The sequence below is a fragment of the Ovis aries genome, chromosome 2 (genome assembly GCF_016772045.2).
Source record: "Ovis aries strain OAR_USU_Benz2616 breed Rambouillet chromosome 2, ARS-UI_Ramb_v3.0, whole genome shotgun sequence".
Lineage (NCBI taxonomy): Eukaryota > Metazoa > Chordata > Mammalia > Artiodactyla > Bovidae > Ovis > Ovis aries.
Genome location: NC_056055.1, coordinates 111,935,418 through 112,471,009, shown reverse-complemented (window position 1 = coordinate 112,471,009; position 535,592 = coordinate 111,935,418). Strand labels below are relative to the sequence as shown.

Sequence of the window (535,592 nt, the reverse complement as noted above, 5' to 3'; positions counted from 1 at the left end):
GACAGAGACAGGACAGTAGCTGCCAGAGCGTGAGGGAGGGGAGGACGGAGAGCTTCTGCTTCACGGGTCCAGACACTCCCCTTGGGTTACTGACAGTGCTTAACACCTCGATGGAGACGGTGGTTGTTCATTCCGAATGCATCAAACATCCTGAAATTGTTCACTTTAAAATGGACAATTTTATGTTATGTGATCTTCGCCTCAATCATAATTTGAAAAAGCATCTTTTAAACCATTTGAAATAAATTGCATCTTAGTGATTCTTCTTAAATCACTGTATCTTAAAACTAATCTCATAGGTCATGATGAAACAGCCCCCATTACACAAACACACGTGCACCTCTGTAGAACATATTAACACAGGGAAGCTTATACCAGTTATCCTCAGTCAGTGCAGTCACGTTTGTAGAAGTTCAGTACATAACCATTCAAAGGGCAGGTTCTTCCACCGTTGTTGCATTTACTCGAGTGAAGGACAGGAATATTTTTTGCATCCACGTCAATTGTTCCTAACATACCCTGAGGACATGCAGAGATTTTACATTGTTACCATCTTTTTTTTTGAGGCAAGCCTTAATCTATTATTAGAAAAGGAAATGGCAACCCAGTCCAGCACTCTTGCCTGGAGAATCCCATCGACAGGGGAGCCTGGTGGGCTACAGTCCATGGGGTCGCAAAACAGTCAAACGCGACTGAGCCCCTCACACTTTCACTCTAGTCTATTATAAAAGTTGACTATCCTGGCTCTCTACATCTACTATCTAAACAATCATAAGGTCTAACTAAGCATTGTCAAGTGTTCAAACAGCGTACTAAGGTTTCCTTCCCTTTAATGTAAACGACCAAAGTCAGTAAGAAAAAATCAATATTCAAAATGTTGAGTCTTAGAAATCATAGAAATCAGGTCACCGCTCAGTCATGTCCGACTCATTGCGACCCCATGGACTGCAGCATGCCAGGCTTCCCTGTCCTTCACTAACTCCTGGAGCTTGCTTGAAATGTGAAGTCAGAGTCACTTTTATATTTGTATTTTTATACTACAAATAGTTTTTCGAAATCCATTTTTCCTGAAAAAATATTCATGACTTTACAAACTGATATTGTATCAGCTACGCATAACAGAAGTAGCCTTCCCCCTCTCCATATATACCTACTTTTTTCTTAAACTGCCTTTCAGAATATAACTATCGGACTCGTCCTCAGTCTTTAGAATGTACTGCACATCAAACATGCCTACACTGCTGGGGGGAAGTTGGCGCAGTCACCACAGAGCATAGTGTGAAGGCTTCTCAGAAAACTCAAAATAGAAATCCCATGTGACCCAGCAATCCTGCTCTGGTGAAAAGTCTACTTCAATAAGCACACAAACCCTTAGGTTCACAGCAGCACTGTTCACCATAGCCAAGACGTGGAAGCGACCTAACTGTCCATGGACAGATAAATGGATACAGAAAATGTGGTACATAAATGCAAGGGAATATTAGTCCAAAAAAGGGTGAAATAATGACAGTTGCAGCAACATGGATGAACTTAGAGACGATCAAACTAAGTGAAGCAAGTGAAACAGAAAGGCAAGCATACAATATGAGCTCTGTGCAGAACAAAATTTGACGCAAATGAACCTATCTACAAAACAGAAGCAGCCCCACGGGCATAGAGAGCAGCCCTGCGGTCGCCAAGGTGTAAGAGAGCGAGCAAGGGAAGGACTGGGAGGGAGGGTTAGCAGACGCAGGCTGTTGCCTACAGGAAGCATAAGCCGCCAGGGCCGACTGCGGAGCACAGGGGCCTGCAGGCAGACTCCTGGGGTCAGCCACGGGGGGAGAGTTTACCTACAGGAAGCATAAGCCCCCAGGGCCGACTGCGGAGCACAGGGGCCTGCAGGCAGACTCCTGGGGTCAGCCACGGGGGGAGAGGACACAGAGCGCACGTGTGGCCGAGTCGCCGTGCTGTGCAGCACAGCTGCAGTGGCTTCCAGTGCAACACTGTAAACCAGCTAGCCTCCAATCAAGTGAGCTTGAGAAGCTCTCCGTGACGAGACCGTCCTCCTGGCTCCTGGGGGTCCTGAGGGGCTCTGCTCTACATCTCTGAGATGATGCCAGGCACGGGCACAGTCTCCAGAGCCGGGCTCACTGCTGCCTGAACCTTCACCATCTGACCTATGCTTACATGAAGGGGTGACTTACACTGGCCCGGGGCCTTCCCAGAGCCGGGCTCAGGCAGGTAGTGGGGTGGCTGGGGGTACTCTGACTCCCAAAGGGCTGCCAGGCCCACTGGGGAAAAGATCCCAATGACGAGAAGAGGCCAGGCCCCGGATACAGACACAGATATGTGTCTACTATTCATCTGTGTATCACTGAATCAAGACTCCACACACCTCAAAGAAACACAACATTGCAAATCAACTCAAATCCAATAGACAAAACTAAATTGTGAAAAAACAGAGTGGGGCAGGAAACAATGCTGCCCCCTTGTGGCCCTCTTTTGTTACAACCATTTGAAAGCCGGTGCTGATGGGCTCCTCATATTCACAAGGCCTGTAGGGCTGTAAAGGACTCCTGCCCTCAAGGAATGTCCTGGGATAAATCATCTGAGAAGAACTCAAAACAGGATAGACTTACAAGGAGCCAATTTCAAGCAGAAAGTTGGAGTCACACTGTATAACGTAAAAAAGAGCATGGAACGATATTCCACATCACTAACTGGTAAATCTATACAAATCAACATTATGATGAGCAATCCCATCGCATCAGTCAGAAGGACCACCATCTGAGGGATCTATGAAGAGTAAATGCTGCTCAGGGCATCGGGAAAAGGCACCCTCCGTCACTCTAGGTGGAGATGGAAATGGGTGCAGCCAGGATGGAAAATAGCATGGAGGTTCCTTAAAAACTAAAGGAAACTAAAAGGAACTTTAGTTTTTAAGTTTTAAAGTGTAATGAACTTTAGTTCCTAAAAACTAAAGTTCCTTTAAACAGGGTTACCACATGACCCAGCAATCGCACTCCTATGTCAAGATGTGGAAACCATAATTCCAAACGGCTTGTGCACCCCTATTTTCTCAGCACCACTATTTACCACAGTCAAGACACAGAATCCACCAAAATGTCCATCCAGAGAAAAATGAATACTGCTACATCTATAAATGGAATACTATTCATCCATAATGCAGAACCAAGCAGTGTCACTGGGAGCAGCACAGACAAAGAGGCAACATCACTAAGATAAGTGAATCAGAGACAGGAAGAATAATATCATACAGCAGACTTAAAGGGGGAGTCTGTATATTCATGCAAAGAAGGAACTTTCACAACAGAAACAGACTGACAGCATTAAAAAACCAACTTATGACTAGAAAAAAAGTTAGAGGAAAGAGATAAATGAAGTGCTTGGAATTAACATACGCACGCTAACACCGATCAAATAGATACTCAAAAATGACAGGGACGTGCACAGGTGGCTCCGCCGCACATACTGTAATAGCCTATGTGGGAAAAGGACACAATAAAGAACAGACGTGTGTCTGAGTATAACCACATCCAGTTCTTGTGCACCTAAAACAACCGCAACATCGGAAACCCGCTTTGTTGCTGTTGTTCAGTCGCTCGGTCATGTCCGACTCTTTGCAGCCCCGTGGACTGCAGCACGCCAGGCTTCCTTGTCCTTCACCGTCTCCTGGAGCTTGCTCAGACTCAGGTCCATTGAGGCAGTGATGTCATCCAACCATCTCATCCTCTGTCGCCCCCTTCTCCTCCTGCCCTCAATATTTCCTGGCATCAGGGTCTTTTCTAATGAGCTGGCTCTTCACATCAGGTGGCCAAAGTATAGGAGCTTCAGCTTCAGCATCAGTCCTTACAATGAATATTCAGGACTAATTTCCTTTAGGATGCACTGTTTGGATCTCCTTGCAGTCCAAGGGACTCTCAAGAGTCTTCTCCAACACCACAGTTCAAAAGCATCAATTCTTTGTTGCTCAGCCTTCTTTATGGTCCAACTCTCACTTCCATACATGACCACTGGAAAAACCAGAGCTTTGACCAAACAGACCTTTATCAGCAAAGTAATGTCTCTGATTTTTAATATGCTATCTAGGTTGGTCATAGCTTTTCTTCCAAGTAGCAAACATCTTTTAATTTCTTGGCTGCAGTCACCATCTGCAGTGATTTTGGAGCCCCCAAAATAAAAGTCTGACACTGTTTCCATTGTTTCCCCCATCTATTTGCCATGAACTGATGGGACCAGATGCCATGATCTTCATTTTCTGAATGTTGAGCTTTATGCCAGCTTTTTCACTCTCTTCTTTTACCTCCATCAAGAGGCTCTTTAGTTCTTCTTCACTTTTTGCCATAAAGATGGTGTCATCTGCATATCTGAGGTTATTGGTGCTTCTCCCAGAATCTTGATTCCAGCCTGTGCTTCATCCAGCCATTTCTCATGATGCATATAAGTTAAATAAGCACAACGACAATATACAGCCTTGACGTGCTCCTTTCTCAATTTTGAATCAGTCTGTTGTTCCATGTTTGTTCTAACTGTTGCTTCTTGACCTGCATACAGGTTTCTCAGGAGGCAGGTAGGTAAAGTAAATTAACTTTACTCCAATATAAAAGAAGAACGAAATCCTCTCCAGCCCACCCCACCACCAAAACAAGTGCGGCATGGAGAAATGCTGCTGTTTTGTGGCCATTTTGAGGAACTACAACTATAAAAGCTCTGCTGCTGCTGCTGCTGCTAAGTTGCTTCAGTCGTGTCCGACTCTGTACGACCCCACAGATGGCAGCCCATCAGGCTCCCCCATCCCTGGGATTCTCCAGGCAAGAACACTGGAGTGGGTTGCTATTTCCTTCTCCAAAGCATGAAAGTGAAAAGTGAAAGTGAAGTCGCTCAGTCGTGTCCAACTCTGTGCGACCCCATGGACTACAGCCTTCCAGGCTCCTCCATCCATGGGATTTTCCAGGCAAGAGTACTGGAGTGGGGTGCCATTGCCTTCTCACACAAGGAAAGGTTTTCAGGGTTGTAAGGAAAAATCTTCTGCCCTCAAGAAATTTCCTAAGGAAGGTCATCAAACAGAACTCCAAATAGGGCGGTAGTTCAAGAAACCAATTTCAAGAGGCAAATTTACCTTTCAAGAGGCACTGTTTATAAAGAATCACATGAAAAGATAACAACATCACTCAAAATTAGAAAAATCCAAATCAAAACTACAAAAAGGGCTCACCTTGCCTCGGTGAGAATGACCACTGCCACAAACTCTGCAAACAATCCATGCTGGAGATGGTGTGGAGAAAAGGGAACCCTCCCACACTGCTGCCAGGATTGTCACTTGGGAACAAGCACTCTGGAGGACAGGTTCCTGAAAGGATGAAAATGAGGATGAAATCAGAATACTCCCTAACATCATACAAACAAATCAACTCCAAAGAGATTAAAGATTTCCATGTAAGGATACTAAGAAACTCTGGAGGAAAATACAGGCAGAATCCACTTTAACGTAAATCGCTGCAAGTTCTTTTTTCCCACCTCTTAGAATAATGGAAAACAAGACAAAAACAAACAAATGGTATGTAATTAATCTGAAGAGCTTGAGCACAGCAAAGAAAACCAAACCAAAGAAAAAGATCACTCTCAGAGTGGAAAAAAGATATTTGCAAACAAAGATACCCACAAACTATTCATCTCCAAAACGTACAAATGGCTTGCGCCACTCTATATCAAAACCAACAACCCAATAAAAACGGGGCAATGATATAAACGCACATTTCTCCAAAGAAAGCATACACATGGCCATAAAGCCCATGAAGCCCATGAGTCAGCGTCGCTCATCACTAGAGAAACGCAAGTCAAAAGTCCAGTGACATTACCTCACACCACTCAGCAGGGCCATCTCAGAACATCTACGGCAGTCAATGCTGGAGAGAGTGCAGACAGATGGGAAACCTCCTGCACTGCTGGTGGGGATGGAAATCGAATCATCTACTAGGGAGAACAGCATGGAGGTTCTTTCCAACGTTAGACATACAGGTACCGAGCACAGATCTGGAGAAAACCACAATTTTATGACACCTGCAGGCCAATGGTCAGGGCACAGTAGGTACAACAGCCAAGACGTGGAAGCAGCCTAAGGAAGCAAGGGCCCATGAATGGATACAGCAGATGGGGGACGCCGACAATGCAATGCAAATGGCTCGGCCATGGTAACGCCAGTTCAGGCCGCAGGGAAGAAAGCGCAGAGGATCACACCCGCCGCAGCAAGTCAGAAGGGAAAGACAAGCACCAGATGGTACTGTGCAGAGCCTCAGATATGGCACAAGCGTGTCTGTGAAACAGACACAGACTCACAGACAGAGCGAACAGACTTGCGGCGGCCAGGGGGGACAGGGTTGAGGGAGGTACGGAGTGGGAGGCTGGGGTTAGCACCTGTCAATGTCTATGCACAGAACGGATAAATAACAAGGCCCCACTGTACAGCACAGGGACCTATATTCAATATCCTGTGAAAACCATAATAAACACAACTTGTGAAAAAGGGATATATGCACATACGTGTCTCTGACTAAATTGCTTTGCTGTACCGCAGTAACTAGCACAGCACTGTAAATCAGCTCTGTGGGGGTTTAGTCACTCAGTCGTATACAGCTCTTTGCGACCCCAAGGACTGCAGCCAACCAGGCTCCTGTGTCCATGGGATTCCCCTGGCAAGAGTACTGGAGTGGGTTCCCTTCTCCACGGGATCTTCCCGACCCAGGGATCAAACCTGCGTCTCCTGCGTTGCATGCGGATTCTTCCCATCTGAGCCGCCAGGGAAGCTCGAATCAACTGCAATTCAATCAAAAAAGCGTGAGGAAATATTTCCCGGAAGTTTCCATCCAAGAAAAGCAAAACGTACTGCTTCTCTCTGTGCCGTGGATAAGGCACTAGGATTTTTCACAGGGCCGGCCAGCAGGCTCATTACTCTCAATCACCTGGGGCAGGAAACAGTGGCTCGTGTGTTCATCTTAAAAATTAAAGTGTGTGTTATACATTTGTTGTTTCCCTCTGTATCCCACACCATCTTAGGTGCAAGGATCACAAGAATGAGGACACACAGACACAACCCACCTGTCACAGGGGCCTAATTTGCTGTGTGTCTACTCGGTGCCTATGGGACGGGGTCTCCAGCAGGGGTGCTGGGCTCTGGTCCACACAGGAGCAGCCTGGGCCTCTGGGCTGACCATCCTCACAGTCAGGCATAATCCGTAAGTGATGGGAAGCTGAGAACATTACATTCTTTTCCTTACTTCATTTAACGTTCTAATTTAAAACCACTCAAGTATTTTAAAAAGATTTGTTTTTACACTTCAGTGAAAAGCTTGAATTCTTGTTTTGGAAGAAGAGTAAGATACACTTGTTCTTGTTGTTCAGTCCCTCCCCAAGTCGTGTCCGACTCCTTGCGACCCCAGGGACTGTAGCCCACCAGGCTCCTCTGTCCAGGGGATTCTCCCGGCAAGAATACTGGAGTGGGTGCCCTCCTTCAGGGGACCTTCCTGACCCAGGGGTTGAGCCTGCATCTCATGCCTCCTTCATTGGCAGGTGGATTCTTTACCACTAGCACCGCCTGGGAAGCCCGGAGATTTACTTACTCAAGTATATACTCTTAAGGTCTACTGAACACAGCTACTACTATAATCATGGTGAAATTGTTTCTCTTAAGTGAGTACACATGATGAAAGGAAGCTCAGCCAGATGTCCACACACACCTCTTACCACACTGATGTCAAGCAGGTCTCGATCGCTTGTGTTGGGCAGGCAAGCAGGGAGACTGCAGTCCTGCTCCATCCCAGGCATCAGGTGGCAGACCCGCAGAGTCCACACATTCTTCACCCAAGAAGTCCAGAAGAAATGAAGCAGGAAATCAAAGAGGGAAGGGACTGAACACTGTTCTCTGGTTAAACACAATATTATTTAAAGCTAAACAGACTTGTTTATTCCCTTGGTGCATGCATGCTGAGTCGCTTCAGTCACGTCCAACTCTTTTGTGACCCATGGACTGTAGCCCACCAGGCTCCTCTCTCCATGGGATTCTCCAGGCAAGAATACAGGAGTGGGTTGCAATTTCCTCCTCCAGGGGATCCTCCCAACCCAGGGATCGAGAGCCCAACACTCTCACATCTCCCGCATCGGCAGGCAGGTTCTTTACCACTAACACTACTGGGAAGCCTCAGTTTTTTCCATTATTACCAGGCTACTGATTAAGTGTTTTCAAGAGGAAAATGTTTAAGATGAACAGTTAAGGATGGTACTGCTGGACCAGCACTGGGAAGGCCTTCTTCCCGCACCACAGCCGTTCTGGTCTGTGTCATGGGCGCTGTTATCTGTCCTCATCAACTGGTCCCACGGGGCTACTGCGTCCCCACCCGGAAACTGGATGAACACCGTTGACAAAGCAACAGAGTCCGGTGATCTGACAGTCTCAGGCCAAACCCCAAGACCACCAACCAGTCCTTTAAAATGCATTTCATCATTGGTTAATTGCTTTTAAGGTACCAATATACCATTGTAAATCACTGTATTTCATATAAAAAGTTGTTTTAAAAGATGCTTCAGAGCTACAAAAACTGAAGATTTCTTGTAACAGTGTTAAAATTGGCCTCACTGCCCAGTAGGGCTAGGTTTCCTCTTCAGAACCCAGCAGGGCAGGGAATGGCGGCCTCACCCTCCTCTCTGTGCCCCACCAGCTCTGACTGAGCTCGCCCACCCAGGCCTGAGACGCTAGTGTGAGCGGAGGAGGAGCACAGCAGTGCCTCACGCCGCCGTCTCCCCGTCTGCACTCTGCCCTCCCCCTACCCCCTTCCCTCGCCCCAGACGTGTTCTCTGAGATCAGCAGGGCAGAGAACGTCCCTTGACCACATCACCAGCTCAGCGGGGTCCCAGGACCAGGACCCCACTGCTCTGCAGGGAGGGGGCATTAGCCTGCCCATAGACATCGCCCCAGAGAAAGTCAGAAGACAGGTAAGTGTACTGAGCCAGCATCGGAAATGCAGGCAGTTTCCTGGAAACAATGACGTTCTTTCCTGAGAAGTGCCTCACTGTTGGCTAATTTCATATTCGATGACTGAAAAAACCCACCCTTTCCGCTTTGTCACTCCTAAGCCTCCCACATTCCAATAGAACAGTCTATTCAGAAATAAAATTGAACCCAGGCAGAGCTAACCGCTCCTCTTCCCTCTCTGGTTCTTCCAGAAGGGAGGGAAGGACACTGCCCCTTCTGACATCCCTCTTAGTCCCCTCTCAGATCCTCCTCCTCTTCATCCCTCTCAGAACCTCCTCCTCCCCATCCCTCTCCTCTCCTCCTCCTCTTCGTCCCTCTCCTCTCCTCCTCCTCTTCATCCTGGGCAGGGAGTATATTCTCTGCTTCCTAAGCCTTTACTTCATCTGGCACAGATGGGTGCACTTTCCTTATACTGTTACTTTTTTCATTTACTCGCTCCTTTTCTCAAAGGCAGTGCAATGCCTGGACTTCGTTGTTGCCCTCATAGTGTACTCAAGGAAGTTCACACATACTGATGAGCCCCTAGTGCCAATGGTCCTTTTTTAACTATTTCCAAAGTTATTCAGATTTGAAAGCTTAACTAGTGAGGACATCAGTATTGACCAAAAGACAAACAGCATCAAGAGAAAAAGGGATATTATGGACCAAATTGTATGGATGTGCAAGTTGGACTATAAAGAAAGCTTAGCGCTGAAGGATTGATGCTTTTGAACTGTGGTGTTGGAGAAGACCCTCGAGAGTCCTTTGGACTGCAAGGAGATCCGATCAGTCCATCCTAAAGGAAATCAGTTGTGAATATTCATTGGAAGAACTGATGCTGAAGCTGGAACTCCAATACTTTGGCCACCTGATGTGAAGAACTAACTCATTGGAAAAGACCCTGATGCTGGGAAAGATTGAAGGCAGGAGGAAAAGGGAACAACAGAGGATAAGATGGTTGGATAGCATCACTGACTCAATGGACATGAGTTTGAGCAAGCTCTGGGAGTTGGTGATGGACAGGAAAGCTTAGTGTGCTACAGTCCATGGGGTCGCAAAGAGTTGGACACGACTGAGTGACTGAACTGAACTGATGGTCTGTTAGCTTAGCATAATGCCAGAAAATGTAGATGTGTTTTAAGTATTTAGTGTCAAATCAAATCCGTGGTGGTTTAGCTGATTCCAAATAGCATACTGTAGGAGCACCGTTGCACAGCAAAAGTCTGGAGGAGGATGTGTGTTTCCTCAGTGTTCTTCAGGCCCGAGTTTCCCCCTTGTATTCTAATGTTTAATTCTATCTCAAGATTTTGACATTTATCTTCTGCTTTTGACTACACAGCACGGACGTTCTCAGCCTTACCAGTCTCTGAGAGAGGCAGCTGGCATTCTTTTCTCATGGCAGCCAGCTTAGAAATTGTCAGGAGGAAGGAAGCAACATTCTGAACTCTGTCATTGTGTTCCTCTGCCCCGGTGGCCAAGTCCTCAGGCAGGGCCTTCAGAACTACCTGGGGACACGAAAGAGATGGGTATGGCCAATCAAAGTCCAGGCAGGGGGCCAGAGTCTGGGGGACACAGGGTCATAAGAATTTTACAAGTCTGGATGGGAATATGTTTCTAAGTATAAGCTTCATTATTTACAGCAAAGTATTAAACACACACACACACACACACACACACACACACACGCACACTAAAGTTACTTGTGATCTTACCACTCAGGCATACAGGTTATAAAGGTTTTGGCATATGGTATTTCCTTCCTGTGTTTTACATACAAACTGATGTTGTGGGATTTTGTTTGATTTTTATACTCAACATTACTTCTGGAGCACTTTTCCATGTCACAGGATATTATCTGAAAGGATGAATTTTAGCGGCTATATAATATTGCTATATATGAGGTATGTTCCTGTGGTCATGTATGGATGTGAGAGTTGGACTGTGAAGAAGGCTGAGCACCGAAGAATTGATGCTTTTGAACTGTGGCGTTGGAGAAGACTCTTGAGAGTCCCTTGGACTGCAAGGAAGTCCAACCAGTCCATTCGGAAGGAGATCAGCCCTGGGATTTCTTTGGAAGGAATGATGCTAAAGCTGAAGCTCCAGTACTTTGGATACCTCAAGCGAAGAGTTGACTCATTGGAAAAGACTCTGATGCTGGGAGGGATTGGGGGCAGGAGGAGAAGGGGACAAGCCAGGATGAGATGGCTGGATGGCATCATGGACTCAATGGACGTGAATCTGAATGAACTCCGGGAGATGGTGATGGACAGGGAGGCCTGGCATGCTGCGATTCATGGGGTCACAGAGAGTCGGACACGACTGAGTGACTGAACTGAACTGAACTGAACTGAGAATTCACCTAACCATTTCCTTCTTGTTGACATGTGAGTGGCATTCAATTTTCAATGGTGAATAATTATTCTACATTAGGTTTAATCATGTCCCTCAATAAATCCTGTCCTGAAATCCTAAGCCCCAGTACCTACAAATGTAACCTTATTAAAAATGGGGTCAGGGGCAAAGATCTGCCTGCTAGTGTAGGGAACATGGGTTTCATCCCTGTTCAGGAAGATCCCACATGCCAAGGAGCAACTAAGCCTGTGCACCCAACTCCTGAGTGTACACCCTGGACCCTGGGAGCCACAACAAGTCAGGCCGCTGCCATGAGAAGCCTGCGCAGCACAACTAGAGAGCAGTCCCCCACTCGCCACAACCAGAGGCAAGCCCACACGGCAAGGGAGACTCAGCACAGCCAGAAACCAATTAACTAATCAATTTAAAAAAACAGAGGGTCAGAATGTCCCTGGTGGTCTGGTGGTCAGGAGTCCAACTGCTGGTGCAGGGGACATGGGTTCAATCCTGCTGCAGAGCAGCTGAGCCCCGGCCCCCCGCCTCCTGTGCCCACGTGCCCCAGAGCCCATGCTCCGCAACAAAGAGTAGCCCCTGCTCTCTGCAACTAGAGAAAGCCCGAGCAGCAGCAAAGCCTCAGCTCAGCCAAAAATAAACTAAAATTTTAAAAGGGGAAAGAAAAGAAAGAGGGTCATTGCACACCCAGTTAGCTAAGGTGAGGTAGAGCGGGCTTCTAACCTAGCGGCTAGCGCCCCTATACAGGGGAAAATGTGGACACGTATTCAGGCACATGGGGGCAGAGATGATGGTGATGTGTCCACAAGCCGAGGAAGGCGCAGGCAGGCGGACAGCAGGCCCTGCCTCGCCATCTGCAGAGGGACCAGTCCTGCCTGGACTCACCTCCAGCGGAGAGAAGGCAGCCCTCCGTGTCTAACCCACCTCGCCTCTGACAGCAGCTGAGGAAGCTAATGCAGTTTACATCACTGTGTTTGTATTTCGATTGTGTCACTGCTGTGAATTTCAGGAAGTAAATACTATATTAACACTTGTAACGGATCTACCTACGTACAATCCTATCAACACAACTGTTCGTTGTAATCTTTGCCAGACTTACAAGAGAACTGTGGTGTCTTGTTAATTTGCATTTTCTACTCAATTATTTTATACTTTATTTCCTTTATCACTTTAGTGTACGGGAAAGCTGTCCCTTTCATTAGATCTATTTTGCATCTGAAGACATACTAAACTGCTATGAATTGTAATTATTTTTTTGCCAAGTCTTCTGCCTTTTTCAGGAGCCATTTTGTCCCTAAATAACAATAATTGTGAAATGAGATAGAACACTTAACTGTTCCCATGTGCCAAGCACTGTTCTCAGCCACTGCACACATCCATCCATTCAACCCTCCCAGCAAAGGTTGGCGGATGAAGAAAGTGCTTACGCCACCCGCGTGCTGAGGCTCGGCAGCACGGGGTCCGGTTTCGTATCGGCTGGCCCTGCTCCCTGCTCGCTCTGCTCACCTACCCAAGGCATCCACCCTACTTTTATTTCGTGCCATTTGGCAGTCACTAAAATTTCCATAATGACATTTTCAAATGACCGCTAAACTGAATGTTCACATCTTCTCGTTTCAGATATAAATGTCCCTGTGGCTATGATTTCTCCATTTTGAATGTGATGTTGTTTGAAATTTATTTCAATGTAACAAAAAACTCCTCTATTATAGCTTGCTAAGAATCTCTGTCAGGAATAAAGTTTGCCATATTTAAATAGGAGCTCAAGCTTAGCCTCGTCTGAGAAGTTCTGGCAAATGCCCAGACCTGGCTGAGGCAGGATGAAGAAGCGATTCTAGTGAGCAACAGCAAAGCTTTTGTCATTATACGAACACAGTTTCACTGCAGGTTACAATGGGAAGAGTTCTGATAAAATCACAAGGTTGCGGTATATTTTTTCTTACCACTAAATGAAAAAAATCTCTTTTCAAGTTTTTCACACACTGAAGAAAATATCGTCGCCCAAAAAGGTTTGCTAACACCACCACCAGAGTCTCCATCATGTCTTCAGAAAATGTCTTTTGGCCTGTTTAAAACAAAGACTGTAATTTTTCAAAACTTTAAAGAAAAAAAAATCATCATTTTAGAAATATGTTGGATCAGTTCTTAATACCTAAACTTAAAATTTCAAGGTAAGAAGGATTTGAAGTCACTTTTCAGATGTTTGGTGAATTTTAAATAAATAAAATTAATTACAAATAAATTATATTACTTTGTAATACAACAAGGCTGTTTATTGTCACCCTTGTAGTATAATCTGTACTTCTATGCAGAGTACCCCATGAAAAGGTCAGGTTGGATGAACCACAAGCTGGAATCAAGACTTTCAGGAGAAATATTAACAACCTCAGACATGGAGATGACACCACCTTAAAGGCAGAAAGAGAAGAGGAACTAAAGAGCCTCTTGATGAGGGTGAAAGAGGACAGTGAAAAAGTTGACCTAAAACTCAACATTCAAAAAACTAAGATCATGGCATCCAGTCCTATCACTTCATGGCAAATAGATGGGGAAACAATGGAAACAGTGACATATTTTATTTTCTTGGGCTCCAAAACCACTGGGGATGGTGATTGCAACCATGAAATTAAAACATGCTTGCTACTTGGAAGAAAAGCGATGACACACTTAGACAGTGTATTAAAAAACAGAGACATCACTTTGCTGACAAAGGTCTGTATAAAGCTAAGATTTTTCCGGTAGTCAGGTATGGATGTGAGTGTTGGACCATAAAGAAGGCTGAGCACAGAAGAATTGATGCTTTTGAACTGTGGTGTTGGAGAAGACTCTTGGGAGTCCCTTGGACTGCAAGGAGATCCAACCACTCAGTCCTAAAGAAAATCAACCCTGAATGTTCATTGGAAGGACTGATGTTGACACTGAAGCTCCAATACTTTGGCCACCTGATGCCAAGAGCTGACTCACCGGAAAAGACCCTGATACTGGGAAAGATTGAGGGCAGGAGGAGAAGGGGACGACAGAGGATGAGATGGTTGGATGCATCACCGACTCTATGGACATGGGTTTGGGTGGACTCCGGGAGCTGGTGTCGGACAGGGAGGCCTGGCGTGCTGCCATTCATGGGGTCACAAAGAGTCGGACATGACTAAGTGACTGAACTGACTGATGACTGTACATTTGTGTGGCGGTGGTGTCGATATGGAGTGCATGAGAGCATGTGGGTTGCACGTGTGTATGCTGTGTGTGTGTGGTGTGACGGTGTGCTTATGCTGTACGGGGGTGTGCATGCACAAGCAGTCTAATGAGTGAGAGTGTGGGAAAGGCACCTCTGGTCACCTTTGATGTCAGTTGGAACACACAGCTTGTAAAATAGACCTTTCACCAGCAAGCTCACTAAAACAAACTTGGAGGGTTCGTGGTAGTGTAAATGGGAGACAAGCCCAGAATATCCAATGGGAACACACTCTTGATCCAGGAATTCCTGGAAACCAGTTCCAACAAGCTAACCTCTGTCTCCAGACCTCAGAAATATCCAACAAATAAATCATTAACAGAGCAAATTTCGGTACAGTAGAGGCAAAAACTAACAGAAACTTAGATTTGGTAAAAATAGCATAAATCTTACCTCTGTGACCAAGAATTGTAAAGAATATATAAAGAAAATTTCAACATGCACTCGATATTTGGTTGCTTGAAGGACATCAGTGAACGCTGGAGAACTGACAGTGCCTACACAGATGCAGATCAAAACATGAAGTTAGACACGGGGCAGACTCTGTACTGTCTTCAGATGCAACGCCCATGGGACCATTAGACGCTATTATTATAAAACATGGTGGCCCACATATGTATGTACCATGTATAAGGTATGATGAACTTCTACACTTTAATTTAGGCATTCCATATTGCTCTTAAATTTATTAAACTGTATCATATTTATTATAACAAATTATTATTAAAATTATTTCATTAAATATATTATTAAACTATATTATAAATATTACATAATTTTTTGTATTATATGTATGTAAACATAAGGTATAAAAATATAGAACCAAGAATTATAAACATTTCAGTATCATGTACATTTTTAAACTGTTAATTACTTCTTTGAAATTTGACTTTTAAAATATTTCAGACAAGATATATTTACAGAAAAAATAATGTCTCTTGTCAGATATATGTAGATCCCAGGAGTAATTACAGCAGTAAAGTCGAGGGCTAAATTTTCCATACGTTTGGAAGCATGGAGGTTATAAGATTGCTTTTATGGGGAATAAGGGTTCTGTGGAGCAGAATCAAACGTCACCGTGGGTGTACTCAGGCACACCGTCACTTTATTCCCTGCAGCCCATGGAGCTCAGGCAATATCACACAATAGAGGGGAACGGTTCTATTTACTCAGTTGAGTTAGATCCTCTGAAACGTGTGTTAATACCTTGGCACTGGCATCTTCCTTGTCATCTGCCTTGGCACCTAACAGCATGCGTCTGAGGACCAAGGAAAGGCTTAGAGGAAACTGGTCATTCAGTTCAGGCACATTTGATCTCAGAGGCCGTTCTGTCTTGGGTAATGGGATGTTGCTGAAGAACACGCTTCCTGTGAGGTCCTCCCCATGCCTGCCTGCATGGGCGGACATCTAGAGAGAGGATACGCAGCTTGTCAGCAGCCTCATTCCTGACTCCATCAATGCTCACCCCCACCTAGATCGAATCCTGTCTCCATCAACGTCACACTTACCTAGACTACATGGAATGTTAAACTTTCAAAAATCCCAAAAGCATCCTGTCTTGGCATTATTAGTTTTAGCAAACTTCAAAGCATTGTCTGATTTCACAAAATCACTATTAAAATGTGTTTACTTCTTCAGTAACATCTGTGTTCAAGGTCATGACTTTTAAGCAGGAGAAATTTCTGTCTTATTTCCATATATTTCCAGAAACTAGTCTTAACTGAGAACATTTATGACCTTTCATATCATTTTTGTTCAGTTCAATAATATTTACCAAAGCAAGAATATTCTTAAGAAAATGAATCTATTTAATCAATGACTGGAAAACATCTTTAAAAATAGTCATAGGCATCAGATATCATATATCTAGAATCTATTTTCAGTATTGATTATATTCTATGCAGCCAAAGATGGAGAGGCTCTATACAGTCAACAAAAACAAGACCAGGAGCTGACTGGGGCTGAGATCATGAACTCCTTATTACCAAATTCAGACTCAAATTGAAGAAAGTAGGGAAAACTGCTAGACCATATACATATGACCTAAATCAAATCCCTTATGATTATACAGTAGAAGTGAGAAATAGATTTAAGGGCCTAGATCTGATAGATAGAGTGCCTGATGAACTATGGAATGAGGTTTGTGACACTGTACAGGAGACAGGGATCAAGACCATCCCCATGGAAAAGAAATGCAAAAAAGCAAAATGGCTGTCTGGGGAGGCCTTACAAATAGCTGTGAAAAGAAGAGAGGTGAAAAGCAAAGGAGAAAAGGAAAGATATAAGCATCTGAATGCAGAGTTCCAAAGAATAGCAAGAAGAGATAAGAAAGCCTTCTTCAGCAATCAATGCAAAGAAATAGAGGAAAACAACAGAATGGGAAAGACTAGAGATCTCTTCAAGAAAATTAGAGATACCAAGGGTACATTTCATGCAAAGATGGGCTCGATAAAGGACAGAAATGGTATGGACCTAACAGAAGCAGAAGATATTAAGAAGATGTGGCAAGAATACATGGAAGAACTGTACAAAAAAGATCTTCACAACCCAGATAGTCATGATGATGTGATCACTAATCTAGAGCCAGACATCTTGGAAAGTGAAGTCAAGTGGGCCTTAGAAAGCATCACTACGAACAAAAGCTAGTGGAGGTGATGGAATTCCAGTTGAGCTATTTCAAATCCTGAAAGATGATGCTGTGAAAGTGCTGCACTCAATATGCCAGCAAATTTGGAAAACTCAGCAGTGGCCACAGCACTGCAAAAGGTCAGTTTTCATTCCAATTCTAAAGAAAGGCAATGCCAAAGAATGCTCAAACTACCGCACAATTGCACTCATCTCACATGCTAGTAAAGTAATGCTCAAAATTCTCCAAGCCAGGATTCAGCAATATGTAACCGTGAACTCCCTGATGTTCAAGCTTGTTTTAGAAAAGGCAGAGTAACCAGAGATCAAATGGCCAACATCCACTGGATCATGGAAAAAGCAAGAGAGTTCCAGAAAAACATCTATTTCTGCTTTATTGACTATGCCAAAGCCTTTGACTGTGTGGATCACAATAAACTGTGGAAAATTCTGAAAGAGATGGGAATACCAGACCACCTAACCTGCCTCTTGAGAAATCTGTATGCAGGTCAGGAAGCAACAGTTAGAACTGGACATGGAACAACAGACTGGTTCCAAATAGGAAAAGGAGTACATCAAGGCTGTATATTGTCACCCTGCTTATTTAACTTCTATGCAGAGTACATCATGAGAAACACTGGACTGGAAGAAACACAAGCTGGAATCAAGATTGCCGGGAGAAATATCAATAACCTCAGATATGCAGATGATACCACCCTTACGGCAGAAAGTGAAGAGGAACTAAAAAGCCTCTTGATGAAAGTGAAAGAGGAGAGTGAAAAGTTAGCTTAAAGCTCAACATTCAGAAAATGAAGATCATGGCATCTTGTCCCATCACTTCATGAGAAATAGATGGGGAAACAGTAGAAACAGTGTCAGACTTTATTTTTCTGGGCTCCAAAATCACTGCAGATGGTGAGTGCAGCCATGAAATTAAAAGATGCTTACTCCTTGGAAGAAAAGTTATGACCAACCTAGATAGCATATTCAAAAGCAGAGACATTACTTTGCCGACTAAGGTCCGTCTAGTCAAGGCTATGGTTTTCCTGTGGTCATGTATGGATGTGAGAGTTGGACTGTGAAGAAGGCTGAGTGCCGAAGAATTGATGCGTTTGAACTGTGGTGTTGGAGAAGACTCTTGAGAGTCCCTTGGACTGCAAGGAGATCCAACCAGTCCATTCTGAAGGAGATCAGCCCTGGGATTTCTTTGGGAGGAATGATGCTAAAGCTGAAACTCCAGTACTTTGGCCACCTCATGCGGACAGTTGACTCATTGGAAAAGGCTCTGATGCTGGGAGGGATTGGGGGCAGGAGGAGAAGGGGACAACCGAGGATGAGATGGCTGGATGGCATCACTGACTCGATGGACATGAGTCTGAGTAAACTCCGGGAGATGGTGATGGACAGGGAGGCCTGGTGTGCTGCGATTCATGGGGTCGCAAAGAGTTGGACACGACTGAGCGACTGAACTGAACTGATAGTCCCCAAATGTCTCAGAATAAGCATGGTGTATCTCAGCTCACTAAATGGATGTTGCGGAATCTCATGTATACAAACGTAACAGAAGGCATCAATACCTGTCGGAAGTTTAAGGCATCCAAAAAAAGAAAAGGAATATTCTGTAAAAACAACTGACTCACATGGCATGGCATATTAACTCCCAAAGCAAGAGTTGACGTAGCTGTTTTCATCTGTGAATGAGGATAAAACAAAACAAAAAACAAATAGAAAAATAAATTTAACATAGAAAACACAGCTGTATAGGAAGGCATTGAGTATTAACTGAATTAGACCCTCTGAAATCATTTTTGTTATATAAAAGTCCAGAGAGTAGCCAATGTAACCAAAACTGCAAACTTTACATTTTCATTTGAAATAGGTATGTCTTACTAGGATTTCCTTTCTTTTTAATGTTTTTCCACAATATTACAATTATCTATCACTTTTAGTTTACAAAAAGATATGAAACCAAAGCCACTCAGTAAGCATTCAATTTTTGCATAAATAAAAGCAATAGGTTATAAAAGGAGTATTGATTGTACATTAAAAGATTTCTAGGGCTTCCGTCGTGGCTCATTGGTAATGAATCCACCTGCGAATGCAGGAGACACAGGTTTGATCCCTGATCCAGGAAGATCCCACATGCTGCGGAGCAAGTAAGCCTGGGTGCCACAGCTACTGCGCCCACACAGCCTAGAGCCCGTGCTCACAACAGGAGAAGCCCGCAAGCTGCAGGTGGGCAGAAGCCCGAGCAGCAACAGAGACCCCGCACAGCCAAAGCAAAAATGAAGAAGTAAGATTCCCAAGGCAAGCAAAGAGTAGGAGATAAAATCCGAGGCATGACAGGGGTCAGGTCGCATCGAGCATGAAGAGCACTACTCTGAGGAGCTTAGACTGTAAGAGAAGCAGAGTAGACGAGTTCATGCATATTTCCACTCTTGCTTTGGCTGCTCTGAACTACTCTTAAGAAGTGGGTGAGTGGAAGCTGAATAATCTGAAGGAGGTTTTTAGATGATTCCAGGTAAGATGTGATGGCATCAGAAGAGATAAGATATAGGAAAAAGGATATTTCCTGAGGCTTTTGCTTTCCTACCTCTATTTGAAAATACTATTTTGACTCACATTTTTTAGAAGAACCTGAAGCCACCAGCTGGACTCTGCCATATGCCTACCTTGCTCCAGACTTAACAAAGGTTGTTCATGCCCTCTCTTGTCTCTATCTTCCCGTCACTGTGGCGATACATTTTCCTCGAAGCACTAGCTGACCTGCACCGCCTCTGTCTGCCTGTGTAGGGTTTTATTGATCAACTCTGTATTTTCCTGTTCCCATTATGGTTTCTTCTTTATACATCTTGACCTTGTGTTATCATGTAAAAACACTAAATTACTATACCTTCCTAATGGTGGTACCATCCATCCCTGAAGTAATGATTTTACCTTAAAATATATTTTATTTCATATAAGCATCAGCTTATTTTGGTTATTACTGAATCAGCTTTCTTTTGGTTATTATTGCACTTTTCCCTTTCAATTCCTTTCCCCTTATGTTTTAATGCGCACCGTATAATCAATACCTGCTTGGGTATTTTGGTAACCAAGTTCAAAATATTGTCCTGTTAATTAGAGTTATACACATCCAATATATTTAACATAATTGTCCTATTTGATGATATACCTACCAGTTAATACTGTGCCTTTTATTTGTCCAGTGTTTTGAACCACTTTGCCTGCTTTCCTGATTCCTTTTCATTGATTCAGCTGTTTGTGCTGCCAGCTGCTTTTCCTCTTGGGTTTGGAAGTTACACTCTCAAATTCTGTTCTTTCAGTGGGCTCTGACAAATGTACGCAATCCATAGTAGTAAAATTCTAAAACTGACCAGTAATTTTACCCTTCCTTTGGGCATTACCTCCAACAACTCCCACTTCTGATATATACACTATTGGGACACATTTTCCCTCTTTTTCTTTTGTGGGTTCCAGCGTCCTCCCGCTGATGGCTGTTCAACAGCTGGCTGATTCTGGTGCTCTCGCAGGAAGAAATAAGCGCAGGTCCTTCTGCTCTGCCATCTTCAACAGGAAGCCTCTCTTTTTTGTGTGTGTGCTCTTTTAAAACTGTTATTCAGATATTAATAATTTTAATCTAAGCATTTTCTAGAGTCATTCTTTTATGTAATTTTGACCACACTGTAGGAAAATGAAAGCTGTAACAAAGGCACCACAATGATGTAAGATGTGAGTAATGTGGGGAGCTGGGGGGTGAGGTGGGTGGCAAATAGGAAACTCTCTGACCTACACTCACAGCTCTACTTTTTAACCAAAATACTCAACATCAGTCACAACAAATAGACCCATCCTGGAGGGAAAAATAGCAATATAATTCTATAGCCTTAATAATACTTTTGCCCTCTGAAACAGTCATTTCAATAATGAGAAATGCTGATATAAATGTATAAACCAGAAAATGTCAAGAAAATGTCTAAGTAGAGTATATGTGTGTGTGTGTGTTACGATGCACTTAAAAGATGTTGATTATGTAATGTTCATTAATAATTCACTTGATTACATTTGCGTGCTCAGTTGCTCAGTTGTATCCAACTCTTTGCAGCCCGCCAGGCTCCTCTATCCATGGGATTTCCCACACAAGAATACTGGAGTGTGTTGCCATTTCCTTCTCCAGGGGATCTTCCCGACCCAAGGATCGAACCCAAGCCTGTTGCATTGGCGGGCAGATTCTTTACTGCTGAGCCACCTGAGAAGCTCAAAGGTAAAGCAGACAGGATCCCAAATTGCACATGCTTTGTATATGAACTATGTAAAAATGTATTAAGAAAACAAAATAAAAATGCTGAGTGTTGGCAGAGCATCCTGGTAAGTGGAGGGACCTGGGGGAGAGAGAGGTGATGTCAGGGCACATTTCCCTATAAGCTATCAGGGGACATTCAGTCCAAGGGGTGAAGACAGTGCTTCTAGGAAAGTTATCCTCAAAGTTCACCAACCTTGATGTGCTTCAGCCTGAAGAGCGTCTCCACCTTTTGTCCCTGCCTAATCTCCATCAACCCATGATGGTACCTGCTGCCCCGCTGTAACAGACCACACAGTTTCTAGCCTCTTCTCGTCTCCCACAGTCTGCGTAAGATCTTCATTAAAGTCTGAAACATCAAAGAGTCAGAGATATCAAATTAAAGTTTTCATTCTGTTACTTAACAATGATTAAAACAGTGCTCAGAAATACACCTGAAAGCATCAGAGAAGACGAACATTGCATTCTGGCTCTTATTTCTCTTGAGTAGATTAGGAGACTGTAGCGCTAGACAGTCCTCTTACAAGGAGCAGTTGTGTTTGGGGCAGAACCCGCAGGTGGTGGACTAGAAATGCCATCTACAAACCAAGGACACAGGCCCTCACGGACTTGGAAGGAGCAGACCACACCAACACCCTGATCCCTGACTTCCACGCTCCAGACCTCTGAGAAAGCAAATTCCTATTGTTTAAGCTGCTTAGGCTATGGTTGTGTCACTGGGGCAGCCCCAGCCACACAATTAACACACACACCCCAAATGTAGTCCCATCCTTTCCTCCTACCTGACTGTCCACAACCGAGTGCTCAGTGTAAATGCAGTCCGGAGGAACTCCGTAATGCTTCCCAAGGCTTTTCTTCATTTCACTTATTTCAGCCTCCCACAAAGTCACTCTCTCCAATCTTGCCCTGGAATTTGAATTTTAAAAACTGAATATAAAATATCAGGAATAGCAGTAACTATATTGCTTGTATTTTTTTTAAGTTTCTTTCTTTTTGTTTTTTTGAGTTTGAGGTTACGCCTGTCAATGCCAGGTGAAAAGAATGCCAAGTAACTCAAACCTAAAATGTACTTGTCTTATTAGAGCACATTTATCAGGCTTTAATTACCCAGATTTATCAGCTTACTATTTAAATATATTTTAAGTATAAGCATTCATATGGATTCAACAGGAATTAGCAAAAATTCTGAACTATCCCATCCCTCAGGCTAACTAAAGCTTTATTTATTTTCTATCTCCAGTTTTTGACATCAAATTTGACAGAAAAATTCAATTTTCCTAAAAACTGCATACAAATTCAAATGCTTCACAGTTGAAGAAGTATAGAAAATTGTATCTGCTAGACTCTCATTCTAACATACACTGTGCAGATATTCTAGAGGTGCCAAGATCAGCCTTGAGATGAGCTGGGGTCTGTTTCCATCAGTAAGTCACCAGGAGACACAGGTGACAGCCTGTGCAGCCATTAGAGAGGCCTGAGTCAGCCCCGGGCAGCATGCAGGCTGAGGGATCACGTGCAGCCTTTTCAGACCCAAACCTATCCTCCACAATCACCTCATCTCAGAAATACACCTGGCAGTATCAGAAGAGACTAACATATTGCATTCTGGTTATTACTTCTCTCAAGAGTAGATAAGGACAAATGCTAGGAAAGAATCCTGAGTGCAGACGGGAATCTTGCAACTATTATAATGAAGTTTGTTTTCCAGGTTGCTTTACACATTAGAATGAAAAAAAAAAAAAAGGCATGACTCTACACATCTGTATACTTTACACTAAGACAATAAGAAGCTGAAGTTGAATGGTTCTGTGAAGACCTACAAGACCTTTTAGAACTAACACCCAAAAAAGATGTCCTTTTCATTATAGGGGACTGGAATGCAAAAGTAGGGAGTCGAGAAACACCTGGAGTAACAGGCAAATTTGGCCATGGAGTACAGAATGAAGCAGGGCAAAGGCTAATAGAGTTTTGCCAAAAGAACGCACTGATCATAGCAAACACCCTCTTCCAACAACACAAGAGAAGGCTCTACACATGGACATCACCAGATGGTCAACATCAAAACCAGATTGATTATATTTCTTGCAGCCAAAGATGGAGAAGCTCTATACAGTCAACAAAAACAAGACCAGGAGCTGACTGTGGCTCAGATCATGAACTCCTTATTGCCAAATGCAGACTTAAATTGAAGAAAGCGGGGAAAACCACTAGACCATTAAAGAATGACCTAAATCAAATCCCTTATGATTATACAGTGGAAGCGAGAAATAGATTTAAGGGACTAGATCTGATAGATAGAGTGCCTGATGACCTATGGACTGAGGTCCGTGACATTGTAGAGGAGACAAGGATCAAGACCATTCCCATGGAAAAGAAATGCAAAAAAGTAAACTGGCTGTCTGAGGAAGCCTTACAAATAGCTGTGAAAAGAAGAGAGGCGAAAAGCAAAGGAGAAAAGGAAAGATATAAGCATCTGAATGCAGAGTTCCAAAGAAAAGCAAGGAGAGATAAAAAAGCCCTCCTTAGTGATCAATGCGAATAAATAGAGGAAAACAACAGAATGGGAAAGACTAGAGATCTCTTCAAGAAAATAGAGATACCAAGGGAACATTTCATGCAAAGATGAGCTCGATAAAGGACAGAAATGGTCTGGACCTAACAGAAGCAGAAGATATTAAGAAGAGGTGGCAAGAATACACAGAAGAACTATACAAAAAAGATCTTCACAACCTAGATAATCATGATGCTGTGATCACTCACCTAGAGCCAGACATCCTGGAATGTGACGTCAAGTGGACCTTAGAAAGCATCACTACGAAAAAAGCTAGTGGAGATGATGGAATTCCAGTTGAGCTGTTTCAAATCCTGAAAGATGATACTGAGAAAGTGCTGCACTCAATATGCCAGCAAATTTGGAAAACTCAGCAGTGGCCATAGCACTGCAAAAGGTCAGTTTTCATTCCTATTCCAAAGAAAGGCAATGCCAAAGAATGCTCAAACTACCGCACAATTGCACTCATCTCACATGCTAGTAAAGTAATGCTCAAAATCGGCTTCAGCAATATGTGAACTGTGAACTTCCAGATGTTCCAGCCGGTTTTAGAAAAGGCAGAGGAACCAGAGATCAAATTGCCAACATCCGCTGGATCATGGATAAAGCAAGAGAGTTCCAGGAAAACATCTATTTCTGCTTTATTGACTATGTCAAAGCCTTTGACTGTGTGGATCATAATAAACTGTGGAAAATTCTGAAAGAGATGGGAATACCAGACCACCTGACCTGCCTCTTGAGAAATCTGTATGCAGGTCAGGAAGCAACAGTTAGAATTGGACATGGAAAAACAGACTGGTTCCAAATAGGAAAAGGAGTACATCAAGGCTGTATATTGTCATCCTGCTTATTTAACTTATCTGCAGTGTACATCATGAGAAACGCTGGGCTGGAAGAAGCACAAGCTGGAATCAAGATTGTCAGGAGAAATATCAATAACCTCAGATATGCAGATGACACCACTCTTATGGCAGAAAGTGAAGAGGAGCTAAAAAACCTGTTGATGAAAGTCAAAGAGGAGAGTGAAAAAGCTGGCTTAAAGCTCAACATTCAGAAAACTAAGATCAAGGCATCTGGTCCCATCACTTCATGGCAAATAGATGGGGAAACAGTGGAAACAGTGTCAGACTTTAATTTGGGGGGCTCTAAAGTCACTGCAGATGGTGACTGCAGCCATAAAATTAAAAGACGCTTACTCCTTGGAAGGAAAGTTATGACCAACATAGATAGCATATTAAAAACAGAGACATTACTTTGCCAACAAAGGTCCATCTAGTCAAGGCTATGGTTTTTCCTGTGGTCATGTATGGATGTGAGAGTTGGACTGGGAAGAAAGCTGAGTGCCGAAGAATTGATGCTTTTGAACTGTGGTGTTGGAGAAGACTCTTGAGAGTCCCTTGGACTGCAAGGTGATCCAACCAGTCCATTCTGAAGGAGATCAGCCCTGGGTGTTCATTGGAAGGACTGATGCTGAAGCTGAAACTCCAGTACTTTGGCCACCTCACGCAAACAGTCGACTCATTGGAAAAGACCCTGATGCTTGGAGGGATTGGGGGCAGGAGGAGAAGGTGACGAAAGAGGATGAGATGGCTGGATGGCATCACCGACTCAATGGACATGAGTATGGGTAAACTCCGGGAGTGATGGACAGGGAGGCCTGGTGTGCTGCAAATCATGGGGTCGCAAAGAGTTAGACACAAGTGAGTGACTGAACTGAACTGGAGACAATAAAGGCACAAAAAAACTAAAATCATATTTCTTGAAAGTTATTCTAAAATGAGTCTAAGATGTTAGATAACTTGGCCTGACTAAGTTTTGATATTTTAGTGGCTATCGTTTATAAGTGGTTATCAACATTCACAAATTCCATTTTAAGCAAATTTGTAAACTTGCAATTTCTAAAAAAAACAAATTTATAATTTGCACTTCTGAGGAAAAGGAAGAAAAAAAGTGAATACAATGAAGAAAATTACTGTAAAATATTGTATACTTATTAAAATATTCAATGATCCTCACCTGGATGTCCCCCAGAAGTGCAGTACAATTAACTGGATGCGACATAAAGAGGGAAAGAAGCCACACTGTCATAAATGAAAGCTGGAATTATAAAAACAGCTGAAACATTCATTGATTAAGGACTTAACACCACAATTCAACTAGAAATACTCCACTGTTCATAATTTCTCCTCTGAACCTTTACTGCCTTAGACAGGTTTCTTCTTCAAAGTTTCCTTCTTTTTTCAGAATTTGGGTCGTTATGAATAGTTTGCTTCTTTATCAAATCAGAAAAAATGCATAAAGCTGATATTTCCATTAAGTGAATATTGTGTCTAGATTGAAAATACATGCGAATTCTTGATAACAGGATGTCCACAGCACCCCAGAGCTGTCTGCATCAGTCAGCAGAGTCTCTAGCAGCAAGAACACTTGTGGGTGATAATGATCACCTCTCATCTCATTTAAATTTTTTTTTATATATATACATTGACATGAATCCACCACGGGTGTACATGCGATCCCAAACATGAACCCCCTCCCACCTCCCTCCCCACAACATCCCTCTGGGTCATCCCCGTGCACCAGCCCCAAGCATGCTGTATCCTGCATTGGACATAGACTGGTGATTTGATTCTTACATGACAGTATACATGTTTCAATGCCATTCTCCCAAATCATCCCACCCTCTCCCTCTCCCTCTGAGTCCAGAAGTCCGCTATACACCTCTGTGTCTTTTTGCTGTCTTACATACAGGGTCGTCATTGCCATCTTTCTAAATTCCATATATATGTGTCAGTATACTGTATTGGTGTTTTTCTTTCTGGCTTACTTCACTCTGTATAATCGGCTCCAGTTTTATCCATCTCATCAGAACTGATTTAAATGTATTCTTTTTAACGGCTGAGTAATACTCCATTGTGTATATGTACCACAGCTTTCTTATCCATTCATCTGCTGATGGATATCTAGGTTGTTTCCATGTCCTGGCTATTATAAACATTGCTGTGATGAACATTGGGGTACATGTGTCTCTTTCAATTCTGGTTTCCTCGGTGTGTATGCCCAGCAGTGGGATTGCTGGGTCATAAGGTAGTTCTATTTGCAATTTTTTAAGGAATCTCCACACTGTTTTCCACAGTGGTTGTACTAGTTTGCATTCCTACCAACAGTGTAGGAGGGTTCCCTTTCTCCACACCCTCTCCAGCATTTATTGCTTGCAGATTTTTGGATCACAGCCATTCTGACTGGTGTGAAATGGTACCTCATTGTGGTTTTGATTTGCATTTCTCTGATAATGAGTGATGTTGAGCATCTTTTCATGTGTTTGTTAGCCATCCGTATGTCTTCTTTGGAGAAATGTCTATTTAGTTCTTTGGCCCATTTTTGGATTGGGTCGTTTATTTTTCTGGAATTGAGCTGCATAAGTTGCTTGTATATTTTTGAGATTAGTTGTTTGTCAGTTGCTTCATTTGCTATTATTTTCTCCCATTCAGAAGGCTGTCTTTTCACCTTGCTTATAGTTTCCTTTGTTGTGCAGAAGCTTTTAATTTTAATTAGATCCCATTTGTTTATTTTTGCTTTTATTTCCAGAATTCTGGGAGGTGGATCATAGAGGATCCTGCTGTGATTTATGTCGGAGAGTGTTTTGCCTATGTTCTCCTCTAGGAGTTTTATAGTTTCTGGTCTTACATTTAGATCTTTAATCCATTTTGAGTTTATTTTCGTGTGCAGTGTTAGAAAGTGATCTAGTTTCATTCTTTTACAAGTGGTTGACCAGTTTTCCCAGCACCACTTGTTAAAGAGATTGTCTTTACTCCATTGTATATTCTTGCCTCCTCTGTCAAAGATAAGGTGTCCATATGTGTGTGGATTTATCTCTGGGCTCATTTAAATTTAAATCCCATTTTAAAATGATGAAATGAAAATATCAGGCACACCATAAAATAATTTAGCTAACTTCAGTTCGGTTCATTCGCTCAGTCACGTCTGACTCTTTGCGACCCTATGAACCTCAGGATGCCAGGCCTCCCTGTCCATCACCAACTCCCAGAGTTCACCCAAACTCATGTCCATTGTGTCGGTTATGCCATCCAGCAACTGAACTGAACTGAATCCAGCTTGAAACCATGACTCCTAGAGGCCTGAAGAAAAGCTATTAGAAGACTAAAGTCTGAAAAGGCCAACAGCTGCTGTCACGACCAAGGAGACGATGGAAGGAAGGTGGAGGGAAGAATGCACAGCCAGTGGAAGGAAGACACACAGAAGCGTCGGCAGGAAATCCTACCTTGCTCTAGAACGTGAGAAACAAAGGAGCTCTAAAAGCTGTTTCCACTTTCAAGGAAGTAACTACCGTTCACTGCAAAACAGGTATGAACAGCTGTGGCCCGGCCAGCAGTGCGTTGGGACTGTGTGCGCAGCTCTCTGCAGGAAGCCCTCCTTGGCATGAAGTCCTCTCCTTGTCACTTAGCAGAGCGACACTGTCTCTGACTTTTAACCAGGAGCCCCAGGCTCTACTCATCTCTGCCCAAGCACACCTTTCAAGTCTGGACACACAATATGTTGCCTGACTGGTTGGTTCTCTACAGAGATCAGAGAACAAGAAACGAGAATCAGTAATTAATAGGTGACCAGACCTCTTCTCGAGCTTCCCCTTCAGTAATCGTGTAAACTGTGTGACCAAACTGCGTGAACAAGAGAACATCCAGAGGAAGATTCTGAGGCATCCTCAAGCCTGGAGGGGATGGCGACTGACCCCTCATCTCAGTGGTTCACTGAGGTGACTCCCCTCCTTCCCTTTATGTTTATTCTTTTAGTTTTTAGGTGCTCAGTGGTTTTTATTTTATTTTGTAATTTAAATTTATTTATTTATTTACTTTACTTTACAATATTGTATTGGTTTTGCCATACATTGACTTGAATCCACCGTGGGTGTATATGTGTTCCCCATCCTGAACCCCCCTCCCACCTCCCTCCCCATCCCATCCCTCTGGGTCATCCCAGTGCACCAGCCCTGAGCACCCTGTAACATGTATCGAACCTGAACTGGCGATTCGTTTCACACATGATAATTTACATGTTTCAATGCCATTCAGCCGAGCAGGATCTCAGAGGTGTTTCTAGCAGATACTCAGCCCACCCTCTTCCCAGATGGCTGGCATCCTGATTAAAAGCACCTTTGCTTTCTACCGACATTTGTGAGAATGTAATTGATTTTGTAAGCTGTGAGTAGCAGGACACCACATAAAATAACAGCTGGAGATAAAAAGAGGGAAATGCACGGTCCCTGCTGTGAGGGAGCGACAATTTAGCAGAAAGAGACCAATACATCACAACTGGCCCACCAAGTACTGCAGTGCGGCATGAGCCCGGGAGAAAGGGACAAGTCCAAACAGGGGTGGGGGGAAGAGGGGCAGGCATGCCTCAGGCGAGCTGCTGCACAGAAGCTCTGGGGGCATGGGATGGAGGGCCCAAGATTACAGGACAGTACAGGGGGACACAGCCCTAGGGAGAGGCGTGTGAGGGGTACTGTCAGATGATAGTAGTAGGAAGCGCACCTGAAGAGGTGAGGGCAAAGCCCACACATGCTGGTTCGTGGACAACAGCCCAGAAGGAAGAGCGAGTGAGGGTGAGGTTATCAGCCTGAATGTCAGCTGCAGTATAGGAGGGAGCCTCAAGGTCAGGTTCCAAGAACTTTGTGACCATCCAAGGAAGATGTGGACACTTTGAGACCAGGACGTCACTGAGGACATGAGGATGGGGGCGGGGGGAGAGATGCATTTCAGACCCAGAGGAGTCAGAATTAGACCCCAAGAACTAGGGCCCCAAAATGAGGGCTCCGAGGCAGAGGGGCCCACCGCACACACAGTTCTCGAAGCACAGAACTGGCCAGCAAACAAGTCCCAGCGACAACTAACTGGTCCGTGCAGCCAGCGGCCTCCCTGCTGGGACGTGCGACTATCCCGGCCTTCCCAGCACAATGTGCTGAGCTGCACACTCACACTGCCTTGTATTTCTCCATGGATTTTTGCCACTTTGTGCAGTTCGTTCGCCACGTCGCGGGTCTCTCTATCTGCCCTGGGGGGCCTTCTGCGCTCCTGCTTTCGCTGTAGAAACTTTTCCACACGTTCAGCCCTTCTCTCCACAGCCCCTAAATCAAACTTGGAAAGAGAGGAAAAGAAGGCGTGCCTTGAAAGTGATGTGATAAAGACAATTCAACCATCCAGGCAGCCACTGCTACCACTGACACACGGCTGTCGAGATTGAATACCCCTTGCTACGAGCTTCATTCTGAACACGGGGTGCTCTGGGTCACAGCCCCATCACTAACCACCTTTTGGGAAATCATAAGTCCCCCTCCTGGGGCAGCAGCAAGCAGAGCCCCCTGGAAAATGTTCCTGTAGGAGGGGTTGGGCACCCCACAAGCAAGGGGCCAACCCCAGTGCATTTTCTCTGTCTACAGAAGAGAGGTTCTCCCCTGTATACTCTTAAGAGAGGGGCAAAAAATTAACAAAAATTTTTTTCTATTTTAAAATTTATTTTTATTGTTATTATAGTTGTTCTTATATTTAATTCCAGTGGCCTTTACGTCTCTCTTGTAACAGAATCAAAGACCCTTGTGTGTGTTCTAAGTCACCTCAGTCATGTCCAACTCTGTGCAACCCTATGGACTGTAGCCCACCAGGCTCTTCTATCCATGGGATTCTCCAGGCAGGAATACTGGAGTGGGTTGTCATGCCCTCCTCCAGGGGACCTTCCCAACCCAGGGATGGAACCCATGTCTCTTACGTCTCCTGCATTGGCAGGTGGGTTCTTTACCACTAGTGCTACCTGGGAAGCCCCCAAAGACCCTTAGTATTAGCTAAATATATCTAAGTCCTGACTTTATTTTTTACTGAAGTATAGTTGATTTATAATATCATGTTAGTTTCAGTTGTACAAGACAGTAACTCAGTATCTTTTAAGATTCTACTCCATTATGGGTTATTACAAGACCGTGACTAAAATCCCCTGTGCTGTAGAGCAGGTCCTTGCTGGCTATCTAATATAAAGTATTAACACTTTGTTAATCCCAAGCTCCCAGTTTGCCCCTCCCCACCTTCCCTCTTCCCTTTGGTAACCATAAGCTTGTTTCCTATGTCTGTGTGACCATTTCTGTTCCCCATGTACACTAGTTTGTATGACTATTTAGATTTCACACATAAGTGAGATCATAGAGAATATGTCTTTCTCTGACTTATTTCACCAGAGAATATTATGATTAGTGAAGTAAGTTAGATTTCTTGATGGTCAATCTTCTGTGAATTGTAGTGCTTCCTTTGCTTTTTTCTGTGTTTTTTGTTTTCAGTTTTATCAAGACAAAATTGGCATATAACACTGTACACATTCAAGGTGAAGAAAACACGATAATTTGTTAGAGGTATATATAGCAAAATGATGACCATAATAAGGTTAGTTAACAAAACCATTACCTCCCAAGTTATCTTTTTTCCCTTTTGTGGTGAGAACATTTAAAGTTGAACTGGAAAGGTGTCATTTTAAATATGTACTCTGATAACAAAAGGGAACCAAAAATCCTATTGAACACTAAAACAGTCAAGTTTGTATAACTCTTATCCTTAAAGGAATGCATCTAATAAAAAACAAACTAAGTGACTCACAGAAAAAAACATGCAGGTAACTTCTCCATTTCCCTTAGCTTTGCAACAAGAAGTAGAAACATAATTGCCATGTTTTCTGAACAACCAAAGGACCGAGGACTGAAGGAGGATGAACACTCTCCAGGACCATTCTCGCCTGCAGCAGGGAAAAGAAAATTATTTTCAGTTCTGCATAATGAAGACAGGAGTGCCTACTTCTTGATAAAACATATTCATCGCTATCTAATCTATATGCCTCTGGTTCTTTAATAGAGTATGTAACAAAAATAATAAAGATGAAAGTATAAGATAAAACACTGCAAAAGAACTAAAAAAGTACACTAGAGAACAGAAAGATAGAAAGTAATAACCACGCACACAGGCGCAATTTAACATGCAACTTTTTAAAGCAACACAAATCAGTCAGGAAGAGGATTATTTGGTAAATAACGCTACTTTCACTGTGGCAGCAGATGGGGTAAATCAGTTTCTGTCTTTATCATGTAAAAATCTCTTGTAAATATATTTTAAAGATTTTTCTTGGCAAAATAAGTGGAATAAAATAAAACTGTTTCTGAGCAGGAGGAGATCATCTAAGTTAAAAGATAATGGGAAAAGCTCACCTGAGAATTCTAATATGTGTCACACCCCAAAATCAGAAACATCAATATATGACAACAAAGCAAACATCAAAATAAAAAAGATGATCAACTTACTTAAAATAAATATGCATAACTCATATAACCCCGGGTTAAGGTTTCAACACAAAAATAATTTCTGCAAATTAAAACAAATGTCATAAAAGAAAAACAAAAGCTTTCTGAAAAAGAGATAAAGAAGTCAAAAGCTCTCCTCAGCTATCATCAATCACTGTAACTCCAGCCCCACACTGTCTGGGCATCACGACCTGGTCCATGGAAGGGCTCCCTCTGCCTGCATCCGTCAGAACTCAGAGCACACATGGAGGGTGGGGCAGGGGAGAAGTCAAGGACCAAGGTCCTTTCTCTCTGGTCTATCTCAGAACCACTGGACTTCACGCTCAACTGAAAATCCTAGAATGGAGGTTGAAGATTAAAAAGTCAAGACAATAGTCATGACTGCACAGTATAACTCAAGGAAACAAGAACACAGAGATGCTTCATCCAAAACACGTGTGAACATTACCTTGTTGATGTGGCCATTCTTCACCCAGCTTGTCAGTTCTGCCTTTAAGCTCTCTTCACACTTTCTAGCATCCATCTTCCTAATGACTACTTTATTCGCAAAATAAAATGAATTTACTTTATTCCTCTGGACACAACTCCTTGAAAAGGAATGCCACAAAATTCAGTGAAATCATGCAAGAAAATCCAAGTGCTTCTCAACAATATGTCTCATGAACAGAATTACAAGTGTCTTGCAAACAGGGGGCGAACTATCTCCCCATTGTTCCTGGTGTGTAAACCTAATGGGATGGTGAACCCTTACAGAAGAGTGTGCAGCAAAACCAACAGGGAGCTGAACACAGATGGGCAGAGAGAAGGAAGGGGCATGAGAGGAGAGGAAGGCAAGAATAGAAACCCAGGACCCGGCACATAGTGCGGGAGATGGAAGGGTGGTCCCATCCCAGAAAGCAGAAGAGGAAGCAAGCTCAGGAGTTGAGGGGCTTTCCACCCCAGTTGCAGGGAAACACAGACTGTGAGCAGGAAGGCTGTTAGAGGAGGAGCAATCTTATTTTGTAAAGAATCCACTGGTGATTTTCAAAGATCAGATGCAGACGATTAGGAAGGGTGATAGCTCATCTCTGTGAATGGCAGTTACCATCCACTAAAATCAATTCAAAAACAATTGCTAAATTACTGTTTACCTGAGCTCTGAGACAACTTTTCCAGAATTCAAACATGGTAGGTATCATAAAGCTGGACCATCTCTTGAGGTGAAAGGGTAAGATCGGAAGGGAATCCAAACTTTTCAATCTACATTTAAAATAAAATGGAAAAATTTAATATTCTTTCTGTTTCATCTGAAGTTTTATCCTTTGCTTCAGAGTCACTATCGTGAACCCAGACACTGAAACTATCCCTGATCTAAAATGCTTGATGGAAACAGTACTAACCAAGAGTGTCCCTGATTTACTAAGAAAGGGGAAAAACCCAAAAGCCCACCACAAAGTTCCTATACAAAGTTCTGAGACCTTGAAGCTGGGCCAGTTCTCTATAAGCATAGAGGTGAGGGGGTGTCTAAAAGATCTGCAAATTCGGTTCAGACAAGAACACACAGCCTCCACCCTGGCACCAGATGTGAAAGTGATTTCACTATAAATATGGTTCCTGGCTTTTGAGCACCAGCCTGAAAGGGGCAAGTCTGACTTTCTCAAGTCCTAAGACCACTTGGAAGGACTGATGCTAAAGCTGAAACTCCAATACTTTGGCCACCTCATGTGAAGAGTTGACTCATTGGAAAAGACCCTGATGCTGGGAGGGATTGGAGGCAGGAGGAGAAGGGAACGACAGAGGATGAGATGGCTGGATGGCATCACTGACTCGATGGACGTGAGTCTGAGTGAACTCCAGGAGTTGGTGATGGACAGGGAGGCCTGGCGTGCTGTGATTCATGGGGTCGCAGAGTCGGACACAATTGAGCAACTAAACTGAACTGTACTGAAGATCACTTGAAGGTCACTTTCACAACACTCAAGGAAATTTCTCTCCAGGTACTGACTCAGTTCTGCTTTAAGCCCTCTGGATATCCATGTCATTTATTTTTCCTCAGATATTTTAAAATATAAATTTTAAAATCCTGTTCCCCAAAAGCTTGTATTGCAGTAAATTCTGTTGGATTCACCCACTATTGCTACAAATCCACTGCCTGTGAAACTATGACCCCTGAAATGCTGGCAGATTTCTTTCAAAAGAAAAGGCTGGGGTGGGGTGGGGCGGTTTATGAATAGGCTTCCTCACGGTTTCTCATTGGAAAGGTTATGTCTTCAAGAAGGGGCTATATGCACAGATTTCTCCAAAGTTATTTGACAGTAGGGAATGAGTTTTAATAAACAGCTACTATGTTGTGAAACTCAGGTTTGGAAACTCAGGGCTAAAAAAAAGCCACTTCAAATAATACAGTTGAAAAAAATTGTTAGGCTGGAAAATACAGCCAAGTTTGAATCAGAAGATCTAATTCTAATTCCACCTCTAAATGCTGGTTCCTCATCTGCAACGTAGGATCCAAGTATCTCTCTTGCCACCTGACAGATTGCAGTAAAAGCAAATAAGGCAAACACCTCAGCACGAGGTTTTGGACTTTTTAAACTAGGAGATAAGTAAGACCTGAAGAGCTAATGCCCCAGCACAGTGACTACAGACAACAAAGCTGAATTATGAACACCAATGTGCTGAGGATGTGTGTGCTCAGTTACTCAGTCATATCTGACTCTTTGCACCCCACGGACTGTGGCCCACCAGGCTTCTCTGTCCATGAGATTTCCTAGGCAAGGATGTTGAAGTGGGTTGCCACTTCCTCCTCCAGGGGATCTTCCTGACTCAGGATCAAACCTGCACTGGCAGGAAGGTTCTTTACCCCTGAGCCAGCTGGGGAGCCCAAACATGCTGGGACTAGATCTGAACTGTCCCACCACAGAAAAAAAAAGGATTCGGACTCAGACGTGACACAGGTGGCCCTCATACTGCAAAACAAACATACCAAGTCAACATGCTGCGCCCAGAAACTTACACAAGGTTTTATGCCAAACGTACTTCAATTAAAATAATCGGGCTTTGACTGAGGCTGTAAAAATCAACAGAATGTAGGTGAGTGCCTGGGCTACAGTCCAGCATCTCAACCTGAGCAGTGAAGTTGCTGAACAGAAAAAATTGCTTTTCGCCAAATAGTATTTGAATATCTTGCTTTGAAATGTTAGCATTTGTTCTGTTATTATTACCACGTAAAAGTGGCAACTTGCAGTGCACGGGGTGGATCTCAAAGAGTCAGACATGACCAGGTGACTGAACAACAACAATATCTTGCCCAAATAAAATAAATACAAGAACTAACACAATTTTTAAGATATAATTGTTCTGGTTTGGTCACTAGAATGCATTTAGTTTCTTGGGGCTCTTAGCCTCTTACAGAAGCCTGCATGCCCTTATTTCCACCATGGAGAGACGTACTGCCTTTGCCGTCAGAACTAAGCTATACAACACACAGCACAAGCCTAGGAAAACACCCAGCACGTGACCGATGCCTCGACTGTCCATGTGCCTGATGAATGATCAACTTACAGGTCTTCATTTTTAATCAATTTAACAACTCTGTGGCCAAAAGCTGGGCCACACCATTCCATTCAGCTGGTGTTCACTGTGTGACAACTAATGAGCCAGCCCAGGGAGACAAGGAAGAGAGATAAAAGGCCACAGGCTCCCACCCTTCTTCATTTATGAGCACACAGCATCACATCACGATGGTGCTTCAGCAAATCGCATTGTCCCCAACCCGGCAGGCGACGGGAAGCACAGTTCCACAGGCAGCAGAAAGATGGGCAGCCCCTCCCACACTTGCTGGGGCTGACACCCCCGTCCCAACAGCTGTCTCCGAGTGGCCAGCTGGTGACAAGGTTGGACTCCACCCTGTGCCAGAAATGAGCCTCACGTGGAGGCAGGCCCTCGAGCTACTCCCTTCCAGAGCCCCATGTGAGAGCAGAGCCACAGCAGACACTTATGGGGACAGCTCTTCTGTTCCTGTGGCCGCACCACCCAGCCTCCTCACATCCACCTGAGGTCTGCTACACAAGATCAGGGGTCGTCTCCTTGTTCAGGGAGGCTGCCGTGCCGTTCACCACTGATGCTTTAGGAAACACTCCGTGTGAACACATGCTACACACACAACGGTCAACATACACATTCAGTGCCGTCCAAGTGGGTCCCTATTGCAAAGGAGACTCACGCAGCAGCATGACCTTTGCAGGAGTCACGTGGGGTTAGAGTAGCTGGATCCGCTTCCCAGCCAGCCATTAATAGCCACTGAGAGAGCAGACAGGCACTTGGAGCAAGATGCCAACCTCACCAAGTTCTCCCAATCCCTGTGCTCGCTGCCACCTAAAGACAGTCTGCCCTGAACCATCTACACAGAACGGAGGACTGTGTAAACGCTGCACTGAGACGCCTGGCGACAAGGTGGAAAGAGAAGAGGAGAAGAGATGGACACAGAGAAAGGGGGCTTGTTACCCATGTGCAGGTTATCACCACTACTCCAGTTTTGGGGTGTGATTAGGTCACAGGGATTTCACCCACATTTCAGTTTCCTTCACATGTAGATGGAGCCGTTGCCACACAGAAAAGAAAGTCCCGTAATGAAACCCTATTGGAAAATTACCGCACTGAACTCATTTCGTTGCTTTTAGAAGCTCCTGCGTCACAGCCCAAAGGCCGTAACGTGCTTCTCACTCAGTCCCTCACTCACGCATCTGTCCACCAGTCTGTTCAGAACACAGCGATGAAGCTGCAGGCTCTGGGGTCATCCATCTGAGACCGCACCCCAGTCCCACCCCTTCCTCGGCAGTACAGGTTCTCTCTGCCCTACCTCCCTTGCTTGTCAAACGGGAGTATCAGTAAGGCATCCATCCAATTGTTGCGAAGGTTAAAAGAGGCAAGATACATAAAACCCTTAGAACCCAAAGAATGTGCTCACTCTGGGTGTCTATATTCATGTAACAAACATTTCAATCCAGTTAGTTACAAACCACAAGGGCAGAAAATCTGTCTTCAAGGAATTATTCCAGTAAGAAGACAAGCTCTTAAGGAACTTCAGCAGCAAGCCAACCACGACTGCTGTCGGACAGGAAATACAGACCAGGTGCATGGAGCGAAGACCCCCTCCAGCTAAGCAGGTCACAGAGGATTCTGAAGAGATTTCCCATGAGAAGAGCCATCCAAGAGGAACAGGGTCTAGATGGCTGGTACGGTGCATCTGTGGTGCAACACTCCAGTTTACAGATAAACCATGAGGGCGTCCAGTAAAATCCATCAAGTGCATGAGCAGCACTTGGGGCTGGGTCCTGGAAGACCTCAGAAGCTGGACCAAGGAGCTGTGCCTTTGGCTGTTTGCAAGAGAAAGCCATCAGAGGCTCAGCCGGATCAGAATTATCCTATTTATTTACCTAAGTTAGGTTTCAGATCCAGATACGTCATTCAGGCAGAACTTGGAACTACTCCCTATGACATCAACTATTGTAACTAAAGAAAACTGCATGTGGCTTAAAAACTGTCCGACTACAAGGCTTCACCTGACAACAGAATTTAGAGTATATTTAACTTGTTCAGTCGTGGAAGGAAGGAAAACTATTGCCTAATTATCACTTTGAGAGGCAACCAAAGCTTTAATGGGCCATCCTCAGAATAGAATGGAAAAGGAAAATTAAGAAATCTTCCCCCACTCAAACCCCAGAGCCCCAAATGAGGTCTCCTTAAGACTTCCACCTTACTGATTTACTACCCAAACATCACACTGTGATTGCTACATCAGTGAAAAGCATCTTTTCTTTGTTTAACCTAATTCACAGTGATCAAATTCTCACATGTATGAGACACTGTCCACACAAAGTTGTAGCTGCACTAAGAGAAGAGACAGTGTCCAAAAAGGTGGACATGGGTGCTGAGAAGAAGGAAAATGGGCAAATATAACATCTAAGAATAAAGAAAAATCAACCCAAAAAACTTCAGGTTAAAGTGTTCAGTCATTTTTAAGCTTTGCAGAGACATACACCATTAAGGAACAGATAAAAACTGGGAAGTTATTCTTGTTACTTTTAAAACTCAGATTAAATATCTGTTTAAAGTACTGATTCTGTAATTCTGATGAGGACCACCCAGGCAGCTCTGCAATGTCACATAAATAATAGCCGTTGCTCAGAACACACGTGGCGGAAGCATCACTCACGTGGTCTGTTGTCAACGCAGCACACAGGTGAAAATGGTCAAAGGAAACGTCATGATTGCTCACTGACCATATGCATTTCTCTAAATCACTGAATCTCTCTTCATCGAGCACTGGAAGTGAAGAGCAAGAATTTCCCAATGAATGGACACATAATGATGGGATAACTTGAAAGGAAGAGACAAAATTCCTATGATGTGTCAAACCTACCAAGTCTCACTTTACATGACTCCTTCATCAGCAAGCAGTTTTTGTGGGAACTGGCACGGCAGCTGGCATTTCTGTAGAAGCAATACTTTTTTCAATCATACTGTCTGCTTATTTTCAGTACCGTTTTACAGATTGTAGCCACATTAAAATTTAAATTACGTATTACTTATGCAGAACATGGAACCACTTCCTGAAATATCAAGTACTTCAAAATACAGAAAATTGCATGTGCCTTAAAACTTGTACATAAATGAATAGGCCCCGGAGCCAGACGACCTAAGATGGAATCCCAGCCTCCTTACCACGGGCTGAGACTCTTTGTTGAATCACAAAATCTCTCTGTGCCTCGTTTTTCATATTTAAAAGGAAATAATAATAGCAGTCAGAAAACTATAACAGCAGCAATTAAAATAATAAATCATAAGAGTTGTTGGCCATCTAAGACAAATCAACATATGCAAAGTACTTAGAAAGGCACTTGGCAAATCTGAGTCTTTGCTAAAATTGTTGTTAGTGGGCAAGGATGTAGCACAAGGGAAAAATGATATGGGGCTTTCAGCTAATAAGGCTTCCCTATCTTTCTAAACATCTGCAAACTGGGACAACACAAGAAGTCTCAAGGTCCATGGCAAACTGTGTCCTTCTATGTGTGCGCTTGTTGCTCAATCAAAGCGTCTGACTCTGCGACCTCACAGACTGTAGCCCACCAGGCTCCTCTGTCCATGGGATTCTCCGGGCAAGAATACTGGAGTGGGTAGCCTATCCTTTCTCCAGGGGATCCTCCTGACCCAGGGGTCGACACTGGGTCTCTTGCACTGCAGACAGATTCTTTACTGTCTGAGCCACCGGGGAGCCACTATGCTATTTTAATTTTATTTCTTTGCAAAAGGACAAAGAAAAAGAAAAAGAAATCAATCACTTCTGGTGAGCCTTTTTTGAGATACGAGGGAAATTTCCTACTCAGCTGAAGATCTGGCTGGAGGAACCCTTGGTCTTTTCCTTTACAGAGTGTGGCCTTGCTCAGCACCTGCCAGGAGGGGTGAGTTTATCCCCTGAATATTCAGAGATAAGGTAAGAGATTCATCAGGTGGTTATGGAACTTTCCAGAACACATATAGAAAAGATAACATTCAAACATTCAAAACAGATAAGTATTCTATCTAGACTGAAGCTCAGGCCTACTCAAGTCAGATGCTCTGGGTTGCTGATGGTGGTGGAAAGGGCCAGGAAGGGGCAGCAGATAATGATGAGGAGATGCTCCCAGATTTCTGCTCCAATTTCCTCACCAAGACAGTGGACCTATTAAAGACAAAAATGCTCCATTAAAACTGAGCAGGAGGTCTGAAAGATGTCTTTCCAAAGGAAACAAACAGATGGCCAATAGTTACATGAGACGATGCTCAACTTTACCCACCACTGAGAAACGAAAATCAAAACCACATGCGATATCACTCACACCTGTCAGAACAGCCACCACCAGAAAGAACGCAAATCAAATCTGTTGGCTGGAGGCTTCCCTGGTGGCTCAGTGGTAAAGAATCTACCTGCCAATCCAGGAGACACAGGTTCAATCCCTGATCCAGGAAGATCCCACAAGCCACGGCTCAACTAAGCCTGCACACCACAGCAGTTAAGGCTGTGCTCTAGAGACCAGGAGCTGCAACTACTGAGCCCACGTGCCACAATGACGCCCTCACAGCCCAGAGCCCGGGCTGCACAGGAGAAGCCGCTGCAGTGAGAAGCCTGGGCACCACACCTAGAGAGAAGCCCCCGCTTGCCGCAACTAGAGCAGAGCCCATGCAGCAATGAAGACCCAGCACAGCCCAAAGGTGAAAACACAAATAAACAACAGCATGGTGAAAAGCACCCTGAACGTCCATCACTCAGAGACCAAGTAAACACATTAAAAAAACATTGTTGGTGAGGGTATGGTGAAACAGGAGCCCTTGTACACTGTTAGTGGTAAGGTGAGATGGCTACAACCATTCAGAACAGTACCAGAGGCTCCTCAATAAGCTAAAACTAGAACTGCCATATGATCCAGCAATTCCACTCCTGGGTATTTATCCAAAGAGAACGAAAGGATATATGCATCCCCCATGTTTACTGCAGCACCATGTATAACAGCCAAGATAGGAAGCAACCTAAGTGTTCACTGAAGGATGAATGCATGGATAAAGAAGCTGTAGTATGTATACGCAGGATGGAATATTATTTAACTATGAAAAAGGATGAAATCTCCCCATCTGTGATCATGGGAGGATGTCAAGGGCATTATGCTAAGAGAAATAAATCAATAAGTCAGACATAAAAAGACAAACAATGATTTCACATGTGAACTCTTAAAACACACACACAAGCTCAAATACATAGAGAACACATATGTAGTTGCAAGAAGTGCGTGTGGGAGAAGCTGGTGAATGGCTTTTGTTTGTTGTTTTAGTTTAGATTATTTAGATTAAATAAATTAAATAACTTTCCAGGTGATTTTAAAACAGCAGATGAAAATAAGACCTGGAAGCCTGAATCACCATCATACATGGTTTCATATTTGCCAACCATGCCAAGTTTACTGACAAATGCAGCCAACACAAAATCCTAACACACATCCTAATTAATTCTTTTAATTCCCACAACCAATCCATCAATAATTCCTCTGTATCTTACTTTTCAAAATATCTTTCAAATCTAAGCATTTCCTCCACTTCCACGGCCCCCAGGTCATCCACAATATCCTCCCGGCTGACCTCCCAGTTCCCCTGGGCCCACCCCTGCACCCTTCACGTCATAGCCAATAGACGTGTCTCGAGGATGAACTCAATCAGGTCATGCCCCCAGTTACATTTTCTCAGTATGTTCCCCCTACATGTGGAACAAAATACAAACTCCTGAACAGGGCGAACATTGTTGGGGGTTACCACCCCCACCAGCCGGCTCTCCAGCCTCGTTCCAGCCCCTCTCCCTTCATGCACTTACTTCTCTCCATACACACTGGACTTTGCTTTGTTGCCTGACCACAAATTTCCTACCCCAGAGCTTCCACATACACTGTTCCCTCTGGTTAGAATGCTCTGACCCGCTTTGGGACTTTCAGAATTCAGCTCAGTGTCACCCACTGGAAGACTCTTCCCACCAGCACTGCAGAGCTGTCCTCAGGCTGCGCCCATCCCCCACCTGCCATCATCAGTCAGACAGGCTGGCCCTTCTCGCCACCATATGCCGGGAAGTGGGCTGCCACAGGCACACGTGTGCTCAGCTGTCTGACCCCTTCGGCCCAGTGAGTCTGTGGCTCACACCTGTGCATTCCCCCACCCACAGTGCCTGGCGCTGTGGAGACACTGCTTCTATACTTGCTGAATTCACGAATGTCCTTTGACCCGATAAAGCAAATGGAACTAGATTTAGGGAAGATTCTCAGAAGTGGTGTCAACTTATAAAATATAAGTTTTCATCTATTTTTTGCCCTCCAAATGTGACTTTCTGAGCCCTGAGGACGCCCAGGAACAACAATACCTGCTATCTGTCGGCCATGGAGCTGCCAGCACTCCCTATGGTGAGCAAGGAAATAAGGATGTGAATAATCAAATCACAGGACACAAGTTTTAGTTAAAAACTAAACATGCTGAGAGTTATGTTTCATTTGGTGGGAATTTTTAGGGCTTCAAGCCCAGGAGACAGTGTCTCACGTGACCCTGAGAGAACTGCTCTGAGGAGACTGCGGGGAGGGGAGGCTGGGAAGTCAGGTAATATAGAAACTTGCAACAGGGGCCAGGTAGTCTGAAAATCAAAAGATTATTGCTAATTAGGGAACACGTGCGTCCATGGGGTCGCAAAGAGTCAAACATGATCGAGTCACTGAACCGAACTGAACTGAGGGAAGACGAGATATCTCATTAAGGAATTGCACTTTTCTGTGTGTGGGAAGATGCAAGAGTCTGGGCTCCCTGAAATCACCCCTTTCTTACGCATCTCAGCTATCTGGGGCCACTGTCCTGTGATTTGATTATTCACGTCCTTAGTTCCTTGTTCACCATAGGCAGTGGTGGCAGCTCCAAGGCTGCCAGATGGCACGCACTGTTCTTCCCGGGCGCCCTTGGGGCTCAGAAAGTCACATTTGGAGGGCCAAAATAGCTGAAGGCTGTGACACCTTTGTCTATGATATGGCAGGAAATACTTCATCTCACAGTGGTTTCCTTTAAACAGATTGCACTGACACCTGGCAATCAACTGGAGAGGGCTTACTATCACAGTTATTAGATAATTTTTAAAAATTCCCTTGCCCATTTGGTTTGGAGGCTCAGATGGTAAAGAACCTGCCTGTAATGCAGGAGGCACAAGAGACCCGAGTTCAATCCCAGAGTCAGGAAGATCCCCTGGAAAAAGGAATGGCTACCGACTCCAGTATTCTTCCCTGGAGAATGCTATTTATCATAGACTTTCCAGGTGGCACAATGGTGAAGAATCCACCTGCCAGTACAGGAAGCGCAAGAGACACGGGTTTGATCCCTGGTTGGCAAAATCCCCTGGAGGAGAGCGCGGCAACCCACTCCAGTATTCTTGCCTAAGAAATCCTATGGACAGAGGAGCCTGGCAGGCTGTAGTCCACTGAGTGGCAAAGAGTCAGACATGACTGAGAGACTGACCACACACAGTCAGATAACACACCACTCAGCTGAGTGGTGGCCTTACAGCCTTACACATGGCACTCTTTCCTGACTCTGCCAGAAGAGCCATCAGTCTCCAAAGACCTCCAGCTTTACCCTTACACAAACTGGGGAAGCTGAGGTACCCCATGTCACTTCATTTCAGAGCTTGGAAATGAGAGTACAGTTCAAGGCTGCTACTGCTAAGTTGCTGCTAAGTCACTTCAGTCGTGTCCGACTCTGCGCAACCCCATAGATGGCAGCCCACCAGGCTCCCCTGTCCCTGAGATTCTCCAGGAAAGAACACTGGAGTGGGTTGCCATTTCCTTCTCCAATGCGTGAAAGTGAAGTCCCTCGGTCGTGTCCGACCCTCAGCGACCCCATGGACCGCAGCCTTCCAGGCTCCTCCGTCCATGGGATTTTACAGGCAAGAGTGCTGGAGTGGGGTGCCGTTGCCTTCTCTGACAGGTCAAGGCACTGGAGTGCAAAGACAAAGCTGTTGGATGTTTTGCAAATGTGAATATTCGAGGCCTTCAAGATGCAATGTATACAGATTGAGCAGAAATAAACACAAGAAGTCAGCTTCAAACAAATCAAAAGCACAGCCTTCTTGGTGGCTCCTAGTTCACACAAGAGTTAAGTGAAATACAGGCTTTTATCATCATTTCCCCTTTAAGCCAAAAGCCCCTTAGAGCAGAATTCTTCTATAATGCTGTAAGCCTCTCTGAATAAATACTCTTACTCTGCTATAAAAACGTTCTCAGCACCCTTCATTTGCCCTATAAATGTCTATTTTCCATGCTGCTCTCTCTGCCCTGGGAAACTGAGCCACAGAGGCTACTTCAAAAGGGTTCCAGGGTTCTCTGGGTCCATCGGATTTGGACAAATGAGAGCCTGGACAAGAGACCTGAAGGGAATGAGGATGAGGTCTCAGTGCCACCAGCTGCCTTCCTGGCAGGTTGCCCTGAGCCAGCTGTGCCCCCCCTGCCCGCCTGCCCCTGTCCCCCGCCACCCTCACTAAGGCAGCTGTCCTCCCCAAGCGGCCAGCACACACAGAACCTCCCTGCGGGCCTCCAGGACCGCGTCATTGCCTTGTCCCCTTAGACCAACGGGTGGGCTCCTTGCCCGGCATTCCTGCACTAACCCCCCCGTGGCCCTTCCCCCCTATACACACACCTTTGGAAAACGCTCTTCTGGCACTGTTCTGTTTTGGGTATATCGTTGGTTTCCTGCTGGGATCACAAGTGAAAAGATAACTCATGTAACTGACATCCTTGCCAGAGGCCTTATTCTTTGCTTTAGGGATCAAAGACTGGATTTTGGAATCTCTGCCCAGGAACACCTATGTCCTGGTGATTCTGCTGTGGTCACCACAGACAGCTCCTCTGCCTTCCAGAAGCCCACAGACACAGATACCCGGTCCTAAGCCAGAACAGGAAAACGGTGGTTCATGGAGAAGCCGGTGTCCCCCGCCACCCAACAGAAACTCCACACAGACGACAACGCCCTGAAGCAGCAAACATCTTCAGTGTAGCACTGACTCAACCAGGAAACCAGCCCAGAGGAACAAGCCCAAGCCTACCTCATCAAATATGACGTATCTGATCCTTGTCACCCACACCTGGTGGTACGGAGCCAGCAGCAGAATTTCAAAGCAGGCAGGCACTGTGATGAGCACCCACAAACAAGAACACTTTGAGCGCTTGCCACATACAGATGTGATTCTAAGAATATAAAAGAGAGAGTTAAAACTCCTAAACGGAGCTGCTAATAGCTAGAATACGATACTGTTTCAGAGAACGTTTCACTACAGATGCAATGTATTTTTTCTGAATACTGTGAACCTGCCATCTTTTTAGGTCTAAATGGTAAAATATCAGATTTGAAGTTTAAATTCTTATTTATGAGCAATCGAGGTAATAACAATAGGAGTTAGTTGTTACAGATTTATTTCTTCAAAATCTGACCCTGAGGTTCAGTTTAGGTTGAAGAATGTTTATTAAAAATTAACAATGATGGGGTAACTTCTCTGGTGGTCTAGTGGTTAAGACTTCACCTTCCAATGCAGGCGGCGTGAGTTTGATCCCTGGTGAGGGATCTAAGATCCTGTATGCCTCACAGCCAGAAAACCAAAATATAAAACCGAAGCAATATTGCAACAAATTCCAATAAAGACTTTAAAAATGGTCCACATCAAAAAAAACTTAAAAAGAAGAAATCAACAATGATGGAAGTTGGGATAGGATGTTTGTTTAGCTTTAACCATTTTCTGTGAGTTCAGTAAGGAGGAAAACTGTTTGATTTACTTAACACCAGAAGTCCATCCATAAATATAACATTTGAAACCATGACAAGCATCCTTCTCATTGAGAAATATCAAGAAACAGCTATTCTGAATGGAAATCAGAGCTTTTACTTTTTACACTATGGGGTTTTTTCAGATCATTTTTAATCCACTTATAAACCAGATGATGCCTTTTGTAAATTCAAGAAAATTACTTGTACAAGACCCTGGGGAGGTACCACAGTTCTACTGAGACAGACTCCTAAGCGCTATCATGTACGTCAGTAACCAATGCATTAGTCAGCGTGCTCCCTACCTGAGAGTTCAGGGCATCATGACAATAGTCCCAGGTGAGAACACCACGCAGACTTTCCCCATTTGGCAGATTTTTGTTAAAACGATTCTCAATGGTTGCTGCCACTTAATTGAGAAGGGCCTGATTGACAAATAAAGAGATTCGTTTATCATGTGATAGATTTGAGGAATTGATGTTTTTGAACTATGGTGTTGGAGAAGACTCTTGAGAGTCCCTTGGACTGCAAAGAGATCAAACCAGTCCATCCTAAAGGAAATCAGTCCTAATGTTCACTGGAAAAACTGATGCTGAAGCTGGAACTCCAACACTTTGGCCACCTGATGAGAAGAACTGACTCATTGAAAAAGACCCCGATGCTGGGAAAGATTGAAGACAGGAGGAAAAGGGGACGACACAGGGTCAAATGGTTGGATATCACTGACTGAATGGACCTGAGTTTGAGCAAGCTCCAGGAACTGGTGATAGACAGGGAAGCCTGACGTGCTGTAGTCCGTGAGGTTGCAAAGAGTCAGACATGACTGAGAGACTGAACTGAATCATGCGACAGAGCACCGGGAAAAACCCGGAGAAGAACAGGCTCTGTCTGAAAGCACGCGCTGCTGGGGCGGGGGCGGGGGCGTCATCACCTCTTCCTCCCCGCATCTGCCCTCATACACTGACCCACAGGCTGTCTACCAGCTGCGTGACTACACCTGAACCTTGGTCATAGCCTCAGTGTAAAGTAAAATGGGAAAATGGCTTCATCAGAGAGAAAAACGGAAAGTGTTGCCACACATGAGAAACAACAGCTGCTCCCTGGGCGATCAGGGCTTGCAGAGATGCCATGAGTCTACGTAGGAGAATGGCCGAGGCGGGCACTGGGGTGGTCATGTGGTCCTCATATTTAGGGGTGGCCTCCAGACCTCTATCTGTGCGGGTACAGGCAATCCTCACCCCAGACCAGGCAGGTGGCGGCCAGTGAGTATGTGCAAACCCACATATATCTCTCTACTTCATACTTTATGCCCCTAGAAAGTTTCACCTAGATTAAAATGTAAACTTTAAAACATAAGCATAAAGATACTAGAAAGTGAACAATTTCACATATTTTCATATATTTGAGCACACACATGGCAAAGCTAAATGGAAATACTGATAAATCTGACTACACAAATATTAAAAAAATACCATTAATATAGGTGCAATATAGTAAAAAGACAAAATGACAGAGGTATATTGGTTACAATTTGGAGAGAAAAAGAAATATACTTATTACATACAGTTCTGGCCAATCAGTAAAAAGGGAATTCCCCTTCACTAAAAGAAAAAGAAAATAGGCAGATTTCATGAACAAGTAGCTCATGAATAAAGAAATATCACTGCCCAGAAATCATATGGGAAGACTCTCCAGTCAATAATCACAGAAATTCAGATTTAATATGAGATGGAAATTTTTTATCAGCATGGAAATAAAATTTTAAAATCATAGGAATGTTGTTTACAAATAAGAGAATATATACTTCCATACACTTCCAGAGGGAATAAAAACAGATTTAAACTTTTAGAAGAGTAATTTGGCTTCTAAACTTTTGGGTTCTAAAACTTTTAGAAAAGGAATAGGTACTGTGTTGAATTACCAATTCCACTTCCAGTAAGCTTAATTTTTCTTGATTTATTTTTTATTCATTTCTTATTATGAACACTTGCTGCTTTCACAAGTGTGACAAACAGAAAAGCTACAATAAAAACTAAAGTGCTAATTTCGTTTAACATGTTGATCGATCTGGTTCTGAGTCTGACCCTAAGTCACTCAACGCTACATTTTCCTATAAATATCAATAAAATGGGGTGAGATCTCATTTTAATCTGTAGAATCAAAGTTATGTCAACTAACTCTGCCTTTCTTAAGAGTAATCACATTAAAAACAAGGGGTTGTAAATGAGGATATGCAAACTTATACTTTCTGGAAATCACACTTTCGTCTAAATAACAAAGATCATATTTTATTGTTAAGTTTGACTTCAGGTGGTTTTAGCCATAAAACAAATATGGCAAAACCACTAGGCGTGAGGAACCGGCAAGAAACTGATGCCCAAGAGCAGAGTGGATACGCCCCACAGAGGACAGAGGTGATGCGGGGTCCTTAGTGACCCCACACTGCCCAGCAAAATGGAGGTGCCTCGCTCAGTTACAGCAAAAAGCTGAACGACGAGGGTGCAAGTCCAGACTCTCCCTCACAACCCTCCAAGGAGAGCATTACTTTAGGCTCTCAAACTGAAAGGATAAAGCACAGAAAATAAAGTAACACTCACGGAATAGAATAGACTGGTGGTTGGTGGAGACGGTGGTGGGGGCAGGGGACAGTGGGAAGGGGTCAAAAGGTACAAAGCTCCAGTGGTCAGTCAGTCCCGGATGTAATAGTGACTATTCCTAATAACACTGTATACCTGAAGAACATTGTGTACCTGAAAGCTGCCAAGAGTGTAGTCCAAAGTTCTCATCACAAGGGGGAACAAAGGTGTAACTGTATGAGGTGATTCATGGTAACTAGAATTATTCTAGAGATCACGTCACAATACACACCATTACTGACAATTATGGTGTACACCCGAAACTAATATGTTACATGTCAATTTTATCTCAATAAAAATTGAAAAAATAAACTGGAAAAAAAAATAAAGTGGGCTAATCTACCACATGACCAAGGGCTTATTTCAAAAGAGGAGATTTAGGAGTAAATGAGAAAATTCACTTGATATGTTACCTTGGTGGGGGCCACGTCCACGAGCACCCCCTTGTCACCCGGGAATGACTGCCAGCCCTGGGATGTACCTTGGTGGAGGCCACACACAGGACCACTCCCTTGTCTCTCTGGGATGACCTCCAGCCCTAGGACGTACCTTGGTGGGGGCCACATACATGACCATGCGCTCATTGCCCTCATGCAGCACCCTCTCCATGCAGCAGTAGGAGGTGTAGGTCTTCCCTGAGGACTTGGGGGCCATGATGACTGCAGACTTGTTCTTGTCCACGATGTCCAGGGGCTCTCCCTGCAGATTCAGAGCACTGTCACGTCAGCACCAGGTGCAGTGACAGCAAAACCAGTAAGTGAAGACACCTCCCTCATAATCCCCTTCTGATGGCAGCAGGGCAGACATGGGCTCTAGCAGCCGGTTTCCCTCGGGGGTTGGGGCCACACTGGGCCTCTCCCCCAAGCAAGCGACCATTAAGAGCAACTGTCAACCAGCCACCTGAGTGGTCCTTCTTGGCGATTGGTCCTGGGTCCCTCCCCTTTTGTGTATAAAAGGAGTCTGAACTGGGACTGAGGGAGATGGTTTTCTGAGACACCAGTCTGCCATCTTCTGGGTCTGCTGGCTTTCCAATTAAAATTCTTATCCCAACAACTTGCTTCCTGACTTACCGACTTGCCGCAAGCAGAGCGAGCTTGGGCCGGGTAACACTGTGCCGCATAACACTGTGCCGCAAAGCAGTGGTTGGGAGCTGAAAACACGCCAAGAGATCCTAGAGAACTTGTGAGGAGATCACTGCCTCTCCCAGAAGAGAAAACCACAGTGCTTTTGAGCATACAAAGGTGGGCTCTGTGTAAAAAATGGAGACTGAGTCAGAACAAGTTATCTTGTTCTTGGGCAGATTTTCTTTCTGCTGACTTGTCATTAAGTGCACCTTGGCTTAGAGAAATGAAGATCTAAGAACAAGTATATTGGTGAGGGTGAAAAAGTAGCTGAATAGAAAAAAAATCAATAATTAGCCATTTTACTACTTATCTTCTCCTTTGTAAAGAGAAGAATGGCCCTACTTTAGAGGGCCTGTGGGTTCTTCATTAGAACAGATTCTCATCCCTCAGTCTGCACTTTCATTCATCAAAATGATGACTCATCAAAGGATCGAGAGACCATGTGATGGGCTGAAGACAGACTAGCCCTCCAAAGCCCCACCCTGCTCACTATCTGAATCCAAGTCCTCTCTGGGCTGTACTTCAGAGCGAATGCAGCATCAGCAGTGCGCTGTGTGTAGGATTCCCGGAGCCCTGGCAGCCCCAGGCCTGCCCTCAGGCAGGAAGGACCTGGGCCCCGCCCCCAGCAGCAGCAGAGAGCCTGTGGGCGACCAGCACCACCAGCGCCAACTCAAGGAGGACAGCCAGATGCTGATGAGACAGCCGGTGAGAGTGAACCTCTGAAATGGCTCTCTTGTAGGGAAGCATGTTTAATTCATACGGTTGGACCAATGCAGAAATGAGTCCTTTTATTACACATATTTATAGAAAAGCAGTTACTATGGCCCCAGATAACCTAAATGACTGTCTATACTGTTTAACCTCCCTGAATCTCTGACTTGCCGCAAGCAGAGCGAGCTTGGGCCGGGTAACACTGTGCCGCAAAGCAGTGGTTGGGAGCTGAAAACACGCCAAGAAATCCTAGAGAACTTGTGAGGAGACAAGTGAATTGCAAAGCAGATTCACTTTTCTGTATTTACACGGGAACCCTACTGACTCAGAGGAAGCTTGGAGGCTGCTCCATATGATACAGTTGGAACTTCAAATACACACGTGTGAATCCACCAGAACACCTCCAAGAAGATGGTCCACTTACAAAAAGTGGATGATATGGAAAATTCACTTTCTTTAAGTGGGAAAAAGTTCACATTTGACATTTCCTGTGGCAGTCTTAAATGACATGATTCAATATTAAGAATTTCATGCCAAACATGATATGAGGAACCACAATCATGAGTAGCTTCTGAGATCAGATTTAATTATACAATAGAAAATTGAGGCATTACCTGCCAGTTGTCAGGAACAAAGTCCTGAACTCTGGGGTCTGGATCTTTCCTCTCATCATGCACCAGATAGTGGCCCATGTACTGCAGCTGAAACCGGGCTGGCCCAAGGCCCACTGTGAGTATTTGGACTTTTTCTTCTCCTTTATGCCCTTTCCTGTGACCTGTATTAGTGTAAAAGTCCAGCTTGAAAGTGATTTTAAACTTTAACATCATTTAAATGATCAAAATTATTTATTTTATTTTTTAAAATAAAATGACTGAAAACTAATTTTTATCAGAAAAACATTTTACCATCTTTGAAATTTTGCAATATTTATTGAAGAAATCTTCTACCATCTAAATCATTATCTTAACTAAGAGTAAAGAGCAAACATCAAGATTTTCAAATACCCATCACAGTACTTGAGCTACAATCTGATACAAGGACAACTGAACAATCACAATATAGCTTTTAATGTTCTCCTAGAATTAAACACAGGACTAGTTTTAAGGGTCTGCAGAGACTATCAAGCATGCAATTTGCTTGTCCAGAGATGCATTTGTAAAATGTTCCAGTTCTAGGTTACTTGGAGAAGGAAATGGCAACCCACTCCAGTATTCTTGCTTGGAAAGTCCCATGGATGGAGGAGCCTGGTAGGCTACAGTCCATGGGGTCGCAAAGATGACTGAGCGACTTCACTTTCACTTTTCAGGTTGGGGCATCTGGATTACTAATGATTAAGGACTTGAAGCAAATATTTTCAATAGAAAAAGTCTGACAGGACAAGACACTTTCTGTACACCTAACAGCTGCTCTATTAAAATGGAGCTATTCTGAAAACATTATGCACTGGATTCAAAGAACTCGCCAGCTCCTTGAACCCTGAACACCGCAAGCACCTGGCTATGAGTTGCTGGTCTGCCTCCTGCAGAAGCTCTGGGTATTTTCCCATCACAAAGCAGATCCTTTTCACCATCTGTACAGCTATACTTAAGTCCTCTGTGGTTTCACCTTGGTAAAGAATATACAACAAAACTGTTTAAAAAGGCTATCAAAAATAACAAATGTTTGATTATCCAAGATTAGTCACTTGGCCAGTCAACCTGTCCCAATTAAATTCACTATTTACTCAGCATTAATGGAGGTTTTGGAATACAGAAAATTCAATAAAATTAAAATGCAGCTATATATACACTCCATCACCTCCATAGATAATTGAGAGGTAGCCATGTAAGTGCTGGAGAAAAAGAAAAATCTTGTAGTTCATGACAAAAATCAGGTCATTAAAACCCAAACTGGTCTAAGTTTGGAGGAACACAAATCTTTCTCCAGCTAGGATTTCCATGCCTTCTCTACTATATTCAAAGAAAAATACTGAGATAACTTTAACAATCTGGCTAAAACTTGGCAAGAAGTATTGAATCCTAACAGTGACCAGACATAAACATGTGGTGTAAACATTAAAGTCTTTAATTCAAAGACTGGACCCAGACTTGGCTAATTCCTCTCCTGTTTTTAGGTCACAGACATACTCTCTCTTCCTCCTCACAGCTGGCCTTTTCATACTTCACATTTAGGGCTGTTTTGATCCCCTCTTTCTTCCAATCAACCTACACTTTATTTACAAACATTACCAAACACTTACCCATGCTATAAAGGCTACAAAAGAGTTTTAACATGGATCCTCCCCGCAGCCCCGCTGGCCCCAGGCGGGTAAGTCACTGCTAATCCTGCTCTCTCTCACAGCCACCATCTGCAAATCCTGACACGGCCTCTTAATTAGAGCGACACCAGAGACCAAGCCCTGTGCTTCTTGCTGTGGCAAGGTCCTCAGGAAAGACTGACTTTGCGGGTAGGACGGACGTCAGTACAGAATAGCGGGGGGTGGCAGGGAACCCAGTGACCACATGCTCCGTGGATTCACGTGTGGAGACGATCACAACAGATGAGTGAGATTCACTCGGAAGAACAGTCAGTTGGCGGCGCACTGGCCCTGGTCATGTCATCTGCCACCACCTTGCATGTCTCTAGCCAGCTGTCTCTCCTTCATCTGCTTCTTTCCACCTCTCCTTTTCGTTTCTCCTGTCTACTGTGGCAGTTGTAAAGTAGCACATAGAAACTCCGCATGCCAGGCAAATGCGGCTGGAGTTTTGCCCAAAGAGAAATGTTCAGACCTCAGAGGCGGATGACAGGCTCTTCTTAGGAGTCCAGCTGCCCTGTGGGGCCCCTTAACCATGCCCATGATTCTCTAAATAGCTGTCAACTCTGACTGGGAATCAATTTTAATTTTTTATTGAAGTGTAGTTGATCTGTCATGTTGTGCTATTCTCTCCTGTAGAGCAGTGACTCAGCTACACAGTCACGATCCTCCATTATGGCTTATCACTGGATACTGACTAGAGTTCCCTGTGCTCTACGGCAGGACCTTGCTGTTTATCCACCCTACATACACTAGTTCCTATCTGCTAATCCTGAACTTCCAGCCCATCCCTCCCTCACTCCCCCCATGGCACCCAGAAGTCTGTTCTCTGTGCCAGTGAGTCTGTTTCTATTCTGTAGGCAAGTTCATCAGTGTTGTATTTTAGATTCCACATATAAGCAATGAGGAATGGATTTTAATTCACTTATGAATGTGCTCTATCTTTGCTATTGGGCCCTCTCTGAGACTTCATTGCTCATCAATAAAAGAGGTAATAATCCTTGGCATGGCAACTCACTTCAGTATTCTTGCCTGGGAAATCCCATGGACAGAGGAACCTAGCGGGCTACAGTCTATGGGGTTACAAAGAGTCAGACATGACTAAAGTAAGGGAGCTTAAGTGATGTCTGACTGAAGCTTCTTTCTCAATAAGAAAGTATCTAAGCCTTTAAGAAGAGATGAGTAGATAATTTACACAAGAAATACAAATATTGATAAAAGTGTCCAAGTCTCTTTAGTAATAAAGATGATGAGATAGCATATTTTTACTTTCAAATTAGCAAAGTATATTTTAAGGTTAATAGCACTGGAAATCCGGAGAAGGAAATGGCAACCCACTCCAGTGTTCTTGCCTGGAGAATCCCAGGGACAGGGGACCCTGGTGGGCTGCCGTCTATGGGGTTGCACAGAGTCAGACACAACTGAAGCGTCTTAGCAGCAGCAGCAGCACTGTAAATCACAGGATAAGTCATTTCTCTTCCATTTTGCCAATGAGTATAAATAGGTACAGAGTTACTGCAAAGACATTTGGCAATATGATGCTTTTGAACTGTGGTGTTGGAGAAGACTCTTGAGAGTCCCTTGGACTGCAAGGAGGTACAACCAGTCCATCAAAAAGGAGATCAGGCCTGGGTATTCATTGGAAGGTCTGATGCTAAATCTGAAACTCCAGTAGTTCGGCCACCTCATGCGAAGAGTTGACTCATTGGAAAAGACCCTGATGCTGGGAGGGATTGGGGGCAGGAGGAGAAGGGGACGACAGAGGATGAGATGGCTGGATGGCATCACCGACTCAATGGACATGGGTTTGGGTGGACTCCGGGAGTTGTTGATGTACAGGGAGGCCTGGCGTGCTGCGATTCATGGGGTTGCAGAGTCGGACACGACTGAGCGACTGAACTGAACTGAACTGAATGGTTACCATTAAGCATGTTGATACTTTGGGATTGACTATTCAAGTTCCAGGTATGTAGGTTAGCGAGCTATACAAAATGTATACAAAGATTTATGCTCCAAGACATTCACTACAGAGTTATTTGTTAAAGCCAGTTTTCAAACAATTTAAATATTCAGCATTAGAGAGCTATTACACATCCATAAAGATAAACTTTGTGAAGAATTTTTTGACAATCAGCAAAAGTGGTCTATTAAAGTCTATTATTAATATGTTTGTCTGTTAGCTAATATTGTTTGTGTGTGTGTGTGTGTGTGTGTGTGCTCAGTCATGTCCAACTCTTTGCAACCCCACGGACCGTAGCCCACCAGGCTGCTCTGTCCATGCGATTTCCCAGGCAAGAATCCTGGAGTGGGTTGTCAGTTGCTTCTCCAGGGAATCTTCTCCAGCCAGGACTAGAACCCATGTCTCTTGTGTCTACTGCATTGGCAGGTGCATTTTTCACCATTATAGTGATATTAATTTCCTGGTTTGACAAATGTACCTTCATTATATTAGATGTTAACGTTAGGGAAAGCTGAGTGAGAAGTATATGGAAACTCTACTATTATTGCATATTTCTTAATAATTAAATAATTCATTCAAATAAGAAGCTTTTTTAAAAGCTTCAGTACTTCTTCCATCATAATTTTCCATTTTAAATTTCCAAAAAGATGTCCTAATGCTAAAGCTCGGCATTCCTCCAGTTCCTCCATCAGCGCCTTATAAGCATTCTCAATGTTCTTTTCATTCTGCGATAGGAAGGCAAATCACATAAATAAAACATTCCACTACTCTCCAATTATAGAAAATCATATATTGAATATATTATTGTTACAATATATTTCTAAGTAAAAAAAATACACTAATGTAATTCATTTCACTCGATCAGTTGTGTCTGACTCTTCGCAACCCCATGGACTGCAGCACATCAGGCTTCCCTGTGCATCATCAACTTCTGGAGCTTGCTCAAACTCGTGTCCATCAAGTTGGTGATGCCCTCCAGCCATCTCACCCTTTGTTGTCCTGTTCTTCTCCTGCCATCGATCTTTCCCAGCATCAGGGTCTTTTCCAAGGAATCAGTTCTTAGCATCAGGTGACCAGAAAATTGGAGTTTCAGCTTCAGCATCAGTCCTTCCAATGAATATTCAGGACTGATTTCCTTTAGAATGGACTGTTTGGATCTCCTTGTGGTCCAAGGGACTCTCAAGAGTCTTCTCCAACACCACAGTTCAAAAGCATCAATTCTTCGGTGCTCAGCTTTCTTTATAGTCCAACTCTCACATCCATACATGACTACTGGAAAAACCATAGCTTTGACTAGATGGACCTTTGTTGGCAAAGTAATGTCTCTGTTTTTTAATATGCTGTCTAGGTTGGTCATAGCTTTTCTTCCAAGGAGCAAGCGTCTTTTAATTTCACGGCTGCAGTGATTTTGGAGCCCAAGAAAATAAAGTCTCTCACTGTTTCCATTGTTTCCCCATCTATTTGCCATGAAGTGATGGGACCAGATGCCATGATCTTAGTTTTCTGAATGTTGAGCTTTAAGCCAACTTTTCACTCTCCTCTTTCACTTTCATCAAGAAGGTCTTTAGTTCTTCACGTTCTGCCATAAGGTGGTGTCATCTGTGTATCTGAGGTTGATGATATTTTCCCTGACAATCCTGATTCCAGCTTGTGCTTCTTCCAGCCCAGCATTTTTGTATGATGTACTCTGCATATAAGTTAAATTATCAGGGTGACAATATACAGCCTTGACATATTCCTTTCCTGATTTGGAACCAGTCTGTTGATCCATGTCCAGTTCTAACTATTGCTTCCTGACCTGCATACAGATTTCTTAGGAGGCAGGTAAGGTGGTCTGGTACTCCCATCTCTTTCACAATTTTCCACACTGTGTTTATCCACACAGTCAAAGGCTTTGGCATAGCCAAGAAAGCAGAAATAGATGGTTTTCTGGAACTCTCTTGCTTTTTTGATGATCCAGCAGATATTGGCAATTTGATCTCTGGTTCCTCTGCCTTTTCTAAATCCAGCTTGAACACCTGGAATTTCATGGTTGAAGCCTAGCTTGGAGAATTTTGAGCACTACTTTGTTAGCGTGTAAGGTGAGTGCAATTTGGGCAGTAATTTGAACATTCTTTGGCATCGCCTGTCTTTGGGATTGTAATGAAAACTGACCTTTTCCAGTCCTGTGGCCACTGCTGAGTTTTCCAAATTTGGTGACATACTGACTGCAGTACTTCACAGCATTATCTTTCAGGATTTGAAACAGCTCAACTGGAATTCCATCACCTCCACTAGCTTTGTTCTTAGTGATGCTTCCGAAGGCCCAAATGTAATTATAGAGTATTGACAATGCTGTTAAAGCCTGCCAAACAGCACTGATTTGTTTTCACCAAATTAATTTTTGTCTGGACCCATTTCATTTTTTAACAACATTATGATGGTGTAATTAACATGACAGAAAATCCACTCACTCTAAGGGTACAATGGCTTTTGGTAACTTTACAAAACTGTGTACAACCACTGTCACAATCTAATTTTAGAACATCTTCAACATCTCAAAAAGAAACTATTTACCCATTTAATGCAATATATTATATTAGAAAAAGAGCAGCATAACCCCCGCCCAGGTAATAAACATCCAGCCACAGCCGTTTACATAGTGTTGTATGTGCATTTCACACAGTCCTCCAAGTGATGAATGAAATAACCTCTGTAAGGTGAGTGTTCATATAAATTATTTTACCAAAAATAAATCCTCCTTTACAAAATACTGTTCTTATGGAAAGTTTAGTAAGGAAGTTTTGTAAGGACTCTTCAAACTCAGATTCAGAAATTGCACTAACAGAATAAAATGAGATATACTGATTATAGGACACCGTATCACTATAAAAAGTTTTTTAATTAAAAAAAGAACCCAAGGCTGTTCCTGCTCACTGCAGGCAACTAGAGTTGGGAATAGTTTAATGACTGAAGCTCTAATGAACGAATAGTAAACTATCTTATGATGGATGTGTCCAATGTCCAGAGGGGTATGACCCTAAACTCAAAAAAAGTGAGAAACGTTAATTGACTCAAAAATCATTTTGATGATATGTAGAATTATCTTCATATTCTAAATTCACTATAGGTAGTGAAAATTAGACAGAAACCAGATTTCTAAAGTTGGTGAGCATTTTTTGAACTCTCAAAAGTATATTACAGTCATTACCAATTTTACCAATACAGCAAAATAATAAGATCACAGGATTAAAATTCCAAATAATTTGAAAATTCTGTTAATGATTTTCTGTTAGGAAATAACTTTAGGTCAGGGACTTCCCTAGCAGTCCGTTGCTAAGGCCTCTGCACTTCCAACGCAGGGGGCGTGGGTTTGATCCTTAGTCTGGGAACTAAGGCCCCACATGCCACACAACATGGCCAATAATTATTTTTTAATTTTCTTTTTAAAATAGTGTGCATTTATTGGCCACATCAGGGATTAGTTGCGGCACACCGACTCTCTAGTTGTAGCACGTGGACTCAGTTGCTTTGCAGCACGTGGGATCCTAGTTCTCTGCCCTGGGATCAAATCCACATCCCCTGCATTACAAGGCAGATTCTTAACCACTGAACCAGTTTTTTTGAAAAGTTGTATTTAATATGTTTTCCTTCTTCATCAAATTTCTCCGTTGTTGTCTCATTAAGAGCTGCTGTACATGGATGTGTGTCTGGCCTTCCTAAGTGGAGGCGGAATGACACGCCACACTTAAGGACAGAAGCACTGGGGTTAGGCTGCCTCTTTTCAAATCCAGGCTCTATTACTCATCTGGGGTTGACAATGGGCAGCTGGGGCTTCCCTGGTGGCTCAGACAGTAAAGAATCTGCCTGCAGTGCAGGAGACCCAGTGCAGTCCCTGGGTTGGGAAGATCCCTCTGGAGAAGGAAGTGGCAACTCACTCCAGTATTCTTGCCTGGAGAATCCCACGGACAAAGAAGCCTGGCAGGCTACAGTCCATGGGGTCACAGAATCAGACATGACTGAGCAACTTACACACATACACACACACAATGGGCAGATTATTTATTCAAGTATCTATTTCATGATCTGCAAAACACAGATGACACTAACACCTCCCTCACAGCGTCACTGTGAAGGTTAAACAAAGTGATCCACAGAAAGTACCAAGCACTACTGTTATGACAATAACTGCCCAGGAGAAGACAGCATTTTTATTTTATTGTTATCATTTCTATACCTCTCTGTTAAACCTACGATAATTTCCATAAAACAGGTGAAAATGAAACCAAGTCATGTAATACAGAAAACGTTGTGAAATTCTAAAAGTTTGTCTTTCAGGTGGAAATTGCCTTATGGAAAAACATCTGGTTTGGGTACTTGCTCTGCATAAAGTACACAGAAAGTCGAAGGATATCAGATGACTGGCCAGAGAAGAGTACAGCACTGACCTTCACTGACCAACAATCAGAAAATACGGACAACTGCCTTCCAGGAAAGTGATCCACTCTTGTGACCAGCACCCAAAAAAGGCTGTTTGAACATCAATGCTGGTATTATGCTGAAGATGGAGGATTAATGCCGTTCTCAGAGCACGAAGTTCCTGGAAGTTGAAATATGCATGCTCAGCATCCTGGGAGGATGGGTAGATAACTGTGAAATCATCATTCCATTCTCTATTAGCTTCACTGGTTAACATACACCATGGAAGCCTTTAAAGGGTCATGTTCTGATTCACAGTCAGGAAATAAGACCCCTGACTGTCATCTTGCAAATACATCCACAAACCCCAATTTGGGTTTGAATACATGTCTCCTTTAACTCAGAATTTACCACACTTTCCCTTCCCACTCTAATTCTTTTCCTCTCCAAACGCACTTCAAAAAAAAAAAAAGGAAAGAAAAATACTAAAACCAAATGGTGGCTACAAATCATCCGCAAGGAAAGATAGGGTGGATCGCTCTGTAGGGAAGATCTCAGGTCATCCGGAAGTAGCACTGGTTTTTATCAAAAAACCACAGCTTGTGCACTGCTTGCAAGCAGTCAGCAATGTTCAAACACTTTAAATAATGTAGATCACAAAACAACTGGACAGGCATGCACCAAAACCTTTAGGGGTAGAATGAGAAGGAGGTGGGATTATACACTTATGAACTTGAAAGTGCTAAAATTTCACCAGCCAAGTATCTTCCCTTGGAGGCATTTACTGCAGAGCAAATAAGAACAGAGCAACGCTAGTGAGTCTGGCCTTCCTCTGGGCTCAAACTGCTGAGTTTTGAAGACAGAGATGGATTTACTTGTAGTTGGGAGGCTAGACTGGAGATCAGCTTGGCCTCCCTCCAGCAGGGTCCTGTATGACCTCACAGGAAAGCTCCAGTAGGTCAGAAAGAAACAAACAAATATTAGATAATATCGCTTACACATGAAATCTAGAAAAATGATAGAGATGATCTTATTTGCAAAGCAGAAATTGAGACACAGACATAGAGAACAAATGTATGGACACCAAGAGGGGAAGAGGGAGTGGGAGGAGCTGGGAGACTGGAACTGACATTTATACACTCTTGATACCATGTATAAAATAGACGACTGTTGAGAACATAGTGTACACTTCAGAGAACTCTACTCAGTGCTCTGCGGTGACCTGAGTGGGAAGGAAACCCCAAAAGAGGGCATATATGTACATGTGTAGCTGATTCACTTCGCTGCACAGCAAAAACTAACAATTCTGTAAAGCAACTAAACTCCAACCAAAATGGATAATAATAAATAAATAAATATGAATGTTCTTTATCCTCAATTAAAATAGAGATTGTCATAATAGATAAAAGTGCAAAAGGCAAAAAAACAAAAACAAAAAATCCTCAACTCTTAGTCATTTCTGAATACTGGGATTATGGGTAATAACTTTTTCTGCTATCCCCGCTAAATTTTCTAAATTTTCATTGGTCTATTTCTCTTTGAAAAAAGAAAAACTAGACTGCTTACAAAACAATGTCACTGCAGGTTTCAGTTCTCAAATCACAGAAAAGAATCCCAGTGTTACACGTTACCTAAAACGATGGCAAACTGTCCTCCTTAGCTAATTAGATTCATGAGGTAGCATTCAATCAGGCAGAAGTACAGGTCTTGTCCAAACCACCACGAGGGCCTGACTGTCTCTGAGCCCACCCATGTGTCGCCATGGGTACTCTTTTTCCTCCTAACAGACACTTTACTAGTTTCACTACTTTTCATCTCTATGAGGAAATTCATCTCTACACAGCTGACAGGCCAAACCTGGTCCCTGGTCCCTGGTGGTGTAACGGCTCAGACTCAGCACTCTCCCCGCAGTGACCGACCACAGGCTCTGGTGGGGACCCGAAACCCTGCTCCAAGCCACTGCAGGCCGAGGCCCACTGAGACCAGCAGCCCGGGGCGGGGGGCGGGGGGCCCATACTGCTGACCGTCAGGAGGAGGGCAGGCCACAGTTTAAAGAGTGCTGTCTCTACAAGCTGGCAAAGCAAGGAAACGGATTCTCCTGGAAAGCCTCCGGGGACCAGCACTCCTGCACCTTGACGTTAGCCCCGTAGGGCTGACCTGCAGAACTGTAGGGAAATGCGTGGGTGCTGTTTCAAACCACTAAGTCTGTTGTACTTTATCACAATACTGTAAACTAATACGGTCAGAAAGTGATAACGCATTTATCAGCAGCAGAAATACGGACTTTGTGTTATAATAAGATGTAGCATTAGCCAAAGCCACCGTGTGTTCAAAATATGCTGACCTCTTTACATTTGTTCCCACAGTAACCTTCATAACAATGCCATGAGATATGCGCTATTATTTTTATCATTTCATAAAATATTTCATAAATATTTTATCATTTCATAAACTTAGAGGGGTAACACAGCAGTAAATGGCACCAAGATCCAACACCTTGTCTGGGCCACAGGTCTGCCCACAGCTTTCTCTGTGACCTGATCCACCCTTCAAGATCCTCAGCTGAGAGCCTTTCACTGAAGGGCAACTGATCTCACTCTGGTTTCTCCGTTGGCTCACTTGTTGAGATGGGAAGTGTTTCGGTATGTGTGGTATTTTGTGGTTGTTCAGGGGTTTTAATGAGTTGAGGAAGGGAAACCTCAGCAACCCCTGACCCAGTCCTTCCCCTCTTCCATCCAGCGTATTTCAACGGCACCGGAAGCTCTAGTCTTGCTTTCCACTTCAACAACCTACTCCTGTGACCACACCTGGACCTTGTCCAGCTTGTCGCCAATCATAACCCCGCCTCTGTCAGCCCCTCCCTCCAGCTGCCTCCCCTGGGGACCTCCCAGAAGCGGGTCCTGTTGGGTGAGCTCCGAGTCAGCACCTCTCTGTTCCACTGCTGGCTCTCCTCCATACCTTGCCTGCAGCTGACAGTCTGGATCCACTTTCCCCAGTGCTCTCTCTGGACACAGGGGAAGTTGACCCTGCTCGTGTCCCATCAAACTGTTTGTAGACATAGCTGATGCCTCTCCCCCAAGACGTCTGCATGTTCTACAGTGATGTAGAGCGTGATTGGTGCCTGTAGTAATGGTGACACTCACAGCAGGTGGGAGGGTGGCGTGTGCTACTGTTTAACTTCAATCAGAGCTCTGAGGAGTCCCTTGGTCGTCGAAACTAAACCAATTAGACCGGGGGTGTGTATGGAAGGTGGGTGCCCGGAGCACTCCCTTCAGGCCTAGCAATGTCTTCTGAGATGGGACAGGAGTCCTCGCTGTGCGTGACGTCTGGATGGCATCTAGGACTCCCAAGGGGACGAGGCATGTCCCAGGAGGGCTGTCTGGGGGTTAGCAGATGTAGACAAGCCTGCTACTGGCTCTCTGTTTGGGTATCTGCAAAGCGAAGATGTCTGGAGCCCTTCCACCCAAAGGGAAGGCCTTCCAGGCCAGGGGCAGGCACATGTGGAGATGCCCAGGCAGGGCCCCTGGGCGGCCAGCCTCGGAGCTGAGACTGCGGCGGAAGGGCCACCAGCTCTTTGGCCATGGCCCCCTCCTCCGCCAGGACACCTGGTTTGAGAGATGGGAGAGCAGCCCCACGCCTCTGAGTTCCTGCACACACACTGGCGGTAACTCCATCTACAGAATCTGCCAACTCCCGTTTCTGTTCACTCAGGTGATCCCTGGGTGTCCCAGGCAGTAACTGAATGGTCTGGGATCGGGGTACCTCCTCCAACTCCCCAGCATCTGGCCTGGACTGAGGGCAGGGGGCACAAAGGACAAGTCCTGCTCCAGGGCGGGACCTGTGGGTCCCCAGGTTCGGCCCCACACCCCCACCCTCCACAAGCAGCCTGGTCCCAATTCCACACTGTGGGGTGCTGCTGTTAACCAACTGAATCGGGGAGGGCAGAGTCCAGAGGGTCACAGGCCCAGGGTCCTGAGCACCTCTTTTCCAGGATCCTGAGTGCAGGGCTGAGGAAGGCAGCACTTGACGTCACAAGCCTGGAGGTACCTGTGGCTACCACAGGTAGTCAGGTACTGAGGAGTCACGAGAGGAGGCCTCTTCAGCGAAGGAGTGGGGGGCACCTCTGGAATGCTCACTGAGCTCAGCGGAGGCAGGTTTTATAGCATGTGGTGCAAGGGGCCGCCATGAGACAGTGACTTGCAAGTCACACCAGCAGTCAGGTGAAATGATCGTGTTGTCCCCAGAACCCAACCAGGACTAAAAGCCGTTAGCATTGTGTCCACACATTAGAGGGGGCCGGTCACAGGTCTCTGCACTCCTTGTTGGCAGTGGAGCCCTCAGCTCACAATCAGATCCTGAGCCCCGCTCCAGGGTGGCAGGCTGGCACCGTCTGTCGGTGCAGCAACCACCCCCAGCACACACTGGGCATTTTGTCAACATCCGTGAGTCCAGGATGAGCACTTCAGTGAAAGAAGGGACCTCCTCAGATGAGACCATCGGTGCTGTCACACCTGTGACCCTGGAGAAAGGTGGCACGGCTACGATGTCACCCGCAAAGCACGTGCACATCCAGGCTGCTGCCCGCCTCCCCGGGGAGCCTGGCCCTTCGGAGACGGGACACTGCAGACAACAGAGGGGCTGTGGGAACAGGCACAGAGCAGGACAGCTGTGCTTTCCTGTGACAGTCATGCCCCAGCTGCCGCTGGATGGAGTGACGGGGGTCGGGGGCTTCCTGGAGCCGTAAAGGCAGTGGGTCCATGGTGGAGGCAGGGGGCACCCTCGGGCTGAGAACACACCAAGGTGGGCTGGTGCCTGGAGAGCCAGTGAGGACTGCCACCCCTTCGTCACTAGCTCAGTGATGGTGCAGCGGTAAAGAATCCACCTGCCAAGCAGGAGACGCAGGTTCGATCCCCGGGTAGGGAAGATCCCCTGGAGAAGGAAACGACAACCCACTCCAGTATTCTTCCCTGGAGAATCCCATGGACAGAGAGCCTGGCAGGCTATAGTCCATGGGGTCACAAAGAGCCTGACACAACTGAGCACACACACAGACACAGACGTGATTCAGCTCCTGAAAATTATCTATCAAGAGCACAGCAGCTGAATACTACGCTATTTCACTTTTTACTTTTTTTTCTGATTATGCTGTGATTATTGTTTCAGGAGTTTACCTAACATTTCTAAGGAATCTCAAGACTTACTTTTTGAGATGTAATTGAATTTTCTGGTCTTGCCAAGAAGCATGTGGCATTTTGGTTTCCTGAATAAGGACTGAACTTGTACCAGTTGCATCAGAAGCTCAGAGTCTTAACCGCTGGACCATCAGGAAGTCCCATGATGAAATTTTTTTTTAACACCAAGATAGTCTTATGCTTTCTTAATATCATAAAGTCAACACTTTTTATTACCAACAGAGTTCGTCTCTACTGAATTTGCTTTGGTTTGAATTATGTAATAATAACCTGAGTATTAAATATACAAATCATAAATAAACAATGGAATTAATCAATTTTTATGTATCCCTATGGAAAAGTGTCACCAATAATATACTGACCTCTTCATCATGAAGAAACACATAAAACATTTAAACACAATCCCAGGCTCCAGTAGAAAGTGAAGATGAGCCCCCGGGTGTGTGACATTTCTGACACAGGCTTCTCCAACACCTGCTCGTCAGTCCATCAGAGGAAACCTCGGGGCTGAAGACCCGCAAGCTCCCTGCAGATTCCTTCCCAGAATAGCAGGCGCTGAGCAAAGAGCGAGTCCAGCTGCAGCGGGCCAGGGCGGACCCGGGGTTTCTGTGGACAGCAACTGGCCCCCACGCTGGCCTTTTTTCAGCATCTAAATCGTTCTCTGCTCCGACAGCCGTTTTCCCCCTCTGACACATTCTTCCTTCCTGTCTGCTTTCCCCAGGGAGTCCCGGCCACATGGTCCAGGGCAGGCTTCGTGGGGAGCTGCCCCTGAAGCTGTGGGCAGCTGTCCCCATGTCCCCGCTTGTTGCAGCAAATGCTCCCCAGGCAAGTCTGATGCTCCCCACCCCCACGTCTCCCCAAGGCAGAAAAAACAAGAACTCTAGGAGAAGCAGAGGCTGTCAGCTGGGAGGAGGCGGTGGAGTCTCAAAGCCACTTTTAAACATCATATATTCCTGGCAGATCTGCCTTCCCCTCTAATGGAGAAAAAAAGCCAAACTACCTCTTTCCATCAAGGCTTTACTTCCTTTTATTTATATAGACTCAACTTAAAACAGTGCAGTCTGCCATCATTAAAAAAAAAAGAAATGCTGTGGGCCTCCCTGTTGATGCAGTGGATAAAAATCTGCTTGCCAACGCAGGGGACACAGGTTCAATCCCTGGTCCAGGAAGATTCCACACACCACGGAACAACTAAGCCTGTGCTGCACAACTACTGAGCCTGTACTCCGGAGCCTGGGAGCCGCAGCAACAGAAGCGCACGTGCCCTGGAGCCCGCGCTCACAACAAGAGAAGAGAAGCCCGCACAGCTAGAGAGGAGCCCAGCTCACTGCCACCTGGAGTAAAGCCCACACGGCAAGGAAGATCCAGCATGGTAAAAAATAAATAGATAAATTTTAAAAGATGCTGCTGCATTTTAAATAATGCATTCATACTGTAAACACAGATGATTATTATTTCTTTTCATTAGCATTCTACAGAGAGTTTTTCCTATGCAATTATAAACATTTCATTCACATCACTTTCTATGACCACTTTAAACTCTATGAATTTACTTGGCCACTCCATACCCTGGAGATTGAGGCTGTTACTGTTTGCTACTATAAATACTGTTGTACAGACCATGGCATCACACATGTCCTCAAAGAGCAGGAAACAATGAATGGGTCAAAGTATGCTGTAAAGTGTGAGCATTTAAAGTGTGCAGATGCTAACCCACTTACAAATGGACTAAAGATCTGCCAGTCCATAGATGAGTGCTGGGTCTGCGTAGAGGACACTTCGTTTCAAGTATTTAAAGTCAGTGAGGGTCATTTAATGCTCTGGATAAAAACACATGAGGTCTGAGGCTGTTGCTTTAGCCTCTAAATTTGAGAGTAGTTTCTTATACAGCAGTATATCAGTTCAGTTCAGTTCAGTCACTCAGTCGTGTCTGACTCTTTGTGACCCCATAAATTGAAGCACGCCAGGGCTCCCTGTCCATCACCAACTCCCGGAGTTCACCCAAACTCATGTCCATCGAGTCGGTGATGCCATCCAGCCATCTCATCCTCGGTCATCTCCTTCTCCTCCTGCCCCCAATCCCTCCCAGCATCAGAGTCTTTTCCAATGAGTCAACTCTTCGCATGAGGTGGAGTTTCAGCTTTAGCATCATTCCTTCCAAAGAACACCCAGGACTGATCTCCTTTAGGATTGGCTGGTTGGATCTTCTTGCAGTCCAAGGGACTCTCAAGAGTCTTCTCCAACACCACAATTCAAAAGCATCAATTCTTCAGCACTCAGCTTTCTTCACATTCCAACTCTCACGTCCATACATGACCACTGGAAAAACCATAGCCTTCATCCAAGGTAAGGAGCAGTGGCTGTGCTTTGCTGGAGCAGCCATGAAGAGATACCCCACGCCCAAGGTAAGAGAAACCCAAGTAAAATGGTAGGTGTTGCAAGTGGGCATCAGAGGGCAGACACACTGAAACCATACTCACAGAAAACTAGTCAGTCTAATCACCCTAGGACTACAGCCTTGTCTAACTCAATGAAACCAAGCCATGCCTGCGGTGCAACCCAAGACGGGCGGGTCATGGTGGAGAGGTCTGACAGAGCGTAGTCCACTGGAGAAAGGAATGGCAAGCCACTTCAGTATTCTTTCCTTGAGAACTCCATGAACAGTATGAAAAGGCAATATGATAGGATACTGAAAGAGGAACTCCCCAGGTCAGTAGGTGCCCAATATGCTACTGGAGATCAGTGGAGAAGTAACTCCAGAAAGAATGAAGGGATGGAGCCAAAGCAAAAACAATACCCAGCTGTGGATGTGACTGGTGATAGAAGCAAGATCCGATGCTGTAAAGAGCAATGTTGCATAGGAACCTGGAATGTCAGGTCCATGAATCAAGGCAAACTGGAAGTGGTCAAACAAGAGATGGCAAGGGTGAACGTTGACATTCCAGGAATCAGCGAACTAAAATGGACTGGAATGGGTGAATTTAACTCAGATGACCATTATATCTACTACTGTGGGCAGGAATCCCTCAGAAGAAATGGAGTAGCCATTATGGTCAACAGAAGAGTCTGAAATGCAGTACTTGGATGCAATCTCAAAAATGACAGAATAATCTCTGTTCATCTCCAAGGCAAACCATTCAATATCACAGTAATCCAAGTCTATGCCCCAACCAGTAACGCTAAAGAAGCTGAAGTTGAATGGTTTTATGAAGACCTACAAGACCTTTTAAAACTAATACCCAAAAAAGATATCCTTTTCACTATAGGGGACTGGAATGCAAAAGTAGGAAGTCAAGAAACACCTGGAGTAACAGGCAAATTTGGCCTTGGAATATGGAATGAAGCAGGGCAAAGACTAATAGAGTTTTGCCAAGAGAATGCACTGGTCATAGCAAACACCCTCTTCCAACAACACAAGAGAAGACTCTACACATGGACATCATCAGATGGTCAACATCGAAATCAGATTGATTATATTCTATGCAGCCAAAGATGGAGAAGCTCTATACAGTCAACAAAAACAAGACCAGGAGCTGACTCTGGCTCAGATCATGAACTCCTTATTACCAAATTCAGACTCAAATTGAAGAAAGTAGGGAAAACCGCTAGACCATTCAGGTATGACCTAAATCAAATCCCTTATGATTATACAGTGGAAGTGAGAAATAGATTTAAGGGACTAGATCTGATAGACAGAGTGCCTGATGAACTATGGAATGAGGTTCGTGACATTGTACAGGAGACAGGGATCAAGACCATCCCCATGGAAAAGAAATGCAAAAAAGCAAAATGGTTGTCTGGAGAGGCCTTACAAATAGCTGTGAAAAGAAGAGAGGCAAAAAGGAAAGGAGAAAAGGAAAGATATAAACGTCTGAATGCAGAGTTCCAAAGAATAGCAAGAAGAGATAAGAAAGCCTTCTTCAGTGATCAATGCAAAGAAATAGAGGAAAACAACAGAATGGGAAAGACTAGAGATCTCTTCAAGAAAATTAGAGATACCAAGGGAACATTTCATGCAAGGATGGGCTCGATAAAGGACAGAAATGGTATGGACCTAAAGAAGCAAAACATATTAAGAAGAGGTGGCAAGAATACACAGAAGAACTGTACAAAAAAGATCTTCACAACCCAGATAATCATGATGATGTGATCACTAATCTAGAGACAGACATCTTGGAAAGTGAAGTCAAGTGGGCCTTAGAAAGCATCACTACGAACAAAGCTAGTGGAGGTGATGGAATTCCAGCTGAGCTGTTTCAAATCCTGAAAGATGATGCTGTGAAAGTGCTGCACTCAATATGCCAGCAAATTTGGAAAACTCAGCAGTGGCCACAGCACTGGAAAAGGTCAGTTTTCATTCCTATTCCAAAGAAAGGCAATGCAAAAGAATGCTCAAACTATCACACAATTGCACTCATCTCACATGCTAGTAAAGTAATGCTCAACATTCTCCAAGGCAGGCTTCAGCAATACGTGAACCGTGAACTCCCTGATGTTCAAGCTTGTTTTAGAAAAGGCAGAGGAACCAGAGATCAAATTGCCAACATCCGCTGGATCATGGAAAAAGCAAGAGAGTTCCAGAAAAACATCTATTTCTGCTTTCTTGACTACGCCAAAGCCTTTGACTGTGTGGATCACAATAAACTGTGGAAAATTCTGAAAGAGATGGGAATACCAGACCACCTAACTTGCCTCTTGAAAAATCTGTATGCAGGTCAGGAAGCAACAGTTAGAACTGGACATGGAACAACAGACTGGTTCCAAGTAGGAAAAGGCATACGTCAAGGCTGTATATTGTATATATGGAAGCGGCTGCTTCGGGCTTCAGGGGACAGGTCGGGGAGAGGAGCCTGGGGGTGGAGGCAAAAGGAGAAGAAAGCCTACAGAGGAAACCAGATTTGGGGGGAGCATCCTGGGGAGCACCAAAGGGACAGTGCCTGTGGTTCCTGGGGGTGCACAGCACTCCAAGCCAGGCTGCCCGCTGGAGAAGGGGAGCCTGACCTCTGGGAGGGCCCCACTTCCGTGTGGGCTGAGTGGCCCCTAGAGCTCCAGTTTGTGTGGAGGGAGGAAGGCAGAGAGAGCAGCAGGAGGAGGAAGCCAAGGGTCTCCTGACCCCACCTGCGGGTGGGGAAGGGAGGGAAACTGGCCAATGCCTAGAAGAGGAGCAGGAGGGACAGCCGAGGGGCTAGGGCTCCAGGAGCACTAACTCACTCATGTGCGGGCTGCCCACACATGCGTTACTAACCACCTTCCGTGATAGTTTGACAAGAGGTACCAAGATCCCCACATTTTCAGTAGCTTTTTGGCCAATAATCCCACTTTCCATTTCAGAAAATCCAAGAATTTCATTCCAAATTAGAAGGAAATCTTTAAACATACAATTCTTGAGACCAATAGCATTTATGATATAAAACCTGAAAATTATCCCAATGCTCTGTAATAATGGAGCGATTTTATAAAATATAGTAGGTCACGTGAACAATATTTAACAGTCATAAAAATTATTTTGTCACAGTACTATGAGAAAAATGAAAATACCTTTAAGGTAAAATAATGCACAGTATGTATAGTATGACTGCAACCACACAAGGAACCACCACAGGGACTTCCCTCGTGGTCCAGCAGATAAGAACTCCATGCTCCCAGCACAGGGGACCCAGGTTTGACCCCTAGGTCAGGGAACTAGACCCCACATGTTGCAATGACAGCCCAGCTCAGCCAAATTTTTTAAAAAGTGAAAAAAAGAGAGAGAAACACTCACAACAAAACCTATGCCCTAAAATAAAATAGTAGCAGAAATTAAGTCAAAATACTAATAGTTATCAGCATCAATTTGAGAGGTAGGCTAGGAGTACATATTATTTATTTTTCTTCAGTTTTCCAATTTTCCTTATAATTTTATAATAAACAGAAAAAAATAAATGCATAAATGGGTTTTCTAGTTCTACGAACAGAACATAATGTCAACCAAGCTTCTTGGTTGATGACACAGAAACATACTCTCCATCAGAGGGAGGAAGGAAAGAGGAATGCTCTCATGCTTCAAAAAACACAGATATATTGTAATAAAGCAACGTATTGAAAACGGGACCTGATTGACTGATCAACTAGTTAGATCTGGCGTTATTCCAAGGTGAGTCTATTTTCTTGTTGTTGTTGGGGTGCAATTGCTTACCATGTTGTGTTAGTTTCTGCTGTACAACATAAATCAGCTGTTGCTGTTGTTCAATCTCCAAGCTGTGTCCAACTCTTTGCGACCCCATGGACTGCATATCCCAAGTATACCAGACCTCCCTGTCCCTCATCATTTCCCAGAGTTTGCCCAAACTCATATCCATTGAATCCATGATGCCATCCAACCATCTCAACCTGTCTCCTCCTTCTCTTCCTGCCCTCAATCTTGCCCAGCATCAGTGTCTTTTCTAATAGTCAGCTCTTCATATCAGGTGGCCAAAGTACTGGAGCTTCAGCTTCAGCGTCAGTCCTTCCAATGAGCATTCAGGGTTGATTGCCTCTAGGGTTGACTGGTTTGATCTCCTTGCTGTCCAAGGAACTCTCAAGAGTCTTCTCCAGCTTCACAGTTTGAAAGCATCAGTTCTTCAGCACTCTGACTTCCTTATGGTCCAACTCTCACGTCGGTACATAACCACTGGAAAGACCATAGCTTTGACTATATGAACCTTTGTCAGCAAAGTGATGTCTCTGTTTTTTAATACACTGTCTAGGTTTGTCATAGCTTTCCTTCCAAGAAGCAAACATTTTCTGATTTCACAGCCTCAGTCACCGTCCACAGTGATTTTAGAGCCCAAGAAGAGGAAATCTGTCACTGCTTCCACCTTTTCCCCTTCTATTTGCCATGAAGTGATTGGACCAGATGCCATGATCTTAGTTTTTTTGAACATTGAATTTTAAGCTGTCTTTTTCACTCTCCTCTTTCACCTTCATAAATAGGCTCTTTAGTTCCTCTTTGCTTTCTGCCATAAAGGTGGTGGCATCTGCATATCTGAGGTTACTGATATTTCTCCCAGCAATCTTGATTCCAGCTTGTGCTTCATCCAGCCTGGCATTTCATATGATGTACTCTGCATATAAGTTAAATACACAGGATGACATATACAGCCTTGATGTACTCCTTAAATTTTGAACCAGTCCGTTGTTCCATGTCCAGTTCTAACTGTTGCTTCTTGACCTGCATACATACAGGTTTCTCAGGACACAGGTAAATTGGTCTGGTATTCCCATCACTTTAAGAGTTTTCCACAGTTGGTTATGACCCACACAGTCAAAGGCTTTAGCATAGTCAATGAAACATATGAAGTATATGTTTTTCTGGAATTCCCTTGCTTTCTCTATGACCCAGCAAATGTTGGCAATTTGATCTCTGGTTCCTCTGCCTTTTCTAAATCCAGTTTGTACATCTGGAAGTTCTCAATTCAAGTACTTCTGAAGCCTAGCTTGAAGGATTTGGGGCATTACCTTGCTAGCATGTGAAATTAGCACAACTGTGCAATAGTTTGAACATTCTTTAGTACTGCCCTTCTTGGGAACTGGAATGAAGATTGACCTTTCCCAGTCCTATGGCCACTGCTGAGTTTTCCCAAACTTGCTGACATATTGCATGCAACACTTTAACAGCATCATCTTTTAGGACTTTTAAACAGCTCAGCTGGAATTCCATCACCTCCACTAGCTTTCTTAGCAGCAACACTTCCTTAAGCCCCTTCACTTCACACTCCAGAATGTCTGGCTCTTGGTGAGTGACCACACCTTCTTGGTTATCCGGGTCACTAAGTTCTTTTTTGTACAGTTTTGTGTATTCTTGCCGTCTCTTCTTGATCTCTTCTGCTTCTATTACATCTTTATCATTTCTGTCCTTTATTGTGCCTGTCTTTGCATGAAATGTTTCTTTGATAGCTCCAATTTTCTTGAAGAGATCACTAGTCTTTCCCCTTCTGTTGTTTTCCTCTATTCCTTTGCATTGTTCATTGAAGAAGGCCTTCCTGTCTCTCCTTGCTATTCTCTGGAACTCTGCATTCAGTTCGGGGCACCTTTCCCTTTCTCCCTTGCTTTTGGCTTCTATTCTTTTCTATTTGTAAGGCCTCTGCAGACAACCACTTTGACTTCTTACCTTTCTTTTTCTTTCAGATGGTTTTGGCCAATGCCTCCTGTGCAATATTATGAACCTCTGTCCCTAGTTCTTCAGGCACTGTTTACCAGATCAAATCCCTGGAATCTATTGGTCACCTCCACTGTATAATCATAGGGGATTTGGTTTGGGTTGTACCTGAGTGGCCTGATGGTTTTCTCCACTTTCTTCAGTTTAAGCCTAAATTTTGCTATAAGGAGCTGATGATCTGAGCCACAGTCAGCTCTATACAGTGCTAACTGTATAGAGTTTTTCCACCTTTGGCTGCAAAGAATGTAATCAATCTGATTTTGGTATTGACTGTCTGGTGATGTCCATGTGTACAGTCGTCTCTGGTGTTGTTGGAAAAGCATGTTTGCCATGACCAATGCGTTCTTTTGGCAAAGTTCCGTTAGCCTTTGCCCTGCTTCATTTTGGACTTTAAGGCCAAACTTGCCTGTTACTCCAGGCATCTCCTGACTTCCTATTTTTGCATTCCAATCCCCTGTGATGAATAGGACATCTTTTTTGGTGTTAGTTTTAGGAGGTCTTGTAGGTCTCCATAGAACTACTCAACTTCAGCTTCTTCAACATCAGTGGTTAGGGCATAGACTTGGATTACTGTGATGTTGAATGGTTTACCTTCGAAATGAACAGAGATTGTGGAGGAGCTGGAAGGCTTTAGGCAAATACTGAAAATGTATTTGCTCCACTCATGACGAAGGTTGGAAGCTGGGACGAGCATAACAAAGGGTTATGACCGTTCACTGAGTGCCCAAGGCTGGGAACAGATGACGAAGGGTCAATACGCCCAGCCTTGAGGCGTTCGAAGGCTTCCTTCTGACCACCTGTTTCTGAGAGCAAGGACTGTTGTTTCATGATAAGACTCCCTTTAGAGTTTCGCCAAAGCTATGTTATGGCTTAGGCGGTAGGAACTGTATTTTATGCTTAAATGCTTTAATGTTTATCTGGAATGGCTACGTGCAAGTCAGCCTTATGCTCTATTCCCTGAAAATTATAAAACTACACAATTGGATAATAAACTTTGTCAGTCCACTAGAGGCTGTCCCTGAGTGTCCTTTTCAGAGTGCGGTTCTCCAAGCCTTACAAGAGATCATTCTGGTTTTTTTTGAGGTTTCACCCAAGTACTGCATTTTGGACTCTTTTGTTGATTATGAGGGCTACTCCATTTCTTCTAAGGGATTCTTGCCCATAGTGGTAGGTATAATGGTCATTTGAATTAAATTCCCTTATTCATGTCCATTTTAGTTCACTGATTCCTAAGATGTCAGTGTTCACTCTTGCCATCTCCTACTTGACCACATCCAAGTTACCTTGATTCATGGACCTAACATTCCAGGTACCTATGCATTACAGTTCTTCACAGCACCAGATTTTACTTTCATCACCAGACATATCCACAACAGCTATATGCATATCCCCTCCCTCTTAGGTCTCCCTCCCACCCAGCTAGCCTCCCTCCTACTATCTTACCTTTCTAGGTTATCACAGAGCACTGATCTGAGCTCCCTGCACTATACGGCAGTTTCCCACAACATGAATCTATTTTAAAGGTGATCATGCTCTTTATTTCTCATCGTGAAACAGAAAATGAGCTAGTATGAAGTACAGCAACCATTTTTAAGAACATACAGACACACCCAATCCTAGAAGAACAGGCTGTCCAAGCCAGGGCAGCGGAGCAGCAAAGCCACACAGAGAGAACCACGTCCACACAAACGGCAGCCCCCCACCCCACCACAAGGCTAGGCCTTCCCACTGCCTGCTCAAAGCACAGAAGGTGCTCAAGAGTGGCAGGTGACCGTCTACAGGAAGGACAGATGGAGAAAGTGACGACCACGTTCACCTGGGGAGCAGTCATGCTTTTGTATCTGGGACAGATACATATTTTGTATCTGGGACAGATGTAAACATGTTGTACACGACTTTCTCTGTTTTTTAGAGTAAGATGATGATTCAGATGGCATAGCAAAGCTTCATGCAACCCACAGGAGAAAGGAAGATGTTAGCATGAGCCCCTGACTTTGGATGTGTAACATGGAAAGAGACTATGGAAGAAGTACTGAAAGGTTCGGTTTTGAAACACAAGTTTGATGGACTTTGATCAATAGGAAACTGTCCTGAGGGGTTCAGTGCCTCAGACTAGACTAAAGGCTGCCTTCTGTGACCTTACCAACCAGAGATAAACTGTCCGCATCTCAGCATATTATGCTCTTAATGGGACCTGGATTGATCAAATGGCAGATAAGACTTAATGTTCATTTCTGGGAACCATATTAGGATAGACTCTGGCAGATTTGAAACTTGTAGCAGTTAACGCAAGAGCAATCTAGTTTTTAGTGCATGTTTTCCTAATTGAGGAGGTCAGTACAATTATCATCTGTCACCTAAAATGTCAAAATGAGAAATTAGTTGTACCTTCAACCTAGTTTCCTTAAACAAAGCTTTACACCACTGTTGATTGTGATGAACTGCTAGGCAAGAGAACCCTTTTCTTCCTTTTTCTGATCCTCAAATGGAAAAAGGTGATTTGCATAAGAAACTCTGAAAAATAAAGTAAAACATGAAGGGATAGTCATCATTCCACTACTGGAGTTCTGTGTAGTCAGATGTAAACAATTTTTTCTGTATGTTTTCTTTCAGTTAAGAACATGCTGAGTAAAAAACAATCTTCCTGAATTATTTGACATTTGAAAAGTGTTCTTTTCCAACAAGCTTCTCTACTTCCCACGGATAGGAAGCTTGGGGCTCCAGGTATAATGTCTGCACGACTTGATGTTAGCATCTTGAGAACGTGCTGTCCCTTCTCGGGGAAGGGCAGGATGCAGCCTCTGGGTGGAGACAGTCTTTCATCAGGAGATGTGGCTGGTGTGGCTGCACCGTCCCCCCCACCCACCCCACCCCACCCACCCCCGCCCCCCCGCCGGGATCTCCACTCTAGAAACGCCCTTGGCTTCTGACCACCGCGTCCTTCCTTTGGAACTTACCCCCATCCTCTGGCTAATTTATATGCATTAAATATCAAAACAGGGAGAGAGGCTTCCCAGGTGGCTCAGTGATAAATAATCCACTTGCCAATGCAAGAGACCCAGGTTCAATCCCTGACCTGGGAAAATTCTACAGGTATTAAGGCAACTAAGCCTGTGTGCTGAACCTGTGCTGTAGAGCCTGGGAGGCCACAACTGCTGAGCCCATATGTCCTACAGCCCAGGCTCCACAGCAAGAGGAGCCGCCACAACGAAAAGAGCACACACTGCAGCTAGAGAGCAGCCACTGCTTGCCACAACTAGAGAAAAACACCCGCAGCAATGAGGACCCAGCACAGCCAAAAATATAACAAATAAAACTGGGGAAATCAGAGTGCTTAGGAGAAAATATGTTATTTAACTCATTGGGGTTTTTTTTAGAAAACAATGCAGAGAGAGCATTATCTGAAGCTCCACTTAGTACTTACTTTTCTAATTTTTCTAATCACCAGAGAAAGTGAGTTAAGAAGAGGGAAAGAAATGAATCTGGGGAGACCTCACTGCACACCTGTGTTTCAGTCTCTTTCTGTGCTTAAAGTTCAATTTTCCAGCGGCTTCTTGGGGTAAGTGTTATGATGCTCTCCATTCACACGGTGGAGACCAAGCATTTGTTATGGTAACTAATGCTACCTGGATTCTACCAGGAGGACTGGCATCAAAGCTTGCAGTATGTGCATGGATGAGGGCTAAGTTGCTTCAGTCTTATCCGACTCTTTGCAACCCCATGGACTGTAGTCCACCAGGCTCCTCTGTTGATGGGATTTCCAGGCAAGAATACTTGAGCAGGTTGCCATTTCCTTCTCCAGGGGATCCTCCCAACCCAAGGATCAAACATGCATCTCTTTCTTCTCCTGCACTGGCAGGCAGATTCTTTACCACTAGCACAACCTTGGAAACACCAACGCTTGTGATGGTTCCACTTTACTCAACTGCCTTTTATAAAAGAACATTTCTGTTGTTGTGTGTTCATGTTATGCATGCTGGAGAAATTCTGAATTTTAAAAATACTTTTTGGCTCATAGGACCCTTTTAAGAATCTGTTCACGAACATGGATTTTCTAATAAAAAATGCCTCCCTCCTTGAATGTGCCCCTAGACATGTGGACACACTCACACTCAGAGGACACCTTGTATGCAGTCTCAGTCTGGATACTGGTGTATTCCAGGCTAAAAAAAAATCCAGTTCATAAAAAGTGATTGCACAGGGCTCAAAGAACTACTGTTCTAGGGAAGGAGTCATCAGTCTTTAAAATCCATCAGCATGTTTTCTCGAGACTTCGCCTTTGTCCTTGGTAACACAACGAGCAGTCTGCGAACAGAGAAGGAGTGTCGACCCAGTTGACAGCTTGCACGTTGGGATGCAATGTTCCTGGTCTCTGAAATTACTAGAACTCCAGACACATGTCCGATTGCCTACCAGCCTTTCCACTTGGATGTGTAGTCAATGGACATCTCAAATTTAAGACGCCTGCAACCAAATGCCTCAAACTTGGGGCTTCCCGGCTTTCCCCAGTCCCAGTAAAGGCGGCGGCATCCTGCTAACCATTTGAGCTAGCAGGTGAGGACACAGACACACACAAAACCTGGGCACCGGGGACAGCAGAGCAGAGAAGAACACTGAGTTCTCTGTGCTTCTTCCTTCTTGATTCTCTCCTTTGCTTACATTCAAGTGAATTGCAGTTTCATTGCTTTGTCAATTGAGAAATGAGTATTTATTCATCAAATCAGCTAACGTTTCTTGAATATCTAGCATGTGCTAACAAACTGCGTTCAGTACACAGAGTACACAGGCTGGGGATATTATGAGGAAATAGCTAATAACAGATCACACTGAGCAAGGGCTTACGACATGTTGAGCAGCGTCTAGCTACACTACAGCTATGGCCACATTTAGGTTTTACTAGAACCCTATGAGGAAGCACACTGTTACTATCCTGATTTTACACATACGAGAAATAACTCTTCAAATGTGTTGGCTGGAGCGGTACAGCAACGAAGGGAAACCCCAGATGTGCCACTAGTCCCACTTTCAGAGCCCAGATTCTGAATTATTCTGCAATAGGCTTTTTGAACGAGGAGACAGAGCACCACGATATTTTTAGTTAGTGTATAATACAGTAGATCACAGCTATGTAGTTTTCTCTAAAATTATGGCTTCAGTTTTCCAACTATGAAAAAATAAGATATATAAATTCTGTATGTGTTACAATGTACACTAAGTAAAATTACCTGTATATGTCTTTGCGACAATTTCGTTTAAGCTGTAATTTGCTTAAACTTTTTGCCAAATTAATTTTTATTAAATAATACAATGGGTTGCTTGGATTATGAAGTTTTCAAAATTACAGAAAGTAGTATGACCTCCATCCTTATACCACCCACAATTATCAACATATAACACAACTATAATGCTCATTCATAGACTGAATCTAAATGCTGATGAATAAAATAACTGCTTTTAGGGATGTGGCTATAGTCAATGGAGTAGGAAATAATTTTGCAGAAAATAAAATCCTCAATTAAAAAAAATAAGGTTATTCTTAAGGAGGGACCAAACAGAGTACTTATGCTGCATTTTTAACATTCTGAGTCTGGCATTTCTCAGACAAAATAAAGATTTACTGATGGCTGAACCTTCTCTCACTGTGAAAATATAATTTAAAGTTCTTTTAAAAACCTAAGAAATTTTTGATGACAGAGACAACACAAAATCAAACAGTAAACCAAAACACAGGACTTTATAAAGGTTTCACTGTCATGAAGGATGTCTCTCAAAACAGCAATTTTTCACTGATTTTTGTTACCATTTGTACATTTATAAGGTGGTTTTCAAACTCAGAGAAAAACAGCATGGGGCTTGGAATGTAAATTGGTGCAGCTACTAGGGAAAATAAACTATGAAAGTGAAGTTACTCGCTCAGTCATGTCTGACTGCAGCCCCTTGGAGTGTAGCCTGCCAGGCTCTTCTGTCCATGGAATTCTCCAGGCAAGAATACTGCAGTGGGTTGCCATTCCCTTCTCCAGAGATCTTCCCAACCCAGAGATAGAACCCAGGTCTCCTGAATTGTCAGTGGATTCTTTATCATCTGAGCCACCAGGGAATCCAGGAAAACAGGATGAAGTTCCTCAAAAAACTAAAAATAGAGCTACCACATAATCCAGCAATCCCACTCCTGGGCTTATATCCAGACAAAACTAAATGCCAAAAAAATATATATGCGCCCTAATGTTCACTGCAGCACTATGTGCAATATCCAATACATGGAAACAATCTAAATGTCAGCTCAACAGAAGAATGAAAAAAGAAGCTGTGGTACATATATACCATGGACTACTACTCAGCCCTAAAGAATGAAATAATGCCATTTGCCTTAACATGGATGGACCTAGAGATCATCATACTAAGTGCAGTAAGTCAGACAGAAAAAGGCAAATATCATGTGATATCACTTATATACGGAATCTAAAAAACTGAAAAAAATTAATTTCTTTAAAAAAAATAGAAACAGACTCACAGGCTTAGAGAACAAACTGATGGTTACCGAGAAGAGTCGGGGGAGGAATGGTTCAGGAGTTTGGGATCCACATGTACACACTGCTATATTTAAAATGGATAACCAGTAAGGTCCTGCTGTAAAGAACAGGGAACTCTGCTCAATATTATGTAACAACCTAAATAGGAGAAGAATTTGAAAAATAATGATTCATGTATATACATAACTGAATCACTTTGCTGTATACCTGAAACTTTACTCCAATATAAAATAAAAATTAATAGAAAGACATTCACTGTCAATCTTTCATTAGGTATTTAATGTGAGAAAATTATTTCTATACTCTAAATATGCTTTGACAGGTGATGTGATAATACCACAAACAGAGATAAATAAATACCCTGTATCTCATAGGATTTTTCTGAGAATTAAAACAGATTATTTAGAAAAGGAACTAGCAAAAACAATTGTTACTATTACTAAATTTATTACCTCTTCTGAGACTATCTCTGATAAATCTTACAAAAAACGATGGAAAGAATGTTGAATTAAGCCATTTTGAGAAATAAAATATGAGAACAAAACAATGAGAATTGTTCCTGTATATTACCTCTTAAAATGTTTTGTTTCTTTCTGTGCTTTGCATAACATATGCATAAGGTCTGAGGCTATCAGATTCTTGCCCTGGTAGAAACATAACATTGAGGCTCATCCTCTGGGTAAGTATGATTCAGTTCAGTTCAGTTCATTTCAGTCACTCAGTTGTGTCCGACTCTTTGCAACCCCATGAATCGCAGCACACCAGGCCTCCCTGTCCATCACCAACTCCCAGAGTTCACTCAGACTCACGTCCATCGAGTCTGTGATGCCATCCAGCCATCTCATCCTCGGTCGTCCCCTTCTCCTCCTGCCCCCAATCCCTCCCAGCATCAAAGTCTTTTCCGATGAGTCAACTCTTCGCGTGAGGTGGCCAAAGTACTGGAGCTTCATCTTTAGCATCATTCCTTCCAAAGAAATCCCAGGGTTGATCTCCTTCAGAAAGGACTGGTTGGATCTCCTTGCAGTCCAAGGGACTCTCAAGAGTCTTCTCCAACACCACAGTTCAAAAGCATCAATTCTTCAGTGCTCAGCCTTCTTCACAGTCCAACTCTCACATCCATACATGACCACAGGAAAAACCATAGCCTTGACTAGATGGACCTTAGTCGGCAAAGTAATGTCTCTGCTTTTAAATATGCTATCTAGGTTGGTCATAACTTTTCTTCCAAGGAGTAAGCGTCTTTTAATTTCATGGCTGCAATCACCATCTGCAGTGATTTTGGAGCTCCCAAAAATAAAGTCTGACACTGTTTCCACTGTTTCCCCATCTATTTCTCATGAAGTGATGGGACCAGATGCCATGATCTTCATTTCCTGAATGTTGAGCTTTAAGCCAACTTTTTCACTCTCCTCTTTCACTTTCATCAAGAGGCTTTTTAGTTCCTCTTCACTTTCTGCCATAAGGGTGGTGTCATCTGCATATCTGAGATTATTGATATTTCTCCAGGCAATCTTGATTCCAGCTTGTGTTTCTTCCAGTCCAGTGTTTCTCATGATGTACTCTGCATATAAGTTAAATAAGCAGGGTGACAATATACAGCCTTGATGTACTCCTTTTCCTATTTGGAACCAGTCTGTTGTTCCATGTCCACTTCTAACTGTTGCTTCCTGACCTGCATACAGATTTTTCAAGAGGCAGGTTAGGTGGTCTGTATTCCCATCTCTTGAAGAATTTTCCACAGTTTATTGTGATCCACACAGTCAAAGGCTTTGGCATAGTCAAGAAAGCAGAAATAGATGTTTTTCTGGAACTCTCTTGCTTTTTCCATGATCCAGGGATGTTGGCAATTTGATCTCTGGTTCCTCTGCCTTTTCTAAAACCAGCTGGAACATCTGGAAGTTCACAGTTCACATATTGCTGAAGCCTGCCTTGGAGAATTTTGAGCATTACTTTACTAGCATGTGAGATGAGTGCAATTGTGCAGTAGTTTGAGCATTCTTTGGCATTGTCTTTCTTTGGGATTGGAATGAAAACTGACCTTTTCCAGTCCCATGGCCACTGCTGAGTTTTCCAAATTTGCTGGCATATTGAGTGCAGCACTTTCACAGCATCATGTTTCAGAATTTGAAACAGCTCAACTGGAATGCCATCACCTCTACTAGCTTTGTTTAAGAAGTTACAAAGGAGTGTTTGAGGTCATCCAGGCTTCCTTTGAAACTATCAGGAAACATGGGCAATGCTTTTCCAAGGAAAATTTCTACTCTCATGAAAGACATCCAGAAAACCCTGTTTGAACATCAGTGTTAGCACTGTATTGAAGACAGAGCATTAAGACAGACCTCAGTGAAAGAAGTTTAAGAAATCAAAACATAAACATTCAGCTTCTTGCAGTGAGGGGAAAAATGTACATTACTTTGAAATCTTCACTTCATGGCAGCTAATATTATTAATTAGAAGTCAAAGGGTCATAGGATCAGAATCAGTGTGGTCCAATGTTTTGCCCTGAATTATAGTCAAGGACCATAAGTTAAGTAGGGATCTGAATCCTCAACTGTCATTTCACAAATATATGCCATAGGTCAAAATTAGGATTTAAATAAATTTGTCTTCTATATTTAAGCAGGTGTACACTACTTAGAGTATCTATCAATTTCACTTCTCAACTTCCAATTCTTTTACTCTCTGAGTTCAAACAGGGGTCAAAGTAGCAAGTGGATGGATCTGTTATATCTGTTTTGGGAAACTGATGTGGGTCACTCTCATCGGATTAAACCTAGTAGTTCAGGTAATGTATTTCCTCCTTAAACAACACAAGTCTTTAATAAGCAGATAAAAAATTCTATTTTTCAGTGAAATAGTCTAGATTGCTTAAAAGTAAAGCAATAATTGCTTATAAAGAGTAGGGTAGGAGAAATTCTATATTCAGATTGAGATTTGCTAAAATTGGAATCCATTCAATTTGTAATTTTTAAAAGCCAGACAATTACCTTGTTTGAGGATATTTAAATAAAGGAAACAATGAGAGCGTAGTGCCTCTGTTGAATGTGCCATTTTACTGGGCTGTAAATAAAATTCCTGGTGAGTTTTTGAAGTCTAAAGGGCTTCCTAGAATTTAAGGATGGCATCTGGACAGGAAAAAGGCTGCTGATGAAATTTCTTCTCCTTCCTCATGTTTCTGGATGTCCTTAAAATAAACATCCATCATCACAAATAAATAGGGGTTTCCCTGATAACTCAGTGGGTAAAGAATCCGCCTGCAATGCAGGAGACCCTGGTTCGATTCCTAGATTGGGAAGATCTGCTGGCGAAGGGATAGGCTACCCATTCCAGTATTCTTGGGCTTCCCTAGTGGCTCAACTGGTAAAGAATCTGCCTGCAGTATAGGAGACCTGGGTTCAATCCCTGGAGTGGGAAGATTCCCCTAGAGAAGGGAAAGGCTACCCACTCCAGTCCATGGGGTCGCAAAGAGTCAGATGCCACTGAGAGAATTTCACTTCATTTTCACTTCACTGCATCACAAGTAAAAATGAGTTTTACCTATCATCCACTGTGATCTGATGACATTTTCAGAACACTATATTCAAAAACTATGGAAGATGTATTTTTCTCAAGAACACATGGCACATTCATTCAAATAGGCCATTTTGGGGGTCATAAAACAAACCCCAACATTTTAAAATAACTGAAATTATACAGGAATAACTTATCTGACTACAACGGAACTATATTAGATACCAATAGCGATAACGTATCTAGAAAAAAACAAGTATTTATAAATTAAAATAGAACACTTCTAGCTAATCCCTTGTCAAAGAAGGATGATGAGGTATTTTACAAAATACATCTAATTAAATGGGGAAGAAAAAACCAGTAGATGCAAATTTGTGATGTGCCACTAAAGCAATGATTAAAAATAAATTTTAAATGTTCAAAATCATAAAGAAGAAAGGTCTTGACCTGAGGTTCCATTTTAATAAGGGAGGGGAAACAACATAAAGAAACTCCAAGAGAAAGAAATAACAAATATAAGTAGAAATTAATGATTTTTTTTAGAAAACAGACAAACACTTGAGAAAATAACAAAACCAGAGCTTCCCTGATGGCTTGCTGCTGCTGCTAAGTCGTGTCAGTTGTGTCCGATTCTGTATGACCCCATAGACAGCAGCCCATCAGGATCCGCCATCCCAGGGGTTCTCCAAGCAAGAACACTGGAGTGGGTTGCCATTTCTTTCTCCAATGCATGAAAGTGAAAAGTGAGAGTGAAGTCGCTCAGTCGTGTTCAACTCTTAGCGACCCCATGGTCTGCAGCCTACCAGGCTCCTCTGTCCATGGGATTTTCCAGGCAAGAGTACTGGAGTGGGGTGCCATGACCTTCTCTGATGGCTTAGTGGTAAAGAATCCACCTGCCAATGCAGAAGACACGCAGAAGACCCAGTCCCTGGGTCGCCCAGGAGCCTCAACTACTGAGCCCACATGCTGCAACTCCTAAAGCTCATGAGCCCTAGAGCCTGTGCTCTGCAACAAGAGAAGCCACTGCAATGAGAGGCCTGAGCACCACCTGCTCCCTGGAAAAACCTGCTCAACCGTGAAGACCCAGCAAGACAGCAACAAGAAAAGCTAAGGCTGGGTCCTTGAAAACATCAACAAAACTACTAAACCACTAGATAAATTAATCCATAAGATGGGAAAGAAGTCATAAATTAGCAATATAAGGAATTTATATAATATTTAATATTATATAAAGAATATAAATTTACTAGGTCAGTGTAATACTGATAAGAAAATAGCCTGAGAGAAATTATAAAAGAAAGAAAATGATACATCAGTATCCTTCATGAATGAATATATGCACACACAAAATATTAGGAAATCAAATCCACTTATATATCTTTTTAAAAATATGGCCAAGTAGAATTTTCCCAGGAATAAAAGGTTGAATTAATACTCCAAAATCAGTCAATGTAATACACTAAATTAAAAAAATAAGAGGAAAAGCATATAATAATGTACATAGAAAAAGTACCTAACACCTATTTATGATAAAAATTCTCAGGAAACTAGTAATAAAGGGGATTTATTCAGTCTTGATAAAGGTAGCCATTTCCTTCTCCAGGGGATCTTCCCAACCCAGGGATTGAACCCAGGTCTCCTGCATTGTAGACAGATGCTTTACCATCTGAGCCACCAGGGAAGTCACAAAAAAACTACAGATAACACAGTATCAAATGGTGAAATAACCTTTTCCCTTTAAGATCAAGAAGAGAGTGAAGTTGCTTATTCACTCTACTTCAACCCTTACTGAAGGAATCAGCCAATTAAATAATACAAGGAAAAAGACATAAAATTGAAGAAGTAATAAGAACATATTTATTCACTAAAGACATGTAGAAAATCTTAAGAAATGTACAAATGAATGACTAAAATTAATGAGCTAGTTTAGCAAGATTGTAGGATAATAGGTCAATATGCAAAATCGATTGTATTTCTATACACTAGCAGCAAAAGATGAAGAAATTAAAAGTTCAGTGGATAATTTTTTTAATGAAATATCTGTAAATATATTTAATAAAAGATACACAAGACCTCCACACTTAAAACTACAAACAACTGGTGATGGAAACTAGAGAGGATCTAAATAAATGGAGATATATACCATGTTCATTCATTGAAAGACTCTACAGCTATAATGAGTATAATTCCATCAAGCTTCTTTAAAAAAACAGAAATTCATAAGCTGACTGTAAAATTTATGTGGAGGTGCATAGTACCTGGAATAGTCAAAGCTGAACAAAGAACAATCTTCCCTGGGTGGAGAAGATCCCCTGGAGGAGGGCATGGCAACCCACTGCAGTGTTCTTGCCTGGGAAATCCCATAGACAGAGGGGCTGGCAGGCTACAGTCCATGGGGTCACAAAGAGTCAGACACACGAAGAACAACTAAGCACGGCACAGAACAAAATTGATTCAAGACTTTCTATAAAGTTATGCTGATTAGGACATTGTGATACTGGCAACAAAGAAAGCTAAGCCCATTTTTGAAACAGAGTAGACAGCCCAGAAGCAAACTAACATATACGGTCATTTGGTTTTTTACCAAAACAACAAGAACAAAGTAATCCACTGAAGGAAAAAGAAATCTTCTCAACAGTAGATACTGGAATAACTGGACCTCAAACTCTAACTCAAACCACATACACAAAAAATGTAATTCAAAGTATATCTTAGACTCAAGTTCAAAAATTGAAACTACTTTTCAACTACTCCTAGAATTAAATATAGGAGACTTTATGATTAAGAGGCTTTATTTTTTTACATGGTACAGGAACAACAACTACTAAAAGTATGATGAATTAGATTTCATCAGAAAAAGCTGTCTGGTCATCTGAAGATGGCATTAAGGAAATCAAGTGGCAAGCCACAGACGGGGAGAACATATTGCCATAACATAAAGGATTGCCTTGTTTTATTGCATTTTACTTTACTATGTTTCATAGATGTTGCACATTCTACAAAATTGAATGTTTTGGCAACCTTACATTGAGCAATTTTATCACTACCATTTTTTCCAACAAAATTTGCTCATTCGATATCTGTGTCACATTTCGGTAATTCTCACAATATTTCAAACTGTCATTATTATTCAATTTATTATGGTGATCTATAAACAAAGATCTTTGATGTTACTATTGTAATTGTTTAGTGGAACCATGAACTGCACCCATAAAAGACCTTATAAACCTTAATAAACTGACCTTAATAAACATGTCAGTACTGACTGCTCCACCTGATGGAAAAGCACAACAAAATTAAGGCTGTTTTCATGTCTGCTAACACAATACCCATTCTTCAGCCCATGGATCAAGGAGTCATTTCTCTTTTACATCTTTTTTTTTCTTTTAAGAAATGCATTCTGTAGGGATACAGCTGCCACAGATAGTGATTCCTCTGATGGACCCAGGAAAAGAAACCTGTAAGCTTTCTGGAAAGGCTTCACTGCTCTAGATCCCATTAAGAATACTTGTGACTCAGGGGAAGTGGTCCAGATATCAACATTAACAGGAGCTAATGTGCTGGGGTCCAGCCCCAGTGGATCCAGGGAATTCGAAGGGTGGACGGCGTTGGCGTGGAAAGACTTGTTTATTTATTAATATAAGATTAGATTAAGAAACTATAGTGTAGTAGGAAGATTAAGTGGAGGAAGAGGGATGAATAGCTTGGTTTACGCGGAAGGCCAATAAAATTCCAGACAAGGAATTTGTACCATCTACGTTGGGCCACCGGCACCCGCTTGAATATCTAAGGGTGCCTCGCCTTAGGCTCCCTTTCGCGCGGGTCTTAACAGCCAGGGCAAGTGAGTAGACTTGGCGAGCCTCTGCGCCCCAGATGGAAATTCAGCCTGAAATTAAAGTAAAGAGAAGAGGGAGGGAAAGAGAGAGAAGAAGAGAGAGAGAGACACGGGGGGAGCCAGATTCCCAAAAAACCAGGCCGAGAGACTAGTCCGAGAGACTGGTCCGAGAAGCTGGTCCCATCCTTTATTGTTCAGAAGGCCTTTTATACTTTTGATAAAACATGGAGATCAACGGGTAACACAAAATTATGTAGCGTTCGCAACCCAGATTCTTTCCGTATATCATTTTATATACAAAAGGTCTCAGGTGATTTACATTATCTTCTGGCCAAGAGGCTTGTTAACACTTTTTGGCTCTCTTCCTTAATGAATGTTAATTTTGTTTCCCCTGAAGTGTTTTTCTTTAATCTGCATCTCCTTAAAGTGTTAAAGTTACATCTCTATAGAACAAAGGTGCAGTGGGTTATAACAAAGAAGGTACTTAACTCAAAGATCTAATGTTGCTAATACCAGGTCTACTACTTGTTTTTCTATATACCAACTATATCTAAAAATAAAGGATATGAAAATTCAGCAGCAAGCATTGACTCAACAAATGAAACTTTTAATCAGTCCTATTCTAAAGATTTTGACTCCTCGGAAGGTCCTACATTCCTAGGATGTTTTAAGCTTCCTGTGCCTCCTACGGTCAGGAGGCCTCAAACAATCACATGCACAGCTGTAGGAGCCCTGTAGGCAAGCTAGAAAGCCATCAGAGGGTTTTTTGGATTGAAACACTCTTTCAAATGCAGAAGACTAAAGCCCTGAATTGACTTTTTCCAGAGAATGTCAGAAGAGTGGAAAAGCAGAGCACAAAAGCCGGCAGATTTTTGCTGGGGTACATGCTTAGGAATTTCCAGAGGGGTCCCTGAAGTCTGAGCACGCCTTGCGTATGTCAGCTTCCTTCCTCATGACCTTGTCACGGGCGGGATTCCTCACACTGGCTTCCGGCACTAATGGAGAAGGTGATTCCAACCCTCATGGATCACTTTGATGGGTTCAGCCCTTCAGTGGAAGAAGTAACAGCAGATGTGGTGGAAACAACAAGGGAGGGGGGACACATATGCACCTGTGGCTGATTCATGCTGGTGTATGGTAAAAACCACAAAAATAGTCTAAAGTAATTAGCCTCCAATTAAAATAAACTAATTAATTTAAAAAATAAATAAAATAAACTCCTCCCCCAAAAATGTGAAAAAAAAAAAAAGAAGAAGAAGAAGAAAGAAACAGCAAGAGAGCTAAAATGAGAAGTGGAGCCTGAAGATGTGATTATTTGCTGCAATTTGATCATAAAACTCTAATAGAGGAGTTGCTTTTTATGGATAAGCAAAGAGAATGGCTTCTTGAGATGGAATCTATTCCTGGTGGAGATGCTGTGAAGATTGTCGAAAAGGAAGGAAATGATTTAGAACATGTCTTAAACTTAGGTGATAAAGCAGAGGCAGGGTTTTAGAGGACAGACTCTAATTTTGAAAAAAGTTCTCCTGTGAGTTAGATCACATGGCATCTAAGCTGCAGAGAAATTGTTCATGAAAGGAAGAGTCAATTCAATGCTACAAACTTCAGTGTTGTCTTATTTCAAGAAATCGCCATGGCCACCCCACCCTTCAGTAACTGCCCGGAGCCAGCGTGAGGAACTCCGCCCATAGCAAAGGTCATGAGGAAGGAGGCTTGGCATACGCAAAGGCGTGATCAAGCCTCAGGAAACCCCTGTTCCTGAGCATCTACCCCAAAACCAGAGTCTGTTTTATGCTTTCCTCCATAACCGTTTTTCTTGGAGAAGGAGTAAACGTGCAGCTCCAAGGTAATAAAATTCTTGGACGTGACAAGAGTGTTTCAGCTTACGGACTCCTCTGAAGGTTATCTAGCCTGCCTGTATAGGTTCCTCCGGCCACATGTGATTGTTTACAGCCTCCCAACCTGAGAGGCATGAGATGTTTTAGACTTACTAAAGGCAAATTCTTTTGGGGAGTTAGAAATTATTAGTATAGTGGGTTGGTTAGGAATTATATTGGTGAAGGGTTTTTCATTTGTTGTGTCAATAATTGCTGCTAATTCCCTGCTCTGGGTGGGACAAGGATGTATCAGGTCAAACCTCTCTGCTGACAGACTAGCTTGTGTGACAGGATTATCCATACTCCTGCCACTACGCATATGATTGTTTACTACCTCTTAACCATAAACAGCACAGAGAGTTTTGGAGTATTTTGAGAGTCTTAATTAGCATAGGGCTTTTTCTTCTTGTTGAGTCAATGATTGCTGCCAGGCCTCCATATCCTTAGGCACCTGGGAATATATTAATCAATGTATTTGGACTACAGAAAAGGAAATATAGTAGTTTTTAAGGTTAGCAATACTAGACTTTTTGAGTTAATGGATTTTCTCTTTTGTAATAGATCACTGTGCTTTGTTATAAATCACTGTGTCCTTGTTATGTAAAAATGTAACTTTATCACTATCTTAAGACTAAATAGATCTTAAGGGGAGCATTGGTGAAAGGATTTTCATTTGTTGGGTTGATGTTTGCTGCTAAATCTCCATATTCCCTGCCCTCATAATGAATATAACTAACATAATAGGAGAAATAAGTATTAACCTTTAAGCATATAGGAGAAATAAGTATTAACCTTTAAGATTAATCATGTTAACCTTGGGTTAAATAAATTCCTTTCTTGATTGTAACTCACTACACCCTCACCCTATAGTAATGTAACTTTATTTGGAGGGTCGTGCCTGGTTTAAGAAAAAACACCCTTGGAAGAAATCAATTTTTGGTTATCAGAAAGAAAGGATCATAAAATGTCAGTGGGTCTCATGGCCAGAAGATGATGTAATATCCCTAAGACCTTTTTTTATATATTTATGTGAAGCACCTGATTTTGATAAAGGTCAGCACTGCTGACCCCCGCATGACTCTGTATTCATCCCTATGTGTAACAAAAGGTATATAAGCAAACCCCAAAATAAAGAAATCGGATCAGTTTCTGGAAAGACTGATTCCCCCATGTCGTTCTTTCTTGCTCCTCGTTTCTCTGGCTGAATTCCCATCTGGATTCAGCCTCCTTTTCTCCACTACACTATCTCCTACTACACTATTCGTTTCTAATCTCTCTATATATCTGTAATTAAATATGTATTTTTCCAAAGACGCCGACGCCGTCCCCCCACCTTCAAATCACTCTGGATCCACCGGGGCTGGACCCCGGCAAGTAACTACCACCCTGATCAGTCAGCAGCCACCGAGGCCACAGCCCCCCACCAGCAAAAAGATTATGACTCACTGAAGGCCCAGATGGTGGTTAGCATTTTAATCAACAAAGTATTTCTAATTAAGGTATGAACAATGTTTACTTAACTTATATTCAGAACACATCATGCAACATGCTGGGCTGGATGAACCACAAGCTGGAATCAAGATTGCCAGGAGAAATATCAATAACCTCAGATATGCAGATGACACAATCCTAATAGCAGAAAGCAAAGAGGAACTAAAGAGTGCCGGCGACGGAATGACACACCAACACTGCAGGGTGATTTAAATCTTTATATTTTAACACTTGCTTCTTACAGCTGCTTAATTTTATATCCCTTGCACAACAACGTACAGGGCAAGCTGCCAAGCACTACGATTCAGAGACTATACAGTGCGCAGGTGCAGGGCGAGATAACCTTTACCTTGGCTTACTTACTGCAGCTAAGACTTTGTTTTGGGGAACTTCCTTATCAACTTAGAATCCGTTTTGTCCCAGGGTCTGTTCCTTTTGAGGAATCAGAGAAACATCCTTGTGTGCAAGCAATGTTCTTTTCCCATGGGAACAAACAGGATTTTTAGCTGAACATCTCGTTTGCAAGAATGCTCAGCCCTGGTTGAGAGTCTCGTTTGCAAGCACTTCTCAATCTTCCTTAAACCTAGTTCCCTACACTGGGCGGAACATCTCGTTTGCAAGAATGTTCAGCCCTGGTTGAGAGTCTCGTTTGCAAGCACTTCTCAACCTTCTTTATACTTTGTTCCCTACAAAAGAGCTTCTTGATGAAAGTGAAAGAGTGGAATGAAAGGTTGGCTTAAAACTCAACATTCAGAAAACTAACATCATGGCTTCCAGTCCCATCACTTCATGGCAAATAGATGGGGAAACAATGGAAACAGTGACAGACTTTCTTTTCTTGGGCTCCAAAATCACTGCTGATGGTGACTGCAGCCATGAAATTAAAAGACGCTTACTTCTCGGAAGGAAAGTTATGACCAACCTAGATAGCATATTAAAAAGCAGAGACATTACTTTGCCAACAAAGATCAGTCTAGTCAAAGCTATGGTTTTCCCAGTGGTCATGTATGGAAGTGAGAGTTGGACCACAAGAAGGCTGAGTGCCAAAGAACTGATGCTTCTGAACTGTGGTGTTTGAGAAGACTCTTGAGTGTCCCTCGGACTGCAAACAGATCAAACCAATTCATCCTAAAGGAAATCAATCCTGAATATTCATTGGAAGGACTGATGATGAAGCTGAAGCTCCAATACTTTGGCCACCTGATGCTAAGAGCTGACTCGTTAGAAAAGACTCTGATGCTGGGAAAGATTGAAGGCAGGAGAAGGGATGACAGAGGATGAGATGGTTGGATGGCATCACCAACTCAATGGACATGAGTCTGAGAAAGCTCTGGGAGATAGTGAAAGAGAAGGAAGCCTGGCATGCTGCAGTCCATGGGGTGAAGTGAAGTGAAGAGAAAGTCGCTTAGTTGTGTCCGACTCTTTGCAACCACATGGACTAATAGAAAATGAAATAAGAAAGAATGAAGAGACAGAGCCAAACCAAAAACAACACCCAGTTGTGGATGTGACGGGTGATGGAAGTAGAGTCCAATGCTGTAAAGAACAATATGGCATAGGAACCTGGAATGTTAGGTTCATGAATCAAGGCAAATTACAAGTGGTCAAACAGGAGATGGCAAGAGTGAACATCGACATTTTAGGGATCAGCGAACTAAGATGGATTGGAATGGGCGAATTTAATTCGGATGACCATTATACCTACTACCACAGGGAAAAATCCTTTAGAAGAAATGGAGTAGCTCTCGTAGTCAACAAAAGAGTCCAAAATGCAGTACTTGGGTGCAATCTCAAAAATGCCAGCATGACCTCTGTTTGTTTCCAAGGCAAACCATTCAATATCACAGTAATCCAAGTCTATGCTCCAACCAGTAATGCAGAAGAAGCTGAAGTTGAAAGGTTCTGTGAAGACCTACAAGACCTTCTAGAACTAACACCAAAAAAAAGATGCCCTTTTCATCATAGGGACTGGAATGCAAAAGTAGGAAGCCAAGATATATCTGGAATAACAGGCAAATTTGGCTGTGGAGTACAGAATGAAGCAGGGCAAAGGCTAATAGAATTTTGCCAAGGGAACACACTGGTCATAACAAACACCCTCTTCCAACAACACAAGAGAAGATTCTACACATGAACATCACCAGATGGTCAATACCGAAATCAGGTTGATTATATTTTTCACAAGCAAAGATGGAGAAACTGTATACAGTCAAAAATACAAGACTGGGAGCTGCTTGTGGCTCAGATCATGAGCTCCTTATTGACAAATTCAGACTTAAAATGAACAAAGTAGGGAAACCACTAGACCATTCAAGTATGACCTAAATCAAATTCCTTATGATTTTACAGTGGAAGTGACAAATAGATTCAAGGGATTAGATCTGATAGAGTGCCTGAAGAACTATGGACAGAGGTTCATGACATTGTACAGGAGACAGGGATCAAGATCGTCCCAAGAAAAAGAAATGCAGAAAGGCAAAATGGCTGTCTGACAAGGCCTTACAAATAGCTGAGAAAAGAAGACAGGCAAAAGGCAAAGGAGAAAAGGAAAGATATACTCATTTGAATGCAGAGTTCCAAAGAATAGCAAGGAGAGATAAGAAAGCCTTCCTCAGTGATCAATGCAAAGAAATAAAGGAAAACAATAGAATGAGAAAAACTAGAGATCTCATCAAGAAAACTAGAGATACCAAAGGAATATTTCATGTAAAGATGGACACATAAGGGATAGAAATGGTATGGACCTAACAGAAGCAGAAGATATTAAGAAGAGGTGGGAAGAAAAAACAGAACTATACAAAAAAGATCTTCATGACCAAGATAATCACAATGGTATGATCACTCACCTAGAGCCAGACATCCTGGAATGCGAAGTCAACTGGCCTTAGGAAGCATCACTACGAACAAAGCTAGTGGAGGTGAAGGAATTCCAGTTGAGCTATTTCAATTCCTAAAAGATGATGCTGTGAAAGTGCTGCACTCAATATGCCAGAAAATTTGGAAAACTCAGCAGTGGCTATAGGACTGGAAAAGGTCAAGTTTTCATTCCAATCCCCCAAAAAGGCAGTGCCAAAGAATGTTCAAACTACTGCACAATCACACTCATCTCACATGCTAGCAAAGTAATGCTCAAAATTCTCCAAGCCAGGCTTCAACAGTACATGAACCATGAATTTTCAGATGTTCAAGCTGGATTTAGAAAAGGCAGAGTAACCAGAGATCAAATTGCCAACATCCGTTGAATCATCGCAAAAGCAAGAGAGTTCCCCAAAAACATCTACTTCTGCTTTATTGACTACGTCAAAGCCTCTGACTGTGTGGATAACCACAAACTGTGGAAAATTCTTCAAGAGATGGGAATACCAGACCACCTGACCTGCCTCCTGAGAAATCTATATGCAGGTCAAGAAGCAACAGTTATAATTGGACATGGGACTGGTTCCAAATTGGGAAAGGAGTACGTCAAGGTTGTATATTGTCACCCTACTTATTTAACTTATATGTAGAGTACATCATGTGAAATGTTGGCTGGAGGAAGCATAAGCTGGAATCAAGATTGCTGGAAGAAAAATTAATAACTTCAGATATGCAGATGACACCACCCTTACGGAAGAAAATGAAGAGGAACTAAAGAGCTTCTTGATGAAAGTGAAAGAGGAGAGTGAAAAAGTTGGCTTAAAACTCAACATTCAGAAAACTAAGATCATGGCATCTGGTCCCATCACTTCATGGCAAATAAATGCAGAAACAATGGAAACAGTGATCTACTTTCTTTTCTTCGGCTCCAAAATCACTAATGGTGGCTGCAGCCGTGAAATTAAAAGATGCTTACTCCTTGGAAGAAAAGCTGTGACCAACCTAGACAGCATATTAAAAAGCAGAGACATTACTTTTCCAACAAAGGTCCATCTAGTCAAGGCTATGGTCTTTCCAGTAGTCAAGTATTAATGTGAGAGTTGTACCATAAAGAAAGCTGAGCACCTAAGAATTGATACTTTTGAATTGTGGTGTTGGAGAAGACTCTTGAGAGTCCCTTGGACTTCAAGGAGATTAAACCAGTCAACCCTGAAGGAAATGTACCTTGAACATTCATTGGAAGGACTGATGCCAAAGCTGAAACTCGAATATTTTGGCCACCTGATGGGAAGAACTGACTCACTGGTAAAGACCGTGATGCTAGGAAAGTTTGAAGGCAGGAGGAGAAGAGGATGACAGAAGATGAGGTGGTTGGATGGCATCACCAACTTGATGGACATGAGTCTGAGCAAGTTCCAGGAGTTGGTGATGGACAGAGAAGCCTAGCACGCTGCAGTCCATGGGGTCGCAAAGAGTTGGACACAACTGAGTGACTGAACTGAACATTTGCAACTTCCTTTGAAATGTTCTTCCCTCTCCATCTTCTTTTTAATAAATGATTGATGGGTGACTAGAGGCATAGAAAATTTATGGACATATGTAAAGCAAATATAATAAAATGTAATCATAGAATTAGATGGTGGGGCTATGGATACTTGCGGCACACCTTTCAACCTTTTATGTTTGCAAATTTTTATAATAAAATGTTGAAAGCTGAAGAATGGTTTTCTTTGAGTACTGAGATTATGGGTTATATATTTTCTGCAAATCTCCATTTGTTATAATGATATACTTGATTTTAAGTAAAGTAGTTTAAAAGTAAGTTAAGAGATTGTAATTTTTATTTTCAAAGAATTAAAAAGACATCAGTCTATAATCATATAATACTTCTCACAGCTGAAAATAGACTTAAACTAGAAATCAGTAACAGAAATATAACTGGAAAGTCCAAAATAACTGGAGCCCCACTTTTCTAGGTAACACATGGACCAAAGAAGATATCGCATGAGAAATTTTAATATATATTGAACTAAATTAAAGTTAAAATATAACATCAAAATTTGTGAAATGCAATGAAAACAATTCTTAGAAGGAAATTTATACTATTAAATGCATACAACATTAGAAAAGAAAGATCTAAAATCAGTAATCCAAGCTTCTACTTTAGAAAACTAGGCCACAGGTGCAAGCCCAGTGCCAAGGTCACCTCCGGAACTGACTGAGCCTCTGCGTCACTGTTGACAAAAGGCCCCTGATCATCATCAGCAAGCCTCCTGACTCCAAGTCAGGTAAAAGGCCCACCTCAGTGCTCACCCTCCAGTGCCCTAACCAATCGCCTAATGCCAACCTTACAGCATGGATTTTATTTGCCTTGAGGCTCTAAAAACTGGCTACTAAGCCACAGAAACTGTTAATTCTCCCTGGTCTGTCAGGAGGCCAGTCCACTGAGCTCTCAGTGCCCACCCTTATCTCTGCTCTTTGCTCTTAATAAACTCACTCCCTTCCGCAATGCTGTGTCTGGAAATTCTTTTCCAGCCTGTGCTTGGACTGCCATGACAGAAAGAGAAGAGCAAAATTAGTCCAAAATTAACAATAGGAAATAAAAAAATAGTAAGAATTGCAGCAGAAATCAATGAGGTTGAAAACAGGATATTAGCAGACAAAAACGATAAAACCAAGACCTCGTTCTTTGAGAAGTTCAAAGAAATTGATAAGCCACTAAGCCAGGCTAACTAAGGGAAAGAGAGAGAGGACAAAAATTACTAATATCAAAAATGAAGAGGGAACATTCATGACAATCCTATGGACATAATAGGATAATCACAGAATACTGTGAACAACTGTACATCAATAAATTTGATTACCTAGATGAACTGCACCCATCTCTTGAAAGGCACAATCTTCCAAAACTCACACAAGAAGAAATAAGCAATATGAATAGGCCTCTATCTACTAAAGACATTCAATCAATAATCAATAAGCTTACAAAGCAGAAAATTTCAGGCACAGATAGACTCACTGATGAATTCTACCCAATAGTTAAGGAAGTAGTTATACCAATTGTCTAAAGCCTCTTTCAGAGGACAGAAGTAGAGGAAATACATGCTACTTCATCCTGGGAGGTCAGCATTACCCTAATCCCAAAACAGGAAAAGACACTGCAGGAAAAGCAAACTACAGACCAACATGTATCATGAACACAGACTGGAGAGTCCTCAACAAAATCATGGCAAATCAAATTCAACAATGTATAAAAAGAATTCTATTTCACAACCAAGTGGGATTTATCCCAGGTATGCAAGGATGGTTTAAAACTCATCAACTGGCTAAGAAAGAAACATCAAATGATCATATCAAGAGATGAAAAGAAAACATTTGACAAAAGCCAACATCCACTCACAATTTTAAAAAATCAATAAATTATGAATAGAGAGGAACTTCCTCAACTAGATAAAGACCATGTACAAAAAACTTATAGGAAACATTATACTTAGCAGTGAGAATCCCACAGACAGAGGCTCATGGCGGGCCATGGTCCACAGCATCACAAAGAGCTGGACATGACTGAAGCAACTCAGCATGCACAGGAAACTCAAAGCTTCCCCACTGAGATCAGCGAGAGAGAAAGGTTACCCCTCTCATCACTCCTCTTCAGCATGACACTTGAAGTCCTGGCTAGTTCATCAAGACTGTCTGAGAACTATGCAAACTGTCCTTCATGTCGCATAAAATCTGCGAGACAGCATTCTACCAGGTAGAAGCAGCTACTGTCCCTGTTGAATGACTTCTCATGTAAGTGTGTGACAAGCAAGGAGTCTCCATCAATCACAAAAGTTAGATTCAACAAAATCTTTTAGTAAACTGGAATATATAAAATAAAAATCAACCAGTTAAAATAAATGTTACAGATTTATGACTACATTTTCTACAAGGATATTGTTGCTATTTTTTTTTATTATCAGCATCATTGGTGTTTTAATTATATCAACAGCCACTCTTTGTTGAGTCAGTTCAGTTCAGTTGCTCAGTAGTGTCCAATTCTTTGCAACCCCATGCACTGCAGCATTCCAGCTTCACTGTTCATCACCAACTCCCTGAGCTTGCTCAAACTCATGTCCATCAAGCTGGTGACAGCAGCTGACCATCTCATCCTCTGTTGTCCCCTTCTCTTCCTGCCTTCAATCTTTCCCAGCATCAAGGTCTTTTCCAAAGAGTCAGTTCTTCACATCAGGTAGCCAGAGTATTGGAGCTTCAGCATCAGTCCTTCCAATGAATATTTGACTGGGGATCGAACTAGGCTCTCCAACATTGGAAGGTGGATTCTCAACCACTGGACTACCAGGGAAGTCATCTTTGAAGAGTACTTATCATAGCAGGCAGTCTGCTATGAATTTCAAAAATAACCTCATTTCAGCATTACAACTATCCTACATAAAGACACAGTGCAATTACTATTTCATAACAAGAAAAACTGGGCTCAGTGGGACAAAGTAACACGTCCAGTGCTAAAAGGCAGAGCCAGGATCTCAACTTAAAATCTGATTCTAAGGCCATTATTCTGGATACAAACATATCTATGCATGCAAAGCATCAGAAATCTGGTTCATTTCAGAAACCATCTGGTAATGACACCTGTTGACAGCCATAGGGAAAATAATGCTTTCCCACCATCACCAAACTGCTCTAAGTAAGTATGCTGAACGATCATTTATGTGTTTATCACTTTATAGATACACAGATACACTGAGCAGAAAAATTCCCAGCACGTTATTTTTTGTTTCAAAGCACTTACCTAGCTTTTGCTATTTCACTCAATATTAATTTTGTCATTTTCCTGAAAAATACTGCATGATATGCTAACTTTAAAAAGAGGATTATTGTGAACCATCAATACTCTCCAAATAAACACATAATTTACTTATCGTTAGGGAAAGAAGAGAGGGCAATCCAATTATTTTTAATACTGTTTAATCTGAGTATCTCACGATATTGTGGTTTTATAAACTATAAATGTCAAAGACTGAAAACTACCCCATTGTGGTTGCTATTTTGACCTTAGAATAGAATATTTACTAAATGTGGCTAATGTGTTTTATTTTGTCACCTCTAAATAGACTATATTTTATGTAAATAGCACTCTTGGGAAAAAAAAGAAAAATCAAAAATGCACTTATACTTACAACAACAAAGACAATGAGCAAAAACACTAATGGTAACAAACTTCATGGAATAAACAATCTGGTGGCTAAGATGGATACTAATCAAATAATCACACAAAAAATTTAAATCAATCATAAATATGACAAATGACACAGAGCTCAAAGGTAGCTTGCTTGAAGGTTTTGAGCCTGGCAGCTGAAGAACCAGTACTCCCTTGTAATCTGTCCCATAAAGACAGTAAAGAGTGACGGAGGGAGGGTTTAAAATGAGCCTGAATTCACTTGCTCCCAAGGACACAACAAACCTACAACTAATAAAATAATTCCCTTAACTGGATAAGCAGCCTCCACAACAAAGGGTAAAAAGACAGCCTCAGGATGAGCAGAAGAGCAGAGAGAAAGTTTGCTGAGAAAAAAGCCAGAGTCCAGCCTCAGGATGTGCGATACCTTTCAAGAAAAAGGAAGGATGACCCCAAGGTCAGAACCTCAAGGCCAGAAGGCAGAGCCCAGAGCCAGAGAGGATTGATTGCTAGAAATTTTAATTTCTTGGGACCAACCAGTAACTTCTTTTTTTTTCATTTTCTTCTTTTCTGAACAAGGATGTTCATAACTGATACCCTGACCCTGTCACAATGTTCCATCTTGGGCACAGATAACCTGCCTTCTAGCTCCACGCTACTTTGATGGAAAGGAGTGAGAATCAAAGACTGAGAATGGTTCATATGCAGCAGCCTCACCCATACCTGATTTAAATAATTTGGCTGATGATATTTGGATGTGCTGAGCTGAAAAGATTTAGATGAAAGTTTGGACTTGAGGTGATACCATCATGGGTTGAGGCTTTGGGGGACTTTGGGATGGGGTGACTATATTTTTCATGTGAAACAGACATGAGTTTTTCTGGGCAGAGAATAGACTGTAGTAGACAAATAAATGGCCCCCAGTGAATGAAGTCCATGCCCTAATCTGCAGGACCTGTGAACATTACCTTAGACAGCCAAAAGAACTTGCAAATGTCATTCATTCATTTAAGGACTTTGAGATGGGAGATTATCCTGGATTATCCAAGAGGCCCAATGTGATCTCAGGCAGGTTAGAGAGGAGAGAAGTGCCATGCTACTGGCTTAGAGATGGGGGTGGGCACATGACCGGTATTGAGGAACCTCTACAAGCTGGAAAAGACAAGGAAACAGATCCCCCCAAACCCCCTGATGTAACACAGCCCTGCTAACACCTTGACTTTAGACTTCTGATTTTCAGAATTGAAAGAAAACAAATTTGTGTGTTTTAATCCAGTAAGTTAGTTGGAATTTGTTACAACAATAAGAATTCAGTACAACTAACATTTACCATCAACTCCATTAAAATAACCAATCCACTTCCATTTTTGAAACACCTGTGAGAATGAGCCCGCACCCCACTTCACTTCCTCTCTTTCCCTGTGGGAACTTGCAGGGTGTACACGCTCCATCTCTACTCCTTCCCTTTCAAACTCCTGAAGGCGGTTGAGCTGACCTAACCTTAGACTGAATCTGCATAGAGCTCCTCTGCCAAACACCACCAGCGACAAGCTATGGACGGCCAAATCCAAACAGCCCTGTTTAGTTCTTGAGTTACTGACCTGTTGTCAATGTCTGAGATTTTCATGGCATTTCTTCTTTGAAAGGGTCTCTTCTCCCTTGACTTCAGCTACATGATTCCCTTCCAAATCCGCTTCTTATTACATCTGTGTGCATGCTCAGTCCCTCAGTGTGTCAGACTCCATGATGCCATGGACTGTAGCCCACCAAGCTCCCCTGTCCATGATTCTCCAGGCAAGAATGCTGGAGTGGGTTGCCATTTCCTTCTCCAGGGGATCTTCCCAACCCAGGGATGGAACCTCTCAGCCCACAGAGGCCTCTGGATCACACACAGCTGAATTCTACGTTCCTTTTGTATCACCCGTTCCCTTGATGGGAATGAGCTCCGCATCTGTCTGCCCAAGTACTTCCTCCCACGTGTAAGCCTAATTATGTAACTCCCCGGTTTAAAATCCATTAACCATACTTCATAGCTTTCAGATTAGATCTGCCTGTTCATATTTCATCTCTTTTTAGTGCTCCCAAACACCATAGCTTCATGGTGACAAATGAGTATTCTGATTCAGATGATCTGTCTCATACCAGCTCCCCTACGCATTAGCTCCAAGGATAGCAGATGAGGTAGGGAACTGGCCTCAGATTCTCATCTGTGAAATCCATCCAGACAATATGGCCCAACTCATGGAGGTGTTAAACGAGTAAATGAATTAGTTCTTGTAAAGAGGCCAAGGACAAAGCAATAGGATGCATGTATTATTATTGTTGTTGTTGTTCTTATATTATTATTATTCTCTCCAGGAACCATGAATGGGGTGCTAGATTGGGGGTCCTTCCCTGAGCTGTGAGGCAGATGCAGGTCTTAGTGCCTTGGGGTCTTTTTGTTTGCGGTTTGGGGTTTTTTCTTTTTTGGTTTTTCAGCAGGTTTCTGTTTAATCATTGTGGCTTCCCAGGTGACTCAGTGGTAAAGAAATCCACCTACCAATGCAGGAGACACAGCTTCCATCCCTGGGTCGGGAAGATCCCCTGGAGAAGGAAATGGCAACCCACTCCAGTATTCTTGCCTGGGAAATCCCATGGACAGAGGAGCCTGGTGGGCCATAGTCCATGGGGTCACAAAGAGTCAGACACAACTGAGCAACTAAACACCAACATTTAATCATTAAATTATTTTTACTAAAAATGACCCAATAATTCCAAAGTTCAATATCTAATTTAGAGTTACATAGCATGTGGAACAAAACTGGGAGAGAAGTAAGTCAAGGCTGTATAATGTCACCCTGCTTATTTAAATTATACACAGAGTACAAGATGTGAAATGCCCAGCTGGATAACTCACAAGCTGGAATAAGGATTGCCTGGAGAAACATCAACAACCTCAGATATACAGATGATACCACTCTAATGACAGAAAGCAAAGAGGAACTTAAGAGCCTCTTGATGAGAGTGAAAGAGGAGAGTGAAAAGGTTGGCTTAAAACTCAACATTCAAAAAACGAAGATCATGCTGTTGGGTCCCATCACTTCAAGGCAAACAGATGACAAAAAATGGAAACAGTGACAGATTTTATTTTCTTGAGCTCCAAAATCACTGCGGATGGTGACTAGGCCACAATATTAAAGGATGCTTGCTCCTTGGAAGGAAAGCTATGACGAAACTAGACAGCATGTTAAAAAGCAGACATCATTTTGCTGACATAGGTCTGTTTAATCAAAGCCATGGTTTTTCCAGTAGTCATGCATGGATGTGAGAGTTGGACCATAAAGAAGGCTGAGCACCAAAGAATTGATGCTTTCAAACTGTGTTGCTGGAGAAGACTCTTGAGAGTCCCTTGAACAGCAAGGAGATCAAACCAGCCAACCCTAAAGGAAATCAACTCCAAATATTCATTGAAAGGACTGATGCCAAAGCTGAAGCTCCAATACTTCGACCACCTGATGGGAAGAGCTGACTCATTAGAAAAGACCCTGATGCTGGGAATGACTGAAGGCAAGAGGAGAAGCAGGTGATACAGGATGAGATGGTTAGATAGCATCACCAACTCAATGGACATGATTCTGAGCAAACTCCAGGAGATAGTAAAGGACAGAGGAACCTGATGGGCTGTAGTCCATCAGGTCTCAAAGAGTTGCAAACAGTTGGGCACAACTTAGTGACTGAACAACAACAAGCATGTGAAAAGCGGATAATTTGATTGAGCGGCAACAGCAGCATCAGGCCGACTGCACCCAAACATCATATTTTCCAGGCATTCCTTTGCAGGCATTATTGACAATCTAAAGACTATGTCCCAGGCACTTGTTATACATGGTTGATGGAAAAGCAAACAAAACACAAAACCCCTTCTTTAGAGCTTCTGTTCTAGTGGGGAATGTAACTAATAATAAGAGAAGCAAGAAGAACATTGTGTTAGAAGGGCAGCCCGGCACTGAGGCAGTGAGACCATCCAGGGACAGCAGAGACACCTGTGTGGCTGAACCAAAGATCAAGGTGGCCGTGGACGAGGGGAGCCACCAAAGTAAAGTGAGGAGGCAGACCCCAGACCCCACAGAAGGATGTCAGTGGTCACTCTGCACATGGTGGGAACTATATTGGACATGTTGGCCTTATTTAAATTTCCTTATTTTTACTGAAAATTTGAATAATTCATATACGTGTTTCTTTTGCTTTGGATAAATTTTCTTGAAAAATCAAGAAACCAAAACAATATAAAAATAGCATAACAAATTTTACTCCTGAAGTGTTTGACCATCTGACACTTTACATATGCTTTTTTCCTTTTAATACCGACAGGATCACTGTTGTAATGCTTTTCTGACAAGTTGCTGGTGAGATCAAATTAACCCAAGGGAGTTTAATATTTTTTAGGATTAAACTGTCAACATCCTTTCTTCAAAAAGGTCATTCTGGATTACATTCATGTATGTATCGGCTGTACAGTCATGGGTACAATTTTCGATCGATAAATTGGAGATAAACATGGTATTGACTCTAGCATAGGCTGTGTCTATGGACAAGCAATTGCCTGGAAGTGTTGTAAATAGCCTCCTCCACTTTCCTCCAGCAGGAAGACTCCTTGATAAGAAACGACACGTTCTAGCTAAACTGCAGTCCCAGTGATAGGAGTAACATGAGCCCCCGGGTGTGTGACATTTCTGACACAGGCTTCTCCAACACCTGCTCGTCAGTCCATCAGAGGAAACCTCGGGGCTGAAGACCCGCCAGCTCCCTGCAGATTCCTTCCCAGAATAGCAGGCGCTGAGCAAAGAGCGAGTCCAGCTGCAGCGGGCCAGGGCGGACCCGGGGTTTCTGTGGACAGCAACTGGCCCCCACGCTGGCCTTTTTTCAGCATCTAAATCGTTCTCTGCTCCGACAGCCGTTTTCCCCCTCTGACACATTCTTCCTTCCTGTCTGCTTTCCCCAGGGAGTCCCGGCCACATGGTCCAGGGCAGGCTTCGTGGGGAGCTGCCCCTGAAGCTGTGGGCAGCTGTCCCCATGTCCCCGCTTGTTGCAGCAAATGCTCCCCAGGCAAGTCTGATGCTCCCCACCCCACATCTCCCCAAGGCAGAGAAAACAAGAACTCTAGGAGAAGCAGAGGCTGTCAGCTGGGAGGAGGCTGTGAAGTCTCAAAGCCACTATTAGACATTGAATTATCCTGGCAGATCTGCCTTCCCCTCTAACAACAACAACAACAACAACAACAATCAAAGAGCCTCATACAGTTTGGGGAAGTCTTTACATTTGTAGAAAATAGTGAAGCATTTCAATGTAAACTATTAGAACTTTCAGCCACGCAAAGATTGTTTTAATTAAGTTATATTCAAACTGTGAAAACTGTTGGTTTCTTTCCTGTTTTCCTTTTTCCTACCTAATGTAAATACTTCAAAAAAGTCACTTTTTGTGGCCATTTCAAAACTCCCTGACTTTGCTAAGCTGTTCCACAAACTGTATTTGAGTTGCTTCAGCTTCCTGCTACTGTAAGCAACGTGGAATTGAATGTATTTTGCATACAGCTCTTGCTATAGTTGAAATTATGTCCTTGGAGCAGACCTGGGATGAAGTGGGTCAAAGGACGTGCCATTTTGATGTCGGCCAGGCGAAGAGGACTGGTCGCAGATGCAGAGTCATTTAATCTGCCATTTGCTCAGATTAAACAGCGGCAAATCAGCAAGCAGGCCCGCCCCTTGGAAGAGGGACTCTGGTTTAAGGTACTAACATCAGTGAAGTTTATTTTTAACTCTCTGAATTGAAACATACTGAATTCAGAATTTCTTGATTACTCTATATTTTATACCTAAATGACTTCAAAATTTTTTACTCTCTTGTAGGTTCACCAGGCAAGAAAGGATGTAAAAAAATTAAAATGGCTTTAGCTCATTGTGTGGTTAACTTTTTTTTTTTTTTTTTGATGGTTCATGTAATGAATGCACACAAATGCCAAGTATAGGAAAAAAGGAGTTGAAAGTTTTAATCTAACCCTCCACAGACAATAACAAGGATGGAATGTGCCTGTTGCCCTTAACAAAATATTTGGGACCGTTTTTCCATCTCACGTCTTGGTATATTAGAAAGTACATGTTAAAAATTACTACAATTAATTAGGCAAAGAATAAAGAGAAACAACAATCATAGTCAAGATAATGTCTGATGCCATTTTTAGAAGTAACACTGCAAGGCCACCTCGGGGTCATGTCCTGCCCAGGCCTGCTCACAGTCTGAGAGCACTTGCTCCCAGGCTGACCACTGTCACCCTCCAGGAAAACTTAAAAATGTGTCAGTTATGTGCCAGAAAGAGAGAAATAACAGACGTCGATATATGGTGGTATGTTTATCTACATATCTATATAATACATGAGGATGTTACACACACCAAAGTGTACACTGTTCTTATCCTAATCCTGTCCTGAATATGTCCTGTAACTGCTTACTTATTCACTCATCCCACATCCCTTTTTCTGTTCAATTTGTGTGAGCCCAGTGAGCTTGCTTTCTGCTGCAGGAAGTGAAGTGGCTATCAGTTCTTAAACTGTAATGAGCGCCAGGCAGTGGAACTGGACAGAACAAGAAGCAGATGTAATTATTGACTATGCGCAGCCATTTCAGGGAAATGTTCTTCCTACACAAGAGTAAGACGTCATCCCATTCAAGCCCTCATCCCACCCCTGTTTCTCATCTACTAGGAGCTGGTGCGCATGTCATCGGTCTCAAAGAGCTCCTCTCCAGCCCTGTCCCCTTTCTTACAATCTTCCTGCATATTTTGCCACAATAATTCCTCTGGATAAACTCACATCAGTTTTCCCAGTTCCACACACACAAAAATACTATTTTAATTGAGGTTGTACAACATTTGTAGAATTTTTTATGGAGGATTTTTTATATTACAAAATCAGCTCTTCCCATAACACTCCACTTGTTCCCTTACTCTGCCTCCTCTTTTCTCAAGAACAGGTTAAGGCATGCATTTTGTGCTTGGTGTTCCCTGTGTCACTATGCGGTGCCTCTTAGGTGTGTGTAAATGAATCTGTGTATACACAAGGCTGGACCACATACACATACCCTTCAATATGATTAATGTACCATATGACAGGGGAACCCTCCTCTCCCCATCCCACTGAGGGATTTTTTTAACTAAGCCACTACTGCTAAGTCGCTTCAGTCGTGTCCGACTCTGTGCGACCCCATAGACAACAGCCCACCAGGCTCCGCCGTCCCTGGGATTCTCCAGGCAAGAACACTGGAGTGGGTTGCCATTTCCTTCTCCAAGGCATGAAAATGAAAAGTGAAACTGAGGTCGCTCAGTCGTGTCCGGCTCTTCGTGACCCCACGGACTGTAGCCTACCAGGCTTTTCCGTCCATGGGATTTTCCAGGCAAGAGTACTGGAGTGGGGTGCCGTCGCCGTCTCCGTTTTAAGTCAGAGTGGGTGTTAAATTTTGTCTAAAGGCTCGTTAATAACCTATGGTAATGGCCATCTACTTTTCTCTTTTGACTCATCAATAGGAGAATTAATTAAGTCTTCAGGCGTTAATTAAGCCGACCTCTATAACTTGGATAAAACTCAGCTGTCCATGCCATAGTCTTCTTTCAATAGACAATTTCTATTTACTATTTTTTTTCAAAATTTGTATCACTATTCCAAACACAATCTGTACTTTTCTCATTATTCAATGATACCCATGTTATTCTTTCTAAAAAATGTTAAATGTATTTTGCTTAAATCCAATAAACACCACTTTGAAATTAATGTCACTGGTTTTTAAGCCCTGAAGAATAAAACTTCTCTACAGTTGGGCCCTAAGAGTCAAGCTGAAAATGAGATTATTTCTGCTGAAGATCATAATTCCTAACTGGGCCACAATATCCATTTAAACTATGCACTATAGAATCTATTCTCAGAAATGTCAACCCTCCTTGGATGACCACTGTGATAAAGTTACTTTCCTCGAGTCATTTTTGTGCACATACACAAACTGGAAAACATCCCAGGTAACAGAAGCCTGTGATCAAAAGACGACCTGCAGGCTTAGGCTACACGAATGCAGCAGATTTAACCACAGTTCCTAAAGCATAACTCATGAGGGACAAATCTGAAGTTTACTGCTATGTACAGATGGACACAAGCCTTCTCAGGTGGCTCAGTGGTAAGGAGTCCACCTGCCGATGCAGGAGACTCGAGAGACGCAAGTTTGATCCCTAGGTCAGGGAGATGCCCTGGAGAAGGTAATGGCACCCCACTCCAATGTTCTTGCCTGGAAAATCCCATGGACAGAGGAGCCTGGCAGGCTACAGTCCACGGGGGTCACAAAAGGGTCGGATACGACTGAGCGACTGAGCACACACACACAGATGGACATAACCTGTTTAAACAAACAAGGCTCTGGGTCACACCTGATCCTGTGACCTGTGTCCAAGCCACATACACGGGAGGGGGAAGACACAGGAAGCCTGTCCATGGTTTGAAGGACATCTGTTCCCAGGATGGCCAAACGGGCCAACAAGTGATCATCAGAACAACTCTGCAAGCATTTTATGCCTCTAATTTTATCTGATTCCTGATTTCTCAGTTTACTATTTTATGTGCTGTCCCATGATCCCTGTTTGCTGGCAGACCATACCGCGAGTGAAGGGGAAGGAAAATATTCAGAAAGAGGGGAAGGGGATCAGCTCCTGGAAAACCAGAGGGTTTTCAGAGCTTTCTGGGCCCCCAGGGTGAGAAAACATCAAAGAAGAATGAAGGGGCAGGTCCTTTTCACATCCCTTCCATCACAAAAGCTTTGATTATCTTCGCCTAGTGTTTGTCTGAAAAACCAGGGCCCTTATAGTCTAAATGGAAGTTTATACACCTGTGCACCGAAATATGCACATGAGTGACACCCTTGCAGATTCCAGAGCCCAGTCCTGCTTTCAGAACAAAGGAGCCACGTGTAACACCTGGATGTCAATTCATGATACCCCGACCTAGGGGTCAGCAGGCTCAGACTGGACAGCATTCCTCACACACAGAAACAGTGTGAGGTGATACATATTTATTGTTCTAAGACATTAATTTTCTCAATAATTCATTAGAAAGTAGCACTAGTCCAGGCTGATCAAGGGGGAGCAGGCCCACTGGGTCACCTGTGAGAACAGGGCGGGTAGGTGGTGAAGCTAGCCTGCCCTAGGCAGGTGGGGTACACCTGGGGCAGGGACACAGACAGCAGGCTGACGTCACGAGGACACGGGCCACACACCTAGAGGGAAGCAGGCGCTCAGCCACTGCCGGAGGCTTCCCTGAGAACACGTGGACAGAGAGCGGGCCGCTCAGTGCAGGCCTCGGAAAGAGCAGGGACTGTCACACAGAGAAGAAGCCACTTGGAAGATGAACTAAGTGAGACCTAGGGGAGGGGTCACAACCCCACCCCAGACTTAGTGCTCACAGAAATGGCTCTGACAGTAAATAAAAGTGGGCCTCACATGGCATGACTGCGCACACACAGTTCTCATCCTTAACATCCCCAGACCTTCCCACGATAACTTACGAGCCTTGGTCAAGAGTCTCTTCTAAGGAAAAGAACTTTTGTGTCCCGATTCTTACAATACCCGCTAAACAAGCATGGTTTGCTCCATGCTCACGTTATTCAGGAAAAGTCATTTTGTCTTTTTGAATAAAATCGTATCTATCTTTGATGCATCTCAGGACCACAACTATCTTTTTATTTCGTTATTCTTCTTACAGTCTCATGGCTTCCAGGCCTTTGGGAACCTGGCACTCCAGCGACATGTGGGCCAGGGCTCCCTCTGGGCTGAGAAACAGCACATCCACGTGAGATTCATGGTGAGACGTACTGTCCGCCCCGAGTCCATCGGTAGGTGGAGGAGCCCACCCCTGCCACCTGGGCGCCAGGCCACGGTGCTCTCATCAGCCTCCTGGGCCAGCACAGAACCTGCCACCCCTCTGCCCCTCCAGGGTCTGAGAAGGCATCTTCCCCAGAAGCCTCAGCCCCCACCTCCCTGCAGATACACCAACAATACTGTTCCCATCTACACACCAACTTCAGTTGCTTTGATGGTTTTCACACCTGCAACTTTTAACTTTTCATTTCTACAAAAAGGTCTGAATTGTCTCCTGTGACCAAGGATCATAAAACTTGGCTATACTTTCCAGAAAGAGGAAGGGGAAATGTATTTTCATTCCTTTGTGAATGACGCCACAACAATGAAAAACGATGAGCCACTAATTTATCAGTTACACGTTATGGTTCTTCTTGTCATTGTGTACAGTGAATGCTCACTAGACCGCACTCTCTTCTCTTCTCTTCCTAAAAACTGCAAGGATGTGCATCTTCTTGGTAATGTGTTAATAAGAGAAAAATATTAGCACGAGTGTGCATGTCCTAGCACACACTTCAGGTGGGTTTTAAAATGAAGCCAGGATTTGCAAGTTATTGCCTAGGTGCAGGAGAAGGCAATGGCAACCCACTCCAGTGTTCATGCCTGGAGAATCCCAGGGAGGGGGGAGCCTGGTGGGCTGCCGTCTATGGGGTCGCACAGAGTCGGACACGACTGAGTGACTTCACTTTCACTTTTCACTTTCATGCACTGGAGAAGGAAATGGCAACCCACTCCAGTGTTCATGCCTGGAGAATCCCAGGGACGGGGGAGCCTGGTGGGCTGCCGTCTATGGGGTCGCACAGAGTCGGATACGACTGAGTGACTTCACTTTCACTTTTCACTTTCATGCACTGGAGAAGGAAATGGCAACCCACTCCAGTGTTCATGCCTGGAGAATCCCAGGGACGGGGGAGCCTGGTGGGCTGCCGTCTATGGGGTCGCACAGAGTCGGACACGACTGAAGCGACTTAGCAGCAGCAGCAGCAGCCTAGGTGCAGTCTGATGCAGACAGAAAACACACGTGGCGCCTCCTGAATAATTTATCATTAACACAACAATAAAATCTGTTAAAATGCTGAGATGAAGCTTGGGTCATAGGGTTAGCATCCACTTATCTTAAAATGGAGGAGGAGGAGGAAAGAATGGGGGAGAAGGGGGAGGGGAGGAGATTGCTACTGCATTCATTGTCCACTGGCCTTCATAACCACCAGCCTCCTTGCTCTCAGCAACTCTTTCCTTAATTAAAGTAACACCCTGGAGAGCTCACAACATTTTGATTCCTGTCATCTCTTTCCCTTGCACTTTGCCACAGGACACAACAGAGGTTTTCGTTAATTTTTGATCGTGACATTTTTAGACACCAGAAGTACAGATATTCAAGTCACAGACACAGCAATGCCAAGCTATATCGAATGTTACTGTTTTTCCACATTCCCAGCATTCCTCTGTTCTAGAAATAGGACACTAGTCCAAGCCCCTGTCCCTTCCCCTCACCCAGCTCCCAGAACCTTTCCTCTGGGCCTCACCCTTTCCTTCTGCTGTGTTGTGGCCCCAGTCCTGGGGACTGTCTTGTACACTCCAGAGAACACAGCTCTTGTCCTCTCCAAGGGTTAAGGGTGGTCTTCAGGGTGTGGAAACAGCTGCAGGTCTGACTGTTCGGTGGGGGTTCTTTCAGTCAAATCCAGCTCTCAGCGCCGGCCGCTCCAGCAACACCAAGACTTGACAATTAGAATGATGTTCAGGGTGGGGCCAGGTGCCTACGATTCCAGTCTTTCTGTGATTCTGAACAAATCACTGCTTCCCCAAGGTACCTCCTCCTGCAGGCACTTAACTTCCCAATTTAATTAAACCATTCATCTATGTATTACCCATTTCCCAGCCATTCTGTCCATTTCTAGAATCTTCTACTGTCTTCTCTCCCAACTCTTATCCTACTGGGTTTTTACTATTATCTTAAGGGTTTTAGTAAGAAGGAAACATAAACACTTTTGTTTTTCCAGTCACTACGCCCCCCACCCGCCTCAAGGCATTGAAACAGCCCAGGAATGTGCCTATATTCAAGGACTGGTTAGAAAGGACCAGAACTACCTGTAAAGGAAACTTTAAGAGAAGCCCTTTCTAAGTGTTCCACCATCAAAAAAAAATTACTTTGAAAGTAAATATCTCCCAATAAAATTTTTTTTAAGTTTTTAAAAAATAAAATATATTTTTGTAAAGAAAAAAAAATTATCTAGATAAGAACCTGCATCGACTAGAACAATATTATCCAGACAAAGGAAGAAGTGGCAGTTCATTCCAATACTGCACCAGGAGCTTTTGTGTAATTATTTTCTGCCCCTTCTATTTGACTCTGCTGCCTGACCTTGGAACAGAAAAGCTTTCTGTTTTGTTCTTTGGAAGTTCAAAATATTAGAACATGTTACAATGTGATGCTACAGAATAAGTAATGAGACATTTTTTTACAAGTATAGGAGAGTTCAGAGTTGTCCTGAACAATATCTGTTCAACACCTAGTTATTCTATCAGCAGATGCTTGCTAGACAGTGAGGATGTGCGAAGCCCTGGACTGAGTGCTCAGCACTGCATGGTGTGTGAGATTCAGGCTCCGGTGTGTTCATGCCTGTCTCCTGTCTCCTTAGTCCTGTGCTGGACTATGTCCTGCACATACACAAAGCCATATGATAGTTTTCAATTAACAAACTGAAGTGAGAGATCGGGGGGGCTCTCCTCTCCATTTGACAGGTGCCTTAATTTCTAAATAGCTACTGGATATTTTAGGATAATCTACCACGTGACTAAGTTAAATGCACAGAGCAGAAGATTATAGTCAGAAGAGCCTTCCTTAAGAGGGTCGCTTTTTCTCCTTAGATTCACACACTGCACATTTTAATTGATTGAGAATATGTTTAAAAGACAAGTGGTGATTTCCAGTCACAAGGTCAGAGAGCAGAGAAACACGCGTAAATCCCACGTTTATTAGATCCATAAATATAGTTCCCTCTACACCCAGAGCCTTTAATTTCTAAGAACCCAGCCCTCGGAGCTGGGCTGCTGGAATCCCTGGCCAGGGCCGTCTGCGGAAACATGAGTTCAGTTACCAAATATAGCTGAGTGGAGGACAGGACAGATGGGATCTGAGGCCACAGTTGCCTCAAAGTGACCACGGACCGAGCAGTGTGTCACGAGGAGACGAGGCCACCTCTGCTCCCCCGGGAAAGAAGAAACGGTCCTCTGAGAGCCATCACCTCTGGGGGGTCCTCGAGGAGCCAAGGATCGAAAAGGTCTGTAAAACGTGTCTTAACGTACTAACTAGTAAGGCAATATTTTTAAACTCTTCATTAAATGCTAAAAACATTATAGTCATTTGCCAGAAGATATAGCACTGTTTAGAAGATGTCTTGATTTCTCTTTTATTTGGAGAGAATAAGTAATGGGAATTCTGTACTCGTCTCAAGAACAGAGACCATATAAGATTCACCTGCAGGCTTTGTTTCTACCTATGTGGTCAGAGAGCTGCCTAGTCTGTAATAATCTTAAACTAAATTGGTGCTATTCATCCCAAAAGGATCAAATGTAATGATGGAGCCAACATTCATCAAGTCTGTGTCTGCGCTTTGTTTTAAAGAAAATAAGAATGCTGTTAATTTGAACCTTGCCTTTACTTAAACTAACTACAAATGGCTTCAAATTATATACTTTAGGTTGCAGTAACATTTTAAGTTGTTAATTACACTTTCAGAGAACTTTTTAAATGTTGAGAGTAAAGGCAAACATCTTAAATTCTATCTATGCAGAAAGCTTGCCTTTTTTTTTTTTTAAAGATTAGGCTTATCAAGGGAAACTATAGTACAGTCAAATTTAAGTTTTACAGTAAAATTTTATATCATGTTGTTGTAAGTTACACATTAAATTGTCTCGAATCCAATAGATGACATTGATACAGAATGATTTCAGGCTCATGTTACTTTTTCAACATTTGCTAAAAATACTAATTACCTTCTAGTATGAATAATGTGTCCACACCCAGAGCCCACTGCCTGACAATTTCACACTGACCAAGTTCCCTCGATCATGAATGTGCAGAAATGAAATCCTTATTACAGGATAGATACACTTTCCAATATACTTTTTCCTCAAAGACAGAACGCACCTCCATTACCCATATTTTAAACATCAGAGTCTATCTGACAAACTTTTACAAACAGCCCATCCCCATGTGTGCTCCGTGGGGTCCGACTCTTTGGGACCCCATGGACTGAAGCCCACCAGGCTCCTCTGTCCAGGGGATTCTCCAGGCAAGAATACTGGAGTGGGTTGCCATTTCCTCCTCCATTATAAACAGCAGACAAGGCCTAAGAGATTCTTTAGGCAGTATGTACTCTGTGAATGCATGATTTCATCTTCCTAGAACACAGATCTGTCCTTCTGCATTCCCACGTCTGGAATGACTTAGGGTCCCCATCTTAGCTCCGTCCAAACCACTGTGTGTTGCTAAAGCTGAAAGGGTCAGAGCATACTTAACAGTAGAAGAGAAATCTGGATTACATGGGACAGTTACAATCACTTTGATTTCCTTACCTCATTTTTGTTTAAATGTAGAGGGTAGAATTAGTCAAGATTCAAAATAAATCTGACACATACTTAAAGAGATACCAGCTGAAATCTCCAAAGCCAAGACAAGAGCCTGCACTTCACTGATACGTGTGTGTGTGTGTGTGTGTGTGTGTGTGTGTGTGACATCAAAGGGAACTGTGATATCTGAGCTCTAGCTAGTAATTCAGGCATCTGGAGGTGACGGCTATGCCCCAGTTAAATTCCAGTAGAGCAGCTCCCACAGATTCGATATGGTGGATAAGATGGTATCTGAAGAGGACACCAGTAACTGGAAACACTTTCTCTGGAAACACTTCATATAACTGTTGTGGGCATGAAACCAGCTATTATGTTATGTCTCTGAAGCTGAGATACAATATACTGTCTGGGAGTATTTAAAGCTGGAGAAAAAATATGCCATGCCTCCCTGTGATGACAACTTGCTTAAAGATTAGGAAAGAGTGGAATCCACATGTGTTTATTAAGAAATAGTTGATAAAATTGTTGTTCTTTTTTTTTTTTGCATCAAAAAGTTTTCCTATTTGCCTTTTGTCCTATAGGGCCCTTGGTAAAAAGAACATTACAAAGTAAGAAAGGAAGGGAGGGAGGACTGATTTTAAAATGATGATTACATAGCTGATTCACTTTGTTGTACAGCAGAAACTAGCACGACATTGTAAAGCAGTTACATGCAGTGGTGTGTGTGTGCGCTCAGTCACATCCAGCCCTTTGCGCCCCCATGGACTGCAGCCCATAAGGCTCCTCTGTCCAAGGGATTTTCCAGGCAAGAATACTGGAGCAGGCTGCCATTTCCTTCTCCAGGGGATCCTCCTGACCAAGGGATGGAACCTGCATCTCTTACGTCTCCAGCATTGGTAGGCAGATTCTTTACCACTAGCGCCACCTGGGAAGACCTGATCAAATAAAAACTTTGGAGAAATTAAAAAACAAATAAATGATGATTAAAGAAGACAACTGAGGTAACATAAACACACTTTGTTTGACCCTTCATGAAGTGGACAGCCTGTTTTGGAAGAGCTGCACCCTGAGGAGGAAGGCACGAAACTTTATAGGAAGAGAACAGGGAAGAGAAAAATGGAAATAACTTGATTGGCTGGGGGTGCAGAGTCACTGTTGTTTGTGGTGAGACGATCAAGGAGATAAATTGGGAAGCCAGGGCTGGCCTGGCTTGGGGCTGGCTGACCGCATGCAAATATTTCAAGCAGAGTGTCTCTGGTAGCTCAGCTGGTAAAGAATCTGCCTGCAATGCAGGAGACCCAGTTCGATTCCTGGGTCGGGAAGTTCCCCTGGAGAAGAGATAGCAGTCTCTTCTCCAGGAGATAGTAGTAGCCCAGTAGTCTTGGGGTTCCCTGGTGGCTCAGATGGTAAAGAACCCAATGCAGGAGATATTAGAGACATGGATTTGATTCCTGGGTCAGGAAGATCCTCTGGAGAAGGGAATGACAACCCTCTCCAGTATTCTTGCCTGGGAAATCCCATGGACAGAGGAGCCTGGTGGAACACAGTCCATGGAGTTGCAGAGAATTGGACATGACTGAGCGACTAAGTAGAGAGCGTCCTTAAGGACACAGAAGTTCCCCGTGCTTCGGTTTGCTGACATGGGCCCCAGGCAGGAGCAGCTCCATGTTGGACCTAACCTAAAAAAGTTAATTCAACAGAAGGAAGAAATTTCATATAGGAACTGCACATGCTTCCAGAACAAGAAAAAAAGTTTTAAAGCTTTTTCAAATTTGGTTTTAATAGTTTGGGTTTTATTTAAAAATATTTTTAGTCCTGAATCTTTATACCAATAGTTTTTAATACTTTTAGTAACTGTTTAAATAGGAAAATAAATAGAAAGCAAAATGCTAAATTAAACATTGAAATCACTCAGAATTTTCACTCCCACCCCAAAGATAACAGCAACCAAAGAGTCTCCTAACTGCACAACTCCTTACCCACCACAGATGTAATCAGCGCCCACTGCCTGATTCCCAATCTTGCAACCTTCCTGTGTATTTATATCTAAGTATCTATGTACTTTTAAATGCCCTGTGAAATGTTGCCACCACTGTCGGCACTCTCTAAAGGACCTGGCCCCTGTGGTTCAGAATACTGAGTGATCCTTGCTGCCTGTCAGTCTTTTTCTAACACCAAAGACTTTTCCCCTTCAAAATTGTAGTAGCTCATCAACCTGCAAGCTATTCCATAAACTACCGCAAAAGTGCTCCCTTTATCTAAATTATTCAGGTAAATATCTGTAATGTGCTCACTGGGAAAAGACGACGTGGCAGTTCCACTCAGGTTTCAACTGTAAGTCTATTTCTTGCCGGTTCAACTTTGGTCAAACAACTGGATGTTTGTATGCCTTAGGTTGGATAATCAAAATAATCAAAAGAAAAACAGTGTTTACCCTATTCTTCTCAGGATCCAATGGTTCACTACAGATTTTCCTGGACTTATATGGGGCTCGCTCCCAGCACACCCATCCCAAGTTGAAAATACCTTGAATACACCTCACTTACCTACCAGCACATCCCACCCTTGTTACTAACCAGGGCTCTTGGCCTCCTTAATTAACAGAAATTGATGAGAGGCCTGAGGAGAAAGTCAAACAAGGCTTTACTAGGGCCTCTGCTGCAGTGGCAGGGATCAAGAACAAACAACAGGTTCCCTTGCTCACTTGCTCCCTAGGCGGGGTGGTCAAGCTGCCCCGTTACATGGGGTGAGGGGAGTGGAGTGTCCAGGGCTCGAGCTGGAAGGGTGGCTTGGGTGGCTCGCCCACCCCTCCGGTGTTGGTGTGTGCAGAGGGCATGTGCGTGTACCTGCTTGTGTTTCAAATGCTTCAGAAGTGGCAGTTGGGCTTTGCGGTATCTTTGTACCTTGCCATCCATACTTTAGGGCTTCCCGGGGAGCACTAGTGGTAAAGACCCTGCCTTCCAACGTAGGAGATGTAAGAGAAGTGGGTTCCGTCCCTGGGTCAGGAAGATCCCCTGGAGGAGGGCAAGGCAACCCACTCCAGTATTCTTGCCTGGAGAATTCCATGGACAGAGGAGCCTGGTGGGCTATGGTTCGTAAGTTCACAAGAGTCAGACATGACTGAAGCGACTGAGCATGCACGTCCATAATTTGCCCCAGTCACTCATGCAGTATTTTTTAGGCCCTTATAGTTTGTTTGTATTTTGTTGCTGGAGATGATTGTCCAGATGCAAGCACTAGAGCAAAGGGTCTCAGGTTCTGGCCTATCTCACCTGCAGTGTGCCAAGAACATTTCCATCAGCCTGCAGCTGGGCAAAACCATCTAACACAAAGCCTGCTTTTCAATAAAGTGTTGAGTATCTTGTGTAAGTCACTGACTACTGAACTGACAGTGAAAAGCAGAGGGGCTGTCTGGGTCCAGAGAGATGTAAGTTGTTTACCCTCATGATCATGGGGCTGACTGGGCACAGCGGCCACTTCCCAGCATTTCCAGAGAGGACGGGGTTATGTCACTGGCCTGGGAAAAGAAACAAGTTCAAACTTCCAAGTACAATTTCTACTGAAGGCCTATCACTTTCATAGCACTGTAAAGCTGATCTGTCCAACCACTGCAAGTCAGATCATCAGTTTGGGAAAGCCTTCAGCTCATAACTTGGAAATGCATTCCTTGGGGAAGGTGAGCTTTTACTGTCTGCAACTGAATTCTCCTCCCTCCAAGACTCTGTTGCTTCTCATGAGGTGCTTAGTTTTCCTCAACCTCTCAGTCAGGGAATTTTTTTATCAATACATTTCAGCAGCCAATCTGCCTGCCTCTGGAGATGGTGCAGGAGGGGTCCACAAGTCTTTTCTGACCCACAAAACAGAAGGTTATCCTGGACAGCACAGATCTTGTTTCCAGATAATCACCCCCCAAGGCCAGCAACTCTAAACACAAATGTCATTCATAATTTAAAAATCTATCTTTCTGTCTTTTCTATTAGTTGTGCATTCATCTGTGAAATCATATACATTTATATGTCTATTACATGTTGAGGAACTCAAAAATAAATGTTTTCCCAAACACCAAGGTAGCAATGCTGAGACAATTTAAGAAGAGAAAATTGCTTACGTCAGAATGTGATATGCGTAAGAAAGTTCAGTGAAAACTTACTTATAGGCTCTATACTTCATAGTTGAATATGTGTCCAACAGGCCAGATAATGTGAACTTAGAGAGAAGTTGTGCACCATAAAATTAACAGGTAGAAACACCCTATAAATTGAGTGGCATGAAATTCCTTAAGAATGGATGAAATATGCAAAGGGACGCAACGCCATAGGTGGCCACGGGAGCTAGCGCCTGACAGCAATGCTTCCTTGGGGATAAGCCAGCTGTGGAGAGCTGCCTGCCGAAGGTCAAGGCGGACAGGCAGCTATGATGCCTCCTAGTGTTTTTTTTCAGACCCTCCCGAACCTGTGCCTTACTGAATGTTTGCTCATGACTGAGAGTTTGGCATCACGTGTGACTATCAGCACCACCGGCTGGAGGAGGGTGCCCGCAGCTCCTCCACTGCACAGTTCAAGAGTCCGAAGCACCGCTGGGCTAAAGTGTCCTCCTGCTCTCACCCCGCCTCCACAGTGGGACAGCCGTGGTCTGTGGACACCAATGGCAGCCTGCAAACACCCATCCAGCCCGTCCCGCTTCACTTGTTCCCTAACAACTTTGGAAGATGATCCGACAGATGAAAACACATTACAATTTCCCAAGATCAACTGACAAAAGATTGGCTACCAAACCAAGCCTAAGAAATCAGAAGCTGACATTTTCTGTTTCCTAGTTTTTGCGTGTGTTTACAGTCACGCAGTCATGTCTGACTCTTCGCGACCCCATGGACTGTAGCCCACCAGGCCCCTCTGTCCATGGGATTCTCCAGGCAAGAGTACTGGAGTGGGTTGCCATTCCCTCCTCCAGGGGATCTTCCCAACCCAGTGATTGAACCTGGGTCTCCTGCATTGCAGGCAGATTCTCCACTGTCTGAGCCAACAGTGGAGCCTTCCACTTTTTATTTTTCCCTATTAAAATGGCAGCTCCTTAGGGCAGAGAAGCCCCCTTTCCTCATGGCTGTGTCCCCAGCCTGCAAAAGAGGCATGTAGTAGGCACTCAGAGAATCATTGCTGATGAATAAGAAAGTAAGGCAGAAACATGCTTTGACTAAAAACATTTGTATTTCTATGACTGAGAATTTAACTCTGAACTTGCTGGGACCCATGATGAAGGGTATCAACACTCAAAGAATTCCCCTCATCTAATAGTAGAGGTGCCAGAAAAGGAATATCTATCTGGTTCTGAATATTTTCACAACAAACTTTTCTTGGTGGTAATGAAAACCATAAAAATCACTGTCTCTATAAATAAGGTGTGGTTTTTTTTTTTTTTTTCAGACCTACCACTTTTGTTTCTGAATGGTAACACCTATATATATTTTGTGTGTACTTGTTAATGGCTATAAACATGCAACACTGATTACTTTATCAAGGCCTTCTCAGAAAGCAAAGCCCAGGCGTTGAGTGACCACTGATAAGACAGGTGACAAAACCAGACAAAGAGCAGAACGCCTCCTCACTGAAGAGATCCCAGCCCAGGGAGGAGTTTGGGGCCAGGGGCTGAGAGCAAGAGGAGGTCACAGACAGGTCTGCATATGCCATGGCCGTGTGGCTCCCTCTCCTGTCAAATCCCACCCAGGAGGCAAACCCGGTTCAAACACCAACTTGGTTCTTCCTCAACTACCATGATCGTGACCTACACCCTGCCAGATGTCCGCCACACAGAGGCTGTCACACACTTATCTCACACACCTGCTTTCCTGACCATCACAGGGCTCTTAACTCACACTTATAGTTCAATAAAATGAGTGTATGGCAAAATACCTGCAAAGAAGGTTGTTGTTGAGTCCCTCAGTCATGTCCGACTCTTTGCAACCATGGGGACTATAGTCTGCCAGGCTCCTCTGTCCATGGGATTCTCCAGGCGAGAATACTGGAGTGGGTTGCCACTGCCTCCTCCAGGGGACCTTCCTATCACAGGGATCAAACCTGTAAGTCCTGCATTGGCAGGTGGATTCTTTATCACCGAGCCACCAGGAAAGCCCTCAGAAGGAGTGGATTTGATTGACCGGGCGGTCACCAACAAAAAGTGAAATTAAGTACAGTTTTCAACGAGCTGGAGTTGGAAACACAGAACAGATAGGAAGGGCAAAGAAACTGAATGTGCAAAGCATGGGGATGTGGAAGAATACAGCTGTTCACAGCAGGGAATGGACGGCTGGGCACAGGGACACAGGACCTGTCCGAGTGACGTGGGGCATGAGACCTGAGATTTCACGTTTCACTGACCACCCAGGAGTGCACAAGGAGCCTGCCTCCTACATGTGGGCCTCCTCTTATGGGGCGGGGGGCCCCCCTGGGGAAAAGGGAGCAAAGGACTGACATGGCCAAACTTGTGTGACCTCTCCCACCGTCAGAGCTCCCGTGTCAATAGCCATCACCACGTCCCTCCCCCTTCCTCTTTGGTTTCTCTGCTGCTGCTAAGTCACTTCAGTCGTGTCCGACTGTGCGCGACGCCACAGACTGCAGCTCCAGGCTCCCCCGTCCCTGGGATTCTCCAAGCAAGAACACTGGAGTGGGCTGCCATTTCCTTCTCCAATGAGTGAAATCTGGCCTTGCCTAATCCCTCTTCCTGGATCAAGGTTTCTGACAGAGGACGAACCTTGCCTGGCTCACCTTCTTCTCTGCATAGTCAGTGAGGAAAAAACAGTTGTCAACGGAATTTATGCCCACTTTGCACTCTGGGAAAGGATGAGTGACCAAACCCCGCAGGAGACGTTTCTCCTCCTGAGTAGGCCGGACCCACAGGCTCTCGAGGAAAACAAGCGACTAAACCACTGACAGGGAAGACACGAAGGAGATGGAGGGGAAGCGGAAGGATCTTGAGGAGATTCTGCCTCCCTCAGAAAGAACAGAGCGGGCAGAGACGTACAGACGTGCGGGAGCCTCACCCAGACTTGCCCGCGTCCACGCTGCTTTGCAGCGGACACTCACCTCGCGCCCTCTTTACTTGCTTTTCAGTGAGTTGCATTTCTTTCCGTTTGGGCCCCCATAAAGTCGCTTTATTTTGATTCCCAGTGAAGCAAGGGAGAGAGAAGAGGTGACTGCAGGTCAGTGTGTCGACTCCGCGTGGGGCCCCGAGGCTCGGACAGGCTGGGGCGGGCCGGGGCCGGGGAGGGCCGCGGCCGGTGCAGCGAGCGCGGCGGCTGTTCTGGGCGCGGGGCCCCGAGGCCCCACCCCGCGCTGAGCGCTCGCCGACGCCCGGGTGGGCCCCTCTGAGGGCCCGCAGCGTCCGTCACCATCAGCGGCGCGCTCCGGGCTGCCTGTGCCTGGCTCTAGTTCACCTACGGCGCCCTTCCTCCCTATGGCCTCTCAGCCCGTGACCAAGCTGCGCACTCCGACGTGTACCAGACCCGGCACGTGCGCGTCTCCATCCCCCACCCCACAGCGGGCAGCCGTCCTCTGAGCGGTGCGACCCACACGGAAAGCACCACCTGCCCCCTCAGCGAGCCCAACACCTTTCCACCCGCCAACTCCTCCACGACGTAGTGAAAGCGGGAGGCCGGGAAAGGCAAGGGCCGCGGGGATACCCATCTGAGTTGGAGGCGTGAAGGGACCAGGCCCGGTCAGTGAGCAGCCCTTAGTGGCCCACTCAGCCAGCCGTCCCGTCGGGGAGCGGTGGTCGTCAGGCTGAGCAGTGAGATAAGAGGTGGGTCTGTCTTCTCACCCAGCCTCAGGCCAGCGGATGAGCTGGGGGCCCAGGAGCAGTCTGAGGGCTCTGTCCTGAGGGCTCCAGAGCCTCACCAAGGCCGCTGGCCAAGACCAGACCTCCAGGTGGCGGTGACCCTCTCCCCATCCCCACCTCTGTGATCTGATGGCACTGCCCATCTGCATGGGACCTGCCCCGACATCTGGGCGTCCTGAGGAGCCTGAGGCCAGCTGGATCCTAGGTACCTGGCCCCCTCAGCCGTGACCGCTGGACGGGTCTGGGGACGTGGCCCTGAGAAGCACTGTCTGAACTCTGCCTTCTCTTGGCCAGGACTGGGGCAGGGGAGGGTGACTGCTGCGCCTGGAGACCTGGCCTTTCTTGTCAGATCAGAGAGGAAAGTTGGTTTGGTGGACATTTACAAGAGTACTGTGACGGTGCCCTGCCTCAAAAACACAGGCTCTGACACCAAGACATTTGCCACAACTCACCACACCCTCCTTCCCCTTTCCGAGATGTGGGCTCTGCTGAGAGCTGTTGGCGTTTGCAGTTTTTAAGGCAGAAGCCACTCATCACCTTACAGGACCTGCAGTAAACCTTTCTCTGCTCCAAACTTCAAGGCTTTTCTGTTTTTCTGCCTCATTGTGTGTCAGGCCCAGGGATCACAGATGAGGCTCTTGAAGTGCCTTGAAGTAGCTGCCCCTGTAGTAGGTGTTGGGGGTCCTGAAGACGCCCGTCTCCCAGTCGTAGGTCACCCTCTCCACCAGGGCACCAAGAGGCCTGCCCCAGCTCCTCCTGCAGCTCCTTGAGTGGCAGTCGCGCCTCCTCAGGCTGGGCCACCTGCCCCTCCGTGTGCCACCAGCACTCGTGGTATGCTGCATTGTCTGTGTCTTCTCACCAACACACAATTGCCAGAAGCACTGTGGGGAACAAGCCGTGAAACCTCGGGACTATAATGGAGATGTCTGCAGTTGTACTTCTTTGCTTGCTGCTGCTGCTAAGGCACTTCAGTCGTGTCCGACTCTGTGCGACCCCATAGATGGCAGCCCACCAGTCTTCCCCGTCCCTGGGATTCTCCAGGCAAGAACACTGGAGTGGGTTGCCATTTCCTTCTCCAGTGCATGCAAGTGAAAAGTGAAAGTGAAGTCGCTTAGTCATGTCTGACTCTTAGCAACCCCACAGCCTCTTAATTTGGGCGTTGGTTGAATAATACGGAAATCTCTGAGGCATACTATTCTGGTGAGTTTGGGCCACGTAGAAACCTCTCCTTCCAACCACATTATGAGCGCTTTCCTGAGTTCTGTGCATGTTTTAGCAGCAATATTGGGGTCACAGATTAAACCTGGACTATATATGCCCTCCTGCTATTATTTTTCTTTCACTGTGCAAGCAGTTTATAAGCAACACCTGATTCAGACAACCGGATCCCATCAAGTGGCACCTCTTTAAAACCACAAGTGTGAGACGAACAGTGTGGGTCATCATATGGGGTGGAGTCTTGGCTTCCCCCTCAGTTTTTTTTCTTTCTAAACCAGGCCTGCCAGTTTTTCGGTCTTCTGTTTGCATGGCGTGTTGGTTGTTTTAATTTATTATTTTCAGTTGTACTGGGTTTTCACTGCGCTGCTTCGGCTTCTCATTGCGGCGGCTCCTCTCGTTGCGGAGCACTGACCCTAAGGCACGAGGGCTTCAGCAGCTGAAGCACGTGTGATCAGAATTTCATCAGAAACTAAACACTAATGAAAGCAAATCACAGTGCATTTTGTGCTTCAGGGTGACATAAGCAGAGTCTGATTTGCTTAAAATATCAACACACTCCTATTCGCATAACATCAATGAAATTCAAGCTGTAAGAGAGGTGGGTGGTGACAAAGAGGCAAGAATATACAATGGAGTAAAGACAGTCTCTTTAACAAGTGGGGCTGGGAAAACTGGTCAACCACTTGTAAAAGAATGAAACTAGAACACTTTCTAACACCATACACAAAAATAAACTCAAAATGGATTAAAGATCTAAATGTAAGACCAGAAACTATAAAACTCCTAGAGGAGAACATAGACAAAACACTCTCCAGCATACATCACAGTAGGATCCTCTATGACCCATCTCCCAGAATACTGGAAATAAAAGCAAAAATAAACAAATGGGACCTAATTAAACTTTTAAAGCTTCTGCACAACAAAGGAGACTATAAGCAAGGTGAAAAGACAGCCTTCAGAATGGGAGAAAATAATAGCAAATGAAGCAACTGACAAACAACTAATCTCAAAAATATACAAGCAACTCCTGCAGCTCAATTCCAGAAAAATAAACGACCCAATCAAAAAATGGGCCAAAGAACTAAATAGACATTTCTCCAAAGAAGACATACAAATGGCTAACAAACACATGAAAAGATGCTCAACACCACTCATTATCAGAGAAATGCAAATGAAAACCACAATGAGGTACCATTTCATGCCAGTCAGAATGGTTGTGATCCAAAAGTCTATAAGCAGTAAATGCTGGAGAGGGTGTGGAGAAAAGGGAACCCTCCTACACTGTTGGTGGGAATGCAAACTAGTACAGCCACTATGGAGAACAGTGTGGAGATTCCTTAAAAACTGGAAATAGATCTGCTTTATGACCCAGCAATCCCACTGCTGGGCATACACACCGAGGAAACCAGAAGTGAAAGAGACACGTGTACCCCAATGTCCATCGCAGCACTGTTTATAATAGCCAGGACACGGAAGCAACCTAGATGCCCATCAGCAGACGAATGGATAAGAAAGCTGTGGTACATATACACAATGGATATTACTCAGCCATTAAAAAGAATACATTTGAATCAGTTCTAATGAGGTGGATGAAACTGGAGCCTATTATACAGAGTGAAGTAAGCCAGAAAGAAAAACACCAATACAGTATACAAACACATATATATGGAATTTAGAAAGATGGCAATGATGACCCTGTATGCGAGACAGCAAAAGAGACACAGATGTGTAGAACAGGCTTTTGGACTCTGTGGGAGAAGGAGAGGGTGGGATGGTTTGGGAGAATGGCATTGAAACATGTATAATATCATATATGAAACAAATTTCCAGTCCAGGTTCAGTGCAGGATACAGGATGCTTGGGGCTGGTGCACTGGGATGACCCAGAGGGATGGTACAGGGAGGGCAGAGGAGGGCGGTTCAGGATGGGGAACGGGTATACCCGTGGCGGATCATGTTGATGTATGGAAAACCAATACAATATTGTAAAGTAATTAGCCTCTAACTAAAATAATAAATTTAAATTTTTTAAAAAAGAGAGAGGTGGGTGGAGCAATGGAGGAGAGCCTGAGAGACAGAAGCCTTGGACCACTCACAGCACCAATGGCAGGGTCACCCTCCTGAATCATTTAAAGAGCTTTAGTGAGATGCTTGGGCTTCCTCAAGGTGCCAGTTGTAAAGAATCCTCTTTCCAATGCAAGAGATGTGGATTTGATCCCTGGGTTGGGAAGATCCCCTGGAGGAGCGCATGGCAACCCACTCCAGTATTCTTGCCTGGAGAATCCCATGGACAGAGGGCCTGGCGGGCTACAGTGCACGGGGTCACAAAGAGTCAGACACGACTGAGCGACTTGCACAGCACAGCACCGTGAGATGCTCAGTATTCACTCAGGGGCCAATATTAAATTAAAAGAATGAACAAGGAGCTTCCCTGAGGGTCCAGTGGTTAGGACTCTGTGCTTTCACTGCAGGCAGAGCAGGTTCCATCCCTGGTTCCGGAAGTAAGATCCCACAAGCCAGACGGTCAAATAAATAAAAACAGAATTTAAAAATTAGGAAAACAGTCAATGATAAACACAGGTATGCTTGACGCTTCTTCCAATTTATAGAGGAAAATGATTTTAAAAGTATGTTTTCCCCTTAATGTTTCTCCCAACTTGTGGATGAGTAGTACCATGGTCACACGTGTGCACGCGCGCGTGCACACACACACACACACACACACACACACAGTCGTTCGTACTAACGCAGGTGTGTCTCCTGTCCTTCAGAGCCTGTGTTCACGACACCGGCCTTCCTGTGGAAGCGGGCGGAGTGTATGAGCGCCTCTCCACCATGTCCGAGACGTCCTCCCACGACTCCTTCTACGACTCGCTCTCGGACCTGCTGGAGGACGGCGAGAATGCGGCCTTCTTCCCGGGGCTGTCGGCCTTCCTCAGCCAGGAGGAGATCCACAAGAGTCTGGACCTGGCCCGCAGAGCCATAGCCAGCTCCGAGCCGGAGGACTGCGACTGCGAGGAGGTCCTGCAGCGCTGCAGCCCCTCGCCTAGGAGCCGCCGGAAGCCACTGGCCTCTCCAGAGGCCCGGCGGGGCGAGCGTGCGTCCCCAGGGACACCTGGGGACCGCAGGCGGGCACCTGCTGTGCCCCCGCCAGTGGAGCAAGCTGAGTGCATCTCCTCGCCCGCATCGCGGAGGAAGGCCGGAGTCTCGCCCCTGCTGGCCAGGCCCAGCTACATCCGGAGCCTGCGCAAGGCTGGGAAGCAGGTGGCCAAGGCCCCCGGCGCCAGCGCCAAGCCCAGGGCCGCGCGGCCCGGCAGGGCTGGCCCCCAGAGCCCGCTGAATGACAAGGCGGCCACCCTCATCGAGGAGCTGACCTCCATCTTCCGAGAAGCTGCCAAGCCCAGAACCAGGAGCCCCGACGGGGAGTCCTCGTCCCCAGACAGCGGATACCTATCCCCTAAGAACCAGCCGTCAGATCCGAGGAGCGCCTCGGCCAGCCGGAGCCCCACCCGGGGCCGGCAGGACGTCGAGGCTGGGGCCAGGGCCCCGTCGCCCGGGCATCACCCCACCCGGGACCGGCAAGACATGGAGGCTGGGGCCAGGTCCCCAGAGCCTGGGCATCACCCCCCAGTGGCCCAGGATGTGGCCCGGCCCAGCCGCAGCCACTCGTGCCCACCACCCCACAGCGCCCACCACCCTCCAGCTGCTCCCCGGTTCATCCAGAAGCTGCGGAGCCAAGAAGTGGCAGAAGGTAGTCGGGTCCACCTGGAGTGCAGAGTCGCTGGGAACCCACCTCCTCGGGTCAGGTAGGACTCTGGTTGCGGAGCTAGACGCTTTGCGTGGACTTCACTCTTACTTTAGCGTGAGAGAACAGATTTCTGTTACAAGGCAAGGGCTTGGCTCCCTAAGCACACAGAAGTAAGCATTATGGCCCTGGCTTTTGAGGAAAGGAAAAGCTCCATTGCAAGTTGGACCAGCAGGGAGACAGGAGCCAAGGCTCAAATCTGGTTCTCGATCCAGGGATCAGGGTGGAATTTAAGGGTCTAGGAAATTTCAAGCTTGGAAGCTGCCTTGATGACAGTCCACAGTTTGCACCTCCTGCTGGAGCTGGGTCATCCTCACTTAGGGCCTCCTTCAAGTGTGGCAGCTTTTCTATGTTCTGATATCTGCAGACTGAAAATGCTGGGTTTGTGGTCGTCCTGGAGATGGCTGGGGAGCAGGGGGTTGGAGGGGCATGGGGTGGGGGGCGTTGGGGTGGGGACCCATCTTGAACTTGCACAGTGCGGTCTCCCTACAATAACTGCAAATTTCCTCAATACACCTATGCAAGGAGCTATGTCCGTTTAAGCTCGGTGATATTTTACCTGCTTTTTCTTTGTTCACGCCTCAGTCTTGAGGGAAGTAGGGGTCAGGGCCTCTGCTAGCTACTTCCTGCTGATGAGGGATGTGGGTTTTTATAAGAAGAATGAAATTTTTTTGCACTTACCTAATAAATATTTGCGTGTCCCACCTTGAACTCTGAAGTCTCAAGCAATCATCCTGTGAGTCGGGGGCGGGGCGGGCGGTGCTCTTTAAATGTAGGAAATGGACAATGAGGACAGAATTTGATGAGTAAGAGGATTAACCCTGAGATCCTATGGCTCCTAACTTTAACAGTCCTTCAAAACAGACCTTATTTCTTTGGGAATCCATGAAAACCTGTTTTTTAACATTTTAGTGATTGAATTTGGATTTATGTAGGCCTGTACCAGACTCTTAGGTCAAAATAGTCTGCTTCTGAGATGCTACTGTCTTCTCGTCTTGGCCAGGCGGAGTCTTAGCTGTTTCCTTTTGAAGAATTACTTAAAAGTACGTGGGAGTGGGGTGGCCAGGGTGTGACTACTTTAGCTTTCCTGGAGGATGTGTAACCAGAAGGATGTCACAGGGGCTATTGCACCCGTGCAGGCATGTTTGTCCAGGTGTGAGGAGGATACAGTCCTGGGGCTTGTGCAGTGCAAGGGGACATCGTGGGAAACCCTAATGGGCTAGACACATATTTATGTGTAGAAGAGAAGACAGCACCGAGACGCTGTACACATTTTATCAAGTGTAATGCTGTTACCACTGAGACCTTCAGGAAGGTCTCCCGTAGAACACTGCATACAGGCTCAATAGGAGCTCATTTTCACGGCCACTCTGACCCTCAGCAGGGCAGCTGGTCAGACCTTATCCCAGGTTACTCTGGCTTCTTGGCTTGTCTTGGCGACTGTCTTTTTGAAGGAATGATTCATTGTTTCCCCATGGACTGAGGTCTCCAAGAAGCATGAGCTTCATCAGGTTCCAAGGGCCTTGACACCTTTGGGTCACCTCATCTATGAGAGCTCCTCTGTTGTCACTTTGAATCAGAAGAGGCGACCCCATACAAGGGTTTATTTCTCAGAGGAAGGCCTTTGTTACTGCAGAACCATTCTCTGTCCTATGTGGGAAAGCCTTGCCACCGTGATGGCATCACCAGCATCTAGACGTTTCTACAGTGTCCCTGGCACTTAGTGTACAGTGAAATCTCTTTAGCCACCATCCTCTGGTTCTGTCCCTTGGGCATGTATCCCTCTTATCATCAGGGTGGCCCAGTTTTAGGATTGTTTCTGGTGCAGCTCAGCAATTTGGATTACCTTTTGGATGCTCATTTGCGTTTGTGGACCAACAATGAACTGCTGGAGTCCATGACATTTCGCAGCCCTCCCATCATGGGTTCCTTGGTGTAGATGAGTAAAATTCTGTCCATTAAATGTTTGGGATAAACTCATCATAAACCTGGCCTCTGTGGCTGTTCATCCTGAGCGCCATCTAAATCCCCAGAGTCTGCATGAACTCCCCACGCATGCTCTCTGGATGATCCATTTCCAGATCTGAGGCTTCATCGAGGATGGTCCACACTCAGAGTTAGTGGTAGGGTCTCTGGATCTGGGTCTTTGGTTCTGGATACTTGTTGTGCCGCCAGATCCACCTAATTATTTCCTTTAGTTAAGTGATGATCCATTTTGAATGACCCAAGCAGCACCCAACAGCTGCTCCTCCTGGCATTTTAACAGCATTTATTAATAATAAAGGGTGCTGTCTCCTCTGTGTGTTTCATTTCTCTCCTTCCTGACATCAGTGGACCTCTCTCTCCAGGTGGCCCCATGCACACATATGACGGAGAAGGCCGACTTGGAGTCAGGATGTGTGGTCACTCCTAGGCTCAGGGCAGGAGATGATGAGAGCAGAGCTCTGGGCGGATGGACCCAGAGGATGGCTTCTGCTTCCAGGGCTTCCTGATGAGCTGCAACTGCACACCTCCTCGTTTGTGAAACTGGTCCCATCCGAGAGTATTTCTAAAGGCTGACCAGTCAGCTCAGGTCTTCAGTTATCTGCATACAGTTGTGAGCAGACTCTCCTGTTATTCTAGGGAGCAGAATGGCTGGGTTTAGAGTCGATACTGCCTATAAGGTGACATTCAGGATGTCAAGTGGTGTGCCCTGGTCTTTGCCCCGTCTCCCTGAAGAAAGCCCACATTCACTGTTTTGTCCCAGTAAAGGCAGAGCATGATGTGGAGGGTGCCGAGGGTTTATTTTTCAGCCCCTCGTGAAAGGTTGCAATCACAGCCCAGAGGCAAACTGGCAAGCCTTGATGTAGGTGCCCAATTGTTTAGAAAAGTAAGCTACAGGCCTTCTGATGGTATCGCCACCCACTCCAGTACTCTTGCCTGGAAAATCCCATGGACAGAGGAGCCTGGTAGGCTGCAGTCCATGGGGTTGCTAAGAGTCAGACACGACTGAGCGACTTCACTTTCACCTTTCACTTTCATGCATTGGAGAAGGAAATGGCAACCCACTCCAGTGTTCTTGCCTGGAGAGTCCCAGGGACGGGGGAGTCTGGTGGGCTGCCATCAATGGGGTCACACAGAGTCGGACACAACTGAAGCGACTTAGCAGCAGCAGCAGCAGCGTTGAGTTAGCACCAGGACTCACGCGCTCTTTCATGGACAAAATACCTGGAAACCAAATGCTGGGCTCTTAAAAGTTTCTCCTTGGTGGTGTGGAACACATTATGACAGCTCAGAGTCCAACTTAATGGCTTATTGTCATTTCCTTTAAGAGCCTCATGTTTGTGTTTGGCTGAGTCCAAGATCAGGAGTCCAGAGATGAAATACTCAGCTATTCCTAGGAATCCTCACAAGTGCCTTCTGGGGGTGGCTGCAGTCACCCTAGTTAATGTCTCTCTTCCATCTGGCAGTAAATTTCTTTGTCTTTTTTATACTTCAAACACTAACTAGTTTAGAGTTGGTTGAGAAATTGTGTGCTCTTCCCTTGCAAACTTTATCTAATCATATTTTGGTCTTCAGTTCAGTTCAGTCGCTCAGTCGTGTCCTACTCTTTGTGACCCCATGAATCATAGCACGCCAGGCCTCCTTGTCCATCACCAACTCCCAGAGTTCACTCAAACTCATGTCCATCGAGTTGGTGATGCCATCCAGCCATCTCATCCTCTGTCATCCCCTTCTCCTCCTGCCCGCAATCCTTCCCAGCATCAGGGTCTTTTCCAATGAGTCAATTCTTCGCGTGAGGTGGCCAAAGATTGGAGTTTCAGCTTTAGCATCAGTCCTTCCAATGAACACCTGGGACTGATCTCCTTTAGGATGGACTGATTGGATCTCCTTGCAGTCCAAGGGACTCTCAAGAGTCTTCTCCAACACCACAGTTCAAACGCATCAATTCTTCGGTGCTCAGCTTTCTTCCCAGTCCAACTCTCACATCCATACATGACCACTGGAAAAACCATAGCCTTGAATAGACGGACCTTTGTTGGCAAAGTAATGTCTCTGCTTTTCAACATGCTATCTAGGTTGGTCATAACTTTCCTTCCAAGGAGTAAGCATCTTTTAATTTCATGGCTGCAATCACCATCTGCAGTGATTCTGGAGGCCAAAAAAAAAATAAAGTCTGACACTGTTTCCACTGTTTCCCCATCTATTTCCTCTGAAGTGATGGGACCAGATGCCATGATCTTCGGTTTCTGAATGTTGAGCTTTAAGCCAACTTTTTCACTATCCTCTTTCACTTTCATCAAGAGGCTTTTTAGTTCCTCTTCACTTTCTGCCATAAGGGTGGTGTCATCTGCATATCTGAGGTTATTGATATTTCTCACAGCAATCTTGATTCCAGCTTGTGCTTCTTCCAGTCCAGTGTTTCTCATGATGTACTCTGCATATAAGTTAAATAAGCAGGGTGACAATATACAGCCTTGATGTATGCCTTTTCCTACTTGGAACCAGTCTGTTGTTCCATGTCCAGTTCTAACTGTTGCTTCCTGACCTGCATATAGGTTTCTCAAGAGGCAGGTCAGGTGGTTTGGTATTCCTGTCTCTTTCACAATTTTCTACAGTTTATTGTGATCAACACAGTCAAAGGCTTTGGCATACTCGATAAAGCAGAAATAGATGTTTTTCTGGAACTCTCTTGCTTTTTCGATGATCCAGTGGATGTTGGCCATTTGATCTCTGGTTCCTCTGCCTTTTCTAAAACCAGCTTGAACATCTGGAAGTCCACGGTTCATGTATTGCTGAAGCCTGGCTTGGAGAATTTTGAGCATTACTTTACTAGCATGTGAGATGAGTGCAATTGTACTGTAGTTTGAGCATTCTTTGGCATTGCTTTTCTTTGGGATTGGAATGAAAACTGACCTTTTCCAGTGCTGTGGCCCCTGCTGAGTTTTCCAAATTTGCTGGCATATTGAGTGCAGCACTTTCACAGCATCATCTTTCAGGATTTGAAATAGCTCTACTGGAATTCCATCACCTCCACTAGCTTTGTTCGTAGTGATGCTTTCTAAGGCCCACTTGTCTTCGCATTCCAGCATGTCTGGCTCTAGGTGAGTGATCACACTATCATGGTTATCTGGGTCATGAAGCTCTTTTCTGTACAGTTCTTCTATGTATTCTTGTCACCTCTTCTTAATAGTCTGCTTCTGTTAGGTCCATACCATTTCTGTCCTTTATAGAGCCCATCTTTGCATGAAATGTTCCCTTGGTATCTCTAATTTTCTTAACGAGACCTCTAGTCTTTCTCATTCCATTGTTTTCCTTTATTTCTTTGCATTGATTGCTGAAGAAGGCTTTCTTATCTCTCTTTGCTATTCTTTGGAACTCTGCATTCAGATGCTTATATCTTTCCTTTTCTCCTTTGCTTTTTGCTTCTCTTCTTTTCACAGCTATTTGTAAGGTGTCCTCAGACAGCCATTTTGCTTTTTCGCATTTCTTTTCCATGGGAATGATCTTGATCACTGTCTCCTGTACAGTGTCACTAACCTCCGTCCATAGTTCATCAGGCACTCTGTCTATCAGATCTAGTCCCTTAAATCTATTTCTCACTTCCACTGTATAATCATAAGGGATTTGATTTAGGTCATGCCTGAATGGTCTAGTGGTTTTCCCCACTTCCTTCAATTTAAGTCTGAATTTGGCAATAAGGAGTTCATAATTTTGGTCTTAAGCTTCCTTAGTTCTACTAGCAGTTATTCAGTCACATATTGGAGTAAGACTCCCTCATTTACTTGGAAATCCCTTAAGTCCATGGTGAAACTTTCTCTGAAGATGGTGGGGGTGTTCTTAAATCATTGTGGGAGTTCTATCCGGCAGTGTTGTTTCACATCAGTCTCTGGATCGTCCCATTCAAAGGCAAACCCCCAGGACTCAGGACTTAGGGGTATTCAGTAAAAGACATCTTTTTTGAAGTCCAGAACTATAAACTAGCAAAAGTCTCCAGATAAAGTTGTAAGCAACATCTTCGGTTTTGACATCACCACATTATTTCCTCTATAATTTGCTTAATGGCCTTCAAATCCTGAATAGAATAGTTATCTCTGGTCCTGGGTTTTTGCATGGATGGGATGGAAGTGTTACATGAAGATCAACAAGGTCTGAATAATTGATATTTAAAGAAGGTGATTGTCAGAGGCTTTATACCCTCCTTCATGTGCCTCTTTAGATGCCTGTTGCTTTATATTTGGACTTCCTTGAAGGCTTATAGTATAAAGAATCCACCTGCAATTCAGGAGACCTGGGTTTAATTGCTGGGTCAGGAAGCTCCCCTGGAGAAGGGAATAGTTACCCATTCCAGTATTCTTGCCTGGGAAATCCCATGGACAGAGGAGCCTGGTGGATTACAGTTCATGGGGCGGCAAAGAGTCAGACATGACTAAATGACTGATACTCACTTACTTACTTAACTTTGGCACCTTGTCCCCTGGACAGAGTTTTACTGCTACTGGGACAGCCATCTTGGCTCTTTCTGGCCTTCCATCATTCCAAACATTGCTCTTACCTTTTGCAGAATTTCTTCAGGACATCTTGGTGAGGCTTGGTCTTCCAACTGTAAAGGTGCAGCTTGGAGGGCAGAGGCTTGACCTGGGAGCGCACTTAATGTTCTCCACAAGGGAACAGGGCCTCAGGGCAGGTCCAGCCGGGTGCTCCACATCCACATCAGTATATCATCTGTCTGCCTTCAGCCCTCTCAGGGAAGAGGAGGGGGTTCCCCTGGGGCCCTTGCTGTACTCCTGGATCTCGTTCAAGCTGTTTGGTTCAGGACCCCTGTTGAGGTCTGTTATTAAACATTCCTTATGATGGTTCAGCCTTGCTCAATCCCCTTGGGTCACTGGGGTCCCTTTTGGGTCAGCTCCAGACATGGTCCATGCCTCCCAAGTCCTGATTGGACAATTTGGTTATGATTCAGGCTGTTGCTGCTACGTTGTTTCAGTCGTGTCCGACTCTGTGTGACCCCACAGACGGCAGTCCACCAGGCTCCTCTGTCCCTGGGATTCTCCAGGCAAGAACACTGGAGTGGGTTGCCAATTTCCTTCTCCAATGCATGCATGCATTCTAAGTCACTGCATGCATGCATTCTAAGTCGCTTCAGTCATGTCCGACTCTGTGCAACCCCATGGACTGTGGCCCACCAGGCTCCTCTGTCCCTGAGATTCTCCAGGCAAGAATGCTGAGTGGGTTGCCATTTCCTTCTCCCGTGTGATTCAGAGCCTTCCCTAATACCATCCTGTGCTTCTCCACAGGAGGGTGTTCATGAAGGCCTGCGTGCAGCCGTTAGGGTGATGAGTAGCAAAACATGTAAGGAGATTCTCTGTTTTCTGAGGGTCATCTTAGTGAGATGGCTTATTATTTCTCCACAAGTTCAAGCGGAAACTTGTGTTGGCCTTGGTCAGGGTCCCCTGTGTTGGGCTTAGTCATCTAAGCCTTCTGGGACCTGCCCTAGTAGAAATGCCCTGCCTGGGGTAGAGTGCTCCCTGGGCAAACTGAGCACCCTGGTGGGTACGGGGAGGAAAGAGTGTTCCTTTATGATGATCGGATAAGGGGAGCCCTGGGAGGGCTGTTGGCACCTTCTGCACTGCTCACAGGAAGACCCCCTTCATGGGCGGGGGACCATGCAAGGGGCTGCTGGAGGGGCATCTGCAGGCAGCCAGTCGTCGTTTGGCTTTGACTCGATGGACACAGGCTTTTTCTGAGGTTCTTCCCTCTGAACCACAATCTCACACCTCTTCTGCAAACTCTTATTCCAATATAAAGGCATGAATGATTGTATGATGGGATTAACCCCATTTTTCCTCTAATAAAACAAGTCTAACTTTAAAATAGTACCATAGTTCAAAGACCCATTCTCTGGCCATTTTCCCTGAGATTTCACCTAATACCAGGGCCAGGCAGTGGTACAGAGAAAATAATTTTCTTCATTTCTGTTGGCTTATAGCTAAACACTGACCAGTTCTGCAAGAATACATGCCAGGGGACTACAGTCAGGTGTGCTGTTAACATTCCCCATTTGAAAGGTTGCTCTCAGGATGACGGGAGCAAAAGGATCCCACAGAGGTGTCTTGGCTGGAAATTCCTCTCTCGCAGGCATAGGGTATGTTCTTCTGGGATGGACTCCTGTGAAACCACTACAGGTCACGGGGGCAACGACTGTCAATCAGGAAGCAGTGTCTTCTGTCTCCTGAGCCAGAGGGCCTTCATTAAATCAGGTTTACAAGTTTTCCTTCAGTCATCCAACAGCCTCCCTCTATTAGCCAATGCTAACAAACAAGGCCCATCTAGTCAAAGCTATGGTTTTTCCAGTAGTCATGTATGGATGTGAGAGTTGGACTATAGAGAAAGCTGAGTGCCTAAGAATCGATGCTTTGGAACTGTGGTGTTGGAGAAGACTCTAGAGAGTCCCTTGGACTGCAAGGAGATCCAACCAGTCAATCCTAAAGGAGATCAGTCCTGAATGTTCATTGAAGGGCTGATGCTGAAGCTAAAACTCCAATACTTTGGCCACCTGATGTGAAGAACAGACTCACTGGAAAAGACCTTGATGCTGGGAAAGATTGAAAGCAGGAGGAGAAGGGGCTGACAAAGGATGAGACGGTCGGATGGCATCAACTGGCTCATGGACATGAGTTTGGGCAAGCTCCAGGAGTTGGTGATGGACAGGGAAGCCTGGAGTGCCGCAATCCGTGGGGTCGCAAAGTCAGACACGACTGAGCGACTGAACTGAACTGAACAAACAGACATAAACCAACCTGAACAAAGAAATCCAAGCCTCTGGAACTGTAACCCAGGGTTCAGGACTCTAAGTTGAACTTAAAAAAATTGTGGGGGGGTATAGTTACACTGTTGTATTAGCCTCGGGTGTACATTAAAGTGATTCAGCTATCGTTCAGTCACTAAGTCATGTCTGACGCTTTGCAGCTCCATGAACTGCAGCACACCAGATTCAGGTACACATATACATATGTCCACTCTTCTTCAGATTCTTTCCCATTTGGGTTATTTCAGAATATTGAGTAGTGTTCCCTGTCCTTGTTGTTTGTCTAGTTTTTATGTAGTACTGTGTGTGTGTTACTCCCCAGCTCCTTACTATATTCCACACATGAGTGATATCATATGATGTTTGTCTTTCTCTGTCTGACGTACTTCATTTAGAATGATAATCTCTAGGCTTATCCATGTTGCTGCAAATAGCATTCTTTCACTCTTTTTTATGATTGAGTAGTATTCCATGGAATATGCGTACACATCTGCTTCATCCGTTCCTCTGTCAGTGGGCACTCAGATTGCTTCCATGTCTTGGCTATTGTGAATAGTCCTGCAGTGAACACTGAGGTACATGTATCTCTTTGAATTATGGCTTTCTCTGGATATATGTCCAGGAGTGGGATTGCTGGGTCGTATGGGAGTTCTATTTTCAGTTTTTTAAGGAAACTCCACACTATTCTCCATAGTGACTGCCACAGTTTACACTCCTACCAATGGTGTGGGAGGGCTCACTTCCTCCACAGCCTGTCTAGTGTCTGTTGTCTGTAGACTTTTTGCTGGTGGCCACTCTGACCAGTGTGAGGTGACCCCTCATGGGGTTTTGGTTTGCATTTCCCTGATAATTAGTGATGTTGAGCATCTCTTCAGTGCTTTTTGGTCATCCGTGTGTCTTCTTTAGAGAAATGTCTATTTATATCTTCTGCCCATTTTTTGATTTTTTTTTTTTTATATTGAGCTGCTTGAGCTGTTTGTATATTTTGGGAGGTTAATCCTTTGTCAGTCAACTCATTTGCAAATATTTTCTTCTTTTCTGTGTATTGTCTTTTCATTTTGTTTATGGTTTCCTTTGCTGTGCAAAAGCTTTTAATTAGTCCCATTTGCTTACTTTTTTCTTATTCTCAGTACTCTAGGAAGGGGGTCAAAAGAAGATAGTGCTGCAATTTATGTCTAACCAAAACTTTTGAGGACTTTTTATATTTCACCCAGGGTGGGGCTCTAACCCACAATCCTTGATGAGGTTATTAGACAGTTCAGGCACGGACATGTTTCAGCAAGGTTACTGACTAAAAAGACAGCTGACCCAAAACCGCACAAGGAGCCGGAGTCCGGAGGTGAGGAGGCAGGAAACTGAAACCTCCTCCTGCAGACAAGTGCGGTCAAGGTGGGCACTCGGAGTCAGGGCTGAGGGCCACGTACCTGGCTGCGGGGCCATGGCAGGGTGTCACGACACCCGGTTCCTTCGTGGTCACCAAACACGGTTACCCAGCAAGGGCTGGCTGCTGGACACGCACAGGAGCCAACACGGTAGCCCTGGAAAGCACTTCTTTTCAGGAAGGAGAAGGCACGGCTCAAATCCGTTTACCGGCTCCAGGGATCAAGGCAAAATTTAAGGGGTTCGGGTAATTTCAAACTTGGAAGCTGATTTGCTGATCAGCACGTGTAAGCCCCTGGAGTTGGGAGTCAGGTTCTCCTCACTGAAGGGCTCTGACGGCAGCGTTTGCATGCTCTGCTCCACAGCCTGAAGACACTAGTTGGGGCCATCCTGGAGACGTGGGCTTCCCTCTTACATATGAATGTGCAGTGCTGCCTCTGAAAAATGACTCAGGCTTGACCAACCCACTACCCACCTAAGGAGGCAAATGAACTCCAGCTAGTCAGTGTATCATTTCCTGCACAGTGAGCCCCCCAGAGCATGAGGTCATGTTCTCAAGGACCCACAAGCCAGAGGCATCTCGTCATGGCAGACATCAATACTAGCTGTGCTCTGGTCGCTGGCAAGTGGATCTGCCATTCTGAACCAGTGCTGCTAAGGGGGCGGGGGGCGGGGGGTGGATGGGGCAAGGGTGCAAAGGATGGGGCAAGCAGATAGCAGAACAGCACGTTGCTACAGGAGGCCCCAGAATTAAGGTAGCCAGCAAGATGCCAACTGGTATAGTCAAGTACTGGGCATAATTTGAATATTTACTGGCTATGGTTAAAGTGAAATCGCTCAGCCGTGTCCGACTCTTTGAAACCCCGTGGTCTGTAGCCCACCAGGCTCCTCCGTCCATGGGATTCTCCAGGCAAGAATACTGGAGTGGGTTGCCATTTCCTTCTCCAGGGGATCTTACCGACCCAGGGATCGAACCCAGGTCTCCTGCATTGCAGGCAGACGCCTTAACCAGAAGCTGTCTGGCAGATGAAAGGCACAGGGTGTGTGTGACCTGTCACAAGGTCAGCCCCAAGTGTGTCCGGTCTGAGCGTGGGGTCCATGGGCGCATGTTCACTGTGCTGAGCGCACCACACCTTCAACGTGGCAGAACTTACCCGTGAAGACAGACGCCAGGCAGGGCGTGGACAGGCCTGTCGTCCATATGCCCGGGCTTCGGCCACGAGAGGGCGGACAGCAGACGAAGAGCAGCTGAGGAGTATGCGGTCAGTGGCAATCACTGGTCGCTGACAGCTCCATGGCCACGGTGATTTCTCTGCATTCTTTTATATGCACAGAAGGTATAGCATCTGTACCTTCTGTGCCAAGAGGTTAAGAGCAACAACCCTGGGGTCAGACTCCAGGGTCTCCCATCAGGACTCCACTTTTCACCAAATGTGTACCTAGACAAGTCATTTTGTGATTCAGTTTATTCATCTGTGAAGTGGGAATTATGATCCCCACTCCCATTGTATTTTGTGACTAAATAAAATAGCATGTGAAAAAATAAAACAGAGCTCTGCATCTAATGACTATTGCTTTACTCTTACCTTTTATGGCTAATACTTCTCATTTCTTAATTTCACATGCCAAAATGAAAATAACAATTCACGTCAGGATTATACTATGGAAAATAAGCCATTAATGCATTTACTGGGAAAGTTTTGGTTTTATTAATGAAGAGTGTTTTACCTAAATTACAGAAATATAAAAATTAATTCAAAATTAAGAAATTCAGCAAAAAGGTAAGGAAGACATCACTGGCTCCAAGCTGTGAGGCTGGTACTTACTAATGTAGCATTTCACAGATCACAAACTACTGCTCACCAGCTCCCACTGACGCACACTTTGCTGCAGCTGGCTCCTTGGGCTGACAGACCATTAGTCACAGACATGAAGTAAGTCAGCATCACCAACAGGAACTGATGGAGTCAGAGGCAAAGAATTTTTTTTCAAATCAATTTGTTCAACTAATTCACCTTGAGTCAGTTTTTACACAGTTTGCGTGCATGCTATGTCGCTTTAGTCGTGTCCTGCTCTTGGTGACCCCGCAGACTGTAGCCTGCCAGGCTCCTCTGTCCATGGGATTTCCCAGACAAGATACTGGAGTGGGCTGCCATTGCGTTCCTCCAGGGCATCTTCCCAACCCAGGGATGGAATTGGCAGGCGGGTTCTTTACCACTAACGCCACCCTTTTTACATGGTTTTCGTGTCTTTTAGAAGCTGACAGCAGGGGGCAGCAAAAAACTTCCTAATGAGTTTGTTTAATTAAATATCTCATCCTAAATTCTGCATTGGGCTTCCCTTGTGGCTAAGCTGGTAAAGAATCCGCCTGCAGCACAGGAGACCTGGGTTCCACCCCTGGGCGGGGAAGATCCCCTGGAGAAGGGAAAGGCTACCCACTCCAGTATTCTGGCCTGGAGAATTCCATGGACTGTGTAGTTCATGGGGTCACAAAGAGTCAGACACTCTGTATAGTCCATTATTTATCTTTTCTATTAAAAAAAATGTTCTTATCACTTTGCTTGTCATAGAAGTGAAATTATTTATTTTGGATTCTATTTAGATGTCTTTAACCCACTAACCGTGGGAACAAATAATTATTTGTTAGAAGTGCATTCATGTGTCACTCAAAACGGTTCCACAGGTTTTCAAACTGCACATGGCTCCGTCGATGTTTACTCCAAAATAGCCCCTTCCAAATGTATTCAAACTGCACTCTGCTCCACTGGCACTGACTCCAAAATAGCCCCCTTCTAAACATATTCTTAACAAAAAGTAATCCATTTACCCATCAAAGGATTAATTCAAGTGAGCCTACCATAACTTCTGTGTTAAAGTTCACTTAACCATTTCATACTTTGGGGGCCATCCAGTTCAGGCTTCTGCCTCTTCTCCTTAGGGGAAGGGGAGAATTAATTTAGTTAGTAGCTACAGGATTGTTAACTAGTTTCTCTTGTCATCTCCCAGTCTGCCAAAGCCCATGACCAATGTTAGTGATTAAAGTTGTGCCCTTCTAGAGTAATTAAGTTTCTAATGAGCATGCACCATTTTTTAAAGTTAGCTGGGTTGTTTTGTTATCCTTTGAGGGTTTTTTTTAAGCGGAAAGTGTAAATATACATTGAAGTTTCTTAATCTCTGTTCCAAAGATCTTGGCCCCTCTGCCATGCATTTGCAAATGCACCAAACGCCTAAAACCTTTGCGCTCCTTTCCTCCGTGAGAACTGGAGATCCTGAAGAGGAAACCTTCTTGGAAGTGAATTTTGTATAAGGAAGACAAATGTTGATAGGGAGGTTGCCTGAATCGGGGCAGTTTACAGCCCGGCTCCCACTGAGTCCATCAGGGGTCTCTGAACCCAACACTGGGCAGGCCTGGTGGTCAGCGGGCCACCTCCCAGGGCCCTGGAGCAGGTGACGGAAGTTGTGGAGAGCAGGGGTCCAGGGAGCTGGGCCCAGCATGGACAGAGGCCCAGAGACGCGCGGGACTGGGAAATGGGTGACGGGTCTGGAGGTGCAGGACGGTGGTTGAGGCGGAGTTAGAGGCAGGCGTCCCACAAAGGCAGGGCAGTGGGGACCAGGGACCAGACCAAGGGTTGCTCCTGGGGAGCAGGTCTGCCCTTCAGGACTCGAGTCACTGAAACAGGGACTCAGACGGGGCCAAGTGAGGGCCACGCCATGACCAACTCCTGCGGGCTCCAGGAGGGGGCAGATGGCCAGACCAGCCTGTGGCTCACCAAACTGCAGGCCTGGAGCTGCTTAGAGTTGGCCCAAGTAGAGCCATCTGGACCCCGGCCCTGGACCAGTGAGCTGTACAGAGTCAGACGAAGGGGCCCAGCTCCAGGGAGGACTGAAGGACACACAGTTGAAGGCATTTCCTCATCATATCCAGTCACTTCACCCCTCCTTGTCAAGTATGACCAGCACAAGGGCCAGCTATAATCACAACCAGGACTGAAAATCTCGTCTTCCTTCTTTACTTTTGCACAGTTCCACCAAAACCCCAGCAAAGCAGAGAAAAGCTGATGGAACCAAAGTTTATCTACAATAACTGAAGTTACATAGGATTTAGCGACAACTTAAGTTATGTGCAAATTAATTGTCAACAATTTACATTATTACCTCACCTCAGATGTCCCTTATTTCTCATGCACAGCTGACAACAGGGCAAAGACATGCCTCTTTACCTCCCTGACCCCCTCCTCCTCCACTCTCAACTTTTCAGAGTTGGCGAAAACTTCATGACGAATTTTAGTTCAAAGCACCTCTGGTATTATTAAAATGAGGCCTTACATTTTCACTTTATACTTTAAAAATATTTCATCACGGCAACCATTTTTAAACCATGTAAATATAAAGAAACTAAGAAAGCTAGGAAATTTTTTACCTAGGAACAGAAAAAGAATCAGTTGGTCCTAGAGAACAGAACCCAGGTCCTGAATTCCTGGCCATGCCCTATAATGACTCACCTTGAACATCTTCAGCTTTGGAATTCAGACTTCACCTGTCTTTAAAGAAAATGGTACCCTGATGATTTCTGCAGTATTGACCTATATTTTTAAAACATAGCTATTCCTGGTTCTTCTATCTTTTACTTTGCATTCAGGTAATACTGTTAAATAAGTCAATCAACATAAACCAAATATGTTGATGTATGGCAAAACCAATACAATATTGTAAAGTGATTAGCCTCCAATTAAAATAAATAAATTTATATTAAAAAAATAAAAAATAAAACAAGAAAAACTGAAGTTCCTAAAATGGAGAATAAATATTGATTACAGATTCTAAAATAAATAAATAAAGACAGAGAAGGAAGATACTCTCTATCAGCTACAAACAAGGCAAGTTATTCCCAGTTCCTGAACAGTATTCCAAACCATCCTCACATTTGAATTACACTGTAAGCTAAATGTGTGCAAACTCATAAGGAAAAAAACCAGTTTAGACACCTCCTTAACTGCAGTGAAAGTAGAATCCAGCAGTAATCCAGGAATATTCAGTCTTCTAGGCCAATGACTCATCCCTGCTCATAATCATAAGATGCCTATTAGGTCATCATTAGCCTAATAAAACTTCAATTATATGCATAATTTAAAGTAGTTAAATTCTTTCTTTTTACAGTCAAACTCCAGCACCTGCAGACCTCCAGTTAGTTTATATTAGCAAACCTTGATCATCACCAAAGCCGAAACAAGAGGGATGAGCTCTGTGAAACCTATGCAGCGCCACTGGCTGCTCAGTCACTCAGCTGTGTCCGATTTTGCGACACCAGGGACTGTAGCCCGCCAGACTCCTCTCTCCATGGGGTTTTCCAGGCAAGAATACTGGAGTAGATTGCCGTTCCCTTCTCCAGGGGATCTTCCTGACCTAGGATCCAACCCATGTCTCTTACATTGGCAGGTGGATTCTTTACCACTAGTACCTCTTGGGAAGCCCAACAGGATTGGTGGAAATTCCCACCTCCTCCAAAGAAAGCAGCCATGGAAACAAGCCGCTGGCTCGCTCTTCACTCAAAGGGGTTCAGATTGCAATGTGTCCTGTTTATTGGCCGCTTTGGTTGAGAAAAATGTGGCAGGCAGGTAGTGACGCTGCAGTGCTTGCAAAGTCACAGTCCACATGGCTTAGCCCAGGGTTGCTGCCTCTGTTGAAGACGGTTGTCAACATCAACAGCAGGCTGTACCCTCAGAGGAGCTGCGTGACCACTGACCACTCAGGGGTCACTGCAGTGTGACATGTGAGTGGGCACAGACAGCGTGGGGATGATGCTAGGGCAGACAGGGAGTTAAAGCAGCAGCCTCTGGACTTTGTGCAGTACCCACCCGGAAGTCTGCTGGCGTCTCTGCTTGGGCGCCGGACAGGCGCTTCTGTCTCCCTCCCACCTCACATCTCCCCATCCACCCTGAGAGTGCAGGGGCACCCCCTCCACACCCAGAACCCACCGCCTTCTGCCTGAGGCTCTGCTCAGCCGCCACCCTCTCCCCCAACCCTGGGCATCCGCACCGCCTTCCTTATCTGCTCACGGTTCCCACCCACCATCACAGGTGACACTACGCCTGGCTTGGTTCTTTTTCGTGGGCTTGTGATCACAGCACAGTGCAAAGCTGTCTGATGCCTGCTGCTTGCTCTCAGAGTAAAATAGTCATATATGCAGTGAAAAGGCCCCGTCTCTCCAACACCACGGTGATTCTCAGCCCTGCCTCATCCACTGCAGCCGCAGCAGCATCCTTGCTGGACTCTGCATGCCCAGGGCCTCCACGCCTGCTATTCCCTCCACTTGCGATGTTCATCCCCAGGTGCATGCGGGCCTGGACCCTCCATCTCTCTCCTTGAATGTTGCCTCAGAGCCAGCCTTCTATGACTGACCTGGGGAAAAGAACAGGCCTGCCCACTCTTTTGTTTTGTGTAGTTGAAGCAGAGTGAATTTACAGCTAGTTAGTTTCAGGTGTCCAGTGAAGTAATTCAGTTTATACAGTGAATATACATTCAGCTCTGTATACAGAGAGATTCTTTTTCAGATTCTTTTCTCTTACAGGTTACAAAATATTGAGTGCTATATAGCAGGTCCTTGTTGGTTATCTGTTTTGTATATAAAATAGATATGCAATAGTCTGTGTGTATTATATATAAACTGAAAGTGTTAGTTGCTTAATTGTGTCTGACTCTTTGTGACCCCATGAACTACACAGTCCATGGAATTCTCCAGGCCAGAATACTGGAGTGGGTAGCCTTTCCCTTCTCCAGGGGATCTTCCCAACCCAGGGATTGAACCCAGGTCTCCTGCACTGCAGGCGGGTTCTTTACCCTCTAAGCCATCAGGCAAGCCCGTATATAAAGTAGTCTGTATATGTTAATCCCAAATTCCTAATTTTTTCTGCCCCCCCACTTCCCCTTTGGGAACCTTGTTTGTTTCCTGAGTGTCTATTTCTGTTTGTAAATAAGGTCATTTGTATCATTTTCAGATTCCACTTCGGTTTTCTCCATAGAACTTACTGATACGCGGTACACTTGTTCTGTTTGTTGTCTGTCTCCCTTATAAACTCCTGGAGCGCTGGGACCTCCAGCTGATTCTCGCTATTGAGTCCCTGGACCTAGAATGCTGCCTGTAGGTACCAGGTGCTCAGTGAGCATGTGCTGAGTAAGTGAATGAATGGACCTCTCCTAGGTGTGTGTTTATGCCTGGAGGAACTGCCCATATGGATAAGGATGCACGGATATGAATGGTCATAGCAGCGCAGTTTCCAAAATCTGGAAAGGACCTAACAGTCATCAAAGATAGTGGACCTGTCCATGAGAGTGGCTTCATCTCCTTCAGGTAAACAGGAGCGGGACTCTGGCTTGTGTTGGTGTCCTGCCTGTCGTGTTTTGTGGCACTGCCATGCTGTTTCAGGTTCCAAAGAACACGTGGAAGGAGGGTCCAGGGGCTGCGATCCTGCGGCGACATTCTGTGTCCAGGTGGGCTGGGCAGACATGGGTGTAAGTCACCTTACTCTTCACTCACTGAAAAGTGTGGTCTTTTTACCCCTCTCCTCTCCCAGTGATGTACTGGTACTTTCTGCAGCGGTGTTTCTGACGGATGGCAGGTGCCATCCATAAGCACATCCAGAAAATGCCTCGAGTCTGAGTGTCAAACAGCGAGAATTAAACACATTGGTGCTTACCCGTTTGCCCTCATGAGACATGAGTGTTTTCTGGCTTGTTTCAGTTCTATTTTAGAGCTTTTGAAAATGTTCTTATTTTAAATTCATGGTGTTCCTAAAAATACTACATGTATGTGGTCTTATGCCAAAGGTTTTTATGGTGTCATCCACGCAGTTTACTGGCTGCCAAGGGTACAAAGACTTGTCTGTGAGCCTCTTGTTCTTAACATGCATGTTTAGACGTAAATACACACACACCCACACACACACACAGAGTACCGTTTTAGAATTAGCAGACATCTAATTAATGAGAATTGCAAAAACCAACTGTCTCCCCGCCACCATCATATCTGGTTGGCAAGGGCAAGCAGAATGGGACAGAATCCAAGGGAAATGACACCAGTTAGTTATGGTTTCCTGTTGTCCCATTCTTAATTATCATTTCCTTTCATTCTTTCCATCTTTTTCCTTTCTCTGTACATTTGCGCTGAATTGAACATTTTCATCTTCTGTATTGTATCAGTACAATACATGTTCTGACATTGAACTGCCAGTGAACCAGAAGCCAAAAGAGGTGAAGCAACAGGGCAGCACCTTCAGTTTCACCGCAAAGACACAGACTTGTCTCTGAGCCCTGCGTTCCAAGAGCTAATAAATGGCCAGCACACAGCTCACCGCGCTGTCTGTCCTCGTCCCGCCTCTGCATTCTTTCTCAATCCCTGCTTCCCCACAGGATCGGCCCCCTTGTAATCTCACTTGAAAAGTTAGTCCTACGTCTGCAAGCCTTCACGCACTTGAAGACATCAGTACTAATCCTTCTGTGGAACTGTATGAACTCCTTAGCCCAGGAAACACTGCCCTCGTTGTGTGCAGCTGCTATTCTGTGGTTTGAACATTACAGAGGGACGGCAGTTGCCTGTCACCGCTCCCTTGTCGACCCGTGGCCCACGATACTGTGACAGGCCCCCTGCACATGAGGACTTGCACATCTGACGTCTCCACGACCCGAGAAGTACCTTTGATGTCCAAGGCACACATGGGGTATTGCCCTAGCCACAACCCGAATCCACGGCAAGTCAGCAGTATCTAGCTGCACAGTAGCAGTAGCCAGTGGTGCTTGCTCTAAAGAACTGATCTCATCATTTCAGAGTCCATTTCAGTGGCCAAGTTTCTGAATTTAATGAGAAAACCAATCAATAGACAAACACTGATGTAAATTTTCCCAAGAAATGAAGGATGTTACAAAGAATCCCTTTAGAATTAAAAATATGCTTATGCATAAAGTATTGGGCTGTTGTTGTCCAGTCGCTAAGTCCTGTCTGACTCTTTGGGACCCCATGGACTGCAGCACATGAGGCTTCCCTGTCCTTCACCATTTCCCGGAATTTGCTCAAACTCATGTCCATTGAGTCAGAGATGCCATCCGACCATCTTACCCTCTGTCACCCCCTTCTCCTCCTGCCCTCAATCTTTCCCAGCATCAGGGTCTTTTCCAATGAGCCAGCTCTTCGCATCAGGTGGCCAAAGTATTGGAACTCACGTTTCAGCATCAGTTCTTTCAGCGAATAGTCAGGGTTAATTTCCTTTAGAATCAACTGGTTTGATCTCCTTGCAGTCAAGGAGGGAGTCTAGCACCACGGTTTGAAAGCATCCGTTCTTTGGCACTCAAGCTTCTTGATGGTCCAGCTCTCTCTCACACACATGCTGTGTGGAACAAAGAGCAGAAGAGCTTAGTGGCTGACAGTCAGATTCTGTGAATCTCCAATTACCTCGGCCAGTCATTTACCCTTTCTGTGCCTCAGTTTCCTTATTGGTGAAATGGGAATAATAAAATTACTTACCTCTGGGGTTATCGGGCTTCCCTGGTGGCTCTGACAGTAAAGAATCTGCCTTCACTACAAGAGACCTGGGTTTCCCTGAGTAGGGAAGATCCTCTGGAGGATCTTGCCTGGGAAATCCCATGGACAGAGGAGCCTGGCAGGCTCACAAAAGTCGGACATGACTGAGCAGCTAAACCACCACCACCCTACAAGCTACCTTCTCCAAACTCTCTGGATCTTTTTTAAAGTCCTAATGCTGCAGTCCTCTTTTGGACTAAGTACTCACAATGGTGCAGAGCTTATAGAAAGGGAATGTGTAAACACCACAGGCTGAACAAACAGTTCTTTCAGGAATACAATATTTCTTGGAGTTGTTCCTGACCCTGCTTGGGCAGGAGTCCTAGGTTAGTGTCTGGAAATCAGAATCACCCTCCAGTCACAGTGGGTTGTGGAACCCTTCCCCTCTCTCTGATCTACTGTCATCTTCTAGAACCTTCACCTCATGTGGCCTTCTGTTCCTTCCTGCTGCAGGAATGGGCTCTCAGCCAAGGAAGGTGATTTCTTCCTATCGCCACCCCTCCCTCCTATGGCTAATTATCTCCCCATCCTCTTTCCAAATGTCAGCCTCATTATGCATTACTGTCAACTTGGAGAGCCTTCCAAAACTCAAATCTCATCAACTATTGTTTTCTTGCTGCTTTTAAAACTCTTCAACAGTTTTCCTGAGTTTAATTCACAGTTGCTTGTTAAATATTTGCTAAAGCCTGTTGAAAAAGGTGCCCCAACAATTCGACCACTCCCTGTTTTTGTATTCCAATAATTTCAGCAGGAAGAAAACTCCAAAAGCAATATGAGTAACAAAGGCAGGCTTTTCCCTCAGCTAAATAATTGGCTTTGATTTTGTCTTTTCTTCCTACTAAGTATTCTACCATACAGCAAGGCTCTCAAAAGGAAAAGAATGTGCTATTTGAAAGTTTCGTTTACTCTCATGCAAACAACTGTGAAGAAGTCGTCTTGAAAGAATCTGACCCCAGTTTTAGACCCTTTCACTGTGCAAACCACTCAGCATCTGGAGTCCTCTCTGCCGCGCTGCTCTAAGGACCCCTGCCGTCTCTTCACTTGCCAGGGGCAGTGCCGCACGTGGATTTCTGCATCTGCTCAGGCATAATTACAGCAGTCCTCTAACTCCACCTGGAGGCTGCATTCTTTCGATGGAGTTACTTTATAAACACAACTGTAGCAAATACAGTGATCAGTCTGCGACTTGCTCCAGCTCTCAAGCAGGCCAAGGTGCAGAAATGTGGTACCAGCTCCTGTGAAGCAATGGAAATGATTCTTTCCTATTTAAGTTTAGTTGCTTTAAGAGGTTCTGGAGACAGGATGACGCAGTAGAAGGACGCTGAGCGCACCTCCTCTCACGAAAATCATAGCTAACTGCTGAACACGTTCGGGGAAACGCATTGACTGCAACAGCCGTGCCTTATCAGGCACCACTGTAACCATCTGCATGAGTTATTTTATGACAGGAGGCCCCGGGAAGGAACACGAAACTAACAAGCAACCACCAACCAAAGGAGTTTGGGAAGGGTTCAAAGGAGACACCAGGTGTCCTACCACCTCCCAGAATCCTTCTCACTGCCATCCACCTTGGCTGAGCAATGTGTGCACCACCAAGAAGGACCCTGAGTCAGAGAGACTGGCCAGAGACACCCCAGAAACTAACCACATCACCATAAAACCCGAGGCTGCAAGCCACATAGGAGCAGTCCTCCTGGGCTCCCTTGCCCTCCTGCTCTCCCCAGGCGCCGCTTCCCAATAGTGTCCCTTGCTTTGTCAACACGCAGTGTTAGACAAGAGCCCCCTTTCGAGCCCCCTTCCTGCAACAAACCGTCATTGATTTAAAAAAAAAAAAAAAAGATTGGAACCTACTTACAGTCTCTTTGAGCCAAGAAATAGTGTCCTATTTAATATCTGCCAGGGAGTTGCTCAGTTGTGTCCGACTCTTTGCGACCCCATGGACTATAGCCTACCAGGCTCCTCTGTCCATGGGATTTTCCAGGCAATAGTCCTGGAGTGGACTGCCATTTCCTTCTCCAGGGAAGAGGAGTAAACTGTAGAGTCACCTGAGCATTGATAAACCCATCAGCATGTTCTTGGCAGAAAAATGATAGTTTCAAGTGGAAACTTGGTTATAAGCTCTAACAGTGAAGTCTGGTTTTGTGTACCAGCATACAGCAAACTAGGCCACATAAACAAGTTTCCAGTCACGGGTTATATAATCCACATGTGTGCCCGAAACCCTAAATAAAAATAACCTCGGGAATAAGGATTTTCCCCTAAGGTAACAGCTTTTAGCCTTGATTGCTGGAATTGGAGAAGTATTCTCTGACGGAAAAATAGAAAACAAGTGTGGGGGAAGGATTTCCAAGTAACGAAGGAGAATCTCTGAAGAAGGAGGAGGGGATGAAGGAGAAAGTGAGGGCGCTGGAGTTGGGGAGGTAATTCACAGTCTGAGGTAGTTGATTCTTCCTGTGAAAGCCAGAAAGGTCTCCAAAATCAGTTTTACCGTCATAGACGTTATCACAGACCAGTTGCATCTTCAGAGAACGCTCCAGTCATGCTTCTGCGCAGAAAAGGCAGTAGATGTGAAGTCTGGGAGGTGAGGTGGCAAACACCTCTGTTTCCCTTTTGGACTCTGAACCACTACCGACAGAGGTTAAGAATTCTCCAGATCACGGAGTGAATTTGGTAATGGCGAAGGGACCAGTACAGAGCAGCAAGACGCCTGGAATGGCAGTCCTGAGAAGGGACTCTTCAGAGACACGAGGATCAGGTCAGGGTCAGGGCGTCCCTCGGCCCCCTCACTCCTGTCCAGGGCCTGCCAGACCCTGCTCAGGAGCCCTGGGAAGTTAAGACGGAGGCTGGGGGCGGTGTGTGAGCAGCGCCTCACGTGTCTGTGCATCCTCGTGCAGAGATGTCACGCCACCAAAGCGTAGGCAGCTTATGCTGTGATGTCACCGCGTGCTTCTCAGCCCCTCACTGATCACCCTTAAGTCACCAATCAGAGCACTTCCTCTTCCTTTTCCCTACAGAGGTACTGATGTTGGAACCTCATGAAAGCTGTAGTCACTCCCCAGTAATAATAATAAATATAATGGCATTAATAGTCAACACTCCTTGAGTACTTAGCAAATGCCAGACACCCCTCAGTTTAGTTCAGTTACTCAGTCATGTCCGACTCTTTGCAACCTCATGGACTGTAGCATGCCAGGCCTCCCTGTCCATCACCAACTCCCAAGAGCTTGCTCAAATTCATATCCATTGAGTTGGTGATGCCATCCAACCATCTCATCCTCTGTTGTCCCCTTATCCTCTCGCCTTCAATCTTTCCCAGCATCAGGGTCTTTACCAATGAGTCAGTTCTTTGCATCAGGTGGCCAAAGTATTGGAGTCTCAGCTTTAGCATCAGTCCTTCCAGTGAATATTTAGGATTGATTTCCTTTAGGATGGACTGGTTGGATCTCCTTGCAGTCCAAGAAATTCTCAAGAATCTTCTCCAACACCACAGTTCAAAAGCATCAATTCTTCTGCGCTCACCTTTCTTTATAGTCCAACTCTCACATCCATACATGACTACTGGAAAAATCATAGCTTTGACTAGACAGACCTTTGTTGGTGAAGTAATATCTCTGCTTTTTAATATGTTGCCTAGGTTTGGTCATAGCTTTTCTTCCAAGAAGCAAGCATCTTTTAATTTCATGACTGAAGTCACCATCTGCACTGATTTTGGAGCCCAAAAGAATAAAGTCTGTCACTGTTTCCATTGTTTCCCCATCTAGGAAACACCCCTGGGAGCCTTTTATTTAAAAACTCGCTTATTCCCATAAGGTAGATACTATCACAATTCTTGGATTCTAAGACGTATTTTGTCACATTTTCTTGTCTTTGTAGTCAGAACACATCTTGCAGTAAAGGGCACTTTATAGTCACTGCCAGACCACAGTCATGGTGTGGCTGTCTTTGCTTCTGCACACACAGACTTGGTCAGAGCTGTTTATTTTGTTGCTTTAGTTGAGTTATTTGCATCATAGTTACTACATGCTCTCTTTTTCTTTCTTCAAGGTTTATAAAATAATGATGGCTTATAGTGAGTGGGATGCCACATTCAATGAACTGCAATATTATCTTTGGAACTAATGTTACAGAGTTTAAGCTCATACTGCTTGTAGGGTAAGGGAGTTAGAGAAGGGGAAGTTTGGAAAAAGAACCAGATCGGCACTGTACAGGAACAGATCCCCTTTAATGAGGCAGAAGGGGCAGCAGTCAGATTAGTGAGCTGCTGCACTAACCCAAGAAAAGAGTAAGTATATATAGGCATGTACGTGGAAATCTACTGTCTTAAGGGGACCTGTTCTTCTCCAAGGTTGCTCAGAGTAGTTATTTCTTAAAAGGCTGGGACAAGGAATTCTGGAGATCGGCCAGAGCCTGGACCGGCTGGGAGCTGGGCATAATCAACCTTAATGTCCTTTTTTTTTTTTTCTTTGGGTGAGAGAGTTCTTTGTTTTGCATAGAATGGTGGGGAGGACCCAGAGGGGAGTTTTAACTCCAGCCTATTTGAGCCATGTAACTTTCCTTCACTGCTCATTTCAGGACAAGCCAATAAATTGAGAGATGATGAGTTGGGGCAAACAAATAGTGACTTTAGTTGCAAAGCCAGCAGACTGAAGATGGACTAGCATCCCAAAGAAGCATCCTCTCTGAGTTAGAGGTCAGGCTTCTTTTCTGCTAGAATGGAGGAAGTGTAGCTAGTTGTTGCTTTTCTCAGTGTCCCAGTCCTTGTTCTTGCAGCTCTCCTCATAGGTCAGATCATGATGCTCCTGGAAACTTCCATCAAGACAAACGTTATTCTCCGTTCTGCAACTTTTTCTCTATGAATGGAAAGTGTCATAGCTTTAAAAGTCAGAGCCTTGAGGATGGGCTCTCCTGTGTCTTTATGGCTGCAAGGAACAGTCATTTGGTGATTGCTGTGCTGTGCCAAGTCTCTTCAGTCGTGTCCGACTCTCTGTGACCCCATGGACTGCAGCCCACCAGGCTCCTCCATCCATGGCATTTCCCAGGCAAGAGTACTGGAGAGGGTTACCATGCCCTCCTCCAGGGGATCTTCCTGACCAAGGGATCGAACCCACGTCTCTTATGTCTCCCACAGTGGCAGATGGGTTCTTTACCATTGCTGCTGCTGCTAAGTTGCTTCAGTCGTGTCCAACTTTATGCGACCCTGTGAACAGCAGCCCACCAGGCTCCCCTGTCCCTGGAGTCTCCAGGCAAGAATACTGGAGTGGGTTGCCATTTCCTTCTCCAATGCATGCATGCATTCTAAGTCACTTCAGTCGTGTCCAACTCTGTGTGACCCCCATAGACAGCAGCCCACCAGGCTCCCCTGTCCAGGCGAGAATACTGGAGTGGGTTGCCATTTCCTTCTCCAATGCATGCATGCATCCTAAGTCACTTCAGTCGTGTCCAACTCTGTGTGACCCCATAGACAGCAGCCCACCAGGCTCCCCTGTCCAGGCGAGAATACTGGAGTGGGTTGCCATTTCTCCAAGTAGTTGCCAGCTTCTCCAAGTAGTGCCACCTATTAGCGACTAGCTCATAGCAAAAGCAACAGAATGCAAAGGTTTAAGTAAAAGACAAAGATCAAATATGAGTCAGATTTGTTCTTCCCTAGTACGTGCAGTAAGACATGAATTTAGGGAAAATGCCCAATTAGAAAAGACCCTGATGCTGGGAAAGATTGAAGGCAGGAAGAGAAGGGGACAACAGAGGATGAGATAGTTGGATGGCATCACCGACTTGCTGGACATGAATTTGAGTAACCTCCGGGAGTTGGTGATGGACAGGGAAGCCTGGCATGCTGCCATCCATGGAGTCTCAAGGAGTCAGACATGACTGAGCAACTGAAATGAACTGTCCACTACGCTATTCTGCCAGACAAAGTAGAGAGGGATGCACAACACTTCATTCACAAGGGCACCCCTAACAGAGAGAGATGAGCCCAAGTTTACCTTTACAAATGCCCAACACAGGAGTTACTATTTCTCTAAACGCTAAATTCCTGTGAATGGCTTCTTTCCACTGCCCCCAGATACGGTTAAGGAGACCTGCAAAGGGAAAGGGCCATGGTCAAAGGTCACTGTTCCTCTTGAGGAAGCCATGGACAGTGCCCACTCCCAGGCCCTCATGGTGTGGATGCTGTTGGGGGAGCACCTCTAGGCTGATGCAGCGTGTGGGGGTTGGGCCGTAGTGTCCACTGGCAAAGCTGTTTAGCCCCGTCTATGATAAACAGAGCGGTAATCCCCGCAGAACAGACAGACGTGCTTTGTGACCCGCTGTGACACTGTGCGGTTCCTTGCTCAGCAGCCACACTTTGATCAGGAATGTTTCGGCATGCGTCAGCCAGAATCCTGCACGTCTGCCCCAAGAGCAAGGACAGATCATCACTGCCTGAGAGAGGGGAGCAGGCCTCAGGAAACCAGCCTGTTAGTTTAGTTAACTGCAGATCAGCCTCTTCCTAAAAAAGGCCATTGTAACGTAACACACAGTAAGATAACTTCTTACAGAATCAATCATTTAAACTTTGGACAGGTAGCTATTAAGAAGGGGGCTTTCCTGGTAGCTTAGATGGTAAAGAACCCTCCTGCAATGCAGAAAACCCAGGTTCAATTCCTGGGTTAGGAAGATCCCCTGGAAGAGGGCATCACAACCCACTCCAGAATTCTTGCCTGGAGAATCCCATGGACAGAGGAGACTGGCGGGCTACAGTCCTTGGGGTTGTAAAGAGTCAGACACAGCTGAACAAGTAACACTTTCTTTTCACTTCATCCTTTTTAAAGAATTAAATGGACTTCTAGCAGCACATAGGATAAGTGTGGTGATTACATGAAAAGTCCATGTATACAACCAAATGGCAGATACACCTCAGCCCAGCATGAAAGCCTCCAGGGCCCATGTGGTGTGGGGACCCAGGCAGGATGGCATTACCCGTGAAGCTGGGAAGTCTCTGAGAAAATGTCAGTTTCCTCAGGTTTTGCACAACACTTGTGCATTTACGGGAAATAAGTGCTACCCTGTTGTATACACTCCTCTCCACAGACATCTTGACCAGTACATTTCCATCATAGGTCCTAATGTTTGAGAAAAATGTCAATTGGGGGGGATGGAGCATTTGATTTAAGTGCTTCATTTGTCCCACTATTTTGTAAGGGAACAAGGTAAGGTGCTACCTCAGATCAGAGATGGTGTTTTCACTTAAACAGCAGCTGTACCACAGGAAAACAACCCATAGAACCACTCTGGTATGAGAACTACTGAATTTGGATTGCGTTTTTTTCCAGTTCCTAACAGGCCAATGCAGGTAGAAAGATGATTCCATTAACAAGGCGTGTCTCTCCCACACCGAGTCAAAGTAGCTTTACTACCACCATATAATAGACAATATATACCTGTAATACTTACGTTGCCAATTAAAAAATTACATACGCACCTAGTCCCTTTCATCTGTGGATCTTAACATCTTCACATGCATTCATCCAGCGTACTGGGTAAAATGGCTTTAGCTCCTTGGAATTTAAAGGTGTATCTTCCAAGGAGACCTGGAGGCCACCCGTAGCCTTCCAGTTCGGGGTCCAGCTGCCCACATGGCCCCCTACTTCTCTGGGAGCATAGCCCCACTCTCCACCAGCTGCCTCCCGAATGCCCCCGGGGCCTCAGCGGTCCCTGACTCCACTGGTCTCCCTCAAGTTCTCAACTGTCACACATGTGTTTCTCTTCTCCTTTTGATAGTTTTCTGGCTTCCAGATTGTGACGAATCATAAAGAGATTAAACCCAGACGAAACCTGTCTTTCATTACACTTTGCTCAGGTTGAAATGTTATTTTTGTGCGTCTGCGGAATCAGAGTAAACTATGACCCAAACTGAAGCTGAGTTGGGTCCACCCTCTCCCATGCCCACGCTGCACATCAGCTCTGTCTTTTGTCCCCTGGCCTTGTGTTGGTCTCAGAGGCCAGCTTGCCCCCCGGTAGGTTTACAGAAACATGACTTGGTTCTCTCTGTGTTAAACACAGCCCACAGCTGAGCCAGCACCTCTGCTTCAAGCTGCAGGTGACGGGTGACGAGGACGAGAAACCCCGCCAACCTGGGGCTCTGAGGTGGAGAGTGGTCCTTAACCCTCACCAGGTGGCTGTTTAGTCAGTCAGACACGGTCCATGAAGCTTAGATTAGCAGAGCATTGAGCAAGTTTGAAGTCAGGTTAAAAAATTACCAAGGAAAATGAAAGCTCCATAAAGAGAATCGGAAAGGGGCACCAGAAGTTGCTCCAAGGAGAAAGGAGCAGAGACAGCAAAGCTGGGAAGCAGAGTGCTGGGCCGGCAGGAGCGCTAGGGCCACGCAGGTCCAGCGGGGCCCCCGGGGGTCAGTTAACAAACAGTCTCCCCTGGCTGCCCAGCCTCTCCAGGGGCTGCTCCCCACGGCGCTGACCACAGCCCTTCCCGAGAGTGGGGAGACACTTACGGTTGGCCCTGTTGACTTACACTCAGGAACCAGGGATGTGGAGAAGCACCCCCCGGGGTCCCTGTGCCTTCATGGATCAGAAAGGAAACCTGCACACATCCCTTTGGCCCAAGATGCCACAACACTGCAGCTGAGGTTATAACAGTACGAGTGTTTCAACCTGAGGATCTGTTAGTCTGCTGCCGGCATTTTTGCCCTGTGTGGGAGGCCTTCCTTCCCCTCCTTCACCCTTCTCTCCTGCCCCAGGACATGACCTGCATGGGCCACAGCAGACTTCAGGCTCTAGTGGGTGCAGCCCCCAGGGAGCCCTGGCAGGGGAAAGAAGGAGAGGAATTCAAGGTACTTAGACCCCGGCTTCCTCCCTACGAGCTTAGCCTCCATCCAGCGAAGGCCCCCTCAAGGTAGTGGTATGTGCCTGGTCTCAAAGCTGCTCCTCCCTGCAGGCAGAGGTGTGTGACCATCTGCCCGCAGTCCCCAGTGACGCATCAGCCCTGGGGTTTCCTGAAACGCTGGCACCTTTGATCCATCCTTTCATGAAACCCTCTTGTGTTATCTGGGATGTGGTGTGTCCTCTCCTCCTCACTGGGACCACAGTCATGCGTGCTCCTTCTGATGGTCCATTCCACTCTTAGAAGATGATCCATAGTCCTCTAAACCCAGATACGGCAGCATGAACAGGTCCTGAAACCTTGTACCCTGAGATTGCGAAGGTGAATTCTGGGCAACTCATGGCTCAGAAGTGATTTTTCCAGCTCCTTGCTCCCTATCACATCTCACTGTTTTAGACTTTTTAATTAAACTTCCACTCCAGTTCTATTCTTTGGTAAAAGAATCACATTGATGTGAAGGTGCAAAACACATTTTATGTCATCTGTGGAATGTCCTTGTTTGTACATTCTCTGTCAATTAGCAAAATAATGAGGAGCATGGAACTGAGAGTTACATATGCCTGGCACTTCTCCAAGCATTTTATATCCATTCTCTCTTCCAGACCTCACGAGAGCTCCCTGGGGTGAGTTCCACAAGTACTGTATCACCATCTTACATGGGGGGGAAACTGAGGCTGGAGGAGGTGTATAATCACACAAAGACATAGCTGGTTAATGGTGTATTTGGGGTTACCAAGGCCAAAAGCTGGCTGTTCGGCAGCCTTGCTAATCCTTGGTGGTTTATGTATTGAATATTTGAAGTGGTGTTTTGTACACCTAATGGGGCATGACAAACCACCCCAAAACTCAGTGATTGAAACCAACCATTTGTTATCTTCTTCCACTTGAGGACTTGGCCACTGCAGGCCGAGTCCTCAAGTGGCCAAGACATCATCTCTGAGTCTGTTCTTTGGACAGAGTGGACACCAACGCAAGTACAGGACACAGCAAGCTTTCCCGTCCAGAAAATTAACCTGGCAAGTTGGTTATTCAACTTGCCTCTGACTTATTAAAGCCAAAGAATGATCATTTAATGTGAAAAAAGTTGAGACATTTCATGTTTAAAAGCTACCTGAGGTCTAGGTCAACCACAGCTTCTCTGATGAAAAGTCTCGGGGGACAAAGACAATCACAAAACTGAAGGAGGTGGTTGAGATTTTAGGTCAAATAATTATCAAAGAAATGACTGAGTACTGACAATTTTGTTTTCCAAAATGAAAGCCAGATTAAATAAATGAAAATAAATCTTTAGAGAAATCAAAGCAAGATATATATCTTCTTTACCTAAAATATTGGCCCAGATGTGTATTTTCATTTTAAAGAAGACTAGCTTACGTACAGTGTGTGTACTTTTCAAAGTAGGTCTTCCCTCATAGCTCAGTTGGTAAAGAATCTGCCTGCAATGCAGGAGACCCTGGTTCGATTCCTGGGTCGGGAAGATCTGCTGGAAAAGGGATAGTCCATCTACTCCAGTATTCTTGGAGAGATACTTGGAAGATCCCCTGTAGAAGGGAAAGGTTACCCACTCCAGTATTCTGGCCTGGAGAATTCCATGGGGTCACAAAGAGTCAGACACAACCAAGCGACTTTCAGTTTCATGCTTATCAATCATTTTTAAAAATATTTTTATTTCAGCAGTTGCTGTGGTCCTCAGGTTCTGGTAAGAATAATTCCATTTTGGAAGAATTGAATGAAATCTTGGATGAAGATTTACTCTCCAGAAGAGTAGATGAATTTAATTGTACAGAAATGGAAAAGTAACAGTTAATGCTAACTTATCCACTGGGCTTCCCTGGTGACTCAGATGGTAAACAATCTGCCTGCAATGCAGGAAACTGGGTTCTATCCCTGGGTTGGGAAGATCCCCTGGAAAAGGAAATGGCAACCCACTCCAGTATTCTTGCCTTGAGAATTCCATGGACAGAGGAGCCTGGCAAGCTGCCATCCACAAGGTTGCAAAGAGTCAGACATGACTGAGCGACTAACACACACAATCTATCCACTGCAGTCAACAATAGATGACAGCTAGCTAAGATCTCAAAGATTGGGAGCCCAGTATTTTAAACAGTAATCTCAACCTTTTCAGGAAATAAATGTCTCATTGCAAATGGCCCAGTGGCCTTCCACTCTCGTGTTATTGAAGGACTGTCGCATGGATTAGGAATGTGCTTTTCAGGAGATGAACATTTATAAACACACCCTGAGGGTCAAGTTCTGTTGAGTGTCTGAGGTACAGGACTTGGTCCGTCATCCAGGAAGCCTGGACTTTCAGGAGACAGACAGCACTGCTAGCTGTAATTGCTGGTTTTTGCCTCTCAAGAGATATGATCGTCTCCCTCTCTGGCCAATTGTAGGGCTTGTGGAAGTCCAGAACATGCCCGAGGGTTGCCTCCACCTCTTTCCTCACTCCCTGGGCTCCTCTTTCTCCAACTGAGGCTTCTGTGCTGCTCCCAGGGACTCTAATGTGGGAATTCAGCATCTCCCCAGGTTCCACATTTGAAATGTTTTCCCTCATGAGCTTGATCACCTTCATAGAAGCTATTGTGAAACAGAGGCAAGATCACCAGAACACCACAGTATATGCAAGCTAAGAGAGCAGATAACCCGGGGATGAAATGACATCACAGAACTTCCCCAAATGTGCCTGATCCTGGGCCCTCCCCATCCTGCTCTGGCCTCTCCACACCCCTGCTCAGCCTCCCCTTCTCGCTTGGGTACTGACTTGTTTTCCTCTAACAGTCAGGACCACATTCTCCTCCTCTGAAGTTGTGGCACCATCTTTTTTAAAACTGAAGCATAGTTAATTTACAACTATGTGTTGTGTTAGTTTCAGATGTACAGCAAGGTGATTCATTATATGTATACACACATCCATTCTTTTCCAGATTCTTCCCCATTATAGATTATTACAAGATATTGAATGTAGTTCCCCATGCTAGATCGTAAATCCTCATTGTCTATCTACTTTACACATGGTAATTTCCATCTGTTAATCCCAAATTCCCAATTTATCCCTCCCCCTGCTTTTCCCCTTTGGTACATGACTTTGTTTCCTATGTCTATGAGTTTATTTCTGTTTTGTAAATAAGTTCATTTGTATCTTTTTCTAGATTCCATGTATAAGTATTATCATATGGTATTTGTCTTTTTCTATGACTTCATTCAATCTGATCACCTCTAGTTCCATCCATGTTGCTGCAAATGGCATTATTTCATTCTTTTTCGTGGTTGAGTAATATTCCATCGTGTATGTACCATATCTTCTTTATCCATTCGTCTGCCCATGAAAACTTAGGTTGCTTCCAGGTCTTAACTGTTGTAAACTGTGAACATTTGACTGCATACATCACTTTGAATCAGAGTTTTGGTCTTTTCTGGATATCTGACATCTAGATATTTCCAACTGAGAATTCTCTCCCTGGAAGAAATTCTTCTATAAGCTATAAAATTTATATATTTTATATTTAAATTTCCTGAATTTAAATATTTTATATTTAAATATAAAATATATTATATAATTATTATATATAATGTTTGTGTTTAAATATCCTCTCTAGTATCCATATTCCTAATTCAAGATATGAGCAATAAAAAATAAGATGTTTTATTATTAGTGATTTCTTACAGCAGGGAAATTTACTGATTTAATATAAACAAGTATGGCAAGCATGTATACATATATATGAATGTGTATAATTAGGGGACTGTGTGATGACTTTTATTTTTCTACTATCTGTTAATATATTTGGTAACAAGACTGTTTTAGAATAACAAGTATTTAAAAATACTAGATATAATTTTTAAATTGATGGTGATGAATCTAAAATTGATAGTTTGATTACTTTGTTTGAACAAGTTACTAGACTAAATGTTGCCTCAGGGTCTCTGGGGGGCCCCCAGGTGGCACAGAGGTAAAGAACCCATCTGCCAATGCAGGAGACGTAAGAGGTTAGAGTTCCATCCCTGGGTTGGAAAGATTCCCTGGAGGAGGGCACAACAACCCCATCCAGTATTCTTGCTGAGAATCCCATGGACAGAACCCCTGCAGCCGTGTTGCCCCTGGCTACGGTCCATGGGGTAACAAAGAACTGGACGCGACTGAGCACGAGTGCACACCAGGTCTCTGGAGAGAACGTCGGGCGTGGATGTCATGCCCCCTCGAGCAGAGTGACGACACGGTGCCGCATGCTGACCTGGAGCACAGGTGCGGAGTCATGAGGGTGTGACTCTCGGTGGTACATCCCCTACCGTCCAACCACCAGTGGCCTAAGAGCCTCCCCATATGAAGGCTAGAGATGAACCAAAAGAACAGGCCACTCTTTCGGAAAACTCACCAAACGATGAAGAACGCTGCTGGAGAGTCCTCCCTCAACTTAGCGCTGACACAACACTGTCTGCACAGACACGTTGCAGGCCCTCCGGTCAACAGCGACGGCTGCACTCCTGAGGGTGTGTCCACCAGGAAAGCACTCCACCCTGGGGGAATTCCTTCCTGCCTTGATGTGTTGAGGGTGAGGTAGGGTGTCTTCGATGGGAAGCTCCCCTCCATAGCGCTGCTCTTACTGCAGAGAGCCCACAGGAAGTAAAGTCTTGTCTGCTACAGGCTAACACAGTGCATTACTCATACCAGCCACCCCGGGTCTTGACTCACTGTATGACCTAACACCATGAGAATCGCCCTGTATTACAAGAAACCAAGTGGCGTGAGACAACTTTGCTTCTCGATCATCAACATGAACAAACAGGACCTATCCCAAGAAGCAGCCAAAGGAGCTTAAGGAAAATTTTGAGATGTTTTTGTACTCCTACTTACCAATAAGGAGATAGATCATTAGTAAAATAAAAATGCATCCTTCAGGGGACAAAAGAATAGGACGTAGTGATATTTGAAACAGAATTGTGGAAATAAACATTTCAGTGGGTAGTCCAAATAATCAAAGAAGACTATCTCTTATGAAAGGAAAAATAATGAAGGTTTTGAGAATGTAGATCACACACTCAAAAAGAAGAGATAATAAATACAGACAAAAGGATATTAACTCCAGGGAGAGTCATGGGGCCACAGTCCATCCAGTTGGGAAAGGAGAAAACAGAGAAGATGCGGGGAAGGAAAACACCAAGAGAAATAATAGAAGAAAATCAGTCTTTGTTGAAGAAATGCAGGTGTCTCCAGACGCCTGGGGCAGAATAAATCTTACAAGACTTACAGAGCTCTAAAGGAAATCTCAAGATGAAAAGAAAATTCTAAAGGCTTCTAAAGAATCAAAATCAGTTGCCCAAAGGAAGACTCAGGCTAACACCCAACCTTTCAACAGAAGCACTGAGACCAGAGGGCAACGATGTTTCCATCCATGTGTCTTTGAGCAAAGTCTGGAAGAACATCCATCAGACCTGCTGGAGCTCAGGCAGTAAAGAGGAGACTCATTTTTTCCGTTCTATCTTGCTATTGTTTTAATTTTTACAATAATCTTTTATTACCTTTTAATTCAATTATTTTAAAAGAAAACATTAACCCTGGCAGCAGTGAATAGAATTAATTGCTGGGGAGAAACTTGAAGCTGTTAAATCAATTAAAGGGTCATTATGAAAGCTGCCAGAAAGAAACGAAGGGAGAAAAAATCTAGAGCGATAGAAAGGAGAGGCCATATTCAAAGAACATTTCACAAATATGATCTGGTGAGTCACTGAAACTAAGAATAAGGTCTCTCGAAAAGGCCTTCAGATGTTTACCTTGACTTTGAGCTCCAGGGAAAGCATTCTCCTGAAAGGTCTGGCCTGATCCGACATGGAGGTGGAGCTGGGAAGGGTGTTGGTGCATGACAGCTGGGCCCTGGGTGGAGGCAGACCAACAGAGTGTGGTGCCTGAGTCCCAGGGGAAGCCCCCCTGCTCAGGGACCAGGAGCCAGTGCCACAAGAGGTCGGGGGGGACGAGTCTGTGGAGCTTGATGTCACAGCTAAAGACAGGCGTTTTCAACAGTGGGGAAGGCTTTGCCACATCAGAAGTGAAGTGAAGTCGCTCAGTCGTGTCTGACTCTTTGCGACCACATGGAATGTAGCCTACCAGGCTCCTCAGTCCATGGAATTTTCCAGGCAAGGGTACTGGAGTAGGCTGCCATTTCCTTCTCCAGGGGATCTTCCCAACCCAGGGATCGAACCTGGGTCTCCCACATTGCAGGCAGACGCATTACCGTCTGAGCCACCAGGGAAGCTCACATCAGAAAGAAGAGAATAAATGCAAGTTTTGGCCCCAGACAATGAGAAATTTCAGATGGATAAATATGTGAATGATCAAATAGTCTTTGACTCAACTAAACACAGAGTTTCAGGGAATAACAAGGAGAGACAAGAAGGCCGTCTTCAATGAGCAATGCAAAGAAATAGATGAAAACACAGAAGGAAAAAAACTAGAGCTCTCTTCAGGAAAGTTGAAAATATCAAGGGAACATTTCACCCAAAGATGGGCACAGTAAAGGACAGAAACAGTAGAGACCTAGTAGAGGCATAAGAGATCAAGAAGAGATGGAAAGAATACATGGAATAACTGTACAAGAAAGATCTTAATGACCCAGATAAACACGACAGTGTAGTCACTCACCCAGGGCCAGACATTCTGGAGTGTGAAGTCAAGTGGGCCTTAGGAAGCACTGCTGTCAACACAGCTAGTGGAGGCAATGGAATTCCAGTAGAGCTATTTAAAACCCTAAAAAATGATGCTACTGAAGTGCTGCACTCAATATGTCAGCAAATCTGGAAGACCCAGCAGTGGCCACAGGACTGGAAAAGGTCAATCCTTATCCCAGTTCCTAAGAAGGGTAGTACCAAAGAATGTGCTAACCATCAGACTTTTGCACTCATCTCCCATTCTAGGAAGGTCATGCTTAAAATCTTGCCTGGTAGGCTTCAGCATTATGCAAACCAAGAACTTCCAGATGTCCAGTCTGGGTTTAGAAAAGGCAGAGGAACCAGAGATTAAATATCCAACATTCGCTGGATCGTAGAGAAAGCAAGGGAATTTCAGAAAAACATCTACTTCTGTTTCATAGACTATGCTAAAGCCTTTGACTGAATGAATCACAACAAACTGTGGAAAACTCTTAAAGAGATGGGAATACCAGACCATCTTACCTATCTTCTGAGAAACCTGTATTCAAGTTAAGAAGCAACAGTTAGAACTCTGCATGGAACAACTGACTGGTTCAAGATTGAGAAAGGAGTTTGACAAGGCTGTTTGCTGTCATCCTGTTTATTTAACTTATACGCTGAACACATCATGAGAAACGCTGGGCTGGATGAGTCACAAGCTGGAATCAAGATTGCCGGGAGAAACATCAACAGCCTCAGATATGTGGATGACCCCACTCTAATGGGAAAGCAAAGAGGAACTAAAGAGCCTCTTGATGGGGGTGAAGGAGCAGAGTCAAAAGGCTGGCTTAAAATTAAATATTAAAAAAACTGAGATCATGGCATCAGGCCCCATCGCTTCATGGCAAGTAGAGGGGAAAATGCAGAAGCAGTGACAGATTTCCTCTTCTTGGGCTCTAAAATCACTGTGGATGGTGACTGCAGCCATGAAATCAGAAGATTGCTTCTTGGCAGGAAGGCTATGACAAACCTAGACAGTGTGTTGAAAGGCAAGGACATCACTTTGCTGACAAAGGTCCATATGCTCAAGGCTATGGTCTTTCCAGTGGTCATGTACGGTTGTGAGAGCTGGGTGGTAAAGAAGGCAGAATGCCAAAGGATTGATGCCTTCGAACTGCAGTGTTGGAGAAGACTCTTGGGAGTCCCTTGGACAGCAAGGAGACCCAACCAGTCCATCCTAAAGGAAATCAACCCTGAATACTCATTGGAAGGACTGATGCTGAAACTGAAGCTCCAATATTTTGGTCACCTGATTTGAACAGCCAACTCACTGGAAAAGACCCTGATGCTGGGAAAGACTGAGGGCAGAAGGAGAAGAGGGTATAAGAGGATGAGATGGCTGGATGGCATCACCAATGCAATGAACATGACCTTGGGCAAACCCCAGGAGATGGTGAGGGACAGGGAGGCCTGGCGTGCTGCAGTCCATGGGATCGCAAAGAGCTGGACACAGCTGGGTGACTGAACAACAACAAACGGCCTTATGTAATACGTTGCATGGTTCATCAGGCTGTCTGAATGTGGGCATCTCTTCAAGACTGAGGGCCTATGATCATCTTAAGACAGACAAGGGTAGAAACCTTTTTCTGGCTGACACACTCACCAGACTTTCAGTCAGAGGCAAACCCTGAGGGGTGGGTCTCCAGGGCTCCTGGCTGAGGTCAGACCACATTCAAGGGTGCCCGGCCCCCTGGTGCAGGACCCAGGGACCAAAGCCAGCAGGAGAGGACCAGAACCAGAGAGGGGCAGCAGGGGTCAGAGGACATTGCAACTGCAGCCCTGGGGTCCTCTCAGCCCTCCTCGGTCCTCCTACTGTAAGTGGTCACCTGCTTAATGCTTCCTATAAAGGGCAGTGTTAATCACTTATGTTCCTAAGATCTACAATTTATAAAAAATTCACATGGATGGATTCCTTTTATTTCTTTTTCTGCTCTGATTGCTGTGGCCAAAACTTCCAAAACTATGTTGAATAGTAGTAGTGAACGTGGGCACCCTTGTCTTGTTCCTGACTTTAGGGGAAATGCTTTCAATTTTTCACCATTGAGGATACTGTTTGCTGTGGATTTGTCATATATAGCTTTTATTATGTTGAGGTATGTTCCTTCTATTCCTGCTTTCTGGAGAGTTTTTATCATAAATGGTTGTTGAATTTTGTCAAAGGCTTTCTCTGCATCTATTGAGATAATCACATGCCTTTTATTTTTCAATTTGTTAATGTGGTGTATTACATTGATTGATTTGCGGATATTGAAGAATCCTTGCATCCCTGGGATAAAGCCCACATGGGAGCAACCTAGATGTCCATCAGCAGATGAATGGATAAGAAAGCTGTGGTACATATACACAATGGACTATTACTCAGCCCTTAAAAAGAATACATGTGAATCAGTTTTAATGAGGTGGATGAAACTGGAGTCTGTTATACAGAGTGAAGTAAGCCAGAAAGAAAAAGACCAATACAGAATACTAATGCATATATATGGAATTTAGAAAGATGGTAATGATAACCCTGTATGCGAGACAGCAAAACAGACACAGATGTATAGAACAGTCTTTTGGACTCTGTAGGAGAAAGAGAGGGTGGGATGATTTAGGAGAATGGCATTGAAACATGTATATTACCATATGTGAAATGAATCACCAGTCCAGGTTCGATGCATGATACAGGGTGCTCAGGGCTGGTGCACTGGGATGACCCAGAGGGATGGTACGGGGAGGGAGGTGGGAGGGGGGTTCAGGATGAGGAACACGTGTACACCCGTGGCGGATTCATGTTGATGTATGGCAAAACCAATACAATATTGTAAAGTAAAAAAAAAATAAATAAAAATAAATAAAAATTCAAAAAAATAAAAATACTATGAAGATATTCCAAAATACAGTATGTATGCTTCAAAAAAAAAAAAATTCGTGTCTCTCAACGTAACAGGAGAGGTGGTTCCTTCATGGTTTCTAGGTTTTCTCCTTTTCACTGAACATGTTTTCTCTTCTAAATGTCTCTAGTATGTGTTACTAACATCACATGCCTGGTTCTTATCATTTACTATCCCTGTGTTGTCATTTTTAGATCCTACACATTTATTCTTCCCTCTAGAGTATATACCATCCCTGGTGGCTCACATGGTAGAGAATCTGCCTGCAATGCAGGAGGGCTGGGTTTGATCCTTGGGTTGGGAAGAGCCCCTGGAGAAGGGAATGGCTACCTACTCCAGCATTCTTGCCTGGGATATCCCATGGACAGAAGAGCCTGGCTGGCTACATTCCATGGGGTCACAGTCAGACAAGACTGAGTGACTAACACTGGAGTATATGATCCATGCTTTGTGCTCCTTTTAACCCTCTAGAGCCCCTAGAACAGTGTCTAAAACATAATAGGCTTTTTCCTGCTGTCATCTATTTCATTACCTTAAGATAAAGACTGCTGAGAAATATTCATATTACTACTTCCCTATGGAGATTTTTATATTTTTTAACATATTTTAATGTACATAAGAGCTCTTGATTTTTCATAAGGATTTCTTAATTAGGAAAGTCTATTACCATTTAACAGATGGATAAACTAAGGTTCAAAGAATTCAATGACTTTTTTCAAAAAATTCAGTATTAACACTTCAGTCTAGATTTCTTGCTTCACTGGGTTCTCTTCCTACTATCTGAGCTGCTATTTACTTTCTGGAATAATTGAGATTCAGGAAACTAAACTTCATGTCATAGGCCGAGGGTTCTCAGGAGGTGGGGGTCTGGATAGGGTCAGGGGATGTTGGAGTGTGTGCATATATCACACTGCAGTGTGTCATCACAACGGAGAGAAGCTGTCTGTGGCCCATAGTGTAAACATCCCAACACTGGAGGCAGGAAAGTGAGGGACAACCGGGTGGGACATCCAAGTGCCGCTCATCCCCACTGGAGAAACTCAGCAAGGTTAGGCAAACAGAGGGATTATAGTCACCCTGCAACTACCTGGCAAATACTCTTCCCTATTATCTGTATCAAAATCTGCAAAATAGTCATTGAACACTTTTAGCCATTATCCTTTTTGTAACTGAAGTATAGTTGATTTACAGTGTTGGTTAATTTCTGCTAAACAGCAAAGCGACTCAGCTATACACATATACATTCTTTTTTATACTCCTTTCCACTGTGGTTTATCCCAGGATATTTAATATAGTTCCCTGTGCTCTACAATAGGACCTTGTTGTGTTAGCCACTATTCTTAAAAATACGGTAAGCACGTGAGGGCTTGCTTCCCTGTTGGCTCAGACAATAAAGAATCTGCCTGCAAAGTGGGAGACCACGTATGAAAGACAAATGTCCAAAAACTGGTCTCAGAGAATGTGTGTTACAGGAGGTGACAGAGCACAGGCAGTGGGCTCAGCCCACAGTCCAGGCTCATGTTCTTTCTATAGAAAAACACAACCAGTGCATCACCCCGCAAAAAATCCCATGAGCAGCATGTGTGTAATTTACAAGACTTGAAAGACTTGCTCCTTGGAAGGAAAGCTTTGACCAACCTAGACAGGGTATTAAAAAGCAGAGACATCACTTTACTGACAAAGGTCTGTATAGTCAAAGCTATGGTTTTTCCAGTAGTCATGCACAGATGTGAGAGGGGGACCATAAAGAAGGCTGAGCGCCAAAGAATTGATGCTTTTGAACTGTGGTGCTTGAAAAGGCTCTTGAGAGTCCCTTGGACAGCAAGGAGATCAAACCAGTCAATCCTAAAGGAAATCAACCTTGAATATTCATTAGAAGGACTGATGCTGAAGCTGAAGCTCCAATACTTTGGCCACCTGATGCAAAAGAGCTGACTCATTGGAAAAGAGCCTGATGAAGGCAGGAGGAAAAGGGGACGACAGAGGATGAGATGGTTGGGTGGCATCATCAACTCAACGGACATGAGTTTGAGCAAACTTCAGGAGACAAAGAAGGATAGGGAAGTCTGGCGTGCTGCAGTCCATGGGGTAACAGAGTCAGACACGTCTGAGTGACTAGATGACAACAAAAAGGACTCCAAGCACCTCAGAGTCAGTTAAAGACTTCACTTCATCCAGGTTGTTTGTGAGTCCCTCCTGACGTGCCTTCATAAAAGGAGAGTCAGGTAGAACTGCCCTGAGTCTTAAGGGGAGAAGCTTTCTGCTCCTCTTTATTGGAATATTACATTCAATCATTGAATTTCCCCAATATGCTTACTCTCCTGCTTCTCTCACAAAACACCCCTGACCCAAATGAATGCCCTTTGCCCTTTCAGCAAAACAAAAGGAAACCACTGGCTATAGAGGCTTTTCTTCCCATCCCCTCACCCCACCCCCACCCCTGGCCAGGTTGCAAGAAATCTTGCAGCAAGCACTCTTGGCATTTAAGGTGTGAAACTTCCCATCTGATTCCCTCTCCCATTATCACCTCCCTGTATTAGCTTCTAAAATGCTTAGTGTTGACAAACATTTCCTCAAGGCTAGCATCTACAAACTGTCCTTACTGCAGACATTTCTTAAAATGAGATGCCTCTGGGAATTTTTTGTGCTGTTTAGGTGAGAATGCAAAAAGAAGGAGCGTTTGAGGCAGGAGAAAGCAGCCCTCACCTACAGCCCTTAACATGTTCGCCGTGACAAATCTTTGACTCCATCAATTGATAAAATGTTTTCAAACATTGAAACAACTCTTCTACATTTAATTTTCACTTAGCAGTTCTGGGAATGTGTTAATTTGCTTTCTGCTCAGCTGGATATGGAGCAAATTGTTTTGCTGGAATGCTTTATAAACCAACATGTATTGCTTTATATTTCCAATTAAGAAACCTTATAATTATCTTCTGTCAACCAGCCAAGAACAGAAATACCTCCAACTGAACCATACTGACACAAATACTGAGACCCTCAAGGTTTGGCATTTCTACTCACCTCAGGTAGGAGTCCAAAATTTGTGATGATTACCCAAACTCTTGAAACATCTTGAGTCTGCAGAATTTGGCTAGCAATCTTGTGGGAACAAGCTTTTTCGCAAGAGCCCAGTACATCTGCTTCAATTCCTGGCTCAGAGTCAAACTACAAAGGCAGATGAAAATGAGAGAGAAAATGTTATCTACTTATTTCAAGGCTTCAAAAATGGGTGACGGTTCACACGGAGAACTTTGTTTTCTTTAGAAACCAGTTCAGCATAATTTATGCTTATTGCCACATTCATGCATAACCTGTTTCTATTGTCAGAAATCCCCTTAAAGTGAGATTAACTGTTCAAGATACTTTCTGCGAGATGTTTTATATTCTTGGATCCCTTCCATGTTTTAACACATGAGAGTGGCAATATCAAAGCTAGCTGCATTTTTTGTTTGAATTGCTCTAATATATAGACTTTATAAGTAAATACTTGGTGAAATATTTACTTAAGTACAGTATTAAGATAAAGAAATATGTAAGTTGAAGCAAAATGAGAATGATTGTGGATAATGTACACAATTGTGAAATGTGCCTCCTGATTAGAAGTACAGAACCAATTTTTCTGAGTCAGTTGACAATCCACTCCCTCTTTCCTACCTCAGATACAGTCAAATGTTTTAAAACCCTTGCCTTTAAAATGAAAAGGTGAGTCTACAAAGAGAAACTGAAGATTTCACAAAGAAAAAAAGTCATGACATTCATAGTTTAGGTCAAATACATTTTAAAATTATGAAATTAATTTTAGCTCTAGACAGTCTTTGCAATGGCCCATGTGTCAGTCCTGCCTACTGTCCTGTCACAGCTTGTTCTGGAGCTGCAGAACAGAAGCTGTCACACGAAGGCGAACATAAAACAAATCTTAGTTTCCTATTGAATTTCAAATTACACCAGGGATATTTTTGGAATAATCCCAGTCCTTTAGGGAAAAATCTCCCTAATGTAAGCCACCTCCACTCTCACCAAAAAATTCTCATCTTAGGGCTATAAGAAACAGAGCTTTCCTGAAGATCTAGACAAATGTATAACCGTAGGCTGAGCTATTAAGAGCTTCCAGAATTGACATTTGGGGTTTATGTCTTAAGCCTGCTAAGGTCCTACTGAAGGGGAGAAGAATTCTACTGACCTCATTTGTCACATTTAACTTTCACAACGGCTGTGCTGTCCCCCTTTACAAATGAGGAAAACCGAGGCTCAGAGAAGTAAGGAACTTGTCCCCACGTGTTAGCTAGGAAATGAGAGAGTCTAGGTTCCACTGTCGCAGTCTAAGGGGTCAGGGACAGTCTTCCACGGCCTCCATGGAGAGCTACCTGACGGGACACGGGCCCTTGGGCGTCCTTCCCGAGCTCCCGCCTATTCTTTCGAACGAAACAGGCTGCATGTACTCGGGGCCGCCATCCTCTGTGTGGAGGAAACCATGCTGCACCGCAGGGGCCCTAAGGAGCGCACTTCTCTCGACGCCGTCACAAGCAAGCCCTTCCAGGGCGAGAAGGGGCAGCTGATGAGTTCCTGGCTCGCAGAAGCTCGGCCGGCCCACAGGCCTCCCCGCAGTCCGGGCCCCGAAGGGGCTGTCCAGGCCGGGGCCTCAGCAGCCGTGCACGTGCCTGCGGGGCTGGGGATGAACGGCAGGCGCGCCTCAGAGCCCACAGAGGCTGCCGGCTCTCAGCGCAGGGGTTCAGCGCTCCCCACGCCCCGCCCTGAGCACAGCCTGACAGGTACGGTCCGCCCTGAACGGGCCTCAGGAGGGCGCGACCCTGCCCAGTGGTGACTGTGCTCTCACCTGGGGCTAAAGACACACGGACAACTTAGAACGCGTTCCCGGCCTCCCTGGGTTTGCGCATTTTCCAGAGAAGAGCAGGTGTGTTTGCGTTTGCTTCACATTCTCCCTTCTTTGCTTCCTCTTTTACCTTTTAGTGACTCCTTAGTATTGAAGGGAAGAAGTCCCTCCCTGGCTCAGCAGCACGCAGGCGCCTGTGTCCCCACTTCTCTGCGCTTCCATGGGGGGAGGGGCTTGTCGTGGTGGGAGGAGCTTCCTGCTGGTGGGAGGAGCTTCCTGCAGGTCTGCTGTGGATGAAGGCTGTTGTGGTTCAGTCGCTCAGTCATGTCCAACTCTTTGCGACCCCAGGAAGTGCAGCCCGCCAGATTTCCCTGTCCCTCACCATTTCCCAGAGTTCGCTCCTGGCCATTGCATCAGGGAGGCCATCCAACCATCTTGTCCTCTGCTGCTCCCATCTCCTCTTCCTGCTGTGTATCTTTCCCAGCATCAGGGTCTTTTCTAATGAGTCAGTTCTTTGGATAAAGTGTCCAAAGTATTGGAGTTTCAGTATCAGTCCCTCCAATGAATATTCAGGACTGATTTCCTTTAGGATTGACTGGTTTGATCTTGCAGTCGAAGGGACTCTCAAGAGTCTTCTCCAACACAATAGCTCAAAGGCATCAGTTCTTCACCACTCAGCCTTTTTTATTGTCCGACTTTCACATCCATACATGACTACTGGAAGAACCGTAGCTTTAACTATATGGACCTGTTTTTGGCAAAGTAATGTCTCTGCTTTTTAATATGCTAAGGTTTGTCATAGCTTTTCTTCCATGGAGCTAGTGTCTTTTAATTTCGTGGATGCAGCCACTGTCCACAGTGATTTTGGAGCACAAGGAAATAAAGTCTGTCACTGTTTACATTGTTTTCCCATCTGTTTGCCATGAAGTGATGGGACCAGATTCCATGATCTTCGTTTTTTTTCATTGGCCTTCATTTTTGAAGGCCTTTGGCACCAGAATAGTCTGGACTCCGCAGCACGGAGCTGGAGTTTTTCTTTGGCCCTGCTCTTCTCCCCACCCAGCTCTCCTCCCTGTTGCATTTTTGTGAAAGGACTGTCCTTGTCACAGAAACTGTTGACTCATGGTGTAGTCTGTAGTTGTCTTTGTGTCCCAACTCCCTGGGGGCAAAGCCCATGGCACAGTCTCCCCCTTAATGACTGGGTTAATTTCAGTGACATTTATACTGAAAACCGTGGAAAATGTAGTACTAACACACAGCAGCATTTATGCAGCCATGCAGACTCCTTGTTACTTAGGGTGCAGTTCTTAATTCAGCAGGGATTTGTTGTTGTTCCGTTGCTAAGTGTCTCCTACTCTTTGTGACCCCAGGACTGCAGCACACCAGGCTTCCCTGTCCTTCACTATTTCCTGGAGTTTGCGCAAACTCATGTCTATCGAGTCAGTGATGCCACCCAACCATCTCATCTTCTGCCATCCCCTTCTCCTCCTGGCCTCAGTCTTTCCCCGCATCAGAGTTTTTTACAATGAGTCTGTCTTTTCCAGTGAATCAGCAGGAATTAAGTTTCATCAATGTATCTGCCATTTTGACTTTTTTCTTTTTTCCTCTAGTTTTGCTTTTCTGCCATTGTTCAGATGAGCATTTCCAACAACAAAATCAGAGTCCTCTCCTAGAGCTAATGTGTGCCTTTCAGGAGTCCTTGTCCGTGACACCTACAACACCCTTCCTTAGAGCGTGAACCCTGGTTTGAAGGGCGCCCTTCCACCCGGCCGCACACACGCCACACCAAGGCGCCCTCCAGCCTTTCCAGCCTTGGGGACAGACCCCAAGTCTGCACATGTGCATCACGGCTGACACTGCAAGGCTTGAGTTCTCAGCTGACGCATCAGCGCTGCTCAGGCTTCCCCGTGCTGGGGGGCCAGGGCAACTTCACATCTCTGGGACTCTTTGGGCACAAACACACCACAGGCGCCTCTGGACCACCACCATCCAGCCCAGCAGAGGCCAGGGTCATCAAGACAAATGCAAGTCTGCTCTCTCAGATGAGGCTGTCCAGGCCTCGGACAGTTAGGCTGTGAAAGGGAAGCAAGCAGTGGTTTCCAGAAACAACCCACAGCTCCGACTGTCTCCCCTAGGAGTTGTTTCTTTTCCTTTTCACCCTCTCCGGTTTCCAAAACTCAGAATCCTTCCCTAGAGTCTAAAGCCTGAGCACCTAGCCGTAAATGACTGTCTTCTTTGCTTTCTTTTACTTGAGCTCAAGGTTGTCAAGTTTGTTTCTCTTCTGCTTCCTCCAGGTCAGAGGAAGCAAACTGTATCAAGCTCATGGCCATCTTCCTCTCCAGTCCATCCAAAGCCCTGTGTGAATCCTGTTCTCTCAGCTGCCCCAGCTCCATCCTATGTGTACGCCATTGCACTGTTTTTTCCTGATCTCAAAGACTGCATTGTTGTAACCCCCAGTATTCATTTGTAATGACAGAACAACCAAGTTTACTCAAGATGCATTTTCCATCTTCAAAATAAAGAACAGTTTCTATTCATACATGGTTACGATGGGGAAGGGGGAATGCTCCCACACACTGAAATTTGAAATGAGCTAATTGCTTGAAATAAGTTAAAAGTATGAATTAGGAAGCAGCCATTTTCAAACCCTTCATTTTCCTGGTTTAGCAGAGGAATAAAATGACACTTCAATGTCCAAGTCCCTTCTGGAGAGAATGGCTCCTGCCTGGGAGAGTTGGAGGGGGTGGGGGAAGGATGCTTTAGTACTGCCGAGAGCGCGTGGGAGCAGCTTCGAATGTGCACAGGTTGGCAGGGCTGAGCTGGGGAGCCAGGCTGGAGGACAGTGGGCCGCTGTGTGCCGTGATGGGAGAAACATGTGGAGTCCCTCAGGAGGGGAGGGGAGGGGAAGTGCCGGGAGCCCAGACCAGAGGGCCTGAGAGCACATCAGCAGACGGAGGAGTTCCCAGAGGCAGGCCGGCAAGTAAAGCGTCCTAAGAAGGGGATGTCTGGTTTTCAGTTTAAAATTCCTACTGCTCTTGCTACATCAACCCTCCTTGTCTCCCCAAACTATCAGTAACATCTCTTAGCACTGAAGAGCCTCATGCAAGTGGGACTCTGCGGAAATCAGAACCAGAAGCCAAGTTCACGGGTTCTGCAGAAAGGAGACTAGGAAGAGCCCAGTGGGACCTTAGGATTCGACTCCAAAGAGGCAAGAGCTCAGAGCCAGAAGTGACGGGGAACATTCCACCCCTGTGAACTCACAGCTGTTCTGAAGGCCATTAAACTTTCCGTAGGTGCTGGGGTAGGAGGGGTGGTCCAGGAGGACCTGGGATTTGAGGGTGCCAGGGGTGCGGGCTGACAGTGCTCACCCTCCTCTGAACAGGCACCAGTCTGGTCACTGTCCTCTCAAATACGGTGGCTAAAGCAGAGTGTGACATTCTGATGGCTTCCCTCCAGCTCAGAGAAGAACATGGGACTTTTCTCAGCTCCTCCCATCAGTTCTAAGAAACTTCTTCCTTGAACCTACTAGACCAAGTACACCAGGGCTTCATATACAAAAAAACTAAAGAGACACACGCATTTCCCCTGAAGCCATTGGTGAGGAATTCTGAAAGATGAAAGAGGAGGGGAGAGTTCAGTCCCTAAGTGCTAATACTTACTATTGTTGCTTAGATTCAAAGGGAAAGAGCTGTTTCTCTGCCCTTATCAGATGAAAAAAGGGGAAAGGAATCATTTCCCTCTGACGCAGGAGAGAAAAAAAGAAAAACAGGGAAAACTCTAATGTTCTCAGCAGATCTTGTGTTTTATACTTCTTCGCTTTCTGGTGTTCCCAGAGGAAAAAAGTGATTGTTTGAGATGATTTTTGAAGACGTAAGTTCTTCTCGGTGATTTGTTTGCTCTAAAGAGAGACCCTGAGTGTGAGTCTCAGAAGACTCTCAGAAGAGGCTCAATCAGTCCCCCGCCCTAGAGGGTCTGATTGAAATGGCCTGGGTGTTATCCAGTGGGTGGCCCCAGTTGGGCGTCACTGTAGGAGGGAGAAAACCTCACAAAAGCCTAAGGGGAGAGCTCTGTGGCAGGGAGTTCTGAGAAACAATACAGGATAATAAAGGTCTAGTGAAATCACTATACAACACTTTCCTCCATGTTGGCTGTTTTAAAGATTCTTAAAAATTATCTTAAATATTTGTATTCTTATAGTTAACTATTTAAATACAATCTGGAGAAGCTGGTAAATAAAATGAAAGTTACCATTTAAGCTTGAGGGGAAAATAACTATCCCAGGAAAAAACACCCATCTGATGATTTAAACCACATGAATGTCACCTATTGTTTAATTAAACTGCCACATTCTATGCTTTTTGAGTGAGTTTATTTTCTTTTGCAAAGATATTCCTGTAATACTTGTAAGTGATTGTAATATCACACCTCTTTTTAAAAAGTCGGTGTTACAGCATTCTAAGCCAAAAGCAGAGAGCAGTCAATGGAAAACAGATGTTCATCCTGGTGGGTGTGCAAACCATTTTTTAAAATCAGATGTTTCTGTGTAAGTGTTTGTACAGTCTCAAAACACAGATTCGAGCTAACGGTTTATATAGCTAAATGTGTGTTTGAGATGATAATGTCAATTAGATAAACACCATTTTTTAAAATAAACTACTTGACCAGTTGACCTTGTCTGTCCTTTATTCCCGTGGATTTTTCAAATATCTAGTATTACAGTATCCTGACATTTTGAACCCAGTCCAATCTTTCCCTCTTATTAAGATTTCACCCAACAATTTTTTTTAAATGAGGTATCTTATTTCTAGGGAAAAATATATCCCACAATTTATTTCAATATTCTGGTAAGAGATGCAAAACCAAAGATATGCATCAAATGGTTATTCAGTTTAAGAGAAGGTACCTATTAGACTTTTGTGGCCATTTGTTCAAGGGAAAAAATGAGAGTTGGAACTTAAAAACCAACTCACTAACCCTCAGAAAACCAAGAAGTTTCTAAATATCTTATTTTGTAGTGGGATTTGGCAAAAGACATAGCAATTCTATCCCCCAAATGAAGAAGGTGATCACAATGCTGATAATAACCCATGTATTTAGAATTATACTACTTACAAAACTGTTTTATACATTTATTCCTCCCAATATTCTTGTGTAAGCATCTCATAAACAGAGAAAAATCAGAGTAATTATATAACTTAGCCAGAGTCAATGCAAAACATTGGGGATTAAAGTCCCCAATTTTTTCTCAAAGCTTGGTACCTTTCCCTGGTCCAAAATATCCTGTTCAGTGCCCAGCATAAATGTGAAGCTGGGATTCATGAAGGCTTGGGAAAAGGGCAGTGATCATAAAAGAGAAAAGGAGGGAGGTCCCCAGGAACAATACTGACCCAAAGGGATGTGTCAGTACTAACCCAGTTTCCTGTGTCTGTTGTCATTGGTTGTTCATTCGCTAAGTCATGTTTGTCTCTTTGCGACCCTGTAGATTGCAGCCTGCAAGCCTCCTCTGTCCTCCACTGTCTCCCGGAGTTTGCTGAAGTTTGTGTCCATCGAGTCGGGGATGCCATCCAGCCATCTCATCCTCTGTCAGCCCCTTTCATCTCCTGCCCTCAATTTTTCCCAGCATCAGGGTCTTTTCCAGTGAGACAGCTCTTTGCATCAGGTGACCAAAATATTGGAGCTTTAACGTCAGCATCAGTCCTTCCAATGAATATTCAGGGCTGATTTCTTTTATGATGGACTGGATGGATGTCCTTGCAGTCCAAGGGACTCTTAAGAGGCTTCTCCAGCACCACAATTCAAAAGCATCAATCTTATGTCTGAGTCAATGTCAAACCACAAAATCTTCAACAAGGTAGAAAACAAAGAAAAGTGCTAAGTACTCCAATCACACCACTCACCAGAGAGAATTCCCACACCCAAGTCACCTGAGCTTCCCCAGCCTCAAATATCTTAGTTACTCTAGCTTTACCATCTTGGACAAAATAGAATAAAGCCTTTCAGGACACAGGGAAAACCAAATGTGGAATTGAAGCAAAACTGACTTTTCTGTCAAATTGCAACCATGAAATTAAAAGACGCTTACTCCTTGAAAGGAATGTTATGACCAACCTAGACAGCATATTAAAAAGCAGAGACATTACTTTGTCAACAAAGGTCAGTCTTGTCAAGGCCATGGTTTTTCCAGTAGTCATGTATGGATGTGAGAGTTGGACTATAAAAAATGCTGAGCACAGAAGAATTGATGCTTTTGAACTGTGGTGTTGGAGAAGACTCCTGAGAGCCCCTTGGACTGCAAGGAGATCCAACCAGTCCTGATCCTAAAAGAGATCAGTCCTGGGTGTTCATTGGAAGGACTGATGTTGAAGCTGAAACCCCAATACTTTGGCCACTTGATGAGAAGAGCTGACTCATTAGAAAAGACTCTGATGCTGAGAAAGATTGAGGGGAGGAGGAGAAGGGGATGACAAAGGTTGAGATGGCTGGATGGCATCACAGACTCAATGGACATGGGTTTGGGTAAACTCTGGGAGTTGTTGATGGACAGGGAGGCCTGGTGTGCTGCGGTTCATGGGGTTGCAAAGAGTCGGACACAACTGAGGGGCTAAACTGAACTGAACTGATAAAACACAGTAGGTTCCTGGAACCAAAGTGAACTTCAAGGTGGAGATGTTCATGAGCATACAGTTGTCTCCATGCCAGACACTTGCCTGGACTTCTGAGACTGGACTCGTCACCTGCTAAGTGAGTTCACTCGGCTATGGGTTTACGAATTGTGGGTTCTCAAAACCAAATGTGTGTTCTGCAAATTTCTGTCTTGTAGGAGAAGGTCAGTATTTAGTTGTGTCTGCTAAGAGGCACATGTCATGAATTCTTCAATTATTAATTTAGTCTTATTTTTCAGTTTGATGTTCTCCCCTAAATTCATGTTCTTTCAGCTGGAATGTTTTACTTCTATGCCACCATTACTTCATGGAGGGAAAAATGGTTTCTAACCAAGTATCTTGCTACTAGGGCCGAAGTGCATGTTTTGAGTTACAGGATAATTTGTCAACAGTGGTGTGTAGCCACTACAAAGTCCTCAGACACTTGAAGAAATTTTATATTTTCTAAATTCAATGAAGGGAGTTTCATATTATCTCTGCGCTATAATTTGATTTTGTTACCTTGTTTGAATTTTTGTACCTCTCATAAAGTTATTGCTGTTTTGCAAAAGGTTATTCCACTGTATCTTCATACCAGCCAGTTCAAGAGACAGTTGAATCATTGTATTCTTGCCTGAATTGAAGAATCTTTTTTTCAGTCTCTATTACATTACTTTGCCAACAAAGGTCCGTCTAGTCAAAGCTATGGTTTTTCCATTAGTCATGTATGGATGTGAGAGTTGGACTGTAAAGAAAGCTGAGCACCGAAGAATTCATTCGCAAGAAGACACTTGAGAGTCTCTTGGACTACAAGGAGATCAAACCAGTCAATCCTAACGGAAATTAACCCTGAATGTTTATTGGAAAGACTGATGCTGAAGCTAAATCTCCAATACTTTGACCACCTGATACAAAGAACTGAGTTATTGGAAAACACCCCGATGCTGGGAAAGACTGAAGACAGTAGGAAGAGAGGCAGACAGAGGATGAGATGGTTGGATATCATCACCAACTATGAGTTTAAGCAAACTCCAGGAAATGGTGAAGAATAGGGAAACTTGGCATGCTGCAGTCCGTGGGGTCGCAAAGAGTCAGACAGGACTGAGCGACTGAACGGAACTGAACTGATTAATTTGATAGATTAAAAAGTAAATCCGTTTTTATCTGCATTCTTTGAATATTAACTGTATTTAGAAATGTTTGTCAGTCTTTTGATTTTCTCTTTTGTGAATTGTTTGGTCGGGTTTTTCCCATCACATTAGTAATTTAAAGAAACTCAAGGCTAAAATTAGCAAGTGGTTAGCTACCTTTTTTTAATTGGCAGTATGACCTCATTCATAAGAAGGTTCTATGATTATACCTCAAACTATAAATCAAGAGTCACAATTTTTTGTGAGCAAGTTGACTTCTTGAGCACTTCATGCATTAATTATTAAAAGAAAAACGGTAGTGCAACTTCAGTAACACTAAACTGTGACTGCTTGTCTTCTCTTTGAGGGGTACAAAACTGAACATAAATTTATGCAGACCTTCAAAAGCCTGGACTGCAGCTTAGATAAACAAGAGTGATGTTTTTGTTTTCACTTCTTTGTTTTGTGTGTGTGTGTTGTTTTGTTTTAATTGGATCAGGAAACTGTCGACTACATTTTGCAACTTGCTGAAAAGCAGCCAATGTGAATAGTGGGTTTAGAGCAGCCGTTTCACAGATAGTGAACTGGTTTGGAGGTAGGAAGCCAAGGCTCGATCTGTGTTACAGGATGGAGCATCAGGCAGTAATGTTCCCTCAAGACCACTGCCAGAAATGGAAGACTCTAGGCTGCAGTTAGCACTTTGGAGGAGGACGTGCATTGCGACGTTTCCATCATGCAAATAACACTAAGCTACCCTGGGTTTTCCTTTTGAGACAGGAAGAGATGGGAAGTTTGGTTGATTTTTTGAGTTGGTGAAAAAGAGGGAGATAGATTTAGCTACGGACAAGTGTGAGATTTTTATGTTTAAGGTAGTTTGATACTGAGAGACAGTGAACCCCTGGAACCCTGAGCTATCTCACCCCACCCATGAGGTGCAGGAGCTCCAAATACTGACTGGCCAGTGGAAGTCCATCCAGTTCATCTGCCCATTGTCCCTATTTGAAAACTCAATGGCAAACGTTATCCTGCTTGGTACAAAATCGCAACACACCATAGTAAGAGAGCTGTGGACATGTTCAGGGAAATTTAAGAGCTAACACTCATTACGCACTAATGCTTAATAGATGTTAGATACCATGCTGAAACAGGGCTTCCCTGGTGGCTCAGTGGTAAAGAACCCACCTGCCAATGAGGGAGGTGTGGGTTCGATCCCTGGGTTGAGAAGATCCCCTGAAGGGATAAAATAAGCTACAAGGATATACTGCACCACATGGGGAAGACAGCCAATAAACTGTGAATCACGATATTGTATACCTGTATCATATAGTATTACTGCACAACAACTATACTTCAATAAAAATCAGTCAAATGGACCATTGACACTTGAGATTTATCTTGTAAATTGCTGTGCAAGTTTAATAAATTCCACACAACTGGCAGTTTTAGCATGATCGTTGTAAAGACATAATATCTAACTCTCAGACCTCATCTCTTTGTGGCATGTGGATGGAACAGCCTCAAGATCCATCCTGTAGATTAGAGAGAAGATGTGTATAGCCTCGCAGCACAGCTCCCAGCATGTACTTTGTACTCATGGGATGCACACCTCTCAAAGAAGGAATGTCTAAGAAAGTGAAGGAGCTACCTCTCTGTTCACGTGTATCTTCCATTTCTTAAACACGTGTCTCCTGGAGGCAGAGTGCCTGAATGAGCACAGGCAGAGCACAGCAGGACGCCGTCAGTGTCTGCAAGTTCGTCTCTGGTAGCAGGACTCACCCTGAAAGAGCCAGAGTACACGTCCCACACGTGGGGTGCAGGACGTCCTCTGCCCTGGGAGTCACAGCTGAGAGGAGCACCAGCCTTCACATCCTCACAGCCCAACTCAGAGCCATCCACAAGGACGCTGAGGAAACAGGGGCAAGCAAGCATCAGTGCCTAGGAGCAGACGTGGGGAGTGGTGTCAGAGCGCGGGGCGCTGCCCTGGTGCTTTTGTGTCCTCAAAGGCTGGGGAGTCCCACCTCTCTTGGGACCACTGTGGAAAGTCTACAAGAAATGGACCATGCAGCTTGTGGTTTGCAGCCCTGCTTCAGACACAGGCGCCTCCCATGGCGTGCAGGGCCGGAGGACTCGGGGCACCCCTGCCCCCCGGGGCTCCACCTCCTGTTTCCATGGCTACATGCTCACCACATGTGGCCCCACAGGGTTCCTTCATCTGAAAATGCTCAAGGTCACCCGAGGCCACTCCAGAACACTTCCGCCTTGGACTCCCCGTGCTGTTTTTCTCTGAGCCATCGCATCAGCCTTGGAGGGCCCAAGAGTCTTGAAAATGACACCACCCTCGTGCACCAGGAAGCTGAAGCCAGAAAAGCCCCATCTAACACTCTGTTATAGAAGTGAACGTGGAATTTCTCTGGAATGGCATCTGCTGTCACGACGCCAGGGGCTCATTGTAATCAGCCTTACAGAGGAAATGCCAAAGGAAGCAATAATGGTCTGCCGTGTATTGTAAAACATGACCTAGGTGTGTCTCAAGGGTCAGTGTAACTCCACAGAGCAACTGGAAGCCACAGGCTGAGAGGTTCCCATGGGGCCAGCTGGAGGGGATGGGTTATCCTGTGATTTGATTTACTCCAGAGGAGCGCCACTAGTCCCAACACCACGCCGGAGACCCTCCCTCCAACTCACCCTAGATCACAGATGCCTCTGACAACACAAGCAGAAGTATTTTCTCCACAAAAACACAGTAAAGTTCAAAAGAAACCCTGGGTGTTGAGCCATAACAAGTTTTTTACACTTTATAGTTTTCGGTAAAGTAGCTGCCTTAAGGTTCTTTTCATACGGGGTGTTTAATCCCTGAAAATCAAGTCACTTTCTCAGGTTAGTGAGCCAATGTCATAGCAAGACTACCAGAAAATGGAGAGGCTCGGGGCGGTTTTCTGAAAAGAGGGGTGACTGGGATACAGAGCATGGCGAATTGGCCCACCCCTTCTGACAAAGGATGGAAAACAATTTGCTGTTGAACTGGGTAAACCACGGCCCCACCCTGACGCTGGATTTTTATCACTAGAAAACAGAATTATGTCAAAATTCAAACACAGCTGAAACATTGTAAGATTTGAGCACGTTTGCTCAAATAGGCGTGTTTCTCCTAAAGGTATTTATTGCCGTGAAAATATTAGCGCCACTTGTAGCGAACTTTTGAGTCTCTTGAAAGCAATACATAAGCATTTACCTGATACTTTAAAAATATGAGTCCATGTGAACTTTAAGTATTGTCTTTTAGAAATTTCAACATGTATTTCATTGAAGTTAATACAAGTGCCCTCAAAATATAGTGTCAGGTGGAACTTGAAGGAGCATGGTTATCAGTGCAGTAACCTTAGGACGGGTGACCTGACGCAGGTTGTAGAATATCCTTCTGAAGACCTGTAACAAGATGTGTGGTTCCCTGTGACGTGGGGTGGTTAAAGGATCTGGATAGATCGTACTCACGCACAATCCAGGACAGACGGGGTTTGTTGCTGTTCTTTTTGTGTTAGGGTACAGCTGATTAACAATGTTGTGATAGTTTCAGGTGGACAGCAAAGGAATTCAGCCACGCATACACATGTATCCATTCTCCCCAAATTCCCCTCCCGTCTAGGCTGCCACATGAATCCGAGAAGAGGTCCCTGTGCTCTACAGTAGGACCTTGTTGGTTATCTGTTTTAAATACAGCAGTGTGTACATGTCCCTCCCAAACTCCCAGACTCCCCCTTCCCCACTGCCCCCTGCAACCATGAGTTCCTCCTCTGAGTCTGTCTCTGTTGTATCATTTCTTTTTAGATCCCACATCTAAGGGATGTCTTACAGTATCTCTGTCTGACTTACTTCGCTCGGTATGACAATCTCTAGGTCCCTCCGTGTTGCCGCAGTATTCCATTCTTTTTAATAGCTGTGTAACTTTCCGTTGCATTAATATATTTGTACGACATCTTTTTTATCCATTTCTCCAGACAGATTTCTTTTGAAACTTCCTCTGAAAGGTTTTCCTTACACTGGAGACAGAGAGTACAATTGTTGGGACAGTGATTTTTAGTAACCAAATAAATGAAAAGCACTCAAATGGTTTGAGTCATAGCACCTTCCCGAGGGGTGTCTGTGGGCCTGCTGTCGGGAGATCGGGGAGAATCTCACTGAACCTTTCAGACTTACATCCGATCACCATTTACTGAACACCCAGTAAGCGCCGGGCTTGCAGTGAGGACCAGGTGTGAGCACGTTGGGGAAGGCAGAGCCAGTCCTATTCCCAAGAGCTTACACTTGAGTACGTTTTCACAGAAAGTGGAGTTGCCGTTTGTTTATCCAAGCTAGAAGTGGACGAGGATTTTATTCTGTTGAAAACCACATGCACACACATAACTGTTCTGCCACAACTAGGCTGTTGGTTGCTGTGATGGTTACTTTGCGTTGACTTGGCCGGGCTAAGGGAGTCCCAGAGCACTGGTAAGGTGTCATATATAGGTGTGGCTGCTGAAGGTGTGTTCAGAGGAGACCAGCATTGAATCCGTGGACTCAGTGGGGAAGATGTGTCCTCCCCGGAATTGGGGAGTGGGGTGGGGAGGTGACATTCAGTCTTAAGGCTCAGATGGAACAGAGGGGCGAGGAAGGCTGAACTGTCTCTCCCTCTTTCTCCTCTTGAGTGGATGCCCATCTTCTCCTGCCCTGGACATCAGAGCTCCTGGTCCTTGGGCTGGCAACGTGTTGCCATGTGGTGGCATGTCTCTGTATCCGTAATTGCATAAAGCGATTCACATAACGAGCCTCCTCTTTCAATAGATAGATGGATGAACAGAGGGTAATGGTAGACACAGATATAGCCTGTTAGCTCTGTTTCTCTGGAGAACTCTAATAGATACAGAGGGCTGTGATCTGAATGTTTGTGTCTCTTCAAAATTCCTGTGTTGAAGACCTAACGCTCACGGTGCAGGTGGGGCCTGTGCGGGAGGTGAGAGGTCATGAAGGTGGGATGAGCGCCCTTTGAAAGAGGCCCCCGTGCACCCCTTGCCCCTCCCACCACGTGAGGACGCGGGAACAGGGGCCCCATAGCCTGGGAAGGCCTCCTCAAAGCCCGGGCTGCTGTGCCAAGGTCTTGGACATCCCAGCCCCAGGCAGTGGAAGTCAGCGTGTGTGCTGTTCATGCCTCCAGTTGTGGCGTTCTAACCCGGAGGGTGAGATGGCTGGTACTGTTCTGCCTGGGGAAGCGAGTTACCTGAAGGAGCCGAGAATGCGCCATCAGTGGGGAAGCGCCTGGGGCATCTGTGTGGGGTGCCCCTGTCCCCTGGGCCTCCCAGCACAGCTGCAGAGGAGCTGGGATGCAGAACCTCACTCCCAGAGCCTCCCCAGAAGGAAGCTGGGAAAGGCACTTGTGAACAGCTGGCCACCTGGTCAGGGTGGGCGGCCAAGCGACTGGTGTTCCAAAGTCATTTTTAAGTTAGAAAGAAATTGTTCAAAACATTTCCATAAGAGTCTCCCTTAATTTTTGACAACTTCCGTCCCTGCTCAGAGATCCCTCCCCTTTTAATGAGAGGAGCCCAAGCCTCCCTCCTGGACTCAGTGGGGTCAGGTCTGAGATTCAGGACTATTTCAAGGGGAACACCAGAGGGGAGAATCAGCTACCACAACCTCTCCCATCATGATTGACAGATTGCCCTACATAATCACAAAATCTCACTTAGAAGCCTGTTCAGCCTTCTCAGACCTCGCCTAAGCCCCGTCATTGTAACAGCCAGGTTAGTTGATAGATGAAGAAGCTGAGCCTCAGAGAAACCGATGGGAAGCTCCCAGGTCATGGAGACGATAAAATAGACAGGAACTTGGATCATAGCCCTGAGCACCCCTTCCTGTGCCAGAGGAAGGGCCCTCCCTCCACCTTGCCCCGAGGGACACCTCCCTACAGACACCACACCTCACTTCAGGTCCTTTATGTTCCTGGTGCTGTGCTGGGTGATTTAATGCATCATTTCTGAACCTGCAGCATGTCAGGTAGGAAGCAGAGGCTGAAGAAGATGAGAAATATCTCAGATTCCTTCATTCCTTCACCCACTACTGATGGGGCTGTGGGGCACCCAGGGGTCATGCGGAACAAACCAGTTTGAGTTCTTGCCTTCAAGGAGTTATGATCTGACAGAGGACGGGGACAGCAAAAATAGAAAAAAAGACAAGTAAGTAAGTTGCATCATTTCAGATGATTCTGATGCTTGAGGGAAAGAAGGATGCTGGCTGAGAGAGAGCAGGGATGCAGGGTCCTTCGAGTGGTGTGTGTGGTCCAGTGGGGGAACATCCCTGGGAACCACAACTCAGCAGAGAGGAGGGCAGAAGAGGGGGTCCTAGGTGGGGTGATAGGGGCAGGGAAACAGCTGGACTGTGCATGGACCCGATGCTCTTGTTCTGGTTTCACTGGGAAGTTCTAAGAGAGATAAGTGACCTGAGGTTTCTCTCAGAAGGGACATGTGGCTCTGGACTCTTAGGACAGACTACGGGAGAGGATGTGAGTGGAAAGAGATGGTGCAGCTAGAAATAGGGCTCGCCATGGCTGTGGAGATGGGGAGAGCAGAGCTCCTCCTGATTTCTGGTGGCAGAGCTGGGAGGACTTCTTGATGGAGGGCAGCTGGCCATCGGCAGGGGCAGTTGAGCAGGCGGAGGATCGGGGGCAGAAACAGGGCAGGAATCAAGGTCTCTGTTCAGATCCTATCAGCGATCTAAGCAGAGACCCCAGGGACATGGAGTGGGGGAACAGGATGCTGGCTGTCCACCATCCATCGGCAGGTGGCCACATGGTCACTTAAGGAGCCACAGAGGCGCAGCTGCTTGGAAACAGCTGGACATCCTGCAGGGTGTCTGTCCTGGCATCAGACAGCTTTCACCCCATGTCAGTGATGGCAGCCACATCTCGTCACAACCAGGCACACCCAGGAGCCCCAGCACCCCTAGTTTGTAAAGCAGCTTGCTCATTTCCTCCCTCAGCTTTCCTCTGTGCTGTGTGTGCTTGGTCACTCGGCCGTGTCCGACTCTTTGAGGCCCCGTGGACTGTAGCCCTCTAGGCTCCTCTGTCCATGGGGATTCTCCAGGCAAGAGCACTGGAGTGGGTTGCCATGCCCTCCTCCAGAGGATCTTCCCAACCCAAGGATCAAGGGATCCCACATTGCAGGTGGATTCTTTACCGTCTGAACCACCAGGGAAGCCCATGAATACGGGAGTGGGTAGCCTATCCCTTCTCCAGGGGATCTTCCCAACCCAGGAATCAAACCGATGTCTCCTGCATTGCAGGCGGGTTCTTTACCAGCTAAGCTACCAGGGAAACCTTTATGTTGGTCATTTTAATATATGCGTAGATTTCAGGTGTGAAGTTCTAACAAGAGAAGCCCATTCTTCCTCAGTTAAAATGCATGTGAGCAAGTGGGGGGTTCCCTGTCTGCAGATTCACACATGTGAACATTTTGCCTCCTGTGATGGGAATTACAATCAAGACCCCCACGAAGGAGGTGCTCAGCCCTCCCAAGGAAGGAAGCAGCTCCCCCTCCCAAGGCGCTGAGTTCCGCCTGTGTCCTGCAGCAGCAGACTGACTGGGAGGTGACTCTAGACATCTGTGGGAGGCAAGCTGGCGCGGGCCCCCACAGGATGAGAGGGGCCACGCTGTCCTGCCCAGGGCAGCGTGTAGTTCAGGGCCCTTCTCCCAAGAGGCCCAGTGAGCGTCCCCGGGCCTCCTGTTCTAGCGTCGCTGCAGCCGGAGGTTGTGAGGTGACCAGGCCCAAGCTTGTCTAGTGTGTGTTGTCACAATCTCCTTATAATTCTTTCTGTAAAAATATAACTGCTTTTTTTTTTTTTTTCCCCCTGGCTGCACCAGTGGCATGTGGGACTGTAGGCCTCTGACCAGGGATGGAGCTCTTGCCCCTGCAGTGAGAAGTATGAGGCCCTGATGGCTGGACCACCAGGGAAGTCCCTTAACAGCTTATCACTCATTCGTTTGTTCACTTGTCTGCTCTTTGGGGACCTGGCAGTCTCTGGAGCCTGGCACTCTGTTCAGCCCAAACACAAATGTGATGAAACACACAGCTCTCAGGTTATGGAGACACAAGATACAATCTGTATGTGCCCTAATAGGGAACAAAAATACAAGCCTGCCCACGTTCTTGACGGAGACTAGGGACAGGAGTCCCTGCAGGGATTAGGAGTTTGGAGGCTGAACTCACAAATGGGGATCAGTGAAAACAGTGGGCTAGATAAGGCTGTATACCACACCCCCCAAGAGTCCACAGGGATTTATGTAAGTGCTAACGTGAGGCCTGAGTCTTCATGTCTTTAGAGAAAAATCACTCCTGATTAGATTGAAGTCCTGGGGCTCTGGACTGATCAAAAACATATCCAGTCTCATGATCTTTGCTCCCCAGAAAAGCCACGTTTTCCTAAAGGCAGCATTGCATTACGCTGGAGAAAACACTGGTCCTTCCGTTGTTGTTGCTGTTTTCCTGACCAGTGCCACCAGCATAACATTTACTCCTGCCCAGGCTTGTTCCTTAAACAAATATCTGCTGAGAGTTTACCTGTGCCAGCTGGACATTATCACAGGTTCTGTGAGAGCCCGTGCCGGCCCTTGGCATGCAGGTGATGACCCACGTGATGCATGATGTGAAGAGGAACCCCACGGGCTCTGGCAGCACAGACCGTGCACACCTCAGCTGAGGCTTGGAGGCCTGCAGACGAGACGTTCAGCCTCAGGCCTAGAGAGTCACCGGTGTGAGGCTGGAGGTGAAGTAGGATGCAGGGCCTTCATTCCAAAACCAGTCCAACTGGCCTGCAGCAGGAAAGCTCCAGAAAGGGTCTGGGTGAGGCTGGAGAGGCTGGTGGCCAGCTCCAAGGTCACCGAGAGGGTGAGGAAGCCACGGGCTTCCAGCAAGAAGGCGCACGGTCAGGGTTACACTCTGTAAAGACCGTTCCTAGGCTGCAGGACTGTTGCTTCCTAGCTTTCCTAGTGTATTACTGAATCATGTGTTTTACCTTATCACCATGTGCCACGGGGGAACAAAGAGGCGCTCAAAGAAGAGAATCTGTTTCGAACTGAAAGGAAAAGCTGTCATAATCAAAAAGCTGACTGCTTGCTCTATTTTTCTATGCTCCATGAAATTTTATAGCACTGAGAAAATTTTGTCTTCTAAATGTAGCCAAATAATCCTGGTGTCTGTTGCAGAGTTAGTGTGATTTATGTTATAGAATGCTTTTTTTTTCCCTTTCATAAAATACCCATAGAACTTTTGACCCATCCTGTGACTAAATTCTGGACACAAAGGAGGTATTTTGATTATAATAGTGTGAAATAGATCAGAGATAAGGTAAGAGAAAGGCTCTGGCCTGTTAGTATTTAGCTAATCTGTTTGGCCATCATCCAACAGAAAATTTTCTCTGAGATTGTGAGTCTCAGTTACTAAAAGGTAATATATATTCAGAGACACCAATTTCAGCTCACACTCTTTTCTAGATTTAGACTTTGCTATAAACTTCTTCCAGTATTTATAGGCGGACATGTCCATGTCCATGTTAGTCACTCAGTCGTGTCTTAACTCTTTGCGACCCCATGGACTGTAGCCCAGCAGGCTCCTCTGTCCTGGGGATTCTCCAGGCAAGAATACTGGAGTGGCTTGCCATTCCCTTCTCCAGGTTGTAGGGGGACACTTACCTATAATGACCGAATCTAAGTACCTGTATTTTGGAAATTGTATTGACTCATGTGTCCATGAAAACATAAACGTTCTGTTTAATAAATACGGTTCTTCCTGCAGACATAGGAGGATGGCAATCTCCATCTTTCCTTCCAACCTGTTTTACCAGGTGCTGTAGGAATGTGCTGAGCAAAAGAGTTGTGTGTTCTTTTTAACAAAGTACAGTTGGTTCACAGCATTGTATTCATTTCTGCTACATGATTCAGTTATGCATATATATATTCATATGTATTCATACATGCTTTTTATATTCTTTTCCATTATAGTTTATAAGAGGATATGGAATATAGTTTCCTGTACTGTACAGTAGGGCCTCGTTTATTCATTCCATGTATAACAGTCTGCATCTGCTAACCCCAGCCTCCCACCCCATCCCTCCCCGCGCCTTGGCTACCACACGTCTGCTCTCTGTGTCTGGGAGTCTGTTTGTTCTGTAGTCGAGTTCATGTGTGTCGTATTTTAGATTCCACATCGAGCGCTATCATGTACTTGTCTTTCTCTTTCTGACTTACTTCACTTGGTGTGATCATTTCCAAGCCCCTCCGTATGGCTGCAAATGGCATACTCCATTCCTTTCACGGCTGACTGGTATTGCAGTGTGTGCACCACGGCGTCTTTACCCAGTCATCTGTTGGTGGCCATTTGGGTTGTCTCCATGTCTTGGCCATTGTGCTGGTGCTGCAGTGAGCATTAGGGCGCAGGTGTCTTTTCAAATTAGAGTTTTGTCCAGATATATGCCCAGGAGTAAGGTTGCTAGAGCATATGGTTTTTAGTTTTCAATCTTCTAAGGAACCTCTGTGGGGGCTTCCCTGGTGGCTGGCTCCGTGTTAAAGAATCCACCTGCAAGGTGGGAGTCGTAGGAGATGCAGGTTTGATTCTTGGGTCGGGAAGGAGGGCACGGCAATGCACTCCAGTATTCTTGCCTGGAGAGTCCCATGGACCGAGGAGCCAGGCCAGCTAGGGCCTGTAGGGTCGCAGAGTCAGATAGGACTGAGGCGACATAGCGTGCACGTGGAACCTCTGCCCTGTTTTCCATGGTGGCTGCACCAACTTGCATTCCCACCCGCATTGTAGAAAGGCTCCCTTTTAACAGCGTGGTTGATAGAAACACCAGGATCATTCACAGGTGTGCTTCTTATGCACACAGCATGAAGAGTGACCATGTAGCCCAAGAGGCCAGCAAAGGCACTGAGGCTGCGGACGTGATGGACCCTTCCCTGGAAACCCCTTGGCACAACTGGGGAGGAGACTCAGGGAACAGCGGGGGCCACGCCCACAGCCCCTTTCTGGGGGCTCTGCCAGCATCAGCACCTCACCTGCCCTGTCATCGTTCTTGCGGCTCCATTTCAGAAATAGCCAGCTTTCAGTAGCATCACTGGGTCCTCCTGTGTTTGAGCTCAAGAGATCTCTCTTTTAATACCAGAAACTCCGCCTGTTGAGATGGCCCCTAAAAAGTGAAAGTGAAGTCGCTCAGTTGTGTCTGACTCTTTGTGATCCCATGGACTATAGCCTACCAGGCTCCTCTGTCCATGGGATTCTCCAAGCAAGAATACTGGAGTGGGTTGCCATTCCCTTCTCCAGGGGAGCTTCTTGACCCAGGGATCAAACCCAGGTCTCTGGCATTGCAGGCAGATTCTTTACCATCTGAGTCACCAGGGAAGCACCCCCTGCCCCAGGATGTGCACTGAGGTTCTTTTCAATTGTCCAAAAATCTTTCCATCTTCACTTAGAAAAGTACCCAGGATGAGAGTAGAGATTTCTCAGTCTTCTAGCACAGAACTTAAAGCACCATGGTCCCTTATGGTTCTGTAAGAAACTTTATTAATCTGTTATTAAGAATCTATTATTTTGTTAGTTTTTATTTCTATTAATAACCAATAAGCAAATATATAGCAAAACGTCCATTGTGCTCAAGTAGTGATAAAGAGCAAATTGGAGGTACGTAGATAATTAGTATCATAGTGAATGATCTTTTTGAGGAATTTTACAGCTGAGCCCTAAGAGGCATCCTACCTGTTAAGACAAAGAATTGATTCCATTTTTCTCTTAGTATTTGGCACGCTGAGATCATTACCAAAAAGTATTTGCTAAAGAATATCTAATACGCTTGTTTTCCTGTGCCTCTGTTCATTACGTGAACTTCAATTCAGGGTCTAAAGAATCTTCACACAGTCCCACAAAAATGCACTCACACTCAGTACAAGTTGAAAAAACAGTAGGGCACTTCTCTGAATACAAAAAGAAAAACATCTGCCTTTGAAGGTTTTGAAATCCTGCCTAAATCGGCATGTGCTTTACATTAGCCCTGTGTTGCTCAGACTTCCACACATGTATATGGGTAGTGTGCTCACAAGGCTTGGAGATGGGCTGTGTGCATGTATCTTTCAAGTCCAAGCTGCTTTCCTTGAAACTTCGGGAAATTTTCCTAATCTAAACCTCCACTAAGTAGCAATAATGAATATATGTATATATGAAGTGTATATTTTACATACACATGGAGGCACCTAGGAATGCTTTCATCATATTTTAGCGGGTTCTCAGAGTTGGGGTGGGTGAATTATTCCACTGTATTTCAGGTATAGGGTGCTTTGTAAGAAAGCAGTTTAGGGTGATCTTTTCAGATGTGCATTCCTGTAAGGGAAAACTCTCACTAAACAAAGAAAAGAAGTCATATCCTGGCTTGCTTTCTGCAGCAGCTGTTAGGGGGACAACAGAGACATGTCTCCAAGTGGCCCTACTTTGTCCCAGCAGAAAGGTCTCCCTGTCACCTTCCTGGGTGAGCATCTTATCAGCACATACTCAGCGGAACAATAAGCGCCTTATCTGCAGAGGCCAGGTCCAGACCGATGGAGGAGCTGGCAGCCGGCCCGTCTACATGGCAACGGGCAAATATTGTTCCCGGTGCCTGGGGACCAGTGTGAGGCCGGATGCTGCCAGAGGCTTTTCAATACCAGGAGCACCGGTGTGGACAGGCCCTCCTTACCCTCTCCTCTTGTGGATCCTGACCATTTCAAGATATGATCTCATCTGCTGACTGTAAATTCTCAGGGACTTTTATGAAGGGAAAATATTACCGGTGCTGACGCCTACGTCAAGAACAGCCTAGGTAGGCGTTCAGTTCAGCCCCGATGTGAGAAGCGGTGTGGTGCTCACCCATTCTTTGTGCAATTTCTAAATGTCAGGGTGTGACTTGGTCCTGGTGATAACTTCTGCGATTCTAGGAAGATCTGGAGTGGCTGAAATGACACAGAGTGAGCACTCCTGATCAGTGGACAAACGGGCAGCTTGCTCTGAGGGCCAGGCGGAAGCTGGGGCCTGCTTGTCTCCGGAACCTGGTGTGTAGGGCCCTCGCCCTTTGTTGCTTTCCAGAGGCAGAAGAGGAAAACCCACCGAGTAGTGAGCTGAGGGGAGCTCAGAGAGGAGCCCCAGGGCTGGTTTCTCCTCGTCATTGGACAGGCAACGCCCAGTTTCATCCCACCCTGCTGTGCCCGGCCTGTCCCCAGTCTGTCCCCTGTCCCCCTGTCTGTCCCCTGTCCCCATGTCCATCCCCTCTCCTCCTGTCTGTCCCCTGTCCCCGTGTCTGTCCCCTCTCCTCCTGACTGTCCCCTGTCCCCCTGTCTGTCCCCTGTCCTCGTGCTGATGTTCCTTGAAAACAAACCGCTAGATGTTCTGTGGACCTAAAGTGAATCTTAAATATTAGATTAAGTTGCCAATTGCATTTTTCCATATTTATCTTCTGAGAGAGGAATAAAATTAAAGCTTTTACCTTGGCAGCATCTGTAACATTTTATGAGACAAAAGAACCTTTTTTCCGCTCAAAGATCTGAGCCAGAGCATTACCCTTTAAGGAAAGTAGACCCAGCTAGCAGGACGTACTTCTACAGTCATGTTGTGGAAGTACTGAAGACCCAGTGTCCTGAGACCGGACTGCAGAGCACAGCTGCTCACAGCTCCCCTGTCCGGGACTGATTATCTCCTTAATTTCTGAGCCTTGGTCAGTCCTTTCCCGACAACACGCCTCAAAGTGGAAAGCTCTCCTCTGCTCGCACTTCAGGGGCAACAAGGAGCCGAGCAGGATGGAGCCTTCTGGAGGACTATGGAGGCTTTCTGCTGGCTCTCTTTTGAGCTTGATTGCTGTTGAGTCTTCGCTCTACTCTTTTAAAGTAACGGCAGACAGAACACAGTGATCTTGGGCCTTGGCCCACTCCCCTCCCTGCAGCCTCCCATCCTGCCTAGTCCTTGCTGATCGGTCACCCCCTCCAGGGCGTCCCACCACTGTCTGCTCTGCAGCCTCACCTATGCCATGGCCCACACTCCACACTTACCCCCAAGCGCCCATCCACTCTGCTTGGGTCCAGCCACCTCCAGCAGGACACTGTCAGTAGACCCATCTTGCAGCAGGAGAACTTGTCTTTTCACTAAACACATACACACCCTGCAAGTCATCCATCAAGTCCGTCCACTTCAAGAGTTGATCTGGTGCCATGAACACAATGTTAATATCTATGTAACTTCTCAACCAATTCATAGTCAAAACTATAGCTAAGGAAAAAATTTTAATGACAAGCCTTGACTTTATTTGAATTCCAGCTGACTCCAAAAATGAGAGGTACCACTTTCCACAGACCCAGAATTTGGAAAACTAGACCAGACACGTCTCGCTGTTTTCTGTATTGTCCTTGGTACCCACTGACAATTTTTAGCATTTTTAGAAGCCTCGTTTTGTGCAACAGAATGCAAGATTGAGGAAAATTCCACTCCACGTACAACAGCAGCCGTGAAAAACTGCCTGCTGAGGGGGTTGCTGGACTGAAGGGCCTGAAAGTTTCCTCTGTGGATTGTAGACCTGGAGACAAGCTCATGTTCTGAACAAGGCTGTCACCTCCTGAGAAAACTGTGGACGCCAAGGGGGTTACAGACCTCCGTGTAAGCATCGCACCCTCGATGCCAGCGTGAGCGTGTGCTTGGGGAGTGTCTGCTGAGGGAGAACATGAGTAGATGAATTAGTAGCCAACTGAATGCATACACTACCTCAAAACGCCTCCAGTGCGGTGCCCGTGTTCACAGCAGCATTACTCGCAGAACCTGGCAGGTGGGGACTGTCCGAGTGCCCCTGGACAGGGGATGGGGAGAGGCAACGTGGCTGGTGTGTGCAGCAGAGGGTGGGGGTTAGGGCTGGGCTTCCCTGGTGGCTCTGACTGTAAAGTCTCCTCCTGTGAGTGCAGGAGAACTGAGTTCGATTCCTGGGTCAGGAAGATCCTCTGGAGGAGGAAATGGCAATCCACTTCAGTGTTCTTGCCTGGGAAATCCCATGGACAGAGGAGCCTGATGGATGCAGTCCATGGGGTCACAAAGAGTCGGACAGGACCGAACGGCTAACACTTAGGGTTAGGGTTGGGGTTAGGATTGAGGCTACAGGGAGTAGACCCTGAGACACCTGAAACCTTGGTGATGGACCTGGAGGTCACTGTGCTCAGTGAACTGTCAGCCACAAAGGACAACACGGTGGGGTTCCATTTATGTGCAGTCCCTTGAGGAGCCAGGTCAGTGGGGTTCCACTTATGTGCAGTCCCTTGAGGAGCCAGGTCGTGGAGACAGAGGGGGTGGGCGGCTGGCTCTGGTGGAGGTGCAGGGGTAGGGAGAAGTGGAGTTTGTAGGATGGCCACAGAGTCTGAGTTTGGGACGATGAGCGTTCTGGAGATGGACACTGGTGACGGCTGCCCAGCCATGTGAAAGCACTTTGTCTCACTGAAGTTATGCCCAAGTGGGCTAAGATGGTAGGTTCTTGGTTATGCATATTTTAGGGAAATTTTTAAAGCCTCAGAACAAAAAGAAGCATTTTGTTCATATTCGTATTATACAAACATTTCAGTCACTTGGGGAAGAGGCTCGTGAGGCCTGAAAGTAATGGGACGCTAAAGTGGCAAGCGGAAGGCCCTGCCAGTGGGGACTCCCCACGCGGCCTGTGACCATCCACCCCATACAAGCCCATCCTCACTGTGAGTCAAGCTTCCCCCAAGCCTTATGTGCACAGTTTAATTCACATCATGGCTATCCCGGGGTGGGTATTCGCCAGCGAGGAAAGCGGAGATTCCAAAAGGGTGGTTATCCGTGGAGCCTCATCTGATTCCGTAGGAAGCCAGGATGCAGACTCGGGCCATCTCCTCCCAAGGCGGGATCCCGCCCACACGTCTGGGAGATGTTAGGGGCTCTCCTCCCGTGGGTGCATCCTCCTTCTCGAGCCTGCTGGGAGCTCTGGACACTTAGCACCCTCCAAACCCACGTGTCCAGACAGAAACGCCTGCTTCCAGTCTCCTCCTCGCGCAGTCTCAGCAGGTGGCTGCGCCACCCACACAGCCCAGGGCCAGGCTCCAGCCAGCGCCCCCGCCATCAACGGGGCCAGTGGGCTTCCCCTCCGAGCCTGCCCCCTCCCTGTGCAGCCTGCCCCCCATCAGCACCGTGTCCCCCACAGCAGCAGACACCTCGGAAACAACAGCGCCCTTTCCTCTTCCACGTGACCGTCAGAGGGGTATTCAAAAACTATGAATCAGTTGTGATGCCAGCCTGCTGTCGCCCATCAGAGGCTTTCTATAGCATTTAGACCAGAATCCATGCCAGGGAAGGCCGCCTGAGCCCGCCACTCAGCCTCACCCAGCCTCCTGCCCCGCCTCTCTACTATAACAGTAGGGCTCTGAGTCAAGTCCCCCTTTCCCTTTCTCAAGATTCCCAAGCCCAGGAAAGCTCAGGGCCTGAGCATTCACAACTCCTGCCTGAAAAGCCCCTGAGAGCCCTCATCTTCTCGGGGTCACAGGTCACAGCGCAGAGCGACCGTGGCAGGAAGGCCTGCTCGGAGCAGGCTGACTCCCACTTCTGACCCACCGGCTCACTCTGCGGACTGCACGCTGCGCGTCGCTACCTGAAGCTACTGATCTCAGATGAAAGAGTCTGTGCACCTCCCTCCACTAGACGCCCCTTCATAGCCAGGGCTCCGTCCCTCCCAATGCTGTACCCCATGCCCGCAATAGCACCTACAGCACATGTGAGCGAGTGAACGGCTGGGAATACTGGGGTCGTACAAGTGAACCCCCTGGCCTTCATCAGTGGGGAGAAGGGCACCAGAGAGGTCACTGCAGTTCAGAAAGGTGTATGCGGAGCAGGTGGGTGCAGAGAGGCTCCAGGGATGTGGGAGAAGGTCCGGGGAAGTCTTATTTCTGGAAGGCCCTCTGCCTAAGATCTGTTATTTTGTAATAAGGCAGAGAAAGACGAAACCAAACAATATCACTTCCATGTAGAATCTAAAATAAACAAAGAAGTTCACACATACAGAGAACAGGTTCGTGGTTGCCTTGCCTGAAGTGGGGGTGGGGGGAGGAAGGAGAAGTGGGTGGAGGGGTCACAGAGTATAGACTTGTAGTTGATGTCATGAACATCAGATGACTACTCCCAAGTGGCTCAGTGGTAAGTTTGTCTGCCAGTGCAAGAGATGCAGGAGACAGGGGTTCGATACCTGGGTCAGGAAGATCCCCTGGAGAAGGAAATGGCAACCCAATCCAGTATTCCTGACTGGAGAATCCCACGGACAGAAGAGCCTGGGCTACAGTCCACGGGGTCGCAGTCAGACACATGTGAGCGACTGAGCACACATGCAGTGTGTGGCTATAGTTAGCAGCGCTTCACCGTATATTTCATACTTGCTGAGACAGTACGTCTCTAAAGTCCTCGTCAGTTCAGTTCACTCACTCAGTCGTGTCCAGCTCTTTGTGACCCCTGGACTGTAGCACACCAGGCTTCCCTGTCCATCACCAACTCCTAGAGCTTGCTCTGACTCATGTCCATCAAGTTGGTGATGCCATCCAACCATCTCATCCTCTGTCGTCCCCTTTTCCTCCCACCTTCAGTCTTTCCCAGCATCAGGGTCTTTTCCAATGAGTCAGTTCTTCACATCAGGTGGCCAAAGTATTGGAGTTTCAGCTTCAACATCAGTCCTTCCAATGAATATTCAGAACTGATTTCCTTTAGGATGGACTGGTTCAATCTCCTTGCAGGCCAAGGAACTTTCAAGAGTCTTCTCCAACACCACAGTTCAAAAGCATCAATTCTTCGGTGCTCAGCTTTCTTTATGGTCCAACTCCCACATCCATACATGACTACTGGAAAAACCATAGCTTTGACTAGACGGACCTTTGTTGGCAAAGTAATGTCTCTGCTTTTGAATATGCTGTCTAGGTTGGTCATAACTTTTCTTCCAAGGAGTAAGCATCTTTTAATTTCATGGCTGCAATCACCATCTGCAGTGATTTTGGAGCCCAAAAGAATAAAGTCAGCCACTGTTTCCACTGTTTCCCCATCTATTTGCCATGAAGTGATGAGACCAGATGCCATGATCTCAGTTTTGTGAATGTTGAGTTTTAAGCCAACTGTTCACTCTCCTCTTTCACTTTCATCCAGAGGCTCTTTAGTTCTTCTTCACTTTCTGTCATAAGGATGGTGTCATCTGGAAATCTGAGGTTATTGATATTTCTCCCGGCAATCTTGATTCCAGCTTGTGCTTCATCCATCCCAGTGTTTCTCATGATGTACTTTACATATAAGTCAAATAAGCAGGGTGACAATATACAACCTTGACATACTCCTTTTCCTATTTGGAACCAGTGTGTTGTTCCATGTCCAGTTCTAACTGTTGCTTCTTGACCTGCATACAGATTTCTCAGGAGGCCGGTCAGGTGGTCTGGTATTCCCCTCTCTTTAAGAATTTTCCACAGTTTGTTGTAATCCACACTGTCAAAGGATTTAGTGGAGTCAGTAAAGCAAAAGTAGACGTTTTTCTGGAATTCTCTTGCTTTTGTGATGATCCAACAGATGTTGGCAATTTGATCTCTGGTTCCTCTGCCTTTTCTAAATCAATCTTGAACATCTGGAAATTTCATGGTTCACCTACTGTTGAAGCCTGGCTTGGAGAATTTTGAGCATTACTTTGCTAGCATGTGAGATGAGTCCAATTGTGCAGTAGTTTGAACATTTTTTGCCATTATCTTTCTTTGGGATTGGAATGAAAACTGACCTTTTCCAGTCCTGTGGGCACTACTGAATTTTCCAAATTTGCTGGCATATTGAGTGCAGCACTTTCACAGCATCATCTTTTAGGATTTGAAACAGCTCAACTGGAATTCCATCACCTCCACTAGCTTTGTTCATAGTGATGCTTCCTAAGGCCCACTTGACTTTGCATTCCAGGATGTCTGGCTCTAGGTGGGTGATCACAGCATTGTGGTTATCTGGGTCATGAAGATCTTTTTTATACAGTTCTTCCGTGTATTCTTGCCACCTCTTCTTAATATCTTCTGCTTCTGTTAGGTGCATACCACTTCTGTCCTTTATTGTGCCCATCTTTGCATGAAATGTTCCCTTGGTGTCTCTAATTTTCTTGAAGAGATCTCTAGTCTTTCCCATTCTGTTGTTTTCCTCTATTTCTTTGTTGGTCACTGAGGAAGGCTTTCTTATCTTTCCTTGCTATTTTTCGGAACTCTGCATTCAAATGGATATATCTTTCCTTCTCTCCTTTGGAGAAAGTTCTTATCACAAGGGAAAAAATGTCTGTACCTAGTGAGGTGATGAATGGCGACTAGACTTACCGTAGTGATCCTTTCACAACATATACAAGTATCACATCATTGTGTCACACACCCGAAACTAGTATGATGTCAGATGCCGATGATGCCTCATTTCGGAAAAAGGTCACAGAGAAACCTTTCTTTTCATTCATTAGCTCCTTTGTGAGCCATGCTACTAGCTTCATTAGTTCCTTTGCAAGCCACGCTACTAGCATTGTCGCCTTGCAGCTGTTCACATTATATTGTAGGAAAAGCAAATGATTATGCCCTTAGGACCCAAGACTCTCTGTAATAGAAAAGGTATACAGAGTTGAGTTAGAATGCCGTAAGCTGAAGTTTCAGTTGGAAAAAGCTCCCAGTGTTCTCTCTCACACAAAACTGCCCATGTTTCCTAGTTCTGTGCACTTCAGAGGCCTGGAAGCAGTGGCGGCCCCAAAGTAAAAGGGCCCCAGCATCCTGAAGCAAAGTTTCTGAGTCCAGTTGCCACAGAAGGATGAAGGTTTTTGGAGAAACTGCTGCTTTCAACTCTGGGCCAGAAATGGACAAGTTAAATGTTGGTCTGTCTTTTGAGCCAGGAAGGAGGAAAGCTGTCAGGGACCAAGGGGATCTTCTCAAAGGACACAGAGCCGACTGGAAAGGCTCCCACTCAGCTAAGAAGGGACAATGTGAGCACTAAAACACAATGACCCTGAGGTCGAAACACCAAACACATAAGACACGAGGTTCTTAAAGAACAGAAAACAAAACAGGGCACAAGAGCGCTCCTCTCAGAACGCTGACGCAGCGTAAGGTTGTTGCTGTGGAGCGTGAACCCTGAGGCTGACTCTACACGCGGAGACACGGCCACTGCGGTCCTTCCCCTAGGAACAGAACCTCTCACTTTTGGATTTGCAGTCAGAGGGAAACGGCTCCTGGGAAACGTCTCTCTGGTTTGTCAGCTTTGTCCTCGGCTGAAGGATAGCTGCATTTTGGGATGATCTGTGCCATGTCCTGCTGTCTGATCTTATTGGTGTTGTCAGGCGCTTAATCAAGCATACTACTGGCATAAACAACATAGTCACGGAATGCTGGACATCATAAAGAGGGTGTGCTGAGAAGCCGCAGACATTTACCGGAGAACTGAAAATATGGTTCTTATAAAACCTTCCATAGTCAGAGATTTTTTTCAAGAATGATTTTGAATCGGCCGAGTCACTTCTCATGCCCAGTCAATTCAGTGGACACAGAACTGACTGTAAGACATTGTGTCTAGAAGAGGCTTGTATGAGTGTCCCAGCCACATTTTGTCGCTGCTCAGCGTCCTGCCTTAAACCCTCATGGCAGCTTTTCCCTGACCTTCTCCTTGCTCTTCTCACCGTCCTCATCTATCTTCGAGCTCTGTTTGGCTGGTGGTTGTGTAGTCAATGACGGCCTCATGCATTCAGCGCTCAGTGCATCTTATTGTGGTGAGACTATTTGCGGGCTGTGTTTGTCTCCCTAATTCTCGGTGTTCTCCTCAAGAGAAGGGGCTGCCCTTTCATCTTGAGTTCTCAGCACCCCGTGTCACTGCACTGACGTGGGTGCTGACGACAATCCAAACAGTCAGTCATTCTGCAGACCCTTTGCATCGTCAGTGGTCTGCTTTACACAGTGAGGAAAAGGAATGTTCAGGACCTACTCTTTCACCCTGAATTTGAGCTGGAGGTTGGCAGCATTTGAAAGTAGAAATTCTTGGGTTCTATAGAGATCTAGTAATAAGCAGCCTTTGTCAAGTAGATGCTTTGAAGAGTCAGGGGAAAAAATGCTAAAGCAAAAGATGAAAGCTAGAAAGATTCCTCAGGCTTAGAATGAATTTACTGACTCTGACTCACTTAAAAATGAGAGCTGGACATTCACCAGTGTTTGATTACCTGTCTTTTCCCAAGTGTTCTATCTGCTGTGATTTTAACATCTGGGATTAAAGGCTTACTTACCCCTTGAGATGCTACTTAATGCCTCTTAATCACCGTGACTGCAGAGCTGGCATCTGCCCGAGCCTAATCCCTTTGCCTTGACTTACCTTGAGCACTTGTCATCAGGTGTGTATAAGACGTGGCTGGGTGACAGCAAGGGTCCCCCACTTTGTCACGCATCAGAATCACCTGGAGGCTTATTAACACACAGGGAACTTGGGCTCCACCCCACCCCATCCCACAGGTTTCTAAATGACGAGATCTGGGTTGAGGCCTAAGAATCTGCACGTCTAATGAGGCCCTGGTGCTGCTGTTGCTGCTGGCCTAGAAACAACACTTTGAGAAGCCCTGGGGCCTGGGGCTTCTCTGACTTAAGTGGACCCATGTAGGTCACGTGTGGGTTCGGCCTCAGTGGGTCTGGGCTGGGGGCTGAGCTTCTGCGTGTCTCAGAAGCACCCAAGGGACACCATTGTGTTGATCTGGGGCTACTTTCAAGTTCTCGTCTCTGGCTGATTGTTAGAATCTCCTGAAAAACTTGAAAAATCATGCTGCCCAGATCCTGCGACAGATTCTGCTCTAGGAGGTCTGCATGGGGCCCTGAAATCTGCCCTGTAATGAGCAGCCCTGGGCAATTTCTGTCACAGATGACCCGTGCTCCCCTGTGGCAGGGAAACTGGTCTGGAAAGAACAAATCGCTTGTGGAATTTTTGTATCACCACAACTGTCTAAAAAATAGGAGCTACTTGTAGAATAGATAAGAAAATGCCAGTATGTTTAATTGGTTCTAAGATACGCTTTTTTCATACTTTAATGTCTCTCAAACCGGAAGACCTCTAGCCACCAGTGTCACTTAAAGAAATCATTGGCAGCATTTTATTCATGGAACATAAGATGATTGGTAGATAAAATATGAAGGGTCTTACTTTCTACGAAATTCAGTAATTAATTTTAAATGATTTGAAGAAATGCAAATAAACAAGTCTTATTCACAGAAGATCAGTGCTTTCTGGTGCTCTTTAATTTGGGCTTTCATCATATGTATGAGAAGGTTTTAAGATATACAAAAAGCATTTGTAATTTCCCTCTTCTTTCCACAGAACAGGGTTTTTGGTTGTTGTTGTTTTGTTTTCTTTGATTCATTTGGCTGCTCTGAGTCTTAGTTGCAGCCTGCAGGATCTTTAGTTGTGACATTCAAACTCTTAGTTGTGGAATCTAGTTCCCAGCCAGGGACTGAACCCAGGCTCCTGCACTGGGATCTTGGCATCTTAGCCACTGAAGCACCAGGGAAGTCCCTGGAAGAGACTGTTTTGCTGTGTGAGGGACAGAAGTGAAAATGGAGAGGTGATTTGGGAAAAGAAAGAGGTGAAGTTGGTTTTTACTAAAAGAGACACCATGGAGGGCCCTGGACTAAGAGAGAAGGAAGTGAGGGTTGAAAGCCACAGGAGGCGGTGGGAAGAGGGGCATGAATGATGAGGCTGAAGCAAGCATGCCAGGCATGAGAAGCCCTTCACTTCCTGGAGAAACAGCTCCAGAAAACCACACTGCCTTTCTGAGTCTTTGAACTCACCGTGTTCTTCTTTGGATGCAACACAGGAGACAAGGTGGCTGGAGTATTCATGAACAGCCTGGTAATGTGAAGTGTGAGATATTTTAATGACTAGCCTTGTTCAATCTCTGTCAAAAACCCCTTCAGGTAAAATTCTTCTCCTTTAGGAAATTTCTTCTTTCAAGTATTCCTTTCACCCGCAGAGAAATTGTGAAGCCTTCATCTGCTCATTGACAGTAAGTTTTCACATTTAGATGAAAACCTGGAGTGGATGCAGGGGCTTCTGGAAAGCCCTGAATACTGGATGTTTCAAGGGTAAAGCCAGCTGCTTTAAAGCCAGACACACCCTCACTGGCCCTCAGAATGGCCCCTGGTGCAGAAGCTTTCATCTGCCCCTGTGGGCCACTTGTGGCGGAAGTTGTTCTTGTTCAGTGGCTAAGTCATGTCCAGCACTTTGTGAACTGCAGCACGCCAGGCTTCCCTCTCCTTCACCATCTCCTGGAGTTTGCTCAAACTCATGTCCGTTGAGTTAATGATGCCATCCAATCATCTCATCCTCTGTCATCCCCTTCTCCTCCTGCCTTCAATCTTTCCCAGCATCAGGGTCTTTTCCAATGAGTCAGCTCTTTGCATCAGGTGACCCTTTAAGTATTGGAGCTTCAGCTTCAGCATCAGTCCTGCCAATGAATATTCAGGGTTGATTTCCTTTAGGATTAACTGGTTTGATCCTCTTGTTGTCCAAGGGACTCTCAAGAATCTTCTCCAACACCACAGTTTGAAAGCATCAGTTTTTCAGTGCTCAGCTTTCTTTATGGTCCAACTCTCATATCTGTCCATGACTACTGGAAAAACCATAGCTCTGACTATATGGACCTTTGTTGACAAAGTAATGCCTCTGTGTTTTAATATGCTTTCTAAGTTTGTCATAACTTTCCTTCCAAGGAGCATGCATCTTTTAATTTCATCACTGCAGTCACTGTTGGCAGTGATTTTGGAATTAATAAAATCTGTCACTATTTCTACTTTTTCCTCATCTATTTCCCATGATGTGATAGGATTGGATACCATGATCTTTGCTTCTCAAAAGTGATCTCTCCAGTCCCTACTGAGAGCAGCCATGGGCAGGGTTCTCGCTGGTTCACCCCTCAGGGCCAAACAGCATGCGCCAAGTCCTGTCAGGTGGGGGACCCCCCCCCCCCGCAGGGAAAGCCCTGTCTGTCAGGTGGAAGACCCCTAGGGAAAGCCTTCAGGCAGGGGACACCCAGGGGAAGCCTAGGTGCTTCTGGAAGCTTCAGGATGAGGTCACAAAGTGGCTCAACTTTCTCACAGAATTCTGAGCCAGGCTTTTAAAGGCAATTTCTTTCTCGTTTCCTCCTGGGACTACAGGAGGGTTTTGAAGGCCCAAGATCTTTCCTGTGTGAAACTGATTCCCTCCCTTCAAGCCCCCTCCACTACCAAGGTGGACCAGAGTCAATGTTGTTGTCCTTGAAAGCTCAAGAGTGAAGGCAAGAAGTTGAAATTTCTATTCAGTATCATCACCTGGGGTGAGGTATAGGACAGAGAAGCTCAGGGAGCTATTCAGGAGAACAGGTTCCATGCAGTTGTGAGTTGTGCTGTAATCCAGATATGAGCCAAACCTTCCTGCTGCCAAGAGGATCACACTTCAAGGGCTCCTGGTGCCAGGCCTGTGGAGGCCAACACCCCTGGAGGCATCTGACAACCCCTTGCTTTTTCTCTCGTGATCCCCTTTGCTTCTGTTCCACACACATGCGTGCTGCTGCTCTCTGGACCCGCGTCTGTAAAAGGCAGCCTTTCACGAGTTTTTACAAGGACGTTCATGTGCACCAAGTGCCATCCAGGGGAGAGTTTGCTGACCCCTTCAGGAGTGGAAACCTTCGCTCCTGGCTCTTTCTCTAGAAGTCTTAACCCCTCCTTACAGTCTCCACATCAGTTGGCCTCCACTGTATATTTTAAGCTTGTCCAACAAATAGCACTCTTCCCTAGAGAAATTCTAAGACTTTCACTGCCAACCTGGTATAAAATCATCAGGGACCCATGAGGGTGGCACTGACTTTCTGTGCTTTAATGGCACAGCACTAATCCATACCATCTGTTACCCGTCACGTGGTCAGCGCCTCCTCGGTCAGCCGGTCAGTGCTTCCCGGTCACGTGGTCAGCGCCTTCTCGGTCAGGTGGTCAGCGCCTTTCGGTCACGTGGCCAGTGCCTTCTCCGTCCCGGGGCACATGGCTCTGAGTCATTTCTCAGGGGGAGTCAGGGGTGATGCCTGGAGACCACCCCGGGCCACCGGGACAGGACGTGCCAGGGGCCAGCTGGGCTGGTAAGAAATGTTTATAGCACTCTGAACTGGTGATAACTAACGTAATTGCTCATTAAGCAAACCAGACTTCAGTGAAGAAGGATCGTGCTTCGTGGAGCAAAGTGTGGGGCAAAGGAGGAGAGCCCTCTTGTCAGCTGGAAGGGTCTAGGAAGGCTTACTCTCCATCACACCATAGCCTCTGCCAGCAGAATCACTGCAACATTGCCTCCACACAAGGGCATCAGAGAGATTCGAGTAATAGTCTGAGTCTGCATCAAGGTACAAAAAGCACACAGTATCATAGTCAGGTGATGAGTTTAAATCCCAGTGAGTCAGATACCCTCCATGGAATTCTAAGTCGGTCCTGATTCCCTCTAAGCCTGGATTTCCCAATTTATGAAGAGGGAGCATAACCTCTCCCTATAAACCTGGGTTGAAAATTAGAAGTACAGGTTTAAATAACAATGTATCTTGGGCTCCGGTAGACTCTCCACAAAAGGTAATCACAAGCATGGCTACTGTAGAATCCTTCTCATCACCAGTATAGACAATCTTTCACAGAACCTCACCTCACCCCTGAGTACAACCTGGGAAATTCACTCAGCAACATCAACCCTACATTTGTGTGAGATTACTTGCTTAAGTTGATCTGTTCCAAAATTCAGGAACTCCACTGCGTGGAGATGGCCCAGTTGCAGCAAAAAAAAAACCAAGTTAATATATCTCACTCCGTTTCACCATCTGACATTAGCTCATCTGCCATGGCTTATTCCTTTGACATCAGATCACTGTTGTCGACATAGTAGTTATTAAAATTCGTTTTTATCCAGAACATGTGTCTCTTCTAACTTCATCTGTTCTGTCTTGAAGCCAAGGGATAAAGAACAGTGCTGGTGTGGCCTGTGAGGCAATGCCCTGCAGGACCAAACTTGAATAGGACTCGAGGCCACTGTCCAGACAGAGCTGAGCAGTAACATTCAGAAGACGCCCCCACATCTAGAAGGGTGAACGACACCACACCCGCACAGGAACAGAGGCTCTGCTTCTGAGACGTTCAGCCGAGCGAAATGCAGTATTGTTACCCCCTTCCTTTAAAACATAGTCAGCCAATCAAAAACTACTGCAAGAGACTCAGCATAGTATAACACACAGTGAAACGACTGCCTCCCTGATAATCTGTTCTGTGAAGTTTATTTTATAGGCTCTGTTGGATTTTTTAAAATCATCATATCCATTGTTCAGGGCTTCCTTGGGGTGGCTCAGATGGTAAAAATTCTGCCTGCAATGCAGGAGACCCAGGTTTGATCCTTGGTCGGGAAGATCCCCTGGAGAAGGGAATGGTAACCCACTCCGGTATTCTTGCCTGGAGAATCCCATGGACAGAGGAGCCTGGGGTGCTACAGTCCATGGGGTCACAGAGTCAGAGACAGCTGAGCGACTCGCACTGCAGTGCATCCAGCGTTTAAATGTTTATGGTTAAGGGACTCTCACACCTTCATAAGGTTTTCTGTCTCCTCGCTAGCAACGTCTCTTCTTCTAACTGAGCTTTTTCCAAACACAGTTGAAAGCTCCTGGATTCTTCCAAACACAGGGGCCTCCTCTCGCCAGCTCCCCTCACTGGGTCTGCCGCAAGTCTAGGGAGGGAGCAGGATGGCTTAGCATATTTTCCTCCTCAGGGCACTTCTCAGCCCAGAAAAGTGCTCTGTGTAAGAAAGTGATGAGCAGTCACCAAGCAAGAGCGAAGGAAAGATGGCACAGATAATATCAGGATAATCAGAAGTTTAGATCTGAAAGAGACAGCCAGAGCCCATGCTGGCTTCCGTGTGCCCCTCAGCACTTCCCTGCAGGGCTCTGTCGGCAGCATATCATCTTCCCAGAAATGGTAGCAGGAGGTCAGGGGCAGAGGAAGCTTGAGAGCAAATCCGTCGTCCACAGACCATCAGAATGGAAACGTGAATCTCTGCTGAAAGAGGACACATGGGTCCCTGATTTTAAGACCTAATGTCTTAGTTTACTGGTCAGTTGGTTCTTTGGAACCAGAATGTGCTTTCTATTAGAAATCATGGAGGGACTTCCCTGGTGGTCCAGTGGCTAGGACCCCGCCTTGCGATGCAGATGACCTGGGTTCAATCCCTGGTTGTGGAACTAAGATCCCACATGCTGTGGAGCAGCTAAGCCCACGCCACAGCTATGAGGCCCACACGCCACAACTAGAGAGTCAGTACGCAACAATGAAGATCCTGCATGTTGCGACTAAGACTCAGTGCAGCTAAATAAATAAAAGAAATCATGTTTATGGAGCAGGTGCATCACAGAAGCCCACCTAAATTGATATGCTGGGGCCTGTTTATGGACATGGGAGTTTGAGATGAAAAAGTAGATGCAGGGAGAGGCATTAAAGATCATAAGACATAAAGGGGACTTTTTCAACTATTTTTCAGAAATGCTGCACTTCTGGAAAGATGCTGAGTTAGATGGGTCTAGAACAGCTTGGAGAGTGGTGCTGTCTGTGTGGTTCAGAGTGTGGGGTGTTTGCAGCCCCTGGTTTTAGGTGGGTTGTTCTTGGCTCTCCGATATTTCTCAATCACCTGGGGGAAACTGTGGACGGATGGATGAAAATATAGAAGCAGAAGTTACAGGAAAAGGAATTGTGTGTTTATTTCCGAAGAACTGCGGAAGCTTTGACAAAAGAGCAGATAGGGAAGGAGTTACTTGATGGGGTGAGTGGCAGAGAAGAAAGGTGCTGGCTGTAAGCAAGGGAGGCGGAAAAGGAAGAGTAGGGCAAGCCCAGCCCTGGTCCCAAAGGGACCCTTTGTTCCTGGCTGCTTAGTTACTGTACCGGGCAAGCAGGGTGCTATTTAAGGAGTCATCTTAAAAAGCAGGGGTCAGTGAGGGGAGAGGGATCCACCATCCTATAAAATATCTGCAGATGTCTATAACACAAAAAGGGATGCACTATCAGCTTGTATAGAACGTAATGAAACCCGCATAGTGGGAAGGGCAGGCATTTGGGTCAGACCAGCTTGGATTTGAATGCAGGCTCTGTTCTGTAACCTTCGATGAATGGATTGACCTCGCTGGTCCTCAGTTGTGCTATGATACCAATGAGCACACAGACGTCACTGAGAAGATCTTATGTACAGCTGGTGTCGACTGGACATTCAATACCTGACAATACGCTTCTGGAATCTGTCAGTAACAGCTTACAAGTTGTGTGTCCTGTGATGTATCTGTATTTGAAGCTGTCCCACACTGAGCAGACAGTATTACTCTCTAGTACATTCAAGTAGATCACGACAGAGGAAATCTAACTAACTCTCTGTAGAAACTTTCCTGGACTTCAGACTTTCAAAGAGGAATCCCAATGAACAGAATCTTCTTAGAGCGTTATCCATTCCAAGTCTATGAATTATCTATTCCTACAGCTAGAGGTTGAATACCTTTGAGCTTGTCATTGTGAGGCTCACTTTCCTGGGTGAATGCCGGGTGAGCCGAAGGTGTGGATGAGCAGACTGGACAAGAAGCTATTAGAGAACTAATGACTTCCTTCCTTCCCTGGTCTGCGTGGAGAGGCTCCTGAAAAATGTGGGTTCCTTAACAATCACTGTCAGTGGGCAGGTCTAGAACCAAGTAATAGCAGGTTATTTTAACCTCCCCAACTCCACTGTGCTCCGCAGAGGAAAGCAGGTAAGAGGAAGGCAAGAGTAAATGAGAAACTCGCACCTCTAGAGCACAAGGATTTACTCAGAAGGACTGCATGGGTGTGCGTGTGTGTGTGCACACTTAGTTGTCCAGTCATGTCCAACTCTTTGTGACCCTATGGACTATAGCCCGCCAGGCTTCTCTGTCCATGGAATTTTCCAGCTTGCCATTACCTTCTCCAGGGGAATCTTTCCAGCTCAGGAGTTGAACCCGTGTCCCTTGCATCTCCTGCATTGGCAGGCGGATTCTTTACCACTAATGCCGCCTAAGAAGCCCCACCCCACCCTGAGAAGGTCTGTACTGGGAAATAAACAGATGGGATGACACCAGAAGTATGTGATGTGGCCCCCCACCCCCAACTCCCACAGCATCTGCTTTCCTCTGCAGATCACATCACTTACCATATACGGTTCAAAGACTTAGAGGCCTTTATCCAAGACATTTTCTACTTGTAATTATATGATTGAGTATTTATTAAAGTACGTGTACTGTTATTTTGATGCCAACATCATGCCTCTCTAGATATTAGCAGTTTCACTTATGTAAAAGATGATTGTATTGGAGTAAACGAGTTTATAGTGAATAAACAGTGAATTTCCTGTTTATAATGAATCGAGCCCATGACTCCAGATTCTGGGGGATATCCTCGAGCAGGAGAGAGAATGCGGGTGCCCTCAGTCCCGGGACATAGGTCTGAGACACGTGGGTGTGAGATTCTGCCCTGCAGGTTTTACTTCCACCCCCTCAACAGAGCATTCTGTGGCCAGTCACCACCACCTACCCACACCCACTTACACAGGGATAAACGTGCCTGTGGTAAGATTTCCTGGTGGTTTGGGTGTACCACTTGATCCTCCCTTTAAATCATATTTCAAGATCTTGCGCACACGCCACAAGAATGTCCTGTTAGCGCCAGACCCCACGCTGGGTTCTGTGGATTTAAAGATGGACGAGACACAGCTCCACCTGCAGAAGCTCCTGCTCTAACGTGGTGGAGGGAGCAAGCACAGAGCACATTAGGCTGCAGTGTCGTGTCACGCTGCGGGGGCGGGGCACTGTGACCAAGTGGAGACTTACCCATAGGAGGGAGGTTCACTGCTCTGTGGGGAGCCTTTGAAGGGGCCCTAGGAGTGAGAAGGAGCTCACCAGTCAGAGTGAAAGGTCTTTACCAGTTTGACCTAAAGTAGCATATTCCCAACTCAGCTTCCTTTAAGCCTGGCCCCAAATGCCCCCCAGTTCTCTCAATTCCACCTGCCAGGTGAGGGGTATGATGGCAGGGGAATCACCACCAATTATAGTTAAAATATCTTACTTTGCTAATTTCACAAAAATAATAGAAACAGCTACACATTTCAAGATTCCAGGCTGTGGGAGAATCGTGTGGAAGTGAGGGATCTGAGCTGAAGTTTGATCAGCTCACCGTAGACAGAAATGCTGGTCCTGTATTTGGAGAACTTGGCAGGATTGGCCACAGTTATGAATCACCTCACCTTGGAGCCCACTTTTCCACTCCCAGTAATTCACTCGGAAGGTGGACTCCCACAGGGATGAAAATTAATGTACAAGAATGGAAGAGACAAAAAAAAAAAAAAAAGGAAACATTCCAAGTACCGGTAGAGGACTGGTCAAATCAGTTATGGATAGTTGTACCATGATCAGAATAAGTTATGTGTGGATAGCTAGATACAGAGAGAGAGAAATGGATGGATGGATGGATAGAGAACAGACAGATAAATGGGTGGATGGATGGATGGATGGATGGATATATAGATAGATACAGAGATAGGTGTACAAATTATATTTTAATTGAAAAAAGGCAGCTGTAAAACGGTATATGTGTGGCACTACTGGTAAAGAACCCGCCTGCCAGTGCAGGAGATGCAAAAGACGCAGTTCAATCCCTGGGTTGGGAAGCTCCCCTGGAAGAGGAAATGGCAACCCACTCCCATATTTTGCCTGGAAATCTCACGGTCAGAGGAGTCTTGTGGGCTACAGTCCATGGGGTCACACAGAGTCAGACGTGACAGCACACACATCCATCCACATGTAATTCAGCCACAATAGAGTTTATATATAGATACATTTATGTAGACAGTTTCTGCATAAGCACCTATCATCCTACTTATAGAGGCCACTTCTGCGGCTTGGACTAAGAGGATAGAGGATTTCTACTTATAAATATTTGTATACTTTAATACTATTTCCTCCCTTTGCAAAACAAAACATTTGATTTTTATAATTAAAATATTTTAAACCTCTGCTCAAAAACTATTTCCGTGACTTCTCTTGCATAAATCACCACTTTCTCCCTTCAGGCACATCTTCTCTAAACGTTAAATAGAAGCTCATCCCCTGGAGAAGCTCCACTTGGAAACAGCCAGCCCCTCTTCTGACCTTCTCTGTCATTTGGGGTTTTGTCTCTGCTCACTCTGTATTCATCTCAACCTTGTGACCCAACTCGAGGACAAAAGTAAACTCAGTATTTGTCAGGGTTTATTTGTCAGAGTAAAAAGCCATAATGGTTGGGTGGGCAGGATGCATTAAGGTCTTCTGTTCAGAAACCAGGATAGTTATTATGTCGTCACAATCCAGCAGGGGGTATAAGGAAGACCCACCCTGTGACTGGTGGCTCCTAGGGGACTGGAGGCTGGGAGCCTTGGGTTGTCTCGGGAGAGTAGTGGGTGTATTCTGGAACACTGGAGGGGGTCTTCCTTGCAAAGCAGAAGTTGACTCCTGAGCAAGGGTGTAGTGTCGTGATGCAGAGTCAGCTCCGCCTGGGGAGAGCCTGGCCAACAGCGTCCTTCCCTGCCTCCTGTATGTGATGCAAGGGTATTGAGAAATCACGATTTATCACCGCTTCCTTTGTCTCGCTCCTTCTCCCTTCTGCAAGTTTGGATTTGCCGTGAGCCCTTTCTTTCCTTCCTTCTCCGTTTTAAAATATGCTTAGCTGGTTACAACCTAGGTCCAAAAATTCTAGCTTTTTGACACATTATTTATTTATAAACAAGAAAAGATCCAACACATAATGTGTCTGTAGCCTGACAGACTGGAGGAGACAGGATGGGTTGTTTCAGAGCAGGGCTGTTCGGGCACCAGTAGCCGCAGGTCAGCAGGGCGGCTCGCGGCCACTGTGATCCAGAGCATCTCGGGAGTGTCAGCTCAGTCCAAGTGTGTTAGAGGCAGTGGCCTTTCTTTCTTTTTTTTTTTTTAATTGGCCTGTACCTGATTCCCAGTGTTGTGATATCTTTAGGTGGGTAGCAAAGTGATTGTTTTATATATATATATATATAAAATAATTTTCATATTCTCTTCTGTTATAGGATATTATTTTATATCTTTTACAGGATATTACTAAATACTGAGTATAGTTTCTGTTTCTATACAATAGGTCCTTGGTGATTGTCTATTTTGTATGTAGTATCTGTTAATCCCAAATCCCAGTTTATCTTTCGCCTACTTCCCCTTGGCAACCATAAGTTTGTTCTCAAAATCTGTGAGTCTATTGCTTTTGTAAATAAGTTCATTCGTATCAGTTCTTTAGATTCCACACATAAGTGAAATCGTGTGATACTTCTCTCCTACTTCACTTAGTGTGATAATCTCTCAGCCCACCCATGTTGCTGTGAATGGCATTGTTCCATTCTTTCATGGCTGAGTGATATTCCATCGTATATATGTACCACATCTTTAGCCACTCATCTGCTGATGGACAGTTAGGTTGTTTCCATGTCCTGGCTGCTGTGAGCTGCTGCAGCGAGTACTGGGGTGCACGTGTCTTTTGCAATTAGAGTTTTCTCTGGGTCTGTGCCCAGCAGTGGGATCGCTGCATCATACAGAAACTCCGGTTTTTTGATGAACCTCCACACTGTTCTCCATAGTGGCTGCACAAGTTTCTGTTCCCACCAGCTGTAGGCGGGGTCCCACTTCTCCCCACACCCCCAGAGCAGTGACTCTTCCTCCACATGAGAAGTGGAGCCACACCTAGCTGGTGAGGAAGAGCCAGGCCTCGGCCCTGCCAGCACTGACCGGGGGCCACGCTGAGAAGCCCTGGAGCTGAACACAACCCGGGAGGAAGGCCCCCCACATCCGTCCTCTGTTTGGGTTCCCTCAGGCCTCAGTTGCCTGATCTGAACAGAGAGGAGGATGCATTTGCGGGTAACTGAACAAGCTTCAGTCAGCATGAGCAAGAGAAGGTCCATGCAAGGGTACAGCGGTTGTGCAGTGAAGCACGGCCTCGGCCATCACGCGACCTGGCCCGGGGTCTTGCCTGGCTCCCTTCCGGGCGAGGGGGCCCTGGCCACTGCCCCTGCCCGCTGGCCTGGGGCGCAGCACTGCCCTGTCTGCACAGCCTGGGCCTCCAGGCACTCAGCCCTCCCTCGTTTCTACCCTCAGGTCTCCAATGGCAGGAGGAGCAGAGCCAGACAGTGGGGACGTCAGAGCCCAGGACAGGGACCCTGTAGCCAGGGCGAGCCTGCAGGTGTCCGTGCAGCCGCCTCGAACGTCTGCAAGCGCTGAGACCGGCTGCGCAGCGAGCACGGGAGAACACACTCCTCCCGCTGCACGGCGCTTGGTGTCCAGGACGGGCAGTGGCAGGGGGACACACAGCTGTGTCCAGGGGACAAGAGCCGTGAGGGACATGTGTTCAGGAGCCAGAGAAACTGAATTCCAGGGGAGTGTCTGGAGGCTGTTCCAGCCACCCGGAGACACTGAGTGGGGAGGCAGCCCCACCAGATAGGGCTCCAGGAGTGGAGGCGCAGGTGGGTCACCCCCGACTCAACCCCAGCAGCTCGGCTCTGCTCCCCGCCCTGCCTGAATGGGCCTTCTCGGTCACCTCAGATGCTGGAAGAAAAATTAGAGTGAGGAACTGTTAACATCCATGGAGCTGCAGAAAACTGGTTCCTGGAGGGCAGCTTCAGGGGTTCCATGTTAAAACCAGGCTGTGACGTGCAGGTCTTCCTGAGCCACCCTTGGGGGGGACTCTGCTCCCATCGAGTCCAGGCTGGCCTCCAGTGACGTGCTGACTGTTGGGGTGAGAGCCTGTGCAGCCCAGAGCTGCCTGCACACTCCTTCTTACAGACAAACCTCCTGACTTGCCTCAGCTACAGTTCTTACACCTTCTTACATCCACCTTCTTACAGACAAACCTCCTGACTTGCCTCAGCTACAGTTCACAGGCTCTCAGGACTGATTTTCCTGAGGGAAAAAACAGCAGCAGTCTGTTCATCATCCGAGAATATTTACATAGGGGACTTCATGTTCTGAAGTCTATTTAAGGCTATCAATTTGCTCCGGAGTAGAGTTGCAAGAGAGTAACCGCCTGTCCTTCAGATGAAAATGTGCCCAGTTAATTACAGTAATTATGTGCAATTATGTACAATTTTATCAATAACATTCTATTATAAGTTATCAATAATTATAGGAAAAAGCTTTCTTTTATAGAATATAAGAAATCTCCATGTTAACTCTGCTTAGGTTTGCCTTTGTGTTTTCCTTAGGGTGTTTCTTCTGATTTTTAGAGTAATTCCTGCTACAGGCTACTATCATTCCTTCATTATATACGAGGCCCATAGATTTCACCAGCTTAGGGGGCCTGTTCAGTGTGGTGGAGCTGGTCTCCTGCAATACCTCCCCAAATGTCCCAGGATGCCAAAAAGTATCCAAAGGTCAAAGTATTGAGTTGGCCAGAAAGTTCGTTCGATGTTTCCCAGCTCACAAAAGTAACGAGCTTTCTGGCCAGTCCAGCAGTCTGGGAAGCACTGGGATTAAAGGCACACAGGTTCTGTCTTTCCCATTGCTGACATTTCAGAGTGGATTGTGCTGATGCGCCCTGTAAATCCCCAGCAGAGCAGAGAGTGCAGCGTTCCCCACACGTCCTCAGGCAGGACATCCTCTCGGTCCAGGGCCACCTCGTGGAGTCACTCATGGAACAGTCTGGTGAGCGCTACTCTACGTTAGGCGCCTCATGCCGTTCAGTCACTACATCCTGTCTGACCCTTTGTGACCCCGGGGTGCAGCTCGCCAGGCTCCCCTGTCCATCACCAGCTCCCTGAGTTTACTGAAATTCATGTCCATTAAGGTAGTGATGCCATCCAACCATCTGATCCTCTGTCATCCCCTTCTCCTCTTGCTCTCAATCTTTCCCAGCATCAGGGTCTTTTCCAATGACCTGGCTCTTTGCATCAAGTGGCCAAAGTATTGGAGCTTCAGCATCAGACCTTCCAATGAATATTCAGGACTGATTTTCTTTCAGAATGACTGGTTTGATCTCCTTGCTGTCCAAGAGAATCTCAAGAGCCCTCTCCAACACCATAGTTCAAAAGCATCAATTCTTTGGCGCTCAGCCTTCTTTATGGTCCAGCTCTCACATCCATACATGACTACTGGAAAAACCATAGTTATGACTAAATGAACCGTTGTCAGCAAAGTTATGTCTCTGCTTTTTAATATACTCTCTAGGTTTGTCATAGTTTTTCTTCCAAGGAGCAATCATCTTTTAATTTCATGGCTGCAGTCACCATCCGCAGTGATTTTGGAGCCCAGGAGAATAATCTATCACTGTTTCCATCATTTCCCCATCTATTTGCCATGGAGGGATGGGACTGGCTGCCATGATCTTCGCTTTTTGAATGCTGAGGTTATTTCTTCATTTCTGGCTAGACTGGGGCTTCGCTTCTGCGCAGGTGTCTCTGCAGTTGTCAGGAGTGGGGGCTGCTCCCTAGCTGTAGTGCATGGGCTTCTTGTATTGCGGAGCACAGGCTCCAGAGCGTAACTGTGGTGCCTGAGCTCAGTTGCGGTGGCTCCTGGACTCTAGAGCACAGTCAGTCAGTGGTTGTGGTGCACGGGCTTAGTTGCTCTGAGGCATGTGGGATTTTCCTGGATCAGGGATTGAACCTGTGTCTCCTTCACTGGCAGGCAGATTCTTTACCACTGAGCTACCAGGGAGGCCCAAATGTTTAGCTTTAAGCCAACTTTTTCACTCTCCTCTTTCACCTTCATCAAGAGGCTCTTCAGTTCCTCTTCACTTTCTGCCAATAAAGTGGTATCACCTGCATATCTGAGGTTGTCGGTATTTCTCCCGGCAATCTTGATTCCAGCTTGTGAGTCATCCAGCCCAGCATTTCTCATGATGTTCTCTGCATTTAAGTTAAACAAGCAGGATGACAATATACAGCCTTGATGTACTCCTTTCCCACTTTTGAGCCAATCTGTTGTTCCATGTCCAGTTATAACTGTTGCTTCTTGTCCTGCATGCAGCTTTGTCAGAGGCAGGTAAGGTGGTCTAGTATTCCCATATCTTCAAGAATTTTCCACAGTTTGCTGTGATCCACACAGTCAAAGGCTGTATCTTAGTCAATGAAGCAGGGTAGATGTTTCTAACCTTACACTAAAACTCCTCCTTTAGAAACAAGATCATGAGAGTTGTGATGGGAACAAGGAGGGGAGGAAGGTCAGAGCAGCTGACAAGTTCCAGGGAGCTGGGGGTGGGACAGTGACCCCAGCAGTGCCATGGAAACCCAGAGGAACAAAGATGCCTGCAGATACCAAACCAGACATCCCTGTCATCTCGGACTGTCACAGGAACCAGAGCAAACCCCACATCCACCATCCATATGTTCCTGGGTTCTAACTTAGTTTAGACAAGACTGGAAGCCAATCAAAGGAGGAGTCTCAGCACCAGAGAAATCTCATTGTTGTTGTTCAGTCGCTCAGTCGTGTCCAGCTCTATGCAACTCCATGGACTGCAGCACACCAGGCTTCCCAGTCTATCACCAACTCCCAGAGCTTGCTCAAACTCATGTCCACTGAGTCAGTGATGCCACCCAACCATCTCATCCTCTGTCATCCCCTTTTCCTCCTGCCTTCAATCTTTCCCAGCTTCAGGGTCTTTTCCAATGAGTCAGCTCTTCACATCAGGTGGTCAATGTACTGGAGTTTCAGCTTCAGCATCAATCCTTCCAATGAATATTCAGGGTGAATTTCCTTTAGGAAATCCTTTAGAGAAATCTCATAAAATCTTATTAACTGAAATCACCGCACAGCTGACTTAACAATAAGCCCAGCACTCTGACAAAATGATGGACGAGCTTCTGAGTCGTAGCATCTCTAGACATGACAAAAGAGCCGGACGCATGGGCGCTTTGTGCCTGGTGGAGGCGCAAAGAGTCTGCAGGGAGCAGAGAGCCTGTTTCCATAAAGCGAACTTTACAGTGTCACAGTATGAATATCAATAGTGTGCATGATCACAATAAACTGTGGAAAACTGTGAAAGAGATGGGAATACCAGACCACCTGACCTGCCTCTGGAGAAGCCTGTATGCAGGTCAGGGAGAAACAGTTAGAACCGGACATGGAACGATGGACTGGTTCCAAATAGGAAAAGGAGTACGTCAAGGCTGTATATTGTCACCCTGCTTATTTAACTTATATGCAGAGTACATTATGAGAAATGCTAGGCTGGAAGAAACACAAGCTGGAATCAAGACTGCCAGGAGAAATATCAATAACCTCAGATATGCAGATGGCACTGCCCTTATGGCAGAAAGTCAAGAAGAACTGAAGAGCCTCTTGCTGAAAGTGAAAGAGGAGAGTGAAAAACTTGGCTTAGAGCTCAACATTCAGAAAACAAAGATCATGGCATCTGGTCCCATCACTTCATGGCAAATAGATGGGGAAACAGTGGAAACAGTGGCTGACTTTATTGGGGGGGGGGCTCCAAAATCACTGCAGATGGTGATTGCAGCCGTGAAATTAAAAGATGCTTACTCCTTGGAAGGAAAGTTATGACCAAACTAGACAGCATATTAAAAAGCAGAGATATTACTTTGCCAACAAAGGTCCTTCTTATCAAGACCAGGTTTTTCCAGTAGTCATGTATGGATGTGAGAGTTGGACTATAAAGAAGGCTGAGCACAGAAGAATTGATGCTTTTGAACTGTGATGTTGGAGAAGACTCTTGAGAGTCCCTTGGACTACAAGGAGATCCAACCAGTCCTGATCCTAAAGGAAATCAGTCCTGGGTGTTCATTGGAAGGACTGATGTTGAAGCTGAAACTCCAATACTTTGGCCACCTGCTGCAAAGAGCTGACTCATTAGAAAAAACCCTGATGCTGGGAAAGATTGAAGGCAGGAGGAGAAGGGGATGACAGAGGATGAGATGGTTGGATGGCATCACCGACTCAATGGACATGAGTTTGAGCAGACTCCAGGAATTAGTGATGGACAGGGAGGCCTGGTGTGCTGTGGTCCAAGGGGTTGCAAAGAGTTGGACATGACTGACCAACTGAACTGAACTGAACTGACTGTGCGTGATTAATAGGGAAGACGTTGAAGGAAGTGCATGTCTCTGAGAATTCCTGTTGTAGCGACTGGGCAGAGCTGTCCTGGGGCTGCACCTGCTGCCAACTGCGTCCATGCTGGTGACTCAGCCGAGACTCAGGCATGGCTCAGCGAGGCTGCTGGACCCCCGGCAAGCAGAGGATTAACCAGCTCTCAGCTGATTCGCCTCTGCAGAGCTGTGCTGCTCCCAGAAATGGAAACACAGCCTCGCACTGGTCAGATGTCTGTGTGGCTGCCAGTGTCCACTCCGGCCATCAGGAGAGAGGAAGGCAGCCCAGCGCCAGTTTTATCCTGTGTTCATTTGAAATCCTGCATTGGATGCCTTCTGAAGCTGAGAATGTTTGTGTTGGAGATCAAGCAGGCCATGACCCACCCTCTGGGATGTCCAGCAGTCGTCACAAGCCCTTCAAGAATCTCCCTTGTGCTCTTGCCTGGGCCCTGATTTCAGTCCCTAGTGCCAAGGTACTCGGGCCTGACTGCTACCGGATTCATTTGAGAGATGCCTGGCCCCTGGCTCAACCAGAGGCAGAACCTCTGGGAATGGAAAGTGTCTCTGTAACAAGTTCTCCAGGCAAGTCCGCATAAGTCAGAGTCTCCCAGCACGTTCCCCCCAGGGCTCCGCTTTCCAGGGAGGGTCTCAAACCTGCAGGGAGCTAAGTGTGAAGTCAGGGCTCCGGCCAGTGTGGAGGCAAGTGGACCTGAAGACTGGCGTGGAGGCCAGCCTTGGAATCTAAGAAAATGAGCAGCAGACAAGCAAGGCCGCTGGACCAAAGATGGGCCTGCAGAGCGTGGGGGCTGGGCCACAGTGCCCGTCAGTGCCCTAACCTACCCCCGGCTCTGCACCTGCCACCACTTGACCTCAGTACCACTGTCCCCCAAAACTGAAAAAAGACTTTTCATCTCATAAAACGTTTTAGGTAGCTTAAAATATATGAAAAGGGAATCCCTGCCACCAGAGGCGTTTACTGCTTATAGTTTGGTGTTCAGATATTTTTGCTGTGCAAATACTAACATAGGTTGTTGTACATGTTTGAGGGTTTTGCCTTTTTCTTAGGACAGACCTCTAGGAATGTAATTTTTTTCAATGAAAGAGTAGATAGACTTTAGACTCCTGAAATAATGGTCACAGTGTCCTCTGTGAAGACTGTACAAGCTCTTACTGCTGGAAGCAAGGCTCTTCTGCCACCTTCTTGACTGTAAGGTGGAAGTTGTCTGAACCCTTACCAGTGAGACAGGCAGAAGTGAACACGTGTTTCATTTTGAACACTTGTTGTATTCAGTTTCTTTGAAAATCAGCATGGACATGCTGGGTAGACTGTTCCTGGTTTTAGGGTTTTTTCCTTCTAATACTTTTCGTACGCCGCCACTCCCTTCTGGCTGCAGAGTTTCTGCTGGAAAATCAGCTATTAGCTTTATGGGGGGATAGTTGACTCTTTGCTTTTTATTGCAGCCTTTAAAATTCTGTCACTTTTGCCATTTTAATTACACCCTTGCTTGGTGTGCACCTCTTCGAGTTTGTCCTGTTTGGGACGCTGTGCTTTCTACACCTATGTGTCTGCTTCCATCCCGGCCAGGGAAGTTTTCAGCCACTCTTATGTCAAGTGTGTTCTCTGCCTTTCTTACTTTCTTCTCCTTCCAGGAAGCCTCTCATGCTAACGTGAGTTGCTACCGTTGCTCCTTAAATTATCCTCATTGTTCTTAGGTCTTGTTCTCTTTTTGCTGTTGTGACTGTGGGATTCCTACTCTTTCCCACTGATTTCTTCTCCTGCATCATCTAAGCTGTTCTTGATTCCCTGCAGTGTGTTTTTCATTTCAGAGACTGTGTTCTTCAGCTCTGACTGGGTCTTCTTTGTATTTTTTCTTTTTTTTAATTAATTAATTTTATTTGTCGGTGGTGCTCAGGGCCTTGTTGAAAGCTGCATGGGTGTTCTCTAATTGTGAGGGCGGGGGCTACTCACTAGTTATGGCGCACGGGTTTCTCAGTCCAGTGGCTGGCCACTCTGGCTACAGAGCATGAGTTCCAGAGCTCATGAGCTTCAGCAGCTGCAGCTCATAGGCTCAGCAGTTGCAGTGAGCAGGCTTTAGTAGTCCCTGCTCATGGGCTCACTAGTTATGGCTTACAGGCTCTGGAGCACAGGCTCAGCAACTGTGCCACACCAGATTAGCTGCTCTGAGGCATGTGGGATCTTCCCAGACCAGGGATCCAACCCCAGTCCCCCGCATTGAGAGGCAGATTCTATACCAGGAAAGTTTAGTATTTTCTGATGCTTTGTTGAAGTTCTGTGTTCCTCTGTTCTTCTTCCAAGTTCAGAGAGCATTTTTATGATTGTTGAACTTTTTATCAGGTAAATTACCTACCTCTGTTTCATTAGAGTTTTGTGGGTTTTTTTTTTTTTTCTGGAGTTTTATCTTGTTCTTTCATTTGGAATGCATTCCCCAGCCCCCTCATTTATCTGACTTTCTCTGTCTCTGTGGACAAGGTAGGTGGTTACCTCTCCCTGTCTGAGCGTGTGTGTTTGAACAAGAGTGCCCTGTGCAGACTGTGTGTGCTGGTGGCTTTGAAAGAAGGCTGGGAAGTGAGGCGAGTGCAGGCCAAGCGTTTTTCATGGAGTTGTGGCCACTGCCTTGATGGGGGCTGAGTAGGGTTAGAGGTGGAGCCCAGCAAGGCAGGGGCCTCCCCAGATCCACAGGGGCTTCCGTGGTCAGGGTGAGGGGCTGGCAGGAGCTGGGGGGTGGGGCACCAGGTGCTTCTCTGCTGCCCGCATGCTGGGACTCAGGGGAATGAGCACGTGCCTGGCCTTTAGGAGTGAAGTCCCGGCTTCCCATCGCCCTCCAGCTTTCCTGTCCTGAGCCCTGCTGCTTCTCAGACCCAGCTGAGCAGCTCATCATCCTGGTGCAGGTCCCCAGGGCTGGGGTGCCCGATGAATGGCTGGAACCCCTCTCTCCTCCAGGGGGACTCTGCATCTGCAACGTCCCCTCCCACTGTGTGTCACCCGCTGGGGGCATGCGCCAGGTCAGGTCATGCCTCTGCCTCTCCTCCCCACCTCCCTTCCTCTACACCCCTGATGCTAGAAGAGCAATCCTGCTCTTTGACGTCTTCCCCAGAGGGAGTGTTCTCTCTGTTGTCATGACTCTGGTGCGTCCTTGGAAGGAACTGAGCTGAGAGTCTTCCTCCTGCGCCTCCCCCCTCCTGAGGGTTGAGAGAGAACTCAGCTGTACTAGCACCAGCGAAATAAAACCTTGCTGTTAGGGTAAGAGACCCTGAGGACAGGGATGTAACAGGGCCTCCACGCCCTCAGGCTCTGCTCCTCTGCCTCCTGGTCCACCGGGATGAGAGCACAGCCCATAGGCTGCTCTCAAGTGTGGGCACTGTGGGTCCTGCCACTTGGAGAGCCACTCCCTGACCATGGACTCACTCCACAACTCCCAGAGGACTCTGTCCCCCCTACCAAGGGGCCAGCTTGTCCCTCAGCATAGGGTCCCAGCAGGAGCAGCATCCAGGAGTGTGTGGTCTGGACCAGGCCCCCCCCCCCACCACACACACACACACACAGGCTGCGACCAGCTCCATGTGCTGGGAGCACAGTGGCCTGCACACCTGGGGCACGTCTGAATCATGCCCAGTGTTCTCCGCCTCACCTGATACGTCTGATGTCGTCGGCATTAATCTTCTCCCAAACACCGTGATATTCATGGAGTGTCACCGTGTGAGTCTCCCTGAGACCTACACCCTGTGGCCTGTATCAGCACAGCCTTGCTCCCCGAGAAACACAAGCTGTTACCAAAGGCCTTGAGCTACAACCGCAGCAGCAGGAGGAAGGTCGTCACAGGAGAACCCTCGGCAGACGCTGCTCCTCTTCAAGCCCTTCTCCCACCTCAGAGCCGCTGCTGCTGGTGGATTTTTGGTTTTGGGCCCCAACTTACATGACGTGCTCCAGCCTCTTTGGTATCTGTCCTCCTCTCGCTGCTCTGATCCATGAAACAGGTGCTGGAGGGTCAGGAAGGGGCAGCCTTCCCAGGGTGCATCCTCCTCAGGGTGCATCCTCCTGAAATCCCTGCATTCCCACCAACTACAGACCATGTTTGGGGCCTGGGGCTTCGCCCAGCCTGTCCCAGCACCCACTCCCGCTTCCTTCCTGTCCTCTGCTAAGGGCGTGGCATTGTCTCCAAGGCGCTGAGAGCACTGCCTCTCCACGAAGCTGGGGAATCGAGAGGCATCCCTCCGGCTTCAGCATAGGCTTCCTCAGAGTAACGGTGGTAACTGAGCCTGGAGGAAGGTCCGCAGTTTCCTCTGATTTGGACACGATGCTCCGAGCAGTTTATCTCCCATCAAGGTCTCGGTTTGCGTTTCCATAACTCAGCGGATGAGTGTTCTGGGGTGATCATTCCATCCAAGGTGCAGCTGTGCATAGTTCTTTGCGTCCGCACTCCGAGGCATTTGCCCCAAATGGAAGCTGAATTAAAGCAGGCTCTTTAATTCAATTCACCTCCGCTTCCAAGTCCTTCTCAGCAGGTGACCCGTCCACAAGAAACAGACACATGTCACCAAAAATATCTTCAGAAAAAAATGACTTTCCTGTTTCACTGGCAACTCTTTAGAGGCTGAGCGCAAGGGAATCACACCACGCTTCCTTGAGCTGAGCTCCCTGAAAAGTCTGCTCCGGCCAGCAGCCAGACAGCACGGCACTGAGTCCTCTTTAGAAGGAGCACATGCTGGGGAAGGGGCGCTCAGCCTTAAGAAGGGGTCTCCAGAGCTGTTCTGGGGTCTAAAGGCTGTCTGTGCCGCGCCCTCAGGACAGCTGGGCTACCAGCATCAGGAAGTCCCGCTGACTGGCTCAGGGACTGAGGGTGCCACTTTTGAAACGCCTCTTCCTCCTTCAGTGACAAGTGGAGAATAACATACACATGTCCTGGAAGAAGGCACAACAGAAACATTCATTTTCAACATCACTCTTTGAAATGCATCACGTGTACTTACATCTCCAACGCCTCTGCACCCTGGAGGGTAACCAAGCATCTCATCTTTATTATGACTGAAGGGTCTCCTGGGACGCAGGGTGTTCGGTGCTGAAGCCAAGAAAGGTCGGGACAAACACAGATGAGTTGGCCACCCCAGCTCCATGCCCAAGATGAAGAGAGACGCTGCAGCACTGCTAAGATCAGAGGTTTTGGCCGGCTGCGGCCTTCAGAGCACACCTACTGTGACTCTTTTCAGAAACCCCAGTCTTCAGCGCTACCTATCCGCATAATCTTTCCCTCATCTTTGGATGCCTGTCAGCGCCCTCTCAGGTTAATCGTGCTGCACCCTGAATTCCAGATCTCAGTGCCAGAAATGGATGTGGGCTTTAGGGATTGGTTGCCAGGGTCTGGTTGTGAAACATCCGTATTTATGTTCGAGAGAAAGTGGGGGAGAGAAGACCCCTCCCTCCCTCTGGCAGGCTCTCGGATCTGAAGTCATTAGGAATAATGAGGGCGTGGCTGACCCGGCATCCTCCAAGAGACATTAGCGTGCCTCTGGCCATGCTGGCTGCGAAAACACCAGGTCTCGTTACAGACAAGAGCGGCAGAGTCTCACTGAACTAATTCGTGGGCAGAGGTCCAAGCATTATTTTAAAACGCAGTATTGGAACCACCTAAGTAATACGTGGGTCACGCAAAGTCAAGCCGGCGTTGTGCAAGAAAGCTAAGCAGAACAGCTCTGTTCTCCCACCCCCGGAAGCCCTAGCAATGCGAGGCTCCTGGTCCGTAGCTGGGGACTCATTTCAGGGCTGCAGAATTCGGAGAATCTGCTTTCATCCATTCTTCCTCCACTCACGGAACCTCGTGAGGAATGTCCACCTGATAAAGCTGAGGATGGTGCCCCCCGTAAGCCGGCTGAGAGTCTCCCGTCTCATGAAGGAGATGGACAGTCTCTGACCTTGTGGCTACATTGGCCTTAATTGTTTTTTCTTAAGAGTCCTGGACTTCAGTGTTATTAAAAGAGAAATTGCAGACTCTGTTACTCATATTTAGAAGTAATCATGGCAATAAATTAGTGGGGCAGTCACAGTACTGCCCAAGGGGCCCCTGCGGCCCCCACAGGGCCCAGCCAGGGTGCAAGGCCGCTGCCCCAAGAGGCTTCTGACAGAGATCCTTTCCTCTCTGGGGATGGCTCACGTATACCATATGGGTTTAAAATAGCTTTGTCTAAAGAGCAATAAACAGATGGAACTCTGGTGGAAAAAAGCTTTGTAAGTCCCACGCACGCTTTTACATGCGTTTATTGAGGGGTCTCATCTTGCCTTTATATTGTGGGGGCCCCCTGCTCAGGGCACTTCCAGATGTGTCTAGACCACTCTTCTGTCCACTGGCTGGGGTGTTTGGGGCGCTATTCATTGTTGTTTTTAAAAGATCATGAGAAACTATAAGAGGTACCTAGAATAGTCAGAAAGTGCACTGGCGGATGCCAGGGGGCTGGGGAGTCGGGGGAGGGGGATTAGTGTTTAATGGAGACAGAGTTTCAGTTTAGGAAGGTGAGAAATTTGGGAGAAGGCTGATGGTGAGAAGGGCATAGCAATGTGAATGTATTTAGCGCCAGAGAACTATACAGTTAAATACAGTTAAAACAGTATGTTTTATGTTTTGTGACTTTTACCACAATAAAAAATATTTTTTTAAAGATCATAAGAAAAGAACCTAATGCTGGAAAAGGAGCCAAGAGGATAGTGAATTAAGTGGATCCTCACCACCCGGCCCCTCTTCTTTCCAAAGGGTCGTCCCTCTGCAGTCCTGCAGGGGGGCCCCACACCGATGGGCAGTGCTGTCTCAAGGACTTGCTAGAGTCCTGCAGAACCAAGTGAATGCAGGCGTGAAGAGCCGTGCAGTGCTATTCTGATGGGCTCTGAGCACCATTATGATGGGCTCTGGGTATTTAAGACAGGAGGCAGCAAGTTTCCCAGACTAGGCAGAGCCTGGCCCACCAGCACAAGTGCCCAGAAGGAAGACACAGATGGGCTGCAGTCTCTGCCTGAGGGAGTGAACCCTGTGTCTGGGGTTGGCCCATCCTTCCTGCAAGACATCTTCTGAGGACTTTTGCCCTCATTCCTAGGGAGAAGGCTGAATTAGGGAAAAAATAGTTCTTACAAACATTACTTTAACATTTTTTTTAATTCATGTAAAAGACATTGAGAACAGATACTGTATTCACACTTCAGATTCATACACTTTCTGTCCAAATATCGTGAAAACAGACACATGGGTTTTATTCTTTTAAAGCTATGTTGTGGCCTGTTCTGCAGGGTTGAGGTATCAAGCGAAGAGAACATGATTTGTGGAGATTACGATCCAGCCACATACAGTTTGGGGTTGTGAAGATCGTCTCCTCACATTTCACAAGGGCAAAAGCAGAGCGGGGGCCCCAAGGGTAGGTGGCGGGCTGAGTGCATTTAGTGGGACAGGAGTCCTGAGGTTCTGAGACAACAATTCAGCGGGTGCAGAGGCTGGGCTCACATTCCTCTCTGCGTGGGGTGGGGTTTTCCTCTACGTCCACTCTCTGCTGATATTCAAGAGCATATACTGCCAGCTCGCAGGCGGTGGCCGGATGCCAGCCCCAGGAAGGACCTGGGGTCCTCAGGCTGAGGGCCGTGACCTTTGAAGGCCCCGTGGCTGCGCCCGGCTTGGGAGGATGGGCCGGGGGGAAGGGGGGGGGGCTTGTGATTCCTCTCGTGTTTTCTCGTGTTCAGTTGTTCTGAACCCCACAGGGGACTCACTCTGAAAAACACATCAGCAGGAGCCTTCACTTTTAAATAATCACTGCCTTGTGGTCAAACCAGGGTGGAATATCCCAGTTAATATATGAGGTCTCTGCCTTCAGGCTGTGGATGAAAAGAGTTTGCTGCTGGCTGGGGGAAGTTATTTACGATGTGACTGTTAAGGAGGGAATGATGGTGTTACCATTTTCCCTCTCTTTTCTGTTTTTCTTTAACAGTCCTTGTGCTTTGAGGACAACCTTAGCATTTTACTTTTGCTCTTTTATTTTGCGTGTGCCTTTTGGCTGTGAGTTTGAGCTGGGACATATTTCAAGGAGTCTACCTTAATTTTGTGACCAAAGAGTTTGTCACCGTAGACCTCGTGACTTGCTGTGGCATTCTGCACACCCTGGCTTCTTTCTGACTTATTTTAAATCACGGGAGAAGCAATTCTAATGGCCGCGTGAGTCTCTTGAGATTGTTAAACCTTTTCTCATTTCAGGCTTTAAGGGTTAAAAGCAAAACTACATTAGCTATTCTTTTTCAAGAATGAATCCTAGATTAGAAAAATATCCAAATTAATTCAGAGGACTGTTCACAGAATTAACAGGCTAGTTTGCCAACTTCATCCCTGTTTCTTACAATGGGGAACTGACTTGCTTTCACTCCACAGATCCCACAGTGGGGTCTAAGAAGCAGGTTAGAATCATGTTATTTCACTAGAGGAGAAACAGGGGGGTTCACATTCTTGAGTGTGAGTCCCTCCTCCTGGTTTCTGACTGGAGCCCAAGAAGCAGGTGGGTCCCTAACCCCTTTATCAGAACCTCCCAGATGAGGAGTAAGGGCTGCATGAGCAGAGTGGGGGCTCCTGGGCCCTGCCCCGAACCTACAAAACAAACTCTTTAACCATGGCTCCCAGATTCGGAATCGTTCACAAGCTTCCCAGGAGAGGCTTCAGCCCCCAAGTCCGGGGGGTGACTGCCACGGGATGCCCAAGGGGCTCTCGGGGGGAGCTGGCAGCCCAGTGCATTTCTCGGCCCACAGTCGCACCTCCCTCCCTCCCCAGTGAGAGAGCCCTCACGGCTCCAGCCGCCAGTGGCCATGCAGCGCGCCCAGGCCCCATGGAGCCAGGGGCAGAAGCAAAGGGCAGCTGCCACGTACCCTGCTGCCTCTCCCTTCTCCCCAGAAGAGGGGTGCAGCGACCAGCACCCAAACACCCGCCTTAGGAGTGAGACCACGGGGCAACAGAAGGAACCCACGTCCCTGACGTCATGATGCTGCCGTAACATCCTAACCAGACGTCTCTCCCCATCGTAAGTCATCCATGTACGTGGTTCATGTTGCTTTCGGCCAGGAGGTAGGCAGGGTCAATGTCGCATACAGGCGCCCTCGTCCTACAGACGCCGAGGAGCGCTGGCTCCTCTCCTCCGGAACCACAGAGCCTGCCCAGAACAGAGAGGCTGGTCTCTTAACAAGTGACCCAAGCCGGGGAAGCAGGCTGGGCCTGGGCGTGGCCATCTGCCAACTTGAGAGAGAAACACTGTGAGAGGCCAAGTTCTGGACACAGAGAGACGTTTAAACAGGACCCTGAAGTCCCTACCGTGGCAGCATGAAGAAGTCACCAGCAGCGTCCTTTCTTGATCCGTGGCTTTCATCTCCACGGCCACCGGTGGCTGGAAAAAAGGAAGAGACCGAAGCGACAGTAGGGGAGGGGATGGGGGACAGGCCGGCTGTCTGTGGGTGGAGGAGTCTCCCTCCTGCAGGATGGGGATCCCAGCGTCTGCCTCCCAGGATGGCTGAGGGGAGAGCACGGCAAGCACACGGCACGCTGCGTGCAGTGCAGAGAGTGGGAGATGCGCAGGGCATTACCCGGACTCACACGGGGGCTCAGAGCGGGGAGCGGGCACAGAGGTCACGTGTGTGCCCACCTCCAGGTGCCGGCATGCGAGGGCTGCACTAGCCATGTGCTCACAGGTGGTCCACCCAGTGATGCCCACACAGCTCAGAGGCACTCCAGTTACCCACCCTTCTTGGGTTAGTCACTAGGTCACGCCCGACTCTTTGTGACCTCATGGACTATAGCCTGTCAGGCTCTTCTGTCCGTAGGATTCTCCAGGCAAGAATACTGGAGTGGGCAGCCATCCCCTTTCCAGGGGATCTTCCCAGCCCAGGGATTAAATCCGGGTCTCCTGTGTTGCAGGCAGATTCTTTACTGACCAAGCCACCCCTCTTAGTCACTACTTAACCTCTTCACTGTGCAAAAAGGAAGAGTTTTGAACAGCCAGTCAAATTCAACTGTTAGGAGAGACGGGCATCTCTTCTGAATGTAGTGTGTGTCTGCGTGTGTGTGTGTGGGGGGGGTGTGTCTGTGTGTGTGTGGGTGTGTCTGTGTGTGTGTATGGGTGTGTCTGTGTGGGGGTATGTGTCTGTGTTTATGTCTGTGCGTGTGTCTATGCGTGTCTGTGTGTGTGTGTCTGTGTTTGTGTGTGTGTGTCTATGTGTGTGTCTGTGTTTATATCTGTGTGTGTGTGTCTGCATGTGTGTGTGTATGTGTGTGTGTGTGTGTGTGTGTGTGGGGCTGTACACACTGCACCACGGTCAAGGCCCCAAGGGGCCTCATCAGGGCACAGAATGCCCCAGCCGTCCCGGCCGGCCGCAGGAGTTCCTCCTACACGAGGATGGCTGGGGTATGAACACGGTGTGTCTACTCACAAGTGTCACCCCGCGTCACACCTCAACGCACTGTCTGCTGGGTCTTGATAAGTCCACACACAGCGAGTCCTTCGTGCACGTTTTCATGTGATGAGCCCTCGCACACTCATCCTCAGGCTTCTGGAAGGCACAGCTCTGCTGGCCACACGCGCCTGGTCTTGTGCCTGTGTGAGGGTGCCAGGAGGCTGAGGCCCAAGCATGCCGGGCCTGACTGCCCTCCCTGGGGGGCGCCGGCCTGGTGGGGCCAGCCCCTCCTCAGGGACACGGGGGTCTCTGCTGGGTGGTGGGAAAGCACCCGCTAAGTCTCTGAGCAGACAGCGACTTAGGAGCTGGGCTGGCAGGTGGGCAGGAGCAGGCGCTGCGGCTGTGATGGGACAGACTGAAGGGAACCAGGAGTGGGGGGTGAGGACCCACGTGGAGTGCCCGGGGGCTCTGCAAGGGCCTTGTTCCCGTCCAGCTGCAGTGAGAGTCGCTTCCTTACCCGACCAGGATGGCCTGACCAACCCCCAAGTTGAGCTGGCACCCCGGCAGTCTGGGGCTGAGCTGGTGACGTCTGGCTTCACTGCTCCTCGCTTGCGATGGGGCTCTCTCCACACAGCCAGCTCGGATTAGGGGCATCTAAGGGGGTGAGAGTGGCTGAGGAAGCTGTGTTGATCATTTATCGCAGGCTTTGGGGTTATCTCCTCACGGTGTCGGAGAGGTCTGCTCGGAGTCAAGCTGACGCCGTGGGTCTCGCTGCTAATGCATTCCTGAGAAGAACAGGATCCATGGGTGTGGGCCACCTCGGGCCTCTTCAGCCACCCTTCTAAACAGCAGCTCCTCCTGTGGCCAAAGCGAGTGGTCAACAAGACCCCAGGGCCTGGGGGCAAAGAGCACAGACCTCACAGGGCCAGGGCGGGCCATGCGCCCTCAGCGCTCTCACCCAGCCACACCTTCCCGGGCTCTCAGCCTCCACACACAGCTGCCGAGGAACAGAGTGGACCCAGGGAGTCCAAGCCACCACACCCCACTCACGACACCATCAGCACTCCTGATCAACGACACTTCATTTCTCTTTTGCTTGAAAGGCATCTCCAAAATCAGTGTCCTCCCGTGGACCAAACATCATGAAACCCAACCAAAAAGTGTCTCAGAGACCCTGCCCGTGGACACCGAGGAAGGCAGGCTCACAGCAGTGCATGTGGACTGCCACGGTCAGGGCTGTGTCTGCTGGATGGCACCAGGGGCTTCGGGGATGGGCCAGGACAGGCTCTCCCACCCGGGGGTGCCATCCCACCTGGATGCCCTCCTACCCCGGGGAGAGCACACGCTCCTCCGGAGAACAGTCCAGACCTCAAATGCTGACCCTGACCACATGTCCAGCTGAATATGCCTCTGAATCATAAAGGATAAGAGTGTGCCAACGGCCCAGGTAGTGAGATCTCAACTGGATTCTAACCCCTACCTCTTCCGTAATGAAATCACATCAGGCCCGGGGGTTCTCAGGGTCGGGTTCACTGACCATGCCCATCAGCTCGCCCAAGAGGCAGGTTTAAATCCCAGATCGCTGGCCTTGCCCTCTGAGTCCCATCGGAGGGCCTGGCAACCTGCGTTTCTTCAAGAACCTTTGATTTGGACGCACACGACTTGAGAACCACATTTCAGAGCCACACAGAGGGACTTGGTCATCCTGCAGCTGTTTCAAAGGCACATGGGTTCATTTGGCTGCTTTCTCTGCCTGGCTGTGGCTAAACCTCTGAAAGCCTGGGGATGGGTTTGCCTAAGAAGAGCCTGCAGAGGCCCGTTCTGCATAAGCGCAGACTAAACACTGGATCAAGCTGATGCATAGAGGACATAGTCCTGTGAATCTTCCCTCCTCACTGCGAGACTCAAACTTGTTCCAACATCACTGCCGCCCTATAAATCCCAGTCAGAAGCTTATTTCTGGAGAGAGGGAGGGGTTCCTTTATTGTCATTCAGTGGCTCACTTGTGTCTGATGCTCTGCGACTCCAAGGACTGCAGCATGTCAGGCTTCTCTGTCCTTCACCATCTCCCAGATTTTGTTCAGACTCATGTCCATTGAGTCAGTGATGCCATCCAACCATCTCCTCCTCTGTTGCCCTATTCTCCTCCTGCCTCCAATCTTTCCCAGCATTAGGGTCTTTTCCAATGAGTCAGCTCTTCCGCACCAGGTGGCCAAAGTATTGGAACTTCAGCTTCAATATTCCAATGAATATTCAGGGTTGATTTCCTTTAGGATTGACTGGTTTGATCCCCTTGAAGTCCAAGGGACTCTGTTTCCTTTAACATGCAGCAATTTGAAGCTGTTTATAATCTCCTTGTCTCTAACCCCAAAGAGAAGTAGCATTATTGTGCTGAGACTGGGCGCTGACCTCAGTTTCTTCGTGAGGTAGCATCTTGTTACATAACCCCTGGGTGATTTTAAATATGAATGTCAGTGATTACCATCTCCTGGCAGATCATTCTTCTCGGGCCTAAGTTTGGAAATGAAACGACATATCTGGACCCTGAGATGTCCTGCCTGAACCTTCCAGTAGAAAGGAACTCTGGAGGTTACCCAGACCTGGAGGGCAGGACCATTCTCTCGCTGACCTCAAGAGACAAAGCTTTTCTGTTAAAGTTTCCTCAGCAGAGCAGATTCCACTAAGAAAACCCTCCAGAGTTTCAGCAAGGTTAGCATTTTCAGAAGGAAAATAAACCTATGCTCACTTTACCTCTTATAATGTGAAGCTCTGCCTAGGGGGCCCCAAAAAGCATCCATCCCCACATCCAGGCCCCTCTGTGGTATATCTGAAAGCTGCATTGTCTGACTGCTTGTGTAAGAAAGGATGAGGAACAAAGTATTGAGAAGCCTCGCCTCACCCTCTCCCACCTGTATGAGGGGGATCGCTGCTCTGCACACACAGTGCAATGGGAGGATCAGAGGGACCCTGTATCAGGCTGCGCTGGGGGGTGTCACCTGTACCACCTCCAAGATCACCATTCTAACCTGCATCCAAAAGCTCTCATTTAAAGTCACTCTATTATAGAAATAGTGGGGACTCCTGAAAAACAATAGTGTAAATATAAACCTAAATGACAGACGCAGACATTTTGTTCAGTAAACAGCATGTAGGTACTCAAGAAAGCTAGGCTCTCCGTGAAGATGAGGGGTCCCCTGGAAAGGAGGAGCAGCAAGCTACAGCCCGCCAGTGGTGAGAGCGGGTGCCAGAGGCCTTGAGGAGGGGGGCGGCAGGGATCGCATTGCAGGAAACATGATAGACACAAACAAATCAAGGCGGCTCAGGACAGAGTGAAAGCCTAAGGCAGGGGAGCTGAACACAAAAGGATGCTGTGCCCTCACCATCAGATGAGGCGGAATGCAAGCCAACGGACAGATGTAATATGAGAAAGGGCGCCTCGAAACGCCAAATGACACAGCTCAAAATGAAGCTGTGACAGTTACGATGACACTGTTGCTGTTGTGTAGTTGCTGAGTCCTGTCTGACTCTGCAACCCATGGACTGTAGCACCCCGGGCTCCTCTGTCAATGGGATTCTCCAGGCAAGAATACTGGAGCAGGTTGCCATTTCCTCCTCCAGGGGATCTTCCTGACTCAGGAATCAAACTCGAGTCTCTTGCGTTAGCAGACAGATTCTTTACCACTGAGCCCCAGGGAAGCCACCTACGAATATATACTCACCAAATGAGGTAGCATCCACCTCATAAAGCAGAAATTACAGTGGATGCAAGGAGAAACATACATAGATGAAAACTCATCCACCATAAATTCAAATCAAAATACCTGAAGTTCAAAGAAGACATGAATAACCTCATTAATAAGATATATGTTATTCAGGTCTATATCCTGAAAATATCGATAGTGACCCAGGAGCATACTGATATCTTCCCTGATAGCTCAGTTGGTAAAGAATCTGCCTGCAATGCAGGAGACCCCAATTCAATCCCTGGGTCAGGAAGATCCACTGGCGAAGGGATAGGATACCCACTCCAGTATGCTTGGAGTTTCCTTGTGACTCAGCTGGTAAAGAATCCGCCTGCAGTGCGAGACACCTGGGTTCAATCCCTGGGTTGGGAAGATCCCCTGCAGAAGGGAAAGGCTACCTACTCTAGTACTCTGGCCTGGAGAATTCCATCGACTGTATAGTCCATGGTCTCACAGAGTCGGACACTACTGAGTGACTTTCACTTTCACTTTTTAAGGAGCATACATAAAAATTGTCTGTAAATTAGGCTACAAAGAAAGTCAATTGATCCCAAAAGACAGAAATTTTACAGATGATATTCTTTGAATGCAATGCGGTAACACACAAACAATTGTCAAAATCTCAATGATTAAAACCTATGCAAAAATTTTAAATAAAATATTAGCAAATAGCATCAGTCACCGCATCAAAAAATAATTACCGTGACACAAGTGGTGTTTATTATAGAAATACAAGAATAGCTGATGAGCAGGAAATTTATTATATTCTATCAAATTGAAAGATCTAAAGAGAAACATTATATGATCATTTCTAAAGACACTTTAAAGAACACACTAGGACAAAAGTCAATAATCATACTTGACCAAGAAAAAAAGCCCTCAATAAAATAAGTTAATGTTTCTTTAACACAATAAAATGTGTTATTCTCAGCCCAGAGGCCGTTCCACACCTCTTGGGGAAACACTGGCGGCATCTTCCCCACTAAAATCAAGTATCAGGTGGCACTTCCCTCGTGGCCCAGTGGCTCAGACTCTGAGCTTCCGATGCAGGGGTTACAAGTCCAACCCCTGGTTGTGGAACTAAGATCCCACATGCCAGAACATTTTTTAAGGTGCAAAACATCAAATATAAAGCAAGAATGTCCACTATTACTACTGTTATTTAACATTGTGCCTGATAGACAATGAAATAAGAAAAGAGGAAAATTAAAATTATAAAATTTGGAGAGCAGAGTTAACCTTTGTTTTTAGATGATACTATAAATACATGAAAAATATCTATAAATAATCTCAGAATTTAGTAACAGAATGGTACAAAATGAAAACACTATAATTAGTTGATTACGTTCAATAAGAAGACGAAAGGAGATAAAAGACTCCATTCATCCCAAATTGGGATTAGCAGATGCAAACTAGTATATATAGGATGGATAAATAGCAAAGTCCTATGGTAGCACAGGGAACTATATTCAATATCCTAGGATAAACCATAATGGAAAAGAATACGTATATATATTTGTATATACTTTGCTGTACAGCAGAAATTAACGCAACACTATAAATCAAGTGTACTTCAATAACAAATTAAAACATAAAAAGACCTCATTATAATCATAAACAATTAAATAACTGAGAATAAATGTAACAATAAATGTACAAAACACGTATGGAGAAAACTGTAAAAAAATTCCTCCAAATCATAAAATAAGTTTGAACAAATAGATCTTTTTTTCAACTAGGAAAACTTGGTAACAAAAAGATGTTTTGTTAATTATGTAACTTTATGTTAATCATGTAAATTTCACTCTAGTAATACAAATATTGTTAAGGGTTTCTACTGTTACTGTTTCTACTGTTACTGAAGTTCACATGGGACAATAAATAAGGATAAACGGGAGCTCTGAGCTGGAAGAGCCATGAGAGAATGCGCCTCACTGGGTACCGAGAGTGAAAGCCTCAACAGTTAACACAGTGGGCAGTGACGCTTGTCACCTGAACTAAGGCCAGAAATAGCCCCAGCCATACGCAGGAACTCAATACCTGATGAAAATGGCATCTCAAAACAGTAGGTCAGCTCATTCAGTTCAGTCGCTCAGTCTCGTCCAACTGTTTGCGACACCATGAACCACAGCACACCAGGCCTCCCTGTCCATTACCAACTCCTGGAGCATACTCAAACTCAAGTCCGTTGAGTTGGTGATGCCATCCAACCATCTCATCCTCTGTCGTCCCCTTCTCCTCCCATCTTCAATCTTCCCCAGCATCAGGGTCTTGAGTCAGCTCTTCACATCAGGTGGCCAAAGTATTGGAGCTTCAGCTTCAACATCAGTCCTTCCAATAAATATTCAGGACTGATTTCCTTTAGGATGGACTGGTTCGATCTCCTTGCAGTCCAAGGAACTCTCAAGAGTCTTCTCCAACACCACAGTTCAAAAGCATCAATTCTTCTGTGCTCAGCTTTCTTTATAGTCCAACTCTCACAGCCATACATGACTACTGGAAAACCATAGCCTTGACTAGATGGACCTTTGTTGGCAAAGTAATATCTCTGCTTTTTAATATGCTGTCTAGGTTGGTCATAACTTTTCTTCCAAGGAGTAAGCATCTTTTAATTTCATGGCTGCAATCACCATCTGCAGTGATTTTGGAGCCAAAACAAATAAAGTCTGACACTGTTTCTACTGTTTCCCCATCTATTTGCCATGAAGTGATGGGACCAGATGCCATGATCTTCGTTTTGTGAATGTTCAGTGTTAGGCCAACTTTTTCATTCTCCTCTTTCACTTTCATCAAAAGGCTCTTTAGTTCTTCACTTTCTGCCATAAGGGTGGTGTCATCTGCATATCTGAGGTTGGTATTTCTCCTGGCACTCTTGATTCCAGCTTGTGCTTCATCCAGCCCAGCATTTCTCATGATGCATTCTGCATATAAGTTAAATAAGCAGGGTGACAATATATAGCCTTGATGTATGCTTTTCCTACTTGGAACCAGTCTGTTGTTCCATGTCCAGTTCTAACTGTTGCTTCCTGATCTGCATACAGATTTCTCAAGAGGCAGGCAGGTGGTCTGGTATTCCCATCTATTGGAGAATTTTCCACAGTTTGTTGTGATCCACATAGTCAAAGGCTTTGGCATAGTCAATAAAGCAGAAATAGATGTTTTTCTGGAACTGTCTTCCGTTTTTGATGATCCAGTGGATGTTGGCAATTTGATCTCTAGTTCCTCTGCCTTTTCTAAAACCAGCTTGAACATCTGGAAGTTCATGGTTCACGTATTGCTGAAGCCTGGCTTGGAGAATTTTGAGCATTACTTTACTAGCCTGTGACATGAGTGCAATTGTGCGGTTGTTTGAGCATTCGTTGGCATTGAGTTTCCTTGGGATTGGAATGAAAACTGACCTTTTCCAATCCTGTGACCACTGCTGAGTTTTCCAAATTTGCTGGCATATTGAGGGCAGCGCTTTCACAACATCATCTTTCAGGATTTGAAATAGCTCAACTGGAATTCCATCACCTCCACTAGCTTTGTTCGTAGTGATGCTTTCTAAGGCCCACTTGACTTCACATTCCAGGATGTCTGGCTCTAGGTGAGCGAGCACACCATCACGATTATCTGGGTAATGAAGATCATTTTTGTATAGCTCTTCTGTATATTCTTGCCATCTCTTCTTAGTATCTTCTGCTTCTGTTAGGTCCATACCATTTCTGTTCTTTATTGAGCCCATCTTTGCATGAAATGTTCCCTTGGTATCTCTAATTTTCTTGAAGAGATCTCTAGTCTTTCCCATTCTATTGTTTTCCTCTATTTCTTTGCACTGATCACTGAGAAAGGCTTTCTTAATCTCTCCTTGCTATTCTTTGGAACTCTGCATTTAAGTGCATATATCTTTCCTTTTCTCCTTTGCTTTTCACTTCTCTTCTTTTCACAGCTATATGTAAGGCTTCCTCAGACAGCCATTTTGCTTTTTTGCATTTCTTTTTCTTGCGGATGGTCTTGATCCCTGTCTCCTATACAATGTCACAAACCTCCGTCCATAGTTCATCAGGCACTCTGTCTATCAGATCTAGTCCTTAAAATCTATTTCTCACTTCCACTGTATAATTGTAAGGAAATTGATTTAGGTCATACCTGAATGGTCTAGTGGTTTTCCCCACTCTCTTCAATTTAAGTCTGAATTTGGCAATAAGGAGTTCATGATCTGAGCCACAGTCAGCTCCTAGTCTTGTTTTTGTTGACTGTATAGAGCTTCTCCATCTTTGGCTGCAAAGAATATAATCAATCTTATTTTGATATTGACCATCTGGTGATGTCCATGTGTAGAGTCTTCTCTTGTGTTGTTGGAAGAGGGTGTTTGTTGTGAGCAGTGTGTTCTCTTGGCAAAACTCTATTAGCCTTTGCCCTGCTTCATTCTACATTCCAAGGCCAAATTCGCCTGTTACTCCAGGTGTTTCTTGACTTCCTACTTTTGCATTCCAGTCCCCTATAATGAAAAGGACATATTTTTTGGTTGTTATTTCTAGAAGGTCTTGTAGGTCTTCATAGAATTGTTCAACTTCAGCTTCTTCAGCATTACTGGTCAGGGCATTTACTTGGATTACCGTGATATTGAATGGTTTGCCTCGGTAACGAACAGAGATCATTCTGTCATTTTTGACATTGCATCCAAGTACTGCATTTCAGACTCTTTTGCTGACTATGATGGCCACTCCATTTCTTCTAAGGGATTCCTGCCCACAGTAGTAGATATAATGGTCATCTGAGTTAAATTCACCCATCCCAGTCCATTTTAGTTCAATTCCTAGAATGTTGATGTTCACTCTTGCCGTCTCCTGTCTGAGCACTTCCAATTTGCCTCGATTCATGGATCTAACATTGCACGTTCCTATGAAATATTGCTCTTTACAGAACTGGACCTTGCTTCTGTCACCGCTCACATCCACGACTGGGTGTTGCTTTTGCTTTGGCTCCCTCCCTGCATTCTTTCTGGACTTAGCTCTGCACTCTTCTCCAGTAGCATACTGGGCTCCTGCTAATGTAGTTCATCTGTCAGCGTCAGACATTTCTGCCTTTTCATGCAACCTGGACAGCATGTTCAAAAGCAGGGACATTACTCTGCCGACTAAGGCCTGCCTAGTCAAGGCTATGGCCTTTCCTGTGGTCATGTATGGATGTGAGAGCTGGACTGTGAGAAGGCTGAGTGTCGAAGAATTGATGCCTTTGAACTGTGGTGTTGGAGAAGACTCTTGAGAGTCCCTTGGACTGCAAGGAGATCCAACCAGTCCATTCTGAAGGAGATCAACCCTGGGATTTCTTTGGAGGGAATGATGCTAAAGCTGAAACTCCAGTACTTTGGCCACCTCATGAGAAGAGTTGACTCACTGGAAAAGACTCTGATGCTGGGAGGGATTGGGGGCAGGAGGAGAAGGGGACGACCGAGGATGAGATGGCTGGATGGCATCACAGACTCGATGGACGTGAGTCTGGGTGAACTCCGGGAGCTGGTGATGGACAGGGAGGCCTGGTGTGCTGCGATTCATGGGGTCGCAAAGAGTCAGACATGACTGAGCAACTGAACTGAACTGAACTGACAGTTCATGGGGTTCTCAAGGCAGGAACACTGAAGTGCTTTGCCCTTCCTTTCTCCAGTGGACCACATTTTGTCAGAACTGTCCACCATGAGCAGTTTGTCTTGGGTGGTCCTACCTGGCATGGCTCACAGTTTCATTGAGTTAGACAAGGCTGTGGTCCATGTGATCAGATTGGTTAGTTTTCTATGATTATGGTTTTCAGTCTGTTTACCTTCTGATGGATAGGGATAAGAGGCTTATGGAAGCTTCTGATGGGAGAGACAGGTAGGTAGATAGGTAGGTAGGTAGGTAGAAGATGGTAGGTAGATGGTGACTATCACAAAGTGTGGAACAAAGCACAGCCAACAGAAGTAAAATCACACAAGTTTAATCACACATTAAACTGCAAATCTTCTGTGTATCAAAGGACACAGCCCACAGTGAAAAGCCAGGTTATAAGATAGGAGCAAGTGTTTGCAAACCATGTGTCTGCTATAGGGCCAATATCCAGGATACATAGAGAATTCTCATGTTCAACAGCAATGATGATAACATGATTTAAAATGCGAAAAAGACTTGAAACATTTCTCCAAAGATGATACTCAGGTAGCCAACTAGCTACTTGAATATCACAGAAAGGCCATCAGAATCATCTTTTTTTTAATGTTTGATTTTTTATTATGTTTAATATTTATTATCATTGATGTACAATGTTGCGTTACTTTATGCTACAGAGCAAAGTGAATCAGTTATACATATACATATATCCCCTCTTTTTTAGATTCTTTCCCCATGTAAGTCATTGCAGAATATTGCAGTTTCCTGTGCTATCCAGCAGGCTCTCATTAGTTACCTTTTTTACATATAGGAGTGTGTATACGTCAGCCGCAATCTCCCAATTTGTTATTTCCCCACACACTTCCCCTTTGGTCACTGTAGAGTTTGAAATCAAGATCTGTGAGTATGCCTTTTTTCTTTTTTTTCCTGTATTTATCTATTGGCTGTGCTAAGTCTTAGTTGTGGCACACAGGGTCTTTGTTGAGGCGAGTGGACTGTTTAGCATGAGAACTCTTAGTTGCGGCCTGTGCGACCTAGTCCCCTGATCAGGGACTGAACCTGGGCCCCCTGCATTGGGGGCTGAGTCCTAGCCACTGGATGCCCAGGGAAGTCCCTGTGAGTCTGCCTGAGCCGTCACTCTTCACCCATCTGACTGGTGGACACTCTGACGTTTGCCAAGGCGCTCTGTAGGCAAGGCCATGGTGAACAGGCAGTGGTCAGCATTGCTGGTGGGAGGGTGGGCTGGCCAAGCCCTTTGAGGGGCAACAGGGCCGTGCCCACCAGAATTAGGAGTGTACAGCCCAGTAATTGCACTTGCCGGGATGAGTCCCTTAGACACATGCTGGAGAGGGTAAACTGTCACATGTGGAAGCTTGCAACATGGTTTAATAGCCGCGTCCTGGAAGCAGCTCAGTGTCGCTCATTCGGGCCCTGCTGCAGCTGTGTGGCGTCTGTCCAGGACAATGCCCTGAGATGTGACAGTGAGAGCGCTCCGCGCCGCGCCTCTCCTCTGCCTGAGACCCTGTGACGGCTGACTGTGGCCCCCTGACTTCCCTCCCCTCCTTTGACATTCCACCTTGCTTTTCTCCAGCTGCATGGCCTTTTCCCCGTACCTCGAACATGCGGATCAGCCCCCCACCTCAAGGCCTCTGTACAAGCTGTTCCCTCAGCCTCCCCAGAGAATCTCAGGGCTCACCCCTCACCACCGTTTTCTCTGCTTAAATGTCACTTTCTCCACAAGGCCACCTCTGACCACTCCATCTAAAATCTAAGTCCCCACCTGACATTTCCAATCTCCATTATCTTGTTCTGTTTTCAATTACTTTTATTATATTCTAACACAACATAGAACTTACATGTTTACTGTCTGCCTTATGTGCCTCCCCCAAGATATAGATGCTATGGGGCAAGAATTGTCATCAGTTTTGTTGACTTTCATATCCCTATGATATACAACAGTACTTGGGCCTATGTATTGTTGTTTAGTCACCAAGTTATGCCCAACTCTTTGTGACCCTATTGACTGTAGCCCGCCAGGCTCCTCTGTCCATATAATTCTCCAGGCAAGAATACTGGAGTGGGTAGCCATTTCATTCTCCAGGGGATCTTCCTGACCCAGGGGTCAAACCTGAGTCTCCTGCATTGCCAGGCAAATTCTTTACTACTGAGCTAACTGGGAAGCCCTAGTTGGCACGTGAAAAGTAAAAGTCGCTCAGTTATGTCCGACGCTCTGCAACCCCATGGACTATATAGTCTATGGAATTCTCCAGGCCAGAATACTGGAATGGGTAGATTTTCCCTTCTCCAGGGGATCTTCCCAACCCAGGGATCGAACGCAGGTCTCCTGCATTGCAGATGGATTCTTCACCAGCTGAGCTACCAGGGAAGCCTCAATTGGCATGTAGTTGTTGTTTAGTTACTAAGTCGTGTCTGACTCTTTGTGACCCCATGGACTGCACATAACATGCTTCCCTGTCCTTCACTATCTCCTGGAGCTTGCTCAAACCCATGTCCATTGAGTCAGCGATGCCATCCAACCATCTCATCCTCTGTTGCCCTCTTCTCCTCCTTCCCTCAATCTTTCCCAGCATCAGGGCCTTTTCAAATGAGTCAGCTCTTTGCATCAGGTGGCCAGACTACTGGAGCTTTAGCAACAGTCCTTCCAATGAATATTCAGGGTTTATTTCCTTTAGGGTTGACTGGTTTGATCTCTTGCTGTCCAAGGGACTCTCAAGAGTCTTCTCCAGCACCACAATTTGAAAGCATCAATTCTTTGGTGTGGCATGTAGTAGGTGCCTAACAAATGTATATTTCCAAATGAATGATTGATTGAGCATGTGATACAGAAAAGATCCAAATGCATATGTAAGTGAAAGAGCAAGTTAAAAGACAGTAATTATTCTGCATATATTTTTAAGAAATAAAGAAAAAGATTAGGAATTTATATTTGCAGGTATATGCATAATGAAACTTGGAAGTCTGAAGGAAAAAAAATGAGTATCAGTGGTTACCTCCAGGGAAGGGTGTGGACTGGACAGAAGGGCCTCTGGTAGGAAGACCATGGTGTCTGGACCTTTATTTGAATTACACAAATATTTCTTATTCAAAATATTCAATTATGCGTGCGCGCGCACACACACACAGACTGACATCAGAACCCCCAGGCAGGCTGATCCTTTGATTCAGCTGTTCTGAGTAGGGCCTGAGGAATTTGCATTTTCAGCAAGCTCCCCACCCATCCTGGAGACAGGTCTGCTGCAGACCACACTCTGAGAACACTCCCAGCTCCCTTGTTCCTCTCCTGACCCAAGAAGCTCTACAGAAGGTTTAGCGCTGATGGCTCCTCTGGACACATCAAAGGAGGCAGAGGCGCCAGGGCCCTTTGCAGCTAGAGCCACACTCTCCAGGGGCCTCCTGGTGTGGGCCCGCCATTTCACCCACACTTGAACGCAGGACGCCCAGAGGGCTGCCATCTTCCACTGAGACTTCTACGTGGTGGCGGTCTCTCTGCATTTCCGGCTCCTGAACAGTGCGCAGTGTCAGCAGAGTGCCTGCCAGGACCCCTGTGGCCTTGGTCCCCGCTGACACACTGATCCTCCTGTTTGCCAGGGCAACATGATCAGTGAAATGTCCCTCTTAATTCACAGAGGAAAGGCCATCCTAACAGCCCTTCCTGGGCTGAGAATGGCAGTTGGGACCTGCCATGTCTACTAGAGATAGCCCCCTTCCCCAGCAAGGCCATGGCTTCACTTGATGCAAGTGAGGGACACAAGTCTTTCCCTAGGTTATTCAGAGACAGGAGAAGCAAGTGTAGAGAAAACATAAGAGGACCTCATCACACACAAAAAGGGACAGAACCTGCCAGATGCTTCATATCTGAAAAGAATCTTCACTTCTATTAACCTTACATTGGTTCCCAAAGAAAGGGGGGCGTTTAATAAGGGAGGAAAAGTGTGCTGTTTCATGACCGCCACTTCCTTAGTGTAATAAGGAGGCACTAGACTCTTAACATTTTACTTTCATTTCAAAAAATGTTTTTTGCACTATCTCTGTGTTAGAACTTTCAAGATGATTCTATTTCTGCAACACACTTTCTGACCTGGTTTCTAACTGACTTCAAGTCTGTCATGCCTTTGACATGTTATACAATACATTAAAATTAATAGCTTCATGGGTCTTATGACTTTCTTCCTTAAATTTCCAAAGACAGCCCTGGCTTTCTCTCAGATTGACCAATCACAAGCAGTTCTGTGACTGCAAGGCAGGAGACAATTTTTGCAAATGTTTAAACATGAGGCTGTGTCTGCCAGCAGGCTAGAGTTGGTGAGTCTTAGGTCTTTAAGAAACGGTTGGTCCCGTCTGTGCTGTCATCTCCCCAGCAGGCCGTCTGGGTGGGAGCTGAGTCGCCGTGGCGTAAGACTGCCAAGACAGACAGTAGGATCACCGGACACACACTTGTCTGGCAGTCTTGGGTCTGTTCCCTGGATGGGGTGGGAAGGCTTGATTAATGACAGACTTGTTCAACATAAAACAGAACAAAGCTCGGATTTATTCTTGGCATTCTTCTTCCTAGGGGCTTGGGGGGTGATGTAGTAATTAATTTATAGCTTTGCAGCAAGGCAACATCAGAGAAGCAGTTTAATTCACAAGAACAATGAAGATGGAGGGTGTAACCGAGGGTACTGGGCATAGAAGGGTCTAGAAGGAAGGTCAGGCAGAAGGTGAGTTCTTCTATGAATGATAGGGATTCACTACCAGTTACTACCTAGGTTCACCGCCCCCCAAGGGGTCCTGAGAGACATTTACCTTGACTAAAGGAACAGAGGTCTGTGGGAAACGCCTCTGAAACCCCGGGGCAGCTTGCTTATTACCTGCTGCGGGCTGATCGCTACCCTGGAGGAGGAGCAGGCCTCGCCAGATGTGCAGAGGGCGCAGAGCCCCCGAGACTCGCCTGCCGTCCTCCGAGTTCTCCCAGCCCCTGCTCCCCACCCCCCACCCCCAGCGCTCGCTCCGCGTTATTTCTGTGCTCCCTGGGACACCCCTCCTTGGACGGCACCCTCTCCAGCTCCAAGACACATATCCCCCTCCCTTCCCCATCATCTCCCAGGACACACCTCCTTCCCCCCACCAAGCACAGCCCTCCTCCTCCCAGCAACCCCCCAGGACACACCCCTCCCCCCTTCCCAGCACCCCCAATGACACACCTCCTCCCCTGCAAACCCGGGACACACCCCCTCCCCTCTCCCCAGTACCAGGACACACCCCTCCCCAGCCCCAGGGTACGCCCTCCCCCTCCCCCAAGACACACCCCTCCCCCTCCCCAGCCGCCGGAGGACACACCCCTCCGCTCCCCAACCCGGCCCCGACGCTCAGGGCCCCCTCCACCGCGGGCCGACTGAACCGAGAAGTCTTCCCGCCGCCCTCGCGCCGGCTCCTGGCCGCCGGTTGCACGCTCTCCGTGCCCGGCGCTCCGCCAACGAGACCGAATTCAGAGGCCGGCGCTGCGAGCCGGGCGGGACTGAGTCCTGAGAGGCCCGAGACGAGCTGTTTCGGGGCAGGAGGTGTCTGCTGCGCGGCCGGTTAGTGCAGGCGGGGCGCGGGGGCGCGCGGGGCCGGGGGGCGCGCGGGGTCCAGGCCGCCTTCCGGCAGGTCGGCGGGGCAGAGCAGCGCGCGCTCTTGCCTGTCCTTCCTTGTCCGTCGGCGCTGGGGTCGGGGAGGGGTCCTGCGCCCTAGACTTCTCCGCGGTTAGAGCAGGGGTGGGGGCGGGGAGAGGCAAAAGGCTGAGGTTCCTCCCCGCCCCCGGCCTTTTCCTTTAAAAAGTGACACTTTGACCAAAGCTCTTTCAAGCGTTTGTGCTCCTGGAGCGGCTTGCACCGGTTTGGGGTAGCCCGATGTCCCTGCAGTCTCCATCGCTGGTCCAAGGAGACGGAACCTCTCCCAGGAGAGCGCTCCCTGACAGCCTGGCTGCGGATCCGGGGCTGAATGAACTTCAGCTGGAAACGCTTCGAGGGCTGAGGGTTCGGGATGCTTCTCTCCACGAGGAATCCGGGAGCTCTCTCACTGGACGCCCTGCAGTTGCCTCCAGATTGTCTGTCTGCTTGTTTTCTTGGGTGTCACCTGGTTGCAACCCTTTGTCTGGCGGAGTCCTCCTGTTCCCTTGGAAGGCCCTGGGATGGGGTCTGTGCCTTGGTTAGTGTGCAGTTGGCTGCGCTGTCAGGGAACAAGCGGCAGGCCGAGCACAATGGGAAGAATGCATTCCTGATGACTCGCCTGCCCTAGAAAGACTAGCCAAAATCTGATGGTTTTTATGGAAAGCTTTGCTGTCACTGTCTCATAAGTACTAGGTGTTGGTGAGTCCTTGAAACTAGCTAATCCAGAGCTAGCCAGCATGATTTTATGAAGAGGTTTCCCCCAAACTTCCTGGGCCATGAGCGTGAAGACCCTGACACCTGGGCTCACAGGGATGTTGAAGTCACTGCCCTCCTGCCGGGCAGGTGGTCTGTGGGTGGTCGAGGGTGACCGTGGTGACAGTGATAGGCTGGGGGTGGGGAGGACTGCCTGAGGAGGGGAAGGAGAGAGTCTCAGGGTACTGGAATGCTGTGAAACACGCTGGTAGGTTACCCTGAGTCTCTTTCCACATGATGAAAAGACTTTTATGGCCCTTCTCACTCTTCAGGTGGAGCTCAGTGGGTGCTTGTTTGTTCCTGCTCCCAGTAAACCTACAAGAGATCTCATGACCCCAGCAATTTCTAAAGGCAGGTCCTGGCTCCTAACAAAGGCAAACGGGTTATTTTCATCAACTCGGGAGCCTTGCGTTTTTCTCCGGCCATTGTTTTAGAGGTTCCATGAAGATATTATGAACACGCGCTGGGGCCCTCCCCTCACCTCCTCCTGAAATGGACAGTGGGTTCTGGTGCAGAACACTGCCAATGCAGTACCAGGCTATAAGATAGCCTGTTTCTGAAAAGACTAGGCGCTGGCCATCAGGGCCACTAATGACAATGTAGTTTTCCACTGTTCCTTTAAGAATGAGGCCTGCTTTGATCAGCAGTGTTTCCATCTGTTGCTTGTTTATGTGTTTGTAGTGTGGTTTCCCTGGGCCTGTTTTCCCTTCTTGCTATTGATAATCCTCCACTTAGTTGGAATCAGACTGGAATTAGCAGCAGACATGCTCTCTGGGGCTAAAATTAGAAAAGAAGGGAACTCTTCAGGCATATCCTTCTTGTCTCATAAAAGATTCTGCAGTCTCTCCTGAGACTCCCACTTTAGCAGTTACTGTAAGATGCTGCTTAAATACTCTAAGATAGCATTTTTATCAGGACCATTTTTTCCCCTTGAGCTTTAATCATGCGTTACCAATACCTGTTGAACGTTATTCCTCTGAGGTGCCCAGAGGCACATCCAATACATTTACCAGCCCTTCAAACACTATATAGTTAACTCTTTGAACCCTTCCTTTAAAAACAATAAATAAATAAATGAGTGTAAGCTGCAGTGGCGCTTGCGAAATACAGCCCTGGTCCCCTGATGTGAAGGCAGATGGCACTCGCTGCGGCTTCATTTATGCCCAGGGTGCACTTGGTGCCTTGGCAATTAATCATGAATTGAATAATGGATGCTCTTGATCTCCAGCTATAAATTGAAGGATAGATTACTCCTGAGGTCTAGTTCGCTTGAAAACCCTTTCAGAGCCCACTGAGCGGCTCCACAGCTGGGGCCAATGAAGGCGGGACACGGAGCGCAGATGGGGGGAAGTGGTGATCCGCTCAGCTCCTCTGGCCCTCCATGCCGGCTGGGCTGCCGGGCACTCCCCACTCGCTGGTCGGCACCAGGGCTGCGGGGCGGAGGAAACAGTGGCTTTCTGTGAATGTAATTAAACTTGCCTCTGCCAGCTGCCTGTGGTATTCGCGAATGTTTTCCTAAGCAAGGCTGTTCCCTGCTTTATCTGCCCGCTGTGGTTTGCGGCCTGCGCAGCCCCTTCCTGGATGGCTGAGCTCTGATGTCATGCGTGCTCTCAGCCTCGCGGGTTTGGGGGCTCCCCCCGCCCCCCGCCCCGGGCTCCCGGGAAGCGGCAGTCCGCTGCAGAACATTCCACTGCCGCGAGACCAAAGCCACCTCGTGATTTGCGGCTGGCGTGACTTGGGGCTGCTTGGAGATGATTTAAAAGGAAGGTTATGGGCGCCTGAAGTATAGGGTAAAGAAAATGTATCCACATGGCTCCAGCTTGGACTTTTAACTTTTTTTTTCAACATGGAAATTGTTGGCTGAACTGGCTCACGGGATTTTCCCCATTTTTTGCTCTTTTATTGCTTAGAGCAAAAGAGTTATATTGTCTGTTTGTTGTAGGCCTGACCTCAGCATTATTCCTGAAGCGTGACACAGTTTTCATGCTTCAGAAAGCAGGGGACATAGGATTTCTCTGCTGGTCTCTTCACGGGCCGGAGACCATTGTCAGAGAAGAGGCTTGGCTCTCTCTGCTGAGGGGGGAGGCACCCTGTGTCAAGTGTAGGGGGCTGTCAGCCCTGTGGCCCCGTGGGCCAGGCGGTCGCAGCAGCAGGACGCACGTTCCCTGGGGAGAGTGCAGGGCTGGAGCTGGCCTACCTGCCGAGGACACCTCACCTTGTGATCATCCGAGGGGCATGGATGCCCTTTCCAGGCTCCAGCAGCAGTGGGGTGAGGGCGTACAGCCCTCGGAGGTCCATGCGTCATCCCCGGGGCCCGGCTGCCGTCTCCTGCCTCTCCTCTGTGCCCGACCACAGACCGGCAAGTGAGCCAGCTCTTGTGGCTGAGCTAGTTCCCAGCTCTGTCCAGTGTGAGCTTGGAGGAGCCAGTATCTGTTACCTAGCTTGGTGACTCACCCCTGACCTCTTCCAGTGTTCAAGGTAGAGGCTGTGGCCCAACAGTCCTCTACAGACCCCAAGCAGTGCCCCTGGCACCCAGCCTGGCCTGCAGAGGCGGGAGGGCTCCGGGGAAAGTGCGCCCTGTCCCTGGGCAGTTCTGGATCTAGGTCAGAGGGCCATGACCCCGAGTCGGTGGAAGGCTGAGTTTCCTCCAAGTCGGTCTGTTTGAGTCTGTGCCTCGAGGGGCTTAAAGGAACGCTTGTGGAGGTCAAATTAGTATGGTTTATGGGAAAAAACAACCAGAGCCCTGGCAAAACGTCAAGAAGGCAGCAGTGTGTGATGAGACTCAAACGACAGCGTTCACCCAGGGCCACCTTGAGCAAACCGCTTCATGTTGATGGAGTAGTTCCTGACGTCGCGTCGTGTCCTTCACGGGTATGCTGTCATCTGACGGCCAGGACGAGGCGCAGAGGCAGGAGGAGCAGAGCGTCCTTGCGTTTTCCCCACTCCAGGGCACATAGCGTGTGGCCGGTCCAGTCTGGTCAGACACGGAGCATCTACCTTCAGACCTTGTGCTCCTCCACAGCAGCAAGTGGACCCCATGACTCTTAACCTCCATGGACTGTACTCTCCTTATTTGCAAAAATGAGACATTTGGCCTAGAGTATAACAGTCCTTTCCAGTTTAAATTCTAGGTCTGGTGAATCACTGGCTGGAAGGGACTCTAAGAAGTCATTTAGTCATGTTGCGTGCTGCCAGCAGGACTCTTATCTATTTTGAAAAGAAAATATGCCCCCCACCTCGCTTTATTATTATTATTATTTTTAACAATCCCAGAGCCGGAGAGTGTGAGTGCATTCTGGAGAGAAGGGAGATGAGGGATGGGGGCCCAGTGTGGAGGCCCAGGGCTATGTGTCTGGCCTCAGCGGACAGAGTGCCGTCCCGGGGGAGGAGGTGGAACAGGAGAGGCGAGTCCTGGACAGGCTCTGGGCCTGGGGGGCGTCCAGTGGGGAGAGCTCAGCAGGGGTCGTTGTGCCAAGAGGGAGAAAGAGCAGAGTGGCTCAGGAAAGACCCTCCAGTTCCCTCGGGGCTGGGGAGAGCCATGACCTTGGGCCTGGGTCCAGGGGTCTGCTCAGAGACCGCACGGCGTGCTGTTCGTCTGGGAGTGTGAGAGCTGGCCGCTCACGCCGGCCCTCTGCGTGGGGCGGGGAGGACAGGCTCGTCTCTGCGACAGTGCCTGCTGGGCCCGCCCAGAGGAGCCCCAGCCCATCCGCCTTCCCAGTGCCAGGTGGGTTCTGGCGGGCTTCCAAGGCTCAGGGTCATTGGAGGAATGACCAGTTCAGTATCCTGTTCCCAAATTACTCAGCTGACTAGGTTGTCACTTTAGAAGACGTGTCCGCCTCCCACTTTCTCCTGGTCTCTCTCCCGGGGATAGATGTTGGGAGAACAGGAGCAACTTTGGAGCCAGGAGCCTGAGTGATGGCGACATCTCAACAGCTCAGTTCCAGCTGAGCGCCTTGAGGCTCAGCTGCCCTGCTCCTCAGCGTCCCCGCCCTGAAGTGGGGAAGTAATGGCACCCCCTCCCGGGAAGTTCAGTGCTCCTGGGATCTGAGGGAGGAGCAGGGAGAACCGTCCACGTCTGCGGAAGCAGCCCCGCGTCAGGTCTTGTCTTTGAGCTGTGAGTCACGGAGGTTTCTTTTTTCTCTGCCTTAATTCCATTCGCAGGCCCACCTCAGAATGATGGTAGTTTTTCCATCCTTGCTACGTGTCAGGCACATAATCATGTTTAATCCTCACAAAAATACCATGAAGTGGATCTGTTACCCCCATTTTATTACGTGGAAATGATGTTCTAATGAGGATAAGCATTTTGCCTAAGAACACGGGCTAATAAACAGCAGAGGGAAAATGGAAACCCGGGCAGCCCACCCAGTCCCCTGCGAAGACCCGGGGCATTCCCTGCTGGGCACAGCCCCACCCTCGTGTTCCTGCAATGGCCTGTCACCTGGACAGGCTCCTCCTCTCCGCTGCTGCCCGACCACAGCCTCCTGCACCCTCCGAGTCCCAGCTGGCCTCCCCGCGCTCCCTTCCACTTGGGTCTCCTCTCCCCTCCTCCCCTCCCAGAACCAGAGGACCCCCTGCAGGACTGTGCAGCTGGTCTCCAAGCCCAGGTCAGGCCCCCACCCCCACTGCACGTGTCCTGTTTTTGTTTCCTTGGAAGGAAAATGTTTAGCATGCTATTAAACACAGATGCCATGTTCCCCCTGGGCCCACAGAAGGTGACTTTTCAGGCTGAGGAGGGAGGACCTGGGAGGCCCTGTAGACCATGACCTTACTTTACAGATGCGGAAATGGGGGCCCAGAGAGGTTAACTGCTTGTCCCCAAGCTGAGCTCTAGGCCAGGGCTGATTCCGAAGCCGCTTGGCACCATCTTCCTTCCAGTTTTCACTGTGGCTTGAGTTGATGTTTTATCATCTCTGCCTGCCCAGGTTGGGAAAGGGGTCTTTCCTTTGCCTTGCAAGCTTGACCATACTTGGGACGCTCATCACAAACCCTGTTTTCTTTTCCTAACACTTTCGGTCCCGCTGAACTGGCCTCCTCCTCGGGGCGTGAAGAGCCACGGTCGCTCGATTCTGCATCTCACCTTGGCTCCTCCTCTGGGTTAAATGACACCAGATCACTTTGCTTTATCTCCAAGTTCTGTTGGCCAGCAGCTCCATCGTCTTTCTTTCTGTCTGTTGAGCTGTGTCCAGCGCCCCAGGCCTCTCGAGCCGTGAGAGGCATTGCACGGGGTGTGGCAACGACCCAGCCTGACACTGCCTTCCCCCTGGGCCTCAGGGGTATTGTCGACTCTGCCGGGCTGTGATGGCAGCTGGGCCTCACTGTATCATCGTGAGCCGTCAACCGCTTGCTGGACGTGGCTCGGCTCGTATGGGATGACGATCATCTCCTCCAGTGGTCGTCTGGAGCCTCCCTGTGGAGCTGCTCCTTCCTTTGCTCCTCACCACGTCTTGCATTCGTCAGCTGCCCTGGGCCTCTGATCCTGCTCTTCCAGTTCTTAGAGCTTCATGCCAGCTACTGTCCCAATGTACTGTCCCAATCCGATGTCCCTGGGATTCACCCCTGTGGGAGCCGACCCTGAGACTACTGCCCCTCAAAGCCCTTCTCCCTCATGACTCCAGGATTTGAAAAGCATGGGCCCATCCCACGGCACAGGGCCTTCAAACCGAGCACCAGACAGAGGAGAAAGTGCTGCCTGAAATGCCAGCCCTTTGGAGGGCCTTCCAGGAGACCCACGGCCAAGGACAGTCCCCCTTAGGGACACCAGTTCAAAGACAGTGACTGGAACCCAGAGCTGTCTCAGCTACAGGGCTGGAAGCCTGCAAGATTTCACCTGGGCTCAGAAACACGATAATCGCAAACCTTCACACTGACAGATTGCACTCTGCTCTCCATCAGCTCAAGCACTGTCCTGTGAAGAAGTGCGTTGTTCCCACTTTACAGATGAAGAGCTGAGGCTCCTGAGGCCAGTGACCCCCAGGGTCGCACGGCCATGCTTGTAACTGAGCAAGCTTCCTACCTTTAAGTTCCTTGTGTTTGAACAGGCTTCAGTGGGCGTAAAGCTTAGTTGGGACATGGCGAGAGCGGTGTTGCTTGGCACAAACACAGATTCCTAGGCTCTGACTCCAAATGGTGTTGATTCCTGAAGCTCGACGGGAGCTTCGGAACCTGTGTTTCCCAAGTGCTCCTGAGGTGTTATCTCATCAGAAGAAACTGTCCCTTAAACTCTCCTTTCTAGACTTTTTTGGCGGTGCCTCCCAGCTTGCAGGACCTTAGTTTCTGGCCCACCTGTTCCCTGTGACGAAGCTGTCAGTGAAGCCAGCCATGGATGCCCTACCCCCAGGACCTGGTTGCGGCCCGCAGACTGGCCATCCAGCCCTGGCTCACCCTGCATTCAGGCCCTGCACTTTCCTTGCTGAACTCCTGCCTCAGTGCCCAGCTCAGCTCCTGAGGAGCTGTGACCCCAGGTTCTGTCCATCTCTGTGGCTCCCAATCAGAGAGCCCGCCTCCTGGAGCCCATCCAGGCGGAGCCCATCCAGGCACAGCCCACAGTGGGCCTGCACCTGAGTCAGCAGGGTCCTGTGGTGACACTCCCCACCGCCAGTCCCTTTGGGGACCCCTCCGGTCCCGGGCACCCAAGCTGGACATCACTTACTGGCCTCTCTGAGAGAAAGTCCAGCCAGCTCCCTCAGAAAGAAACCACCTGGGGTCCTGCCACTCAGAGAGCTCATGCTCTTGTTCTTTGAAAGCCTGCTGAGTCCAGTGGGCCAGCAAGTGACCAGGGAACAGTGTGGTCAGCATCCGCGGGGGCCCACAGCCAGGCACGGTGACTCCTCTCCACAGCATATGTCTCATGACCCTTCCCTGATCAGACATCAGACATCCATCTGAGTGGTTGCATAGGGGTCCATTTCCCCATGTCTGGGCCCTTGGAGCCTCTCTCCTCAGGCCCTGTTCCTGCCCCGTGGAAGTCACCAAAGGCGTGGGGTTCCCCAATCTGTGGGGTTCCTCCCTAGATCCTTTCATGCGTGCCTAATCACAGAGGAAGAGCGGCCCCAGAGGAAAAGGTTTCTGGGGTCCAAGCAGACTCACAGTGTGGCTGACACTTTCCGTGGACCCGTGGCCTCCCAGGCTGGGGGAGGGGGCGCATGTTCCACTCGCTGCTCCCTTCACGACAGGCTGGCTCTTTGCAGATTTCTTAAGAAACAGGAAGATTGTGACAGAGACGCAGGAAGGACTCAGATGCTTTCACAGTCAAGGGCACGATGCAAAGACACGGTGTTTCCCCCCATTTGGCCCTGGCTGTCCTGTGGCCCCCAGGAGGGAAATTTCCAAATAGAAGCTCCTGAGTGATTGTCAGGTATGTACGTCACCTTGTGAGCAGAGGTGTGAGCTTGTAAGGAGACAGCTCGGTGTTTGGGCCGCAGGGAGAGGAATGTTTGGACCTTGGTGGAGCTCCATTTGGAGCCTTGGAATATTATCCAAACATGAGAGCCAAAGTTTTGCTGAAATAAGCAGTTCCCTTTTATGTTATGACTTGGCCAGCTATGAAGGAATACTTGTTAAAGGCTCTCAGAGCATTACGGCAGAGTTCTCCTCCCTGTCCTTAATTAGGTCAAATTAAACCAAAAAGGAAACGCAGTCTGGTTTGCTAACCGCTGGGGAAGTATTGCTTTTGGGCAGAATTCATACCCAGATTGTCTGACTCGAGGATAATTCACAGGAAACAATTATTTTTTCTTTTGGTTGTGATATGCAAGCAACTGACAACTTGGAATCCAGAAACTGGCATTCGTGGCGTTAGTGGTGATGGCAGGGTGATGGCCGGAATGTTCTGGTCAGGGTCTGGCTTTGTGCCTTGGCTCACTGCAGGCAGGGCCCGGTGTCCAACGCACTCATCCTGGTCATCATCCCAGCATGAGGCTCTCCTGAGCCAGACGTCCAGGCCCGCAGTGTCCAGCCGGGGCACTTGGAAACTCTGTCTGTTGAAAAAGCACAGCTCCCCTCCATGAGCTGGCAGGTTTAGGAAAGCAGACTGGTGAGGGGTATCAGAGGTGGCCAGGTGCCAGCTCAGGGGAGGTGCCTGCGTGTAGACGGGGGTGACCTCACAGAAATGGGGGGCCGAGCAGAGTTCCCACTGGGCGTCTCAGGGGGGGCTCACCTCTCGTGGTCCAGTCTGCACTGAGTCTGTCGGCAACCCCTGTCCATGTGTCGCCTCCCTTACTCTCCTGTGACTGAGGTGCCGTCAGCACCCCATCCGGCCACCAAGGGACCAGAGCTCAGAACCTGCCAAGTCTCTAGAGGGAAGGACAGAGCCAGGCTCCTGCCCAGCACAGAGCCCTCGCTGCTGGAGGCCAGTCTCCTTTCTGAACCACGTGGAGCCTTCGGAGACGGTAGCAGTTACATGAGGGCCGCTGTTGGCTGCAGGTGCTGGGCACGAGCTGCACAGGAACTTTCTGGATGGTGGTATCCTTTAGGTCTTGGTGGAGCGCCGAGTCTGTCTTGGGGTTTAGACAGGGCAGTGCAGGGGAGGTCCTTGAATACTCTCCATGAACAGGCTTTTTTGGTGGGTCGCCTGTCCTCTCCCACCACCCAGCCTGCGTCGGGGGTGACAGGACAGGACATGGCAGTGTGAGTCCACGTGGGACTCTGTGCTGGACACCCTTGCTCACGGTCACTCTCCACCACCCCTGGAGTGCTCCTTCTTTGTCACAGAGATAGTATTTGCTTCTGCTAGAAAAGGAGTGTCCCCCGCAGTTTCAGGAAAAGCAGGCAAGACCCCCAGGCGGCCTTGCTGGGAGGCTCCCTGCGGAGGAGGGCTGTGGGGCCTGACCGTGAGCCCTTTGGTGCCAGAGGGGCCCTGCAGCCCTCCCCCACGCAGGACTGCGGTGGGTGTGTGCCCCGGCCTTGGCGCGCGTGCCAGGGGCACAGGGCTGCTGCTCTAAGGCGGCAGCCACCTGTCCCTCCGTGGCCTGTTACCATCCACCCAGAATGTTCTTCTCTCCAGAGCCCCTGCTGACTCCAACACGAGATTACTTAGACTGGTCTGCAGGCGTCACTGGTGAAGTAGTGGACGCAGCCTTCCAAGGGTGAATCGAGATCTGGCCTCCGCCACCACGGTGCCGAAGGCCCCTGCTTTCCTCTGATGTCACAGGCATCAGACTGCTGTCCAGAGCTCCAGGCAGAGATTCCAGAAACGACCACAAGATAAACAATGTCTTAGCCTTGACGCTTGCAGTAGAGCATCTCAGGAGGTTAGGGTAACGTCTGCAGGCGTCTCGTCATTCAAGAGTATAATGCTCCATGACATGTAACATGTGTTACAGTGTAAAAATTACAGATACCTTCTCTACATAATAGTCTAAATATGATAGGATCTTAGTCCTCAAAAAAAATTGAAGGTATTTAGGTAAATAGCACATAAAAGTATACCTATACGTAAAATATGATGAAAAAATAATCTGCTTCTCAATTTATGTAGCCAAAAGAGTTTGAGAAAGAAAGAGAGAGACTGAAAGGTCACCACTGAGGAGCCATGGTGTCAGTCTCTCTCCTGGACCCTCTTTTCTTCAGCCCGTCAGAGGTGCTTGCTGATCATCACGTATAAAAGGAACTGGACACCGCAGTAGGCTTTAAACGCTTTTTTAAATTCTATGTTGGAAGATAGCCGATTAGCAATGTGATAGTTACAGGCGGACAGCAACGTGACGAGTTACACATGTATATGCACCTGTTCTTTTTTTTCGAATTCTTTTCCCATTTAGGTTATTATAGAATGCTGAGCAGAGCTACCTGTGCTTAGAGTAGGCCCTTGTGGGTTATCTGTTTTATTTATAGTAGTGTGCATATGTTAACCCTACACTCCTAATTTATCCCTGCCCCCCAGCCTTTCCCCTTTGGTAGCCATATTTTTTTTTTCTAATCTGTGATCGCTTTCTGGTTTGTAAATAAATTCATTTGTATCATTTTCTAGCTTGTACATGTAGGTGATATCATGTGGTATTAGTTTTTGTCTGTCTGTCTTTACTTGGTGTGATAATCTCCAGGTCTATCCGTGTTGCTACAAATGGTATCATCTCATTGCTTTTGCGGCTGAGCAGTGTTCCGCTGTATATGTGTACCACATCTTTATCCATTCGTCTATTGTTGAACTTAGGTTGCTTCCATGTCCTGGGTATCATAACTAGTGCTGCAGTGAACATTGAGATGCATCTATATATTTTTTTAATTTGTTGGAATATAATTGCTTTGCAGTGTTGTGTTTCTGCTGTACAACAGTTGTGAATCAGCTACATGTATGCATATATCCCCTGCCTCTTCTACCTCCATCCCACGCCACCTTGTCTGGATCTATGTCCAGGAGTGGGATTGCCAGAACATATGGTAACTCTACTTTTAGTTTTTTGAGGAACCTCCATGCTATTCTCCATAGTGGCTGCACCAATTTACATTCTTACGAACAGTGTAAGAGGGTTCCCTTTTCTCCACACCCTCTCCAACATTTATTGTTCATGGACTTTTTGATGATGGCCACTCTGACTGGTATGAGGTGATACCTCACTGTGGTTTTGCTTTGGATTTCTCTAATAGGGATGTTGAGCATCTTTTTATGTGCCTCTTGTCTGGCTTCCCTGGTGGCTCAGAGGTTAAAGCGTCTGCCTGAAATGTGGGAGACCTGGGTTCGATCCCTGGGTTGGGAAGATCCCCTGGAGAAGGAAAAGGCAACCCACTCCAGTATTCTTGCCTGGAGAATCCCGTGGACTGAGGAGCCTGGTAGACTGCAGTCCATGGGGTCGCAAAGAGTCGGACACAACTGAGCGACTTCGCTTTCACTTTGGCTATCTGTATGTCTTCTTTGGAGAAATGTTTATTTAGGCATTCTGCCCATTTTTTGTAGTAGCCTTTTAAACCCATAAGAGGTCCTGAAAAAGGGTAAAAGTTAGAATTAAAATATTTCCTTGAACACTCAGTCAAGTTATTCAAAAAGGTTTGGCTGACTCTGTTTACAATGCAAATGAGATTCTCCAGGTCACTTTTTATAGGGAATATATTATTCAATTTTTCTTCAGTGTGCAGGTTTATTAAAATTTTACGGAAGAAGAGATGTTTCTAAGGCTGCTAGGCAGACAGCCCAAGACAGTAGATCCCCCAGTAATAAGCCTGAGTGGGAGAGGGGCTCTTGACCAGGTGGGGGAGGGTGTACCAAACTGTACCGTCACAGAAGCCCTGCAGGTGTGCAGGAGGTAACCACCTGCCTTTGCACGCCCAGGGTAAAGAATCACACATTTTTCCTGTTTGTCCACACTGCGCTTCGAGCAACGCAGCTCTATTTCTGCCTTTCCCTTCTCCCTTTCAGTGCGCTCTGTGGGGCTGCCGCAGCTTCTGAAGGTGATGTGATGTGAGCTCTCTCCTACTCTCTGGTTTGCCTGCTTCCTGTAAAGAGCTGATACACCCCAGAGAGTTCCCACTGCGCTTCTCACCGGGCCATCCCATAAACTACTCTTTCTCTCACCCACCAGAGCCTCCGACATTCCAGACAGAGGAGAACTCTGAGCAGTTTGCAGGACTGCTGGAGGAAAGCTCCTCCTTCAATAATAGCAGTTCAGTTCTGAGACCCATCCATATTCATTAAAAACAGCTACTTTACAGATTGAGAGGAAAATTGGAACTCTGGCAGGTGGCACAGAGAACATGGGTCCTTTCACTGTAGAGATGGATTGGAATTCTCCAGTAGGTCATGAGTAAAGGCTTCTTGGTCCTTATGGCTATAAATAGGAGAGGATGCTCTCAGGAAAAGAAACTATAAATTATATTTGCCTAGAAGGTGAAGGATGTGCCAATTCGTCCTCATACACCCAAGGAGGGGAGTTTCTTAGTATGACTATTTTCACATCAGGCATCTGCTTTCAAGGCCTCCTCTTGAAGCTCCTACTGTGTGCTGATGTCTCTCTTCTTACACAACTTGGTTGGAAGCGCCATTGCACTGTTGAGGCAGGAAGTGACCTCTGGTCCTCAGCTACCCTCCTACCCTAGTCCCATTGCTTGGCCCTATCTGGAATGTTTTATTTAGTCTGAGCGCTCGTGCCCTTGCCCAGCGCAGGCCCCGGAGGAGCCACGTCTGCATTCGTCCAAGAGGAGCTGCTGAGTCCTCTCAGCTCGATCTTCACCATCCGGCCCAAAGGACGGGGTGAGGCAGGGGGCCGGAGCCCTGTGGCCTGCAGGCGTCACTCTGTCTTGGTTCCAGGGCATCCTTTACTCAGCAGAGCCAAGAATTTTCCTGTCAACTGTTGCTTGGTTGTTAAGGAGAAACAGCAGAATTCAACCTTAATGTGCCACACGCTATAGACGCTCATTTCTGGGCACTTGGCATTTTCACCTACTGTTGGAAATGAGACGAGAGCATCCCCCGGCTGGTGTGAATTTTTTTCAGCATCTGTTTGCACCTCGAGATCCAGTCTCACGACTGTCGACGTCAGTGTAGGGGACAATCTACTAACATTTGATTTTTTTTAGTCAGGTCCCTTTAATCCTTCCTGGGACCATGTTTTTAGAAGGCATGCGGTGAGAAGCTTCGCAGACAGAGTCAGGGCGGATGTTTCAAGCTGGGGGCAGGGAGTAGACACTGGGGACGAACATTCAGCCCTGCCCCCACGCGGGACAGTGCCCTTAGCTTTTGTCTGAAGTTGCAGCAGCTGGCAACCGTTTAAAGTGCAGTGCGTCCAGCCTCATACCAAACGCTCAACGTGCACTACCTTGTTTCAGCCTTGTAACAACCTTGCAAGGTGGGGACAGATAGAATATGAGTCAAAGACCACAGGAAGTTAATAAGTGACAGAATGATAACGCAGGTCTCCTTTATTGTTCTCGGAAGTATGGATTCCTTTTCAGTTTGAAAATGCTACATAGCTTGGGGTTCTAATAGTACCATGCTTTTTGTTTAGTTTTCCTTCTTGTTCACTTTTAACACGTTTAATGTGTATGACGAATATTTGCTTATGGTAAAAAAAAAAATCATACAGTGAAAGTGAAAATTTTCTAGTTTGCTCAGCATCAGTCTCTCCTCTCAGTATAACTAAAAAGCTGTGCATTTCTTGTCTGTGCCCCACCCCCCCCCGCCAGAAGTCTACTGTCCCTTCTCCAATCTGGTGGTTTACTGGACAGACCATGCCCTTTTGACAGGTATTTTTACCTGCCTTGTGTGGGATGCCAAAGTTGAATTGCCATTTCCTTTCTCAAGGACACTTAGGGCAACAAGAGTGTGTTCCTAATAAGTTAAAAAGATGTTATAATGAACATCCATGAACACATACGTGTCATGTGTCCTGTGCCCGTATGAGCCTGACTTTCCGGAAATGAAGCCCCCAGGTCAGATGAATGGGGTCTAAATGTTGCCAAATTGTCTTCTTAAAAGGTTGCACCAGTCCCTAAGTAGTCCCATATTAGTGACAGTCATTTTCAATGTATAGGAGTGCTTGCTTGTATTTTTCATTGCGTTCACTTCTCTTTACACGCTCCAACAGCTCCCCGGTGGAATGCTCCTGACTCTGGCCTCTGCTGCCTCCTGCACAGAGTCCTGCACACCTTCCAGGCACCGTGTGTGTCGCAGCTGCGCAGCATAGCAGTGCTTCTTGAAAACCCCGTTCTTTCCTCCTTCACAGGCGGTGTGTACGCTCTGATGGTGTTATTCGCTAAGTTTATGAAATACTTACAGACGGCTTTCCGAAGACGAAATGATACAGTCACAGTTTTGAACAAGCAGATTCTCTACCCCAGGGAGTGGGGGGAGGCCTTCTCAGGATTGTGATTTTAGTTTAATAAGTGAAGTTCAGAGATTGATGCAAGAAGGCATCGGGTTCAAGAGTGAAGTCAATTTTTCCTGAAGTTAGGAATAAGTCTGTAAATTCTGGTTATATGAACCGCTGAAGAATTATTGCATAGGGGTCAATAAATCATGTGCAAAGCTGTGTTAGAACCATTCTGTCTCCTCAGTTTATTAGTTACAATTACATTATTAGGCTCCAGAGTGTTGGACAAACTCATTCTTTTAGCTTTAACATCGCAGCAAACGACCTGGCAACAGATTTAACATTTTTCTTTGAAATGTCTAGGATTAACTCTTTAGTCATTGGCTGAAAATCTCTTTATAATCTACCAGAATGCTAGAGCTATTAAATACTTTGAGTTCTTAGTCACTTAGAAGTCATAATGATACTTTTCAGAGGAAGAGGCTGGGGAGAGGAGGAATCTCTCCTCCTCTCCTCTGTGGCAGGGGCCCAGTTCAAGAGATGGGACGTCATGATGATGAATGTCTGTGTGTTGTGTGTACTGATCACAGGTACACATTTTGCATCCGATTCAGGAGAGTTACTTTTGAACAAAAAGTGGACACTTAGAGATAGCGGTTCTGCACAATGACCTAAGGGGCTGATTTTCCTTCAGTTTTGTTGTTTTCCCTCAGCACTGAGAATGGACAGCATATGCCAGGGCAGAGGGGTGGGACCCTTTGCACGGAAGCTGAAAGGCTGAGAAGTTGCTGTGTTGGTGGGTGGACAGTGGGGTCTGAGCTTGTGAAACACACACACACACACAAAGTTGGGATTTTGTTACAAAAAGAGTGGTATGACTTCTCCAAGAAGTGTGGGAAAAATAAGGATGATATAAACAATGAGGGGAAAGGGTAGGATATTCAGAAAGCCAGGAAAGAATCATTGCAAAATGAATTCCATGACAATTGTTCTTCAGTTAAATGGCAAACATTTGTAAATCTCTTCAGAACTCTCAAATGCACTTTTGAAAAAGTAAATGACACCTCACTGGATTTGAATTTGAGCATGTGATGTCCTAAGACATCTTTAAAGTTATAGGTTCTTCACTGATGAAACAAGGCTCAAACATGGACCTCAGCAAAAGAAAATTGGAAACTCTAGCTTGTGTTAGTTGTTTAGGGTCCAACTCTTTGTGACCTCATGGACTGTAGCCCGCCAGGCCCCTCTGTCCATGGGATTCTCCAGGCAAGAATACTGCAGTGGGTTGCCATCCCCTTCTCCGGTGGATCTTCCCAGTTGAACCTGCATCTCCTGCATTGGCACGTGGATTCTTTACCATCTGAGCCACAAGGGAGGCCTCTGCTGCTGCTGCTGCTTCTGCTGTTAAGTCGCTTCAGTCGTGTCCGATTCTGTGCGACCCCATAGACGGCAGCCCACCAGGCTCCCCCATCCCTGGGATTCTCCAGGCAAGAACACTGCAGTGGGTTGCCATTTCCTTCTTCAGTGCATGAAAGTGAAAAGTGAAAGTGAAGTCGCTCAGTCGTGTCTGACTCTTTGCGACCCCTTGGACTGTAGCCTACCAGGCTCCTCCGTCCATGGGATTTTCCAGGCAAGAGTACTGGAGTGGGGTGCCATTGCCTTCTCCGGGGAGGCCTCTAGTACACATAAATAGATAAGGAATATGACCAAGTTTTGAAAGCCTTTATTTTAAAGGAAATACTCTAATATCACCTATTGACCCACATTTTTGTATAAAGTATGAAATTGTTTTTTTAGAAGATATTGTGTGGTGCAAACTGTTTAGAAATTAGGAAACATAGCATTTTGCGTGTGTGAGTTTTTGTGGGCGGGGATCCCGAATGTGCTCATGTATCCCCAGTGAACCATCCTAATTAAAAAGCACCTGGAAGGCTCATTATTGTGATTAAATTAGGCTAATCTCCTCAGTGTATCATAATCAAGAGGACTGTGCCATTCTTCAGTGTTCAGCACAGCAGGCTTAGACCTCGCCCACTCTCATTCATCAGCTGCAGATCCATTGTTTGCTGAGAGAAAGGCTGTAGGCCCAGTCTTCCTAATCTCCCAACCACTTACCCATCTAGTTCTCGGATCTCTTCTATAAGATCCCTGCCACCTATTCCTCCAGCGTCAATAGATCTCATGACAAGGAACTCGGGAGTTCACACCTGTCAGTTTCATCTCTGGGCACAGGGAATCGTTTTAGCCATAAGAAGCTTCTGGGAACTTTTTCAGATCCTGAAAATTGACCTGACCTCATATGTGGGCAAGTGTTTTTAAGACCAGCTTCATATAAGGTGGAAAAGCTGGACCAATGAAACATTAAGGGAGAGTGTGATTATTTTTAGCAAAGGAATTGAGAGGAGACGTGAGTGACACAGCATTCACGTGTAGCTCAGGTGCTGGAGCAGACTCCTGAGAACCCCTTGGCCTGCAAGGAGATCCAGCCAGTCCATCCTAAGGGAGATCAGTCCTGGGTGTTCACTGGAAGGACTGATGCTCAAGTTGAAACTCCAATACTTTGGCCACCTCATGCGAAGAGCTGACTCATTTGAAAAGACCCTGATGCTGTAAAGATTGAGGGCAGGAGAAGGGGACGACAGAGGATGAGATGGTTGGAGGGCATCACCGACTCAATGGACGTGGGTTTGGGTGGACTCCGGGAGTTGGTGGTGGACAGGGAGGCCTGGCGTGCTGCAGTCCATGGGGTCGGGAAGAGTCGGACACGCCTGAGCGACTGAACTGATGGACTGATGGACTGATGGACTGACGGACTGACGGACAGACCCTGCACCTGTCTGCAGTGCGTGGTGAGCTCCTGTCTCCTTGGTGAGGATGAGTCACTGGGATGCTAGGTAGTGAGGAAGGGCTTTCTCATGAGGCGCAGACTTGAAAGGACAGAGGGGGCCTCTGGTCTCTCTTCCTGTCTCACGCAGTTCTCTGGAGCCAGAGGTCACATGCTCCTGATGGCCCAGTCATGTCCTGGCTCTGAGAACCAGAATCCAGCACGCAAGTGTCTAGGACACTGTTAAAGAACACAGTGTGTCCTGTGCAGCACACACACAGAGGCCTTATCAGCAGTGACAGTTTTTAACTGCAAAGGATGCATATTTATTTGCTGTGTAAGCAAAGGAACTATTACCATGTTCTGTAACTAGTAAATATCATACGCTGAAGCCTTGTTCCCTCCCCCAACCAATACCTCATACTGGTTTTAGTTTTTATCTTGATTTGTCTTTTGCCAAGCATTTGGAAAAAGTGCTTTTGAAGCTGGTTTTCACAAACTGTGTATTGTGTGCTCACAGTAGCTTTGGGACAGGTGGAATATAAACTCTAAATGGTGGAATATAGCAGGTGGCTGAGGGGCTCTAAGGAGAAGGTGATGGCGCCCCACTCTGGTACTCTTGCCTGGAAAATCCCATGGATGGAGAAGGTTGGTAGGCTGCAGTCCATGTGGTCTCCAAGAGTCAGACACGGCTGAGCGACTTCACTTTCACTTTTCACCTTCATGCATTGGAGAAGGAAATGGCAACCCACTCCAGTGTTCTTGCCTGGAGAATCCCAGGGACAGAGGAGCCTGGTGGGCTGCTGTCTATGGGGTCGCACAGAGTCGGACATGACTGAAGGGGCTTAGCAGCAGAGGGGCTCTAATTGTCTGAAAGCTTTTTCATTCTAAAAGTCTATCTGTTTTTCAAAGAGAAGGAGTCTAGTCTGTATCCAAGCCTAACATTAATTTTAACATTTTTGAAACATGTAGCCTGTTGGAATGAAATGCTGGCTGCCAATAATTTGCTCTGAAAACCACTGCAGTGGAAACTGCCACTTTGTTCAGATAGCCACATAAAATGAGGTGTGGCCGGCCCGCCCTGAAGCAGCTCCACCAGCTTGGAGCTTGGCTGGGGCTCCCCTGGAGAACAGAACACAGTCTCTGCAGACTCTGAGGCAGTATTCGCTCCAGCTTGTTGGAGGAGGGCAGTTGCTCCTGAGGGGTCACCAGTGTGGCTGGCACAGACAGGTAACTGACAGTGTTTCCGGGGGTGGAAGGCTCTTCCCCAAAGTCCATCCCAGGTGTGTGTCTGATGCTTAATCCAGAGTGGTATGTGCTTGTATATGTGTGTATGTGTAGTTATGTTCGTATGGTTGTGCTTGAGTGTGTGTGGTTATGTATATGTGGTTTTGTGTGAGTGTGTGGTTGTGTATGTGCGTATAGTTGTGGTTGTGTGCGTGCTTATGAGTGGTTGTGTATGAGTGTGTGTGGTTGTATGTGTATGTGCAGTTATGTGTATATGTTGTGTATGAGTGTGTGATCATATGGTCATGTGTGTGGTTGTGTATGAATGTGTGTGGTTGTGTATGTGTGTATGTGTGGTGGTTGTGGTTGTGTGTGTGCTTGTGAGTGGTTGTGTATGAGTATGTGTGGTTGTGTGTGTGTGGTTGTGTGTGTAGTGGTTGTGTGTAGTGCATGTGTGTAGTTGTGAGTGTGTACAAGTCTGTGTGCTTGTGTATGGGTCTGTGGCTGTGAGTACTTGTGATTGTGTGTGTAGGTTTTGTGTGTGCATGGTTGTGATTGTAGTGGTTGTGGCTATGTGGTTGACAGTGGTTGGGTGTGTGTGTGTGTATGTGTATGACCTGTGCAGAAGGCATCCTGGTCTGGGTTACAAGATGGGAGGCGGGCACAGGCCCCAAGCTGACCTGTGAGCAATGAGCTCCTACACTGCTGACCTCTCTTGACCTGACTGTTTCCCTGTAAGCTGGCTTCTGCACACACTGCTGGAAGGCACACAGGGTGAGCGCCAGGGTCGGCATTGGGGTGTGGGGCAGGTGGCCTTGCCAAGGGTAGCCCAGGGAAAGCTTGCCTTGCAGGCCCACGTGTGCATAGGGTCCCTGCCAGGCTGGCGTGCACAAGAACTTAACTCACACGCACTCTGCTTTCCATGTGTCCGAGGCCCCTCAGGGTGCATGTAGGCCTCTTGGAGGTTCCGAAGGCTGGGATAAGGTTCAAGGTGTGGGGGGCTGCCTCCCCTATCTGCCTGAAGCTCCTTGGGGACAAGAGAGAGAAGGAAGGTCTTTCTCCCCTAAAGGTGCAGCGTTTCCAAAGAAGAGCACTGCCCCGCTCCCCAGCACCATCAAGGCCAGAAGCTGAGGCACATGCCAGACACTGGGGTAAGCGGGGGTGACAGCTCCTGGACCTTGACCTTAGGAGGCAGGTGCCCCTGCCGGGGGAGGGTCTTCATGGCCTTGTTCGTCAGACACCGACTCCAGGCCCTGTGGGAGCGGGGTGACCTGTTCTGGGTGGAGTTGAGGACGCGGGAGGGCCGGCTGCCCTGTGCCTGCCTTGGTCTTAGTCCTCAGGGTCTCCTAATTCTGAGGCAATCCTTGTGTGGAATGGACCCGCTCCAGAAGCACCATGTGCTTCTCATAAACCGCCTCCCGCTGTATTCCCTCCAGAATGCAGCCGTGATGCAGCGACAGGTACCGACTGCCCACAGCCCTGCAGCACGAACCAGCTGAGGTTGCTCCTCTGGGTCTGCTGAGGCGTCTCCTGCCCGGGCTCCCAGGCTCGGAACAGCAGCACGAGTTACCAGGCGGGTAGCTCTGAAGCGACCTGTCGGGTCATGCTGAGCTTTGTGCTTGCATAGACAGCTGCTGGGGATGAACCTGCTTTCTCAGCTGGGAATTGTGGATGAGCAACAGGAGGGTTGCGGGCCTCTCTCCCTTCTTGTTCCTCATGTCACTGTTGGAGAGTTAGTGGGGAACCGAGTGACAGTTCAGCCCAGTCTGTGTCCACGTCACGCTGGTCCTTCAACCCTGTTCTCAGAGCGTGTGTTCTGTGATCCAGTAGGACGGCCATCTTTCTGTCTGGAAAGTGCACGTTGGCCCAGAGTTCTAAAAAGTTCTGTAGTGAAGACAGATGTTGAACTCTGTTTCCCCCGGTGATCTAAAAACCTATTTGGCCCCAGAATCCTCTTCAACGGTATCTGCTCATTGGCGGCAGAAGTAGTGTCTAGGGACACCTAGGAGGAGACCCCGACACGGAAACTCAGCCCCGAAGAGAGGACTGGCTCTCCTTCAGCTGGGCTGGGCTATGGACCAGGCGGAACCAGAACCGGACTGCGGCCTGCCAACCCTGAGCCTCTAACTAATTCCACAGTGTGGAACTGATTAGAAGCGGCCTGAGAGTTTAACAGCTCCTGGCAGCTCACAGACTTGGTGTGGATCCCACTGGCCTTTTTCATAGTTGTGTCTCAGGACTGTGATTATCTGTCTGCACACAGCATCCAGACGTGAGGCGACCTCTCACGGTCAGAACAAGACAAGGTCAGGTCATTCTCTAGGTTCTGTTTTATCTGAGCTCTTTGGTCCTCCTCTATTTTAATCTTCCCATCTTGGGAGACAAAGTGATGATTAAAGGTAAGAATTGTTTGGTTTGAGTCTGGTTTTGGTTCAGAATCTATTTGGTTCAGAATCTATTCTCATTTCCTGTGCTTTAAATTTCAAGACATCAATCTATTTATTGGTCTCTTTTGGACCATAAGGTTAAAGTACATCTGTTGTCCACACAGATTTAGCTGTTGGCCTTCGAGCTAGGCGGTCATGAAATTATACCCATAGTAAATTTAGCCAAGGACTAACTTCACTTTGGTCTGCCTATAAATCCACTCAACAGAATAAACATGGCGTGTCTTGCGGTTCATGTGAACACATGTAAAGAATTAAGAAATCTTTGGTGACAAGACAAAAAATGCTCTGTAAAAGTTAATTGCTGCTTAACTGAAGATGTATAAAATGGGATGTCTGCAGCCAGCCTGCCTGTGAGCTCAGCATGAGCGAGGTTCGTCCTGGGCAGAGGTTGCTGGTTCCGTGTTGCTGATTCTCCACCTTAGGGCAGAGCACTCCCCTTCCTTAGGGAGCAAGGGCTCCTGGAAAACAGTCATTGCGGAACCACTCCTGTCTCTGGGCTCTTCCCCACCCTTGATTTCCACTCTGTTAGCATTAAAGAAACTGGTTCCTTGGTTTACTCCCAACACGCGCTTCCACAAGGCCATGTGGCTGCTTGCGCTTTGAAGGGACTGCTGTGGGCCCGACTGGCCGGCATGTGGTCCCCACAGACGGGCTTACCAAGAGGCTCAGGGTAAAGAATGTGCCTGTAGTGCAGGAAACTCAGGCTTGATCGCTGGGTCGGGAAGATCCCCAGGAGGAGGAAATGGCAACTCACTCCAGTATTCTTGCCTGGACAGTTTCATGGACAGAGGATTGGTGGGCTACAGTCCACAGGGCCCCAAATAGCCGGGCACAGCTGAGCAGTTGAGCGCCCACACATGATCACCATACACTTTTCTGAGAAGTACAGATCAGTGGAGTTGAGAAGCAAAGCAGAAGTCTTTGAGCACAACTTGTCTTGCCCTTGAGCCTAAGGAAACTGCCTTATAGGAGAAAATGATAACCCAACCATTTTTAAAGGTGTGTATTTCATAAGCTTTCATTGTTTCAATTCACTGACTTCAGAGAGTTACTGTTTTCCTTGTCTGAGTTGGGGGTATTAGTCAAGATCCGTTGATGAGACTTTGTAAGTTTAATAAGTCAGATTTGTTCTTTTTAAAAACTGCATGTTTAAAGTTCAGGATGCAGAAAACTTCCGTGGCACATCATTGTGGTACAAAAAATAAGAAAACCCAAAAAACTGTCAGTCCCTAAAATATGTATTTCCTTGTAAGTGATAGTATCAAAATAGATACTAGTCAGTGTGGAAGTTGAGTGGTGCCATATGTGGGTTTTTTTAACATAAACTATCCATCTCCCATGCTGAGAAGTATAAACTCTGCTTGGCCAGTGGATTTGTTAGTTCCTCTCATTTAGCCGTTGGATTTATTGTCGTAAAGATCAGCACTGCTCCTCAGTCTCGAAGGACTGTGTTCTGAGCTTTCCCAGACGTCCAGCCAGCTGCAGTGTGCCGCTCTGAGGCTGGCTGCCAGATGCCCAGGGCAGAAGGGCAGGAAACGGGGGAGGTGAGCCTTACGCTGTCCAAGACGGAAACCACTGGTGGTCCCCAAAGGCAGCCGCTCGCTCAGAAGCAGCTGCAGTGCCCCTGATGTGACTTATCCTCCTCCCCACTCCCTTCCCAAGCAGAGGCTTCCCAGGGCTGCAGTCACATGCAGGCCCTCTCTGCCAGCATCATACTCAGGCCAAGTCAGGCTTACAGCTCACCTCCCCTTGAAACGTAGAAAGTGAACAATTAAATAGTAAGCTTTTCTGGGTAAAACACCTTCTCAAATTTCAGTCTTCCCACATCCTGCAGTACCGTAAGAGGAACCTTGAATTTCTGGCACTGTCCCATGTTTAGGCTGGAAAAAAGACATTTTGCAGCAAAAAGAAATATACGGGTATTTGTATATTAAAACATCGTTGATTTCAAAATCCCAGCACAGAATAATATGAAGAAACATGCCATTTTACAGAGCTCTAAATACTGCAGTCCTTTTTTTCTATGTATTATAATCATTTTTGAGTAAAAAGGAAACTTCAAGACTCACGAGTCCATCAATATAATCCCGTCTCTAATAGATTAATTTCAGCCCAAGTATTCTATCCAGAGCAAGATGAATCTATTCAGTCCTCCAGGTGGAAAAATCCAGCGAGGGACCTTACTGCTTAGCTTGCCCCTTGCTTTCTTTGCTTCAGTTGTGTCCGACTCTGCGACCCCATGGACTGTAGCCCACCAGGCTCCTCTGTCCATGGGGTTCTCCAGGCAATACTGGAGTGGGTTGCCATGCCCTCCTTCAGGGGATCTTCCCAACCCAGGGATCGAACCTGTATCTCTTAACATCTCCAGCATTGGCAGGCAAGTTCTTTACCACTAGCGCCACCTGGGGTGCGGTGGGGAGGGGGGCGCGGTTGTGGAGCCCCAGAACAAGCTGAATCTATACATGAGAAGCTACAATGAATCTTCGGGCTTTTCTGGTGGCTCAGTGGTAACGAATCTGCCTGCAGTGCAGGAGACCCAGGTTCAGTCCCTGGCTGGGGAAGATCCCCTGGAGAAGGGAATGGCAACCCACTCTAGTATTCTTGCCTGGAGGGAAAAGAGCCTGCTGGGCTACAGTCCCTGGGGTCACAAAGAATTGAACACCACTGAGTGACTAAGCATACAATACGAAGCAATTTTTAAAGATTTTTGAAGCAGTTCCTATTTCCATGTGTTGGAAAAGTCTAATTTCATTAGATGAGCCAATGCCTGTAGTTGTGGTTGCTTCTCTGTTTTCTGTACTGCTAGTTTTCTCATGAGATGAGAAACCCAGTTAGTCCGCTGTCAGTTCAGTTGCTCCGTTGTGTCCAACTCTTTGTGACTTTGTGGACTGCTGCACGCCAGGCTTCCCTGTCCATCACCAACTCCCAGAGTCTACTCAAACTCATGTCCGTTGAGTCGGCGATATAATCTAACCATCTCATCCTCTGTCGTCCCCTTCTCCTGCCTTCAATCTTTCTCAGCATCAGGGTCTTTTCAAATGAATCAGTTCTTCATATCAAGTGGCCAAAGCATTGCAGTTTCAGCATCAGTATCAGTCCTTCCAATGAATATTCAGGACTGATTTCCTTTAGGATGGACTGGTTCAATCTCCTTGCAGTCCAAGGGACTCTCAAGAGTCTTCTCCACCACAGTTCAAAAGCATCAGTTCTTCAGCACTCAGCTTTCTTCACAGTCCAACTCTCACATCCATACATGACTACTGGAAAACCATAGCCTTAACTAGACGGAACTTTGTTGGCAAAGTAATGTCTCTGCTTTTTAATATGCTGTCTAGGTTTCATAACTTTTTTTCCAAGGAGTAAGCATCTTTTAATTTCATGGCTGCAGTCACCATCTGCAGTGATTTTGGAGCCTGAAAAATAAAGTCAGCCACTGTTTCCACTGTTTCCCCATCTATTTGCCATGAAGTGATGGGACCAGATGCCATGATCTTAGTTTTCTGAATGTTGAGGTTTAAGCCAACTTTTGCACTCTCCACTTTCACTTTCATCAAGAGGCTCTTTAGTTCTTCTTCACTTTCTGCCATAAGGGTGGTGTCATCTGCATATATGAGGTTATTGAGATTTCTCCTGGCAATCTTGATTCCAGCTTGTGCTTCCTCCAGCGCAGTGTTTCTCATGATGTACTCTGCATATAAGTTAAATAAGCAGGGTGACAATATACAGCCTTGACGTACTCCTTTCCCGATTTGGAACCAGGCTGTTGTTCCATGTCTAGTTCTAACTGTTACTTCTTGACCTGCATACAGATTTCTCAGAAAGCAGGTAAGGTGGTCTGGTATTCCCGTCTCTTTCAAAATTTTCCACACTTTGTTGTGATCCACATAGTCAAAGGCTTTGGCATAGTCAAGAAAGCAGAAATAGATGTTTTTCTGGAACTCTCTTGCTCTTTTGATGATCCAATTGATGTTGCCAACTTGATCTCTGGTTCCTCTGTCTTTTCTAAATCCAGCTTGAACATCTGGAAGTTCATGGTTCATATACTGTTGAAGCATGGCTTGGAGAATTTTGAGCATTACTTTACTAGCATGTGAGATGAGTTTAATTGTGTGGTAGTTTGAGCATTCTTAGGGATTGCCTTTCTGTGGGATTGGAATGAAAACTGACCTTGTCCAGTCCTGTGGCCACTGCTGAGTTTTCCAAATTTGCTGGCATAATGAGTGCAACACTTTGACAGCATCATCTTTCAGGATTTGAAATAGCTCAATTGGAATTCCATCACCTCTACTAGCTTTGTTCATAGTGATGCTTCCTAAGGCCCACTTGACTTTGCATTCCAGGATGTCTGGCTCTAGGTGAGTGATCACAGCATCGTGATTATCTGGGTCATGAAGATCTTTTTTGTACAGTTCTGTGTATTCTTGCCACCTCTTCTTAATATCTTCTGCTTCTGTTAGGTCCATACCATTTCTGTCCTTTATTGAGCCCATCTTTGCATGAAATGTTGCTTGGTATCTCCAATTTTCTTGAAGAGATCTCTAGTCTTTCCCATTCTATTGTTTTCTTCTATTTCTTTGCACTGATCACTGAGGAAGGCTTTCTTATCTCTCCTTGCTGTTCTTTGGAACTCTGCATTCAAATGGGTATATCTTTCCTTTTCTCTTTTGCCTTTAGCTTTTCTTTTCACAGCTATTTGTAAGGCCTCCTCAGTTCAGTTCAGTTCAGTTCAGACCCCATGAATCACAGCATGCCAGGCCTCCCTGTCCATCACCAACTACCAGAGTTCACCCAAACTCATGCCTATTGAGTCGGTGATGCCATCCAGCCATCTCATCCTCTGTCGTCCCCTTCTCCTCCTGCCCCCAATCCCTCCCAGCATCAGAGTCTTTTCCAATGAGTCAACTCTTCGCATGAGGTGGCCAAAGTTCTGGAGTTTCAGCTTCAGCATCATTCCTTCCAAAGAAAACCCAGGGCTGATCTCCTTTAGAGTGGACTGGTTGGATCTCCTTGCAGTCCAAGGGACTCTCAAGAGTCTTTTCCAACACCACAGTTCAAAGGCATCAATTCTTCGACACTCAGCTTTCTTCACAGTCCAGTTCTCACATCCATACATGACTACGGAAAAACCATAGCCTTGATTTCTTAGATAACCATTTTTCCTTTTTGCATTTCTTTTTCTTGGGGATGATCTTGATCACTGCCTCCAGTACAATGTCACAAACCTCTGCCCATAGTTCTCCAGGCACTCTGTCTATCAGATCTAATTCCTTGACTCTATTTGTCTGTACCGTGGTCAGCTTCTATGTTGGAATTTAAGTGCAGGGAGCCCTTTGCTGGTTGAATTAATAATTGGTTGATGAGGGAATGAATGAGTGAGATTGCATCTGCTAGCCTGTTTACATTTTATTCTTAGTTAATACAGGCTTATTTTCATACCCTGTTTATGGCCTTAGAGTTTGACAGCCGGTCTCAACTGGTTTACTCTGACTTGAGCAAGTCTAAATACTTTTGATTGGGGATTTACCATGCTCACTGAGGTTCAAGGTTCGCTCCTCAGCAGCTGTGGTGTAGCAATTACATAGCTGCTTAGTGACTGCATCAAGATTAACGAAAGAACCAGGAAACCTCGTTATAGCTTGTTTCTATCCAAAGGTTTAAAAGCTTGATGAAAGAGGAAACTAAAAGTATTGAATACAATGAAAGACACAGTTGAAGACAGTTGAAACACACAGTTTAATCTGTGTTTAATTGTCAGTGTTCTGTGGATAAATGGGAGGGGCCTGTATCTTCAGTACAGTAACAAACCACTTCACAAGGTTGATGGCAGATAAAACCAGGCCATGTTTGCGAAGCATGTAGCATGTAGTAGGCAGTTAGTAAAGAGTCATGCTCTTTCCATTAGTTTGTATCAGATAAGCTCTTAAAAGCCATCATGGCTCCCAAATCTTCTATCATCTCCTCATCCTAACTGTGAGCTTGTTTTACCCATTTTATACTGGCAGCTTAGTAGTATGCCGGAAGCTGAGACTTGGAGGTACAGAATGGGTGTGCAGATAGTCGGATTTGATTTCCCAGTACACTGTCCTGTCCACTGAGTAAGTGGCTTCCAGGTGTTAGAAACGGAATGAGAAAACATGCGGACATCCTTCAGCGGAATTCTCCCCTGGGAAATCCCATGGACGGAGGAGCCTGGTGGGCTGCAGTCCCTGGGGTCGCAAAGAGTCGGACATGACTGAGCGACTTCACTTTCACTTTTCACTTTCATGCATTGGAGAAGAAAATGGCAACTCACTCCAGTGCTCTTGCCTGGAGAGTCCCAGGGACGCGGGAGCCTGGTGGGCTGCCGTCTATGGGGTCGCACAGAGTCGGACACGACTGAAGTGACTTAGCAGCAGCAGCAGCAGGCGCTAAGCACAGGTCACGTGTCCATAGGCTGCCTCTGCACCCAACCCTCTATCCACCCTCCACTCTTTATGAAGAGAGGCGGTTTCAGGATCTGGAGGAAAACCAGTGTATTTTCTAGAAGGAGACCAAGGTGAGGATGGCAGGGGTGTTTCATTGCAGACTTGCACCTCGGTTGCTGTGAGACCTGCCACCACAAGGCACTCGGTTTCATTGGCTGAGGACACTGTAACCCTTAGTTTCATTGGCTGAGGACACTGTAACCCTTAGTTTCATTGGCTGAGGACACTGTAATCCTTAGTTTCATTGGCTGAGGACACTGTAATCCTTAGTTTCATTGGCTGAGGACACTGTAACCCTTAGTGACGTCTGCCTTAGGACGGGGGTGAGGGGACGGAGTGTCACACCTGGGCTGTATCTCCCCACCCCCACCCCCCACACACACACCTTTGTTGCACCGATTTTGTGTATTTACCCTGCAGCTTAAGCTGTACTTGCAGCAAGGATTTAATGGAGGGTGACTTTAAGGTCAAAATAGAATCAACAGACTCGACTGTTAACTCTTCCTCTTTAAAGAAGACTAAATGTTCTTAGTCTTTTGCCAGGATGCTGTGACTGTGACAGTACCCTATGGATTAGAGAAAAACAGTCCATTTTCTGGATGGGAAAGTGAGCCGTAAATGTATTAGGCCTCAAATAATGGTATAAAGAAACAACACAGAGGGCAGAAAATGATTATAATATCAATTGCCAAGTGAATAATGCTATACATTTTGCATTGTAGAGGAGAGAGAAGCAATGCAGTTTCACAGGCACTTGTGTGCAGAGAGTCAGAGATTAAGACACCCAGTTTGGTGTCTGTGCTCAAGAAGCGTGGCCCTTCAGGGGAGCGCTGGGGCCCTGTGATCAGGCTGGCACGGCCCGCTTGTGGCAGACCAGAACTTCCACCTCTTATGTCCGTGTGAATCACCAAGGTCCAGGCTGTCTCAGTGGGTTTGCAGTGAGGTTCTAGATTCTGCATTGTTTTAAATTTAGTTATTTTTTTAACTTTGTATTGAAGTATGTTAATGTTGTGTTAATTTCTGCTGTACAGTCAAATGATTCAGTTATATGTGTGTGAATATATATATACACACACACACACATTTTTACATTCTTTTCTATTATGGTTCATCCCAGGGTATTGAATGTAGTTCTGTGTGCTGTATAGTAGGACTTTGTTGTTTATCCACCTCGTGTATAAAAGCTTACGTCTTCTAATCCCACCCTCCAAATCCCACCCTCCACCAGCCCTGCCCCTTGGCAGGCGCAGCTCTGTTCTCTGTTTCCGTTACGTAGGCAGGTGCATTTGGGTCATACTGTGGACTCCACATGCAGGTGATGCCGTATGGCACCTGTCTTCTCTTTCTGGCCTGACTTAGCATGCTTATCTCCAGGTCCCGCTGTGTTGCTGCAGACGGCATTGTTTCACTCTTCTTTGAGACTCATAAGGCTCCATTGTGTGTGTGTACCACATCCTCGCTATCCATTCGCCTGTCGGTGGGCGTTGAGGCTCACAGTCGGTGAATCTTGCTGCAGTGGGTGTTGCAGTGTATGCATTGTGTGGAATTAGAGCTTCCTCTGGATGGATGCACAGGAGTGGGGTTGCTAGGTCATAGGTAGCTCTCTTTTTACTTTTCTCAGGAACCTCCAGAGATACTGCATTTCTAACAAGCTCCCAAATGGTGCTGATGCTGCTGGCCCGGGGATCACAGTTTTCCTATAAAATCCGGATGGTAACTGTTTCAGGATTTGTGGGCCATGCAGTCTGTCCCAATGACCCAGGTGTCGCTGTAGCATGAAGGCTGCCATAGACACCGGGTGAGTGCAGGGGCACGGCTCTGAGCCCCCAAAACTTCAGTTCAGTTGTTCAATCGTGTCTGACTCTTTGTGACCCCATGGAGTGCAGCATACCAGGCCTCCCTGTTGTACATCACCGACTCCCGCAGCTGGCTCAAACTCATGTCCATCAATTCGGGGATACCATCCAACCACCTCATCCTCTGCAATCCCCTTCTCTTGCTGCCCTCAATCTTTCCCAGCATCAGGGTCTTTTTCATTGAGTCAGCTCTTCTCATCATATGGCCAAAGTATTGGAGCTTCAGCTTCAACATCAGTCCTTCCAATGAATATGCAGGAGTGATTTCCTTTAGGAGTGACTAGTTTGATCTTGCTGTCCAAGGGACTCTCGAGCATCTTCTTCAACACCACAGTTCAAAAGCATCAATTCTTTGGTGCTCAGCTTTCTTTATGACCCAACTCTCACATCCATATATGACTGCTTGAAAAACCATAGCTTTGACTAGACAGACCTTTGTCGGCAAAGTAGTGTTTCTGCTCTTTAATATGCTGTCTAGGTTAGTCATTGCTTTTCCTCCAAGGAGCAAGCATCTTTTAATTTCATGGCTGCAACCACCATCTGCAGTGCTTTTGGAGCCCAAGAAAATAGTTTGTCACTGTTTCCACTGTTTCTCTATTTGCCATGAAGTGATGGGACTGGATGCCATGATCTTAGTGTTTTTTTGAATGTTGAGTTTCAAGCCAGCTTTTTCACTCTCCTCTTTCAGTTTCATCAAGAGGTTCTTTAGTTTCTCTTCCTCAAACTTACAGACTCTCAATCTGTCCTCTATGTAACTTCCACGTGTCGCAAACTATTATTCTTCTGAGTTTTTCCTAACCGTTAAAAACATGAAAACCATTTCCTGGCTCAGGGCCATGGGGAGGCTGGCGGGGGCCTGTAGGCAGTGTGCTGCACGAGATCAGGGTGCCGCTCCGCTGGGGTGGCCAGCTGAGCTGTCCCCACGGAGCAGGTCTGACCAGGGTGATTAACTGTCATTTCTTTTAACCGTTTATTGCATGTTTTTCATGCTCCATTGTTCCTCTGACAGTTATCTTTTTATGGATGGTTAACACACTCGAGGTGCCATACAGATGCCTAGACTCTGGCTGGTTCCAGAGTCCGCGGGGCATGACCCCTCCCAGGGCCTCCGGCTCTTAGCACAGTGCCATTCACACGGAGGGCACCCAGGCAGCCTGTGCTCTGGAGACTTCAATGTGCTGAAGGCACCGTTCACTTGGTTGTGGGGAGAGTCGCCCCAGGGTGGGATGAGCACAGAGGGTGAGGAGAGAGCTCCCGAGAGGAGAGGGGAAGCAGGAAGTGCTTGAGGGCTGCATGGGGAACAAGCAATCCAGGCAGGATGCTGCGGGAGTGGGACAGAAGAAGCCAGGCCCAAGTTACAGGAACGCGGACCATAGCGAGCGAAGCTGAGGGGGCGGTTCATGCAGGGCAGGGCCAAATGCACTCACCTGACGGGCCAGAGAAGGAGCCCTCGGCATGCCAGCCGTGACAAGGCCAATGAGAAGACTGCAGGTCGAGCGATACTGAAGCCACCGTCAGTCCTCGGGAGTGAGGCCCTGGATTGTGACTGGAGAGAGCAAAGAGGAAGCAGCTAGAAGACGGTTCTAGGCTGGAATGTTCTCCAGGACTTTTTGGAAACAGGAAACCACCAACTGCCCAGAATCAAGGAATACTGCCCTTCTCAACTGCCTCAAAAGCAGTATGCCTTGCATTACATGATTGTTCAATTGGCTGGTTTTTCAAATGGTTTTTAATTCCCAAAGTCATAGCTGTTCTTTCCCAAGTATCCTGTGCCTTTTTTTTTTTTTTTTTTTTTAGTATAGTTTCTGTGGTTACTGAGTACTAGCAGCCTGGTTTGTCTTATTACCTTTCAGTTCAGTTAGTTCATTTGCTCAGTCGTGTCCAACTCTTTGCAACCCCATGAACTGCAGCACACAGGCCTCGCTGTCCATCACCAACTCCCAGAGCTCACTCAAACTCGTGTCAATTGAGTCCGTGATTCCATCCAACCATCTCATTCTCTGTTGTCCCCTTCTCTCGCCTTCAATCTTCCCCAGCATCAGGGTCTTTTTAATGAGTTAGGTCTTCGCATCAGGTGGCCAAAGTATTGGAGTTTCAGCTTCAGTACCACTCCTTCCAATGAATATACAGGACTGATTTCCTTTAGGATTGACTCATTGGATCTCCTTGCAGTCCAAGGGACTCTCGAGAGTCTTCTCTAACACCGCAGTTCAAAAGCAACAGTTCTTCAGCACTCAGCTTTCTTTATGGTCCAACTCTCACATCCACACATGACTACTGGAAAAACCATAGCTTTTAGATGGACCTTTGTTGGCAAAGTAATGTCTCTGTTTTTTAATAAGCTGTCCAGGTTGGTCATAACTTTTCTTCCAAGGAACAAGTGTCTTTTAATTTCACAGCTGCAGTCACCATCTGCAGTGATTTTGGGGCCCCCAAAAATAAAGTCTGTCACTGTTTCCATTGTTTTCCCATCTATTTGCCATGAAGTGATGGGACCAGATGTCACGATCTTACTTTTGTGAATGTTGAGCTTTAAGCCAACTTTTTCACTCTCCTCTTTCACTTTCATCAAGAGGCTCTTTAGTTCTTCTTCACTTTCTGCCATAAGGGTGGTGTCATCTGCATATCTGAGGTTATTGATATTTCTCCTGGCAATCTTGATTCCAGCTTGTGCTTCATCCAGCCCAGTGTTTCTCATAGTGTATTTTGCATGTAAGTTAAATAAGCAGGGTGACAATCTACAGCCTTGCTGCTGCTGCTAAGTCACTTCAGTCGTGTCCAACTCTGTGTGACCCCATAGACGGCAGCCTACCAGACTCCCCTGTCCCTGGGATTCTCCAGGCAAGGACACTGGAGTGGGTTGCCATTTCCTTCTCCAATACATGAAAGTAAAAAGTGAAAGTGAAGTTGCTCAGTTGTGTCCAACTCTTAATGACCCCATGGACTGCAGCCTACCAGGCTCCTCCATCCATGGGATTTTCCAAGCAAGAGTACTGGAGTGGGGTGCCATTGTCTTGTCCCCTACAGCCTTGATGTACTCCTTTTCCTGTCTGGAACCAGTCTGTTGTTCCATGTCCAGTTCTAACTGTTGCTTCTTGACCTGCATACAGATTTCTCAGGAGTCAGGTACGGTGGTTTGGTATTCCCATCTCCTGAAGAATTTTCCACAGTTTGTTGTGATCCACACAGTCAAAGGCTTTGACATAGTAAAGCAGAAGCAGATGTTTTTCTGGAACTCTCTTGCTCTTTCGATGATCCAATAGATGTTGGTAATTTGATCTCTGGTTCCTCTGCCTTTTCAAAATCCAGCTTGGGCATCTGGAAGTTCATGGTTCGCATACTATTGAAGCCTGGCTTGGAGAATTTTGAGCATTACTTTACTAGCGTGTGAGATGAATGCAACTGTGCAGTAGTTTGAGCATTCTTTGGCATTGCCTTTCTTTGGGATTGGAATGAAAACTGACCTTTTCTAGTCCTGTGACCACTGCTGAGTTTTCCAAATTTGCTGGCATATCGAGTGCAGCACTTTCACAGCATCATCTTTTAGAATTTGAAATAGCTCAACTGGAATTCCATCACCTCCACTAGCTTTGTTTGTAGTGATGCTTCCTAAGGCCCAGTTGACTTCACATTCCAGGATGTCTGGCTCTAGGTGAGTGATCACAGCATTGTGATATCTGAGTCATGAAGATCTTTTTGTACAGTTCTTCTGTGTATTCTTGCCACCTCTTCTTAATATCTTCTGCTTCTGTTAGGTCCATGCCATTTCTGTCCTGTATTGTGCCCATTTTTGCATGAAATGTTCCCTTGGTGTCTCCAATTTTCTTGAAGAGTTCTCTAATCTTTCCCATTCTATTATTTTTCTCTATTTCTTTGCATTGATCACTGAGGAAGGCTTTCTATCTTTCCTTGCTATTCTTTGGAACTCTGCATTCAAATGGGTATATCTTTCCTTTTCTCCTTTGCCTTTAGCTTCTCTTCTTTTCACAACTATTTGTAAGGCCTTGTCAGACAACCATTTTGCCTTTTCTTGTTTCTTTTTCTTGGGGATATTCTTGATCACTGCCTCTTGTACAGTGTCATGAACCTCCATCCATAGTTCGTCAAGCACTCTGTCTATCAGATCTAATCCCTTGAATCTATTTCTCACTTTCACTGAATAGTCGTAAGGGATTTTATTTAGGTCATACCTGATGGTCTAGTGGTTTTCCCTGCTTTCTTCAATTTATTACCTTTGCTTTTAGATTTAATACAGACAGATATCTATAGTATGCTGTCTAAGTGCAGAAAAGGCTGGTCTTCAGTGACATGAAAAGGAGGCCAAGTCCAAAGAATCTTCTAGAGCTTCAGACTCAGAAAATCTCTGATGCTGATTAGGAGCTAACTGGACAGCTGTCAGTCCTTTTAGTTGTTGGTGGGTGTTCCTTCATATTTCTTTAAACCTCATTTTGAGGGGAGGGGGTCAGGGAAGCTTCATTATTTTATTTTATTTTTTTGGTAAAAATCCTGTTGAGAGTTTGAGGTGCGTGGCATGTGAGGAGGAACCCTCATGAAAATGGTCCGGCCTCTTGCCGCCTCCCACATCATAGACCGAGCGGATGGAAAGGGGTAAGACCGGCAAGAATGAATCACAGCCCACCGTGGTCCCTGCCCACACCACTGGGTGTGCCGCTGGAAAGGTCTCCAAATAGCAGTGGTGTGGGGGTTATTAATCTGCCCAGCTGGCAGCTCGGCAGGCACGCTGCTGCCCGGGGCTGTCGTGTGCCCCTCAGTCTCCCTGGACGTATCACATCTTTTGAGCGCCATGTTCTTGTCACGTTCATATTTTTTTCTAGGGAAGCACAGTAGATGAAATTGTAACAGGTGCAAGAGGCATTAGTGATAAAAATTTATAAGGCCCTTGGAATTTGTGTTCCTTTCTGTTTGTAACTGGCGCTTTCCCAGCTTGATAATGTTCCCTTCGTTCCAGGTTGATGAAATTACAAGACGCTTTATGATGAAAACCCAGGGGAGCAGTCTAGCCATGCATTTCATGGTCCCAAATGTAACAGTGTTCAGTGATATCAGGAACTCAAGTCTCTTTTTATCAAACAAGCATCTCATTACACAGCCTCTCACCTCTTGCTAGTGCTTTATTGTTGTAAACCTCTCGTTTCCTTTTCTCCCTCCCATCCTGCAACTCCTGTTGGTCGGCAGATGGTTCTGTGAGGGGACTGAGCTACGCAGCAGTCCCGACATCCAGATCCTCTGGGACGGGGGCGACCTGCACACCCTGGTCATTGCCGAGGCCTTCGAGGACGACACAGGGCGCTACACCTGCCTGGCCACGAACCCCAGCGGCTCCGACAGCACCTCCGCCGAGGTGTTCATCGAAGGTACCCAGGGGTGCAGGGTGTGGGTGAGAGGGGACCCATCACTTCTTATGAACGTGACTTTCCAACTTCATGAATCAAACCTCAGTTGTCCCAGAAGCTTTATGGGTAAATGAAGTTGTTCTGACACTTGGGCATACATCCATGATGTCTGATGTCAGCGTTTGTTCCTTTTCATTTAAAACATTTCAGCCACATGAACTTAAATGTTTAACACTAAATATCCGACTTATTTTTAGTTTCTCTGGTAGATAAAGAATGGGAACATACTGAAATACTAGATCTGTCAACCAACGTTCAGCTCTAAAGACTTAGGATATCATTCATGGGAAAGTTAAAGGATTGAATATTTTCGAATATTCTTATTTTTATTAATTGTAGACCTCTTTCAGGGTCTGACCCTGGATGCCATTGTCTGTAACTTGATTTCACTGAATGTGGTCTTTAGCATGGCAGCCCCCCACACTGCAGTCCTGTTCTGCCTTTGGGGTCCCTGCATGAGCTACTTAACTTGGGGAAACACCCCCAGTTACACTGGCCACATGTGGTCACGGGTCCGGCTTCAGATCCTGGTGCTGATGGGAGGAGTGGTCTGGGTGGAACCAGATGAAAGAGCCTCCTGGAAAGCGCTGTAGGAAACTGCTCCTTGCCCCCGTGAAGTCAGGGCGATAGCTTTTTTAAAGCCTGATTTTGGTGTATGTATACCTCTAAGAATAATTACATGAGATGGGAGAGAATTTCACACAAACTCTTGGGCTCCTCTTATGACTGAATGGAAAGGATGGTTCTGCGTTCCTTACTCCATGAGGCTTGGGGTGTCTCTGTTGTTTCCTGAACCTTGTTGCCGTTGCTTTCTGGGGCCGGTTACCAGAGTCTAGGAAATTTCTTATAGATTCAGAAACCTCAACAAAACCATCCCTAAAAGTGTAACGGCCTACTGGTTGGAAACTGTCTAAATCTCACTGTCTTGTGCATGAAATTTTAGAATGGTAGTGAGAAAATTTCAGCTTAAGAACAGTGATGAACTTTTTCTCCTTGTGTTGGGTGGGAACCAGGCGCTGGTCTGCATTTCTACATGGATTATCTCATTCAGTGCTTAGGAAAATCACCCCGTTCTGTGGCTGGGAACTGCTACTTACGGAGACTCGCAGAGCTCCAGACCTCACACACTCTCTCACGCACACACAGAAACACACACACACACTGTCTCTCACAGACACACACTCACACACACACACACACACACACACACACACACACAGACACTTACCTGAGCCTCACGGACTAGACCCAGGCAGTGTGACCCCTTCTTAGCAGCCACAGAGGAAGCACAGGTGGACTCGGGATCTTGGGGCCACTTGGTCGTCAGCCCATCCAGCACGGGCCTGGGATGTGCGTCTGCAACGTCTCAGGACATCACTGAGCTTTGGGGCAGTGGCCATGTGCTCCCCGAGAGGCCCCTGGAGGGCAGGCAGAGGTCTGGGTGCTGGGTGGGGACCCTTGCTGGACAGGCTAGGCCTCTGCCCTTGCTCGGGAATGCTCCAGGAGGGGAAGGGCCTGCCCCCAGCAAGCCTGGAAGAGAGCAGAGGTGGCGGGGGAAAGTCAGGAGGTCTTTCTGAGGGGTGGCATCTGCCCTCTGTCCCAACTCTGAGAGAGAGTGTTGGGAAGGCCGAAGGGAAGGTGCTCCAGATGTGGGGGCATGGGTCGGGGGGTCGCCGCAGGAGCAGCGCGTGTGTCCTGGAGCAGAGGGGGTAGCTGGGCGGTGGCCAGCTCACACGGGATGTGGGGCCTTGTGGGTGCCGTCGGCAAGCTGGCCGTTACTCTACATAAAATCATCACCAGTGAAGGTTTACAGTAAAAAGTCAGAGTACCCGATTTCTGTTTTTAAACTGAAGTTTGCTTGTAATCGGGAGCCCAGTAAGACGCGTGCTGCAGCAGGCCTGAGCAAAGATGGTGGTACTGGGGAAGCATGCTGTGTAGACAGAGGGAGAGGCGGTCAGACTGCACAGCCACGTGGTGGGGCAGGTGCAGGCTGAGGGGTCACGGCAACCAGCAGACCCAGGGGTTTTGGCTTCTCCACTGGTGTGGACGACGTGGCCCACCAGTGAGATGGGAAGATGGGGAGTTGGGCACAGAGGGGAGTGAGTGACCTGTGTGCATGGCCCTCTAGACAGCCGAGTGGACACAGGTGGGCAGGGGAATGTGTGGGTATAGTTACTGCCCGGGGTGAGGACGTGTCCTGGAAGCTTCAGGAGGTAGATGGTGGCCCAGGGCACAGGACCAGATGGACCGTCTGAGCCGAGGATGACCCCCGACCTGGGTGCACCAGGGCAAGGAGGTGCTGGCCAGGGAGCAAAGCAGGGGCCCTGGGCGGGTGGAGCAGGTCAGTGTTGAGGAGGCAGGGAGGGAGAGCCGGCCGACTTGGGCCCCCACTGCGGGAGGTCTCTCGCGAAGGACGAGGACACACAGCTACGGGTGCTGATGGCGATTTCAACAAGAGGGGCCGTGAGCACTGGAGGGACCGGTGCACCGAGGTCCTCGGACATGGAAGGAAACGTGGGGATGCCTGGGTGGTGCCCAGAGGTCCTGCCCAGATGCCACAGGGCAGGGGCCGGAATTTGGACAGGAGCACAGGGTCAGGATGCTTTCTGCCGTCTGTTTGCTTGTTGGTTTTCATAGTAGACTTACTAGAGTCTCTGTGAAAGGCTTCCTTTCCCTGCTGTGAAAATAGTCCAAGAGAGAAAACAGACCCTGCAGAGGGAGACAGAGTATGGTGCCAGGGGATAAAGTCTGGGAAGGGAGAAGGAAACGGACTCCCCCAGCAGTGTGTGGGCGGTGAGGAGCTGCTGTCAACAGTTTCACGGTGGTACCCAGGGTGCGCAAGTCCCCGACGCTTTTGGCCCCAGGGACCTGTACCGTGGAAGACAGTTTTCTGAGGGTCAGGGGTGGGGGTGGTTTTGGGATGATTCAAGTACATCACATTTATTGTGCACTTTATTTCCTTGTTAGTATTACATTGTGATATATAATGAAATAACCACACAGCTCACCGCAGTGCAGAATCGGTGGGAACCCTGAGCTTGTTTTCCTGCAACTGGATGGTCCCATCTAGGGGCAGTGGGAGTGACAGGAACACCCAGAGTGAGTTCTCATGTCCGGTCTACTCCATCATCTCATTTTGGTTGCTGTCAGAAAGCCCTGCTTCACGAAGATGGGACGTTGGAAACGGAAGCAGGCTTTTCGGTACTTTTGTAGAAACCTCAGCATATTCCACCTTCACTTTAATCCAGAATGGCTGGAGATTTGAAGTTGTATCAGATGTACTCTTAAGGCCGCCACCATTTGCAGCCTCAAGCAGTTGATCTTCTAGGATGGACAAAGTTGACTCGCCTGGCCTGTTCACAGATGGATCATGGGTCCGTTCCTTCCCAGCTCCCGGGTCTTTTGAGGTTGGAAAGTAATGCTCAAACTCCTTTGAAACGCTGAGATAGGTGATCATACTCTAGCTGGGAGAAAGAAGGCTGTGGCTCAGTCTCTTTCAGAATCTCTGCTAATGTTTGAATTGTCCATACTCCCAATCCTCACTTGTTGCCCTCGTGATTCCAGTTTGTTCTGAACACAGCTACTTTCTCTACCAACTTGAGCACAGCTGAAGTGACAGAATGCGATCGTTGAACAGGCTGAAAATGTCACACAAGTGAGCAAGGTTTGCGACCCACTCTGTGTCACAGTATGTGCTGCCAGCAGTGACAGTTTTTCTAAGTCTCTGGAGTGGCTCTCATACCTCAGAGACTGGCCAGGGCCTGCCTGTAGAAAGCCCTCTCCCTTCTGTGCACAAGAGCAGATGTGTGTGCTCGGCGTTCATCTCCTCGCAGGGCTGTGCCAACAGACGTGAGTTAAGGGCATGTAGTTTAGTATGGTTGGTCCTTTTAATCACGTCCTGCAAAGCACTGTTATGTTCGGGTGACATTTTCTGGCTAGCCAGCGTTCGGTTCTCCGTGGATGACACAGGAGGTAGACATATCCAGAAGCAAAGTCTCTGACCGAGTAGTGAAACCAGAAAGCCTTCCAGTCTCGGCAGCCGCTCCATCCGTGTATATGCCGATCCAGTGTGTACTGTCACCCAGTGACCCACTCCGTTTCCTGATACATAGTCATCCCGAGACTTAACAGTTCAGCGGCTGTGGTGCTGGCTGGCAACAAAAGTACAGGTAGCCTGTCCACTTGCACATCCTCCTGGAAAACATATAGCCCAGAAACAAGCACTGCTGTCCGTTGCCCACGTCAGCAGACTCGTCAGCCTGGACTGCGTTCCACGGGGATTCACTCACCCCCCGCCACCTAGCTCGTCTAGTTACTGTACTGGCCAAGGAGGAATTGAGCTGCAGCGTCTCCTGAAAGTTCAGGACCGATGTCCTTAGCAGCAGGCAGGACCAGCTCCTCGCCAGTAGGAAGGGGCTTCTGAGTTTGAGCAGTGCAGTTAACCAGGAAGAGTGGCGCTTTAAGTGCAGACACATTGGACGAAGCGGTGCCCTTCAATAATTGCTTCATGTTTTTTTCTTTTAAAAAGCTCCAAAGGCTTGTCTGTTTTTTTAAAAAATACTAATTTATTTATGCACTTTTGGCTGACCTGAGTCCTTGTTGCTGCGCGGGCTCCTCTGTAGTTGTGGTGAGCGGGGGCTCCTCTCTAGCTGTGCTGTGTGGGCGTCTCACTGGGGTGGTTACTCTTGTTGCAGAGCCCTGGCTCTGGAGCGAGGGCTTCAGTAGGTGCAGGACAGCAAACACCCACCGTTACCTGAGCAGGGCGCTCACCCTCAGTAACAGCTGAGAAGCTGCTGTCTGCAGGTAGACAGCCAACTGCAGAGACACATGTAGTGCAATTCTGTTTGTGCAAATACGTGCACAGATATACAGTCTCCCCTCATCAGGGAAAGTGAAAATATTAAATGGAAAGTTCCAGAAGTAAACAGTTGACCACTGTTGAATTTTGCACCGTCTGAGCAGTGTTGAGGAGATTGTTCACGTCAGCTTCAGCCCCTGGGCCATGAGTTATCCCTGTCCCACCTGTCAGTCACCGAGGTTGTCAGACTAAGGGCCCAGGGCTTGTGTTTACCGACCATAATTTTACTAAAAATGTACCCACAGCACCAGGGGAGCGATGCTGGCAGTTTGGACATGCCACAGGGAAGCCGCACAGGGTTCCTTTAAGTGAAAGGTGAGAGTTAGTGAGAAAAGGGGAGAAAACCATATGCTGAGGTTGCCAAGATGGATGGTGAGAATGACGCTTCGATCCATAAGGCAGTGAAGAAGGCAGAAGAAATCCACATTGTTTTGCTATTGTGTCTGAAACCCTAAAATTTACAGCTAGTGTGTGAAGGCATTAAATGTATACAGTAAGGTATTCTAAGAGGGAGAGACGCCACAGTCAGGTACCTGTGTCATTGTTATAACTGTAATATGATTACATTGTTACAGTTGTTCTGTTTTACCATTAGCTATTGTTGTTCAGCTCTTACTGTGCCCAAGCTGCAAACTACACTTTATCTTAGGTGCGTCTGTATAGGGAAAATACCATTGACAGGGTTTGGTGCTGTCCATGGTTTTGGAGTCTTGGAATGTATCCCCCACTGATAACAGGGCGGTCCACTGTATGCTTGTTAATACACTCAGTTTGTCTGAAAATTACAGCCAGACTGTTAGCGTGTGCAGGATGGCATCAGGGACGGGATGTACTGGTGTGCACTCTGATGTCACACAATTCTGTGCTGTTTGGTTACTCTCCTGCTGTGTTGTTCAGTCACTCAGCCATGTCCAATTCTTTGCAACCCCATGGATTGCAGGACCCCAGGCTACCCTGTCCTTCACTGTCTCCCAAAGCTTGTTCAAATTCACGACCATGGAGTCAGTGATGCCATCTAACCATCTCATCCTCTGTCACCTCCTTCTCCTTTTGCCTTCAATCTGTCCCAGCTTTACTTTTCTATAAGCATATATTATTTTACTTTAAGATATTATAAATAGATAATTTAAATAACTCATGTTAAATATGTCTCATAAAGGAATTATCAAGAATGTACTCCTAACCATCACAGTTAATTCTAAATGTCACCTAAAATCTCTTGTCACAAAATCCATGAGCATTAAAATGTACAAGTACAGCCTGCCTTTTGGCCTGAAAACCCAACGAGGTGACCCTTAATTTAAACACAGCAATGAAGCGAATGAACTTGGGAGGGTATGATCCAAATTTAGAGACCCCCCCATTCACGAGTGAAGCCACAGTCAAGTTCCAACTGATCAGAGTCAGAAAGCATCTCCTCATCAATGAGTGAAGGTATTGATAATCCACACCGTGTAATCTGGGCTTCCAGGTAACACAGTGGTAACGAATCCTCCTGCCAATGCATGAGATACAAGGCACACAGGTCCAGTCCCTGGGTTGGAAAGATCCCCTGGAGGAGGAAGTGGCAGCCCACTCCAGTGTTCTTGCCTGGAGAATCCCATGGACAGAGGAGCCTGGTGAGCTACACTCCATGATGGTGCAAAAGAGTCGGACACGACTGAGGACACACACTGCTACTGCTACCGTGCCATCTTCTGGAAAGAGCTGAAGTTTAAGACCATGGCTGTCTTTACACACAGACACACACACATTGATTCCATAGTTTTTAGGCCACTTAAAAGTATGGTTACAATACCCAAAGGGACAAAAATGAAACTAATAATAAATCTGACACTAAACACGTATTGATTTGAAGAAAACTTTTTCAATATTTCTTTTTTAAACTGATTATCTGAAAAAACAGCCTAAGTAGAAATGGTATGAAACATTCTCTATTTCAAAGTAAGACTGTATGTTACTGTCTGAATGAAGAATATTACCCTTGAAAGTGGATATAGATCTGTGTTATTTGTTAATAGGTTATAGACCTACATCTATTTTTTTTTTCTCACTCAGGTGCCAGTTCAACAGATTCTGACAGTGAAAGTTTAGCTTTCAGATCGAAACCTGGAGCCATGCCACAGTAAGTGTGTACGATCCCGTCAGTTTAAGTAGAAGGTGTCAGCAGACTTGGGCTCAATGAGGCCACTTGTGTTGTGCACTGAAGGCAGAGGTCAGCTGATGTCAGTCAGAGATCAGATGCTTGAACCTGGAACGTAGTCTTTGACTTTTGAACTTTGAAACCTGCATTTCATCATCCGTGTCCCCAAATCTAACCATCCACAATGTTAGTTCCAATGACAACTGACTGCTTATTAATGTGTAGAAGGGGCAGTCACATTGAGAGAAAATTACTTAAATCATTACTAAAATGTAAATGACAAACAACTTATCACATAAATTAGAAAATATCTAATTAGGCTAGAAATAGATTTCCATTTGGATAAAGTGTATCTCCAGTTAGATCATGTCATGGAAATCTCAAAATTTAATTCTCCCTACAAAGACATAGGGATTGTTAGTAATATTTAGGATCTTAATTATTTTGCAAAGATAAAATCTAGCAAGATTTTGTATAAAACTCCATGAATTTGAGACGGTGCTAATAAATTTGTTTGATTTACTAGTATATAGATAACAATCACAGCCATTCAGCATCAAATTATCACTGACCATTCATGTTAAAGGGGGCCTCCCTGGTGGCTGAGTGGTAAAGAATCTGCCTGCCAATCCAGGAGACATGGGTGTGATCCCTGGGCTGGGAAGATCCCCTGGAGGAGGGCACGGCAACCCACTCCAGTGTTCTTGCCTGGAGAATCCTATGGACAGAGGAGCCTGGTGGGCTACAGTGCACAGCGTGGCAAAGAGACATGACTGAGTGCTAACTGAGCATTTGTGTTAAAGGGCTCTTAATAAGATCCCATACTCAGCCACCTGTGCATTCAGGCAAGGATCTCAAGTTTAGTGAAGTTACATGACTCACTTGAGATTACATAGCCTGTGACTTAGCAAAATTGGGCCTAGGAACAACTCTTAACTTTTATGCACTAAGAAAAGACCACAGTCCAAGACATTCTCAACTTTACACAGTGGTTAATGGGAATGAAGAGCAGTTGCTGTACTGAAAACCAACCACCAGAACTTTGAATTAAATATAGAAGCCCGGTCCTAAGCATTTCCTAAACGTATCTGCTTACTGCCATAGACTGGGCTTTTCTAAGTATTAACTTTTAGGATCTTCCAGTTCAATACTTTCTGCTTTCTAATAAGAGCTGAGATACATAGTTCATGAGCTACTTTCATCTGTGTGTTTATTTTGCTGATGACTGAGGGGCCGTCTGAACAGACACTGAACACCACTGTTCTAACTGTGGGTTGTGGGTCCCCATGTCTGAAGCAGTTACAGTTGAAGCAGATTGAGCAAACACAAACTGGCCTGTTCTGTGGAAATGTTTCAAAGAATAATTCCTGCTTAGGAAATTGTGACCCAAGACTTCACTCCTTACTTTCCAGAGCTCAGAAGAAAACCACTTCCGTGTCCCTGACCATTGGATCGTCATCTCCAAAGTCAGGAGTGACCACAGCTGTGATCCAGCCTCTGTCAGTCCCTGTTCAGCAGGTGAGCCTTATCCACAGCCCGAGGGGAGTCAGACTCTTTAGCATAAAGACCCCAAGTAGTCCTCCCTTGAAATACCTCCTCAGTGGACACACAACTGGGAGAAAAGACAATGATAAGTTCTTCCTTTTAATGCACTAAAAATAATTTTTAACCTGAGACACACCACTGATTAATCAACATCTGCATTTCCTTTGGGAATTTCTTTTTCTCGCAGCTAATCCTCGTGGGATCTGTCTTAGCTGTTACTGCTTGATTCTCCCTCACATACGTGCCATCTTCCATGTAGCCAAATTCGTTAGCTCATCTAAATCAAAGCAGAAAATGAGAAAAGTCCGCCTTATCCCCAAAGTCCACCTGATAGAGCTCAGAAGTCCACCTGTCCTCTGAGAGCTTAACAGATAATGTAGGAATATTCAGACTCCTTCACTTCACTATGCATTTGCATCCTGCTTTCATTTCATTGTGAGACTATCCAAGAAGAACAACAGTACCCACGACTGGGTCATTGTAGTGAGTTCACTTTGCAAACACAGAAGACCTGAAGCTTTTTTTAAGTAAAAAATTAGAATCTGGATGTCTCTAAATCAAATGTGATACTTAGCCTTGGTGCTATGATGGGCATCTGTAAACCCAAGACTCTTGCAACGTGAGGTCATTCTTGAGTCATAAGTGTGTCTAACGAACATCAGTGTACCCTCCAGCCACTGAGCGCCAGCGCCCGTGGGTGTTTTACAAATTACAGGGCTCCCCGGTGGCTCAGTGGTAAAGAATCCGCCTGCAGTGCAGGGAAACCAGGGTTCGATCCCTGGGTGGGGAAGATCCCCTGGAGAAGGGAACGGCAGCCCACTCCAGTACTCTTGCCTGGAGAGTTCCGTGGACAGAGGAGCCTGGCAGACTACAGTCCATAGGGTCGCAAAAGAGTCGGACATGACTGAGCGACTAGCTCTTACTTATGTACTCTGTGGTATGCTGGGTATGCAAACTGTAGAGAAAGCACATCTGAGATGAGACACGAGGAAAGTCAAGCAGTAGAAGTCACTCAAGGTGGCATGTGTAGTAGAAACTCCCTGTCAACCCCCAAAGCAGAGTGGGGTTTGCAGAAACCATTCTGTGAACCAGTGGACTTGTTTAGTGTTTGCTGTGTAGGCACTGGCAGGTGTGCAGTGAATGCTTAGCCCGGTCGGTGGCCGCGCTGTCGCTGGTGTGGGCCCGTCTTTTCGTGGTTTGTGTGTTCCGAGTCTGACCCACGTGCCTCTGTCCTCCAGGCCCCCAGCCCCACCTTGTTCCTCTGCCGGCCGGATGGACCCGCTGCCGCCTGCCTCCCACCTGTCTTCACCAAGGTCAGGCACCTGCACGTCTCATCCTGAGTTTGCTCTGGGCCTTTGATTCCATTCCCCTGTGGCCTCATGTATAGTCTTTAAACATTAAAACGAGTGATGAACAGGCTCTTATCGAGGTGGGGCTAAACAGATACTCAGTGCACAGACGCTGTGTGACCATGATCATATAAACGTCTGAGAAAGGTGGGCCTGATAGAAGTCAGAATAGACTGGGAAAACCAAACAATGCATGGGAGAAGACAGGATGATGGATGGGAACCTGGGAAACCAACAAGGTTTGTAGATGGTTTAAAAGACAACGGACCGATTTTCAGTTGGTCTCAGTGGGTGTTTTGCATCGCCAGGCGTGGTCAGCTAAGCTCAGAAATGGTCCCCTGGGGTGTTTCTCCTCTGTCTCCTCCCCACCTCTTGCTGAGAAAATTACAGATGTTATAATTGGAGTTGAGTTGATTTAGTGCTGTGTTAGTTTCGGGTGTGCAGCAAAGTGATTCAGTCATACATGTACTTTTTTTCAGATTCTTCTTCCTTATAGAGTTTTAAAAATATTGAGTAGAGTTCCCTGTGTAATACAGTAGCTTCTTGTTGGTTATCTATTTTATATAGACCGTAGTCTGTACATGGCAGTCCCAATCTCCTAATTTATCTCCCCCACCTTCCCCTTTGGTAACAGTAAAGTTTGTTTTCTAAGTGTGTGGGTCTGTTTCTATTTTGTATGTAAGTTCACTTGTATCATTTTTGGAATGAAAGATATTTAAAAGGCACAGTTGAAGAGGTGCCCCATGTCTGTGTACCAGCATACTGTCAGAAGTCATGCCCCCAGGCCAGTCTCTAAGTTCAGTGTAATATAGCTCAAATTCCAACAGATCCTCGTTTTTACCGACGTTTGTTGTTGAACTTGGCAGTCTGATTCTAAATCTTTTGTGGTTTAGAGAGTGGCTGAGAGCAGCCAGGGTCCTCCTGCAGGGGCAGGCTGAGATGGTGTTAGGATCTAACATGTCAGGACTCCCTAGAGCAGAGCGCCAGGATGGCAGGGCTGGCTCAAGCCTGGACAGACAGACAGATGAGGCCCTGAGAGCTCCCACAAGATGCCCCAGCAACGCGAGGCTCCGTGGGCAGGGTAGGTTCCTCAGAAGTGGGCCCGGCTTCAGCCACCTCACAGGATCAACCCCAAGTAACGGAAGACGAATGCGACAGTGGTTTCCGCAGTCCATTATCTGAGATCTGTGAATCTTCCACGAGACAGCTGAGAAGAGTCTCTGTCTTCGTCCAGGGAATGATGCCTCCTCCTAAGCCAGCCTGCAGCCAGCTTGGTTAAAGACCTCTTCCTGCAGAATGTTCACGGAGGATACAGTCAATGAATGAGGGTTGTAGACAACACCAGTGAGGGTCCACCTCCCCCTACCCAGGATAAAATACCGGAAGAAGGAAAAAGTCCCGTCCCGCCTGTGAACAGCGGTGTCGGGATAACAGCGCAGGGGACATCCATCCGTCCGTGCTCAGAGCAGGAGTCGTTCACAGAGCGGCCGGCATGAACACTGCATGGCGCTCAGGAGCTGTTCACACGCAGCCCCATCCATGAAATCTGTGTGACCTGCTGAGTTGTCGGAACGCTGTTGGTTTGGAGCCAGGGCCCCGTGCACCTCCGGGCTGAGGTGTCACACCCGTCCTGGGGCACCCGGCGGAGAGGGACCTGAGACTTCCCTTCCCTCCCGCAGGGCTGCAGAACTCCTCCGGGCCAGCCGCAGCCCATCCTTGTCCCAGCAGCGCAGCCCAGCTCCTGGGGCAGAGACCCCAGCACAGTGTCCCCTTCACCCCAAAGGAAGCCAGGAGGCGTGCGCGGAGCCTAATAGAAAAGGAAACCAGAAGTCCACATTTTTCTAAAGCTTGAGTTTTTAACTCGAAAACAGCAGAGTGGCTGTCCCCACCTGCGGTGCGGGCCTCTCCCTCCTCGCGGGTGCCTGCAGCACCCTTCCCCTAGGGGCGGTGCCTCTCCCTGCCCTGCTCCGTCCTTCAGGGGCCTGGGCTCTGCCAGTCCTTGGGCACCTCCATCCGTGTCCCCCCATACCCCTGGTAGGGGTCCCTGTGGCTGAAGCGGGGGCCGCCGACCTGGTGGGGACAGCAGCTCATGGGCCCCAGGGACATGCTCGGGGCCAGGAGAGCGGCCGCCCCGGTGGCGTTCTCCCTGGAGCCGTGGACCCTGCAGGGAGACTTGGTACCAGGTGGACCCGACAGCACGCGGTGCCCTCCTGGGGACCTCAAACCCCCAGGGCCCCAGACCAGCCTTCCGACGTCAGCCGTGCTGATGTGGCTTTGGTCAGGAGAAGAAGCTCACTCAGGGGGAGCCATGTGTCAGACCTTGGAAAACTACGGAGACCTGTGTGTGTGACGTGCCTAGCTTCTACCCAGGCCCTACCTTTGTGATTGTCCAGTGTGAGCAGTATGCACAATCCTAGGAGCAAACTAGAGGCCCCTAGGTGTCTGGAAGCTCACACATGAAGCGCATTTGTGAAGCGTCTGTAATGTGCTGTGAATGCTCCCTGGACACACTGGGGACACCGATGACTCCATCCTCACTAGCTGCACCCCGAGGGCATCATCTTCCCTGCTGATCTGCGAAATACTGCTCTCTGGACTAATCAGAAAGTGGAAGTCCATTTAAAACCAAAATCTTTTCTACATTTAAAACTAAGAATGAAGAGAGAATGGACTCAGAAGTAGGTAATAGTATTCACCTTTTCGTTTACCAATAAAGGCCTTTGGCACCAAAATTCTCACCGAGTACATTAGAGTTTCCAGCTTCTGCCCACATTGTGGACTTCCAGGGATTCCACGGGGCCAGAGCACATGCCCTGCAGGCCAGCTGCTACAGGATCTGTTTTTCCCCAGCACACCATTGGCCATCTCTTGAGGAAAATGTAAAATAAAAAGCAAAAATGAAAACAGGAAAAAAAAAAAGCATACTTCCTACTGTGAATTTGTTTGCTTTGGTTCTATGCATAATCATTTATTGTATCTGACTTCCTTCAAGAGCTGTTTGTGTCCTTTATCAGATGCGATACCCTGTAGGCACACACGTAGGTAGTAGAAAGTTTCAGTGGGCCCATGGCCAGGGGAAGAAGGCAAGGGGAGGCACCTGAAAGGGCCAGTTATTCCTTTGGTTTTCAGTAGCCGGTTTACAAGCTTCAGCTCTTTGCATCTATGAAGCCACACTCATTTCTGGTCTGTTGGGCTGTAAAAGTTTATTGGTCTGGAGCTGGAGTGGGTGGAGCACCAGGGTGACAGTGCTGGTCAGAGGGAGGAGCCAAGGAAGGTCAGGTGGGGGAAGTGCTCCCGCTTTATTTCACTCAGAACCTGCAGGTGAATGGAATCTGGAAAGGGGTACTGGTGCACCTATCTGTGGGGCCGCAGTGGAGACACGGACAAAGAGAACAGACTTACGGACCCGGGGAGCAGGTCTGGGAGAAAGGAGAGGGTCAGATGAGTGGAGAGAGCAGTGTAAGAAAATATATACCACCATAGGTAAAATGGATCTCCAGTGGGAGGTTTGCTGTGTGACTCAGGGAGCTCAGACCGGGGCTCTGTGACAACCTAGCAGGGTCGGATGGGGAGGCAGGTGGGAGGAAGGTTCAAGAGGGAGGGGGTATATCTATACCTATGGTTGACTCATGTTGCTATTTGGCAGAAACCAACACAATATTGTAAAGCAATTTTCCTTCAATTAAAAATAAATTTAAGTATTAAAAGCACAAAAGAACCTGCAGATGAGGAAATGCCAGCCCTCCTTCTGGTACAGCTGCCCCAGGATGCTGGTGGACAGAGGCGGGTCCTGGGGGAAGGTCGGAGCGGGGGGCACAGATGGGAGACCCAGGTTCAGTCCCTGGGTTGGGGAGATCCCCTGGAGAGGAGCATGGCGACGCACTGCAGTGTTCTTGTCTGGAGAATCCCTTGGACAGAGGAGCCTGGCGAGCTCCTCCGGTGGACACGTGGCATCTCCTTCCCCTCCTGCCTGGTCCCCCAGGTGGAGCATGGGTGCATTGCACCAGCGCATCCTCATGTAGATAAAGGCAGATCACGCCGACACTGGGAAGTTCCATGGGTGCTGGAGCCCATGCCCTGCAGGGCGGGCCCCGGGACCTCCCGCACTTCATCACCGGGGATACCGCGCTCTCCTGACCTGAGGAGGGGCTCATGTGCGTGGTGCACACCCTGTGCTTGCTCCTCTGAGCTTGGGAAGTGTTCCTCTGTGTCATGAGACTGTGTTGTGTGGCTGTGTGAGCCCGGACCTGACGGGCGTGTCCCGGTGTTTCAGGAGCTGCAGAACATTTGTGCGTCTGAGGGCCAGGTGGTCGTGCTGGAGTGCCGTGTGCGTGGCACGCCCCCGCTGCAGGTCTGCTGGTTCCGACAAGGCAGCGAGATCCAGGACTCACCGGACTTCCGGATCTTGCAGAAAAGTAAGGAGAGGGGCCCCCTCACAACACTGCCCACAACACCACCCCCGGGTCTGACCAGGCCCTTGTCTCCAGTCCAGGAGAACCAGGAAGGGTTTAGTCACTGACATGCATGGATTTCTTCTTTGTTTCCTTTTTTTGAGGGGGATTTTATTACTTTTAAATTATTTTTTTATTCCTCCCTCTTGAACCTCCCACTCCAGCCCACCCCTCTAGATATTTTTTAATTTTTATTTTTATTAAAATGTAGTTGATTAACAATACTGACTTACTTTCAAGTGTACAGCGAAGTGATTTAGCTATACATATACACACATCTGAGCTTCCCTGGTGGCTCAGATTTCAAAGAATCTGCCTGCCATGCAGCAGACCCCAGTTTGATTCCTGGGTTGGGAAGATCCCCTGGAGAAGGGGTAGGCTACCCACTCCAGTATTCTTGCCTGGAGAATCCCAAGGACAGAGGAGCCTGGCAGGCTACAGTCCATGGGGTTGCAAAGAGTCGGACACGACTGAGTGACTAAGAACAGCATATATACATCCATCCTCTTTTGGACTCTTGCTCCAAATAGGTCACTATTTGGTGTACGAGGTAGAGAGGACCCTGTGCTGTACAGAAGGCCTGGTTGTGTATCTGTTTATGGACAGTGGTGTGAGGTGCGTACATTTGTGATCTCAAAGTGAGGGGACATGGGCTCCAGCACATTAAAGCCATCCTGCTGGCTGTGGGCCCTCACATGCCCTGACTGAGGTTTTGTTTTCTTCTTCCTCAAAATCGCAAATCCACATTTGAATTCAAAGTTGGGCTGGTTGTCTTAGGCGGCTCTGAGCCTTCTGTGAACTGCAGTTGAAACCCTTGCTAGTGAGAGCTGTTAAGGAAATTTTGGTTTATTTACGGGAGTATAAATTGATCTGCCATCCGTCTTTCGTGTGCGATGGGGCTTGTCTGCAGTGTTTTTGCAGACGTGTCCTAGACAAGGTCACAGTAAAGGATGGGCAGGTTTAGTATGAACGGAAACTGACTCTAATGCTCTGTTTTGATTTCTTTTTTTCTCATGTGGGGAACAGAACCTCGATCCACAGCTGAACCTGGTAAGAAGCTTTTTCCTTTTTTCTCTCTGCTAATGTATCTTCAGTTTCAGTAGTTCTTTGTTTCCGTTTTAAACCACATGCAGAACAATGTTTTTGCAGTTCCCTGGAAATGTGAAACCCCCTTACAGACAATATCTTCTTTATTGTGGGGTCTGCACACTGCATTTTACGTCCAGTTGTTTTATTAGTGAAACATTAAGTTCCTTTCAGACAAGGAGATCGGGCTCAGTGACTTAAGGCTTTTAAAACCATGGTCTTTTATACTCAGAAAGCAAACTAAGCTAGAGATGAAAAAGCATGCTGCTAAGAGGCGGCACATTTCTCCTGAACAGAAGACACCACCAGCTAGACTGCAGCCTGAAGACGCGCCTCCTGGGAGAGCAGCCTGAAGGTGTCAGCAGAGTGACCCCAGGGTCTGTGTGTGTCCTGAGGGTCAGCAGAGTGACCCCAGGGTCTGTGTGTGTCCTGAGAGTCAGCAGAGTGACCCCAGGGTCTGTGTGTGTCCTGAGGGTCAGCAGAGTGACCCCAGGGTCTGTGTGTGTCCTGAGGGTCAGCAGAGTGACCCCAGGGTCTGTGTGTGTGTCCTGAGGGTCAGCAGAGTGACCCCAGGGTCTGTGTGTGTCCTGAGGGTCAGCAGAGTGACTCCAGGGTCCGTGTGTCCTGAGCTGTCAGCAGAGTGACCCCAGTGACTCTCTGTGTTCCCTGAGGTGTCAGGAGAGTGACCCCAGGCTCTCCGTGTGTGCGCCCTGAGCCGTGGACACTTCTGTGCTGCAGCAGGATAACGGCGTCTCAGCCTGCGGCGTCTCACTCACACATCCATCAGAGCCGTGTGCTCCAGCATCCGGGTCTCCTGCCCTCTGCCTCCTTCTTCTCATTCTCGCCTGTCTTCTCACAGACAAAACTGGCGTCTAAAGAGAAGCTGAGATTTCTGTCACGTGTTTCCTAGCAGGTCCTCCTGAAGGACACTGTCTCAGTATCTTTCCCAGCAGTGACATCACAGGCTTCAGTCTTCTTGCTGAAGGGTAGGAATGATATGTCTCTGCTTCACCACAGTTGCGTCTCTTAGGAGCCAGACTCGGCTCTGGCGCTCCTTGGAGAGCTTGGAGGCTCCTGGTCAGAAAGGCTGCGGTTGGTCCCGAAGCTCTCATACCCCAGCAGAGGGCCTGAGGGGCGGAATGTGAGCCAGTTCGGATCCAGCCATGAGGGATGCTCAGAGCACCCTGAGGGGAGACTGAAGTGGATCTGATGCCTTCCCCTTTCTTTTAAATCTTTACTGGACAGCAGGTGACTTACAGTATTGTTAGTTCCTGCTGTGCAGCGAAGTGAATCCGCTCTGTGTACCGAGTACAGTCCGTGGGGTCTCAGAGTCAGATACGACTGAGCAGCTGAGCCCAGCACACGCATATATCCGCTCTTCCTGAGCTCCTTTCCCGTGTAGGTCGTGATGGAGTGCTGGGCAGAGCTCCCTGCGCCCTCCAGCGGGTCCTGTGTGTACTGGCTTCTGTGTCCTGGTGTGCACGTGCCAGTCTCTCTCCCAGTTTATCCCTTTTCCCTTTCCCCTTCGTAACCAGAAGATTATTTTCTACACCTGTGACTCTACTTCTGTTTTGTAAATCAGTTAATCTGTACCATGCATTTAGATTCCACGTCTCTGGGGTCACACAGAGTCAGACACGACTGAAGCGACTCAGCAGCAGCAGCAGCAGCAGCAGCAGCAGCATCTGGTCTGACCTTCTCTGTCTGACCTACTTCACTCTGTATGACACTCTCTAGGACCATCCTTGTCGTTGCCAGCGGCATCATTCCATTCTTTTTGTGGCTGAGCAGTACTCCACTGAGTGTACGTGCCGCGTCTTTCTTACCCACTCCTCCCTCAGTGGACTTTTAGGTTGCTACCATGTCTTGGGCTTCCGTTGTAGCTCAGTCAGTAAAGAATCCGCCTGCTGTGCAGGAGACCCAGGTTTGATTCCTAGGTCAGGAATATCCCTTGGGGAAGGAAATGGCAACCCACTCCAGTGTTCTTGCCTGGAGAATCCCATGGACAGAGCAGCTGGGTGGGTTATAGTCCCAGGGGTTGCCAGGGCTGGATATGACTGAGCGGCCACACTACTAGCTAGCGCTGTGTCTTGGCTATTGTGAATAGTCCCGCAGTGAACACCAGGGTGCAAGTAGCGTTTTGAATTATGGTTTTCTCCAGATATATGTCCAAGAGTGGGATTGCTGGGTCATTTGGTAGCTCTCTTTTTAGTTTTTTGAGAAACCTCCAAGCTGTTCTCCATCGTGGCTGCCCCAATGTACATTCCAGCCAGCAGTGTAGGAGGCTTCTCTTTCCTCCACATCCTCTCCAGCATTTTTTGTTTGTAGACTTTTTGATGATGGTCATTCTGACCAGTGTGAGGTGACACCTCATTGTAGTTTTTATTTGCATTTCTTTAATAAGCAATGTCGAGCATCTTTTCCTGTGTTTTTTGGACATCTCTGTGCCTTTTCTGGAGAAATGTCTGTTTAGGTCTTCCATTTTTGACTGGGTTGTTTGTTCTTTTGGCACTGTGCTATATGAGCGGTTTGTATATGTAGGACATTAATCCCTTAGCAGTTGCTTTGTTTGCAGATATTTCCTCCAGTTCTGCGGGTTGTCTTTTCATTTTGCTTCTGGTTTCCTCTGCTGTGCAAACGCTGATCTGATGCCTTCTTGTTGTGAGTTACTCCCAGATCCAGCGCCCACATGTATAGTCCCCACGGCAGGTGCTGTGGTCACTTTCCAAATTATGGAAACACAACTGCATATTTTGTCTGTGACGTGGTTTCATATAAAATTGATGCTGTGTAATGATGACGCTGTTCCCTGATGGAGGGAGCTTCCGAGGCTCAGTCTCCCATGTGAACTGGTGTGGAAACCCGATGGGAGTTAGGGCACATCTCTTACATTGCAATTTTAAATAGACTATATAGATGAATGGATATAAACACAGGAATCAAATTTCTCCTTTACCCCACAAGAAAGTTTGCATGAACAAATCTATGGAGAAGGTTATCTCTTGATACTTTATTTATTTACAAATAAAACTAAAGTCTTGGGCCAAACATTCTGAAAGCATTTCTGGTGGAATGGATTAAGAGTGCTTTTGAGGTTGCATTTTGGATTCTGTTTGAAATCATGCAACTCTTTCATCATGTTTTATCCATTGTCATCACCTACGCAGGTGATGTGATTTATTAAATGTCTCTCGTGATCTGTGTTGGAAAATCATAAACTAAGCATCATCTGAAAATTCAAAACAATGGTTAGAAATTGCATAGCTCAGTTTCTGAGCATGTGTGTGTTTGAAAATTGAAAACAGTATGCCAACTAAGAAGGATTTGGTGACGAGGGAGAGAGACTCCACACACTCCCACCCCTCACACGACATACATGCCTGTCTGTTATGTTTGCTGTTTTGCTTCTAGAATTTGGTTGAACTATTTTGTGAAACTAGTGCTGAGCAGCTTCATGGGGGTAGTCTGACCTCTAGAATGTCCTTGAACGCCTTTGGGTTAGTGACAAGTCATGCCAGGGAGAGCAGGATATGGAAGGCCTTCCTTATAATCAGCACACCCTCAGAACATATGGAAAAGTCTGCCCTTTCTGTGCTCGCTCAAGTTTCCTATTTTCCTTTTCCCATCGATTTGATCTGGAAGCATTTAAGAACACAGATTCCTTCATTCCAACCACAATAATAGCATTTGCTGAAGACAAGTATCAGTATTTTTTTGGTTGAACAGTATTTCAAGCAAATCTGTCAGCGCAAGGCAAACCACATATACAGTCATCAGTTATGGAAAAACACACAACTAGTCTTCTCTGACCTCTGTAATTCCTCCACAATTGTGTTCCTCACAACACAGCTGGATTGTTCCTTTCCTTTCATGGAGGACTATTACAATATTTGGCTTCAGGAGTCTACCCTTGGCATGGAGAATTACATAAAATCCATAAATATGAACAACGATCCAAGTGACCATTTACATGAGCTGTTAAGTTAGAACTTCACAACAAGCAAATATTAACACATATTTGTAGTTGAGCAGTGTCCTGGCTTGCCTGACAAAACCACATATGATTAGGATTCCTTTACTGGGAGGCAGACGTCTAACATTGACCTTGAAGTTGACTGATGCTTCCAGGGTACAAAACTCAACTTGTATTGAACCTTGTACTTTCCTTACGTTTAAGGATAGCTCCATCCCACGGACAGACCTGTGAGCTCTTCAGCCTTTCGGAATGTATGTAGGAACTGGCTTCCTCCCTGGCTATTTTTTAGCCACTGTTCAATGGAGAGGAGATAAATTTTGTTAAAGGACTGGGTTGAGGGTGGTCTCCAAATGCTGAGATGTAAGATGGCTGAGATTCAGAATGCATCCAGCCTGCCCCCACTTCCTGACCCGCGCACCCTTGTGCTCTCCTCCCTGGCTGGCCTCTTCCTTTCCTTTCTTTCCCCGTTTGCCCCCTCACTTATTTATATGTCTGTTTTTCTCTTCTCTTCATTCTCCTCCCTTTCTCTTATTCGTGGGTAAGATGAAGACCTGGAAATGAGACTGAAATTCACTGGTGCCGGTTGGCAGCCCCTGCAGGGGTTAGATGTTTAGATAAAGAAGGAAATAGCCGATTCCCTCCAGTTGTGTTACACAACGGAAGCAGGTTTTTCTCATCACTCCTGGGCTGTGTCAGTCTGGCGTGTCTCCACTGCCTTCCTGTCTAGACAGAGGTCTGCCTGGATCCCCATCTCCTCAGCGGCTCAGGCCACAGCAGTCAGTGTGCTCAGGACCCACATGTCTCTCAGAGAGCCTGCCCCAGCCTCCTTGACATGCTGACCTTATCCTGATTGAGTCCTTCAGAGACCTGTGTATGGGGGGGCAGGGAGGGGGGCAGGGCACAGAAGACCCCTGTGACAGCTGTCAGCACCAGGCCCTGACTCAGCTGTCTGGAAATGGCCACAGACTGTGTTGAGTTACTCCTGCAGCATTGTCTCATGGCTTGCAAAATCCAAACTCAAAAAACGTGTCTTATTGGTTGGGGGATGGTGCCTGAGGAAGTGTGGCTTTCTGCTCACCAGGGCCACCCACCTTCCTAGCTCCCAAGAGGGGAATCCTCAGTCAACATGTGAATGAATTATGTTTTGTTACATGAAGTGAGGTGCTGAGTGGTCAGAGGGTGACCGTGAGCATGTTTGAATGCAGTTCCAGGTTAAGATGGTAGATTAAACAAAAGTGGGTTGGATAAAGCCTGTGGTTCCCAAACTGTGTGGCCAGACACCCCATGCACCACCCCTGCCTACAGAGGTGCTGGAGATGGTGGAGATTTTCAACAAAACAGTGAGACTTGACATATAGATAAGGACTGCTGGCTTGAGTGGAGAAGGCAATGGCACCCCACTCCAGTCCTCTTGCCTGGAAAATCCCATGGACAGAGGAGCCTGGTGGGCTGCAGTCCATGGGGTCGCTGAGAGTCAGACACAACTCAGTGACTTCACTTTCACTTTTCACTCTCATGCATTGGAGAAGGAAATGGCAACCCACTCCAGTGTTCTTGCCTGGGGGGTCGCACGGAAGTCGGACACGCCTGAAGCGACGCGGCGGCAGCAGCAGCAGCAGCAGCTGGCTTGAGGCGGCTCTGCATCACGTTAGCCCATTCTATGTGCTCTTCGGTAACGTGGTTGTTGTTGTTAGTTGCTCAGTCATGTCCATTACTTTGTGACCCCATGGACTGCAGCACACCAGGCTTCCCTGTCCTTCACCATCTTCTGGAGCTTGCTCAAACTCATGTCCATTGAGTCGGTGATGCCATCCAACCAGCTCATCCTCTGTTGTCCCCTTCTCCTCCTGCCTTCAGTCTTTCCCAGCATCAGGGTCTTTTCCAGCGAGTCAACTCTTCACATCAGGTGGCCTAAGTATCAGAGCTTCAGCCTCAGCGTCATTCCTTTGAACTTTGTGAAACAGTTTTGTGTGTGTGTGTGATGAAGACCAAGTCCTGGATGCAAACCAGTGTGGAGCATGAAAGGAGAGTGGCCGGTCCAGTGTGGACGTGAGGGGGGGGGGGGGTCCAGTGTGGACATGAGAGGAGGGTGGGGGTCTACTGTTTACGTGAGAGGAAGCTGGGGTGGGTCCATGAGAGGAGCGTGGGGGTCCGGCGCAGACGGCAGAGGAGCACTGGGGTCCGGCGTGGACCTGAGAGGAGCGTGGGGGTCCGGCATGGACGTGAGAGGAGCATTGGGGTCCAGCGTGGACCTGAGAGGAGCGTGGGGGTCCGGTGTGGATGGGAGAGGAGCGTGGGGGTCCGGTGTGGACAGGAGGAGGGTCACTGGTCCAGTGAGACTCCAGGAGAAGTTGTGCCATGGTCCAGGGCTGAGCACACGTACACACATACACTCATACGCATGAGTGATCATGGTGACTTAAGAGTAAACTACTGATATTTTCTTCAATTTATGTGTATTTTTAAAAACAGTAACTTCTTAAGACCTAGATATTATTACATTCTTGGTAAGAACTACTTAGCAAACAGGACTGTTCCCTGCATCTTTTGGTTTGGAACACAATGAAAAATTGCTGAAACACTTAGGGTCTTGTGGACTAAGAAAGTCTGCTTTAATGTCTGGGGAGTGAGGGAAAGTCTTGAAGCAGGAGACAGAAGGACCATGTCACTCTGAGGACCTGAGACCTGCCTCCGCCCCTCGACCCATTACCCTAGCCTTGGGAAGGCCGGCTGGGCCGAGGTGCTGGGGCTCCTCTCTGGGCAATTGGAACACCCTGAAAGAAGAAAAACCCTCCCGTGACGATCCAGGAGTTTCTCCAACACAGAAGCAGCTACGGAAGGCCCAGGTGCCCAGTGCTCTCTGCTGCTCCGAGCTTCACACGGCTCAGAACCATGAGGATGGGAAGAGATCAAAGCCACATGGAGAAACTGCCCTCTGGGATGGTACAGAAAAGCAGGATCAGCTCCCCAGAACGCAGCGTGGAGGCAGCAGACGCACTACGAGAAATCGTGAAACAGCACCGCTGTCGTCAGAGAGACAAGAGAACCGGCGCATCCAGGAAGCAAAACTAAAAATACAAGAGCTGGGAGGAGGGGAGGGTGTTCAGAAAAGGAGGAGTTCGTGGAATGAAAAGACTAGGAACAGAAACAGAAGCTGGGAAAATGTCTGACAAAGGAGGAGGAAAAGACAGGAGGGATGTAAGAGAGAAAAGGAATGAAAATCAGACGCTGGAGACCCGCCCGGGTGGACCGCACATTCGCAACTAGGATTCCAGGAGGCGAGGACGAAGGGGAGGGATTATCAGCGAGATACTATGTTTATTCCCCAAACTGGAGGCAGTCAGTGTCCAGACCGAAGGGGCCCTGAGCCCGCAATGTGTCTAGACACACTGATGGCCACGCGTCGTGTGAAGTCACAGGCCCCGGGACGAGACCATGATCGCCTCGGCACACAGCAGTACGTGGATCAGAGAGCCCGGGGCTCTGAGCGGGCCCACAGCACACAGAGGTGAGGCAGGCCTTCCACGTGCTGCTGTGATGTGACGTCCAGCGCAGAGCCGGACCCCAGGCGAGCCTCTGGCTCCACGCAGAGCAGCACTCGGGATCTGTCAGACTTGCATGCAAGGACTGCCACGCACCACCTGTCTGCAGGGTGTGCTCCTGGCAGCGAGAGCGCTCACCGGCCGGAGCGAGGCGCAGGGCAGGAAGGAGCGCGACAGCAAAGGCGAGCAGAGCTGGGGGCACCCACAGGGCACGGCCACGTTGGGGTGTGACGAGGGCAGACACAGTGCAGCGTTCCCCACTCAGAGCTCAGGGCCAGTGCCCGTCTCCTGCTCTGACGACAGATGATGGGGGAGGCTGGTGAACTGACCCCAGGTCGCATCTCTGCTTGGCCTGACCCCCATCCGTGCCTGCAGAATCAGCTGGGAGCACGCGTGTGCCTGCTTGTGGACGTGCTCTGATCTGACCCAGAGCTGAGAGCAGAAAGTCGGCCGGGTTAAACGTCAAAGCAGTCACGTGACAGACGCAGACCCCCGCCAGGTCTTCTGGCCAGCTGTCCCACTCCTGCCCGTGCTCAGCCCCTCCACACAAGCCGCCACCCAGCCAGGAGCCCCAGATTTCCCAGGAGACCCTGTGGCCTTGACCACTCAGGACCCCTGTGTGCTTCGGTAAACACCTGGGGTAGCTCAAGTTTTTTCTGACAGTGGCAAGTTTGCCTTTTCTTTACATGACGAGATAAATGCTTGTGCTCAGTCGTGTCTGACTTTTTCAGGTGCCATGGACTGGGACCCCCGCAGACTCCTCTGTCCATAGGATTTTCTCAGCGAGAATACTGGAGTGGGTTGCCATTTTCTTCTCCAAAATGCTTGTTAGTCAGCATTTAAAAACTAAGTGAAGTCAGAGAAAAATGAGTATCATATGACGTCACTCATGTGAAATCTAAAATAATGATGAAAATGAACTTATTTACATAACAGAAATAGTCACAGATGTAGAAAACAAGCTTACGGTTACCAAAGGAGAAGGAGGCTGGGAAGGGGTAAGTTGGGAGATTGGGGCTGACATGCACACACCGCTATATGTAAGGTAGGTAACCGTCACAGCCCTGCTGGGTAGCATGGGGAGCTCTGCTCGGCGCCGCAGCAGCCTGTGTGGGAAAATGACCTAACAGGAGGGGGAGTGTGTGCACGTGTAGCTGACTAACTCTACTGGACCCCAAAACTGACGCAACACGCCGACCGACGGCACTCCAGTCAAAATAAATTACAAAGTGAAACTAAAGGGCACACTCCTGAAGGAACTAGAGATAGGCGGTAAACATACAGGGGAATCGAACGGAAAGGAAGATTCAGCGGGGGTGGGTGTTGGCGAGCATTTCTAAAGAACTGGTCATCTTTCTTTTCTTAGATTTATTGATGAGTCTGCTGGGGTTCATTTCACTGTTACTCCCTAATCTATGCATTTTTATTTTTTAAATTTTTTTATTGAAGTGTAGTTGATTTATGATGTTCGTTTTTGCTGTATGTTAAAGTGATCCAGTTCCATATACATATATATCTGTTCTTCTCATATTCTTTTCCATTATGATTTATCACAGGAAGTCCTTAAAAAATGTATATGTCTTATAGTTGATTCAGTCTTAAACACTGAATCACATCTTGCCAACTTTAGTCCAGAGTCCTTTTTATTATTATTATTAATAGTTACGTTAGCCAAATTATGTGGTTTGGAAGGTTAAAGCTGCATTTTATTTTTAGTTAGGCTGGACCCCAAAGAGGGAAAAAAAAAAGGACTGTGAAGGAAGACATTTATGAAGACATCCCCTGGTTACCCAGAGGATCCAGTAATATAATCCATGCTGCTTCCTCATTTTATGTTTCTGCGAACAAAATTGTTTTGTTTGTATTTGATGAAGAGTTAAGCATGCCCAAGAAGTTGAATGAAATTTGGGATTAACCTCTGACAGGTAGTTATGTGATTAAGTAACTTTTAAGTAATGGTAAAAAAGACAGAATTTACCACCAGCAAAAAGATTTCTGATTTAGTAAGTTGTTATATGTCTTCAAATCAAAGCTTTCCAGTTAGGAAAACTGGATCCAAATAGATCATAATTAGAGTCATTAGTAAGTTTAAACTTTTCCGTTTTTTAAAAGGACAGTTTTTTTAATACAAGCAAATGAGCCTCTGTCTTTGAGACAAGCAGTCATTTCCTAATTCCCATCCCTCACCAAAGTGTACTTCGCGGACGTCTTACGGTCTCTGTTCGAAGACCCTCCCGGGAGAGAGCTGGGTGCAGCAGCCGGGCTCGTGCCCTGTCTTCCTGGCTTTCTTCTTCCCGTAATGTCGGAAGCGTACAAGCCAAGGTGCTGCTTTCTCAGCAAAACATGAGCCCATTGTCACTTTCGGATGCAATTTTCCAAGAGAAGCGAGGCTGAACAACTTTTGGGGCCTTGGACTAAAGCTTTATCGTGTAAAAGTCCCTGAGACGTGGCAATGTCTGAAGATAACCCAAAGAACGTGCTCGTGCTTTTTTATTCTGACTTTTTTGTTTTGTGTGTACACTGTCCAGTCGGTCATCAGCTCTATGCATGAACATACCTCATTTTGTGCAGAAGTGTTCCTGAGAATTTCTGGAGAATGAAGTTTGTTGAGTTGGATTTGAAACACGAAGCCTTTTCATTCTCTGAAGGGTCCTCTGGGTGAGAAGGGGCAGCTGTATAAATAAGCTGGGGCTTTCTTAAAATGGCATGACTTTAAAAAAAAAATCACAAAATTGTAGATAACATAAGAAGGTACTCTGAGAGTTGACGAGGTCATTGCTCCCAGATCAATTTCTCTCATCCCTGCTAGGTAAGATTTTATACTGATATAAAAGGTACGTTTACAGCACAGCATTGTATGAGCTGTAACCACTGTGCTTGCAAGGAAAGCTTCTCAGGCATTTCTCTGTCTCTAGGAGCTCCATCTTCCAGGACAGTGCAATGGGGAGGGGGGCATGGGTGCCCAGCAGCAAATGCTGCTGAGCCCACCTCCCAGAGAATGGCCAGGACAGGGTGGAGGGTGGGGGGTTTTCCCCAAATCCCCGTACACTGGGCTGTCCATCTCTTCTCCTACCGGCAGAGCCATGTGACAGTGCCCTTGGGGCTGGACTGGCATCCTTCCAGTGTGTCTGGTACCTGGAGGACACAGAGCCCACCTGCTCGTGCAGGTGGGTTTGCAGTGAGCTACTTGGACAGTGAGAGTAATTCGGATGTTCAGATCCAAGAAACTCCCCCTTTCCCACCTTTCACAGCTTCATTTCCATTGAGTTCCCCATCTCCTGGACGAGGAGCAAACACAGAACACCTAAAGGCCTTGTGCTGAGGAGCTCCTGGGAGGCAGGGCGTGACCTTCAGCGTTTTGGCCTCAACGTTAATTAACTGTGACTTTGGGAGGATCCCTTGGGACCTTGCCCAAAGGAATGAGCAATTTGAACTAGTCCTTGTAGCCCAGATTTATTTGTTCAGTTTACAAATCCCCAGTCCCTGACGCACTTCCGGATAGATCTGACTTTCTCCAGGATTTGTCTTACGTGACTCCTCCCCCCTCCCCCCCACCGACTGGAATTGTTTCTAGCTTCGTGTCTTTCTTGTCGGTGGGGAGCCTGGACGTGTGCGCAGTGCAGTCAGGACACACAGGGCACCCTCCGCCTGCTCCCTGTCACCCTCCCTTTCTGGCCACTGAGCCTGGGCATCAGTGATAGTCGTGTGTTATAAACGCTCTCAAGCCTTTCCCTGAAAACCCTTTCCTAATACGCCAAACAGCTCCATCTCACAGGATTCCTTGGTTTTTGAGCCAGGAACTCCAGTAAGCCCCCTAGGGCAGTGTTTTTAAACTGTGGATCATGACCTATGAAAGTGGATGGCAACCCCCCATTCATTTAAAACAAACTAGAAGAGAAAATGCATAGTGCCCAGCATTTTCCCACTATTGGTAGCACAGGAAGTCTTCAATGATACCATTATTTCAAAAAGGGAAAATAATTTTGTTTGTTGAAAGAAAGCCGTACGTTATTGAGAACTCAGCATATCTTGTGATTGAAGTCAAGGTCAACAAGCTCTCTTGGGATGTAAAGGAAGACATACTCTCATTTTATTTACTGGTTTATTGGTCTACTTTTTATTTACTTCTTTTTCGTTTTCGCTGTGTTGGATCTCTGTTGGACTTTAGCAGCATTGACGGCGGGGTGGCAGGATCCTGCGCTCTAGCTGCAGTGCTCAGGTTTCTCATTGCAGGGACTTCTCTTGTTTCTGAGGATGGCCTCTAGAGCAGTTGGGAGTCAGCATTTGTGGTCCCCAGGCTCTAGAGCACAGGCTGAATAATTGGGACACACAGGCTTGATCGAACCCATGTCTCCTGCACTGGCAGGCAGGTCCTTTACCACGGAGCCGCAAGGAAGCCATAATTGGCCTACGTTTACCTATCCTACTTCTGTTGGTGTGGGAAAGTTGAGAGATGTCATTCTAATAAATAGCAGTGTTGTTATTATAAGATCAGTTCAGTTCAGTCGCTCAGTCGTGTCCGACTCTTTGTGACCCCTTGAATCGCAGCACGCCAGGCCTCCCTGTCCATCACCAACTCCCGGAGTTCACTCAGACAGACTCATGTCCTTCGAGTCGGTGATGCCATCCAGCCATCTCATCCTCTGTCATCCCCTTCTCCTCCTGCCCCCAATCCCTCCCAGCATCAGAGTCTTTTCCAATGAGTCAACTCTTCTCATGAGGTGGCCAAAGTACTGGAGTTTCAGCTTTAGCATCATTCCTTCCAAAGAAATCCCAGGGTTGATCTCCTTCAGAATGGACTGGTTGGATCTCCTCTCAGTCCAAGGGACTCTCAAGTCTTCTCCAACACCACAGTTCAAAAGCATCAATTCTTCGGTGCTTAGCCTTCTTCACAGTCCAACTCTCACATCCATACATGAAAAAAAACTGAAAAAACCATAGCCTTGGCTAGACAGACCTTTGTTGGCAAAGTAATGTCTCTGCTTTTGAATATACTATCTAGATTGCTCATAACTTTCCTTCCAAGGAGTAAGTGTCTTTTAATTTCATGGCTGCAGTCACCATCTGTAGTGATTTTGGAGCCCCCCAAAAATAAAGTCTGACACTGTTTCCACTGTTTCCCCATCTATTTCCCATGAAGTAATGGGACCGGATGCCATGATCTTCGTTTTCTGAATGTTGAGCTTTAAGCCAACTTTTTCACTCTCCTCTTTCACTTTCATCAAGAGGCTTTTTAGTTCTTCTTCACTTTCTGCCATAAGGGTGGTGTCATCTGCATATCTGAGGTTATTGATATTTCTCCTGGCAATCTTGATTCCAGCTTGTGCTTCTTCCAGTCCAGCGTTTCTCATGATGTACTCTGCATATAAGTTAAATAAGCAGGGTGACAGTATACAGCCTTGACATACTCCTTTCCCTATTTGGAACCAGTCTCAATACTTCTTATAAACCCACTGTGTTTACAGCATAAATTGTTTTGAGGCCAGTTTGCTAATCTCATGCCTGATGGTTTACTCCAGGGGAGATGCCTTACTCTGAACTCTGAGAAGCATGCCATCAGGGCTGTCAGAGGCAGGGAAGCGCGGCCCCCATCCAGGTCTGCCAGCTCTTGCTACAAGGCCCAGGGGCGCAGACACCAGTGCCTCCATGTGGCGACCACTGTGTGGCGCCTGACTCTGTGGCTCAGCCGTTTGCAGCTCTGTGGTCCACGCCGGGCTTGGCCTCCACCCCATGGGCGCACGTGGTGGGAGTGGCCAGCCTCCAGGGTAGCTGGGATGAGCCAGTGGTCTTGGGTGATGGGCAGTAGCCCATCTCAGCTTGGGGGACCCTGAGTTCCCGGTCACCAAGGGTCCATCAGGGCTCGCAGAGATGGGGCAGAGGGACAGGGCCCCTGAGACTTTAGCTCCAAAGGGACATCATTCCCACCACACCCAGGTTAAAGCAATTGCCAGGCCAGCTGAATCTCAGGACTGGGACAGAGCCTAGTGCAGGGGGGCCTGGGTATTGGAGGGGAACCCCCTAGTCCCAGGACTGAGACAGGACTGCAGAGCCCCATGTGGGGGCCTAGGTGTAGGGGGGGAACCCCCAGATCCCAGGACTGAGGCAGGACTGCAGAGCCTGGTGTGTGTGGGGGGGACTGGGTGTGGGAGGGGAACCCTCAGATCCTAGGGCTGGGACAGGACTACAGACCCCATATGGGGGGGCCTGGATGTAGGAGGGGATCCCTCAGATCCCAGGCTGAGACAGGACTGCAGAGCCCAGTGCCCAGGACCTGGGTGTCGGAGGGGAACCCCCAGATCCCAGGCTGAGACAGGACTGCAGAGCCCAGTGCCCAGGGCCTGGGTATAGGAGGGGAACCCCCGGATCCCAGGCTGAGACAGGACTGCAGAACCCAGTGCCCAGGGCCTGGGTGTAGGAGGGGAACCCCCAGATCCCAGGCTGAGACAGGACTGCAGAGCCCAGGGCCTGGGTGTCGGAGGGGAACCCCCTGATCCCAGGCTGAGACAGGACTGCAGAGCCCAGTGCCCAGGGCCTGGGTGTCGGAGGGGAACCCCCAGATCCCAGGCTGGGACAGGACTGCAGAGCCCAGTGCCCAGGGCCTGGGTGTCGGAGGGGAACCCCCAGATCCCAGGCTGGGACAGGACTGCAGAGCCCAGTGCCCAGGGCCTGGGTGTCGGAGGGGAACCCCCAGATCCCAGGCTGGGACAGGACTGCAGAGCCCAGTGCCCAGGGCCTGGGTGTCGGAGGGGAACCCCCGATCGCAGGCCTGGGACAGGACTGCAGAGCCTGGTGTGGGGGGTGCCTGGGCTTGGGTGTCGGAGGAGCAGCCCCAGCCATTCCTACTAACAATCCACAGCACAGTCTCACGTATTCCACATGATGTGGGATTGATCAGTGTCTGTGGGAATCAGAAATACACAAGGCCTCTTAACATTTACCAACACAGCCATCCTGTGTCACTGATGCAACATAGACAGTCACTCCATGTAATAATAGTTGATAGACTCCCCAAATGACAATGCATATCGTGCATACATTGATTAACTAGGAATAGCTGCCACACTCTACATTAAGCTTCTTTTCAGCGAAACCACCGACAGTTCCTTATGACGCAGCAGTCACCCTAAGTCACCAGGCAGTGCCCTAAGCATAGTGCGTATCTCTTCACAACCGTAGATGGTCATGAGAATGAAGTCTGGAGCCCTACTTGGTTCAAATTCTGATTTTGCTGCTCGTGAACTGAGTGACTTTGGGTAAATCAGTTAGCCTTGCCATGCTTCAGCTTTCCTATCTGTAAAACAGGTTAATCATAGGAAATGTAACTTGCAGGGTTGGCATGAGGGTTAAATCTAAACTCATGTCTGTTCAGTGCTAATAGTGGTGCCTCGTGCTGGAGAAGGGCCTCTGTAACTGAGCTGTTGTGATGGTTACCAGCATCGACCCTCATGACAGCCCTGTGATGGGTGATTTATGAGTCATGGTCCATACAAGACCCCGAAGGTACATTCTCTTAGTCTCTGTCTTTAGGTGAGAGGTGAACCAGAGTCACAAAGGCACCACGTGGCAAGACCCTCATTCATGCTCTAGTCTCTGGTCCCAGAGTCTGTGCTTCTCACCCCACAGAAGACAGCGACGCTGTGTAACAGTAGCTTCCAGAGTAACTGTCTGCAGTCAAGCATTTCCCCGTTATGTTCTCATTTCCCCGTTATGTTCTCTTTTCCCCATTGTTAGCTTCTCAGAGAAGCTTGATGTCCCCAGTAAGGGTTTCAGTTGAGCAGCTCTTTTGTTATTGAGAAATTTCATGAGCATCAGCCAAACTAGGCAGGGCTGGCGTCTCCCACGTTCCGAGCGTACGGGCACATGCTTTGCAAACCTCCTGTGTGCTCATCGCAGTACCCTCACAAGGAGCACATTATCCCTGTTATACAGGCGAAGAAGCCAAGACTGATGAAGACAGAGCTTAGCCACAATCACCAAGAATCTGTATGACTCCAGAGCTTTGCCTCCAGGTTGAACAGCTAAATTAAATGTCAAGAGATTGCACTGTGAATACTTCGTAAAGTGACCCCATGATAACTGCTACCAAATTTGCCTGGGTTAGAAGGCAGAAGTCTGGCTTCTTAGGAGCAACCGTGTGGTGCCCTCTGATGAGTGACTCGGTTCTCTTCCTTCCAGAGGAGATCTGCACCCTGGTTATCGCAGAGACATTCCCCGAGGACGCTGGCATCTTCACCTGCTCGGCCAGCAATGATTACGGCTCAGCAGCCAGCACTGCCCAGCTGGTGGTCACCTCAGGTACACCAGGTCCCCACTGCAGAAAGGACTGCCCAGAGGACCGCCTAGCCTCCAGGAGTCATGCTAAGAATCCGTGCTTCATCACAAAACAGAAGGCTGGGGTGGGGGGGGGGCGCTGGGAGGTGGGGGGGTGCGGCTGGGGACAGTGGTTGGGCAGTGGGAAACAAGAGCTGAAAACACAGGGTGACGATAGTGTGGTGGGAGAACACACGTAGGCAGCTATTTCGGGTGTGTGTTCTCTGTCTTGGGAACAATGGAGCTGGCTGCCCGCGTCCTCCTGCCTACCGGCATGACGCAGGGATCGGGAGGCACCAGGGCGAGTCAGTCACTGTTTAACCCTTCTCAGTAGACCCAGACAAGCAGCAGAGATCGTAGAAACCAGATTTCACTGGGAGCTGAGTCCTCCCAGACACTCAAGCAGCGCGTTTTATTGTTCAAACCAACCTCTGAGAATGTCGGGGCATTTTTGTAAACTCAGAAACTTAGCACTTAGGGAAAGCATGAACCCATTCTTTTCCTCTGTTTCTTTAATCTTTAGTTAACTGTTTTCTGGGGCTTCCCTCATGGCCCAGTAAAGAAGCTGCCTGCAATGCAGGAGACATGGGTTTAATCCCTGAGTGGGAAAGATTCCCTGGGGAAGGGAATAACAACCCACTCCAGTATTCATGCCTGGAAAATTCCATGAATAGACGAGCCTGGTGGGCTATAGTCCATGGGGTCACAAAAGAGTCAAACATGAGTATTCTGCTATTATTAACTAGCCTTAGTTGGATTTTATGGCAATATTTCTGTTGTTTATTTTACAACGGTTATAAAATACCTCTTTGACCAAGCCGGCACCTAGCACCGCGGTCAGGAGGCAGTCGTCAGCTGGAGGTGGACTCAACAATGCTCTGGAAGTTTCAAAGGGATTTCTCTGGAAGCCAGCAAGCTGGTTGGTAGGGGGCGGCAGAGACACAGACAAACCAGTTTAGGGCGGTGGGAGGGATTCCTGATTCTTCATCCTCAGTAAGAAAGGAGCTGTAAAGTTCTCCTTCACAGGGCTCTGCTGGCAGGACTGAGGACTCTGTTAACAGGAGGCTCCAGGGTTGTGATCAGAGCCGCAGAGAGGGCCCAGTGTTTGATTTGGGATTGAAGATGGCCCCAGCGAATGGCCCCAGCACAGGTGCAGTGCTCTGACCATGCAGCCAAAGCTCCGCTCCACGTCTGTGTGACTGAGATTAACAAGTAGTATTTCCCATTTTTCTCAGGGGTAAACCTACTCTCGGCCAAACGTGATCAAGAGCTGTTTTCAAGCTTTCTGCTCACCCCAGGGAGCATCCTCAGGACACTGCAGAAGCCCTGCTGGGTGCTGGGCGGGGCACAGGGTCCTCGGAAGACACACCGTTGTGTCAGGATGCTCTCCGTTCTCCACTGAGAGTAATGAGCAGTGTGTTCTGCACTGAGTCACAGCTGCAGCGGTCCTCTGAATGGGAAATAATTCCCTATGAGGTCTCGTAAGACATTTCCCCAAGAGCCTCGCTTGGCTTTAGGACAGACGAGTGAAGGAGTGAGTTCCCACTGCTCAGCACAGAGAACCTCTGTAGCCTGAGCTAAGCTCAGCGAAGCACGGGTAGGGTGTTCTAGGCTGAAACAGAGAGGACGAGTGGCGTCCGTTGACAGTGTTTGTGTGGTCTTTTTCTTTTTTAAATTTATTTAAAGTGAAGTTGCTCAGTCCCACTCTTTGCGACTCCATGGACTGTAGCCTACCAGGCTCCTCAGTCCATGGAATTTTCCAGGCAAGAGTACTGGAGTGGGTTGCCATTTCCTTCTCCAGAGGGATTTTCCCGACCCAGGGGTCGAACCCCGGTCTCCGCATTGCAGGCAGACGCTTTACCATCTGAGCCACCAGGGAAGCCCAGATTTATCTAATTGGAGGACAATTGCTTTACAGTATTGTGGTGGTTTTTGCCATACACTGACCTGAATCAGCCACTGGTGCACCTGTGTCCCCCCAATCCTGAACCCCCTCCCACCTCTGTCCCCACCCTATCCCCCAGGGTTGTCCCAGTGCATCAGCTTTGAGTGCCCTGCTTCACGCATCAAACTTGCACTGGTCATCTATTTTCCATATGATAATATACATGTTTCAATGCTATTCTCTCAAATCATCCCACGCTTGCCTTTTCTCACAGCGTCCCAAGAGTCTACGATCGTCATTACCAGTAATCTGTTGCCATCTTTTTTTAGCTCCTGTTTGAAATTTGTTAATAACCTGGTAACTGGGGTCCCACTTGTGAGCCACCTGGGAGATGAAGTCCAGCCTGCCCCGCCCCGGCCCCTCCGGCACTGTCCCGCAGCAGCCCCCGCCGGGCTCCAGGCTGTGGGTGGGGTAGGAAGGGGCTGGCCAGGCCGTCTCACCGAGTCCCCTCCTCTCCCTCCTTCAGCCAGCACAGACACCTGCGGCTACGACTCGGCAGGAGAGTCCGGCAGTGGCCACTTCCCGCTGCCCTCTCCCCTATGGGAGGCGAGCCCCTTCGAGCTGGTGGCGCAGAAGCCGGCGGACGCCCCTCCCGAGAGCAGCCCCGAGTCGGGGCTGAGCTCTGCTTCCGACAGGGAAGCCACCCGTGTGCACCCTACGCGCGGAGTGAACGGAGTGGTGAACGGCCGAGCCGACGGCGGCACCGCTCTCCCCAGCCCGTCCGCCCTGCTGTCCCCCGTGAAGGAGCCCCCGCCTCTGCTCGCCAAGCCCAAGCTGTGAGTACCCCGGCCGCACGTCCACGGTCCGGCCTCTGCCAGGGGCCCAGGGGCCAGACCTCCCCCGGGGCAAGGCCTCCTGCAGGCAGGTGTCCCGGCTGTGTGACCTTGCTACTCAATGGGGCCTCTGAAATGTAAAAAGCACCCCAAAGCAGAGAAGTACGTGAGAGGCTTGGTTCAACCTGCCTTTTGCTAAAAACCATAGCTGGTTTCAGCTGCGAAGGTGTCCTGCCCCAGGGCAGAGGTGTCTTCAGAAGGTGGGGAAGGGCCTGCTGAGAGCTGGCCTGTGAAAATCACTGCCACTGTGTTAAGTGAAGGAGTCGGTGAGGAAACCTGACTAAGCACGGAGCCTGTGGCTGAAGATGGAGGTTCCAGGTGTGGCAGGCTGCTGGAGGGGTGGAGGGAGGGTGCCTCTCCCAGCCCAAGCCTCTGGGTGCAGGGTTCCACGAGAGGCATGCTTCCACCCACACCACCTTCCTGCTTGGTTCCCACTGTTAAAAAAGGATGGTGACGCGTGTATGCGCGGTTTGCGCTGGTGCCACCGGGGAGGGTGGTGGTGAACCCGTTAGAGTGTCAGTTAAAGGATCCCTCTGAGCAGAGCGGAGCTGAGTCCCTGCCCTGACGGAGGTCGGCGGGAGTCCTATCACTGAGGCCGTGTTTCCGTGGGGATGGACTCCACAGGGCCTGTGCTCCCCTCGCTGTCTGGCGGAGGGGTGTGCTGTGGGTCTGGAAGGCAGTCTCAGGACAGGAGTGACGGCTTCCTCCCCCTGCCTGTGGCTCATTGAGGGAACAGGCCAGTTTTCAGATTAGGATGGCATCTTACATTCGTTCATCACTTTATTGTTTATTGGGCAGTTTTGTGGGCATTATTAGACCACTCAAGTAACAAATCAGCCAGAGGAGTGCCTGAGTCAACAGATGGGCAGGCACTTCTGTGAAAGGAAACTTCTGCACTGCCCTGTATGGCAGCTTCAGAACTTGCTTTTATTATCTTTGACAATGAACACCCCAGGCTTCCTCCTGTATCTGCCGGGCACGTTTTGTGGGCGGTGGGCTGCTCAGTTGTGTACAGTAGCATGTTCCTCACCTAGACAAAGCCCCCCTGAGATGCGGGACAGGTCTCAGCAGCTCAGAGAGGCCATCTGAAGAGAGGCTTATGCCCCTGTAGCTCCAGCCCACTGCATTAATTGCCTCTGCCGTCTGCTTTTAGCTTTGCACCTAGAGTATGTATTTGCAGTGCTTTGGATGAAGCAAGGGACCAGCCCTCCTAGGGCAGAGAGGGAAGATGTCCCCTGAGAAGACCTGCTGGCTCTTGAGTATAAATCACAGGAGAGCAAACAGAAGGAGCTGCTCACAGGCCTTGCAGCCTCCATATCTCAGGGGTTTCAGCAGCTCTTCAGCTCTGACTCAACTGTGTGGGGGGATGTCCATAAAAGATGGACGGAACACTTCTGTGGTTATTAAGAGCTACTTGAATGGCTCGGGCACAAGTTTGCAGACTGACATCATGATCTGCTTGCTAGTCAGGTGTTCAGTTTAAAGTCAAGGCCAGGGAAGGTGGATTTCAGTGCCTAAATTCCCTTCATGAGGAAACAGGGAAACTTGGTAGCTCAGAAGTCACGTCGCTGGTAGCAGGTTTTGTCCTGCTTTCTGTTTTCAAATCTTTGTGTGTAAGCGTGTCCTTAGAGCATCCGTTCATCATGTCCATGTTGTATGAGTGCCTTCCAGTTACTGCGGAGGAAATAATAGGTGATTGACCCTTCCAACATATTTATCCATTTTTAAATTTTCTTAGGAATTTTAGCACTTTTTAAAATTTTGTTTTCATCACAAAGTGAGTGCATGCTTGAAGTGGCAGGTCAAACAATACAGGAGTGGTTGAGGGAACCAGTGCCAAGGTCTGGTATGAGGCCTTCCACCCCTTTCTCTGTTATCTGAGAAGGTTGGCTCATTGTTTTAAAGGTTGTATCCATTGATAGGAATGCCGCTGAATGACATCTATAGATAATGTGGAATGATGTCCAGGGTGTCAGTGATTAATGTAACCACTATAAAATTCTTATAATAAGTAAAATTCTTATACATGTCTGTTTCTTTTCATACTTTGGGAAAAAGCGAAATTTTGCATCTTATGATTAGCAGTGGAAAAACTGGTCCACTCGAATCTTTTTTCATCAACCCAGGACTTTACTCCTTTTCATAGAAAAGGAGAGGCTTATATTTGGGGGGTGGGTAGGGAACTTTATGGCATACCATTCATCTGAATCATTTATAACCAAAAAAATAGGGAACAATTAGGAGGGACTGAAAATAGTAGGAATTTAAATATTTACTCTTATTAAGTGAATCTGAAAAGGGTATTTTATTTGTTAGAGTCCTGAAAAGTGTCATTGTTAGAAGGAAAATCTCTTTGTATTTTTCCTCTCAAATAGCTCAGCAGCAATCATGAGAGGGGGGGAAAAAAAGACTAAAATGAAAGGATAGGAATGTCCTGAATTCCTTTCTGCAGCAAGATTCTAGAACAGAAACCCCCAGCACGAGTCTTGCCGCCCTCCCAGCCCCTGGCTGCGGTCTGCCTCTGCCCTGAGGGTGTACCCCGGCCCAGGGCTGTGGGCTCCCACGTTCACTCCCAAGGAGATGTCCTTGGCTCACACTCTGCTCCTCTGGTGTGAGTTCCCTGGGGTTGAGCATGGCCGTTTAGTGAGTTCCAGGTGCCCACACACCGCACCATAGACCAGAGGGCACTTTCACTGCGCCCAGGGAAGCCGTGAGAGGGTCCGAGAGTCTCCGTGTCTGACACGCAGCGTCGTCCCTCGCAGTGCACAGGAGAGAAGTGACGTGCGGCTGAAATCATAGTGCTTATCAGAGCGAAAGAGGAGGGAAGAAGGTAAACCAGCTTGTGAGCTGCTTGTCATGTTATCGTCCTTGTTCAGGGCCCACCAAATAAGTCTACAAATGCTGCCTGAAGAGGCAAAATAAATACACCACTCGGTTTGTTCATGGGAAACAAAATCCCGTCTCTTTATTCTTGCCGAAAAGCAGTCCCTGAAAGACACAGGCGTGTGGCATCTCCAGGGACAAACCTGGGGCAACCTCGGGGCCACACTGAGCAGGCGGCAGTGGAGAGCACAGAGAAGCAGGTCCTGTCCGCTCCCCAAGCGCACCTCCTGCACCAGGCCCAGAGGCGTGGGAGGAGCGGATGCCGCTGTCAGACCCTGTTACTTCCTGCTTCTTTGATGTTCTTCCTCTTGTGCGGAAGGAGCCAATGAGGCATCCGAGAGGCGAGAGGCGGGGAGAGGACGGGAAGCCGGGGCACGTCCCTGTGCTGGACGCAGCACCGCTCCACCGGGAGACGGTGCACGCTTGTGAGCCGAGCGCGGGTCCTGCCCCCGCCTCGGAGCCCCCACCTGTGTCTGTGGATGGCGGCGTGACCCTGCAGCGCTCCCTGCTCTGTCACCTGCCCGAGGTGTGGCCGGAGCTTCCTCTGCTTCTCACTGCCCCGCCCTGGCCCCTGCAGGAAGCAGTGTCAGGATTCCTACCTGAAATAGCCAAATGGCTTCTCAGATGGGCTGCACTTCGGACCCTTGCGTCTTCCTCCTTGCTCTCGCTCCCACCCTGAGAGCCCCGGTGCTTCCTGCAGCGCTTGTCTTAAAACAGGACAGGCCCTATAAATGCACTGCTGCTACTGTGTCGCCTGGTCCAGTTCTGGGCTGACACCCGCATGATGAGGAGCAGTGGGGAGAGCAGACAGGAGGAGGAGGGCAGCCTGGACCCTCTCATCAGAGGGTCAGCTGAGCCGGACCTGCCCTGCCTGGAAGCTCCCCATGGTCCCCACCCCACTCCTAGACACGAAATTGGGGCGTGGGGTCCCCTTGCCTGGAGTGTTCACTCCCTGGCATGCCTTTGGGCTGCAGATGGCTGGCTGCCCCCTTTGTTCCCTGTTACCACCTGCCCTGAGGAGTCCCCAGCTGTCCCCGTAAACCACACTCTCTGCTGTCCCCACAGCATGGAGCTACTTCTGATCTCTGCTCACTTGCCTGCAGGCTGGTTTGGGTGATGTTTCTCCCATGGGGATGCTTCTTACCGTGGAAGACCTCGCTGTCTTCTCACTGCCGTTTTGCTGGGTCCTCAGTCAGGGCCTGACAAACCGTAAATGCACAGAAATATTTTGAATGAATGAAATAAGAACAGACCCACAAAGAGCAAGAAGTCTCTCCTGTTTAGAGTGACCTCATTCCTCGGGGTTACTTCTGACCCAGGTACACTATAGGGTCTCTACTCTCTGTCCCCACCAACCACAGAGTTTTCTCATTTGACGGTACTTCCCACTGACCCGCCTGTCCTAGAAGTTGAGTGAATATAAAGGATCAAATTAAAATCCCGCTGATGGAGTTAGAGAAGTACCCAGACATCCAGGGTACTTGATTTGGGAGCCTTTTCACTTCCTCATTTCTTCTGTGTCACCTTTTATGAATATCTGACTTTACAGTGCTATAGAGAACATGAGACGTGTGGGAAAGCGAGGGATCCTTGCACCCTGCCGGCTGGAGGGCAGGCACACTGCTGCTTCAAGGTGCGTGTCCTTGACGGGTCAGCGCCGTCTGATGCGGACGTCTGCTTGCCTCCCAGGGCTGCGGGCTGCGCCTCCCCATCCTGCTTACGTGGGACACGGCCCGGGCCCCAGGTACAGCCCTGTCAGAACGCTGGAAGTTTTCCTGCCTTTCCCCTTTGCTGGCTGGGGTTCCGGATCTCACTCTTGAATTCTGTCACTCTGCCTGTTTGGCTTTAAAACACAAATGGTCTCCTAGGTTCTATCCTAGGTTAAGCCTTACCTGCTAGATCTAACACACAGAACAAAGAGAAAATGAGGAAAGCAGTTGGGGGCAAAGTAAGGAACAAAGGTCAAAGAGAGCCCTCTCCCAGTAGGTATGATGAAGTCCTTAAAGATACAGAAATGTCCTAAAAGAAGCTTGAGTCCATCTTGTGTCTAAAATAGAGTTGGAAGTATTTGCTGATAACACTACGTATATTTGGAAGTAGTTTTTAGCCATCCAGAGGAATGCTTTGTGTTCATCTTAAATATTAGGTGCTTTCCGTGAACGAGTGCGTGATGATGCAATGTCTCTCCAGTGAATCCATCTCATCTTGTCTAAGTGCATATGAGGGCCCCTTGAGTGATCACAAAGTGAGCTAGAAAACGTAGGCCCTGCTGCTGCTGCTGCTGCTGCTGCTGCGTTGCTTCAGTTGTGTCCGACTCTGTGCAACCCCATAGACGGCAGCCCACCAGGTTCCCCTGTCCCTGGGACTCTCCAGGCAAGAACACTGGAGTGGGCTGCCATTTCCTCCTTCTCCAATGCATGAAAGTAAAAAGGGAAGGTGAAGTCGCTCAGTTGTGGCCGACTCTTAGCGACCCCATGGACTGCAGCCTACCAGGCTCCTCTGTCCATGGGATTTTCCAGGCAGGAGGACTGGAGTGGGGTGCCATTGCCCTCTCCCCCTGCTGGCTAGAGACCTTTTATTTTTAAAGAGGCAGACCTGGCTCAGAGGAAAGACGGAGCCATGTATGAACCACGTGCCCAGAGACAGTGCTGTGAATCTGGTGTCCAAATAGTAACAAAAGTGCTGAGCGAAAACTACTAGAAGAGCTCATGTATGAGCTGAACACTAATTTTGTGAAAGAAAAAGAAGTACTATTTCAACAAACTAAATGTGTGTTGTGTGGGACTCTCTGGCAGTCCAGCAGTTAGGACCCGTGTTTTCACTGCTGAGGGCACTTTTAGTCCTTAGTCAGGGCGCTAAGATCCTGTAGGTCACACAGCTTAGCCAAAAAAATAAGTAGAAGTTCCTACTGTGTGTTAGAAGGAAATACAGCAGATGTTACCAGGAGCTGTCAGGGAGGTGGGCTGCTGAGCACATGATGTTTTCTTGTTCACTTGATTTCCCAACTGATTTTTCAACAATATGAGTTCCTTTATGCTTACAAGTGTTATTTTAAAAGAAAGAAGCCCTGGGACTTTCCTGGTGGTCCAGTGGTTAAGACTCCATGCTTCTAATGCAGGGGCCCAGGTTCTGTCCCTGACTGGGGAGCTGAGATCCCGCATGCCTTGTGGCATGACCAGAGAAAAAACAAAACAGAGACAGTTTTGTTTTTTTTTAATCCAATTAAAAAAATTCGTTAACACAATAAGCCCTTTTGTAGCCTGTCTCTGCCATCCTCCACCCTCTGTACAGCCTCAGCTCAGTCACCTGGGCTGATCAGCTCTGAGCACAGCTGGAGTCAGGAGGCTGCGGCCCGTGAGCTCCCATCCCACCCCCTGGCCCCAAGCCCTCCTCTCCTCCCAGACGCCGGGGGCTCCTGGACTCCCTGTGGGCTGAGACCGCATCCTGGGAGCCCTCCCTGGAGAACACCCTGTGTTCCAGACAGACTGCTCCTCACTCACTGTCTGTGTGCCTCTCTTCTCCACCAACCACACCCCCTTCCTCCAAAGGCGTGTCTCAGGCATTGGGATAAAAGTGACAGGAGTCAGACATTTCCATCTTAAAGCCCAGATAAGCCAGATATTTTACAGATCAGCCTTGAGTGGCCAGTCCACACAGGGCCTCACACAGAAAGTAGGATGTAACTTCCGGCTCAGAAGCACTGGGGAAGGAGAAGAGACGCGGAAAGGAAGACTGAGGTTCCGAGTCGGATAACAATACCTGCCAGCAGAGGAAGAGGGGCTGTGGCGAATGGGATGAATAAGAGCCTGCAAGGCTGAGGCCAGCGACGAGAGAGCTCAGGGAGTCCAGGATCGGACTTGTGTGCCTTGTGGAAATGGGGAGAACCCATTGGGATTGGACACTGGCCCATGGTGCCCCCAGGGAGCCTGGTCTCAGGACTCGGTGACAGCCGTGGTCTGCCCTCCAAGGTGAATACTGCGTCAACGCTTTCTCCTTGGCTGGCACCACTGGCCGGGCCCTTGCTGGGCCAGAAAGGGAAGCAGGTGAAGCCGGATTGAGGTTTGAGGGGAAAAGAGCTAGGAGCCAAGGGAATGGACACCGAGGATGAAGACGACTCAGGAGGGGAGGTGGGAGAACAGGGAGGTGGGGGAGCAAGCGAAGGGGGCGAGGATGCTGAACATTCGAAACCTCAAGACAGAGGAAGTTGCAAGCAGCTGAGGCATTCCAGGGATGTCTGAGTGTCCAGTTGAGGTGCAGGACAGGATGTCACGGCATGGAGAAGGTGGTCAGGGAGTCCAAAGGGGACACTTTTCTGTGTCTGACTCTGTGACCCCATGGACTGTAGTCTGCCAGGCTCCTCTGTCCATGGGATTCTCCAGGCAAGAGTACTGGAGTGGGTTGCCATGCCCTCCTCCAGGGGATCTTCCCAACCCAGGGATCAAACCCAGGTCTTCCACAATGCAAGCGGATTCTTTATCAGCTGAGCCCACAAGGGAAGCCCAAGAATACTGAAGTGGGTAGCTTATCCCTTCTTCAAGGGATCTTCCCAACCCAGGAATCACACCAGGGTCTCCTGCGTTGCAAGCAGATTCTTCACCAGCTGAGCCTCCAGGGAAGCCCAAAGTGGACACTTTAGAGGAACGTTTACATGGATGATGGCCAGGGGAATCAGTGAAGCTGTCAGCAGAGTGAGGACCTGGCCAGCCGGGGAGAGGGGTGCTGGGTGGGCGCAGAGACCTTGAAGAGAGGCAGCCACCCAGGGGGATCAGCACTGTCCTCGGAGTGGACCAGGAAGTCCAGGACCACACGAGACCACTCTGGACCACGTGATCCAAAGAGGATCACAGCAGACTTCCTAACATTCTCAAGACTTCAGCAACGTGCGTCAGTACCGAAGCATTTCCAGCGACACTGTTCGAGGAGGCGGGGTGTTGTGAGGGAATAAGGACCCCACAGATAACCCTGCAGAGGGGGCTCTGTGGGACCAGAGCAGGGGGGCTAGGAGGAGAGGCAGGGCCAGGCTGCCTCGAGGGAGGGGAAGGGCAGGACCGTCAGGCGCCCGGGCTCACCTGCTGGGGTTTCACGCCCAGCGACCCAGGCACAGTGTTAGTACTGAGAAGCAGATGGCCATCTCCAGTCCAGTTCACACTTGTTTTTTCATCACTTCTCATTTTATTTCCATCGTAGCAGTATGTTCGTTCTGTGGTTACCCACCTCTTCCATCCAGGGAAGACTGTGAGTGGGTTTTTATTGCACAAACCTCTTTCCTAGATTTTGATACCGTAAGACAGTCATTCTCAGCTAGTGAGTCTCTAACCCATCGGTATTGAATTTCAGTTTGTGTCTACAACTTTTATTACTAGAGAATTTATTTCTGTCTGCTGCAACAGACCAACATTGGGTTGCCAATTTTGTTTTTGGTTTTTTCTTCTTTTTTTTTACCATCCATTTCTTTTTTTCTGTGACCATGTAGATCCTTCACTGAACGGAATTCATCACCTAATGGTGAAAATGTTAGTCACAGGGAGCTTTATTTGAGTTAATTCCTCTTCCATGTGTAAAAGCAGACTGCCCATTTTCTCAGCAACCCTAGGGATGGCTGTTTCCTTACTTAAGTTATGATTACACAAACCTCGTGGAGAGCACTGGAATGGATGTTGGTTTTTGAAAACTTTTTCCATATGTGGCAGGGAACTGGGTATTCTTTCATTTGGTTTTAAGAATAAGGTCCTTATTAAACGAGTTGGATAAAACACGTAGATTTTCATGAGACACGTTGGCTGGATAACCGTGTGTAAACTGACACACAAGTTTGCTCCCTTCTTCAGAAGGAAGCTATGAATTAATTGTAGTCAGGACCTGCAGCTTTGCTGTGCGAGGTTCCCATCTTCTGACCTTGGGTGTGGCGGTCACACGAGGGTGACGTGGGTGCCTCCTGTGATCAAGGCTGTGGGAAGGATATGTATTGACTCTGAAGGTTTTTGATGATGCTCAAAAGCCTTTGTAAACAGAAACGTTGTTAGTGTCTCTGCCTCTCCCCCATCTTCACTCAGAAACCCTGGACTGTGCCTGTTGTATGCCCTGCTTTGGTTCTCAGCGTCCCGTGGGTCCCCCTTGTATGTCTGTGAGGCCGAGGGTGTATCTTTGCAGATGGTCTTTGTGACTCCAGCTGCCTGGTATGAAGCTAGTGACACCGTGGATTCACTAGCATACTCTCCAAGTATTTTCCCTTCTCTCTGCATGTTGGGAACCACAAAGAGTAGGTCCAGTTCACTGGTGTGCTTTTTTATCTCAGAAGATTTTATAAATCGGTCACATATGGGTAATTATGTGGCTCGGCTATCATTGCAAACTTTTCTGCTTTGCTAGTAATAGCCATTAAATGTGAAGGTTGTGAAAGATTTCTGGAAAGACCACAAATATTTCCTTGTCCTTGTTTCTCTCTTCATTGGAAAATAGTTGCCATGCCATCTGGTTTCTGGGATGTATCATTGTGTGCAGTACTGTCTGCAGCAAGAAAAACAAATGCCGTCAAGCACGGCCTGAGTACCATGTGGTACCGTGAAAGGTCTCCTGCCATTTCTAACTTGGACTTTGTAGCTTGGCCCTCTGGACAGTTTGGCCCGGGGGGAAGCCTCCTTCTGGGAGACTGTGTTTTTCGTCTGATTCCCTCCTCTCCTTCATGAAGCTGTTGTTTCCTTAGAGCAGCGTCCTTTACAGCCAGTGTGCAGTATGTCACAAAGCAGTCTCACACTCAGAGGAGAGGGTTGCACAGTGAGGCCTCCTAGAGAAACAGCAGGGATTTCACTTCATGTGTTCTCATTATCCTGCGTTTAAGAACTGTATTTGGTCTCGTCCTTACTGTGACAGTCTGACACTACACAGCTGTCTTGCTGGAGAGAAAGATAACGAAGAAGTTTTAATTTTTACCAAAAATGGCATATGGAAGTTTCTAGAAGCAGTGAGATGGCCCCTGTCCGTGTGTTACTTGAGAAGTTGATTTCCGCCAAGGGCTGCTGCCCCCGTGGTCACCGTGTGTCACCCACGGGGAAACGGCGAGGCTTTCTCCTGCACGTAATGACAGGTCAAAGGCCACTCGCACACAGTCCGTAGGAAGCAGTGTAAGTAAACTGGAATTCTCCCACAGTCGTGAGTGAGTGGAGTGAGGGGGGACCGGCTCTGCAGTGCCGCCTTCGTTCTGGAGGAGGAGGGCGCCTCGGAAACGGGAGCCCTGGAGCTGGGGCCGCCTGCCCGTCTGCCCTTGCTCCGCATCCGGGCCTGCATCTCTCAGCATCTCCTGCTACCTGAGCACCTGGCAGCGTGCAGGCAGGCTGGTGATGAGCTAGACGCCACCCAGATGTAGACTGGGCCTCACACCCAGAGCTGGATTTGGGTGGAACCCTGTGGCTGAGGGGGTCCAGGCAGACAACAGGCATCATGCACAGGCCCCAACTGGGCCTGTTTGGGGAAGCCGTCCCGCCAGGCTGTCTCTGTGTCGTGGGTTTGGGTGGGAGGTTGGCCTGAGCTGAATGGCCTTTTGCTTAAGAGCTTGACCTCTGGAAAATGACCAGAAGTCACTCCAACACTGTGAGTATCCATAGATAATAAATTAAAGTTTTGAATTCCTCTGTCTCCTAGATCCTTCCTAGCCTGCAGCGTACACTCCACAGGGCCTTGTTCAGTCATGCAGTTACCCAGCCGTGTCCGACTCTGTGACCTCATGAACTGTAGCGCGCCTAGCTTCCCTGTCCTTCACCATCTCCTGGAGCTTACTCAGATTCATGTCCATTGAGTCAGTGATGCCATCCAATGGTCTCATTCTCTGTCATCCCCTTCTCCTCCTGCCCTCAATCTTTCCCAGCACCAGGGTCTTTTCTAATGAGTCAGCTCTTCGCATCAGGTGGCCAAAGTATTGGAGCTTCAGCTTCAACATCAGTCCTTCCAATGAATATTCAGGACTGATTTCCTTTAGGATGGACTGGTTTGATCTCCTTATAGTCCAAGAGACTCTCAAGAGCTTTCTCCAATACCACAGTTCAGAAGCATCAATTCTTTGGCGCTCAGCCTTCTTTATGATCCAACTCCACAGTCTAAAACTAATTTAGGGTTATATGAGAAAATAACTGAGTTCCTCTAGCTCGCTGCATCCCACTTGGTTGTGAGCAATCTCTCATTTACTCTGGATTTATTCCCAGGTTGAGTCATGTTCCCCCAGTGTCAAATTTCCCCTGTGATCTACTTTCACATGAAATTTATAGACAACAACTTTTTTGATCTTTTTTTATTAATTTTTTTCCTTGAGCAATAATTGCCATGGAGCCCCATATTAGTTAAGATGTGCAGTGTGTTTCCTATATGTGTGAACACTGTGAAACAGCCACTGCAGTAAGTCCTTTTAATACCCACCACTGCGAGGAGGACACTGGAGACCCACTCTCTTAGCAGCTTGGAAATACACGGCACAGCACTGTTAACTGCCGCCAACATGTGGTCCATTACATCCCTGACTTAGTTATCTTACACCTGGAAGTGTGTAGCTCTTGATCCCTCTTCACCCATTTCAGTTACCCCTCACCACCTCCAGACTCTGGCAACCATCAATCTAATCTCTGTATCTATGAGTTCCAGTTTTTTGGGTTTTGTGATTTTCTTTTAAAGATTCCACACAAAGATGAGGTCATGTAGTACAGGTTCAGTCTCTCTCAGTCTGTCATGCACCATACTGCCCTCAAGGTCCATCCATGTTGTCAAAAAGAGCAGAGTTGCCTTCTTTTTATGGCTGAATATTGTGTGTGTGTGTGTGTGTGTGTGTGTGTGTAGAAGCGTGGGAGAGAGGGGGACACCCTCCTGTCTTTACCATTCGTCCATTGATGGATGCTTAGGCTGAATCCGTGTCTCGGCTGCTGTGAATGGAGCTATAGCAAACATGGGGTGCAGCTGTCTCTTCAAAATAGCAATTTCGTTTCCTGAAGATAAATGTCCAGAAGTATAATCACTGGCCCAGAGAGCAGCTCTGTTTCTAAGTTCTGTGAACTCTCCCTACTGTTCTCCATGGTGGCTGCACCAACTTACCTTCCCACCGACAGTGTAGGAGGGTTCCATTCCCTCCGCACCCTCTCCAGCATTTATCAGTTACAGACTTTTAGATGATGGCCATTCTGACAGATGTGAGTGGATACCTCCTTGCAGTTTTGATTTGCATTTCTCTGATGATTAGTGATACTGAGCATCTTTTTAGGTATCTGTTGGCCATCTGTGTATCTTCCTTAGAAAAATGTCTGTTCAGGTCCTCTACCCATTTTTAATCAGGCTGTTCATTTTTTTTTTTTTCCTGCTGTTGAGTCCTGTGAGGTGTTTGTATAGTTTGGGTATTAACCCTTTATTGGTCATATAATTTACAAATATTTTCTCTGTTTTGGTGGGTTGCCTTTTTTATTTTTGTTGATGGTTGCCTGTGGTGTGAGCATGTCTTGTTCTAAGAAACAATCTATTCATGTATGGCCCATGTTGACTTGAGTGTGTAGTCAGAACACTGTCTCAGGTGAAGCAGGATTATTGTGGAGGTTACAGGAGGGAAAAACTACTCTATGCAGTCATAACCTGAGAGTCTCCACCATGGGCTGGACACTCCCCCCACCAACAAAGGCACAATGTGGGTGGATGTTTATCCTTATGGGAGCAGTGACTGTTGTCCTGCATGAAGAGTAAGTAGACACGTTGCAGATTTTTCCTCTGAAAATGCTTCACTGCTGCTTATACAACCTGGATGTGTCACACGGATGCAACATTTCAAAGTAAGGAGTTGCGTGAGTCCCAGGGAAACTGTTTCCGCACCTTTGTGCAGGTGCAGGAGGCCAGTCTGATGGAGGCGTGTCTGGGACACGGTGCTCAGGCTCACCCAGGCTATTTCCCGTCCTGGTCCTGGCCTTCTTTTCACGATGAACTATCTGTAGCCTCGTCGGGTCTTGTTGAGACCACCAGGGCAGCTAGTCAGCACCTTCTAAACAGTGTTGCTGCTTTTTCTTTTTTAACTGGGCAAGTTCTGTTTTAACAGTGTTCTCTTCGTTTCTGCTGTGCAGCAGAGCCACTCGGTTGCACATGTGCGTGCACATTCTTTTCCGCACCCTTTTCCATCACGGCGCGTCACAGGACGCTGGCTGTAGTCCCCTGTGCCACCATTCTGTTTGAGATGGTTTGCATCTGCCAGCCCCAACCCCCACCCCATCCCTCCCTCCTCCTCGGCAACCACAAGTCTCCCCCACTCCATCCCTCCCTCCTCCTCGGCAACCACAAGTCTCTTCTCTGTGTCCGTGAGTCTGTTTCTGTTTCATAGATAAGGTCGTTTGCCTCATAATTTAGATTCTACGTATATGGCATTTGTCATTCTCTGGCTTCGCTTGGTACGATAATATCTGGCAGTGGCCCGTTGCTACAGATGGCATTATCCCATTCCTCTTCGTGGCTGGGTAATATTCCACTGTGTATACGCACCACACCCTCTTTATCTGCTCATCTGTTGATGGACATCTAGGCTGTTTCCTTGTCCTGGCTGTTGTGAAAACTGCTGCAGTGAGCATTGGGGTGCATTAAGCGCTGCATTTCTTGTGTTATTTTCCTGCTGTGAAGTATCTGAAGTGCAGGCGTGTCCCCTGGCAGTCCCCGCATTCTCTTCCCCATTCTTGACCAACTGCTCCATGGCTCAGGGCACAGCTGTTCCTCCTGACTCCCCTTCACTGTCATCTTTGCGGTGCCTTCCCCTCTTTCTTTTCTTGGTTCCTGGCTCCTGAAAGCCCAGTGTTTCCTTTTTTCATTTTCCTCTCGCATATGCCAGAAGCACACACCCTCCAGTAGCTTTCAAAGAAAGCATGAAGGACCAGTGGCTTCTAGAACCAGACATGGAACAGCAGAGTGGTTCCAAATTGGGAGGAGAGTGCGTGAAGGCTGTATGTCATCATCCAGCGTATTTAACTTATTTAACATCATACGAAATGCCAGGCTGGATGAAGTGCAATCTGGAATCAAGATTGCCAGGAGAAATATCAATAACCTCAGATATGCAGATGACACCACCCTTATGGCAGAATGTGAAGAGGAGCTAAAGAGGTTCTTGATGAAGGTGAAATAGGACAGTGAAAAATTTGGCTTAAAGCTCAACATTCAGAAAACGAAGATCATGGCATCCGGTCCCATCACTTCACGGGAAAAAAATGGAAACAGTGACAGATTTTCTTTTCTTGAGCTCCAAATTCAATGTGGATGGTGACTGTAACCAAATAAAAGATAATTGCTTCTTAGAAAGAAAGTTGTGACAAACCTAGATAATGTATTAAAAAGCAGAGATTGCACTTTGCCAACAAAGGTCCATAGAGTCAAAGGTATGGTTTTTCCAGTAGTCATGGACGGATGTGAGAGTTGGACTATAAAGAAGGCTGAGTGCCAGAGAATTGATGCTTTGCAACTGTGGTGCTAGAGAAGACTCTTGAGAGTCCCTTGGACTGTAAGGAGATCAAACCAGTCAATTCTAAAGGAAATCAACCCTGAATATTTATTGGAAGGACTAATGCTGATGCTGAAGCTCTAATACTTTGACCACCTGTTGCAAAGAGCTGACTCATTAGAAAAGACCTTGATGCTGGGAAAGCTTGAGGGCAGGAGGAAGATGGGACAAAAGACAATTAGATGGTTGGATGGCATCACTGACTCAATGGACATGAGTTTGAGCAAACTCTGGGAGACGGTGAAGGACAGGGAAGCCTGGCATGCTCAGTCCATGGGGTCGCAAAGAACTGGACAGAACTTAGAGACTGAGTAACGAGTAACAAATGACCCTGGTTGTCTGAAACTGTTTTTATCGTATCCTCACACTGATTTGGCAGTTAGGCTGGGTCTGCAGGGACAGATAGGCTTTTCCTAACAGTTCTGAGGAACTCGCTTCAGAGTCTTCCAGTCTCCAGTGCTGGCATGGGGGAGCCCAGGGCCAGTCTGCTTTCTGCGCCTCTGTGTGTGACCAGTTCTTGTTTCATTCTACAAACCTGTCAGATCTCATCTTTGATCCTGGTGCTCTGAGATTTCCTCAGTGATGCACAGTATTTTTCCAGCCTTGTACAGGATATTCAGGTAGGATAGTTGCAGTTTGAAAATTCATTCTGCCAATTTCTTCCTATCACTTTTTTGCTTCCTCTCCAGTTTCTCAGTCCTCTCTTGCCAAAACTTGTATTATCCTGATGTCTAGAACTGCTGCATTAGGCCTGAGGTTCTGATTTTCTGTGTTTTTCTTGCCTATTTTCATTGTACTTTCTGTAGATCTCTTCACCTTTGTCTCCCAAACCTTTCGCTGGATTTGTCATTTCTGCAGTCATACTTTCATTTCCCAAGTCTTCTTTCTCATTCTCTAGATTTTCTGTGGCTTCCTGCTCTGTGTCAGGGATGACATCGTGCCCTGTATCTCTCTGCAGCTATTAATCGTTGGATGTTTTTATTGGGGCGGGGGGTGACTGTCATTATTTTTGTTACTTAGCTGTCCCCCACCATTTTTGGCATTTTCTCTATTCCCTCAAGTTTCTTTCTTGCTTGCTTTCTTTTTTGTATCCACTTGCCTTATTCAGGAATTCTGTGTCTGACGTTTTCCTTAAATATCTCATGATCACTGACTGGAAACTGGTTGGCTGCGGCTTGCTGGCGGATAGCGGTCCCCCTAGTGTTTGGCAAGGACCCCAAATGCCAGGGTCTACAGGCCTTTCCTCGTAGGTTGCTCAGTTTCTCCAGAAGGAAAAGAGTTCATTTCCTTCCCTGTCCAAGACTGGACCAGCAGGGACTGCTTGGCAGACATCTGGAGGCTGGGGGAGAGGGGGCTGGCCTCAGCCCTCGGTGGACACACCCACCTGATTCCTGTGCTCATCTTCAGCCCCTTCCCTCTGCTGGGCCAGGTGTCACTGGGTCTCGCTGTCCCCACAGTGGAAGCCTCCTGGCTCTGAAGAACAGGAGGAGGTGTGGCTGAGGCTCCAGGAATGGGTGGAGCTGGTCTCCCAGGAACCCCCAGGCTGCCCTCTGCTCCGCCGTCCCCCGCCTTCGGAGGAGGCTAGTGGCCAGGCCTTCAGCTGCTCAGGGAGCACCCTTCCTGTTGGTGTCAGCTCCTGGGGGCACCTGGTTGCCACCCTGCTGTCCTGGAAGTCAGTGAGGCTCCCTTCACTCATATCCCAGTGAAACCGCAGTGGTTCTCTCTCCCTCCCTCCCCGCTAACACCCCTGATCTAAGAAAGAAACACAATTAGAATGCATCCATTGAGTCCACCACGTTTTAGGAAAAGCCCATTTGTGACTTTGGACCTTGTTGTTAAAGGGACGCTGTTTCCAGTCTCAGGAAGCAGTGTAGACTGAGGAGAGCCCCTACGGCTTGCAGACCAGATGACCTTGAACGAGCCTCTCACGAGCCTCTCACGCCCCAGCCCAGTTCCTCCTCACGTCAAGGCCATGTCGGTGTGCCTGCTTCATGGGACTGTGGTCTTGGTGACAATGTGCTGGCGCAGAGCAGAGCCACAGGGCGGGCACCCAGCTGGTGCTGCCTACCTTTGTTGGCATTACTTTCATTAAGGCAATGTGGACAATGACTCTTTTGTTCCTTGACTACACATAGAGAAAGTTTCTGAAATAACCAACTTGCAAACCTTGCAAAATACAAGTGAATTTTTCCTAGGTTATGTTCCCTCCCACCCCTCCACCCCGGCTTCACCTTGAAAATGTAGTGAGGAAAAAATTTTGATGGAAAAATCGCTGACCGATTAGGAGTTCTGGTTTTCATTCAAGTCCCATAGAGTTCCTGAAAATCACATGTGTGAACTTTTGTATGCTGGGTATCAGAAATGAGGGGAGTAGGGACTTTCCTGGCAGTCCAGTGGTCAGGATCTGCCCTTTCACTGCAGGGGGCACGGGTTCAGTCTCTGGCTGGGAAACTAAGATCCCCCTGCTGCAGAGCACAACCAGAAAAAAGAGAGAGAGAGAGATGGGTGGGGCCACTTATGTTTACTTAAGGCTGCAGAATGTTGACAGTCTGTTCTCTGGGGCGGGCTCAGCACTGTAGCCAGGCAGGAAACACTGCTCACGGACCACAGGGGACCCTCAAAGCCCTGGAATAACCAACTGATCTGTCATGAAGGAGAAGTTTCTAAATTCGCCAAGGCCTGTCTGCATCTCCTCCCATGACAAACAACTCTGGAAACTTCGGGCAGCCCAGGACCCCTGTCCGTGTCTGCAGCCCAGGACAGACCCTCTTCCACAGGGAGTTTCTGCAGAACTCTTACTGGTCAGCTCTCTTGAAGCCCCTTCCCTCTCTTGTTTCCATGGAGGTGAGTGACTTAGACTCAGTGCCAGGTGGTGAATAACTTGAAGAGCAAGTGTAGCAATGATTCAGAGGAGCTGTGAGTCATGCGGGAGAGAGGAAACTTATTGTGTGTTGCTGGGGGTGAGCCCAGAACAACCTGAGCTGATGTAGGGCAAGCTGGTAGCCTTTTATTGGAGAAAGCCGGTTGCTGCCCACCCAGTCCAGAAATTCAGGGTCTGTTGGAAATGATATTTAGGGTCAGGGAGCATAATCAGAAATTTCAGAAAAGTGTAGGATGTTTACAAATGTCTCCAAAAGTAACCTGAGCTCAAAGCGCAATTCTTCCCTTTTCTGACCTTAAAATAATGCCATTCCTAGTCAAACCAAGGTTATCTAAGGGCAAATCAAAGTGTAGAACACGATTCATCAGAAACATTAAAATACACATGATGTTTATTTTACATAATCTGACAGTGACTCTTCACAAAGAATTGTTTTCTCCGCTGAAATGGATTCACATGAAAGAAATCCTAACTGGAATGTGATTAGAGAACTAGGAGCTCCATCTTCAGGGTGGAATAGTTTGGAGAACTCACAGAAGTTTCTCCCGCTTACAAGGAGAACATTGACACTGAGCACGTAAATCAGATAGACTGGAAACTAATGGAAGGCGTCAGGCCCTCATGTAGACATGGATTCTTAATCCAGTTCTTAAATGTTTTCATTCATAATCCTGAAACTATATAAATTTATGTGATTCTTTTATCTTGCCTCTTCCTTTTAAGTGGATAAGTGCTGAAACTTAGCTAGCTTTTATTAACTACCTGCCTAATTCATTTTCCTTGTTCTGACAGCTTTAATGAGACGTAATTCACACATGTAGCTCACTCATGTAAAGCATACAGTTCAGTGGTTCTCAGTGTAGACACAGTAGGCCCACCAATTGCCACAGTCTGTTTTTTAGAATATTTTCATCAGAAAGAAACCTGGTGCTTTCTGAGCAAGCCCTCCTCCCAAACCCCCATTTCCCACCCCTAAGCAACCTCTCTTCTGTGTGCTTCACATAAATAAAATCATACTGTATATAACATTTGTCTCTGGCTACTTTCATCAGCATAATGGTGTGATCCTCACCTAGAGCCAGATATCCTGGAGAGCGAAGTCAAGTGGGCCTTAAGAAACATCACTATGACCAAAGCTAGTGGAAGTGATGGAATTCCAGTTGAGCTATTTCAAATCCTGAAAGATGATGCTGTGAAAGTGCTGCAAACATGCCAGCAAATTTGGAAAACTCAGCAGTGGCCACAGGACTGGAAAAGGTCAGTTTTCATTCCAATCCCAAAGAAAGGCAATGCCAAAGAATGCTCAAATTACCTCACAACTGCACTCATCTCACATGCTAGCAAAGTAATGCTCAAAATTCTCCAATCTAGGCTTCAACAGTACGAGAACTTCCATATGTTCAAGCTGGATTTAGAAAAGGCAGAGGAACCAGAGATCAAATTGCCAGCATCCACTGGATCATAGAAAAAGCAAGAGAGTTCCAGAAAACCATCTACTTTTGCTTTATTGACTATGCCAAAGCCTTTGACTATGTGAATTACAATAAACTATGGAAAATTCTTCAAGATATGGGAATACCAGACCACCTGACCTGCCTCCTGAGAAATCTGTATGCAGGTCAACAAGCAACAGTTAGAACTGGACATGGAACAATAGACTGGTTCCAAATTGGGAAAGGAGTACATCAAGGTGGTATATTGTCACCCTGGTTATTTAATTTATGTGTAAAGTACATCATGCAAAATGCCAGGCTAGATGAAGCACAAGCTGGAATTAAGATTGCCAGGAGAAATATCAATAACCTCAGATACGAAGATGACACCATCCTTATGGCAAAAAGTGAAGAGGAACTAAAGAGCCTCTTGAAAGTGAAAGAGGACAGTGAAAAAGTTGGCTTAAAACTCAACATTCAGAAACTAAGATCATGGCATCCGAACCCATCGCTTCACGGCAAATAGATGGGGAAACGGTGGAAACAGTGACAGACTTTATTTTCTTGAGTTCCAAAATCACTGCAGATGGTGACTGCAGCCATGAAATTAAAAGACACTTGCTCCTTGAAAGAAAAGCTATGACCAACTTACACAGCATATTAAAAAGCAGAGTCACTACTTTGCCAACAAAGGTCCATCTAGTCAAAGCTATGGTTTTTCCAGTTGTCATGTATGGATGTGAAAGCTGGACCATAAAGAAGGCTGAGCTATGAAGGATTGATGCTTTTGAATTGTGGTGTTGGAGAAGACTCTTGAGAGTCCCTTGGACTGCAAGGAGATGAAACCAGTCAATCCTAAATGAAAGCAGTCCTGAATATTCATTGGAAGGACTGATGCTGAAGCTGAAGATGTAGTACTTTGGCCACCAGATGCCAAGAGCTGACTCATTAGGAAAGACCCTGATGCTGGAAAAGACTGAAGGCAGGAGGAGAAGGGGCCGACAGAGAATGAGATGGTTGGATGGCATCACTGACTCAATGGACATGAGTTGGTGAAGGACAGGGATGCCTGGCCTGGCATGCTGCAGTCCACGGGGAGAGTCGGACATGACTGAATGACTGAACAGCAGCAACCAATATTGTAGTTCGGATTTCACTGTTCAGTATCTCCTTCTTAGGGCTGAGTAATATTTCACTGTATGAATTTACATGTTGTTTATCCATTCATCTATTCATGGAGATTTGTACATTCTCTTTGGAGATATATCTTTTCAAGTCCTGTGCCCATCTTTTAATTGGGGTGTTGGAGTGTGTTTGTTCTATAATCTGGCTAGGTGGCCTTTATCAGATATGCAGTTGCAAATATTCTCATTTTGGGGGTTGTCTTTATACTCTCTTGAGTGTCCTTTGATAATACAAAAGTTTTTAATTTTGAGGCAGTCTCTTTTTTTTCTCTTGTGCTTTTTGGTATCATTTCTAAGAAACCATTGCCAAATCCAAAAATCATGAGGATTTACTTCAATGTTTCTTTCTAAGAGTTTTATAATTTTAGCTCTTCTGTTTAGGTCTTTGATCCACTGATCAAAGCTTTACTTTCTGTATGTGCTGTGAGGTCAGGGTCAAGCTTCTTTCCTGTGTGTGAATATTTAGTTGTGTTAATACCAGCACTGTTTGCTGAAGAGACTGTTCTTTCTCCGTTGAATGATCTTGGCAGCCTTGTCAAAAACCAAGTGGCCATTCACATACGAGGTTGGGTATACACCCAGGAGTGGCTCCTCAACCATATGGTAGTTCTATTTTTAGTTTCTTAAGACGTGTCCAGACTGTTCCTATGGCAGCTGCACCAATCTACATTCCCGCCAACAGTGCAGGGGGATTCCCTGTTCTCGCATTTTCACCAGCGTTAATAGTTTGTGTTCTTTGATGATGGCCATTCTGACAGGCGTGAGGTGATACCTCACTGTGGCTCTGACCTGCATTTACCTGATGGTGATTTTGACCATTTTTTCACGTGCCTGTTGACCCTCTGTCTTATTTGGAGAATTGTCTTCTGTTTTTTTTAATTGAGTATTTGTTTCTTTGCTATTGAGTCGTATGAGTGTTTATGTATTTTGGACAGTAACCCCTTATCAGTCATATCATTTGCAAATATTTCTTCTCCTCAGTAGGTTGTCTTTTCATTTTGTCCATGATTTCCTTTGCTCTGCAAAAGCTTTAAGTTTAATTAAGTTCCCATTTGTTTATTTTTGCTTTAATTTCCTTTGCCTTAGATCTAAAAAAAAACATTGGTAGTGATTTATGTCAGAGTATTCTGTGTATGTTTTCTTCTAAGAGTTTTGTGGTTTCTGGTCTTACATTAGGTCTTTAATCCATTTTGAATTTATTTTTGTTTATGGTGTGAGAAAAGTTCCAATTTCATTCTTTTAGCGAGTTGGCAAAGATTTCATTCAGGTTTTTCCATAACATTTTCTGAGAAAACCCAAATGAACTCTTTGGCCAGCCCACTACATACTACTGTCCAGTTTTCTCAGCACCATTGTTAATATTACAGTGGCTCTCTTTTCTCCATTGTCTATTTTTGCCTGTTCCGTTGCAGATTAACTGACCCTGGTGAGTGTGTTTGCCTCTGGGCTCTCTATCCTGCCCCATTCATCTGTGGGTCTGTTTTTGTGCCACTAATTCATCTTGTAAAATTATTGACATGTGTTGGAAAATATGACCAATGTGATGAGTACAGTTTGATCATAAATACAATTATCAAATATTAGTGTGCTTTCATGCTTTGTACTCAGACACTCAGTCATGTCTGACTCTTTGAGACCTCAAGAACTGTAACCTGCCAGGCTCCGCTGTCCATGGGATTCTCCAGACAAGAATATTTCCTTCTCCAGGGGATCTTCCTGACCCGGAGATTGAACCTGTGTCTCCTGCATCACAGGCAGATTCTTTACCACTGAGCCATCAGGGAAGCCCATTATTTGCTTTAGTCATTAGCAACTAATGAAAAGTGAAATGATTTTACCAGCTACATCACTGTCACTAGCAGAATCCCAAATCCTGATTGCCTGAGGTATGAGTTTTATCCTTAAAAATCACAGAGTCTGGGAACTTTTGTGAAATTGTACCTAAGATTCAAATTTACGTCTTAATTAGGAAGCCCAACTAACTATAGCTTTTCATTTATTTCTAAAAGACACTGTTCAGTGGTTTAAGTTCCAGTGCTGGTGGTGGCGTGAGTCCTGGAGTGTGGTTTCTTTTGGAGCTGAGAATGTTGTGTGTCCAGCGGTGCAGGGAACCACAGGGGCCTGGGCACACCAAGCTGGGCAGTAAGTCGACAGCTCCGCCAGACAGCCCCCGCGGGGCGTCTCAGCCACAGTCTGTATGTCCGGCCTTGTTCCTGTCTGCAGAGGTTAGCTGGGGGTGAGGGGAAGGCATGGCACAGCCCGAGATTGTACAGAGCTGCCAGTCTCCTTTTTTCTTGTCCAAATGTATTTCGGGTTTGAGCATCTTTCTGCTCCGGGCTCCACTTTCTCATATTATTTCATGTCTGTCATCAGCGTTTATCACAGATAAGCTACTGGTTTTTAAAAAGCAGCCTTGAGGAACACAGTATTCTCTGAAAGGAAACCTGCCAAGAAACTCGCGCTATTCTTCTAAGCAGCAGAATTAAGAAAAGGAGGGAAGGGGATGGGGAGGAGGAGGCGGGGGTGCAGAGTCTCCCATCGCGGGGTCATAATGTGGGAAATGCTCTCCCTGGGAGTCAGGGTCAGTGCCAGGAGCATCAGAGGGGGCGCCTGCTAGCCTTCAAGGAGCTTGGACAGGAGCAGAGTTCGGGCAGTCCGCCCCTAACGACGTCCCGTTGACGCAGCCCGCGTCCCTCTGAGCTCGCGGGGCCCAGACAGCCTCGCCTCCTCGGCTCCTGGGCCCCCCGGGTGTCCGGCCCTCTGCGCGCTCCATCTCGCGGGCCAGCTCTGTCGGCGTGCGCTCTGCAGTGGGCCCACTCGTGCTCCAGACTCCTCTCCCCGGTGTCGCCGTTTCACCAGACGCTCGACCAGCTTCCGCAGGTTAACCTGAACCTTGTCAAACGGGAACGCAGAGAGGAGACCCCAGAGCTGTCCCCTGGGGTGGAGGAGCCGTGGGTGGGCCTCTGCCTCAGAGCAGGCGCTGGTGTCTCAGCTCAGTGCCTCAGCTTTGGTTCAGCTTTTCCTCTCAAAATGCCATTGCTTGTGGCTGTTAAGGTGTTGGCCTTAGTAATGACATGCCTTCGTTTTGTTATCTGTGCATACGGAGGCAAACAGCATACTCTCACACACACTGAGCACATTCACACACATGCGCATGCTCACTCCACACATCCACACACTCACTCACATACACTCTCACACTCCTGCACGTGCACACAGACACCACCACATCCCCCACACATACACACACATACATACCACAGTCACATACGTATACACACTAACACACACCACACACGCATACACTCACAAGCCCACACACACACCTCCACACACTTGCACTCACATACTACCACTCTCACGCTCACTCACACTCACAGATACAGACACACTCACAACCCCAGACACACACACACACCCAGACACCCACATACACAATACACACACACCCTACACACACATATACACACACACACACCCTAGACACACACACCCTACACACACACACACACCCTAAACACACACACCCTACACACACACATACACACACACACACCCATACACTCCCCCACACACTCAGACACACACACACACACACACACACACCCTAGACACACACACCCTACACACATACATACATACTCACACTCATCCATGGCACCTACACACACACACACACTCACACACGTACACACTCGCACATGACACCCACGTGCTGGTGGCCAGGACCTCTTTCGGGGGCTCGCAGTCCTGAGTGTGTGTGGCATCCCCACGCTTGTGACATGGTGCATCCCCAGGTACCAAGTCCTCACACCAGTGTCCAGGGCACGAGGGTGGGGGCACAGGTGTATGCCTTGTGAGGCTCTGTTTAGTATTCTGGACACATTCCTTTCCAGTGGATTTCCCCAAAGTATCCTTGACCACAACTGCATCTCGGGTCCATTTTTTGTTCCCAGAAAGGGCGGGAGAGTGGGGACCCTGGCAGTGGGTCCTGGAGTCACCCCGATCGCTGAGACTGCTCACAGCTCAGGAGCCCAGCACTCAGAGAACCTCCATCCACTGTCTGAGAAAGCAGAACTGGGCACAGGCGGAGTAGGCAGGCTGTTGGAGAGCTCACATGTGCAGATCACCGGCTGCCCCAGCATGCTTAAAAATGTTCCAGAAGAGACCCTCAAGGGCCTGAGTCCAGGTACTAGTGACCCCAGGGTCCACAATGAGCCGAGAGTGGTGGTGGGCAGATGGAGGAGGGCAACAGCGTGGGCATGACATGGCTGTCGCGCATCCCAGCCTTCATCTGATGGATGCAGAGGGTGTGCACATGGGGCTCTCCTGAAGCCCGTTCCGTCACAAGCACCCTCTGAGCCCTTGGGGGCATATGGGCGCACACAGGTAGACACCCGTGTTTGCCCTGCTTGCTGCCAGGGTTCTCTGCAGAGTGAGGTGCCAGGCTGCATTCCCTCCCCTTCAAACACCCGATATCATCTGACCTCTGAAGGGAGTGGGGCAGACTGGGGACATGCTCATCTTTAGTGCTCAGAACTGGGGAATTAACAGAATGGCCCCAGCTCAGATGGCTCAAGAGATGGCTGAGGTTGAACATACTGGAGCCTGCTTTTTTAAAAAAATAAAATTGTATGTGAATATTACTATTTTTGAGTGTCAGATGCGGAAGACAGCTGAAGAGTAAGACACTAAAGAAACCCTCTTGCGGCATCTGGGTCCATCAGAAGGAAGCTGTGGGGAGGAGGTTGGGAAGGCTCTGTCTGCCGTCACCCAAGCCACAGGTGCCAGGGTGCTTCCTGGGAGAAACTCCCTTACTAACAAAGTGCTCCGCAGTAAGATGAGAACTCGCTGTTCTGCTTTCCCCAAAGTCCCTCCTGTGACCCTGCTCAGGTTCTGGCCTCTGCACAAAGTGGGGGCAGCCTCACTGACCCCCCAAGCCCATTGACTCACTGAGTGCCTCTTGGGGAGACTCTGCTCCCCGAGTCCCAGGGCCCATGACTCCTGAGCCCACCATGACTGAGGGGCAGAGAGAAGGAACACTCCGCTCTTGCTTCCCTGACCGCTGGGAGGTCTGCATCTTGCCTCAGAGACCAAGGCCGGCGCCACTGTCTGGGTCTTGGGGGCTGGGCTCCGGTCGTGGTGGCTGCGGGCTGCCCGTGTTCCTGGCCACGGGCCGGCTCCCTGGGACAGTGTCCGTGAGCTCAAGCACAGACCGAGTCTGATCCCCTGGCTCACATGTCTAACCCATGTCACCCTTGTCCTAGTATCAGCGTTCAAAGCCGTTCCGTGGTGTATTTTTCCTTGATTTGTGATCAGAAGCTGATTGAAAAAGGGGAGCTTGAGACCGGTTGGGAGTCGAGTCTGGAGTCTGCGATGCTGCAGAAGCCGCTGGCTGTGACTAAGATCTCACTCTCAGCCAACACGCGTGAGGACGGTGACGTGACCACTGGGTGGGGGCGTCACACAGGCACGTGGCGGTGGTAACCGCAGTTTCCTTTCCTGACTCTCTGTTCCCTTTCCACACGGCTCCTGCTGCCCCACCCAGCGCAGGCCTGAACGCCTGTCACCCAGGCTGTTCCGTCTGCCTCTGGCCTCCCCCTGCGTTAATCCTTGTTGACCCTCGTGTTCACAGCAACTCCGACTGATAGCACATTCAGTTCAGTCCAGTTCAGTTGCTCAGTCATGTCCGACTCTTTGCGACCCCATGAATCGCAGCACGCCAGGCCTCCCTGTCCATCACCAACTACCGGAGTTCACTCAGACTCACGTCCATTGAGTCGGTGATGCCATCCAGCCATCTCATCCTGTCTTCCCCTTCTCCTCCTGCCCCCAATCCCTCCCAGCATCAGAGTCTTTTCCAATGAGTCAACTCTTCTTAGTCACTGTCATTTCTGTTATTCTGCTTTTTTTAACTTAATATGCAGTACTGAGATTATTACAAGATATAAATGGTAAAATGAATAAGTAAAGTATTTGTTGGACAGTTTAAATTGCAAAGCTTTCTTAGAAAATGAGCAGAAGGCTTTCCGGCCTAACGTCCAGGCAGAGGAAACGGCCCCTTTGATGAGCACTGGCGCAGGAGACGCTGGCTGCCTCTGCATGTGGACGTGGCATTGGCGGGAGACGCCATCCCCCCTGAGAAGCTGGTCCTGCGGCTGCGTCCTTGCTGCTGAGACCAGAACCCCTGATTCGCCTGCAGCATCCACCTGCCTCTTCTCTTCCCTGACTAGCAGACGTCAGCATTCTTACGTTGGAAACAACGCCTGACTTGCAGTTGCCAGGGTTCTTATATATACATCAGGCATCATTCTCATCTTGTTTCCTCTTAATTAATTACTGTGTCAGGAGGATTTGAGAAAATGGTCCAGGCCATGCTCAATAGATGGTTGAGTGCTGTGTGTACTGAGCCTTTGTCTGATGTAAGCTACTCAGAACACATGTCCATTTTGCTCTACTGTCTCAGACACTTGGAAAGAGAAACGTTCTAAAAGATGTTTGAAAAGTTGATTTGGGGAAGGAGAGAAATAGTGATGAGACTCTGTTTCCCCTTCTTGGTCCCTCTTAAAACATCTGTGTTTTCTTTCTGTGAATGCACTTTTGAAGAAAGGAAACCTGCCTCATCCCAGTCTGATTTGAAACTTTGATTGTTTCAGAAAGATGTGACCACTTTGAATTGTGGATATAACATTGTAAAAAGATTTTACAAGTGTAATGTCTGTCTCTGCTTGTTCACTTTGATTTTTGTCTCCAACATGCATCATCATGCTGTGATTTTTTTTTTTTTTTCTGAGCTGAAACAGACGGATATGAAGTTTCTTAGGCAACCTAGCAGGTGCATTCAGGATAACTGAGCTTGAGATGACCAGAAAGGACCATTAAAAAAGCTGAAGTCGGAGTTGCTGAGATGGAAATTTCTTTTGAGAGATGGAAAACGTTAATTTAAAAGAGTTCAAGAGTGGAAGCCAAAAGTGCTGGCCAGGTTGTGTAGGAAAAGACTCTGCAAGACTCCTCAGCCACACTTCCCTTTGAAAGGCTTTTCCACGCCAGTGACATGAAGTGGATACAAGCCCTCCCCTTCCCACCCCTCATGAACTTCAGGGTGGGGAGCGATGGCAACTACAAATGAGTTTAGAAAAACAGGCGGGATGTCATTAAAATTTTTTAAATGCTCTGTTACATCTATTTTCCATTTTGCTGTGCTGTTTAATTAGCTTCAGTCTTGCGCAACTGCAGAAATCTTACTTGCTCAAAATAGTATCTTGGAGGAAGTGACCTTTGTTCAATAGAGAAAAATGTTAAGTCCCATATGGGCTTGATTATCTTCATCCCAAGTTTTAACTGCTCCCCTGGGCTTCAGAATCCATATGGCCCATGTCCATACAAATCAAACTCTGGGTGGTGGGGATACGGCCTGTGTCCATACAAATCAAACTCTGGGTGGTGGGGATACGGCCTGTGTCCATACAAATCAAACTCTGGATGGTGGGGATACGGCCCGTGTCCATACAAATCAAACTCTGGGTGGTGGGGAGCTGCCCCCCAGCTGGTGCTGCTGCCATATTTCTGAGATGCCAAACGTGGAAGAAATTTTAAAGACAGTGGTGACACTTGAGAAGACTGTTCCTGTTTGCCTTCATGTCTTGTATAGAGGTTGCTAGCTTCTGAGCTAGTGAGGAAGTCAGGTTCTGGGATTGTGCTGGGTGTGCAATCTTGTTGAGAAGAACCGTTTTCTTGAGGGTGAGTAATACACCCTGCAGCACCCTGGAACACAGGTACCTCTTTGTTGAGGCCTGGCGGTCCTGGGCAGCTTGACTGGAGCACATCCTGGAGGGCAGACAGGAACATCGTGCAGCAGAGAGAGAGTGGACAGAGACACTTCAGCAGCAGCTGACTTCATTCCGCTGTTGGCCAGAGCACACCAAAGCCAGCCCCAAGACCAGGACACCGGGGGGAGGGTGCATGTCACCCTGCGATCTGGCCCCCGGCAGGCTTGCTTGGTCCCTGCAGGCTCACATGCTCGGTGGTGTGGACAGCGGTGTGCACTGCGCTCTACCGACTTTTCTCTGCAAGGGAGTACGTGCGCGCATGCTCGGTCGCTCAGTTGTATCAGGCTGCGACGCTATGAACCGTAGCCCACCAGGCCTGGTGAGCTGCGATTCATGGGGTCGCAAAGAGTCGGACGCGACTGAGCGACTGAACTGAACTGAACTGAACTGATGCGACGCTATGAGCTGTAGCCCACCAGGCTCCTCCGTCCATGGGCTTTCCCAGGCAACAACACGGGAGTTGGTTGCTATTTCCTTCTGCAGGGGATCTTCCTGACCCAGGGATCAGACTCATGTCTCCTATATTGCAGGCAGATTCTTTACTGGGAAAGCCCTGCAGGGGATGCTGCTGCTGCTGCTGCTAAGTCACTTCAGCCATGTCTGACTCTGTCCAACCCCATAGACGGCAGCCCACCAGGCTCCCCCATCCCTGGGCTTCTCTAGGCAAGAACACTGGAGTGGGTTGCCATTTCCTTCTCCAATGCATGAAAGTGAAAAGTGACAGTGAAGTTGCTCGGTCCTGTCTGACCCTCAGCGACCCCATGGACTGCAGCCTTTCAGGCTCCTCCGTCCGTGGGCTTTTCCAGGCAGAGGACTGGAGTGGGGTGCCGTTGCCTTCTCCATGCAGGCGAGGAGTATTAGTTACACGCAGGTCGCTGTGCACTACCCTGGCAGTCAGCACTGTTCCCAGCTCTTCCTTGAGCTCCACACCCACTGCTGAGTACCGCTGCCTTCTCTGTCTGACCCAGACTGGTTCCGCCCACCCAGCTCCTGCCCCTCCTTCCGCCTCAAAGGAGGTGGCCTGGCTCTCCCAGCCCTGGCTCAGTATTGAGGCTGTGTTTGTCCTGGAGAAGTAAGCAGTCACAGAGGAGAGGCGTGTGTGCTGAGAGTATTACAGTGGTGTCGAGGTGTTTTGTGATGTAAACGCTTTGTTGTCGGGAGACCACACCCATGAGCATCGTGGGGACAGAGGCAGTTTCTGCTCCGTGAATGCACCTGCCCCAGGAGTTCTGTCTCCAGAGGCAGTCTTATGCTCCAGACATGAGCCTGCTAGGGGAGTGTTTCCAGTGAGGGTGTGGGAAAGTCAGTGAGAGGAGTGATAGGAGTCTGAATAGTCTGTGTAGCATTTCGAAAGATCTCGCAGGTTGCACAGGTCAGCTGAGACCCCTGTGTTATTTGCACTTGACTGCCTGTCTCTTCACTCACCACACAGCCCTCCCCACTCTGAGCAGACACTCGGGCGGGTAGTTAGTTATCATCCCTGTTTAGCGCCAAAACGAGTCATTTCCTGCCAGATGTTGGATTTCCTTTAAACAAGCGAGGACACTGGGCCATCTTGCGGCCTGTTCTATCACGCTGCTGCTGCCCCGAATCCCCCACCTTCCCACTTGCGCGTCTCCAGCTCCAAGCCCAGCTCCCCCTCCCAACACCCTGTGCCCTGCCATCAGGAGGCACAGGCTGGCCGGAGAGCCTCCCGCCTGGGGGCCTCCTGCACTCTCTCTGAGGGTGGTCTCCCCACCAGACTAGAGCTCTCAGACACAGGCCGCGTCTGTCTTGCTCTTGGCTTTGCCCCAGTCCTGGCACATGTGAACACTCGATAAATACAAGCGGATTTAAAGGATGGGCTGTATTTACCGTCGCACCGGGTGGCATTTGTCCATTCGATGCCTGACTTCATCGCTATTCTGTCCTTTTCTGGAGAAGAGGCTTGTCTGTGAAGGTGTTAATCGTCACAAGTGTCAAGGAGAGAATTTTACTTTAGTTCATTTACACTTGAGACTTTTACACAGGGACCCTCTAGATTTTGGTAAAGACTTTAACGATGCTGTCTCTCATTCTGTCACCAGGCAGTGCTGTGAAAAGTCTCTCCTTTGCTCAAAATTCCACTCCCCTTGCCATGAAGATTCTGTTGTATATACAGTTCCTAGTGTGTGAGCTGTGTGACCAGAGGTCTGTAAACAGCTGACGTGAAGATCCTGTTGTGTCTGATTCCTAGTATGAGAGCTGTGTGATCAGAGGTCGAAGCAGCAGACCTGAAGATTCTGTTGTGTCTGATTCCTAGTATGTGAGCTGTGTGACCAGAGGTCTGTAAACAGCTGACGTGAAGATTCTGTTGTGTCTGATTCCTAGTATGAGAGCTGTGTGATCCGATGTCTAAGCAGCGGACCTGAAGATTCTGTTGTATCTGATTCCTAGTGTGTGAGCTGTGTGACCCAAGGTCTAAGCAACTGACCTGAAGATTCTGTTGTGTCCGATTCCTGTATGTGACCTGTGTGTGATCCGAGGTCTAAGCAGCGGACCTGAAGATTCTGTTGTATATACAGTTCCTAGTATGTGAGCTGTGTGATCAGAGGTCTATAAACAGCTGACGTGAAGATTCTGTTGTGTCCGATTCCTAGTGTGTGAGCTGTGTGATCCGAGGTCTAAGCAGCTGACGTGAAGATTCTGTTGTGTCCGATTCCTAGTGTGTGAGCTGTGTGATCCGAGGTCTAAGCAGCTGACGTGAAGATTCTGTTGTGTCCGATTCCTAGTGTGTGAGCTGTGTGATCCGAGGTCTAAGCAGCGGACCTGAAGATTCTGTTGTGTCCGATTCCTGTATGTGACCTGTGTGTGATCCGAGGTCTGACAGCAGTTTAAGGTCAAACAGAGCAGGTTGGAGCAGGTCCCAGGTCTCCACTACACCAAGAGTGTGAACAAGGCCACAGAAGGGCCTCCAGCCTTCAGCCTTTCTTGTTTTCTGCCTGTTTGGTTTGTTCTGGCCTGTCAGGGGGCCCACAGATAAAAGGCTCCTTCAGTTGGACTTTGTGATTCAGCCTTGCGATGCTCAGCACACCTTCAGGTGCCCTCCATCTGTCTGTCATCTCCTGGGTTTTCCAAAACCAATGCAAGGTAAACAGGGGGGGGTTGGCAGTTTCCAAGTGTAGCGGATCGGAAGCTGCTTCCTCAGTCTGCATGGCCTTCACACTCAGTAGAGGGTCTCCTGGAGGAAGACAAGCCAGTGAGCTCCACGGGGGTCTATTTTCTTGTGCCCACCCCACCCTGTGAGAGCCCTGGGCCTGGAAGACTTCTGTCAGTGATGGGGGTCATCCCTTTGCAGACCATCCAGGAGAGCCCACCCTCAGGGAGATGGAGGGTCTGATTGACGTTCCAGAACCATGCTGTCTAGGGGAAGATGAACTGTGGGGCCGCCCCCCGGGGGGCCCTCCCTTCTGCTTCCCTTTGCTGGGCTGTTTAGGGACGGGGACCAGGAGGCAGGTGTCCCGTCACATTAGGGCTTTGCGCTCCATACAGTGGCAGGTCCACAGGGCACCTGCTTGGCCGCCTCATCCCGGCGTCATAGACATACTCCCCGAATGTCTCACGGGCGTGAAACAGAACAAAACCTAGTCAAGCTGAAGTCCTGGGGAAAACAGGACTCTAGTCTCATGGGCTGCTAGTGAGGGACCAAAGGATTCAGACAAGCTCATAGCTAGAGAGACACCCCAGGGTCACTTGTTCAGCGCCTCCCTTCTTCTGGGAAATAAGAGGAGACTGCTGATCGTAAGCCACTCGGCAGGAGGGGGTCTTGTGACAAGAGGACATGCAGGCTCTGGGGTCAGGCCTCAGTGTGAGTCCCCACCACCGGGCCATGACCTTGACTCAGTCCCTCACCCTCTCTGAACTTCAGTTTTATCATCTAGAGAATGCTGTGATCATAGCACCCACAGGACTGTTGAGATGCCTGCATGAGGAGAACATTCACATAAAGCCCTCAGCCCAGTGCCTGGCACATGGCTGCAAATCCAAGGCATCGTCGCCACCAAAACCGGGGCCCGGGGCCCAAGTTTCCTGGCCCAGCATTTCTTTTACTACATTCCTTTGGCTCATCTTTTTGTATAGGGAATACTATTTGGGGATACCGCACTCTGTATAGGGAATACTATTTGGGGATACCACACTCTATGAGGTATGTTAGTTAAAGTACAAACAGAGGTGATCTCGTTACTTTAAAGTCTGTGAGATGCTGGGTGAATAATAGTGCGTGATTTTTTCGGTAATTTTTCTACTTATTTATAATTTTGGCAGCAGTAGGTGTCTGATATGCTGGCTTTCTGCAGTTGTGGCGAGCAGGAGCTGCCCTCTGCTTGTGGCGCGCAGGCTTCTCATTGCCGTGGCTTCTGTTGCTGTGAGACACGCGCTCCAGGGCCCCTGGGCTTCACTAGTTGCAGCTCAGGGGCCTAGTTGCCCTGTGGCACGTGGGATCTTCTAGGATTAGAGGTTAAACCGGTGTCCTCTGCATTGCAAGGTGGAGTCTTAACCTCTGTACCCCCAGGGAAGCCCTGATACAGTCTTTTTTAAAAAGAAGGTAACATTTAAAAAGAGAACTGAGGTAACAGCTGAGATTTTATTTTAGATTATGTATTTCTATACGGATACATGCACATATTTGTATTTTAATAATGTTTCCTTTTAAAAGCACTTTTTTTTTTCTTGCTGTGCCATGTGGCAATGTGGGATGTTAGTTCCCCAACCAGGAATGGAACCCATGCCCCTCACAGTGGAAGCTCAGAGTCCTAATCCCTGGACCATCAGGAAAGCCCCTAAAAGCACTTTTTCTACTGTCTTGAGAAGGGTGTGTTCAAACTAGTTTTCTCCTGCTGTTTTCGTTCCTTCCTCATTCCAGTATGGTCTGTCAGCTTTTAAATTGAATGCATTCCACTTAACAAGATTCCAAGTGATTGTCATTGTTGGTGATAAAAGCATTATTGATATAAGAACTACCTGCGCTGTTTTGAATGTGATCAAAACCATCCCAAGGAAGAGTAACGTCTCAGGGGGCCGCCTAGACTTGTGTGCGGGAGAGAAGACGCAGGTTGAGCCAACCTTTTCAAGTTTAGTTTTTTCCTGCCCTGTGTGCCCAGGAACGCTGAGCTGATCCCCCAGACCCGCTTGCTAAGTTTTCCCTTGTGGTGACCACTTTGAGGCCAGGAGAGCCCTGGGTCCAGAATGAAGCCAGTTGTGCACCCCCGCCTCCTCCTGGCCAGTAAATCCTCGTTGTTTCTCATCACTTTACTCTCCTCTTTCACCAGCTTGGGTCTAGTTTCCTTATTTTCTTTCTTTCCCTCTTAAGCACACAGCATGCGTATGGGAATTCTAAAAGCCTGTGTGGATTATCAGATTTCCAGGGTCAGACCAATCCCTTCTTCAAGAGAGGGACTGAAACGCCAGCGTTCGCGTCCACCCCGAGACAGAAAGCAGGCCGGGACACAGAAGGCACAGCCTTGAGGGCAGAGGCGGTGTTTCATTATCGCATTTTCAGCGTCAGCAGCGCTAAGCACAGAGCACATCTCAGGAAATAAATATCTGAATGAATAGCAAACCTTTCTCCATCTCTGGTCAGTTTATGGGTATAGCAGCAGTTCTTTTCCCAGGGCAGAAAAATGTTAGGAACCTGTGCATCTTGTGGAAGTTATTTCAGTGGCTTAGACATTACTTTCAGAATTAATAAACTCTAGTCCATCCAGACAGCGGAACATGATTCATTCCTAAAATGAAACGTACTATGAAGCCATGAAAGAAGACGTAGACACAACTTAGATGCTTATGACTGAATGAAAGAAACCAGTCTGGAAAGGCACTGTGTGATTCCAACTCTGTGATGTTCTAGAGAAGCCAAAACTATGGAGATAGAAAAGAGATAAAGGGTTCGGGGAAGGAAGGGAATAGGGGAGCATGGAGGTTTTTAGGGGTGAAACCACTTTAGCCAGAGTGGTGGGGACATGTCGTTTCACCTGTGTCGAAACCCATGGAACAAACAGCCCGGGGAGTGAGCCGTTCTGTGAACTCTGGACTCAGGGTGATGCTGACGCGGTGGCATAGGTTCATCAGTTGTCATAAACATCCCATCTGGTGGCGGTGTTGATGGTGGGAAAGATTCTGCATGTGTGTGGGGGAGGACAGTGTGTGTGCTCAGTGAGTCAGTCCTGTCTGACTCTGTGACCTCATGAACCATAGGCCGCCAGGCTCTTCTGTCCATGGGATTTCCCAGGCAAAAATACTGGAATGAGTTGTCATTTCATTCTCCAGGGGATCTTCCTGCCCCAAGGGTCAAGCCCGCGTCCCCTATGTCTCCTGCGCTGGCAGACTGATTCTTTACTGCTGAGCCGTTATACAAAAGGATCTCTATACTGTTCTGCTCAGTCTGGCTGTGAACCTAAACTGCTCTCAAAAACGTCTCTTAAAATGAGAAAGAAGTAAGTTGGTATATCAGGAGGCCAAGAACATACATGATAACAACTTGAAGACAGTAAAGCTATGAAGAGCCTGTCTGGAAAAGGGAGCAATCACAGGAAGGGGAGACGGTGGCTGCTGGTTGAGAGTCTTTGATGAGGATGCTGTGAGGAGGGTCTCAGAAGAGGGACTGGATGTTTGTGTGAGCAAAGAACCTGCAGGATCCACAGCTGTGTGCAGGCGGCAAAGTGTCCAGAGCCAGTGTCCACAGCAGGATGCCCACCGCCGAGAACCAGGGCCGAGTTGAGTTCCTCTGATAAGCGGAGACTTCGGAGCTCAGTTCTGAAACGAAGCAGACTGCAGGTCCACTGGAAGTCTGCTTGCCACAAGTCACCTCCATGTGTAGACAGAGACACACACAAGGCACTTCACAGCAGAGAGCCCTTGTCACTACCGATTTGTCATCTGTGCCCTGAGGTTTCCCATCTCCCGGGCGGGAGGGCTAGTATCCTGCTCACTCCAGCCGCATGGATGGCAGACGTGGCCCCCTGGACTGAGGACGTCCTGTCCGGGGCCCTGCCTGGGGCAAGTGTGTGAAGGTCAGTTTCTGCTTGCGTCCGGCTCTCAGCAAAGGTGTAGAAATCGACAGGAGACAATAAAATAGATAGAATCAAAAATCAGGATTCAGCCATAGACCCATGGCCTATTTCTAACGGTAGGTGTTATTCCTGTTGTGAAGGATGTGACGTGACGCCACAGGTTCGAGTCAGACACTGGGATGCGAGCTCCGACCTTGAGAGAGCAGGCCTGGGTCGCAGCTGAGCCGGGAGGTGTGGGCGGTGTGGTCCCCGTGTGTGGAGAGCACAGGGGGTTGAATTGTGTGCAGACAAAGAGGCCAGGGTGCTTTGTGGGGCGGATGGAGTGCCAGGGCGGCCAGCCATTCCGTCTCTCCCCTGGTCTCGGGGGCCAACTCGCTTGCCCATGCCAAATTTTAGCTTTTCAGAGAATATTCACCTCTTGTGGTTGAGATACTGTTGATATCATCAAAGGAATCCCAACAGTCTGAAAAATTCCAACTTCTAGAAAAAGAATAATTATTTTTGCCACAGAGACTGAACCTATTTTAGTAGAATTTTTGTGTCTTTACCACCACGTGACGATTCAAGTATTGGGCATGGCCAAACCCCTTTCTCATCACTTCTTATCCCGTATCCCCACTGTGTTCTATTCTCAGAATTCATTTGTAATTGTTTCATCAGAAAAGAAAAATATGGATGACGGATGGAGGGCGAGGAGAAAATGATGTTGAGACAAAGGCTGCGGTATTGTTGATGGTAATATTTTGAAAGCTACTCACTGTAGTCCTTTTGCTTTAGAGAGGTGAACTGGAACAATACCATCCAGAAAGTAAATTGGTACAGACGGGGGTTTTCAAAATACGGTCCCCAAACCAGCAGCATCGGCATTAGGAACTTGTGGGAAAGGCGGGGTCTCTGGCTGGGCCCAGAGTCACTGAATCAGAAACCCTCCTCAGGGTGGGCCCAGCAGTGTGCAGTTAGCAGGCCTCCCAGTGACTGAGCATGGAGCAGACGAATCAGTCAGACAAACACTCCTGGTTTAGGAGGTGATTCGGAGCAGTTTGGTAGAGAATGCGTCCAATCCTTAAAGAAGCTTTGTTGAGTTGTGCAGCATGCTGGCTTCCTACCACTGTCTTCAGCCAGCTTCTGCGTGTGGTCTCACGGTGTCTGCAGGTCAACAGTACAGGCGAGGGGTGGCCGAGCCCTCTGCTCAGGGTCTTCAACCACCGGCGTGGTGTCTGCAGGGCTGCATCTCCTCTGGCGGCTCAGCTGGGGCAGGTGGGCTCCCTGGCTCTTCAGGGCAGTTTCCTGAGCTCCTTTCCCTGCAGAGCAGGGCAGGGGCCCCTTTTGCGCCCCCTGTCAGTGCAGGCTGGGTTGTTCCAGAAGTCCTGCCATGAGGCCGTCCCCACAGCAGGTCACAGGGGCAGCTTGCTGCCTCACAGCTCTCCAGGCTGGGGAGAGTCCAGCTCTGGTTCGCGTGGAGTCCCACATCAGGTGCCATGACGTGGGGTGACATCCCACCAGCCTGGCCATGAGGTGCAGCTCAGTCAGGTGGGGACCTCCCTGTCACCGTCCCACAGTTGGGAGTGGGATGCAAGAGACAGCCCACCTACACTTGGGGGCAGGCTGTGACCGTGGTCGTGTTCACCCCGTGACGAGCCTGTCATTTGTTTACAAAGCTGACCGCAGCCTGTGCTTTTGTGCTTGGTGCACTTTTTCTTCTAAGTTGAAACCATTTGGAAAAGCCTGGGCCTCCCAGGTGGGAGCTGTGCAGTGTGCTGGCTTCCTCCCACTGTCTTCAGCCAGCTTCTGCGTGTGGTCTCACGCAGAAGAGAAGCCACCTGCCAGCGCAATAAATGCAGGTTCGATCCCTGGGTCAGGAAGCTCCCCTGGAGAAGGAAATGGCAGCCCACTCCAGTATTCTTGCCTGGAGGATCCCATGGACAGAGGAGCCTGGCGAGCTACAGTCCATGAGGTCGCAAGAGTCGGACACGACTTAGCAACCAAAGAGAGAGAGATACAACAAATACGTGCTATACGATATGTGCACACTAGGGAACAAGATGACAAACACTTTAAACGGAAGCATCCAGAAAGGACCGAAAAGTCCCAAGCTTGTTGGTGTAGTGAGAGCTCACTTGTCTGAACGCTTGCAGTCTGTGGTAATTGCCCCGGTAAACATTCTAGAAGGATGCACCAGGACTTGTTTTCTTGGTTTTTTAATAGAAGAAGCTGAGAAGGAGACTCATATAAGAAATCACCATTAATCTACCCTTGAGAACCTCATCCCTGGCTAATGCTTCTGGGCATATGATCAACACTGCTCCACCCGGTGTTTTTAAAGTTTTCATCATCCTGACCAAGTTAAGACTGTATACACGAGCATACCTTTGGTGTACTTTCTCTTGCCATGGTTTATTTCCTAGGCCCAGAGCAATGATTGCATTTTATGTTCATTCAGATGAGTTGCTCTGAATGCAAATTCCTCAGTGTTTTTCAGTAAAATTATTATTAATGTCTTCCAGAACAAGTCTGAGATAAGATCATAATTGTGGCTTTCCAAATATCACTTTCCACATGCTGTTAAGTTGTGCTGACTATTATTTTCCATTGTGAAGCTTCTTAAGCTTATGACATGGTGGTGATTTTTATATGGGAATCGTGTAAAGAAAAACAATTGTGTGGTTTTAGATAGAATCAAAAATCAGGATTCAACCAAACTATCAGTGTCACCAGACTCACCCTCAACCTGTGGCTCCCAGTGATCAGCCTTCGTCTAGAAGCTGCACACAGGCCACAGAAAGGCTAGGGGTACAAGGAGCACCGCCGGCGAGACAGGACTCCCCAGCCCCGGGAGGAAGCGGGGAGCACCCCCGGCGAGACAGGACTCCCCAGCCCCGGGAGGGGACGGGGAGCACCGCCGGCGAGACAGGACTCCCCAGCCCCGGGAGGGGACGGGGAGCACCCCCGGCGAGACAGGACTCCCCAGCCCCGGGAGGGGACGGGGAGCACCGCCGGCGAGACAGGACTCACCAGAGAGTGGTGCCAAAAGAGAAAGGGGTTTCCGGTCAGACTGAGAGCTTGTCCCATCAGAGCTGCTGAGAAGTAGGGACTGAATTTGTCAAAGGGGGGTCCTATCAATTTAGTAAGGGAAGCTTCGAGGAATCATGGAGACAAAAACTGGGGTGAACATGATGGATATAACTGAAGGGTGGCAAAGCTGGCACAGACTGTGAACACATCATCCAAGGGTTCTGTTTTGAAGCAGAGAAGCAGTGTAATGCCCCGCTAGAGATGCTGTTTACTCAGGTTCACACTGCACGGCGAGAGGTGACAGGGGCTCTGTTTCCACATCAGCAAATATTTTGGAGTAAAATCTTGAAGGGCCAGCCTGCTGGAGAAGGGCTGCCCAGGTCTGGAGGCTGTGATGTCCTCACCGCCCAGAGGCTGTGTCAGCATCCTTTGCATCAGATGGCTATGTGATGCCTTGGAATAATGATAGAAACTTTAAGAAGTTACTTCAATACTCATCAGTTTATTAATAGCTGTGTTTATGATTCAGACTAGCACCGTGATCACTTTCTGATAGAAAGACCCAAGTCTCAGGACAGATGCTGTGTGTCTGCACGCAGACCTCCAAGTGCATGGACCAGAAGGAAAGGAAGAACAGCATGAGGGACTGATGTCATGGTAGCCGTTTCATAGAAATCTATTGAGTCATGAAACCATTGAGAACACTCTTTCAAATACTCCAGGTACCGATCAGTTTTACGCGTGGTTCGGCGATCCCGGTGACACCTTCCTGCTTTCATCTCATTTTTAAAGTGTTTGCAACTGAAGTCTTCAGGCTCAAGAACTGTCGCTTTGGAGAGGATGTGAGTGAGCCTCTGAGATGTCGCCTTTTTCACATTTCTGCAGCTGCTCCGAATGCTTTCCCACGCAGGTCAGAGGTGAATGGGGACACGGCCCGCCCCTGGCTCTAGTCTTCTTTCCAGTGACAACTCTGTCTCGAGGGTGATCCTGGAGAGGGCAGCCTTGGTAGGAGCCCACCCCTGTGCTCCTGGGAGCTCAGAAGGCGCATCAGGCATCTCTGGCAATGATGGATGCTTGCCAGCGTGAATCATTCAGCCTTGGAGAACTGCAGACCTCTCCCCCTGTGGATATGGACTTGTCGGTATTTTTGTCTGCCTAGAAACAGTATGAGAAACATTAAACCCAGCTTTCTGAGGTTAGTCCAAGTTATTTTTTCAGAAGAGGGAAAAAAATATTATGTCTCCCAAGGAAACTTGTAACCATGAACAGTAAATTTGAAAGGTTTTCAACTGTTTTTTTCGTTGTTCCTCCCATGTCCCCTGCTTGTGGGTAGTTTCAGCCTCTCGTTTCTTTCATCAAGAAATAAATGCCAGACTGCAGATCCACAGGTCAGCCTGTGCACATGCATTTCCTAGGTTGTGAGTGTAAAGACAGTATGTGCTTGGTGATGCTGACCCACCAGCCTTAGCCTGTCTGCAGCCCCCACTTCTGGACTCTGCTGCATATTCGTGTGTGGGAGATTTCAAACTCCCCTATCATGTAAATCAGCTATACCCCAATGTAAAGTAAAATATAAATGGAATATAAAATATCTTTTTAAAAAATATACCACCGTTCACATGCAGAAAAGCGCCTTTATAGCGTATGAACTCTGTATGCTCTATCCATAGTTAAGTAACTGAAAATCAGTCAGTCGTGTCCAGCTCTTTGCAACCCCATGGACTGTACAGTCCATTGAATTCTCCAGGCCAGAATACTGGAGTGGGTAGCCTTTCCCTCCTGCAGGGGATCTTCCCAACCCAGGGATCCAACCCAGGTCTCCCACATTGCAGGTGGATTCTTTACCAGCTGAGCCACAAGGGAAGCCATCTGATGGGAAGGCAGACCTCAGCTCACCTGTTCAAGGTACCTGGCCCCTTCCTGCTTCAGACGTAGGCTTCTTTATCCTCGACTGGAGTGTAGCTGATTTACAGTGTTTCTGTTGATTTCAGGTGGACAGCAAACTAATTCAGATGTACATATACACCTATCTATTCTTCAGATTTTTTTCTCCTAGGTTGCTACAAAGTATTGAGAAGATTCCCTGTGCTGTACCAGAGGTCCTTGTTTACCTATTATATATATAGCAGTGTGTCCATGTTAACCCCAAACTCCTAGTCCATCCCTTCCCCTTCCCCTGTTGGTAACCCCAAGCTTCTTTTCTGTCTGTGAGTCTTTTTCTGTTCTACATGTAGGTTTATCTGTGTCATTGTTTTAGATCCTGCATATCATCCATATATGATAGTCCTCTTTCTGTGTCTGGCTTATTTCACTTAGTATCATCATCTCTAGGTACATCCAGGCCTCAGATTTTCCAGGTTAATTCTGTCTCTAGGGCAGATGCTTAAAGGAACACACCCACCTCTTTGTTCCGTCTCCTGGGAGGTGGGGGGACCTGTGAGAAAGGAAGGCTTCTCTGGGGGAAGCGTGTTGGGAAAGTCTCTGCTGCCTCCCCGACTGGGGCTGGCACCCACTGCCCTGCGGTGGGAGGCTGGCAGAAGGCTTTTCTATTTCATCCATTGACTGCCTGGCCCTGGACACTGAAACCAGAGCACACTGCCTGTTGCTTTTCTTACAACTTTGAATGATCTCCTTGCTTCCCCAGGGTTCTGCCTCTCGGAATGAGTGGACAGCTCAGCCTCGATCGGGCAATGGGGGTTAGCAGGAGGAAAGTAGGCAGTGTGACATTTATTTCTTGTTCTTAGTCCTTCAACCAGAGAACGGATTGGATGTGCAGGGGTCACAGACGTTAACCTGACCCTCAGATCTCACAGAGGCCCTTGTTCCTCAGAATCTGGGGTGGTAGAGCCCTCCGGGGAGAAGAAAGGCCTCAAGTTTCTTATTCGGAAGTGGGTGAGGACACACATCCCCATGGGCTGGGCCTTTCCCGCAGTGTTTTCCAATGCTGGCCCTCAGGCAGAGGCCTCTCTCCAGCTGGGAGATTCTCACCAAGCCCTGGCCTGTGCTCCTCCATGGGGTGCTCTCCAATCCCCCCTTCATCTGCGTCTGAAACCCTGAGATCCTCTCCCCACTTAAGATCCTGTTCACTGACTCCTGTGAATGATGGGATTGCGTAGGGCCTTTTCTCGGGAGATGCCCGGGAGTCACCCAAAGAAGTGCTCCACCCTCGTGGCCAAGGGAACGTGGTTTTCTCTCTGTTTCTTGGCCTCTTGGTCTGGGACCCCCAGAGGTTATGATTCCAGACATTCTTTCCTAATGAGCTGTGTTCAGACCTTATTACACACAGAGCTGTAATGCTCTCTATTCCACTCTCTAAACTGAAAGTCTTAACTTCCCGGTGATCTTTGTTTTTAGGGAAAGGAGGAAGGACAGGTCTACTTTTGAGGAGTCAGTAGAAATTTGTTTCATAATAATTGTAAACATCGTGAGATACCTTAAGGCTCAAACACATGTGCTCACTAATTCTGATTCTTTAAATTGCTCCGTAATAGAAATGCTAAGATTTGCTGAACATTTACACATTTGCACTTAAAGTATGTAAAAACTGTCATTCTTTATGCAAATATTTTGATGTCTGTGTAATCTCAGAGCTTGAGAGTCATCACTGCATTGATTTCATATGTACAGTTAAATATTCCAGTGTCTTTCCATGAAGTTTAGGCCCCACGGAATTTAGACGCTGCAGAGAACCTCTGATGTGCAAGTGCCCTGCCTGGCGCCTCCACTTTGTTGTTAATTAATTCCCCAAAGAATTCCTTACAGTAGACAATTTGCCTCCCTTTCACCCACGAGAGAGCAGCTTCAGAGCTGTCAGGCGGCTCCACGTGGAGGGAGGGCCAGAGTGAGATGTGGAGGCCTGTGGGCTGCAGGGCATTTGAGTAACCAGAGGCAGGGGGCAGGCTTCTGAGGGATTCTGGGAGGTGAGCTGAGGAATAGCAGATGTGTGAGTTAGGGGAGAGGTGAGGGGTGGGCGCCCCTGATTCTTTTTCTTTACTTTATGTTGTTGTGTGCTGTGTGTGTTCAGTCATGTCTGACTGTTTTCTGTCTTCACGGACTGTAGCCCACCAGCCTCCCCCACCCATGGGATTTCCCAGGCAAGAATACTGGAGTGGGTTGCTGTTTCCTCTGCCAGGGAATCTTCCTGACCCAGGGATCGAACCTGTCTCCTGCATTGGCAGGTGGATGCTTTAACACTGAGCCACCTGGGAAGCCCACTTCATATTATATGTGATATTTAGCTTAAAATATATTTTGTAAATGTACTCCCCCTGGACCACAATCCTCCCTGCATACCTTGGCCCTCAGGAGCATTTTACACTTTCCCTTCTAGATCAGGAGCCCCCGCCCACCCCACCCCGAGGAATGTTTACCCCCAACCCTTGCAGCCGACATCCACGTGCTGGGCAGAAAGCTCCCTTCCAGCCTCTCTGACCGCATGGAGCCTGAGTGGCGCCCCCTTCTCTCCCATCTCCCCCATCCCCTCCCCTCGGGTGGGGCTTTGGTCGCTCCCAGTGTCACCCTCCTGTCTGACGGCTTTGCCCCGTGGGGCACAAGGCTTTATACACCGTCTTCACACGCCGTCCAGTCTCACTGGCAAGAAGACAGTCCTTCGCAGCAGGCAGGCTCCCCCTGGGGCCGCTATTGTAGTCACAGGCATGGGAGTCGGAAAAGGCTTCTTTGAATTCCGTCCCGGCCCTCGGTAGCGTTGACTTGGGCGGGTGAGTTCAAACATCTGAAGGATAAGGATAAAAGGGGTGACGAACACGAGATACTGTACGTAAGGCGCACAGCACAGTATCCGACAAGCAGGTTATTCAGTATGTGGGCGTGGTGCTGGAGGGATGAGGAGGAGGAGAAAGCGGTCTCAGTAGCCGGAAGCCCCCAGCCCTGAGCATGGCCCCTGCCCCTGCCCCTGCCCCTGAGCGTGGCCCCTGCCCCTGCCCCTGCCCCTGAGCGTGGCCACGGGACATGACACGAGGTCCAGCTGCGCTGTGACAGGGACTCCAGGGGGACTGGAACGCACTGGGAACATTGTCCAGACGTGCCAAGGGCAACTCGGGTCAGTGTGGGGCTGGGGGCACCATGTGACCCAGAGAGAGGGCACCCGAGGCTCTAACGGCGTCACTTTAACAGTCCGCCTGAGGTGAGCTTGGTCACATGCTCAGGGACATGAAGTCTGGGCCAGCTGACCCTGCAGAAGCCTTCCGGTTTGCAGGCCAGCTTACTCTGCACCAAGATCGTAATCTCTTTCCCAGAGAACAGACTTACCGGGAGCCAGAAAAGAGCTCCAATTAATGAATGTGTCATCTCCAGTTCACTGCTTGTGAGGGAAGTCCTGGGCTGGGCCTTCTTTTAAGTGTCGATTCCGGGTCTGGACATGGGGCTCCTGAGGTCAGCAGTTCAGCCCTTTTCCTCAGATTGTGAGCCAAGGGAATGGCTGAGTTACCGATGGGTGTGTGAGGCTCCTTCAGTGACGGGGTGGGGGCGGAGAGGATGGTGGGCCGCAGCGAGTGAAGATGCTTAGAGTGTTTACATGATCCATCTGTGACTCCTGGGCGGCCTCTGCCCTCGCTCAGGACACACCCGCATGACCCCCTCCCTTCCCACTGGGACCTCAGGGGAGCCCTGTGCTCCCTGCCCAGGGCACCTCTGGCTCCTGGCAGATGGGGGGCGTGGGGAAGCAGTGCCAGCATGGCCCGACTGATGGTCACTGCAGAGGGTCCTGGGGAGAAACTGGCCGCTACGCGACGTTGCCTCCACCTGTGTGCCCCAAGCACCGAGTTCCTAGACTTCCCTTTTTAAAATTTATCTGTCACTGAAGTGTAGTTGAATACAAATACCATATGATATCACTTATATGTGGAGTCTAAAATATGACCCAAATGAATCTGTCTAAGAAACAGAATCAGGGACAGAGCGAACAGACTTGCTGTTGGCAAGGAGCGAGTGTGGTGGGGAAGGAAGGGTGCCGAGCTTGGGGTCGGCATATGCGGGCTAGTGGGTACAGGGTGGACGGTAAAGCGTCTGCCTACAACGTGGGAGACCCGGGTTCTATCCCTGGGTCGGGAAGATCTCCTGGAGAAGGGAATGGCAACCCGCTCCAGTATTCTTGTCTCCCCACCCAAAGAAAAGGGGGCTCAAAGAAATATTTGGGGCTTCTCCGGTAGCTCAGATGGTAAAGCATCTGCCTACAAAGCGGAAGATCTGGATTCAGTCCCTGGGTTGGGAAGATCCCCTTGAGAAGGAAATGGCAACCCACTCCAGTACTCTTGCCTGGAAAATTCCGTGGATGGAGGAGCCTGGTAGGCTACAGTCCATGGGATCACAAAGAGTCGGACACGACTAAGCAACTTCACTTCCAACAACAAGGTCCTGCTGTAGGAGAGAACAGGAGCTCTATCCGGTATCCTGTGACAAACCAGACTGGGAAAGAATATGAAAACATATATGTGTGTATAACTGAGTCCCTTTGCTGTAGAGCAGAAACTGACACAGCGTCGTGAATCAGCTAGGCTTCTCTGTAGCGAGTATGAGAGCTCCGTTAAACATAATCCTCGTGGTCAGCTCCTTTACGGAGTTCATGCTGTAGCAGTGTAGATCTGAAAGCGCTCTTCGGGGTGGCCCCTCTGCCATACTGATGTTCCCGGGGGGGTGCCCTTCAGGGGGCCATCCAGCCCGTGCTGGGACCCACCTGGAGCACTGGGGCCCTCTCCTGGGCGTCTGCAGGGCTGGGGCGCCGCTCGATGGGGGTCGGGGGAGGAGCCGGTGGATGGGAACGATGGAGGCAGGAGAAGGGTTTTGTCCCTGTTCTCCTAAGCATCAGCTGACGGGTCTTGGGCCGCAGAATGACTCACTTTGGTCCACAGTGAGGCCGTTGGCTATGACCTCAGGCTCCCCTCACCATGTCCCATGTTTACCGTTGTTTCTCCTGTGTCCAGCCCAGGCTGGCCTCCCTCTGAGTTCCAGCTTCAGTGTCAGTTCTGACAGAGGACGGGGCTACTCTCTTATTGCCGTGGCAGCTCACCAAGTACTGAATGTGGCCGTGAACGCCACGAGCTGTCCTGTCCTCAGGGTAAACATCTCAAGACATCACAAATCTTGCTTTTATGACTTGGCTTTCCGACAGTCCCCTCATCCTGTCCTCCTCCAGACAGACAGCTTCACCCCTTAAATTGTGCCCCTAGGGATTTCCCGGGTGGTGCAGTGGCTAAGACTTTGCTCCCAATGGAGGGGGCCTGGGTTCGATCCCTGGTCAGGGAACTAGATCCCACATGCTGTAACTGAGACTCAGTGCAACCAAATAAAATCAATGAAAATTTTCAAATAAATAAATTGTGGCCCCCAGAACTGGTATGACCCTTGGGAACCTGAGAAGAATTGGGCCTGTAACCTGGACCTTTGTGCTTCGTTCAGGTGAGCGTCTCGGCCTTCATGGCTGCCCTGTGGCACAGACCACACACCGTGTTTGTGGTCAGCTGACACCACTGGGTTCCCTCCAGGCCAGCTCTTCTTCACTCGTTTCTTCCCTGTTCTGTGCGTGCAGGTATGAGGGCTTTCCCCTTTCATAGCGTCTCCTCCTGGAAATGTGGAAACTGAGAAACAGCTTCCAGAGTGCCAGTACCCAGAGAATACAGTGTCAACTTCTCTTGTGTCATTTTGCAAAAATTTATTTTTACCAGAATGTCAGCATGCATGATTTCCCTACATTCTGGTGTTGACAACACTCCTGGGTCTGGTGTTGCCATGCCCCTGCCTTCCTTCCTGAGCACCCCTGAACCCACAGCAGGAAGCCTCAGTCCAGGGTTGTTTTTCTGCCACAGTGGGGTGCTCTTTCTAGCCATGTCTCCATCACTGCCCAGCTGTGATTCAGACTTCCATACGTGCTGTAACCTCCTAGAATCTCCCCTTTGTCCCCTATTTGTCCTATTGAAAACTCCTATTCACCCTTCAAGACCCACCCCAAGAGTTCTCCTCCAAGAATCCTGCCTGCCTTCCTCTCCCATCCCATTAGAACTCACCTTTCCTTAGCTGTGTCTCTGCACATCTTGGTCGCAGACCTTTTACAGCCCATGAGAGTACAGGCTTGGCTGTGCCGACAAAGTCCCACCCTGGAAGCCTCACGTCAGTGGACAAAGTCCAGTGTGTCAAACTGTAATGTCTGAAGTCCTTGTCAAAAACCGGAGAGCCAAGTCGGCCTGTCTACCAGCAACAGCTCTCCTCTGATATTCACACAAGTTACCCTGTACCTGGGACACTTGCCCTAAGACAAGCAGTTGTCTCTTAGACTAAAAGTCAGGATTCAGAGGACATAGAGGAAAGAGTCTTTAACAGACTCAAGACAGTGGGTTTCAGCAAATTTTCTTACAAACATTTCTACTTTTATCTGTTCATGATTCATAGGCATATGTTCTATCTGTAATTTTGCATGCTCAGTCTTGGAAGTGTGTGGAGATCCACGCCTGCCTGTGAGTGTCCAGGGACATCAGTTCCAGATGTCCTCACTGTGACCTGGGCTGATTTGCTTTGTCTGTGTGAGCTTCTGGGAGGAGGGGCCCAGGAACTGCAGCCTGCCTCTCTCAGAGGGCAGGGCTGTGACAGAGAGGCTGAGTCAGCCCCTCCGAGCACCCTGCCCGCTCCAGTCGGAGCCTCCCATGGCCTGAGGAGCCTCTGCCCCAGACTGCCTGCGGGCCTGGGACGGGAAGGAAGCCTTTCACGTCTGCACGTGGGGCCCGGGGGCATGGTGCTGGGGCTCATCCGAAGAGGCAGATCTTGGGGAGCAGGGGGTCAGAGGAGACCAGAGTGCTGGTGGGTCGCAAGGCCCAGAGTGGAGCTGTGCTTCTCCTGAGTGGGCAGTGTCCCGTCTCAGCCTTTAATTGTCCCAGGCTTAGCGTGGCCCCCGCTGTCCACGGACGTCAGCCCTGCACACGGCCCACACCGCCTCTTTCCACGTGCAGGGCCCTTCCTGGACGGCAGCCCGTCTGCTCCTGGTCCTCGCACTGTGTGGGCGGCAGAGGGTGGGGCTGAGGGTTGGAGCGAAGTGTGGGGGGAGAAGCACGGCCCACAGTTCCCCGTGTCGTCAGGGCCGGACTCAGGAGCCCGGTGTGTAGAGCCGGGTCCTGCTCTGAACACGCACGTGGACGCTCACGGCTTAATTCATGGATTTAGTTCAGGTTCGGGTGCTCAGGACAGAGGCATCTGGGTGTCTGCAGGCGGGGGCTGAGCCTGCCCACCCTGCCACCAGGTCAGAGCTTGGTGCTGGGCAGTGGGATTTTCGTGGCCCGCAGTCAGGGAGCCTCCGGCCTGGAGCTCTCGAGATGGCCTGCTTTTGCAGCAGGTGGCTCCTCAGAGCGGATCCCAGCTGAGCAGAGGACTCCCGCTCACTCCTCCCTAGCGGAGGCAGTGGCCCTGGCTTTCACGGGCTATGAATCTTTCCTGGGCTCTTCCCTTTCCATGGAAGCAGACCTGTCCGCTCCTCCCCAGAGCAGCCCCGGATCAGGTGGCTCTGCATGACTTTCCACAAACCTCTCCGGAGGCCCCATTTTCTGTAAACTTAGAGCCAGAGCTTCAGGGACCAGACAACAAGTTCTTAAGAACCCAAACCTAGCCCCTAAGACCAAATGCAAAGAACTAATCCTCTAAATTCTTACTCCTAAGTACCCATTTTATTGCACTGAAGAGCTGGTTATCGCATGACTTTGACAGGTGTTTGGGTGAATCCCTAGACACAGATGCAAAGTGCAGCCAAAGCCAGTATCTGTCAGCACCTCTCCCTCCGAGGTGTTCAGGCCCAGTGTTCAGAGCATGACACTGGTATTATGGCAGGCACCATGGGCAGAATTAGAACTCGAAGACGCTGTCCTCTGCCTGAACTTCAAGCACATATTTAGGATCGAAGCCCCAGCAGGTGTTGCATGGAGGAGCAGGTGTTGCAGGCGCCCAGCCTGCCCAGCAATGCCCTGTGTCTGACGCAGCCCCATGGAACTACGCTCTATACAGTTTGCTCCTGGCAGGTCCTATTACAGCCCTGGAAACGCCTGCATCCTTGATTGAGCTAAGATTTGAGTTTGGTTTGTGAGTTTAAAATTCAGTTGTGATACTAGTCACCTGCGTTCTGCATGCCAGGTATCATCTCTAAGTGCTAGACAGATGTTTCTCACTTAATTCACACAAAATTTAACATGAGGTCAGCTCATTTCAAATGAGGAGAGTGAAGGAGAAGGCAGGCAAGGGCTCTTCTGGGGGTGAAGTCAGACCGTGATCCCAGCTGGTTGCAAACCACCCGTGATGGCCTCCTGCTCCTCCCCCTTTTATAGATTTTTTTCAAAAAGTGGAGGATAGTTGATTTATGTTGTGTTAGTTTCAGATCGTTAGCAAAGTGCTTCAGTGATACATTCTTTATCAGATTATTTCCCCACATAAGTTACTACAAGATATTAAGTAGAGTTCACTGTGCTGTATGTAGGCCCTTGTTGGTTATCTATTTAATATGTAATAGTGTGTATATTAATCCCAAGCTCCTAATTTGTCCCTGCCCAACACCTTACCCTTTGGTAACCATGAGTTTGTTTTCTATGCCTGTGAGTCTCTGTTTTCTAAGTGCATTGGTACCGTTCTTTTCCACCTATGCGTGATATCATATGATATTTGTCTGACTTACTGTACTTAGAATGACAATCTCTAGGCGCACCCAGGCTACTGCAAATGGCATTACTCCGCTCTTCATTATGACTGAATGGCACCCCGTGGTGTGAAGGCGCCACGTCTTCTGTGCCCGTGCATCTGCTGACAGACATTGAGGTCGCTCCCATGTCTTGGCTGCTCTACGTAGTGCTGCTGTGAACACTGGGAGGGCTTCCCAGGTGGTGCTAGCGGTAAAGACTCTGCCTGCCAGTGTTGGAGATGTCAGAGACGTGGGTTCTATCCCTGGGTCAGGAAGATCCCCTGCAGGAGGCCATGGCAGCCCACTCCGGTAAGCTTGCCCGGAGGGTCCCATGGACAGTGGAGCCTGGGAGGCTAAGGTCCCTGGAGTCACAAGAGAGTCAGACATGACTGAAGCTGCTTTTGCTGCTGTTCAGTCACTCAGTCGTGTCCGACTCTTTGTGACCCCGTGGACTGCAGCACGCCAGGCTTCCCTGTCCTTCATCATCACCTGGAGCTTGCTCAAATTCATGTCCATTGAGTCTGTGATGCCATCCAACCATCTCATCCTCTGTCGTCCCCTTCTCCTCCTGCTCTCAATCTTTCCCAGCATCAGGGTCTTTTCCAATGAGTCAGCTCTTCACATCAGGTGGCCAAAGTATTGGAGCTTCAGCTTCAGCATCAGTCCTCCCAATGAATATTTAGAATTGATTTCCTTTGGGATTGACTGGTTTGATCTCCTTGCAGTCCAAGGGACTCTCAAGAATCTTCTCCAGCACCACAGTTCAGAGGCATCCGTTCTTTGGGACTCAGCCTTCCTTATGATCCACTTCTCACATCCATACATGACCACTGGAAAAACCATAGCTTTAACAAGACAGACCTTTGTTGGCAAGGTAATGTCTCTGCTTTTTAATATGCTGTCTAGGTTTGTCATCGCTTTTTTTCCAAAGAGCAAGCATCTTTTAATTTCATGGCTGCTGTCACCATCTGCAGTGATTTTGGAGCCCAAGAAAGTAAAGTCTCTCACTCTTTTCATTGTTTCTCCATCTGTTTGTCCCCATGAAGTGATGGGACTGGATGCCATGATCTTAGTTTTCTGAATGTTGAGTTTTAAGCTGGCTTTTTCACTCTCTTCTTTCACTTTCTTCAAGAGGCTCTTCGCTTACTGCCATAAGGATGGTGTCATCTGTATATCTGAGGTTATTTCTATTTCTCCCTGCAATCTTGATTCCAACTTGTGCTTCATCCAGCCCAGCATTTCACATGATGTACTCTGCATATAAGTTAAATACGTAGGGTGACAATATACAGCCTTAATGTACTCCTTTCCCAATTTGGAATCAGTCCATTGTCCGGTTCTAACTGTTGCTTCCTGACCTGCATACAGGTTTCTCAGGAGGCAGGTCACGTGGTCTGGTATTCCCATCTCTTTAACAATTTTCCACAGTTTGTTGTGATTCACACAGTCAAAGGCTTTAGCATAGTCAATAAAGCAGAAATAGATGTTTTTCTAGAACTCTCTTGCTTTTTCTATGATCCAGTGGATGTTGGCAATTTGATCTCTGGTTCCTGTGCCTTTTCTAAATCCAGCTTGAACATCTGGAAGTTCTCGTCTCAGGAACTGTTGAAGCCTAGGTTGGAGAATGTTGAGCATTGCTTTGCTAGCGTGTGAGATGAATCTCCTTAGCACAGCACATGAACACTGGGATGCATGTATCTTTTCTAAGTATGGTTCTCTTCAGACATATGCCCAGGAGTGGGATTGCTGGACTGAGTTTTTAGTTATGTAAGGATCCTCCATCCTGTTCTCCACAGTGGCTGCCCAATTTACATTGCTACCAACAGTGTAGGCAGTTTCCCTTTTCTCCACGCCCTCTCCTGCATTTATTGTTGGTAGACTATTTGATGGAGGCCATTCTGACTGCTGTGAGGTAATACCTCATTGTGGGTTTATTGGCATTTCTCTTTGCCCTTGCCCTTCTCCCTTGTTAAGATCCCTGCAGACCCCACCCGCCGCCTGTCCCGACTTTGGTGGGAAAGGTCACTGGGACACACCCACTTCAGATAGCGTTCACTGCGCTCCCTTCACACTGAGGAAATGGTAGTTAAATGCCAGCCCGGGTGCATGTCTGTTTAACTCCGTTCAGTTGGACCACACATCATTTCAATTTCCTTTTCCTCAGCCCTCTGGAGCCTGGGGAATAAAAGCTGGAAATGCGCCTGTCGTCAGCTGGGTCACATTTTATGCGTCTCTTCCTCTCAAGCCGCTGTTTTCTTAACCTGTTTTTATTTTTTTAGGGATTAAAAAAATCTTCTTATGGTAAAATAAAATACAGGTACAGAAAATCGTGCAAAACAAATATATGGCTTAGTAATTATAAAAATAGCCATTATCTACTTAGAGTATAAATTCACAGATATTATTGGCTGTAATGGAGGCACCCTGGTGCTACCATCAGGTCAAGAAAGCCCTTGCCACGTGCTCACCCCACTTCCTTGTCACCCCGAAAAGTGGTCCCATTGCTCTCACAAGTAGTATTCACAGCCTGAGGGGCTGTTTTCATTTCAGGTAATTTTTAGCATTTTTAGGTATAACTGACATGCAAGAAATAGAGCACGCATCTAGTGGGTACAGTCAGATGCATTTTGACATGTACATTTGCCCTTGGAATCATCGCCACAATCAGTCAACATAGCAGGTACACCCACCATCCTGAGAGGTGTCTTCCCACCCCCAGGGAACCCCTCCGCCTGCCCCCTCCCCTCCTGGAAGACCACGTCTGCTCTCTGTCCCTGCATGCTCACCTCCGTTTTCTAGAGATTCATGAAAATAGAGTGGTGCTCTATGTACTCTTCCTCTGTCTGGCTTCTTTCACTCAGCATGATTTTCTCAAACTGCGTCCATATTGTGTGTAGAATGGTTTATTTGTTTTTGTTGACAGGTTTATATATATCATGGAATATACATGCAATGGAATATGTATCTCCTCACACACATATAATATATGTGATATATCTCTACATGTGATATATACCATGATTTGTTTATGTGTGTAGTTGATAGATATTTAAATTGTTTCCAATTTTTTTATCATTAAGGCAAAGCTGCTTGTGTACAAGTCTTTGAATGGACTTAAACTTTTTGCTTGGATAAAAACCTAGGAGTGGAACAGCTAGGTTATGTGATAGGTGAATGTATAACTTTTTAAAGAACTACCAAATTGTCTTCCAAAATGGTATGTCATTTTTACGTTCCCGCAATCAGCGTGTGAGAGTTCTAGTTCTTCCACATTCTGGCCTGTATTTGGTATCATCAGTTTTTCTTAATTTTAACCATTCTAATAAGTATGTAATTGTGTTTCAGTGTGGTTTTAATTTGTGTTTCCCTAATAGCTAATGACTGGAACGTCTTTTCACTTGTGCATTTGACAATATCTGTTCAGATATTTTTGCCTGTTTTTTTAACTGGATAGTTTGTTTTCTCATTATTTTCTTGTTACTGAGTTTCTTATTATATCATTTATATATTCTAGATACAAGTCCTTTATCGTACATGTGCTTTGTAAGTTTTTTCTCCTTGTCTGTGGTTTATCTTTTGTTGTTGCTATGCAAAGTCACTTCAGTCATGTCTCTTGTGACCCTATGGACTGTAGCCCGCCAGGCTCCTCTGTCCACGGAATTCTCCAGACAAGGATACTGGAGTGGGTTATCTTTTAATTCTCCCCAGAATGACCACTGAAGCCTTTAATTTTCACGAAGTCAAATGTTTCAACATCTTCTGGATCACACTTCTAGCATTATGCTTAGGGAAGTCTTGCCTAATCCAAGCTCACAAAGGTGCTCCCCTATGTCTTCTCCCACACGTGTGTTACAGTTCCATGTTAGGGATTTAGACTTCCGATCCATTCTGAGTTTGCCTGTTTGTTGGGCGGTGTCGAGTCTTAGCTGTGGCACACGGGATCTCTCGTTGCAGTGAGTGGAGTCTCTCGTCGTGGTGCCCGGGTTTAGTTGCTCCACACTATGTGGGATCTTAGTTCCTGGACCATGGATCAAACCTGCATCCCCTGCATTGCAGGGTGGATTCTTAACCACTGGACCACCAGGGAAGTGAGTTAATGTTTGTATATGGTGTTAGGTTTAAATTGAAGTTCTTTTTGTCTCCCCCCATCTCTTCCTGCACACGTGGATGTCCAGCACTGTTTGTTGAAAAAGCTATCCTTTCTCCACTAAATTCCCCATATAACTGTCAAAAGCTGGTTGGCCACAGGTGTGGGGTCTGTCTCTGGACTCTCTTCTGTCCCACTAGTCTGTCTGTGTGCCGGTCCTTCACTGTTTCAGCTTCTGACGCTTTACAACACGTCCTGAGAGAGATCCCGTCAGCCCTACACCTTTGATCTACTTCACGGTGTTTTGGCCATTCTCGGCTCTTTGCATTTCCATAGGAATTCTAGACTCAGCTTGTCCATTTCTATCAGACAACCTGCTGGGGTTTGAATTGCGATTGTTTTGTGCCTACACATCGATTTGAGGAGAACCTACATCTTTCAGACGGAGTCTTCTGGCTCATAACCAAGTGTCTCTCTCCATTGACTGGGTCTCTAGTTTCTCTGAGCTGTGTGTGTAGTGTTCAGTGTCCAGATCTTGCCCATGTTCTGTTAGAATTATTCCTAAGTGGTGTGTATTTCTATCACAGCATAAATGAGTATTTTATTTCAGTTTCTGGTGGTTCCATTCCTGGTGTATAGAAATACAGTTGATTTTTGTATATTGATCCCATACTATGTAACCTTCCCAAACTTAATTATTAATTCCAGTAGGTTTGTTGTAAATGCTATCAGATTTTCTATATAGGCTATAGTGCTGTTTGCGAATAAAGACAATTTTACTTCTCCTTTCCAAACTAGAGGCCTGCTATTTCTTTTTCCTGCCATATTGCCTTCAATAAAACATTGAGTGTTAACAGAAGTGATAAGAGCAGACATCCCTGCCTTGTTCCTGATCTTGAGAAGATGTTGTCTTTCACGATTAAGTATGATGTTAGCTATGGTTTTTCATAATCTTTTTGAGGTTGAGAAATTTCTGTCCTATTTCTAGTTTACTGTAGATTTTTATCAGAATGTTACATTTTGTAAACCGCCTTTTCTGTGTCTATAGAGATGATTCTATAATTTTCTAAAATATGATGAATTACACAATTGGTTTTCAAATGTTAAAGGACCCCACTTCATCATGATGTATTATCCTTTGTATATACAGTTGGATTTGACTTTCTATGATTTTACTTTGTTCCCTTACATTTTAAACATTCCTAGTACACTGATTATTTGGATTCCCAATCTGTTAGATTTCATTTCTGTGCACTAAACCCCAGGTAAGCTTAGCCATAGCTAACTCAATGATGAGGAGTAACAGTGTTTTCCTCCATTTTAACTATTTGCCTGACTTTGGCCGAGGATCATTGGAAAATCAAGGAGACACACATACACACACACACAGTCTCTGTCATCTCACACTGAGATTGGTCCTGGTAGAGGTTTATCAGGGAAATAGCGAGAGACAGAGGAGACAGGCCAAGGGGCTTTTCAGCCTTCTGAATAGAGTTAATATAAGACTCAGATGGCTTAGCAAGCCTCAGTGAGGCCTGGGGAAGGCAGATGCAGAAGAGGAGCCGTGAGCACAGCCACGGCGCCTTTGGGGAGCACGGTGCCACTGTCCCTTACTTGCCAGCCAGCCTCACACGTGCTGTCCTGCTGTCTGCCTGAGATAGATTCTCTGCCCCAAGACAACTGTGATGCTCAGACAGGGTTTAGGAAGATGTGTGAAGCCACCTTGTTCCCGAGAGCTGCCCTCTGGCCATCTTCATCACCAAAGACCAGTATAATCAGCTCCCTCAGACTCCAACTGGGAGCCCTGGACTCCCGGCTGGAAGATTTTAAGTCAAAGGGCTGAGTGACGATGGGACACCTTCACAAAGTAGACGTTGGCGGGTGAAGCAAGGAGTCAAGAATGAGAGAAACCCAGTGGTTTCCGGTTTATATGTGTTGACTCAGATAACATCAGTAGTGGCTGGGGCTGAGAGACCATCAGGGTCACCCGACCCAGCACACAGATGAGAAAGCCAAGATGAGACAGTTAAGTTGTTCATCCAAGAACAGACTTTCCTCTCGCACCCCTGGCCCCACCTCTCAGTTTGACAGTGATGTGTTCCTGAGAGAACAGGCCTTATAGTGGTGGACACAGGGGTACTTGCACGCCTGGCACGCTCACCACCTCCTCACTCACCCTGGGGGCTTCACCCGCAATCCTGCCATAAACTCCAGGAGCCAGCTGACTTATGGAAAGAAAATACCTCTGCCAATGCCTTAGGATTATCTCAGCCTGTTAACAGTAAGCCTTAAGCACCCAGGGGGGTACCAGGCCCACCTAACCTTGGACCATCCATCTATGTCCACTTTTCTCCCTTTCAGATGGACTTGGGGTGCTGGGGGGAGGACTCGAAACCCCAGTCCAGAGAGCTCTTCCTTCCTCTGATCTCTCATGTTTTTTCTCTAGAAAAGTCTTTGAATGCTCCAGTCTCTGTTTTTTTGCAAGAATAGTTAGTCAATCTCTTCTTTTTAACTTCGAGTCTGAGCCCTAGGGGAGCGTGAGAGGCTGGACACTGTTGAGCACATGTGTGTCGCCTAGCTGTCTCCAAAAGGACGCCCTAATCTCTGCGGGAGTGATTCAGGTTCTTCCTATGCTGCGGATGAGGGCAGAGGGATGGAGCGCCTGTGTAAGCCCGGGATCCAGTGTGTGTGGCCTGTTTATGGGAACTTGACTGTAAAGCCTGAAGAAGCAGCGTAGAGGCTTAAGCTGCGTCTTTGCACCTGTGGCCATAACTGTGACTTAGGCTCTGTTGAATCCTCTCAGGGCGGCAGATGCTCAATAGACTTTTGCACCATAAACCTTCCACAGTGCTGCCCTGCCCTGATGCCTCAGAAAGACCAGCTCATTTGTTCCTCTCTCACTGTAAGGAAGACACAACTATTGTTTTCATTTTACAGATGAGAAAAGTGCACCCAGAGAGACTGAACAGTTGTCTGTATTGTTAAAGACAGGAGCCAGCCCTGGACCCAGGCAGACTGGCTCTTAACACTTGCTAAGAGTATATTGATAGTGAATTTTTAATCATTAATGTTATCGATGCTTATGGGATCATGCTACGACTCAGCAAGAAAAACGGGGATTCCGTGAGGGTTTCGTTGATTTAAACGAGTGAAGCAGCGGACATCAAGACTGCACCTCCTCCTCCTCCGGATTACCTGCTGCTGATGGACCCCGTGTTAGCTGATCCGTCGTGAGGGTTTCGTTGATTTAAACGAGTGAAGCAGCGGACATCAAGACTGCACCTCCTCCTCCTCCGGATTACCTGCTGCTGATGGACCCCGTGTTAGCTGATCCGTAGGGACTGTGTATTTATTGCAGTGTATCCCTCACCCCAGATGACCTTTTGGTTAAAAGAACAGCATTACTCTTCTTACTGTATAGAGATAAAAGAATCTTATCACCCTTTTGTTGTTCGATTTTTGTATAATGCATTTGTTGTTGCTTTTTCAGTCACTCAGTTCAGTTCAATTCAGCCACTCAGTCGTGTCCGACTCTTTGTGACCCCATGGACTGCAGCATGCCAGGCCTCCCTGTCCATCACCAACTCCCAGAGCTTGCTCAAACTCATGCCCATTGAATCAGTGATGCCATCCGACCATCTCATTCTCTGTCGTCCCCTTCTCCTCCTGCATTCTATCTTTTTCAGCATCAGGGTCTTCTCCAGTGAGTCGGCTCTTTGCATCAGGTGACCAAAGTATTGGAGCTTCAGCTTCAGCGTCAGTCCTTCCAATGAATATTCAGGGTTAATTTCCTTTAGGATTGACTGGTTTGATCCCCTTGCAGTCCAAGGGACTCTCAAGTGTCTTCTCCAACATCACAGTTTGAAAGCATCATTTCTTTGGTGCTTGACTTTCTTTATATTCCAACTCTCACATCCATACATGACCACTGGAAAACCCATAGCTTTGACTGTATGGACCTTTGTCAGCAGAGTAACGTCTCTGCTTTTTATTACACTGTCTAGTTTTGTCTAGGTTTGTATAATACGTTACAAACCTGAAATCCCTCTCTTTTTGAACTCTTCATTCCACACTCTCCACTACAAAGGATGTAGGGAAGGAAACGCTCTCTTCATCTCGGTGGTGGGATGTTGCCTGGTTTTGCAGTTTAGAAATGTACGCTCATTTTCGGCGTCTGATACACAGCCCCCATCATCTGCCTTACTGATTCTGGGTAACCATGAACACACATTATGAGTTCTGTGACTTCTTTGGTGTTGAGTGCACCGCGCAAACTCCTGCCGCTCTGTCCTGTGTTATGTTCCTGCCTGCGCACCTGAGCCTCCAAGTGTGTGCACGTCCTTGGTCACTGGTGGACTCCAGGCGCTGCCTGTGTGTCCTGGTGTGACGCCTGGACCCTGAGGAGATCCGTTTCCGGGTGTAAGCCCTGTGCCACTTTCTCTTCGGTAGCTCTGATGACTCTTTCGTGCGGTGTGAATTCTGCCCTGCCTCCTGTCTCCTTCCCTAATGTCCTGTGGACTCAGCGTGGTTCTGCACGTCAGGCAGCCCAGGTCTGCCCTGGCTCCTGCAGTGGAGCAGGGCCCTCTCGTGCACACTGTGTCCCCAGCTCGAGGACTGGCGCTTTGACCTGAAGCTGAGGTCCTGGCTGGCACCATCTTGCCCTCTGAAGACCTCACCCCAACTCTCCTGTTCCTCCCTCACCTTACGGAGCGCTCACTAGGTGAGTATCCTACTGCTTCTTGCTGAGATTCACATCACTGTCATACTGTTATCTGCGCTTTCGTTCTGGGGTTCCCCCACACGTGCTCGGGGATCTCCCCTCCTCCTGTCTGCCTCCTCTCCTGTCCTGGACAGCACAGGGGCCAACTGTGAGAGTCGTCCACAGGCCAGGCCACAGACTGCAGGACCTGCACACGCGTGTGCGCGTGTGTACACGTATGTGATACATGTTGCTTCAAAAAGAGCCACTGGACGAGACTGTGTATTCGAAAACATTCAAAAATTTCAGTGTCGACATAATGAAACTTACCCAGAAGAAAGGGCCAGCCACCTGCTGGCTCGTTTTCAGCTTTTGTGGTGACTAAGTTGCTGGCTGTGGGTTCCCAGTGGTGCGGATGCTGGTCCCTGGGGCCTTCTCTGACCCCAGTGTAGACTGAAAATTAGAAGGTTCCCAGACGGCGGCTCTGTAAGCGCCTGGCTTGTGCTGGCTGAGGCTGTGAGACTAGAGAAGAGAGAGAAAGGGTGTGAACTCTGCTCCATCCTGCGGCTGTGTGTCATTTCCCAGGGGAAGTTCAGGAGGAGACGGGAAGGGCAGGAGGCCCTTGGGCTCCAGCAGAGGTGCGTGCAGGGCACGGGGACCCCAGCGCCGGGGCCCGGGAGGGCTGGCACAGCACCACAGGCACACAATGGCAAGAACCCAGGCAGCATTGCCTGGGCTCAGAGGGGGCTGAGCCGGCTATTGGCAGGCAGCGGACACCCTTCCCCAGCTCCCAGAGATGGTTAGGGTCATGCGTCCTGGGAGGTCTGGGAACCCAGCAGGTTCCGGGGAGCAGAATGTGAAATAAGGGCCAGGACAGACAGCTGTGACTCCCAGAAGCCAAGAATGAGGCTGGACCCAGACAAGCTCAAGTGACAGCTGGGTGTCTTCCTGCCTCTACATGAAAGTATGTGGTTCTGATTCACCCCCTGACGGCTTTGCGGCTAGAAGGAGAGCGATGAGAAGGTTGCGGTCGCTACCTCAGCCTTCGAGCAGCCATCAGCTCTGCGTGCTCCCCACTGGGAGCACTGGGAGAGTGCTCTGGGAGAGTGCCTGCAGTGACCTGCTCCTACCACCCAGCCCCTGCATCTCCACTGGCCCAGAAAGTCCGGGTGACCACGAGCCCGCTGGCCCAGACAACTGACAGTCTCTGGAACTAGGGTTTCCTGTGACGCTGAGCATCATCCGGAAATGTGGATTACAAGGGAACCCTGGGGTGCAGAAGGAGCTCTCCAAAAGGGAAAGAGAGTCTTCAGTGTGTTCCCTGCCTCCGCCCTTGCTTCTCAGTTACGCTTGCGTCTGCCTTGTGGTACAAAGTAAATTATGTGTGCGGGGGTTCTGCTCCCAAACCTTGGGTAGGTGCTTAATTTTAAAAGTACACAGATAGTGTCAGGAAATTAATAGTGAAAAGGAAATTCAAATTAAAAATTGAAACGGTGAGCAAAAGTGTTTCCTCTTCAGGAGCTGGATCTGCCCTGTGTCTGTAACGGGGATCAGCACCCTTTGTTCGTTAAGGGCTGCAGAGTAGACGATTGGGGTCTGCCTGCTGCGTCCTCTATGTGGCAGGCGCTCAGCTCACCCCTGGAGAGAAGGCGGCCTCAGACGGGGGAAATGGCCTGGGTATGCTGCGAGGCTTCACCTAAAGGAGCAGGCGGGGCCCACGTGGACCAACCCCTGGTCAAGGGAAAGCCAGAACACCGAACTTCTACCCACAGTTACAGGTGATAGGCTGTTCTCAGTGAACAGGAGGATGTGGACTCGAGAGATGCAAAAGACACCTTTAGGTAATGTTCTTTTTTCTTGGGTAATGGCAGTATTTATCCTTTTTTGTTGTTGCTGTTAAATTGTAGTTCCTGAGTACCAGCCACGTTTTCACTCAGCTCTGAAACAGATAAGCGAGTATCTTGGTGACCTCTGACCTCTAGATTACGGTCTAGCTGGGGCAGGAGCCAGTGAAACGACAGGGCGTCCTGCAGAGTGTGGGGGAGGAGGGAGCCCTGCTGACCTGGGAGCAGCTTGTGGCACGAGTGGGATGAGCACTGCTGGTGTGCCTGGGAGGCGTGTGAGCAGGCGAGACTGGAATCAAGCGTCGGGGTAGGAAGTGAAGCCAGGTAGCCAGGCACTGGAAGAGCGGCTGCGCTGTGTGCGCCTTGGAGGCTTCATCCCTGGGAAGCGCCCAGGACTGTGGGCTCCTTACAGGGCTGTCTTGAAGACAGAGAACGGTAATGTTGGTGCCACACCCTGGCAGCTCCTGGGACCTGGGAAACCATTTGTCAAGTAGCTGAGTGCTGAAGGTGGACGTGATGACTACTTAATAAAATGAGATGAGGTGGAGTTCCATGGAGAACAGAATAATTTTCCAAAAACACTTTGGCCATGTAGTCTGGTCAAGAGTCTGCTGTGTCCTCTGCTGTTAGGATCGCGGGAACCCCTGCTTCATGACTGTCCGAGCCCCAAGGGCCCAGAGGGAGTGACGGGCAAGAGGAACGAAGGAGGCAGCTCACGCGTCCCAGCACCCGGGACGCTGACCCCGGGGGAGCCCCCCCGGGGGAGTGAGGGACTCACGGCTGCTGTGGAGGCGCTAGCAGGGACCCGTGGAGATGCCTGCAGGCGGCTTGAGGGGAGGAGGGCAGGAGACAAGACTCAGACCTGTCAGGCAGAAGTAGCTCCAGGTCCTGAGTCGGGGCCCGGGCAGGAGGAACATGAGGGCGTGCAGTCTCAAGTCCACCAGCAGGTCAACTGCTGGCCCAGCCCTGCTCGGGGCCCCCTGCCCTTCCCCGTGGAGGCCAGAGGGCTGAGCAGTGGTCAGGGGTGCAGAGGGCCAGGCCGTGAGAGCCCCACAGCCCTGAGCAGACCTGCAGAGCCTCAGGCATCTCTGCCGGAGGCCCGGCCAGCCACAGGGCCGTGGGGGCTCCTTCCTGCCCCAGGAGACCCTTCCAGGACACGGCGGGGGCACGGCCAGGCCGAGGATGGACTGCCGGCACGCTCCTGTTCATGGGGCCCCAGCTCTTTCATCCTCCTCGACCTTTTTCCTTTTTTTTTTAAGGGTGGGGGAGCTGCGTGCTTCCAGTACCTGTGGGAGGGTGCAGGGTGAGGAAGTGGCTGTCTGTCCAGAAGATGGGGTGATTCATGGTCCTCCCTGGCTGGGGGTGCCAAGCTGGTGCCTCAGCCAGAACAAACTGCATCCTCGGACCCCTGTCTCCTCTGCTAATATGTCATGACCACTGAATTAATTCAGTGGAAATTCTCTCCTTGGACTGATGGTCACAGTTAGACCAGAGCACTGATTCTGGAACCAGAGAGGAGTTTGGAGATTTTTACTCTTTCACTCTGGGCAGCAGTGACTACTTGGAAATTCTCCAGGAGTCATCTAGAAGCCCCCATATTTGCCTCAAGGATGGAACTGTCTCTGGCTCACCCCAACCCCTCCTCTAGCCCGGGAGCTCTGCGTCTGTGCTCCAGGCCTTGCATCCCACCCCCCACAGGGGACAGTGTCCCTCTCAGGACTGAGGTCCCAGCATGTCAGGGAAAGACGATGACAAAGCTGAGAGCGGGTGATCGCCCTATGGGTTCTGAAATGAAGGGGGGAGGGGAGGCAGAGTCCACTTTATTTATTTACATATAAATACTTATTGATTTATTTATAAATTCTAATAAAGAGTAGAGATTTATGTAGAGTTTTCCTTTACATTTAAAAAAATTTTTAGTTGAACTATAATTGCTTTACAGAATTTTGTGGTTTTCTGTCATGCATCAATAAGAATCAGCCATGGGTACACCCATGTTCCCTCCCTCACGAACTTCCCTCCCATCCCCCTCCCCATCCCACCCTTCTAGATTGTCACAGAGCCCCTGTTTGAGTTCCCTGAGTCACACAGCAAATTCCCATTGGCTGTCTATTTTACATACACTAATGTAAGTTTCTACGCTACTCTCGCCATACATCTCTCGTTCCCCTCCTCTTCTACCCCCCGTGTCTGTAGGTCTGTTTTCTATGTCTGCTTCTCCATTGCTACCCTGCAAATAAATTCTTCAGTGCCATCTTTCTAGACTCCATATATATGTGTCAGTATATGATACTTATCTTTCTCTCTCTGACTTACTTCACTCGGTATAATATGCTCTAGGTTCATCCACCTCGTTAGAACGGACTCAAATGTGTTCCTGTTATGGCTGAGTAGTATTCCATTGTGTGTGTGCACCACACTTCCCTATCCATTCATCTGTCGATGGGCATCCAGGTGGCTCCCATGTTCTAGCTATTGTAAACAGTGCTGCAGTGAGCACTGGGGTACATGCATCTTTTTCAATTTTGGTTTCCTCAGGTCATATGCCTAGAAGTGGGATTCCTGGGGTATATGGTGGTTTTATTCCTAGTTTTTTAAGGAATCTCCATACCGTCTTCCATAGTGGCTGTGTCAATTTGCATTCCTACCAACAGTATAAGAGTGTTCCCTTTTCTCCACCCCCTCCCCAGCATTAATTGTTTGTAGACTTTTTGATGAGGGCCAGTCTGACTGGTGTGAGGTAGTATCTCACTGTAGTTTTGATTTGCGTTTCTCTAATAATGAGTGATGTTGAGCATCTTTTCATGAGCTTGTTATCCATCTGTATGTCTTCTTTGGAGAAATGTCTCTTTGGGTCCCTTTCCCACTGGTTGATTGGGTTGTTTGCTTTTCTGGTATTGAGTTATATGAGGTGCTTGTATATTTTGGAAATTAATTCTTGGTCAATATGTAGAGTTTTAAAACTAGTTTGAATAAAGTTGTTGGTGTAGCATCAGAAAACCACATGGAAAGCTGCATAGACCTGGGAAGTGACCACATTAGTATTTGGGACAGTGGAGTCCTATAAGGCCAGTAAAAATGATTAAATAGTATGGTGGGGGCTCTCTGATTGGCCTAGAAGTATGTGCACCAATAGTGGAACATTTGAAAAACAGATTAAAGGTACTATTAAGGACAACCCAACTTTAGTTTGAATATTTTAGAATATCGCAGGCACACATTTGTATAGTCAGCAAAATAGAAAAAAGGCTGACTGGATAGACACCAACCCCAACTACTATTCCCTCCAGATCTGATACTGCAGGCAGTTTATCTTTCAGAGGAGCTCTGTGAGGCAGACACACATGCCAACCTAGGCCAGAGCTGCTGTTACACTTTTTAAAAATTATTTTTAATTGAAGGATTACTACAATTTTGTGTTGGTTTCTGCCGGACATCAACATGGATCAGCTATAGGTATACAGCGGTCCCCTCCCTTTTGATCACACTGTTTTAGTTATTACAAAATAACTCTAAAATCTGCTTACAATTATTCATACAGGTGTAACACCACACACACATACACCTCGAGTGTTCATCCTTTTTTATAGTTTATTCTCCGATGGCCCTGTAGGTCATTAGGACTTGCAGACCTAAACCATGGGGGAGCCCCACACGCATGTGTCCAAGTGGCCAGCATTCCGAATGCAACAGCAGCGACCACTGGTGAGGAGGGGGCGCCGCAGGAAACCCAACGCACCTGTTCATCTTCGTTCTCATTTTGAGGGTTCTAAGTCTTGATACACCCCACTCCAGTACTCTTGCCTGGCAAACCCCATGGACAGAGGAGCCTGGTGGGCTGCAGTCCATGGGGTCGCTAGGAGTCGGACACGACTGAGTGGCTTCACTTTCACTTTTCACTTTCATGCATTGGAGAAGGAAATGGCAAGCCACTCCAGTGTTCTTGCCTGGAGAATCCCAGGGACGGGAAGGCCTGGTGGGCTGCCGTCTATGGGGTCGCACAGAGTCGGACACGACTGAAGCGACTTAGCAGCAGCAGTAAGACTTGACTTGTATCATTTGTAAATTGTTCTGTAAAATGCACATCCTTCTCATGAACTGAATGCTCCCCTTGAGGAAGTATCATTTCTGAAATATATAAATTTAAGATATATTTCAGTGATGAATTTAGATGATATTTGAACATCTTATTATTAATGAAGAGCTCCTGGCTAAGGGCAAAAACAGGACTTCATAAAGTAACCCTGGGCCTGGCTCTCTCTGATTTTGTGACGACCAGGAATGTGGGAGCCCCAAAATCCTGTTGCTGCTCTAAACTGAGATTTTGTGCTTTAAGTTTTTTTAATTGAAGAATTTAAATCATCTGAAATTTATGTTTCATATCGCAGGCTTCCCTGGTGGCTCAGTGGTAGAGAATCCACCTGCCATTGAGGGCAGATGTGAATTCAATCCCTGGGTTGGGGAGATCCCCTGGAGAAGGGAATGGCAACCCACTCCAGTGTTCTTGCTCAGAGAATCCCATGGAGAGAGGAGCCTGGTGGGCTGCAGTCCAAGGGGTCACAAAGAGCTGGACACAACTGAGCAAGTAAACAACAACAGTAGTGTGAGGTTTGGATTGGCATGTATGTTTTCCTGGAGTTTATTGAATAATCCACACACTCACAGATTTGAAATGGCATATTTAACGCCCCTGCCCAAATGATGCGTGCCTGGGGATCTTTCTGATGCTCTGCCCTCAGACTTCTCTGTCTACAATCGAGCTAGCATCACACTGCTTCGGTTATTGTACCTTCAAGAGCTGTCAGTACAGATGTCACACACATGTATACCAGGTATTTCTCTTTTTCCTGCTGTTTGATCTCAGATAAACTTTGCATACATGTATCAATTTTTTTTTAATCCCTTGCGATTTTGAGATATTGGTTTAAAATCAAACATTGATTTTGGGGAGAACAGACAGCTTCAGGTCACTGAGTCTTACCTTTCCCACGGATGACTGTGCAGCCACTCCTGACCCCTCAGTGAGGCATCCTCAGCGTCTCCATGCAGACTTGTGTCTATTTCCTGCTCCTGTGACCATCATGCCTGCCATCTCCATCAGCTCCTGGCATCTGAGCCACAGGAATGCCCCCAGCACCTGCACCGTCCCCGCCCCCAGCAGGAGGGCTCAGAGGCCCCCTTCCTCCTGCACACTGTGCCCCTACTGCCCGCCCTGTGCAGAGCCCAGAGGACGTCCTCCCTGGGGGCCTCTCCAGAGCAGTCCTTTCTTCAGAATTGTTGTTTAGTGTTGTTTAGTTGCTGAGTCGTGTCTGACTCTGCGACCCAATGGACTGCAACACACCAGGCTTCCCCGTCCTTCACCATCTCCCGGAATTGCTCAAACTCATGTCCATCGAGTTGGTGATGCTATCCCACCAATTCATCCTCTGTCATCCCCTTCTTCTCCTGCCTTCAATCTTTCCCAGCATCAAGGTCTTTTCTTTTCTTTTTGAAAGAGTTTACAAGCTGTTCTTTTGTTTTCATCCAAAATTAAAATAACCATAACGAAGGAATATATATCTTTGCATCAGTTAGGATCCTAGCAGGGACAAATGGTCTTGCAGAGTGCAGGGTCTCTCTAACTGGGAGAGCAGTACTGACACATATGGACTACCATGTATTAAACAGATAGCCAGTGGGCAGCTGCCGTACAGCGCAGGGAGCTCAGCTGGGCACCCCGGGATGACCCCAAGGGGCGGGGACACATGCCCACCCAGACCTGACCCACATCACTGCACAGCAGAAACCGACATTGTGAGGCAGCTCCCCTCCAGTTAAAAAAATTAAGGGTCTGTTTTTAAGGATGTGAGATGTGTCGAGGTCAGCAGTGCCCAGCTAGGAACCAGCAAGATGTTGCTTAAGCCTAAAGGGCAAGAAGAGGGAGGGATTTTCAGAACCCAGCACGCGGTGTAGGGGGCACCACAACAAACACCCAGGCCCCACTCCTCCAGCCTGCATCCCTACTATGCTGGCCCTTAGCAAATGCCATCAGGAGCCAGAGGAGCATGATACCTGATACAGACCCTGTAGGTCAGCCTCTAAGGCACAGAGGGAGGAGGATGGTGTCAGGTAGAGATGGAAAGTAGAAGGTGGTTTCAGGGAGACAGATGTAAACAACCAGCTGGGAATTACCACTTGGAGTACGTATCCTGTCTAGAAAAACACCATCGAAGAAATTGGCCCTGCTTTTGAAAGCTGTCTTCTTTTTATCATTGAAATGTTACATTCTGGGTAATTGGAAGATAGCCTTTAAAGTCTTCCATACTAAGGCTGCATTACAGGCTCTATAGGAAGGCCAGGCAGCTAGTTACAGGTGAGCTGTTCATCTCTCTCTGAACACTTGATTTTTGGTAACCAACCTTCTCAGGTATTTACGGGAATACTCTACCCACCATCCCCAGCCTTGCGTACTGTTTTCTTTAATTGGAGGCTAATTACTCCACAACATTGTAGTGGCCCCTGCCTCACATCAACACGAATGAGCCACGGGCGCACAGGCGTTCCCCATCCTGAACCCCCTCCCCCTCCCTCCCCATCCCATCTCTCAGGGTCATCCCAGTGCACCAGCCCTGAGCACCCTGTCTCATGCATTGAACCTGCACTGGCGATCTGTTTCACATATGATAGTATACATGTTTCAGTGCTATTCTCTCAAATCATCCCACCCCCTCCCTCTCCCACAGAGTCCAAAAGACTGTTCTATACATCTGTGTCTCTTTTGCTGTCTCGCATACAGGGTTATCATTACCATCTTTCTAAATTCCATACATATGCGTTAGTATACTGTATTGGTGTTTTTCTTTCTGACTTACTTCACTCTGTATAATAGGTTCCAGTTTCATCCATCTCATTAGAACTGATTCAAGTACATTCTTTTTAATAACTGAGTAATATTCCACTGTGTATATGTACCACGGCTTTCTTATCCATTCGTCTGCTGATGGACATCTAGGTTGCTTCCATGTCCTGGCTATTATAAACAGTGCTGCAATGAATACTGGGGTACACGTGTTTCTTGCAATTCTGGTTTCCTCGGTGTGTAGGCCCAGCAGTGGGATTTCATATGGCAGTTCTATGTCCAGTTTTTTAGGGAATCTCCACACTGTTCTCCATAGTGGCTGTACTAGTTTGCATTTCAGGGTCTTTTCTAATGAGTCAGCTCTTCGCATGAGGTGGCCAAAGTATTGGAGTTTCAGCTTCAGCATCAGTCCTTCCAATGAACACCCAGGACTGATCTCCTTTAGGGTGGACTGGTTGGATCTCCTTGCAGTCCAAGGGACTATGGAGAGTCTTCTCCAACACCACAGTTCAAAAGCATCAATTCTTCAGTGCTCAGCTTTCTTTATGGTCTAGCTCTCACACCCATACCTGACTTCTGGAAAAACCATGGCTTTAACTATAAGGGATTTACAAATATTTTTAAATGTATAGGTGAATGTATGGAATGGAGACCAGCGCTTTCACAGTATTCAGGTTCAGTTGTCCAGCTCCGCCGTGCTGTCCCCAGCACCCCATGCTGTGTGGAGAGAAGGGGGGGTGTGCACTGGTGCTGTCTGGGCTACAGTCCTGAGCCCCGTTCCCCCCGTGGCACATTGGCAAGAGACTGCTGAACCATCCTCTGAAGATCGGGGTCCTCGTCCATAAAACTGAGGCACAGAGCGGTCTTGCCACGGAGTCGCTGCAGGATTGCAACGTGATGCTTTCAGTCCTCTGAGGACATGACTGACCCCTCAGGCAGTCTCTGCCTCCACTCTGCTTTTCCCTGTGAGGACTGGGTGAAGTTCCAGGGGACCCCAGAGCTTTCCAGGGGCTTTGAGATGATTTTCTCCTCTCATTAGAGTAGTTGCAATCCTGTGTCTTACAGTCGTGTCCCAAGCAAGGCCATCCTCCCTGGCCACTTGTGGGGGGCACTGGCAGTGATGGGTAGCCTCCTCCCTCTGTCCCCCAAACTTGCCTCTGGCTAGGGTGCCCCTGGGCCCCTCTCCCCAGCTTCCTTCTCAGAGGCCTCCTTCATGAGTAGGTTTCCTGTCCTCGTGACCCCCGCAGACAGCCTCCTCCCCAGCCAGGCTGGGCCAGCACTCAGCAGCCTGGATCCCAGGAACTTTCGTCCACGCCCTCTGCCCCTCATGGCCTTGGCCCGGCTCCTCCCTCTCCTGGAGGGGTAACTGTGGGGAGGGAGGCAGAGCTGGGTTTTCTGTCCTGTTTGGCCTCTGGCCTGTGGAGTGGGTCAGCACTTCCCTGCAGGGGGTACATCATCCCTGGCGTTGGTTGACTGCCCAGAGCCTGCGAGGCCTCGGTCAGAACTGAGGCTGAAGGGGTTGCCGGGTTAACAGTCCGTGACAGATGAGAAGGTATGTGATTCTGTGTTTGGCATACAGGAAATGCTCAGTGAACTTGTGGAGCCATGAGGTCCATTCTCCTCAGGGTCTCACAGGGTGTCTACAGAGCCTTGTTGTCATTTGACAAGTGAGGTCCATGGGAGTGTTCTTAACAGCCACTGTTTACTGTGAAATCACTGTAAAGGTTCTCAAGTGGAAACTTTGAAATGAAATCAAAGCATAGGAAAGTCAAGAGTGCATATCTCAAACCAGGTATTGTTTTGTGAAAGGTTTGCTTTAAAATTAATAAGTAAATATGTCATGTGTATATTGGGATGAAAAATGTATTTATTGGGACTTCCCTGGTGATGCAGTGGTTAGGACTTCACACTTATACTGCAGGGACTGAGGGTTCTGTGTCTGCTCAGGGAACTAAGATGCTGCAAGCTGTGATGGGCGGCCAAAAAAAAGCCCTTACTGTTGTTTGTGATCAAAGTGTTTGGAAGCTGCAAGGCTGTACAGAGCATAGCACCGGGGGTTTTCCTCCGCGGTGATTCGCAAGTGAGGCGTGGTGGAGTTACTGAAGCAAGAGCGCTGTGAACCCCAGGCAGCGTCCTGTCCTCTGCCCTGTTCTCTGCAGGGCGCGCAGGAAACCTGCGGGCACTGCTGCGGCTCTTCATGCTCTTCCCTCCTTGACTCGCAGAGTCGGGGTCCTGCTGGGCCCTGCATGGCTGAGGGTGCCTGGGGGCAGCCGAGGCGCTGAATCACGGCTGCCACCGTGGGCGCGGAATGCTTTGCCTGTTCTGCGCTGGTGATGGAAGGAGTTACTGACACGGCTGCATTAGCGCGTGGTCATCGAGACACGTGCCAGGCGAGACTCCGTCCACCAGGGCCTGAGCCGTACCCTCTGCTCGTAAATATCCTTGAGGTGAGTGGGGTTCCATCTGCGAGACTGGTGGCTGCTGGGTTTTCAAATGGATTATCTCCCGTGAAAGTGAGAGTAAAAGTTTCTCAGTGGTGTCTGACTCTTTGTGACCCCATGGACTGTAGTCCGTGGAATTCTCCAGGCCGGAATACTCTCCCTTCTCCAGGGGATCTTCCCAACCCAGGGATCTCCTATATATATATGCATATTTATATATAGCTTTATTTTTTTAGCTCCTTATTTTATACTGCTAAGTCACTTCAGTCATGTCCAATTCTTTGTGACCCCATAGATGGCAGCCCACCAGGCTCCCCCATCCCTGGGATTCTCCAGGCAAGAACACTGGAGTGGGTTGCCATTTCCTTCTCCAATGCATGAAAGTGAAAAATGAAAATGAAGATGCTCAGTCGTGTCTAACTCTTCGCGACCCCATGGACTGCAGCCTACCAGGCTTCTCCGTCCATGGGATTTTCCAGGCAAGAGTACTGGAGTGGGATGCCATCGCCTTCTCCGTATTTTTTTACTCCAGTATTTTATACTGGAGCATAGTTAATTGACAATGTTATGTTCATCTCAGGTATACAGCAAAGTGATTCAGTTATACACACACACATATCCTTTTTCAAATTCTCATCTCAATTTGATGTTGTTTAGTCGCTAAGTCGGGTCCAGCTCTTTGCAACCCCATGGACTGCGGTCCACCTCTCACCTCCGTACATGACTGCTGGAAAAACCATGGTTTTAACTATATGGACCTTTGTCGGCAAAGTCACGTCTCTGCTTTGCTGACTGTTCTGTCATCATAGCTTTCCTTCCAAGGAGTGAGTCTTTGGTCATATTCTGGGGCTGTGATCACGGAATTTCTCATAACAGTAGTTTGACCACATGGAGGGGACCCTCTCTCACCTTTTGGTGCTGGCGGTAAGTTTGTGACAGAAACCACGGTTTACTTTCCCTGTCATAGATTTCGAGAAGCAAAGTCCATCTTGTTCCACAAATGCCTTTTCTGGTGGATGTGACTGTGGACACCGCCTTGTTCCATAAAAGCCAGGAGGTCACTTCAAGGAGAAAACTTGACTTCCCAAGAAATTCACAAAGATAAGCTTGGTCTATCTTTAGTTTGCTTACAAAAAAACATAACTCAGTATAGTAGGAATGTTAGTTTGCGTCTGTTTCTGATCTCGTACAATCTCTGAAAATTGTTAACTTTTTTATCTCCCTGAAAAACTCCTAATCTTGAAGAATACATAGTTGGATGAGCAAAGAAAAAAAGAACCAATCAAGTGACTTCCAGGTGTTTTTAGAGGAACATGTGCTTGTTCTGAAATCCCTGTGTCTCCACCACACTGATCCTATCTTTGATTCTAATCTTCTTTACCAAATACTATGGAGCATATTTATGACTGTCCAAAAACAGTATATTTAGACAACCAGACACCCAAACAGGATAAATAGATCTGTGTGTTCATCTTTGTCCTTTCCAGGGAATTGTTTAATTCCTAGTGTGTGAGTTTATCAGATCACCCTGAATGATGTTACTTTGAGATAACTTCATACCCAAGAAAATTTTAGGCATTTTCAGCTTGGAAAAGAGTAGGTGCCTTAGGAAAAGAAAGCAGAGGTGTGAGACCTGGCCTTTTGTCCCGGCTTTACCCTGAAGAGAGGGCTTGGAAGAAGGGGCAGACCCAAGAGAGCCTGGCCAGTGTCCAGGGGAGGTGAGCCACTCCTCATGTTAGCTCACAAGGAAAAAGTCAGTGAAAGGAAAATCAGACCAAATTCACGGTCCAACCCCCAGCCGAATTCTAGATGTAGCTGCCACCAGATGCGTGCCTTGTTGCTGTTTGACAGCTGTATTCAGCACGCTTCCCATCCCCCACCTACTGCATGTTAATCCCACAGTTAGTAAATTCCCCTTGGGACTTTGCAACAGTTTGCAAGTAAAGTTTGGTATATCTGATGCCATTTTCCTAGTAAACAGCTCTAGTAATTTAATATTAAACATTAGGTTATTTTCCCCTGAGGCATACAATTTTAATAATATATTCCCCACAGGTAGCAACATAGCAGCTTCCTATACATCTTTATAAAAGCTGTCCAGGATTTTTCAAGCATTTATGTAACTGTGCATGAATAGGATTCACACACATGTGCTCTGGGAACTCTCCCTGCATGGGGCCTCAGACACGCAGACTCCTACTTCCCGATGAACTAGCAGGCTCACGCTCTATTCTCTGTAAGCAAGATACGCAATCTCTTTGCCTCTCATCAGAGGCAGGCTCTGTAGCTGCAGAAAAGGAGGAAAATATGAAACCTTCCTGCTAAAAGTTCCTCTTTTTATGAATAATACTTGTCAGCTTGTATGCTTCTACTTTTTAAATGGATTTCTTCCTTATACCATATACAAGAATTAATTCCTAGATGGATTAAGCAAGATACAAAAGGAAATGGCTGATGAATTTAAATTCACTAAAATAAACTCCTGACCGTCAAAAGACACCATGAAGAGAGTAAGAAGGCAGGCCACGGAGTGGGGGGCATCTTCAACTCACGCAACAGCACTGGGCCTCTGCCTGCACACACAAGTTATCAAACAAATTCCTGCAAAGAAATAAAGAACTCATACAATCAGCAAGGCGCTGAGGCAAACAGGAAAAAGATACACTAGGTGAAAGACCGGAACCACCGCTTCACGGAAGAAGGAATTCAGATTGCCGATAACCTCGAGAAGTTCCTCAGCCTCACTGGAAATGAGGAAAATGCGAATGCAAACAAGGAGATACTATTCCCTTCCCAACTTATTGGCAGAAAAATGAAAAAGCCTCCTGATCCCAGGTGCTGGCAAGGACTGAAGTGACAGGATATTCCACACTCTGCTGGTGGGAGTAGACTCTGTGGAAACACGTGGTGAAGACCGGGTGCCATTCAGCAGACTCGATGGGATACACGCTCTGTGAGCTGGCATCCGGGCCTGGAGGCATTCCCCAGAGAAACACTCCCTCACGTGCCCCCGGGGCTTGTAGCAGGACACACAAGGCCTGGTCACGCTGGTCCCAAATGGGGACGGCCTCAGCAGTCAGACAGTGGAGCAAGCGTGCAGGGTGGTTGTCCAGTGACGTGTCATCCAGCAGTTGGGTGAAACACAGCCCTTTGCGATGTGGATGGACCTCACAAATACAACACAGAACGAGGGAAGCCAGACGAGAAGCGGTGAATCCACAGTGTGACTCCCCTTCAGTACAGCTTGAGGCAGGGGAGCGGGCCGTGGGGAGAGGCGTCCAGGGGTTGGTGCCCCATGGGGACGGCTGGCATGAAGGGACTGGCACGGCTCAGGTGAGGAGGGCATGCGCAGGGCATGCCTGCAGGGCTGCCCAGCTCTGACCGGCCTTGGCAGTGGGGATGGGGGTCTGCTTTGCCTTTATTAAACTGTCAATGGAGAGTTCGTGCCCAGGAGAGGAATGAGATGGGAACACCTGTGCTGTGGGCGGGCACCCACTCCCTGGCAAGCCCTCTGCTGAGGCACCCCCAGCTGTGACATGGGTCCCTGTGAGAAAGTGAAGACCCCTTCACGGCTAGGGCGAGTGTGGCCCCAGCAGTGCCCGGCGCTGCCTCCTTCTGATCCATCTCTAGGTCGACCGAATCATCCGGCTGGGTGGCCACCAGCGGGCCTCCACACCACCCTCAGCACAAAACCTTTATCCCTCCGTCCACTCGCCACATAGGGACTGTTTGCTGGCCTGCAGAAGTGAGGCGTCCTCCTGGGAACCCCTAATCATGGGGAGCATCCATTCTCACTCAGCTGTGTGGTACACACCACCTGGTTCACATTCTCGATTCTCACGGGACCGGCAGCATACAGCAACACAGAGCACTCCACAGTGAGGGTCTGCAGAAAGAGGCCATCTGCCCCGGACAGCTGGCTCCCCCAGAAAGGCCAGCTTCTGCACCCCAGCTGGAAATGCTCCGGGAGGCGGGGGGTGGGGGTGTGTTTCTTCTTCTTGGGCCTGTCACAGCTGTGATGGGGGACGTTCGTAGATCAGTTTCTGGACCACATTGTTTAGGAGCAGGGGACCCTCCACTGCCCTTGGCCTGGCCGGGGGTGGAGAGGCCTTGGCACAGGGTGAACCATTGTACAGGGTGGGGGCTGCATGTCTGGAGCCATCTTCCTGAAGCCCAAGGGCTCCTGGGCCTGCTGTCTGGGCACATCTCCCTGGCGAGGTGCTGCTGTCTTTTCCATTCACAGCATATTGAACTGCAGCACTGTGAAGGGCGTGGCTTCTTAACGATGACTCACCATGCGTGGACCCTGTGTGTTAGGGATACAGGCATGGCTCTTGAAAACAGCGCCCCTCATGCACCCGGGAGAAAAGTCACCCATGCAGGGTTGATTTCCCTGATGCAAGAGGGAAGCGTGTTACCTCTACAGCAAGTTGGAAATAAACTGCATTAACTCAGAAGCAAGGCGCTGCTTGGCACAGCCTGGGTGTGCAGTAGCTGGAACAGTCCCCTTCCGCTTGTCCAGACTTGGGTGACCCAGAAAGCAGTGGGTGCCACATGTCTGGTACTGTCTAGACATGGGCAGAGGGCCCACAGACACGTTTTTCAGAAGAATATTCAGAATTTCGAGACCATTGTATCTCAGTGTAGAGTAGCATCAAAACCTTATGCGGTGTGGGCGCCTCTGGTTCAAGGTGATGGCAGATGTGGACTTGCGGCTCACCTCACCTTTGGTGGCAGCCGTGGTCTACCGGCCACAGTACCTGTCTCGGGGGACACGGCTGCCTTCTTACTGAAGAGGCGTATCACTTAGTTTGCTGTGGGCTGTCACGAGGTGAATATGACAGTTTATGGTCCAGGACAGTGAATGTGTGTGTCCTAAAGGGAAGCTTTCCTTTTGTGGCTGAGTCCTGAGTGCAGGATGGAGACAGGCAGATGTGTATCTCCTCCTTGAAGGAAGACCACTTCTAGTTTTGTCTTTTTTTTTTTTTTTAATGTCAAATCACTTTATTTATTTATTTATTTATTTTACTTTATTTTACTTTACAATACTGTATTGGTTTTGCCATACATTGACATGAATCCACCACGGGTGTACATGCGTTCCCAAACATGAACCCCCTCCTACCTCCCTCCCCATAACATCTCTCTGGGTCATCACCGTGCACCAGCCCCAAGCATGCTGTATCCTGCGTCGGACATAGACTGGCGATTCGATTCTTACATGATAGTATACATGTTACAATGCCATTCTCCCAAATCATCCTACCCTCTCCCTCTCCCTTGTCTTAAGGGCTTCCCGGGTGGGAACTTGAGCCTGAAGCTGGAGGTGGAGCTGCGTGTGTCCCAGGGTGTCAGACCGGGAGCCCTTCCCCCAGCAATGAGAGGCTGAAGCAGAGGCCAGAGCCCAGGGGCTGGTTGGGAGGAAGCCAGGCTGAGCAGGAAAAGCGGAAGTATTTAGGGAATTGTGATCCCATGTTCTAAGCGGCACCTGGCCCGCATCCCTCGGGCTCCTGCGAGAGCAGATTCCCTGTGTTGAGTGTTCAGTGCTCTTGCACACCTTCAGGCCTCTGTGTCTGCTTGGCCCACGCGCTGAATGCTTGCCCCCGTCCCACTCCTCCTGGCTCATCCTGGGAGCACCTTGTGACCTGGTCACAGGTCCTTGCTTTGGCCTTACCTGCTCCACCTCCTGGGAGGTCCTGGCATTTAGTGTCTTACAACCACAGGTCTTTGCTTCTGTACCCCTGTTAGGATGAGTGGTCTTGGGAGTCAGGGAATTTGATCTCCTTGCTCACTTGTCCAGAACGGTATCATAGATACTCAACAATATTCATTGTGGAGCTTAGAGACCCAGGCACCCACCATGTTTAAGGACAGTGCCAGGCTGCTGATCACTTACCACTGTCCACTCCTGCGTGAAGATTTAGCTACATGGTCTCCCTCCATCTGGGAGAACTGGTCATTTAACCAGCAACTTTTATCAAGCAGCAGTTAGATTTTAGGAAGAAAAAAGAAAAAGTAGGATATTTGTTCTTCTTTTCCTAAGACTCACAACTCATTTGAATTGACAAAATGTGTTTGCGTGGATACATCTGTACAGACATATATGTACACACACACACACACACACACATCCATCCATACAGACATGCACACTTCCTTTTTTTCTCAACTTTTTATTGACATGTAGTTGGTTTGTAATCTGATGTTAGTTTCAATGATATATATTATTTTTATGTAATCTATAGATTCTTTTCCATTACAGGTTATTACAAGATACTCAATATAGTCCCCTGTGCTGTGCAGTAGCTCCTTGGTGTTTATCCGTTTTGTGTATAGTAGTGTGTATCTGGTCATCTCAAATACACGGTCTGTCCCAGCCCCGCTTTCTGCTTTGGTAACCAGAAATTGAGTGTAGTTTCTCTGTCAGTGAGTTTGTTTCTGTCTCATAGGCAGGTTCATTCATATCACTTTTTAGATTCCACATAGAGGTGATATCATCTGTCTTTTGCTCTCTCACTGCATTAATATAATAATCTCTAGGCCCATCCATCTTGCAGCAAATGGCATTATTTCATTCTTTTTGTACCCAGCCATAGAAAGAATGAAATAATGCCATTTGCAGCCATGAAATTAAAAGACACTTACTCCTTGGAAGGAAAGTTATGACCAAACTAGATAGCATATTAAAAAGCAGAGACATTACTTTGCCAACAAAGGTCCGTCTAATCAAGGCTATGCTTTTTCCAGTGGTCTGGTATGAATGTGAAAGTTGGACTGTAAAGAAAGCTGAGTGCCAAAGAATTGATGCTTTTGAACTGTGGTGTTGGAGAAGACTCTTGAGAGTCCCTTGGACTGCAAGGAGATCCAACCAGTCCATTCTGAAGGAGATCAGCCCTGGGATTTCTTTGGAAGGAATGATGCTAAAGCTGAAACTCCAGTACTTTGGCGAAGAGTTGACTCATTGGAAAAGACTCTGATGCTGGGAGGGATTGGGGGCAGGAGGAGAAGGGGATGACAGAGGATGAGATGGTTGATGTCATCACCGACTCGATGGATGTGGGTTTGGGTGGACTCCAGGCGTTGGTGATGGACAGGGAGGCCTGGCGTGCTGCAATTCATGGGTCGCAAAGAGTCGGACACGACTGAGCGACTGAGCTGAACTGAGCTGAACCGAATCCTCTGTTGTATCTGTGTACCACATCTTCTTTATCCATGCCTCTGCCAAAGGACAGAGGGTTGTCTACATGTCTCCTGTGAACACTGGAGTGCATGTATCTTTTTGAATTCGAGTTTTCTCTGGGCGTATGTCCAGGAGTGGGACTGCTGGGTTAGACGGCAGCTGTTTAGCTCTGCAGAACCTCCACGCTGTGCCCTGTAGAGGCTGCTTCAGCCTCACTCCCTCTCTCATACGTGCACATTGAGTGATGAACAAGCCCCTAAGTTGCATGAGGGCCTAGGGCTCGGGTTGCACAGTCAGGTACCAGCCTCAACACTTAACTACTGCTCAGTACAGGACGTGAGCCCAAAACAAAGTGAGGAAGAGTGTGTTTCCAGGAGCACAGGGAGGAGAAGAGCTTCAAGGTGGGGAAAGCAAATGAACCAAAGTTTGAAGGTAAGAAATGAGCATGGACTTTACAGGCAGCAGTGAGGAAACTGAAGGCTCCATAGTGAGATTTTGGAACCAGTGAGAAGCTCGAATACAAAATGTTGCTTTTGTGCTGCACGAATCTGAGCGCCTCGGAAACTGTTCAACATGGTGAGTGACTTTATATTGAACAAGATTCAGCAAACCTTGTTGATTTCAATTGTGTAGAAAGTACCAGGACAGGTACATGACACTTCCAGAGATTTTTTTTTAATCAGAGATTTTTTAGTTTAATCAAAGAGATTTTTTTTAAAAAAGACAAGCTTTAGATTCACAAGAGCCTACTGTCCATTGAGGAAAACTGACCATTCTGTAATATGACATGCTGCTCTCTACTGCAGTCCATCCGTGGGAGTGTGAGAGAGAATACCCCAGCTCCTTCTGGGCAGATCTGAGAGGGCTTGGTGAGGAGTGTGGTGTTGAGCTGGTGAAAAGCTGAGTGTGTGCCTGGGAAGACACGCGTCCTGATGAGCTGACTGTGAAGACCAGGCCTTCGCAGTGGGAAGCAACTCAGGGCTTTGAACAAGGGAAATGTTTAAAATGTGTTTTGTTTCTCTAAACATGGTATTATGTTTATACACCCTGTATCTAATACACCCGGTATTGGAAGGATCTGCGGGTCTGTTTCTTTGTTCTTTCTCCTGGTTCTTGCTCAGGATACTGCATTTCCAGGCATCCTTTGTGACTTTATCATCTATTTACTCTTGTTACTGTTACTATAAGCCACTGGTATTCCTTGGAAGGTTGTCTGTGAGAATTCCCTGCAGGGAGGGCCTGCTCTGCTAGCCATCTAAAGAAACTGCCAGCCTGGGACTGTTTCAGACCAGATTCAAGGCTGGGGGGTTGTTTTCATGACAGTAGTCTAGGTTGTAAGTCTAGACAAAGGGTCTTTCGTGGTTTCACCTTCTCTGGACTTTCTCCCCTCTGCTGTCCTGAAATGAGGCAACATCCTTTGCCAGGTTCTGGCCGCACTCGTGGGTGGACAGTCCTGGCGTCTGGTCACGCTGACCCTGCGGGCCTCTGGGGGAGGGGGTCTCCGCTCTCCAGGGAGGGCACTATGATTATGAAACTCCGCCCCTGAAGCCAGCCTGGGGTCTCTTCCTCTGTCTGAGGTTTTTATGAGGCTGTGAAAACTGAGGCCCATTCTCTGGCTTCTGGAAAGTTCCCTCAGGATGAGTGAGGTTTCAGAGCTCTGCTCTCCACCCACAGGGATCCTTACTTCCTGAGAGCACTTCAGTGTGTTGGAAGATGAGATTTATGTTTCATCAAACATTTCTAAATTGTTTGCAGTGATGGATCGAAATACCTGGCCAGCCCTCTTACCTGAAAGCAAAGTTCTAAAATAAGATTTGTGTTTCAGGAAACCCGCTTTGCAGAAGGTGTGCTGGAGGAAGAGGTGGGAGGGGACGGTAACAGTACAAGTGGCAGGTGATGGGAGTCTGACCCGGGGCGATGGGCGTGGAACCTGGGGAAGGAGAACCTCTCCTCTGGGCTTGTGGTCCGGGTGCCGGGGGGCGTGTCGTAGAGGGGACTGGAAGGAAATTTCTGAAACTGAAAAGAGAGGTTGAGGTTAAAGACGTATTCCAACAGCCTCCCACACACGAGAGGTGTGAGAAATACCCCAGGGGGAGCCTGTTAGAGAGGAGGCGGGCGCTTGAGAAGTGCCTAGAGGTCAGAGTCGGACACAGAACGAGGTGGCTCACGGACACGAGCAGGCAGAAGTGGCCAGGAAAGCCGGACAGAGGCCGCAAGAGCCGCCACGGCCGATGGCGGAGGCCGGGGCTGGGCCCGCGGGGTTGAGGACTGGGCAGTGTTAGGAGGAGGCTTGGCGGTGTGGTGTCCTGCTGACCGGGAGGGCCCCTGAGGCCCGATGTGGGTACAGCGCCCGGGGGAAAGCAAGGCCACGAAGGGTGAGAAGAGAGTGAATGAGGAGGATGCGGAGGCAGGGGCGACAGAGCCCTGCTTCTACAGAGACGGGTGACGAGGGAGGAGAGGGGAAGTGGCCTCAGCGACGGGCAAGGGCTCCTGGGCGGCGGTCTGAGGACAGGAGACGATTGTCAGGAGCCTGCTAACGGGGAGCAGGCGTGGGGCTGAAAGTTCAGGACAGAAAAGCGTGGCCGTGGGGGCGTGGGCCCAGGACGAGCCGGGAGGAGCACGATGGTGCATGCACGCTGCGCTGAGAGTGGGGAGCCGCGGCTGACCATGTGTCAGGTGACAGAGACCCCCAAAGTGCAGAGGTGTTGAGAGACAGGGAGACGCCAGGGGCTGGGGGAGGACGGGAAAGGGCTGCAGCCGTTACTGCAGTGGCCCCTGTGAGGAGCCACCTTTGCCCCCACCCCCACCCCCCAAAACAGGAAGAGCGTTGAAGGGGGCAGCCATGCCCGGATCTGTGGGCCAGCCTGTGTGGGAAGCCACGCGAGCACCCAGCAGGCGCCGTGGGGCCCTCGGCCTCCTGCCCCGTCTCCCTGGCTCCCGGCACCGCGGGGCTTCCACACGGACCCTCCCCTGAGGCTGCAGCCCCCGGCGGCCTCACGGTGCCATCATGCCTCTGGTTGGAGGGAAGGCTGGACACCTCTGTCCTCTTTTGTCACCAGTAGACGAGGACGTATTTTTTAACGAGTGAGTATTCAAAACAGTTTTGCTTCCTCAAAACACTAAAAACAGAGTTGCCATATGATCTAGCAATCCCTCTCCTGGGCATATATCCGGAGAAAATTATAATTTAAAAGACACGTGCACCCCAGTGTTCATGGCAGCACCATTCACAGTAGCCAAGACATGGAAGCAACCTGGGTATCCATCAACAAATGAATGGATAGAGGTGAGGTGTATGTATACAATGGAATGTTACTCAGCCAAAAATGAGAGTGAAATAGGACCATTTGCAGCAGCACGGATGCAACTAGATGTTATCACACTAACTGAAGGGAGACAGAGAGAGACAGACAGACTCTGTATGGCATCATTTATACTGTCGTTGCTTAGTGGCTAAGTTGTGTCTGACTCTTTGCAACCCCATAAACTGCAGCACGCCAGGCTTCCCTGTCCCTCTGGAGTTTGCTGAGAGCAAACTCATGTCCATTATGTTGGTGATGCCATCAAACTACCTCATCCTCTGTCGTCCCCGTCTCCTCCCGCTCTCAGTCTTTCCCGGCGTCAGGGTCTTTTCCAGTGCGTCAGCTCTTTGCATCAGGTGGCCAAAGTATTGCAGCTTCATCTTCAGCATCAGTCCTTCCAATGAATATTCACGATTGATTTCTTTTAGGATTGACTTGTTTCATCTCCTCACAGTCCAGTGGACTTTCAAGAGTCTTCTCCAGCACCACAGTTTGAAAGTATCAATTCTTTGGCACTCAGCCTTCTTTGTATTGTCCAGCTCTCACATCCAACATGACTACTGGAAAAGTCATAGCTTTGACTAGACAAACCTTTGTCAGCAAAGTGATGTCTCTGCTCTTTAATATGCTGTCTAAGTTTGTCATAGCTTTTCTTCCATGGAACAAGCATCTTTTGATTTCATGGCTGCAGCCGCCATCCACAGTGATTCTGGAGCCCAAGAAAATAAAGCTTGTCACTGTTTCCACTGGTTCCCCTTCTATTTGCCCTGAAATGATGGAACTGGATGCCATGATCTTCGTTTTTTGAATGTTGAGTTTTAAGCCAACTTTTTAAAAGCCAGCTTTTTCACTCTCCTCTTTCACCTTCATCAAGAGGCTCTTTAGTTCCTCTTCACTTTCTGCCCTAAGGGTGGTATCATCTATGTATCTCAGGTTATTGAGATTTCTCCTGGCAATCTTGATTCCAGCTTGTGCTTCATCCAGCCCAGCGTTTGGCATGATGTACTCTGTATGTAAGTTAAATAAGCAGGGTGACAATATACAGTCTTGACGTACTCCTTTCCCAATTTTGAACCAATCCATTGTTCATGTCCATTGTCCATGTCCAGTTCTAACTGTGGCTTCCTAAGCTGCATACAGGTTTTGCAGGAGCCAGGTCAGGTGGTCTGGTATTCCCATCTCTAAGAAATTTCCAGTTTATGTGATCCACACAGTCAAAGGCTTTAGCATAGTCAATGAAGCAGAAATAGATATTTTTTCTGGAATTCTCTTTTCTATGATCCAATGGATGTTGGCACTTTGATCTCTGGTTCCTCTGCCTTTTCTAAATCCAGCTTGTACCTCCGAGGATGAGAATGAGCCTGAAAAGCCCGGCTCCCAGCCCTCCCCCCAGGGCCCCCCAGCAGCCAGGCTGCCAGACTGTGGAAAGAATGCAGGCCTGGCAGGAGGATCCACCCCAAGGACTGGAATGCTGCTGTAGAAGCATGTTGCCCCTGCAGTGCTTACTGTGATGTGGTTTCTTTTGAGAAAGATGATCATTTAAAAAAAGGAGAAATTGGAATCTGTTTATTGCCTCATATTTGAAGGTACAAACAATGCCCATTTTTTTCCTCAAAGGAACTTATAACTGCAAGTAAAGATTTAAGCCAGTGGAAAAGGACAATATGAAAATATTCTGGATTTAACTGGACTCACAGAAGCTGATGGGCTTCTCCCTTCCAAGTCAGTGCCCATCTTACCATGTCATGCCTGCAGCACTTTGCTAGGATCAGGGCTGCTTCTAAGGATAAATAAGAATAAAAGCATCTTGAGAACCTGCCCATGCCTCAGAGCAAAGTGGTTGCTGTCTGCTTAGGATGAGGAAAGCAAAACACAGTCAGGTTTATCATAACTGGTGAACCTGACTGTGGGCTTTCCTAGTGGCTCTGACTGCCTCTTGACCCCCAGTAACTGCTGCCGGGATCAGGTACTGGGCACGCAGCCCTTTGCTTCCTGTCTCTGAGCCGTGCCTCCCCAGGGGTCCCACAGCATCCCTCAGGACTGTCCGTCCTGCTGGGATGTGAGGGGTCAGATCCAGGGAGGAAGGTGAGCGATGAAGCAACAACCCAAAAATGTACTTAAAATCTGCCAGTAATGGGTTCTGCCTTCAGTGTTAAGTTGCAGACCAGCCTCAGAAAGTTTGTGATCCCAAACTCACTCAGAGAAAGGCTGCTGTAACTCAACCTATTTCTGGCTGAATTTGAGACCCACGGGTGAAAACCATAAGGATAATCACCTTTCTTCTTCTGAGAGTTTATCAGTTTAGGTTCCAGGAAATTATTTCCAATTATTTTAATCTAATTGTTCTGGGTTTTTTCCCTGAGCTCTCATACTTCAAATTCCTCCACTTTACCACGTTTGTGGGGGCAATAGGGTGGAAGTCAATTGCGCAATAGCCTGTAAGGTCTGTCCTGAGCAAATATGGTGTTTCTGCTGGGCTTGGCAGTCTAGAGGTCTCACCACACTGGGAATTCTGGTTGGAAATGGTGCCGACGTGTCAGAGATTCAGAAAGTGAGGGTCACAGGGATGAAGGGATTTACTCCAAACTGACACAGCTGCTTTGCAGCAGAATTGGCACAAAGACGGGTTTGGAAGGCCAGCCATGGGCTAGTTTCTTTTTTTTTTTTTTTTTCATTTTTTAACTTTTTATCTTCTATTGGCGTATGGTCAGCTGGGGCTTCCCAGATGGCGCAATGGTAAAGAATCTGCCTGCCAAACAGGAGATGCAAGAGATACAGGTTCAATCCCTAGGTTGGGAAGATCCCCTGGAGGAGGAAATGGCAACTCGCTCCAGTATCTTGCCTTGAGAATCTCATGGACTGAAAAGCCTGATGGGCTACAATCCACGGGGTTGCACAGAATCGAATATGACAGAGTTCAGCACAGAACACGTGGCCAAGTAATGGTGCTGTGATAGTTTCGGGTGTCCAACAAAGTAGTTCAGTTATTCACATGCATATGTCTATTCTCTTCAGATTCTTTCCCCATTTAGGTTATTACAGAGCACTGAGCAGAATTACCTGTGCTATTCAGTAGGTCCTTGTTGATAATCTATTTTAAATACAGCAGTGTGTCCGTGTCCATCCCAAACTCCCTGACTATGCCTCCTCCCCACCCGCCTCCCCGCCCTCCTCCCCGGCCCCAGGAACCACGAGTTCCTTCTCTAAGTCCATTCAGCCTGTGTCTGTTCTTTAAGTTCATCTGTATCCTTTTTGTTTGAATTCTGAGTATAAGGGATGTCGTGCAATACTGGGCTCGCTTCTCGATTGCCCGTATTTCCTCACAAGGCTCCCCAGAACGCTGGACCTAGAGCTGACCTTGATGGTGTTTCCCAAGTCACATTACAATGTCCTCAGTTTAAAACTTTCCTCCTGAACATTTTAAATCTCATAGTGGCTGACACCAGATTTCTTCTCAGCAACACCAGGATGGATGTATAAATGGGAACATTCACTTTAAAAACTCAGAAACAGGCTTTCACAGAGTTCTTTCTCTGAGAAGTGTGCTTGTGACTGCTTCGCCATTGCAGGCATACCGTGCCATTTTCTTTTAGTAGCCGTGTGGGGTTTCTTTTCTTTTTAGTGAAATTACTACGTGTTATTTCATTTTATATTTATTTATTTGGTTTTGGCTGTGCTGGGTCTGTGTTTCTGTGCGGCCTCTTCTCTAATTGCAGCGAGCAGCGGCTTCTCTTTAGCTGCGATGCGCGGGCTTCTCGTCACGATGAGCTCTCTTGTAGCAGAGCACAGCCTCTAGGCGTGCGGGCTTCGGTAGCTGCGGCACGCAGCCTTAGTTGCCCCGCAGCACGTGAGATCCTCCTGGATCAGGGCTCGAACCCATGTCCTCTGTACCGGCAGGCAGATTCGTACCCGCTGCACCACCAGGAAAGTCCCGTGTGGCGCTTCTGTGATAGAATTAAGTACAACAGTGTCCCAGCTTCCTGGTCTCTGAACCCTGGACAAGTGTGAACTCACCAACCTAGTACAAGGCACATGAGTCCCTGAGGGCACAGCCAGCGGGGCTGATAGGAAGTGCATTTACAGTCTATATCCTGCCTGTCCCCTGCTCGGAGACTGTACACAGCAGAGGGTCCCATGCTTGGGGAGCTCCGTTCAGCTGTGTGCTATGCCCACACTGGTCACTGTGGTGGGCACAGCAAGCGGACTGGACCGAGCAATGAGGGCGCAGGAGAGCTGTGCTTCTGTGGGCTGTGGCCTGCTCCTGTGATGACCAGGTGGCCACCGTGAAGGCTGGTGGCAGCGTCCGGTCCAGTGCCTGGCAGAAACAGGGCTTCAGCGATTAGCACGGTGGACTAGGGGAAGCACAGACTACTTTCAGTGCTAAATGAGCCATGATGTGAAGTGACAGGATATCCTGTATGTTTATATTACTTACCTTTGGGAACGGCTCGGATTGCTTTGCCCAGCAAATCTTGGGAACAGACTGTGGGCCTTGAATCACCCCAGCGCCTCCGTCTGGGAAAATTGCTCGGTCTTTGTCTCTCGGTTGAGTTAGACAAGAGCCAGTTGCAAAAGGATCAGAACCTTGAAAACTGCTTTGTTCAGCTGATTTTTCCTGGTTTCCTTTTGCAGTGTGGATGATGTGTTTATTTGACATAATAAATATCGCCATCCGTTTTGTTCTAGGAGCCGAAAGGCCGTGTGCTTGCCCAAGAAATTTCTCCCTGTTTGCATGGGAAGGAGCATGGCTGTGTTTTATAGGATGGACTGGCAGCTTCTTTCTTCACTAGGGGATGCACAGAGCTGTGCCCTCTCCACAGGTCTGAGCTCAGGGATCAGAAAGTATGCTCTGCCCCAGAGGAGCTGGCTGTTTGCAGCCCCATAAGCAGAGCAGACGGGTGGGGGACTGGACCCTGCGGGGGGCGGCCTGTGGTGTGTCCAGCTGGGCCTGGTGGCCCATCCCTTCAGACCTGAGATGGGGTGTCCAGTGGGCTCCTCGGGTTGGGGACAGTGGAAAACAAAGCCAGACCCCTCTACCCCCAGCCACAGGAGGAGAGGAGCCAGAACTCTGAGGAACCACGGAATCGCAATGCGGCACCCTCAGGATTTTCGGGCTCCTTTGCACTCCTGAGATGTGTGCCCTGCCCCGTGAGGGGGGCATGCATGTGAAACACAGGCTCTGCAGTGACTCGGAGTGTGTGCAACAGGGCAGACTTTGCAGACAGCTAAAAGCTCTCTGCCCCTTACAGTTTCCACAGGCACTCCTTAAATGGGCATAAGTGCTGGGTGGTTGGCGCACGAAGGCAGGGGAGGCTGAGTCAGTGACGTGAGTGCGTGTGTGTGTGTGTGTGTGTGTGTGTGTGTGTTTGGGGGGGCGGGTGCAGTGGGCGGGGGCGGGGGTTGCAACGAGGCTGCAAGCTTAGCAGAATGTTTGACCCAGGCAAAGAGCAGCTCCAGCAACCAAATAAGGAAATTGGCACCGCAGGATTTCAGGATAGAAGCCAGTGGAGGTTCTAGGCGATCTGGGAGAGTGAAAATAAGCCAAGAAAAATGTCAAAGGAGTCTGGTTTCACTTGCTCACACTAAATAGAGAGGGCAAGCAGGATCTCTGGTCTTTAAGCAGCGGTGAGAAATACAGATTATGTCCCTGCCCTCTGGTAGACCAGCATCTGAGAGATGTTTAGAAACGCTCAGAGCAGCTGACATAACAAGCTTCTCTTGTTCAACATGGGAAAACACAAGCTGCACCTCAGAAGCACCGCGGCACTCCTTTTGTGTCTGTTTTACGAAGCTTGTAGCTGAAAATGATGAACGTTTCCCAGCAGTCACAGAGATCCCTTGACTCCCAATCTCAGACATGCTCTGAACATGGAGTTGTGTCCTTTCAGAGAGAGTGAACCTTCTCACAAACTGGGGAAGCGCCCCGGAGACACACCGTCTGACCCAAATGTGCTGGTCATGAGTGAAGATGTCAGAGGAGGAGATGATGCGGAGAAACCACCAGTGCCTTGCTCCCTCTTCTGAGCCACGTCTCCCAGGCTCTGCAAGTGCTAGCTGAGCAGTACTGACTTCACTTCAGCACTTCTCTGTAGGAGGAGGGGAGGCTTAGAAGAGGAATTTCTGCCCTAAACACAGTGAGAAATGCCTTTTCATGGCGCAAAACCAGCATGGAGAGGTGGTGATTTCTCTTTCCTGAGCAATCAATGTGTTTGTGTTCAAAGCTAGGAATAGATACGGGATATTGACCCTGGATCAGAATTTTTAAAATCCGTAATAACTTGAACTGTTGATAACTTGAAGGTAGGCAGGGAAGTGAACCCTCTTTCTGCTTACCCCAAATGCACAACTGAAAGCCCACTCTAGGTTCTGAAACTTCTAAAACACTGCCTCGTGGAAAAGAGGGGTTTGGGCAGGGAGCTGACCAGAGGCAAAGGGCAGGAACCCCACAGCCTCTGAGACTGACCTCTGTATCAGGGTGTGCTCAGGGGCACGTCCAAACCCACAGGCAGGAATAAGCCCTGTTGAATGAGCTGCCCCTTCACCCTCTTCAGAAAGAGGTAGTCTTATGAGATCATGCTTGCCATCACTAACAAAGAAGTGGATTTTTGTAAAAAAGCTATGTAGCTATAAATGTCAATAGTTACACCAACAGTATTTGCTCTCACAGTCACACTTTTCAGTATTTTCCCTGAGGAAATAATTCAAAAGAAGAATGAGTTTATAAGCCTGAAAATATCTCCTGCATTTTTAAAAACAATTTCAGAAGAAAGGGGGGAAAAAAAACTAGGGTCAAAAAATACAGAATGTTAATTCTCTCATCTCAGTGACTAGAATATTATGCAGCCACTAAAACCAACTGTGATTCAGGCAGGGACAGCAAGTACATTTGTGAGAAGTGATGTAATGAAGCTGAAAAGTTTGTGTGATGACATATTGTTTGTATAGCTATGCTTTGGAGATAGGAAATAGGGAAAGAACATGGAGAACATATCAGTGTTAATGCATTATGAATATGGATTCATTTTTTTTTCTTGCTTTATGGTACATTTTCATAATAAACACCTTTTAAATTTAAAAGCGAAGCACCCTAAGAGACAATTTCCAGGGTAAGAAAGAACTGAGATTTCAGTGTTTATCTGAATAGCAGATAAACTCACAGTGTTCTCTTTTTGTCCCTAATGATCTTTTTACCAGCTTTTGTGATGTCAAGAACTGTGATTTGTACTTAGGAATGATATGTCAGTTATTTGTTCCCCCCACCCAAAAAAGCTCGTTGTAGTTTCCTGAGAGTAAAGCAAGGGAGATGTAACTGCAGAGAGACCTGGCCCACATCCCTGTGATCTGGTCAACATGGGGTGACCAGGGCTGCATTTCCATGCAGGGCTCCTCGGCCTCACCAGCAGCACCCCTGTTTCAAGGGGAGAAGATATGGGATGCCCATGCGGGACGGTCTCAAAGCGCTGACCGCCTCTGGCAGCAAACCTCTGCTTGCAGCCAGAGCAGCGTGTCCAGCCTTTCCGTCAGTGTTTCAGCCGCATGGTCCCTCTGCTACTGGAAGGGATTCTAGGGACTCTGGGTGATGAGAAAGCACTTTGCATCAGTTGCTCATTTGAATTCTTCTATTTACATGGCAAAGCTAGTGGAGACGTAGAACAATGCACAGATCCTTTCCAGGCCCTGGTATCAAAATGCAGGGAAGCAAAGAAATCAGCCTACCTTCGTGGAAATTCCTGTGATGACTTAGAGTAACTACTCAATAATTACAGCCGTTAGATGTGATCTCGTCCAGCCCCGTCTCGTGCAGGTGTGAACGCACAGACACAGGCGTTGATGTGAACCACGGGCGATCTCACTTGAGTTCACGGAGGAGTCGCTGCTGGTGTGGAAGGCATCTCTGAATCTCTAGAGGGTGTTTTGCCATGATGGTCCCGCTGGCTGCCCCTCCCCGCCTTCCCCTGGCTGTGCTGACTTAAACAGCTGGCCATCATTAACCCGTGTTCCGGACTCAGCAGAGGTGACACCTTAACAGTTGCTTCATCCAGCTGCTCACATGGAATACAAGCTCCTGTGTGGCTGTGTTTCTCAGTGACCGTGAGAGTTGCTGGCTGTGTGGACAGCCGCGCCCTGTGCGCTGGGCCTGCCGACAGGGCATCTCCCTGGGTCCTCAACACGCTGCATGGTGGGGCAGCACTGCTGTGCCCATTTCTCAGGGGGGAGAGACTGAGGCTCAGAGAGGTTACATCACCTGCCCGGAGACACGCCTACAAGGGAAACCACTGGGCTCAAGCTCCTGCATTACCTCAGTAGGTGTGAACAAAAGCTTTGGAGGGCATGCTTGCAAGTCCCAGGTAGATGGCAGTTCTCTTAAAAATGTCTGAAGGTATGAGAAAGAAGTTCCACTTCAACTGAGAGAATAAAACTCTGGCTTCAAGAAGCCACGTATCCAAGTGGTAATTTCTCAGTTTAAATAGGAGGGTGATAAATACAGAAACAGCTCCAAAAATTACCTGTGTCAATACAAATGTGGAAGACAGACACGCAGATGTTGAAATACATGTTGTCAGTAAGGAGTCTGACAGTGCTGTGCTTTGCAGAGCAGATCTCAGCGAACATTGTGGAGTGATTTAATGTCTCTGTGTTTTTGTGGGTTCTGGGTCCTTCCACATCAGTAGGAACAAAGATTTGGCAGGTCGGCCTCTCCACTTATCCACAGCATCCGGGTTCCTAACAGCAGGCCCAGAGCTGCACCCGTAAGACTCCAGTAACCTGCAAGCTGGGCAGGCTCCTGGCTCTCTCAGGCCTTCAGCTGTCTGGGGTAGTTAGGGAACCTCCTGTAAAGCAGAACCGTTGGAAGGAATTGCCTGCACTTGTTCCATCTCCCTCCCCAGACTAGTGGAAAGTGGACCCCACTGCTTCATCTCAAGGAAATGTGCAAGTTTGAAGCTCTGTGTCTTTGAGCCAGGTCATACTGAAGCTGACCCCAGAGGTGGTGTCCCAAGGTGCCACATGTCACCTGGCAAATGGCCCTGCTTGCGTGTTTCTTTGTACCTTAAAGCCATGGGATGTGAAGTTTGGGGGTCATGTGTGCCCTCTATTTCCATTTTATCTCTTTCTTTTTTGGCTGTGCTGGGTCTCCATTCTGGCACACAGGTTTCTCGAGGTGTGGCTCATGGGCTTGGCTGCCCCGCAGCATGTGGGACCTCAGTTCTCCAGCCAGAAACAGAACCAAGTCCCCTGCATTCAAGGTGGGTTTTTAATCAGTTGACCCCCAAGGAGGGCCCCATGTATCCCCTTTAGTAAAGCATCTTGTGTAGACAGGCAGATCTTGTGTTGTCCTTCACAGAGTGTTGCTCTTTATAGATTGAAGGCCCCATGTATCCCCTTTAGTAAAATATCTTGTGTAGACAGTCAGATCTTGTGTTGTCCTTCACAGAGTGTTGCTTTTCATAAAGAGAAGGCTTGTGGCACCTGCTTGTCAGATGTTAGCATTTTTTAGCAATGATGTATTTTTAAATTAAGGTACAAACATTTTTTTTCCCAGATACGACGCTATTGCACACCTGATAGACTGTTCTACCACGTAAACACTACTGTTACATGTATTGGGAAACCAAAAAGTTCATGGGACTTGCTTCATTGCAGTATCCACTTTATCACTGAGGTCTAGAACTGAACACACAGTATCTCTGAGCTCTCGCTATGTGTATACACATATATGTGTATGTGTATGTGTGAAATACATACCTGCATTGTGTTATTGCATGAATTAGAAATATCAACAAAGATGCAATTTAAAGGATAAGGTAAAGATAAGGCCAGTGGATTTTTACTGAGAAGTGTAGCACCTCGGGTAACACCTCAGTACCGCCTGGAAGAGGCGCTGTGAAAGCCCTACACCCGGGCCAGAGTGGGTTGACCTGGGGCCTAGTCCCACAGTCGTTGTGCTGGAGAAGCCTTAAGGGTCAGGCCATCCAGACGCTCTGCTTGCAGTCAAGGAGACTGTGCAATTAAGGGACTTTGACCTAAAGACCTCGTCTCCAAGAAGATGCAGGCCTAGATGAGGTCTTTCATTACTGATTATATTTAAGGCTGGTATAACAGGAATTTTGCTCAGAGAGTACATCCTCAGTGTTCACATGCACACAGACACACACACACAGACACACACACACACAAATGGTCACTCAGGTGATGGGCATATTAATTAGCTTGATCATCAATACACAAAGTAAATTTACATCACATTGTACCCTTTAAGCATGTACAATTGCTATTCATCAATCATACTTTAATAAAGCTAGAAAAGATAAAATAATTCAGGCTAAAAAATAAAGTCTGAATAGGTATCTGATTACCATGAACCAAACTTGGAATTTTTTTACCAAATAGAGGTGTTTGGGGGTAGCCGCAGCGCTCTCTTATCACCATGAACAAGTTGGAACTGAAAAGGAACTCTTTCAGGATGTGAAAAATGACAAGCAGAAGATTCTGTACATGAGGTGAACCCCTGACCCAGGATGGGTAGGGAGTCTGGAAGGTGTGGTGTCTGAAAGGAGACTAGGAGCCGCAGACAGGTCAGGAGGAGCCCTCCTGTGTGGCCCTCACCCTGGCCCTCCCGCATTCTCCAGACATGGCAGGAGGAGGTCCCGCTTTTTTGTTTGTCTTTTTAATTTTTATTGTAGTATAGTTCAGTTCAGTTCAGTTCAGTTCAGTCACTCAGTCATGTCCGACTCTGCGACCCCATGAACTGCAGCACGCCAGGCCTCCCTGTGCATCACCAACTCCCAGAGTTCACTCAGACTCATGTCCATCGAGTCGGTGATGCCATCCAGCCATCTCATCCTCTGTCATCCCCTCCTCCTCCTGCCCCCAACCCCTCCCAGCATCAGAGGCTTTTCCAATGAGTCAACTCTTCGCATGAGGTGGCCAAAGTACTGGAGTTTCAGCTTTAGCATCAGTCCTTCCAAAGAAATCCCAGGGCTGATCTCCTTCAGAATGGACTGGTTGGATCTCCTTGCAGTCCAAGGGACTCTCAAGAGTCTTCTCCAACACCACAGTTCAAAAGTATCAAATCTTTGGCACTCACCTTTCTTCACAGTCCAACTCTCACATCCACACATGACCACTGGAAAAACCATAGCCTTGATTAGACGGACCTTTGTTGGCAAAGTAATATCTCTGCTTTTTAATATGCTATCTAGGTTGGTCATAACTTTTCTTCCAAGGAGTAAGTGTCTTTTAATTTCATCGCTGTAATCACCATCTGCAGTGATTTTGGAGCCCCCAAAAATAAAGTCTGACACTGTTTCCCCATCTATTTCCCATGAAGTGATGGGACCGGATGCCATGATCTTCGTTTTCTGAATGTTGAGCTTTAAGCCAACTTTTTCACTCTCCTGTTTCACTTTCATCAAGAGGCTTTTGAGTTCCTCTTCACTTTCTGCCATAAGGGTGGTGTCATCTCCATATCTGAGGTTATTGATATTTCTCCTGGCAATCTTGATTCCAGCTTGTGCTTCTTCCAGCCCAGGATTTCTCATGATGTACTCTGCATAGAAGTTAAATAAGCAGGGTGACAATATACAGCCTTGATGTACTCCTTTTCCTATTTGGAACCAGTCTGTTGTCCCATGTCCAGTTCTAACTGTTTCTTCCTGCAAACAGGTTTCTCAAGAGGCAGGTCAGGTGGTCTGATATTCCCATCTCTTTCAGAATTTTCCACAGTTTATTGTGACCCACACAGTCAAAGGCTTCGGCATAGTCAATAAAGCGTAGTTGGTTTATAATGTTAGTTTCTGCTGTACAGGAAAATGAGTGAGTTATCCATATGCGTATATCTACTCATTATTAGATTCTTTTCCCATATAGGTTATTACAGAGTATTAAGAGTTACCTGTTCTATCTCTTGACTTCCTACTTGTGCATTCCAGTCCCCTATGATGAAAAGGACATCTTTTTTGGGTGTTAGTTCTAGAAGGTCTTGTAAGTCTTCATAAAACCATTCAGCTTCAGCTTCTTTGGCATTGGTGGTTGGGGTATACACTTGGATTACCGTGATATTGAATGGTTTGCCTTAGAAATGAACTGAGATCATTCTGTCACTTTTGAGATTGCATCCAAGTACTGCATTTCTGATTCTTTCGGTGACCATGAGGGCTACTCCATTTCTTCTAAGGGATTCTTGCCCACAGTAGTAGATATAATGGTCATCTGAGTTAAATTCACCCATTCCAGTCCATTTTAGTTCACTGATTCCTAAAACGTCAGTGTTCACTCTTGCCATCTCCCCTTTGACCACTTCCAATTTGCCTTGATTCATGGACCTAACATTCCAGGTTCCTGTGCAGTATTGTTCTTTACAACATCTGAGTTTACTTTCACCACCAGACACATCCACAACTGGACTGTTTTTGCTTTGGCTCAGCCTCTTCATTCCTTCCAGAGATTTTTCTCCACTCTTCTCCAGTAGCATATTGGGCACCTGCCAACCTGGGGAGTTCATCTTTCAGTGTCCTATCTTTTTGCCTTTTCATACTGTTCATGGGGTTCTCAAGGCAAGAATGCTGAAGTGGTTTGCCATTCCCTTCTCCAGTGGACCATGTTTTGTCAGACCTCTCCACCATGACCCATCCATCTTGGGTGGCCCAACACAGCATGGCTCTTAGATACCTGGAGTAATAGGCAGCTTTGGCCTTGGAATGCAAAATGCAGTATGGCAAAGGCTAACAGAGTTTTGCCAAGAGAATGCACTGGTCATAGCAAACACCCTCTTCCAAAAATACAAGAGACAACTCTGCACATGGACATCATCAGATGGTCAGTACTGAGTCAGATTGATTATAATCTCTGCAACCAAAGATAGGGAAGCTCCATACAGACAGCAAAAACAAGACCAGGAGCTGACTGTGGCTCAGATCATGAACTCCTTATTGCCAAATTCAGACTTAAATTGAAGAAAGTAGGGGAAACCGCTAGGTCATTCAGGTATGACCTAAATCAAAGGGACTAGATCTGATAGAGTGCCTGAAGAACTATGGACGGAAGTTCATAACATTTCACAGGAGGCGGTGATCAATATCATCCCCAAGAAAAAGAAATGCAAAATGGCAGAATGGTTGTCTGCGGAGGCCTTACAAATAGCTGAGAAAAGAAGAGGAGCAAAGGAGAAAGGGAAAGATAAACCCATTTGAATGCAAAGTTCCAAAGTATAGCGAGGAGAAATAAGAAAGCCTTCCTCAGTGATCAATGCAAAGAAATAGAGGAAAACAATAGAATGGGAAAGACTACAGATTTCTTCAAGAAAATTGGAGATACCAAGGGAATATTTCATGCTAAGATGGGCACAATAAAGGTCAAAAATGGTATGGACGTAACAGGAGTAGAAGATATCAAGAAGAGGTGGCAAGAATTCACAGAAGAACTATAAAAAAAGATGTTAATGACCCAGATAACCATTATGGTGTGATCACTCATCTAGAGAATGTGAAGTCAAGTGGGCATTAGGAAGCATCACTACAAACAAAACTGCTGGAGGTGATGGAATTCCACCTGAGCTGTTTCAAATCCTAAAGGATGATGCTATACAAGTGCTGCACTCAATATGCCAGCAAATTTGGAAAACTCAGCACTGGCCACAAGACTGGAAAAGGTCAGATTTCATTCCATGCCCAAAGAAACGCAATGCCAAAGAATGTTCAAACTACCACACAATTGCACTCATCTCACATGCTAGCAAAGTAATGCTCAAAATTCTCTAAGTGAGGCTTCAACAATATGTGAAGCAAGAACTTTCAGACGTTCAAGCTGGATTTAGAAAAGGCAAAGGAACCAGAGATCAAATTGCCAACATCTGTTGGATCATCACAAAAGCAAGAGAGTTCCAGAAAAACATCTTCTTCTGCTTTATTGACTATGCCAAATCCTTTGACTATGTAGATCACAACGAACTGTGGAAAATTCTTCAAGAGATGGGAATACCAGACCACCTGACCTGCCTCCTGAGAAATCTGTATGCAGGTCAACAAGCAACAGTTAGAACTGGACATGGAACAACATGGTTCCAAATTGGGAAAGGTGTACATCAAGGCTGTATATTGTCACTCTGTATATTTAATTTCTATGCAGAGTACATCATGTGAAACGCTGGGCTGGATGAGGCACAAGCTGGAATCAAGATTGTTGCAAGAAATATCAACAACCTCAGATATGCAGATGACACTATCCTTATGGCAGAAAGTGAAGAGGAACTGAAGAGCCTCTTGATGAAAGTGAAAGATAAGAGTGAAAAAGCTGCCTTAAAATTCAACATTCAGAAAACTAAGATCATGGCATCTGGTCCCATTGCTTCATGGTAATTAGATGGGGAAACAATGGAAACAGTGGCAGACTTTATTTTCTTGGGCTCCAAAATCACTGCAGGTGGTAACTGCAGCCATGAAATTAAAAGATGCTTGCTCCTTAGAAGAAAAGCTATGGCCAACCTAGACAGCATGTTAAAAAGCAGAGACAGTACTTTGCCAACAAAGGTCTGTCTAGTCAAGGCTATGGTTTTTCCAGTAGTCATATATGGATGTGAGAGTTGGACTGTGAAGAAAGGTGAGTGCCAAAGAATTGATGCTTTTGAACTGTGGTGTTGGAGAAGACTCTTGAGAGTCCCTTGGACTGCAAGGAGATCCAACCAGTCCATCCTAAGGGAGATCAGTCCTGAATATTCATTGGAAGGACTGATGCTGAAGCTAAAGCTCCAATACTTTGGTCACCTGATGCGAAGAGCTGACCCATTAGTAAAGACCCAGATGCTGGGAAAGACTAAAAGCAGGAGGAGAAGGGGATGACAGAGGATGAGATGGCTGGATGGCATCACCGACTCAATGGACATGAGTCTGAGCCAGCTCCAGGAGATGGTGAAGGACATGAAAGCCTGGTTTGTTGTAGTCCAAGGGGTCGCAGTCAGACGTAGCTGAGCAACCAAACAACAACCTGCGCTATACAGTAGGTTGTTATTAGTTATCTGTTTTTCATAGAACAGTGTGTATATCAATCTCGATCTCCCAATTTATCCCTCCCCATCCTTTCCCTCCTGGTAATCATAAGTTTGTTTTCCACATCTCTGAGTCTGTTTTGTAAGTAATTTCATTCGTACCATTTTTTAGATCTCATCTACACATGATATCACGCAATATTTGTCTTTTTCTGTCTGACGTTTTTCACTCGGTGTGACGGTCTCTAGGTCTTTCCATGTTGCTGCATGAGGCATTATTTCATTTTTTCTACGGCTGAATACTCTTCCATTGTGTGAATGTACCACATCTTTATCCTTGCCTCTGTTGATGGACATTTAGGTTGCTTCCATGTCCTGGCTGCCGTAAATAGGGCTGCTATGAACTTTGGGGTGCATGTGTCTTAATTACGGTTTCCTCCAGATATATGCCCAGGAGTGGGATTTTTGGATTACATAAGTAGCTCTGTATTTAGTTTTTTAAGGAATCTTCGTACTGTTCTGCACAAGTTTACATTCCCAGCAACAGTGTAGGAGGGCTCCCTTCTCGCCACACCCTCTCCAGCACTTATTGTTTGTAGCTTTTTTGATGATGTCCATTCTGGCAGTCCAGCTTCTGAGTGCATCAGGGTTCTCGTTAAGCCTTTTAAGGGCTGGTTGTGCCCCACCTACACACCAGTAACTCACTCTCAGTGAGCAGTTTTATTTTCGCAGATGTGCATTTTGCTCACGAGGGAGTTATGACTAATTAACTCATAAAAGAAACGTCCCCGTGAATGAGCCACTGCAAAGCACCTGTTGTTAACAGCTGACTGTCTCCCACTTAGACGATAAGGAGTGTGAGAACACAGGACCTGCTTTCTTCTTTGCAAAGCGTGTGACACCGACTGACTTAGGTTCACACACAGTACAGCCCTGAAGAGAGGCTAGTGGCAGACGCGACTTACAGCCAATGAGACAACGCGTGCCGGGCACAGATGAGCCGCAGCCACTGGCAACCGGGCTGTCCTGGGACGTTCACGGGCCCCAGGCACCTCTGCCTTTGAGGTCTCTTCCTCCATTACAAACTCTGAATTTTGTAACAGCATCAGCATAAAGATAGATGGAATCCAGGTTAGGTTTATTATTACATAGTTAGCCTGTCAACAGTCATGTGTATTCATTTCTCTTCCTTTTGAGTTAAATAGTATGTAAAACTTAAAATTTGTTTGTGGGCTGCCACAGTGGGAGGACCTGAGCCAGGGCACCCACTGGTAGGTGAGCCAGCCTTGCCCAAGGTAACAGTGGCCGTCCTGACCTTGGCTGGCCCGGTGGTAGCAGAGTACTAGCCCCCTTTCACTTCTTTTTTTCTTGGTGCTTTTCCCCAAGCAACGGGGGCAAGGCACCAAAGTGAGGCCAGCCCTCTGCCAGCCACCCACAAGGGAAGGCGGAATCCATGCCACCACCCGTGGACTCAGGAGCCAAGGGCGGCAGTGGTTGGGAAGTGTCCGGTCCCGCCACTGACACACCCGTGTCCAGCAGGGCTGTTCAGTGCAGAGGGCTCGATCTGAAGGAGGCAGTGGAACCGATAGTCTTCCCAGGAGATGCTGTCTTCCTGCTTCTCCTTCTTGAAAGCTTTCAAATCTCACTTTGTCAGCTTCTGTCCAAAATTACAACTTCTTAAAGGTGCTCACTTTCACACATTTAATCTTTGCATCAGTCATGCAAAGGAGATTATAGTATCAGTATCTTCATTTTATACATGAGAACACTGAGGCTCTTCTTTAATCTGTTTTTAAATTTTTATTTTATATCAGGGTTGACGAACAGTGTTGTATTAATTTCAGGTGTACAGCAAAGTGATTCAGTTCTACGTATACATGTATCGGTTTTCAAATTCTTCTCCCATTTAGTTTGTTAATAGAGTATTGAGCAGAGTTCCCTGTGCTCTAGAGTAGGTCCTGGTTGGTTATCTGCGTGTATATTTATGACACACACACAATGAGATATATATATATATATATATATACACACACCAGTGTGCACAGTTTTAAACAGGTGCCCTAAACTCCAGTTTCCGTCAGCGCAGTCTTCTTTCCTTCAACTCTTCACGTGTGCATTTCATCACAATTCATCACTTGTTATAAAAGACAAGGGCATCTGAAAACGCTGCTAGGACACTCAGTTCTTTGAAGACTCTCTTGACATTATCCCATAAAGTGACCAAATTACCTCAGATTAAGTCTGAGGTTACTATGCTGCTGCTGCTGCTGCTAAGTCGCTTCAGTCGTGTCCGACTCTGTGTGACCCCATAGATGGCAGCCCATCAGGCTCCCCGGTCCCTGGGATTCTGGGGGAGGGGTTAGGCCTACTGGGGGAGGGGTTAGGACCCTAACCCCTGGCAACACTGGAGTGGGTTGCCATTTCCTTCTCCAAAGCATGAAAGTGAAAGTGAAGTCGCTCAGTGTCCGACTCTTCGCGACCCCATGGACTGCAGCCTACCAGGCTCCTCCATCCATGGGATCTTCCAGGCAAGGGTACTGGAGTGGGGTGCCATCGTAGAGGAAAGTCTTTTTTTCTCTTGAAATCTAGTACTTTGTTGTATCAAGGTGATATAATATAACTCATTTAATAGCCCTAACAGGCAGTATCAGTGTGATTAAGTCAGTTGTTTTACTGATCAAACACATAAACTATATATCAGATAAAATAATTCATTTAATTACTGATGTTACCAATGTTTCCTCTAGTGTCTTAGGATATACAGCCGGGATTTTCCAATGTAAAATGTGTCCACTAAATTTCTATTCTTAGAGCAGATTTAATTGGAGTATTTGATTCAGCATATTGCACCCTCTCTCCTCATTCCCTTTCAGTACCAGAGTCTAGGTTTGCACATGTTCTGTGCATCAGAGATCTCTGCCGTGAAATAATCCCAACAGTTCTCTCAGTACTTGGGAATCTCTGCTAGAACACCGTTCACTGCAGCACCCAGTCATATTTCCGTAAGCGAAAGTAATTAAGCACTTCAGATAACATAATCGCATGAATTGTAATGCAAGGCGTTGGACGGACCCTCCGGTTTGGGAAGTGAGGGGTTTGGTGAGGGGCGTTTCAGGGCTCGGGAAAGAGGCTCATCTCCTCCAGTGACGTGGCCCCAGTCTGCTCCTGTGCGCTCAGCAGTCCCCAACACCAGCCCCGGCTCCGTGACCAGGTTGCCTGACATCCTGTGTTTCTGGGAGCAGAATCAGATAATGGCTGGTCCACTCATCTTCCAAGCGTCCAGAGGAATCTAGACAAAAAGCAACACAAGATTCTTTGTCACAGCGTCATCGGCTTTAAGAGCAATCTCACCTGCAACTCCATGAACTGCCGCTGCGATGGGCGCACAGTGCCACGCTGTGCCCTTTGCGTCTCTCAGTGGCTACGGCTGTAGGACTCAGCTGAAGGTTTTTCTCATGCACGATGGAGTTAAACTGACCAGCCAGTTGACTGCGGTATTTCGTCATTTCCTCAGCGGAATCACAGAATAAGGCAAATTCCTTCTCAGCAACCCCATGGAATCTAGGGGTGACTTCACTGGAGCCGGCACAGCTGCTCTGCCTGGGAAGCGGGCACTTGGGGGGAATGAGTCAGACTCTGTGAGTGCAGCAGGACGTGTTCGGAACTGCCTGAGCCACGGCAGGCCAAGCAGAGGTTCTTGTGCACGGTACAACTCGGCGAGAAAGAGGAAGGGTTTGCTGATGGAGATCGGGGAGTCCTTCCACACACGGGTGCTTTTCACTCCAGAGTTAGACGGCCTGGAGTGTGGGCTCTAGAGCTAACAGTTGGTGCTGTTCCTTCTGCTCTGGCCTGCTCTGTCTCCTTGGCCAGGTCACCTGGCCTCTCTGGGCCCGGTCTCCTCCAGGAAGGGGCGTGTGCTAACAGCCAGACCTCCCATGGCCTGAAGAAGCAGACAGAATGGGAGACGGTGTGAAATGATTGGCATGGTATCAGATTATTACTTTTCACTCTGTTCCTAAGTGCTGTGCTCTGTGAAAAAACAGAAACAAAGACAAAACCAAACAAGATGAAAGAAAGAGAGAAGAAAAGAAGCTAGGCTTCATTTTGTTAAAAAAGAAAGAAAGAAAGAAAGAAACCACCCACTTACCGAGCACTGTGGTGGGGCTGCCCAGGCAGGATCTCATCTATCTTCTCAAGGGCAAGCCAAGGGAAATGCCTTTCCATCATTTTACAGATGAGAACTCTGAGTTCGAGGTCACGGCAACGGCCTAGGAGGCTCCCGCTGGTCTGCCTCTATGATTTGCCTGGAATCCTTTGCAGGTTCAAGGCCTCTTGTACTCAGGAGGCGAGCTCAGCCTATTCTGTTTACAGTTTCACCATCTTTCTTTAACCTCCACGAGTGCAGCCTTCTGGCGGCCACGGTCCCTCTCACATGGCATTTCATGTCCTCTGGGCTCCAGTCACTTTTACACAAGAACAAACAGCCCCACGTATGTCCCCCCAGCCTTTCTCCTGCCCTTGATAAGAAGTTACGTACAAACTGAAGAGCCAGAAAGCTCTTGGCCGCTGGAACACATTACTCTGCTTTTATGTTGAAAGCATGAATTGTCCTTGGAGCTGTGCCCTCCCTCTACCCCACTGGTCCGTACTCATGGTCAGATAATTTGCACGGGCTTAGCCTTTTGAGGAGATCCATGTTTTTAAATATTTCGTACTTTCGTTAAAATAATTTGATAGTTGACACAGAAACATATGTTTCTTAAATGATGTAGTTAATTACAAAGAGTCCAAACTCAAAGTAGTCCAAGACTTCTTAATGGTGCTCATTTTAAACATGCCTAGAACAAAGGCTAGTCTTAAGCACTCTCCTCTCAGAAACATTTTTCCCAAAATACTATTATTTATAGTTGGAACCCAAATCAGTCACAATCTAGAACTGCTCTGCTGTTTTCTTAGTCTGTTGTTGTTTGCTGAGCTTATTTGGAATTCCTTGCAAAAGTAATCTCTGCAATTAAAGAAATGGGTCATGGAGCCAAGATCTTGTAGGTTTTAAAAACTCAACAAGAGCTAAAGGAACAGGTTTTTAAAAATAATATCAAAGCACCAGAAGTGAGTGGAAATAGACCCTTATACTGAGTTGCTATCAGAACATCTGTTTCATTCACCATCCATCACTGGGAGGAAATAGATAGCAAAAACCTCCCAACAGAGGATGTGCCAGCCCACTGGCCAAGAATCTTCTGAGAACATCTAAAGGTTTGGGTAATTTTCACTGAAATATTATTTTAAGCAAAACACCTGAAGATATGCTAACATTCTTTTGCTGCTCCATGTATATAAAAGGAAGGGAAATAGAGATGTTTGGTTTTACATGTTAGAAAAACACGGCTGGGTGCTGACTTGTGGTAGTTTTTCCAGTGAACATTCTGTGAGAGGGCACCATATCCACTTGGTAAAGCATTAGCCCCAGCTCTGACCGTGTGTGGCACAGGGGCTGTGTGGTGCCTGCCAGCAGTCAGAGCTCTGTGTCTACGTCTAGGGAGAACCTAGGAGTCGGCCCCTCCAACAGGATCATGTTTGTTTAGGGATGCCATTTGCTTTTAGGTGTCTTTTGCCATTTTGCTTTTTAAACACCTGCACTTTACTCTTTTCATGAGAATATGAAAAGGAAAAAAAAAATGGTTTGAAAGATTAGCTTCACTGCCCCATATTCCCCTCCAGACAGACAGCTGAGCACATTACTTCATCTCACATTAAATCTGAACATTTTAAGCGTAGGTGTTTGAGCCCAAGTGTGCCAAGTGACCCTGGAGATGGAAACTCTAAAGGAGACTCGGCCAGATGCCCCCCCGCCCCGCCCCCAGAGGAGGCAGTGAGGGTCCCAGAGGCAGCCCCTCGGGGTGAGGCTGGATGCAGGCGTTCTCTACCCTTTTCTGCGGCCTCCCCGCCTGACAGTTCCAAGCTGGAGCTCAGGGACAGTGAGGAGGAAGTCTAAGGAGAAGCTTGCTGGTCAGGGTCTCAGTGTGCATGAGAGGAGGTGTGTTCTTTCTCAAGCTTGGCCGCACTCCTATCAGCACTGATAACACTTGTCACAAATCCTGGACGTGCCAGCGTGATCCCTAAGATGTACCCACGCCTCCGCCGCTGCACGCACAGAAACTTTAGAAAGTTGAGAGCATTTAAAAACTCGGTGTTCTCAGTTCTGCTGGACCTTGGAGAAGCAGAAACTGGTCCCCATTTCTGGGCTCCTGAGCTGGCGTAAGGCAGTGGTGGTAGATCTCTGGGTCACCCTTCCATGCTGCCTCCAGATGGGAGCAGAATGGATATTTCCAGGCAGTTCACCAACCCTGTGGGTCTAGTCCATCCTACACACTCTCCCAAGCCAGGTAAACACTTGAGGTGGTGGCGGTTGTTATTCAATCATCCAGTTGTGTCTGACTCTTTATGACCCCATGGACTGCAGCACAACAGGCCTCCCTGTCCCTCACCATCGCCCAAAGTTTGCCTGACACCGATGTCTTTTGCATCGGTGATACCATCCAGCCATCACATCCTCTGACACCTTCCTGTGCCGTCAGTCTTTTCCCAGCATCAGGGACTTTTCCAATGAATTGGCTGTTTGCATTAGATGACCAAAATACTCAAGCTTTAGCTTCAGCATCAGTCCTTTCAATGAGTATTCAGGATTGATTTTCCTTAAAGTCGACTAGTTTGATCTACTTGCTGTCCAAGGGACTCTCTGGAGTCTGCTCCAGCAACACAGTTCAAAGGCATCAGTTCTTTGGTGGTAACTCATGCTTACCTCTGGAGGGGGGCATGGCACCCCACTCCAGTATTCTTGCCTGGAGAATCCCATGGACAGAAGAGCCTGGCGGGCTACAGTCCATGGGGTTGCAAAGTCAGTCACGACTGAGTGCTGCACACAGGAGGCTTATCCATTATGTTCTTTCTGTGCTTACAGAAAAGCATTCTGTGTTGAGAATGGACTTGTATGTCATAAAATCATAACATTTAAGAACTGTAGCTTTAAAGTTCATCAAATTAATCCCATTACCATGAAAAAAAATTTAAACTCCAGACTTCCACAGTTAAAACAGCACAGACCACTAAGTCCTAACTCCCATTTCAGAATGTCAACTCTAGCCTTCGAGAAAACCCTGCAGAACACAGGTGGTATCATTCCTGTATCCCTAACAGCCACTTGCCTGGGAATGAGCACACCAAAGTTGAAAGGCAAAGGTAAACAGTGACGTCCTGTGCTTTTTAGCTCTGTTCCTTGCAAAAATCAAGAGAGAATAAAGTTATGTAGTAGACCTGGAAAGATGGCTACAACGTGCTGTAGGTTACAGACTCATCTGTGAGTGATGCTCTAATCTGTGCGTTGAGATGCATGGGCGGGAGTCTGGACAAGAACACTGCACCCTCTAACAGTGTTTTATCTCTGAGGGTTCAATCACAGGCAAACGTCCTCTTTGGGTATCTTACAGACATCGTGTTTAATCTAAAAATCATTTATTTCAGGGAGAGAGAGAGACGGTAGAGTTCCTGCCTCAGGTCTGTGAACCCAGAAACCCTACTGTTCCATATTAACAGTGAAGACAGGGATGGGATTACTGGACCAGTTACCGCGGCCAGTGGCCTGCACACCTACATGGAAATGACTGGCGTTTTCTTGGTGACCATTTTGCAGAAAGGGCCAGGCACAACCCTGGATGTTCAGAACTGTGACCCGTTAGTGTTCGTATGTTCGTTTTTGTGAGAGTTGGTCGTGAGTAGGAGAGCTGTGGCTTTGATGGTCAAGGAGCCGGTGCTGTGTAGGAGGAACAGGCCAGAAATAACTGCTGACCCAGCTGCTCAGGGACGCGCAGAGCCAGGGTTCTGAGCTGGGTTAGTGACGGGAGAAGACACCCACCGGGCTTCAGGGTGGAGTCCACCGAAAGCCACACGTTTTACAAGAGGAAGTCTGGAGTTTAGGAGTCCATTTCCTCCTTGAAAACGGTTCCATAGAAATCGCTGCGTGCTGGGTTAAACCAAGTGACTCGGGGCCTCTAGAAGTTTATGACCGAGAAATCACAGGACAGGGACCGCGTTCCTGAGACATTGTGAAACCGGCCCGCGCAGCGCTTCTCACCCTCAGGGCCCTGAATTCAGTTACTCATTGATAAGCGAACAGAGTGAACGGATTCGTGGAAGCCTAGAAAGTATCCCCTCCCCCCTTAAAAAAGAAAGAAGCCTTCCACACGATCTTTGTGCTGTGGGGCTTAAGCGCGGCACCGACTCTGATGGCACCGCTGGCTTGGGGCTGAACCCTGGACCCCCGCCCGGGGCGCTGGAATGTGCTCGGAGCCCAGGGACTAACCGCTCCTCATAAAGGAGATAAAAACCTGAGGCAGATCACCGGGCAGGCAGCCGACATCCCTCTTGGCTTAGAAAAAAGGTGGAATTCTTTCCCGTTATCCATTACTCCTGGAAGTTTCCCGAAAGCCCGTCTGTCTCAGCGCTGCCCGGGACTCGGGGCCGACCCGGGGGGCGCGGAGGGTGGGGGGCTGCCTTCCGCAGGGCCCTCCCCGCCGCCCGTCCTCCCGCCCCCTCCTCTCCCCTCCCGGGCCGGCGCCGCCCCGCCCCGCCCCGCCCCTGCCCGCGCTCTTATAGCCCGGGCGCGCGGGCGGGGCGTCCGGCCTGCGGAGGCACCCCGGCGGGCGCGCGCTCCACGCGGTCCCGGGCCCGTGGCTCTGAGGGTCCGGAGCGGCGGGGCGCAGCCGGACGGCAGGTAGGGCGGCCTTGCGCACGGGGCAGGGGGGCTCGGCCGGCGGGCGGCAGCCCAGGGCCCAGCCGGCCGCGGCCCGCGGGGGTCCTCCGGGCCTGCGGGCGGAGCGAAGCCCGGGCGCCTGGGACGGGGTCGCGGCCAGAGCTGGGGGCCGCCGTGGACCGCGGGCAGCCTGCGCGGAGGGCGGGGGCGACCTCGTTCCGCTGCGGGCGGCCGGGGCCGTCCGGCCCTCCCTTCGCGCTGCTCGTGCAGGCGCCGGCGCGCCAAGAGTCCAAGTCGCGGGAGGAGGCGCCGGCCGGCAGGGCGCGCGGGGCCGGGAGGCCGTGCGCTCGGAGCTCAGGGACCCCTGCCGCCCAGGTCTGGTTCCCCGCGGAGTGGGGTGAGGTTGTGGGCGGCGAGTGTGCTGGGTCCGGAGCCGCCGTGCTGGCCAGGGGACGCCCCGAGGCCCCAGCCGAGCCAGGCTCTCTGTGCCCTGAGCTCGTCTGAACTGGGTCTCCAGGAGCCTGGACAAGCCCGGGCTGCTTGAGACCTGGGGTCCCAGGGACGGGCAGAGTGGACACACCCTGGCCTGCGAGGCGGGAAGGCGCAAGGTCTCCCTGGCGGCGTGCGCGGGGAAGGCCGCCCCTTCCCATCCTGCTCCACCCCTGCCCCCTCCCTCCCCTCCCCACCCCTCCACCCTGCCCCCTCCCTCCCCTCCCCACCCCTCCACCCTGCCCCCTCCCTCCCCTCCCCACCCCTCCCCCCCTCACCTCCCCACCCCTCTCCCCTCCCCCCTCCCTCACCTCCCCACCCCTCCCCCCTTCCCCCACACCCGGCTCGCAGTGGTCCGCGGGGCCTCGGACACTGCTGGGCTTTGCCCTGGAGAACACATTCCTGGTTGGTGTTATGAAGGGTCTTGTCGCAGTAACTGCCACTGCCTAAGGAAGGATTGGTCGTCCCGGGAGTGGATGTTGGTTTGCTTCTGAGCACAATACAAAGTCATCAACTTTTTACTGACTTTTCTCATCCCCAGCGAAAGGCTTTTTCTCCTGAAAAGCTGGTGAGCTTTGATTTAGTGATGAGAGGTTTGGCTGAATTTTGTTTTTTCCCTGGTCCGTTCTCCCCGGTTTGGTTTAGTAAAAGTAGGCGACCCTGTGCCTTGGAGTGACCAAGGAGTCACTCCAGGGAGTGACTGTATCAGAAATAGACCACCGCCCACTCCAGTGTTCTTGCCTGGAGAATCCCAGGGATGGGGGAGCCTGGTGGGCTGCTGTCTATGGGGTCGCACAGAGTCGGACACAACTGAAGTGACTTAGCAGCAGCAGCAGCATGTAATCAATATACGATCAACATGCTTTCCAACTTACCCCTTAGCTGTGTTTTTATTTATTCTGTTTATTTTGTACAAAATAAGAGTTACTTAGTGTGTAGTGTACTCTGTGTTTTGAATATGAGGAGAGGATGTTGCCTGGGCCCCACACCGCATCCCTTAGTAAGAATCTAGGCATGCATGTGAGCACCCTTACCATCTTGTTGGCTGTGTGAATGCTTTGTGCTCCGGGTGAAGAGTTGGGAGTAGATGATTGACAATAACACAACTTTGTCTTCTGCGGCTGTGAAACCCGTGAATCATACTCCGGCAGCTGGTCTGGTCAGCAGCCTGCCCGATGGAATGGTGCAACAAGTACAGGCTCAGTGAGTTCCCAGGTGAGGACACCGACTTGGGGAACAATGGGTCGGTGTCCTAGTTAAAGGAGCCCTGGGGCGCTTCATTATAGGCTTGTGGGCTCTGGGTTTCAGTTGACTCTTATGGTACCGGTGGAATGCCACCTACCACATTGCATTGCAGTTGGTCTTGAAAAACTTTATTGTGTTATTTTCTCAAGAGCTGTAATCTTTGTATTACTTTTGAGAATAGTTCCTTTATTTTTCCCAAAATAATTTCCGTAGACCGTAGTAAGTCTTACACTCTGTTATATTTAAAATCACTCATTATTACTGAATTTTGAAGTATTTCCTGGAAATTATCAAGGAGTCTACATTCCTCAAGATGCTGGAGTCATAATTTTTAAAAAGTTACTAATTCATTCATACAACTGTTGACTGTCCAAACAATTGTTGATTTTCTTCCCCCAGTTTCCAGATTCCGCTCACAGTCGTTTGGAACAATGAAGCTATGTTTTAGGCATTGCCATCTCTTTTGTGTGTGTTCCATGTAAACAGTTTCATATCAACATGTGATGTGCTCTCTCAGCGCGTTTCAGAAGACCCAGGTAGACACTGGGCGATGGAGGTTTATTTCTCAGACGGCCTACTGTTCTCTAGGTGGCAAAGTAATTCTCTTCTTCAAGCAAATGAGGGAAGTAGACACTGAATAAACACCACAAAAGTGTGTCACTGAGCACACTTTCCTGTGAACATCTTCTTGCGTTGATACACGTCAGCTCTTCGGAGACACGGGAAGTGGAATGCCACCAGATCGTAAAGATGCAGGCTGGTGGACGCAGAGCGGGCCTGGGGCCTTCCCCTCTCTGCCTCCCAGGTTGCTGGCTCTAGAAATGCCCTGCAGGGTTGCACTCGGTCGGGTTTGTCTCCTGGGGCAGCTCTGGTCAGGTTGTGTGGAAGGATGAAGGATGAGAGGTGCTGGGTGAGAGAGAGAGCAAGAGCTGGGGCTTGTAAGAGAGGCAGGAAGGGAAGCAACAGGAAGGCAGGCCTGAGGGGTCAGGAGGGAGAGATGCCTGCTGACGCCAGTGCCCTGGATGGCTCTCTGCAGCCCACCGATCACGGAAGGCCCTTTCCCCCTCAGCAGAACATCTTTGCTGCTGGCAGTGCTTTACGGTTGACGGTGATGGGTGACCCTCACCCTTCTGACTTGCGTGTGTGGATCCCAATGACCAGGAGGTGGGCTGAGAATATGGGTGCTTGCTCACGGCAGCTCCGTGTCAGCCCACCTGGTGCACGGTGGCCCAGCTGCTAGAGTGCCTCCGCTGCAGGAAAGGAAGGCGCTGGTGTCAGCGTGGCCTGGACTTAGGGAAAGCAGAAAGGCTTATTTGATGGGAAAGATTTCCTCCTGAGGGAGAAGCTGCCCTTTGTAGGCCAAGTGTGTCAGCCGGAAAAATGAGCAAATTTTAGGAGTTTTTGGTAAAACTTTCTAATTTTTTTCCACATAGACGTGTTCAAAACAGAGTGATAAGAAGACATACAAAACCATGTTAAAAAGAACTGACAGGGGAGGAAGGAAACTTGGGGAGGCAGCTGCCACTCCCCGGACCCCAGGGGGCACGTGTCCGGCTGTCTAGAATGGGGCCCAGGTGCCCACACCCGGTGGGAAGGAGGTGCCCTGGACGTCTGGGCACAGAGTGTGCACACTGGCCCACTCTTTGTGGCATGTGAACCGTAAGCGCTGTCCACGTTCAGATGGGCTATGCGGGGAACGTGTCTCTGTAAACCCTTCACTGGGAACTCTGAAAACTTTGGTGGAACCGTGTCCCTGTGGTTGGGTTCCCGGGACAGCTCAGAACATTCTGCTTTGTTCGTGAAACCATAGCATGGAGCCACAGAGATAGCACAATTTTGTGGGGAATGTACTCAGAACTCCAACTTGATTTATTTTTTTTCTAGATTCTAATTCCAGCAACAGTGGCTAGCCCCCACCTTCTGTTTCTCCATTTAAACCCTCAAAGATAAAGGCACCTAAAAAGACACATTTCCTCTCATGCTCCCCGCGTGCCCACAGAGACCCCCCACCCTGGAGCCACAGAGCTGGGGGCATGGGAGGGCATAGCTGTAGCTGGCACCAGAGGGGGTGGGCACGGTGAGCCCAGTGGTCCACCAGGCGGGCCGCGCCCTCCTCTGATGGCCCGTCAGTGGGGGCTGCCTGATGGCGACGTGACCTCGTTACTGTGAACATCACCTTTCCTCTAGAGCTTGCGCGTCAGCACTGCTAGACTGTGCGTTCAGTGTCTGTGAAGTCAGGTTCAGAAGCTTTAATAATAGAAAGAAAAGTCCCAGGTGTTTCATTCGTTCACTCGTTCATTTCTGATGCCAGTGCACGAAAGTCCCAAGCAAATGTCTCCTGGGTTCAGATAATTTGAATGCCGACGTATAATTATAATATTCTGAATAACCATATTGTAAATACCATTGGGCACTTACCTCCTACCAGAAAGTGTGCTACAGTGTATAACATACTTTATGTCATTTAATCCTCACCGTAATCCCAGGTAGTAAATACTGTCAGCATCTCCATCTTAAAAATGATGCAAGTGAGCGGGTAAGAGTTTGCCCAGAGCCAGCAGGTCTGCAGAGGCAGGGCTGGACAGGTCTTGCTGGACATGTCCCAAGCCCCAGGCCCTGGCTGGACTCTGGGAAGAAAGTCAGGACCCAAATGGACACCTCAGTAGGCAAAACCTTTGCCCTCATGCAGCTTGTCTCCTAGTGATGGGAGACAAGCCGTAATCAAAGAGAGCTGACCGACCAGGGCTGCAGCTGGTGCCGTGCTGGGGTTGGGGGCGGAGGAGGGGATGGATCCCCGGCAGAGGGAGCAGTGGCGAGGTTGGGCGTCTGTCCAGGGAGGCAGGAGACAGGCGGACGAGCGGCTGTGGACAGACAGAGCGAGTCTGAGAGTTAGTGGGGCGGCGTCGCTCCTCCAGGCAGGGCCTGGCACTTCGTAGAAGCGGCTGTTACAGCGCAGCCGCCCTCAGCCTAACAGCCCAGCCAGGTGCCTGGAGAGGCCCCCAGACGTGTGGACCAAGGGCTTGACCTTGTCCACCAGAGCTCCGGAGAGACACAGGGACAGCCTGGGTCAGAGCGCCTCATCGAGCACCTCAGAGAGATGGCTGATCTGTGGTTCTGGAAAGTAGGTGGGGTCCGCGGGCCAGGGGGCAGGTATGGATAGATGTAGCAGTGGGGCGGGGGGGGGGGGGGGGGGGGGGGAGGGTGGTCTTCCTGTCTTCTCAGTGAAGCAGGAAGCAAGTGTTTGCCCGCAAGTAGGAGTGGGTGTTTGCCCAGAGGAGGAGGTATGACGGTCACCTGGAGAGGTGCCTGCACCTGACTGGCTGTCTGTCCTGGATCCCAGAGACTCAGCATCCCCTGGACCTCCAGAGGGGAGGCTCTGCTGTTCTCTGTGCCTCACATGAAGTGGAGCCTACACTTGGTAGACGCTGGTCAGTGTCTGCTGAGTGACCGTTGCAGTCCGCCTCCTGCACGCTGACCCAGAAATGTCATTCGTACCTCCTACCCTGGTCGCCAGTGATTACTCCCTGCTCTGGGGTGCTCTGATACTAGCAGTTCCTGAGGCAGCAGCTCCTTCTGTTGGCGGTTCTCTCGCTGAGCCCCACTCCCCTCTGGAACGCTGAGGTCGAGTCTGGACTGTGAGGCCGCTCTCGACTGTGTGCGCTCTGGTGTCGCTGTCTGGCAGGGACCTGAGTGAAGCCTCACTGCTCTGCGTGGTGCTTGTGCTCTTGTGAGCTGGTGGCAGAGGAACTGGCTGAAGGGTGTGGAGTCTTCATTCCCTAGTTAGAAGGTGAGCTTGGCCGCACTTAGCATTGGTAGTGTGTCAGTGGTGAGGGGGGCACTGTGCCCAAGGTCCTGCTGGGCAGCGAGCGAGGGCAAGAGTTGGAGCAGCCCCGAGGGAAAGGCAGATGGTGTGTTGGATCAGAGAGGTGACTGGGAGGCAAGTGAACAGCCCCGTGCGGTGTCCGGGAGGTCGGAGTTGGGCAGGGCCGCAGGATTATCACCACAGATAGTCCCTGGGAGGAGTGGCCCTGCCCCAAAGGAGAGCAGAGAGTGGGGACGTGGGACTCCCAGTGTTGGGAAGTGGCATGAAGGTCCTGTTACCTGACCAAGTTCTGGTCTGAAGAACCTGTCCAGTGAAAGAGCACTGAAGGAAAGCATATCCAGTGAAACCACAGGTGAACTAACTCAGAACTGGAGTTGGAGAAGTTTGTGGTTTCTCCTGGCCAAGCCTTGTTTCCCCCTGTCTTCTTAGCTGTGCATGGGTGTGTTTGTGTAGATGTGTGCAGGTGTCTGTTTGAGGCACCTGCCAAGCAAGAAGCAAGTTCGGGTGCCCTCCATGCTTTTCTTGGGGCTCACACGGTTGTGTCATACAGAGTGTGAGCGCACACTGCCTGCACCAGCACCTGTGAACTGCCTTGGCAGGTCAGGTCAGGATGCTCAGACAGCGGACAAGGGGCTGCGTGTTGTCTCTCTAAGGGGAGTTTTTTTAAAAAATTACCTTTTGAGTGCGGTGGGTCTTTGTTGCTGCGCAGGCCTTTCTCTAGTTGTGGAGAGTAAGGGCTGTCCTCTAGGTGCTGTGAGTGGGCTTCTCATTCTGGTGGCTTCCCTCATTGTGAGCACGGGCTCTAGGGCATGTGGAGTCCAACAGCTTCAGCTCCCGGGCCCTGGACCAGCACCTGTAAGCTGAGCACAGGCTCAGGAGTTGTGGTGCACGGGCTTAGTTGCTCTCAATGTGTGGGATCTTCCCAAATTAGGGATCAAACCTGTGTCTCCTGCATTGGCAGGCGGATTCTTTACCACTGAGCCACCAGGGACACCCCAAGGGGAGCTTTTATTTGCAAGAGAGAGTGGTACCTGAGCCCGCAGTTCTCTTTGCAAGGCAGAAGCATCCTCCAGGGATGAAATGGAAGTGGTCCAAGCTCAGCATCCTTGGCCCCTCTTCCAGCGTAGGCGGGGGGCGGGGGTGGGGGGGTAGGGGGGTGGTTGTCAGCTTGCAGACAGACAGAATCGTACTGCTTCACCTCAGAGCTACTCCACAGCTACTGTGCGCTCCAGTGCCCCCCACCCACACAAAGCTGCCAGACTTTCTCTACCCCAGTGGGCATCCTTGCTCCAGGGACCAACGAGTGAGAAATTATGTGGAATGAGCTGATACTTGGAGATGGAGGAAAGCCCGAGTATGCACCCGTGACAGGCATATCGAGGTCGAGAGTGTGGGGCCCCGGGGCTGGGTATGAGGCCAGACTCTCGTTCATGTCGCGGTGGGGACCTTCGTGCTCCCTGCAGGGGTGCTGGGTGGGGCCGGTGTCCTGCCCTCCACTGGACGGATTACCAGTCTGATGCATGCACTCGGCAAGACTTCCTGAAGCTGCAGGAGGGCCGGGTCCCCCCCCCCCCCCTCCTGCTGGTTTCTCTTTTCAGCTCTTTCCCCAGCCCACAAGGGTGGAGTGGGGGCTGCTACACCCAGCCTGGCTGCAGGGTTTCCTGGGGGCTTCCTCACAGATGGCAGATCTGGTAGAGTCCGATCGACAGCGCTGATTGCAGGTTCAGGAGGAAAGCTGTTCAAGGGCAATGTTACATGTTGAGAATTCCGGACCCCGGCTCACCTGGGAAGGCAATGCTCGTGGAGGCCTCTGGGTGGGCGCCCTCCCCCATGCCCTGCAGTGTCTCTCTGCCGCTGTAGCTCCCAAGCAGGACCCACAGGACTCTGCCCCTCTGCCTGGGGCTCCTTCTACCTGTGGGTTCATTTTCTTTCTAATCCCATTGTTTTGATCTTCTCTAGTTACTAAGCCAGATACTTCTCTGAAATGTGAATAAAGAGAGGGACAATCAGACTGGACTCCTGAGTGCTTACTCAGTGCCCCAGTGAGTTCAACAGTTTACTGCTGTCTTTACCTGAATCTGTAATCGGGGTGTATTTGAAACGTACACGGATAGTGGAGAGTGCCGTAGCTGTGTTGTGCAGAGATAATGGCCCGCTGCGTTTGACATAAGAGAGCAGTTGTGTGCAGTCCCAGAGTCGCACGGCCAGGCTGACGCTGCAGTGAAGGCTGAGTGTCCGGGGGCGCTGCTCTCAACCTTCGGTTTGAGTCTCTTTTACAAAGTGGCTTTTGGATCCTGTTCTGACTTTGAAATAATCCGTTCATCCTTCCGTCAGGGTAATTAGGTCTGGTCTCAAACAGTTTCCCTTCTGCAGTTTTCATCAAAAAAAAAAAAAAAAAGCCAGACAATCACTCTTGTTGCCAGCAGGCATCAGCTGAAATTAGGAGTCAGGGAGGTCCTGTGGGCACTGCAGTCCCGGCTGATAGACTGAAGGCTGCGGTGTTTGCAGCCACAGGTCGGGCTGACCATCCGGGCCTCCTCGTGTCGGCCAGAGCCACCTGCAGGCCTGCGCGTGGTGGGGGTCTGTCTCACTGATGGTGCAGCGCTGCGGGCTAGACATGCACCTGTGAGCTTCTGATCTGTCCCTCTCAGGTCACCCCTGAACCAGCCACAGAGACCCAGTCTTCAGACGAGCAGGTCCTTCTGGCGCTGGCCGTGCACAGCCGGCTGTCCCCCCGGAGCCCCGGCATTGCCCCCGTTTCTGTTGTCCTGCCACAGAGGAGCAGGCTCGGTGAGATGCCCTGAGGAGCCCTGAGCTGTATGGGGACAGAAAAGAGAGCTTCTCGCCCACCTCTGTCCCTCGTCAGCCTGCTCTCCAGCAGAGCTAGACTGAACACTGAGGACTCTGGGATACGGTTCCCGGGTCTCAGACCAGGAAAAGCTTGGATCTCAGACAGGAAGTGCCATGTTCTCTTTCAGAGTATCAGCCTGTGCATCATCAGCAAAATGCTGTTAGAAAGAAAAGCTCCACAGAAGCCTCAGGTTCCCATTACCCCAGGATGGTGAGAGTGGTGTTTACACAAATGTGCAGCTGTGTTAGCTGTGCGTGTATTTCACGGTGCATAGCGACAAGGGAGATAACACCCTCTGAGCTTGGCCCCACAGCCTTGCCGGAAGGGAATTGTGCCTGCCGCAAGACTCACTGCCAGGCTACATGTAGCAAAAATGAGATGTACCGCCATGCCTCCTGAAACATTGTATGCTGATTTATATTTCAGGAGATAACACCCTTCAGATAGAGTATAATTTGGGAAACGGGATAATTAATGAGTTGCTGTAACCTCTAAGCCAGGCCCCGAGAAAGTTTGCAGAAGTCTCCGGTTCCACCTGGTCAGGAGCTGGTCTTTTCTGTTGAGCTCTGGTGATGTTCTCATGCTTTAGAGAGAGCATTTCAGGTTTCCCTTTGATGTTCGGAGGTCCCATGCGCTGGACCCCGGGATGCGCAGGACTGGGTGGTCTTCGATATGGTCAGAGCTGCCAGGCTGGGCAGCGGTGCCATGGAGCAGGCAGCCTCCTTGAACAGGCGCTGGTTGCCAAGCGTGGTTAGTAAACGCTCTGCTATTTTCTAACTGCCGAGGCGGCCTAGCCCGTGACTCAGAGGCCTTCCATATTAGGTTCTGGGAGACGCAGCCGAGCTGGAAAATGGGGCTCATCAAATGCAGAGGCTACTGTGGGGCGTGGCGTGGATCCAGTGACGTCAGGGGGGAGCAAGCCCAGGCCAAGGGCCTGGCACCTGGGCCAGAAGCGGCAGTGCGGAAACCCAGACTTCCTGCCACAGCTGCACACCTTGCCAAGCCTGGCGCCCTCCCACTGCCGCAGGCGTCGCCGCAGCATCTCCACGGGCGCCTGTGTTGGCGCCGAGGGCAGGTCCGGCCGTGTCTCGGCACTCTGCTTCCCAGTGCGAGCAGGAAGCTGGCCGTGTCAGTGCACTTGCCCGCGTCATCAGCCGCGAAGCAGCTGCACGTCCACAGGCCGAGGGCTCTGTGTTTCCTTCTGTTCCGCCTTCGGCCGCAAGTCCTCCAGAAAGCCATGACTCAGTTGCATCAGAAATTGGCTCTCATGAGCGGACGTGCCTGCTGGTAGAGGCAGTTCCTGGCTGGCCTGTCTCGAAACCTGAGTGCAGATGACTTCTTTATACACTGGTTCAGCACTGTCCATTTCAGAGTGTTTTGGGTACTTCTGTAATGAGTCTTAGAAGACCTCACTGCCTGGCATCCCGTGGCGGCACCCAGGGGGTTCTAAGGTGACCTGAGATTTGTTAGACGCAGTGAGGGGGAAACAGCTGTGCCATGGAAACTGAGCTGTGACTTTCCACGGCCTGTCTTCCCTGCCAGCTTCCCAATGAAGGAAGGATGGTTTCCAAATGTGACACGGTGGCAGCTGGGGAGGACATACAGGGAGCCTTTCCTTATGCTTTGAAAAGTGAGTGCCCGAGGCAGTGTCAGCCACTCAGCAGAGACCTGGGCACTCACCCTCCGACTCAGGGAACACGTACCCCCACCTCGGCCCTGAGTGAGTGGAGGTGGGGGGAGGCTGGCCCAGAGAGGATGGGGAGGCCTGCAGTGGAAGCAGATGCTGAGGCGGCCTTGGAGGAGCACGACCAGCCCTCCTGGGGCAGGGAGGGCTGGGGAGACAGCAAGCAAGGCGTGGCCGGGGGAAGTTGGCTTAAGTGACCGTGGGTGCAGAAGGCTGCTGAGTGGCGGGTCCAGAGGCTGTGTGTGTGCAGGACAGTGGGGTGTTCAGCTTCGTGGCTGGAGCAGGGCCCCGTGGGGAGCGGGTGAGACGGCCTGGCCAGGCTCTCACACCAGAGTCACAGGAAATGTGCAGATCGCTCTGCTGGAGGGCCACGTTCACAGACTGAGGACAGGGCTGTAGACTGTCTCCAGAGGCTTTCAAAGGAATTCCAGGACCTACTTGTCACTTTCTTCAGTAGTGTCTGATTTTGATCACCTATAATACAGGAGTTAAAAAAATTTTTTTTTGTTTAAAGAAAGATTTATTCAAATAAAAAACTCAACTGACCAAGACTTGGAAGGCGTTGGCCAGAAGCACAGGCTTAGCCTTAGAGGACAGTAGAGCACGTGCCCCTGGACCCTGGTGGGCCTGCCCGCCCAGACAGTGCCGATGTGGCCAAGGAGCCCCTTCCCAGAGGGTGGGGCCGGGCTCAGAGGCACTGCCTCTGCCTGGCCTTGGAGATGGTGCATCCATGCTCCGGGAGGTCGTCTCTGCACCTCTCTCTTCTCCTCCTGGCTGGCGGCCCTCCGGTCATTTCATCACTAAACCGTCCGCTGTAACATGAGTTCAGTGTGCTCTGAAAACCCACCGTGAGCCAGGTGGATCACACCTGAGAGGTGAAGAGCCTGTGGTGTGGCGTGTGCCTTGCAGTTCTGGGTCTTTCTCCCGTGCCTTGCGCTCTTCCTTCCAGCAGAATCCGCCGTCCTGTCACAAATACAGAGCATGAAGCTATTCTTTGATTCACCTCCACACCCGCCGCACAATCGCTCTGTGGTACCAGACCTAGGACAGGAAGTCTGTGGCAATGACCTGCGTCCCACTGCGTGCAGCCACAGGGGAGGTGTAGGTTCCCATCGCCTGTTTTCTCCCATTTGCTTTCAGAACGTGGGTCACTGAGAGCTGAGTCTGTCCGTCTGAGGCGTGTCATTTAAGGATCTCTACGTACCTGCTGATTACCAGAAGGCATCAGTGTCAGTCCCTTTTACCATTTGGTCAACAAAGAGTTTCCTTTGTGAGAAGCACAAAGAGGTGGAATTCTCTTGCGGCTGTGTTATGTGCACCGAAGTCCCAGTTCCTGTGCAGAGCGGGCGTGGGGCAGAAGGGGGACTCGGTGACCCGTCCACGTGGGCGGGGAAGCTGGCTTGTTCCTGCCCAGTGGCGACCTGGAGCAGAGGGAAGGCTTGGTGTGGTAGTTAAAGGTAACTGACTGTTATCCAAACTCCCATAAATTCAGTCTTCTCAGAGTCAGGTAGGTGGTGGTCCTCGAACTACAGGTTTATGCCCAGCAACTCCCCCGTGGCTCAGCAGCAAAGAACCTGCCTGCAATGCAGGAACCACAGGAGACGTAAGAGACTCAGGTTCCATCCCTGGGTTGGGAGCAGCCCCTGGAGGAGGACACGGCAACCCACTCCAGTGTTCTTGCCTGGAGAATCCCATGGACAGAGGAGCCTGGGGGGCTACAGTCCATAGGATCGCAGAGTCAGACACGACTGAAGCGACAGCAGGCAGACACACCCGGTGACTAAAGAGCGTCCTGAGAAGCCATGCTCCGCACACCATCATCACCTGGAAAATCTTTAGAAACCCAGGCCTAGCGAATTAGAATCCCTGAGGGTGGGTCCTTGAGGCCTGGTTGACTCTGACAAGCACTGAATTTGAGACCCACCCTGTGAGGGAGCGTTCTGTCCCTTAACAAGGGAGAGTGGGAAGTGACGGCGCAGCAAATACCAGGAGCCGCCTCTCACCCCCTTGCGGACGAGGCGGCACTTCCATTTCTGGCTAGCGGTGCTGCCAAGGGGAAAAGCGTTCTTCGGCAACTGAGACCAAAGCCAAACAAACAGTCTCGATACTTGGTCGTGAGGACAGGGCTTAGAAGGAGTGGACTTGCGGACTGGCGGCTGGGTCTCAGTGCCACCCTGTTCTGGCTTTAAAGTGTCTCAGTTGAGCTGCTTTGAATGTTCAGTTAGAAAAAGATGGAGAAAGGCTCATCTGTTCTGGCCTCCTTTTACAGGTAAAGATAAGGTCATAAGATCTTCTCAAGGGCAGCGTGGCTGCACTCATTAACTGAAACTCACACGCCCTTTGATCTGATAGTGTCTGGAAACTTTTCCCATAGAAAGCTCAAAGTGAGCACTCACATTGAACAAGGATCGTCACGGCTGCTGTGCTCATCCTCGTGAGTCCTTGCGGAGGACGTGTGTGCCCTTGATAAGGCATGGCCTGTCTGTGCCTGCTCAGCTGGGGGTTGACCCAGAGGGGCGTCCCTGACAGTCGTGGAAGAGGCACACACGCGATCCGGCCGCTTTCAACACACAGAACCCCAAACTGGGAGCTGTGTGCAGGTACCCACGTGGAGGCCCTGGGGAGAGAGCTCTGAGTACAAGCAGTGCCGGTCCCTGGGGTGGGTCAGTGGAGCTGTGAGGCTGGGTGGTTTGGGGGAAGACTCTCCACTTTACTTCATTGTCCCAGCACTTTGACTTTCTGAGACTTGAACTTCCTGCAATGAATATTCCTTTTGAAAAAAATTAGGAAGAGGACAGCATCCCAAAATGTTAGCAGACTGCTTATTAGCAGTAGAGCTGACTCAGGCACCCTGATCTCCCATCTCCGGGTTGGTGTTATTCAGGATTATTTCTCACTTCCTGTAGCAGGTAATCTGAACTTTAGGGCAAAAACTTTAGGGCACACGCGTCCTCCTCAAGGGCTCACGAGGACGAGCACAGCAGCCGTGACAATCCTTGTTCAATGTGAGCGCTCACTTTGAGCTTTCTATGGGAAAAGTTTCCAGACCCTATCAGATCAAAGGGTGTGTGAATTTCAGTTAACGAGCGCAGCCACGCTGCCCTTGAGAAGATCTTATGACCTTATCTTTACCTGTAAAAGGAGGCCAGAACAGATGAGCCTTTCCCCATCTTGTTCTAACTGAACCTTCTAATGCAACTCAACTGCTCTACTGATTTTGCTTGTGAGGAAGCTGAGCCAAAAGGCCCTGCGACTAGAGAGCCACCCCTAGACTGTGACAGAGGAGAAGATGAGGCCCACCCCCCAAGAGTGACAGGGACGCACGAGGAAGGGGGCTTCGCGCTGTAAACTGTTAGCTCAGGGTCACCCTGCAGCTGTGGGCCGCCCCTCGTCTCAGGGCCTGTCCTGGGTGCTCTGAGCCTAGCCAGGAGAGCTGCACACATGCACAGCTCAGGGTCAGATGGAACATGGGGACCACTCTTGTGGTCGGAGCCTGGGCAGCAGGGGCCTCTGCTCACTGCCGTTCAGCCCAGCAAGGATGCCGTGCTGCTTGGGCACAGCTGTACCTGGACTCTCCCCCTCCCTGCCTCCATCTTCTCTCGAAGGAAAGCTTTTCACACCGTCATTGAGGACAACATGTTTTGCACAAAATGTGACTATATTCAGGGTGAGAAAGGAGACAGTACTGAAAACAGAAAGTGAGAGTGCTTGGCAAACTTCAAGCTGTATGTCCATTTGAGTTCTGAGTTCTCAACACTGGTGGAATTCAAACCTTCAGGCAGTTTCCTCCTGTGTGGTAATTAGTGGGAAGGAAAGGCTTGGATTCAGAGAACGTGCTCCACACTGAAATATCCTGAAGACAAGTTATCTGACTTTATGAAATATCCTGAATCCTGATCTTTAGCAAAGTAATGCAGTGTTCAGTTTTATGAATTTACTTCATTTCCGTATTTTATCAGTGTCCAAAGCTACTCGGAGCTCTGAACTCAGGACAGAAGCAACGCTCCTTCGTGCCTTCTGCCTATTTTGACCAGATTAGCATCTGCTTTTACTGCGGACACACGTGGCCTTTCCCCTGAAAGGCAGCGTGAGGGCCCCGCGCACCCTCAGGACAGGCCGGGAGGTGACCTTGCAGTGAGCTGAGGGCTTTTCTCATCGCAGCAGCAAGTGCTGGTTGAGACCTGAACGCCCGAGCAGGCGTGCAGCTCAGTGTGTCCCTGTCCCTGGGCGCTCACGTGGCACCAGGTGGGGCGCTGACCCTGGCCTGCATTCTTCCTTGGCAGTGCACAGCTTCAGGGGTGAGCAGGCCCTGAGGGGCTCCGGCGCCCCTTCCAGGGACTCAGTGCTGGGGACGCTTAGTTGTTTGCTCTTGCAGGAGTCAGACCGTGTTTCCTCGCGGGGGCAGCCGTGATGGGCGGGAAACCTGTGTCTGTGACGTGGACTTTGCTGCTCGGCAGACATGGGTGTGAGCACAGAGCAGGGGCTGTCTCTCCTGGGCCCTGGTGGGTTTGTGGACCAACCTGCGGAGAATTTGAGTCTGCTTTTCAAAGTCTGTCTCGAACACTGCACTAGGTTCTGAGATCCTAGAGAGGATTTCATGCAAACCAAACTTAATCTCCGTATTTTCTGAATATTGAAGGAAAAGGAAGGGATACTAACATTTTTACATCCCAGTCTCATGTACACTTGCCAGGTAGTCATAGAAGCAGGTGCTGTTCTCCCCATTTTTAGAGAAGAGGACGGTGAGACCTGCAGACACTCAGTGAGTGGCATTGTTGGGGTCCAGACCACGCATGGCTGGTGTGGCGCTGTGCACACCGGAGGATGAGAACCAAAGCACTCTGCCCCGTCCCTTCCTCTCACCCCACACACACCCACCAGGTGACCTGGCGGACATCTGTTCTCTTTCATTATGTCCACTTAGGAGTGGATATCCTGAAATCTAAAGTCATAAACTCCTACCGAGGTGTTCAGTATACTTGTTTCACAAACTCCCTTCATCCTGCTTGGACTTGAGATCATAAGCAGCAGAGGGTCTGACCTCAGGCGGAGTGGGTCTTGTGTGACCTTGGAGCTGGGCAGCGTTATGGCCTAGTCCCTGACCAGCCAGCCTGGAGTGGAGCAGCATATGGGGCCTGTGCAGTCTTGTGTCCCCTGCCCCAGGAAGGGGCTAGACAGGCTCCTGGGGGTGATGCCCTCCTGCAACGGAGAATTCATGAAACAAGAGTGAAGCGTCTCCTGGGCTGTGAAGCTGTGCACCCCACCCCCACCCCCAGACATCCTCTCAGGATGACAGTTCTTTACACACCAACCTGTTTCAAAAGCCTGGGAAATCCAGCCGCCGTTGGAGATGTTGGTCTCCTCTGTCACTGGGGTGTTTTCTGACGGCGCCATCGCTGACTGTCGCTTGTCACCTGCTCTCCTGGTGCAGCTCGGGAGCGGGCAGGCATGTGTTCGCGCACCGCTCCTCCTCCCCCCACAGGCGAGCGTCCTGGCACTTCCGGCACACTCCCCACACTCACACCACGTGACTCACTGTTTCAGAGGCTGCCAACCTCTGTTCCCACCCGTACCCCTAAATCAGATGTGACCTGCGTGTGTCAGACGGAAGAAGGAGGTGCAAAAAACCTTTATTTGCAGAGTTGATAGGACAGTTTCTAGTTTCTTAAATTGGAAAATCCCTATGGATTTTTTGTATTCATCCCAAACTGACTTCTACCGAAAGTTTCATTATCTTAGCACTTTAATAAGTAATTGATCAAAAAACCATTAAGGCTAAAAGTGGAAAAAAACCTTATAGGTTTCTTATGCCCAGTGGATAAGCCTATAGATGGAAACCCTACACACTGGCCCTTTCCAGCAGAGCAATCAGTGTTGAACCATCCAGTTGCTGACATGCTGTTTAGGGCAGACGGCGGGAATCCAGCCACCAGGATTCAGCTCTCACTGGCCATGCGGCTGACTTGGAGGTCACTGTCTTCCTAAGTCAGATGTAAAGGCTGCCAGCGAGGCTGGGGGTCTGCAGCGGCCAAGGACATGGCCCCCCGCACCCCGCCCCCATGCCAGCAGGGCAGGAGTGCAGAGGGGTCTATCTCAGACCTGCTGTGCTCCCGCGCTTGACTAAGTCAAGGTGAATAGTGAAGAACGACACACAATAGGCGGTGTTCATGACGAGGCCTGCTGCCCAGCGTGGAGCAGAAGCCCAGGCCAGAAGACAGAATGGAGGGGAAGATGATCCCAGAGCCAGTGGTGCAGACACGAGTCTGTGTTCCCTTAAGTCTGAAGTTCGTTTCCATCAGGGGATATGACTGACACGAAACATTTTGGTAGCTTCGCGTGTACAGTGTAATGATTCTGCATTTGTAGTGCGTGTTGTGAAGTAGTCGCCACAGTAAATCCACTTAGCATCCCACACCATACACGGTTACAAAAAATATTTGTGTGTATGTGTGTGATGAAAACTTCTGAGGCCTACTCTTATAACTAGTAGTTAATACTTTTTGACGACGAAATGGATGAAGAAGGGTCAGAAAGTACAAGCTTGAATTTGGGGTTATTTCTCCGGGGGCGTTAAGTCTTGCCTTGAGCTCCAGTCATCAGAGTGACTCTACTTTGTGGACTTTCAGATAAAATAAGTAAGTGGTCCCCGCCTCTGCTCGCTCGTCTGGTGCTTCCTGGGCATGCCGATCTGCACACTGTACTCAGAATACTTTTATTTGACCCATTCACACTAATGGATGTAGGATTGCGAGCTGAAATCGCCTTTTTTTTTTTTTCAGTTGATTTGCAAACACTGCTTATTCACTGTTAAACTTGGCAAAAAAAAAAAAAAAAAAAGAAAGCTAATTAGGATTCATAAAATCAGTTTTCGTAATTCTAGTGTTTTGGAGGGAAACAGAGAAGACCACCCTGCTGTGAGGGTGGAGAGAGGTCACAGCCCTCTGAGCATCAGGAGATGGAGAGGTGAGGTCACAGCCCTCTGAGCATCAGGAGATGGAGAGGTGAGGTCACAGCCCTCTGAGCGTCAGGAGATGGAGAGGTGAGGTCACAGCCCTCTGAGCGTCAGGAGATGGAGAGGTGAGGTCACAGCCCTCTGAGCGTCAGGAGATGGAGAGGTGAGGTCACAGCCCTCTGAGCATCAGGAGATGGAGAGGTGAGGTCACAGCTAGCTGAGCATCAGGAGATGGAGAGGTGAGGTCACAGCCCTCTGAGGATCAGGAGATGGAGAGGTGAGGTCACAGCCAGCCTAGCATCAGGAGATGGAGAGGTGAGGTCACAGCCCTCTGAGCAGCAGGAGATGGAGAGGTGAGGTCACAGCCCTCTGAGCAGCAGGAGATGGAGAGATGAGCGGGCAACCTGGGGAGGGCCTCCCAGACCAGCGACTGTGGCAGCATCTCCTCCTTTCACACCACGCAGTCGCCAGCCTCTCCTGTGTGTGTCAGAGATGACTTTCAATAGGAAACGTGGCGTTAGACTCTGGTGCCAGCTGTCACAGACGGGATGCAGTTAGATAGGGCCACGCTGGGTGAGGCTGACAGGTGAGGACAAGAGGCCAGAAGCCACTGTTCCCTGGGGGGGTGGGAGGATGCTGGCTGGACCCACACCTGAAGAAGGGGTGGGGGCAAGGCCAGGTGCTGTGTCAGAAGGACCCCAGAAGGGCAGGCTGAACCCCCAAAACGGGGCCAGCAGGCCCAGGTCAGGGAACTCAGGACTTGTCCTAGGGCAGGCCAGTCAGGAAGTTACAAGATGCACTGCTTGAGAAACTCTGGGCTGCTCCAGGAGGATGCGGTGGGAGGTGGTCTGGGAGAGGGAAAGGCGGGGATGGGGCAGCTAGGTGCCTTGGTGAGGTCAGGGGGCCCGTGCAGGGGTGGTCCTGGGGTGCTGGCTGGAGGCGCTGCACCGTGATACACCGTTCAGCGCAGAGAGGTGGCATCTGAGCACTGTCCCCAGTCGCCTCCCCCTTGAGTGGAGGAGAGGACCGACGTGCGAGGAGTGGGCGGGACGAGCGCAGCCACCAGCCCTGCAGAGAGCGTGTGCACTCACGCTCGGGCCGGGCGGCCGTCCGTGTGGGCGCACACGCAGCTATGGGCTGCGAGGGTGGCGTTCGCCCCTCCTGCCTGCCCTGTTCCGTGGGCTCACCCGTGGACGGTGTGCTGAGCTCCAGGAGGCAGAGTGAAAGAGCCGACGTGGGCCTGGCCTTACAGAGACCGCAGCCTTGCCGAAAACCAGGGGTGGCGATGCCCAGCTGGCCAGGGATGGGCCGCTCTGGGCCTTGGGTGGACACGCTCTTGTCACTTTCGAATGGACACACGGCGGTGGGGAGCACACACCCTTGAACCTAAAAATGCGCCCAGATGTTCCACAAGGTCCCACGGCAGCCCCAGGAGTTTGTCAGAACGGACCTGGGTTGGGTTCTGCAGGCGGAAGCCCCGGGAGCCAGCTCCGCGGTGTCGGGGCCTGAAGGGGCGCAGGGCGGGGTCTCGGCCACTGCCCTGTCCTCCCCAGGCCCCTGGGGGGCCCCAGGCGGCCGGCCATGTGCGCGGGTCACGGCCAGCTCCCGAGCTCAACTATATATAGTCAAGAGCTCGCAAGAGGGAGCTGCTGAAGGGCCAGGAGGAGGAGGGGCTGCCAGCAGAATGCTTTCCACTGAAGCTCATGTTGAACAGGCGTGTTTCCACGCTGGCTGTTCCCAGGCGGAGGGAGGCAGTCCGGGTCCCGGGAGAGGCAGGTGCCGAGCTCGCCTGTGCCCGGGACGCACCCTGTTCCCTCCTCTCTTTGCTGTGACTCCCGCCTGCCTCCGGGTGTCTGTGCAGAGGGCCTCTGATGTGTAACTGAGACCATGTAAATGGATCTTTGTAGTGTGTTTGGGGCGATGGTGCAGAAGAGTGTCCTGAGCTGAGCACAACAGGGAGGTTAGCGTGTGACTAGCTGTCACGGCTGTTTTAAGAGAAGCGCCGTAAATTGCAGTCAGTGGTGGTTTTGTTAGGCGTTCTTCCTGCGCCTAAGCTCACCCCCTCTGGTACCAGTGACGCACACATTTAGTTGATTTTCTCAGTGGGTTCATCTCTGCATTTTGGGACCTTGGCATGCAGAGTGTTAAGGGAGTGCCCCAGGATCCGCTTCTCCCAGCACCGTCAGTCTGCCCGTGGGGGCGAGCGCTGTCCAGGCCAGGACCCTCCCCTGGACAGAAGGGTCCCTGTCTGGACACTGATGTGCACAGCTGTCCTGGAGGTGAATTGCTGCACTTGGCTGAAGGTGTGCTCGAGTTGAGCTCTGCGCGCTCCTTATGTCATAACTCTTTTCACCCTCTCAGCCCAGGACAGAAATGCATTGAGACCGCCCCTCGAGGGTGCGGACACGGGCTTGGGAACATGACGTGGCCAAGGGCACTCAGCCAGTGTTTGAACCCAGGCTGCTGGCTGACCCGCCTGCAAGGGAACTCCACCTCTAATCCCTGAGTCTGTGAGGGGGCCATGGATGAAGCTCCCAGGAGCCCAGAAGCTCTGCACTCTTAAATGGAATTGCTTTCCCAGGGCCATGCCCAGCCTGCATGGAAACAGGGAGGCCCAGCCAGGTCCCAAGTCAAGACATCCGGGGGTGTTTATTTTTCTTTCCTTTGAAAGTATTGAAGTTTGAAAAGTTCAGGCATGAGCAAGATCTTGACGTGCCCGCCTGGACTGGCCAGCACTGCCTTCCCAGCCTGTATCCCGTCTGTCCCCAGCCCTCCTCTGAACAGCAGTCCTCACCCACCGCGCGACCCAAGGAGCGCGTGACTGAGCCGGTTCTGCTGGGGGGGTGCGCAGTCTGTCCTCCTGCCCACCAGGAGGAGCTCGCTGTACGCTGAGCAGGGTCCCTAGTGGACCCTCGCTCCTCAGGGTTGCTGGTTTCTCAGTTGATTGCTTCAGAATCGAATGGTTCCCTGCACCATTGTGGACTTTTTGTAACCCTTTCTTTTCACTGAAAATAAGCGTTATGTCGGGATGAGAGAAAAACGTCAGAATCAGCACACTGATGAATAGCCCCGTTTGTATTTATGGAAAGGTGATTATTGAAGGCAGACGTTTGCTTTCATTAATTTCTGCTTTACAATTACATCTTAACTTTGTACATCTTGCCTTTCATAAGAGGTCTAGATCAGTTGGCATATTTTTTTGCAAACAAATTGAATTATGTAACATTTTAAAGTATGAGTCTCTTTTTTTCCAGTGAAGTGATCGCCACAATAAGCCAACATCCATCACCTTATGTTGGTACAAATTTTGTTCCTTGTGAGAATTTTAAGATCTGCTCTTACCGGCTTTCAGATATACAACACAGTATTGTTAACTGTAGTCACCATGCAGTACTGTAGCGGTGGTGATGGTGAAGGACAGGGGCAGCCTGGCGTGCTGCAGTCCATGGGGCTGCAGAGTCGGACACCACGCCTGAACAGCAGCTGAACAGCAATGAGCGTGCAGTGCATCACGAGGACTTCCCCGCCTCATAGCCGGAAGTTTGTACCCTTTGACCTCCTTCACGCATTTCCCCCACCCACCCCCATCTCTGATAGCCACCAATCTGTTGTCTATTAAGTTTTCTGTTTGTTTGTTTTAATATTCCACATATAAGTGATAACAGTGTTGTTCTGTGTCTGACTTATTTCACTTAGCATAATATCCTCTGAGTCCATTCAGTTCAGTTCATTCGCTCAGTCGGGTCCGACTCGTTGCGACCCCATGGGCAATCACTACACTCCAAAAAACTTTTGTGAGTAAAATTTTAAAAAAGGAGCTCTTTTGACCCTATTTCCCTTTCCAGCTACCATCCTATCTTTTTCCTTCCCTTAACAGTAAAATTCTTTGCAATTACAATTGACACTCACTCATTGTAATTTGTATTTCCCTCTTTAGTTCACTTCAGTCGCTCAGTCATGTCCGACTCTTTGCGACCCCATGAATCGCAGCACGCCAGCCCTCCCTGTCCATCACCAACTCCCGGAGTTCACTCAGACTCACGTCCATCGAGTTGGTGATGCCATCCAGCCATCTCATCCTCTGTCGTCCCCTTCTCCTCCTGCCCCCAGTCCCTCCCAGCATGAGAGTCTTTTCCAATGAGACAACTCTTTGCATGAGGTGGCCAAAGTACTGGAGTGTCAGCTTCAGCATCAGTCCTTCCAAAGAAATCCCAGGGCTGATCTCCTTCAGAATGGACTGGTTGGATCTCCTTGCAGTCCAAGGGACTCTCAAGAGTCTTCTCCAACACCACAGTTCAAAAGCATCAATTCTTCGGTGCTCAGCCTTCTTCACAGTTCAACTCTCATATCCATACATGACCACAGGAAAAACCATAGCCTTGACTAGACGGACCTTAGTCGGCAAAGTAGTGTCTCTGCTTTTGAATATGCTATCTAGGTTGGTCATGGCTCTCCTTCCACGGAGTGCTCCCGTTGCTGCAGATGAGAGTCTCCCTCTGTCTCGTGACTGACTGCTACTCCAGTGTGCGTGCCCGCCGCCGCCTTTACCCGTTCATCTGCTGACGGACACTTCGGCTGTTTCTGTGTCTTGCCTGTTGTAAATGAGCATGCGCATACAGATAGCTCTTCAAGATAATAAATTCATTTCCTTTGGATAGACACCAAGGCGTGGGATTGCTGGATCCTACGGTAGCTCTATGTTTAATTTTTCAAGGCCCCTCCACTCCATACTGTTGTTCTCCCTCCTGGATGTGCTGAGTTGCATTCCTACCACCAGTGTAGGAGGGTTCCCTTTTCTCCACATTCTCCAGCGTTTATTTGTGGTCTTCTTGATGATGGCCATCCTGACAGGTGTGAGTGGATTTCTCATTGTAGTTTGATTTGTGTTTCCGTGATGAATAGTGATACTGAGTATCTTTTCATGTGCCTGTTGGCTCTTTGAATATCTTTGGGTAAATATCTATTCAGTTACTCTGCATTTTTTAATTGGATTGTTTGTTTGAAGCTGAGTTGCTTGAGTTCTCTATATATTTTGGATTGTAACCTCTTATCAAATAGATGGTACACAGGTATTTTCTCCCGTCCCATAGTTGCCCTTTCATTTTGTAGGTGGTTTCCTTTGCTACAGAAGCTTTTTAGTTTGGTGTAGTCCCACTTGTTCATTTTTGCTTCTGTTGACAGGTTGACATGGTAATATTAGGTAACATCTCAGGCCGAAGGGTTACCGAAATTGTCTTGCAAGTCAAACATAATAGTAATGGGTCTTTGGGGGTGAGAGGGAGATCTTAGCTTCTTAACTTCCGCAAAATCATCTTAGAGTGGGATACCAAAATGTTCGGTCAGAACCAGTATTGCAGTTGTGATAAATCAAGAGTTGAGGAATTTCTGATTTCCCCTCTTTGTTCCCTATAATGTGTGCCTATTTCAAAATGTAGTAGAAGCAAGCATTTGAGGACTAATAGTAAATGCGCTTCTTAAGTGTTCTTCTCTGGGGACATGAAAGCTCCTCAGCGCTTCCTGGTACAGTGCCGCTGTTTAGAGAAGGAAGATACCGTGGCAGAAACGTGCCTGCCTTCACCCACGGTCCTCCTGACATTCAGACCCTTCTGATTAGGCCGGCTCTCCGCCTGGGATTGCTCATTGAGAATTAAGCTCCGATTGTTTCAGGCAGAATGTCAGATTTGAAGAAGCTTTCCTAATAAGGAAGAATGATGTAATGTTGTGGAGGGGGGCCAGGCCTCTCTGTGTGTTTTATTTCCATCAGCCGAATTCCAGGGGAGAATGGTTGCCAAGCAGGGGGGCTGCTGGCTATTTTTAGCCAGATTGCCTCAGTAACACCAGGAGGCCTTTCTTCCAGCCCTGCGCTCACTAGTATGCTGGTAGATGTTTTTCCTGGCATCTCATTTTTATAAAGTTTGACCAAGCATAAGTAATACTTTTATTAACATTTGAACATTTTCTCAGAGAATGAAAAAAGCATCCTTTGTGATCTCTTTTTAACTTGGCAGCTTTTCTTAGAGATACAGTTTCTCCAGTCAGCAGATAGATACTTTGTACGGTGGTTGAGGAGGCTGTACTAGCTTTTCAGAGCAGACTTTTCAGCAGGAGGCCCTTGCAAGCCTGTCTGTCAGAGCACGTTGAAGAGCGCTGTTCTGCCCACAGTATTCACTGTAGATTCTCCCCCTCCCAAACCTACTCCAGATATAACAACAGGCTGCATTTCAAGGCCATAGGCAGTTGTTTCTGTGCTTTGACGTTAAGGTGTTTATTTCAACATTTTTATAAATTGGAAAGTTTGCGACCCCATGGACTGTAGCCGGCCAGGCTCCTCTGTTCATAGGATCCTCCGGGCAAGAATACTGTAGTGGGTTGCCATTTCCTTCTCCAGGTGATTTTCCCCACCCAGGGATCGAACCCAGGTCTCCTGCATTGCGGAGACTGCAAAGGTGGATTCTTTACCACTGAGCCACCAGGGAAGCCCGTTTATCAATTGGAGGGAAAAATCAAATTTGTGATGAAACTTTGAGTCCCTCTCTGGGCGACATGCTACATCATTCTCACTTCTGCTCTGCTCTGCGCAGTTCATCTTCCCCTCAGGCCAGCGGCCCCAGGCCTGTCTCCTCACAGCCCCTCACCCCCAGCCCCTACCTAACGACGCTCATGTTCCTGGTGGTCGGCGGGGCTGACCTTCCCACATCACCACGGCCCTGCAGCATGACCTTTAGCAGCATAGGCTCCCTGTGACGTTGGGGTCTTGCCTTACTGCCTAAAGGGGGGCACTGGGCCTGAGATGGTGGGGGCCCCCTGACCAGGGGCCCTAAGCAGGCACACGAATGTCTTAGAGGAGAGTGGGACAGGTTAGGAGCACCGTGTTAGAATAATTTCTGATACTGTTTGCTGGGAAGTTGGCAAACAAGATAGAAGACGAGTGAGTCACTGGGGGCTGGCTTGTGCCCCTGTCCTGAGCCACAGTGTCCTTGCTCCTACAGGCTCGGTGCTTGAGGGCGGGCCCTCAGACTGCCAGGCCCTGCGGGTAACTCACTGCGCAGAGACGAGATCTCCGGGAGCAGGCGCAGGGAACAGATAGAGCCCAGCCCCAGGAGCGAGGTCCAGAAGTCGGGTGTGAGCTGCCGATACATCCACAGGCCACAGCACAGCTTGCGTGTCAGTCAGCAGTCGGACCACAGAGGAAAAGGAAACGTTAAACTTAGTAGTGTCATGTTTAACCCAATAGATGAGAAATACTGTGTCATCGTGCAATGTAAACAGGAAGTGTGAGGTCATTTGTACACTCTCTGTCTTTGAACTAAATCTTCAGAAATAAGTGTGAGGTTCACACTCACAGCACATCTTAGGCCGGGTCAGCCACGTGGCCAAGCCTCAGCGGCCAGCAGTCACCACGATCGGACAGCACAGGCTTTGAGGGTTTAGAGTGAGAGTCTCACAGGCCTGCACCCCCCACATCAGTGCAGAAGATACTCTCCATGGCCATCCCCGTGTCACGTCCGGGAGTGTCCGCTCACCTCGCCGACCATTTGCCCGCCCTTCACAGCAGGGCAGTGGGGTCTCTTTGGTGCAGAAGGACCCACTGAGGACAGGCTGTGTGCCAGGCTCCCCTGGGCCCTCCTCCCTTCCCTGGAGGCCGCACCCTTCCAGGGATAGAACTGGTGGGTGGAGGGCTGGTGAGCAGGCCGTAAGTGTAAAAGACGTGTCAGTGGTAAAAGCTGGGAAGCAGGATGGTGAGCTCGAGGGAGACACAGGTCCTCTTGTCCATGAAGCTACTAAACGGGTCATTAGGAGTGAACTGGGCTCTGTAATGGGACCATGTTTGCAGGCAGATACCTTCTCTCATTGGAAAAGACCCTGACCTGGGAAAGGCTGAGGGCGGGAGGAGAAGGGATAACAGAGGATGAGATGGTTGGATGGCATCACTGACTCAATGGACATGAGTTTGAGCAAGCTCCAGGAGATGGTGATGGACAAGGAGGCCTGGTGTGCCGCAGTCCATGGGGTTGCTGAGAGTCGGACACGACTGAGCAACTGAACAACATACTTCTCTAATTATCAAAGTGACTGAGGAGATTCTCATTTTTACCTAAAAGAGAATTTCATCATTTGAGAACACTTAGCAGGCAGAGGCACAGGAGCAGCTGAAGAACTGGTTTCTGTGCATGGCAGACAGTGTGTCGGTGCCAGGCCCCAGATCCCACAGCTGACACAGCTGAGCTGGGAAGCATGGCTGGAGTCGTGCAGGGAGATGAGTGGACGAAGTTTCATGTTTCCACCAAGGCAAGCAAATTAAAATGTTTACTCTGTTCCTTTTCCATAGTTGCTTAAATAAACTGATACTGATTACTCCCAAAGAATCTGGCCCCCACTGTGTGCGTGGCCAGCTGAGGCCACCAGGAGCATGGCACCAAGTGGTAAGGAAGTGGATCAGATATGGCAGTTTGTGTTTTGGAAAAACTCTAGTTACAAAGAGCAGTAGAGCCACCCTGCCTTGCGTGTCTGTGTGCCGTCCTCACGCAGGCTGGCCCGGGAGGGGCCAGGGACTGGGCAGGGTGTGTGCTGCAAGCTGGGGGGAATGCTGAAATGAGAGGGAAAACTTGCTTCTCACAGCCTGCTTTTTGTAGCCTTTGCATTTTGAAGGGCGAAAAAAGTCTTACCTTTTTTTTTTTCCTTTCATGGACCACACTTTTTGGTATTTGTCAAAGAAATCTCTGGTGGTTCAGACAGTAAAGAATCTGCCTGCAGAATCTGCCTGCAGTGCAGGAGACCTGGGTCAGGAAGATCCCCTAGAGAAGGGAATGACAACCCACTCCAGTATTCCTGCCTGGAGAATTCCATGGACAGAGGAGCCTGGGGGGCAGTAGTCCTTGGGGTCACAAAGAGTCAGACACGACTGAGTGACTTTCACTTTCTTTCCAAGAAATCTTTGCCTGACTTACAGTCACAAAGATGTTCCTCTGTTTTCTTTGTGAGATTTTATAATTTTAGGTCCATGTTTAAGTTGAAGATTCAAGTTAAGTTTTGTATAAGGTATGAATTGGGGGCCAAGAAGACTAATTTTGCATGTGGAAACCCAGTAGATTTTTTTTTGGCATTTTTTTTTTTTTATGATGGGCACTTCTTTAAGAAATACAATATAATTTTAAAAGAGATAAAAAGAAATCTTGTGTAGCAATGTCTGCGGTTGTTAGTTACAATTAAGAGTTCATTTTCAAAGAGACAAAGTTGTGTTATGACTTTATCCATTTTCAGACCCATCGTTGTACTTTAATTCTAAAAGCGAAAATGTTAAGTTCTGTTGCTCAAAAAGATTGTGTTGACACTTAAGTTTGATGGTGGTATTTTGTTACAAGGTAAGAAAGTTGCAAGCCCTGGGTGAGGATAAATTTAAACTAAGTGTTTAGATCAGCTGAGTTTAAAAAGGTTGATAAAGACAACCTTTCTGTCTTCAGGGGAGGGTGGGGATACTCAGCCCTGACTGGTCTGAAAAAATGTGGATAAAGGTGTTGTTGCTAGAATTCCTGAGGGGCAGAGAGATGTGGAAGGCCCCCAGTAAGAAGGGACCTGCCTGAGATGCCCATCAGTAGATGGTCGTCCAGTTGCCTTGCTCAGGGGCATAGTCCTGTTTAATGCTTTTATTGTCATTACACTGAGTCAACCTGAGACCACCCACCCCATCCTCTATGAGAAGTCTGAACAAATGATGACTGCTGCCTTGAGAATGCGCTGATTTCTTAACAAGGGGGGCTGTACATCTGAGATTATTTCAGATTTAGGATGCGTGAATGATGTATAGATAGTTGAGGGGTTACTGCTTCTCTGTGTTCAAGTTTGGGACTGTTTGAGTGATGGATTGAGGAGTCAGGAGAGAAGATCCCAGCCTCAGATCTGCTACTCGAGGAGAAGCCTGTGTCCTGAGCTCAATGAAACCTCAGCCTTGAGCCGAAAAGCTTCCCTGCCCCTTCACAGATGCATTGTCATATCTACCCCCACACTCACAAAGGGAGGAAGGGTGGGGGGTGAGGATATAGGCAAGGAGGGCTACCCCAACCTGGAAACAGTGGAGGAGGGAGTGCCCGCCCCTTCAGGGTCCCAGCATCCTCCTGATACTACACAGTAGCAACTTTTAAGAGGACAGCATGGTGGTCTCGCTAAATTTAGTCGTCATTCGGTCATTAAGCATGTATCATGAGTGACTTAAATGTCTCACAGCATATTTTACAGATTGGTAAGTATCCGCAGAAAGAAAAAAGCCACCCATCAATTCGTTCTTTTCTGCCTCCTACTTCCAACTGTAACAGTGATCTGAATTTATTCAGAAGGTATTAGCAACAAAAATACATGTGAGTTCCTTGGTTCCTTGGTCTGAACTGCTCATGCTTCTGAGATTACAGACATCATTTTGTTTACTGGTGGTCACAAACAAGGCAGTAGATCGTACGTAGAAGGTCAGCTTAGGAATTCAAGTGTAATCAAAGAGATTTTACATCAGTTTTACTCAAAACTATCATCTTCAGGTGACAATGCCATCAGATTTAAAGCTGAAAATATGCATCTCATTACACGTGTAGACATATGAAACGTGGGTGTGTGACGCGTGTAGAGATGTGACGCCTGTGGGTGTGACGCGTGTAGAGATGTGACGCGTGTGGAGACGTGACGCCCGTGGATGTGACGTGTATAGAGACGTGATGCCTGTAGATATGACACGCGTAGAGACGTGACGCCCGTGGGTGTGACGCGTGTAGGGATGTGACGCCTGTGGGTGTGACGCGTGTGGAGACGTGACGCCCGTGGGTGTGACGCGTGTAGGGATGTGACGCCTGTGGGTGTGACGCGTGTAGAGATGTGACGCGTGTAGAGATGTGACGCGTGTGGAGACGTGACGCCCGTGGATGTGACGTGTATAGAGACGTGATGCCTGTAGATATGACACGCGTAGAGACGTGACGCCTGTGGTGTGACGCGTGTAGGGATGTGACGCCTGTGGTGTGACGCGTGTGGAGACGTGACGCCCGTGGGCGTGACGCGTAGAGACGTGACGCCTGTGGTGTGACGCGTGTAGGGATGTGACGCCCGTGGGTGGGACGCGTGTGGAGACGTGACGCCCGTGGGTGTGACGCGTGTAGGGATGTGACGCCCGTGGGTGGGACGAGTGTGGAGACGTGACGCCCGTGGGTGTGACGCGTGTAGGGATGTGACGCCTGTGGTGTGACGCGTGTGGAGACGTGACGCCTGTGGTGTGACGCGTGTGGAGACGTGACGCCTGTGGTGTGACGCGTGTGGAGACGTGACGCCCGTGGGCGTGACGCGTGTAGGGATGTGACGCCTGTGGTGTGACGCGTGTGGAGACGTGACGCCTGTGGTGTGACGCGTGTGGAGACGTGACGCCCGTGGGCGTGACGCGTGTGGAGACGTGACGCCCGTGGGCGTGACGTGTGTGGAGATGTGACGCCCGTGGCTGTGACGCCTGTGGATGTGTGACGCCCGTGGGCGTGACGCGTGTGGATGTGTGACGCCTGTGGCTGTGACGCGTGTAGGTATGCAGGTAAACACACACACGCAGGGACACAGCCCCGCTGGACTCAGCTCTGTGCTGCTCTGAGCCAGGCTCAGCCACCCACCGGGGAGGAGATGGCCCTGGATGGAAGCCAGATGAGTTGGACCCATCGTTCCTCTGTCCTTTGGAGTTTTTATCTGTATTCTTGTTAGAAAAGGCTCTTTGGCTTACTTGTTAGTGCAAGATGTTCACACTTTGGTGTTTTCCCTCAGGAGGCCGGCAGTGAGGAAACCCAGTTACTCCGTCAGCCCCTCGCCTCACACAAACTGGCCTCCTACTCGGGGTGGGGGGCCCGGTGCCCCTCCCCTGGACCCCTCGCCCTCCCGTGTGCGTTGTCACGCAGGTGCTGTACTCCCTGCCGTGGCTATTTGTCTTCTGTTTCAGAAAGAACACGGGAGTTCCCTGTCATGCCAGTGGTCAGGACTTGGCACTTTCTGTGGCCCAGGTTCAATCCGTGGTCCAGAAACTGAGATCCCTAAGCTGTGCAGCACAGCCAAGAGCAAGCGGCAGCAGCGCGCTCAGATGTGCGCACCGTTCCTCCCAGTGAGGGGCCGCTAGCGTGTGACAGGACACTGTAATCGTAAGCCCACTGTGCACGGCAGGCTTCAGTATCTGCGTGCCTTGGAAAAGATCTGTGAAGTTCCGTAAACAAGTGCGATGCAACAGCTGTACGTTCTGTGAAGTTTTTTCTTCCAAAAGGCATTTCAAGATGTTGCAGGCTTTCCCTGTGTTGGAGGTGGGCCTGAAGACCATGTTACAGAAAATCCCACTTGCTGGAACACCAGATGAGTGACTCTGGACTGAACAGAGTCATGTGTAGTCCTGCTGGAGACCTCATGTGGTTCTAATAAATCTCCCTCATTTTTTTCTTAAGAGTCATTTCAATAAATAATTGGGTTTTTTAATCTAAGGGTTATTTTAGTGGTTTTAGTCATTTCTCAGGAAGGGAACATTTATTACAGTTCTTCCCGGGACGTGTTTGGATAGACTTCATTTCCTGCTGGGAGGAGTGGGCCTGCCTCTCCAGGGAAGACCCCTGGGCACTGTCCCCAGCCCCCCTCCTCCCCACCACTGAGGAATGTCAGGGCCAGCCGGTCAAAGCACAAAGGGTCACAGCCACTTAAAATTGATGATTCCTTCCACAGTCAGCAGTCTCTTCACTGACCATGTCTGTCGAGCCTGCCAGAGTGCCATTCCGAGTTTTTTCAAGAACATTTTCCTTCTTGGATGAGAGGGTGGGGCTGGAGCCTGGTGGTCAGGTGTCTGCGCGTCCGCACCGTGAACCTTCGGACGATGACACCGAGACCAGCAAGAGCTGACCTCTCAGCTGGATTGCGCTGAGTTCCTGGGCCCACCTGTGCATTCCTTTCACTGCTTTGCTTTACCCTCAGGAGGCTGAAGTCATTATTTATCACAAGTTGTTAACTCAGAATGCTTCATTCTTCAGAGACGGGCCTGTGCTCAAACCTGGAAAGTCATCTTTATAAAGTAGTGTTGTTCGTCAGCCTGTAAAAGGTAACAGTGTTTTAAAAATCCAACATCTTCAGTGATTCAGTCTCTCAGGAGATGGAGTAACTTAGCAAATGAGTGGTATTCAGATTCCAGTCTTGAAAGACACAAGAATGCGTTTTACACTTGGAGGCATTTTAAGCATACTTAAAAGGACGATTTAAAAATAGTTCAGCTTTGCATTCCTCAGACAGGAGGAAGCCGAGAGCTGTCTTAGTCAAGGCCTCCAAGTCGCTGGTGGCCCTCAGTTCTGCGGGGAGGTGTGGCACCAGTGGCAGGGGTTCCGGAAGAGGCAGGTCTCAGAGACGGAGCCGTCCCAAGGGCGCAGTGCCAGCGTTCACCGCCTTCTTCTTTCTGTCTCTTCAAGGAGCATCTTCTTCCAAGAGCACAGTAAAGGCCAGAGCTGAGCGTACATGGGAACTTCTGTGCCCTGAAGCCCATGCTGGGTTTTTATGTGTTAGGTGGCCTGTCTCCTGAATGTTCCTAGAAGTTTGGCTTCACTTTTAACTTGTGAAATATGCAGTGAGACTCCTCACCAGTGTCTCACCTTCTGTCCCTCCACTGCCTTTTAGACTGAGATTGGGTAGCTCTAAATAGATGCTGTTTGGTAGATGCCGAATGTTTCCCACAGGTATGAGTGGCATGGTGGTAAAGGATCTCCCTGCCAGTACAAGAGATGTAAGAGGCACAGGTTCGATCCTTGCATTGGGAAGACCCCCGAGTAGGAAATGGCTCCAGGATCGTTGCCGAAAGTTCCGTGGACAGAGGAGCCTGGCGGGCTACAGTTGGTTTGCAAAGAGTTGGACAGGATTGAGCAGTGCACTCACGGGGAACGTTTACTAGTCCCTCAGTGTAACATATGCTGGTTGATAATACAAACACAGGAACAAGAAATTCCGGGAGCAAATTAATGTCTCAGTTTCAGAGCTTAACTCCTTCAAGTTACTCGGCATATTCTTAGAGCTCCTCTGGTGAGCGAACGTTTGTCAAGCCTGGCGTAGACGTCAGCCTCACCTCCGTGGGTGTATGTCAGCAACTCCGCTACACACATGAACGTCTTCAGCACGTGCAGCAGGCTCTCTGTGTATCTGGTTCAAGCCCCACTGCAGTGTCCAGGGCCCAGGGACAAGGAAGAACAGGCCATAGAAGGGATAGATGCCCACTACCGTGGGCAGAACCCACACCAGAAAGGTCCTCTGTGGTTGGAGAGACCCCAGTACATGTGGATCGGATAAACCTGCCGCCTTAATGAGAAAGGCCAGGGTTGTGCTCACGGGCCAGACGCCTGGGTTCAATCTGCGTTTGCATCACTTTCCAGGTGTATAACCTTGACAGCTCTTTCAGTGTATCTTTGTGCCTCCATCTCCTCTTCTGTAAAGTGGAGATGATAGGATCCGTGGGGGGTTTAGAAAGATTAAATGAGGCGGTATGCGCTCACACTTACAGGGGTGTTTGGCACCTGGAAGGTGCCCGGTGACGGCCTTAGCGCAGGAGATACCGCAACAGCGGTGACGGGAGAGGTGACGCGGCCACCCCACCCCCGCCCCCACACACACACACACACACACACACACACACACACACACACAGATGCACGCGCTTGCGGGACCGACCCCCTCGGGCTTCCGGCATGTGCATTTGCTTGGACACCAGCTCCGTGTCGTCTTTTATGATGTGACCTTCCTTGGAATAGTAGCTTCTGGAGTTATTATATGTTTTAAGAGTTACATTTTGTAATTTATGTTTTAAGAATTTTATATATATTTTTACCATCATATTTTTTCTGTGCCTAACGTTAAAAAGTACTCAGACCACAAGTGTAGAAGACTGTGAAAGCAGAAAGAGGAGACTGCCCTCCACCTTGCTCTGGTTCCCACTGCAGAGATGAGCGCTGGGGACCGCTGGCTCTCCGTCCTCCGGAGCGTCTGCTCCGCAGCTTCGGGGCAGGCGTGGGCTCGTCCCCGCATTGGTTTGCCAGCTTCCATCAGGGCAGCTGTATTGAACTTAGCGTGTCCTCACCTGCAGGTTGTCCTGGTGAGGCCTGTGCAGCCGTGTGGCCTCTCGTGTATCCATTTCCGTGTCTTGTGCACCAAGGACGCTGGAATGGCTGGGCCCCGGGCCACCTTCTTCAGAGTGTGAGAGAGCGTCTCAAATAACCTAAGCCAGAAATGGGGGCGAGGCAGGCGTTAGTACATGAAACTCAGTGCGACTGGTCTGCAGGTGGCCTGCCCCGGGCCGAGGCGCCCATCTGCCTGCTCATCTTTTCTCTCGTGGCTTGTTTTCACGTGTTGGCTCTTGCTTGCTTGCCTTCCCTCGGGGGTTCCCGTCCATGTGGTCAGTCGGCTGGCGGAGGACTAGGAGACCCCTTCCTGTCGTCCTCAATGAGAATTCCTGACAGCCTGGCCTGGTTGTATGTTTGCCCTTGAGCGTCCTGTCTTTTGTGGGGGAGACATGGGTGAGGGCTGAGCAGGACTCTGACTTAGATATGCTGAGTTGACGTCAAGTACTGCGTTTCTGTCACATGGAAGTGGGTTGTCAGGTTGGCGTTCTGGACCCGGGAGGGACTAAGGGTGACACAGAAGAAGTCAGGGAGGCACAGAGCATGGGGACAGAAAGCTGGGGGAGACGGTGGGGAGACGAGGCCTGGTCAGAGGTCAGGGAATGAAGATGGGTCTGGTGTCAAAGGTCAGAGGAGGAGAGGGCTCCAGGAAAGAGGCTGGGGGTTGCAGGGCAGCAAGGCGACGATGGGAGGGAATGGGCTGGGGGACCCCTTTAGGGTGGAACCCCTTTCCATCTTGGAATATTTACAGCATCAGGTCAGAGTGGCCAAGGGACAAAAAAGGTTCTGTGGTAGGAAGAGGAGAAAAGTCTATTAACACAACAGCGAGTTCACACTTCAGGGCCTCACATTGCGGTGGAAACACACCCAGGCACGCAGAACCCGAAAGCCGCTTTTCTTCCTTTTGGGATGGGATGTATCTGTAGGTGTATCTGCCTTAAGAAAAGGAAATGGAGCTCGTGTTAACCAGTAGGTGATTATTTTTCACTGCAGAGACCTGTCCTTCCTCTTAGAGAAGGATTTTACTGTGAGATTATTTTAGCCTGTCTTTCATACCTTTGAAGCTGCTTTATGTTTGCCAGGACTTACATTCATTTTTCCAAAACAGTTGACAGGGAGGTGAAAACAGCATATGCCTAAGGTTATTACGTGTATACAATAAGCACCATACCAGGACCTGGTTAGTTCTTCACAAGTTCCTTAAAAATCAGTCTCTTTATAATGTTTAAATGTTGCTGGACTAAGGATTAAGGCTTATAGACCTGAGAGTTTTTTAGAACCTTGCAGATAGTTGAGAAGCTATGTCCCAGAGGGGAGAAGTGAATTGTCCGATGTCATAAAAAGCCAGTGGGCAAGCTGGAGTTGAACTCCTTGAACATTTCTCTCGCTGGTGGCCTCTGTGCTTTTCCTTGTAATAACCTGTGTGATGGTGGCTTTACCCCTCAGAAAGTCATTGCAGTGTCCCGAGTGCCACACGGGCCGAGGAGCAGCTAGTTTTGAACTTGGCAGAAATCTGGAGACTTTAATTAAATGCACCCGGCAGTTGGCGAGCACCTACATGTGAGGGGAGAGGGCAATGCTGAGCCGAAACTGCTTGGAGGGGAGAGACGTGGGAGAATGCCTTTTCTTCCAGGCGAGTGAAGCCCTTAGGTTGTTTAAGAGGCAGCACCTTTTCCCAAGATCATCATTCGTCATACAAGCCTGAGCTTCACAGCCCTGCTTCTGGGACTCAGGGCAGCAGCCACAGCTGAGGGGAAGATGACACAGACATCTCCCCCAGCCTTAGGGGGATGCTTTGCAGTTCAGTTCAGTCATCAGTTGTGTCCAGCTCTTCATGACCCCATGGGCTGCAGTGTGCCAGGCGTCCCTGTCCATCACCATCTCCCAGAGCTCACTCAAACTCATGTCCGTCGAGTCAGTGATGCCATCCAACCGTCTCATCCTGTGTCGTCCCCTTCCCCTCCTGCCTTCAGTCTTTCCCAGCATCAGGGTCTTTTCCAGTGAGTCAGTTCTTCACATCAGGTGGCCAAAGTATTGGAGTTTCAGCTTCAACATCAGTCCTTCCAGTGAATATTCAGGACTGATTTAGGATGGACTGGTTTGATCTCCTTGCAGTCCAAGGGACTCTCAAGAGCCTTCTTCAGCACAACAGTTCAAAACATCAGTTCTTTGGTGCTCAGCTTTCTTTATGGTCCAGCTCTCATATCCATACATGACTACTGGAAAAACCATAGCTTTGACTAGACAGACCTTTGTCGACAAAGTAATGTCTCTGCTTTATAATATGCTGTCTAGGTTGGTCACAGCTTTTCTTCCAAGTAGCAAGCGTCCTTTAATTTCATGGCTGCAGTCACCATCTGCAGTGATTTTGGAGCCCCAAAAATAAAGTATGCCACTGTTTCCATTGTTTCCCCATCTATTTCCCATGAAGTGATGGGACCAGATGCCATGATCTTCGTTTTGTGAATGTTGAGTTTTAAGCCAACTTTTTCACTCTCCTCTTTCACTTTCATCAAGAGGCTCTTTAGTTCCTCTTCACTTTCTGCCATAAGGGTGGTGCCATCTGCATATCTGAAGTTACTGATATTTCTCCCTACAATCTTGATTCCAGCTTGCGCTTCATCCAGTCCGACATTTCGCATGATGTACTTTGCATAGAAGTTAAATAAGCAGGGTGACAATATACAGCCTTGATGTACTCCTTTGCCAGTTTGGAACCAGTCCATTATTCCATGTCTGGTTTTAACTGTTGCTTCTTGATTTCTCAGGAGGCAAGTAAGGTGGTCTGGTATTCTTGGGATCCACAGTCAAAGGCTTTGGTGTAGTCAATAAAGCAAAAAGTAGATGGTTTTCTGGTACTCTCTTGCTTTTTTGATGATCCAACAGATGTTGGCAGTTTGATGTCTGGTTCCTCTGCCTTTTCTAAATCCAGCTTAAACATCTGGAAGTTCTCGGTTCATATACTGTTGAAGCCTAACTTGGAGAATTTTGAGCATTACTTTACTAGCATATGAGATGTGTGCAATTGTGTGGTAGTTTGAACATTCTTTGGCATTGCCTTTCTTTGGGATTGGAATGAAAACTGACCTTTTCCAGTCCTGTGGCCACTGCTGAATTTTCCAAATTTTCTGGCATATTGAGTGAAGCACTTTATCAGCATCATCGTTTAGGATTTGAAATAGCTCAATTGAAATCCCATCACCTCCACTAGCTTTGTTCATAGTGATGCTTCCTAAGGCCCACTTGACTTTGCATTCCAGGATGTCTGGCTCTAGGTGAGTGATCACACCATCATGATTATCTGGGTCGTGAAGATCTTTTTTGTGTAGTTCTTTGTATTCTTGCCACCTCTTCTTAATATCTTCTACTTCTGTTAGGTCCATACCATTTCTGTCCTTTATTGTGCCCATCTTTACTTGAAATGTTCCCTTGGTATCTCTAATTTTCTTGAAGAGATCTCTAGTCTTTCCCATTCTATTGTTTCCTCATTTCTTTGCATTGATCACTGAGGAAGGCTCTCTTATCTCTCCTTGCTGTTCTTTGGAACTCTGCATTCGGATGCTTATATCTTTCCTTTTTGCCTTTGCCTTTAGCTACTCTTTTCTCAGCTATTTGTAAGGCCTCCTGAGACAACCGTTTTGCCTTTTTGCATTTGTTTTTCCTGGAGGATGCTTCTAAATACATGTTAATAGTTAGCTTTGCACTCATAGCCTCCCTTGAACCCAACGCAGTGCATTGTTGTTTGCCTTCTGCTAACTCGTTTTGATGGTCTAAGTGGTTGTCCTCTGGACTGTGACGTGTATACCTGTTGTGTGTGTGCTTAGAGGTGCTCAGTTGTGTCCAAGTCTGTGTGACCTCATGGATTGTAGCCCTCCAGGCTCCTCTGTTCGTGGGATTTTCCTGAACACTGGAGAACACTGGAGTGGGTTGCCATTTCCTCCTCCAGGGGATCTTCCCAACCCAGGGATCGAACCCTGGTCTCCTCGTTGGTGGGCGTGTTCTTTTCCACTGAGCCGCCTGGGAAGCCCTTGTATACCTGTCTCCAGGGGCAGTACTCAGGTGTTGGGTAGCTCTCACCCAATGGGCATCGTTTCTGTGGTGGAAGACGCACACTGAAGCGTGCATACAGGACAAGGCCACTGAAGGACAGCGTGCATCTCGCCGGTGCGTCCCGTCGTGCCCCTGCCGGGCCAGCCTCAGGTCACAGCGGGAGCTGCCACAGTCCTGACTGAAGCCCTTCTGGGTATTCTATATCCTGTCTGTAAGCACCCAGAATTAATCTGCTGAGCTCTCAGACATACAATGCTGAGCTCATCCCAGTCGGAGAGGACTCCCTTGTGGGAGCACCCAGCACTTTATCCCAAGTTTACTTACCTGCCTTGTGTGAAAATGCCTGGCATTGGGCGGTCCCAGGTGGGCCTGTGTCAGGCAGCCTGCCTGAACACGCCAGACGCTTGTGCTGGACCGTGATGTGTCCCCGCGTCTGGGAGCGGTGGGTGCTGGGAGCAGGCTGTGGGTCACAGCCCTGCCTTAAAGGCCTTCTGAACCACAGGGCCCGGTTCACAGGGTGCAGGGCTTCTGTGTCACATAGTCGGAAGGGAAGGAAAGCATGTTTACTCTGAGAGCGTGACAGCTTTCCAGCCTCATGACCCCAGGAGTCTCTGCGGACAGTTGTGATTGCTCCATCTCCATCGCCGCGAGCCCTGGGACTTTCCAAGTCACACAGAAGCTGCTTTCCAGAAGCCTGCTTTCATTTTGACCTTGGGCTACGGCCCCCAGGGACACAGCCATACCCTTTTTCTGTTTACTGAGCAGTCGGGATGGGACGACACAGCGCATGGCTTTGGAGCCCCCCTGCCCTCCCTCCCTAACCCACGGGCTTGTCAGCCACCCTCCCAGGCCAGCACCCACCTCCCACCCCCCATGGCTTTGTGAGCAGAAGGTGGGGAGCCCAACCCTGGCTCAGTCCCTGCCCGGTCTCCAGGCCCCCTCCCAACGAGGCCCTGTTGTCCACTTGCCCGTGAAGAGGCCGGTCCCTGCAGGAAGAAGGTGGTCCTCTCTGAAAGGCAGCCAGGGCGGGCGTGGCCGTGCTTGTGTGAGAGGCGTTTGTGGGGCTCATACGGGGACAGCGTGCATCTCGCCGGTGCGTCCCGTCGTGCCTCTACCGGGCCAGCCTCTTGGCCCCCACTGCGCTTTGCCCCCTGGCTGCCTGGCTTCGCCAAGGCTGCCTTCAACAGGTGACAGGGAAGAGGACAGAATCGGAAACTGAAAGTGGTTTCCACAGCTCTGTTTCTCTCGGTCAAATCTGAATCTTCCATAAATCTGTTCTTGCTGACAGCCGTGCCCAGACAGTCGGGGGTGGGAGGATGGGGAGTTGTGATTCCTGTGACAGAGACAGGACCCCTCATTAGTCCTGACACATCTCCGGAGCTGCCAGAGCTGCACCACCTCACCCTGGAAAGAGTCCATGCCTCCATGTATAGACATTGGAAACTTTGCCCAGTGGTTCCGATCCGAAAGGCATGGGTTGCTATGGGAGCAAAGAGGTGTGAGAGTGAAGGGTCCTCCGGAGGGAAAGGGACCACAGGCTCCTTAGAAACCCTGTGAAAGGTCCCAGTTCTCCTTCACACACCTGCCTGGTTCTCCAGGAACTGACGCGACCTTGAACAAGTCACTTAGCGCATTCCCTTTTCTACACGGGCTGTGGCACGTGAGCAGAGTCCTGCGAGCTCGTTCTTCAGAATTGAAGGCGGGAAGAGCAGAGAACTGCTGAGATTTTCTGAACTGGGGGTGTGGTGGGGTGAGGAGGGGAACGGAAGGGGCTGGGCGGGGCAGCTTTAACAGGATGGCCTCACTGTCCTGCTTCAGGCTGGGAGCCTTCACCTGAGTTTCCCACCTTACGCAGAGCCCCCAAGACACTCACATCAGTTCATATTCCATTTTCAGAGAAAGGGTAGCAGGAAAAATGGGAACACCAAAAAAGTGATGAATTGTTTTCTAACAAATAGCTTTTTAAAAGGTGTTTTACAAATACTGAGTGTTTCATTTTTATTACGTGGGTTTCAGGTGTAGAGCATGGGAGTGCCGTGTCATACACCCTGCAGAGTGGGCGCCACTGCAGGTCACACTTGACCCCTTCATCCCTTTCACGCCTCCCAAACCGCTTCCCTCCGGTAACAGCTAGACTAATGTCTTTACCTGTGTGTTTTGTTTGTTTAAACTCCACATATGAGTAAAAGTCACATGGTATTTGTCTTGAGCCTCCAGGTCCATCCACGCTGTCACGCAATGGCAGCATTTCTTCTTGTGTTTATGGCTGAGTAGTACACCAGTGTGTACGTGTGTGTACATGCTGTCTGCACACACCACATATTCTGTATCCATTCATCTGTCAGTGGACACTTGGGTTGATTTTACATCTTGGCTATGGTGAATATGCTGCTATGAACAGTGGGGTGTGTATCTCTTTTCAAATTAGTGTTTTCATTTTCTTTAGATAAATAAGAGGTGGAGTTGTTGGATCATACTGTAGTCATTATATTTTCAGTTTCTTGAGGAATCTCAATACTGTTTTCCATAGTGGGTACCCCAGTTTACATTCCTGCTAGCAGAATTTTTTTTTCTCTTAAATTTTTTTCTATTAACATTTTTCAGATTCTTTTTCTCATTTAAGTTACTGCAGAATCCGAAGCAGAGTTCCCTGTGCTAGGCAGTAGAAATTCCCTCTTCCTGCCACATCGGCTCCAACATTTGTTATTTCTTGCCTTTCTGATAATGGCCGTTCTGACGGGTGAGGCGACACCTCGCTGTGGCTTTGATGTGAATTTCCCTGCTGATTAGCCGTGGTGTGCATCCTTTCATGTGCCTTTTGGCATCTGTATGTCTTCCTTGGGAAAATGTCTGTTCAGAGCCTCTGCCTTTTTTTTTGTTTGTTTTCGTTGTTGGTATTTTTGTTGTTGAGTTGAATGAGTCTTTATGTATTTTGGATATTAACTCCTTACAGGATATACAGCTGGTAAAGAAACTGCCTGCAATGCAGGAGACCTGGGTTAGATCCCTGGGTTGGGAAGATCCTCCGGAGAAGGGAAAGGCTACCCACTCCGGTATTCTGGCCTGGGGAATTCCATAGACTGTATAGTCCATGGGGTCGCAAAGAGTCAGACACGACAGAGCGACTTTCACTTTCACAGGATATACAATTCACAGCTGTCTTTTCCCACTCAGTATATTGCCTTTTTGTCTTGATGGTATTTCCTTTGCTGTGCAGAAGCTTCTTAGATTGATGTAGTCCCACTTGTTCATATTTGCTTTTTTCCCCTGCTTTGGAGTTAGATCCGGGGAAGCAGCTCTAAAACTGATGTCAATGTGACGGATAACGCTGGGTGATTTCCTGAAGCCGCAGGCAAGCTTGCCTTTCTGAGACCTTTCATTTCATTTGCTTTTTTGTCTCTCTGTGAAAACCAAGTTTTATAAAAATAACTTGGGCACTGAGGAAGTGACTTAGATTCATGCATTTCGTCATCTCAGAATCCAGGTGTGAAAATCATTTAATTCAGTTGTTGTTTTTTTTAAATATTAGAATTTGCACAGAAACGTTCAGATTCAAAATGATTGTTCAGCCCTCCCTTCCCCCAGCCCTGCAGTGCCCTGCCTGTTACATCCTCACTTGCACAAAATAGGGGGTTGGGTGGGGGGGGGTGGCCCAATTCTTCATGCAGGGTGTTCTAGGAACGGATCACCGGGATGCCTATTCACTTCTTGTGAAATGAACAGAAACTGCACTAGCTTCTTGAACTGGCACTTACTGCTAACAGTAGCATCTCAGCAGTTTTAAGCCCTTCAGTCCAGTTCAGTTCAGTCGCGCAGCCGTGTCCGACTCCTTGCGACCCCATGAATTGCAGCACGCCAGGCCTCCCTGTCCATCACCATCTCCTGGAGTTCACTCAAACTCACATCCATTGAGTCGGTGATGCCATCCAGCCATCTCATCCTCTGTCATCCCCTTCTCCTCCTGCCCCCAATCCCTCCCAGCATCAGAGCCTTTTCCAATGAGTCAACTCTTCTTGTGAGGTGGCCAAAGTACTGGAGTTTCAGCTTTAGCATCATTCTTTCCAAAGAAATCCCAGGGCTGATCTCCTTTAGAATGGACTGGTTAGATCTCCTTGCAGTCCAAGGGACTCTCAAGAGTTTTCTCCAACACCACAGTTCAAAAGCATCAATTATTCGGCTTTCAGCTTTCTTCACAGTCTAACTCACATCCATACATGACCACTGGAAAGCCCTTGCAAGTTAGCAAATGTGACAGTCCAACTCACATCCATACATGACCACTGGAAAGCCCTTGCAAGTTAGCAAATGTGGTGGGGTTTTTTAATGCCTGGATGAGTAGGCTTGAGCCTGTGGACAACATTAGAACCAGCATTGTGATGGTCTGAACTTCCTTGGCCGGCTTCTTTGAAGAATCCTGGCTTGTCAGGGGCCATCGCTGACCTGGGGCAGGGGAGTCCCCACACAAACACAGAGACAGCGTGATGTCTTGAGCCATGTGCCAGGGCAGCTTCACACAGCCAGGCTGGAAATACCTTCAGAGAGAGCTGAAGCCCTGGCTGTCGTGAGCCCAGCTGGCCCAGAGGAGGTGAGCCGAGCACAGAGCGTGGCTTCCACGGGGCACACGGGGCAGTTCCAGTCCTGGGGCAGATCAGCTGGATGGTGGGGGGATAGACGGTCCAGGGGTAGGACACATCTTCTGGGGAGTAGGAAGAAAGTAAGCGCAGGGAGGTCAGAAAGGAGCATCTGGGGAGTCAGGAAGTCAGCATTGGTGGGTGGTGTTCATGAGTCCCGTTCCTGGGTCAGTTCAGTCTACGCAAACCACAGAATTCTGTGATGAGCTTCAGCATCCAGTGTATCCCAGCAGTGGCATGGCTGCTTTTAAAGCATTCGAACCAAGCTCCATAGTGTTACGCACCAGTGCTCTTGGCCTTCCCCAATCAATAGAAATCGACTAGAGGCCAGACAAGAAATTCATACAAGGCTTTTCTTGGGGCCCCTACTGCTGCTGCAGAGGGCGGGGGCCAGGTGGGGAACAAGAACAAGTAACAGGTACCCTTGCTTGCGCACTCCTGGAGTAGAGAGAAGCTGAGCTGCTCCCTTCTGTGGGGTGAGGGTAGTGGTGTGTCCAGGAGACGGGCCAGAGGGGTGGCTTAGGTGGCTTGCCTGTCCCTCTGGTGGTGCTGTGTGCAGGGGGCATGCGAAGAACCTGCTTTTGCTCCTGGCTCTTCAGAAGCGGCAGCTGGGCTTTTCGGTCTCTTGGTCTCTCGTGGTCCATAATCTGCCCCACTGCGCAGGCACGCGGGTGTTATCAGACCTGCAGCTCTTTGTTACTCGAGGAGCGGTGTGTCCAGGTGCATGCCCTGCAGCAGAGCGTCCCAGTCTCAGCCCATCTCGCTGGGACTGCCCAGAGCTCACCGCTGCTGGAAGCCTGGCTGCTTGGCTCAGCTTCTCATGTGCAGCCCTGTTGTCCTTACACTTCAGTTTTCATGTGCTTCATTGTAATCACTTCACTGTTCAGCTGTAGCTGGGAATCGATTCGTGGGAAGGAGTTGAGCGATTCCTTCGCCGGTGTTGTATCTAGTGACACTTGGTAACAGATCTGAATCCCCTTTTTCTTTAACTCTTGATCAGGAGCTTCAGTCCCTCTTACTGCTTTGAATTTGAAGATTTAATGCCTATAGATAAGGAAGGCTTGGGGGGGGTTTTAATTAATTTATTATAATTGGAGGCTAATTACTTTACAGTATTGTGATGGTTCTTGGCCATACATTGGCATGAATCAGCCATGGGTGTACATGTGTTCCCCATCCTGAACCCCCCTCCCACCTCCCTCCCCATCCCATCCCTCTGGGTTGTCCCAGTGCACCAGCTTTGAGTGCCCTGTTTCATGCATTGAACTTGGACTGATCTGTCTCACATACAGTAATATACATGTTTTAGTGGGAGGGTTGCTTTTCAGTTTTAAATGGTTTCAGGTTAGCATAGCCCTGCTTCTCCGTGGACTGTTCCTGTTTTATTTGTGCTTAGAGTGCCACCTTCTGTTGACGTTTCTTCTGACAGATATGGTCACTGTGTGGATAAAGGAAAACATCCTGGATGTAAAACTCAGCTCGAGAGGAAAGGTTTTGAGTAAAATGAGAGTACAATTTTAGCCGATTACTAGCTACTTGCTGACTTCTTTCTCAAAAAAAGTTCAAACTCTGCTTGGTGGAAAATACTTGAGGAATTAAAGCTGCATTATTGTAAAATACCAGAGCTTCCCTGGTAGCTCAGCTGGTAAAGAATCCACCTACAATGCAGAAGAAACCAGTTCAACTCCTGGGTTGGGAAAATCTTCTGGAGAAGGGATAAGCTACCCACTCCAGTATTCTTGGGCTGCCCTGGGGGCTCAGACAGTAAAGAATCTGCCTGCAATGCAAGAGACTTGGCTTCAGTTCCTGGCTTGGGAAGATCCCCTGGAGGAGGGCATGACAACCTACTGTAGTATTCTTGCCTGGAGAGTCCCATGGATAGAGGAACCTAGAGGGCTGTAGTCCATGGGGTCACAAAGAGTTGGACACAACTGAGAGACACAGCACAGCACATTGTAAAGTTAATAATTTGTTACTGCTTATTGAACCCCTGCACGTGAACGATGGGTGTTAAATGTATGTTTCAGACGTGATGCCAAATGTCAGTATGTATTAAGGTTGGTGTAAATAGTTGGCAGTTTCAAAATTGGGGTAGAATAAACGGCATGTGTTTTTTAGGGAGCAAAGGCAGAAATCACAGTAGGTCTCCCCCCACCCCACCCCACCCCCAGATCAGCCTGTGGTATTTATTGATTACAGAGTTGATAGCAATGAGGCAGGCAAATTGGATTCACCTAAATCTGCCAAAAATAAATTAAATCGGGTGTTTCTTTTAACTTTCCCATTGTGATAAATTTTTCCCAAAACGTTGGCCCCAGATGAGAGGGTGAGAACTCGGGTTCGAAGTTTTTCCGCGTAAGAGATTCTGGTTCTGTTAAAATGCAGTGCTGTGGCTCCCGGGGTCAGACAGCGCCCACTGGCACCTGTTAGCCGGCTCGGCTCGCCTCAGGTGTGAGTCCGGTGAGACGCTGGTCAGCGGTGTCCTCCGTGGCCCTCGGGCTCCTGGGGTTCGCGCGCGGTTCCCGCGCCCCGACCCTGCCGCACGTCTGAAGGTGTCCTTTTCTCCCTGCAGGGACGCGCTCAGGATCCAGCAGCTGCAGCAGCAGATCCGCCGGGAGCGCGAGGCCCGCGCGCGCCCCTCGCCGCCCGCGTCCCCGGAGCCGCCGGAGCCGCGCGCGGAGCCCATGAGCGCGCTGGCTGCCCGCCCCGCGCCCGCCATGCAGGCCTCCAGCTCCTTCAGCTACGCGCGCCCCAAGCAGTTCATCGCCGCCCAGAGCCTGAGCCCCAGCGCGCCCCGGTCCCCGGCGCCCGCGTCCCCGCCGACCTCCGAGCCCGAGTGGGGCGCGCTGCCGCCGCCGCCGCCGCCGCTCAGCCCACCGGCGCTCGCCCCTGGGCCCGACTTCTTCCCGCCGCCGCCGCCGCCGCCGCCGCCGCCCGGCCCGGGCCCCGCGCCCCGCGCCGCCCGCCCAGGCCCCGCGCCCGCGGCGCTGCTCCGTGCCCTGCTGCCCTCGCAGCCCGCCGCCGCCGCCACCGTCTCCACCGGGGTCTCCGCTCTCGGCCTGCCGCGCGCCGCCCCCGCCGCGTGAGTGCCCGCCGCCCCTCTGCCCGGGTCTGCGCACGGAGGGGGTCCAGCTGCTGGGGGCCGAGGTGGGGTCAGGGTGCGCGCCGAGGGGAGGTTGCAGTCCCTGCGTGCCGGGATCAGGAGGTGAACTCGTCCAGGCGCACATTTCCATCCGGGCAGTGGCTGGAGGGGCCGCACTTGATGGAGATACGAGGCCCTGTCCCTGAATGATGCAGCCAGCCCTGGCCCCAGCCCCCTACCCCATCTCTACAGGGATCCATCATCTTCTGCCAGACTCTGAATGGCTTTCCTTAGGTCACCGTGCTGACGTGGCAGCCCTCTAAAATCTTCACTTAGAAACCCTGTGAGGATAAATAAGCTGGCAAAATAAACCCACGGGGTGGCGTCTGGCACGTCTTGAAGTGTAGGAAGAGCTGGCACTCACCCGTCCACTGAGGAGGTCAGAACTGTGTGCTGGCCAAGGCGAGGCCAGGGCCGCATCTCAACCCTCCCTGCTGGAATCCTGCTTCAGGGCTGGCAGGATCCCAGTACTCTTCAGAGAGAAAAGGAGGCCCTAAGTAGGGTTTCCTATGGGAATAGAAGTGAGGAGACCCTAGAGTTCGAGTTACACTCATTCGCAGCAGGTTCCCACCCTGGGGTGGGCTTGTGGCTCCTTCGCGATGAGACTGCTGCTTGCCCTCCAGCTGTGCCCAGGAGTGCCTGTTAGGCGCCTCCTGCTCTGTTAGGTGCGTCCTGCTTCCTTAGGCATTTTCTAAACGCTGCCTGAGGAATTCTGCGATTGAAATCTGGCTTCTTCTCAGGTCCTTATGGAAAAAAGCTCAGTCAGGTGACTATAAATAGTCACATAAGGAGGGGAGCGAGGGTGGTAGTGGTGTAATCACGGGCTTCTTCCAGAGTCGAGTCCAACCTCTGGCCTGAGCAAACCTTTGACTCTTTGTTACGTGATACCCTTCACCTTCGTACCATGGAAGTGCCATGAAAACACTTGCTGTTTGGAAGAAAAGCTTTGACGTACCTAGACAGTGACTTTCAAAGCAGAGACATCTTTTTACCAGCAGACGTCTGTCTAGTCAAAGCCGTCGTTTTTCCAGTAGTCAGGTACGGGTGTGAGAGCCGGACCATAGAGAAGACTGAGTCCCAAAGAATTGATGCTTTTGAACTGTGGTGCTGGAGAAGACTCTGGAGAGTCCCTTGGACTGCAAAGAGATCAAACCAGTCAATCTAAAAGAAATCAGTCCTGAATGTTCATCGGAAAGACTGATGCTAAAGCTGAAGCTCTGATACTTTGACCACCGGATGCAAAGCACTGACTCATTGGAAAAGACCCTGATGCTGGGAAAGATTGAGGTCAGGAGAAGGGGACAACAGAGGATGAGATCATTGGATGTCATCACCATCTCAATGGACATGAGTTTGAGCAAGCTCCGGGAGATGGTGATGGACAGGGAAGCCTGGTATACTGCAGTCAGTGGGGTCTCAGAGTCAGACAGGACTTAGCAACTGAACAACAACAACATTTGTCAGTTGGAATTTGGTGAAAGATGAGTCGACCACCACCTTGGACAAGGGGGCAGTGTCACGCCTTTTACCATCTTAGGCAGAAACAGTAGTTTATTCTGGTCTCCGATTTTGAAATTCCCTTGTATTCAGCAGTTTTAAGGGCTCATCTCAAGTTAACAGAAGTGCTTACCTCTTAGCAGTGTCTGTCATGGTTACTCATACGGAGTCATGGTATTTTATAATTGTTACCAGAGAAGAGACCAGCAGCTCCTGCCATTTCTTCAAAGCTAATGGGGACATCACTCCAATTTTACGGCTGTGGGAAGCTGTACCCAAGGGAGGTGGGCCCTCTGACACCATGTTCAGTGGTGACCCCAGGCCTCCAGCTCTATGCCAGCCTAGAAGCCACAGTTGTGTTGGTCACCCTTTTGTCCGCAAAAAATTTCCTGTTGCAAAATCACACACGCTTAAAGAATTCCTTCTTTTGGTTTGATACATGTGACCTTTGGAACATTTTTTCCTCTGCAAAATTGTGGGATCACTGGTTTGCATTCTGAATTAAAAATGAAAAAGAAACTTTGTAGCCATCATAATAACTCAAATAAATCCGTCCCTTTCAGACCGGTTGGCATCCTTGAGTTTGTAGGAGCTGCCCAACCCTGCTCAGTTGGCTGTTCAGTTACTTGTCTGTGTTTCGTGGGGCACTTGTGGCTTGTAACAACAGATCAGGCTCACTTACCTGTTATTTGTCTGGTTGGACAGCTTTGCCATACGTGTCAAGTGCCTATAAGTAGACTGATTACAAGTGACTCGGTGAAGTAGCAATCCATTAGTTTGGTTGGTTTTTTGTTGTGCTTTGACTATCTGAAACAAATCTGAAATGCAAATTTCAGATATCTCTATTTTATTTTTTTGGTGTTGCTTTTAACTTTTAATTTATATTGGAGTACAGCCAGTTAACAATGTTGTGAGAATTTCAGATGGACAGCAAAGGGACTCAGCCATACATACACATGTATCCAGTCTCCCCCAAACTCTCCTCTCATCCAGGCTGCCGTGCAACACTGAGCAGAGTCCCCTGTGCTGTCCAGCAGGTGCTTGTTGGTTATCTGTCTTACATGGCATCCATTTTGCATGGCCTGTGTCTATCCCAGTCCTTGTTTTGTGACTTGTGCAATTCTCCTGCACAGCCACGAGAGGCAGCAGCGAGTTCTCTTGACCAAGACGCAGAGCAGGCCATGGGGATGCAGGCGCTAACACTGTTCAAAGCCAGACAGGCAGAAAGGTCACACCGGTGCCCCTGGGAACCAGAGGGCATAGACCACAGATTCCTGGGGGCAGTTCTGGATGCCACGCTTGGGATGCCATTCATGTTGACATTGATTACTCTCGCAGTCTTCCCTCTGAAAAATGGGCGCTCATTCCTGCTGAGCCCTGGCGGGGGTCACCCCTCCAGGAGTGACATCAGCCCTCATTTAGGTGTGAGCAGAATCTCCCCTGCTGCCCGTGTGCTCTGTCAGGCCGTCGTGAACACAGACAGTGGCTGTGACTTCTGAGCGCTGGCACAAGCCCCTCCCAGGTACTGAGGTCTCCACCTGGCAGTTGCCTTTTTGTTTTTTAATTGAAGGATAATTGCTTTACAGAATTTTGTTGTTTTCTCTCAAACCTGAACATGAATAAGCTATAAGTATATATATATCCTCTCCCTTTGAACCTCTCTCCCATCTCCCACCCCATCCTACCCTTCTAGGCTGATACAGAGCCCCTGTTGGAGTTTCCTGAGCCGTACAGCAAATCAGATATCTCTATTTTCTTAATCATCAGTTGCACTAATGGCCGTTTCGTTGTTTGCGTTTAGCATCGTCTTGTTCTCATCTGTAAAAGAGTAGCTTCTAAACAGTCTGTGAAGGTGTGGTTTTGCGTCTTATGTCTGGGCAACGGAGGGCCAGGCAGAGGGCAGGAGCGGCAACGGACCACAGAGGCAGGGAGGCTGGACAGCCTCCCCACAGCCCGTGGCCTTGATGTGGGTCAGGGTTTAGGGGATTTCTGTGGATCCAGTCCCTCCCCACTTTCCTTCGAGGCTGTGGGGTCACGGCCCTTCCCAAAGCTGGCTACAGACACACTTGTCTAGTCAGCGGAGTGTCTCCATGGAGGCAGTTCCGACCCCGAGCACGCGAGCACTGTTCACTGGGCCCGGTGGTCGTGCTTTCGCTGGCGCACGCGGGGCAGGACCGTGTGCACGGCAGGTCAGCACCCCAGGCAGGCGGGGCTGTCACTGGCTCCCGGGCGCGGTGAAGAGTGCTGGTTTGGGTAACAGTTTACTTTGAAGAGCTGTCTTAATTTTTAATTGTACAAACCGTTGTGAAGGGAAAGCATGTCTGTCAGCAGACACATTTTTATTCCTGGGGAGTGGCTTCCTGCTCCTTGGAAGTCAGCGGGTGCCACGCTGGGGGCAGATGCTGCATCCTGCTTTCTCTCTGACCTCAGAGCCTCAGCCTTACTCTGTGCTCAGGTTTTAACATAATTTCTTAGTGTTTGCTGAATCACGTTAGTAATTAGTCCAAACGAGATGCTGTCAGAAAGAGATTCCCTGTTAAACGGAGAGGGTGCCCGCCGACCCCCCGGGCTGGCTCTTGCTGCCCGTCCGCGATGCAGTCCTCCCAGTCCAGCTCCACCCGGACCCTCCCCTCCTGTCGCCTGGCAGCACCACCTCCCCACTGCCACTGTAGGAGCTGATTTTCGCAAGAATAGTGGCTCGAGGCTGCTGCAGAGTCTGCTCTGGTGCGCGGAATGGAGCAAGGCCCCAACCAGTGGGTCGGCAGGGGTGCTGGCCGGCTCCCGGCGCTCCACACAGTATCCTGGGGTCCTCTTCCGTTCATCCCCGCTCCGTCCCCTCCCGGCCCGCACCCGTTCCTGCTTCCTCTTCATTCCTGTCCCACCTAGAATTCCGGCCGCAAGGTGTGTTCTATGATTTAGATTTATTCTCCAGCTTCAGCATCAGTCCTTTCAATGAACAGTCAAGATTGATGCCCAAAGGCACAACCCGACGTGGCAGAAACCCAGGTCTGCATACAGACGGTGCCACATGTTGCTTGCTGCTGCCTCTTCTACCTCGGTGCTCATCTCACCCCGTGACACGCCAGTGTGTGCCAGCGGTTGTGTCTGTGACACCGGTCCACACCCAGCAGGAGGGGCGTGGGCCCAGGGTGGACAGCCCCAAGCGCTGGGCTTGGTGTGCCTGACGGACCAAACCCTGACCCTGCCTCCACTGTGTGCTCTCCCGCAGGGGGCTTCCCAAGAAGGCTGGCAGACCCGCCAGGATGGCCTCCGACGAGGAGATCCAGGGCTCCAAGGACGCGGTCATCCAGGACCTGGAACGCAAGCTGCGCTTCAAGGAGGACCTGCTGAACAACGGGCAGCCGGTAGGGGGCGGTAGAGGGTGGGGACAGGATGAGCAGGGGCAGGCGGTAGGGGCAGTCCCTGGAGCCAGCGAGTTCCGTCCTCAGCAGCCTCAGGGCTGGAGCCTCACCCTCACACCTGGCCTTCAGCTGAGCACTGTCTTCACAGCTGGTGTAGCGCCCCCCGCAAGCCCCCATGCGCCTCTCCAGGTTGACGTTTGCTTGTGGAGGGGAGAGCATGGGGGGCGGCTTTGCGGTCTCCTTCCATGAACCATTCCTGGGGGCTGAGGGGAATACAGTAGCTTGGAGGTAGAGGGGGCAGGAATGCTGAGGCCACAGCTCACCGAGGCCCTCCAACACTACAGAGAAAAGGGACAGTCTACAGTCACACCGCCCCGATCACACCCGAGCTTGTCCTGCTTGGAAGCTAAGCAGGGTCAGGCCTGGCGAGTCCTTGGGTGGGAGGCAGAGAGAGGGAACCAGTCCCGCAGGAGGGTAGGGCTGGGGGCTGTGCCCAAGGTCTGTCTGCCCAGAGGCGGTGGACGGGAACTCAGTTCTGGGCTCTGTGCCCTGCCCTGCCTTGCTTCTGCAGAGAAGGCCGCGCACCTTAAGAGACCATGCTGATCTGGTCTAGACCGTCCGGTGCGGGTTCCGTTACCACGCTTGTGCTGTGTGTCTGTCAGGGCGGCTCAGCTCCGTTCTGGAAGGGAGTGCTCGCTGTTCTGAGACGGCAGGTTGTAGACAGGCGAGGAGGCAGTCCACACAGGCGCCGCCTCCACAGTGCTTCCTTGTCGGGTGTTGGCTTGTTTGTTTTCTGGGCTCACTGCCCCCATCACATCCGAGTTCCTAAAGGGCACAGGCAAACGAGTCTAGGAAATGAGATTTCTTTGGGGGGGGGTGGCCAGTGACCTGTGTGCTTTACCAGGGGCATTGGCCTGGCTCTTCGGCAGAAGCAGAGAGGGGCCTCTTGTGTAAAGTGTCCCTGAGCACCTTCTCCAGAGGGGCAAGCCTGCGTGCTGACTCTGTTTTCTAGGAGCTGCGGTTAGCCCGCCCTGATAGATGAAGGCGTGAGCACAGACTGCTTCGGTTGGGAGGCTGGGGCCCAGAGGAGGGGGCTGGGTACTGATCTGGGGCTGAGGAAGACTGACATGCTAAAGAGACCCCACGTTACTCACCTCACTGAGATTTTCACACGGGGGAAGTACCTTCTCCCTGAAACAGTGGTCGCATGTGCAGATGAACACATTCTGGAAGTTTTCCCTGGCTCTGTCAACCAGAGCCTTTGAAAGATCAAAACAAAGACTTACGGGATCTTCCTCAAGCCCAGTAAAGGCTTTTTTCAAGGTTTTTTTTGTTTGTTTGTTTAAATATTCCTTATGAACTAATAACTCTTGGTTCAAAAGATTTCTATAAGCTATTATTATTACACTACATGTATTTATATTTGTTATATATATGTCATATCTCTCTTGCATAGAAGTATATATTATTTGGATTTGTTCAGCAGTGAACGACATTTCCAGTATTTTCCGTACATTTCCACATTTGAGAATTTTAAAAGGACAAGTAAGGTTTCTGTTCTTAGAAAACGTGGCCGTCAAACAGCTTTTTCCTGACGCGGCACGTGACTCCGTCCGCATTTCTGGCGTCTTCGTATATGACTTTTTATATTCACACGGCGCAGCAAGTGGTTCCGAAGCTCAGCAGTGAGTGAGTCTGGCTGCTGGTGGTGGCAAGTGCGTCTGACGAGGGCCTGAGTATCGCGAGATGCTTCCCCTCCAGAGGAACGGGGTGGCACCAGGCCGCCCTCCCCAAATATTAGAAAGGCTTTTTACGAGAGCAGGTGTTTAAAAAGGTTTTTAAAACTGTGTCTGAAAACTGAACCCATTATTTTTTAACGCATGTGAGAAAATTAAACAGCAGCATGCGGACAAACCGCTCCATGCCACAGATGCCTGTCTCCACCTCTCCTCATCCTCAGCCCCTTTTTCCCAAAACAAGGCCATTGGAACTTCAGGTCTGTTTGCCATTTGGCATGTGTCCTGCTTCTCTTCCTGGTTTCCGCTGGGACTAAGACCAGCAATTACTGGAAAGCAGCGGTTTACCCAGCATATTTTCCTGATTAGAGAGTTTCTAGGAGAGTCTGTGTCTAGATTCAGAAGTTTGGAAGTTCATCTGAAAAAACTTGCACATTTTTTAAATTTTATTTTGCGTTACTAGTTATTCTCTATTTTGAATCAAAAGCTTGTTTTTAAAATGCCCCAGTGAATGGGCTGATGACCGTTTTGGAGCCAGCACTCAAGGGCACCCATCAGACCAAACGCAAGTGGGCCGTTTGGTTTGTGTTCAGCCCAAAGCCCTGGTCGCTGAAAGCAGGAGGCTCACCACCTTCGCTGGGAGCAGTCTCCCCTGAGGCTCGAGGCCGTGGGTGTCAGGTCAGCAGGCCGCTTCCAGCCCCTCTGCTAGGTCAGCGTGTGCAGCCAGCCACCACGACGTCCTGTGTTTGCCTGCGCTCACCCCCGTGCCTGGCCCCGGAGAAGAGCTCTCGAAGCAGCACTGCCCACCAGCCTCGGACTCCCTCCCCAGGCTCGGAGCTGTTCTGAAGCCTGTGGTAGCTATGACCGTACACGTCCTGTAGAAAACATCTTGCTATGTAAAGGTCTTTGTCTTCATATGTATCATTAGGCATAAATACGTGACACACGCTTTTAGGGGACTTCTGCCCTGTTGCTTGCCGTGCTCACCGTCAGTCTGCTCTCGGGATGGGTCACCCTGACTCTCAGCACCGGGTCAGGACTGGAGGGCCAGCGGGAGCAGGTGAACACAGGGAGCAGAGGGCCCCTGTCTGCACAGGCGTCCGGAGCTGGAGAGGAGCGGTCACAGAGAACAGACCCGTCTGTTCTTCGCATTCGTGTTCTCAAGGCGCTGCAGCAGTGAGATTTTTCTGACTCGTGTGGCTTCTTTGCTTAGAGGTTGACCTATGAAGAAAGGATGGCTCGGCGGCTGCTGGGTGCCGACAGTGCGACTGTCTTCAACGTCCAGGAGCCAGAAGAGGAGGCGGCCAACCAGGTATGCGATCCTCCCGGCTTCCCGGAAGAGCAGAGTGTTCTCCGCCCGCCACCCCCAGCCTCCCTAGGGACCCGGTCCTGGGGCCAGCTCTGCGCAGAACCAAGGGTGGGTCGCAGGCTGCCTCTGACCAGCGGCTAGTGAGCATGCCCTGTGTTGAGGGGGTGATGGAGTTACTTCCATCGATGACACCTGTCCTTTTTGTCTTATCTATTAGTTTCTCTTCTTTCAAGTATCTTTCTGATTTCCCTGTCCTGTGCTGTAATGCAAAACAGGTTTGTGTGGAGGAACATACATTCGCTGAAATTGTGTGAAATGACTCATGACTATTTTCAGTTACGTTCTTAACATCTCATCCAGGTGAAGTATCTATGTACAGAAAAGAATGTTTTTCTCCACAAATATAGTTAAAAATCGGTAATGAACAGGGAATCTGCTTTGTCCCCTGCAAACACCAGCAGAGAAGGCAATGGCACCCCACTCCAGTATTCTTGCCTGGAAACTCCCATGGACAGAGGAGCTGGTGGGCTGCAGTCCATGGGGTCGCTAAGAGTCGGGCACGACTGAGCGACTTCACTTTCGCTTTTCACTTTCATGCACTGGAGAAGGAAATGGCAACCCACTCCAGTGTTATTGCCTGGAGAATCTCAGGGGCTGGGGAGCCTGGTGGGCTGCCGTCTATGGGGTCGCACAGAGTCGGACACGACTGAAGCGACTTAGCAGCCGCAGCAGCAGCAACACCAGAATCCTTCATGGATTTGCTGTGAGCTGTTTATCATCTCCACTGGTTCTGTTTGGAGTCTCCCTATATACTGAATAGTTTTAAGATAAAAGAAAGCTTTAGAACACAAGTTTAAAGGATCAAGTAAACTCTTTCTCCTGTCTATTCAGAAATGGATCAGCCTTCAAAATCTGAAAGTTTTTCTGTGCTAAATATTGCTCCCACCAGAGTTTGCCTTAAAGCGAGAAATCTGGTTGGATTCTTGCCGCTTCTCTTCCTGGGCTTCACTACTCCTTCTCTGCTGTTTCAGGACCCCTGGCCATCTCGTGCTTCTGTGGAGAGCCCTCTGGACGGTCAGAAGGTCACCTTCACCTCTCTTCCTCTCCCAGTCCTTCTGTGTCCGCTACCTCTGCTCTCCCTCATGTGCTTGTGTGTCTGCACCTCCTGCCACACGTTAGTGACCGATACACCCACTGTGTGTTTTCATTCAGCATCAGAGGCACAGCTACTGCAGTGTGATCTGTCACGTCGTTTATTTACAGACTTGAATTTTATTCTGTCCTTGATGGCTACTCTGAATTTTAAATTGTGAGAAGTTTCTCATTTGTTACAAGTTTTCTAGGAGAAAAAAGAGCCAATTCTTAAACTGATTAATTTGATAATGATTAGACAAAGCAACTTGTGTATCTCCTGCAGTTTCATTCATTCTGCTGAATTTCTTCCTTCAAGCCAGCAGACTTTTTTGGGTTTGGGGGCGTGCCATGTGGGGTGGGACACTTAGCTCAAACCCTGCCCCCTCCACTGATAGTGCCAAGTCTTATCCACTGGGCACCAGGGAAACCCCACACCAGACGGTTTTTTAAAGATTGAGTAACTTTAAGAGAAAGCCTTATTTGAAACAACCTTTCATTTAATATTAAATAGAGAGTGTCTCATAATGGGCTGCCTTTTCTGTACTTCATGAGCAAGCGGTCTCTTGGAACCCCTTCATTACCAGAGGATGCTGGCAGGCACTTGATGCCTATTTTTTTAACCACATATTTGACTGGACTGTCAGACCTCTTTTTCTTTTAAAGAGGGTGGGGAATGGTTGCCCAGAGCTGAGGAGCTGAGGGAAAGTCGGAAGCTGGGTGGGGAGGATTGTCAGGAGAAGGGAATAAGGTACCATTTCTCCAGCACCACTGGAGAAAAGGCCGAGTGAGCCGCAGCTGCCCATCTGGGAGGTGCCCACCCTCAGGAAGGGATGGGTCAGCGTGGCGTCAGTGCTTAACTTTTATGAGCAGTTTCGGAGTCACTGTTGCCTTTTTTTTTCCTTCTCCCTATTCTGAGAGAGAAGAGAAAGAAACTCATTGTCCTAGGTGTGTGGCTGTGGTGTTTTTCGGTTGACAGGACTTGAGGATGGTTTGAAATAGCACATGTCCTTCCAGGCATTCTTTGTTTCATGTGGGAGTGACTGGGGTGCAGACTTGTTGTTGAGCTCTGTAGTAAACACATCGCTGTCCTCCGGGAGCCTGACTGCAGAGGGGCTGAGTCTGATGGGGCGGTGTGTAGCACGAGGGGCCCAGTCGGTGATGCAGTCCCTCCGTCTGACTCAGGAGTACAAGGTCTCCAGCTGTGAGCAGAGGCTCATCAGCGAAATCGAGTACCGGCTGGAGCGGTCCCCCGTGGAGGAGTCAGGGGACGAGGCACCCTGCGGGGACACGTCTGTGGAGAGCGGAGTGGCCCCCTTCTTTGAGGTGAAGCTGAAGCATTACAAGATCTTTGAGGGTATGCCTGCGACGTTCACGTGCAGAGTGGCCGGCGACCCAAAGCCCAAGGTGAGTGGCAACACAGCCTCTTCAGAGCTGCGTGCCCTGAGCATGGGTCTGGCTTCCAGCCTGCAGGGTGTGTGGTAGGAGAAGTGCCAGAATTGAACTGAATGTGCCAGTCCCTCAGTCGTGTCCTATTTGCGACCCCATGGACTGTAGCGCGCCAGGCTCCTCTGTCCATGGGATTCTCCAGGCAGGAATACTGGAGTGGGTCACCACGCCCTCCTCCAGGGGATCTTCCCCACCCAGGGACTGAACCCACATCTCCTGCATTGCAGGCAGATTCTTTACCATCTGAGCCACCAGGGCAGCCCCTAGACTAGGACAGGGTTGAACAGAGTAGGGTAGGATGGAATGGGATCTAAGGGGACAGGACAGACAGACTAGGAGAGTGACTGGCAAGGAGCGCCTCACACCCTCCCTCTCCCTCCCATGGAGTCACCGCTGCGACACCCCAGGTGCAGGTGTCAGGCTCAGCTCCAGCAGGTCGGTGAGCTTTCCCAAGGCCAGAGGGCTGTGGCGGCCAGGCCTGAACTTGAACCCCGCCTGTGCTCTGTGCTGGACAGAGGAGCGAAGCTGCCACTACTGAAGGGAATCATATGTTTAATCCACAAAGCCCAGGCCTCCTGTGGATACAGAGGCGGAGGGGGCGGGAGTACCACAGCTGGGGCTGGCCCGGCCAGAGCCCTGTCCTACAGGCACAGGGGGACGCCGGGTGGCGGGTGGCCCTCTCTTTAGACAGTCACTAGGATCACCGCTCACGGCCCCACGGAGCAGCACACAGGACTGCACTTTTCCCTGGGACTGGAGAGAAGACAGTGAGAGAGGCCCAGTGAGAAGCGGAAGCTCCGCCTTGACACTCTCGCAGGATATTCTGCCCTCGACAGGCTTGTTCCCTTGAAACATGAAAAGACGGAAGCGAAGGTCTAGTTCACACTGTTTTCCTCTCAGAGCAGTCTTGGTAGAATGTTGGCACTGTCTCTTAATTTGGGCTTCCCTGGTGGCTCAGATGGTGAAGAATCCACCTGCAATGCGGGAGATCTGGGTTCAGTCCCTGGGTCGGGAAGCTCCCCTGGAGGAGGGCATGGCAGCCCACTCCAGTACTTTTGCCTGGAGAATCCCCATGGACAGAGGAGCCTGGCAGACTGCAGTCCACGGAGTCGAGAATAGTCAGACACGACTGAGCAGCTCAGCACAATACATGTCTTAATTCTCATTTGAAAGTTGTCTACTAAGTATAATACAGGTGAAAAATAGGATTAAAGGGAAAAAAGAATTCTAAAGAACTGGCATAGCAGCAAGAATGTGAAAGGGAGAAATTACATGCTGATCAGAGCTTCTCTGTTCCAGGAAGTAAGCCAGCCAGTAAGAGCGTGGTAATTATGAAGTGTCAGCCATTATGCAACTTAGCTTTTAGAACTGAAAGTTGCTAGTCTGTTTCCATGATGAACTTTTAGGCTCTGGAGACTGGCAATACTGGTAACATAGTTTCCATAGAAACTAGGGAGGGAAGAGCCTCAGCTCAGACCCTCATTGTTGGTGCATTTGCTTCATGATGTCTGTCTCTAGCCTTTTCCTGCCTTAGGCATGGAAGGTTTAAGAACCGTTTTTCAGATTCAGAGGCTTTGACGGGAGTAGCAGTGAAAGGCCAGCTGTGGTCTCAACTTGCCAAGTGATGTACAGGCAGGAGGAAGTTCATTTTACAGCAGGCTCTGAAGTAGGTTTCCTCTGCCGGGAATCAGTTAGGAGTGCCCTGGGCTGCAGGGCGCAGAGGTGACCGCATCCTGCTTGAAAAGCGAGGATGCCGTTTCCTCCGGCCGACACAGTGTACTGGCTGTGTTGGGGCTGCGGCTCTGTGACCGTCACTGCGGCCTCTCTTCTGCTCTGAAGTTCATGACCAGCTCAGATATAACCACCAAACCATGACAAGCTGATTGCCTGGGATCTTGCCTAAAGGTGAGAGAGGGGAGGACGGACCTGGAGAAGAGATGGTTTGGCCATCTAGAACATTTCTATCTAATCAAGATGTACTTCCATTGTATTTTTCACAATTTTCTGTCACTCCAAGTATTATTTGAAAATTAGTATATGTTTAAATACTGCTGTGTTTAACATCGTGGGGAGAGCTGGTGAACTGTAACCTTCAACCCTGTGCCCCCAGCCTGCGCCCCCCCACCCTGCCCTCTCACCCTGTTCTGTTTGTCTGACACAGATGAATTGACTGGACTTTAGGGTCAGGTTTTTTTCATGTTGAGATAATGCTTTTACCTTTACAAGTAATACATGTTCACTTAGGACACTTGAAAACAGAAGCAAAAAGGAAACTGTGATGCCAGCTGAGAAGTCATCGCTGCCTTCCATGTAAATAATGGATGAATATAAATGCCGCTTATGTATGTCTTATATATATATAATTTTATTAATAATTTAATATATTATTACTATATCTTATTTTAATATTATTTTAATTTATTATTTAAAATATACGTTTTTCTTACTTTGTTATTTGGCGGCACCATGTCTTAACTGCAGCATGCAGGGTCTGTGATCTTAGCTGGGGCAAGTGGAATCTAGTTCCCTGACCAAGGATTGAACCTGGGCCTCCTGCAGTAGGAGCAAGGAGTCTTAGCCACTGGACCACCAGGGAAATCCCTATACTTCTTCTAGAAAGAAAGAGAACGTGTAATTTCTGAAGCTAGACTAGAACTAGCCTGTTTGCTGTCTCACCTTGTCCCTCGGACGTCAAGGTCCTGCCCAGGTGCCCTGTTCTGTCACAGGAGCTCAGAGCAGCCCCCCACCCACCCTACACACACAGGCCTCACCTTCTCTGTGCCTCCTCCCACAGATTTACTGGTTTAAGGATGGAAAGCAGATCTCCCCCAAGAACGATCACTACAGCATCCGCAGCGACCCCAGCGGGACCTGCTCCCTGCACACCGCAGCCTCCACGCTGGAGGACGACGGCAATTACACAGTCATGGCCGCAAACCCTCAGGTGGGAAGCGTGGGTGGCCTTGCTCTGCTCTGCGCCAGCGCGGTCCCCAGGCGGAGAAGCGGCCTGCCTGATGGGGCGCTGGTCCCCCATGTCCTCTGTCCAGCTTGGTTTCCCAGCAGAGATTTCCTTTCCTGAGTGTTTGTTCTCCATTAGACGTTTGTGTGTGTGATGCACAGATGTGCACCATCTATTCCCACAATGTCGAGAGACTGCTGTGCACACCTCTCCTCGGGGCTGGGGCTGCCATTCTCGGGAGGACGAAGTCCCGAGACAGAAGATGAGCCAGTAAATAGACGCACAATCCATGTGATTCCATGTAGAATAACATTCCCAGGAGAGGGGAGTGAGGGGTATGTGTAAGATATGGTAGGAAGACTCAAAAATTAAATATTTAGAAGAAATACACACGTACTTAATTCAGTGGAATTTAAATAACCTATAAGTATAGACAAATGATAATTTTGATAGAATATAAATAGAGCACTCAGGATTTTGGGTTTTCTCTTGTATTGGCCTTTAGATTTAGGGTCAAAAAATTAATTGACTACTTAGAATTTAGTAGGCAGCTACTGGCTACCAGGTTCCAATTCAAGCCTGCAAATTCTTTTTTATAGAATATCGTGTATATTTTAGGAACTGTGCTGGATCCACAGACATGTGTAAGAAGTGGTTTTGTGCCTTAAACACTTGACAGGGTACTTTACAAAGTCTACAGAAAGCACATAGTCAGCCATGTCCGACTCTTTGCGACCCCGTGGACTATACAGTCCATGGAATTCTGCAGGCCAAAATACTGGAGTGGGTAGCCTTTCCCTTCTCCAGGGGATCTTGCCAACCCAGGGATCGAGCCAGGGTCTACCTGCATTGCAGGCAGATTCTTTACCAACTGAGCTATCAAGGAAGCCTGTAAATAACACACTCTTTTAAAAAAGAAAGCTGACAGTTTTATTATGTAACTGGTGGAGGTAGCTCACAAGTCATCCTTTTTAAAAAATCTCTGACCTGTTTGTATCATTCTGTATTTCATTATTTCTTTTGAAAGAGACACCAAGTGTTAGTAGACGATACAGGTGCTCTTAGCAGCGCTTGCACACTTCTGCAAGTGCGTACAGTGTGGCCAACAACGCTGTCCTGTCCTGAGGTTACATTGTCACTTAAAAACACCTTACTGCAGCGGTGTTAAAATTAGACTGAACTGAGGTCCCACAGATCTCACTGCAACCAGAGTGTGATCTGGGACAGCTGACTCCTTACTGACCAGGAACAGTTTCCAAGTTCATGCACCTTCTTGAGGCTCTGATAGTTCAATCAGTGAATACATGGCCTCTGAAAAACAGTCCCAGTCATGACCTTTACTAAACAGTTACGTTTGCATGCTTGTTGGTGTTCATGTCGGTGTATTTGAGGGAATGAAAGTGGCACTTTTTTTAAATTGTAGTTTTAGTTTGCTTCCTGGACCCGACTCCCGTCTTCTGTTTTCTTCCCCTTAAAAGAGCAGTGGAGAACTCCACAAACCCCAGGGTTGTCCTTCCTGCTGGGCTCTTTCTTCCTCTTGTGCCCTGAGAAGGCTGGAGCAGGAGATGGAGCCAGAGTTCACCGTGCTCCTTCCGCAGTCACGCTGCTGGGGGTCTGCTGTTCGTGGCCAGGCGTTTTGCCCGCTGCCTGTTTTGGACTATTCTTGGAGTGAGCACTTTTAAAGAACAGAATAACGCAAATGTCAAACTGCAGTTTGGACTCTGCGTGTGGTCTCCTTCAGGTGATGTCACACCTTGAGGGGGAGTTCCCAGCCAGCGTGGCTGAATCAGGACTGCACAGCTGGGGGCTAGGGTGGGGGTTTAGCTAAAGATCCACCCCCCACCACCACAGCCTGGCTGGTGGGAGCCACACCAGGGCCAGGAGGAGGCCCCCACCCTCAACCTGGGGCCCTGAGCTCTGCTGCCTCAGCGAAGAGCCAGCCACACCTTGTAGATCACCTCGTCTGATTCTTCATGCTTTACCTCTTGGAGACAAAGAGATGGGCAGTGACCATTTACGTCAGGGCACCAGAAGCCCGCTTGTCCTTTTTGGTCTGTTTATTGGCTGTGCTGGGTCTGTTTGAGGCATGCAGGGTGGTCGAGCTTTAGATGCAGTGTGCAGAATCTTAGTTGTGGCATGTGGGGTCTGGTTCCCTGATCAGGGGTGGAACCCGGGCCCCTGCATTGGGAGCGCAGAGTCTCAGCCCCTGGCCACAGCAAAGTCCCGAGCCCAGCTTTTCTGACTGTCTCTGTCCTGCCTGTGGACTGAGCAGACAGCAGGGCGACCTCTCCAGGCCCCAGAGGCTCCCCTGCCAAAGCAGGTCCTCATGCCGGAATCCTGCTGTCTCTTGAGGTCTGATCCACCAGGATTCTCATTAACGAGGTGTGTTCATATCACTAAATTCTCCTTTCCTACCTGAATGACCAAGAGGCGGGCATCGGAGGGGAGACTCCTAAGCAGAGTCTGGGGAGATCCTGAGAGTGGATGTGGGCCTCAGGCTGACATTGCTGTGCATTTGGGTTTTGTGGCACTTGACAGTCACTGTTGTGAGCTTCTGAGCACGTCTCCTGGTAGGTGGGTGTTAGTTCAGGGGTGAAATGCCTTCTCGTCCCTGGTCTTCAGTGGCAGGTCCATGAACACATGCCACATGTGGGTTTTGTGAGTCATCCAAGATTGTGCATCCAGTTTTGTGAGAAATTGGAATGAACTTCCTACCCACTTAGGAAAACAAAGTGGCATTTCAGCCATGACCCACGAGAGCCCGCTTCTCTGCCTGATCCTTGGTGCAAGCTGTCACTGTTGCCGTGGGAACTCGGTGATAGAAACCCCTCACCCTCCATGTTGTTTAGCTGCTCAGCCGCATCTGACTGTGGCCCCATGGACAGCAGCGCGCCGAGCTTCCCTGTCCATGGAATTCTCCAGGCAAGAATACAGCCAGTTCCTTCTCCAGGGGATCTTCCCAACTCAGGGATCAAACCCCCGTCTTTTATATCTCCTGCACTGCAGGCGGGTTCTTTACCTCTAAGCCACCAGGGAAGCCCAGCACTCCATAAACTCAGCTTTATAAACAGTTGCTATGGTATAGAAAATGGCTTTGCCAGTCTTATAATTTGTGAATTAACAAATGGTTTAAAAGGATCATGATGTAAATAGGTACTGGAAAAAAATCTCAAAAGTAAAAGCTAAGTTTTCCAGGATACATAAAGCATAGATACATACATATGCTTCCCGTCCCAGAAGCATGGCGTGGGGTTGCCTGATGTGGGCTCCCTGCTTCCTTGATGCCCTTTGGTGCCATGATTTTCTTCCATGATCTAGAAGGATTCGTGTTTGGAAGTGGGACAGCACCATCTCCCTTTTCGCACACACCGTGGCTTCCACAGTGTCGCTGAGGGAAGGAGGAAAAGGCTGATGGAAACTGACCTGAGTCACGGAGCGTGAGCGGTGAACTCTCCAGGCGGGGGAGATAAGTCCTGAGAGTAGCCACGAGAGAGGGCGAGAAGCACAGAGGGAGGTGAACACGGCCAGCAGTGAATTTCATAGAAGACTTTCCCACCTGCTCTGTCTTCGGGAGTAAGAGGCCTGTGAGGTGTTGTTGACGGGTTTCCGCCAGAGAGCATCCCTGCCTGGCGGCTCCCAGGAGACAAGCAGCTGCAGGGTTAGCGAGGTCAGGAGGGGCTGCGCCGTGTCCCCTGTGCCAGACTGGGACTGCGGGCCCCACCTCTGCGAGCCTCCCGCCTCCTGAAGGCGCAGCGGGATGCAGACGCAGCTGGCTTCACTCTGCTGCATTGCTGGGTGCCCAGTCCTGCCCGGGGCTGGATGGCCGTGGTGCTTTGTGCTTTCTCCAGCTGTGCTGTGTGTCCAGTGGCTGGCTGTCCTGAGCCCTGGGCCCTCGGTTAGACTCTGTGAGCCAGGACAGGCAGATGCTGTTTGCAGAGCAGGTAAAGAACCCGCGTCGCCAGGCATCGCGTGTACCTCATGAGCCGGGCATCGCGCGCAGAACCACCTTCGGAGTCCACACTCCGGACTCATGTCAGCCTTCAGCCGAGGACCTGGTAGGAACAGAGGAGCTGTGGGCAGCAGAGTTACACTCAGAAGACTGGCCTGTTGGGGGGTTTTCGTCAGCTTTACAGGATTTCTGGCTCCTCCCAAGCTTCACGCCACACTTTGACTTCTGTCATTCCTGCACGTGTTGATAAGACGGGTAAAGGTGGGCAGACAGCGCTGAGGGGCCCAGAGCCCGGGATGGAGCAGCGAAGCAGAAACTGGGAAACCCTGTCCTGAGAACATGGGGCGCTGTCGGTGTGGACGCACAGCCCTTGTCCTCAAGCTCTGGAAAGAACCACGGGGCTTCCGTGTCCACCTGTTAGGCCAGCCGCGGTGACTCGTCAGCTGTGCTGTTTGTAACAGGCTCTCCCGGGCACGTGCACCTACGCAAGTACGGGGGACGGGTCAGCGTGACTCTCAGGTGTCAGGCTGTGTTGGCGAGTCCCCGGTGTGTGCCAGGGTCAGCATGGGAGAGCTTCTGTCACGTGGCCGGAACCTGAGATGCAGTTGGTACGGGGCGGGAGTCGTTCCCTCCCGAAGTGCGCTGCACGGTACTTGGGGGTGTGGTGGCCTCAGTGAAGGAGGGGCCTTCCTCGCGGTTCAGGGCCACACGAGCTGTGTGTTCCAGCAGCCGCTCCTCCCGGGGCCTCCTCACCCTCCGTCTGCACTGTCCGTGTGAGTCTGTGCCTTGCCTGGGGCCTGGGGCCTGACGTGCAGGCTGTGGGGAGACGTGCAGGGCCCCTCCGTGCACCCTGCTGTGGCGCCTCCCTCCGTGTCCCCCGCCAGCATCCTCTCCCCCCTCAGCCCATCCCCAGGGGAGCTCAGAAGGCAGTTGCGAACCCATGCGACCCTCAGCTCTGGCCTCCCTTATGTAGGCCACTTGGGATGACAGTGGGGGTCAGTGGTCAGCCGTGACGTGAGTGCACACAGGGCTGCCCTTCATCTGGGAGCTCGAATTCACCGAGGACAAGAATGAGCAGTCCGCTTCTCAGGTTCCTGCCCTGGCTCCTCGCTTTCGGTCGTCGTCAGAGCTTAGAAGTCCATCCGCTCGTGCTCTTGGGCCTTGAGAGGAGCAAGTGGAGGAGAGAATCTGCCTTGCTGCTCTGCCAGCCATGGGGAGAAAGAGGAGCCTGGGCCAGGAAGCTGCAGCCCCTGGGTCCTTTATTCCTGTAGTCGGGCCCCTCAGCACCGCTGCGCGCCCCGAAGAGCACGCATCAGACTCTCTGTCGACAGAGAGAGACAGTAGTGCGTACAGCCGTGCTTTGTCACCACTTTAGACGGGGCATAAGCACCAAAAATGTAGACTCATGTTTTATACCTAAAACTAATGTTAAGTCCACTGTATTTCAGATCAGATTGGGTGTGTTTGGGCAGGGTGGTTGTAGACCCATCAGCTATAATGCAAATTAAAAATGTTTTAAAGATAAAAATACAGTTTTTCATTAGATAGTTTATCTAACCTTTGTCATCTGACCCTCACGTTTCAGGCATTTGCTTTTGGTTCATAAATCTCAAATGCGCTCATTTCATGGGGAGAATGTTTATGGGCTCGAGAGACCTTGGCAAGTGACAGTTAATTCATAGGGGGTCGTCGTCTTACAGGGCATCCTAGATGAAACGGTAAAGCCGAGCCAAGCGTCGGGGGTGGGGCCCTTCTTATCCACGTGCCTCACACGCCGAGTCCCGGGGGGCGGGGGCGGCCCGTGGGCCTGGGGAGGCCGCGCTGGCTCCAGGCATTGCTCACCGCCGTGGTCCTGTCCCCCGCAGGGCCGCGTCAGCTGCACGGGGCGGCTGATGGTCCAGGCCGTGAACCAGAGAGGCCGCAGCCCCCGCCCGCCGGCCGGACACCCTCACAGCAGAAGGTACGTCCTGCGCCCTTCCCGGGCATTGCTGGGGTCTCGCTGGCTCCTGAACCCGGCACCGTCAGCATTGTGGGGAGCCGACAGAGTGGGCACGTGAGGGGAAGCCTGGGGCTCCCTGTGGCTGGGGTGGGGACGCCAGCCAGGAGGCGTGTCATGTGGCAGCTGTGTCGCCACGGGTGTGCCCAGGCCTGGCCGCGTGCCCCTCACCGCCGCCCTCGCGCCGGGCCTCTGGTTGCCTGGACCACCTCGCGCCTGAAGGTTTCTGCTCCCGTCACTCAGTGCACAAGTTTACTCGACACCCAGACCTCAAAGTCAGACTGGCCACGTTTTGGACACTCCGTACCTGGAGCCGCCAGGGCGCGCAAGCATGGGCGGGGCGTGTGGTGCCCAGTGATGGGCGTGGCTTCAAAGGAGCTGGTGGGCTGCTGGCTTGGGCTCCCTGTCAGGGGATTCCAGGTGGGCTGGGGTCCTGGAGGGCCACAGGGGCAGGGGAGGACACACCGGAGAAGCCGCAGGAGGAGCAGAAACAGCGAGCAGGTCCGCACCAGTGTCTGCCAGTGTTTGGGAGGCAGCTGCAGGCCTCGGGCTCGCAGCTGTGATGCTGGCCTCCAGGGCAGGACCCGCGCACAGTGCCGCCTGTGCCAGCTGGGAGCACAGCACAGCTGAGCACGTCCATCTGCTTTTCCGGGGCCTTCAGTACATTTCGGCTGTTCATGGGTCACATGGCAAGCAGTTTCCTAGAGGAGCATCGTACTGGTAAACTAGATCTGATAGGTGACTCTGTTGAAGGGTGGATAATTCTAGCCCATTATACTAATTTTTCTTTTGTTTTGCTTTTTCTAGTTAAGTGTTTCATAACTTACTTTCTGATGATCACTGGCAGAATTAGTTTGAACATCTTGTCCTTTGATTATTACATCTTCCCTGCAATCACTTTAAATCATTTTACTCTTAAAAGGTGCCTCTAGAAACATACTCAAAAGCAAGAAAGATGCACAAAATCTGGGAGATTCACACAATTTCATTTTAAAGCAAAAAATAATTGTCTTTAGGTACATGGATAACGGATGCAGAAGACCTGCCTAAAAATTCAGTTGTTTTCCTGGTTAATGAAAAGGAATTTTTATTAGAAATATATTACTTTCTTAAAAAATAAGAACTTCTGATTTCCTGCAAACTTTCTCTCACAGCAGAAAGTTATAGTTATTGATACTGAAAAATATTTGGTAGTAAATGAGCTGCTAGTTCTCATACAGTTCTCATTCAGCTTTAAAAATATTTTAAAGCTTTCTTTAACCTATTTTTTTTTTTCCCATTTCCCAATTCATGATTTATACTAGTCATAAGGGTTAGGATAGGAGATTAAGATCTGCAATTAGCAGACTATTAAATTTGTATCAAACTCCCAAATGAAACAAGATTTTATCCCCTGACTTTTTTTATGGTGTAAACGGTTGAGATTAGGGATCAGGTAAGCAGGTAAGGAAATGATGTTTTTGCCCCTGTGTTTAGAAAGCAGATGACTGGGACCCTAGAAATGACCTGCCATCTATCGATCTGTTTTTCTGTATCATCTGTCCACCCCACCCCCATCTCCTGTATGTTGACTCTGGTCTGAAGGCCGCGCTCACGATCCAGGGACAGTGCTGACGAAGGGGAGCCCATCCAGGAGCGCTTCTTCCGCCCGCACTTCCTGCAGGCGCCCGGGGATCTGACCGTGCAGGAAGGCAGGCTCTGCAGGATGGACTGCAAGGTGAGTGCATGCGCCCAGCCTCCCCCCAGTGCTGTATCTCTCTTCTCTGGTTTTGCCCCATTGATTGACCTTAAGTTTAAATCTCAGCTCTGAAGTATGAATGTTTTATAAAATTATTTGGGCTCCCTCTGCTGGTTATCTCTGGAATTACAGAACATAAACACGGGAGGCACTTAACTCTGAACTCACAGAAATGTTTGGAAAGGATAAATTCCTAACAGGAGTTTATTGTCCAATGTATTATTTCCATTTTACATTGGAGTAAATTGATTTATGATGTCGTATTAGTTTCAGGTGTACAGCAAAGCGATTCAGTGATATACACGTATCTTTTCAAGTTTTTTTCCCATTTAGGGAGTGTAGTCCCCTGTGCTATGCAGCAGGTCCTTGCTGGTTAGCTGTCTTAAATATACTGCTGTTTATATGTCCATCTGAACCTCCCAGTTTATCCCCTCCCTGCTGCGGGTGCTAAGTCACTTCACTTGTGTTCGACTCTTTGCGACCCCCATGGACTGTAGCCCACCAGGCTCCTCTGTCCATGGGATTCTGCAGGCAGGAATCCTGGAGCAGGTTGCCGTTTCCTGCAGGGGGTCTTCCTGACCCGGGGATCACACCTCAGTGTGCTTATGTCTCCTGCTGGCAGGCGGGCTCTTTGCCATGAGAGCTGCCTGGGAGCCCCGCCTTTCTCCCGTGGTCGCCATAAATTCACTGTCTACGTCCGCAAGTCTGTTTCTGTCTCATAAATAAGCTTATCTGTGTAAATAAGTTCATCTGTATCATTTTTTTCAAGATTCCATATATATATATATATATATATATATGCGATATCGTATTTGTCTCTCTCTTTCTGACTTCAAATGACAATGTCTAGGTCTCTCCAGGCTATGGCAACTGAGGTTTGTTTCCTTCTTTGTGTGACTGAGTGGTGCTCCATTGTAATACGCACCGCGTCCTCTTTATCCATCCGTCGGTGGACATGAAGCTTGCCGCTTGTCCTGGCTGCTACAGATAGTGCTGGTGTCAAACTGGAGTGCCTACGTGCAAGTGCTTTTTGGGGCTTGTAAATCAGAATGAAATGTGCTACGAGAAGCCACCAAAACCTTGTGTCTCATTACTTCCTTAAGTTTTTTAACTTTAACATGTATATATATGTTCATATGTATATATGTATGTATTTGGAGCAAAGCGGATATACAGTGTCATGTTTGTTGTTGGGATACAGAATCTGACTCCGTTACAAATGTAGATGTTCATCTCTGTGGTTTTTTCCATATATAGGTTTTTACACAATGTTTAGTAACCTCCCTTGCTATAAAGTAGGTCTGTGTTGATTATGTATTTACGTGTGTGAGTTAGTGCCAGCCTCCTGACTTACCCCTCCCACCCCGCCTTCCCCCTTTGGTAACCATAGGCCCGGTTTTCTAGGTCTGTACATCCCTTCTACTTTCGTAAGCTAGTTCATTGGCATCCATTCCCACATTCCACCTGTAAGTGACACCACATGCTGTTTGGTTTTCTCTTTCTGACTTATTCACTTTACTCTGATTCTCTCTCGGCCCATAGGGGACAGCAAGTGGCATTATTTCCTCCTGTTTCATGGCTGAATCTATTTGATCATGCAAATGTATCACTACTGTTACTTTATCTTCGTGATTGGAGGATAATGGCTCTACACCGTTGTGTTTCTGCCCTACAGCAGCGTGACTCAGCTGTAACTACGTTTACCCCTCCCTCCCTGCCGCTCACCCCCCATGCATCCCCTCTAGGTCACCACAGCGCACCGAGCTGAGCGCCCTGTGCTCTGAGCAGCCCCCCGACTCTGTACTGCACGTGGTCGTGTGTACGTGCTGATCCTACTGTCTCCTTCCTCTCCCCGCGTCCACAGGCCGTTCTCTGCATCCTGTGTCTCTGTTCCTGCCCTGCAGATAGGCTTCTCAGCACTCTTTTCCTAGATTCCATATTTATGTGTTTTATATATATGTATGCATCAATATGGAGTATTCGTTTTTCTCTTCCTGACTTCGCTCTGTATAACAGACTGTATATAAACTGTATAGTTTCATATTCATCTCTACAAATACCCAGTTTTATTCCTTTATATAGCTGAGTAATATTCCATTGTGTATCAATACCCGTCACCCGCTCGCCTGTCGTCGGGTGCTCGCTCTCCCCCGTGCCCTGGCCCGTCACCCGCTCGCCTGTCGTCGGGTGCTCGCTCTCCCCCGTGCCCTGGCCTGTCACCCGCTCGCCTGTCGTCGGGTGCTCGCTCTCCCCCGTGCCCTGGCCCGTCACCCTGTCGTCGGGTGCTCGCTCTCCCCCGTGCCCTGGCCCGTCACCCACTCGCCTGTCGTCGGGTGCTCGCTCTCCCCCGTGCCCTGGCCCGTCACCCGCTCGCCTGTCGTCGGGTGCTCGCTCTCCCCCGTGCCCTGGCGCGTCACCCCCTCGCCTGTCGTCGGGTGCTAGGTCTCCCCCGTCCCTGGCCCGTCACCCTGTCTTCTGGTGCTCGCTCTCCCCCGTGCCCTGGCCCGTCACCCGCTCGCCTGTCGTCGGGTGCTCGCTCTCCCCCGTGCCGTGGCTGTTGTAAATAGTGCTGCAGTGCACTGTTGGGTGCACTTTGGATTCTGGGTTTTTTTTTCATTCTTTTTTCCGCATATACTCTTAGAGTGGGCTGCTGGATCATGTGGTGGCTCTGCTTGAGCACTTTAAAGACGCTTCCTGACAGTTCTCTGCAGGGGCTGTTACCACGCTGCCCACCAGCACAGCACCTTAGGAAGGGCCCCTTTCCTTAACCCCACCCTTGTATTTATTGTCTGTAGGCTTTTTGACAGTGGCCATTTTGACTGATGTGGGGTAACACCTCATATCTTTTATTTGCCTTTCTGTAATAGTTAAATTTTAATTTCTCTAGTATATTTAGTGATGTTGAGCATTTTCTCATGTGCCTCTTGGCCTCCGGTATGTCTTCTTTGGGGGAAATGTCTGTTTAGATCTTCTATCCATTTTCTGATACTGAGCCTCATGAGCCATTTGTAAATTTTGGAATGAATCCCTGTCAGCCACACCATTTGCTGCATAATTCTTTCCACAGTGTAAGTATCCAGGTGGCAGTGTGTGTCTATATGCGTGTATTTCTTGTGGGTCTGTAAGAATTCACACAGACCACCTCTAAAATGACATTTTAGTTACAGAACCAAAATGAATACAAACATAGATATATATACAGAGTCAAAGGGGAAAATTTTATTTTAATCAGGTGATACCAAGGGGTTAATATTAATTTCAGTTTTATATGTAAAAGTGAAAGTCGCTCAGTCATGTCAGACTGTTTGCAACCCCATGGACGACTATACACCGCATGGAATTCTCCAGGCCAGAATACTGGAGTGGGTAGCCTTTTCCTTCTCCAGGGGATCTTCACAACCCAGGGATCAAACCCAGGTATCCTGCATTGCAGGTGGATTCTTTACCAGCTGAGCCACTAGGAAAGCCCAAGAATACTGGAGTGGGTAGCCTGTCCCTTCTCCAGCGGATCTTCCCAACCCAGGAACTGAACTGGGGTCTCCGGCATTGCAGGCAGATTCTTCACTAGCTGAGCTGTCGGGGAAGCCCTAGGGAACTGTGAATGTGTAAAAAAATCGGCTTCTTTTAAAGAATGATCTTTACTGCCCATCCAAGGACTGAACCTGGGCCCCGTGCAGTGACGCACAGACTCTCCACCAGACCCCCTGAGGACCCCACCTCACTCTCCTCCGCGTTGCCCTGTAGGAGGTGTTTAGAAGTGAGCCTGTCTGTGCCAAGAAGAGAACCAGGACCAACACCAAGAACCCGTCTCCTATGGACGGAGCGGCCCATTTTGGCCTCGGAGGAACTCATACGCATTTCCCTTCTGCCTCAGGTCAGTGGGCTGCCCACGCCCGACCTAACCTGGCTGCTGGGCGGCAAGCCGGTGCGCCAGGACAGTGCCCACAAGATGCTGGTGCGGGAGAACGGCGTGCACTCCCTCGTCATCGAGCCCGTCTCAGCCCGGGACGCCGGCATCTACACGTGCGTGGCCACCAACCGGGCGGGGCAGAACTCCTTCAGCCTGGAGCTCCTGGTCGCAGGTAGGCTCGGGAAGACACGCTCAGGGCGAGAGGAGACTCAGCAGCGCCCCCAGTGTGAGAAATCATCTTCATTAACGCAAACATAGGAGAAATAGGATATACTAATAAGGATTATAAAGTTAACTTAGCAGTGGGGCTTCCCTGGTAGCTCAGCTGGTAAAGAATCCACCTGCAACGCAGCAGACCTGGATGGTATAATTTTTTGCTTTAGCTAAGGAAAATGAGTGTATGAAAATGTTTAGAGAATCAACAAGAGTGGGGAGTGTGTTGTGTCCATTTCTCACCGCTGCGTGCAGAGCCCTCCAGGAGCCGTGTGGGGAGCCTGTGCTGTGTCTGCGTCTCTCTGTTTGCAGAGCGCTCTGTGTGTGTTGCCTCACCTGTCCTCAGAGTAGCACCTTTAGCAAAGCAGCTGGCTTCTTCCATGTTTCCCAGAGGCGGGATCTATGGAGACCACATCCTGCCCTGGTTGTGGAGTTGGGTCCATCCCATCCCTGGTTTTCCTCCAGGTCCGAGTGCCCCGAGCTCTTTGTAGAGACAGTGTCTCCTCCTGAGGAGTCTCCTGACAAGACACGTGCACAGAGAAGTGTAGTCGGCCTGTGGGCTGGGCTCCGCTTCACTCCCTCCTCCGGCCCCCGCTGCTCACTGTTGTGTGGCTGGCTCTGTTGCCCATGCCTGTCCTCAGGCCCGAGATGTCCCCATCGGCACTTCTGGGAGAAGTCAGGGCTCAGTCCTCATTTCCTGGCCATGTCCTCTGGCCGGCCCATCACTGCTGCTCACTCTCCCTGCTGTAGAATGGGCCATGATGCTCACAGTTTAAGGACTAAATCATTTCACAAGGATGACATCCTACGAAGCATTGCATCCCCGTGCCTGCCCAGCACAGCCTCTGAATACAGCGGTCTGCTGTTGTGACGTGAAGGTCCATCCTCCTTTATCCTCTTAATGAAAGCAAAGACCCAGAAAGAAAACGAAGTGAGGTCTGCTCCCACCATCTGCGTCCCCCAGAGTAGCTCAGGTGAAAAAGTCCAGTAAAAATGAACTCCCTACATAATTTAAGATCAGACAGGGTCCTCGTTATTTACAGGTGTGGGGTAGAGCTGTGATGTGTCTATCCCTGAGGGGGGCGGGGAGAAGGCCGGATGCTCTCCCCCTTGTTGGCAGCTGTGCAGTGATCACGAGGCCAGCGGGACCTGCAGGGCCCAGCCCACCTTGCTAGCCGTTAGGCACCCATTGAAAGCCCCCTCCCCCGCCCGCCCGTGCAATGCTGTTGCCGGTCTCCCTGCAGCAGGACCTAGAAGTCCTTAGCATCTCCCAGACAGCAGGGCAGGCTGCTCGTGGATCTGACCCCAGCACGCCAGGGCTCAGCATCACCAGGGGGAAGCGGTGGACCAAGGAAGCCCAGCACCCTTGTTGGTCGACTGCCAGCCTGCAGGAGGCCCCTGAGACCACGCAGGCAGGCGCTGTGGGGCGGGTGCAGGGCTCTCAGCCTCTACCTCGCAGAGGAAGAGGAGGTGTGGGGTGAGCACAGGCTCCCTCCGGGTGAAGGACTCCCTTGGCGGAGGACGGGCCTCTTGCCCCGCATTGCTGAGGGCACCTGCAGGCTCTGTGGCACTGCCCGTGTCTCCCAGGCAGGACACCTGTCTCCTGTCTTGCAGCTAAGGAAGCGCACAAGCCGCCGGTCTTTCTGGAGAAGCTGCAGAACACGGGCGTGGCGGACGGCTACCCCGTGAGGTTGGAGTGCCGGGTCTCGGGGGCACCCCCACCACAGATATTCTGGAAGAAGGAGAACGAGTCACTGACTCACAGCACGGACCGCGTGAGGTGGGTGCCGGGCCCTGCCTGCCCTCGGGTCTGGGGGTCCTGAGGCAGCAGGGCTCACCCCTGTGGGGCACCCCCACCAGGATTGGAGAAGCCGGCCACCCAAGAGTACAGGGGCCATGCGGGCCTCCCAGCCCCACCTGTGGAGACGTTGTGGGGGCTCCCCTGTGCCTCAGACACGGGAAGGTAACCGCCTGCCGGGGGTGACAGGGCAGAGCCTGCAGGTGCCCACTCCGTGCCCCCCCACTGGAGTGGCCGCAGCGCTGCGGGACACGCGGGGTGCCGAGAGCCACGGCTCGCAGCCCTGCTGAGGAGTCTGCAGTCCTCACAGCAGGCCCTCTCCCGCAGCATGCACCAGGACCACCACGGCTACGTGTGCCTGCTCATCCAGGGCGCCACGAAGGACGACGCAGGCTGGTACACCGTGTCGGCCAAGAACGAGGCCGGGATTGTGTCCTGCACAGCCCGGCTCGACGTGTACAGTAAGTGCCTCCCTGTGCTGGGCGCCCGAGGCCTCCCGGTCCGCACCGCAGACTCTGATCTGTCCCACATGGCCCTAGAGCCTCCCACGCCGAGACTTCACCGTGCTCTTTCTCTTTCTTTGTAGTTTCCCGACAGTAATAGTGACCCTCGCCAGGAGAACAGTGCCCAAGTATCGCTCAGAAACGCTGCGTGCCGCAGTGCCGCATGTGCCTGTTTCTCTGGCGTGGGCTCCCCAGCTGTGCTTCCTCCCCCACGCCTCTAGGAGCTAACGCTAGGCTCAGGCACAGTCACAGGCGTGTCCGTCTCATTACCGCATGGTGCACGGGGCCGCCTCTAACATTCCTCCTGTGTCCTGACCCGGCACAGCGTTGGGACCCACGCTGAACGGGGTCCGTTGATGCTGCAGGGCGTATCTCCCATGGCTGAGCGCTTCTTGTGTGTGTGTGTGTGTGTGTGTCTGAAGTAGTTTGGCAGTGGGCTTGTGTGTGTGTGTGTAACTTGTGTACACGCATCCCTGATCTTAAAAATCATCCCTTTTGGGTTGACATACTAGGTCAGTGTCCCTCTATGACAGTGTCACCCTATGACAGAGGCACTCTGTGACAAGTCAACCCCGAGGAAAACTTCAGAACTGATTTCTGAATTAAGAAATACCTCCATGAGATGCTTTAGTAACTATGACCTCAGCCAGCACCCCCTCCCCAGTCCATTCAGAATTTCTGTCACCACTGTGGAATGCCTACCCCTGAGCTTTGAAGATTTCTTCAAAGGGGAGCTAGGAAGCTTAGTGGCCATTTCCGAGGAGTCCCCAGGCTGCAGTGAGTACCGAGGTGCGGGTGAGCTGCATTGCCTGTGTTCCCCCTGCGGTCTTCGCAGCCCGTGTAGACGCGCTCTGTGACAGGGGCGTGAGGTGCAGAGCCGTGCGGGCCTCTCAGGCCTCCTCGGGGGCATGCGGGGTGTGCTGTGAGCAGGCGCCCGGCCGCACCACAGGCCCTGGGCCCCGCGGCAGAGCCCTCCCCACCCAGCCCTCACCTGCGTATGCTCGGGTGTCTTGCAGCCCAGTGGCAGCAGCCACCGCCGAGCGCCAAGCCGAAGCGGGTGCGGCCGTCAGCCAGCCGCTACGCCGCGCTCTCCGACCAGGGCCTGGACATCCGGGCGGCGTTCCAGCCCGAGGCCGGCCCGTCCGCGCTGGCGCTGAGCCCCGGCCTGGTGGAGAGCGAGGACCTGTGATGGGCGCCCTCGCGGGAGCACAGACCCAAACGGCGCCGCCCGGACCCGCCTCCTGCCGCGGGACGCAAGTGCACCGCGACTCCGAGAGACAAAAGGGCACCGCAGCTCTCCTTTTCTTCCTATAAACCAGCGGAGGCTGCGCACGCGACGCCAGTAGGCGCACGCCTTGCGCAGAATCCACACTCATCAGCCAGTTCAGACTCCGGGAATCGCTGTGATTCAAGGAGTCTGAAAAGCCAAAGCCCTCACGGAAAAGCGCCCCCGCTCCGTGTTGTCCTAAGTGCCTTCAACACTGGCTCAGCACTGCCACCCCGCGTGAGCGCGGGGGCTTCCGGAGGCGGCCCCACAGCAGGAGGGCACGACCAAGAAACCCATGCAAGTGCCTTGTCTGTGCAAACCGTTTTCTTCTGAGTCGTACGAAGGAACCACTTGCTGCAGTCCTAGCAACATCCTGAGTTTCTGTCAAGGTTAAGACCTTCATTGTTAGCTTTTTCTTTATGTGTTTTTTCCTTTTTGTTGCCTTGGTAGGGAGCTTACATGCTGAAATCCGTAACTTACTCTGAGGAAAGCAGAAACAGACCACAGACCATTCCACGGAGGGCGTCTAGACCACCCAAGTGACGGCGGCAGGCGGGGTGTGTGGGGTGAGGGGCTAGGGAGGAGCAGAGGGGAGAAGGGCGAAATGCGAGGCGCACGGTGACGGTGTCCACGCAGATGGCGGGGGGCGGGGGCCAGTGGAGGCCAGGCTTCCCTCCGTTATCTTCAAATTCCGTCCACGACGCTGCCGTTCCTGAGTCAGGGAGTTAGGGTTCCAGTGGTGGGGGACTCTCGGGACACCGCAGGGTCGGAGCTGGAGGTGGGGTGCACAGAGCAAGTTGGTAATGGGCTGAGCGGAGAGGTCGTCAGGGTCGGAGGCAGCCTGTGGGCACTCGTCTGCTGGGGGGCACAGGGCTGAGCTAGAGCCAGGTGGGCGCCAGCACGCATGTTCTGCACGGCGCCTGTGCAGCGGGAGGGAGCACAATTTAACTTCCCTGCAGCCATGAGACCTCTGACTGAAGAAGGTGCTGGGCTCCCAGTCATCCCGAGGCCATCCAGAGTGCCCCTGACTCTGGTCAGTTGGACGGAGCGGGTTCTGACCAGACTTGACAGTTTTAAGTCGGAACCAATCAACTTTAAACAGGAGAAAATGGGGCCTGCTATGATATGATAATGGTACTTTGCTATGAAGAGAACACACTGTATTCCTTATGCAAAACACATTTATCTTTCATTATTTATGATAAAGCTGTCAAACTCTCTTAGCTCAGTTACTCGATATGTAGCATTTTTTAATGACTTTGTACCTGTGTGCCCCCGTGTAGCCCGTTTCACTGCTTCACACGCACAGCTCTCCACTTCCTTCTAGACACACCAAGCAAGCTCTGCGTGCCCAGTGTGAGTGCCGGTACCCGCAGCCTGGGCAGACTGGCACGCAAGGCTCTCCTGGACCTCTCTTGCAGAATTACAACTGATGTCTTCTCATACTTGCCAAATGTTCCCGAATGTGACATTTTGCTGACTTGCTGGGTCTGGGATTAAGCAGCATTATTTGCCACCTTTCATGTATTTATAAAAACAATAAGTACTCTCTTACTACTTGGGTTGTCGTGCTGGTGTAATGTGGATTTAACAACAATAAATATTTAACAAATAAGAGCTGCAGTTTTGTGAAGCACATGCTCAGTTCCAGGTCTCTCTCAGCCTTGATGAACCCGTGCAGACTGAACCCACTGGTCACTGCACTGCATGCTCTCCTGGGTGCAGGAGGCCGGGACAGGCTCAGACTCCACGCAGAGACAGGGCTCACGGGGCCACCCGTACCCCTTGGCACGGCAGCCCCTCCATCCCCAAGCCCAGCACCAAGACCCTCGGCACACGTCTTTACACACACTAACTCTTGTCGGGAGAACCCGTGCTTCGAGGGACCACCAGATGCGGGACCTGCAAAGTCCCGTCCACACAGAGCCTGGATGTGGTGTGGGGGAGAGGGAAGGTGGGTGCACCCAGGATGGGGGTTGGGGGCCCTCTCGACACCACGCCCGCCCCAGCACTTCACCTGATACGTGCGTGACGCCGGTTTCTGTGACCCCACAGGGAGCACCTTCGCGCCATTTAACCATCACCATTCTCAGGAACTGAGTGCACCGCGCTGTGGCTCAAGATTCAGTATAAGACGCTGAACACACTCCTCCCAACCAGATCTGCTGCTACACACACACAAGTGTCCTCTAAAGTGACCTCAGGTGAATCAGGAAGCCCCACGTCAGAGCCCCACAGTGATCCCCACCGCCCACACCAGGAGGGGACTGACCCCGAGCTGCTCCCTGGGGAGTGACGGGTGTGGACGCCTCATCAGGACCCCAGCGATAACTCTTGAGTCCAGCACCAGGCTCACTCAGCCTTGAAAGCAAATGAGCATTTCTGTCACCAGAGTTACGAGTATAATCACAGAAATCCTTCTTAGAAGGCTGCACACTCACCCAGGCCACGGGAAACTGCAGAGCCAACCAGTGGAGAAGCGCACAGACTGAAAGATGGTCAGGAATGAAACCGCCGTTTGTAGAGACTTAGATGGACCTAGAGACTGTCATATAATGAGTGAAGAAAGTCAGAACATGAATGCCATACTAACGTGTGCATGGGAAAGCTAAAAAATTACATAGATAACCTTAGTTCCAGCCTGAAATAGGAACAGGTGGAGAACACGGGTATGGATACCAAGGGGGAATGGAGGCGGGTGGGAGGAATTTAGAGATTGGGATTGACACATACATACATAACTATTGCTGCTCTGTAAAAAATACATGAATATAGACGTGTATGGACAGAAATCAGAATTTCCCAAAGGAAGCATACACATGACCAAAAGCCCATGAAAACATGCCCAGCAATATTCACTATGAGAGGAAGGCAAATCCGAAGTCCAGTGACGTGTCGTCTCACACGGGCAGGCCAGCGTGGCCCTGACACGGAGAGGGGACTCACCCTCTATCCCAGGAGGATGGAAACGGGTGCAGCCGCAATGACAAGAGCATGGAGTTTCTTTCCAAAGCTAGACGCAGGTTCAGGATCCGGATCTCCACTCCTGTGCTGGTACCCAGAGAGAGTCATCATCGGAAATGACATTTTCACCCCATTTTCTCAGCACTGCTATTGAAAACACTCAAGACATAGAATCCACCAGACTGTCCACCCAGAGGAAAACAAAGACTTCATGGTACAACTACTCACTGGGACACTACTCAGCTGTGAAACAGACCTAGCATGAATAGACCAGGACAGTGCCAAGCTTGGTGAAGCCAGACAAAGACTACTGTCGAAACAGCACTGGACCATGCAGTTTATGAATTCAGACAAATGACCTGATTTACAAAACAGAACAAACTTAACAGGCATGGAAAACCAAACTGATTTAAAAAAGATAAACCTATGCAAAGTAACACATATCCAACAGATAATCACAAAGGACCTACCAAATTGCAAACAGAACTCTGCTAAACTTGTTGTAATACATATGTGGGAATTAGAACTCCCAAAACAGTAATGTATGTGTCTGTATACCGAAATCAAGTTCCTGTACACCTAGGAGAAACAACGTTGGAGACCAACTCTACTCCAATATAAAAGACGGATGAAATTACGGGGGCAAAAAAAAGTGTGGCATGAAGAAATGCCGCCGCCTTGTGGCAGTTTGGGGGAACTACAACTTTCTTTAAAAATGCTGTTGGGCAAATCAAATTCACAAGATCTGCAGGATCCTAAGTGAAACCCTCCTGCCTCGACTCTACAGAACATGGAAACCCTATTCAAAACTCTCTAACAACCCATGCCAGAACACAACCAGATAAAGACACACAGGCTTTGGGTGCTTCTTCCAGCACACTGCACTCTCACTGAAAACCCAGGAACGGACTTTTCCCTGAAGAAAGTCTGTGTCCATCCACATGAACGGATACGGAAGATAGAGGACATATACACAATGTAATACGACTCAGCCGTGAACAGGGGAAACACTGCAACGTCAGGCCATCGGGAGGAGAGCAGACATGATCATACAAAGTGAAGGAAGGGACACGGGGACCAAAAACTCTGATGTACTCATTTGACATGGAATCGAGACATGGTACGAAAGGGCTCATTTCCAAAAGACAAACAGCCTCACGGACTTCAAAAGGAAGCAGAGGGTTACCAAAGGGAAAGTGCAGGGTGGAGACAAATTTTCTGGTTTCCAGGAACATAGAAACACGACTCATAAAATGTTCAACATGGGCCACCCCCGGAGCACAAGGGAACCTGACTCAACACACTATTTTTTTTTATAATATAAATTTATTTATTTTAATTGGAGGCTAATTACCTTACAATATTGTATTGGTTTTGCCACACATCAGCATGAATCCGCCACAGGTATACACGTGTTCCCCATACTGAACCCCCTTCCCCACCTCCCTCCCCGTACCATCCCTCTGGGTCGTCCCAGTGCACCAGCCCCAAGCATCCAGTATCATGCATCAAACCTGGACTGGCGATTCATTTCACATATGATAGTATACATGTTTCAATGCCATTCTCCCAAATCATCCCACCCTTGCCCTCTCCCACAGAGTCCAAAAGACTGTTCTATACATCTGTGTCTCTTTTGCTGTCTTGCATACAGGGTTATTGTTACCATCTTTCTAAATTCCATATATATGTGTTAGTATACTGTATTGGTGTTTTTCTTTCTGGCTTACTTCACTCTGTATAATAGGCTCCAGTTTCATCCACCTCATTAGAACTGATTCAAATGTATTCTTTTTAATGGCTGAGTAATACTCCATTGTGTTTACGTACCACAGCTTTCTTATCCGTTAGTCTACTGATGGACATCTAGGTTGCTTCCATGTCCTGGCTATTATAAACAGTGCTGCGATGAACATTGGGGTACATGTGTCTCTTTCAATTCTGGTTTCCTCGGTGTGTATGCCCAGCAGTGGGATTGCTGGGTCATAAGGCAGTTCTATTTCCAGTTTTTTAAGGAATCTCCACACTGTTCTCCATAGTGACTGTACTAGTTTGCATTCCCACCAACAGTGTAAGAGGGTTCCCTTTTCTCCACACCCTCTCCAGCATTTATTGCTTGTAGACTTTTGGATCACAGCCATTCTGGTGTGAGATGGTACCTCGTGGTTTTGATTTGCATTTCTCTAATAATGAGTGATGTTGAGCATCTTTTCATGTGTTTGTTAGCCATCTGTATGTCTTCTTTGGAGAAATGTCTGTTTAGTTCTTTGGCTCATTTTTTGATTGGGTCGTTTATTTTTCTGGAATTGAGCTGCAGGAGTTGCTTGTATATTTTTGAGATTAGTTGTCAGTTGCTTCATTTGCTATTATTTTCTCCCATTCTGAAGGCTGTCTATTTACCTTGCTTATAGTTTCCTTTGTTGTGCAGAAGGTTTTAAGTTTAATTAGGTCCCATTTATTTATTTTTGCTTTCATTTCCAATATTCTGGGAGGTGGATCATAGAGGATCCTGCTGTGATTTATGTCAGAGAGTGTTTTGCCTATGTTCTCCTCTAGGAGTTTTATAGTTTCTGGTCTTACATTTAGATCTTTAATCAATTTTGAGTTTATTTTTGTGTATGGTGTTAGAAAGTGTTCTAGTTTCATTCTTTTACAAGTGGTTGACCAGTTTTCCCAGCACCACTTGTAAAAGAGATTGTCTTTAATCCATTGTATATTCTTGCCTTCTTTGTCAAAGATAAGGTGTCCATAGGTGCGTGGATTTATCTCTGGGCTTTCTGTTTTTTTCCATTGATCTATATTTCTGTCTTTGTGCCAGTACCACTGTCTTGATGACTGTGGCTATATAGTAGAGCCTGAAGTCAGGCAGGTTGATTCCTCCAGTTCCATTCTTCTTTCTCAAGATTGCTTTGGCTATTCGAGGTTTTTGTATTTCCATACAAATTGTGAAGTTATTTGTTCTAGCTCTGTGAAAAATACTGTTGGTAGCTTGATAGGAATTGTATTGGATCTATAGATTGCTTTGGGTAGGATACTCATTTTTACTATATTGATTTTTCCGATCCATGAACAGGCTATATTTCTCCATCTATTAGTGTCCTCTTTGATTTCTTTCACCTGTGTCAACACACTATTATAACAGCCTAGATTGGAAGACAACCAGAAAAAGAACTCAGGTACTTCTGTGGGTAAGGGAAGGAGGGTGCTGGACACCTGGTTAGGAAACAAAATTAAAGAAACCCAAAAGAGAGCCCACAGCACTGTCGGTTACCTAGATACACCTCCAGAATGAAGATGAAAACTAAATGCCCACTGTGCTCCCCTCACGCCTCAGGGACTTGGTGGGCTGTCCATCACCCTTGCAGGCTGAGCAGGCCTGGGTCCCAGGGAGATGGAGAGGATCTGCCAGTCAGTCAGCCCCATAGCTCCATGGACCTGGAGTGCCCAGGGACCCTGCAGGAGTACAGCATCTCCAGACCAGATGGGCACTCCTGCCTGAAAACCAAGCTGATTTCACCCAAGCCAGTGGGGAGCCTCCGGGCTGGAGGAGCACTGAGACGTCCCCTGGGTTCCGTGGCTCCTCATGAAGCGGGGAGTGTTCCCGCTTCCACCCTTCCATAGGGTTCACCCCTCCTGTGGATGACAGCACGCCTCAGCAGAGTGATGCTGCAGGCATTGGGATGTGTCCACGGGGGAATGGCTCTAGGGAAGATGCAGTGATACACAAGCTTGGGTATTTCTTCTGCACACTGCACTCCATTAACAACCTAGGAAGGGCCTTTCCCTGAGGCTCTAGTTGCTGGAGGAACCACACTGGGGCAAGAAGTGGGGGAGGAACAAAGCCCTCCTTGTGGTGGCTTTTCGTTACAACAACTTGAAAGCCAGTACTCATGGGCTTCTCATATTCACAAGGCCTGTGGGGTTGTAAAGGACTCCTGCCCTCAAGGAATGTCCTGGGATAGATCATCAGAGAAGAACTCAAAACAGGGCAGACTTACAAGAAGCCAGCTTCAACAGGTAAATGGGATTCTCACTGTATGACTTACAAAAGCACATAGGAAGACAGTCCACATCTCTAATTGGTAAATCAAGGTAAATCACCACTGTGAGGTGCTGTCTCCTCCCACCCATCAGAACAGCCACCATCCAAGAGATTTACACAGAATAAGTGCTGCTCAGAACGTCTAGAAAAGGGAATCCTCCTTCACCCTTGCTGGGGATGGAAATAGGGGCTGCCACAAGCAAACATTACTGGGTTTCTTAAAGAAGCGAAACATAGAGGAAGCATATGATCCACTCATCTCACCTCTATGATGCTGAGACCCAGTGAAAAAAATAACCCGAAATTACACGTACATCCCTACTCTCATGGCACCACTATTTACAAGTCAAGACACAGAATCCACCAAAATGTCCATCTGGAGAAAAAGGAAGACGAAATGGTGTAACTCTAAAGTGGAACACGACTCAGCTACAAAACAGAAGGAAACAGCGTGACTGACAGCAGCAAGGATGGGCCAAGAGATGGCACAGTGAGGCACGTCAGAGAGGAGAGAACAGCACAGGGCATCATCGGCACGTCAGCCCCGTGAACACACACAAAGGAGCTAATTGACAGAGCAGGAGCAGACTAACATACAGAGAATACAACTTTGATTTTTTTTTTTTAATGGGAGGGGCCGAGGATAAAATGAGATTTTGACATAAACATATACACACTAACTTGTATCAAACAGATAATTTAAAAGAACTTAATAGCACAGGGGACTCTACTAAACCTACTATCACAACATTTGTGGGAATTAGAACCGCCCCCCCCCCTCCCCGAACAATTATGGCTCAGACGGTAAAGTGTCTGTCTACAATGCGGGAGACCCGGGTTCAAGCCCTGGGCTGGGAAGATCCCCTGAGAAGGAAATGGCAATCCACTCCAGTACTGTTGTCTGGGAAATCCCATGGACAGAGGAGCCTGGTAGGCTACAGTGTAAGGGGTCGCAAAGAGTCACACAACTGAGTGACTTCACTTCACTTTATGTATAACTCAATCAGGTCCTATACACCTAAAAAGAAACACAGCAATGGAGATCAACTCTACTCTAATATAAAATGCAAATGAAATGACAGTTTTGAAAAACGGAGCATGAAGTAATTCTCTCACTTTGTGGCCGTTAAGTTTATTAGTCACTGGGTTGTGTCTGACCCTTTTGTGACCCCATGGACTGCAGCCCCCCAGGCTCCTCTGTCCATGGGGTTTCTCAGGCAAGAATACTGGAGTGGGTTGCCATTTCTTTCTCCAGGGGATCTTCCCAACCCAGGGATCGAACCCAGGCCTCCTCCCCCGGCAGGTGAGCCTTTACCACTGCGGCGCTAGGGGAGCCCTGTAGAGAGAGGTAGCCTGTATTACACCTTGAGTAACAGAAGGGTGCCAGGAATGTTCACTGGAAGCACCGATGCTGAAGCTCCCATACTTTGTCCACCTGACGTGAAGAGCCAACTCATTGGAAAGGACCCTGATGCTGGGGAAAGATGGAGGGCAGCAGAAGGGGGTGACAGAGGAGGAGATGGTTGGATGGCATCATCAACTCAAGGGACGTGAGTTTGAGCAAACTCCAGGAGATAGTGAAGTTCAGGGAAGCCTGGCGTGCTGCAGTCCATAGGGTTGCAAAGAGTTGGACACGACTTGGTGACTGAACAACAACAACGAATACCATGTCAAAAAGAAAGAGAGCATATAACTAGGGAAAACCTGTATCGGAGTGGGAACGTAGAATCCCAGGACAAAGGAAATCAAGAGTGTGATATTAAGCAAGGTCCTATAGAAGGTAACCATGTTTGAATCAAATGTGGGAACCTTAAAGACACAGAATCATAGTTTCAGGCTGTTCCATCAGGGGAAGGGTGGGGGAGAGACTGGCATAGTAATGCCCCCCCCCCATACCAGTGAATTCCTGGAGAAGGGCATGACAACCCACTCCAGTATTCTTGCCTGGAGAATCCCATGGACAGAGAAGCCTAGCAGGCTACAGTCCACGGGCTCACAAGGAGTTGCCACAACTGAGCATGCATGCAAAAAGTGCGAAATACCAGTCAATCAGTGTCTGCCCCCAGGGGACATAAAATCCAGGCTTTCTGTTGGCAGGCACATCCTTAGGGTACCCTGTCAACAAAGACACAAAGGTGGTTTGCCATGGGAATGAAAGCACAGCAATACCAAGACTAATATGCAATTTAAAAGAAATGGCAAGAGTTCCAAGGAGATCTGGGTAGAGACCTCACAGGTTCTGCTACATAACCCGTCTCCTGGTGCACAAGTACAAGAATTGACTTCGGTTAACAGTAGGGTTACATGCTCACTTTACAGGTTACCTACCCATTTTCCCCAAATGTCTACCAATTTATACTCCCAACAGAGACGTGACATTTAACAGACCCTGTTGGTCCACAGCCTTCACAACCTGGCAAGTGGAACTGTGGTCCACAGACCATCAGCATCAACTTAGAAATTTGTTAGAAACGTAGCTTCACAGACTCCCTGCAGATCTGCTGAGTCAGAAGCTGCAATGTTAAAAGATCATTCGATGTTCAAAAAAAAGTCTGATAATTCCAGTGATACGGAGCATGGCTTCTTGAATTTTAATATGAATCCCTTAAAGATCAGGGATTATTTTTGCCACTTGAATGTCAAGTGACCTCTCAGCGTGGTCTTGATTTGCATACCGCTAATTGGTTTGAACTTAATGTTCGATACCACTTGGCTGTGTTGCCATTTCTGTAAAATTCCCATTTTGTATCTTTGTCCGTTTTCCCACTGTGTTATTATGATTTGTCATTCATTGGATACTCTTCATTAGTTATCTGTGTTGCATAAAATCCTCTCTAAGTTTGTAATCAGCCTTTTTTTTTTTTTTTTGGCTATTTTTAAGCTGTTTTGCTATAACAGAGGAGGGTCTTGATGTTAACACAGTTTAACCAACCCTTCCTTTTTGTGTTTAAGAACTCCTGCCACATCCCAGGGTCTGAAAAGTGTCCACCAGTGGACAGGTGAGCCTCGAACAGCACTGGTCTGAGCCTCCAGGCGTCGTCTATTCATATGCTACCCAGGAGAAGGACATGGCAACCCACTCCAGTGTTCTTGCCTGGAGAATCCCAGGGATGGAGGAGCCTGGTGGGCTGCCGTCTGTGGGGTCGCACAGGGTCGGACACGACTGAAGCGACTTAGCAGTAGCAGCAGCACCAAGTGCTCGAGGCCATCGGCTGAGGCAGGAGCACCTGGGACACAGCTCCATGGGGACAAACGCCCACACTGTCCTGGGCTCAACTGCACCTTCTGCCAAGCATGTGGATATTTAGGGCTTTTCCCACAGGGAACCAAAGTTTATAATGGGAGTTAAAGCCCCAAATTTAATTTCTTCCCTCACAAGCTTTGCCTTCTGAAGCCACCAGCCCAGAAATTCACTCTTGTTCGAGGAACCAAAGACTCCTGCATGACTCACTTCAGTCGCTCAGCCATATCCAACTATTTTCGACCCCATGGACTGCAGCACCCCAGGCCTCCCTGTACATCACCAACTCTGAAAGCATACTCAAACTCATGTCCATCAAGTCGGTGATGTCATCCAACCATCTCATCCTCTGTCATCCCTTTCTCCTCCTGCCTTCAATCTTTCCTAGCATCAGGGTCTTTTTCAATGAGTCAGTTCTTCACATCAGGGGCCAAAGTATTGTAGTTTCAGATCCAGCATCAATCCTTCCAATGAATACCCAGGACTGATTTCCTTTAGGATGGACTGGTTGGATCTCCTTGCAGTCCAAGGGACTCTCAAGAGTCTTCTCCAACACCACAGTTCAAAGGCATCAATTCTTTGGCGCTCAGCCTTCTTCACAGTCCAACTCTCACATCCATACATGACTACTGGAAAAACCATAGCCTTGACTAGACGGACCTTAGTTGGCAAAGTAATGTCTCTGCTTTTGAATATGCTGTCTAGGGTGGTCATAACTTTTCTTCCAAGGAGTAAGTGTCTTTTAATTTCATGGCTGCAATCACCATCTGCAGTGATTTTGGAGCCCAAAAAAATAAAGTCTGACACTGTTTCCACTGTTTCCCCATCTATTTGCCATGAAGTGATGGGACTGGATGCCATGATCTTCGTTTTCTGAATGTTGAGTTTTAAGCCAACTTTTTCACTCTCCTCTTTCACTTTCATCAAGAGGCTTTTTAATTCCTCTTCACTTTCTGCCATAAGGGTGGTGTCATCTGCATATCTGAGGTTATTGATATTTCTCCTGGCAATCTTGATTCCAGCTTGTGTTTCTTCCAGTCCAGCGTTTCTCATGATGTACTCTGCATAGAAGTTAAATAAGCAGGGCGTTCCTAGCACATGCGTATTTGAGGTCTCCTCTTCGCTACTTGCACGACCTCAATTCGGCTGGGTTAAGGTGGTCTGTAGAGAAGGAAATGGCAACCCACTCCGGTAGTCTTGCCTAGAGAATGCTATGGACAGAGGAGCCTGGCAGGCTAGTGAGTGGGGTCGAAACAGTCAGACACAACTGGGGCAGCTAAACCGCCGCTACCGAAGTGATCTCAGCAGCTTCCCTCCCCTCCGCGCTGACAACATGTTGCTTCTCTGAACAAGGCTTCACTTTCGGTTCAGCTGTCCTGCCAGAACAGGACAAGTCCCCAGCAGGAGTGCCGGTGAAACAGGAGCTTCTCGCCCCTCCCGTGCTCGCCTCAGCTGTGCTTTGGTGTCTGGTACTGGTTTAAGGTTCTGCTTGCCCCTGACAGAGCCCCATCAGCCTGTGGGCTCCAGGGAACCCGGGTTTGGTTTTGTTTCTCCCACCACTGTACTTCCCATGACTACTGCAGTGTCGCGTATACAGTCGGAACTTACCAACGTAATGAACACTTTGAATCACTGAAGACGTTTCCTAAAAACATCTCCAGGTTTCCCTCAGCCCTCCTCGCTGTGAGCAGGGTTAAGGGAAAAATCACTGGGAAGGGGCTGCAGACACGTGTTTAAACTTTGTGGGGGTGGAGGGGGGGAATTTTCCAGCTGATACCGGTACCATTCCCCTTTGGATTATCAGTCCAAGGATTCCAAATTAAATTGGTGGTAATTACTCAATTAGTCCCCTGGACTGGAAGAAACACAAGCTGGAATCAAGATTGCTGGGAGAAATATCAATAACCTCAGATATGCAGATGACACCACCCTTATGGCAGAAAGTGAAGAAGAACTAAAAGCCTCTTGATGAAAGTAAAAGAGGAGAATGAAAAAGTTGGTTTAAAACTCAACATTCAGAAAACGAAGATCACGGCATCCAGTCCCATCACTTCATGGCAGATAGATGGGGAAACAGTGGAGACAGTGTCAGACTATTTTTTTGGGCTCCAAAATCACTGCAGATGGTGACTATAGCCATGAAATTAAAAGACACTTACTCCTTGGAAGAAAAGTTATGACCAACCTAGATAGCATATTCAAATGCAGAGACATTACTTTGCCAACTAAGGTCCATCTAGTCAAGGCTATGGTTTTTCCAGTAGTCATGTATGGATGTGAGAGTTGGACTGTGAAGAAGGCTGAGAGCCGAAGAATTGATGCTTTTGAACTGTGGTGTTGGAGAAGACTCTTGAGAGTCCCTTGGACTGCAAGGAGATCCAACCAGTCCATTCTGAAGATCAACTCTGGGATTTCTTTGGAAGGATTGATGCTAAAGCTGAAACTCCAGTACTTTGGCCACCTCATGAGAAGAGCTGACTCATTGGAAAAGGCTCTGATGCTGGGAGGGATTGGGGGCAGGAGGAGAAGGGGACAACAGAGGATGAGATGGCTGGATGGCATCACTGACTCAATGGACGCGAGTCTGAGTGAACTCCGGGAGCTGGGGATGGACAGGGAGGCCTGGCGTGCTGCGATTCATGGGGTCGCAAAGAGTCGGACATGACTGAGTGACTGAACTGAACTGAACTCAGTTAGTCAATTCTGTTGCCTAAGAGAAAACAGTTGATGAGCTTAGCATTTGAATGGTTAGGAGTGGAAAGTAAGCATCTGAGATAAACAGACAGAAGGGAAGCTGAGTGGCAGACTGTCCCAGGATGTGTACTGAGAGAACAAGATGCAGTTCAGTGAGCAGCCCACCGCGCCACCAGAGCGCCATGTAATGACCGACAAGGTGAAGGGACAGTCGCTACATCATGTCCGACTCTTTGCAACCCCATGGACTATACAGTCCATGGAATTCTCCAGGCCAGAATACTGGAGTAGGTAGCCTTTCCCTTCTCCGAGGGATCTTCCCAACCCAGGGATAGAATAGAACCCAGTTCTCCCGCATTGCAGGCGGATTCTTTACCAGCTGAGCCACAAGAGAAGACCGATGACCCTGAATGAAAACATGTAAGGATTTATCAGTGCACTTCTGAAATGTACCCAATGTACTCAGAGCTGAGCAGGAAAGGTGGAGGAATCAAAGGATGCACAAGCCCCTTGCAGATAGATATTCAACCAATATCTACTGAGTTATTTAACCAAAGGAATGGAAATACAGTATGGTTTCTGTCCTCTGGCACTTACAGTGTAACTGAAAGATTATTTATTCAGTGTAACTGAAAGATTGATTATATAAAACAAGTTTTAAAATCATTAAGTATCATACATTTGTCAAGTTAGGGCTGTGGTATGACTTTTCAACTTACACATATTTCTGCCTTAAAAACTTGGGAAAATGTGCTAGCAATTTAAGGCATAACACGAATTCTAGAATAATTTCACTTCATTCTAGATAACACAAGCATGCGCGTTAAATCATCTTCACGTAAATCATCGCCCCCAAATTTATAATACAATTTTTCCTAGAAAGCAGTTTAAAATCCTCTTATAGATTATGGAAGAAAAAAAAATAGAAGCACAAATTTTAAAACGTTCCATGCAAAAATGTTGACCCCAGCTTTACCATAAACCAGTTTCTAAAAAGCCTTAGATCCAGGCTGGACTGTTGGCGCGCAAGTGCCAGGTTAACACCTTCAGTTGAGTTTTCTTGTTAAGAAGTCACGGAAGCTCTCGAACCTCTGCACGTGACTGACAGCCACCACCTGGCTGCAGCATCTGCCCAGGAGCACCCCAGGGGCCGAGGCTCCCCGTGCCTGTTCACGTCCTCACTCCACCCTCCACCAGTCTGATGTCGGCGGGAGCGGTGGACAGTGTAAAAGGGCTCATTTCTCAAGGTGTGAATACACACAACTGAATGTTAAATCCATCTGTAACTCACACCTCAGTGTTATTTCAAGTGGTACCTGCTTCCTTCCTGACCACCAGCCAAGGCGGCCTCGTGAGGAGCCAGAGAGGGGAGCCGGCCCAGGGTCAGCGCTGGCAAGGCGTGTCCTTTCTGCGGAACTTGAAACCGCCGACTGCTGCTTTCCCACGCAGTCAGTTCTGTGCCGTCTCTGCACCGAGCAGACAACCTGGCTGGTAACAGAAGCTTACTGACTTTTTTACCTCCTGAATAGACTTCTCCAGTAAAGACTATTTTGAAGATCAGTGTAAAAGAATTTTTAAGGAATCATGAATCTTGATTTAGAACACAGATTTGACTTTATTATTTTTATCAGTCTGCATTTTATATCCTATTCATACTTTTGTACTGACTTTCAATAAAATTAATCTGTTTACATAAAATGATGTTCAGCTCCAATAAAACTGTAAAAAGATTACTTTTTAAAATGCAGTAAATATTTAAAACATTTGAAATGATAATGAAAATCAACATGAACCCAGTGATATTTAAAATTATCATGCTATTCTCACAAAAGAGATCAATGCAAAATAGGTATCATCTGATGTTTTCACTCAATTTGTGACATTTCTAATCTCAGACAAGTATTTTCATTTAAGACTAATGCTTTACCTGCTCCTTGTAAAGACACTGCACTCACTATTACTGCATATTTACTAATGATTGTTCACAATTATTATTTTTCTAAAATTTTCACATAAGAATCATTATTTTCATTAACACAAAAATTCTTAATTTTTAAAATATCATTATTTCTTATGCTGTTTTTAAGAAGCCAGATAATTGAGAGTTTTGAGGAATTAAAAAAAAAAAAAAAAAAACCACAACCCACGAAACACCAGTTCCACATCCTAAACTGATGAGGTCTATGCAACTCACAGCTGGACCAGGTACTAAAACCAAGTACCATCCCTGAGATTTCCACAGGACACATCTGCCATCCACACCTGCTGTTCAGTCACCAAGTTGTGTCCAGTTCTGGCCTCATGGACCGTGCCCACGAGGCTCCTCTGCCCAGTGTAGTCTGTTGTACCCAGCTGCTCACACAGAAGCAGTGCCACCAAAGAAACCGGACTCCAGTCACCTCTGTGTCTAACTGCTCTCCTCAGCCTGTGTAACAGCTGACTATTCAGGAGACGGACGGAGGGCTGCAGTGGGTAACTCCAGCAGGCGTGCTAAGGCACCTGCCTGATGCCCTTCAGGTCCTCCTGCTTCGGTGTGCTTGTCTAACTTGCACTTGGCCTGCCAGGTTAACTTCTAGAGTATTCGGCCCAGTACAGCTGAGAGAGCCAATTCCTAGGCAGGTTGATAAGAAGTCCAGGGGTCCCTGAGGAGAGAGAGGTCTGGGGTTCTCAAGGAGGAGGAAAGGACGAATGCTCTTTTTTTCTCTACATTCTTTAGTCTTAGCCACATAAAACATTTTTTTCTTTAAGCCCAGAACTGATGATTACCCAACAAACAACTCAGTTTAAACTTTGTTCTAAGGTTTATATAACAACAATGTATCCTGCTTGAGGACAGTTTCTCCTTCCTGAAAACCCTCTAATCCTGATATCTTAAAATGTGTATTATGGGAGTGGGTCTGGTGGATCTCTCTGTTGTTAAATCCTAATCCCGTTATCCTAAAATGTGAATTGTGGGAGCAGGTCCGGTAAAATTTTCACAAACTTGAGGAATTCTTTTATTGTTATACTTAATTAAAAAGCATCTAACCCCCTTGCTAACACTAGTGAGGGGGGCACTCTCTGTCCCCCTTCTGATGTCTGTGTAAGAAGCTTTCTCAGTCCTTTTCCACTTTAATAAAACTCTTGCTCCACAAAAGCTCTTGAGTGATCAACCCTGGTCCCGGGTCCCAAAGTTAAATCTTCGGAGATCACCAATCCAACACCGTTCACCGTAAGCTATCACAACGAAGTATCTAATGACAATCAGACTCATAGTTTTTCCTACTTGTGTAACAAAATGCATAAATTAAGATAACGTCTGTTTTATTACTTGCAAAATATCTAGACAGTTGGCCCTCTGCATCCAGCCTCAACAGCCATGGGTTCAACCAACTATGGATAGAAAATATATTTTTTAAAGTTTTTACTGTCTAAATATGTTTTTTAAAGTTCCACAAATCAACTATTTATATAGCATTTACACTGTGTTTCAACTATTTACACAGCATTTACACTGTGGTAGTATTATATGTAATCTAAGAATGACTCAGATTCCGGCTGCCCTGGTGGCTCAGTGGTAAAGAATCCACCTGCCGAAGCAGAAGATGAGGAGACACAGGTTCGATCCCTGGGTCGGGAAGATCCCTTGAAAAGGGAAATGGCAACCCACTCCAGTATTCTTGCTGGGAAAATTCCATGGACAGAGGAGCCTGGCCGGCTATAGTGTGAGGGGCTGCAAAGAGTCAGACACAAGTTAGTGACTGAACAACAACGGAGATGATGTGAAGTATACAGAGGTTACACGCAGACCCAGGACACTGTTTTCATAAGGGGCGGGAACACCTGAAGACCAGGGCTCCTGAAGGGAATCCCTGTGAGGAGGGACTGGACACTAACACTGCCCATAAGACACGTGTCATTTGGAAAATGCAGCTGCTCTCCCACTGTTCTTTACAGACATATTTGTATGAAGACAGAAATCAACATCTGTAGCATCAGCAGGTTTGATTAGCAAACACAGGTACAACAGAGACTGCCCGTGACTCCAACAGCAGTGACGGGGCTCGGCTACATGGTGAGCTGCAGGCCGCCATCCACCACCAGGACGTGCCCTGTCACATACGGAGACTCTAAAAGAAATACGACCGCCTGGGCCACATCGAGGGCGTCTCCAAACCTCCCCAGAGGGATATTCTTCTTTAGATGTTCTTCGTTCAAGTGTTTCGTCATATCTGTGTGAATGAATCCTGAAACAGAAACGTTTGCCTGCTTAGTTGAAAAGGGTAGACACTAAGAAACATTTGCTCAATTAAAAACATTCACCAAAGGAAATTTAATTTGAGATCATTAATAAATCTTGTTTTAGGAAACAGAATTTTGCTAATAATCAAACATTCGAGTCCTTATTTTTTTTGTTTAATTCAATGAAGAGTTACTCAACACTAAAATATTTCACCACCAAATATTTGGTCTAACTTTTAGCACAATATAGGTGGATGGATACAAACATGAATAAGAATTCCATTCCTCAATTCCATTCCTAAAGTTGAAGCTTCAATGCTTTGGCCACCTGATGCGAACAGCTGACTCATTTGAAAAGACCCTGATGCTGGGAAAGATTGAGAGCAGGAGGAGAAGGGGATGACAGAGGATGAGATGGCTGGATGGCATTACTGACTCAAACAACATGAGTTTGAGTCAACTCCGGGAGTTGGTGATGGACAGGGAGGCCCGGTGTGCTGCAGTCCATGGGGCCGCAGAGTCGGGTACGACTGAGTGATTAAACAAGAACAAACTCCTCAATGAACCTGTAAGTCGGGGAGCCTAGCAGTGGCTGCCAGTCCAGAGCTGGGGGCAGAGGCCAGGTTGTGAGGAAGGCAGCTGTCCCTGGTGCTGGCATCTGCTCCTGGACACGATGTTGGACATGCAGAGTAGGAACCTGTCCCAAACCCTGGCACCATTCTCTCACTGCCAGAAGCTTTTTTTTTTTCTTTTCAAATAATAGACTTTATTTTCTAGAGCAGCTGCAGGTTTACAGAAAAACTGATCAGAAAGGTGAGGGAGTCCCCACACAAGCCCCTATCACACTGCCTCCCCCAGCACCCCCTAAGTATTAACACCCTGCCTGAGTGTGCTACACGACGGACCAACAGAAAGTCACGGCTCACGTCAGGGTTCACCCGCTGGGTTGTACAGCTGTCTGGTTTTGACAAATGTATCACACCATGTATTCACCACTATACGCTCATGGACAGCAGTTTAACTGCCCTAAGTCTGTATCTGCAGCTTCTTAAAATTCATACATACCATCTCCCAAAGTCAAATAAAATTAAAAAAATGAAGGAATCAAGTCAAAAGTATGAAACCAGTCTCAAGTGGAACTAGTCCAGGCCCCTACCAAATTTCACTATTATTTTATGCTGCAGCTCCTGAACAACATGGTCCTGAAATATAAATACATTCACAACCAGGGCAAATAAACAGGCTCCTGGACTCTCTGTCACGTCTCAGAAGACCCTCACAGGGATATCAGTAGTCTGTAAACACTCCACGCACCCACATTTATGCCCGTACTGTTTCCCAACGTCTGCTCCCTCCTCGACCCCAGAGGACTCTCTCCCAAAGCAATATGCCATTTTATGAAGCTCTGGAAGTCCTGCGTCACTGCTCATTTTACGACATACACATGTACAATGAATGCCTTTCAAGCTGGGCTATCCAAATGAAAAACCCCAGTCAGTGCCACCGTGCGAAGATGACGTCATTGCGACTGCCACTGACCAGGTAGAGGCTTCGGTGGCTGCAAAGCCACCTCCCCTTCAGCCAGCGAGGGAACGGAGGGACAGGAGCTCAGCTGAGAACACGGGTGCGGCTGCCGCACTCCACATCCATGACCACATGCTTGGTACACTTCTTCCAGACAGGAATGCCTTAGGAACCGATAGTCTTACTCATAAAAGCAAGGGCATGGTTCTTGTCCAGTGAGGGTTTATATCTGTCGGCTCCCAAGGAAATGAACTTCCTTCACCCATTCGTGGCTAGCTATGTTGCTGTTGCTGTTTAGTCGCTCAGCCATGTCAGCCTCTCTCGGGACCGCATGGACTGCAGCCCGCCAGGCTCCTCTGTCCATGGGATTCTCCAGGCAAGAATACTGGAGTGGGCTGCCATTCCTTTCTCCAGGGGATCTTCCCAACTCAGGGATCAAACCCATGTCTCCTGCATTGGCAGGTGGATTCTTTACCACTGAGCCACCAGGGAAGGCCTGGCTAGTTACAGAGTATAAACAAACAGCATCTCACTTCCATATGGCTTGGTTACTATTTCAGTTTTAAACAGGTTGATCTATAGCAGAGATCTTACATTTAAATAAGACACCAGGATGTCAGCCTCCTTCAGGCATCAGCACCACCACCTGCAGGATAAAGCTCCCTGCTTAGATGTCTGTTCTCTGACACAAGTTCCTAGGACCTAGAAAGACTTAAAATAAGCCCTGACACTTTTTTAGGGAGATAAGACTGTCGCCAAAAGCTAGACCAAGATTTTCACCAGAACAAGTGTGTGTGCCCTAATATCACATCTGTGAAAATGCACAGGGAGGCGGCGTGGCAAACCGCTACCCGCAGAAGAGCACCGAGAGGCGTGTCCGCCGCGTCTGCCAAGCTTCTGCAGCACCCGCCAGCCAGCCTCCGCCCCAGTCATGAGCACAAAGCTCCGCAACTAACAAAGACACCGAGGGTCCCCAGAGAAACCCATGACTGCTGTGCCATCTGCCCAAATGTCACACGCTTTAGTCCTCGAAGGTTTAGTCCCCTGTGACACGCACTCACGTGCGGGCAAAATGAATCACGCACAAGTACTGCTGCAGTGTCAGCAGCTGAACCAGCAGAAGAGCAGAAGCAACACCGGAAGTGCCCACTGGCAGGCACAGGTCACAGGACCCCCGCGTACCCGTGAAACACACTGCCGGCTTCTACCACCTGAGGACAGACGGCCAGACACCCGTCTTCCGTGGAGAGACGGGAGGCGGGTGAGTGGCTGGGGAAGGCTGGGGAGACTGAAGGAAATGGGGACTCCCGAACGCTCGGGGCTCCAGGGTTTCTTCTGGGATGATGAAACTACGTGTTCTCAAGTGGGCCACAGTGATGATGGAACAACTGTGTGACTGCACTCAGCCCAGTACATCAGACCGTCTAAATGGGCGCATTACACTATGTCAGTTACACTGCCAGAAAGCTATTATTTAAGAGGTGAAACAGTTCTACATGTAATCACATGGACTCAACTCCAGCAGAGACCGCTCTATGCGGAAAGCAAGGTACAGACACTCTTACACGCGTGTGTTGTGAATGACACGCGCTGCTGCCACATGAGCGAACAAAGGCTGCTGCAATGGGCGCCGCATCGCTGAGCCCCAAGGGCCTCGGGCAGACACCGACGGGCTGCTGCCGCTGCAGGCCGTGCCCTGCGGGACCCCGCCCCAACACTGCGCCCGCAGGGGCTCGGGACGGGAGCCCAGGACGCTGGCCCAGGCGTTCGCCGAGCGCACGTCAGAGGAGTGACTTCAGGGAGCCCAGACACTTGCATCTTCATACACAGAGAAGCACCAAATTTCTTAATTTGAGAGGTCTGGTTTCCTCTAATAAACAGTAATCTTGTGATGTTCTGACAACCTGGCTTTCGTCACAAAAACTCCCATGTATCTTGGCTCTTTGCATCAGTCCCTTAGAGCTATCGCAGAGGCTGCCTCAGGGACAGAACACACACATGTCAGTGGCTTATATATGAAATACAGAGAACACTATACACACACACACACTTTACTGACTTACATATGAAATACAGAGAAAACTACACACGCCACACACACACTTTACTGGGTAATACATGAAATACAGAGAAAACTATACACATCACACACACACTTAACTGGCTTATAGATGAACTGCAGAGAAAACGACACACACACACCACACACACTTCACTAGCTTGTAAGTGAAATACAGAGAAAAGCAGCTGCAGAGGTTGCCTCTGAGGAAGGCACTGAATGGCCAGAAGACAACTCACTTTTCACTGTAAGCTTCTTTGTACTTTTTAATTTTGTACCATGTGTTTGTATTATCTACTGAAAACACAGTTTTAAAAGTAATGTATCCAAAATAGATAGTTTCAATTTATCAAATATTCTGTTTCTCATGTTATAATAATCAGTAACATTTATCAATGACGGGAAATTTATAGCTAATGTAATACCAAAATTAGCAACTAACTTATCTTTAAAAAGTTAAAAATCATTAGGAAGCAAATGATAGGCTAATTTATTAATTTGCTTGTTCTTTGTTTTTCCTATTATGATTTGCTTTTTAACTGATTTTTCCTTCATCAGAATCTCCACTTGAAGGTGACCAGGAAAACTAACATTAAAAATAAACATATTCAACAACCCAATCAAAAAGTGGAAAAAAAGAAATACAGATGTCTAACAAACACATGAAAAGATGCTCAACATCACGCATTATTAGGGAAATGAAAACCAAAATCGCAATGAGATACCACCTCACACCAGTCAGAATGATCATCATCAAAAAGTCTACGAACAATAACTGCTGGAGAGCATGTGGAGAAAAGGGAGCCCTCTTGCACTGTTGGTGGGAATATAAACCGATACAGCCACTGCGGAAGACGGTATGGAGATTCCTTAAAAACCACCATGTGACCCAGCAATCCCAGTCCTGGGCATATACCCTGAGGAAACCAAAACTGAGAAAGAAGACACACGCACCCCAGCGCCCACTGCAGCACTGCTTACCGCAGCTGGAACGTGGGAGCAACCTAGGCGCCCACTGACAGACGACTGGGTAGAGGAGCGGCGGCACAGACACCACAGAATATACTCAGCCACTAAAGGGGACACAGCTGCGTCAGTCCTGAGGACGCAGTGGGTGAACTTGGAGCCTATTATTCAGAGTGAAGTGAGTCAGAAGGAGAAAGATACATGTCATATACTAATGCATATACACAGAATCTAGAAAGATGGCACCGAAGAATGCATTTTCAGGGCAGCAGTGGAGAAACAGACATAGAGAACAGACCTATGGAAAAGAGGGGAGGGGAGGAGAGAGTGAGATGTATGGAGAGAGTAAAGTGGAAACTTACATTACCATATGTAAAATAGACAGCCAATGGGAATTTGCTGTGTGACTCAGGGAACTCAAACAGGCTCTGTATCAACCTAGAGGGGTGGAGTGGGAGGGAGATGGGAGGGAGGTTCCAGAGGGAGGGGATATATGTACACCCTATGGCTGGTACATGTTACTGTCTGACAGAAAACAACAAACTTCTGAAAGCAATTATCCTTCAACTAAAAAATAAATAAACTTAAAAATATAAAAATATTAATTCCGATGTTTTTCAGCTCTGTTCAAAGATCTGAAGAATCTGGTTGAAATCACTATCTAAAATTAACAAAGAACCCATAGAATCAATTAGATGCTACCATTTCAGCTTGTACTTAGCTTCTGGTTAATGAAGCATATTCATACCAGGCTTATAGCATAGTCAATCTCATATATTACACTACAGCCAATATAACATAGTAAAGTTCAGTCTACTCAATATCCCCATTTCTGGCAACAGGTTTTCTCTTTCCTGCAGTGTAAATTGCACTGGAAAGCAATATCTCTAGAAAGGCTACACAGGCACACTTCCCTAACACTCATAAGATTTCCCTTTGGACCAAACTGGATTCGCACTGTTTAGTCTGTTGCCTTAACAACTAATTGACTGACAGAATTCAGCATTCCTTCTCCGGCGTTTCCATAGCATCATGCGGGTACCGACTTTGCATTCATCACATGGCAGTGTACTTATCTGTTTACACGCCTGTCTTTCCCACTGCACTTATTTCCCTGTGACGCAAACACCTTATTTGTGTTTCTAATCTGGAGCACTGCCAACCCTGGCACACGGGACACACTCGGGGAGTCTGCTGAATGAGTTACTAGAAGTGAGGCACACTTGCATCACGCTCAAAGCATGCAGCTTGCAGCTCACTGTGACCCAGAGCTGACTCTCCATCACTCACACTACTACAATCCAAACAGCAGGAAGCACATAATAGACGCCCCCAACCCACAAACCATCTACTTTGCACATTAAAGTCGGCTAACAATAACACCCAACTGGGCCGCACGAAGCGCACACACACTCACAGCACCGTCAAGACCACAGGGCCACTACGGGATTACCTTTAAAAAAAGAATGCACCTATCGAGTCACTTCCCAAATGTTTACGGATATGGAGCCACTCGATGGGGACACAGGCCACTCCTGACAGTGCCCCAGTCCCTGCTGGTGGGCAGCTCTCGGCCACACTGGGCAGAGTGGCCCAGGTTGCCCTCAGCCTCCTCACGAACCCCCAGGGCACCAGCCGCAGTGCCCTCAGCAAGCTGGGACAGAGGTCCCGTGGCAGCCAGCAAAACTACAGGAGGGTATCCATTGTCTTTGAAAGCACAATAACCAAGCCTACCGTCATACCAGCTCACGAGTGATAACGCAGATTTGAGTTTTAGCACCTTTTTATTAGTCTCAACTAATCCAGGCAATATTTATGAACTAGTAATTTGTCAAAAGGCAAATAACATAAAGGTAAAAGTTATAAAATTGGAAGATCCAGACAGTTTAGAAAGATCATATTATGAAAAACACAGAAAGACCTAAAGTTTGTACGATATAAAAGGAATCACACAGAGGCCCCTTCACTCACTAAAGAAGCAACTACAGCTACAATCACTGTTAAAATCGACTACTTCAGAGTCACTTTTCAAAAGAATTTCTCCCTCCTAAGTCTGGGTAAAGTATCTTTTTTCCTTCAAATTCCTCTCTGTGTTGAAATTCTAATGTGAATATGGGGTAGCTCTCTGAGGCACAGTGACACCCAGTGAAAGGCATCTTCTCCATTTTGAAAACAAACGTATGTGACCTGTGATATTAATACTTTCTTCTCTACAAACACTGGCTTTCTGGAGTACAGGCTGACCTTGATTTAAGGGGCCTTGCAGATACTGCATTTTTGGTTTTTTTACAAGTTGCAGGTTTGTGGTAACTCTGGATCAAGCAAGTCGATCAGTGTCATTTTCCCAACAGCCTTTGCTCAGTTCACGACTCTGGGTCACATTTTGGTGATTCTTACAGTATTTCTGACTTTTCATTATTACTGTATTTGCTGTGCTGTCTGTAATCAGTGACCATTGATGTCATCACTACAGACTGACTCACTGAAGGTTCAGATGATGGTTAGCATTTTTTAGCAATAAAGTATTTTTCAGTTTATTTTTAACTGGAAGATAACTGCTTTACAATGTTGTGTTGGCTTCTGCCATTCAACAACATGAATCAGCCACAGGTACATGTATAAACCCTCCCTCGAGACCCTGCCTCCCACCCTCCCTCCCATCTCACCTCTCCAGGTTGCCAGAGCAGTGGGACGAGCTCTGCGTGTTAGACAGAAACCTCCCATTAGCCACCTATTCTACATACAGTAGTACATGTTTCAACTTCCCTGGTGCCTCAGACAGCAAGGTCTGATGCTGTAAAGAGCAATATTGCATAGGAACCTGCAGTGTTAGGTCCATGAATCAAGGCAAATTGGAAATGGTCAAACAGGAGATGGCAAGAGTGAACATCAACATTCTAGGAATCAGAGAACTAAAATGGACTAGAATTGGGGAATTTAACTCAGATGACCATTATATCTACTACTGTGGGCAGGAATCCCTCAGAAGAAACAGAGTAGCCACCATGGTCAACAGAAGAACCCGAAATGCAGTATTTGAATGATCTCTGTTCGTTTCCAAAGCAAACCATTCAAAATCACAGTTATCCAAGTCTATGCCCCAACCAGTAAGGCTGAAGAAGCTGAAGTTGAACGGTTCTATGAAGACCTTCAAGACCTTTTAGAACTAACACCCAAAAAAGATGTCCTTTTCATTATAGGGGACTGGAATGCAAAAGCAGGAAGTCAAGAAACACCTGGAGTAACAGGCAAATTTGGCCTTGGAATGCGGAATGAAGCAGGGCAAAGGCTAATAGAGTTTTGCCAAGAAAATGCACTGGTCATAACAAGCACCCTCTTCCAACAACACAAGAGAAGACTCTACACATGGACATCACCAGATGGTCAACACCAAAATCAGATTGATTATATTTTCTGCAGCCAAAGATGGAGAAGCTATACAGTCAGCAAAAACAAGACCAGGAGCTGACTGTGGCTCAGATCATGAACTCCTTATTGCCAAATTCAGACTCAAATTGAAGAAAGTAGGGAAAACTGCTAGACCATTCAGGTATGACCTAAATCAAATCCCTTATGATTATACAGTGGAAGTGAGAAATAGATTTAAGGGACTAGATCTGATAGAGTGCCTGATGAACTATGGATGGAGGTTCGTGACATTGTACAGGAGACAGGGATGAAGACCATCCCCATGGAAAAAAATGCAAAAAAGCAAAATGGCTGTCTGAGGAGGCCTTACAAATAGCTGTGAAAAGAAGAGAAGTGAAAAGCAAAGGAGAAAAGGAAAGGTATAAGCATCTGAATGTAGAGTTCCAAAGAATAGCAAGGAGAGATAAGAAAGCGTTCCTCAGAGATCAATGCAAAGAAATAGAGGAAAACAACAGAATGGGAAAGACTAGAGATCTCTTCAAGAAAATTAGAGATACCAAGAGAACATTTCATGCAAAGATGGGCTCAATAAAGGACAGAAATGGTATGGACCTAACAGAGGCAGAAGATATTAAGAAGAGGTGGCAACAATACACAGAAGAACTGTACAAAAAAGATTTTCACGACCCAGATAATCACGATGGTGTGATCACTTATCTAGAGCCAGACATCCTGGAATGTGAAGTCAAGTGCGCCTTAGGAAGCATCACTACGAACAAAGCTAGTGGAAGTGGAATTGAGCTATTTCAGTTAAGCTATTTCAAATCCTAAAAGATGATGCTGTGGAAGTGCTGCACTCAATATGCCAGCAAATTTGGAAAACTCAACAGTGGCCACAGGATTGGAAAAAGTCAGTTTTCATTCCAATCCCAAAGAAAGGCAATGCCAAAGAATGCTCAAACTACCGCACAATTGCACTCATCTCACTTGCTAGCAAAGTAATGCTCAAAAGTCTCCAAGCCAGGCTTCAATAGTACATGAATCATGAATTTCCAGATGTTCAAGCTGGTTTTAGAAAAGGCAGAGGAACCACAGATCAAATTGCCAACATCCGCTGGATCATTGAAAAAGCAAGAGAGTTCCAGAAAAACATCTACTCCCGCTTTGACTGTGTAGATCACAACAAAGTGTGGAAAATTCTGAGAGGTGGGAATACCAAACCCTGACCTGCCTCTTAAGAAATCTGTATGCAGGTCAGGAAGCAACAGTTAGAACTGGACATGGAACAACAGACTGGTTCCAAATCAGGAAAGGAGTACATCAAGGCTGTATATTGTCACCCTGCTTATTTAACTTATATGCAGAGTACATCATACAAAATGCTAGGCTGGATGAAGCACAAGTTGGAATCAAGATTGCTGGGAGAAATATCAATAAGCTCAGATATGCAGATGATACCACACTTACGGCAGAAAGTGAAGAACTAAAGAGCCTCCTGATAAAAGTGAAAGAGGAGAGTGAAAAATCTGCCTTAAAACTCAACATTCAGAAAACTAAGATCATGGCATCCAGTCCCATCACTTCATGGTAAATAGATGGGGAAACAATGGAAACAGTGACAGACTTTATTTTCTTGGGCTCCAAAGTCACTGCAGATGGTGATTGTAGCCGTGAAATTAAAGACACTTGCTTCTTGGAAGAAAAGCTATGACCAACCTAGACAACATATTAAAAAACAGAGATAATTACTTTACCAACAAAGGTCCGTCGAGTCAAAGCTATAGTTTTTCCAGTAGTCATGTATGGATATGAGAGTTGAACCATAAGGAAGGCTGAGTGATAAAGAACTGATGCTTTTGAACTGTGGTGTTGGAGAAGACTCTTGAGAGTCCCTTGGACTGCAAGGAGATCCAACCAGTCCATCCTAAAGGAAACAAGTCCTGAATATTCATTGGAAGGACTGATGCTGAAGCTGAAACTCCAATACATTGGCCACCTGATACAAAAAACCAACTCACTGGAAAAGACCCTGATGCTGGAAAAGATTGAAGGTGGGAGGAGAAGGGGACGACAGAGGAGGTAATGGTTGGATGGCATCACCAGAGTGATGGACATGAGTTTATGTAGGCTCCAGGAGTTGGTGGTGGACAGGGAAGCCTGGCATGCTGTAGTCCATGGGGTCACAAAGAGTCGGACACGACTAAAAAACTGAATTGATATGTACCTCAGCTTTTTTATCCATTCAGCTGTTGATTGACATCTAGGTTGCTTCCATGTCCTAGCTACAGTGAACACTGGTGTACATGTGTCTTATTGAGCAATGTGGAGCGTATTTTCACGTGTTTATTGCTCATCTGGATTTCTTCTTGGCAGAAATGTCTGTTTAGGTCTTCTCATTTTTTGATTGGGTTGTTTGTGTTTCCCATATTGAGCTGCATGAGCTGCTTATATATTTTAGAGATTAATTCTTTGTCAATTGTTTGTTTGCAAGTATTTTCTCCCATTCTGAGGGTTGCCTTTCCATCTTATTTACAGTGTCTTTTGCTGTGCAAAAGCTTTAAGTTTAATTAGGTCTCATTTGCTTTTTTTTAAAATTTCCATTACTTTAGGAGATGGGTCAAAGAGGATCCAATCTTGTGGTATTTTTAAATTATGGTATGAACATTAGTTTTTTAGATACAGTGTTACTGCACATTTAATAGACTACAGTACAGTATAAACATAATTTTTATGTGCATTGGAAAACAAAGTTTGCTGACTGCTTTACTGTGATACGCGTTCTGCTGGGGTGTCTGGAACCAAACCCGCAGAGTCTCTCAGGTTATCAGTAAGTCAGTTACTGCAGGCGATTATGTCATGAAATGTGCAAAGGACATCACCAAGGCAGCCTTGTTGGATTACCTCCTCTGATTCGTACTGTTATGGAAAGCACATTGTATGACAGTGCTATTCAGATATTTTAAATATAAAGATGTGTTATTTCTTTAATCTAGATGCAGGGACTATATTAGGGAATGGATGCATTGTTTGAAAAGTTCTGCTTTGACAAACTGATGACATCTAAATTAGCAAACACTGTATCCCAGTGAGCAGCAAGTCAATAACACATCCCCAAAGAGGACAAAGACAATTAAAATGCAAACAGTTCTGCAAAGGGATACAACTTGGGCTCAACTGCAGTATATATGTCACCAATACGCCTCACCCCATTTACTTGACATTCGTACATTCAGTTCTTGAGAGTTCCAAGTTATGCCTGACTTTAAAATGGGGAGTTTCTCTTGTGTCCAGCACAGATACAGCATGCCTGGCCTGAGTCTCAGCCCCCAGCCCCATCAGACAGAGTTCAAACCCCACCATCACCATGCTCCATGTTCCTTGTGGGGTCCCTGCTCCTGTCCCCAGACCCCTGAGAAGCGCTTGGTGACAATGGTGTCCTTACTAACACAAGACCAGTCTTTGCTATTATTTTATAAAACCATGCTGCTAAGTTGCTTCAGTCGTGTCCGACTCTGTGCAACCCCATAGACGGCAGCCCACCAGGCTCCCCCGTCCCTGGGATTCTCCAGGCAAGAACACTGGAGTGGGTTGCCATTTCCTTCTCCAATGCATGAAAGTGAAAAGTGAAAGTAAAGTCGCTCAGTCCTGCCCGACTTAGTGACCCCATGGACTGCAGCCCACCAGGCTCCTCTGTCCATGGGATTTTCCAAGGAAAGAGTACTGGAGTGGAGTGCCATTGCCTTCTCCGTTTATAAAACCATAGATTCACATAAATTAAAAGAAAAAAGTTTCCACTCACCTGGTGCAACTACATTCACTCTAATTTTCTTTTTTGCCACTTCTTTGGCAAGAGCACGTGAAAATCCGACTAATCCTCCTTTACTGGCACTGTATACAGATTGGCCAGAATTGCCTTTTAAACCAATAACACTTCCTAGAAAAAGAAATGAGAGCAAATTCAAACCACAATCATGGGGTCATTATTCTGCACGTTCAGATAGTCTATAGTAAACAGACAAGGTATAAGCCCTCACTTTTTGCTAAAATGAGGAATACTAACGATTGTCATTTGAGTAGCAAGACTTAAGAGTCTGAGTCTGCTCAGAAACGGGCCAAAAGAAGCTCATGTAGAACCCAGAGGACTAGGCAGGGGCTGAGAACTGATCCACTAAATGACAGGCACTTCATACTCATCTCTGAGGAGGTGGAACTTGATAAAAAGTCTACAGAGTTTATAGAGGCTTCCAGGAGGAAGAGGTTAAAACCAGAACAGATAAGCCAGGTCAAGACTGATTTTATGATGTACAACACAGGCATGAAGTTTTTATTTCCAGCTAAAAAACAGTTCATTTGAAGATAAATTTTACTAAATTTCAACTACTGTTGATTAAATTAGCAAAGCTTCTACTGTAAACTTTTTGTAAAATTGTAATTTAGTTACCTTCAGAGATGTATCAACTTGTACTGCCTAATATAAAGATTCTTGGGTGGCTCAATTATATGAATATGAAAGAATAATTTATAACCCAAGTATCCACTGTATGCAAATAAATTCTTGCAGAACAGAAGTTGGGGAAGTCATTTTCTGCATCAGTGACCTGTATATGTAATGCAGGGTAAGGGAGTTAGAGAAGACAAAGTTTGGAAAAAGAACCAGACCAGCACTTTACAGGAACAGATCACCTTTAATGAGGCGAGAAGCGGCAGCATTCAGATTAGTGAGCTGCTGCACTAACCCAAGGAAAGAGTAAGTATATATAGGCATTTATGTGGAAAGCTACTGTCTTAAGGGGACCTGTTCTTCTCCAATGTTGTTCAGAGTAGTTATCTCTTAAATGGCTGGGGCAAGGAATTCTGGAGATCGGCCAGAGGCTGGACAGGCTGGGAGCTGGTAATCAACCTTGATGTCCATTTTTTCCTTTGGGTGAGAGAGTTCTTTGTTTTGCACAGAATGGTGGTGAGGACCTGGCTGCTGCTGCTGCTAAGTCACTTCAGTCGTGTCCGACTCTTAGCGACCCCATGGACTATAGCCTATCAGGCTCCTCCACCCATGGAATTTTCCAGGCAAGAGTACTGGAGTGGGTTGCCATAGAGATCCCTAACTTATTTTCAATAGTCTATTTTATTGACTTACAGCACAAGTCTAAAAGTCTGCATGTAAGCAAAAGGCTGATAGGGAATTTGTTTTGTGCATGTCTAAAGAGGGGATGTTTCAGAGCTGAACAAATACACCCCCTTTACCAGGAGAGATGTGCATGGTAGTATACCAGCTTACAAGAACCCAGATCATTACCTGGCTATGTCAGAAAGAAAAAGTCAGCTCAGTTACTAATCTTTCAGAAGAAAATCGACCTCTCACCTTTTTAAGGGTAAATGTCCAAAACGTTCTAATTCTTATTAGCACAATATTCTTTCCTTTAGTCAATTTCAAAAAGGAAGCACTCTGTATTCTGGCTTGGAAAGACACTTCCTGTTTTAGAGTAGGGTCACTTACTCTAAGAAGCCGCATCCCTTTTTTTGTGGCCTATAAGGTATCACCACTTAAATGGGAGGTGGCAGGCATGCTGCTATTCTCACTTTACCACATTGAAACAAAATCTCAAGTCACTCTGCATTTTAAAGTCTACATGCACACACTCCACTCTGCCCTATGGGGCAGGTGAACTGAAGCCCAGGAGTTACTTAACATCCATTCTAAACACTGAAAAGGTTATCCTCTTAAGTAAACCTCCTCACAAACCTCTGTGCTGGATTTACTAGTGACACACACAGCTGCTACAGAGGTCATTTTTTAGCCCTCACCAACTGCAAGTTTTTCTTTCCTTGATCACATTTTGAAAATGTGGTTTCATGTAAGAATCAGGGTGCCCAATTTTTCTTAAACATGCAAAAGAGCGGGTCAAACTGAACCACATTTGTGCACAGCAACAACCTGCTGGATTGGAGCTGTTCCACACAGCCTTTGGACACCAAAGCTGGGTGCCTCAGGTCAGGTATCTCCCGGCGGTGCTGTCACTTCCCCAGTACCTGGTGGTGTCACTCCATGACACCTGCTTGACCACTAGAAGGATGTGAATGGGTGATTCCTGTTTCACCTATTAATCAGTTTATAAAATGCTTTTTCCATGGGTAATAAAGACACATTCTGTCCAAGTTTCACAGGTAAATAAACTCCCAATCAGTTGATTAAATTTCTGTGGTGCCATGAGATAATACTATACATGCAGAGGTAAAGACTCACCTACATTCACAATGGACCCTCTCTGCTGTTTAATCATTGTCTTCAGGGCAGCTCTACAGGTCAGCATGGAGCCCAGGAGGTTAGTGTGGAGCTGAGACAGCATATCTTCAGTATTTGTCCTTACTAAGAGGCTATCCCTACCAAAAAAGCAAATCAAACCAAAACAATCCCATGTGACTTAAAAATGGGGCAAGACAAATTAAAAAGTCAAGAAATAGATAACATTTTTTTTTCTAAAAGTAGAATATAAGAAGAGCTTTGCCTCTGAGTTAGAACACCTGGAGAGCCCATTTTAAACTTGATCTGTGAGGAAACATATAGTCACAACAGTGGTAACCTAAAAGGAAGTACTAATTGGGAAGAAAACAAGAGAGTCTTCTGGATTTCTGGTAAAGTTCTTCAGCTCAATATGGGTGTTGATTACAATGTTAAAACTAAATTGTACCCTTAATATGTACACTTCCCAGGCATCATATTATACCTGTACTACACACACATATAACTATTCCAATAGTACACGTTTAGTTCAAAAGGGTTTTTTTACTCTGTAATAACATTTTGACACACACAAAAACTAAATGAAACCCTTATTATAATCTCAATATAAAACAATGAAAAGAGTGTGCAGCTTGACAGACCAAATTTTAAAATACATAACTTTTCTTCCAATTAGAAGTAAAACAAGTTAATATACTAACTCATATTGATCAAAAGAAAATTAGGAGGAAAAAAAATTAGAAACATACTTAAATTTGTGACCAACCTGTTAATTCCAGCTGCATTTACCAAGAAATTAACACGACCTAAATTTTTCTCTATCTCTTCAAATGTATTTTGAACATCATGTTCTTTGGCAACATCACAGCTCAATGCCAAATGATCTCCTACACAACAAAATTAAATTAGAGTTACTAATAAAGTATACCTTGGTTGTAAAAATGATTCAGTACACATTCATCAAACATCTACTATGAGCTAGTGTCAGTGAAGTGAAGTCGCTCAGTCATGTCCAACTCTTTGCGATCCCATAGACTATAGCCTACCAGGCTCCTCCATCCATGGGATTTTCCAGGCAATAGTACTGGAAGGGGGTGCCATTTCCTTCTCCAGGGGATCTTCCTGACCCAGGGATCGAACCTGGGTCTCCTGCATTGTAGACAGACGCTTTACCATCTGAGCCACCAGGGAAGTCCTATGAGCTAGTGTAGTAGTGTCAATTATTCAGTCATGTCCCACTCAGGAGGGTCTGACTCTTTGCAACCTTTTGGACTGTAGCCCCCCAGGCTCCTCTGTCCATGGAATTCTCCAGGTAAAAATACCGGAGTAGGTAGCCATTTCCCTTCTCCAGGTGATCTTCCCAACCCAGGGATCCAAACTGAGTCTTCCTGCATTGCAGAGGGATTCTTCACCTTCTGAGCCACCAGGGAGGCCTTAGATCTGTTCTATCCAGAACTCGAGATAAAGGACGATTGAGTCCCAGATTCCTGATCTCATGAGTTCAGTCTAAGAAACTGGATGGAGGAAGGCGGGGAACAAGCAGAAGCAAAGTAATGCAACAGAATGTAAACTGTAAAACACTTTTTTAAGGGGGAGCACCTTTCCCATGTTCATAACACTTTGTATGAGTCACCTACAAATATTTACAGTTTTGACACTGACCCTATGCCATTTAACTCAGCAGTCCTCAGTTTTATATTCCTGTTTTGTAAACTTGAGACAGTCCCAGTGGCTTAGCAGTAAAAAATCTGCCTGCAATACAGGAGGCACAAGAGACACGAGTTCAATCCCAGGGTTGGGAAGATCCCCTGGAGAAGGAAATGGCATCCCACTCCAGTATTCTTGCCTGGAAAATTCCATGGACAGAGGAGCCTGGTGCAGCTACTGTCCATGGGGTTGCAAAGAGTGGGACACGACTGAACACGCTTGCATATATACGCTTAATGTTTAATTCAGTTACATTCTTGTCGAACTGGTTTCCTGGCTTTGAAATAAACTCTAGGGTTTTTCTGTTTAACTACAGCACAATCTTACATGGCCATTATTATAGCGTGACTATTAGAAGAGATGAAACAAAGCAGGAAGCTGTTTTTTAAAGTGCTGAAAGCACAAATCATGAAAAAAAATTTTACTAAAAACTGTTACGTTTTTTTAAAAGTCCACTTTCTGGAATGTTTAAATACAAAAAAAAAAAAAAAGAAAGAAAATTAAGCTTCAAAGAAAGCACTCTTTATTCAACATTATACCACTTAACACTGCCATTAAAAAAAAAAAGTAAACAATTATTTTCTGGCTAACCTTGCGTGGTACATTAACACTAAAATTACCTTCTTAAACCTCTGGAGACCTATGTGAAGAAAGTTGCCCCGACAGTGAACGAGGTGCCTCTGAGCCCAGCCCTCCTAACTAGCTGCGAGCTCGATCCTTCACAGCACCCCGTCTCACTACCAGCCAGAGACTAAATTCGCAAAGCAACTGCGAATCCATTCCTAATAGACAGGGGGGGATGAAATTTTAGCGGAATTTGGCGGAACGATCTCACTGTCCCTTGGTGAAGGTCATCACGGCATAACAGTGCTTCAACGCTGTGGCCGCCGGGAAGCGAGCCCACGCACACCACGTACTAGCGCAGCCCCAGCGGCCCGAGGCGGCACTGCCTGCGCATGCGCACACGCGCGGGCCTCCGCGTGAGACCCGGGCACGTCTGCGCCACCCCTCGCCCAGCATGGCGGGGAGGGCGCCCAAGACGGCTTCTCGTACCCACACTGGCCGCGCGAAGAGGGGGTGCGACCCCGGTCGGTACCCACCGCCCAGGTCCCCGGCCGCGGCTCTGGCCCCCTCCAGATTCCGGGCGACGATGGCCAATCGATAGCCTCTCTGGGCCATCAAGCGGGCCACCGCCCTGCCGATGCCCCGGGAGCCTCCGAACACGGCGCACACCTTGTCCATCTGGGACGCGGAGCCGCAGGCCCGGGGGAAGAGGCTACAAAAGACGACCCTTCCCAACGGCCTCGCAGATTCACACAGCGCAGCGCGCTCAAACTGAGTCGCGAGCCCACGGCTCTCGCCGCCGTATTGGAACTGGTGCAGGCCCAGAAACCCAGAGCGCCACGACCGCTAGTCACGTTGGCGCGTCGACGTCACCGCGCACGTGCTCCGGGCGGCGCGCCCCCGGCGAATGCCAACGTGGGCCGGCGGGACAGTACACGAGCCGCACTGCACGCTGGGACTTGTAGTCTTGGTGCAGGCGGAAGGGCGTGGGGCGGTGCTGGGAGAGAAGGGCTCCAGGCTCGGGGAAGGGGGTGCTGCCCTGTAGAAAGTGGTCTTTGGGCATCGGGGTTGCTAACACACTGGATTCTGGATGTTATGGGTTAAATCAAGGTCGTGCCGGACAGGGATTCGGGCATGAGGACCCAGATATGTGCTCTAGGTTGTGTTTGGCTGAGACCCAAAGGAGTGGCGCGTGGGTCAGACTCCCAGCAGACCTCAGTTCTCCTGTTGTGGAATTTGATTCCTGTGCCTGCCTGCATATCTTGCATTGCACGCAGATTCTTTACCATCTGAGCCACCAGGGAAGCCCGTCAAACCAAAATTTTGGAGTTTGGAGCAGAATGTTTTATTGCAAGGCTGTAATAGGGAACAACAAATCTGACCCCATATTGGGTCGATTGTTTTACTATAACCTTTGTAGTCTATGGTTTCTGCTTTGGGTTAAGAATGTTGCCTATAGCCTAAAGTATACAGGCGAACCCATAATCAAGTCTCTGCCCTTTAAAAATTAACATTTTTCCAACCAAAAGTTTTAAAACAGAGAATAACGTTTGTCTTGTAGGTTTATAGGGTCTTTGTGACCTGACCTACTTGGACATCTGTGAGAACATGAAATTCTTGTGCCAGGTCTGCAAAACCAGCCATCCCTTTAAAAATGGTTTGCTGAAACCCTTCAGCGAGTTTGGGGGTTCCTTGGATGCAAGGCACCAGTCTCCTTGCATGGCCCTTCAATAAACCTTTCTCTGCTCCAGACTGTCGACTGTGGGTATCATTGGCCCCACTGTGCATCTAGCACAGGAACCCGCATTTGGTAACAGTTTTGGTGAACGTGTTTGTATGGGCAAAATTTCCTAGGAGGTTTGCGTAGTGTGTGGAGCTTCCCCGGTGGCTCAGTAAAGATTCCACCTGCCAGTGCAGGCGCCAGAGGATACACAGGTTCACCCTGGGTCAGGAAGATCCCCTGGAGAAGGAAATGGCTACCCATTCCAGTATCCTTGCCTGGAGAATCCCATGGACAGAGGAGCCTGGCGGGCTACAGTCCATAGGTCATAAAGAGTCAGACATGACTGAATGATGAATAACACAGGCTGCAAACTTCCTAACCCTCTTCTGACTCGGTGGTGGTGAGGTAACGGAGTGGTGCGCTAGGTAGCTCCATCATCAGCCTCTGGTTCCAAACACTCTGGGGTCCCCATGCTTGCGCTCAGCCGGAAGTCACCATCAAACTGGGTGGGGCCTTAGTTCCTGCAGAACAACTCAGAGACGTGTATCATGTTGTTATGAAGGTCTAGGATGCTGAAGGCCTCTTTCCTACCAACAAGAAATCGTTGACCCAGAGAAGCTTTTATACCTGGGAGGGCCCCACGGGGTCCTGCTCAGTTTCAACTCCCAGTTGTCCCTTAATTCTTCTTCCTCTTGAGGGGAACAGGTGTTGGACAAGAAAAGGACTAACATTTTGGAGAGAGGTCCATCAAAAACTGGACACATGAACTCAGTTTTAGGTGGACTTGGTTTCACTCTCCGAAAGGAGTGACCGCAGTGGAGGGCACACCCCAGACCCCAATGCCCTCCCTGGGGAAGGAGTGGGATGCAAGGGTCAGAGCCCATCCTACCTGCCCCTCCCCAACCCAGGCCCCCGTTCTCCTCAGACGGTGTTGTTGCAGAGGCAAGTGTGTCCAGTCGAGAACATACAGGAGCAGCTCAAGAAGTTACGCAAGTGAATGGTCTCCTAGATCCAAAACATGAGCCTCAAGCATCCTCATCAGTTCAGCTCAGTTCAGTCGCTCAGTAGTGTCCAACTCTTTGCGACCCGATGAATCGCAGCACGCCTGGCCTCCCTGTCCATCACCAACTCCCGGAGTTCACTCAGATTCATGTCCATCAAGTCAGTGATGCCATCCAGCCATCTCATCCTCTGTCGTCCCCTTCTCCTCCTGCCCCCAATCCCTCCCAGCATCAAAGTCTTTTCCAATGAGTCAACTCTTTGCATGAGGTGGCCAAAGTACTGGAGTTTCAGCTTTAGCATCATTCCTTCCAAAGAAATCCCAGGGCTGATCTCCTTCAGAATGGACTGGTTGGATTTCCTTGCAGTCCAACGGACTCTCAAAAGAGTCTTCTCCAACACCACAGTTCAAAAGCATCAATTCTTCGGCACTCAGCCTTCTTCACAGTCCAACTCTCACATCCATACATGACTACTGGAAAAACCATAGCCTTGACTAGACGGACCTTAGTCGGCAAAGTAATGTCTCTGCTTTTGAATATGCTGTCTAGGTTGATCATAGCTTTCCTTCCAAGGAGTAAGCGTCTTTTAATTTCATGGCTGCAGTTGCCATCTGCAGTGATCTTGGAGCCCCCCAAAATAAAGTCTGACACTGTTTCCACTGTTTCCCCATCTATTTCCCATGAAGTGATGGGACCCGATGCCATGATCTTTGTTTTCTGAATGCTGAGCTTTAAGCCAACTTTTTCACTCTCCTCTTTCACTTTCATCAAGAGGCTTTTTAGTTCCTCTTCACTTTCTGCCATAAGGGTGGTGTCATCTGCATATCTGAGGTTATTGATATTTCTCCCAGCAATCTTGATTCCAGCTTGTGTTTCTTCCAGTCCAGCGTTTCTCATGATGTACTCTGCATATAAGTTAAATAAGCAGGGTGACAATATACAGCCTTGACGGACTCCTTTTCCTATTTGGAACCAGTCTGTTGTTCCATGTCCAGTACTAGCTGTTGCTTCCTGACCTGCATACAGATTTCTTAAGAGGCAGGTCAAGTGGTCTGGTATTCCCATCTCTTTCAGAATTTTCCACAGTTTATTGTGATCCACACAAAGGTTTTGGAATAGTCAATAAAACAGAAATAGATGTTTTTCTGGAACTCTCTTGCTTTTTCCATGATCCAGCGGATGTTGGCAATTTGATCTCTTGTTCCTCTGCCTTTTCTAAAACCAGCTTGAACATCAGGAAGTTCATGGTTCACATATTGCTGAAGCCTGGCTTGGAGAACTTTGAGCATTACTTTACTAGCATGTGAGATGAGTGCAATTGTGCAGTAGTTTGAACATTCTTTGGCATTGCCTTTCTTTGGGATTGGAATGAAAACTGACTTTTTCCAGTCCTGTGGCCACTGCTGAGTTTTCCAAATTTGCTGGCATATTGAGTGCAGCACTTTGACAGCATCATCTTTCAGGATGTGAAACAGCTCAACTGGAATTCCATCACCTCCACTAGCTTTGTTCGTAGTGATGCTTTCTAAGGCCCACTTGACTTCACATTCCAGGATGTCTGGCTCTAGATGAGTGTCACACCATCGTGATTACCCAGGTCGTGAAGATCTTTTTTGTACAGTTCTTCTGTGTATTCTTGCCGCATCCTCATAGTTTCCTGCAGTTCTAAAGAGGATACGCTTAGTGTTCCCAGGTTAATAAGATTAAAGCTGAGTTTCATTACCATTCATTACCATTATGCTTGTTACAGTATTATTATATGAAATGTTTTAGAAAAGTAAGCCATGGGCCCCACTGGTGAAAGTAGATCAGGTGGGGCAACAGGACAATTCCACGTGAAACACTAGTGAGCAACCACAGTCAGGACCTGCAGAAGCATCTTAACAGGAGAGCTCAGAGGAAAGGGAGGAAGGAGGCAGAATGCACGGAGAAAGAAGCTCGGTTACGGGACTGGATGCAGATGAAAGAAGACAGGGGAAGAGCCAAACAAATAAAACAGAGCTAAGCAAACAGCATCATTTTTGTCCCACCTATCCCCAAGAGGAATGTGAAGTGGCCTGCAAAAATACACAGTAAAACTTCAAACCCTTTAGGATGGCTACTATAAAAACAACAAGAACTGGAGTGGATGTAGGGAAACTGAAACACTTGTGCTCTGCTGATGGGAAGGTAAATTGGTACAGTTGCTCTGGACAATGAAACGGTAGTTCCAAAAAAAAAAAAAAAAAGTCTTACCACATAATTCAGCAACTCCACCTCTGAGTAGATGCTGAAAAAAATTGAAAGCCTGAAAAAGGAACTCGGCAATATGCTACAACTTGGATAAACCTTAAGGGCTTCCCTGATAGCTCAGTTGGTAAAGAATCTGTCTGTAATGCAGGAAGCCCAAGTTTGATTCCTGGGTCGGTAAGATCCACTGGAGAAAGGATAGGCTACCCACTCCAGTATTCTGGCCTGGAGAATTCCATGGGGTCTCAAAGAGTCAGACTTTCACTTCCACTTTTGGTTGAACCTTAAGGACATTACACTAAACAACATAAGCCAGTCACAGAAGGACAAATACTGTATGACTCTACCTATATAGGAGGCACTGAGAGAAGTCAGTATGTAGGATGGCAATCGCCAGAGACTGGGGAGGAGGACGAAAGAAGAGTTGTTCAGTGGATGTGATGTTTCAGTTCTGCAATAGGAAAAGAGTTCAGGAGAGGTGTAATGGTAATGTCTGTTATCATATGGATGTTACATAATACCACTAATCTGTACACTTACAAATGGTTAAGAAAGGAAATTAAATTCTATGTGTGTTTTACCACAATTTTTAAAATTGGGGAAGAAAACAACTCCAGCAATACCAATATTAAAATTGACAAGAACACTGGATGCAGTTAAAGTTTCTTAATGGGGTTATCTTTTGTCCCTAAAGTATATAGTGGTGGTGTCAAAATACTGTGATTTAAAAGCACTTTGCATATTTCTCCTCTGAGGAGTTACAACACAAACTTGATACTGGGTTGTTTGCAGTTTTTAGAAATTGCTTTATGATTTAGTATTTAATTTTGTCTGAAGTGTAAACAGCAAAGCGGGCACATTCGGAGAGCACACTTTCATCCTTGCCTCTGTCTCCTGTTCTCCTCCTACCCATGTAAAACATTGTTCTCGTTGATTTTTATTTATCCTTCCATTCTTTCTTTTTAAATATTAGAAAATGCAGGCCTCTTTCCTGTTTTACCCTCTTTCTCACACAAAGGTGGGACACTGCAGCTATGGCTCTTTTCAGGATAAACATATACTCTGGAAATCATGCCATGATTTTGTTCACACTTGAATAGACCTCCATATAGGGATTGTGATCAGCAGAATCCTAAAGATGACCCTCCCTCTCCTACCCCATTCAACCCAATACTCACCTAGGAACCACTGGGAAGGGGATTTGAAGATGTAATTAAACCACAATTCAATTAACCTTAAAATACGTGGATGATCTGGGTGAGCCTAGTCTAATCAGGTGATGCTCTTAAAACAGCATTTTCTCTGGCTGATTGCTGAGGAGGAAGCCTCAGCAAAAGCCTGCTCAACAGCAAAAACACCAAACAACTGAAAAATGGGCAGAAGACCTTAATAGACATTTCTCCAAAGAAGACATACAGACATCCAGTAGGCACATAAAGCTATGCTCAACATCACTAATTCCTAGAGAAATGCAAATCAAAACTACAATGAGGTATCACCTCACACCTGTCAAATTTATGGCCATCATTTAACAAATCTACAAATAACAAATGCTGAGTGGGTGTGGAGAAAAGGGAACCCTCATGTTGGTGGGGATGTAAGTTGGTGCAGCCACTATGAGAAGAATATGGAGGTTCCTCAGAAAACTAAAAATAGAGCTCCCATATGATCCTGCAACCCCACTCCTGGGTGTATACCCACAGAAAATAATAATTTAAAAAGGTCCATGCACCCTTATGTTCACAGCAGCACTATTTGCAATAGCCAAAACATGGAAACAACCTAACGGTCTAAATAAATAAAGAAGATGGGTACATACATATACCATGAACTATTAGCCATAAAGAGAATGAAATAATGCCATTTGCAGCAATACGGATGCAACTGGAGATTACCATACTGAGTGAGTTAAGTCAGAAAGAGAAAGACCAATACCGTATGGTATGCCTTATATGTGGAGCCTGAAATATGGCGCAAACGGACCTATCTATGGAACAGAAAGAGACTCACAGCCTTAGACAACAGAGCTTGGATTGTCAGAGGTGTCGGGGGAAGGAAAGGGATGGATTAGGAAGTTGGGATTAGCAGATGCAAGCAAGTATACACAGGATGGATAAACAACCAGGTCCTACTGTAGCACAGGGAACTACCTTCCATATCCTGTGATAAACCATCATGGAAAAGAATATAAGGAGAATGTATGTGCGTATAAGTGAGTCACTTACTACACAGCAGAGATTGCCGCAACATTGTAGATCAACCATACTTCAATTTTATAAAATGGAAAAAAAAAAAAACCACACCAAAAAACAAACAAAAAGACTGATGCCCGCAGGGGATTCAGGGCCTGAGAGGCATTCCTGCTGCCTCTAGGAGGGAAGCAAACAGCTGTGCTGTGAATGCTCACTGGAGGCTGAGTGTAAGCCCCAGCAAAAGCCATCGCCTGAGTAAGGACTCCAACTCCACAGGGACAAGCAGGTAGGTTCTGTGAACCTTCCATGAGATGGGACGAGGATCCACGCTGCGGGGGAGAAGTGGGCACCAGGCACTCCTGGACTCCAGATCTGTGAGACATGGTGCCAGGACTCCTGACCCATGGGAAATATCAGATTAACAAACATCTGTCCCCTTTAAAAAACACAGACATGAATTTTAAAGGTAAAAGAGACCACCCTCGCCCCTCAAGGCAAGAACAATGACATGGGTCAATGGAAAAGCTACAACAATCAAGCCGTGCTGTAAGGACCTATGCAGGACTAAAGAAGCGATGCATATGTGAGTCTGGGTGTCCTCGTGGCTAAAGAAAACAAAGTGAAAGTGAAATGTCTCAGTTGTGTCCGACTCTTTGTGACCTCATGGACTGTAGCCCACCAGGCTCCTCTGTCCAAGGGATTCTCCAGGCAAGAATACTGGAGTGGATTGCCATTCCCTTCTCCAGGGGATCTTCCCAACCTAGAGATCAAACCTGGGTCTCCTGCATTGGCAGGCAGATTCTTTACCATCTGACCCACCAGGGAAGCCTTAAAATCATATGCAGGCCTTAAGTAGGGAAGCATTGAAACCCCAGAAGTCACAAGATAAAAGCTGAATTTAAGAACACGGTCTAGTTGTCTGAGCCCCTCTGCCACCATACACCCATGTGTAATCTGGGGAAACCACTTTTAGACAAATTACCAAGCGCGGGCGGCTGCGACCGGCGCACTAAGCGCGGCCGAAAGGGGCTACCCCACGTCCAAGGTCAGGGGCAGAAGCCAGGAGGACCCCATGCCTGAAGGGTGGCGGCCAAGAGGAGTTACCTCACTTCTGAGGTCAGGGGCAGCGGCCGAGAGTGCCAGGCTGCCACGGCGCAGGAACAGCCGAGAGCAGCTACCCCGAGTCCGAGGCCAGGGGTGGCGGCCGGGAGGAGCAACCCCACGTCCAAGGAGCGGTGGCTGCATGGGGCCTAGAGGAGCTATCCCATGTTGAAGGTCAGGAAGGGCAGTGGCGAGGAGATACCTTTCGTCCAAGGTAAGGAGCAGCGGCTGCGCTTTGCTGGAGCAGCCGTGAAGAGATACCCCACGCCCAAGGTAAGAGAAACCAAAGTAAGATGGTAGGTGTTGCAAGAGGGCATCAGAGGGCAGACACACTGAAACCATACTCACAGAAAACTAGTCAATCTAATCACACTAGGACCACAGCCTTGTCTAACTCAATGAAACCAAGCCATGCCCGTGGGGCAACCCAAGATGGGCGGGTCATGGTGGAGAGGCCTGACAGAATGTGGTCCACTGGAGAAGGGAATGGCAAGCCACTTCAGTATTCTTGCCTTGAGAACTCCACGAACAGTATGAAAAGGCAAAATGATAGGATAGTGAAAGAGGAACTCCACAGGTCAGTAGGTGCCCAATATGCTACTGGAGATCAGTGGAGAAATAACTCCAGAAAGAATGAAGGGATGGAGCCAAAGCAAAAACAATACCCAGCTGTGGATGTGACTGGTGATAGAAGCAAGGTCCAATGCTGTAAAGAGCAATATTGCATAGGAACCTGGCATGTCAGGTTCATGAATCAAGGCAAATTGGAAGTGGTCAAACAAGAGATGGCAAGGGTGAACGTCAACATTCTAGGAATCAGGGAACTAAGATGGACTGGAATGGGTGAATTTAACTCAAATGACCATTATATCTACTACTGCAGGCAGGACTCCCTCAGAAGAAATGGAGTAGCCATCATGGTCAACAAAAAATTCTGAAATGCAGTACTTGGATGCAGTCTCACAAATGACAGAATGACCTCTGTTCGTTTCCAAGGCAAACCATTCAAAATCACAGTAATCCAAGTCTATGCCCCAACCAGTAACACTGAAGAAGCTGAAGTTGAATGGTTCTATGAAGACCTTCAAGACCTTTTAGAACTAACACCCAAAAAAGATGTCCTTTTCATTATAGGGGACTGGAATGCTAAAGTAGGAAGTCAAGAAACACCTGGAGTAACAGGCAAATTGGCCTTGGAATGCGGAATGAAGCACGGCAAAGACTAATAGAGTTTTGCCAAGAGAACACACTGGTCATAGCAAACACCCTCTTTCAACAACACAAGAGAAGATTCTACACATGGACATCACCAGATGGTCAACACCAAATCAGACTGATTATATTCTTTGCAGCCAAAGATGGAAAAGCTCTATACAGTCAACAAAAACAAGACCAGGAGCTGACTGTGGCTCAGATCATGAACTTCTTATTACCAAATTCAGACTCAAATTGAAGAAAGTAGGGAAAACTGGTAGACCATTCAGGTATGACCTAAATCAAATCCCTTATGATTATACGGTGGAAGTGAGAAATAGATTTAAGGGCCTAGATCTGATAGATAGAGTGCCTGATGAACTATGGATGGAGATTCATGACACTGTACAGGAGACAGGGATCAAGACCATCCCCATGGAAAAGAAATGCAAAAAAGCAAAATGGCTGTCTGAGGAGGCCTTACAAATAGCTGTCAAAAGAAGAGAAGTGAAAAGCAAAGGAGAAAAGGAATGATATACGCATCTGAATGCAGAGTTCCAAAGAATAGCAAGAAGAGATAAGAAAGCCTTCTAGAGTGATCAATGCAAAGAAATAGAGGAAAACAACAGAATGGGAAAGACTAGAGATCTCTTCAAGAAAATTAGAGACACCAAGGGAACATTTCATGCAAAGATGGGCTCAATAAAGGACAGAAATGGTATGGACCTAACAGAAGCAGAAGATATTAAGAAGAGCAGGCAAGAATACACAGAGGAACTGCACAAAATAGATCTTCACGACCAAGATAATCACAATGGTGTGATCACTTATCTAGAGCCAGACATCCTGGAATATGAAGTCAAGTGGGCCTTAGAAAGCATCACTATGAACAAAGCTAGTGGAGGTGATGGAATTCCAGTTGAGCTGTTTCACATCCTGAAAGATGATGCTGTCAAAGTGCTGCACTCAATATGCCAGCAAATTTGGAAAACTCAGCAGTGGCCACAGGACTGGAAAAAGTCAGTTTTCATTCCAATCCCAAAGACAAGCAATGCCAAAGAATGCTCAAACTACCACACAATTGCACTCATCTCACATGCTAGTAAAGTAATGCTCAAAGTTCTCCAAGCCAGGCTTCAGCAATATGTGAACCGAGAACACCCAGATGTTCAAGCTGGTTTTAGAAAAGGCAGAGGAACAAGAGATCAAATTGCCAACATCCACTGGATTGTGGAAAAAGCAAGAGAGTTCCAGAAAAATATCTATTTCCGCTTTATTGACTATGCCAAAGCCTTTGACTGCGTGGATCACAATTTTGAAAGAGATGGGAATACCAGACCACCTGACCTGTCTCTTGAGAAATCTGTATGCAGGTCAGAAAGCAACAGTTAGAACTGGACATGGAACAACAGACTGGTTCCAAATAGGAAAAGGAGTCCGTCAAGGCTGTATATTGTCACCCTGCTTATTTAACTTTTATGCAGAGTACATCATGAGAAACGCTGGACTGGAAGAAACACTAGCTGGAATCAAGATTGCCAGGAGAAATACCAATAACCTCAGATATTCAGATGACACCACCCTTATGGCAGAAAGTGAAGAGGAACTAAAAGCCTTTTGATGAAAGTGAAAGTGGAGAATGAAAAAGTTGGCTTAAAGCTCAACATTCAGAAAACAAAGATCATGGCATCGGGTCCCATCACTTCATGGGAAATAGATGGGAAACAGTGGAAACAGTGTCAGACTTTTTTGGGGGGGGGCTCCAAAATCACTGCAGATGGTGACTGCAGCCATGAAATTAAAAGACACTTTCTTCTTGGAAGAAAAGTTATGACCAATGTAGATAGCATATTCAAAAGCAGAGACATTACTTTGCTGACTAAGGTCCGTCTAGTCAAGGCTATGGTTTTTCCTGTGGTCATGTATGGATGTGAGAGTTGGACTGTGAAGAAGGCTGAGTGCCGAAGAATTGATGCTTTTAAACTGTGGTGTTGGAGAAGACTCTTGAGAGTCCCTTGGACTGCAAGGAGATCCAACCAGTCCATTCTGAAGGAGATCAGCCCTGAGTGTTTTTTGGAAGGAATGATGCTAAAGCTGAAACTCCAATACTTTGGCCACCTCATGTGAAGAGTTGACTCATTGGAAAAGACTGATGCTGGGAGGGATTGGGGGCAGGAGGAGAAGGGGACGACTGAGGATGAGGTGGCTGGATGGCATCACTGACTCAGTAGACACGTTTGAGTGAACTCCGGGAGTTGTTGATGGACAGGGAGGCCTGGTGTGCTGTGATTCATGGGGTCACAAAGAGTCGGACACGACTGAGCGACTGAACTGAACCAACATATGTGTCCATCTACATGCCAGTTATATTCCTGTAAGCCAGCATCATGGGGCAAAGCAGAGAGGTTCAATCATTGTCCGCAGTTCTGTCAAGATGAATGAATAAAGAAGCTGTGGTACAGAGTCTATACAATGAACTATTACTCAACCATAAAAAGGACACATTTGAGTTACTTCTAGTCAGGTAGATGAACCTAGAGCCTGTTAAACAGAGTGAAGTCAGGAAGAGAAAAATATTGAATATTAGTGTATATATATATGGAATCTAGAAAGATGGTGCTGATGAACCTATTTGCAGGCAGCAGTGGAGATGCAGACGTAGAACAGACTTGTGGACAGTGGGGGAAGGAGAGGGAGGGAAGAATTGAGAGAGTGGTACTGAGACATATGCGTTACCAGATGTAAAATAGACAGCCAATGGGAATGATGCCGGGAGCTTAACCTCTGCTCTGTGACAACCTAGAGGGGTGGGATGAGGCAAGAGGTGGGAGGGAGCTTCAAGAGGGAGGGGACGTATGTATACCTGTGGGTGATTCACGGCAGAAGCTAATGCAATATTATAAAGCAATTATACTCCAATTAAAAAATAAACTAAAAAAAAAAGTTCTGTCAATTTCAAATTTAACAAAAGGTTATACGTTTTTTCTTGCACGCTGTTTTGGGAAAAGCCTGGTTTTTAGACGTACTGCATCTACCACAAAGATTATATGCACAGGAGGTGGGATGACATTGAAATCCTCGAAGCCTTCCGATGATCCTCACTGTGCACACACACCAGTGCTTAGCTGGGGCTGTTCCTAGGCAACTGCCTTCAGTTTAAAGCCCAAGGCAATTTCTGATGCAGGGTCACCCCCGCCCAGGTGAGGACACTCGTCACCGCCTGCCAGCCATCAGGCAAGGGCGGGGAGGTGGCTACGGCAGGAGCAGGGTCTCCCAGAGCCCTGCAGAGTGGAGCGAGGCTCTGTGAGTTATACTGGGTCTTCTTCCCCAGTAGGACAGTGAACAGGGCCACGAGGGTGGGCCACGTCGGGCCTTCCCTCCTCACTCCACGTGTCACTTTCGTGATAGTACGATGACCATATTTTACACTTCAGTTTGAACCAACCTAAGGGCGTGTGTGTGTGCTCCATCGTGTCCTACTCTTTGCAACCCCATGGATGGTAGCTTGTCAGAACGTATTTTCTCTTCCCTGCAATCATTGAAGATACTCAAGAAAATTCCTTATGTATAAAGACTACTGTACACATTTTTAAATATACATACTTTGCATTAGTTTTCTTGTTACAAAACGAACACCATTTGATTGTTGAAAGAATTTTAGGAAAAAGTAATTGTTTTTTTACGTTCAGTTCAGTTCAGTTGCTCAGTTGTCTCCGACTCTTTGCAACCCCATGAATCGCAGCACGCCAGGCCTCCCTGTCCATCACCAACTCCCGGAGTTCACTCAGACTCGCGTCCATCGAGTCAGTGATGCCATCCAGCCATCTCATCCTCGGTCGTCCCCTTTTCCTCCTGCCCCCAATCCCTCCCAGCATCAGAGTCTTTTCCAAGTATAACTTAAAAGACAATTTTTTTTTCTTTATTATTTTTGGCCACACCACACAGCTTGCAGGATGTTCGTTCCGCAACCAGGGATCTAACCTGGGTGCCTGGCAGTGGAAGCACTGAGTCCTAACCACTGGACTGCCAGGGAAATATATAGAAAAACAACAACAACAATATTTTTAGTAAGTAAAAATCAGTTGAAAGCACTGTACCCTTTGTTTTTGGCTGTGCTCGGGCTTTCTCTAGCTGCAGGCGAGTAGGGGGCTACCCCTTGCTGCACTGTGCGGGCTTCTCACGTGGGGGCTTCTCTTGGGGAGCGTGGGCTCTAGGGCACGTGGGCGCAATAATTGGGGCTCCCGGGCTCTAGGGCACAGGCGCAGTAGTTGTCACACATGGGCTTAGTTGCTCCACAGCATGTGGGATCTTACCGGGTCAGGGATCAAATCCGAGTCTCCTGCACTGGCAGGCGGATTCTCTGCCACTGAGCCACCAGGGAAGCTCCCCACCAAACACTTTAAATGGGTGAGTTATATGGTATATGAATTAAATCTCAATAAAGCTGGTATTTTAAAAAATTCATCAAAAGCCCACTTGTCCTTCCAAATGAAGTTTGAAATGACAGCTAATTGTAAGTGGGTTTCTTTCATGGGTTTTGTTTTCTTTTTAATCATAAGTCAAGATGTATAACACCCTAGCTTCCTAATCTATAGAAATTTATAAGAAATTCATAATTATGTCTTGACATTTGGGGGGAATAGCTCTGTAACACCCAATACTAAGCATCTCCACCTTACCAGGTACCTGCAGTGCCCACATGGCGACGGTACAGCCCAGCTCCTTATTATTCTCAGGAGGGATATTAGAAAGCTGCCTTACATACAACTTTTGTGATGAAACAACAGCATCGGTTTTCTCTGGACATTCTCCTAGCTAATCTGCTGAGTTGTCTAAGTTGTAAGGAATGTCCTTTTAATCATTTACAAAAGCTTATTTCATTTTGAATGGGGAAAAAAAGTGTCCTGTGAGCAGCCTTATTCTTGTCAGGTTGGCATCCGTGCAAAAAAGGAGGGCGTTTGTGCCCAAGGACATCTTTGGAAACTATTTCAATGTGCACTCAACGCTTAAGGCAAAAACCTGGAGTCTCTTCCCACCATCCTGCACATGGGTCACCTGCTGTCAGTCCCTGAGTCCTGCTGACTCTCCTCCCTAAGTGCCACTCCAGCCCGTACACGCCTATCAACCCCAGAGTCTCACCTGCATCCAGGTCCTGGACCTGAATGACGGGTACATGAGATCAACTGTCCCCCCGGATCTTGCCCTTCCATTTGTTCATGAACGCTCAACAGACAGCTCCTCCTGAAGTCACGTCTGGTCCTCCCGCCCCAGGGATAAGGCACTGCAGCAGCTTTCCACTCCACAGCACAAAGTCACCCCCTCCCAAGCTGCTGGCCAGTTCCAGCCAACACGCCCTCCCCCACCACGTCTTCTTGTCTCACACTCTCACTGGATATTGTTGTTGTTCAGTTGCTCAGTTGTGTCCAACTCTTTGCGACCCCATGAACTGCAGCACCCAACTTCCCTGTCCATCACCAACTCCTGGAGCTTGCGCAAACTCATGTCCATTGAGTCGGTGATGCCATCCAACCATCTCATCCTCTGTCGTCCCCTTCTCCTCCCGCCTTCAATCTTTCCCAGCATCAGGTTCTTTTCCAGTGAGTCAGTTCTTTGCATCAGGTGGCCAAAGTATTGGAGCTTCAGCTTCAGCATCAGTCCTCCCAATGAATATTCAGGACTGATCTGCTTTAGGATGGACTGGCTGGATCTCCTAGCAGTCCAAGGGGCTCTCAAGAGTCTTCTGCAATACCACACTTCAAAAGCATCAATTCTTCAATGCTCATCTGTCTTTACGGTCCAACTCTCACATCCATACATGACCACTGGAAAAAACATAGTTTTCACCAGATGGAATTTTGTTGGCAAAGTAGTGTCTCTGTCTTTTTAATATGCTGTCTAGGTTTGTCATAACTTTTCTTCCAAGGAGCAAGAATCTTTTCATTTCATGGCTGCAGTGACCATCTGCAGTGATTTTGGAGCCCCAAGAAAATAAAGTCTGTCACTGTTTTCATTGTTTCCCCGCCTATTTGCCATGAAGTGACAGGACGCCATGATCTTAGTTTTTGAATGTTGAGTTTTAAGCCAGCTTTTTCACTCTCTTCTTTCAGTTTCATAAAAAGGCTCCTTAGTTCCTCTTCACTTTCTGCCATAAGGGTGGTGTCATCAGTATATCTGAGGTTACAGATATTTCTCCCAGCAATCTTGATTCTAGCTTGTGCTTCATCCAGTCTGGCATTTCACATGATGTACTCTGCATAGAAGTCAAATAAGCAGGGCAAGAATATACAGCCTTGACATATTCCTTTCCCAATTTGGAACCAGTCTGTCGTTCCATGTCCGGTTCTAACTGTTGCTTCTTGACCTGCATACAGGTTTCTCAGGAGGCAGGTCAGGTGGTCTGGTATTACCATCTCTTTAAGAATTTTCCAGTTTGTTTTGATCCACGCAGTCAAAGGCTTTGGCATAGTCAATAAAGCAGAAGTATATTTTTTCTGGAATTCTCTTGATTTTTCTATGATCTGACGGATGCTGGCAATTTGATCTCTGGTTCCTCTGCCTTTTCTAAAACCAGCTTGAACATCTGGGTATTCTCAGTTCATATACTGTTGAAGCATGGCTTGGAGAATTTTGAGCATTACTTTGCTAGCATATGAGATGAGTGCAATTGTGCGGTAGTTTGAGCATTCTTTGGCATTGCCTTTCTTTGGGATTGGAATGAAAACTGACCTTTTCCAGTCCTGTGGCCATTGCTGGGTTTTCCAAATTTGCTGGCATATTGAGTGCAGCACTTTCACTGCATATCGTTTAGGGTTTGAAATAGCTCCACTGGAATTCCATCACCTCCGCTAGCTTTGTTTGTAGTAATGCTTCCTAAGGGCCACTTGACTTCACACTCCAGGATGTCTGGCTCTAGGTGAGTGATCACACCCTCGTGATTATCTGGGTCATGAAGATCTTTTTTGTACAGTTCTCCTGTGTTTTCTCGCCACCTCTTCTTAATATCTTCTGCTTCTGTTAGGTCCATGCCATTTCTGTCCTTTATTGTGCCCATCTTTTCATGAAATATTCCCTTGGTATCTCTAATTTTCGTGAAGAGATCACTTGTCTTTCCCATTCTATTGTTTTCTTCTATTTCTTTGCGTTGATCACTGAGGAAGGCTTTCTTATCTCTCCTTGCTATTCTTGGGAACTCTCCATTCAAATGAGTGTATCTTTCCTTTTCTCCTTTGCCTTTATCTTCTCTTGTTTTCTCGGCTATTTGTAATGCCTCCTTAGTCGACCATTTTGTCTTTTTGCATTTCTTTTTCTTGGGGATGATTTTGATCACCACCTCTTGTAGAGTGTTACGAACCTCTGTCCGTAGTTCTTCAGGCACTCTATCGATCAGATCTAATCTATTCGTCACTTCACTTGAATCTATTTGTCACTTCCACTGTATAATCATAAGGGATTTGATTTGGGTCATACCTGAATGGTCTAGTGGTTTTCCCTACTTTCTTCAATTTAAGTCTGAATTTGGCAATAAGGAGTTCATGATCTGAGCCACAGTCAGCTCCCAGTCTTGTTTTTGCTGACTGTATAGAGCTTCTCCATCTTTAGCTGCAAAGAATATAATCAATCTAATTTTGGTATTGACCATCTGGTGATGTCCATGTATAACACAGCTAAATGACACTCTCCCAGGGGTCAGGATCATTCCCAGACTGACCATAAAAGGCCAACAAGTGGGCAGTGGCCCAGTTCCTGGAAATCCCCACCCCTTCTGCCAAATAGTTGGACTAATCTGCCCACTCATTAGCTGATGGAATTACCCAGCTCATAAAAACTAATCATCCCATGTTTCAGGGCTTCTAGCCTTTTTGACAGACCACATACTGTCTATGGAATGTGTATCTCTCTAAATAAATCCACTTCTTACCCACTGCTTTGTCTCTCACTGAGTTCTTCCTGCAATGAGACACAGAGAACCTGACCCTCTTTAAGTCCTGAGACCAGCTGTGTAATCTCGATGAAAAGACAGTGGCTGCAAGTCCCACTCTGAGTTGTGTGGTTTCAAACGCTGTCTGCTCCACTTCTAGTCCTTATTTCTGATGAGATCAGATTGAGCCCTCAGAACGGGGCTCAAACATCTTTTCCAGGGAAGCATTTCTCAACCCAGCAGGACACTCTGATGCCCTCCTTCACTCCTCTCTTTAACTTGTGTGTGTCTTTTTTATTTTTCTATGTTTTGGCCATAAGTAGGGCATGTAGAATCTTAGTTCCAGAACCACGGATTGAACCCGTGCCCCTGCAGTGGAAATGCAGTGTCTTAACCACGGACTTCCAGGGGAGTCTCAACTTGTATGTGTCTTTAAGTCTCAATTTCATGGCAGGACCTTGGAATTCAGTGAATTTTAGGAAGACAGTGAATAGACTTCAGGGGATCTATGAACATTGCAAGCCACCTACAAAATCTTGCTTGCATTTTAAATGAATCTGGTAGATTCTGGGGAGAGGGACCAGTGTTTTTACCAGGTTTTGCAGGTAAACCTTCATGGGTTAAGACCTCGGCACTACATCATAAGCTCCTTGAATGCAGACCCGATCATGTCATGCTTTGTGTCCCTGGTTGTAGCACAGTTCCGAGAGCCTGTGAATGCTAAATGCATTAGCTAATGGATGAATAGATGAGAGAATGAAATAACTCATTTAAAAAGAATTTATTGCTATGGGCAAGAACCAGTGTTGGCTGCAGCTATGATTAAAACAGACGTGGTTCCTGCTTTCATTGGGAAAATAATCTGGCAAGGGAGACAGGCATGAAACAATTAATCAAGCAATTGCTATTTCATTGCAATAGTGGAGGGCCTGTGAGGGGGAGGGACAGGTCACTAACAGGACACTAACAGGACACTAACACACTGTGACCCAGTGTGGGGGTCTGAGGTCAGAGCAGGCTCCTCTGAGAGTATCATGCTCGTAAAGTAAAATAATAATAACTCAGAAATATTACAAAGAGTAACGACAGCAGTTACTGTCCACCAGTAGGTTATGAGGTTCACTAGGAGACAGCATTGTTTACGTATAAGGAGTACAAATCCTAACATAAGGATCCTCTTCATTGATGAGAGAGACTGTCAGTGAAGGCAGTGCTGGTATTTCCCCTTGAGGACGTCATTTCACCAGGAGGCACC

At 47.7% G+C, this 535,592-nt stretch overlaps 3 protein-coding genes, 5 long non-coding RNA genes and 1 other non-coding gene across 19 annotated transcripts; 2 read left to right on the top strand and 7 right to left on the bottom strand.

The window, feature by feature from the left end:
• Positions 1-20,060: 20,060 nt before the first annotated feature.
• On the bottom strand, positions 20,061-28,072 carry LOC132659188 (uncharacterized). The gene is made up of 2 exons (XR_009599262.1): positions 22,308-28,072; positions 20,061-21,874 (listed from the first exon to the last, which is right to left on the bottom strand). It is a non-coding gene; the product is annotated as an uncharacterized LOC132659188 (long non-coding RNA).
• A 611-nt stretch (positions 28,073-28,683) lies between these two features.
• On the bottom strand, positions 28,684-41,889 carry LOC101115261 (probable ATP-dependent RNA helicase DDX60). Its single transcript, XM_060408819.1, is given in 12 exon segments — positions 28,684-28,755; positions 30,073-30,259; positions 31,732-31,817; positions 31,820-31,867; positions 32,875-32,997; positions 32,999-33,013; positions 33,557-33,598; positions 33,600-33,665; positions 38,620-38,729; positions 38,827-38,897; positions 40,009-40,125; positions 41,803-41,889. Coding segments are annotated over 10 exon segments (777 nt in total). The 5' UTR covers positions 38,855-38,897; positions 40,009-40,125; positions 41,803-41,889.
• Positions 41,890-110,610: 68,721 nt separating this feature from the next.
• On the top strand, positions 110,611-485,005 carry PALLD (palladin, cytoskeletal associated protein). Of its 10 annotated transcripts, none has more exons than XM_042243567.2 (22): positions 110,611-110,738; positions 123,845-124,879; positions 273,787-273,965; positions 280,921-280,987; positions 282,418-282,523; positions 283,789-283,863; positions 288,173-288,314; positions 289,377-289,400; positions 305,130-305,249; positions 307,676-307,985; positions 454,004-454,513; positions 459,300-459,435; positions 462,382-462,480; positions 463,509-463,559; positions 464,794-465,015; positions 467,852-468,001; positions 473,831-473,925; positions 475,546-475,678; positions 479,574-479,781; positions 481,437-481,602; positions 481,948-482,081; positions 483,140-485,005. In XM_042243567.2, the coding sequence occupies exons 2-22, from the start codon at positions 123,909-123,911 to the stop codon at positions 483,310-483,312; spliced, it is 4,071 nt and encodes a 1,356-aa protein (XP_042099501.1). In that variant the 5' UTR covers positions 110,611-110,738; positions 123,845-123,908; the 3' UTR covers positions 483,313-485,005. The 10 variants fall into 10 exon arrangements, with proteins under 10 accessions (XP_042099501.1, XP_060265562.1, XP_042099503.1 ...); XM_060409579.1 differs by having other exon boundaries at positions 482,207-485,005; XM_060409581.1 differs by lacking the exons at positions 110,611-110,738; positions 123,845-124,879 and adding exons at positions 257,725-257,823; positions 258,890-258,971.
• On the bottom strand, positions 134,693-166,153 carry LOC132659187 (uncharacterized). Its single transcript, XR_009599261.1, has 2 exons — positions 157,868-166,153; positions 134,693-157,726 (listed from the first exon to the last, which is right to left on the bottom strand). It is a non-coding gene; the product is annotated as an uncharacterized LOC132659187 (long non-coding RNA).
• Positions 167,846-170,421, top strand: LOC114113040 (uncharacterized). Its single transcript, XR_003588158.2, has 2 exons — positions 167,846-167,963; positions 170,177-170,421. It is a non-coding gene; the product is annotated as an uncharacterized LOC114113040 (long non-coding RNA).
• Positions 346,272-353,853, bottom strand: LOC121818682 (uncharacterized). 2 transcript variants are annotated; one of them, XR_009599260.1, is made up of 4 exons: positions 353,808-353,853; positions 351,058-352,212; positions 347,686-350,521; positions 346,272-346,944 (listed from the first exon to the last, which is right to left on the bottom strand). It is a non-coding gene; the product is annotated as an uncharacterized LOC121818682 (long non-coding RNA). The 2 variants fall into 2 exon arrangements; XR_009599259.1 differs by having other exon boundaries at positions 346,272-350,521.
• On the bottom strand, positions 404,518-406,362 carry LOC114113039 (uncharacterized). The gene is made up of 2 exons (XR_003588157.3): positions 405,968-406,362; positions 404,518-405,849 (listed from the first exon to the last, which is right to left on the bottom strand). It is a non-coding gene; the product is annotated as an uncharacterized LOC114113039 (long non-coding RNA).
• Positions 485,006-497,922: 12,917 nt separating the features above from the next.
• Positions 497,923-517,833, bottom strand: CBR4 (carbonyl reductase 4). Its single transcript, XM_015093286.4, has 5 exons — positions 517,516-517,833; positions 515,475-515,595; positions 514,712-514,848; positions 512,270-512,404; positions 497,923-500,557 (listed from the first exon to the last, which is right to left on the bottom strand). Exons 1-5 carry the CDS (start codon positions 517,655-517,657, stop codon positions 500,379-500,381), a joined length of 714 nt encoding a protein of 237 aa, XP_014948772.2. The 5' UTR covers positions 517,658-517,833; the 3' UTR covers positions 497,923-500,378.
• TRNAC-ACA (transfer RNA cysteine (anticodon ACA)) lies at positions 515,827-515,899 on the bottom strand. Its single transcript has one exon. It is a non-coding gene; the product is annotated as a tRNA-Cys (tRNA).
• Positions 517,834-535,592: the final 17,759 nt, after the last annotated feature.

Bases quoted from the DNA above. Each gene is read 5' to 3' on its own strand.
- PALLD (XM_042243567.2), top strand. From the start codon at position 123,909: ATGTCCGAGACGTCCTCCCACGACTCCTTCTACGACTCGCTCTCGGAC. The intron at 282,524-283,788 runs GTGAGCCTTATC...TCTGTCCTCCAG, and splicing joins TGTCAGTCCCTGTTCAGCAG to GCCCCCAGCCCCACCTTGTT. The intron at 465,016-467,851 runs GTGAGTGGCAAC...CTCCTCCCACAG, and splicing joins CCGGCGACCCAAAGCCCAAG to ATTTACTGGTTTAAGGATGG.
- CBR4 (XM_015093286.4), bottom strand. From the start codon at position 517,657: ATGGACAAGGTGTGCGCCGTGTTCGGAGGCTCCCGGGGCATCGGCAGG. The intron at 514,849-515,474 runs GTTGGTCACAAA...CTTTTTTGGTAG, and splicing joins AATGCAGCTGGAATTAACAG to GGATAGCCTCTTAGTAAGGA. The intron at 500,558-512,269 runs GTGAGTGGAAAC...TTTCTGTTTCAG, and splicing joins AGTGAATGTAGTTGCACCAG to GATTCATTCACACAGATATG.